At 42.7% G+C, this 476,536-nt stretch overlaps 1 protein-coding gene across 1 annotated transcript; it reads left to right on the top strand.

Annotated features, from left to right (window-relative positions):
- Window positions 1-47,997: 47,997 nt before the first annotated feature.
- On the top strand, window positions 47,998-469,643 carry EXOC4 (exocyst complex component 4). Its single transcript, XM_075720228.1, has 18 exons — window positions 47,998-48,083; window positions 69,993-70,182; window positions 73,326-73,520; window positions 93,679-93,863; window positions 96,034-96,140; window positions 106,178-106,421; window positions 113,333-113,510; window positions 156,353-156,498; window positions 160,910-160,998; window positions 243,247-243,343; window positions 351,647-351,866; window positions 386,672-386,808; window positions 400,978-401,133; window positions 412,786-412,964; window positions 432,240-432,381; window positions 435,120-435,298; window positions 437,645-437,804; window positions 469,406-469,643. The coding sequence occupies exons 1-18, from the start codon at window positions 47,998-48,000 to the stop codon at window positions 469,641-469,643; spliced, it is 2,928 nt and encodes a 975-aa protein (XP_075576343.1).
- Window positions 469,644-476,536: the final 6,893 nt, after the last annotated feature.

The following is a 476,536-nucleotide window of genomic DNA, read 5'->3' as shown; positions in this document are numbered from 1 at the left end:
GGAGCTGTTGGAGCGGGTCCGGAGGACATGATGATGATGATGATCAGGGGCTGGAGCACCTCCCCTTATTGTGGCCTTCCAGTACTTAAAGGGGGCCTACAGGAAAGATGGGGAAGGACTCTTTATCAGGGAGTATAGTGATAGGATGAGGGGTAATGGTTTTAAAATGAAAGAGGGGAGATTTAGATTAGATATTAGGAAGAAATTCTTTACTGTGAGAGTGGTGAGACAGTGGAACAGGTTGCCTAGAGAAGATGTGGATGCCCCATCCCTGGAAGTGTTCAAGGCCAGGTTGGACAGGGCTTTGAGCAACCTGGTCAAGTGGAAGATGTCCCTGCCCATAGCAGGGGGGTTGGAACTAGATGCTCTTTAAGGAGCCTTGTGGCCATGTACTGGGGAATGCTTGATCATTCCTGTATCAGAAATAGTGTGGCCAGCAGGAGCAGGGAGGTGATTGTTCCCCTGTACTCGGCGCTGGTGGGGCCGCACCTGGAATGCTGTGTTCAGTTTTGGGCCCCTCAATACAAGAAAGACATTGGGGTGCTGGAGCGTGTTCAGAAAAGGGCAACAAAGCTGGTGAAGGGTCTGGAGCACAGGGCTGATGGGGAGCGGCTGAGGGAGCTGGGGGTGTTCAGCCTGGAGAAGAGGAGGCTGAGGGGAGACCTTATCGCTCTCTACAACTCCCTGACAGGAGGTTGTAGTGAGGTGGGTGTTGGTCTCTTCTCCCAAGTAGTTAGCGATAGGACGAGAGGAAATGGGCTCAAGCTGTGCCAGGGGAGGTTTAGGTTGGATATTAGGAAAAATTTCTTTACGGAAAGGGTGGTCAAGCATTGGAACAGGCTGCCCAGAGAGGTGGTGGAGTCCCCATCCCTGGAAGTGTTCAAAAAACGGGCAGATGTGGCACTTGGGGACATGGTTTAGTCTAGTCTACCCTTGACTGGTTTAGTGTGGACTTGGTAGTGTAGGTTAATGGTTGGACTGGATGATCTTAAAGGTCTTTTCCAACCTAAACGATTCTAGGATTCTATGATTCCATGTTTCTGCAGATGTTTCCCCTTTGGGAAACAGTTTTATCTCTGATATACCATTTGTACATCCTGGTGGTCTCAAGTTTGTGCAGTGAGGTCTCTAGCTTATCCTGAGAGTCATTCTGTTAAATTTGCTCTTCTCCTTTCCGGAAGAAAGCATGCAGTCAACTGCTTGCATGTGCAACAGAGACAATCATAGCAAAATACAGAGTATCGTATTATTCACCAGGATGGACAAGAATGGTTGAGTCCTCTGTGAAATAGCAGATTGATTAATTATACATGACCCAAGCAGATTATTTACTCACTGAGAGACTAACACAGGATCTTTTGTCTTGTTTTGAGTCTTGCTTGCTAATCTGTTTGATTTGGCAGTTTGTAAATAACTGGTTAATAAAATTTGGGAATATTAAACCTGAGTGGTAAGTAAAGGGCAGCCAATGCTTATATAAAAGGGCAGTGAAAGAGCAAGATTTTTTTTTTTAATCAATTGAAATGGGGAATAGGTAACAAAGCAGGGAGAGAGAAACAAAGATGGCCATCCACAATGCAGGTTATATTTTGAAAAAGCTTTAATTAACATTGCGATGTACATCCATATAACATTGAGCTTAAATATCCTTTTGCACGTTGCTCACAAAGCCATTTGAAAAGTTAAGCACCATTATCCCTATTTTACAGATAGAAAAAGTGAGGCACGGAGCAGGAGAGTGTCTTGCTCGAGATCACACAACACGCCCAGGTCCTCAGCATTTACACTGTGGGGAGATGCACTCTCTGTGGAGCATCCTGGACATCCAGTCTGATGCACACCCGCATCCTGTCCCTACTCCATGCTTTTGTTTCCAGCTCCGTTGTGTTCTCCACAAGGTCTCCTACCCTAAAGGGGATCACGACTGGAGGCCTTACACTGAAGCCATGGCTGGCAAGGACCCAAGTCTCCAGGCTCTTAAGCCTGTGTTCTGTAGGCTGAGCATTGCCCTCCTTCCACTGTAAATGAGGACCCTGGGGCTGAGAGGAAGTAGTACGACCTATGACGTATCTTCTGTCAGTTCACTTCTTTTCTAGGAAAAACAAATGCAAAGTTTGCATTCAAACACCATCACATAAAAGAAGGACGTTACGTAGCCAAGCACTCAAAAGTTCAGACTTGTTGGCAAGCTCCCAGATCATCTGCTGTGCATATGCATGATGGTAGAATGTTAATTACATGATCCCGTACTGTTTCTTTCTGCAGGGCACCTACCTTCAGCGCACAGGATAATGGTGTTCATCTAATGAGCAGGTATGTGATGTTTTGTTTTCACATTGTGGTTCCGTGTGTGGCCCCATGCTTTATTTTGTGCACGCCATTCAAACCCAGCTCTCAAGGCAGTGATTAATGCTCTCAAGGACTTCTCCATGGCAACAATCAATCTGGCATTCCCTAATTTTCAAGTGCTTTACTTTGTAGCATTAACAGTGTTTTCTGTTAAAAGATGTGTTGTGTCCTATATTTTTAATGCAGGGTTTTAGTCCTGGCTGGAAAGCTTAAATTTATCTATCTCCTTTGATTTCAAAGATTGCTGAGGTAGTAGTAGCAGGGTACTTTCCACTCCATAGGATGTGGTTGCCTGAGATAATTGGGAACATTTTTGTCCTATATTTCTATTTAGGGTTAGTAAATAAATGATTACATACTACAGAGTTGCAGAAGCTGACAAGAGCATTGGAGTCTATTTGACACTGCAGAAGCAGCAGCCAGGAGGTCCCTACAGAAATGAATGGGAACAGTAAGAAGCAATTGTCTTTTCAATCACAAAGTCTATGGCCAGCAGCGTGCCCTCAGTCAGAGTCCTGGAGGTGCTCCACAGCCAACCAGTATGTAAATTTGGTTTCTATTTTCATTGCTTAGAGGTAACCATCAACAGATGGTGTTTTGAAACACTCATAATTTTGGCTAATAGAGTTACTGTTGCCAACTGTCCTGTCCTCCAAGTAGTGATTAGATATACTATTATTAATAAATAATACCTAATAATGATACAAACAGTCCAAACCCTCACGTCCTTAGTCCTAAGCAACTCCCACACTCTTCAATACATTGTGCTCATGCCTGTGGATGACTAAGTGGTTTACTGCACTGAGCCAAGTCCTTCTTTCTGATCTGCGTTACCAATCACTATTTTTTTTAATACAGATCCTATTGGCACCCTCCAGATGAGCTCTCACCGATGGGAATTCCATATGGCCATTAGAAACAGAACTTGCTCATGCAGGACTCAGCCATAGAAACTTTAATCAAAACTTCCATTAAATTCCCAGAGCAGAGGAGCCAAAACCTCTTGCTGACTTTACATGCTCGTATCCAGATGGCCCCTTCCAATTCCACAGAATTCAAGTTTTCATCTGAAGGCAGAAGATAAATCCCATCTTTTATGGTTATTGTGATAACCTTCTGGACATGGCTGGAAGGTGAACCAACGACTTCTACCTGAGCAAATGTGTGCTGTGTAAGGCAAAGTGCTCACAACAAATGAATTTCTTGTACTACTGACTGTTTGGAAACAGTACACAGTACACTGAGAAAGCAGCAGGAGGTGGGAGAGAATCCAACTTAAGGCCAGTCTTCAAAAAAGGAAGGAGGATAACCCTGAAAGTCACTATTCTGAAAAAGCAACGCCTACACTCGGTGAAATTAAGGGGAAGAATCCTGCGAGAAAAAAATGCACTCAGTGTTATTCTGGAGGATCAGGGAACAGCCATGTGAAGGGGAAATGTATGAGACTGGAGTGACAGGTGCAGTACAAGAGTATAATTAAGCAAATCATATTTCAGGACTAAGTATTATCTTATTCCAAGAGGAGAGACTGAGCTAAAGAAAGGTGCAAATGACTTGCAAGGCTGTGAAGCTCGTAGCAGATCGGGGAGCTCCCCACAGTCAGCCACACGATGCAGCCAGGAAACGTTGTCCCTCTCTGAATGAAAGCAGCATAATTTCAATTCTATCGTATTTAGCGTACGCAACATTTTTAGGCAGCTGCTTAAATAAATAACTGCTTGCTGTTAAATTCCTGGATTACTCTTAGTGACCAGGTGGGATGTACTGCCATTTCCTATAGTAGTGCTTCTGCTTATAGCCAGGCTTTGATCATACAGACCAATTTCATTGGCAGTTTTGCCAGAGAAAGGACTGATGATTTAAAAACTTGGCCCAAAACTTCAGAGCAGAAGTGGCAGTAAACATTAGTCACTGCAGCAAACTAATTTGTTTTCCATATGGCATTTTCAATGGAGTGTGGAAGATTCACCAGCGAAATAATAATTACAAATGAGGAATACTTTGAAAAAAAAAGTGTTTTTCTCCCTATGCATCACTTAAAAGGATTTCTAATTAAGTCAATAGTTGATTATGCTGGAGATGACATTGGCAGCCAAATTATAGTTTGTGGGGTTTTGTTCTCAGGGAAGGATTGTTCCCAGGGGCAGGACAATTCCTGCATCTAGTCAGCCCGGGGTGCTGCTTAGATGTGAGTGTTGAGAGAGGTGTTTAATTCCCTTTGGAAAATTAGGTGGTGAACATTTTCTTAATAACGTTGTTGCTTGTAGTAGAAAATTTTGCTCAGCAAGATGAGGGGCTGATATTACTGATTAAGCCAAGGAAAAGACAGATGCTTTAAGATATCCTTGGATCTGTACCTGGCTAAATTCAAAGCCGACTCAGAGCTGGAAATTATGCTCCAAAGCAGAATGGAAGTAGCTTCGTGAGATCTAAGCCCTAAGATAACAAAACCCCAGAATACCTTATTCTCCTTCCAAACTATTGTCATGGGGAGAAAAAAAAACCCAACCAAACAAACAAACAGCAAAAAAAGAGAAACACACAATATAAATGGAGCCAAGAATTTTTTAGTCCAATTAAGATTTTGAAAGGCTAATATTCCAAAACACCTAATGAATGTTGTAGAAGTCTCACTTATGATGCAATTTTTTTTTTTTTATACAAAAAAAAGCCTTCCTAGACTCTACCCTGCATCTCTGGGGTGATGCTCACCCTTCCAGCGTCCCTATGCATCCCAGGGGGTGACAGGATCCGTCTCCCTCAAGCAGAGTTGTGGAGAAGGTTACAAGTCACCACCCTGAGGTCTTCCCTGGCAGGACCGTGATGTGCATGGTGGGGTTTCTTCCTCCTGACTCTTGGGTGTCCCCAGGGGTATCTTCATCCCCCCCTCTCCTCATCACCTGCTCCCTTCTCCCCGGTCCCCAGCACCGGTGGCAGAGCTGCCCAGCGCCCAGCCCGGGCACACAAAGGGCTGGTGTTTGCTGGGCAGTGCCTGCCCGGGGCGGCAGCCCTTGGCCATGTGGGGTGTCCCCAGCGCTGAGCTCAGGCAGGTCGGGCACGAGGCCCTTGGCCACGGGACACTTGTGATCACAGGGACACCCAGCTCGGGGCACGGCAAGCCCAGAGCTGTCCTGAGACCCTGCAGTGTTGGGTGGCACAATGCTCGTGGCCGCCTGCTACTGATGGCACAAATCACATTCACCAGGTTACGGTTTCAGCTCAGACTCTAGAGCACTGGGAGCTTTGGGTCTGGAGACTCCGTTTTAAAATATAAAATGTAAAATTGAGGAAGATCTAAGATGTGGCTCAGGTCTCTGTTCACTTTTCAGTCTTGTAAAGACATTTTTTCTGCAGTGAGTTATGCAGAGATTTTCTACATGTTAATGGGAAGAAATATAAGATCAATTTGTTCATACTCCCTTGTAACCAAGGTATTTGACAACTTATTCTCAAACATTCATTTTCTATCACACAAAGCCATCTGAGGACAGTCCTCCTTTCTGATTTTCACTGCCAGTCAATCACAGGGAACCTGCAGAAGTGAATGGTGCTACAGCCACAGATGACCGAGCCTGTGGAAAGATTTAGACCCCATGACTGGATTTTGGTTGGTAGTACAAATTCTGATTGAACTTTTATTTCTTTCATGCCACTTGGATCCTGTCTATTCAGATCTTTATACAAATTTGGATTGCAGTTCTTATCTTTTAACGGTTGTCTAGCATATGCATAGAGCAGCCATGTCAGAGCCCTGTTCTGAATGCAGAACATCCTGATGGTAGCAGAGCGGGGCTGAATTAATTAAATGACCCTCACTGAAAGAAAACTAGGGCCTGAAGCATCAGATCCCATGGGGAAATGTCCACTTCTATCACATTTGCTGTTCAGGGACCTCAAAACACTTTAAGGGTAAGATTTTTCAAAAGAGCCTGCGGAGAATATAATTCTTCTTTCTCGCTCAGCTCCTTTTGGGAAGTGCACAAATCAGACACTTTTTTTATCCCAGAATAGGCCACGGGCCACATTTTGCTACAGTTGAATACGGAGGAACATTTTCTTTTTGCAGATGTGTCTACTCAGCAAGAGGTATCACTGGAAGAGATGGTCAAGCCTTTTCCAAGATTTCCTGATTTTATTTATATATTTGATCCTCTGGCTGGATAGGATCAATTTATACTGCTTTTACCCATATGCATTGATTGGTGTGCAGAGACCCAAGAAGGACACCAAGAAGACATGATGCTGCTTCACCCTTGAAATGTTTTTTACTCTGGTGCAGTTGGCTGTAAAGGTCTACGTGGAGGTGCTGATTTGGGATCTGAACAGGCACATCAGACCCAGAACTGTCACTCCAGAAGTTCACCTTACAATTAATGATTTGCATCTGAATCACTGAGAGCCACCTAGACTGTAACAAAGACAATTTTTAGCACCAGCGCTCGCAGCCAGGTGAAGTCCATACATTTTCATGATGACCTGCTCTGAGGATGAAGGTGAAAGTAGTCTTTAGTCTCAGCCGGTTTCCTAAACAGCATCACAAAGTGGTTCCTTTTGATGCTTCACATAATATCTCAAATCTGATTTCAGAGGTTTAGGTATTCCTGGGATGATGACGATAGTCTTTCGTTTCTTCCTTGGCACTGTTAATGCTGACCATTAATGGCTACGAGTTGACATCCCCAGCTTCTGGTATGCGTAAGTCCACCTGTTCTGGTGTTTCTCCTCCGTGTGCTGTGAGGTCCAGAATGGATCTGCTACACTGGCATCTTTCTTTGAGGACAGTGAAGTTGGCTGGTTTAAAAATGCCATAAATCAGTCACAGGCAATCAGTCACCATCACCAAGAACATAACTTTGCTGAAGTGTCTTAACAGAAATTTTAAGGGAAAAGGCTGAACAAGATTATGGGGCTTTCTACACAAATGTGACTAATAAAACTAAGGCAGGAATGACTCCTAATGATTTTTTTCTGGCTTATAGAGTCATGCAGCAGAGACAGAGCTTGACCGTTGGCAGAAGCTCTGTTCTGATACAGAAGACAGATGGGTTATCTTTGCTCAGATAATGAAAAAGACGTGCAGAAATGGATGGTGCACTGTATCTCCGTGCTCCACCACAAAGACAACAGAAGAAATAGACGGCTGCACGGGGAAACTCATCTAACCCGTTGTAGAAATCTGTTTTTAAGATGTGATACACTGTCCTCTGGATGGGCCCGAGGTTTTCCACTGATGATAAGGGAAGCTTGGGGTGACCAGCTTAGATGTTGACATCTAATATTTGGGTACCTACATCAGCGCAGATAAATCCCACCACAGGGCACTCATTAGCCTTGGCTGCCTTCTATCGTATGTTAGCACCAAAGCAGAACACAGCAAGACACGGGGCATTGAACAGGGCCTGAGGTACTGGGGCACTTTCCATCTTCTCACCATCTGCCCATTTGTATTTTGAGGTGTTCCATCCATCCCTTGTGTCTGTAGGGTAGCTGGTGCAATGAAGCCTTGATGTCTTACAGCAGTTTTAAATGTTTGGGGAATATAAATAGTAATAACGGGCAGAGCAGATGCCAAGTGGTGCTAGTTCACGGGAGAGGTATTGAATGCATTTTCCCCTGATATAAGTGATCGTGTGTGGTACAAGGCATTGGAGATGTAAGCACGCCGTATCCTTCTTCAGTATCCAACTCTGATAAACATGCACAGAGTTTCCTCTCGTCTGCGCAATTCAGTTCATGGCCCAAGCATCTAAGCCAACAACTCAATATTAAAGTGATAAATTAGAACTATTAAATATTTAATGATGGGAGGAAAAAAGCTACTAAAAACATAAAACATCTACAGGGTAATCTCAATTGTATCAGACAAATGTTACATTAGCAGAGATGATTCTGAGTTTTAATGTCTTATTTGAGGCTATTTCATTTTTGAGAACATGCAGTGCTATTGCCGTACAAATTTATGAACAAACTCCTGAGGTCACATTTGTTTTCTACTTATTGTTTCTCCTTGACTTCCATGACACTTTGGGATTGCCAGTCCTGGAGGATAAGTGATTTTGATTTTTATCTTCTGGTGTTGAATCCTTACCATTTCCCACCTGGTGTTTTTCTGGCTGATGGAATTCCAGGATTTCATGAAACGTCTTGTAAAACCCACAGCATAGACCTCTATCGTGACTGTCAGAGATATTGTCAATAAGTCATTTCAATCTGCACTCTCCCCATTCTCCCTCACCAGGATTATGCTGCACGTGACAGATTTGGTACATAAAATGCCTGAAGTCCAGGCTGCTGCAGGGAGGACGAGAGATGTCAGAATACACAATACAGAATACACAATTGTGAGCAGAGGAAAAAAACCTTGCCCTTAGGACCCCTGGAGAAATAGGCATAATAAAATTAATTTACATGTCAAGATCCTCACTTAAAACACAAAAAGACTCCCATCAGATTTAAGAGATGTCATAAGAGGATTCAATTGTATCATTGTGCAATTGAAGTCCTGAAAGAACTTTGTCAATACTGTTAGGACTCTCTACATCCTTGAATGTTAATTAAGTGAGATAACACACACAGCATTATGGAAACAGTTAAGTTACAGCATTTCAAATGGTCCCTGTCAACTGCTGAAGACTCTGCCTAAATGTGGCTTTGGGCATGAAATTTTTCATGAGGTTTGTCTTCAGATCGGGGGCAACGTGTTGGGCTTAGAAAAAGATGCCATCGCGTTATTTTTGGGTGCACATGGAAGGACCCACCTGTGAAACGCCGTCGCCTTGGAGCCAACCGAGTGTCCATTTTAACTCTTTGCATCAACGGCTGTTGATGATACAGCGCGGGAAGTGAAGGAGATTATGCCACGTAAGAAACCGCAGGAGGGGGGATTTGAGACGGAGATTACTTGAGCTGGAATCCGGCCAGGTCACTGGGGTTAACCCCCTTGCTGTTGCGAAATGCCGTGGGCTCTTTAATGGAGGTAGGTGTTGAGGAGCTTGTCTTTCACATCTCATCTGATGGCAGGAGAGCAGGGAATTAGTTTACTCTCTTTAACACTGGGCTTCTGTACTGCAAGTGTCACAAAGGATATTTCTTTGCGGGCAGATGTCGGCTGCCAGTGGGAAGCTGAGAAATGCCAGTTTTAATTAAAAGCTTTATTTTCAAATACAATTCAGAGATTATAAGCGGTAAGAAGGACTTGTCCGCTGGGAGGCTTCAATGTGCGGCCCTGAGCAAAACAGCAGTAATTGAAAGACAAGGCCTAATTCCCCCTCTCCCAGCTGGGTCTAACCACGAGGCAGGGACATCAATCCAGCCCTTGAAGGAGGGCTGGCAGCATCTCGGATCTGTCATTGCCTCTATTGTCAGAGGGAAGGAAGCCAAAGCAAGGCTTTTAGATCTTCCTATCCCTTTTCTCTAAAGTTGCTTTATGAAGAGAAAACAAAATAGAGGGGCAAAGCTGTTAGAGGAGAAGGCTGAAAGGTACCTGACACATCTTCGCTGCCTGCGCAGATTCCCGTTATGAAATTGTGTTTTCACGCCATTTGGGTGTACGCTAGCCTAATCCCAGGCACTTGCACCCACCTTAATCTACCCTAGGACAGTTCTGGGTCACAGGAAGGCTTTTCTGGATTCAGCTTGCTAAGGTAGCCTCACCCAATTTCTGCCTCAAGCAAAGGCATAGCTGAAAATGGGACAACACCTGGGATGAGTGGCCTGTGCTGCCTTTACCTACATGGCTAGTCTCCAGGGCTTTCACTGGCCATTTTTAAGGAATTCACCATTTTTAGGCAAAAAATCAGCTCATATCAACAATTCCATCTGTGCTACAAATCAGCCTCTCCATACCCACACTCTGTCTGTGGAGATTTTTTGTGGTGCCTGCACATCAACTTCTAATCTCTTGATGGGTCTGTTTCATTACTCCTCACACTTAACAAAAGTAAAAATAATTACTATAGAATCAGTTCTCTCCTTTTTGGCTGTAATATAATTCCTACTTCCAGTTACCTGCACACGATCCTTTTGTACAGGGACAAGCTCACCAGCAACGACCCAAGTAAGTTTTCTTTGCAGTTTAGTATCATCCCACGCAACACCTGCTCACACTCCAGTAAATTTAGGTTGCTACCATGTGACTGCCCATCTCCATTCTTCAAGTCAGGGCAGAGCGGTGCTCACATTAGGTGTGTCCACCAAGTGGAAAATGGAGCTTTTGCCATCCTCTTAATGGCAGCAACTGTGTCTTAACCGCTCCTACGATCTTGTAGAGCCACTGATTTGCAGAACCGTTCAGGCTGGAAGGGGCCTCAGGAGGTCTGGGCTCCAGCCTCCTGCTCAAGGCAGGGTCACCCTCGAGATCAGACCAGATTGCTCAGGGGTTTGTCCACCTGCACCTTGGAAGCCTCCAAGGATGGAGCCTGCACAGGCTCGCTGGGAAACCTCTTCCAGTGCCTGGCTGGTCTCATCACGACAAAGTTTTTCCTTATTTCCAGTTTGAACCTCTCCTGTGTCGGTGTCCACTGTCTCCGGTGCTCCTACAATGCATCACCCTGAAAAACCTGGTTAAATCGGTCAGGCATGATTTATGCTTACTAAATCCATGCTAACCCTTCCTGTTTACTTTATTCTCCTTCCTGTCCCCAGAAATATGTCACAAGAAGAATCACACCATGATTTTCCCAGGGACCAAAGTGAGTCCGGCCATCCTGTACGTCCCCAGATCATCCTTTTGGCCTTTTATATTTTTAGTCAGCCTAATCTTTGTGGAAATTCAGGTCATCTTGTCTATCAATTTCCATTTAAATATGAGAACAGATCTTCATAACAACAAAAGCAAGATAACGATGCAGGTTTTATTGGACTGATAAAAGAATATGGATTCGCTCTTAAAGCCATTGTGTTTGGGCTAACACAGCAGGGACATCAAGAGTTAAAAGCGTGAACTGCAAGGACTTTTGTAAGACAAGGGTCCTTAGATGAGGCTGTAAGAGGGTCAGATGTGCCATGGATTTCTGGGTACACACAGCCCCAGGTTGTGCTTGCACTACGTTGTACATGAGATGCACATGGCCCTGTTGCCTAAGAGTTGGTTCTTAGTTTATAATGCTGTGAATTTGGATAAACTAAATTAGGGCAGATCTGCAGGCCTTACCCCAGTGTATCAACGCATTATCTGCTTTTCCTCCTTTTTTTCCTCCTTCCCAGACATTTTTCCTTGCCTCTTTCACGCCCCACTGCTGTTGTACTATATCAAGTTCTGTACATATATTTAAATGTAATAAGATAGATTACAAGAATTGATTTTCCCCAGGGTCAGGTCGATAAGATGGTATAAGCAGGGAATATACAATGGTTGAGAACGAGCTAGCTGTAGTAGATTAATTAATGATATGCAGTATAAAAACATCCAAGTAACCATAGCTCTTCTCAGCTCACCTGAGCTATTAGCTGAATCTCTTGCAGGATTGAACGGCTTGCTGCCAACCTAACAGTATACAAATTTCTCTTGGAGAAGTCACAGCAGTGCCAGAGCTTTTGAAGATCCAAAGGTTACTTTGCCCTTACTCTTTCAAGGAGAAATCACAGTGTGAAGTAAATAAACTTTTGAACAGCACAGCACTGACCTACCTAATCTTTATTGTAATCTAACAGGGAAAATAAAAAACCTGCTGTAAATTCTTACTCGCTTTTTATTTCCCATAGATATTCAGCTTTTGGAAACAACAACAAAAAGAAAAAAAAAAGAAATGCTGCTTTCTGGCAGTATTGGAAAAAAGTATTGGATCATACATATGAACTAATATTTATTAAAGAGGTCTGATGGTTAGAAGAGGATTAGGAGATGTGAGTCCCGTGTTCCCTTCCCAGCTCTAGGAGACACATGACTTACAGCTGGAATGTAGAGGAGGGAGGAGAGAAAGGTGGGGTACGTGCTGCATCTCCCTCACCAAAGTTCCAATTCCTGTGTTCAAATCCAAGGTTGGATGTTGCGTACCTAAATCTTTGTGAATGCACTAAGGCCAGGTGTCTTAATGGTTTTGTGGATCTGACCTAGATCTTATAATCATAGCTTCAATGGAAGAGCCTGATTAAATGTATTGTTGAGCCTTCAAAAATGTTTAGACTAGATTGATTCTGCCACAAAATGTTTCATATAACTTGATTTTATTTCCAAATTGTGGGTTTTGGAAAATATAAAATGAAAATAAAAATAATTTTAAAAAAATTAAAATCAAATATGTTCTTGGTGCAATAAAACTGAGAAGTACAGTTTCCCAGTTTTAGTGTGTGGGCAACTTTTGAATCTTTTGCCTTTAGTTCTGCTTTTGAACATACAGCAGAAGATTTTTAAGGATTGGGGTTCAGCTTCTTATTTTATTTAAACCAGCTCAAACCCAAACATGTTAAAAGACTTCTGCAACATCTAATAAATATCACCTACTGGAGAACCTTGTCCAACAGTGAACAAGAGGTGGTTTTAAACACCTGTAATGATCCAGTGCTGAGGGTGGTTGTGTGGGAGCCAAACTGTGACAACCACAGAGCTCCTGGAGAAATTCTGACCTTTGGGGATCCCACTTAACTCCTACAAGCTTGGCTCCCAATTTTGTGTTTTTTAAACTGTCTTTTTTTTAACACCTACTCTTAAAATGCTGCTTTCAATGGAAAAAGGAAGAAATCAACAAAATCTTATCTTCCGTGTTTAAATGTTAAGCCAACATTTCCCAAAGGTTTTAATTGTATTTTTGGTGGCCAGTTCTGATTCTTGTCTCTACTGTAGCTTTTTTCCTTTCTTGGCTGGTTTTTTCCCCAATAAAATATTTGTTTCAAAAGTTTTTGAAAAATTTCCCGTAAGGGGAAAAGATGTGGCACTTTTTTAAAGAGCAAAGCATTCTTATTGAAGCCATTGCTAACCTCACTGGTAAAAATGGCTTAAAAGTTTTGCCTAGCCCAAATCTGGCATGTTGTGCAGTCACCGTAGTTTCAAGATTATTTCTGATTTCAGCAAGGACAGGGTTTAGCAGCATGAAATGGGGCGGGCTGGACACAAATGAGCCAGAGCTCTAAGACCAGGTTTTCAACCAGCTGTGATTCAGCAAGCTCATTCACGGAGCAGTATGATTTTCCTAACAGGTTGCTTGACCTTTTCATTACTATTATTTATGGGCCAGTAATGTGCAGCATCTTTTAAACTCTTAAATGAGCACTGCTGGGTGAAAGGTTGGTATTTTAAGGGAACTTTCTTCTGCTTAAAGTTTATTATCGCTGAATGTAATGCTGTCGACATCTGACATTTATAGAGTATGCTTAACCTCTAGTCATCCCTGAACATTTTGCAAATGAATGAGCCAGATGCTCAGCTGCTAAAAGTTTTCATACCTTTACTGGCATCACCAGAGACATCCTAATTTACACCAAGACAAGGTAAGTGGCAAAGCGAGACAATATCCTTAATCAGAACAACTGATTCGTCCATAGGAAACAAACTTTTGGACACACATAGCTGTTGCTTTATGTCTTGGCATGATCTCCATGAGAGCTGGGAACCCCCAGGCCTTGCCTGTTTAAACAGGGAAGATAAGATTTTGTTGATTTCTTCCTTTTTCCATTGAAAGCAGCATTTTAAGAGTAGGTGTTAAAAAAAAAGACAGTTTAAAAAATACAGAATTGGGAGCCAAGCTTGTAGGAGCTAAGTGGGATCCCCAACAGGCCTTGCCTGTTTCTTCCAGCTTTGCCGGTTTGCCTAATAAAACCGCAACAGCACCATCCATGCACATTGCCTGCATTAGCTCTGCTCTGGGGCAGTAACCTTTGCAGGGAAGAGGGAAATGGGCATCTGAGAGGAGCCAGGTCCTAAACTGTCACAGCAAGGTTCTCTAGCGCCTGTCTACCAGAGCCTTGCGGTAAATCTGTTATGCCAACACAGTTGTCTTTCACAACCAAACTTGTAGACCAGTAAAAAAATGAAGTTTGTTTGATGAGAGAGCGCTATTTTCCACACAGGCCCATCGATTGCCATAATTATCTTACCTCCCTAAAAGCCTCTACTGATTGCAATCCGTATCAGCCTTTCTATAATTTTATCCCCCGTTGAAAGTCAGAGTGAGCAGGAGCTTTTGAGGCCACCCCGTTTATCCTGTAGTGTATTGGTACAGCAGGAACCCTTACCAGTCCTCTAGAACCTCCCCAATACTACAAGATTTATGAAAAATTGGTGTTTAATGGTTTAAAGAGCGTTTCAGCCAGTTTTTAATACTCTGTGGAGCTAGTTATGTGGCCTGTCAATGCAAGTATGTTTAATAGTTGCTGTTTAATACTCTTCCAGTTACTCTTAAAATTGAAAGTATTTCCTTATTACCCTAAGATATGAAGTCAAAAATCTGTCTTCTGTCTATTCAAAAACAATATTTATGAAACTTTTCATTTTTTTTCTGAACCACAGTCACCAATTTTATTTGCTATCATCCATACCCTGAAGGTTTCATTTCTTTCTGACATTTTTACGTGAGCCTTGTTATTAAGAGATCTTATTATCCTTAGTTCCCTCAGCCACAGGTTTGTTGTTGATACCTTTACATTCTCTTACTGAATGCCAAATATTACCTAGCTGTTAGTAGGTGCTATTGGCCGTTAAGCTAACCTCGTTGATGATGTTATTGTCCTAAATCCCAATATAAAAAAGGCCCTACTACCACCTAGCATGCAGGATCTTGTGTAGCTCCTACCTCTTGCTTTGTCTGGCTTTTCCACTTGCACAGTGCCAATGCACATGTGAAAACACAGCAGAGCATCATAATATTGCTGAAGATATCCCCTGTGTGCCATGAACACTGTGTATTCCTGGTCTTGGAAAGGATAAAGTGGAGCTAGAAAAGGTTAAGGGAAGAGTGATAAGCAATGGGATGGCTTCCACAGCAGGAATGATCATATAGGCTACACAGTCTCTGTGTATGGGGAAATGTGGAAAAAAAAAAAAAAAGGGAGGGGAAGAAATATAATAGAGATCTGTAATAAGGTGAAGGTCACGGAAAAAGTGAATAGGAAACAGTCATTCACTGACTCTTTTAAGCCAAGAACTAGGGGATGTCAATGAAATGAGGAGGTGGCTAGTTCGGAGCAGAGAAGGAAATGCTTTGTACAGGGCACAGTTTTAAACTGCAGGGCTCATTGCTGCAGGATGTGGGTGCTGAAATTTTCCAAGAGCTCAGAAAAGCATAAAACCCACCACAATCTATTAAGCACTAAAATGTCAATTAAGACTCACAAAATTAATTATCTGCAAATTTCTAGAGGCTGGGAGAGCATACCAAGGAAGTCTGTTTGGGTGCTTGCTCTCAGGAGCAGGATATTGAGCAAGACACGCCTTTAGTTTGAGCTGGGATATTTGTTCTTACATTCCTGTCCATGCACTTGCAAAATCCAGGTCCTTACATGAGTAGGAAGAGGACAAGCCCAACCATTTTTTTGCAGTGAAACAACCCAATTTTCCCCCTTTTTCTGTGGCTGCTTCAAAACAGAGACCTGGCAATTGCAATACATTTCATATTGAAGCAAAAGTCATAATTCACAGCATAAATTGGAGTAACAGGACCACTGGGATGTCTTTGAATGGGGATTGTCATAGTGCATTTGATGCAGACCTCAGGTTCTTCTTGTAATGTGTTGCTCCATCTAGGAAATGCTCCATTTGTCTTTTCCTCCCAACGGTGATTTTACTTGGTGTTTTCATTCTGGGTTTTGAAAGCAAACGGTGGTAGCATGACGTGAAATTTAGCAGCTGCGCATCCATCCTGGGGATGTCCACTTTGTTCTGACTAAAGTAGTTACTCCCCAATTGCAACTGCAAATAGACAAAAAAAAAAAAGAAAGAGCTGCTAAGAGAAGAGCTCCATTTTATTTTATTTATTTTAGTACCTCGCCTGACTAAGTGCACTGACATATCGCTGCATGTTCCCAGCATGTAACATCAGGGTAACACAGTCTGTTAAGTTGGATCACATCAGCCTAGGTCATAATGGTATCTAACATGACATGTTATGACACAGAACACTTCATTATATGCTGGAGTGCTTAACTTTGCACATAGACACATCTCTATTTAGACCAGACCGCGTTTACAGCAGTGTGCTATCAACAAGTATTCCTTGTGAAGTATCCGCATCCCCACATTAAACCAGACAAGCTGTGAAGCTAATCTTTGGTTGCTTCTGTGAAGGAGAAGTTTCGCTAGTGCGTGACTCAAAGCACCAACGTAAGCTTCTGCTCAGCAGTGCCCTTGGAGAAGCCAGTCTCTCTCCGCTGCCCGTAGAGACAAGTCAGCCAATGTAAATAAATACATCAGCGGGCTTTTTAGTGTTTGGATATACATTGCAGACTAGTAGGTCTCTACAACTACCTGAAAGGAGGTTGTAGTGAGGTGGGTGTTGGTCTCTTCTCCCATGTAGTTAGCGATAGGATGAGAGGAAATGGCCTCAAGTTGCGCCGGGGGAGGTTTACATTGGATATTAGGAAAAATTTCTTTACGGAAAGGGTGGCCAAGCATTGGAACAGGCTGCCCAGAGAGGTGGTGGAGTCCCCATCCCTGGAGGTGCTCAAAAAAACATGTAGACATTTTACTTTCATTAAAAAATAATCCAGCCACCAAGCCAGGAAAGATGAAATTCATTATTACTCTAGTCTTAAATGGTTTAGTGGTGGACTTGGTAGTGTAGGTTAATGGTTGGACTGGATGATCTTAAAGGTCTTTTCCAACCTAAACGATTCTATGATTCTATGATTATCAAATATGGTATCTAAACTAGTATTACCCTGGCTCAGTATCAATGCAACAAAGAGGAATGTTGTCGGTCTTCCTCCTCCCTCTCCTCGTTTCATCTCATTTATTATACCACTGTTATTTTGGGTATCTTAACTGCTTAGTTGCTACTGAAAGTTAAAGCTATGTTCATGTATGGTGCACCTGCTGTTTTGCTGAATATATCAAGCATGTCCATGTAGAGTACACCTGCTGTGCTGGCCTAATGGCAACAGGATACCACTGACACTTGTGATCCACTCCAGCTGTTCTTGGCATGCCTCCGAGAAAGACGTCTTTGATGGGTAGAGACATGTTAGAAAAGTTGGACAAAAAAAGGGAGAAACGCAGACTAAAATGGTTGCAAGGCAGATCGACTAGGTTACATCATTATTACTGAAATTACCCACTTGTGGAAGCAGCAAATACAATTCTGGGAACAACGTGGTCTAGGTGGAATTAAGGATGAAACACCTCCTACACTCAGAGATAACTGACTGTATCTGGATTGAGTGCATGTAGGAGCTACTGCTTTCTGCCAGTTGACATTTGAAATTATTACTACTATTTGTCACTCTCCTAGTCATAAAACAAGGTACTGAGTGTTTTGCAGAAAAGAGATGTTCCTTGCCCCAAATAGATGCACCTAGGACACTTACAATGAAATCAGTAATCCATTACAGGATTACTTTTCCTTGGCTGAGAATACCAAGCAGAACCAGAAAACTAAGCACGTCGTAACCTACTGTATAGCCTTTGACCTCCTCAGAAGTCATGAAAAGCAAGTGAAGCATCTCAGCATGTCTAGAGGGTCTGGGCAATACGGGACACAGATCAGGATGCTTATGACTGATTAGTCGCTCAGCATCGGTTGCGTATCTCAACATACTTTGTTCCAGGAATAGCACATGCCTTGTCATCGGTGCTGCGATAGCAAAATTTTAGGGATTGATGAAGCAAAGATAGACGGTGGCATATTGATTTAGGAGAGGTGGGAAGGTAATTTAGCTGTCAGGACAAATAAGGGAGGGGTGGATTTTTGCAGCATTAAGTAGAATAGGGGAGAAAAGAGAAGTCAAACATGATCTTCAGTTTAATCAGCCAGAATGCAAGAAGAAGAATGGTGTTATTAACTGTATTAGTTAACAGAGGTAATAGAAAGAGTTTAGAGGAAAGTGAGTCCTTTGGGAAGCTCGATCTGAATTCTACAGTTTCTGAAGTGCCCCAGTGGAAATTCAAATAAAGTTGTAAACAACTGCGGATAAGCGAAAGGTGAAAATGAATGATGGAATAAACGTGGCCCTGACTATGAAATGAGGTCTGCCAAAGCAGATAAATAAGTCACCTAATTTGCACTCTCCAAATGAAATAATATGCAAACTGAGACCTCAGAAAGATGGTGGAAGATGCAAGTCAGAAGATTTGGGCTGGAGAACAGAAGACAGATCCCTGCAAGCCATTGATGTACAAGACAGTTTCAAACCTGCCTGAGACTGAAACTACAAATTGATGGGTAAAAAAAACATGGAGAAGGATTCCAAAATATAGGAAAAAGTGGGAGAAAGAAGGAGATAGCTGCGGAGAGAGAAATACTGAAAAAGCACCCAGAGAAGTGACAGTGACACCAAGTCGCAGAAGCCAAGAGAAAGAAAGAACTCACAGTCCAAGTGTCATTTAGAGAGCCTAGATTATCATACATCATGCCCAGACAGAAAAATTAGCTCTCCTCTTCTGCGTGCATCAAAAAGCAGCAATGGTTCAACAGCCAGGGAGAAGCGATATCACCAGGGTCTTGAGAAGCAGTGATGGAGAACAGAGTTTAATGATAACAGGCTTCTTGGACAATGGTCGGGGTGCTTTCCCAAACTGGAGAACCCAACTGAGTGGCCACCAGCTCTTTTCCCCTGCAACTCACAGGAGCAGATTGCCCGAGATGGGAGCCCTGACCCTGTAACTGTTCCACATGGACAACGGCAAGGTCTCCACCCTCCCCAGCCAGGATTTTCCTTATTTGTTTCAGTAAGAACTCAATAGAGCAGCCAGCATGGACAATACTCATTTCACCCGGTCCCTTCCAAAAAACTACCACACGGGTAGTAACTTGTAGGCAGAGAAGTGCCACTTGGTGACTTCCAGCTGGAGCAGTCTGGGCTGGGGCACGACCAGGATGAAGATGCAAAGGAAGACCAATGCCACCCATAAATCCCATTACACGCTCTGAGGTTTAGCCCAAGCACCAGCAATCAGCAGCATGAACATGCCACAGAGCTAGCGCTGCCGTGACCAAAGCAAGGTGCTAAATTGGTCTGATTTAGCTGAAATCGCTAGTATATCTGACTAAAAAATACATGATTATAACTGCTCCTCTGTGTGTCTTTCCATGTTCATTTGAAAGAAGTATGGCAGATCATAAACCACGGCAACATCCCCCAAGCCCAGAGGGTTTAATGAAGAATTAAGGAGATCGTAACTGCATAGCTGAAATAATAGGGAGGAAATTGAATTATTCCACCCATATTAAATGCATATATTCTTGAGCATTTCTGCCAAAATTACTTTGCTAACCCATGGTGTGAAATACAGTCTGTTTTCACATGGGTGCATTAAACAAAGACGCCTGCTACAGTACAACAGCTTTGAAGAGAACGGAAAGGCATCAGGATGAAAAAGCGCTCCCAACGTATGGTTATATCAGCTCTAAATTGTCTCACAGCTGTTTCTAGCTCCATTAGATGGAAGACTGGGTAATTTATAGAAGTCATTTTTAACAATTTGATTGTTGGTATATATCTGCTGAATTGATTGGCTGGGGAGACAGATCTTTATTTTTATAATAGCAATAACATCCTTTGCAGATTACTGCTCAATTTATCCCTGATGTTAACGGTGCTAGCCAGCAACTATCCATTTATATTACGCTGTTATTTCTTAATTATCAGTCTAATTGTAGAGAAGAGCAGAGCCCAGGATGCATGAGATTGGCTGGGCTGGACAAGAAACCACAGAAGCTAGGGGTCCGGCTCTTTCTCTTTTGATATGCTCACAGCTCTGGCTGAGATCAGTGGGATTTAAACGCTCAAGCTTGTTCATTATTTCTTTTTGAAGTTTGCTAATCCTATGTGAGCTGGAGTGATTTTCCCACTGAAGTCAATGGGAGTTTGGTTACAGATGCCACCGACTTATATATTGTACCCGCTTTTGCATCTAATGATGCTGGAGGGGTTGGACTGATGATCTTAGAGATCCTTTCCAACCTTAATGATTCCTGGTTTTTACTTTCATTAAAAAATAATCCAGTCACCAAGCCAGGAAAGATGAAATTGCTACTCTCCCCTTAATCGGTTTAGTGGTGGACTTGGTAGTGTTAGGTTAATGGTTGGACTGGATGATCTTAAAGGTCTTTTCCAACCTAAACGATTCTAGGATTCTATGATCCTGAAAAAGAATGAGCTTCCTATTCAAATCAGAAATATTCGATAGGCACATGGGGATGTTCACAGATGACCAGACCGGTGGGCTGTGTAATTCCTGATGCTGTCTTTGAGGGTAGCCAGTGCCACTTGACTGCCGGGAGGCTCAGCTGTGAACTGTTATATGTCTTGGGATGAGTTTGTTCCCGGCATCTGAGAGTCAGGATGTGGTTTATACCTTGAGGCTTGAAGATACATGGTCTTCTCTGAGCTCATTTGGATATGTGCATTTATTGCAACTGCCTATTTTAATTTGACAAAATAAATTAATTTGACAAAATCCACACATTTGGGTTGAGTCTTCCGAATCTCCAGGCCTCAGTACTATCTTGTGGCAGCGAGATTTACAGATTAACTAAGAAATCGTTGATAAAATACCTTTTTACCTCAACTTTGAATTTGTCACCTCTGGGTTTTGTCCCCCTGTTCTCATGGGATGGAAAACAACTGGAAGTCTCACTCTGCTCTCCACAGGCTTTTTGTTTTTCTGCATATTTCTGCCATCATTAAATAGATTATAGATCTGAGGTACAGCCGTCTTCTGCATTTTTAGTCACTTAAGAGGAGACATCACTCAGTGGAATAGATAAAAAGCTCCAGACTTCCCCAAATCCCAGGCTAACTTCCTATGTTTTCTGCTGTTCAAACTCCAGGCCTCAGTAGCTGAAATTCTTCTCACAGGTGCTCGTTTCAAAAGCCAAATCCCAGGACTGGTATTCAGTGTTTTCCTGACCTGAGTGAGTGTTTTGTTTAAGCAAGATATGGTGAGAGGGGGTTCAGTCCTTAGTCTGGTAACTGAGGGAGTCTCTGAAATGCACTGGTTTTATGGGAATGAAAGGATGGAGGAAAGGGGGGTGAGAGTCTGCTGCAGGTAGATGGCAAACTTGCTGGAAACTAATGGAATGAACAACTTTTTTCTCATTTTGGGCTTTGGAAATTTTGAAGCAAGAAGGAAAAGCTACTAAACCAGTGGTTACTTATCCCTCTCTTGCTCAAAGGAGTGAGTTAATAGTAGCTTTATAGCAAGTGCTTAAAAATAGTGGCATCATTTACCTTTGGTGCTCTTTCTGGAGAGGTCTTACCCCTCCCTTTTCGTGTCACACCCAAGTTTCTTCTACTCAGACAGCCGGTGACACTGCTAATTTATGTCACACGCTCTTCATTCTCTTTCATCTTTTGCTCAAGGGATGAACTGTTGTGTGTTGGGAAGTATTTTCAGAGGTTATTGTTAACCCTTGGATTGTTTGGAGATAGTTGGGAGCAGGATCAGAGACTTGGTTTGGGTTTTTTTTAATAAACATATATTCTGTATGTATTAAAAAGAATCGTGTCCACATTGCTTAAATGTCGCCAAGCCCAGCAGGCTTATGGGGACATCAATGGCTCGACTATATATATGGGCAAGCTCCCCTGGAGTTTATCAGTACAAATCAAGACAGTCTCCACTCAGCTGGTAATCCATGGCTTGTAAGTGATACTCAAATCCAATTTATTAAAAACACATTTGTTTTTCAAGCATACCAGATTCCTGATTAATTTCCAGCACCGTGGGTTATTTAATGCTGTAGGTTTCATTGTCATTTTTGATTTTCCACAGAGTGCTTGATTGATAGAAGCTATTGTGAGCCTGTTCTTTGAGCACATTGTTCCTGTCAAATAACAATGGGCATCTTATTGATGAAAAGTCAGTGTGCCTTTTATGTATGGCAAAATCATCATGCAAGCTTTGGGAGCATGTGCCGAGCATATGCACAAATGAATGAAGGAGTGGTAAATTGCGCCAGGAAAGTTTAATATTGTAGAGGAGCTACCCTGCCAGTTGAATAGCTAAATTCAGCTGGCATAACATACCCCAGCAATCCATGACTCAGATGTTAATCAGCGTTAGATGCTCTTTTTATTTTTATGCTACTGCTGAACGTTACAAAATCAAGTGTCTTGTACCAAGAGTGCAAATCAATTTTAAATTAAATTAGCCTTTTGTTTGGAGGGCACTTGGGATTTGTTTGGGTTTTGATAGTTGCCCCCAGCAATGGCTTCACAATGTGGTAGGGGGGAAAAGAAGGCTCTGCCTGGTCGTTTGGTTCATCCTTCTGCCACCCGTAGGATTGCACCCTGTACAAAACAATCCCCTGTGCCCTTTGGAGAGCCAAATTCCCCCCTGGGTGCTCTCTCCACTGCTCTGAGGTGTTGCAAGTGAAGGGCGTGCAAATTGCATCTTACGGGAGCAGTGAGATCCTCAAGCATGAAAACCAGAACTGACAGTGTCTCTGTGCTTCTGTCAAAGTAACCTCACATCTCCATGGGCTGTGACACTGATTTAACTCATCAAACTGAAGATATAAAGGTCAGACAAGTTGGAAGTGGAGCTATAGTCCAGAGGAAGAGGTTTCTCACATACAGAATAGCGATCCTTTTAATAGGAGAGGAAGTAACCTATGAATATCAATAGCCACCTTCACAGGTCTTCTAGCTGATGATATCGTATGAGCTACAAAAGCAAAAATTTTCTTTGTCTCCTCTTGTTAAGGATAAACACAGACATATTTTTGAAAAGTTGGTTGTAAACTTTAAATCTGTAAAAATGGAAGGCATGTCAAGCACCACCAGTGACACTATCAGGTTAGTCCTAGAACAGGTACGGGGACCATTTACCTCTTCCTCAGCCAGCTCTCTTGCCCCGGTATAAAAATCCATAAAAGGATTATTTCTGTTTTCAGACCAAACTCTGGAGACACTCATCTAATACTCAATGTTCTTGTCAAGAACAATGGTTTCACACAAATAGACATGAAAACAAAATTCAGTTTTCCATCTCCACTCATGTAGGCTCACCTTTACCTCCTGCCTTTGCTCATGCACCTTTTGTGGATGTTCTGCTAAGCAAAAGTTGAGAATCAGAAAAACAAATCCTAGCCTAGCCATTTTATCTCAGCCTTGTCTCCATCAATCTTATCTTTTTACCATCCTCTATCTCTGGCAAGCTGTGGTGGTGCAGCCCCCCGGGCCATTCTGAGATCCCAGGAAAAGCCCTATTGTGTTGTTATCTTGGTCATAACAACTTGGGCATCAGGGAATCTCTGTCCACACCTGGGCTATCTGCTGCCTGAATGGTACATCAGAACCACTCAGCACAAATCGTGGCCAGAATGTAAATTACTGACCAAAGCCAATCATCTCGAGATCCTATAAATAGCAATCCAAGAGGGAGACCTCTTGGAGCTCTCCGGGACTGCAGCAGGCTGTGTGACCCAGTAGCTCCCCCTGAGCTGCGACGCCTCTCAGGGTGGATTTTGTGAGGACTGAAGAATTGTCCATAGATTTTGCGAGGAATGAAGGATTGCCCATAGATTTCACGAGGATTAAAGGATTGTCTGTAGATTTCACGAGGATTAAAGGATTGTGCATTGATTTCACGAGGACTCAAAGAGCTGACTTTGTGAGGTTCACTGACTGTCCGTTGATGAATGCCGGCACATAAAAGTGAGTAATTCACAAAACTCACAAAAAGGGAAATTTTGATCACAGGTTAACCTCCGTGTGTGTGTGTGCGTGTGTGCAGTTTGGCTACATATGTGTCCATATATACTATCCCTACTCACATAAACCGTTGACCAAGTCTAAGACTAAGGTTGGACCCAGCCACACCTAGATTCCTCTCTGAAAGGAGTTTAGAAAGCAAGGGGGTCTGTTCTGAATCTCGTGACTCGACGGGATGGTCCCCCTTATCCCCTGCACCCACAATCCCTCTGTGTAGCTGAATTCTCCTTTGGGTACTTCTTCCATGTAAGTAATAGAGTGAACCTTGCCATTCTCGAATCTTTAACTAAGTCGTTGTCTTGATTATAACAAATTCCATCAAATTGCTGTTTCAAATTGGCTGATGCTTAAGCGTTGTTAATAATTATGCAACCTAATACTGTGATCTATCTCAAAAATATTAATACATCTTAAATTGCTGCTAACCAAAGCCGTGTAAAAAATCGTATTCGTGACACAAGCAAACTGTCCTCTCTTGAGGCAATGTCAGAAAGAGGGCCCTGTGCAGAAGGAGCTTCTGGGAGCATTTAGTACTTACTTAGAAATCTTCTTCAGTACTGAGCAGTGTCAGCTTAGTGCACAGTGAACTGCAATCATGAGCCCCAAGACCATTTCCAGAAGCAACTGTATGGAGCTGTTCCTGGAGGAAATGTGGTTTAGTTGAGGACAAGGAAACTAAGAGATCTACTAACATTGATTTAACAAAAAACTGGGAACAGAAAGAGAGGGATAAGAGGGAATCTTTCCTTAAATGTGGTACGTTTTAGCTCTCAGCATTTTATTAGTGGGTTTTACTACATGCAGTGTCCTCTCTCTGTTTATCTGTCTCAGGTTGAAGGCTTTTCATGGCAGAGACAACATTGTTGAGTTTGGAAAGAATACTCAGAACCTGTTATAGGCAAATAGATAGTAATGGTCTCATGGGATGGTGTTGCCAAAGTCTCCTTAGTTATTTCATCAGATAACAACAGAGATGAACAATTTGTAGGCAGATGCTAATAAATGTACTTAAGAAAATCTATGGACTTTTCATCTTCAAAGGGCCTAAAAGTTCTTGCCCCTCTAATCCCATGTGATCAAGTGCAGGACATACAACACATTAGAAGGTGGAGGACAGGAATTAAATTCTTTATATTAGAATCTGGGAAGCTGTAGAAACCACAACAGTAACTTTTTCTGTCATTTTCTGCCATTTTCTGCACTTCTAGCAGGATGCCTCTGGAGCATCCTTTGCAGGACCAGGGACTTCACAACACCAAAGACTTTGCATTGAAAGACAGGACAGAGGACAAGAGCAAAAGTGCAAGGACCAGTCTACCATGTGCTTGAACAGAGCCAAATCATCCCAGCGGCTTGGCAGTTGTGTGCCTGGGAGAGGGGCTGGGTAGGGTCTTCTGAGATGAAGCGCCCAGAGCGCGTTGTGATGGCAAATGAGATGGAGCAAATACTGTATCCCTGGGACAGGCTGGCTGAAAGAGGATTTTGTGCTCAAAATCATTTTTCTTAGTCTGTGTGTTTGGAGCAGGTAGGGAAATCTTGTTGATCTTCAATCTAAATCCTCATCCTTATGCCACAGCAAGTCCACTTCATAGGGACTTTTTAAATATTTGGTTTCATTTCCATGAGTGGGTGTATCTCAGCTTGGCTTTTGGCAGTTCCTACTTTCTACCTCCACGATGAAACTTCTTTGGCTGATCAAGCTGTCCACAGAGATGACAAAAAATCTATTACTTCCACTGCTGTCAGCCAGGAGAGACATGCATTTTTGGAGCTGAAAAGCAGGGTTTGCTTCCCTACTATTTGGGTATGTGAGGGATTTACTGCATCTATTTGCCAAACATGGGTTTGTTAGCAGGATGTCTGAGTCGGAATAAGAAAAATGGCTGGAACAACTCACTACCTCTGGAAGAAAATGCCTTCAACCTCATCAGCTGCAGCCTAGCATCCTTGACTTGGGGCTTAGCTCCTGCGTGCAGATTCTGAACTTCCCCTTATGAATCACCCCCTTTCCACAGCTGCTTTAAGCGTTGACATATAGTTGTATAAATCTCCCGCTAAAGTCCATGATTTTCCCAGTGCTGGTAAAGGAAGAACATTAATTACCTGAAATTGTCTCTGCTCCACTGAGGCACAGCATTTGCCTACAGCATAGCTGATTCTCTGGTATGAAAGCCATTCCAGTAGATGCCTTCCTTTCCTCTTTACTGTTACCCACGCTTCTTAAAAAAATCCCCCCTGCATTCCTCAGCATAAAACCCCCAAACTTTTAGATTAATCAAGATATAAATTGCACTCCTGGGAGAGAAAAATTGCACCACAGCTCGAAAAAAATCCATCCTTGCTATTGTGCTGCAGTCCAGCGCCTAGGCTTCAACAGGCATGCAATGAACTAAGACCCAACAGATTGCTTCCTTTTAAACTGAGACACAGCAATGCATCAAACATGCAAATCTGGTCTAGTGCTGCAGCTCCTTCCTAGGATATTTGCCCAAGGGAGGCGAGCAGCTGCCTGCCAAAGCCTTTGATAGTTTTAGCACAGAAAATCTATTATTCATACACACACACACACACATACACTCAACCAAGGATTAATTTTGCTTCAAAGTTGTGCAAGGATATTGCAATACTGTTCTAAACAAGAGAGGACTCACCAGCTGAAGTAATAAGGTATGACTGGGGTCAGCTTTTGAGAGGAGCAAAGCGTGATGTCTACCAGGTGCCACTTCCCGCTGGATGACCATCTTTCTGAGAAGCTGTTGGTGCGAGCGTGCTGACTGTGCTTCGTTAACCCTGCGACGGAGTGAGATGAAGAGCTGCCCTCTCCTTCCAACCCTTCATTTGTACATCTCCTCCTGAGATCCCTAAATCTTTTGCATATTTTCTCACCCAGGGCACCTTCAGGAGTGCCTTAGTCCCTTAGAAGATAACACAGCTTCACGCTAACACAACTGCAGTGTGTCCATCCAGACACAGCTCAGGTGTAGAGCTTGTATCTAGTAATAATAGAGAGTTTTCACACTCTATGGCTGGTCTGCTTGAGTATCTCAATGTTTAACCCACATATTCATACTTAACCCTTGTATTATTACCTCCGTTTTACAGACAGGCACCAGCAAAACAGAGGAAATCACAGAATCACAGAATGGTTGAGGTTGGAAGGGACCTCTGGAGGTCACCTGGTCCAACCCCAGTATCTGAAGTAAGGAAATATTACTGGAAGACTTTGGCTGAGTAGATGATTACAACCCTGTGTCCTTAGTCACACTAATGTGAGGGCCTCTAAAGGGTTGCACAATGCTTAATTGTGGCTTCTTAACAATGAATTATGAGATTATGATGAATTATGGACGTTGTTCCCATCATCCTGTCCCATGGCTCCCCAAGGACTGTCCCTGCTTTCTTATACCCCAAAACTCTTGCTCTCCATCCTTTTCCTTCCCCCAATACCTTTATTTAGCATGCTTCCCATCATACAGCTTCCCACATGCCCCCTTGCTGTCTTCCTCTATTCAAGTGGTGGGAGGTGTGGAGCATAGAGGTGGGAACAAAGTGAGCCAGGATGTGAGAGAAGAAGGGTGTGTGAGACAGGGAGACTTGAAGTGCTGTCTGAAAGGGCTTTTTTCTTGGAGCTGGAAAGGAGAGGTGCTGGTGGTGCACAGCTCCCTCCTGGCAAGAATCACACTCCATCTGAGCACCATGAGTTGTTCAGCTGATAACAGGGGGGCAAAACAGGCCAGAGTGATGAGATCAAACAGCCAATACTGCTGTCATGCTGATGTCCTCAAATATGGTTCTCAAATCGTCAATGCTCACAGCATGCTTCAGGGCTCAAGAAGTCACTTTGGGTGTGCAGCACTTAAGGAGACTATGAGACCCTCATAGCACAAATGAGAATAAATTTTAAAAAGCCTGTGTGGGGTTGTCTAGCCTTGGGTCCTTCCTAAACAGGCCAGATGAGGCTGGCATCTTTCTGTAAAAGCTTTTTGTCATTCTGATGCATCCTTTTAAATTCATCAATAAAACCCTATTTATTTGATCATCTGAATTTCCCTGAAATCCTGATTTCCCCAGAGCATCTTGCTAAGAGTGCAAAACTAAAGAAAAAAAAAAAAAAGAGAGAAAAAAAGGAGAAAGCACTAGTTCTTTTCTCTTTAATGAGTTCATTTGCTGGCGTTCAACTCACAGATTTGCTATTAATGTTAAATTAGCTGGTTAAATTAGCTAATTATGTAAAATGTGTACAATACTCTCCATTTGGGACAACTGGCAAAGAAGGGCTACTCAGCTAAACTGGTGAAGAAACTGCTTTTTAGACCAAATGAATTAGAAATACTGGAAACATTCAGATCAACTGGACAGTGGCCTCTGTCCAAAATCCTGATGAATGAAAAGGCTAATGTGTTTTGAGGAAGCTGGATTAATATGCTCTATATTTTTACATTTTTCACATGCATAGCTACAGAATGTGTATATGTTGGCACTTACTTTATACATTTAAGTAAGCGGGAGAGTCCCTGTTAGTCCAGTGCTATGGGGCACTCAGGACTTCTGGATCCTTTTCCTGGCTCTGCACCACCCTGTGGCCCAAACTTAGGAAAATTGTGGTGTTTTGTGCTCCTGCTGCCCCAGGACTATTTTCCATTTAGATTATCAGCTGCTCAGGGTCAGGCATGCATCTCCATTTAGGGGACATCAGCACAGCATGGTATGATGATACAAAGATGCTGAAATGGGACCTTGTGAAACTAGAAAGGAGAGCAAGGAGACCTGCATAGGTTCAGCAGGGACAACTGCTAACCCTAGTTAGCTCTGCAGAAAAAGGTTACTGAAAGCTAAGTTATGCTTACCTGCCCGTGCCATGGCATTTAGAGACCTGTATCTTACCCAGCAGCATGGATATCTACATCTTACTGAAATGCACTGCTACTATACAAACAATAGTATATTCTGGGCACCCACACATTTCACTGATGTCTTGCAGATTTTGAGTCATTCACTTGAAGCTCACATCTTCAAAAACTGTGGACTGACATGAATATGAGGTATATGGGGGAAATGGGTCTCCTAAAGCTAGAGAAGGTCCCTCTGAAGTGGACAAAAAGTATTGACAGAGGAGCAGAAAGGGGCTTTTAGCTTAGATAAGTGTAGCCAAATGCAAGTCGATGTAATTCTTGGAGTGAACACGCTGATGAAAATGACTCACTGTATCCCTCTGTGTCTTTTGCATTCAGGCGTGATACAGAACTTTCTTTGACTGGCATTTGTTGACATTTTAGCATAAATTTACACTTTTTCAAGTCTGTGAAAGCCAGCAAATCTCATTAAAAAACGATATTGATACACCGTTGTGCCACCTTGCTCAGGATGCAAATTCAGTTTCTCCTTGTTGCTGTACCCTGTTGAGCAAACATATGTCATGGCCTTTGAATATGAAACTGGCAGATGTCTAATTGACCTGAATAAATTTCCAGCATATACCAGAATGGGTCAATAGAAGGTCTTAGAATCCCCCACCAAATTTTAATCAAAACTAATGAGATTAACAAGTGAATACAGAGATGAGTTACGTGATGCAGAAAATGTTGGGAAGCTCTGTATCTTGAATCTCTGGTGATTAATTCAAATGCAATTTTCTCTTCCTGGAGCTCCAGAGAACTTTGCTGGCTGTGTGGCAGGGAAGAGGTTGAAGCAGAGCCATTTAAGAAGTAGTCCAGGTGGACCCCATCCTAGCAAAGAGCATGGAATATTTCTCTCTCTGGAGGGAATGGTCCTAGTTAGGAAGAAGGTACTGGGGATAGACCTGTCATGAAATGAAGTTTCATCAAAGATCTGAGCCAGAAAGCCACTAAACCCTGCAGGACAGAAGTCCTTTGCTAGTATGAGCTGTCTGCACTTGGAAGAGAGCCAGAACCAGACATAACCCAAATGATGTCATCAGACTTGGGCTTCCTCTTGCAGCTACCTTCCGGCATGATGGAATGTGTCCTCCCAGCCCAGAACATTTGAATGCAGATGTAGCTGGAATATATAAGAAGAAGCAGGGCATTGCTGAGTCTCAATGTCAGACGTGGCAGAAAAACTTCTGTTGCCATCATGCAAGGAAGGAATTAGATCTTGTGTATGAGTAGAGATGATGGGTGAAGGCAATATTTTCAGTTGCATCCTTGGGAATCAGACAAAGGAATGCTGCCCGGTGCATTTTTTTACACCCTTAGGTGCAGGCACCAACAGCCCCCATAGCAGCCCTGGGAGACTGGTGTGATGCACACCCCTCAGCTCTTGGCAATTTGTGTTAGGCAGTAAAAATTTGTGGATGCCGCAGTCAACTCAGTGTAAGGGTTCATCATAGAATCATAGAGTCGTTTAGGTTGGAAAAGACCTTTAAGATCATCAAGTCCAACCATAAACCTAGCACTGCCAAGTCCACCACTAAACCACGTCCCTAAGCACCACATCTACACAACTTTTAAATACCTCCAGGGATGGGGACTCCACCACCTCTCTGGGCAGCCTGTTCCAATGCTTCACTACCCTTTCCGTGAAGAAAATTTCCTAATATCCAATCTAAACCTCCCCTGGCGCAACTTGAGGCTGTTCCCTCTTGTCCTATCGCTTGTTCCTTGGGAGAAGAGACCAACACCCACCTCACTACACCCTCCTGTCAGGTAGTTGTAGAGAGCGATAAGGTCTCCCCTCAGCCTCCTCTTCTCCAGACTAAACAACCCCAGTTCCCTCAGCCACTCCCCATCAGCCCTGTGCTCCAGACCCTTCCCCAGCTTCGTTGCCCTTCTTTGGACACGCTCCAGCACCTCAATGTCTTTCTTGTAGTGAGCTGGATGGCATGATTGTCATTAATGCAATCATCTGCTCTTCTACAAAATGTTTGTAGCAACAGTATAATACAGGAATATAACAAGTGAGGAGCCTGAGTGTGTGGGCCTGGGGGCATCACACCATCTTTTCACCACCTCCCCCTACATACACCCATCAGCTGTAGATAATTCAGCCAAGACTGATGTGTCTTCTTGTTACAGCAATACCTCACTGGGTCAGCACCATTGTGCTGTACAAACTGTACAAACTCAGAACACATTTGCTGCTTGCCTTGAAGAGGTTACGGTCTCCATCAGTAACTCAAGGAACAAGTCTGCACTTTTTGAAGGTACTGTTAGTGGCAATGCTTCTCTTGTCGTACCCCATCCCTGACAACTTGGGTCTCACTCTTGCTATAGCCGGTGGGGTCTATAAGGAAGCAGTAACTGAGCTCAGCACATTCTGCATGGCTTTTATCTCATAAAAGTACAAGTTTCCACTCAATATTTCTAGCTGCCAACAGTGGGGTTTGTTTTTGAAATCAGGCTGACAGACCTAAAGGAGTAGTTATGGGTTTTATTACTTTCAGTGCAGACAACAGTTATGGATGAGGGCCCACTCGTACTGAATTAAGCACTGTTTAAATACACAACAGATGTGCCAAAGTGGTCATAACTAAGAACCTGTTGAACCTCTGAAGCATTTATTGTTTGGGTAGTGTCGTGGTTTAGCCCCAGCCAGCAACTAAGCACCACGCAGCCGCTTGCTCACTCCCCCTACCCCGATGGGATGGGGGAGAGAATCGGAGGAGTAAGAGTGAGAAACACTCCTGGGCTGAGATAAGAACAGTTTAATAATTGAAATAAAGTAAAATAGTAATGCTAATAGTAACAGTATAATAATGATAATAATAATAATGATACACGAAGCAAGTGATGCACAATGCAATTGCTCACCACCCACCGACCGATACCCAGACAGTTCCCGAGCAGCAATTGCTGCTCCCTGGCCACCCCCCCCCAGTTTATATACTGAGCATGACGTCATATGGTATGGAATAGCCCTTTGGGCAGTTTGGATCAACTATTCTGGCTGTGCCCCCTCCCAGTTTCTTGTGCGCCTGGCAGAGCACGGGAAGCTGAAAAAGTCCTTGACTAGCATAAGCAGTACTCAGCAACAACTAAAAACATCAGCGTGTTATCAACATTCTTCTCCTACTAAATCCAAAACACAGCACTATGCCTGCTGCTAGGAAGAAAATTAACTCCATCCCAGCCGAAACCAGGACAGTATCCACCCCTTATTCTATACCATCTACATCATGCACAGGCCCTCCTCTTTCCAATGTGTTCTAATTAATCACCACCGCTTTCCCTATCTTGATATACACACAGATATCATTCCCTTCGTCTATGGCCCATCCCTCTAAAATGTCCATTGAGTTCATTTAGCCCATGACTTTGGGTTCCATCTGTCATCACAGTCTTTCAGAGCAGGAGAGGTGGTGTGCAGTGTTGGACTGTTGCATGCTGAAGTCAGTTCTCATTCCAACATGGTTTCATCAAAGTTCATTTTCATTAAGCTGGGCAATTCTTACTGCAATACCATTGATGCGGCATATAGCAATCATAATATATAGTATTATATACTTAATATTAACCTACTATATTATTATATTAACATGCAGTTAAGAGATAACATATAGTTAAGAGATAACATACAGTATTATAAAGCAATTAATATTATACAATTCAGTTCATTGGCTATTTTCACCCAAAATCAAATTCCCTTGAGGTACACATTGGGCTTCCCCATCCTTTCGCATCACCCACCAAGTGCACCCAGGTCCTTGAGCAAAAGCAATCCCACGAATGGGTTTGCCTTTGCCAGAGGGGGAAGTAACCCAGACTGTCTTCCCCAGCATATTTTTTCATGTGCACTACAGGAACTTTATCTCCTTCTACAGTACGTAAAAGTTTTGATTGGGCAGGGCCAGCTCGATTGGCAGATCCCCTGGTGTTGACTAACCAGGTGGCTTTTGCTAAATGCGTATCCCAATGTTTAAACGTCCCACCACCCATTGCTCTCAGGGTAGTCTTTAACAATCCATTGTATCGCTCAATTTTCCCAGAGGCTGGTGCATGGTAAGGGATGTGATACACCCACTCAATGCCGTGCTCTTTGGCCCAGGTGTCTATGAGGTTGTTTCGGAAATGAGTCCCGTTGTCTGACTCAATTCTTTCTGGGGTGCCATGTCACCACAGGACTTGCTTTTCAAGGCCCAGGATGGTGTTCCGGGCGGTGGCATGGGGCACGGGATATGTTTCCAGCCATCCAGTGGTTGCTTCCACCATGGTGAGCACATAGCGCTTGCCTTGGCGGGTCTGTGGGAGCGTGATGTAATCAATCTGCCAGGCCTCCCCATATTTATATTTCAGCCATCGTTCACTACCCAGGACAGGTAGGCACTCTGAAAATTTGAGATTTCAATTTGAGGTTTATATCGTGTTTAAAAACGCCCTGCTTTTGGACCTTCACCTTCCCAGGAACTCATCCAAGCCATCATATTTTACTAGATAATGTGATTTTAGAGGGGGTAAAATGTTGCAGAGAGAGAGCACAAGAAACAGGAGCAAACATTCATTTCACTTGGGTGTATGTTCTTGTCACCATGATGGACCTCAAGCAGGTCCACCTGTCTGTTTGACCAGACCTCATCAGTGGAATATGAGTTCTGCCCCACAAAAAGTTACAGACTGGCTTGTGGTGAGGGGAGCCAGATTGCTTTCTTTGCTCTTTCAACAATGACATGGATGAACAACTCGTCAACCTGAGCTAGTTATTGACTGGTGCAGGCAGTACACAGCGAGAGAGAAGTCCAGCCCCAAAGAAGTAAGTAGGTAATTCAGACAAAAGTAAGTAAGGGTGGAGAAAAAAATACATGGGGCAATGTAGGTTCTTGCTTCAGAGCCCATGAGGCATCAGTACCCAAGTAAGGAAGAGAACCCAGGAGTCCCGCACTTGAGGCAACGTGGGATCGATCCTGAAGATGTCCCAGGAAGCAGGGGATGACTGGACCAGCATCTCAGCTGAACTCAGGGTACTCTGCATAAAGGAGGAGCTTTTGCCAAATTTCATCAGGTTTAAGTGAACATAAATTTGCGATTTCATCAGAGTTTTTTGTTCCATTGCAGGGTCTTGTGATTTAAGCAAGCAAATGCACAGCAAGATGAAATGCCCTTTGAGCCTGCTGAGAAAATTTACATCAACTTTTGACCACAAAGCCTAGGAGCTGCCATATGAGTTGAATGTGCCTTTGGGAAATTTAATCAGATCCTTTTTGTCATGGCTTCTAAAGCAGAAAGAAAAGTCAGGTGACTAACAGAAATCTGCCAGGTTTGAACAGGGAAGCCAGCAGCTGGGAAAAGGCAAAGCATATAAATGTGGGTGCTCTTTCCTGCATTATTGCTGCATTAGAGGTGTCAATCCGACACAGTAACTCAGAATGCATAGAGACAGCGTATTCAGATTTAGCAAAGCCCATTACATTTACAAAGGCTCAGGAGAGATGTCCCAGCAAGACAGTGATGTAATAACTACAAGAAAATGTATTTTCAGAAAGATAGGCCCTTAGCTAAACTGTATGCACCAGGGGATCTCTCTGCAGAAAGCTTCAGTTATTACTTTCTTAAAATCCTTATTACATTTTCAGCTCTATAAAAACTGAGTAATTACTGTCTTCAATTACCTCTTGGCGCCAACTCGATTAATGTCCTTTACACCGATTGCTTTTTGAACTGTTGGAGAGAAAAGATGATCTGGGTCAACTCTATAAATGGTCTTTTCAATGTCTTGTTAGCTTAAAAGTAGAGACTCGTGTTTTCAGGGAAGGGTCATCACTTGATGGCTCTGAGGAGGCATAATGGATGGGCTGTAGTCAGCCAGACTTTCAATATCAGCATCCAAAATTTAGATGTTGTCAGTGGATCAGCCATTCGAGGTGGTCTGTTCTCTCTCTTTCCCTGCAAACGCCCTTGGTGTAAACCCTTGGGATCTAGGCTAGAGAGATGGCACTAAGTGGGAGGATCGATGGTTGTCTATACTGGCTTTAATAATTAAAGCTATTGAGCCATTATGTCTTGGATCAACAAACAGGGCTAACAGGTCAGTCGTCCTGGCCTTGTAAATTGATTCTTTTTCTACAGACAATATTAGGGTCAGGGGGCTTGACTGACCTGCTCTCCCATGTCTTGGTATAAACAACTGCTGATTGGGACCATCTGGCCACGATTTGGCTCAGACCATTCATTATTCTCAGCAGGAAAATACTTTTCTCCTCTAGCAGAAGTGAGTGGTGTGTCGGTACTGAGCTTTCGTCTCCCTTGAGCAGGACCCTGCACCGTGGAATGGGACAGCGTGTAGGGTTTGCTGCTGGTAGAGTTGTCCACTACCTCAGGATCTGGTATTTTATTATAATCTTGGATTCTGTCTTCTGGCCCAAGTGATTTTGGGACTTGTGTGCTGTGAATAGCCAGGCAAATGCTCTAGGAAACTTTATCAGCCACTCGTCTCCTGCTTCAGCATCCAATGCTGATACTGATTCAGTGAGGCAAACAGGAATTTCTTGAACTGTCAGGGAATGATCTGGAAGGGGATGGAAGGAAGGTGGGAGAGGACTATGACCACTTGACCAGTGTTGGAGGTGCTACTAAATGACTCAAGCTATTCTATGAAATCTCACTCTGCAACTTGGCCTCCTGCCCCACGGAGCCCCTTTCCCAGCCCTGTTGGCATTTGGCCAGTCACTGAGAAGAAGACTGAGCCAAGCTCCTGGAACAGCAAAGGATTAGGTAGCCTGGAGGTCTGCTGGCTCCTTCCCTCAACACAGCAGGGAGTGATCCATGGAGCACTTCCAGAATCCAGGTTGAGTCTTTCCCTCACATCACAATCTTCCTTATTCCTTGTAAAATCAGCCAAGCAATTATCTTACCTTCCTGATCCTGGCTTTTTTGGTGGCCCATCTCTTCTCCAAAGGTTTCCACACTGCTGGCTGCTTGCTGCAGCTCCAGAGCCCCACATGGGCCAGTCTGTCCTCTGTAGTGCAGCCACACATGGATGCCTCCAGCTAAGGACCCCACTGTTTTCTGCCATCTGATTTTTGGAGTTACCGGAGTTGAAGAAAGCAAGTTGCCGGGCTCTTGTTTTAACCTATAGAGCCAATCACCACTAGCACGATTTGGAGGGATACTGTGTGCTAAACACTCCAGCATTTCTGCTGTGTCTCAGGCTCAGCTGGCACTGAGCTTCACATTGTGGATGCTGCCCTACCCTCTGTCCCCCCAAGATAGCTATTTAAAGCTCTCACAGCACATCTACAATGGTCTACAGCCACACTCTAATTGCAGAATAAGTGTTTCCATTATAATACAAGCCTTGGAGACATATTCCAAAAACCTGTCTCCTCCTCCCACCTGTTTCCATGTGGCAAGAGAAGGTTAGTGTGCAAAAAGTTTTGCAATTCCTGAGGATTAATGTTGTTTTGTAATGCCAAATCCAGATACAGTTGCCAAAGGTCATCTTGGCATAAAGGATTTTCAGGCAGAGACAATCTGAAATTTGCTCCTTGCGGCATAGTAAAACAATGCCCAGCAGAATATTATTCTGTGCTTGGGTTTCATCGTATTATAATTTCATCATATTATAATTTCACCTGTCTGTATTTTGATAGTTGGGTGTTTAACTCAAACTCTCTTGTGCGCTGGCAATGTTCTCATTCCTTCATCAGGCCCCCAGTGCCACTTTCCTCATCAAGGCTTTCTGCGTCCCTTGTTCTCGGCCTGAATTTTCTTTCTTTTCCTTTGATACCTGCATGAGTTTGGAGCACTGGAATTTTATATGCCAGATCTTGATTTTTTTGCTAATTTGTTTTGCTCATTTTGACACAAGACCCTAGTGAAAGTATGTGCTACTGACTTTCTGGTCTCCCAATTAACACAGGCAAGGTGAAGTCTTCAATACCAGGGATGTTAACCTGGCATATTTCACTGCAGAGAAAAAAAATTATATTTTTTTGAAAAATAGAAAATTTAAATATTAGGAAGCTGTTGTAAAGGAAAAGCTCATGTGCATAACAAGGTATGCTCATGCTCTTTCCCTGTTGTTCCTTAATAATGTGGATGGCATTAGTCCCTTCCTGAACCCCGACATCTCAGTCGCTGCTGCATGTGCAGCCCAGGTAGACACTCCTGAATTAGCTCGCAGTGAGTTATCTCAGCTGCTGGCAGCAGCCCAGCCCAAAGTAGCTCAGTGTAAGCTACTGCCCCAAGCATTAAATCAGCTTCTTGGGTGACTTTTGCAATTCAGAGAACTTCAGCCTGGGACTCAAGAAAACATCTTTTCCTCTCCTGAGCCCTTACGGACTTCAGTGTGGGGTCGGATATCCCCCAGGAGGTAAGGGGTTTGAAGCACCGCTCAAGGCAGGGCAGGGATGAGTGCTCTAACCCCTGTGCTACAGGAGGCCACTTGTCCCTTTGACAGGGGTTTAGACAGTCAGCAGACAACACTTATGATCATCTAGGTGTGCATTGGATAGGTAAAAGATAACTTAGCATCAGATTTTTTTAAGTGAGAGACAGAAAACTGCTTCCTTTGGGTGAGAACAAGGGCAGTGAGGAGCTCTGCTGGGGTAAAGATGCTTCTGAGTTGCAAAATGAAAACTTTATGTAACAAGAGATAGTTACTGGTGAAAATGTAGGCATTTACAAGGCCTGCAGGGATTTTGAAGAAGAGAATTTTGCGGCATCCCCAAGGTCCATCCTCCTGCCTGAAGTCACACAGGGAGACCATACAGAGGAGAGAGCTGGACCCGTATTATCAGAGGTTTCAGGTGTGTGCCAGTCTCCCTGCCCCACGTACCGTGCTGCTAGCCTGGTGATCCTCGGTGGCTCCAGACTGTTTTCTGTATTCACTGCTCTTTCTCAGCTCAGGGAGAGCTGAGCAGCTGAGAACAGTGTGGAAACACAGGGAAAGTGTGAAGCCAAACAAAGGAAAAAAAAAAACCTCTGGATTTTGCTTTCATTCTGCAGCATGTTGATTTATATTTTGAACTGTGGCAGCTATAAAATGCTCATAGATATTCTAGCCCCTTCTTACCTCCATGGCAGCAGGGGAGAGTCATCTTTGTAAGGACTGAAGGCAGAAATACGCTGAGGAATATATCTACCCCTATGGCTTTTCCTGCCATCACATCCTGGCAACTTCTGGATCCACTGAGCTAAAACCACTTCAGACAAATGGTTTCGTACTGCAAAGGCAGCAGCAGTTTTCCAAAGGTTCCAAAATTTACTGAGCTTGTAATGACTGCAGCCAGTCACCAAGACTGTGATTGAGCGATCAAGATGTTCATAACCCAAGGCTATGCACTTATTGCTTTTTCCCTTGGAAAAATGAAAGTCAGTATGTGTTATATCTTCTCTGGTTCCTTTTTACCTCGGTGAGAAAAGCACGCAACAGAAGCTGTTCACTGTTCTGCACTTTTCAATTCTTTTCTTGTCGTCTGCCTGAATCCATGGTCTATGGCTGGCTTGTATAATCCCCTGTGGGCCCATGTGCGTGGTCGTGGTGGGGCCAGTCTGCTCCCTGGAATGGTGTCCCACAGTGACCAATGGGGCCATCTTGCTACTAATAAGAATTTCAGAAGAACACAAATCAAGCATATTTGTTCTTATCACATGTCCAGGTTCTGGGCATCTGGATAAAGCTTAGAGAGATTCATCACCAGATTTGTCAAGTCACATGCATTGGTTATGAGATGTAAAGGGTTTGCCTCCTGCATCCTGTTCCTCCAAAGCCAGGTCTATATTTCATGCAGTTGTAGCGCAAGCTCCCGTTTTCTGTGAATAACTAGGACACCAGAAAAGGTTGTTGTGTGCTGGGGAAGTGGTATACATAATATGAAGTCCCTGTAATGGGTTAACAGTTCATTTAGCCTGCAATGTTCTTCACATCACTCAGCCTCAGATTACACAGTTGCATGAAGGAGTCGCAGGCAAAGGGACAAAACAAGGCTGAGAGGTCTGGAGATCTTCTGGCATAGTAAGATCAAATGGCTGAAGGCTTGGACAAGACAAAATTAAAACAGGACACATGGGAGACAGTTTTAGTAGGAAGGACAAAATTCTGCTGGAACAGGTTATGACAGGACTGGGCGAGTAGCCCATCAGCAGGTCTTTCTGAGTGGTAGGGCAATGAAGCTGGTGAAGGGTCTGGAGCACAGGCCTTATGAGGAGCGGCTGAGGTTGTTTAGCCTGGAGAAGAGGAGGCTGAGGGGAGACCTTATCGCTCTCTACAACTACCTGAAAGGAGGATGTAGTGAGGTGGGGGTTGGTCTCTTCTCCCAAGTAGTTAGCGATAAGACAAGAGGAAATGGGCTCAAGTTGCACCAGGGAAGGTTTAGATTAGATATTAGGAAAAATTTCTTTACTGAAAGAGTGGTCAAGCATTGGAACAGGCTGCCCAGAGAGGTGGTGGAGTCCCCATCCCTGGAGGTGTTCAAAAAATGGGCAGACGTGGCACTTTGGGACATGGTTTAGTCTAGTCTACCCTTAATTGGTTTACTGTGGACTTGGTAGTGTAGGTTAATGGTTGGACTGGATGATCTTAAAGGTCTTTTCCAACCTAAACCATTCTATGATTCTATGATTCTGCAGGACTCACTGCATGAAGTCCCCTTGTCTAAATTATGCAAGAGGTTAGACAGAGTCATCACAGTGTTCACCTCTTGCCTTAAGAGCAATGAAACCAATGTAAATTCCACACCTTACATCTCAACCTTCACTGAGGTGTATTTTATTATCCTGCTTAATTATGCTACATAAATCTCCACTATACTAAGGTGAAAATGTGGCCTCTGCCCTGGTGAGTTTATAATTTAATGAGATGAGACACATGAGTTTAAGAAGGAAAAAGATATAATACAGAAACCAGCAGTGCGACAATTTGTAAATTTAAGTTGTGTCATTATAATTTTAAAAATATCAATGGTGTTTAGTGGAATGGATTAGTAAAATGTAAAGATGAAGGAAGAGAGGAAACAATGGAAAGGCAGGAGATGAACTGGGGAGGAATGGGGAATGGAGGGTAGTAGTGAGGGGGTCATGAAAGATAGCGAAAGAAGCAGTGAATGGTCTTCAGCACCTGAATGGTTGTCTTCAGCACTTGTGACAGGTATCTATTAGTTTGTGACAGGTATCTATTAGTTGTGCTGACCTAATTTTTCACCAGATCCCTGGAGCTGGATATTCCTTGAAATATTTTTCTTCTCCAAACTTACAAAGGTCATAGGAAAAAAATGATATTGCAGGGATGGTAGGGCTTGCGTTTCCTAAAGGGGAATTGTTAAAAACCAACACCAGTCACACCAATGCCATCTTTAGAGACGAAAGGACCTTTTAGTTACTTTTATTGCATTCCATTTAATTTTATATATGTACAGTAAATTACACTTAATTTTCTTGCTAAGCATTTAATATTACCTTACCAGACTTTAAATGGGAATTGAAAAAGCCTCTGCTGCATCATTTAGAAATTTCTTACTTACACCACCATCTCCAGGAACTTTTTGGGTGCACTGGCAGCTTAAATTCCTGCAACATCATAAAGCAAATCTCCAAGAGACCCACCCTCCTTGCGTTTCAAAGGCCACCTGGACCACACTTTCATAAAGTTATTACGATGGACTGGCTCTATGCCACTGACATCTCTTTATCCCCTGTCAGGTCTTTTGGTGACTACAAGATCACTGATGAAAAATTACAAGATGCAGTGAGCTTTCATCCTAATGTGTCTGTCTCAAACCCTGTGCTAGTGGTGATGGAGTTGTGGGGTTCATCTGCAAGTATCTGTCTTGCTGATTTTGTCCTTCTTGCTGACAATAACAGAAAAAATTAAAGACATCTATCTTCAGCCTTATTCAGTGCCTACATAACACTGCTGTACAATAAAGTTGATTTATGTCTGTTCCTGTAGATTTGGTGCTTCAGTTAGCTCTTTATCACAATGCTTTCAAAGCTGCAGTGCCTGTAGCTCCCTGAGCATCCTCACTCTTTGACTACCCACAAACACTTCACGACACCAAATATTTGGGAGTTACCATCACTGCCATCTTGCAGATTGGTTACTATTGAACAGTTTCCAATCTGAAATTTGAGGCCGCTTGGTGGGCATGTCCAGATTTTAGATTTTTCCAGCCTGAGAGTCAAGCCGGTGACCACTTCTTCAGGTCTCATTTTGCCCATCAAACTGGAATAATTCCGAGGTGATGGGTGGTAAAGTTTCTGGGCGAGGGGAAAGTCAGCCCTTCTCCATCACTTAAGCTGTGCTCCTGAGTCTGGGCACATCACATTGTCCCAGGGCAGGGCGAGGGATAGCAACAGGGGTCAGGATGGTAACACCAAAGGAGCTGGCCAGCACCATCAAAGGCAAAAAACATAGCAGCGACTCCTGACAGATACAGCACCGTTGGTATCATGCACATTTGAAGCATTCTGCTGCTCTGGTGTTGTGGTATTACATTGCAGAAAACCTGCAGGTTTTTTATTAAAGGAACTCCCTAAAAGAAACTCTTTTTCTCACTGATATATTGTCTTAGTGAAAATGCAGGACAAGAAGGTGCTGGTCAAACAGTGGGGAGGCTCAGATTTCTAACATGCAGGAGAGCATCGTGGAAAGTCCTTTCAGAGGCACCACTGACTGTCTGTAATGTCCTTCAACGTGGCTGTCCTGCAAATGCGTTGAACTGTAGACTGAGTATAGATCATTGCAGTTTCTTCTCCTTCTTGGCAGCAAAACTTTGAGACTGTAAGGTAAGTGGGTTTTGTTGTTGCATGCTTGATTTTAGTATCACTGGGTCACAGTTTGTCCTGTAAAATGGGGGTTATGATGTTTGCCAGTGATATATTTACTTTGTCAAAAGTGCTATAGAAGTACAACAACTGTCATATTATCCTTCTCTTATATCACTTCATAGTAAATTAAATTTGAGGCCAAAAGGACTGTTCAGCTGCTGAAACTTATGCTCCATTTTCTGCAAGGGAAGTCTTGAAATTGGATGTCTGATGTCTCATTTCGGAAGGATTGATACCACTGCTGCTTTTCTTGAAAATACAAGAGTGTGTTGCAGTACTGGGAGTTTTACTTACTTCAGTTCAAGTTTTTGTTGTTTCTCTTGCCTGAAGCTGCTAGTTACACAAAACAGAAAATATCCAAAGCTGTATTCAGTAGGATGAAATACTTCTGCGAGCAGTGGAATTTATGAAGTCTTATCTCCAATGGGTTTGTATGTAATGCTTGGCTGTCTACAGTTTAATAAGGTGGACCTCTGATCTAAGGGTTTTTCCTGGGGTTGAGGCATTCATTACCTCTCCCTCCCATGTGAATTTGCTGGAATAGATCAGCCAAGTGGTTCCACCTCCCCCTCGGTGCCAGCAGGCATCTGGGACTTTCTTTTCTATCCAGCCACCTCTTTACCCCAAACTGTAGGAAGTGACTGGCTCAGATATCACCCAAGGCAAGTGTTGGTGCCCAACAAATCCACAAGTCATTACATGGAGACTGATGGTCAGCTAGACATGGGGAACTTAATAGAGCTGGGTTGAAACGAGAAGCTTGCGGATAGGATCTAAGAACTCCTTACAGAAGGGCGGGGAGGGGGGGAGCATAATTAAGCACGAGAGAGTCAGGATGTGAGTGTTGTTTTTTATGTCTCTTGCACACCTCAGGTTTTCTGTGGTTCCAAATGAAGATAAGGATTATCTTATAAGGCTTAAAGATTTTAATTTCAACCAACGAGCATGCAGCCTGCAGCTGTTCACCTGAACAAGACAAGGAGAGACAGACTTGGAAGCTATCTGAGGATGGCTGGATGCCAGACATCAAATGGGAGGTTTGTCTTAGACATGAGATGGAAGGCAACATTGGTAAGTCACAATTAGGCTTCCTAAGCCCAAGGTTTGGAGCATCTACAATACCCAATAATGATGAAAACACTGATATTCCTCCTATATGTATTGTCACTGCCAGAAAATACTCCATTTGAACAAAGCCCTCATGCAAAAGCACAGACATGCTTTGCTGAGAAGGCTACGGAGTGTGTTCAAGCTCCTGGAAGGTGAGTGCAGGCGCTGGGGCTCAAGCTGCATGCGACTCAGTAACTGCGTTATGGCGTAACTAGATTAGAAAGCTGCTCTACCACCTTGCAATTTACCGTTTCCCAGGGAATGAGATCAAAATAAGCCATGATAAAAGATTATTCCATGGGATCAATTATGGGGTTTCTATCCCTTCTTCTGACATGCATCATTCTGGCCAGGTCTGAATTAGGTCACCAAAGAAACTGTCTGGTTCAGTCTCACCTCTCTGCATTGTTACGGATTGCACAATTGTAAAACCAGCATTCCCTTAGTAAAGATGAGTAAAATAAAGGGAAAAAATAAACCCCAATAATCTGTTTTTTTAATGGTTTACAGAAGAGGAATAGCGCATCTTCTTTGACAGTGTTTCACCTGCCTTTGAAGAGAAACACCTCACATTCCTGCACTGATTTCCTTCAGGGATTGCATTACCATAGGTCCTGTGGCTTTGACATTGGAAAAGCAGCAGTACTTTTCCACTTAGCTTAATCTCAGTTACTATTTTTTCTGCAGCAGCAGCACACAGTGCAACTTGGGAAATGTCAGGAGGCAAAAAACAATAACGCATTTGAATCATATCTCTGCCTTGATTCCCAGCATTAAGCCAGGCAACTTCTCCTGCCCTATAAGTTGCTTACTTCTTATTCACAAGCTGAGACAGAAGGAATTGATGGCAGCTACATGCTGGGAAGAGATACTGATCGTTGTCATGCAGGAAACCCAAAAAAAAGCAACCTAAACCACCTTTAGCTCAGACTTACCTCATGGTAAATAGGAATAACAAGGTCATCCAGACGAATGACTACCCATAGGGCCAAATGCTCATGTTTCAGCACCCTTTTGTTCAGTTCTTATTCAGGCAGATTGGTAAAGCCTGATAAAGCTTCATAAGAAACACAGAATTAAGTCTATTGCAAGAAGTGGGAGTCTGGGACCTGATTCTTTGACCATGGACCAATTTCAGTGTAATGCAGCTGATGTCAGCATGACAAACTCTGTAAGAAGAGCTAATATATTTTGTTAAACTGACTGATATATGCCAACTGAATTATGCTCTCTTTATACAATCCAGTCTTAGATGGCAACTCTGGCCTTCACTCCACTCCTGTTTACACTGATGCAAGTCAAAGGTAATTGCGTTATAACTAACATAAACGCATTACAGACAAGGCAATTACACCTGTAAGATATTGGTGTGAGCTGAGCCCTTTTCTCTGACATTTCTACTAATGTTTGAAATGAAATAACGAAGTAAAATATGGTATTTTTAAAAATGTTAAACCTGTGGATGAGACCTCTGTGTACAGCAGCACTAAGCACTGGTAAATCTGTTAGATTTAGGAATTAACAAGTAATGCTTAGAAAATACCACTGGATAAATTGTGGAAAGGGATTGCAGGTAAAACTACCTCAGAAAAGGGGGAAAGCAATCCCCTAGTAGGACGCAAGTCATATAGGGAAACCTCTTTTGCCAGTGGAGTTTTAAAAGCTTCCCAAAGGGAGTAAGTCCTATTTGCAAAAGAACTGCTCTGCCTGTGCCTGTTAGGCTTCTTTTTGGCATAGCTCTCTGCCACTGCAGAGATCCCTCAGGGAACTGGCCCAGTGGATGAGAAACGGCAGAGTACCTGCTCGCCTCCGCACCGAGCCCTTTTTTTTCCTTATGAAGGGAGGATGAGGAGGAGGAGTGAAACCATCTGTGCTTCCCAGTCCCTTCTGGTTTAGGGGGATCCTTTACTGACCCCGTCTAATATTTACAAACAAGTTGTGACAAAGATTAACTAACTCGTCATCAAGAAAATCTTTTGTTCAGTTTGGACTTTATTTGGTTTGAGTAGTCAAGGAACCACCCATTTTACTCAATATACCTCATAGTACTAAAACACTATGTGAAAGAAATGTGTGAAAAGGAAAAGCACATTTCTGTCCCCTGATTTCCAATCCACCAGTTTTCACATTGAGAACCTTTCTTGCAAGCTGTGTAAGGAGAAAATGCTGTTCTCATAACCCTTCATCCTCACTGTATCATATATTATTAATGAAGAAAGACCTCTGCTCATGTGCTGCATCAGCCTGTGCTACGTTGATTGTTTTTCCTTTGTTTAAAGAAAACATAAATTCACACCTATAGCTCTGCTTGGGTTGGGAGTGAAGGGAAAGGGCTTGTAAATGAAACAAGGCAGTGGTTTAGCAATTAGAGCCCAGGATTGAAAGTCAGCAAGGTTACAGTTCTGGGGGAGATTTGCTGTTGTTTGTCCTGATGAAGTTCCTCCTAAATGAGGTGATTATTGTAGCTGTCAGGAATGAAAAGATAGGACACATTGATTTCATCCCCACTGCAATCTCCAGGACGAGCCGGTACAGAGCAGTCGATATGAATTGCCAATTAACAAAAAAACAATATTGGCAAGTCGGCAGTTTGAGAAAAAACTCCCTCCAGCCAGTGCATAAAACTCCTGCCATTCAAATCACCATCCTTGAGCAAAGGCATTAGCAAACCTGCCCAGAAAATCAACAAAGATGAGCTTTTTTGGCGTAGCTGAATAGCAAATTGTAGAGCTGAGAGCCTGCCTGCACAGGGGAAATGGAGCAGAACAGCTATACAGGAACAGACTTCAAGTGCACACCCTATCTGGAGATAAAAATCACTTTACTTTGGAGTAATTATTCTGTTCTGAAAACGCATCGGTTATTCAGGAATAAAGTATCTTTTATTTCAGCATTAAAGTGCCTGTGCTCTTATTTTGCCATTCTGCTAATGATAATAGATACAGCCGTTGACAATAAATGTTCTTCCAAAATAGCCACCGTGGAAATCTTCCCTATTGTCCTGGTTTCGGCTGGGATAGAGTTAATTTTCTTCCCAGTAGCTGGCATAGTGCTGGGTTTTGGATTTAGGATGAGAAGAATGTTGATAACACACTGATGTTTTAGTTGTTGCCAGGTACTGCTTGTGCCAGTCAAGGACTTTTCAGCTTCCCATGCTCTGTCAGGGGCACAAGAAACTGGGAGGGGGCACAGCCAGGATAGTTGATCCAAACTGCCCAAAGGGCTATTCCATACCATATGACGTCATGCTCAGTATATAAACTGGGGGGGGGTGGCCAGGGAGCAGCAATTGCTGCTCGGGAACTGTCTGGGTATCGGTCGGCGGGTGGTGAGCAATTGCATTGTGCATCACTTGCTTCGTATGTTATTACTACTATTATTATTATATTGTTATTATTACTACTACTACGACTATTTTACTTTATTTCAATTATTAAACTGTTCTTATCTCAGCCCAGGAGTTTTTCTCACTCTTAGTCTTCCAATTCTTTCCCCCATCCCATTGGGGTAGGGGAAGTGAGTGAGTGGCTGCATGGTGCTTAGTCGCTGGCTGGGCCTAAACCACGACACCCATAAAAATAATATATGGGTAATATAGGAATACCATGCTTCCAATTACCTTATATTTCTAATACAGTTCGTATAAATGGATAGTGTTGACTTACCTACAGCTTTCAGTAATTTTCATGCAATTAATATTGTTAATGTGCAGCTTTGGGCTGAAGAAACAACTCCAGAAGAGCAGCTAGGAGCAGTGTCTTTGACGTGATGGAGTGAACCTGGTTGAGAGAACACCCAGCAGCTATTAGTATCTGACTGTTACTGCACTTGCTAAGGAATTCCTGCCTCTGCAATAACAAACCTGGGTCTTGCATGTTACTTTTAACGCTAGCTCTCAAAGGACTTGACCAGAGAGCTACCGTTATCCCTCATCTGCAAATGGGGAAAGCAAGGCTGTGGTTGTAAGATGACTTGTTCTATGTTGCCCAGCAAGCTGGTGAAAAACAACATTTCATTTTCTAACCCTGAACACAGTGACATACACCTTTCCTTTCCTAAAGAAGATGATCCTATGGCAAGAGAAGGAGCACGTCAATGGTAAGGCAAGACGGACTACAAGCAAGTCGGCCTTCAGTAAGTGTTGCGTGTCAAAGACGTGCCACTTCCCAGGCAGTTTGTGAACTGACTGCGATTTGTCACACCCAGCTGTGCAAAAACCACGATTCAAATACAAAACTCCGACTAGGTCAGGCTAACTTTTAGATCCGACTTTGAAGATCACCTGGGCCATTTCAGCGCAACTCACCTCACCACCTTCCTGGGGAAACCAAGGGGAAAACTATTTTTAAAAACAGGGTAACTTAAAGACATTAAATGACATGATGCTTCGGCATCCCCTTGTAGACGTACTTGCAACCAGAGTCCACTCAAGGCTGTGGCACGCAGTTAATATTCAGCGTTAGCTGGTTCATAGGGTGCGTTACTCTAGCAAGCTAGCACATTTTGTTCATTTCAAATCCTATACATGTTTAAACCCTTCACCATTCCGTCCAGCGAAGACCCGGGAACACGTCCGGCGGCACAGGCGGCGCGGCCGGGCTCTGCGTGGGTGGCTTTGGGCCCTCACGCTCCCGCCCCCTTTTCTGCAGCTTCCAGAGCGAACGATGGCGTTTGTGCACAGCCCTCTTTGCACATGTATCTTGTCTGGCCGGTGATTTCTTGACCCATTAACCAATTTGAACCGCCATTCGAAGCGGGGGATCGTATCGTCGACGGCGCCTTTCTGCCAGCTCCAGGCTGAGCGAGGCGGCAGCAGGCCGGGGCCGCCGCCACAGAAACTACAACTCCCAGAGGGCCCCGCGGCGCCGCCGCACGCTGCACCGCAGCCTGCTGCCGCTCGCCCCGCCCATCCCGCCTTCTATTGGGCCGCAGGCCCGCAGATGCCCGCCTCCTCTCTTCTAATTGGCTGCGCCGCGCCAGCACGGGTGGCTGCTCTGTGTTTGCGGGGGGGTGCAAGATGGCGGCGGGCGAGGCGGCGGGGCGCTACCGGAGCACCATGAGCAAGAGCAAGGACCCCTCGGGGCTGCTCATCTCTGTCATCAGGTAGGGGCGGCGCGGCCCCGCTCCGCAGCCTCCCGTCCCGTCCCGCCCGCAGGGCCGCTCCTGGGCGCTGCGTGGGCTCCTGGGGGTGACCCAGGGGCGTGTGCGGGCCCCGCCGTGCTGTGGGGGCCTCCCCGGGCCCGGCCCCCAGAGCCCCGGGTCCTTCCAGTCCCTGGCAGCGGTGGGGAGCCCTCAGTGCTGGAGCAGGCCTTCCCCTGAGGGGTGTCCCGCCATCCCCCCGCCCTGCCCGGCTCACCCCCTTCTGTTCCTCACTTTACTGTATCCTGGGCTCAGAGGAGCGTGTCCAGAGAAGGGCAGCGAAGCTGGGGAAGGGTCTGGAGCACGAGTGTTATGAGGAGCGGCTGAGGGAGCTGGGGGTGTTTAGTCTGGAGAAGAGGAGGCTGAGGGGAGACCTGATCGCTCTCTACAACTGCCTGACAGGAGGGGGCAGTGAGGGGGGTGTTGATCTCTTCTCCCAAGTAGTTAGCGATAGGACAAGAGGAAATGGGCTTAAGCTGCGCCAGGGGAGGTTTAGGTTGGAAATTAGGAAAAATTTCTTTACGGAAAGGGTGGTCAAGAATTGGAACAGGCTGCCCAGAGAGGTGGTGGAGTCCCCATCCCTGGAGGTGTTCAAAAAACCATGTAGATGTGGCACTTTGGGACATGGTTCAGTGGGCATGGTGGTGTTGGGTTGATGGTTGGACTGATGATCTTAGAGATCCTTTCCAACCTTAATGATTCCTAGTTTTTACTTTCATTAAAAAATAGTGGAGCCACCAAGCTAGGAAAGATGATATTAATTATTACTCTCCCCTTAACTGGTTTAGTGTGGACTTGGTAGTGTTAGGTTAATGGTTGGACTGGATGATCTTAAAGGTCTTTTCCAACCTAAACGATTCGATGATTCTATGAGTAAGCCCTGCAGTTAGCACTAGCTTTATGCCATACAGGGAGGGTCAAGGCACCATCATCTTACTGCTGCAGTTGACCCCTCTCCACAAAGATAGAGCAGCACAGAGTAAATTACAGCCAGTTGGAAAAGCTGTAGAACTAGGAAGGCCTGTGTGCAGACTCCATCCTGGTTTAGGACACGATAGTGGGAGAAGCACTACTTCTTTGGAGTCTAACCATCTTGCGGGGTATCAAAAGAAAGCAGTTACATCTAGTCATGTTTAGACTATTGATACGTGTCTGCCCTTATTCCTGCACTCCCATCTTCTCTGCTAGAGGATGATGCTGTGAGTTGGAACCAAACAAGGACCTGAATTCACTTCACTGGTTTCCCTATGTGCCTTCCTCAGCTGCTTGTAAATCTCTTCTGTGTTGCTTATAACCAGTGGGTTGGCAGCTGATTTCCCACACTGAAGCTTTTAAATATTGGCATGCACGTGGGCAGCAAGCAGTCATACTAGTACGATATTGTGAGTTGTAATGAACTTCCAAACTTTGGTTCCTACTTCAATGTCTTTGCCAGAAATTATAGTCATTCTGTTGCTTTGGAGAAGTTACTGTAGCAATAGTTCTGTATCTAGGATGTGTTATGGTTTTAAAGTCCTCTATGAATGATAATGTTTAGGACAAAATTCTGTTCTTTTTCATTGTCCTGAAAACTGGTCTTTCAGATCTTGTAAAACTTGAGGTAGATGGTGACCAAAAAAAGCAGCTCGTTCGCAGAACTGCTTAGCCTTTCCGGGGCTGTGACTTAAGTTTCTCAGTTGTATGGTAATAGGTAACAAAGAATTACACTGAACAGTGAGTGAAAGGTGATGCTTAACACAGACTGTGGTGCCTGACTTTTCAATTTCAAGTATATTTGGTTCATTAGTTTTATAAGGAAACCAGACATGTTTAGGTTGGAGTTACATGCATATATGTATGCAGATGGGGAAAAGTATACTTTGGTATGACCTCGTATAAACAGGAGGTATGACAGTGATAGTAGTGTACTTCGGTAACTTTTTATTTTGTATATGACAAATGTTCTAAGGGAAAGGGATGGGAAGCAATACCCAAATACATGACTATTAAAATGGGTGGTGTTCCTGCAAATTTTATATCCAGGCCCACACACACATGAGTGCAGTTGTTCATGAGTTCGCGTGGACCGTTTGCATAATAAATACATGAGTAGTTGTGAAAACCTGAAAAAATCAGGCTTTTCACCTGGATCTTGAGTTTTTACTGGGTGCTTACACCTTATATTTGGGACAAGGATAAATACTGTAGATTTTAAGTGTGTTGTGCTTAGTGTTTCTTTAGCAGCCTCAGGTTTGAATAAGCTGGAGAGGCAAACATGGTAAGTTGTAGCTAGATAACCTTAATTTAGAGAAAATACAGTAATTTGTAGACAGTAGAAGAATCAATAATTACATGCATTAATTGCTGCAGCATTTCCTGTAGTAATATATTTTTTTAAAAATAATGTTTCCTATAATTTCCAAGAGTATTGTAAGGGCCTCCTTACTATAAAATAGTATCTCTATTTTAATAAATCTGGACTTGCTATTTCATTTATAATGTAAAATGAGAGTGAGCTGATGTTACTGTGTTCTCCAAATAAGAAAACATGTTTGTCTGATAATCTTTGGCTTACAGGCACTGGTGCTTTGGCTAGTTTAGGTCCAGTGTTTAGACACAACATTGAGGTTATCGACTTTATGAAATTAAAATTATTCAGTAGAACACCCTGATAACTAAACCTCCAGAATTTAATTAGAACTTGGTTTGGGTGTAGAGATTCTTTGCAGAGCTTGAAGTGTCATGTTGAGCCAGACCATGAAAACCTGAAAGTAGAACTGATTGCAAAGGAAGGAAAAAGTGTTGTGTTAATAATATTCACTTTTCTTAGGGTTAGCCAAGTACAAAAAGCAAATGGTGTGGAAAGGAATTTAAATAACTTGCTTCTGGATGTTGTTTCTGTATAGGAGCTCAGGTGAGGGTGAACTTGCTAAGCAACAGGTGAAATTTTTTGCTGTTTTATGTGCTCATAAAATACCACTGCAAACAAATTTAGACCTGGGTGGGTTAAATGTATCTTTCTTATAACTTTACTCAGCTTCAGAAAAATACTACAAATCTTAACAGCAGGCTATTGGTTTGAAATGTAGCAAAGTTTTCTTTTCTTGATAGCTTTATTTCCAAAACATTTATGTATAGAGTCTTCTGCCAATCCTTATGGTTTTACACCTGCATTTCCCTGTTTATTTAGAAGCCTATTTATTTCTCTGTTGTTGCTGTGTGAAAGGCCCATAAAAGGAAACAGCGTATGAAAAGTAGCAAAACTTTCACTATATTCTTCTGCTGTAAACAAACAAAACCAGAGGAGCTTCTTCAGGTATTATGATATTTTACTTGGTTATAGCAAAGACAGTTATGGCTTTCAAAAAGAAACATTGTTTCAGTCTGCAAAATCCATTTTGTGTGTTTGTCTATAAAATGCTTTGAAATGTGAAGCTGAAAGGCCTTTTATAAATATAAATGATTTTATTAACGAAGGGATAATTCTTGATATTTACTCAAGGTCAGTAGCAATCTGTTGTCAGAGACTGAATAATTTACTTTCCTCTGATACTAGATTTAGGGATTCTTATACTTGCTTCACTGGGCTTCCCGGGAGAAAAAGTGTCTCACTTTTAAGGAGAGTATTTGGGGCCAGATCCTTGACAAAGTTTAATGTATTACAGCAGCACTGAAATCAAGTGAGAACTGGTATTTCATGGAAGCTGGGGCTCTAGTCTAAAATCAGGGTGCTGCTGCTTTAGGACGGTTAATTGCATAAATGTCGGTGTAGTGGTGTAGGTTTCATCAGCGTTATTCATCGCAGTCTCAGTACAGTTTGGAAATTTTGGGTTGTCCCTAGTCTCTGTGGTGTTGCTTTTCAGCAGCTCTGAATGTAGAAAACTCTGAGATGAAGGAAGACCCAACAGGAAAGTCTGTCCCACTTTTGATCTCTTTTCTGTCCCTGTGAAGTGTCAGTTTTTCCTGTTGTGTTGGGGAACGCATTTGTTCTTCAGGAGTTGTTTCCTGTAGGAGGATTTGTGTACTGATCACCTTGGTTTTCTGGTTGTTGCCAAGAATAGAGAATAAAGGCAGCCTCAAGTATGGACTAATTTGGAAGAAGTTGTTTTCCGAGCAGAAGGAAATGTGCTGCTCAGTAGCTAGAGTACAAAACTGAAAATAAAACCCTGGTGTTTGAGCTGACCCAGGACCTGCTGGGTGACGGTAACGCTGCTAAGGCTGGCTCGGGGGTGATTTCTGGCTCCCAAGCCGCGTGGTGCAGATGTCTGGTCCCCGTGGCGCTCTGTAGCCCTGACTTGAGCTGACTGGCCATGTCCATGTAGCAAAGCACCCTTGTGGGATCCTTGTGGAATCTCATTGATTCCGAAACCTGTACATACTTGTGAACAGCAGTTCAGATTGTTTACCATCGTAAAACCTGTCTTGCAGCCTGCAGGTAGGATGTTTTATAGTGTTATGCTGCCATTGCGCTTCCTGCCCAGCGCTACAGGAGCCACAAGCGCACCAGCCCTTCTGGGATATTAAAAAACCTGTATTCGGTGGATGGAGTGGTACCTGGTGCCTTGTCTGTCCTCCCTGTAGGAACGCTGTCAGGAGTGAAGGATGTGCAGCACAGCCCCAGGGCAGGACTGATCCGTTCGAAAAGAGTTGGGAGCTACTGGGGGGAGCTGAGTTACGAGGTAGCGTAGTCATACCCTCATCAGTGCTGCTGCTGGGTTACACAGCGTTCGTGGGCACAATTTCACTCTTGTTTCTTCTAGAGGAGAAAATAGAGGTTTTGGAGGGTAGGTATGTTCATAACAATACTTCTTTTAGGAATAAAGAGTGTTTGGGAAGCTCAATTTGCAAAGTCTGCTATTAAATCCCCACCTTCGTTGTGGCTCAGGGGAGCCCTTCTCCCTATGTCTTTAGGGCATGTGAGAGTATCTTCAGTTTGCCCTTGTCCTCGTGTTGCTGAGAAGAAATGACCATTAGTTGCTAAAAGAAGACACAGCTCCTAGGATTGTGACTTCTAGAATAGGATATTGGGTATCAGGGCTTTACAGCTTCTGTCCCCATGCTTCTGCTGAATGGTCAAAAGCGCAGTGCTTGCACGCGTGCCTCAGCACACCCACTTGAAAAGCGTGCTAATTCCTTCACATACGAGAAAGGTCCTTCACGTTCCTTAAATAAAAGGTACTTTGTAAGGTCAAAATATTGTCACTGGAGACCAGGAGCTTTTGTTGTAGAAGTCTAATGCTGGTCACATGGGCTTTGGCAAAGTCTTTTTAAAAAATAGTGCAGAGAATGGAGAAAATTCTGCTCATCTGCTGGAGGACAACTTGGGGAATATTTTTTTATCTTTCAGAGGATGAACATGTGTATGTATATTGATTTTTCTTAACCTTTTGTTTTGTTTGTAGCTGGTTGAAGCAGCTTTTGTACTCTGAAACAAGTGACCTGGCATTTAGCAAATGCTATTTTTTTTGAGAGATCTTGTCAGATTTTTAATTGGTGAATGTGTCTGCCTTTTATTTATTGTTAGGCATTTTTCTTTCCAGTAAAAGGTTGCTATTTTTTAAAACTGGCCTTTAATAGCTGCTTTAATTGGGAGAAAACAAACTTTAGCAGTGACTCCATAAGACCTTATTGAAATCTTTGTGCTAAGCTTTCACACAGGCAAACACATACGACAGATGTCAAGGAGAACTAAAAGGGAGGCAAGATATAGCACGTTTCCTACTTTCACGTCTGCAGAAGTTGAAATTAGAGGCAAAAAAACCTTGAATATATTTTATTTTTTACAAGTGGAATTCTTTTTCTTTTTAATGCTTTTTGGCCATTATTTTCATTACATTTACAGTGAACTTTAAGTGGCTTGTTACTAATGACCTGGCATTTGGTCTTCTCTTTCTGTCTAAAGCAATAGAACTGATATACCAGTTTGTGATATAGAGTGAGAAAGACGGCTGTATAGCTGTTGCCCTTGTTGTTACATTTGGGAAATAGCTGCTACAAGAAATAAAGCCGAGTTATTCTGATCTGTATGCACTGTAATGGTCTCTTAAAACCACTTTTATTGCTAATGGTGTTTTCCAATGTTATAAAGGTAGCAGTTCTACAAGACAAGTAGCTCAGAAATTCATCGAGAATAAATTGTATATGGCAGAGTATGGTTTTCAACTATATATTCTCCTGAAATGATCTTGAGGCACTTGTATAAAATGTATGCATATTTGGCAAGTCTTGGGTTGTAGCCTGATACAGGTACTTGGTTACATTTAATAGCAACAATAGGTGAGGGTGCATATGTGAATACACAACCATATGGGAAAGGACAGTATGTGTGACCATGCCTTGTTAAAAGCTCAAGGTACTTTATTTTTCAGCTCTTATTTTAGCTTTAGACAACGCATTGTGCAGAGCTGGAGTTTAGCCTACCCTTACAAAAGTAGGAAGCGGAAATAGTTTTGTTAATAAATGATTACAGATCCTGTGGTTTCAGCTCTTTTGAAGACATTGCCTCCAAAAGCTCTTCATTCCGGTGCGGTATTGAAACCTTCCAGTTAACAATGTATTTTTCAAAGCTTCTTGCTGATTCACGCAGGGCTGCTGTTCTGATGCGGTGTGATTTCAAGGTTGGGTTCATAGCACAAGGTGACCAGTGGCTCCTTCAATACTCTTAATCTTTTAATCATCCAGGTGGCAGGTCTGAGTAGCATTGTCCAGCCCCTGCTCTTGCAGATTTGAGAATACTGATCCTTAGGACTGTGGCTTTCTCCTTGGAATGTGGTAATTCACGTAATAGCTGTGTTGGCTTTTTGATCTAAAGTTAATGACAAAAAAAGTTAGAGTTGGTACCTGTGGTCTCCTGCACATAGAGATAGTCCTGGACAGGTTCTCGCACAGAGGAGGGGTAGCGGAGTCGCTCTGCTTGTGCCTGGCAGTGGAACTGGCACCTCAGGGGTCCGTCTGCATCCCTTTTCCAAAGTGGAAAACGGTGTGCAGCTGGTGGTGTTAATGTTTTGCTTGTGTGTGGGATTGGTTTTTTTCATCTTAATATACTGCTGTTGGAGACATCTGAAGGAGTGTGGCTTCTTCTGTGGAAGTCATCATCTTAAATGATGCAGTCCAGTCTTTGTTTCAGAAATCAGCTGATCACCAGCTATATCTGCATCGTTTGTATTGGTGTGGTGAAATTTGATTAAGGGTTGGGTAATTTAGCAAAATACAGAATTCCCTGATGATATTTATTTAGATGGCTGTAGGCTGCTCGGCCTTTTCACTGCAGTTATCATGCATACATCTGCAAGTCCTCAATGATAAAAAGATCATCAGCTTCTGTTGAAAATGCTCCAACCAACTGTGTAAGCGGCATGAAAGATGAATGGAATGTAAGTAGAGGAGGAAAATGTTTTATGATGCTCTGTTTACTTTGTATGTTTAACAGCATTTTGAAAACACTTGGTTCTTCTGTTTCTTGTAGTGAAGGAGCGAGTTCTTTCTTTGCGCAATGGAGATGTAGTCTGGATGCTGAGTAGTTTGTATTCCTCTTGACGAGGTTGGAGCATGCTGGCCTCAGGATTTAACTTTTTTTTAAGGAGAAGATCCTTCATGATTTTATAGTCATTTTGCAGTGATACCCCATTTCCCAAGCCTATTGACTTGTACAGTGCAATTTTTGACTGCCTTCTTTCCAGCACCTCGTTGTCTCTGTGAAGGGAGTAGTTTGTCTCCTGAACATTTTGATTCATTTCCTCAAATCCAGAATTTCATAGGAACAATCAACCTGTGACAATAATGAGAAAGCATTCAGCATGTTGCCGCTGAGTTAAATTGTTAAATAACTTTTGGATTTTTTTTTCTTCTGTCTGGCTTTGTTTCATAAGGAACCAACTTTTTACAGTGGTTTCAATGAGACTGCAGAGGTTTCAAAACATGTATTATCAGATCATATGCTTTGAGGTTAAATAGTGCTGGAAGCTGTAGATCACCCCATTTGGGACTTGTCTTTAAGACAACAGTTTTCAATTATAAAATTCAAATAAGTCTATTTAGTTTAATGAACCTCTGGAAATTTGTAGAGCAGTGTAGACAGTGTGCTGAAGTACTGTTGTTCTTGTCCTAGGGTGCTTCCCAAAAATTTTCATTGTGCCCTGTTGAAACGCAGCCGCTTGTAAGGGCTCACGGGCTGGCACGCAGGCTGTGGCACAGCAGTCGGGAGGAAGAAAGCCTGCTGAACTGTTCTAGGCAGGCTCTTTTCCCATACAGGATTTTTTTTCTTAAACCCATAAAAATAAGGCTTAGGGGGAAAAAAAACCTCTGATTTTCAGAAAGGACCGAATTTTATTGTTTCCTCACTTATGCATTTTATTCTGATTAACTTAGAGGCTTAAATACTAGTAAGGTGCCTCCAATAAACATTTCCAAATGCATGTTTGATCTCAGGTGTTGCTTAACATTTTCACTACAAGGCCCAGTCCTTGAAATTATCAGGATCAGACCTACTCTGTAATGTTCTGTTTCCCTCTACAGCTTTTTGGGGAAGGAAAGATGCTAACAAATTAGTGCCTTTTATCATACAGTATTTCTTCTTACAGAGCACTTCTATGCATCTTCCATGCATCTGTGAAGTCAACACTTGATCCTCCCAACAACTTGCACTTCAGACACTGCTGCTGCAATTCCTGTGATAATTTGCAACCTGACAGTGTCTGAGTAACTGCCTGGTTACGTTGCTTCTGCTGGACGGCTGAGATGCGGACAGCTGCTCTCTCTCATCTCGGTTATTTTGTTCCCTTTCCCTCGCATCCTGACCTCTTATCTTTTATTCACCTGTTGTTGTTTCTTGTCTATTAGATTTCCTGCCACAAAGAGCTTGCGCTGTCGGTCTGCGTGTCTGAGCGGTGTCTCTCAACGGGGCGGCTGTGTGGTTGGCCTTCGAGAGTTAGTGCACTATAAATGTCTAGTAATGATCACAACGGTTTAAACTGAAATGAGAAAGCAAATACTGTAATTGGTGTGTGGCCACGGTCATCAGCAAGAGGTGCCTTATGAAAAGTAACTAGATTCTAATGGGTTTCTTTTTACTCTGCTTTTTTTTTTTCCTTTTTAATACTGAAGTCTCCTTGGCACATTGCAGCTATTTCCTGCAGAGAGGAGACTGGTCTTTCTAGACATCCACAGTGCTCTGCTTAAATGATTATTTGTTGCTGCTAGCAACTGCTTTTTTCGTTTAACTCCACAAATCCTTTGTTGGTCAAAAATTGTCTGTGCTGGCTAAGGCCATGCTCTGACTTACCCCCCCGCCGTATACCTTATAGAGGCTTGTTGTATTCTGGTTTGTGGTTTAGGTCCTTGGTATGATGTAAAACGGAGAATAAAGAAGTAAAACTCCTTCTCTGATTTTCCTTCCTGAAGTGTAATTTTGATCATCTTAGTGCTGTACTAGTAATTTTAATGTCTGCAGTGATGCAAGTATATATGATAAGTCGTGAAACATATTCAGGAGAGTTCTTATAATATTGATACGTAGTACCTACCCAGCACTCCTTATCTGCAGATTTCAAAGACTGACAGTAAGTATTATTGTTTAGCTGTTATCCAAATGGTAAAACACTGAAAACCTCGCCCGATTTCTTTGGAGGGGATGGATCATAGTGTATCCCTTAAACTTCAGATTTTGCCCAAGGCTGCAGCATGTACTTAAGCAGCTGCTTCTTTCTGGCGTTGTTTTTACTGGAGAAAAAGTTTACAACATAAGTGAGTCCTGTAAGTTGGCCATGCTTCTAAACGTAGCCTTAGCTTTCACCAAGACAAGCTTTAAGCCAAGCTGTGTTGTGCGCAGTTGACACCACAAGCTGGCTGTGTTATCAGAGCTAGGAAGCGGGAGGCTTACCAAGTGTGTGATACGGTGCAGAGCACCGTAGAAACAGGTGGCAGAAAGTTGACTGTGGATTGCTGCTAAAATCAGAGCTTTCTTTGATCCCCCCAGTGATTCAGCACTCTGTTCAATTGCACTTCACTAAAATGTTCATTTTCCTGATCAGATGAGAAATATTTAAATTTGCTTGGCTTGCCTTTTTTTTTGTTGGTGTTTCCCACTGTCTTTAATGAGTGTTTTCATTTGAGTAAGTGACACTGAGTGAAGGCAAGTGAATTGTGTGCTTAAAGAAACCTGATCCAGAAGTAACAAAAGATTCTTCCTGCATTTCCAAGCTGCACCTGTGCATAGTGTAATACTCTTTCACCAATATTTGCATGTCTGCTCTGATATTGAGGAGCAGAAGAAGAGGGGATCTACAGGGACACGCAGATGCTGAACACCTACAGCAGCAGTCAAAAACAGCGGGGACTTGAACGCTCATCCCCTGTAAGAATTGTCCAACGCGTTGCAGGTGCTAACTCAGCATTAATTTTCTAAAACGCGCATTTGCATTTTGCATGCGGTATCTGTTCTTTCACTTTTGTTTAATAAAAAAATCCACAGAAGCATAATGCCCACATACTGTTATTACAATGTTCTTCCTGTGAAACAAATTCTCAAGTCGATAAATTGATAATTAAAACTCCGTTTACTATCCACAGCTTAGCAGTAATCATACTTAACAGGGCTGGCCTTAGGGTAGGTAAAATAGGCAGGCAGTTATCCACCCAACCTAGCTGGAGGCATCAGAAAAAGCAAATTTGCAGAAATGAAACATTTATTATTCATTAACATTAACAGTTTCTTCTTAAAATTGACACTTAATGTAATTCTCTTGGCATTTTATTGGGCAGGTAGGAAGCTAACAGTGGGCTGGCAAAAGAAATTACTCATCTGCCCTGGAAAACAGACTAAAGCCCTTGGTAATACAGGCTGTGTGGGGAAATACAAGACTTGGCAGTGTAAACAGAAATTCTTGTTGAGTCTCAAATCTGATTCCTGCTGGAGCTGTTGAGGTTGGTGCCTGTAAATGGATAGTCTTAAACTTTAATGTTAACTTCTTTTCACCACAGTGCAAAATATGGGGGTAGGGAGGCAACTAAATACAGGATTTGGTAGAAAAAACACTCTAGTGAAGGAAATGCAGGCGGCAGGGTGCTAGATGAAGCAGAAGTCGTGTGGACTGCGCCCTGAATTCGGGCTCAGAACAGCGAGAGCTTGTGTGTGCTGTAAGGGCGTTCGGCACATTGCAAAACAAAACAGGTTGGACTGTGGGCATCTGGAGCTGAGAAGCTCATGGATTTGTCTCCCACTGCCCTGTTTTTGTTGTTGGCCCTTGTAGAATAAAGAGAGGGGAAAATAAAGCAGAGTTGCTGCTCTGATGCTTCAGACTGAGGTATGCTAGTAGGACAGCATATGCTAAAACTAAATCTTCACTGTCAAGCAGGAAAATAAATTTGAAAATGCAGATGGAGGAGACTCATTCATTCATGCATCCCTTTGAGAGGAAGGTGAGGGGATTTCTTTAGGAATCCAAATTTTTCCACATTTGCTCTGTACGTGAATAAAATGCTCGGTCACCTTGAAGCTTTGTGGTTCAGCAGCACGTATCGCCAGCCTGAGCTCTTTGGCGCTGCGGCCACCTGAAGTGCCTGCAGCGATGCCGGTTGCTGGCTTTGCAGAGGCTTTTCCTGCTGAGGGTCACAGGATGCCCCCGAAAAAGCATTTCTCGGTAACTGCCCATGTGGCTGTGCTCAGTTTGCGCTAAGCTTGTTGATATGGGGACTGAACAAAGTCGTCTGTTGTGCATTTCATTCGCATCAAAGCTTATTTTGTAGTAGTTTGTTGGTGTGGATAAGCTGTAAATTTTTGTGGGAACATGGGTGTTACACAGAATGAAGATAACTCTGTGTGTGGTGCGCTTCCTGTGGTGCTGGGAGCTATGATGCTAAATCCAGTTTCGGGCCGCAGTGCATTTGAAGTTCACAAATAGTATGTTAGGAAGGGAGGTGCATTGCTTCATGGTTTTGCAGCTGATCATCTCTGTATAGCGTTTCTGTACCCCTGGAGTTACCTGTTGTGCCACATGATGTGTAGTACAATGGTATTTGTTTTCGTCTGCCGTTGAGTAGCTTAGTAAACATCACGTTCTTTCAGTTCACAACAATGAAGGACATCTATTAGCTTGTGAAGAAATTATGGCTTGTTTTCTGTCCTTTTACATCATCTGCCTGTTGTTTTTCTTGCGTTGTTTGAATGCTGGAGAGTTGGCCTTTTTTTTTTTTCCCCCCTTCCTGCCCAAATTAATGCATCACTGTAGCAGTAAATTTACAGAGGAGAGGAGGTTGTGTAGTAGTTCTGCAGTCTGGGCACCTGCGGATCTTGGATAGGTCTATGGAAAACATTGATTTGTCAAAATGCAAAGAAGTGGCCAACGCTAAGTTTGTAGTGTAGGAATAACTTGTTATATAGTGTATGGAGTCTGCTGGTGTTAATCATTGCTGGGACCAGATTAATTACATTGGTTCTTAGGAAAAAAGTTTCTTTTATCGCTACTTAATGTGTTGCATTTTCAAAGCACTTTATGTATGTAATATGGTAAATAGTAGCTATAGTCTGTAGCATTTTCTGCGTTATAAAAATGAGACATTGTGTGACTTTCTCAAAGCTCCTTTGTGTGTTAGTGAGAGAAGCATTTCATTTTGCAGCTCAGAGGAAAATGCTGAGACTCTGAGGTCTGTGGAGAGAAAAACATTTTAACGACTCAAGCGGGTTTTCCAACTGCTTCCAAATACCATGCTAGGCATTTATAGGTAAGCATCCATAAGTCAGAAATCTTGCCTCCCAGTGTTTTGAATTACTCTTTAGCTTTTGATGGCGACAGCCTGTCGAACCGCTGTAAATCAACAGCTGAGGGTAGATTCAGACGTAGTTGTGGGTCCTGGTTGTGCCACCATGTTTGAGCGCTTTGTCCCTTCATCTGTGGTGCTCAGGAAGGAGGACTCTTCTGGAGCTGCGGAGTGTGTTCAGTTTTCTAGAAAGGTTCAGCCTCTTGCAGAAATGGTAGCGATGGCAATTATATTTGATCAACGTGAATATGTTTCCTTATGTATTTACATTTGGAAACTAGATATTCCTGTCTTTGATGTGAACTGTCGTAGCAAGCAGTTTAAGGCTTTAGGTGTCTTGCAGAATGACAGTGCTTCAGGACTCATCTAAAAGTCTTTCCACCTACTCGCTCTGCTAGTCATTTGAGTTGGATGCTGGAAAGCAGAGATGAAAAAATGCTTGTGATCTACAGATCAAATTCTACCAAAATGAATAGTCCCAATGGACTTTATTTTATTAATCTAATTCCAGTGTAAAATAACTGACCTCAGGGGAAATAGCAAGGTTTGTTTTCTTTCTTGTATGAAATATGTTCTATGTCCCATGATAAAAACATTTCAGGATTGTGTCTGATCATCTTGTCCTCTATCCTGTCTTCTGTATGTGGAAGCGACTCCAGTGAATTAAGCATTTTGCATTTGTGTAATCTGTATTTTTAACTGTGTAAAATCAAAAGTCAATGAGATTTGGCTCAATGAATTTCTGTTTTACTGCAGCATAAAAATGTCTCTTAACAGACTAACATCCAGTTGGAATTATTCTAATCCTATTGAGCTCTTGCTAATGAGACAGGCATATGCAGCCATCCAGCTGCCAAGTACAAATTACAGGTATCTTACAGGGGAGGCGGATTCTCATTTAGAAAAATGAAAATGAAAAAACAAGTGAACTGATCAGGGAACCCTACTGGAGATCCCCACTGAGTTTGTAACCTGCACGTACTCTGTTTCTAAATTGAGGTTTCTTCTGTTTATCATATGTTTTGAATGTTTTTGCTTTTCAGGGAGTTCTAAAAAGCTAATGTATATTTATCATTGTTCCATAATCCTGTCCTGTTTTGTAATTCCCCCTTCAAAGTTCTTTCTGCAAAGTTCCTTTCCCAAACAATTTTGATCCTTTCTAATTGGCAAACAGTGTGTTGACTTTTCTTCCTTGCCACACATTTTAATAGAACTGAAACAAGCAAAGATGCCCTTGGCTTACTTTTCTGCAGTGTTAGCAGGAACATATATAATCTCAAGAATATTAAGTATTCCTTGCTTTGCTTTTTTTTGTGCAGAACAAGAAAAAGAAATGGCTCCTGTACCAAGGGGCTTAGGTAGGAAATTTAGGTGTACAAGGTAATGTTTCAAATTCAAAGTGACATTGCTCCTTTTTGTAGTTACAGATGCTGCTAGACTTCAAAGATTTAATGTTGTAAAATACATGGTAATGAAGTACTGGAGTAGAGAGGAGGTGGTGAGTTTTGGTTTAAGTAGGTAAAAAGTGAGGGCTCATGTGATTGATACAGTGACTTGAGAAGAACATGAGCACAAGGGTCTTACTGGTGGCAGTAAGAAGTTGTAAATACTCATACTGCTTTTGAATACGTTGCAGAAATGTATATGTTACAGCCATCTTGGACAAAAATGTAAGTTTTTATCTGGGAAAAGGTTTAATATGATTTTTAAAAAAAACCTAGAAGAGGCATTCTTGGTTTTATAGCACACTTGTTTCTGACATTTTTGCTTAAAACAGCTTCACTTCCTCTATTTATATATTGCTATTTGCATCCATTAAAGAATGAGTTTGCTTTTCTCTAAGTGCTCTTTGATGGTTCTTCAGTACATGATCGTGGGAAGGATCACACGTGCACTTCTTTTTTTGTTCTCTAGCCATTAATCCAGACTCCCATAATGACTGGAAATAACCAACTCCTCAAAACAAAACCTTTTACTTCTGAAACTTGCTGGTTCTTGGGTTGTGATCTAAACTTTTATCCTGTCCATAAAGAAATAATCTACAGGTATTTAAGGCAAACTCACATGGGTGGAAGGGGGGAAAAAAAACCAAACCCAACCTGTTAGGCTTAAATTATTTGTTGTGTAGAATTATTTACCCCTTTTGGCGTAGTGAGTGGTCCCTTTAATGTTTTAAACTAGAACAGACTAAAGGGCTGTAAATACAGGTAAATTTTCCTGGTCAAAATGATGAGTGTGATATTTTTAGTGATGCTTCTTTCTACAATATTTTCCCTAAACAGGTAATTAAAGAAAACAAGAGGTTCCAATACAGCTGTTAATTCTGGGAAGATTTCCCAGTTGGTGCATCCAACAGAGCCAGCTGGAAATCTTGGAACATGGCAGTTGACTGAGCCTGAAACTTCCATTGGGTTCAAGTCTTGCAGGTTAGGATCACAGGCTGGAAAAATATCTAGTGGTGTGTGTCGTGGTTTAGCCCCAGCCAGCAACCAAGCACCATGCAGCCGCTTGCTCACTCCCCCTGCCCCGATGGGATGGGGGAGAGAATTGGAGGAGTAAGAGAGAGAAACACTCCTGGGCTGAGATAAGAACAGTTTAATAATTGAAACAAAGTAAAATAGTAATGATAATAGTAACAATAAAATAATAACAATAATATGCAAAGCAAGTGATGCACAATGCAATTGCTCACCTGCTGACCGATACCCAGACAGTTCCCGAGCAGCGATTGCTGCTCCCCGGCCAACCCCCCCCAGTTTCTATACTGCCCGTGACGCCATATGGTATGGAATAGCCCTTTGGGCAGTTGGGATCAGCTGTCCTGGCTGTGCCCCCTCCCAGTTTCTTGTGCCCCTGGCAGAGCATGGGAAGCTGAAAAGTCCTTGACTGGCACAAGCAGTACTTAGCAACAACTAAACCATCAGTGTGTTATCAACATTCTTCTCCTACTAAATCCAAACCACAGCACTATGCCTGCTACTAGGAAGAAAATTAACTCTATCTCAGCTGAAGCCGGGACAGTGTGTTAACAAGGTCTTGTCCTTGGTGAGCACATCCCTGGGATGGACAAAGCAGTGTTTTGCCAAAGTCTGTAACTCTTCCCTTCTCCCTGCTCCTGCTGCCTGACAGCACAGTGGTTCCACCTGGAACTCTGCAAGAATGGATCATGGTTGTCTTGTCTTCTTGCAGGTCTGGATGCTGAAATATCCTGGTAAGGTGAAGGCAAGGCCCTATGTTGGCACTTAAATGTGTGTGTGTTTGTGTGTACATGCGCAGGATTCGGGTAACATCACCTCCAGCACCTCCAAAATGTTACACAGCTTTCGGTGATCTAAATTACTGGAGTATTCCAGAGGATAAGAGCAAAGAAATGCTCTGTTGAGGCAAATTAGTGGTTTGTCTAGCCTGGCAGTTTGTCTCCAACAGTGGTAACACAAAATGTTAGAGGGGGGATGCAGGCATGGCCACTTGTTGGTGACTAGGGCCTCTGTTATTTCCCTAGCGTCTGCAGTTGTCAAGTTAGGGATGTTGGAGGATGCATTCCAGCTAGCTGCTTTCAGTATTTGTTCTTGACCTGTTGTCTGAGTACATTTAAGTCCTTTTTCTGAGCCTGCTGATGCTGTGAGCCTCAAGTCCTGCAGCAAGGTTCGGGAGTTCACTACCTACAGTGTAAGTGTGCTTTATCCTTTCCTAAACTGATCTGATAGTTTCAACAAGTGCCACTAGTTCTAGTAGTGCATGATTTGGTGAAAAACTGTTTTTACGTTATTCATCTTGTTTCTGACTTCTGCAGACCTCAGTCATATCTTCTTTCAGTCTTTTCTAAACTGAAGAGTCTTGGCGTTAGCGTCTCTGCAGAGAAACAGCTGCTTCATCCCCTCTGTTATTTGCTCTTCCAAGGGCAACAGAAGAGAGGAGACCAGAACTGCACACATCACTCCAAGTATGGGCATAGTAAGGTTTTATACAGCAGCAGAGTAATTCCTTTGTCTTGCTCTCATCTTGTTGCATTCTGGGCTACTGCTGCATATTAAGCTCATTTTTTCCAGAGAACGGTAAGAGTAGAAAAAGACTTAATTGGAAACTACGTTCCCAGCATGTGCTGCTGAGGTTCCTGAAGTCAGGTTGGATGAGACTGGAGCTTTGAGACCTCTGTATTCCTGTTACTCTTCTTTTTAATATGGGTTGGCGATATTTTCATGCTACTACTGGCTGTGTTGTGGGTTTAAAAGATGAGATCTTTGGAGTTTAGACTGTGAGGAGGTGTGTAAGGAGGTGCGTAGCGGTCAGCCAGATGGGCTGGGGACATCCCCCCCCCCCCAAGCATCTTGATTCTGCTGAAGGTGGCAGCAAATGTGTATTATATATCTAAGCAGAAAAATAGCAAAATGACAACTAAAATTGATACTTTTAGCCATTGTCATTATATCACTTCAGTGGGAATAAGCTTGTGGTATCTCACAAAGCCTTCCAATTTCCAGCCGTACTAGCTTTGTCCTTCTTTCAACATGTTTTGTGGTTTCTGAGGACCTGTTGTGACCTCTTTCTAGAGCTTCATAAACATCTTTTTTTTTGGCTGTGCCAATGTCTAGTGTTTTTAGCAAAAAATATTTTTCCTGTATAGGCCAAGTTAAACACAATTACAAGGACAAAAAAACCCAAGGCAGCACAATTTGAATCTGCTTAAAAAGTATGGATGTGACTGGAAGTTGTTAGGAAGCCTAAGTCGGGCAGTGACGTGCTGGAGCGTTAGAAAAGGCTTGTGCTGTCCACTGACGTTACACTGGTGTAGTCTTAGCCTTGGAGAAAGATCTTTAGCTTTTATAACAAACTGCTGGCATTGCAGATGGATTCAAGCCAAAGCTTCAACAGCTTTGGCAAACAGAAATTTTGGAATTGAATTTTGTTTAATTAAAACAAAAACTTTCCTAGGCCATGATATAGGCAGATTTGGTTCTGCTTCTACATTGCCTGTAGCAATCCACGATTCTGCAATCCATAATGCAGGTTAGAGAGAATTGATGTTTTCATTAACTACCCAGACAAGCAATATTGTTCAGCTTCAAACTCAAACAATATGTCAATTCCTAAAAAGGATATACGTTTGTGTCCGGTGTAACCATGCTGAAGAACATTCTTCTAGCAAATATAACCAGTCCTTCACAAAGGAGGCATATTCGTCTGCAAGGGCTCTTAATGGAGGAAGATTTACTGCCAAACACGTTCTTGCGCACGCTTTCTATTCATCTATTCTAGCATGAACCCAAACTTCACTGCATCTCACAAGTACTGTATGTTTAATGCTGTTGCGTTAACTGTATGCTTAGCTTTGTTTTCTAGCACATCTTCATACATTGCTTTGTCTGAAGTGTTTACATGACCTCTGCTAACAACGTGGAGTGTTTCAGTAGTACTTCGTGCATGTTAATCGCAGCTCGCTTGTTTGAGGAAACCAGTGCTGTGTATTCCCCAGGTGAGAGAGAGAAACTGGGCCACAAGGACACAGATCTGCCTGCTCAGCCCATTCCACTGAAATGCAGATATTTACACCACGAGTCCGTAGTAGCTACGAGCTGTGTGTAGCTCATGCTTTAGTGTCAAGATGCAGTCTGCAACGTGGGGGAGCTGTAAGCGCAAGGTAGGAGATTTGCAATAGAGCAGAGGCTGTAACCCAGATTTCTTAATTCCAGGCTGTCGTGGTTTAGCCCCAGCCAGCAACCAAGCACCACACAGCCGCTCGCTCACTCCCCCTCCCCGATGGGATGGGGGAGAGAATCGGAAGAGTAAGAGTGAGAAACACTCCTGGGTTGAGATAAGAACAGTTTAATAATTGAAACAAAGTAAAGTAGTAATGATAATAATAACAATATAATAATGATAAGAATAATATACAAAGCCAGTGATGCACAATGCAGTTGCTCACCACCCACCGACCGATACCCAGCCAGTTCCCGAGCAGCGATTGCTGCTCCCCGGCCAACCCCCCCCCCGCCCAGTTTCTATACTGCCCATGACGTTACATGGTATGGAATAGCCCTTTGGGCAGTTGGGATCAACTATTCTGGCTGTGCCCTCTCCCAGTTTCTTGTGCACCTGGCAGAGCATGGGAAGCTGAAAAGTCCTTGACTGGCATAAGCAGTACTTAGCAACAACTAAAACATCAGCGTGTTATCAACATTCTTCTACTAAACCCAAAACCCAGCACTGTGCCTGCTATAGGAAGAAAATTAACTCTATCCCAGCCACAACCAGGACACAGGCTTATTTTCAAACTCCTGTACTACTGTTCTTACTTTCCAGGTCTTTTTTTTGTGACATTAAAGTGCTTTGCATACAGTACAAATTAAGAAAAATATATATTTTTTTTAAATGTGGTTTAAGGCACAAGTAAGAATGTTTGGGAGTAGAATATTAGTGTAATAACATAAGAAAGCATTCCTGTTTCTGTAGCTACTGTGAAGCATGGAACTTGAAATGCTACAAATACATTTTATGCATTGGAAGAAGCTACGCTGTCAGTGGAATGGAAAGGGGGGTCCTCATCTCTGCGTGTTCTTTGTGCAAGAGGAGAGGTGCACCTGCATCCCCTGTAAAATGTGCAGCTCTTGGTATCTGGGAGTGGGGAGGAGGGTGTGAGGCACCCACGCTGATAATCTGAGGCATAACAAAAGAGGATGTCTTCTCATTTCCATGTGGTATCTGTTATGGGTTTCTGCCACTGCCATCTGAAAGTGAAAAGGACTGTTAAAACTGTGTAAAGTAAAATACATCACTTGTGTACATTGTCTTCTTTTAGGGTGTTGTAGGATATATTTTGGCTGTAATTCCTCTGTCCTCCTTGGTAGATGAGTAAGACAAGTGTGCGTGTGCGCCTGTCCTCCTCTCGTGCCGTGTTCCATATGGTAGTACAGATTTCCTTGCTCACTTGAGTTTTCTTAGCTGCTCTTTCTGGGATCGCGATCCCCTGTGAAAAGGCTTTTTTTCTTTTTTCTTTTTAAAGTTGGAATCCTTGAGTAGGTGGTACAGCCTGTTGTTTTCTTTGAAGGGAAGAAAGAGTAGTGAACTGGAGGTTTTGGGTATGTCTCTGCTGACTTTCTGAGAGAGAGGGAGCATTTCTTGTATGTTTGAGTTAAGTTTTTTGTTTACATTTATTTGAGAAGAGCTTTTGCACTTGAGTTCCTACTAGTTTCCTAATGGTATTGAAGAATTCAGAAAAATCTATCACATACTAACCCTCCTTGTGTCCTGCTTGTTGTCGTTGAAGATACTCCTAAATAAAACATAAGGAAATAGGTTTGTCCCCTTTGTTATTTTTCAATGATGTGCAAGCAGTTCTCGTTTACCTTTTGACTTTTACTTTAGAGGACAAGTGACTGTTATTGCAAGAAAAATTGGTATTTTCTTTCTTACTTGACAGCAGGAGGTACTGGTTTTAGTTTGAATGGACCTCATTGCTTTAACAAATCCAAAGTGAAAGCCATTAACAGTAGCAGAGAGCAGCAGCAGTGTTCAGCAATGGGTTTTTTGTTTCCTTCCAACTATTTGACCTTTTCCACACAAAGAGCTTAAGAAATCCAGAAAAAGCTCAAGAAGTTCTCTTACTTCTGGTGGTGTATTTTTTCAAAGTCTTCAGGGTTGGAAACCATGCTTGTTCCAGTCTCTTGCTATCTTTATACTCTTTCAGTGTAGCATGCATACCATCTTAAGACAGTGCCTCAGTTCATTTCAGAGGCCTAAACTTCTGTGATTTAAATGAAATAATGGTCTCCACATGTTCATGCTCTAGTGGTTGTATTTTTAAAGGCATCTCACTTTCAGCGAGTAGATGCTCCGGATTTCTTTGAAAGTTACGATTGTTTCATGATGTTCAAGCATATCATCCAAAGCAGTCTGTATGCAGTGATTTTTTTTCTTTTAATATCTTTATTTTTTGCTTATTTTTCTCATCATAAGTTCTTCAAAGTGGTTCAGAAATTGTCAGTAGAGCTACAGAATTCATCCCTGCTGGTTCTTAAGGTTGTGGTATACCAGTGTTTAGATCGTAACTACTATAACTGATTCTAAATGATTTTTTTCTTTTTCACCATGAAGTATACAGTTTTCAATGTCTGTATTGCTGATTTAAAACAGACACCTGTATGGACCATAGCTACCCTTCCAAGGGTAAATGAAGAGGAAAATTTAGGATGACTCTTTTGCAGAAAGAAACTTTTTGAGTGCTACCTACTGTAGGAGATAATATGTCTTTTTGCCTACTGCTGTCTCCTGGGTCTTTCTGGTAGTGTGATCAAGTCATTCCAGGTGTGGGCTTCTGGATGCGGTGGCAGGATGGGTCTCGAGGGTTAAGAGGGAGAGGGAGGAGGAGGAGATTGTATTGATTCTTGAGTAAATCTCAGAAATTTGGAATGAAACCAAGAAACTTTTGTCTCCTGTGCCAGTTTCATTAAATTTTCAACAGATTTGTTGGAATCTCAACTTCGATTTTTTTTTTTTTTTTTTTTTTTAAATCATACTGGATGATGTTATTTGGAGGTTAAAATAAATGAGGGGGGAAAGAAGGGCCCATGACACTTCTTTGCTGTACTGGTGTACGTCTGAAAACAGACTTGACTATTGGAAGGCATGGGTAGGCTTTTGGTGGATTTTTCTATGTACTTGTAATATCCCTAGTGTACTTTTGGCAGGTAAGTAGTAGTAACTGCAACACTCCTAACAAATAGTTGCACTGGTCCCTGAGTCTAAAGTAGAATTTCTTCTTTATAGTTCTTTGTAACTAATAAATCAGGATATATTTCATCTGTTATACTGTGCTCATATTAATGATGCTCTGGAAATATGATAACTAATAGATAACTTTTCCTTTTCATAAATCCAGTAGTGTACTAAAAGCTCCGAAGCATCTGAAAATTGGGGAAGTAATAAACCACAATATTTATGGGGTTTTTATTTTCTTGAAGTATATTGTTCTCTACCGAACACCAGGCAGACATGTTTACCAGGAATAAGCTTCATTCAGTCAAGTGTGTAGACTAGTAGGAGTGACTAGTTTGCAGTAGGAAGTGCATTTTTTTTAGGCAAAGGCTTCCTGTCCTTATAGATAATTTCAAAATATCCCTATTTTGGTAATCTTTTTGTCCTTAGGACTTTATCTACCAGTGATGATGTTGAGGACCGAGAGACTGAGAAAGGCCGCCTGGAAGAAGCTTATGAGAAATGTGACCGGGATTTGGATGAACTCATTGTCCAGCACTACACCGAGCTCACCACTGCGATCCGCACATACCAGAGCATCACAGAGCGCATCACGAACTCACGCAATAAGATCAAACAGGTGAAGTTTAGCTCTGCGTGTGTTTCTCTGTTTGCATCCGCTCGATAGCGTGTAGTCTGAGTACAGATCTGTGCAACTTCTCTCTCTTTTCCTTGTGTGCTGTCCTTTTATTGTAGCGTAATGTTGTAAGCTCCCATTTTAACCTTTTATTTCTGCCTCCCTTTTTTTTCCCAGCTTCTCGTCATCATTCTGAACTGAACTAAAAATTGAATTGAGAAAGCACCGTTGCCCGCTAATTCTGAACTAGGCCTGATTTTCAAGTTGCTCTGTGGCATGGCTAGGAGCAAACCGTCCAGTCCCAGTACGGTGGTCACAGGCTATGTCTTGCTAGCAACATGTTTTCCATAGGATCTCTCTCTGTTGTTTGAGAACACGAGTAATTAAAAAGCAAAACTAGAGGTGGATATGAAGCGTAAAGCTTTGCGGTGCCTCCTGTTCATTTATTGTCTGGACGTGTTGCTATCAGGTTTTTGAAGTGTAAGGGCTGCTAAGCTAACACCTTTTCATCTAATCTGTTCATGTTTTGATATGTTGGCCTCCAACCACCTCCTAAATAGTTTGGGTGATTCATCAGCTTGCTTTTCGCTCAGAGAATATGAATTTTGGTACTATTTCCAAACTCAGTTCTGTTGTGTGAATGTACATGAACTCTGTGCGCCCGTATCTTTCTGTATTTTGAGTGCTCACACTTCAGTAGCGTGCCAGTAAATAACTCTGGCACTCTTTGTTGTGGACTTGTTCCATCTGCTCTCTCTCTGCAGCGATAGATTAGTTCTTTGGACTCTTGTCCTATCTTTTACTTCCTGTGTAGTTTGCTATACCTAAACTTTGCAAACTAAGCACCAAATTTATTCAATTTCTTTTTTTTCCTCTGCGGAGGTCTCAGCTTAAAACCTTTCACAGCAGTGCTTTAGGAGCAATAGGCTTTTACCCTTCTGGGGTTATGTACTGACCCTTCTGGCTTTTAAAATTCACTTAGCATTTTCAAAGAAAATGAGACCATTCTGATGCTTTCCAAGGGTACGAGTTCGTTCTAGGATTTATGTACAAAGCTCAGCACTTTGAAAGCAGAGATCAATTGCACTAAATTTGAAATAAACTGTAGCCAGTGGCCTATTTTCACACAGTATACTAAGCTTTGCAGAGGTCAAAACAAACATATAGGGGTGTGACCTTTTGGTCCGCCTAGAAGAATGACTGTAAAGGTGAAGGACCTTTTGATATTTAAGTTTTCTTATTAGTTTTGGTCAATATGTATTGAAGTAGCTTTGACCTAATCTCATGGGAGGCCCCAGATCTGATTTGTCATCAATCTGTATTACACTATCAGACTTCCTTTTGATGTTCTCCTCTTGTGGAAGGTAGATGATCACACAGATATTTACTTGCATTAGGAATTGTGGAAGTGATAGATAGTCCAAATCCCTCTGTATGTCTATATTTTGTAGTCAATACTTGTACGAATTCCTGTTGGGAAGGGTTTAGTTTTGAATCTAGCTTTAGAGGTGTTACCACTGCAAAACTGAATTATAACGTAGAAACAATTTGGCCTACCAAGGGGAGGCTCTTTCTTAAGACTTGCTGTTCATTCCTTCCCCTGCTCCCAAATGTGGATGTAGTTGATCTTCTTTCTTGCAAGGACAGGAGTAGGAATGTCTTGTGAGAGTCCTTCTAGCCCCGCAATTGTTTTGCTGACCCAGTTTGGCTCTGTGTAACACAGTCCACTGCTGATGGTGTGCTAGGTCAGTGAAACATCTTAAATTAAGGTATTGAACAGGGATTAAGTCTGAAATGAACTCTGTACGCATTTTAGTTTGCCTCTGCTTTTGCAGCAAGTTGTGACGCTCTTACGTTAGCTTTTCTGTTGGCTGAGGATTTTTCTGTTACTCTTTTCAGAAAGACATTTCGGAGTGCAACGTTACTGTATGAAATCTTAGTCTCTTCTGACTCTGGAGGCTGTCTTATGTAGCTATTGTTATTAACCTGTTGTCTATATTTTGGTCCATCTATGTGTGTCGCATGTATTTTTTTAAACTGCCTTTAGATGGACAAGGTAGGAGAATGTGCAGCTGAAGTGGGATTTCTGGAGTGTTTTGAAGGCTCATTATTTTAAAAAAAATTGAGGGCCTACTTCTGAGACTCTCTCTTCATGTGTAATTCAGTGAGAGTTCAGCCTGAGAAAAGGTTGGACCCTAAGTATTCATAACTTATCACAAAAACAAGAGTAGTGTGAAAGCAATGTGTGAAGCTGTGTTGCTAATTGCTTCCATATTTTAATATGTATTATTGATTTGCATTATGCAAGGAAAGCTAGGTTATACTGACCTTTCCAGAGGATACTGGGAGAACTTGAAAGCAGGGAATGCAGGCTGCACGTTTGAGCAGAAAGAATGGAGAAGAAAAACCCTTGATGTTTCCCGAATGGGGTAGAATAGTAGAGACCTTGCCATTTAGAGAGGATGGCATGGGGCTCAAAACCAAACTGAATGGCAAACACCGAGGTGTTTCTCTGGGTGATATAATGCCTGTGATAAATAATGGAAATGCTGAATTGAACTGTGTCTTAACTGCTATTTGTTCTGATGACACCATATCTCTTATAAAAAAAAATCGGTATTGCTCGAGGTATTAGGAAAATGGTTGTACTCTTAGATAGTCAGGTTTCAAGAAATGGATACCAAACTCGAAGAAAGGAGGAGATGTGCCAAAAGATTTAATAGGCAGATGGAAAATGTTTACAGCAGAAAAATTAGTAGTGGCTTATTTGCTTTCACTGAAAATTAGATTCTCTCTGTATGCCAAAATACTGAACTGATTTTTGGAAAACGTGCAAATAAGTCTTTGGTCATGCTTAATAGGATCCTGCGTTGTTTCACGTTATGATAGTTCAGTTAAGTTTTCACTAGCGGTAGAAAACTTGTACTAAAAAGCATTTGACTATGAAAACAGTTCCGGTTTGTATGGACTACATGTTTCCTTTCAGCCAAAGGAATAACCAGAAATTTTAAAGAACTTGGATTTGGTTATAGTCTTCTGATATTTTTGGAATTACTAATAAAGTAAATGTGGGAAAGGGCTGATCTGTGTTAGAAGTGCCAGTTACAGGGACAGATTTAATTAATCTTTTGACATGTTGCTTGTAGGTGAAGGAGAATCTGCTATCATGCAAGATGCTGTTGCATTGCAAGCGGGATGAGTTGCGCAAGCTGTGGATTGAAGGCATTGAGCACAAACATGTCCTGAATTTGCTGGACGAGATAGAGAACATCAAGCAAGTGCCTCAGAAGCTGGAACAGTGCATGGCCAGCAAGCACTACCTCAAGGCAACAGACATGCTGGTAAGATGTGGTACCTCCTGGGCCAGTACCCACCAGTCACACACTGGTCAGCTGTCTGTTCATCTGCTCTCTGTGTCATTACTTGCTTTTTTTCCTGCTTAGTTTCTTCTTTTGTCATTCGCTGCTTTCTTGTACTGCCATTTCCATTTGGTTTTGTTTTGATCCTTCTCCCATCCTGTTTGGTTAGCTCTTGTCTTTCAGAGCTGTCTACCTGTTTACTTGTCCTGATCCTGATGCTTTCTGTAACAGTCTAGTTCTTTACCCATTTGATCTGTACATAGGATTTCCTTCTGCTTTTGCGACCTGGTGCTTTAGTTCAAAATTAATTTCCTGGACACCTGCCTGTATCATCTTCTTTCTTCATATCTTATCCATTAGTTCAAAACCATTTTTGTTACGGAAGAACTATCCCGTTTCCCATTTCATCTCCCAGAATGCACTCACAACTCTGGTCATTATTCAGAGGGGAGACTGCCTTTGACTATTTCGGTGTGTTTGCCTCTCATTGTCTTCCTCTAGGTCTTTTACCAGGACTCTTAATCCTTTCTATGTGTTTCCAGCAATTTTTAAATCTTCTTTCTCCCTCCCTTCAAGTGTTTTTCCTTTTTAGTTCCATCTCTTATAAGCATACCTTTCAATTCCAGTCTGGTGGTGGCAGTGGGAGTTTCCTGAACTTTTCTAATAACAATCTTTTTTCTTTTTCTCTTGTTTCTAAACTTAACAAGCACACTTCCTCACTAGGCTTCAGTCCTTTCTTTCCTGGAAGTGTCTTCTACCAGTAATTAAAAACTTTACAAAGGATGTGATCCTTCCCCTTGACTCAGTCCTGACATGTGGAGTGCTGAGTCCAGTTCTGGGCTCTCCAGTACAAGAGAGAGATGGAGTTACTGGATTGAGTCAGTGAAGGATCACAAAGATGGTTAAGGCATGGTTAAAGGACAGGAGCATCTCGCATATAAGGAGAGGCTGAGAGAGCTGGGACTGTTTCACTTAAAGAGAAACCTCAGGGAGATCTTGTCAATGGTTGTAAATGTCTGATGGGAGGCTGCAAGGAAAACAGAGCCAGACTTTTCTCAGTGGTGCCCAGTGACAGGAGAATAGGCAAAGGACACAGATTAAAACATAGGACATTAAGTCTGAATGTAAGAAAACACTTTTTTTTACTGTAAGGATGGTTGAACACTGGAACAGGTTGCCCAGAGAGGTTGAGGAGTTTCCATCCATGGAAAATGTTCAGAACCAGACTGGACGTGGTCCTGGACAACTGGCTCTAGGTGATCATGCTTGAGCAGGGAGGTGGATTAGATGTTCTCTAAAGGTCCTTTCCAACCTTAAGCAGCCTGTGATTCAAAAGTGAAGGCAAAAGAAGTACGTCTGTTCATATCCCTCTTTGTGTTTGCCAGAGAATGCCTTTAAGGAAATCTTTTCATTGCCTGTCTTTGTTACTGTTTTGTTTTTTTTTTTTTCAACTTTACTATCCTTTGTATTGCTCTTAGCTGTGCCTCTTCACTTCTTTTTAATAAGTCATTATTCAATAGGATGAAGAGCTGGAAATCTTAGTGTTGTCACCTCATATTCCTAGAGGCCAGACTTAAACTTTAATTTCCTTCTTTCCTTTTTATCTCATTTTACCTTAAGTAAGATTGTCTAAAACTTACCTTGTTCCCTCTGAAACATTTTCAACAGTTTGACGTCAGTCTCCTTGTCCCTTTCTCTGATGGCGTGTGTAACCCTATCTGGATTTTTGTTGTTGCTGTCACATCCTCTTCTCTGATTTCACTCTGCCGTCACCTTCCTGGTTTATTTTCTGTTGCTCATGTTCTGTTTTCATGCCACACCTGGTGCAATCATCTTTCTATACTCTGGTCACAATTTTTCCTTTCTTCCTTTTTAAAACTATTTTCCAGGAACCCTCTCAATCTTACTCTCCTTAGAGTCTCACTCCTTCTAATATGAACTGTTGTCTTATCTCTTTCCCACTGTATTGTAAGCTGAGGTGGGTAGTGTATACATTTCTGTTGTGTAATGTGGAGTGGAATTTTTATGATACTTTATGAAATGTTTTGTAAAATGTATTAGAATTCTTGAAAACAGATCAACAATGCAATGACGAGGCAGTGTATATGAGAAGAGTGCAGTCAGGTTTGGCCAAAACTTTTGTCAGGTTTCTGATATAGGAAATTGGAGTGTGATGTTCATCTGATTTTCAATTATGAGAGATGAAGAAGTAGATGTAAATTAAGGGCATTCAGTGTAGGGGAAAAACCATGGTATTCAGAGTTAACATCAGTATCAGTTGAAATGTTGGTGTTTTCTTTTACTGATGGACTTGCCAGTTTTCTTGGTTTGGTGTTTGGGTTTTTTTTGTTAAATTCAAAAAAGTTTTTTTCAGAAGGAAATTCCAGACAAGTAATTAATTTCCTATCTGGAATATCAGATAGGAATATCTTCTTCAAAAGAAGAAAAATAACAATACTTAGGATTTATCATACAGTATGCTTTAGAAATGGTTTGCAATACGTGTATTTGTGATATCTTGCTGGTTTGCAATATATTGTGTGTGCAGGGTTTTTTTTGTATGCACACTTACAGGTGTATGTGTGTATGTCTATATGTGTGCGTGTAGGTAAGGTTGCCCAAGGCTATGAGATAGAGCCAATATTAGACCTCACTGAAGTACGGACTTCTGTAGTATACCATGCTGTTTTCTGTTGTTTGTTTGGTTGGTTTTTTTCCAGAATAGAGTATCTTTTCGAAGAAATCAAATGATAATGATATAAAAAGCAGCTGTTAGGGTTTGGTTTTTTTCAATATATCAAGGAACGCAGAGAAACCTCAAGTGAAGATGGAACACACTATTTCAGCCGTTCATTGACACTTGCAATTCTCATTTGAAGTCAAATGTACCTGTAATAAAGAAATAGTAACCTACCTGCCTTTGGAGCTTTTTCATAGACAAAAATTGCTGTAGGCTCATTGGCTTTTGCCATCTTCTAAGACTGCCTCTGTAAGGCTGTGATACTGTAATCACTCACTGGCTGCAGGATAATTCCTTTCTCCTCTTATATGATATGAATATTATGTAAAATAATTACTAAACTGTCAGGGATGCAGAGTGTATATAGATCTCTCTGTCCTTTTGTTTCATTTCTCAAGGTAAACAGATGCTCATGGCATATAAAAGCCCCAAGTGATCTGACAAGGAGCTTGTATCCCTCACATTGAAATTGGAGCACTGATTAATATTGTTGCCTGTAGCCTTGTGATATGTACAGTCAAAATTAGACCTCTGCAGTCGTCGTGTTAGGTTGATGCAAGCACTCTAATGGCATAATTTCTGGTTGCTGCATCACATTTCTGCAGTCTGTTCTTTGTATTCCGCTCACATTAATTGAAGTAATTTTGCCACTGAAGCGTGTTTCAAACCTCTGCATTCAAATTGAAATTTTAATTCCCTTATTGTTTGGAAAAGACGGCCGAAGATGGCTTGTTACAGGTTTCATTATCACTCAAAACTCTCCAGCTGCTGGTTCTAATGTGCAGTGACTGAGTGATGCTGGGAAGAATTGTTAATAAAAGAATGGCAGCTTTTCCCAGTAGTATGAACACAATGCAAAGGTATTTTGTGACAGCTTACATTTGTATGAAGTTAAAAATTTTAAGTGGCAGCTTTTTTGTTTCTGATTCTGTATCCATCTAGAGTAGCACAGATGAGCTTCAAATATCATGTATTCACGTTCTGTGTTCCTTCAGCATCTTGATAATACACACTCCGGTGAGCAGAGCTGGTAGGATCAGGTTTGCTGTTCTGTAATTGCACCTTACATAAGTTGTGTTAAAAGAACCTAGTTCCAACCTCCTTTGAATTGAAGCTTTGGAGAAATTGGGAGGGTCTGGAAGAGATAGAACTCCTGTTTGAGATTAAATACATTTCAGTTATTTTCAATTTCTATATATGCTTTTTTTAAAGTATGAATTGGTATGTTTTTCTTTAAAGGATCTGTTTTTTCACACACTAAATTGCTGAAAGTAATGTTCACTTCTATGTGGCAGTTGAGCGCACACGCACGCATATGTGTGTATTTTCTGTTTAACATAAAAAGGAGGCTGAGGGGAGACCTTATCGCTCTCTACAGCTGCCTGAAAGGAGGGTGTAGTGAGGTGGGTGCCGGTCTCCTTTCCCAAGTAACAAGCGATAGGCCAAGAGGAAATGGCCTCAAGTTGTGCCAGGAGAGGTTTAGATTGGATATTAGGAAAAATTTCTTCACGGAAAGAGTGGTCAGGTGTTGGAACAGGCTGCCCAGGGCAGTGGTTGAGTCCCCATCCCTGGAGGTATTTAAAAGACGTGTAGACGTGGCGCTTAGGTATGTGGTTTAGTGGTGGACTTGGCAGTGTTAGGTCTGCAGTTGGATTTGATGATCTTAAAGGTCTTTTCTAACTTTCATAATTCTAGGATTCTGTGATCAGGTGCTGAGAGGGGAATTCTGATGCATGAAGGAGCTTCCTAACAAAAGGCAGTGGGCAGTCTCCAAAAGGGAGAACAGCAGAGGTGGTGGCAGAGGCAAGTTGGGGTTGGGGGCATAGCTTGCACTTGGCCTGGAAGCACGAGCGTGATTGCTGGAGGGCAGGAATCCAAATTCTTCTCAAAGATATGTTTTAGCTGGGCTACACAACACCATCACCAAGCCAGAACTTGAAGCAGAGGGCACACAGCAGGATGGGCAGCAGTGGTGGGCAAGGACAGAAGGATTCTTGCTTGGAGGAAGCAGTTCCATGTCTAGTCTCTGCCGGCACTGGGCTGTGTATTAAAGGGCAGTGCGCTCTGCCTAGCAGTTACTTAATTAACTCAAGTATCGTAGAGGTCTGTGGTGTTGATCTAATTGTTCTGGCTCTACTGTTGACCCATGAGGTACCCATAGGGAGAAATTAGTATTTTCCATTTGTTTAAATAATCTAAGAGATGAAATGACAGAAGAAATGTTGTTGAATCAAGTAATTAAAGGTCATATCATAATACTTAGGCTACTTTCTTTGCATTTCCTGGCTTTTATGTGTATAGCCTTGCAACTTTAATGAACTAATACCACTTTGTCAAAGTATATAGAGTTCTTAAAAAAACCCCTTTTAATTCCAATAGACCATGAAACACTTACTCTGAACTTGATTTATTAGTGTGGGAGTACAGTTCCTTTGGGGTGGGTTTGTGTCAGGTAACAAAACACCATGAAACTGGAGAAATATATCCATAGGATAGGAGTGAGGATAATTGCTGTTTCGAGTTGAAATTTTTTTTGTTAGGGCGACTAGAAGGGAGACTGAAGGTGGAAAGAAGGAAGTATGGAGCCCTCTGACTAGTCTTCACTGAAGTTTAACTTCACACTTCCTTGTGTTACAGAGCTAGGAACTGATGCGTATTTGTGTTTTACTCATGAGCACATCCTTCTCCTTTAGCCTGCATGTCTTTGTCTCAAGAAACACAAAGCTGAAGTGACAGTAATTTGTTTCTCAAGAAGTAGGCTAGGGAACACTCCAACACCTACTTTTCTTTCTTTTTCAATGTTAAGGACTTCTATTTCAGTTTCCTTATGTCAGGGAAAGAATAATATATGTCTCCTGCTCTGCTTTCTGAAGTGAGTAATAGCATCAGGCTTTTCTCAGAGCTGACTGCTTTCTTGCTGCAAATTTGCATTGTTGCCAGTTTGTTCAGTTTCTAGTCGAGCTAGTGGCTGTTATTGTTGTTGCGTTCAATTAAATGTATGTGGCGTGGCATCCGGCTGTACGGGAGAGGAGACTGGTTTGCAGGTAAATTAGGTCATTTCCAATTGTGCTGATGCCGTGTAGTTAAAGCATACCGAGTTCACCACCGGCATCCTTATGATGCATTAAATGTGTTTTTGCTCAGCTCCGTAGACTGTAAGATCTGTACTGGGTTAATTTTTTTTGAAGAACATTACTGTGTTGTAAAATCTGACCTTTGTATCGGGGACATACCAGTCTAAACTAGAGATGCTGACCAGCTCCATTGTCTGCATGCCAAAGCATTTTACAAAAAAGTGGTTTGGGTTTTTGTTTTAACTGCAGGGCTTTACAACACGACTGGGCTACTTAGTGGGTGAGAACATGGTCAGAAGTTGAAGACGCTTTAATAAGTGGAAATGCTGTGCAAAAATGATCATAAAGCTACTGAGGCAGTCAGAAGGGAGAGGTGGCATAGGAAAAGGAAATAGAGGAGAGACTAACCATGGGTAAGATATTTTGAAGAACAGTGTATGAGGACAAGGAACCTAGCTTACTGTGCGAAGTGGGAGTCAAACAAGGAGCTTGAACTATTGAAGTGTTCTCCCAGGAGCAAAGAGAGGATATAGCTCTGTGTGTGGGTACACGTGCGCATATTTGGCCTCTTCTTGCTCATCCCGTAACGAATGTGTCCCACGCTAAGTGTCCCCTGCCTTTCTATGCACTTCATGTTAATCCTCTACGAAGGCATTTGGAGTGATTAACGTCTTCCCAGAAACCATTGGATGATTGTAGCCTTGGGCACAGTTGTTGAGGAGGGGTTGAATTTTTGTTACTTGAATGTAGCTGCCACCTGTGGCTTTCCTCAGTATAGTACGAGGAGAGCCTTTCAATTAAAAGTGCCATGTAGTGAGCAGACTTCTTAGACTATAAGCAGTCTGGAGTAATGAAATAATAAAAAAATTTGCAGCGCAGTTCTCGATATGCATTTTATTTACTGTCTGCCTTTCAACTGGAACAATGAAAATCAATAAAAACAGTCTTTCATTTTGTTTTTGCATTTCTTATTGCAGAGCTGGGATTCAGGTAGTGCTGTGGAACAGTTTTATATTTTGGAATTAAAGCTGTAAGTGGAAATAAGAGACTCACTGGTTTGAGATTCTACAGAAATGCTTTCATTACAAAATTTAAATTTTGGCCCTGCTTGAAATTCTCTCTCTTCTGGATTACAAAAATAGTAATATTTTCCCAAGACTTTTACCTTGAAGTCTTTCCCCAGCTAACATTGTGTCTTGTCATTGCTGACCTTATTGATTACAAAGCAGCCTTTCAGAAAACAGAATTGAGAAGCTGACATCTCAAGGGTTGTATCTCATTTCAGATTACCTGCTGAGGTGTATAAGTGTTTATGCTTAAAGGAACTGTTTTCTATTAGTTTTTAGCGGTTTCTGTTAGCTGTATGGTTGAGGTACAGGTGAGAAAGAAGGCAGCTTTGTTTTTATTAAGTTGATGTATGCATAGGATATGTTCTAGTGATTCACACATAAGCATGGAAATCATGAGCTTTCTTCTGTCTGCTGCTCTTTCATTTAAAATACTGTACTTTTACTCAGATGCTAGGATTTATTAGTATTTGTCTGCCTTCAAGGAGCATTGTAAAGCTTAAGCAATTAAGTTTGGTAGAATACTTCTAAATTCCTTCTGTGAGAACCATTGGTGCTACCTATTAGAACATTTTTCACCTCTTTTCTGTATCTTTTTTTTCTTTTTAAATTCTGTTTTCTGATCTTTCTTTTTGTTTAAATAAACGTGCTAGGCTAGGTTTAAAGACATTGGAAAGTGGAGGGTTTCTTTCCCTTTGAAACATCTTATCATTTTTTTTCCCTTAGTATACTTATCAATAACTTTATCTCATTCTTTTTATCCTGTAATTTCCATTATCTGAGGCAGTCTATTGCATTAAACTGTTAGTGCCTAATACAGCTTCATTTGCATTGACACGTGCTTGACCTCAGCCTTTCTGCTCTTAGTTAATGCACCGACAAGCACTGATATCTCTCTGGAGTATTATCGTGTGGCTGTTAGCTCTACTAATAACAACCATTCATTTAAGCTGATGAAAGTTTATTAAATAAGAAAACATGCTGTAATGAAGGTGGAGAAGAGGTATCAAGCATCTTTTTTATGGTGAAAGTAAGCTGCAGCTACGTGACAGACACTGCCCTCAATGAAAGGGAGAGGCATCTGTAACATTACGATGTATGCTTTTGGGAATGGGCATTTTTGAACATTAAATTTAATCCTTCCTGATTATAGTGTAGCTGCAGTGATGAGAAGTTCGTTGCTGAAGGCAATCGCTCCTGCCATTTAATGATGCATCCTTTCTTGGGAGTGCTCTCCTAACAGCTCGAGTGTGGTGTGGCTTAGTTTACATTTGCTTCCTTTTTAACTCATGAACTTGATAGTATTTCATAGCTGCAGGTTAATATGTATTTTGCCATTGATGGTGTTTGTAATTTTTATTATTAAGGTATGTTATGGACTTTATTCTGTGAGACAATTACACTTTTATCACTTTACCTTTGAATACAGCGCATGTTGTTCCAGTAATCACTGGTCTTTCCATGAATTCTTTTTTTAAACTCTGAATTGTACAGCCATAATTCTGCCGATAGTAAAATACTGGAACAAACACCAAGAGAAATTGTTGAAGATAGATTGGGTTATGGGACAATATAAAATAATCTAGATAAATCTGATTGCATTTATAAAATGCAACTTTAAAGCTAGAGAACGGTGGGTGAAAAGATGTCATAGATTTAGTTTAGTAAAGCATTTAAAACGTTTGGGTTGGTTTTAGCCCAGAAGTTTCCCACTGAAGTAAACTGATTTATGTCTGGTAAAGTTGGCATAAAGCTACCGAGTAACTTTCAGAATGGTTTGGTAGAAGGTCACGTAGACCTAGAGGAAGACTTACGCTGAATGGCTCATAAATGAAGATGTATGCATAAGTGTGCCTGGTGGAGAAGGAGGCAATGGTTCTCTTACACTGTAGTTTAATATTACCTTTTGTGAGTTTATGAATTCTGTGATTAAAAAAAGTTAGTAAATTAATAGGTGAAGAGCTAATTGAAAGGCGTTAAAGATTCCTTTAACAACAGAGAGATGGGACACAGGGAATGTAAAAGACTTGAAATGTCATCTTGAAGACAGCAAGAGAATCAATTTGGGAAACTGCAGGTTTGCATTAAAAGGAAAATCGTGATGTTTTACCTCAATGCATTAGGACCCCATTGTTCTAGATGTCATTCATATAGACAGAAGACTCGGGACAGAGATAAAACCCACTTTTCTTAATGGCAATTAATGTTAAATGAGGATGCATTAAATCAGAGACAAAAAAGTATGGAAATGATAAGTGGAAGGAAAAGCCTTTTTTATTTTTTTTGCTGCCTTCACAATAGCTACCACTGTATTGGCAGTCCATGACAGTGCTCCAGTGAGATTTAATATAGATGTCTGTACAGGCTCAGGCCAAAGGTGGTCTTAGGCCAGGACGGTGTCTGATGCAGAGGATGCTTAGAACGGAGAGTGAGGACAAGAGCAAGCAATAGCAATCCTTTCCCAAAACACTCCGTGAGCTTCCAGCACTTGGCAGCATGCAGCTTTTGACAGAAAAGCTGGTGTCTTTTGTGTTGAATAGCACTCAGTAGCTGTTTCTCCCTTGAATTTGTCCCTGTCACTTTTTGCACCGATTTAAACTTCTGGCTTCAATGCTGTCCTTTGGCAATGAGTTCTGTAGCTGAGCTGTCTGACGTGCTTCTTGTAGATGGTACTGAATCTTTGGTTTGCTAACTTCATCTTATTGCCCAGGAGCTCCTGAGGATTTGAGGCACACAACTATCACGGGTACTGGGGCAGTACATGTCTCATTTCCATCGAGTTGTTACTCCAGTGGAAAAAGTCTCAGGCAGTTCTGTGGTGCCAATATATACTCTGACTTTCCCATTTCAGGGAAGTCATTTGACCGTACTGTTGTTGAAATTGCTCATGTGTTGTGTTAAAGTCCAAGTGAGCAGTTGGATAATCCTCTCTTGTGGTTTTTAGCCACTCTGTTCCTTGAGCACTGCTTTCGGTTTCAGCACTTTATTACTAGAAAGACATTGATGAATTACAGCGAGTGGAGGAGGAAGTAGAATGATTGATGGCTGACAGGACTAAGGCAAATTAGAAAGAATTAAATTTATGTGGCTGGAGTAAAGGACAGCAAGTGAGGAACATAATTTTATAAATATTTTAAAGTTTGTAGAGGAAAACAGTAAGTTAGGTTGGGTCATTGCCATTTAAACACGTAAGAAAAATAAAGGACATTTGCGCTTTGTGTTAATGTGTTTGTAACAGGTTTGCTTTGATGTTTTCATGAAGTAGGAGCAATAGTCTTATCAGCAAGAGATATAAAAGTAACTTTTGTAAAATATAACATGATTAAGGCAGTACTGTAGTGGTAGGGAAATGGCTGTGTCATCTAATAGACCTCCTCCATACTTATAACTGATAACGTTAAAATTTCTTTTTAGGGGAAAAGAAAGAAAAAAGAAAAAAGGTAAGACTGGATGGGATGATTGATTTAGAAAGCAAAATTATGGAGTTCAGCTTGCTGGAATTTGATTCTCTGGCAAACACTCTTCTGCTGTGTTAAGGCGTTAAAAAAGAATTGTGTTACTCCTTAGCCTTCCTATATACTTTCTTGTGTTGGGCACTATGCCATATGCTGGCTCCTTGTTGCCTCCTTTTGTAGAAGCGGTTGCATTTCAGTAATGTTGATGACTGTGCTGGTGGGAATCTTAATAATAAGGTGCTATGTTTAAGAGCAAATAAACCCCCCAAACAAAAAGCAACCCTTTTACCCTGTTCCTGTATGTGCATTTTCCCTGTCCTTCCCCCATCAAATCAGCTGACACTGACTGCTTGTCTCAGGATGGGCTGTTTGCCTGCAACCTGAGCACTTTTTTGTGTGTGTGTGTAGCTCAGAATCTTTCCAACTAATCTTTCCAACTTCTCCCCCTTTCTGCTTCAGTCATCTGCATCAGTCTCCCCCTTTCTGCATCATTTGTTCAGCAAATACTTTTATCTCAAGAAGAGGAGTGACCTCAGCTATTTCCAAAATATTGCAAAGGAGTCACCTTTAGTCCTCGGTCTTTTATAGCTCTTTGTTTGCTTTTAGCTTGTTAATTCTTACAAGGCTGTTTAAAGGTGAACAAAATTGGTAGCAATTTCTTCCATCATCTTAATATCGAGTATGTTAATCAACACTCGGTACTGTTCATCATCAGTGTTTTACAGCTACTCATTAATCCTCTCATCCTGTGTACCTTTTCTCCTTTTCCTGTTTTTAAGGGGAAGGAGGCAGCGATAGTCAGGAATAGCTATCTTTGATCCGTGTGCTTTTCATATTTTCCATGCTTTTTAGCTAAAGGCTTCCTGCTTTGGGACCATCTGGGTGTTCTTTTAAGTTCAGGGTCATCTTAGCTCATGTTCACTGGTTTGTCTTGATATCAGTTCACACTATGCTGTACGCTGGCCCGTGGTAGTTTGGTAGCAGACAATTCCCAAACTTTGGATTTCTTAAGTACGGCTTGTGTGAAAGTTTTCTATATGTCCCATTATTCGGATGTCCCACCCTCAAAGGCAGTAACGTTTCAGCTTCACCTTGATTCACCTTGCACCAAAACAGTGAACAAATTTGCAGATGAAATACAGGCTTACTTGATAAGACTTACGTCAAGCTTCTAATTAAAAAATATAAATGCAGTTTAAAAGCAGGCTTAATCAGTTATTCATTACATGTTTCCAGCAGTGGAGGCTCAAAGCATTCAGCAGCTTTCTGGATGTTAGCCCCTTCCATAAGGATGATGAAGGTACTGGAACATCTGTCCTATGAGGAAAGGCTGAGAGAGCTGGGACTGCTCAGCCTGGAGAAGAGAAGGCTCAAGAGGGGTCTTACCAATGTGTGTAAATAGCTGAAGGGAGGGTGCAAAGAAGATGGAGCCCGGCTCTGTTCAGTGGTGCCCAGTGAGAGGACCAGAGGCAATGGGTGCAAACCGAAACGTGGGAGGTTCCTTCCGAACATCAGGAAAGGCTTTTTTGCTGTGAGGGTGACCGAGTGTGGGCACAGGTTGCCCAGGGAGGTTGTGGCACCTCTGTCCTTGGAGATACTTAGAAGCCATCTGGACACGGTCCTGGGCAACCGGCCCTGGGTGGCCCTGCTTGAGCAGGGAGGTTGGACCAGATGGCCTCCGGAGGCCCCTTCCAACTCCAACCATTTTGTGTGATTTGATCTCCATCATCCATGGAAAACATGGGAATTTTGCAGGCAAAACAGCTTCAACTTTGGGAACTCTTGCTTAATTTATTGCTAGTTAACACAAACTTCTGTTTAGTGATTTGGGTTTTGAGGTGGGGAAAAACAGAACACAAGTCAAAAAACACTTAAGTAAACATGTTTTCTCACTCTCCTCCAGGTGCAATTTAAGTCCAACACCTTTACTCCCCTCCCTTTTCTCAACTTCTTTTTTTCCATGGCTTATGCTCAATCTGTCGCAGTTCCTCAGATGAGACGATGGGTGGCACAGAAAGTTGGGGTCATCTGTAAGGGTTTTTCTGCTACTCTGCTTCTTACTGGCTTCCACTGCAGCACTCTGGTTCTTCAGGTTTTCCTCTGCTACACTTTTCCTTAGAGTGCCTGCTCCCACGTGGTTCACCCGCAAACTGCAGTGCCTTTGAAGGGTGTCCCTGAGCCAGCATGGGTCACCCCCATGCCACAGTCCCTGAGTGGTCCCCCTCCAAGAGTGTGTCTCCAGCTGCTTGCAGTTGCTGGCTTCTTTAAATATGTTGGAACAGGGGTGCCACGTGCCACCCCAAACCAAAATGACCCACTGGGAACTTCCTTGTCGCATGTAACTCAGGATCCTTTAGGTACATTTGTGGTGGTGGAAGGTTGGAAGATCAGTTCTCTAATGCATCATCTGTTCTTAAATTTATCATGTGTTAAATTCTTTGACTAGAGACCATCATTTGTAGGTATTCTGCCTTTTTGCCCGGTGTGAAATCCCAACAGCTGGAGTGTGTGTACTTTCCTGTTTCTTAAACAAACTTTTCAGGTTAGATCCTTATCTCGCACAGGTCAGGTGTAAATTGAATTCAGTGAACTGCTTGTTTAGATCTGGCTACATTTAAGCCATTTTTTAGTCATTTTCCTTTCCTGTACCTTTTGAAAGCGAGTTCCTTGTAAAAGCAGTAGATCAATTCTCCTCCTTTTAAATGTCAGCATTGTCTTTATTCATCCAGCAAGGCAGCTGAAACCTTCTAGGTTGCTGCTATTTATTTGCTGTTTTATTCAGAGGGTTCAGCTTTTTTCCTTTTGTCATACTGTGTTTGTGTATGACTTGACTTTTTTTTCCTTCAAATTGTGACCTACCGCATTGTTTTCTTTTAACCTTTCTCAATTGTTTGTTCATGTTTTCATATCTGTTGTCTGAACTCAGAATAGGCTGCTATCCCAGACAGAAAGCATTTAGTTTTCTAGTTTGAACAACCATTATTCTGTTTTTTTTTTTTTTCCCCCCTGAAGAAGCACCTAGCTGAGGGCTTTCATTTTATCTCTGCTCATAGACTTCCAGGATTGTGGAGGTCTAGAATTTTAAAAAAAAAAAAGTTCCTCTCTTTTCACATCTATTTTACAATGCTTTTTTGTAAACTAAAATACTGTTTAAAAACCTTTTAAGGGAATGTGTAGGTTTAACTGCAAGCAGATTGGAAAACTTTAGCCGAAGTCAGGAAAGAAGGAAGAATTTTAACAACTATCTTGCTAGTACTTGTGTTTTACAAGAATCTAGAACCTTAAATTAAAACCTTCCAAATTGGATGTTATGATACACAAATGTTTAGTTACATTTTCTTTTTAAGGCAATTAAGCACTACTATAAAATGACTGTGACCTTTAAACAAGCTGCATAATGGTTCTGGTGCCACAGTTATTTTTGTATAAACTTGCAATTTTTAGCTCATACAAAGCAGAGCTCTTTTTTCAGGCTTATTTCTTTGATCCTTATTTTCTAAAGGGTCACTACTTATTATTGTGGGTAATAAGAAGTGCAATAATAAGTAGATAAGTAGATTTTAGCATCTGAAATAACTATCAGATTATCTAAATTCTATGTAATCCAGGCCAATATTTTTATTATTATTTGACTAAATGCAGTTATTTTGTATTTATTTAAGTATGGCTTTCAATGGGAGAGACAGGCATCTTTTGGAGTTTAAAAAAAAAGAAAAGAAAAAAGGTGGTGGGGGTGATTACCTACCATTTCTTTTGGTACTATTTTCTTGTGGTAAATCAGCTTTTTGAAGAATAACAAGATGTTTGCCTGTTGTTTCACCTTCCAGCTGTTTTCTCTTGCTGTAGGTCCTCTCTGCAGCCCAACCCCTGCCAAAAGAAAAATGTTGGGAAGCTCTCTTACCTATAATTATCTTTGTGTCCAGGTACTCAAACACAATGCCATTACCTACCCCCAACCTCCCACCCTCAGAAAAAAAAAGAATCACTTATTTCCATTTAGCTAAACCAGGCGGGTGTAAGAAAGAGGCTTGAAGGGCCCTCAGGTGCTTTTTCTGGACCCTTGAACCATGTTCTCTTCTGTACATCTAATTTTCAGGTTCTCTGAAAAAGGCTGCTATTCCATTATCAGTCTTAACCAGAGACTTGTAGTGATAACTCTTCCCCTCTATGTATAATTCTACATCTATTAGTCCTTTTGTTAGTATGAATAGCACACAGTAGGTAATAGGAGTATTAAAAACCAGGTAACTACTTGGGAAATCTAGTCTAAGCTAAGGGGAGAAAATCTAATTAGATGTGATACCGTTGCATGTTTTATGGCATCTTTAATCTTCATTATCCAACACGCTTAGCACAGCGAGGCTAAGGAGCAAAAAGCAGGGGTGGTGTGCAAATTGCACCCTCAGCTCGGTGCATGTGCAGGGTGGCAATCGCAGGGAAGACAAAGTTCGGTTCCCTTGCAGACCTTTTGGATAACACAGTATTGTGCCGAATCACGCAGTGTCCCGATCCTGTGTTTGCAGGGTCGTAGCCCGCAGATCAAGGCAAGTGACTATGCACTTGTGGGGCTGCATCTGGAGTACCACGTCCAGTTTTGGGGGCCCCTCTACAAGAAAGGTACATACCTGTTCTTGCATGGAGAGGGAACATCGGGGGGTGAGGCCAGCGGAGAGCCCCCAGCGTGGTGGGGGTTGGAAGCACACAACGTGTAAGATGCTGCTGCAGTAATTGGATGTGTTCAGCCTGCAGAAAAGAGTCTTTTGCTGTCTGTGACCATCTAAAAGAATTAAGAGGGAAAAATGGAGCCAGGCTCCTCTCAGAAGTGCACAGGAAACAAACGAGAGGCAACCATCAACAATTTCTGTGGGAGAAGCTGGCTGGACATAAGGAGAAAGTTCTTCCCCATGAGAAGGGGTAAACACCAGGAGCAAGAGACCAGAGAGACTGTGAACCTCCACGCTTGCAGATTTTTGAACCTTGACTGGAGGCCTGAGCAGCCTGATCTAACATTGAGTTAGCCCTGCTTTGAGCAGGCTGTTGGACTGGAAACCTCGGGAGGTCCCTTCCAAGCTGGATCGCTCTGTTATTCTAGCAGTGCTATGAATACCGATTCCTGACTTCCAGAATTCTTTGACTTGCTCTGACAGAAAATGCTGAAGTCTGTGCTTGCTGTTGTTACACATCGGTGTTTATTCAGTGACCGTGGCATGCTTCTGAGCTACCACACTTATTTCTCATCCTAGTATACGGGGATTGCGCAGTTGCGCATTTGAGATCGCTCTTTGGTAGGTGTGGATAGCCTTTGGCCTCACCGCTGTCCTTAATGGCAAGTGCATATTGGATGGCTCAAATGCCTTTTAATTTTGATGTACAATGAGCTCTGTAAAGTCGAGATGAATGTGGTGGAAGATAGCAACCAGGGAAGCTGGGTCGTTCTAGCAGTGGGCAAGAGGATGGCTTACACAACTTCTCTAAATGTAGAGTTGTCTAATTTCCCAGCACTGCTGCTTCTGAAGTGAGTGTTCAAAACACTGCTGGTGAACTGAAAAAAATCCCAAACTGGCTATAACATACTGAAAATATTAAAACCGATATGGAAATGTTTTAGCTTGTAAGGTTTTTCTATTCTTAATTGTTCAAAGTAATAAAATTAAAATCCTAATAAATGATACAAATAATTAGAAGTGAAGGGCTTCTGTCTGAGGACTCCAGATAACTTTGTAATAAATGAGTGGAAAAATAATAGATACAATTTAAATACAAAATCCCTATTTTTTTTTTTAAGTTTAGCATTCAAAATGGAGGGAGACAGTTGCCTTTTAGAATGTGAAAAGATTATGATGTTTGGGAATGGTGCTAGCAATATAAATACATTCAACCCCCAACGCTTAGGTTTCTTTCTAGAATGCATATTTTTCTTGATCTTTATACCATAAGTAGAGGAGCAGCATCCACAATAAAAAATAGAAATCCAAAAATAAGGGGTTTTTCCTCTTAAATTAAGGTTCTGTAACTGGAGGAATCACTGCTAACTTGAGGAACAGCAATACTTTCTTGCAGAGTAGTATTTGTGTTGTACTCTGACCTGTTACTGCTTTGTGCAGCCTGTCTCCCACTCATCTAGCTCCTTTTGCATATCAGGGTTTGAAATGAGAAAAGGTTAAGAACAACTAGTTGAAATGATACACCCAAGTTGAGTGATGAGGTGATGACACAACAGTAAATAAATCTCTATGATCTTCAAAGTTGAACGTATTTTTATCATACATTTTGGGTCTCTTGCATAATACAAGTGATGGTGTGTTACTAGCTGAGTGGGGGCATAAAATTCTGGTCTTGATCTAAACTTTGCCAATGATAGACATAGTCCCTGTTGTGAATTCAATTAAAAAAGTCTTATTTTTTTCTAGCCTTGCTCTCAGCAATCACCCTATTTTTCTTGGCCGCACGTGGCGTTGGCTGTGTTCTCAGCTGACACACTGTGGTGATTTTCCAAGTCCCCTTGTAACCTTACTGTTTCTCAAGATAGTTGACCATGTTGTTAACATGGCCCAGATGGATACTTGGATTTTAAATAAAGCCAATTGTAAACTACTTGTGCTTGTGTTTCCGAGTAGTCGACAGAGCTGTTGTCATTATTACTGCTCTTCCTATTCACTTTCTGCTTCCCCTTCTCCATCCATCTCTGTAGCTCTTAATCTCCCTGCTTCTGGAGAGCAAAGCCTTTGTGATGACAGTGTGGTTATTTGCTGAAAATGAGTTTTAAGGACTGATCTTTCCCAGGATAGTAGGGTGAAACACAAGCTTGTCAAGGTTTTTCTTCTAACAGCTCTATTGTTAGATCTATCTGTAGTGTATTTTTAATGTTGTGCATTCTTTGTAGACATCTTTGCATTATTTTAGTTGCTTATGCTACTGTTCTGTGGTGTGTTATCGAGCACACAAATTAGATGAATGTTTTAATCTCATATTTTGTATTCTGAGATGTAATCTAGGGTGCTGCTTCATAGCTTGCTTGTTGCCGGGGCTTAAATCATCTTTCTGTAAGTAAAACTACAGAAGGGAAAATTTTTGGTTTCTTTTTTAACATAATGTCTATACTTGTTTCTACCTAAACCGATTGGAGACTTCACCTTGACTTCCATCAACTTGGACTGAGCCCCTAGCTACTTTCTAGACCCAAACTGTTCTGAACATGAAAGCTTTTCTCTTGCGCTCTGTCTTGATAATTGGTGGTAATGGGAAATGAAATATCAGAAAAGCAAACAGTAGTTAAGTGAGGCTTTACTGGAGCGGGGCTGCCTTAAGTGCTTTAAGTTAAAAGGCTCCAAGTGTGCGTAATGTTGGAACTTGCCTGTGTTATTTACCTGAAGAGTTCAATCACTGGGAAAGTGGCATTTATCAAGGATGTAAATTCCAGCTTGTCTGACTGCAAATATGAAGTGTCAGAAAGGCCATCAAAAAAACCACCGGACAAACCCCGCCAAAAAGAAAAGCAGCTTTTTCCAGAAGAAGAAAGTTCAGTGCATAACAGCACGGGGGTTTGGGGGTTGTTGTGTGGGGTTTTCTTTTTTTGTTTTTAAGTACAATAAACGATTGGCTGTTCTATTTGTTTCTCAAGAGACACGTTGGAGAGCTGTGTGTTGGTCTTAATTAGTTTTGAGAATAACTTTTTAGGAACTGGGAAGATAAAAATAGAACCAAATGATCTGAGATGAAAGCTTTAAATTCTTGTTGCTTGTGTTTTAGGTAATACTTTTCCTGGATGCCTCGGAACCTTTCTAATGTCATTTTCCTGCTTGCTTTCAGTTCTTCCCTCACTGCATTTTCATCTCTCAGCTTCTCAGTTTGACAAATGTTGTTCCTGATCTTGTTCTTGCTTTGGTGAAATTGCTGACAGCTTTCAGGGCAGTGATGAATGCCTGTAACTCCCCTGAAGTGACTGGGGGGATTAAAGCGCCTTTGGAATTGGGAAATTTGGGGTACATCTCTACCAGCCAAAGGAAGAAGATAAAAATTAGCACTTATGCTTCTGCCAAAGGTTTCTAAGCTGTGTCTGCATGCCTGCTGAGCCTTCTCTCTTTGTACGTACTCTGGCACGTCAGCTCTTTGGGGAGAAGCAAATTTGGTTTTTTGCTTCATCTGTGGCGTGGCTTTGTGATGTGTTATGGCCAAACTTCCGTAACTGTTCACAAATAGATAGTGGGAAGAAAGAGGATGGAATAGTGCTTTGTGTCAAGTGACAGGAACCCCGTAAATGCTGTTGAAGTTGCAGTGTTGGTGGGCTTAGGAGGAGCCTGTTCAGTCCTCTGTGATTAATACTGTGACAAATTCTTTCTCAAGACTGAGCCCTAGCCTAAAAACTGGCAGCAACTGCAGGCTCTCATCACCCATGCAGAGAAAAGAATTTCATAGTTAGGGACTTCATGGCAAAACATTTCAGGAGGAAGGAAAAAAGTGCAGCTTCCTCTTAGAAACTGCTCTTAATTTAAAAAGCCTCGCTGCCCTAAAGCTATCTCAGGGTCATTCTTGAGTTGGAGGCAAAGTAATACATTGTTGGTAGATGTTCTTTCAGTATAGTTAATATTTACTGGTATTAAGGGACCAGACCTTAGCTTGGCTGTCTACTTACTGTATCTCTTTGCTTTTCATTTTTAATGTTTAGCGGGTTTGCTATAAACTGAAATCCTGAAGTGCAAGGAAGTGTCTTATTTCGCTAATAGTATCTTCAGTTATTAGGGAATGATTTGGGTTTTTTTTATTAATTTTAAATTTCTGTATGCAAAACATGCTATGTCTAGTTTCTTACAACATCAGCACTGAGACTATGGAAACTGCAGAGGGATGCCCCCTTTTTTTTTTTTTAGTAACTGTGGAAGTGCTCTGTTAAACAGTTAGGAAAACAAGTAAATTGGGAGAGATGCAAATTGGTAGCGTTGCTTTTGTGCACTGATTTGTCATTCCTGGTGGCTTTTGTCCACATTTGGTTTTAGGCTATAAATGGCGATTGGGTTCCTCAGTCTAGTGCCTGCTGGATGTCAGCTGGTCACTATTGAAGAGCATTGGCAGAGAAATGTTACCTATGGCCTGTTTACGTTCTTGCATGTCTAGATCCCTGTCTGTTCCTCCGTTGCTTTGTATAAAGTTATTTTCCTTAATTTGAGCCTTAATAATCAAGCATTAAAAAAACCCCACACTCTGTAGAGTTCAAAAGTACCTTTGCACTAACAATAGTTTTCATTAATCTGATGGCTATGTTCATTTAAATTGTGTAGTTACATGACAGAGCAGCTATGTAGGCTAGAAGATGAAGTCTCCTAAGCTTTTTTAGCTATGTCATGACATCACTTTAGGCAAACAAAATTTAAGCTGTTTGCTCCCCACTTGTAGAATTGGGAATAATGTGTTGTTGGTGTTTCTGTAATTAAAAGAATTAAGACAATCAAACATCATTGTCAGTATCTTTTTCTAACACTTTTCTACTTAATAATCCTCTTATTTTGTGATAAACTGTGCTTTGATTTTTATTTAATGAACTGTGTTTTAACTAACTTGGTTTATACGTATGCTCAAAATAGTTGAAGACTGCTCATTAAATTTGAGTTGTTCAGATATTGGACCCTTTTTATATATTGCATTTTCTTTTAGGAATAGAAATAAAGAAATACTACTTAAATATTTTCCCCTTTAAAAGGGTTTATGGATAGAATCATCATGGTATTCAGACACTCCCCTAATGAAAGAGAAAAATCCTGAGAGATGAATGAATTGACCTTTAAAAGCTGTCACGTGTTCTCCTTCCAGGTGTCAGCGGTGGACTCCTTGGAAGGTCCCCTTCTTCAGGTGGAGGGATTGAGTGATCTGAGGCTGGAGCTCCACAGTAAGAAGATGAACATGCACTTAGTCCTGATAGACGAATTACACCGTCATCTTTACATCAAGTCAACTAACCGAGTAGGACAACGCAACAAGGAGAAAGGGAGAATAAGGTGGGTTTGGTGTGATGCTAACTGAGGGCAACAGGTCTGGGAGGGAAGAGGACAACATTCTCCCTTTCGTAAGTAGAGACTTTCTTGGGAGAATGCCATCAACTCACACCTCAACCTTTAATTTTTGGCAAGCAAATTTCTCATGCTTATGGCTGAAAAACTCCAAATATGTTTATGCACCTTTGAGCCTGTGAACAGTCTGTTCTCATTCTTTCACGTTTGCTTAGTGATTCTGTTGGCTTTTTGCTGCTTCCCACAGAATTATGAGGAGGTCAGTTTCTTGTAGCATTCTTTTGCTTCTCTGATGCATATACCTTTCCTACGAATGTCATGATCATGAGGCTCAGGTCAGGCAAAGGGAAGAACAGGGGGGGAAAATTGCTCATCTTCTCTAGCAAATGTCCGAGGTTTAAAATAAAACTTCTAACCATTAGGTTACTAGCCCGAGGCTGCAATATTGAAGTGCCTGAGCAGTGTCTTGGCTGTGTTGTTTCTAAGGTGTTTTAAAGATGTTGAAACTTCTTAGCTGGTTGGTGTCTCTGATCAGTGGAAATTCAACGTAAGTATAGGTGCCTGGCTATTTTTTCCTAATTTTGTGAATTCTAAGTTTGAGGGCAATAGAGTTGTTGGGAGGGGAGGAAGAAAGATAGTAGCTAGAAGAGAGAGACACGGTATTGGAAGATAACTTTTATAGAGTGGGAGAGGTAATAAACAGGGGCAGGGAGCAAAAGGGGAGCCAGAGTATGATAAAGGTGCAGAGAAAAGGTAAATTAGCATTTTATAATGAGAAGGAATAAAAAATGCTTACCAAAAATAAAAGGGGAGAGAGAGAGTAAGTTACATTAAATGAATTTATGAAATAAAGGGTTGATTGAAGTTGAAATTTCTAGGAAGAAGGGTTGCTAGCAAGTCATCAGTCTCTTCCTTACTCATCTTCTTAATTAAAAACAGACACAAAGCTTTGGTGTACCCAGACTATGTGACTGCTAATTAACTGCAGTTTTGTACAACTGCTACAGGGACCCTTATCTTTTTCTTGTTTTCTATCTTTTTTCACGTTCCCTGTTGCACATCACTGATATTTGATAACATGAACTCTTGCATCAAGGACAGTCTTGTTGCTTTGTTTTAGTGTGGTGCTCTGGACTGGCTGTTGACTGGGATGCAATAATGTTTATAATAATTTCTCGTATTGGTTTTAAGTGTGTTCCATCTAACACTGCTAAGCTGGAATGCATAGCTAATCCCTGTAAGTATGGTATTGTAGGTGTACAGGGAGTATAGATGGTCTTATGCAGGATAGTAAGCTTAGCCCTTGTCTTAGCAGGTTTCTATAAGCATTTTGACCTCTAAGGGAACATGCAGAAGTCCATTATAGGAGCCTTCTCTACTTCTTTTAAAAATGATTTCTTGCTTGCATCCCCTGCCACAACCAGCTTCATGCTTTTCATTATGCAACTGGGGCAGCATGACGCATTTTTGGCAAATAATACTATGTGAATTTATTATGAAAGTGACCAGTAGGAAGTCTTTCCTTTCTGACTAAGAAGGTTCATTTGAGAGCAATGCATGTAGGTGTGCACAGAACAGGAATTTGAAGGGGAGGAAAAAGGGTGGAGGCTTCTAGTGGGAACTAGAAAAGCTTGAAGGATGAAGTAGTTGACAGAAGCCATGGAAATGAGAGCATCTCTTCTCCTCAATATGTCATTTTCCAGAAAGATCTTAACAATTCCATGTTGATTTATCATCATGCTAGCACTAGTTAATTGTGCTGGAAGTAAATGGCTGGGAGATAATCACGTGCTATGGCAAGCTCCAACATGCCTGTGGCCTGATCATGTTGCGGTGACCAGTCAGGCAAGTCTAGACTGCTGTTAAATTCAGAGAGGCTGGGATACCAAGGTTTGTCTTTGATATGACAGTGTTCCCCCATCATCGCTTTTTTGGCTTTTTCCCTTTTCACTCAAATATGTATATATACATACCCACTTGTATTCATCTGTAGACTTGTGCTTTAAGTTAGGTTTTGTAAACCTGTTGTATCAAAACTGTGTGTTATGTATATGTATTGCTTAGGCTTACAAATTTAAGAAATAACTGGATTATTTGTTGTGAACTAAGTTTGTAAATAATAGTAAACTGTTTGCTTTAATTCTTTCCCCTCACACAGCTCCCTTGTGAAAGATGCTCCTGTACCTCTTATGGATGTTACTAACTTGTCTACGCCTCGAAAGTTCCTTGAAACTTCCCAGTTCAGTACTCCTGGAAGCTCCAGCAGTGAGTATTTAAGTCATATGCATTCCTCACAGAATTAAGTTGTAGATTTTCAGCTGATTTTACAGGAGTAGTAGTAGGCATATCATCCCCTCTTCATGGATGGCTGCTGATGGGAGATCCTGAGACAAAAAGTTGGGAAGTGATTTGTGCAGTGTCATGAAACGAGTGTGTGGTATGCCCAGGGGTGGAACTTGGCCATATCTGCATTTTTCTTTTTGGCAAATCATCCTTCCTCCCTCCTCCCCCTGCCATCAGCTTCAATTAAATACACTTAGTTTTCTGTGCCTGTTCTGATCTTGATCATGTTCTTGATATCTTAGGCAGAAGAGGTATTTGCAGTCAGTTCAGTTTGCATGGAGGTCCCTTCTACGTTGTTTAATGTAGGCAGGCAGGTATGTGTAGATGTTGCAGAAGTTTTTTTTGCTGTGTTGGAGCCAAAAGGTCAAAGCTTTTCCTTGTGGGAACTTTGTAACTTTGACTAAAGGTTTATCTATACACAGGAATGATCTGGCAGTGATCTTTGTATACCTGTTTACTACAACAAACACTGAGCAATGAGTTTCATTGGTGCTTTTGTATGGGTCTTTAAAAGTGCTGTACTTTTCAGTGAGTTCAGTGAGTTAGTTGTATAGTGTCTGCCATTATTTTCCATCTGAAATATTAGTCCTTTGTATACTAAGAAAAAAAAAGTCTGAAGTTATGGAGCTGATAGGGATCTCCCATCACGCCTTATGATGGGGAATAGACAACAGGGGATGTACCTTCTGAAGAATGGAAATCCTATCCTTCTTTCAGTACCTTTAGTGTCTTCCTTAGTTGTTTTTTTATTGCTAGTGTAATATTATCCTTAAAGATGCTCTGAAAAGAATTTTGTTGACACTTGTCACCTTTGAAGGCTTACAGAGCCTAGCCAGTTGTCATGGCATCTGCTGAGGTTGGTAAAGCTTTGTTGTTATCCAAAGCTGGCCAAGAAGTGTTTTCCCTAGCTGTAGCCACTGTAAACCTGTTTGTAAAGGTAGATGCATTTCTAGTGTTCATGCTGGACTACTGCAATTCTACCTGTAAAGCAAAGTCCCAAAGGCATTCAGCTTTTTCAGAGCCCCGGGCTCCATGAGCAGTAACTCCAGTGTGCCCAGTTCAAGTGTATTGCACTGATTTTCAGTGTATATAGTTCTTGTACTGAACTGACTGTGATCATCCATGACAGTATTGTCCACCATGAATATGACTTTGTGTGATAACAAGGTTATATAGGAATAAACAGTGTCATCCAGTACATAGACTCAGAGTTGTTAGTTACGGAAGTCTTCTGAGGAGCAGAACCAAAAATAACCAACTTCAGTTTCAAAGTAACAAAACTGCATATCTTGCTGTGGTTGGAACCAAATCTAAATTCCAGATTTTGATAAAACTTCTCCTGAATTGAAAGTAAGCCTGGGTTATCCATCCAACAGTGATGTTTATAAACTTTCCTAACATACCTTCTAGAAAGCATGAGTGATGTGCATTAAGATAGAAAGGTAAACCAACATGTGAAGGATGCCCCTCCTATAAGGAAGGAACAAAGTGGAAGATATGTAGTTTGATTCCATTTTTTTTGGCAGAGATGAGGCCAAGACTCTTTTCTACCTTTTTTTTACTTAGAACGGGACACGGGACCCCTATTTAATGTATTAGCTCCAGTTAGAATATTGAGATTTGGGATTTGCTTACCTGGGCTGTTCAGACATTTCTTCTTATACAAGTAGTGAGGCTATGTTTTTGAATAGGAATAACCTAATAACATTTTTGTTTTGGTGGCTCCCCCCACAGTATACCAGCCAATGCTTGTATGTGTAAGAAGTGAAAAAGGTGTGTTATTAATCACTTGTGATGGCAGAACAAGAAGTGGTACTAGCAGTCCTGGAGCATAGCTAGATAAGCGTTTTCTGACTAATTTGAGACTTCTAAAAATCAGTAAGTTCTAATTTTATTTGCTTGATGCAATGTTGATAGTGTTCAAAATCACTTGTCCTAACATGCCCTGATCAGCAGTTATTTCATACCATATTTGAATGAAGGCTCTAGGGTACAAGCAACAGGTAAGAACCAGAGCAGTGGTCTAAGAATGAAGCTGTTTGTAAACATAAACTGGCATTTCTCTTTTCACTCCAAATGCCTCAAAACAAAGGCTCTGATGGCTTCATCCTCAACTCTAGTAAATTGGTACAGGTCACTTGAGAATCTGCCTTAAAAATTCTCGTTTCCACAGATCTGTTCTTGCTCTTCATGCCCAGTGCACCAGAAAATGTCTTACCTGGCTCCTTGTTATGCTCTGTATCATTCAGTGAAGCACTGGGCAAGTGTCCCTCAGACTGGGAAAGATCTAGATTATAATAGAAAACATTTGATCAGCATAAACTATGCATATGGTTTTGCTTGAAGCGCACAATGTACTTATGTATATTTTTTCCACATAATTTTATTTAAAAGTAGCCTTTTCCAGGACTGCGGAACTACCAGAGAATTTAAAACTTATGTGTATGCATAACGAAAGCTGTTTCTGCCTTTAGTCATTTAAGTTCTTTAGTTTTTTATTGATGAAACAAAGTGGCCGTGCATATTAATGCATGTCGTTACAAAGCACTGACTCATTCAACCCATCTCAGCAAACATGCCAAAATTTTGAGTCCTTTCTGCACTCACTTCCCAAAGGAGGTGTTACCTTGTGCTGTAGAATCTCTATAAGGAAATTAAAGCTGTTCCTGCTACACTTAAAATAAATAAAACCTTCAGTAATGTTCACCTGAGGATTGTAGGTACAGCAGTTCACCAGTAACAATTTTCCCTTCATGCCAGTTCAGAGAAATAAATTCACTTTCAAATTATATTTCTCTGCTTGAACCTTCTGTACTCTGAAGTGTATTTATGAATGTTCCCGTGTTGCCAGGCTCTTCCTGGAACTATAAAATGTGCTCACCCAGTACACAGCAAACCCAAGAGCACCCTTTCCTGAAAAATTTCTGAGAATACTTTTTAGAAATCCAACAAAGATGAGCTGAGGTGGTGACAATTAATATTGTTATGGATAGCATATGTAGATTTTATGCTGAACAGATAATATACTTCAGTGACGCATACTTCTCAGCTCTAAGACAAAAATGTAGCTTCTAGATCCAAGCAGTATGATGGCTTCTAACGTCAAGTCTGGTTACTGCTCCTGGCTCTGTTTCTTCAGGAACGCAAGTACTTCTGTGTAGGTGAAAACATGTGGAGACCTGTGAACTTGGCCCTGCAAAATACCTGCAGGAGCCAGAGCTTTAGGGTCCAATTTTAAAGATGGCTCTAAAAATGCCGTTGTGGCATTCTGTTTGTTGTCACAGTTGCTTCTACTTCAAACATGCTCAACAAATACATAAAAGATTTTTTTTTCCTATTAACCTCACCTGAGGATCTGACACCAGCTGGGTGATTTTTCTCTATCATTTGTACTGAAAAATAAATGATCCCCTCTGAACCAGAGTTTTCCTGGTTTAGCTGTTTTGCATTTGCACAAATCCAACTGAGGACTTGATTAGAAGGTTGTGGGAATCCAGCGGCAAGTCTGATTCTCTCCCACTATCATGGCAGTGCTGCACAAAAAGCAGAGTTTGTTCTTATCTCGGGGCAAATTTTTGCACCTAAGATGTTTAAGAGGAAGTCTGTTCCTGCAGTTCAAGAAAGGTTTGCAACTACACAATAAACATGAAAGCCTATGAAGTAACTTTTTGTGTGTCTGTTTTTTCAGGACCATGATTTCTCTCACTGATCCTCACTAGTGGTTCGTGTTCTGACCTGATGCTAAGTTCTGATGTGTGTAATCTGTGTGTGTGTTTGGGGAAGGGAAGGGAAAAATGAGGAAATTTTAGATCCTTGTGATGAAAGCCAAAAAGGTAACGCTTAGTCACTCTTCCTGTATAATTTCATTAGTTGTTCTTACACATGGTCGCAGTGTAAAGTATTTGACTACCGTGCACTTTTTTTTTTTCATTTGGAGACTCAGTTTTCATGCTTATGTGTATTAGGGGGATTTTGAACGTGGCTTAGAGTTGCTTTGTACAGTTTTCTCAGAACAAAATGTTGTTACAATGGATTTGAAAGAGTGGCCTTGTCAAATTAAAATGCCTCTGTTTTTGAAAGACTAACATCCTTTAAACTATAGATGGAACTGTGTGAACAACAGTTTATAAAGAGGAGATTTGCCTTGAGGCTTTGAGGTTATTGATCTCCAAGACCCATTTTCTTCTTGGCTTGGTAGTAAGACAGAGATGAAAATAATGAAAATTTTTAAAGGACCCATTTCTAAAATAACTGTCCACTTGTTGCTCATTGTCTCGATGCATGGGTCAGGACAAGGATTCAGCACCAGAAACTAGCAGGTGACATTTCTTCAAATCTTAAATTATGCCTTTGGGGCACCACGAACTTGCATCCTTTTCTCTAGAAGGATTGAAGGTGGAAAGGGTATAATCAGAAAGGACATAAATTATGGAAAACAGTACATTAAATTTTACTGGTTGCCCATAAAAGCACACAGCTAATGAAATCCTCTGTAATGAGTAGCAGCAAATTTTGACCATTCATTGGAATGAAAAACAAGACCCAAGAGTCTTTTCTTTAGCTGCTTTGCTTAAGTGAGTTATCAACGTTGGCTTTTCTGGGGATCAAACTGGAGCTGTTAAAATGCCTCTTGCAGCAGATTTCTTTCTTGTGAAATGGCAGAACTGTACAAATGAGGGTATCATCACTTGGAACAGATGTTTTTATAGGGCGTCATCAAACCAGGGAGCCGTCAGGGAAAGTTCCACCTTTGTGACTATGGAGGTGATGAATCAGTGATGCACATGATTCAACTTCCTAGTGATTTAAACTGAGGGTAGATTTTTGACTGCTTAAACAGAGTTGTGCATTTTCAGATGCACTGCTTCAGTGATGAAAAATTCTGAAAATGGCTGCATATTTCATTAGACAATGTGGCAAAATCATCACTCCTTTAGGTTGTTGTCTTGGGATGCTTTTGAGAAACCATATTTAAATGTTCCACTTCATAAGCAGTTTTCAGAGATCATTAGAACAAGAAAATCATCAGGAGTAGTCAGCATGGCTTCACCAAGGTGAATTCATGCTTGACCAACTTGATAAACTTCTATGATGAAATGACTGGCCTGGAGGAAATGATGAACGGAGAGCAGCGAATATTGTCTACCTGCTCTTCAGTAAGGCCTCTGACGCTGTCTTCCATAAGATCCCAATAGAGAAATGGTTGATGTGCAGGCTGGATGAGCAGACAGTGAGGTGGATCGAAAACTGACTCAATGGCCGGGTGCAGAGGGTGGTGAGCAGTGGCACAAAGTCTAGTTGGAGGCTGGTAACTAGCAGTGTACCCTGGGGTGTCCTACTGGGTTCAGTCCTGTTCAAGATCTTAATTAATGATCTGGATGTTGGAGCTGAGTGTACCCTCAGCAAGTTTGCAGATGACACCAAAGTGGGAGGAGTGGCTGATATGCCAGAGGGTTGTGCTGCCATCCAGAGGGACCTGGACAGGCTGGAAAAATGGACTGACGGGAACCTCATGAAGCTCAACCAGAGGAAGTACAAAGTCCTGCCCCTGGAGAAGAACAACTCCAGGCACTGGGACACCTGGGGATCACCAAGCTGGAAAGCAGCTTGGCAGAAAAGGACCTGGGGGTCCTGGCGGACATCAAGTTGAACATGAGCAGCCAGCACAGTGCCCCTGCTGCAAAGAAGGCAGAAGGTATCTTGGGCTGCATTAGACAAAGTATTGCCAGCAGGTCAAGGGAGGTGATCCTTCCCCTCTACTCGGCACTGGTGAGTCTGTATCTGGAATGCTGTGTCCTGTGCTGGGCTCCCCAGTGCGAGAGACATGGACAAACTGGAGAGAGTCCAGCAAGGGGTTATGAAGATGATGAGGGGCCTGGAGTGTCTGTCCTATGAGGAAAGGCTGAGAGAGCTGGGACTGCTCAGCCTGGAGAAGAGAAGGCTCAAGAGGGGTCTTACCAATGTGTGTAAATAGCTGAAGGGAGGGTGCAAAGAAGACGGAGCCCGGCTCTGTTCAGTGGTGCCCAGTGAGAGGACCAGAGGCAATGGGTGCAAACTGAAACGTGGGAGGTTCCTTCCGAACATCAGGAAAGGCTTTTTTGCTGTGAGGGTGACCGAGCGCGGGCACAGGTTGCCCAGGGAGGTTGTGGCACCTCTGTCCTTGGAGATACTTAGAAGCCATCTGGACACGGTCCTGGGCAACCGGCCCTGGGTGGCCCTGCTTGAGCAGGGAGGTTGGACCAGATGGCCTCTGGAGGCCCCTTCCAACTCCAACCATTTTGTATGATTCTGTGATTTGATGTCATCTTTGAATGGAATTAAACCATGAAAACCACCTGAAATCATTAAGTGATACTGAAATTTTGGTTTCCAAAGAGGTCAGTTTAGCTAAAAACATTTCAAGCTATATGTCAAACTGATCTGGAAAATCCTCGATCAGAATTCACGCCATCTAGTATTTCTATTGGTTTGCATGGCGCTACACACAAGAGTTGATAGCTGAGATGGGACAACAAAGTAGAATGTTGAAGCTGTTTTTTTAGCATAAAACTGCAAATTGAAGTTTAAAGGCTTCATTATGGTGGAGAAGTGCTGCAACTGTAATAATTTAAATTTTAAAATACTCATTTGCTCACATCACGCTTCACTTGTTAAGCTCCCAAGGAGGGTGGAGAAATTTACTACTTGATATTACTTAAGAAATCCTATGGAATTCTTCTTTGGTGTTTTCCACCTGTATTATTTTTGAATGTAGTGAAGCTGTTTTTAATTAAAATAGGACTTTGTTTTCCTTGTCTTTTCTTCTCTTTGATGAATCACAAAGGAGAAGAGGTTAAATCAAATCTGAATAGGAGACCCACAATTTAGAATAATTTGTAAAAATAATTGTTGCAAACATCCATAGGATACCTTAATTTTTTGTGGCTTCTCTACGTGAAGCAAGCGCTTATGGTGTGAACAATGATCTTACCCATTTAAAGGGACGTATGTTTTGCAGAAGCATTTCAGGTAGAAACTGGTGAATGTAGAAAGCTAGGAACAGGTTCGGACAATCTTGTGCTTTTGGCTTGATACAAATGAATAACAAAGTCATTTATATTCTCGGTTTAAGAGTAAATACAGATGAAGGTTTTGGCTCTGAGAGCTGATCTGTAGGGACATCTTCCTTCACCCGTGGAGCTCCTCTACCTACAGAGAATACCATGTGGGATTGCGATTTTAAAGGTGAACTTCTTTACAAACGCCTGCCTACTTTGATGCCTTTTTCGAAGAGGTAGGGGACAGGAGGGGCTCATTCCTGGGCCAAAGCTTTGTGGTCAAATAACCCCTTGATGACATTAAATGGCAGAAGAGGATGTTTGAAGTGGGGAAGACGCAGGAAAAGAAGAACATCTTCAGTTGCCCGGGGTTGGAATCTTGTCAGATCTTGCAGATAAATGGGCCCCCAAAGCTACCCAGGATACCTGTTTAATAGGCAGAATGTGCAGGAAACACGGTCCCTACTGTTTTATCAAAAGATCTAACAAAACTTATATACCAGTGTGTTGCTACTAGATATTGAACTATTCACTTTGTTGTTGTTTGTAAGAGATGTAAATCAATGTCCTGGCTATTTGAGGGTGTTCAAAATTGGTTTGCTCTTTTGAAAATGGAAGAGCGTTCATCTTTGTGTGCTGGCAGAGTTCTCAGCAAGATTGCTGCCTTTAGTCCCCTTAAATGCTGTCCTCACATTTGGATACAGCAGTATTTCCTCCCTCTTGGGTTTTCATTGTGTGATATTAAGAATAATTTACAGCCTGCTTACAAAGGGGCTGCAGCGTAATGATGGGGACCTGTCCTCTGAAAGGTTGCTTAGGCTGTGAAATCTTTGCATTAAAACTCGGAGCAACAAGATACTTGTGTGTGGGGTTTTTTTTGTTTTTTTTTTAAAAACGGTAAGTTAAAACCTTTCTTCCTCTAGCATTTCCAGTGTTGTCTTTTCCACAGCTCTTGTTCCAAAGAGCTCATTTTCTGTGTTTGTGCCTGGCATGCTGTGTTTTTTTGAGAATAACAAGTAGCATTAACAAAGTGGGTAGACCATGTACGCGGCGCACAAAGTGCTTTGCAGCCTTGTGGGTTGAAAGGTGTGCGATAGATGAGAGCTTTGAACAGAAATATGTGTGCATCTGGTTGTTAACGTCTAATTGGTATTATTGCTTATGTGTGTTTGAAGTATCTCCTATATAATCCTTGCTTTTTTTAAAAAAAAACAAAACAACAATGCATTCTGGGTGTTTCTAGGTGTTTGTCTAAGCTAACCCCATAACTTGCCCAAATTACAAGTTTAAATAGACTTTAATTTGGAAAAAAGCGTGTGAGAGAGAGAGTAAAAAAGCGCTATTTGATCCCCCTGATGTTGATTACTTAAAACCTGATGTCATTCTCCATTATGATGTGTGATGACCTCACAGGATCCATTCTCGCCTCGCTCTTACCTAGCAGTGTTGCTGGTGCTCTAGGTTGAAATGCAGGAGCGTGTGAACGGTGAGTTTGGTTTGAGCTAGAGGTGCCGTGTTTGGGATTACACTGACGGAAGGGAACAATCTCTGTTGTGGAGGTTGGTGTAAACTGACACTGAAATAAGTGTTATCTGTTTATCATGATGCTATTTATAAAGTGGCACCTTAAGGGCTCTTTGGGACATTGTTTTCTTGATGTTGTGCTAACAACGCGGTGCTGATGCTCTTCCGTTCAGAGTGTCATAGCTTTAGACAGTACAGGGCTGCATGCTACATGTGACATGCCATTTTTCATTTCTGCCATGTCATTTAAATCCTTCTGGTGGATCTTTTGACATTTATTCAGGTTCTTGGACAAGTTTTGATTTAAGTAAAAAAAAAAAAATCTGTTGAGAGCTAGAAACCACAGGAGTCATCTGTCATCCAACAGCCCGTATCAGAGTTCAGTACCAGTAAGATGAAACAGCCATCAGGTTTTAATTTCTGCGCAAGGATATGGTATGGTGGATGGCATAGCTTCAGCTGTATACTTTAGTGCCGTTTGTCCGTGTACTGCCACTCTGGCTGTTAACAAGCCGCATGACTGTAGGACTTCCAAGATGCTTTAGTTGAGTTTGCCTTGAAGATACTTACTTCACATAAGTGTTTGATATATTTATTAAATGTTTCATCCAGTCTTTAAGAGACATCCTTTTGTTGTTGCTTGGTGTTATCTGTAAATTAAATACTGATTAATGAACATACTTAAAACAAGCATAGTACCTTTTGCCTTTCTCTTCCTTGTCGCATAGCAACAGAATTTCTCCCCGTGCAATCCCTGTTACTTCAGGAGGACTGTATTCACAATGTCCTCTCTAATTCTTCTAGCTTTTCCTTTCTAGAAGCCTTGCTAAAATATTTGAGTAACTTCATCAACCCCTTGACAGACGTAATAAAGCAGAATAGGATAACATCAAATAATCATTCATTTTGGCAGTGTAAACTTTGCGGAATTCATCAGAAGTCTGTTAAGCTTGATAGTGTTTATAATGAAAATTTCTCTCCTGTGAAGAATATAGTGAAGAAAAACAGCTGGGTTAGAAATTTAGGGCTTTTAGCGCCTTCAAACTCATTCAGGGGAGTTGTAGTGATACAATACCTTCTCATTTATGGATATCTTAGTTGCACCAGACTTACTCTGTTTCCTAACTAATATGTAATTTGTACCATGATCTCGGTTTCTGAATCAATCAAGTGCGCAGCTGTTGCGTTTATGTATAGGGACCCCCCTTTAGCAAACGGAAATACCCACTGCTTCCCCCCAAAACCTGACTGTTGCTGGTTTCCTTGTTTATTCCTTGGTTGCTCAAAGTGGTGGGAGTTCTGTGAAGGCAAAGGAGTTAATATGCTGCTTCTGCATGGCACTAAGTGTTGGTTTTAATAATTTAAATCTTGGATTATGCCTTTTTAAATCTATTCCAGTGCGAGAAACCAGTCTTCTGGAAGTGAAAGATGATGTGGAACTGGATCCAGAGGAGAACAGCACTGTCTTCATGGGCATACTCATCAAAGGGCTGGCCAAGCTGAAAAAAATCCCTGAAACAGTGAAAGCCATCCAGGATCGCTTAGAACAAGAGCTCAAGCAGATTGTTAAGCGGTCCACAACGCAAGTGGCGGACAATGGTTACCAGAGAGGGGAGAATCTGTCCCAGGAGAATCAGCCTAGGTAAGGATATTTCAACTGCTGAACCTTGATTACTGCACAAGCCTGGAGAAGGGTGTCATATCTGTTCATGTCAATTTGAAGGAATGACAATAATGTTTTTGCAGTAGGAGGGATCCGAAATGGTAACATTTTCAGAAACGCCTGTGTCTCACTGAAAGACTGATGTGCCTTGAACACCTGAAAGGCTTGGGAATTTGAGAAATGTATTCAGAAAGGAGAGGCATTGTTGCTTCTCAGCTAAAGATGTGGGAAACGGAGATGCTTCAGTGTCTGGCCCTAGAAGAGAATCTTTTGGCTAAACAGATGTTTGAAAAGCAGATTTGAGGGTTGGAAGCACAGTAGAAGCCAGCATTATTTAACTAGCAAGAGGTACATAATGTTAAGCACTTGATTTTTATTTTATTTTTTTTAATCTAACCTTTCGTTTTAAGCAGCTTTACAACAGATTGAATTGTAATGCTGTCTCAGATTGCTAGTATGTATGGTGTAAAGAATACTCGGTGCCAAAACAAGTACTATCTTCTTGTATTGCACTGAATCATGGCTTTATACTGGTGCTGATGCCAAAGAAATTTTATGTAATATGACTTGAAAAGAGAAGATTCAGCTCAGTTATTTATTTCAAGTGTAGCAGAGTCCAATTAAGCCGATGCAGGTGCAAAGGTTTGAAATCATATATGGAGCTAATTATATCAGTAAATATATGGCCAAGTTTCTAATTGGTTTACAGCCCCATTTACATTAATATCAAGGTGTGGAAGCCAACCGAGAACTATGTTTCTGCTGTTCTTCGGGATTCACTAGACCTGTTCTTTGGAAAATAGAACTCTGTAAGGGCTGGCTACCACATCTAGCTGAAATATTAATTTGTGATACTGCATATTTTAAAGATCTCTGTCCAAAGGGAATTAATAGTGGAAAAGAATGAAAACAAAAATGTGTGTCTTCATTATATGTAATATTTGTAGTGGAAAATCACTCCCAAGAAAAACGTCAGCTTGATAAAGACTTCTTTTTTAATTCCTATCATTATCACTGCTGTGGAAACGATTCTATTTTGAAGAATTCATAGAGTTATCATATTGATAACTCGGTGAAATTGCAGCAAGCTTTTTCGGTGGGTCGGAAGGCAGAATTTTAGTTTCTGATGCCAAGATGGAGCATAGCATATGCTTGGTGCTTGTTTTATGAATCAATCTTGAGAGGTTGTATGGCTCCTGGTTGTCCATTGAAAGTGATAAATTGGATCAGATCATATTTTAATGACATTAACCTGCCCAGAGGGTTGGGTTAAGGTACAGACAAGTGTAGTGGGTTTTGGCATGTGTTTAGTAGGTGTTTGTGAACCTTTAAGATGCTTATATTTTAGAGCTGTGGAAAGTGTCGTGAATTCTTGTTGAAGGAGATAATTAGAACTGATTCTACACCTAAATCGCATGTGAAGTTTACAACAAGCAGGTGAATTCATTTATATTGAAAAGAATAAATTACACTATGGAAAGGTATACCGCCCCGTAAATTAGCTACAGTTTTAAATCAAAACTAAGTGACTTTCCTGCTGTCAAGGAAAAAAATAAATCTGAACAACATGGTCCTCCTATTTCAAGAGAGCTCTGTAAGACCCCAAATTTGAGCACGGTGCAGCACCCGAAGCTGCTTAACTATTCATTAGGCTGTCAGCCACAATGCTTACTTGACCTCAGGATTCAGTGAGCAAAATGTTTTTCAGTTCACCTTAAAACTAGTCACACTTGGATGCCTCTTCGTCTCTATCACTGAGCTCAATGCCTGTATTCAGCTACTGTACTTTAAAAGGTATCTATAAAAACTCTAACTTCTGGCAAATAAAATGACTAATAAGACGACAGGGTCTGAGGCTGTAGATTGAACCTTCTGCTGGACAAGTTCCGCACGGCTCGTTTGGTATGCGCAGAACGAGTTATATGCATTTCTTCATCCCTGTGTGGTGTGGTGGCTCTCAAAGGTTGGCTCTTATTTTTTTCCATATGAAAAGGATGGCATTTCCTTCCAGTTGAGGATGAGGCTGATAATCTGCTCATGGAGGTTCTGGTGCAATTTCTTTTGGGACCCCATATAACAATTATGTAGAGCCCTTTGTCATTGTACGAGAGAGAAATAATTTCTAGAACCTGGCCAGGAAAGTTGCAGGCCTGATAACGGTCATTTGACTCTCAACAGATCAGGCACTGATCTTGCATTTGTCTTTTTTTTGTTGTTGTTTTTTTTTTTTCAGTTTGACTCCCTTTTGCCTCCTTACCTGGTAAGCTTTTCCATATTGTGTGGCCACCTTTTACATTTGTGTATAAAAACACTATTAATTGCTCCCAAAATTTTTTTTTTTGTTATGACTCTAAAGCAATTAGCTCCCAGAGAGTAATGATGTCTTTTATGCCCCTCTGGGTGCTCTCTTCATAGAGCCAACAGGCAGCGGGCTCTTGGGTCAGCTCTTCAGAGCTTCATGAAGTCTATTCCTGTAAGCATGCCAGGAGCAAGTCTTGTCCATGCTATACAAGGTGCTTTATTTTGGGCTTGTTAACTAGCACATACATGAGAGTGAGCAGTGATTACTGTGGTGATAATGTGTGGCCCATTCTGTCATGGGTGTATTGTCCTTTGATTTGAGCACTCGGGTCTAGCTGGATAGAGAGTTGGTGTGAAATTGGAGGGGCTCATTTGCTGAAGATGACACTAGCCTGGCTAAGGACCTCCACATAATGGCAGAAGGATATTTTTCACTAGTGGGGTCACAAAGAAAAGACTTGCGTGGCTTTGTAATACAACTGAGTTTTAGGTTTCCTAAAACATGCAACGTGGATGCAGTCATGTAGGATAATGAACTTCAAATAGGCCTAACTAGACAGAACGTCTTTGCCTGTCAGATGCTTTGCTATGAAAATAAACCCTCTTTACTAATGTGCCCTTATCCTCATGAAATGTGAATGATAGGAAGATAGTAAAACCTGGTGAGGGACAGTAGTAGGTTCCTAGTAGTTCCCTGTCACTGGTGGAAGATAATTTTGAAAACTATGCTTTAATCTCACCTGGTTGCAGCTGACCTTGGCTTTAATTTAAGTGGCCTTTTCTTTAAAGTCTAAGTAAGTTCTCTAAAATTTTTAGATGTCTGTGTTTGGAACAAGTTTATGAAAAAGGGCTTAAATGTGCAAACTGCCATTGACTTATCCTTAATGAGAGGCTCATTAGAGCATGCTTAGTACTTGCATGTTTAGAAATATGTATCTTGGGGTGTGGAGGACAAGGTATTGTAGAAGAGGCCATGTTGCGTTAGCTTGGGGTACTGCTTTATCTTAATGAACCTGTGGGTCTCTTCTGAATTATGGAAGGTTGTTGAATTTAGAATAATAATAATGTGGACATATGCCTATTTGAGGGCCAGATTTATGGGACAGGATTTTGGTGGGGATATACTGCCTTATCTTTTAGTTGAAAATCCGGCCCAGGAAGAGGAGGTATATTGACAATTTTGCTACTAAATCCTATTGATTGAATTCAATGCACTTTTCCCTACATGTTCACAATACACTTCTGGCTTTTTACCTCATCTTGAGGCTTTAAAATAAATACAGAAATTATATACACGCCAACACTCTGACCAGGCAAGGGACATTACTGCTGCTGAAATGCATGAATTGTCATTAGTGACCTTATTCAGGTGTCAGCAGTCACTCTGCATCAATTCATTCTCCGTTATTGCCCGGACAATAGGAGTTGCTTCCGGGTGTGTGTCACTGTCTCTCCACATATTTACCATATTTCTCTGTGAAGGGGTTATGAGATTGCTTTGACAAATTGCCTAAGCCAGTCTCCTGTCATTCTCTGTATGTGTTCTGCTTAGGTCACTTGGTGCTGCAACCCCATATGCATAAAATCTAGGCCATATTATTTTATGCTGTTTTGTCTTGTCGGCTGTCTGACACGGACTGTGTCTGTGTCTCTTTTGGGTCACCTTGTTTCAAAAATGACCTGACAGCTTTAGAAGACTTTTAGAGAACAGAAAATTAAGATAAGAGGTGCTGGCTAATTTGAAAACAGGGAGATGTGGAAATATGACATTAGCTGAGAATGGAAAATGTAATGGGGTGGTAGTTAGCACCACCGAAGAACGTGGATTGGGTGTGATTTCATGTCTATCAGTCTGTAACATGAGAATAGGAAGACATTGGAATTTAAAACCAAATAATTCTGTTCAGTATAATATTATTTTAGTAATGGCTCTATAAACAAGTTGATAATGTGAGGTCACGCTCACGTAGGGACAATAAAAATTAATTTGTCAAACTTTCCAGCTGGTTTGGTTCTGCAAAATTGTACTTTCCTGGGGCAGCAAGGAGGTATAGAGATAACTAAATTTTCATTTGTAATGGGATGTTAGTAGAAGTTGAGCTTGCACTGATAAATTTTCTCAGTGGTATATAATTAATTTGCTGCCATAATGTTATCTTTTTTGGCATTTCAGCCAAGGCTGTATGTAAGTTCCTCCACCGTGAAGTTCCTTGTCTATCCAAATTCTCCCCCATCTGGTTTTCCTCCTGTTTTTGTCTGGCTTCTGGCTGACCAGCCACTCGCCCCAGTTGCCTCTCTGTCACTTGCTACGAGAAGTTCTCCATACCTCTTAGGGGCTGTTGAAGCAATAGTTGCCTCTCTCATGTCTTGGAGTGGGTTGGAGATGATGTTTAACAGCGATGGAGGGTGTTTTTCAGGCAGCCTTATCTGCATATTGTCCTGTCTCCTTCACCGATGACATTGGTGATGGGCTAACGGTAGTTAGGGAAGGAGGAAGATGTATAGGTCTTTCCAGAGTAGCAGCTGCTCAGTTTCGCTTGGACAGTATAGTTATTAAGCTTTGTACAAAGCCTAAATGGAGGAGAATGGCTTTTCTTCCACACTGGACTTTCCCATATTGAAAATGTAATACTGTTAATATTGATAACAGCTGTCTTGTCTGGTGCTGTCTTTACCCTCATGTCCTGCATACTTCTGTTTATCCCCTGCCAGTGTCTTACTTAAATTTGTAAAGACCTGTAAAAAAAGCAGTGTTTTCTCTCTTAGTACCAATGACACTTTTCTTTAGGCATTTGTTGCTGCTATTAACTATGAAGAAAATGGATATACATACCAGTTTCTTTTGTTTTGCTTACATAGGTGTCTTAGTTCTACAGTCACTTAAGGTATGGCAATATTAATGGCCCTGTGTTTCTTAGAGTACCATGATTCCTAAACATATCTTTATTTTGAATATGACTTACATCTGGCCACTTGACCTGTTCTGCTATGTCTCACTGTACCCTCCAAGACGTATCCTATAGCTCTTTCTGTTGCATCAAGGTGCTCTTCTGCTTAACCATTTGAGCTGTGTAGTTGTAGAATCATAGAATCGTTTAGTTTGGAAAAGACCTTTTAAGATCATCCAGTCCAACCATTAAGCTAACATTACCAAGGTTGACATCATTGGTATGTGAATGGCTCACATGAGATCCCCAAGAGATTGCTGTATCATGTTGTGTGTATATATTTATACGTAAAGTTGTAGTATACAAATGAGACACAGTAAGCTGATAGTAATTTTTTTTTTTTCAACAATAGCCACCTTCTGTCCTTTGCAGACTAGAAGTTCAGTCTAGGATTGCTGTAGGCTAAGGTAGATGGTTTTAGCCACAACATCATGCGAGGCCACTGTTAGTGTCTGGTGGAAACAGCCGCAGATGTGCAACAGCTTCTCAATTACTCCAGTTAACTATCTAGCTGCTGGCTTAAACAGCTGACGAAAGTGGATGGATGGAGATATTCGGCACTCTGAAATGAAGTGGCTGAGGCATGAACGCATGCCTTATTGGTGATTAACTAACACAGAAGACTGAAGTGTGCTGGTTAAGGAGTGGGTGCAGCTCTGATTCTGCTGCAGATCTTCTGTCCTGCTCTGGGGATAGCAACTTCTGATGGGTAGACACAGAAAGCATGTGCTAACTCCTAAGCTGCTGCAGTTAAATGTGATGGAGACTGTCAGAGCTAGAAAGTGCCTAACATATGGATTTGGGAAGTGTTATCTTCACATTTTGCTGGGGTTACGTGTGTACTTGAATTGCTCAGTAAGCGGCAGTGAACTTGATCAGAATTTTTCTTTTCCCAAATAATAAAAGATGTGATGAGTCATTGCCTTATCACAAAATATTTAGGACTTTGCAAAGGTATGCTAATTACAATAATTTGGCAGTAGGGAAGCCATAGGAGCAGGTAAAGTGTAGGACATTTAGATGAGGTTATAGCTGTAGCACCTTCCATGTAGTAGTAGAATCTTGATAACTGACACAGTTGTTGAGGCTTGATGTTTTAGCTTTCTGATCTTTCGTGTTTAAAACCTTCCATACTACTCATTTCATAATTAAAAATAAGTATCTTGTATTCTGTTTGTATGGGTAAGTCAATTTATTTGAATTTATACTCTTTCTTCTGGAGAAAAAGCAGGTAGTCTCCCTCCCTGTCTGCAGCTCTGTCTGGGAACTTAAAATGTTCTGTAATATCATGGTACTGAACTGTAGTTACTGTGTAATTACTAATGCATCTGTCTTTCCTGTGGCCCAAGTAGAACACATTAAAGGCGAACAACTCTGGTATAGAGGAGACAGCGAAAAGGAAGATCCTCAGAAGTATTTAGGTACCAAACCAGAGCTGCTAACAGCTGAAGTTAGTCACCCGAAGCCCAGAGAGGGTTTGAAGCTAGGTGACCTCCCTGCTGTCATGCAGCATATGCCACAAAACAGGGTATATGAAGTCACAGTCTTCTAACTTCTGGCCAGCTGCTCTGATGTGCTGCTTGATAGCATGCCTATGGTGTCTTCTGGAAACTGAGTGGAGTTTGTCTTGATGGTTTACAGGTTACTGCTGGAGCTGCTCGAGCTGCTCTTCGACAAATTCAACGCTGTGGCTGCTGCGCACTCTGTGGTCCTTGGACACCTTCAGCAAACGGTGGCCTCTCCTTGCAGCCAGTATGATGGTGATATCAAGCTCTATGACATGGTTGATGTGTGGGTGAAGATCCAAGATGTCTTGCAGGTAAGAATCCTTCAGGTAGGCACATATTCAGCTTGAAACAGCTTTTATAACCAGAATACCAGAGAATACTTGTCATACTCAAGGGACAGCTATGCTGGAATTTGTCTTGATTTTTGGTAAGTGGTCACAAATATAACAGACTGTTAAACTCCAAAGAGCCTAAATATCGGCAAAAAATTTCTGTGGATTCATCCTTATGGTGGATGGAAAGGTTGATTCCTTTTGCCTACCAAGTGATTTATCAGAAGCTTTCAAACAGTGACATTTTTGTTCTGTGTTACCATGTCATGCCTGTCTTATAAAGTGTCACAGTTCTAATCGCTTGTCTTCTCTTGTCATTATGGCTTGGTTATAGTCAGCTGACACACTTGCTGCCAGCATGTTTTCAGGGAATTCTTACTTGATTCTTATTCTTAACTGTAATGTTCTAAAGCTGTACCTTGCTTAGGCTATATTCTGGTACCATGCCTATCACCTTAGTATCTGAGACTCAAAAGCAGCAGAGCTATCATCTGTCACATGTCTGCTGTCTCATTCTTGCTGTGAGGCTAACACATGCATGTCAGAGGTTTTTATTTATTTATTTTGGAATTGCCTTTCTATATAGTACACAGACGTACATCTCACCCAGTATTTGATAGAGGAGGTCAAAGAAATGAGCCCGGCATTATTTACAAGAGGTGGCAAGATTTATGATGGTCATTCCACCCCTGGCCTGTTCATGAAAAATGCTCTCTGCCTCCTACTCTAACACAGTTTTTCATTGTAGGGCACAGGTCTATTTAGCTATTGCTCTAAAGGTTTCTTTGACTGTGCAGTGATGCACATGGTTTTTTTGCTTACACAAGTATAGCTGACTGTGTGCATGGTGTGAATTTAGATACTTCTTGGATGTGCTAAATGTAAGGTATGGGCCTTTGATCATGTCCACTGTCTCCTTACCCACTTATTTGTCTTTCTAGAAGAGTTAGTATTTTTATTCAAGAAATATTGATCAGTTTTCTTCATAATACAAATTTTCACCTCCTTTCAATAGTGTTCTTGCAAAAATTTGGTTGGGAATGTCCAGTCGGAGGTTAATGATGGGTTTTCTAAACAAAAGAATGTTATAGAATTGAAGCTGTCTGGCCCTGATAAAGGGAAGAATTAAGCTTTAGGACACGAGGAGCGGGCTTGGCATGGGGTACCTCCAGCCATCTTACTGTCATCCATGAGGTCTAGAAAAACTTTAAGAGCTTTGAGTTCTGTGGACTTTGCTCCAGGAGGACAAAGCCTTGGGAGTAAGAATCCTCCAAGATTTTATCTTCAGTGAAACAGAATGACAAGGCTGGTAATTCCCTCTTATCAGCGAGAGTTTGTGATGGTTTCATTCCTCGTGAGCAGTGAAATTGGGAGTGAGCTATACTGGCTATTCCAAAACAACATTGATAAAATTTTATATAGAAGCATGCATAGGTATGCACATAGAGGGAGTGAACGTGCTTTCTGTGTGGGGGAGAAAATATTTGACTAAGCTTTCTATAAAATGCATGCCAAGAAAAATACAAGAACCCACTTGTAAAGGTTTCGTTCCTATTGGCCTGACAGCACGATGTCAGAGGGAGTCAGAAAAGCTTCCAAAAGAGCTTTTTCAATGCATAAAAGCAGCACCTTAAGATCCATAACCTCTTGCTGGTTTAGGGTAAGGGATGAGCAGTGACTGACATGGGAAGGAGGAAATTCTCTATTTTTTTGTTCAAAATCTTGTGGGGTTTTTGTAAATTAGTTTCACTGGAGTGGATTAGATTTTTTTTACCTTACAGTGTAAGAGAACCTTTGATCCCAAGACTTAAATTATTTCTGTCCTGTTTTTCTGAATAAAGATTGTTTTTTGAGAGGCGATCTTAACGTTTGCGGCAGGGGGAGCAGAAAACTCAGTTTTAAAAGTGTTTATTTCAATGTGCCTGCTGTTGGGGGAGGATGCGAATTTGGAGGATGTGGGTTCGTGGCGGGGTGCATCAGGGAAACGATGCAATTCCTGCAGATCGTAATGAATGAAGCTTATTCATTGTGCTAGAACAATATCATGTGACTCTGCAACTCACAAGGATAATCTTTTGCACATGTACATTGTGCATCTCTGCATGTGAAATATGTTAGAGCAAGGTTATCGCTTTATAGTTCCGTACAAAAGTAATAATGTGGGCTCACGGCGGGCTGGAAATTGTCCTTTGTGGGAAGTGTGAGAGAGTTGTTTTCAGCAGCTTGTTTTCGTAGCTGGATTTCTGAATGCTTCCTAATAACTGCACCGAGCACTGTGGTGTAGTATTAGATAGGTGGCACAACGTTGTGCACTGTTTAGATACTGAGCATGCAGATGATGTATATTTTTGACCTTCTCTGAGAATGGAAGAATAATACTGAACTCTAAAAGGTCACTCTGTCTTCCTCCTGATGAGTTGGGTACCAGAGTGCTAGAAAACAAACAAAAAAATCAGTTTGTCAAAATATTAGAGCAGCCTTGTTCAGGAAAACACAGTTTGAAGTTATTTACTTGTACCGGAGCCAGCTTAGCTTGTAGTTGTATTGCCGTACCAACAGGACAGATTTGAAACTTGTTTAAATTTTAACTTGGCATTTTGCGCATGGAGCTAATTTAGCTCTTCAGTGTAGGAGTGGGTGGAATATCCTTCTGAAGAGCATAATTACTGTAGGACCAAGTACTCAGCTGGAGAGAACTGTGAGCTGTGTTACAACAGCAGTTAGCAATGTACCGACATGAGTAGTTGCTTCAGGACAACGCAATGAAAGAATTCTGAGCTTTTCTGGCACGATTCAATGTGTACGCTGCATTTTCCCATCCCAAATCATGAAGGCTATGCTGTGTGAAAGGCACAGTGGTGTACATGCTTGGGGAAAAAGGAAGAAGGTTTTGGGTGCAGCGTAGTCTCTGTGTCATTTTCCTTTTTCAGTCTAGGCCTGATCTCCTTCGTCCAGATCAGGACTTTTCTGCCCTGTTGTCTTAGTGTCGGGGGACTGACAGCTGGTGGACACGCCACAGCAGTCACTCATACTTGGTGTGATGGATCTTCCTTGCTGTTATCTGTAGCACAGAACTTTTAACAGTTCATTCACCTTTTTTAGCACTGTCCTTTGATACCACGGTAAGAGAAGATGCATCTGTCCCTGCTGAATAGTACCAGTGTTCATTCAGCTGCTTCAGAAATGTCACCTTTCTAGCGATAGGATGATCACCCTGTCAGCTGTTTTGTCTCAGTGCAGTACCCGGCTGCTGGAGAAAATACCGAAGACATCTCCCTGTGTGCTCAGAATCCTGTTACCAGCTTTGGCTGGTGCTATTTGCCTCCAAGGAAGGGATCTTCTCTCCTTTTGTAGTAGTAGTATTTGCCGTTGATTTGAGAGTGGTTGGTATCTATTTTCTTGCTTCTACAAAAGAGACGGAATATAACATAGATGCTCTGGGACGTATTGCGTATCTGTAGCAGCACAAGTATGCAGGCTGTCTGGTGGTCAATCTACCGAGAACACACTGACAATTATTACTTTCCTTTTTTGGGCTCTTCTGTCTAATGCTTTCAGGTGTTTTCCAAAAATGGTGTGATTTAGCAGCCTAAACATTGTTGAAACACCATAAGGAAACTGGGACAAGAGAAATTGAAGCCTATTCTCTGCCCGTACGCTACTGTTCTGCTGCTGCAGAGCTGGAGATATCAGAAACTGCCGGTTGAGAAAGCCTCTCTTTTGCTTTGATTGAAAAAAATATGATTTTGCATATCATGCTCCTCCGTCCAAAAGCTGTGTGACATATCCTTCCTTATAAAGAGGAATGACGTGCAGATGCGGGATTTGAGCAGGGAGATGGAGTAATTCTGCAGGACGCAGCTAGGTCTGGTGGCCAGCAACAACGTGAGCGATTTCGCTGAAAAGCTGCACTGAAATTGTTTGCTATGCCATGCTTCTCCGGGAGTACTGCTGGAGCACCTGGAGATACAAAATCACAGTGCGGCTCAGCTTACAGCTGCAGAGCTGTGAAATGTAAGTGAATTAATGGCAAAAATTACTGGTAGTCTTAGGCACACAAGTGAGCAGGAGAAAGACAGTGAAATTTGGCAGTCTTAGCATCCAATTTACTCCACTACATCCTCATGGAAAAGGTGTAGAGGGTTCAACTCCACGTCAGTCTGTGCATGTCTAAGCCAGCTGTGCTGTGGTGCTGTTTCTTGCTCTTCGGCAGCCCTCTTTCCTTGCACCGGCAGTGTTGCTCATTTTCCCAGCAGTAATCTAATTTGATGGAGTTAACTTGGCCAAGTATTTTCTGCTGGCTGCGTTTTCTGCTTGCTCAGGTTCTTGAACTGTGTCGGTGTTGGCACCGGAGTGAGCGAGAGGGAATGCATCGTGAAGAAGGCAAGTGATGGGTTTGTCTTGGCAACTGCAGCTTTCATCAGCGTAAGCTGCTGTGTGGAGCAGTACCTCAAGGTACCTGCTCCTGCAAAAACAAGGTGGTTTTTGCTCATACCCTGGGTGGCTCAGCACAGGTCTGACAGCTGTGCAAAACACTTACTAAAATGGCTTGTGATGTTAAGAGCAGGAGCTTAGGAATGATGTCCAGTCGTGAGCTCTGAATCTCTCTGCAGCTGTGATGCTGTCTGACTCTTCAGTTAAGTAAGCGTGTCTTGGAATAGGTAACCAAATCTCTTTTTGCTGAACCTTTGCATTTGAAGGATGAAGGAACTATCTGTGACACAGTTAATACTTGTGAAGTAAAATAAGATTCCTGGATGAGAGATGTTAGTGTTAATATGCCATAAATAGTGGTTGAAATGCCAGAGCAATATATGAAATTGCTGTTGCATTTGGGAAGTTCACCAGGTAATACTTTGAACCTAAAGTAGCGTTATTTTTCAGAAAGTCTCCTTACAGAAATTTAATGGTTTCGTGGTTGTCCTCAAAATAACATGCCTGACAGTCTTTCTAGTTCCTTTTAAATGGACTTAAATGTGTGGAACTGATGCTCTTGGACTCCTGACTGGTTTGCCTCATTTAGAGACTGCTTGTCTCTCATTGAGCTGAGAGGACGATGGTCATGAAAGTGATTTGTCTGCAGCTTTTGAAAAACATGATTTCAGTCAGTCTTGGGTGCATAAAGGAGGGGGAGAGAGTGTTCTACTCTCCAGGATGCTGATATTTAAGAATGGAATTTAGATAATTTGAGTAGGTCATGTGGCACTCTTTCTTTCCCCTTGTTTCTTATTTGAAGCGAACTCAGAGCATGCATTAGGAAATCCAGCCCAGTGAGTGGTACGCAACTCTTTTTTTGTCTGCAAATACGTACTACCAAGAGCACGAGAATTTCTGTGACAGTTTAAGGTCCAGGAAGAGTGTCATCTTTGTGAATCTAGGAAGGGACGAGAATATTTTGCAGGAAGGTATGTCTTTAAATTTTGGTCTTCCTAAGAAGGTGCGTACTGTCCCGCCTTTCTGTTAAAATGTTTTATAGATTTGCTCCAATTTACCTAATAATTCAAGTCGTCTTAAATTTTGAAACAAAGTAATGTGGTACCTTTCTTAAGCTCTAAAGAAGGCGCACATGGAATTTGGGATGGTGGAAATCGCCTTGATAAAGGTGAAAAAGTGTCTCAGCAAGTACAAAGAGATTTCATAGCATGGGGATGTGTTATGCAGCTAGAAAGGCAAAGAATGAGATAGCAGTGGCGTGCTGTCCTTTTAAAAACAAAGAATATGAAGTAGAAATGCACAAAATTGATCTGTTTTCTCTTTAACGGGATGATTCTCGCTGAAGTGAAGTGTGTTTAAAACTAACTGAATTGCTTCGGTAACAGGTACCTGGAAGAGGTCCAGAGCTGAGCTGGCCATGAGCAGCGGATTATTGTCTTTCCCGGGAATGGTCCTTGTTAACTTGAACCGCGCTATATCAGCACGGTGACACAGCAGAAGTTTGTGCAGATACCACTGCGTTAACAGCTTTTGTTTCGAGAGTAATTTTTATCCTGGAGCTGTTGATCCAATGTATTTCATAAACACTAACGTTTACTGTAAAGTTCAAAGAGATAAAGCCCTGCATAAAAATGAATTGTTTGAACAGCGTACAGTCACTTGTGCAGTTATTGCAGAAGAGGTCACTGAGCTTATGGTCTGGGAGATTTTAAAAAAGATTAGCTCATTTGATGAAATGTTTGCAGGTATGTGAGCAAGAAAAAAACCTTATCCTCTTCTGTCCATGCTGTAGAGCATCGAGCTGCTCTGTACTTGAAAGGATCTTCATTTCAGGTGGATTTTCCTTTTAATAGTTGAGAATAGTTAAAAATTATAGTTTTAAAGGGTTTTTGGAGTTTATGCCTAAATACTTAAGTAGCTCAATCCAGGCGAGTTAAAAGCACGTACTTAGACGGTCTTCTGAAGGCATAAAAAGGTGCACAAATTCTTGTGAAGAGCCCCATCAGTAAATAATTTCAAAAAACTGTTTAGCGTAGTTGTGAAAATCGAAGTCAGCTCTGCGAGGTGTTAGGCTGAGAGAAAGCCTGCACTGAGGAAAAGGTTGGGAATACAGCATGGGGGAATGACATGTTCCCTACTCCGATATTTGGCAGTTGGAACAAAACCTGTGCCTTTTGAATCCTGGGCTGCTGTCAAATGCTTTCTAATTTATACAATTTGAGAGCACAGCATTTTTGTTTGCAGTCTTTGCTCCAGTGATGTCACTTGGAAGCCTTTCTTCTGCAAGCCGCAGGTTTGCTGAGAAGGGCTAAGAAGGTGGTGAAGTGGCGGTGAAGTCTGTTTCAAATTGCCAACAGGAATATGGGTATTCTGAATAAACCGTGCAAAATTTCTAGTCTGTAAATTGCTTGTTAGCCTTCATCTTCTTGCAACTGTTAATGGGATAATATAGCAGAAATGGAAACTTGGCTGCAGATATGCGCAGTATCTTTCATTTTAACCGTTTCCCTAGATTCTTGAACAGTTTTAAGTCTGATGTGCTTTTCTTTTGGCTACTATCGATGTCCGCTGCGCTTTATTCCTGCTGTCAGCTAGAATTAGGAGGGACTACAAGTAGTTCATCAGCATTTGTAGAGATGTTTTATAGGACTATAAAACCACGTCTCTCTTGATGTGCTGAGCTTATTCACACTTAGTCCCTGTGTGACTAGCTTTAAAGGCGGTGAGTCGTACTCTTACTAGCATCATAAAAATACTGTGAACGGGAAAAGGCCAAACGCTCATCATGTCCTCACTGCAAGACGTCTAATCTGACAGCAGTGCAAGAGGGATTCATGCAGGCAAAATCCTGCTAATGTTAGAGAGTAGCTGATATCCGAGGGAAATGTTTGGAAACTGTTTTGCTTAAAAGCCTTTCTGCTCCTGTGCTGTGTACTTGTTGTGTTTACCATGTGTGACATTTACAAAACTGTAAGGTAGAATCTTTTTTTGTCCTGAAGTTTACCAGCTCTTGCTATTTCTTTCCTGATACAAAATCTCAACTTTGTTCTGGGGGGCCTGCATGCTTTTTTCGGTAATTATTAGTGATGTAGGAAACTACAGAATTGCATTAGCGAAAATTCTTTCTAAAATTTCTCTCCATTATCTTATTTTCCTTGTTTTTTGCTCAGATAGGCGTGTTTGCAGGTGAGCCCCTAGCAATCAACTCCTCAGACTGAGGCCACGTGTGTCAAGAAGCTCAGCACTGCTCAGATAGAAACTGCCAAGGTTTTATGTGTTATGTTCAGAAGGGGCTGCAAGGGTATTAATTTCTTCTTTTCTTTCTCATTCATTCTGCAAGCCATGCTACCTACCTGCCTCTTACTGCTCTCCGTTGACACACATGCATCCCTTTACACGTCTCGCCCCACCTTTGTTCCTTCTTTCCCTTTCTTCATCAACGCCACGTGCTCAGCCTTGCTCCAGGGCCTGAGCAAGAAGAGAAGGCGCAGCATTTATGGACGTGCGTTATGCGAGGACCTAACACTGGGTGGGACAACAGCAGCTCCTTATCACTCGCAAAGGCAGCTGCGAGTCTGCGCACATACCCTTGGAAGCTGTTGCTGCTGCAGCTCTGGACACATAGGCACCACTTTGAAATGTGTTGTGTATCAATAGTAGTATACATAAAACATTTTAGGAACATCTACTTCACAGCATGCTTCTCATCATCAAAGTGACTTAGTCATCTGATCTCACCAGGGTGATGCCATTCTATATTTTACACATGGGGGAGCTAATGTTTGAATGAGTGAAACAAATGGAAAGGTTTGGAAGTATTTCTATTATTTCTGGTGTGCCTGGTTTGATACTGTGGAAGGAGTATATTGTGTGAGGTTTTTGTTGTTTTTAGTAAGAGTTTCTAAGATTTTCTTTTTCCCTTTCTCTTGACATTATGGATGTGCTGCGCCGCTGAGAATCAGGACATGAATATGCAAAGCACCCAACAAAAATTGGAGATGACTGTTTTGCTGATGATCTGAAAGCTTTGATATTTTGTTCATTTTGTACTTTTCTTTTGTTTTAATGGTTGCGCTGACCAGCTACCTTTTGAAGTCTGTTTTTCTTTTTTTTTGATAGGACGAGAGGAAATGGGCTCAAGTTGCATCCGGGAAGGTTTAGATTGGATATTAGGAGAAATTTCTTCACGGAAAGAGTGGTCAAACATTGCAACAAGGTGCCCAGAGAGGTGGTGGAGTCACCATCCCTGGAAGCGTTCAAAAAATGTGTAGACGTGGCACTCTGGGACATGGTTTAGTAGATGTGGTGGTGTTGGGTTGACGGTTGGGCTGATGATCTTAGAGGTCCTTTCCAACCTTAGTGATTCTATTCTAGTTTTACTTTCATTAAAAACTAATCCAGCCACAAAGCCAGGAAACATGAAAATAATTCTTACTCTCCCCTTAATTGGTTCAGTGGTGGACTTGGTAGTGTTAGGTTAATGGTTGGACTGGATGATCTTAAAGGTCTTTCCTAACCTAAATGATTGTATGATTCTATTTAGGAAGTCTGCAAATAACTCTGATTTTTGAGTAATATGTCATTGGGTTATGCATAAGTGTTTCAATGGATAGTGCGAACTCTGGTTATAGATGACGAAGACTTGAGTCTGAAGTGGTTGGACTGTGATGCTTGAGGGTATGTACATGACTGGCAGGAGATAGTGAGAAAGTATTTAAGCATAGAATCAGCCTTAATATTTTTTCTTAATTACTTAGTTTGCATTTGTTCTTTGGCTTAAACAATTTCAGCTGTACAAACCTTTCGCCAAGTTTTAGCCAAAGCATTCAGCTGTAAGAGAACACAGGCTCTGCTTCTATATATATTGTGCAAATGTGTACGTACAAACCACCAGCAAGTGGCTGATGATTCACCGGTGATCTCTGGACTGAGAGAGGCTGAAGAGCTTGAAGCCTGCGTGCTTTGCAGGAAATTACAAACTCCCAAAGTACGTTGAGAACAAACCAACCCCCTCCGCCCCCAAATCCTTCTGTTACACTCAGCGGTGTTCTGGTAATGGCATTGTAAGTCAGCATTTTTTGATATCTAAACATGACTTTAAAAAAAGAAAAAATCCCGATTGACTTGTCAGAAAGAAACTTGGAAGAAGCTGCTTTCTCTCTATTCTGGTGGCTGAAATGGAAAATCTGAATTGCACTTCATACCTCTGTTCTGTCTTGCTTTCTTTGTGGGAAGTGCCGACGTCGTGTGCTTCAAAAGTGCCAATGTGACATAGACTTTGAAATGGGCTGATTTTTATTTCTCTATTATAAATGTTCTGATTTATTTTTGTTTTAAATGAACAAAAAAGACTGTTTCAAAAATCTGAACTAAAATCAAAATTTAATTTTGTTTCATGTAGTTAACAATCTAGTTTTATTTTTCATTGGTTTTACGTGCTTCTGGACTCCTCAGAGGAGGCTTACTAATCAGTAACTGGTTTTAGCTCTCGATGCGTAAAGGTATGACGGGCCTGCTGATTGGACCCTTTCGTCATTTGCAACGCTAAAAATCAAGTTTTAAATGTGAAATATGCACTTCTCTGCCTTATCAAGTGGGATACTGATTTGCATGATCATTTAGTGGGCATTTCTCTAACCACATAGCATGTACATCTGCGTGTTTTGACCGGCCCAGAGCCAGCAGTAGGTAATGGAACTTCATGCGGGGATTTACATAAATTCTAAATAACTGTACAGTGTGTTTCTGCAACCCCCTTCTCCCTGGCAGGCTGCGCGTATGCCTTCACCAAACACGGCCACCAAAATGGGGTTTAGAAATATTGGAAGAAAATGAGTTTGATGATAACAGAAGAGCCCAAATCCTGAACTTGTGGAAGCAGGAAAAGGGAATTGATTTAGTCAGTACTGCTTTGTTTCAAGGTACATGATTATTTTAATTCTGTGTGCCCCTTGCTGGTCAGTCTGGTACACCGGAGCAAATGTGCAGTGGGAGAAGTAAGCCTGATCATTTCCTGATGTCAGTGGCCCTACAGGTTTGGTAGGCCAAGGATGCAGTGGGTTTTCCAATTTAAGAGAGTAAAATTTCAATATTGAAATATACATGCCCTCTGTTTAAAGATTTAACTTCGAAGATTTGTTTCAAAATCTGACCACTAGGAACCGTTAAAAAGAAAGCTGAGAATCTTCTGGAACCACCCCATTTCCCCAAAAGTGATAAAAATAATATTGATGGCACTTCATTTTTGTGGTCACTCTGTCTTTTGCCCATAGTAAATACCTTGTGTCTTGTAAGGAGGAGCAACTTGAAAATGTTTTGGTTTTACTAGATCTGCGTTTTGTACTTGCAGTCTTTCCCTTCCCTCCTTTCTCAGTTCTCCTCTTGTCTTGATGTGCAGACTCCAGGAAGATGGTAGGTCTCGCATGGGTTTTGTATGCAAATTCGTTCTGTTGCAGTCACCCAGCTTGAGCTTCTAGGCTCCACAAGCCTGCTCCTCAGTTCTACGTTAGAAAATTAGTTTGCCGTGTTTGTGGTTGATCAGTCAGTGATCAAAGTTGATAAGACTGGATGTTGAAGCTTCCTATTTCGTGCAACAAATACAAGTGGTGGTAGCCTGACGTAAGGCTGCTAGTACCTGGTGGCCAGTAGAGCAGCCCTTCAGTTTTCTCATCCCTGTTTTTTGAATATGCATCTTCAGCGTGGCCCTAAATATAGTTTCAGATGTTACTGTGTTGAAGACCCACGTGAAGAACAGAAAAGACCAATATTTATCATATAGAATACATATGCAAAAATAACAGCACTATTTATTCTAGAATCCATGTTAATTGTTGCTTGTAAGCAAATGACTGGAAAAGATAGTAACTGTGTCCATGCTAGGAACCATGGAAACCCATTTTCACCTGAGAAAAGGGGGAGATGAGGGAATTACTTAATTAAATGTGGCCAGTATACAATTGTTCTACTCTTAGTATGTAATTAAATGCCTTGTAAAGCTCTTTGGGGTCCTCGTTTACTGGAAGAGGCCTAAGAAATGTGTGATTGTTGGTGTACTCTCAGTGAAGCTGTGAGCTGGAAACTGATTAAAATAATAATAAAGTGTGTTGCATTGTTAATTCATTCTTTCCAATAATAAAAGCTGGACTCCCTCTGCTTTGCATTTATAGCATAGGCTTGAAAAAACATCAAAGAGCAGCACTAGGAGAAGAGAATGAAAAATACATGTGTGCTTAGCTTCGATGCTGTGGTTTTGAGTGATGTGGTTCTGGTGTTTTTATTTACTGGAGCATTGCCTTTTATTTTTAGTATTACAGTGCGACGCAACGTCACTCATCAATTTTCACCATGGTTTCTGTGGGTCACATGTTGTTTCCTAAAGCTTTTTTGGTGGAAAACTTGGTGGTGGTGCCTACTATTCCCAGTGTAGTAGTGGCTGAGGGGGCCCTGTGAAGTGCTATAAAAATAACTCTGAAACTGCGCTCAACTCAGTACTTGTTTTTTCTGTATTTTTTTATTGAGCCATTGTATGAATTTCTGTGATGGATGGGGTTTTCTGAAAGAGCCAAAGGCATTTAGGAGCTAACTCCCTTGGCAATCCAGTGGGACTGGGGCAACTAATTACTTTAGATTCTTTTGAAAATCCCAGATCTAATTTTGCATTATAATAACATGATTTTAGAGGGGGGTAAACCTCCAAGAAAAATAACACTCTGTGTAACTTTTTAATTTTTTTTGAACAGGCAGGGGAACTGTTTGCCTGGCCTTGCTGATGGCCGAGTCTCTTGCATTGAACCTCCTTTGGAAAAGGATCGGAGCAGGAGGTCAGATGGAAGGGTGGAGGATGAAGGTCTGGTCGCTGTCTTTTCCAAGGGCTGACCTGTGGCCTTGTGCAGTACCCAAGATGAAAGCGCGAGCAGGAGGACTCTTGTCTGCCACTTGGTAGATTCATTCCAATTGCAGAAAGGTTAATCGTGTCATTAATTTTCTCTCCTAGGCTTAAGCAGTTGGAAGTTGCTGCATATGATGGGGAGAATAATCCAAATCAGTTACACCTCCCAGCGGGTCGGTAAATAGATAAATCAGAGTGGTCCCTTAAGCATAATATCAAAAATCTTTCCCTTTTTACTCACAAAGGACAATGAAGTAAACCAGTAGATTTACACATGATTAGCTAGGACACAATAGAAGGATGATCTCACTTTATTACAATGATTTGGTGCTATATTCCCTTGCTGTTTAATCAGTGTGTCACGTGCCCGGTGCCCTGTTAGAAAAACTGTATTTCCCAGCCACGTTACATGCCAAAGTGATAAACGATGGTGCCTTTGAATTGTTCGCTCACGCTGACCTCTCTTGATAATTTCCCTTAATTCACGATGATGTCTTTCCTTTAGAGCCCATCTTGGTCCTAATGTGCAAAAATTAAGACGTTACCAAAGATCCGTGGATGTGATGAGTGCCGTGGAGAGTGTTCTGAAAACTTCTGTAATCTCTCGGGAACAGTGCTGCCACTATCTCCCTGCTAGTATGTATAGACCCTTGCATTTGCCTAGAGATTTAGCTAGTGATGTCCTTCAGTTTGCCTGCAGTGTGGTATCAGACACGCAGTTCAACTCTTGCGATTCTATCCACGGAAAGCAGCAGTGTATGTGTTTGAATTGGTACGTTCTTCTTAAAACTGCCTTGCTTGTAGCTCTTCAGTATTGTGTAAGGCAAGCAATGTGGATTTTTTTTTTTTCTCTTTGTTAGCCATATTTTCACTCTAGAAGCTTCAGCTTCCGTCTGCTTGCAAGGTGAATGCAGTTGGATAACCTTTTGTAAAGGACTCTTTTGTTTCCAGTGGGGCAGGTGGAATTTTAAGGTGCCATGTTTTTGAGGCATTCATCTCAACAACGCATTGATTTTTCAGTGTCCTGCATGCCTGGCAGTTCTTCAGCACTTAACATCCACTGCTTGAGCACTCAGGAAATAGATTCGTAAATCCGTTTCAGATAATCTGCACTTCTGACTTCACACTCAGGGACACTGAACAAAATAAGGATTGCAGGGGATGGGACACCTGTATCAACAGTTAAATCGTGAAAATAATTTTCAGTGTGTGGTTACGTTTTGGTTCTGCTGTTGGTAAGGGGATAGAACAAGGCCCTAGAAAGCGTCACGCTGCAGTCTAAATTTGAACATCCTTCTGATTCAGCTTTGTAGTGGGAAGTAGTATTGAAGGAGAGAGACTTCTGTTGCTAACTTCATGCGTGGTGTGGTTCAAGACAGGACTGTCATACCATTCATTGCTTAAAGTAGAACTGTGGTTTCTCTTTCTGCTTACACTAACTATTAATTTTTCATTTTCAAATCTTAGTATCTCAGAGATATTTGGAAGGATGAATAAAGCCTCTGCATCTCTGGGCAACAGGTACTTTAATGCACCTGAGTCTAAGTATATCAGAACATGTGATTTGTAGAAATGTGTATGGCAACCTAGAAGTCAGTCTTCCCTTAATGGCAGCCCGTGTGATTCCTTTAAATTCTCTGAGGCTGCAGGTTGTATAAAGCAGGTTAGAATTTGGTCCTTGTATTCCCAAATCCCACTTTCCTTTCTTAGCAATGATTCTTTCAGCATAATGTTCTTTGGTTTAATATTCTTCAGAGACCAAGTTTGAGAAATGTTCTTTGTTACTTATGCTTCATATCTACTGTTATGCCTATATTCCCTTTATATATACTGTGTTTTCTGAAAACTAGCTAGATGTTAATCTGAATTTTTGCATTGACAGGCTTAAATGTATTCTGTAGTCAAACCAGCAGAAGCAAAATGATTTCCTGGTTCTTACAGTCCACCTAAAGATGTATTGACATTCTCTGCAAAGTCATTTGAACGAAAATCCAGACATCAAATACCCGAGTGAAGGGATTCTGCAGGTGCAGATGAGAATGAGATTATGAGACTTATCTCCAAGGTCACAAAAATGTGTTCTGCCTTTTGAGAAGTCCTTATTGTAATGTTGAGGGGATCGTTCATTGTGTGCTGTAGCTGGTGCTACACATTCCCAACAGTTCAGCCTCCTGTGATTAGTGAGAAGTGCTAGCCTTGTATTTTCTGTTAGTGCTTTTTTAAGGCCAAGGGTTCAGGTTGAACGTTTTGTTAAACATTCTTCTCTTTTGCATTTAGTTTTTCTGTGAGCTGTATAATTAAAAATTTCCTTTAAGATCAAGTTAAAGGTTCACATATTAATTGATGGTATAGAAACATAGTCTCCTGCACAAGTTGTAATAGTTCTTCATGGTCTCTGTAAGATTATTGCATGACCTATTAGCGACATGTTCTTTTGGATGCATAATATAGTGCCGTATTAATGATCCTGAGTTTTTGGCTTCATTCTGAGAGGTTGTGTAGAAGGAATGTGAATCCCTGTAACATCCCTCAGCTGCAGCCCGCTCAGAATTGTAACTCGGTGTCTGCTAAAGGGGTGAGTGCTGGAAAACAAGAGTACTGCAGTGAGCAAATACTTTCAGGGTAGAGCAATACAGTTAACTTTAGGGGAAATTTATTAATTTGGGTGTTTTTTTTTTTTTTTTTTCCCCACTGGCTGGGGAACACATTAGTATGTGGTTTTTTTAGCATAAATGAAAGACAAAATATACCTTTAATGAGAAAAAAGCAGATGAGCTCAGTTTTAAAAGAGTCTAGAAGTAAAGATCCCTCAAATGGCCCCTGTGACGCCAGCTGCTTTGCAGGACAGACGTTCCAGAGCCAGCTTGAGATAGGTACTTTCAGGTATTGGTCAGTCTCTTAGCTCAATATAGGCCTAATTTATCAGTACCCAAATAAGTCCCGTATCTGCACACCGCTCTGCTACACAGACGTAATTTGGAGCTTGGGATAGACTGCTAAAGTTATGTGCAACCATGTGCGTGTTTGGCAAGGGAAGAACAAGGGAGTGGGTGGTATTTAAGTGGGTTTTTTGTCCTTTTACTTTTAGAATAACCTCTCTAGTGCTGAATGGTTTAATCGGATATATATGGTGCTGTTTGCAACTCTTCCAGCTCGATGCAGAGGTAATTTAATAGAAGTATATTTATTTATAATCTCAATTCTGTGAAACCCTCCCTAGTGGAATGGGAGTAGAGAAGCAAACTTTTTCAAGAAATTATGTAAAAATTTTTGCTTTCTTGTGGATAAAAATCTTTTGAAGAGCTCCTTTACTTCTCTGCTTTCCAATTCCTTTCTATGTTCAACAGGGCTTTTTCACACCCCCAGCTTTCCTGTCATTGTGTGTCCATGCATTTCACCTGCTGAAAATGTCTTTATCTTTTCACTGTAGTACCGGCTAAGATATTGGAAAGTTCAAACTTCTTGAAGGTGTGTAGAGTATTTAAAATACCTTTACAAGCACAGAATCGAAACTTTTGGAGCTCAGCTTATTGTATGTCATTATCTGCTTGAAAAGGCTCTACATGGTATTGAAGGAGCTGGAGTAGCCCAGTGAAAATGCTTAGGTTGCCCTGACAGTGGTTGCAGGGATTGTTGCTCCTTTTAAGCTTCAGAGTGCCAAATTTGGGGGGTTTTGGGGTGTTGTGTCTGTGTGGCGCTAGGGAAGGGGGAAAAAAAAAGTGACAGCTAGTCCATCCAAGGGGAAAGATTGATCGTTTTGGGGTGAATGTGGACTTTTTTAGATGTGCTGGGCTGTAACTGAGTTCATAGTTGTCCTTTTTTGCCTTACTAGAGAGTCCAGTGGTTGTGTTAAAATAATTTCAGTCCCAGCACCTCAGTAAGATCCTGATGATGCCGGCATTTATGCACCTGCTTAATTTGGTTTTGCAAGTAAGGCCAACAAGACTGCCTGTGAGACTTCACTTAAATTATGTGCTGGCTTAGCAGAATAAAGCTGACTTTGTGTACTTAATGAATCTGAAATGTATTTCCACAAAGTATTTGCTGAACCTCAGCTTATTTTTGCAATCTTGAAAATGGCTCATTAGTTGATGGGAGACTCGCCATCCCTTTGGACAAAAGAACTGGGGTCCAAATCACAGTTTCTGTTAAACAGAGCTGACTTTCTCATTTTGATCATTAGTAGAGTGGCCCCAGGAAGTTGCATTTCTTTTATAGGAGCCTTTGGTTTTAAGACATGCTTTTTTCTTAATCTGCCACATTTTGTCTCAGACTTTCACTGAATCACACAGAATGATTGAGGTTGGAAGGAACCTCTGAGGGTCATCTGGTCCAACCTCCCTGCTCAAGCAGGGCCACCCAGGACCGTGTCCAGATGGCTTTTCAGTATCTCCAAGGATGGAGACTTCACAACCTCCCTGGACAAGCTGTGTCCGTGCTCAGTCACCCTCACAGCAAAAAAGCATTTCTTGATGTTCAGAGGGAACCTCCCATGTTTCAGTTTGTGCCCGTTGCCTCTGGTGCTGTCACTGGGCACCACTGAACAGAGCCGGGCTCCGTCTTCTTTGCACCCTCCCTTCAGGTATTTATACACATTGGTAAGACCCCTCCTTGAGCCTTCTCCAAGATGAAAAGTCCCAGCTCTCTCGGCTTTTCCTCATATGTGAGGTGCTCCAGTCCCTTCACCAGCTTCGTGACCCTTTGCTGGACTCTCTCCAGTGTGTCCACGTCTCTCTCGTACTGGGGAGCCCAGCACTGGGCACGTCACTCCAGGTATGGCCTCCCCACCCACCCACAGTTTCTCCTCTACACCCAAACTCCTGGTTCCTTCTCCCTCAGCTCTTGAACCTGCCCATCCTTGGATTATGATCACCTTTATTAGGTTAATCTGTTCATGCTTTTAGTGATTTTACTGTCCATTATATGCTGTACATTGTATATTACTGTAGGGTAAGGTCATGCTCTAACTATAAATATTCATGCAGGTTGTATATACAGCTGTGCAGTGACAAGCAACTTGCTGTTGTTGCTTCCTTGCATGGAATGAGAAAATCTTGTGTTGAAACCTTAAGGGTAAAGCCTGTAAATTGCCCGGTTTTCCAAGGTCTTAATCGGTGTTTTTAGACTCCTCTTGTCTGAAGAAGGACTTGGCGTAGCAGATAAACTATCGGGTTGGAGAACAGCGTGAGTCAGTCCTGATTCTGCATTTGGTTTTCTGTACAACCTTGGACAAGTTGCTCATTTGAAATAAGGTGCATAGTTTGCCGTATAATAATGTGTGCTAAACCAAAGGCTGTGAAAGGCAATGCAAAGGCTATTGTGGCTTAATGTTTAAATTCTCCGGTACATTATTTATATAGACCCTTTGTTTTCTTTTGGGGATTTGTTCCTGTAATACCCTTTCAGATCTTTATTCTCATATGGTCTGGTTGATGAAACAAGTGGCCGTGTTATTTTTGAGTGTCAGATGGATGCAGAGGCTGTTCAGTAGCTATTCTGTTGTTTATCTCACTGTTTTCTTCATTCCCCAAACTCCTATCTTTCCTGAATTTACTGTTCTGATCCTTTCTTACTGCTGCATTATTGTCTGGAACACTTCCTATTGATTTTCTGTGTTGGTGATGATTTCCTCTTCTGAACACAGTTGTGAAGAATTGAAAGTTATTTGGTCAGAGAAGGTTTTGTGCTTTCTAAGGTCTAGAGGACTATTTAAAATCTTTTCTGTAACTTGATTTGAAGAGCTTTGATATTCTTGTTTGTTGATTTATCATTTTATTAAGATTACTTTGCGCATTCCTGTCTCTTTGGTAGGCTTCGTTTTCAGCACAGCATGAAAAGCTGTTTTGTTTTTTGTTTAGAAAACATCTTACATTAAGAATTAAATTTAATATTCTGTTTTGGGGTTCCTCTACAAACCATTTACTGAAAGCAGAACAGCAAAAGATTCAATTTGGTCATTGTCTGATCACTAAAAACCTTCTTATGCAGACTTTATGGAAAAAGGAGTATTTTGAGGTGGAGAGAGATTTATTTGTGAATATTAACCTGCAAGTTCTGAGTTGCAGAGATAAGTGATTAATCCATGTGCCATAATCTGTCAGAATTTGAATGGGTTCTTAAATGTTTCATTCCTAGGACAGAACTAATCGTTTAGAACTGTTATTATCTGGTGTTTAGACTGATAGAGCAGCGTTGGGAACAGCCTTCAAGGGTGCTGCTGGAGTTTTTTTGTCTGAGATTTGCATGTATGGGGATACCAGTGTTGTCAGTGAGGTCTTGATCTACGATGTGGTGAGTACTTTGGCCCTAATCCAGAAAAGCAATTAGATGTATGGCGTAATTGGGACCGTTCACGTTTTAAGTTGTGTATGCGCTTAAGTGCTTTGCTGGCTTATGGCCAGACTGCCCAGCACCTTGCAGGATGAAGACAATATTTTTGTAATAAGCTAAGGTAGAACCTTTTCCAGAAGGTGATTGAAGCTGATTTCCATATCTTTACTGGGAAATAGCCCAGCCTGAATCTCCAAGGTTCGGAGTAGCTCAAGGGAGTTTTGTGTGTTTATTGAATATCTCTGTCACTTCTGGACTATGAGGATAATGAATGAAGTTGTCATTTATATTCTGCTATTTGTCAACTTGCAAATGGGGTGATCTGTGGATAACAGTTCATTATCTGTTTAACAAAATCTGTCATGTTGGGGATTAAAAATGTCATTCCTCAAAAAGCGAAGGGATTGGGTATACTAATGGAGCCAGGCACCGATGTCGGTGCTATATTGTTTCCATATGTGAATGGATAACAACATTTTCTCCTATGCTTTCAGCCCTACCAATATTAGTATGCAGTGAAAACGGGGAATTGATTTTTAAGACATGGGCATCTAATTGCTCCAAGAATTTGACTGTTCTGTGTTCATGCATTATCCTCATCAAAAGCCAGGCTGTCTGCACAGACGCATCAGGAAGCTCCCACTGAAATTGAATTGCTGTCCTGCTGAACAGATTTCCAAGAAATCACAGTCCTACCTGAAACCTAAATAGGCAAGAGAAAGAAGAGGGGAGAAGTGCCCAAGTTGATGTACTGCAAGTACTCAAATTAAACGGAAGAACATTGTGGAAAAAGGAGAAGAGTTTGGGGATTTTTTTTGTTGTTGTTTTTCTTTTTCCCCTTAAATACAGTCTGATTCTCCAAACTAGTGGGCTCTCCCCCCAAAAAGGGAAGACTTTTTGAACCCAGAGCTTGTTCAGCTTCTATGACATTCATGTTTAAGGCACTTCAGAAGTACTGGCTTAAAAAGCTGACTTGCAGCATGGTATAGGTTGAGGCAATTTGATTGAAATGGAATATTTTGCAGAAAACTTGCTACAGAATGTAAGTAGCAATTAAAGAAGGTGCGAGACATCTTCTTTCTAATAAAATCTAAGACAAGACTACTCAGTGACCTAACAGATTAAGGGCACAGAGTAAAGGGTATTTTTTGCTTATTATTTTTAGAGAGTGCAAGTATGGGGTTTTGTTTTTGGTTTTTTTTTAAACAGGAAAAAATGAATAATGGGCCCTTTCAGCAAGTATAACTTAAATATGTGATCATGAAGACAGTAGGGCAGTGACAAAGAAAACAGTGAATTCTAACTTTTTCTTTCTTTGTTTCTTTACAAATGAAAATGCCTAAAATGGGTGATGGCTCTTCAGTCAGAGGTGGATGAATGGGATATTACGTGGATGCATCGAGTTGTCATGATAATTTAAGAGGGACTGTTTTTTTATCTGTATGAAAATTGGGTGGTGATAGATGTCAAATATTTGTCTTCAGTAGTGAAGTAAATATTTGCTATCTAACTGTCCCCATCAGTGAACAAATCACTTGCACACAACAACATATTGCAAGAAGGAGGGTGCATGAAATTACATAGAAATTAAAGATGAAGCAACTGAATGAAAATAGATACCAAATAAAACTAAAAACCAAGTTAAATAAAAAATTAGGTGTTTGGATTCCCTTGTGATCGAGAACCAAATTATAGAGTGCATTATGCAAAGGTGGTGAGATGACAAATGTCAGTGGAAATCTGTAAAGCTGTTTGCAGACTATGCATGAAAGACAGACTTTTTGTAGGAGGTGGAGGAACATGGTTTTATTTAAAGAACTCCTCTGTCTAGTGAGATAAAAATTCAGAGTAGAGAGGACCACATATAGGGACAAAATACTATGCTGTAAAAATTGAAGTGTATTAGCAGGTTTTATTAGTCTGTGGATTGAGGAGTGGAAATGGAGTGTAATTTTTTATTTATTTATTTTAAAAGATCAGAGACCAGCACTTGTTAACAAAATTGTGGTGGCTGCCTTCCTCTATTCCTGATGTTTAAGTTGGGTAAGTGGAAGAGTCAGAACCTGTTGATGGAGGCCTTGTCTTTGACTGGCTCTTGTAATGGCCAGTTCAAGAGCCCATGGGAGGAGGGAAGTGTTTTTTAGGTTAAATCTTGGATGGCTGTCTGACATAGTGTACCATGGCTGGTTCAAAATTATTAATTTGAGCTGCCTAGTAGTACTTCCTAGAGTATAATTATGTTAAGCGTCCAGAGAAGCAGGCTGAGTATCAAATAATAAAATGGACAGAAAAGGAGGTAAAGTAAAAGGCTAAACTGCAAAGTCGTAAACAGGCAAAGGAAGCAAAACTCTTAGATGGCTGCTGGTTTTCTTGAAAACCAGCAAATAGATAAACAGTATGGCTGCCAAGGGTGGAGGTGTGTTTATTTGGCACAAATAACTTAAAATTCAGAAATCAATCCCTAGGAAAGCTAATAAGCTGAAATATTTTTTTAGAGGAGGCAGTAGGAGGGAAGTGAAGACAACTGTTGTGGGTTTTAGGGATCAAATATATTTGATACATCTTTGGACCGTTAAAAGCAAGATGCCAGCAGAAGCCATCATAGTTTTGTTGAATTGTACAATATTATGTGTTAAAAAAAGAAAACATTATGGGAAAGCTAAATGATTTCTCTGAAACCAGTCTTTAGTTTTGAGAGTGTAGATGAGGAAGCTACCCAGAAACACTTTTCTTCTGATAATAAAGACATACAGGCAGAGCTAGAGGCTTTAGAAGGAACTTTGGAATTAATTTAAGCTCAACGACAGTATGTCAGAAGATTTTTTTTTTTTTTTTTTTTTTTTTTTTTAGGAAGGAGAAGTATGAAGTCACTGAGATGCCATAAAAGATAAGCAGCCTCTCCTTAAATCCTCCAGTTGACGATTGGACGATAAGCAGAAATGTTTTATTTACATGTATAAAAGATTCTACAAATTATTTCTGTAGGGGAGTAATTAGCTCTTGTGAGTTTGGGGTTTTTTTGTTGTGGGGTTTTTTTTTTTTTTTTTAGCAGTTCACTTAGTGCACTTGCAAGGGATAAAGAACTTCCCCCCCAAAAAAATCACCTTTCCTGTGAGGACAGGCTGAGAGAATCATAGAATAGAATCGTTTAGGTTGGAAAAGACCGTTAAGATCATCCAGTCCAACCATTAACCTACACTACCAAGTCTACTCTAAGCCAATCAAGGGTAGACTAGACTAAACCATGTCCCTAAGTGCCACATCTACCCGTTTTTTGAACACTTCCAGGGCTGGGGACTCCACCACCTCTCTGGGCAGCCTGTTCCAATTCTTGACCACCCTTTCTGTGAAGAAATTTTTCCTAATTTCCAACCTAAACCTCCCCTGGCGCAGCTTGAGGCCATTTCCTCTCGTCCTATCGCTAACTACATGGGAGAAGAAGAGAGTTGGGGTTGTTCAGCCTGGAGAAGAGAAGGTGCTGTGGAGACCTTATTGCAGCCTTCCAGTACCTGAAGGGGGCCTACAGGAAAGCTGGAGAGGGACTTTTCACAGAGGCATGTAGTGATAGGACAGGGGGTAATGGCTTTAAACTGAAAGAGGGTAGGTTGGGATTAGATATTAGGAAGAAATTCTTCACTATGAGGGTGGTGACGCACTGGCACAGGTTGCCCAGAGAAGCTGTGGATGCCCCATCTCTGGAAGTGTTCAAGGCCAGGTTGGATGGGGCTTTGAGCAACCTGGTCTAGTAGATGTCCCTGCCCATGGCAGGAGGTTGGAACTAGATGGTCTTTCAGATCCCTTCTAACCCAAACCATTCTATGATTCTGCGATTGAAATCAAAGTAGCTAGTGGTTGAAATGCAGGGGGTTTTTGCTTTGTTGGTTGTTTTTTTTAATTGATTAAAAAACTGACCACGATAATGTAAAGTAACAATCAGTGAAAAAGTATCCTGAAGGAAAGAAGAAAGGTTAACTCTGTTTTTTGGATGACCCTTGTGGTGGTTAATCAGGCTTAGTAGTGGTCTTCAAAAAGGTCTGTGCAGGAGGAGAACAAATTTTGACACCTGCCACAAAATCTTTTGAGTTATTTGGCACAAGAAGGGACTGATGAATTTGCGAGATGTTTAAATAAGTTAGGAAGTGTGTATTGAGGGGGAAAATAAAATTATTTGTTGAGCTTCCTTGGTTCTAAATTAGCCAAAGACAGGAAAGTGGGTGTCATTTTTAGAAAGCTCAGTGGCAGTCTACTCTTAATGTGCAAACTGTGGTCCAAACTAGGAAGATGCTAGGGTGTGTAAAGGGTGGATATCAAATTAAATTTTATATTGCCTTTATAGAAATGAATACTGGAAATCTCATCTGTAGGTGTCTGCCCTGAATTCTCTATGTTCATCTTGAAGGATATTGCAGAACAAGAAGGGATTAGGCGAGGTGCAGGGTTGATCATAGCACACTTACAAACTGCCGTCTTGAAGAGAGGTAGAAAAAGTTGGGCTTGTTTCCCTTAGGAAGAGAATAGTTAAGGAGGAACGTCATAAAATAATGGGTGGGATGGGAGGGATAGGTGGCAGTTCCTGTTTCTTTCTGCTCCAAGAACATGAAACAAGGGGTCTTCAGCACAGCTCAGAGGCAGGTAATAGGTAGAAAGTGGCAGGTTTTTCGTGTGACTGCGGTTGAACGGAGGAACTGCTGCTTGAATCCAAACTCGCTCTGCCAAGGTCCATGATCTTCATAATTTACTGTCTCTTTATGGGTTTAAAATTTATAACTAAAATGGGCTGAAGAATGCAGGCACTTGGGTAGATCTTTGGTTGTAAAATAAGTTGCAACAGTCCGTGTTTGCCACAACTCATTATGGGCAGATTTACACATGAAGGAAAAGAATGAAACTCCTTGTCTGCTCTACCTGACAAATGTCAAATTTAAATAGAGAAATCAAATCCATGTGTTTTAGATGCTTCTCTGTGGGTTCTGTTTTCTGCTTCCGGAGAGTTTCATCCAAATCTAGCTGTTGTCCTACTATCCTTCTTTCTGGAGTCCCATAAATGAGTTCAAGTCTGAGGAAATCAATACTTACCTGAAAAGTTGGACAAATCTGAAGAAAATACTATGAAATCCAGTGGTTCAAGACTGTGTAACTTAATCATCAAAAATGCTTTATTGTTGTTTTGCATATACCTTCTTTAATAGCTCTTGACAGGCCCAAACTGAGTAAAGATAGGTTGATGTGTGGGGAGGATATTGTCCTCTTTTATAATCTTCATCCTGGAAGGTTAATACTGAATTAACTGTTAGAGAAGTGGCCAGAGTAAATCTGGACCATCCAGAGAAAATAAAGACCAAATCTTAAAGGAAAAAAAAATCCTAAATGCAGAAAACATGCTGGGAATAGGAAAAGTAGCAGTTTAGGTTTGGTGTCATCTTTATCCTGATTGTCCATGCGAGAGCTTTGCTTTTGTGTTGTTTGTTTCATTCTCTAAAACCTTGATAAATCACATTTGACTGGCAGATTAAAATTTAGCTTTGGGCATTTCTACAGGTTTGGTGTAGTTATGTGACTTGATGAGGCTTCTGAGCAAAAGACTGTAGCATAATAAATGTATGGAAGCCTACAGAGGAGAGTGGTACTGGGAATGACCTCGCGACGGGAGATGCTTCAGCAAGAGCTTATGTTTTGCGATATACATGGGATGAATCAACTGTGAGAACCAGTGCCACAGAAAACCAGGCTTCTCGCATGCCATCTGCTAAGCAGCTGAAAAAGCAAGGAGTTTTGTATTGTCAGAGAAGTGTAAGAATACGTCGTGCTGTTAACGAACGACGGTGTGAGGAGCCTCAGATACAAATCCCAGGCAGAACGCATAGCAATTATGGGTTAACTTTTTTCTGCAGTTCAGTAGTTTAAAGGCAGATTATATTTTACAACATGAAAAGATACAGTGCTTCCAAAATTCACTGATTTGTTCTTTCAGTATGTGCATGTGTTTCTTCATCCTTTCCCCTATTTCTTTGTTACGTACTGGCTACAGACTCCCGTTCTACAAGGTCTAACCAAGGATTAAGTTGCAGCAAGACTTTACTGGGCTTTCTCAGTGGATCTTATCCAGTCTCTGCTTCCCTTTAAGAGCCCTGCTGGATTTAAATGAGGGGGTTAGAGGACTTGTGGTATCTTATTTTATATTTTTATCTCTGTCTTTTTTTCTTTTTTCCCCCTAACCTGCCCTTGGTCATCATCATTATTCTCCCTTCGGTTCTGTGATAACCATAGCATAAACAACACCTTCATCCAAGGAGAAAAACATCTTTCAAAAATCTCAGGAGATTCTGGAAAACCGTAAAAAGGAAAATCTAGACACAGCCTTTTAAAAAAAGAGTCAGGGAAGCAGGGGGAGAACCCAGGGACTTCTAAAGCAGTCATTTTAACTCTGACTTCTCAAAAAAAAAAAAAAAAAAAAAGTAGAAACCTATAAACTGTCTAAGTAATAAAAAGAAAAAAAATCAGAGGAAGAATTACTGTTGCTCTATGTCAAGCATAAACTGTCAACTGATCTAATCTCCTTTTGAGAGCTGGTGGCAGGGATTGTGGAGGAGGGAGGAGCAGTGGGTGGCCTCTCTCGTGGCGACAGTAAGCCTTCTGCTAGCGTTTCATACGCTTTTTCTCATAACTGAATTGGGGAGCTACGGTGTAGATAAAACTGTAATGAGGTGGGGTAAATAACTGGCTGGAAAAGGAGAAGTTATGAAGGGTTTGCTATTAAGGGATTTATCTAACGGCTCTTTTGAGTGCTCTGTCTGGGGCTTGGTACTATTCAATATTTTTGTTAATGTCTTGAATAATGCAGTAGAGAATCATAAAATGTGCAAATACCATGCTGGAAGGCGGGGCTTGGAAGCATCTCGGAGAATACAATTAGAATTTGGAAGATGTTAATAAACTAAATTTAAAAGGAGAGGTATGCATTTGGCGATTTCTGTGCATGCATGTGAAGTGAAGAGTTGGGTTATGTCTCATCGTTGGTCAAGGAGCTGTGTGGTACATGGGATTACAAATGGGATGTGAATCAGTATGTCACCAAAAAAGTCAAGTATTGCTCTGCTGAGTACCAGAGGGGCATGGCCTGCAGGATGTCTGGAAATAATCCCGTGCTAGTCATTGTTGAAGAGATTTCAGGTGTGGTCCTATGTCCCTTTGACCATGGTCTCAAGGAAGAAGCCAAAGAATAGGGGGGGAATTCAAAGGAGATCAAGCAGCATGACCAGAGGTTTAGGAAGAAAATGACTTGAGTTTAAAAGAAACAATCCATTTATTTATAGATAAGGAGGCTAAGGGGTGGAGGGAGGCCTTTGCTTTCAAATGTCAAGGGAGTTGAAAAGAGGAGGGGAATCACGTGTTTTCCAGGATATGATCGGGTAGGAAGTACTGAGCTTAAAGACTGGCAAGGGAGACGTGAACGTTTCTTGTCTTTATGTCTAACCTAATGGCTAGTGTGTGTAAGCAGTGAATGATTTAGGGATGTTATATTGGTGGTGTGTAGCATCCTTAAAAACTTCCAAGCATCTGTCAGGCATGACAACATAACTGGTTCTTTGGGGCGTGGGGATGGACTGGGTGATCTCTTGAGGTCTCTTCCAATTTTCTGTGATTCTAGGAAAATCACTGGGATTATAGTCCTGCCATCCACAATGATGGATGAAATGCTAGAGAGCCAATCCACCAGCTCGCCGGTTATCAAAGCTTTGAAAGTTTGCCTGTTTGATTTAGTTCTAAATACTGCCTTGCAAGTTGGGATTTGGAAGAACAAGACATTGCAATTAAATGTAGAATTAACGAAAGGGGGAGGGTATGCGTTGCATTTAACTTCGCACTTCTGACTTAAGTGCCAGAATTAAAATCATCAGCTCCCTGTGTGGTCTCCTTATTTGTAAGAATTCAAGTGACATTAAAATTGGATTAGTAATGAGCTTTTGGTTGAAGGACCAATATTAAAATCAAGGGAATCTGAAGGAGGAGGGAGGGGGAGCGGTGGTTTCCTTGTGAAGTCTTCGTTGGCAGTGGTGAACTGCGTGTGTGTTTATATGGACGTGCGTGCGTCTTCCTCCTCTTGAAAGCTTTATCCTCATTTCAGCCATGTACCAGAATCTTACTTGCCTTGATTTATAAATTATTTACACTTGGACTGTGATGCATTTCAACTTTTTGAAAATAAAGGTATATATTAGTCCTCCACTTATGACTGATAGGATCAGGGGGAAAAGCAGCAGACTAATGGAAGGGAATAAGGAAGCACTTGGGAGCTGCTGGCTCATACTTGACAGTGATTTGTACGTCTGTAGGTTTTAAAGTGCACAGTGTATTTTAAAATGTGCCCATTGCCTTTTCTTTGTTTGACTGTGACCTGCTCTCACCTACCATCTTACCTTGGGAGGGATTGAATTAGTAGGGGTAACTGTGGTCCTGGATTTTTCTGCCCTTCCTTAGAGCTACGTTACAGATGTATCTACTCTCAATGCCATTTTTATTTGCATCTCAGTAATATTAAGAGACTCCAGCAAAGATCAGACCCCTAGCATACTTGACACTGAGCAGATATTCAGCAAAAATTCTCTGTTAAATGTTGCTTGAGACAACGAATGTGACTTGAGAAAGAGAAGAAACACAGGTTGTGCTGCAAACTGATACATGAACTGAAAATATGCTCTGGATCTGTTTGATTCCTGGTCCAGTAGCTTTGTTCCATGCTGTGTGGTCTCTTCTAAGCCTCCCTGTTTTATCCCTTGCAAATAAAAGTGATGAAATCTCTCTGCCATGTCACCCAGCTGAGTAACATAACTTCTTCTATTCTCCCTCTTTCTTTTAAAAATCAACTTCTGTGGACTGTTTGGTTTTTTTAATTTTACTTGTGTTTTGGAGTTTTGGGTTGGGTTTGGGTTTTTTTTTTTGCATTTGAAGAAATGCTATTCACTAGGTGCTGTGTACACTAAAAGGGGGAGGGAGAACTCTTTAAGTAACAGCTTTTTTTACCCATTGAAGATAGATTGGTGTCACACATCGATAAATAGGTAACTCTCATCGCTGCCAACATTATTAGATTGCAAAGACAGTACATTTACAGACTCCCTTGTGAGTCACAAATGTCTTAAAAAAACCTCACAAGTAATTATCTGAAATGGAGACAAGTTAATGCAGGCTTTGTCCATTTGTTTTGTCTAACTCTTGTTCATGGCTAGAAACCGTGCAGTACTCTATATTTTTTTAAAGTTCTATGTATACATGTTAAATGTACCATGGCATAACTGGACACATAGACTTATCTATGATGGCATTACTGAGCCAGGCTTGCATGTCCGACTGCAGTCGTGTGCCGGGAAGGATGGGCCTTGCAGATTGCAGCATGATAGATCTTAAAATGAATGCCCAGAAGCTTGAAATGGTAGGTAGTCCCTTCATCAGCTGAGTCAAATTTGACAGTGCTCTGTTTTTTTGTGGTGTTACAGGGGATGCAAGAAGGTGGTTTTAATTATTACAGTAGCACAATGTGATGGCCAGTGTCTCTGCAGTGTTCTGAGTAAATAAATTCACTTTTAATCTCTGAAATTTAGGAGCAGGAGGGAATTGGTGCAGGGGGGTTGGTTGAATCTCAAAGGACAGAATTTGCCGTAGTAGCGGCAGCTTTTCTTTTGAGAAAGCCAGCACTTAAATGGTAGCAAAATTGGCAGAGCGCTGGAATTTATGTTGCAGCCATCTGCTTTATCCTGGCTCCACCCAGTGGCATTACCCTGCCAGTTTCACACGCGTTGCAAGGACTTCTGCGTGATCAAACCTAGGATTTCATGTCCGTACGGAATTTAGTGTTGGCTTTTTTAAGGGTTCAGTTGTTGTACAAATGCACTCTGCCTTTTTGCTCCTGTCCCAGACAGTGTAGCTTTTGTTTGGACCTGTCTGTCCTGGTCCCTGTTTTGATGCTGTTCAATACCATGCACCAGTAAAATGAATATTCAGAGAGATTGGAGCTGGAACCTGAATTCAAATATCCAGCCCTCTGGACCAGGTTGCTTGCTGACCTAATATATTGCTCTGGTTTTCTGTCATTTTTCAAAACAAACAAAAGAAATCCCCACCTCTATTGTGCAGTTGCAGTGCAACCAAAGAATATTATCATTAAAATCGACTACATGGCAGTAGCCTCAGGATGTTCATGTGAGCTGGAATTTCAGTAGAAAGGACCAGGCTCTGGGGTTCCTGCTGGGGAAAATATGGATGAATTCACATCCTGCACATCGAAGAATGAGAGAGGGGCATTTAAAATAAGGTAGCAAAAGGCTGGACGGAGGTGTCATGGTGCTGTTCAGGAGGGGCTCCTTTCTGAGCAACAGTACCGGTGTATTGTTTGCTTTAGATCCTATAAAAATACAAAGTGGTTTTTTTTTTTTTTTTGTCAGGCTCTTAGCTTTAAAATGGTTTCCTGTTGCTATTGCATTTACACTTCCTTTTGGCGATCTAAGGAAATGTTTTTACTGAAGGAAACAATGACATGCATGATTGGTTTGGATATTGGAAGCCACACAGCGATTCCAGAAGCACTTACGCTTTTCTGAGTAAACAAAAGCAATGGTTGCAGGTCTTGCTGGAGAAATTTTATCTAAAATAATTTGAACACTTGCCAAATCAAATGTGTTTCAACAGGGCGCAGAGTATTCTCGGTGCTGAGAAGTACTTGGGAAGTGAAGCTGGGGGGTTCAGCACTTCCCGACCGGAGGCCTCAGGTGGGATTGCAGGCGAGCTGTCCTGATGTGCGGCGGGCAGCAGTCCTTACCGAAGAGTCGGACACTGTCTGGCAGCGTTGTGAGGAAAGCAGAGCTCACCTGGCGTTGGTGTTTGCGTGCTCGCAGCCCCCGTGCCGTGTCCCAGCAAGGACTTTGGGCGCTTGGTGCGGTGCCGCTCGCTGATCGAACGCGGGGCGCAGATAAGTGGGGGCCGGAGGGTCGGGGAGGAAACCGTGTGTCATCCTGGCCGTTGGACGTACTGGTTTGAAGTTTGGTGCTTGGTTAAAAACGGCTTTTGTTGAGTCACAGCCTTTCAGACTGGCTTTAGGAAGGGTCTGTCTTTTCCTTCTCTGTTCCAGGTTTCGTTCTAGTAATCAACTTGCTTTTTTACCTGCCGTTAATAAGGGAGGAAAGACAGTATCTACCTGGGAATTGAAAGCCCCTTGCTTCTCCCTGCCCATTCCTCATCCCTATGTGGGAATTAATTTCATTGTTCCTACTGTGTATCACTTTAAAGCGCGGAGTAAGAAATGTCTTCAAGGTCGCGTTCCTCCTTGAAACTAATGATGGTGTTTTTCCTAATCCCATTACAAGGTCCCTGGTATCATTAGATGCAAGCGTTACTGTTTAGCTTCATTTGATAAGCTGATGAAAGGGGGAGGAAAAAGGCTCCCTGATGCAGAAAGGCATTCAAGTATCTACTGTAGTGGAACATGTTCAGAAACGTTATAATCTGCTTAATGTTGGCATTTTGGTGGCCCGGTGCTGTACCTTTTGTAGAGCAGCATAAAAGGCAGAAGGGGTAGCGATCCTGATGGGTACTTTAAAAGGCTGGAACGGCTCATGCACAAGAGCTGTGAACAATTTGAAAATTTTATTGGTTTTTTTTTTTTCCCCCCAAGCCTGAAAATGGGAATCTTGTCTATGCTGTGAGCTCCCCCCTCTGGCATCAGGATATTTGTAATAACGTCAAAGACCCTGAAGCGTTACGGAAATATGTATTTCTGGAATAGGGCCGGGGCACTTTTTTGTTGTTGTTGTTAAAGTGTGATATTAAGCCTCCAAAACCAAACTGCTGACAGCACTGCACTGCTAGGCCCTTCCATCCGTTTGGGAATGGGAGGAATATAAACCCATACTTGCAAGTTTGACGAAGAGGGTCTCTAGTTCCGATGTCATTTCAAAGATGTCAGCGGCCTTATAAGCTGGGCTTGAAATGGTGGCTGCTGGGTTGGTGTCAAAGGGGAACGTGCCCTTTTATCACCGTCTGGAGTCACTAGGCTTGTTCGTACAGAAGCCTACGTTGGCTGCCCTAGTGTTCAGCTGCTCTTTTGTATAAACCCTTCACGGAACTGATTTTATGGGCTGTTTCTCTGTTAGGTGCTTTGCCTCTGCACCACAGTTGTAGGTTCAGATGTGGTTGGATCTTCAAGGGTTTGGTCAACTAGAAAATGCCAACATGTGGTTAAAGAGTCAGGGAAACATTTTCTGTTAGCCTGGTGCTTTTGAAACAGGGCTGTTTGTTGCTGTCTTCTTATGAAGACGGTCCGAAAGGTGCGAGATCTAAAAGCCTTCAAGTTAATTCTTACAAATGCAAGAGAATACATGGGAATTTACAAAATGTAGGCTTTTTTAAATGCGATGTCGTAGCCGTTCCTGCGAGATCCGTTTAAAAGCCTTTTATATATAATGAAGCAACAATACTGGATTTAACTATAGCAGACCTCCTTTTTTTAATCCACTTTTACTCCTTCACATGCCTGACACTAGTTGGTAAATCACTTCTGCGGGTGATGCCTCCTGTTACGGCAGCGTATTACGAAGAGGTGGGTGGAAGTTTCCTTGCTCATCCTCTGTTTTTCAAGGCACTGTGATGAAGTTTTTAATTGATCTGAAAGAAGACGAAGCAACTGGTGGCTTTCCAGTTCTGTTACTCACTTCAATTAACTTTTATGGTTCCTTACACCATTTCTTTCCTACTATTTGATACTGCTTGAAGGCAGCGTCTGCCTTGGCAGCTTCTGCTGCTAAATTTCTTTCATGCTCTGGGTTGTAAGTATAATAGTCACCTCCACTGTACACATCTCTTCTTGGCTGATTTTTCTCTCCCATGCAGCACTGCTGCAGTGGGCTAGCAGTTGCTATAGCTGCTATGTAGCTTACTGGAAAAAATATATTCTCCTAGGATTGTAGTTTGTCACTAAAAAAATCAATCCAGATTTAAAATCCAGTTTTAAATATTAATTCTGCAGTTTCATATCTAGTTATTCAAATATTCAGATCCTTCCAGTTTTTGTGAATTAACACACATGACAGTATATGAAGACGTGTGCTAATTTGTTGGCCATGTTTTTTATATAGCAATACATTTTTTTATATATTGCTATGTTTATATAAATAATAATATTCATTTAATAAGTCAAGTTACCATGTATGTGAAATAGATGGGTCAGCCTCTCTGGCAGCTGATCCTGGTGTCTGTATGACCCAAGGTGAAGGTCTCTGGTCCTGGAGTCCCTTATTCAGCCTCTCAGATAATCCTGGGTGCAGTTGCTGTTCACTCAGATTAGAGTTTGAACCCCAAGTTGGATGAAATGCTCCTTGTTTTGTAATGTTTTGGCATCAAGTATCCTATCATGGATCCCACTTAGGTCTGTTTGTGACTGCTATACAGCCCTCTATGAAAGTGCATTAAAATTCATATATCCCTGCAAATGAATTGAAATCAGAGGCTGGAATCGTAGTTAATTGGACTAAATCACAAGTCAGGTTTCAAATGGGGCTAGGGCTTCTGTCTGACTGACGTATTCAGTTTTTATATTTGTTGTAATGAGTCTGTAGGATATGAATATGGGAGGTAGATTAATTACCAGCAGCAACAGGAGAGAGGGAGCACAGTGCTTGAACTGCTCCATCAATGTGAACATCCTGGGTAGCTCAGGGTTCAAGTTCAGGAGCAGAAAGCAGCACGCCTGGATGCTCTCAGTAGTATTCGGCACCAAAACACACAGCAACAAGCTGCTCACAGAGCACCGTACAGACGTACTAAATTTACTCCCAATGAAGAAGTTTTATATTTTTGGCTGGTGATAATTGATGGGCTGTACCCTCTAGGGAAATAAATCTCTGCAAGTCAGATTTATGAGGACCCTTATGTTTATTTGGCAGCATGACACTTGTTACAGGGATAAACTGAGCAAACAGGAGAAAAGCTGACATTGAAAAATGTTGTATCCTATTTCTCAGCTGGCCTCCTGCAGTTTTAGAGCCATAAAACTTTCCTTCTTGTTATCTGGGACAAGTGACTTGGAGAACTTGAATTTGTTGGGGAGCTGAGGATCGGGAGACATACAGGTGTCTTCCTCAGGAAAGAATCCCAAGGTGTTTTTGTTCTTCTGTGCTGTAGGGATATTGCACGTTTTTGTCAAGTGTCTGATTAAGTTTGACATTTGAAAATAGAACTTCACGCAGAAATAAGTACTGTACTTCTGAGTATTTAATTAAGATGTTTAGTTCCTGTCAAGGCTGGTAGTTTCTTTTTCCTGTTAAGGGCAATACGTCTTCAACTGCTGAAATTTCAGAAACCTGTACTTAACCTTTAATCGTCATTCCATTTACATAGAAATCTGATTAACAACTTCTAAAGTTCAGGAGCTGCGAGTAAATGCAATTAAAGCCCTTTTGGAGTCTGTTATTAAGAACTGGCATTTAATGAAGACTGAGGGCACACTACTGTTACCATCTACACTATAGCAGGATGTCTTAAGCAATTAGTTGAAGGCATGAAATACATGAAGTGTGCTGTATTATCCATGAGTTAACATGGTTGGTATTTAAACAGCATGCTGCCTTTTCCTCCCTTTGCTGCTGCTGTATTGTATGTGCCATTTTGAGTAGCAGAAGCTCGGATCGCTTGGGTTAAGCGTAGCACTGATTCGCCTGTGCGTTAGAATTGCGCATTTCTTCCCTGAGACAGAGGATGCTCTGAAAGGTGGGTGTATAGCAGACACTAAACCTGAACGAATGTATCCTCTTTCTTTGTGATTTAAAAATGTTTCGCTGTACTTCAGTTACAAACAGAAGTTTCTGACTGTATCCTCCCCACCTCCAAAATGTGCAGACCCAGTGAAGCTTAGCTAAATTATAATTGCAGAGCAGAAGTCTGCACTGTTACCTGTTCAACTCTTACACTCCTCCTTGACCTTTTTATATGCTACATGAGCAAAAGAAAGTCCAGTCAAACTGAAAGACAACGCGTTTTAATCTTGCAGGAAAAGACTTCATTTGGTGCCGTCTAGGAAGCAGGTGGTAATTATGCCTTTCTGATGAAGTTCATTGCTTTTTGTCCATTTCAGAATACAGTTGGCCAGTTACCCATCCTCTGGATTGTACTGGAGCATGTGTATTTTACAAATTCTCATCAATCATATCAGAAGAACCATGTGCTAAAGATGCCTGTATGTGTGTATATGAGTGTGTACCTGTACGTATATACACAAATACACACGTATTTATACACATACACTCACGCACGTATGTTTCTATATAGTCAAACAGCCCTAGCAATTACAAGTCACTGCCCAGAGGCCAATTGGGTTTACTTGTCAAATATTGCAAAAGGATTTCTTTTTTTCTGAAGCATTGTGCACTGTTCAACCAAAACCCTCCAAGCTGCGTATAATGTGCAGGTCTCGCCGTTTCCAGTTGCCGTTGTGCAGGTGAAACGCCTGCTTTACTATGGAAATGTGCAGCCGAACGTGGATTTTCTTTGGAGGAAATGAATAATCCCAACGGACTCCCTGTGCCGCCCACCTTCATTTTGGGTTTTTTGTGTTTTGTTTTGGTGACAAGGGCCTGATACTGAAATGGGAAAGCGGCCTTGTTACTTGGGTAGTTTCTGCTAGCATAATCTGTATTTGCAGAACAGCTGATGTGCCTGGAGAAAATTAAATGCTGTCTGTTTGTTTTATGACCCAGTTATTCAAGTTGCCTGTTGGTAGCTTAAATAAATTTATCATCAGTATTTGTTCCTCTTTTAATAAAATAAATAAAACAGCAGAACTGCTGGTAAAGCTGGAAAAAAAAGACATCCCAGCTCCTCTTCTCCTTTATGAAGGCCAGATGGCTAAATTTCAGTGAAAAAGTCTTAAGACTTTATACATAGAATCATAGAATCGTTTAGGTTGGAAGAGACCTTTAAGATCATCCAGTCCAACCATTAACCCACACTGCCAAGTCCACACTAAACCAATCAAGGGCAGACTAGACTAAACCATGTCCCCAAGTGCCACATCTACCTGCTTTTTGAACACTTCCAGGGATGGTGACTCCCCCACCTCTCTGGGCAGCCTGGTCCAATGCTTGACCACCCTTTCCGTAAAGAAATTTTTCCTAATTTCCAACCTAAAGCTCCCCTGGTGCAGCTTGAGCCCATTTCCTCTCGTCCTATTGCTAACTACTTGGGAGAAGAGACCAACCCCCTCCTTCAGGTAGTTGTAGAGAGCAATAAGGTCTCCCCTCAGCCTCCTCTTCTCCAGGCTGAACACCCCCAGCTCCCTCAGCCGCTCCCCACCAGCCCTGTGCTCCAGACCCTTCCCCAGCTTTGTTGCCCGTCTCTGGACACGCTCCAGCACCTCAATGTCCTTCTTGTATTGAGGGGCCCAAAACTGGACACAGCATTCCAGGTGCGGCCTCACCAGTGCCGAGTACAGGGGAACAATCACCTCCCTGCTCCTGCTGGCCACACTATTCCTGACACAAGCCAGGATGCTGTTGGCCTTCTTGGCCACCTGGGCACACTGCTGGCTCATGTTCAGCCGGCTGTCCACCAACACCCCCAGGTCCTTTTTGGCCAGGCAGCTTTCCAGCCACTCCTCCCCAAGCCTGTAGCGCTGCATGGGGTTGTTGTGACCCAAGTGCAGGACCCGGCACTTGGCCTTGTTGAACCTCATACAGCTGGCCTTGGCCCATCGGTCCAGCCTGTCCAGGTCCCTCTGCAGGGCCATCCTACCCTCCAGCAGATCGACACTCCTGCACAATTTGGTGTCATCTGCAAACTTACTGAGGGTGCACTCAATCCCCTCATCGAGATCATCGATAAAGATATTAAACAAGGCTGGCCCCAAACGTCGCTAAACTGGAGAAGACCTTCATCATGTACCTTTGTATGAGCTGGTACCGGATTGTTGGTTATATGGATATTAAAGCCACTAAAACTAGAAAGGAATTGCAAAGCCCCCCCTTGAGAACTTGGAAAAGAGGCAGCCCTCTTTCAGCGTCACGTGCACGCTCACATCTTGCAGAAGATAAAGTTACTTCAGTCTTCCAGCAGCTTTTTCTTTTAGCTTATTTTCTGAGCTAAAGTTAAGATGAAACTTCTAACGTTGGTGCGGCACAGGGGAGTGGAGTAAAGTTAGTGATGGTAAGAGGCCGTTTATCATGTCTGTTTGTCAGTGGTAAGACACAATCTCATGCTTTCAGCAGCTGAGAAAGTCAGCGGGTGCAAACCTCGCCCTGTACAAGTCAGCAACGTTTCTCTCGGCGCTTGTAGCAACGCTGGGGTTTCACTTGAAATCTGTTCAGTCGGCTAATGATATGTCGCAGGGGTGTTGGTACGTCAGAGGGTTAATTAGCGAACACTTGCAGAAAACACCGCTATTTAAATCGTTACGTTGGGCATTTGTTACTGAACCAAAGTCCCTTTCCTGATAGATGTGTAAGCTCTTGCGGCAGCTTGGGTAAAGAGTGGCAAAATGAAATGTCTGCTGGCCGGTGCTGGCTGGTTCGAGGAGCCTACAGCCTGATGTTGATGGCTGTGACAGCACACAGCAGTTTCTCCTTTTGCTGTGCTACCAACTGTGAAACCCGTTATATTAGTATATACGTCTCAAGTGACTCCAGCTCATCCATACACCAAGCAGAGTCAGAGCCTGTGGTGCTAAGGTTATCGAGTCCATGCATGTGCTATCAAAAGCTTGTAAAATGAAAAGGTTCTGGTTTTAAAGTCTCCAAAGCAATCCAAGCAGGTGTACGATTCATTGCCAATTAAACCAGCTTTTAAGAAGTGGTGGTTTTAAAGTAGTTCTGAGGTTTGTTCCCTCCTTGCCTTCCTCCCTGGAGGTAGATGCACGTTCACAGGTCTACAGTAATAGTTGCGCTAATTGCCAATGGGCGTTGATAATGAACGTAGTAGCACTGGTAATGATAGTATTATCTAAATAGTTCTGGGGTTATTTTTTATTTTTGCCCAAAAATGAAAACCAAAAGGAATTCTTGATTTTTGTACAATAATGGAATTGGGCAATGCCTTGAGAGAATTAATTCTGGAAGGGTTTTTATTATTATGTTTCAGTTAAATTAATTTCATGGGCAGCAAGAGGATTAGATAAAGCAGGTTGTGCAGCATTAAACAGTATTCATGGCACCTAAAAATTGTTTTTGTTCTTTCAGGCTTACCTTATTGCTTTGTCTTTTGTTGTATTTGCCATGTGTGTATTCGGCTCCTTTTCTCGACGTGGTGCAACTTATGCAGAAAGCTCAGTGCTCTTAGAATTCAATTAACTGTTACTTTTTGGGGGGGGGTTAAATTCCACAATTACTGCAGCATTTTAATTATTAAGAATTTTGATACAGCAAATTACTGGGTAATTAGCTATAGACTACTGCCTTTGCATAGAGTGCCACTGCTTTTCTTGCCTTATTCTGGCACTTTGCTGGTGGTTACCTCCCATCTCCAGAGCTTCAAGAATGACACCTCATTTCATCTGTTTGCAGAGAAGTAAGTGCATGGCACAGTAGTGCGTCCTACTTGAACTCCCAGCTCCTCCCCCCCTCAACAGGATTCATTTGCAGTTGCTTTCATTGCCCCTGAAATCATCTGTAGCTGGATATCATCACCTCTCAGCAATGTTGTGCCTTTCCTTAATGCATGCCCCGTGGTTTGCTGTCGCCGAGCATCTCCGTGCAACCCTGTTGAACTAGGGGATGTGAGATAATTTGAATCTGCTGTTCTGTTTTTAAACCAACTTTCCTCATTGAAATCCCATTAGGAAATCTCTCTTCTGCTTCGTAATCGCGCCTTCCGATTCGTCCTGCTAGGTCTAACTAAAATGTAACTCCGGAGCTTCCTCAGAGGCTGATGGAACTCAGGAGGAGCCCACAGTGCGTCAGCACAGCTGAAACGCCAGCACTTCTGCAGCTGCCCAGTGTGTCAGAGCAATAAGCTGAAAATAAATCTTGTTTTCAATTGCCGGTACTGCATAGCAGAATACTAGAGACATTCTCAGATGGATGAGAGTATTATTTCTGTGGTCTTTTTTGACTGTAACAGTTTCCTCAAGGTACAAGCGAGGTGGCTTTCATTTGTAGTTTCATGCCCAGCGGTTGCCAAAGACGGGCCTGGGTGAGAAGCTTCCACCAGCACAAACCCCTTCATCAAACACAAATGTTGCCAGTAGCAGTTTTTATTTCTTATATCAACTCAAAATGGTAACTAAAGGTGCTGTGCAGTAATAGGACTTTGAACGCTAATGGTTCCTTCATGCGGGAGCCTGAGAGCTGGCACTGAACGGTGCGGCGGCTTTATTAAGATCCCCAGATTATGAGGAGCTGTGGTGATCTTCTCGTCTGACCTCTACGTAAAACAAGCTGTGGTGCGTTCTTGAATTAATTCCTGTTTGAAAGAGGGCACATGCTGTAGAAAGGCATCCAGTCTTGACTGGGAGAAATTTTAAAAAAAAAAATTAGGAAAAAAAAAAAATCAGTGACAGACAATACAGTGTAACCTTTGATGTAAGTGGTTAATTATGCTCTGGAAATGTATGCCTAACCGTTCGTCAAAGCCTGTCCAGCTTCAACTTCCCAGCCTTTGGATTTTTTTAAAAAATTCATTAGTGAAGACTTTTTTTTTCATCAGTTCTGTGCCCTCCGTGTTGCATGCTTGCAGACTGATCCAGTAACCTCTTCGCCTTCTCTTCGCTAAGCTAACAAGGCTGAGCTCATGGCTTCTCGGTGTTTTGCTGTAAGTCGCGCCTTCCAGCCTTTTAATAACTTCCAGGCTTCTTTTGTGCACCCTTCCACCTGCTTTTTCCCTGATCTCTCTTTGTTTACAAATGCCAGGGTTTCATCTGGCATTCCAGATGTGAGACCAATACAGAGCGATGCTGGGAACTTCTACTTCTGACAAAGCTCTCTGCTTTCTATAGCCGTTTCCAATTAGCTAATTAATACCCATCGTCACAGTGGGACCTTCTCTGCTCTTGATTATCTTCAGTATTCCCAAATTTGCTAGACTCACAGCTTTACACAATAATCCTGTAGATCATGACTTACTGTATTTTTTTTTTTTCCCTAGGTGTAGAGATTTTCCTCTGCTGACATTGAAATTCTTATGGTAGATTGATTATATTATGAATAATAATAATAATAAAATAAATAAAAAAAGAAAATTATAGTATTCTGTTAATGCTATGTTCACTTTACTATTTACCATTTTTCCCCCAAAATATTATAATTTACAAGCCTTCTGTAGTCATTATTTTCATAGGAATTTGAAATGAGGAAGTTCTGGTCCATTCAGTCCAGAAAGGGCTTGCTGCAGCCACCCTTGTATGTGCTTTCATTGTCTGATGAAGCTTCTTCTAAATACTATTGTTTTAAAAATGAAGATGGACCGAACTTAGGCTGAAAATTAGAAGATTTCTATCCAACAAAAGAGAAGCGTTCTGTAATAGTCTTGTATTTCCCTTAGAATACAGAGGACAAAAGGAAAAGAGGAATTAAGATTTTTGGGACCCTGCAAAATCCAATAGCGGTGGTTTCCTCATTTCTAGTTGTATGTTAAGGATCTTGTCACGTGCCTGCCCGTTTCTCTTTTAGGAGATGCTGTGTTGACTGTTAGTGTTTTGGGCTTTGTCAGATCCTTGGTGGGTATATAACTTTATCTCTCTCTGTTTATTTAAAACTAAATTTGTCATCATCATAAGAATAGTGGTTAGTCAAGATATGTGTTCTGTAAATCCATGTCGCTGGACATGAATTCTATTATTCTCCCTTAATTCTTTTTTAATAGAGTCTTCTATCATCTGTTCTGTGATTTTGTCCCTGATCAATATGAGGTGGAGAGGCCAGTAATTACCTGGTCATCCCATTTACCCTTGCAAAATTCATGGTACGGTGTTAGTTTTCATTTGATTTTCTGGGCGCCGCAAATATATGAAGGCATAATGAAAATCAGCGTTGATGGTGTGGAGTTTGAAACTGTCAGGATTTTCTGATGGAGCAAACTGTTCACACTGCAGCATCCATCTTAATTCAGAGTATACGAGGATGCGAAAAACCTATTTACAGCTTTTAATTGATGGCATAGAGCTTATTCAGTGCTCAGGCCTCCTATCTAAAACCTCACAAGAGGTACAAATAATGAATGAATTTAGCTGTCACCCTGTGGCCAGGCATGTTTTATTGCCCATGCTTTGTTCATAGGTCAGTCTTGAGCATGATAAGACATAACGAGTTGCACAACTTCTCCTGGGGCTCAGCCAAGAATAAAAATGGGGATCTGGAGGGTCGCAGCAAGTGCAAGCAGCAGTCAGACACAGAAGCAAATTTGTTCTTGCCCCGTTGCGGTTCAGAAAGACAATGTAGTGCAAGCTGCTATCAGATCAGTGTGACAGACAGGCTACACATACTGATATGACCTTTTGAAATTTGAGAATTGAATTAAGTCTCCAAATCCGTAAATATTGCTTTTTTAATGAAACGTTTTATATTAATTTTCATTTCCAAAGAGCAGGTGGAGGAAGAGTGCTTTGTTCCCTTGCTTTATGTATAGAATGGCTTTATTTGTTTGACATTGATGTAAATATACTGCATGGCAGAATTCAACCATTGACCAGAAAGTCAAAGTCCTTGTTACAGATGAATGGGATGTTGCAAAATTTACAGTCACTCATAAATCTTGCTGTACGTCCATGTGATTCATGTCTAACAAGGTTTTTGATTGATGGCTTAGCAACTCCTAATCAGGTGTTATGGGATCAAATCATGCAATCCCTTACTTCGTTGGGTAAGGAACGCGCCTGTTCGCTTAGATAGGCAGGAAAATGTCGGGTTTTTCTTTTCTTTTAAGTGGATTTTAAAGCTCTAACTTGCTGTGGCTTCTAATAAGTACACGGCCAGGCCACAGCTACCACGGCAATATCATACTTATTAAAATGCTCTGCTAGGACTGTGAGAGCAGAAGAGCTGGGTCCCTTTGGCTGTCCAGACGGTGGGAACAGTCGAGGCCGACGGCGCTGGGTGAAGGCGGTGCGTTGCACAGCGCCGTAAGAAACGGGAACTTCAGGCTGGTTTTTGAGGCAAGTAGCTGGCAACATTTTCCGACTGGCCCACGTGTTAATTGTATTGCTTAAAAATTATGAGGCTTTTAATCTTCATGCTACAGTTGTAAGCCAAACGTACTGTGCATTGAAGATCTCTCCTGTCTTAACTTCTCTCCCGCTTGGCTGTGTATTGTAACTGCTCAGCCATGCTTACACTTAATTACTTCGTTCCGAAGAATTTGTGTAACTGCTGAATACAGGGCGCTGGAGCAGAAAGAGCTTTGATCTGTCTAGCACGGTTTCCGCTATGCCTGAGTTTTATAACTTGAAGGTGGACTTTGAGAATAGTTACCAAAACCAGCTATTTTCACTTTTTACAGCTTTTTACTTTTTCAGAGCCTTGCATCTAACCATCCTGCCCTGCCTATCTAGTACTACTATAAATTAACAATTTTCTCTTCTTTTTCCTAATCTGTGGCACTTTTGGAACTGTTCCGAATATCTAACCACAAACTCATCTTTTATTTCTCTATTTCACTTTTTAACCAACAGGGGTAATTCATGACGTTCCTAGCTCAAACCTCTGTTGGCTTATTGTAAGCTTGGAGCCAAGTGCTGTATTACACGCTTTACATTTCCTAGTCGTGGATATGAAGTGACACCAGCGTCATGGAATCCATTATAAAGAGGTTTCATCCATAACAGGAGAACGAAGTGTTTTTCTTTTCTTTTTTTTTTTTTTTTTTTGAAACTTGATTAAGTTTGAGGGTTAAATTACATTTTGTGGCGATTTTACCGTTGTTAATTCAAGTAGAGAAGATGAAATGCAAATACACGAATGCAAATGGATTTGGTAAATTACTGTTAAAAATTAGCGCAGTGATTATTTTTACTCTTAACAATAAGCATGAATTTTAAAAGCTTGCGCTCAGGTAAAATTTTAATTGAGCGGTTTTAGAAGTTGAAGTTTCTTTGTGTTTGCATTATTTTTTTTTTTCCAAGCTATCCTGAATTGTTTCTAATTAGGGGCATGATACCATTTGCCTGGATATTTATTCCTGTGTAATTTGTTTAAACTTAGACAGCACAGTACTGATGTATTCCTTTCATTACAGACAACTCTCTTTGATGGGCTTTGACTAGCTAATTATTAAAATGGAACACATTACTAATAGCCTCCGAGTAGGTAGAGTTTTCTGAAAATAAATAGAGACTTTCTGAATGCACTGACAAAAGTTAATTTTCAAGGGGTTTCTCTCCGTCTTCAGACACAAGGAAATTAAAAGCGAGTGACTTGGAATCTGTTTCTGCTTCTGCAATGTGGAGTTGCTTAAACAGCATCAAATTATCGGGCCACCGCTCAGGGCTGCAAGGGTTTCACAGAGGGGACCCTGGTCTCAAAAAGGGACCCCCCAACCCCTGGGCTAGGGGAAAATTGATCCTAAACTGCATTGGCAGAACTGACGGCTGTGGGAGTTTGTATTTGCAATGGTAAAGGAAGCACGTTTGGTTTGGGAGCTATTAAAGGGCAATTTTTGCAGCATTCCCAGGATTTTTTCCAACAGCGTACGTGACCTGCAGCACATGCACCCAAACACACGTGTGGATGTTTTATATTTGTACACATAAATATGTAGAAAAAAATAGGCATACATATGCTTATATAAAATTTGCTTTTGTAACTGAACAGATCAATATTGCTAACCTTTATGTTTTTAAGAGCTGTGGTATGTAATCGGTCTGTAAAGGCCAGCCAACAACCCACCCACCATCTCCCTGTTGCTGCTGAATCAGTTTTGGGAGGAGTGGGGACTTCTTGCAAGATACCTTTGGTACCATCAGGGTTTTGTAGCAGATTGAGTTGGTCAAGTAACGTAAAACGAGCTTTTACCAAATTAGTGGTAGTGGCATGTAAGTCATTAGGGTTACATTGCTGAAAATAAAGCCAGATTTCTGTTAATTAGAATTTTTGAGATTTTTATTAATTTTCCAGTCTTACAGAGTACCTAAAGATCCTAGACATTTGAGTTATGTTGTAATGCTGTTTTAATTTGAATTCTGAGTTCCCCTTCCTTCTGTTGGCAGATGCTGCTGACGGAGTATCTGGATATGAAGAACACTCGCACTGCCTCGGAGCCGTCCACCCAGCTTAGCTACGCCAGCTCTGGGAGAGAATTTGCAGCATTCTTCGCAAAGAAGAAACCGCAGAGACCTAAAACCCCTTTGTTCAAGTAAGTGCTGGGACGGGTTAAGGCTGTGCCTAAGCTGTCTTTGGTCCCTCAAGTACTGCGCAACACTGGCTGCTAATCGCAGTTTCACGGTGTGAGAGGAGTGTAAGTTTTGAGATGGAGATTTAATGCCCAAAGCTGAAGCCTCGCTAAGATCTCTGTTATGGATTCATCACTTGTTTTTAGAGTGTAGCTCTTTCCAGGGCTCATCTCAGGACTGGGATCCCATTACACAAGCTGCCGCAAAGCACGCAGTGATACATTGCACCCATCGTAAATTCAGGACCTGTTAAAGAGAGCGATAAAGGAGACTGGACAAAGAGAATTAAGATAACTATAATTGCTAGATAGACTAAGTGGTTAATCCTATCACTAACTCCTTTAATTCGGAGTTCAGAGTGGAAAGAAGTGGCTGGGAGGAGAGTGTGAGAGAGTGGGTGAGAGGCTAGGTGGCCAAGGGGAGGATTTTGGGGAACAGATTTGATCTGCAAGAATAAGAAGTGAGGAAGAGTTGCTGGTGAGCAGCGCTGTTAGGAGAGGAGAGATGGTCTTGTTATTACACCTAGATTCAGGGGAGCTGTGCTGAATTTTCATCTCTTCCCATGCCTGCATATCCTGGTCATCCTCTTTGTCCTCTTGAGCATTTTGGGGGATACCAAAATGTGCTGTTCTGGCAGTGGGTGCTCCAGGTTCAAAGATCACAGCTTCCTCAGCTCTGCCAGCATAACTGCGTGTGTGGCTGCTCCCTAACTCAGTACTGCCAAAATCATCTTTTAAATGCTTTTTTACAATGAGATCGTTCAAAAACAGTTGGTGAGGGAACAAGCAAGTTTCACGGTAGATTTGAGGGAATGATGGAGTGGAGCAGTGGTGGGGAGTCCCAGCAGCTTGAGGCATTAACCTTCCAACGGTGCTCAGCTGCAGCAGGAGCGGTGTGTCTGCTGGGTCCTCAGCACCTCTCTGGGCTGTAAGCTGCTGCAGGGCTGGGGCTGTCTTTCACTACCCATCGAAGCGGTGCTCAGCCTCGTGAGGCTCTGCTCTCTGGAGTCGAGAGAGTCCAAGGTTAAAAAAATACAGTGGAGTATTTGCTGGAGGGGGAGCGGTTGGAAGTGAGCTGGTGTTCTCACCCTTTATTTTGCTGGAGATGGGGATCCATGAAGTCTGGGTGTTTTGGTTTGTTTTTTCTTTTTTTTTTTAATAAACCTCATTTGTGAGGTTTAATGAATTTAATGAACCTAATTTGTGATTGGGGTTCATTACATGGTGGGGAAATAATGCAGGAACTTCAGTAATGGGAAAGGCTGAGAGTAATCGGCTGTTTTGGGCAAGTGGGAGGGGAGCTTTGTGTTCCGCATCCTCTTTAAAGATTGATTGAGGGTTTTGGTTTTGTGGGGTGTTTTTTTTTTTTGTTGTTGTTGTTTTGTGTGGGTTGTTTTGGTGGGGGTTTTTTTGTTTGTTTGTTTTACTAAAAACTTATTCCCTGATTATCCAGACCTCCCTGTGCTTTGCCCCATGGCCATGTGTATCTGGTGGCTGTATTCTCATAGTACCTAAGGCCCCGGTTCGAAATCAAAGTCTCCTGCATTGCCTTCTCTCCCTCTCACAGGATGAGCTGTCTATGCAATCTTCTGGTATTAGAAGATTAACCGTTGCCTGGAGGATTTCAGAGGTGCCTCCTGCCCCTGTCAACCCATGGTTATTCCCCCCCACCTTTTTTTTTTTTTTTTTAATACTCCCATGGCTGTTTGGGTTGAGAATTACACTCTTTGAATTTACTCTGACTTGCAGATGCATACTGGAGCAAAATAGGGCTGGTCACCACTTCATATTGTGTCTGTTCTTGGGTGTACTTGGACCATTTAAGTTTGAGGAATAAGGATGCTGTGTTTCACCTGCAGCAGTTTAAGGCTGTATATTAGTTTGTCAGCAGAGAGTGAAGGTGGGTATAATTGTTTAAAGTGAAGGTGCGTAACCTCATAGGAGCAGCATGTCTCTTACCACTCATGTTCTTGTCACCAAGTCATTGCCGGCACCGCAGAGACAGCAGCACTTATTGGGAGCTCTTATTTGGTTATCTGTCTTCTGTCAGCTGTCACTATATCTATGGAAATCTCCGTTGAAATGGAATTTCTCAGTCCACTGAGGGATGTAGATGTTTGATGGAGTGTTATTCTTGTCTCCTCTCCCATCTTCAGTGCTTTTCGTGCCAGGCTGCAAGGCTCTTTTTCTTGCCTTTCCATTAGCTCCGTCCAAATCAGAGGAGCCTTCCACTTGTCATCAGAATATCTGCATTTAATTCCCCACTTCAGGAGTCTCTTAGGGCAGGGCTCCACCTCGCGTTTTACTCAGAGATAGATGCAGGTGTTTGCGCTGTGTCCTGTAATAGCTTGCTGTAAGCTAATTTTATAAATAGTAAGTACTTTTGCTAGGTGTGTGTTCTAGCAATAGTGGGAAGAATGAGGGCTCCTCAACTGTGTCCTACTATCTGGAAATCAGTAGCTAGCATTTGGAAGGGACTTTGAATCCTTCTTTCCCTATCTTTAAAATAGGTGCAATTTCAAAAAAAAGAAAAAGCAAAAGAAAAACAAAGTCGCGATGTATTTAGTTGTTTAATGTTGGCTTAAAAAAGAAAATTTCAGATGAGGCGTACTTTGGCAATTCAGATAGTTCATGCCACCATAAACTTGGCTTTCTTGTTTTCCAAAAGGTAGCCAAGTGCACGTTGCCGTCTCCCTACAGATCAGATTTGCAAGGTGGAAATTGGGCACTGGTGGGGAAAGGAGTGAATTGTGCAAGCAGATGTTGAACGCCCAATGCATTAGCCTCAGGCTTGGCTGTAATTATGTGTAATCCTATTGTAAAACAAAAATATTTTGATAGCTTTGCTGTGGGAGGATCAGCATGGGGAAAGGAGGTACAAGAGTAGAGGAGTTAAGTGTAAATAGGGACGTGGGGGAAGAGCAGGTCAAGGAAGCAGCAGAGGAGGGGAAATAGGGGAGAGAAACCGGATGGCTGTGGGAGAGAAGTGAATGTGTTGAGATCCTGCAGCAAAACTCAGTTCGGGGCTCTGAGGAATAATCTGAGCCGCTGTCTCGAGGAGGAGACTTGGGTTTATTGCTGTAGTTTGCCTTGACCTGAAGCTTCTGGTTTTGATGCCTGGAGAAGACCTCTGGGCCATGATGATAATGTTACGTGTAATATCTCACTAGGGGCAAAAGGGAGCACATCATAAATAAAGAGCCAAGAATTTACTGTTCGTTTAATTAAAGTCTTAAGTGTTTGTTGTATTTTGATAAATTGTTGTTAGTTCAGTTGCAATAATACTAACACTTGCAGACCAAATTAAAGCTGAAAGGCCTCATTAATAATAAAAACCTTAACACTGTTGCGTAAGAAAGCTTACAAACGCTTGCCCCTTTTCCGTGGTGTGATGCTCGTGTTCCCAGTGTCCCTGTGGGCGGCACCGAGGCTGGTCCAGCCTTCCTTAGCAGAAGGGTTGGGAGGGGGCGAGGGGTGTTACAGCAAATCATCAACGTCTTGAGGTCTTCACCTTGAGGAGTTTGATGTTCGTGAAAGATGTCTTCCCTCCAAGTCTTGTGTCCACTTTGGCTATTTGATGAAGATGCTTTGTCCCCACCGCCTGCTCCCTTCTCCCTGGTCCCCAGCACCGGTGGCAGAGCTGCCCAGCGCCCAGCCCGGGCACACAAAGGGCTGGTGTTTGCTGGGCAGTGCCTGCCCAGGGCGGCAGCCCTTGGCCATGTGGGGTGTCCCCAGCGCTGAGCTCAGGCAGGTCGGGCACGAGGCCCTTGGCCACGGGACACTTGTGATCACAGGGACACCCAGCTCGGGGCACGGCAAGCCCAGAGCTGTCCTGAGACCCTGCGGTGTAAGGTCAGTGCCCCGTCTGTGGCCTTTTGCTATCAATGGCAAAAACCGTGTTTATGGGGCTACAGTAGTTGGAAAGTATTTGTCTCTGCCTCTCAGATTGGTCCTTGTGGAGTATTAGAGCCATACAATAAATACTTAGTGATTTATTGCTCCCTAGTTGCCAGCTGAATGTGAGGTTTTGACTTTTATGTATAGGTCAGTTAGCCTATGGCTTCTGTTCGGTTTTGCCAGTTTTTAGGGCCATTCCTACTTAAATGCTTGGGTGTTCCCAGCTGACAGAGCGGAGGAGCATCTCTGCGCTTTGCGGGCAGCTCTGTGTCACGGGTGAGTGCTGGTAGAGCTGTGCTGATCAGAGGTGGCAGAACGCAGTGCATCAGTGATGGGGTTTTATAGGAAAAATGCGCTTTTGTCTGCCTTGATAATTTTGCTCCAACATGCAGGGAGGTCCTTTGTTTAGAGCTGCCTGGAGGATGCTTTTGTGGATGGCTAACTGACTGGATTGTTTTTTTTTTTTTTTTAATTGCAGGTTTGAGTCCTCCTCCCATGCTATTAGCATGAGTGCCTATTTGCGTGAGCAGAGAAGGGAGCTGTACAGCAGAAGTGGAGAACTTCAAGGTGGGGAAATAGATAATGTGCTAGTTTGGATAAGTCTCTTTTGCAAGAGCTTGAACACCCTGTCTGTGCTACGTCAGGGTATTAATACCACTCTGCTTTGCCACACAGGCTGTCTAAATCTCTCGTTTTTAAGCTCTGTTTATTTATTTGTATTACGTTTTGAAGCAGCAGGGTTTCTCTTTATTCCCTTTGCATTTTCAGCTAGAGGTCGAGGTCTTAAAAGATCCTCATACAACAATGGGTAAAATGCAGGCAGTCTCAGTGTGAGCACAGCTTTTGGGTACTTGGAGCTAACGTCTGCTGCTTTATCTGCAGTTTATTTCCTTACATCATACGCTGCGTGTGATACTTACCCTGGATTGCTTTGGGAGCTAAGCTCGGTCATCTCATTTGAAGTTGCAAGTTTCGGTTGTATGGACTAAAGTGACCAATTCTTTGTCTTTCGTATAACACTTGAAGATGCAGAGTTGCAGAGCGTTTGAAAATGGTGAATTTGAAGAGTTGGACTACTCTTGCTGGTTTATATTGCTTGTGGCAAGTGCTGTATATACACAGAAGTGTTCTCTCCTCTGAGCATGGCATCACTTCATGTTTTTTTCCTGAATGGTCTAATTCTCAAAAGCGTTGGTTTTGGGAGCAAAATCAAGGGAAGATCTTAAGGCTGTCATGATAGTATATAGCAGGACTAAATTCTTTTGTGTCATCTATTCTAGTTTCTTACTGGGCTAATCATAACAAGAAAATAATATATACTCTTCAAATACTACAGCGGTGGACAGGGTTAGAATTTGTCCTTGAAATCTTACCCATGATAATTTTCAGTTGGCTTTTAATGGAGGATATTTTATAATTTACAAGAGAATTTTTGGATGACTTTGTGTTCCCTTCCTCCTTTTATAACTTAGTTGTCCTCAGCGACAAGTTAAACCCACAACAGCGCGAAAAGAAGCCTTGAGAGACATACAGTGTTCTTGTGGACAGATTGCTTCACTTAGGTGACTCTACAAAGGTGATCTTAGTATTGATGATTGAGGATATAATAATTCACTCTGTGGTGAATATTCAGATACTTCTGGATGAACTGTGAAGGAAGAATCTGAGATAAAGATGTACTTAAGTTGACAGTTACCCACGCTATTATCTGACAGCATATAGGAATAAAATAAAGTAGAAATACCTGTCTTTTAAATTATGGTATCACCATTTACGCACATTTGGAAGGTGTTTATCTTATAACTCTTTACCTTTTGAGACTTAGGTTCTTACCTTCAAAATGTCACATGCTCTTGTGCCCAGGATTAACTGAAAGAAGTTACCCAGTTCAGTAGGATGTTGTAAAGTGTAAGCTGTTATGTTGCACCATCATTTTTTTTTTTTTTTATACCAGAGGGCAGTAGGATTTAGGTAGTTACTTCTCTGCAGTTAATAGCTCTATGTTACAAACTGCATGGGACAAATGTGGGTTCAAAGCCAAGAATTTTGAAGCTGTTGAGAGCACTACGTTTGGAGCAGAGATGGGGCCATCAGGGAGCCTGCAACACTTGCATCAAAAGTTTCGGGTCTCTTTGGGATGAGTGCTGTTGCTTTCTGTCGTTCCCAGTTGCCTCCACCCCCTGACCTGACCAGTTGTCTGTGTTGCTTTAAAAACACAGTAGAGAACGCTCCACATCTGTGTCCTCTTCCAGGTACCTTGTCACTGAGATCTGGGTATTTTTGTGGTTACCGTTGCTGTTAGTGTGAACTGAGGATTTGTTGTGAAATAGCTCCTTTTCTGGGTTCAGAATGCGTTACTGATGGGCGCAGCCAGATTTCATGAAAGAGTGACTCCTTATTGATATAAGACAAATCTTGAGGCAACATTTGTCATGAGCGGGAGATTGTGTTTTCAAGAGAGAAGGGTGCAAAAGAGCTATCCAGGCTTCCAGCTGCCGAGCTAGCGTGGGATTGGAAAGAACAAAGCCTACGAGCTGACAAAGAAGTAAAGGACAAAATATAGGAATTAGTGTGGATAGGGACAAGATTATATTGCCCTTTCTGGATGAATTGGAAGAGCTTGAACGTGATGCAATAGGTGACAAAAAGTCAATGTAGGGAGTCAACAGGGACAATAGATGAGATGACTTTGCTGAGAAATCTTTGCAGTTTAACCATCAAGAAAAGTTTCCCTTTGAACTTCATGTTAAAAATGTACTGTCCTCTCTTTCTATTATAAGCTGCTGTTCCCTTTTAGGTAGCTCATTCATCTTCCTGAATCCCAGACCACAGCAAGATCTGCATTTTGATTTTTTTTTTTTTTAAAAAAATGTCTTTTAAAGAAAAATACAATTTAATTGTTCAATCAGGTTACTGGAAGGCAGGCATGTGACACTCTTCTGTGAATGCCACGCAGTTTCTCTTCCTGACAGCCTTATCCACAGGGATGATTTTTCAGTGGCAGCAGGGGGAGGGTGGCTTGTTAGGAAATCTTTTTCCTGAAAAGATCTTCAAAGAAACATAGGCATTAAAAAAAAAAAAAAAAAGGAACTTATAAAAGTTTGGCTCATGCCAACTTTTTGAAATAAGAACTTAATTTAAATAGCCTTAAAATGTGTGAAGATCACAGTGATGCTTTGTCATTAACCTCTTTCATTTGGACTGAAATAGTGCAGTGCATAAGGCACACATTATCCCTCAGTGGGAGAAAGGGACCCGCTGTAAGTGATTTAGAGATGGAAGGATTAATTCTTGTCTCTTATTCCACTGAAACTGGAGGAGGAAGACTTAGGCTGTGTATTTGTCCCTTGAAGTTGGACACACAAGTTGTTTGACAATTGTCATTAAAAAGAGAGGGGGCGAAAGCAAGTACAAAACTGAAATATCTCCTTCTAGACTAACGTAGATGTGGTGCCCCAGGTTGTTGTCGGATGTACAATGTCAGAGGTGGTTTCTTCTGTACAAAACAAGTGATCATCATTAAACTTCTCATTTCTTTCTTTTTTTGTTCCCCCGCCCCCAAGAGCATGTCTTGGCCACGCGCTGGCTGGGCAATTTACATTTTCCTTGTTGGAGCCCTCCTGCCATTTGTCAAAGACAATGTTCTTACAGACTGTCTTAAATAATGGGTGTTTATTTTAAAAACGAGTAAGTTTATTCTGTGAGCAGCTGAATGACTGAAGCCTTGTTCGTCTCAGGTGTGTCTCCTGTTCTCCCTTACCACCCTTCCTTCATTAGCCACACTTCCCACCATGGCTCTGAACCTGCTTCATCCCCCTCACCTCCTTCTTAATGGCACCCACCAGTGCCTGCCTATGCCCCCAAACCACGCACTAAGCAAAAAGCAGCACGTACCATGGCTGGATCAAGCAAAGTACATACCGAGCAAGCAGCCCCGTGCCGTGGAAGCAGATGTGCTGGTTGCTGCCTGGCTGGTTGGTCCGACAGCATGGAGAGCTAACACGTCCTCACTGCAGCTTTTCCGTCCGTGGAGGCACGCGTTCATCTTGCGTTTGTCTGCACGGCTGGCTGTTTTCACAAAACCTGGAAGAATGTCCCGCTTTTAGTATCTATGCCTCTGCCACGTTTGGCAGAAATGGGCTCACCAGCTCAATTGTTGTGAGGATGGCACAGCCAGCTGGACAGATGGAAGATCAGATAATTCTTACTTTCATCAGAAACTAGGCAAAAGTGTTGCTGTATTTCACCGCAGAGGTGGTTGTGTGTTGCTGACTGGTGGAGTGAATCCCATGCATGTACCTTATTTCATTCCACTGCTGCCTTCAGTTACCAATGATTTCTTGGGAATAAAAGAAAAATGTGGTTTCTTGCGGTTGAGGGAGATCAAGGACTGCAGGAAAAGCGCTAACCCAAGTTTTAATTTCATTGTACTGAGCAGGGTACATACATGATTTGTGCGCTGTATATACCTGAAAGGATTAGTTTTCACTTGATCTAGCAGCCTTCACCAGCACAGTTGCCTTGCACAAGTGCCTTGAAATCTGTCTTCCAAGGGTTTACATGTCTACGTTTTGTGTGGCTGGCGCAGAAGGGGCAGTGGCAGGGGCTGGATTCTGGAGATGCCAGTCAATTGAAAATCAATATAAAAAATAAATAAATGCAAGCCAACAACAGAGGCGAAAGGAGCCATAACTGAAAACGGAAAGCTCAGTGGACGATAATCTTTATTTTGGAAGGTGCCTAATCTGAGCTAGTGATCTTCCTTACTCATGGATAGCCTCGTGTGTGCAGGATTCGGAAGACCCGGGGTAGCAGAGCTCCGAGGGCACGAGATGTCTCGCCAGCAGCCGTGCACCGTGCTGCTCGCTGTTGGCTGATCATTTCTAGCACGGTATTGCTTTGTCGAAGGTGGTGTTGGTTATAGGCACCTTCTAGATACATCGGGTATTGTTTCAGAGCCCTGTGGCCATAGGGAATTCATGCAGCTGTATACTGTGCTCACGGTAACCGTGGCCTCAGTTTAGTTTATCAGCAGAAATGGGAAAAGATGTTTTTATACGCTGTGAAAATCTGAAGAGCCTCGAGGGTGCTGATCAGCATGGAAAATAGCATCCGGCTTCTCCGTTACCTGTGCGTGTGCAGTCTCTGGTAGTTCATATCAAGGTCAGCTTTGCTGGTGTTGTACATCTGGGCCGTTTTTGAGAATGAAATGTTAAGTGCTCCCGAGCAGCTGGTGTTCCCATGGATGTTAATGGACTCCGCAGCTGCTCAACACCTCTTAAAATTTGGGCTTGTTATTTCCTCCACCCTGGAAGCTCAGTGCACTTCAGCATTAATTAAAGTTCTCTGTGTCTTTGCAGAGTAGGATTTATTTGGACTGTAGCTGTGCAAGCTGCGGTATGCCGATGCATCGTCCTGGGAAGGATGATGGGAGCAGAATTCGAGTCAGGATCCCGGAGCCACCTTTCAGTCTGTTGTTAGATCGTACTGGTTTGAGTCTGAATATGTTACGGTATTAATGTCTATTTATATAAATGGTGACTTGGGAGAAATTGTGTCCTCTCTGATCCTGCTACGTGGGCATCTTGCAGATGAGTTTGTGCTCCTACTGTCACTGGGAGGTAGGGCAGTGCTGCTTGTACGAGCAGGGCAGAAAAACGTTAAGCGACTTCACAGAGAAAGTCCTTAATTGAACAAAGAATGAAATTCATGCCCCAAAGCGGTGTTCCCCCAACTACTGGGCACACTTTGTGTGCTTGAACTGAAACAGCAAAAATTCTGTATTTTTGTATTGTTACTTAAGCAGTTTCAGTCCAGAACATTCCTGTGATGCAGTACACTTCTTTTTACTTCTTAAAAAATTTGTACAAGTTCCCTTTGCTTCATTTTTCTTAAAACTCAGCTTGTCAGAGGGGATTTTAAATACCCAGGACTCTTGCATAGTTACTTTTCTCTTGGTGGGAGTTGCAGAGCATTCTACAAATTTAAGTTTTAAACTCCAAAATGAAAATCTAATGCAAGAGTCTCTTGTGGATTCTAAATATGCAACACTTAAATATCTCAAAGATGGCCAGTAGTTCAGCTATATATAATGTATAAGATTTCTTTTTTGCCAGCTACTGTGTGCAGCATTATCTTTCTTATAGAATCATCAAATCGTTTAGGTTGGAAAAGACCTTTAAGATCATCCAGTCCAACCATTAACCTACACTACCAAGTCCACACTAAACCAGTTAAGGGTAGAGTAGCCATTTCGTGTTTCCTGGCTTGGTGGCTGGGTTATTTTTAATGAAAGTAAAAACCAGGAATCATTAAGGTTGGAAAGGACCTCTAAGATCATCAGTCCAACCATCAACCCAACACCCCCATGCCCACTAAACCATGTCCCAATCTGAATTATCTGAATGTCTCTTAATATTGGCTGTGTGCTCATCTCCTGGGTTGCAGTGGGTGTCACTAGAAGTTTGGACCTTGACTGAATGGCTTCGGCATAACTGTTGGTGCTCAGAATTACTCGATTTCTGCAAGTTTAAATGATCAAGCATGGTCCCAGTGGATCAGTAGGAGGGCTACAAAACTGAAGGTGTATCATGTCCAGCTCTGGCAAAGGCTGGCAAACCGGGCTGTGAAACAAAGGTCTGTTGTAATGAGACAATACATACTGGATTTTTTTTTATCTTATTTCTTAAAAGTAGAAACTCTGAGGTTTTTTTATGTCGGTGAGGTGATAAATGGAAAGCCCTGAACATCCCTATGATACAAATCTAAGTTTGGGGAGTGGATTTGGGTTACTCGCCAGTATGCTGTTCATCTATTCTCAGTCCAAGCCTGAAAATTTCTTACCATAAGGTTTTAAGTAATTAAGGAAATCAAAGAGAAACTCTGCTAATTAAGATTTTGACGCCAAGAAATAGCAGCGGAGGCAAACGGTATCTGATATGACAAGGGCACAATGTAAGGCCAGGTCCGGGGAAAATGCAGTTATTTGTAGGTGCCTTGTTCCATTTGGATTCACCAAAGGGCTGCCGGAGGGAGCCAGCTGTGTTCACCGGTGACAAAAACGAACCTTGACGTTTTGGATAATGAAAATTCAGTTCAGCACCTTTTAGAGATGTGTATGATAATAAGTTGTCAGTCAGCGGCAGTGAGGAGGGGGGGAAGCAATAGAATTCTTGTCTGGTTAAAGGAGACGTCGCGACGAGTGGACAGTCCTGGTTAAAAACACCCTTTAGAAAAGGGTGGGGAATAACCGGTTGAAGAACCAGCAAGTTGGTTACGCTGAGGAGGGGGAGCCGATTTGGTGTTATGAACCTCTTGTCACGCAGCTGCTTTTGTCTCCCCGTGACGCGCGGGATCACAGTTTGCTTTGAGCTTGGGCGGGGGGAGAGGGGAGAGAATCGCTTTTTTGTGGTTTGACAGTATTAATGCAATCATCTAGTTCAGACCTTGTAAGCCCACTTATTATTTCCTCTGCGTGTGTTTTTTCTGGTTTAGCGGATTAGCTGCACTGTCTCTTCAAAGGCTATCCAATCAAGAAGGGGTTATTAAAACCGGGGCGCTTTATGACTGAGAATTAATTAGAGCAACATTTTCATGCAAAACATCCAATTTTTTGATTAGCAATGGAGCAGGGCCGCAATTAACACTCTAGGAAGCTTAAATTTCCAGCATTTTGATTCTCAGGAAATGAGATTATCAAACTGGGGTCAGGCACTTGACAGCAAAAGGGGGATTATGTGTAAGAAAATAATTTGTTTCTTGATTTCACCTCTGAGATTGTTATTAAAGCTACGGCGAATTCAGAGGGAGGCAAAAAGAGGAGGGAGATACCTAAAAACGGAAGCAGGAGAGACCCTTTGCTTTGTTCGTGTCCTCCTCGCTGTGCCAAGAGCTTTGCTGGTCCTGGCGTTAGTGAGAGCACGCTTTGCATTCCATTTACAGCAACAGGTTTTCATTGCTGTCGTGAGGTTAGTCCACCTTTTCCAACTGATGTGTTTTGAGAATCCTGCAGTGTTGGTTGTGTTTTTTTAAATATTCGAAATATTTGTATCCAGGGGAAGGAGGCGATACCATCATTTTAATAAACACATCACTGTCTCAGTTCCTTTAAGCCAGTACATGGTGCATGTGTTTTTTAAACAATTTTTGTTGATCCATTGCTGGTGTCTGAGGCAGGAGACAGTCTGCAGGGGCCTTGAGGGGTTTTTTTTGTTAAATTGAATGTAACTGATATCTGGAAAACATGGTTTCAAGGAAAAATAAAGAGAAAGACCACTACCCTACTGGACAGTATCTATGCGTGTCTGGATTTCTGATTGCATATTCTGGTAATGTTTTTGAAAAGGACTAACCCAAGTTTTAATTTCACTGTGCAGAGCGTGGTACATACATGATTTGTGCATCGTACATACCTGGAAAGATACTTTTTCACATGATCTAGCAGCCTTCACCAGCCGTCGGGGCCTGTGAAAAAGAAGCAGGGCATCTCCGTTGCTTCTAGAGAACACTTAAGGGTTTGGGGGGGGTTATATCTCCCACTTCATTCTCCCCACTTCTCAGGGAGATGTCAGGTGTTGAAAGTCAGGCTTGGGCTGTGAAATCTCTTCTTTGGCTTGCGTCAGGGACTTTGAGCAGGCTCAGGCAGTACGAGTTATTTTTGATAGCCGGACGGTATTTGCCGCCTGCTGCGAATTCAGCCATTGTCCGCCTGCTTTTTAAAATGACCATACAATTCTTGTTATTACTACTTCTTTTTGAGTTAAATTGTTCATGAAAGCAAATATTGTGAAGTTTGCTGTTAGCAGCCACGTTAGCCACATGCTTGGTCCTGGGTCTTACCTGGCAGTGTCCCCAGCTGTTGCATCCTTGTCGGCAGCAGTCACGTTGCTGAGGAAGCTCACTCTCAGCTTGCACCTTTAATTTATCTCCACAGGTTGGACCTTACGCAAGCCTGGCAGCGCACCTCAGTTGCGCTTTGCTCCCTGATGTGGCCTTGGCAATGCACTCCAACCTCCAACCATGACAATATTTCAGTGTTTGGTTTTGGGTCTCTGTTCAGGGCTTCTAATTAAGTCCTCATCTTGACTTTCAAGCTCCTCTTGCTTTAGTCTTTGGCCCCATACACTGTTCTCCTCACTTCAGAGCCCAGAGACCTCTAGTGATCTACTGCGCAGATTGTCAGATGCCACATGGTCTTTTTTTAATATGAAAACCAAAAATACCAGGGCATCGAGGTGTTGTATGAGTAGAGGAGCTTCTCAAATAAAGACTGAAAGTCAAAGATGGTGGAATCAGTTATGAATTCGGTCATCAGCTTGGATAATCCATCTTCACGACTCTCCTCCTGGTGCTAAGCTTTGCTCCCCTATTGATATGAGGAAGCACATTGAAAAAGGTACTCAATTTATAAAATACCCCACAAATGGATGCTTCAGTCTTATTAAAATTGCTGGGAGGCTGCTCCAACCAGGTCTGGTTTGTGTTGTGTTGTTACGGTTCTGGGCAGAGAGACTCTCGGGTGTTCTGGGACTTGCCGTGTCACAGTGCCTTGTTTGGAAAGCAGTCATTGATTTTCAAGGTACTTATTTACAGCTTCTTTTCAGCTTTTAGTTTTGGATTACTAAAGAATTTGAGGGCTTTGTGGTGAATTAACAAAGATGTTGTGGAATTATCTCGTATTATGCAGATTAAAACAGAATAGGTAGGAAGCGTTTATGCCTGTGAACTATATAATATCCTGTTTTGTATCAATTTGTGGAGGTTTTTTCCCAGGAGGACTGGGTTTTTGGAGGTACTGAGCCATCTCAGCTTGATTCACTGAGATGAAGTCCTGATAGCCATTAAAATCAGTCTGTACGTTTTCATATGTTTAATTTCTAATTGGGTGTAACTTAACCGAAGTGAACAGTAAGTGATCTGAATTTAAGGACAATTAAAGGAAGCATCTCTCTGTAATGTGACTTACCTGAACTGGAGAGCATCTTCTCTCCTTTTCCCCTCCTATCATCCAACGCACAGCTTTCTGGGCTAGGCTGCGCCAGGCAGCGGACTGAGCTATGTCAGTGTCCCAGGCTGGAACAGATAAATCACGCTTTGCTTTTCTGAAGGACAGTGGAAACATTTCATCAGTACAGCCAGCAATAAAAATAACTATGATACAGTTGAACAGGTACTCTTACTGTGATCTGAAATAATATGCTCTTCCTTTCTCTCCATACGAGAGCTTCACACTCTCCTGGAATTTGTGCTTTTGTGTAAAGTTCAGTAGTAAACCATTTATTTAAAACTGTTCTGTCTTGCTGTTTGGGATCAGGATTCTCTGTTTGGTATGAGCAGCTCTGGTTTCTGACGATCTACTCTGCTTTGAGGAATAGTCATTGATGCACTGGTGGAAGTGGGCTGGAACAACCTGAAAGAGTGAAAAAGGTTAAGTGGATGGTACTGCCGTTGTCTCTTCTAAAATTTTAATCATCTGAAGCCAAAATCCTATTTTTGAGCTCTGGCTTTCCTTAGGACATTATTTACTGCAAAGCCATTCCCTTGGCTCGTTTAAGGAATGATTGTAGGTTGCTCCTGTGTTGGGTTTTTGTTTGCTAGCAGGGCATTCCGGTGCACCTTTGGTACCCCAGGTTTAGATTCCTACACTTATCTTCTGTTGTTGTTAATGATAATAGTTTACAGCCATTTGAATCAGGGTTTGGCAATTGCCAAGTGCTAAGCAACACCATAGAGTTAGGCTGTAAAATGAAGAAAAAAAATATCCAGTGGGAATGTGGATTAGCTGAATAGAATTAGCTGGGTCAGAATTCGACCCGGCGAAGGTTAGCCAGTTAATCCTGTTCTTTTCGTAACATTTAGCGACCAGGTTAGCCAAAACTGCAATATGTATCCTTCAAAAGGATACATGCTTTTTGAAAGAGATTTATACAATATATATACTTTCTAGAATGATTACTCTACTTTGAAATTGCTGTGATGTCATTGTACATCTTTGTTTTTTAATCTGGCCTGTTAAATGGTGTAGAATCCTAAGATGCTCTTAGGTGCTTATGCTTTGTGTGGAAATTTTGCTGACATTTGCATTTTTCAGCGCATTCTTATTTCTTTTTGTACTGAAGTTTGTCCAGATCCATTTTTTTTAATGTGGGTCAAATTCCTGTTTCCTTGTCTGTTATTTCTTTGTTTTCACCAACTTAATTAGCAAGACCATAAATACATTGCTGAAACATTGCTTTTATTTCGACTGTTTTGTAGAGTAGCTAATTCTAATTAAAAAAAAAAAAAGTCAAACAGAATTGGCTATGAAGACTGAACTGCCTTCTTGCCTTTTCTGCAAATTGTATACCCTCCAAGCTGAGACATCTCCAGAAAGCAGTTAAATATCACAGGGTATGGCAAATTACAAAACATACCTTAAGGGTGAGTGTGGAGGCAGTAGCTGTTGCTCTTGCCTTGTCTCGTACCTGCAGTCGGTAAAGAAGTGTTTAATCTCTGGCCCTGTCATTCTAATGCCTCTAATCTATATTTAAAGTCCCTTAAAAATGCGAATCCATTGTTTTTCAAGTAGCATAAAAATGCACCAGGGACAGCAATATTAGCATTTGGATTTTCTCCTTTGGCTTTGACGGATGGATATATACTTTTTTTTTACACTGAAGAGTTTTTTATCTTGATAATGTTGAAATGAAACTTTACAGTGACAGAGTAGTGGGCAGCTTTAGAAAGCCCTGCTTTCAAGTAGGGTTAAAGCCATTTAGGTGAGCATGAATTAACATTTCCCTTGTCTTGTAAAGGTCACCCTTTAATTGAGATTCACCACGTTCAGTCCAACGCCTGGGTTCGAGGAGACCTCTCTTCGCAAAGAAGGCACAAATTGGCAGCATAATCTCATCAGAGGCTTAGGTTATATGGTAATAAATCATTCAATTCGAAGCTAACGAAACTGCCACAGAGCATAAAACACGCCAGATGCTTGAAAGACTTTTGTGGCTTAGAGTTTGAATAACAGTTGGAGGATCTGTAGATGTCTTGAGTTTTTCCTAATAAGGAAGAACTGTTGGGAAGAAAGTAATTCTTACCTAATTAAAGGATTAAAATATTACACATTTGGTTTTATGTTAGCTGCTATTCATTTTGTCCGACGTATAAATTGAAGGCGCGTTGTTGCTATCCTGTATATCTTGTTTGTGTATGATATTTCAGAAATTATTGCAAAAAAAATGGCAACAGCTTCTGTATATCCATTATACCCTGCCTTTTCTAGAGAGATAAATGTGTGTTGAGAAGGTGATTCCCTTCTGTAGAATAAAGATGTAACTTTAATCAATAAAGTGATGTGATTTAGAGTTCTGAAGATACAAAGGCTAACAGTTTCTGAAGGGCTCTTTGGGCTGAGTGCATAAATTGTTGTTGAAGATTTTTCTTAATATATTATATATGGTATTAGAATATTTTATTATCAGAAGATAGAAATACAGGCATTTTTCATGTGAGGAGAGTAGCATAGAAGGTTTTGCATCCAATAATAACGTGAGTAGATGGATAGGGAAAAGAGTATTTTTATGGAGGCTGGAGATGGAGAAAGGGAATGCCCATGAGAAGCAACAGAACTTTGAAGCCTCCTGTCAGTGGGCTTTTAAATATCTAATCTCCTGGCTTTTTGTTGTTGTTTTTGGAGCTTGAATGGGATTGTCCATTCGGGAGAGCATGGCTGCCTGCATGTATCGCAGCGAGCGGTTTGGGATAGCAGGTTGACTGCTGCTTGTACGCATGTTACACTGCAGAGACCTGGCACCTTAACTCGTGTAGAAATGTTCCGGTTCTGCCACTGATTGACTCAAGATCTGGCCCCTTTTACCCTCCCCGTTTCACTTGTTGTTGTTTGATCTTTTCCTAGCAGCTCACCAGACCAAGGCCGGTATCACCTGTAAGGAGCTGGCCAGTGCACCAAATGCAAATGAACCTCATTGCTTTTGGATTGGAGCAGAGAAATTCTGCTTTTTCTCCTCTGTTGTGTTCTTTCAAGTGACTGGAGGGATGCGGTGGTGGCATTTCTGGAATAAAGGAGAGGAGCCTCATTGTTTTAATTCTATTACAAGGTCCATCATATGAAGAAGTCGTGGAAGGACGTGGTGTGCATGTCGGATACATCTTTAACAGGAGCTTGTTTTGGTTGTTAGTCCAATTTAACTGACCTCAAAGGTCTGAATGTTGATGCATTCATGGAAAAATGATTCAGTAAACAACCTTGTGCTGAGAAAACTGTACCTTCCCCTCAAACTGTACCCAAGTATCTCTCTGGCCAGATAATGATAGTGTGATGTGCGCAGGCTCCGTGGGGTGACCCTTGTGGTCAGCTGTGCCGGCTCTTTGTTTGGGACATGTCCTGGGCAAGGCCATTTCCTTATACAAAGGTGAAGGCTGGACTGTGGGTTCCCAGGCCGCAAAGGTTACTTCTGAACCCTATAAATTTGCTGGTAGCTTTGCCTGTCCTTTCACTGGAGTTGTAGATACTTGAGTGATCTGAGCTTGCAAGCTGCTTCTGCAAGGATAGGGGATGGCTGAAGCAGGGAGAAAGGTGCTTCAGAAGGGCTTAAGGTCTGTTCTTTCCATGTTAACTGTCACCACAAAATAAGCTTTTAGGCAAAATGAGAGACATTTCTTTGTCTCACTTTTCCCTGGAGTGTTTGGAATGTTAGGACTTTTCAGGAGTCCCAGGACTGCTCTCTTGAGGTGGCTTCTCTTATGTGGATACTTTCTCTCTCCAGTTCCTACCCAGTGTCCTCCTCAAATTATGAGACCCCCTTTTTGCTTATGACACCTGGTCCCTTTTCATCACTGGGTTCACAGTTTCAGCAAATGCCTAGTACTGTAACAGGATCCTTGGGTTTTGCTTCTCCAGTGGTGATCAGGATCAGATCAATTGGCTCGTTTTGGGAGAGGAGTGCGCATGTGAAGCTTTCTTCCCAAGAATTCATCATTTGATTATACACCAAACAGAGATTGGTCACTCTTCATAGTTACTAATGGGCCCCGTTTGTATCTAATTTCATAAAGAAATGGGACAGGGAGGATAACCAAGGTCCATTTTCAAAGTGGCATTTGCAGTTCCTCTCATGCATGTGTGTACCACAGTCTGAATTTAAATTTGTGATCTGTATATAGATTTCTCAAATTTTCACGCTTCCATTGCCAGCCTCTTGAGCCATGCAGTCACCACAAAGGCGGAGAAGTTGTTGAAACCAGATTTTTCTGTCTGTTTTCTCCATGTGAATCTGCAGCTGCTTGAAGGAGGTTGTTCCAAGTTTGCTGGAGGAACCCGCACTGATTCTTTTTCCTCTAAATACTGGGTACAGCAAATACTCGCTGAAGATCTCATTAGTGTTTTCATATTTCATTGTAATTGCTTAATAGTATAATAGCAAAGACTTGATGCTCAGTCGCTGGATTCTTTTACATAATATCAAAAATATTCTAAGTGATTGGGGGCTTAGAGTGCATCTGTGCGCCTCTTTGGGAATTTTAATTGCACTGATCATGTGGTTGTGTTTGACTTAATTGTCATCAGTAGTTATTGGATGAGATCCCTTGCATAAGCACTGTATTCACTGTACCTCAATGGCATCTAGAAATGTGTGAACAAATGTAACAAATGGCACTTTCTTTGTCTGCTTAATGAATATGTAAGTGATTTCAAATGGCCTCTTCCCTAGACTCTAACTATGTATTTCTTTCATAATGGGAGATACGTTGATATTACATGGAACAGCTATAATTCCAGTAATAATTGGTTTCTAGTGCACTCAGTGCTTTTCCCTCAGCAAGGTAAGATGCCAATTTGGCATGACCCCCAGTTAAATAAGGGAGAAGCACGTGCCCAGTGTGTGGTTATAGGAGATCATGATGCTTGGGGTCAGTTGGCAGCCATGGGAAATAAGTGCTAGCGCCTTTTTAGCTACTGTGGAAATGTGAGGATTTACCTGTAGTTGGCTGAAAGTTATTTGCACTAAATATTTAGTGAAATCTAAAGTCTATAATAGTTTAGGGGTGACAACGTTAAATAGTTTTTTGTGGTTCGTGTACCCAGAAGGGCGTTACTACATTTTAAAGATAATTTCTATGCAAAAAGCAATCAAAACCCACTTCATCTCGAAATGTCCCTATTTTTTGTGTTGAGTATTTCACCCCAAGAGGACCAGGCAGTTTCTCAGTGACCTTGAAAAACCCTAAAACAGGGAAGTATTTGGGTAGCATTGGAAGCATTTTTACAATCCACACTGCTAAAAGATTGGGTAAATGGGGAATTTTACAGCTGGCAAAATGAGTACTCAAGATTGAGTTAGAAAAGACAGTGCTCAGTCTTACAATCTAAATGTCCCAGCCAAGAAACATGCTGTGCCCTTGGGTCATTTCAGGTGTCCCTTCGTTGGGTACATGGTCAAATTAACATGATAAAACTGGACATAGCATCTGTGGAAAGTGCCCCTTCTGAAACATCTTCCAGAAGGCTTTAGGTGTGCTGAAATCGTGCCTATAACAGAGCGTGTCTTGAGAAACCTAATCAGGAGTCTCTGTACTGAATATGAAATTGTGCCTGAAGCTTGGTTTTGATGTCTGCGTTCTTAATATTAAAGTACCTAAAGCAGGCTTTTTGGAGGATGAGGGTTTATATGCAAAAGAGTAATTTCTTAATTGTGCGATTTATTGGTATTGAGGAGGGAGGGGAAGAGGGAGGAAAAATCCTCCGACACCTAAATGAGCCTGCGACGTAAAGCCGTTGCACATCGCATAGGAAGCAACCTTCTGTGGCCGGAATAACAGGCCGTGTCATTCCGCGCATTGTTTCTATCTTTATTTTTTCTCTTACGAATTAATTTGTAAGTAAAGCATTGTGGTACAGAGAGCGAAAATTAAACAATTTACCAACAGTGACTTCTTATGTTATCTCTTAAATCAACCATTAGGTATTTCTAAATGCAGCCTTCACCTCAGGATCTGGATACCAATGTATTTCTTGCAACCTTTTGCTTTATAATTAGCTCCCTGGCAGAGAAGCACTTAGGGCTCTATTAGTGGTAATAACTGGTGCGTGTGTATGTTAAGAGGAGACGATGTATTGCAAGATACGTTTCCACGTAAATATCTGGGAATTCTGCTGGTGTTAATACATGTCTGTTATCCCTAATTGATGAGTTTGGTGCTGTGTTGGGTATTCCACGTATCTGGGGGGGGGGGGGGGAAACCCCTCGACAAAAGGCCTTCCCTTACTTTGTCAGCTTACTTGATAACTGAAGGAAGTCAAGTGTTTATTTAGAGGTGCGATAAGGAGGTGCGCTCTGTCGGAATACCCAGTTGCATTACTCTTACAAACACAGATGTCAGGCTGTAATTTTTAGTTTCAATAGACCGGTTTGGCATTATTACATTAACCGTGCCAGATTGAGCACTTATCTCTACTGCTGTATTGTGTCTGTAATTATATAGTGCCTTACTAGCGGTATATTCTCTTAGAGCCTGTTTGGAATATAGAATAGTGTATTAAAGATAAAAGGCAGAAGTGTTTCTTACTGAAAATATTTATAGCTTTTTTTTCCCTCTTGTTTTTTTAGGAACTCATTTCATTTATAAAAGTTTATATATAATTGCATTAGGGCTTATCTTGGTTTGTGTCACAGCTAAATGCTCTATATTTTTTCTTATTAATCATCAGTTACTTGATCCTTTTTTGGAGCCTAGGTTTTTCGTCCAGAAATAATGACCGGTTCATACATTTCCGTGTCTGAACTATTCAGCTTCAGACCACGGGGCTTTGTGTTTGCACTGACATGTGGAGTTTGGGGCAGGGGTAACCGGAGATACTGGGCTATGTAAAAGGTGCTGTGCCATCTGTGCACCTTAATTTCATTTGGTATCCTGCAGGTAAGAATTGTTTGTCTAGCTAAAGGCTTTATTTTTAAGACCATTTTTGTAACTAAAGGATCCAATTTAGGAATTTAACAAAAAATCGCCCACTGTAGCTTGGCCTTTACCTTTGTATGACAAAAGGTGCTTCTCCTATTTCAGGTGCTACAACTGCAAAGAAAAAAAGGGAGAATAATTTTATTTTCTCCTGTTGAGTGGGGATAGAGATCTGAAATAGAGATACATCTGCTTGAGGCAGGAAGAAAATTACAGCATCTCTTGTCTGGGAGGTAGAAGAGCAGATGCCCTATTCCCAGTCAAAAGATGCTACAAATAGTAGGTGAAAGATTGCCGGATCTCTGAGTTGTGTCCTTCTCTGCCACTGCTTTTACTCCTTCGGAAAACTAGAGTCCTTGCACAGAAAACTTGGTGTTATGTTGAAAAAAGATTTTAAGTAATGTGAACATCTAAGACGCATTGCAGAGTAGGTAATACCTGCTAATATGTATAGTTGTAGCATAGTTGGTGATTGACTGTTTGTCTGTGTCGTGGTTCAGCCCCAGCCAGCAACTCAGCACCACGCAGCCGCTCGCTCGCTCCCCCTGCCCCGATGGGATGGGGGAGAGAATCGGGGAGTAAGAGTGAGAAACACTCCTGGGTTGAGATAAGAACAGTTTAATAATTGAAATAAAGTAAAATAGTAATGATAATAATAACAATATAATAATGATAATGATAATAATAATATACAAAGCCAGTGATGCACAGTACAATTGCTCACCACCCACCGACCGATACCCAGACAGTTCCCGAGCAGCAATCGCTGCTCCCCGGCCAACCCCTCCCAGTTTCTGTACTGCCCATGACGCCATATGGTATGGAATAGCCCTTTGGGCAGTTGGGATCAACTATTCCGGCTGTGCCCCTGTCCTGGTTTCCCAGTTTCTTGTGCCCCTGGCAGAGCATGGGAAGCTGAAAAGTCCTTGACTGGCATAAGCAGTACTCAGTAACAACTAAACCATCAGTGTGTTATCAACATTCTTCTCCTGCTAAATCCAAAACCCAGCACTGTGCCTGCTACTAGGAAGAAAATTAACTCTACTCCAGCTGAAACCAGGACAGTCTGTTTAAAATTTTATATGCTGTCCTGGATAGAGTTTGGTCTGTATATGCAGCAAGGCATTAAAGTGAAGGACTTCGTAATGCATAGATACAATCCTGCCTGGTCTGCTCAAGGAGATTTGAAGCAGTTGGGGAGCGTGGTAGGTACGGCCTTCAACATCTTTCCCAAGGTACCATTTCTGATACCTCTTCTTTTACTTTGTCACAGAGTTTATACACATTCTCCTCAGGCAGAAGTGATTAAAGAAAAAAAGTTAGTTTGAATATTATGTTCTCCTGGTTCAATACTGTGTCTTCTATTCCAGTTACTAGTCTTGGGACTTATTGCTCTCTACAACTGCCTGAAAGGAGGCTGTAGTGAGGTGGGGTTGGTCTCTTCTCCCAAGTAGTTAGCGATAGGATGAGAGGAAATGGGCTCAAGCTGCACCAGGGGACGTTTAGATTGGATATTAGGAAAAATTTCTTCATGGAAAGGGTGGTCAAGCATTGGAACAGGCTGCCCAGAGAGGTGGTGGAGTCACCATTCCTGGAGGTGTTCAAAAAACAGGTAGATGTGGCACTTCGGGACATGGTTTAGTCTAGTCTGCCCTTGATTGGTTTAGTGTGGACTTGGTAGTGTAGGTTAATGGTTGGACTGGATGATCTTAAAGGTCTTTTCCAACCTAAACGATTCTATGATTCTATGTAAGAACTCTTGTTTTACATCCAGTTTCTGTGTTGCTGTTCTTTAGACCAAACTCTCATAAATATCTGCTACTTAGGCCTGGTTGCTACACCAGCTCTTCTAGTATGGAGTTATTTACTTGTTATTTATCCTGAAAGTCTTTTTGTTTTTCCTCTTACATATTTCCACTAAACAATGCTCTCCTTGAAGTACCTCCAAGACGTGTGCTGTTCCCATGAGGTGCTGCCTTTTACAGAAATGTATCTATTTTGGAGCCTTTTTGATATAGTAATGGTTACCTACTTTAATGACAAAGCTTTATAGTTTCATGGTTAGAATAGTACAGAAAACAGTGCATTTACATGGTCCTGAAAAGCCTAGGAAATGGTAAGAGAACTGCTCTTTATTTTGCATTTCGCACGGAGTCTGGATTAACTGACACATTTAAAAAGAAAAAAAATCACAGCAAGAAGTTGCTGTCAGACTGTTGCATGGACGCGGTTGAGTCGCAGGCTTGCATGGAAGTGGAAACTGCTGCACGTGGCCAGTTGGGAACACATCGTCTTCTTTTGTACACATCATCTTTAGTTACATCGTGCTGTCACGAGAAGGGCTGTGCAGTACTGTGGTCCCTTAGCCATGCCACTGAGATATGATTTAATATATGTAAAACCTTTAACTCAATCCTTCTCAGCACTTGCTTGCTAACAGTACCCAAGTGTTGCATTTCAAGATTTGAAGCGGCTGCTCCTGATGGCCATGGGTAACATCACAGCGAGGTAGTTAGTAACTTCAGTGGACTTGGTCTGGCTATTGAATAATCAACTTGCACAGTGCCAGCTAGGTCCTGCCAGATGACCAGGTCAAAGAAGTATTGAGGATTTAAGATTTGTGTGACATCTTATGTATACAGCCTGGGTATGATCTTGATGTGATTTGAGAAATTTTAGGTTACCCTGGTACAGATGTGGTTCTCTGTCATCTTCTAAGTAGAGAAGCAGAGTATGTTGGAAAAACCTTAATTGCACATCTCGCTTTGTTAAATATTTAGATTAGCTACAGGTATTCTGAGGGCACTGTGAATCCTCTAGTAGAAGACCAGAGGAAAGAGAAGTTGGAGATTTTATTTGAAAATTTCTTTTAGGTTTTTGCATTCCCTGATTGTATGCTGTAAAATCACAATCTCTACCAACTTAAGAGAGATCTTAAAGCTTAGTTTGTCTAATTTATCCAGGAGACACTTGGTTTACTGCCTTTTCATTACTAGAAAACAGCACCAGCCTTTCTTTGCTAGCTGGTTTAGTAAGGCAAAGCTCCACAGAACCAGCTCTAGGTGTAAACCACAATTGTGTTGTGGTTGGTTTTGTTTTGTGGTTTTTGGTTTTGTTTTTTTTTTTTTGTTGACTCTAAATTTAATAGATCCAGGAAATCATATATTATTAAGTCACAGAAGGAGTGTATGAATGAATTTCCCTCCTTACCCACTGGACTAAATGAAATCCACATTAGTCTCAGCTGATTTCATTTTTTTCGCTGTTCTGGTAGGTTACGTTGGAAATGTTCTGAGCAAAGAACTGTTGGGTTTAGGTGTTGGGCGATGAACCTGCCAGTTATTTCTCAGATTGTAGGAAATCAATTGTCTCTTGGGGGTACAACTGTAGATACCTTATTCACAGTACAGAAAATGCTTCAGTTCTTTTCTTTTTTCAGTCCTTTTTCTCTTCCTGGGTGTTGGAGCTTCTGAATTAGTCTAAGACAAGCATAAACCATGTCTTATGCACTGAGAAGAGTCATTAAAACTAAGTAATGCCATACAATTGAATTAAATGCAGGGAAAGAAGATTAAAACCTCTTTCTCTCCATTTTAATAGGAAGTTGATGCAAATGGCAGTGGATAAGCAAATTATAATACATTTTGATGAAAAAGTGGCAAGTTGGAGTGATAGGTTGGATTGTCTATATAGGAAGTTAATGACGCAGTTATGAAGCAGAATGAGGGGATGGATGTGGTGGATGTAATACCAGTGAAATTAAGCAGGTTAATTCCAGGCCTTGATGCAAGACTCCATTACTCTGCACCCTGAGTGCAGATTATTACAGTTATCTAATGTGTTTAAGCCACTTAATGCTTTCTGATCGTGCTTACGCAGAAAACCAAAGGATAGAAGTGTTTTAACTTCACTTTTTCCCCTTTCCTCTTAGAAACATGGAATTTTTTAAAATTGGAAAATAGCCATATATGGTGCACTCAGTGTCCAGTGGCTGGTGTTCCTGCGGAGAGCACAGCTGGGATTTAATCTGCAAGATTTACCTAGAGAAAATTGCTATGCTTGACTTCCAAACTGTTTTCCAGTATGGTCTTGCTTATTGTGTTTGTTACTAAGCTTTTCTTTTCTTTTTCCTTTTTTATTTTTCTAACTAGCAAAGTTTGCAGGAACATGTGTAAGCATAATACAAAGTCAGCGGAGAGACTTCTGTTGTGCCTCTAGGTGTTAGTCCTCCCTAGACGCCCTCCGCGGTTAGCACCAGCTGGATAACATCCAGCCTTCTCCATCCTGGGATGTGACTGTGAGTAAGAGAATGAGGCTGTGCTGATCCTGCTTGAACCTTCAATTAGTTGCTGGCGTAGTTTATTCAGCTGCAGGCTCTTCTATTGATACTGAAGCTATGCTGTAATTTTCTAGCATGGCATGTGACTTTGTACGAGCAGAATTTTTTAACCTTTGTCATCCCGGTGCCACTGGGGAAGGAGCAGGAGCAATCCTGTTAACCAAACCCCTGGAAGCCCATTGCTTTCTGCTTACAGTCTGTGAGACCTGCACAGCAGCATGGCTTTTGGCAGATTTGCCAGGTAAAACAGATTGGGAGTTAATAGGGGGTTGTGTTGGTGTTCAGAAGGAATAGAAATAGTCTCATTTTCTCTTAGTTGTACTGGTTCAGCATGGCTAAGGGACAAAAACGGCGACGGTACATCTGTACTCATAGGCAACATCAGTAGGAATCAGTTTACCAAAGAACAGGACTGAAAAAGCTTTGCCAAGTTTTGCATAAGTACTTCTCAGTGTAGACTTTGATATTGAAAATACTTTTCGCATTTCAAGTACCATCAGTCATATTACACGGAGAGACAGCGTGTCAGAAAACAGCCGGTTCCTCTGGAGATTCGGGCAAATGAGACGTCATCTTCTCACCATCTATTTTCCTTAGCTTATTTGGGAAGTTGACAGGACTAAATGCCTGTCCATTTCTGTCTTTTAAAAGATGCTTCTGTTATTTCTAACCTTAAGTAGCCTTAATGTTAACCTTCTATCAAGTTGCCTATTCGTTTTAATTGTTTTCAAATTACTGCACATTGCTAGATTCTGGTTTGCTTTTTTCCCCTCACTTGTGTCACTAGCAAGATGCATTTTGGAACGTTCTTAAGAGTAGTGTCAGCTATCCATAGTGTAAAGAAATAGCACTCACAAATGTTGTTTGTAATTTCTTCATTTCTGAATATCAATACAGACATTTTATTAATTTTTTAGTGCTGTTCCTTTTATTATGCAGTACCTCTTGGTGTGAACAAAAATAGGGTAGGTGGATCTAGATCTGTTGTTTTTAGGCCACTGATTAAAGAGTGGCTCAAGAATGATCCATAATTTCTAAGCAAGCTTGGACCACAGTTGGACAGGACTTAAGTGAATCTATAATCTTTGCATACTCAAATTGTAGCGTGAAGACATAAAAACATAACTAGCACTGAATGCAGGCAGAAAACATTAGTTCTAAGGAAGGCTTTCTTTTTCCTTTCATGCGAGTTAAATAAGCAGATGGGAATAAACTGTTGTAACACAATTATGGTGCCATACAGACTAGACCTTTTTTAATGACTGCCTGCAAAGATGTTCCTTTGAAAAGAGTATAAATACCTATTTTAATAACAAGACAAGCTGCTGGGTGTCAAGGATTAAAAAATACCACATAGTAATGTGTCTTTTAACTGGATGTAGGGTTGTATTTTTCCCCTTACTCTGATGTCAGGTGGAGAAGCGTCTTTTTGACAAAGGCCGTTGTCTAGAATACAGGTTGTGGTTTTGGGGGTAGAGGGATGAGACGCAGCCTCTCTGGTGTTAAATTTAGCCCCTTGTGTTTTCAATTCACCTGATGCCAACAAGAAGCTGTGCTGGAGCTACGTGCTCCCGTTATCCCTACTTAGCCCCGGTTAGCTCCTTGGCTGGGTGGCTTGTACCGTTGCTGTCTTTGGGAGAGCAGCCAGGAAAGTTGGTCTCTTGAGGTTGCTCAACAGAACAGATGGACGGACACAGGAGAAATGTAAAGCGACACAACAGACAGCATATTGAGAGCAAAGGAAAATGTCTTCAAAGAACATTGTGCATTAGGACAAAATGCAACTTTCCTTTAATAGTTATTCTGGCACAGAGATATTTTCTGTCACCTTTTTTTTTTTCTTCCCTTCCTTTTTTTGATCAGCCGGTCCCTGGTTGAGAACTTCTTTCCAAGGCTTTGAAAATCATCACTCGGAGAAAGTGAATGAGTCCTGAAAATTTGGATGTGTACTTTTTGTCTTTTTTTTTCTTTTTTATAAAGTGGAACCTGACTTTCAAAGTCACTTAACTGACCTATTTTACTTCAGAATACTTCCATTTTTCCTCAGTGTATCAGAAATGTCACAAAACACATCTTGTGCTGTGATGTTTGTCTTCAGGTTAGGCTGAGCCCTTGGTTGCTGTAGAAATGAGGGGAAGATAACTTTCTTCCAGTTGTGGTGCCTGATCTTTTAAGAAATACAGGTACAGACTGTGAATTTCACTGAGTGAATTCACCGAGTGGTAAAGCAGAAATGAAGAGTTGAATAATTTTGACCTGAATTTCTAATGTCTATACATCAATTGAAATATATGAGACTGAGGATTATAGAGGGAAACGGTGTACTCTCCAAAGATACTGAAGGGAGCTATCTTCTTAAGGGGTGTACAGGGTACAACTATGAGGTTTTGAGTTAACTGAATGGTGTGCGATGCTTTAACTGACAAATCAACTGCTCAGCACCAACACGGAAGCACCGGCTTAGAGCAGAGGTCCGTAATTCCGTCTTTAGCAATGGTCAACAGGAATACCCTGCCTCACCTCTTGGTAAGAAGAAGGGAATGAGTTAAGAGTTTCTCCTTCAGCTGTGATGCTCATCAGAGGTCTCTTGCCTCCACCTTCCAGTCTTTTATGAAACTTATAGTGACTTCGTATCCTGGAGGTCTGTGTGTCTCTGCTACATTTTTGGGGCCTGAAAGTCATTGGGGCGTACTGATAGGATTAGGAGACTGGGGTGCCTCAACAAACAGAATTGCATCAGCCTTGCTTTCTGTAGAAACTAGCTAAAAATGGAGGATAATGTTATGGCTCTCTTAATGAACAAGTTTTATATAAAATACATAAATATGCATTTACTTAAGTTTTTGTCAGCATTCACAGGAGAGAAGTGAAGACAAAAAAGAAATAGGTATTTTAGGGCAAGGGAGGAGAAGAGGTGGCTGCTGGGGCCGGGTTGCGGTGGAATCAGGCTGTCTGCAGAGCTGCTTGGTCATGAAGCACAAGTGCTGTGAAGCCTTTCACGTCTTCTGGGGCCTGTTCTGCTCGTCTCAAAGAAGTGACCTTAGACACAGGCAGAACCAGACTTCTTCCAACAAGGTGGTTTTGGAATTAAATCAGTTGGATACTGCCGTTAGGGATTATTCAGGAAAACATGTCAGAAAAATGTATGTGTTCACACCAAACTAAGCCACAGGGCAAAGATGGTTTAGACAGCAGCGACGCAGGCTCCGGCCTTTGTCTGTAATTATTTCAGCTAGTGCTGTACTCCGAACACAGCTGTTAGGAGCACCTTAACTGAAGCATTTAAAAATAACCTAATCCATGTAGGTGGGGAGGAAGCTGCGTGTGTTCTGACCGTGCTGTTTCCTGCCCCCAGTAGATACCCCAGAACTGACACTTTGATTCACTGGTTGACCGTGATCTTTGCTTTTCTCTACACATCAAATTGACAGCCCTTTGGGTTTTGTAGGCTTTCTAGCAGGACTTGCCTGCGAGACGATCAGTGCTGGGCTATTTCAGAGAAAGTCCTTTGCTTTTTGAGCACAGCTGCTGCTGTTAGGTTAATGTTTTCACAGATCAAATCAGCTGTGGAAAATTATTTCCCTGGTGAGACCAAGATACCTCAGTGTTTTCAGCTCTGCTCAGAAATATCAGGGTATTGGAGAGGGGGGAAAAAAAAAAAAGAAATCTGTTCTTTGACAGGACTAGCAAATGTTCCTGGTTTCTGAGAAGCAATAGCGGTATGTATTTGCTTGGACCTTTTCTATTTGATGCCTGCATCTGACATTCTGGACATTTATGGTTGCATTTGCTTTGTCTGGCTTTCTAAGGAGACAGCCATCTGGTACTGTCACTGGTATTTGATCGCTCTTCCAAAAAGAAAAGGAGACTTTGCTTTTCATCTTCCATTTGAAATGGCTCATTAATTAAAAAAAAAAATATTGAGAAGCATGATACATTAGACTGCATGTGCAGTGTAGCTTGGATCGTATAGAGGAGAGCAGGGCCACTGCAGAAGCGAATGAGAGAAGTTCAAACCTCACTCGGCAGAAAAGTAAGACCATGAAGTCCTGTCGAACACGGTACATAAATAGTGCTGGGGAGAGGGGAAAGGTAGGAATGGTAGAGTTTTCCTTCCACTTCACTTATAGTCATCTGTACTGTAGCTTGAGCAGTGCATCATTTCTAACTGAAGGGCAAAAACCCCAAACCTCTTCATCTTCTGTTTCTCAGACTTTCTTGATGGGTCATCTTACTCAGCTGATTGCCCTGACAGCTTCTCATCCGGCTGATTTATGAGGGTTGCATTGTTTTTATTATCCTCCAATATGTTTTCTACTGCGCTGTTAATGCTTAGTGGCAGGAGAAATTCCTGCTGTATCTAATGCAGGGAATCACTGAAGTATCCAAGAGGCCCCAGAAACAGATGTGAGGTATCTGATTTTCTCTGCTTGTTAACTGACATACAAAAGATAAAAATGAGTCTTATTGCTTCAGAAGTTCTTGAGGTTGAAGCTGCGTATTCATTCTGACAGCTGGCAGAGAGGCTTTGCAAATCATTAATGAAATTGCGCGCCAGGCTCCTCCAGCATCCCTCATCTTACTCCTTCAGGGTCACAGGGGAGCTAAGCATGAAAGTTGGTTCCTTTTGTCCTCCTCTGGGAAAAGGACACTCCTTCAGACAGGAGTTGTTTTATACTTCTCTCCCCGTATTTAGGTGAGCGGTGGATACGTGTTTTCATGGCAAGTCCTGTTATGTGTTTCTCTACCCCTTGTGTTCTTGCCCCTTTAGGAGGTACCTCATTCTGCTAACCCAGGTGCTCAGCCCAGCTCAGATAAACTAGACCTTCTCACAGTCATCTTTACTTTTGCTCTTGATACTCAATTATCTGTCCTAGGATAGGTGATAATTTTCAGCAAAGTGCATCTTAAAGCTTTGTGAAGCCAAGGCGACGTTATCCCTGTTTTACAGATGGAAAAAATGGGTTAGCATAGTTAATTGGACCATCCTAGCAGTGCTAATATTCCTTAAATTAAGGCACTGGTAGTCATCAGGCACCGGTAGTGCAGACCTTAGCGCAGACTCATTCTGACTGTTTCCAGATGAGGTTTGCAGCCTTTAGAAGTTCTCTACTTCCCGCTGATCTTCCACTGATGGTTGGTTGAAAGTGGGGTTTCTAAATCACTGCACTGTTGTTACTGCGGTAGTGTAGGCATCGTTTTTCAACCAGAAAGATTTTGCTGATCTAGAAAATAACTGCGTACCTGTCATTTTGACTCCCAGTTCTTTCTTACCTCTAAGTACTCTCCCCCCAGCCTTTTTTTTTAAAAAAAAAAAGAAAATGTCCAAGGTCTACTATGTTTTATCTCACAGTAAATTCAAAAGAATATCAACCTGTCCATTGGTGAAGTCTTGTTCCATCCACTTTTGAATATTTGCCTTTTCGTTCACCTTGCTCACCTCTACATAATGTTGACGTGGGTTGCAGGGTATAACTGTTCTCAGATGCTGAACTTCAAGTGACGTTTTTCTCTACTTGCTCTGCTGTTAAGTACCTGCTTCCATTTTATTATGTCAATTGCTGTGACAAGTACAAAGATGTTACTTAGTTCCGCTTCAGCTCCTTTGTCAAAAAGGACTCCTGGAGTCCAGTGTTGGAGTCAAATTGGTATTAAAAGACGTATTGTTTGCATAGCTTGAAGGTTATCAAAAGGTGTGTTTAGAAGTATACACACTTACAGCGATGAATACATGCAGGACCTTGCTGGGAAGCTCTGGGTTTTTTTCCATTGACAGTGTTCAGTAGAGAGAAACAACTCCGTGGTATGTTTTTAAAACAGATTCGTTTGTCCCAGGTATGTCAGATGAGCTGGGGCTGTAAATATGTATATCACTAATTGCCATTTTGACTCTGCTCACCCTGCATCCATTTGGGCCTGCTTTTAGTAACAGCTATTGCAAGATCACTAGAGCTTGGAGGTGGTGATTTATATCACCTGAAAGCAGCTGGGAAACCCTGTTTTCACATATTATAAAGCATTAGCCTCTGACCGTACGGGTTTGTGATCTATTAGCTGTTAAAAGCATGCTCGAGCTGACATGTGTAGGGGAAGGAATGTAAGAAAGTAATCAGAGTGATAGCACAATCATATTTCATAGTTGGGGTGTCAGCTGATTTTCAAACAGCAAAGTTCAGGGGGTTTTTTGAGAGATTTTCAAAGCTAACAATACTAAAAAACAATGGAAGGAGATAGGTGACACCCCATGTTGATGTGGTGTTTTGTGTTCAGGTTACCATGACATTCTCCATTTTTTTAAAGACCCAGAGAATGCAGGAATCCTGAAAGCATAAAGACTTGTGAAAACATCAAAATCCACAGAGAACTGTGTTCTTTCTAAATAATACTTTATATCTACAGGGCCAAAGATCTGAAAAAAAAAAAAAAAAACCAAACCACTTTTGTTGGGGTGGGAAAATTGGTTGCTCAGGTAAAACATTGGACTCTGACTTGAGGGTTGATTCTGTTTCCAGCTGATGCCGGCTTCATGTTGGACTTTAGGGTAAGGACTTTAGGGTAAGGACTTTAGGGTAAGTACGGATAGCCCCCGTACCCCTTGTACCTCTGACCACATTCAGCGTGGGCAAGGCAGTTGAGTACTAGAACTTGGAGCTTCACCAACACCCAGGCAGGCAGGTGCTGGTTTCAGTAGCTTGATTTAACAAGCTCCTGTGAGCTTAAGATCTAATTCTGACTTTCTAAAGGGTATTTCAGCAAGGGTAAGCTGCAGTTGTATTTCATTGTGGTGCAAAGCCTGGAAATAGCAATCCTATACTGAAGCATTTGTATTAATACTGTGGTGAAAATAGATACTTAAAGACTTGTTGGCAATACCAGCCATTTATAGAAGGAGAAGGTATCAGGCTATCGGAGGAAACTTTTAAATGTTACTCTTTGTTCTCTACTATAAATATAGGTTAAAATCTAGTGCACTACAAATGAATCCTGTCACCAACCTCTAAGAAACGTTTCCCAACTTCAGGTAGTGTTTTATAATATTTGCGATAACACAGCTCAGACAAAATGTCAAAGGAGAGAGAAGGCTTCTGACTCTGGTTGTGGAGAAACAAATTAGATTTGGTTCTCTGCTATCAATCCTGACTGATGAGTAGAGTTTAAATTTCTGGTTTGCATTGTGTGCTCAATATGAGTGTATATATACAAAAAATTAACCTATTCATTTGATAAACAATATTCAGGAGAAAAAAGCCACTCCGTTTACTTGTTCTGTATGCGTGTATATGGTTGTGTCTTTTGCTTTATGTAGCTCTGTGTTCTGGGACTGTGATTACACTGGGACTGCTGAAGAAGATCTCGAATGCAGTGAGCACAAGTCTAATTATTTTGTTCACTAGAGGCAATAATTGGCTTGTTCAGAAGTAATGAGATAATTCAGATGTAAATTCATTTTTGAGAGGGGGATTTTAATAATGGATAATCTAGGAAATTATATCATGAATGAAAGGATATTTTGTTTGTAAAAGAAACAAGTAATGTAACTACAGAAGGTTAGGGCCATTTCAACTAATTCACAGCTGGAAACGAAATCTGGGAGATTGCTTTTGACTGCCGTATAAATGCTATATGTTCGGAGATGTTAGCACTGGGTTTTTAACAAGACTGTTATCCAGTGAATAAGTAGCTGCAGCATTTGCGGAACTTCTTTGTGGACAGGGTTGGTGTTTGTGGAGGTCAGCTTTATGATGAGAGTACATGAGTGGCCATACTAAATTTAAACCTTATGGAAATGTTTTAGTGAACAGAATCCAGGCCTGGGCAGTTGTGTGTTTTGATATTTTTCTTTAAATTTTTCTTTAGCATTCCTGTGAACGTCCTTCAGGCAGTTTTGGTGGGTCAGTATGTGTTTCCCTTGAGAAACAGAAGTCTGATTTTGAAGGGGTGGGGTTGAGTCATTTAATTTCGTAATTTTATTTTTCTACTTCTCAGGCAGAACTGCTCTGTCCTGTTTCCAGATCCAGTGCTGGCTTACTTTGGAGCTTCTGATAAGTCTTCATGCCTTGTACTTTCAGTCTTTGGGCCCTAAAGCTAAATGCTGATGCCCAGTGAAGTCCCTAGGAGATATAAATGTGAGTAGAAAGCAGTGTGTGTAGGTACCCGCCTTCTGTCTTCCATGTTAACGTTTGAACTCGGACTCTTTTGTCTGTTAATTTAGGGATTTGCACAAACAGAGATGTGTTACGAGGTGAGAGACCTTCACATGCGTAGAAGGCAATACATCACTTAAGGACCATGCTACATGCCATCTACGTGGCATGCCAGCTCTGTGGAGTGTGGGCAGGAGAATGGGTAGAGAGCAGAGGGGGAAGCAACATCTGGCAGGTGGGACCAAGCTGGGGGGAATTTCCTTGTGCTTCTGGAAAGCAGATTTAAAGAGAGCATATGTGGAACGGTTTAGTTTTTGTAGGAGCATGCGGACAACTCAAAAACAGATTAATTGAGCAGTAGGAGGAAGGTTTGAGATGATGAGCCTCATTGAAGGACCCTGGATTTAATCAGAGAACGCCCTTGTTGGCTTTCTTTAGCAGCCTTTCCCCCAACGTTGTCCTTTGCCTCACCCTCTTCTTTCTTTTTGCTTCAGAAGTATCTGAGCTGTGAGTTATACATCAAGCCTTTCTGGTTTGTCCTGTGCTGAAGAGCTGTGGCTAATTTTAATCAAGCCTGAACTGTCATTCCGGTTCATCAATGTCACATTAGCGTCATTCCGGTTCATCAATGTCACATTAACAGTAAATCCAAACTCCCTGATTATTGAAGTGGATGGAAATCACAGCTCTGTGTGTGGCCAAATAGCTACTCATCAGCAGGGTTTTTGATGGGACCTGATAGTTTAATGCAGGCCTTAATCAAGGGCTCATAACTGTTTTCTCTGCTGGCTTTTATCCTCATGCTATTGAATTGCATTAATACATGCACGTATTCCCTATTTTTGTTTAACATGCACTATCAGGACTGGAGCAGAAACCTGGTTTTAGGCTGAAGCATTTGTCATATTAATGGCTTAGGCCCTCAATGTTAATGAGACAAAGTATTTAAGAATTCGTATTTAAGACTGCGAAGATTGGGAAGGTGGGAAATCATTAAGAAGGGAGGGAGTATAACTGTGTTTCGTGCAGAGAACCATGTGTCAGAGCAGTACCTGTTTTATCCCTGGGATAAATCTTCATTGCATCGTCAACCTGGGTTTTGCTTGATTATTGCCTCTACTTTTTCCCTTTTCCCTGTGCTCTCTACCTGCATCTCTGCCTTGTTCACTTCCCCGAGTCGTGTACTAGTTCTGACCCAAACAAGCGTTCCGGTCATATTTACAAACTGTAGGTTATGTGTGAATTTGTTTCAGGGTGATTAACACTTTGCTCAGAAGGTACAAGGTAAAGCTTTTGGCTTTCCAGTCCAGCCTTGCCATCGTTACTTCTGGGGGCTCAGAGGACAGACAAGAGCTTCCACAATTCAGCAGAAAGCATGTTTTGGCAGGAGCAATGATGGGATGTGTTTTCGGAAGCACAAGTGATGCTCAGGTGGGTGCAGAACTACTGGGAGAACCCTGGCTCTGAAACCCAACACTGATGTCTCCAACCATGCATATGCTCGCAGAAACACAGCCTGTGCCTTGCATTTCTTTGTCAAAAGTTGTGTGTTGCTCTGTGCACATACAGATCAAATATCCCCCCATACTTACAATAGCCAGTGAATGTCCTTGGACATAATATTGTACAGAAAAAAGCCTGAAAACATTTTTTGTGGATTACAAGCATAAGTGCAAAGTACAATCATAAAATCTTACGACTGCTGTTACTCATGAAATCTTTCAATGCCCCGTTGAATTCAGAGGAGGCTCTTGCCTACCTGTGGGCTCACCACATCTCCTTTAAAGAATAATTTGCTTTTCTTCGATTGGCACTTTTATTTAAATGTAAGCACAAAAGGTTCCAGTCCAGCGCCAGGAGCGTTCTGGTAATTTATTAGTAATTTGTTGAAATTGCAAGTTAACCAGCAGTAGTGCGCAGTAGCATAACAGGAGTCAGAAATGACAGAATGTAGTGGTTTACCAGCAGCTGAGCCCCACACAGCTGCTTGCTCGCTCCCTGCCCCCGATGGCATGGGGGAGAGAATCAGAAGAGTAAAAGCAAAAAAAAACCTCATGGGTTGAGATAAGAACAGTTTAATACTTGAAATAAATAAAATAGTAATAATTACAATATACAGAGCAAGTGATGCACGATGCAATTGCTCACCACCTGCCTACCGGTGGCCAGCCAGTCCCTGAGCAGCAGCCTCCCGGCCAGCTTTCCCCTGATTTATATACGGAGCATGATGTCTTATGGTATGGAATATCCCTTTGGCCAGTTTGGATCAGCTGTCCCAGCTCTGCTTCCTCCCAGCTTCTTGCGCATCTCCAGCCTTCTCAGTTAATAGAGCATGAGAAGCTGAAAAGTCCTTGATTTAGTGGAAGCACTTAGCAACAACTAAAACATCAGTGTGTTATCCACATTATTCTCATACTAAATCCAAAATACAGCCCTATGCCAGCTACTAGGATCTATCTAACTATCGATCGAGCTAATGATCTAACTATCGTTTGATTTTCCCCGAGGCTGGTGCATGGTAAGGGATGTGATACACCCACTCAATGCCATGCTCTTTGGCCAGGTGTCTATGAGGTTGTTTCGGAAATGAGTCCCGTTGTCTGACTCAGTTCTTTCTGGGGTGCCATGTCGCCACAGGACTTGCTTTTCAAGGCCCAGGATGGTGTTCCGGGCGGTGGCATGGGGCACGGGATATGTTTCCAGCCATCCGGTGGTTGCTTCCACCATGGTGAGCACGTAGTGCTTGCCTTGGCGGGTTTGTGGGAGTGTGATAGAATCAATCCCAGGCCTCCCCATATTTATACTTTAGCCATCGTCCACCATACCTGAGGGGCTTGAACCGCTTGGCTTGCTTGATTGCAGTGAATGTTTCACATTCATGGATAACCTGTGCAGTAGTGTCCGTGGTCAAGTCCACCCCTCAATCATAAGCCCATCTATATGTTGCACCTCTTCCTTGATGGCCTGAGGCGTCATGGGCCCACCGAGCTATAAATAATTCACCCTTATGTTGCCAGTCCAAATCCACCTGAGCCACTTCAATCTTAGCAGCCTGATCTACTTGCTGGTTGTTTTGATGTTCTTCAGGGGCCCAACTCTTGGGTACGTGAGCATCTACATGACGTATTTCTACAGCCAGGTTCTCTACCCGGGCAGGGATATCTTGCCACAATGCGGCAGCCCAGATTGGTTTGCCTCTGCGCTGCCAGTTGCTCTGCTTCCATTGCTGCAGCCACCCCCACAAGGCATTTGCCACCATCCACGAGTCAGTATAGAGATAAAGGCCTGGCCACTTTTCTCTTTCAGCAATATCTAAAGCCAACTGGATGGCTTTCACCTCTGCAAACTGACTCGACTCCCCTTCTCCTTCAGCAGTTTCTGCGACTTGTCGTATAGGACTCCATACAGCAGCTTTCCACCTCCGATGCTTTCCCACAAGACGACAGGACCCATCAGTGAACAGGGCATATTGCTTTTCATTTTCTGGCAATGTATTATACAGTGGGGCCTTCTCAGCATGTGTCACCTTCTCCTCTGGCGATATTGCAAAACTTTTGCCTTCTGGCCAGTCCATGATCACTTCCAAGATTCCTGGGCGACTGGGGTTTCCTATTCGAGCCCGTTGTGTGATCAGTGCAACCCACTTACTCCATGTAGCATCAGTTGCATGATGTGTAGAGGGGACCCTCCCTTTGAACATCCAGCCCAGCACCGGCAGTCGGGGTGCCAGCAGGAGCTGTGCTTCAGTGCCAACCACTTCTGAAGCAGCTCGAACCCCTTCATATGCTGCCAATATCTCTTTCTCAGTTGGAGTAGAGCGGGCTCTGTATCCCTGACTCCAAAACCTTCGGGATCGACCTCGAGTCTCCCCTGGTGCTTTCTGCCAGCTGCTCCAGGTAGGGCCATTCTCCCCGGCTGCAGTGTAGAGCACATTTTTAATATCCTGCCCTGCCCGGACTGGCCCAAGGGCTACTGCATGAACTATCTCACGTTTAATTTGTTCAAAGGCTTGTTGTTGCTTAGGGCCCCATTTGAAATCATTCTTCTTCTGGGTCACTTGATAGAGAGGGCTTAGGATCAGACTGTAATTTGGAATATGCATTCTCCAAATCCCCACAACACCCAAGAAAACTTGTGTTTCCTTTTTGCTAGTTGGTGGGGACATAGCTGTTATTTTGTTGATCACATCCATTGGGATCTGACGACGTCCATCTTGCCATTTTATTCCTAAAAACTGGATCTCCTGTGCAGGTCCCTTGACCTTACTCTGTTTTATGGCAAAAGCGGCCTTCAGAAGGATTTGCACTATTTTCTTCCCTTTCTCAAAAATGTCTTGTGCTGTGGTGCCCCATACAGTGATGTCATCAATGCATTGCAGGTATTCCAGAGCTTCACCCTGTTCCAGTGCTGTCTGGATCAGTCCATGGCAAACGGTAGGGCTGTGTATCCACCTGTCCTGGTTTCAGGTAACCGGGATAGAGTAAATTTTCTTCCCAGTAGCTGGCACAGTGCTGTGTTTTGGATTTAGTAGGAGAAGAATGTTGATAACACACTGACGTTTTTAGTTGTTGCTAAGTACTGCTTGTGCCAGTCAAGGACTTTTCAGCTTCCCATGCTCTGCCAGGTGCACAAGAAACTGGGAGGGGGCACAGCCAGGATAGTTGATCCAAACTGCCCAAAGGGCTATTCCATACCATATGGCGTCATGCTCAGTATAGAAACTGGGGGGGGTTGGCCAGGGAGCAGCGATCGCTGCTCGGGAACTGTCTGGGTATCGGTCGGCGGGTGGTGAGCAATTCTATTGTGCATCACTTGCTTTGTATATTATTATTACTATTGTTTTCTCTTCCTTTTCTGTTCTACTAAACTGTCTTTATCTCAACCCTCAAATTTTACTGGTTTTTTTTCCCCATTCTCTCCCCCATCCCTCTGGGGAGGAGGGGAAGTGAGCGAGCGGCTGTGTGCTGTTTGGCTGCCTGCTGGGTTAAACCACGCCACCACCCCTGGGGCAGGCGGTTCCAGGTGCACTGAACGCCCCTCCAAGTGAAAGCAAACTGGGGCCTGCACTCTGCTGCCAAAGGGATGGAGAAAAACGCATTAGTGATATCAATTGTGGCACACCACTTGGCCGCCTTTGACTCCAGTTCGTATTGAAGTTCTAGCATGTCCAGCGCGGCAGCGCTTAGCGCTGACATGACTTTGTTCAGGCCACGACAGTCCGCTGTCAGTCTCCACTCCCCGTTAGACTTTCGCACTGGCCATATGGGACTGTTAAAGGGTGAGCGAGTCTTGCTGATCACTCCCTGGCTCTCCAGTCAACGAATCAGGTTATGGATGGGAAGCAGGGAGTTTCGGTAGCGATCGGCACCTGTTGTTCTTCGACCCTCAGCAACCCCACAACAGAAGGATCCTCCAAAACACTGGGCAAGGTGGACAGCTGTTTAATTTCCTCCATCTCCAAGGCAGCTATCCCAAAAGCCCACCACTAACCTTTTGGGTCCTTGAAATACCCTCTCCTGAGGTTGCCTATGCCAAGGATGCACGGAGCGTCTGGGCCAGTCACAGTAGGGTGCTTCTGCCACTCATTCCCAGTTGGGCTCACGTCGGCCTCCAGTACAGTGAGCTGTTGGGATCCCCCTGTCACTCCAGAAATACAGATGGGTTCTGCCCCTCTATAGCTTGATGGCATTAGGGTACACTGCACCGGTGTCCACTAGAGCCGTATACTCCTGTGGGTCTGATGTGCCAGGCCATCGAATCCACATGGTCCAGTAAACCTGGTTGTCCCTTTCCTCCACCTGGCTGGAGGCAGGGCCCTTCCAGTCCTGCTTACAGTATTCATTGTTCATTTCCTGTAAATACGAGTCAGAAGTCTCTTCATTAAGATCAGAAGCAAGATCGTCCCTTCTCCTCTATCTGAAAAACTGTCCACTGGAAACTGGAGCAGCATTTTTCCTGGAGGAACCCCCTTTTGTGATTGTTCTTCCTTGAAACTCATGTACCTGTGCCTCTAGGGTTGAGGTGGATTTTCCATCCCTCTTCCTCATGTTCTCTCTGTGGTCATGCAGGTAAAACCACAGGGTGCCCTGTGGTGTGTACCCACTATATCCTCCCTCTTGAGTAGGGAAACACTTACTCCTGATAGCTGAGATACTGGTCTGTACGGGTGGGGAGTAGGACATATCCTCTTCAAATTGTTGGACTTTCTGTGACAATTTCTCCACAGCTGAGACAAGGGAGGAAGAGAGATTTTCTTCATATTCCCAGAGTTAGTCAGCCAGTTTGTCCCTCTCAGTCTTTCCAGGTCGTTACTGCCAATGAGTTTGCATGCGACGCTGGCGTGCTCCATACAAACTTCCACCAGGTGGGTCATGTGCACTGAACTTCATCTGGATCTTTGGATAAGTGCTCATTGTTCAGGTCAATATAAATCTTGTCCAGCACAGCTAATTCCCTCAGGTACTGGATACCTCTCTCCACCGTGGTGGTCCACTTGCCTGGCTGACATATAACATCTTCCTTGAAGGGACATCTCTCCTTCATGCCTGACAGGAGTCGCCTCCAGGGGCTGAGGGCTTGTGCCCCTTTTCCAATCGCTTTGTCAATGCTCCCTTCCCTAGAAAGGGTTCCCAGCTGCTTGGCTTCCTTACCCTCTAATTCCAGGCTACTGGCCCCGTTATCCCAGCGTCGGAGCAGCCAGGTGATGATGTGCTTGCCCGGATGAAGACTGAAATCTTTTCGCATATCTCGCAGCTCACTCAGGGGTAGGGATCAGGTGGTTACCATCTTATTTAGGAGTTCCTCCTCCTCCTCCTCTTCTCGTGATGGCCCTGCTTTTTGATCATCCCTTTCTAAACGAGCTGACTTCCGCTTCCAAGATTTCTTCTTGTGTATAGGGGCGACTGACACCGGCACGGGTTGGTTCCCTGGGTCAGCCGCAGTGCCTGCGGCCGGGGTTGGAGTGGCCGCGGTGCCTGTCGCGTTGGTGTCAGCTGCAGAGACCTTCTCTTGCCCTGGAGGGTGCTGAAGAGCGTTGAACACGATCTGGTAGGCATGGGCCAGCCCCAGCACGTTGTAGTGATTTGTGTCTCTCTGGTTTGCCAGGGTGACAGCATAGTTTTTCCAAATATTCTACTAATTTTTCATGATTCTCCACTTGTTCAGAGGTGAGGTTCCAAAACACTGGAGGTGCCCGCTGTGCTGGGTACTTGCCCGTACTACCCCCCACACCCTGCCACTAGTAACTATCAGCTGTGGACCAGCAGTTTTAAGGCTGTAGTGGAGTCTGGAAGGTATAAAAATACGTGTCACTGAGCACAGAGGGATCACCTAAGGACAGTTGTATGGTGTTTTCCTTTCTCAGCACGTATTTTGTATTTTTTATGTTGTGAGGTGTTACGGAGTTGTAGTTGTATGAAAATCACTGCTACCAAAGGAAGATTGTTCTTGGAGGATAAATAATGTGTTGGTACCTGTTTGTCTAAGGTTTGCTTAATTGAAGCCAGCATCCTTCTATAAGTGTTCTGGCTTCTAAATCAGAAATGACTGGCATTCTGATCTACTTCTTTTTGTAAGCTGCATCATGCTTATCGATTAAAAACAAAACAACATTACCTTTTTCTTATGATATCCACCTATGGTGGAAAAAAAAAATCAGTTTATCAATGAATTGTTGCTGAGATTTTCCTAGAACCGCCACGCAGGGGAAATGAAAAGCATTGACACAATTTACAAACAAGAGTAATTTCAGTTGTTTATACACAATTACATCTCTGCTCCCTAAGGAAACTGTTGAAGGAACATTGTGAGTTTAAGAACAGCTTTATTTTTATAAACACTTTTTTTAATTGCTGAGTTGAAGTTGTGTTTATTACCGAAAATTCCCAAGGCTTTTTGCAAACAGTGCAATCCCCTTAACACAGGAACGTTTTAGTTATGTTTTTTTTATCCTTCTGGTTATACTTGGTTTTTCTTATCTCTCGTCTTAAACTTGTTTAGTCTGAGTTCCCGTATATTGTGCTAACTATCCCTGTTTTGTCCAGACCTATTCCACTTTTGTAAGTTAACAAAACTGAAAGTTAACAAAACACTTTCCTCTTAAATACTGTCCTCATGTAAGGGCTTTTGAAGTATTACAGAAATATTCTGAATTAGTCAGTGTAAGCCTTGTGTAAAATGTCTTAAGTCAATTCTACAGAATAATAAAAGAAGGAGCGCAGAGGGGGTTTCCTTCATTTATGTGCAGTACCAAAGGCTGTGTTGTGTAGCCTGACTCTTTTAGCTGACTTGGCTATGTCCTGATCCACATCATCCATGTGTCTTGTCCAGAATGCACGGTGGATCGTGCAAAACCCACAGCTTCTCTGCATGGATTAAGCTGCTTCCATACTTTGTTGGGTACAAAAGCCTTCATTTTGGGGTTGATTATTGTGAGGCTATGGACAGTTCCTACTTGCTTTCTCTGACTTCTGTTTATTCAGTTTTTCTTCGTAAAGGTTCCTGCCTTCTGCATCTTCCTTTGCAGGATTTTTGCCTGAACGGTGGAAGAGGATTGAACTGAAGGGAGACTCTGTTTTCTCTCTTTGTTCCACCTTGTAGCATTCCCCTGTCTTGCTCCAGCATTTTGCCATTCATCTAGGGTCCGAGTTTCCCAGGCAAGGATTGACCTACACCCCAGGTTAGTAGCAGAGGGAGGAGGAGGAGGAGGATAGTCCAGTGCCACCTTGTAATGCAGCCTCCACTGCTGGAGGAAGATCCCTGGATCTATCTGATCCGATGGGCAGCGAATGGGTGCGAAAAGCTGGACTCCCCTGGCTTAACACACAATTTCTTGAATTACCTTTGAAACCTTTCTCAAAGTATTCAGTGGGATTGTGATCTATTTTTGGTATTGCTGTCTTGAAAGGATCAAATGATACTACCCATCAGTAATCTAGGAGCTATTTTATATATAGCTGCTAAAAGCAGCCATGTAAGAAAAGTCAGCAGCTATCATATGCTCTTCTTCCTCATTTCTATTCTGTTGCCCCAAATATGGTACTTGGGGGAAAAGCTGAGTACAAACACGTCTGTGGTCAGGTAAGAATAAAGGATGCTACCAACTACTCGGTTCCTTTCAGGACCAGCGGCAATTCCTTAAATCTCGAGTGACCTGAAAAAACAGTGTCTCTTTGTTTTCTCTTCTTTCACCCCAGTCTCTGTAATCCTTTCAACATGTGCATAAATGGATTTCTTGCAAAACGCTTTTTGGCACAATGGCCTATCTTAGTGATTTCTACCAAACACTCGTTACCCCTTTGTGTGAAAGCCATTTCCCTAAATTCTCTGATTCCAACATCTTGATTTCTGAGTGCCTGTTTCATTTTTCTTTTTTTCTTTGCCATTAACAGGAATTTCTGAATACATCTCCTTGCAACAAATTAAATGAGGTTACAGCTCGGTGTCCCATCTGTACAAGAGCTTCAGCTCTGCTTTGTGTCTTGAATCTTTGAACTTTGGCTTTGTCCTTTTGGTTGTTGTTCTCTGAATGCTTTGGCACGAGGACAAAATTAAAAAGCACTTTAGCTGTTGCTGAATGGCAGGTGATGTTGAACCCCGTTCTTGAAATGGAAATTAAAGCCCCATCTTTTTTACATTCCTTCTCTTAAGCAATAGGATATTGATCCGCTGGGTTGAAGTCTTTAAAAAAAAAAAAAGCTCTGTTATCGTCCCAGTTTATTTTTCTGGAGGAGCATGTTTTAGTTATCTTTGCATTTAGCAATATAAAAGAACATGGAGGTCAGATTTATGTTATTAGGGGGATAAATCTTGTGCTTCATTCTGTGCTTTCTTATTCTGCCTTGTACTAGTGATAAAAGCAAGGGGATCTGAAGCCAAGCTTTGTCTGAAAGTTTTTTAGCTGTGAAAAAGGTTCCCGTTAAATGCCTATTTGAGATTAAAGTGAGATGCATGAAAACCATTGATGTGTTAAGCCCAAGCCAGCGAGTTTAGTTCCTATTTTGAGTTTCAATGTGTTGTATTACAGTTAGGCACACATTCTTGTGCAGGATCTTTGTCCGAGCACTATGCCAACTCTTCCGTGTAGTTATATTCTTCTGTTAGCTGATACGTAAGGGCGAGGTGGGAGCTTGCAAAGTTGGCCCCGTTTCATGAGTTGTGGTGACTTTATAGTGGCTGTTCGTAGCAGCAAGCCTGAGGTCTAGGAGCTGGTATCTGTGTAGTATTGTTGCAAAGGGACTGCGTAAGTGCTTACCGCTAACAGCATATTTAAATCCTCCATGATTTGGCTCTGTCACTCTCTGCCCAGCTTTGGAGCTTTCACATTAGTGAAGGAGGAAAAGTTGGCTCCTCTACACTTGATGTCTCGTACAGTATTTTGAATGCCTTCTGTAGCATGGGATTAAAATTTAAATACTCGAGGTCAGTCAGAGAAAGAAGTAATGCAGTGTCCCTCGGCTGTTCTGCAATCTTATCCCAGTATTCTGTCACATGCTGATACAGTGCCAAAGCATATGGATCTCCATATGGTGACTCTTTCTGGTTTTCTACCACCTGTAGTCAAGCTGATTTTCAGTCACTGAATTTGCCCAAGAGATAAAACAAAATAAGTACAGCAGCGAAATAAGGTTGCAGTGGTAAAGACTGAAGTTTTATGTGACTTACTGTTGTTACAGTAATTACTAGAAGAAGAAGAAGAAAAAAAAAAAAAACCCACAAATGGGTTTAATGAGCATGTCAGTAATCCGGGAACAAGTGTTTCCAACACCTCATTAGTGGGGGTGAGATGGGCTCCATATACTTTCTTGTCTCCAAAAAGACAAAATCATTTTTGTTTTGATTCAGCTTCTGTGGGAAGACAGAATTAAAGCAGTTTGATTGTCTTTAAAAGTCATACTGCTAGCTGGCTTACATGTGTCTCCATGGTTCAGAAATAATGATGTCACAAATAACATGTACAGTTTTGAATTATTAAAAAGCAGTGAAAATACATCCTATGATTTACCATAGCTTTATTCTTTTAAGGTGAGTTTCTTGAAAATATAAATACAATATATAAAATGATGTATGTGTGTATATATATGTTAACATAATTTTTTATCTCACCTTATTTTCAAGCAGTTGTGTTACTGCTTTGGGTGATGTAAAGACACACAGTTGCATCACAGTTAATTGTTGGAATACTTATCCAATAGCAAGGTGGTGGAATAAGTATACATCCTCATTAGGTTTTACTGGGCTTGCCAATAATTCTTATTGGCAGAGTGTTGAGTAAAGAGGGAGTAATGTTAAAACACTCCCGTGCTGGTACGTGCCTCCCCAGATGTCAGTAAGCAAATACCCGATGCTAGTGCTGGTTCATCACATCTTTTGAACAGTTTTGGCCAACCCACCATCTGTAGTTCAATAAAAAGTTCTTCTGCAATGCCTGTAGAATGATTCCTTCTAGGTTTGGGTTCTTCCTCACTGCTGTGGGGCCAGATCTAGCTTATACATAAGCTGTCTGGTGGTGTAACAAGTAGATGCACAGTGTGTAGTTTTGGCTAGTGTGACCCCTAATCTTTAAAGGCCAGAGTCAAAGGATACAGTGTTGGGCTACTTTTCTTCAGTCAACTGTGTTTTCTAGTGCTCGTAGATCTGCTCTAGATAGGAAGACCTGTAGGTGTCTCCTCTCTTTTTTTTTTTTTTTTTTTTTTTTAAATTCCCTTACCAACGTACTGCTCTGTCTCCTGCTACTTTTCTCATGCGTATAGGTTGCTTTTCTCATGCATATAGGTTGCTTTTCTCATGCATATAGGTTGTTCTTCTGATATTGTGGGGATGCCATAGCCGTTTCATGTTTTTAGGACTGTCTTTTTAAATTCTTCTGTTGATAGCTGGTGATAATGGTACTATCCAGCTTTGCAAAAATCCTTCTGTGTTCACCACTCACGTTTTAACTATGCATCTACTCATTCAGTGTTGGATCATGCCCAAAATTGCTTGCGCTTTTACCCATACCTTAGGGATAAGCAATGTGCTGCCTTGATGGAAAGGATTTTAAGTGGCTTTAGCTACTCTTGCCATATTTACCTTCCCACATTCATATAGCCAGAAAGAATTTCATTAGCTTCTTTTAAAATGATTGTGCAGTTGGGTGATCTTGATTTTTTTGAGTGGTGCTCCAAGGTTCTCTATAGTAGGGAGCAGGACTCTTTCAAGTTCTCAAAGAGACAGCTGTGATAATTTTAAAGCTTTGGTTGACGTTTTGGTAGGGATTTTTGAATGGGAACTTTCCTTGATCCATGCAGCTGAGGTCTCCTGGAGGCAAGAACAATTTACCCGATTCAGCAGGGTAGATGTAAACCGCTGCATTAACCAACTGTAATTCTCATGTCTCCCCGGTGTCTTTTAATCTGTGCAGGAGTTGTATCTTCCACACAGATAAGAGTTTGATGTGACTGAATTCAGTGGATCTTGGTAGAACTTCCTGCCACTATGACATGATGCCATCTTCTTAGCTTCTTACTTGTAGAGAAAGTGAGTATTTGGGTTCTGAAATAAAGAGCCTGTGGGTACAAAACCTTGCATATTCACCCCACTCTCTAGATCCAGCAACATGTTTAGGTGCTCCAGAGAAAGTGATTGACCTTCTGAGGTAGGATATAAGCTCTCTGCTTAATCTTTTCCCTAGAAGAGTTCCTCCATCTTCATCACAACTGTTTATGCTGGCAACTAAAAATCTCTTCTAGTGATCACCCACAGTCTCCTGTGGTGCTTCTTTTCTGTTATCTTTTTCAAAATTTTTATTTCATGTCTTTTCTCAATGGAAGATATTTATTTCGTAAGTCTGCTTAAATGCAGAAGCTGTGAGAAAGTGTATTTTTGTTCAGCGAAGTGTAATATGTAGAGTAAAATGGAGCTAAGCATGTTCTGCCAATAGCTGTCATGGGTGAATATGGTGAGATGCATTTATATCATCTGTTACTGAGGTGAGTAGCACCAAACCTCAATTTTTTGGATTCCAGTTCTTCTCCAGATCTGTTTTGTTTCTTGTCTAAATGGGTTTTCCTTTGTGGAACCAGGTTTAGAATTAGGATGGACTGGTTACCTTGACTAGAACAAGAGCTCACCTAAGTCCTTATTCTTGGACCCAAAGGAAGCTTGATCTGGAAAGCCTTTGAAACAAGCAGGGGTGAAATGTAGGCCAGTTTCTTCCAAATGTATGTCATCTGCAGTTAGGTTCTCTGTGCTGGGGCTGTTACAGCACAGTGTTGTGGGTGTTGCACTGGTACGAGATGTTGAGCGTTGGCATATGATCTGGTTCCTGTCTTAGTGGGGATTTTTTTAATGTATATCTCATTTTCAATTTTTGTTTTTTTTAAGTAACATCGTGCATTATTTTGCAATAATCTGTGGTTTTGGCACTGTATTATAGTTCTTAGGTTTTCTTCTGGTGTCCAGGTTGCAATGAGAGAGAGGTATGCAATGTTTTATAACCCAAGGGAAGAAGTGCCGGAGATCTGAAGTTCTGGTTTCTGCTTTCCAGGACCGCTTGCGGCTGGGCGTTTAAACCATGCCACAGACGTTAACTGCGTGCGGCAGGTAGTCGTCTGTATAAGACAGTTTTTAATGTATACTGGATGGTGTTCAGGCTCTAAATGACGAAGGCAGTTTAAGGAGTTGAATGTAATAGGTAACGACTTCAGGACAAATCAGAAGAGATTTCCTTTTGCTATGTCTACACGATTATTTTGCGAGGGCCTTTCGTCCCAGGTAACTGTGTGTGGAATGGGAAAATTCAAACGTGTGCATTTACTTTGTTACCTCTTATTTTATCTGAAAGCCCCAGCTTTTCTGTTCAGCTCCAGCTAGAAGAACAGTTTCAGTTACATACTGAAAATACCGTATCTTTAGCTAATCGAGACATTCTTTATGACTGAGCGTACTTGAGATTTTGGGGATCTGTATTTAATTTTCCTGTCTGCTGGAAAAAAGAGAATTCCCATGAAATGAACTTTTTTTTGTTCTCTTTCCAACCAGTGTACCAAACATGCATTCAAGCCACCTTTTTAATGTTCCCCTCGCCCAGCAGTTCGGTGTCCTTACTGTGCGTAGGGGGGACCGGTTTTAGAATCATAGAATCATCGAATCGTTTAGGTTGGAAAAGACCTTTAAGATCATCCAGTCCAACCATTAACCTACACTACCAAGTCCACACTAAACCAATCAAGGGTAGACTAGACTAAACCATCTACGTCTGCCCGTTTTTTGAACGCTTCCAGGGATGGGGACTCCACCACCTCTCCGGGCAGCCTGTTCCAATGCTTGACCACCCTTTCAGTGAAGAAATTTTTCCTAATTTCCAACCTAAACCTCCCCTGGCGCAGCTTGAGCCCATTTCCTTTCATCCTATCGCTAGCTACTTGGGAGAAGAGACCAACCCCCCCTCACTACCCCCTCCTTTCAGGCAGTTGTAGAGAGTGATGAGGTCTCCCCTCAGCCTCCTCTTCTCCAGGCTGAACACCCCCAGCTCCCTCAGCCGCTCCCCACCAGCCCTGTGCTCCAGACCCTTCACCAGCTCCGCTGCCCTTCTCTGGACACCAGTCCAGCTTTCACGTGCCAGGACATGCAGCTCCACTGCAGAAAAGGAGCAAATTGTTAAGTTTCCCAGGAAGAATTTACTGAATGTTTTAGCTGCTCGTGATGGAAACGAGCACCACGTCTCCGAGGAAGGTACTGGCTGGGGTGATTCTGTAAACGCCGCTTTGTGTGTGTGTACGGCAGCGCACAGTTAAGTCATTAAAATCCAGTCAGTTACCTGCACTCCTGAGCTTGCCACCAGATATGTTCCTAATGGATTGTTGTAGCTTTAATGAAATCCAGTCTCGCTGAATCACTAAGCTTGCTTTTTCCAGGAAGGCTCTTTACAGGGACCTGACAGATCACCTCTCCAGTGCTTCCAGACGTCCTGGCTCTCTAATTCTTCTCCATAACGAGTTTTGTGCTGCACGATAAAATATTCATGTTAAAATAGGTTCTAAACTAATTATCTGCAGCCAGCAGTTGCCGGTGCAGTCATTTGCTGTTAGCTTGGCTCAAGTTAATGGCTTGTATTTCAGTACAAATAGTCCCTCCTGGCTGTTTCCTGTCACTGATTCTTATCCTAAATGGAATTTCCATATGTGTCTGGAGCTAATTCTTCTGATGGCCAAAGGAGCTTTCTCCTTCTACTTCTGCACCCCATTTCTAAAGAGGAGGATGTGTTATGTATTATGCAGTTGCTGCCACTGCACTTTCCTCAGAAGCAGTCGCCTAGTAGGTCTTTTCTCTGCACGCCGTGTGGTTATACTCTGAGCTTTCTTTTTTACTGTGTGCATTTTAGCAACAGTAAAAAAATAGATGTTCTACATACAGTGAGCATTCTGTTTGGGTATTGAAGTTACACAGGGGCAAAAAGGGAAGAAAGCTAGTGATATATCGTGGGAAGATACACGGGGAAAGTAATCTCAGCTTTTATCTGGAGGTATCACATTAAAGTGGCATTATTCAAAAATCCTGACTATGTTGATTTTGAGCTTGAAGTGCCCTTAAAGAGGAATATGATAGATGGAGGCTGAATAAAATGGCGCTGGGTTTCAAAAGGGCTAATGACTTCTTTAATTTTCAGTATTAGCTGTATGTGGTAATCAAAACCTTCAAGGTTTTTTCTCCCTCCTTTTCTCAGAGACAAGTTTGTATTAAAAATATTGACAGATTTTAATCTCTTAATATTACCATATGTCCACATACTGTAAAAATGTCACTAAATGTATGAAAGTAATTTTGACTAATCACATGTCCGTATGCCTAATTGTTGGTGGGATCAAGGCCTGTGAGTACTAACATGGAACTAATTTAGAAATCTTTTTTTTTAAAAGAAAAATCTTCATGTTTACAGCATTAATTTAAACAGCTTGCAGGAAAAAAAAGTCTGCTCTAGTCTATACTCATTTTTTCCCACATTAGTCTTAATGGGACTCTTGTAATCTGACACGTTGAAGAAATTAATTTAGACATTTAAATTTACTATAGATTCACAAGTGTGTGTCACAGAAAGGAAGACAGGCTCTTGCTACAGGTGTCTAAAGCTATTTAATACCTGAAAAGATTATTCCATTTTGAATTAAACTTCATCAGACATACACAGACTTCACGCACTCCTCTTGGTCTTCAGCTCCCCATGTACCCCACATGGGTGCACCTTTGGTGTGTGCTGTGGGAGCAGAGGGGGTTCGCCCGAGATTCCTTGGAAAGGACACTTCTGCAAAATCATGGACGTTGCAGCATGTGCAGAACCTCTCCACAGTCTGCACGGGTCGCTCCACCATGTGTGATACACGCTCATTTTCCCATTAGTTTGTGTTACTTATTGTGGCATTTCACCATTAAACCAAGGTTATGAGCTTGGTGAGGCAGGGCACTGTCTTTAGCTTTGCGCATCTTTAAGAGCCCGTCTAAGGTCTCTCACTTGTGGAATTTGAGCTTTAGTTGAACATAAGTTTGCAGATGACACCAAATTGGGCAAGACTGTTGATCTGATGGAGGGTCGGATGGCCCTGCAGAGGGACCTGGACAGGCTGGGCCGATGGGCCAAGGCCAGCTGTATGAGGTTCAACAAGGCCAAGTGCCGGGTCCTGCACTTGGGTCACAACAACCCCATGCAACGCTCCAGGCTTGGGGAGGAGTGGCTGGAAAGCTGCCTGGCCGAAAAGGACCTGGGGGTGTTGGTCGACAGCCGGCTGAACATGAGCCAGCAGTGTGCCCAGGTGGCCAAGAAGGCCAACAGCATCCTGGCTTGTGTCAGGAATAGTGTGGCCAGCAGGAGCAGGGAGGTGATTGTCCCCTGGACTTGGCGCTGGTGAGGCCGCACCTGGAATACTGTGTCCAGTTTTGGGCCCCTCAATACAAGAAGGACATTGAGGTGCTGGAGCGTGTCCAGAGAAGGGCAACAAAGCTGGTGAAGGGTCTGGAGCACAGGGCTGATGGGGAGCGGCTGAGGGAGCTGGGGGTGTTCAGCCTGGAGAAGAGGAGGCTGAGGGGAGACCTTATCGCTCTCTACAACTACCTGAAAGGAGGTTGTAGTGAGGTGGGTGTTGGTCTCTTCTCCCAAGTAGCTAGCGATAGGATGAGAGGAAATGGGCTCAAGTTGTGCCGGGGGAGGTTTAGACTGGAAATTAGGAAAAATTTCTTTACGGAAAGGGTAGTGAAGCTTTGGAACAGGCTGCCCAGAGAGGTGGTGGAGTGCCCATCCCTGGAGGTATTTGAAAGATGTGTAGATGTGGTGCTTAGGGACACGGTTTAGTGGTGGACTTGGCAGTGTTAGGTTAACGGTTGGACTTGATGATCTTAAAGGTCTTTTCCAACCTAAATGATTCTATGGTTCTGGGAGGAGGGAAGAAGTAGTGGAGGAAACAAAAGCAGAGGGAGTTAAAACCTGAAGCAGCTGAGAGACTGAACTTACCGACAGGACAATGTTACCCTGAGATATTTTTAATGGATCTGTATCATTTTTTTGAACCTTAGTCATCAACAGAGACATCAAATGACAAAAGCCTCCCCTTCACCCTCCTGTTGCCCTAGAAGCGTTGGGGAAGGTCTGTTGAGGTTTTATGGATGACTTAGGCATCTGACATGAATCTTAAATCTCTAAGAATTTGGGAGGAGGAAAGTAAAACTAATTGCATTCTTCGTCTGTATGTTTTCCATGTTGTGCAGTGGTGCATTAGTACATACACTTAGTGGGGCACTGAAGAGAGGGGAGAAAATATTCTTTTATCTATAGACTATAAAGCTGTGAAAGTTTAATTAAGTTTTACATCGTGTAAATTTTAGCATGAGGAAATTTCTACCGCTATCAATCTGTTTCATATTGATGCTGAATTTTGCACATCTTCAATATTTATGAAATTAAGGAGTAGTTTAAGAGAAACCGTTCTCCCAGCAATGGAGATTAGTATACGTGTGATTTGTTCCCTTTTCTCCTTGACTCTATTTTCCGAATAAGTCTTGTTTCTGCAGAGTGTGAATAACCAAAAAAGTGATGCAACTTGAATGTCTCATGCAAGAAACGCTCCTTTATGGTGGGACTTGAGGATATACAAGTTTTTTTCCTTTATTATTTTGTATTCTTGAAATGCTCTTGTTTTATAAATACATAGCATACTGTGTGCTCTTTCTGAGATGCTCATCCCTCTCAGTGTTGCTGAAGTGATGATTTTCTGCTACATGAAAGATGACTGATAGAAGGTGGAAATTGATATCTTGATCGTGGCTGTGCTTTCAGGTATTTGATCACCCGTATATCAATGATAATTTCTTCCAATATCCTCTTGATTTGGGAAAAAATAACCCTGTCTTTTTAGAAGTGAGTGGAATGAATGTTATCTTACCAAGAGATGAATGTAGATTTAAAATTTAGTTGATAGCAGCTATATTATGGTTTTAGCTTGATTTTCTAGGAAATGAGTCCTATCATAAAGGAAATGAGTCCTTTATGATTGTTCTGTCTGTCCCTCCCTGCTAATGTGATTGATATCAGCCAAATCTGAAAGAAGCAGAAGATGTGAAGACACATGCGGTTCTTGGGGGAAAAAAATATAAAATTGTGAACTTGAGCAGCTGTACAGAGGAGAAAAACAGTGAAGGAAAAGCAGGTAAATCTTGGCCACTGTGGTTAGCAGAAGCCACTGACCAGGGATGAGACACAGAGCTTTGAACCACCCATGTTTGGTGGTGTCTCCTGGGCAAATGTTGTAGGGAACGTAGGGAGATTGATGGATATTGCAGTGGGGGAAGCTGATGGGACAAAGGAAGCACATCTGTTTCTCTGTGTTGATCCTTTAACAGTTTTTGGAACTGGAAGTGGAAATAGCATTTAGTTATTACAAGGCATCTTTATTATAGACATGGGCTTGATTTTTCATCTGGGCAACATCCTCCACTGTACTCCAAGCAAACTCAAAGCAAGCAGTAGAAGCGTTCAGTGTTTCTGAAAGCGGTGGAACTTGATTTTTTTCAAGTCTGAGTTGATTCCCTCATACACCCTTCTTTATTCCACCCCAGAACTGTGATTTCTCACTAGCCTGTATATGCATCTAAAAATGAACTCTTGCTTCTTGAGAATCAGCTTGATTTCAAGAGACCTAACATGAACATCCCTGAGGTTGCTGAAGGTGCACTCCATGCTGGCATTCTTTGAAGGACAGGGGCATCTTGGGGACTTCTTGGCACCACTGCAGTACCCTTAAATATGCAGCAGTGGAGTATTTGGTAGATGATTTTGAGATTACCTTTTTGCTTTGAGCAGTGCTTAACATGGAGTATGGGCAAGACAAAAGGTCGAGGGAGGTGATTCTGCCCCTCTGCTCTGCTCTGGTGAGACCTCATCTGGAGCCCTGCACCCAGCTCTGGGCCCTCAGCACAAGAAGGACATGGACCTGTTGGAGCGGGTCCAGGGGAGGCCACAAAAATGATCCGAGGGCTGGAGCACCTCTGCTATGAGGCCAGGCTGAGAGAGTTGGGGTTGTTCAGCCTGGAGAAGAGAAGGCTGCGAGGAGACCTTATTGTGGCCTTTCAGTGCTTAAAGGGGGCCTACAGGAAGGATGGGGGCAATCTTTTTAGCAAGGGCTGTTGTGACAGGACAAGGAATAATGGATTTAAACTAAAGAAGAATAGATTTAGACTAGACATAAGAAAGAAGTTTTTTATAATGAGGGTGGTGAAGCACTGGCACAGGTTGCCCAGAGAGGCTGTAGATGCCCCATCCCTGGAAACATCCCAGGTCAGGTTGGACGGGGCTCTGAGCACCCTGCTCTGGTTAAAGCTGTCCCTGTCACTGCAGGGGTTGGGCTGGATGGGCTCTAAAGGTCCCTTCCAACCCAAAGCATTCTGTGATCCTGTGAAAAGTGTGAATTAGCACAGTGTGGTACTGAGGTTAATTAGCTCTGGTGCAAGGCATTAAACTAGATTTTGTGTCTTGCTGTTTATGTAAATGTGAGCAATGGGTACTTGTTTAATATGGTTTAAGCATGACCTAGGTCTTCCTAGGAGTTCTTCCACCTCCACATTGTCTCTGTGTTTAAGTGTTTAGCTCGTCTGCCCCCTCTCCATTTGCAGTCAGTAGGAGGACTTGCAGGAGTAGCCACGCAGAAAGAGCTGTGCTGTTTTCCGCAAGGAGAGAGCGTCGGTGGAGCGCTGCATCGGGTGCTCACCGGGCCGATGTTTGTTCAGACTGGAGGAGGATGAGTCTTTTACAAATGTTACATGGATTTATAAGGGCAGCAAAAAGCTTTGGCTACGTGAAACGTCAGGCAAACAAAAGCTGCAACGGGGAGAATATTCTGAGTTTTAAGGAGCATCAGCTTTGACTTGACACCCCTCATTAGCCAATATGACTTAAAGCAAGTTGAAGGTAGACTACTTTGGTATTTAAGTCCTAATGTTGTCGGCTGGAATATGTACGGGTTTGGCAATTGCTGACCTTTTGCATCTGTCTTGTCTAACTGTTCTTTGAGAGAAACCACTCAAGTATCCTGAGCCATAATTTCCTTATCTGTGGAAGAGAAATAATGACGCTAATGACTTACAAGACCTCTCTGATTGTGAAGACTGATTAGTTAATGCTTAGAAATCACAGAAGATGCTCCATAGTGTAGTATTTATTAAGAATGACTCCTCCTTACATGAGTGAAAGCGTTGGTCTCACTTGTAGCATTTCTGTAGAAGAGTCTTAAGAGGGAGAAAAAAATTAAACCCAAGTCATGGGTTTAACTGACTTACCCAGGATTATTTCAGTTTAAGCAGGAGAAATCCCTAGAAAAGAATAGCTGTATTTATACAGGGTAGTTCAGATAGTGCAAGTTGTGCTGCATCTCCATTCTCATCCTGATCTAACTGCTTAAGGAGTCCAGGAAAAAAAGAAAAGCATAGCATGCCATTATTAATTGTTATGGCTCTTAATAGGGGTTTTTAACTTTAATTCCTTGACTCATCCCTCTTTTTCTTCTTTTTTTTAATTTTTTTTTTTTTGCTTGCTGGCCCCCTGTGGCCTAACCAAATACCTTCCTAATTAAATTTAATAATAGAAAGAATCAGTAGTGAGGTGTGTTGTTCTCCTGGGAGAGAGGATGGTCGAGACTGATGTGAACGAAGGAGAAATGATTTCTGGAGTTTCAGCTGAACTTCTCAAAACTCTGACCTGAAGTGGTGGAAGTGGAGTCACAGAGGTGCTGGTAGGGAAGGGTTAAGGATGTGAAGTTTGATCTCCTTTTTTCCAGGGAGTGTTTTGCTGGCATACATGAGAGTTAAAGGGACTATAAACTTTGTTTTGAGAGCCCTAAAGAAAAGTAAGCTTTGTGTACCAAGTCCCAAGAGTTTTTAAGAAAGTGGATCAATTTAGTTAAATTGTGAATGAGTATTCTCCTGTGAACATCTGTAAACTGTTGAGTTTAATTGGCCTACAGCTGGCTCTGATTGTAGCTTTGGGGGGATTTTTTTTTTTTTTCCTTAGTATCTCATTTCCTTTTCCCTATGGTTTCCTTGTGTTGTTTGTTCTCTTTTTTTCTTTTTTTTTGTGCGTGTTTAAAAGTAAATAATAACACATTCCCATCCCCTTCAAAGAGCTCTGAAGAGAAGTGGGCTTATCTGCGAGAGCATCCTTTTGTAGGCACCTCTTACTGCCTGAGCATCGATGGCTTCCAGCTGCTTGTGGCGACCCAGGGTGGGTGTGAAAGGTGTTTGGGAACTTGGTTTATTAGATTTGTTTGCTTTACATTGTGGTTTTTCCTATTTTTAGATTCTTTTCAGTCTTTTTTTTTTTTTTTTGAACAAGGTAACAGGCAGCATTGGATGGTTTATATAGTGGAACTCAGCTTTCAATAGTGAGAAGGGAAAGGACAAACTCTTTTCAGCCGACTTTTCTTTTGTCTGGCTGAGATGTGAATATAACAGTGGGTTTTTAGTACTACTTCTCTCCTCGTAGTCCATTACAAATAATAGAAAGAAGGAGTCTGGTTGTCATTTCCTTATGGCCTCAACATTGTCCGTTGGCAGAGGGGGCAGAATTAGGTGACAACGGGATGGTACAAGGTGCAACTATGGCTTTAAAATTACTTTGCCAAAACCCACTGAAAGGCCTTATTATTATTGTTGTTGTTATTATTATTATTTTCTCCCCAGAGCCGCTGGTCATTTTTCCTGGCTACTAGTTAACTAACTGTTTTTACCATTTGTTGAACTTAGAACGTTAAAACTGGCTCTGCAGATTTAGATTTTTTTGCCTTTTTTTTTTCCCAAGGTAAAGATGCACTTTATATTAGAAAAGAGCTAGATACAGTAACATGTATTAACATTATTAAAATCATATAATCTGTCCTGGATTTTGCAAAACCTGAGTTAGAAAATGTAGCGAGAAGCACCTATAATTACGAGAAATAATATTTTTAGAGAGGATTGGTGGAGGGAAAAAGCTGGGGGAAAAGCTGTGCAGAGAGGAAGCCAAACATGTATTTACATATAATATTTAAAAAAAAAAGCCTAAAAACCTAATAACATTTGATGGAACATCTGGCAAAGTGTGTGGCACTGTTTTGCCAAAATATTTACTGTATCAAAATGAAAACAAACTTCTGTGCATTTCAGGGGTTGGAATATAATTGCACGGCAGAGTAGAATGTATTATTATATAAAATATTGTTCACTGGCTTCTCTCCTAGAGATTGATATTTCCAATTAAGATTACAGGATCTGGAGGGCTGCCTGCGCCACCGAATCCAGCTCCCGCGTGTTTCTTAGGCGGCGCAATCTTGCATTTCTGCTGGTAGACTTGCCAGCTCCGTGCCGGCAGTGGCGGGGATGTTTGTCCTCCCTGTTCGGTTGGAGGGGTGACGCGGATCCTGGCTGCTCCCGGTGGGGAGAAGCTGTTTTCTAATTTCCAGCTGAAACTTGTTAATGACCAGTTTTACTACCAGCTTGTTCTTCTGCCAGGAAGGATTAAGCTGTTTGTGGGAGGGATGAAGAACAGCTGGTGCTTTTTCTTTGGAGCCGGCAGGTGATGATACAGGCTCGAGTAGATAAACCTAAGCTGAGGGGAAGCTGGCATTACTTCAGTGGAGGAAGCGGGTTGGAGGCATCGGATTAGTAAGCCCAGTGTGCTGGAAGACCGCTGGTCTAAATGGTGGATGTTCACTGAGGTGGGACGGAAGTGACCCCTCTAGCAGCTGGGTCACGGTGGTTGCTGGTTGCTGTGATCTCCTAAGAAATTCCCCCGTGTGATGGAGGTTCATGCTTAATTTCGGGGCATTTGGGTTAGTCACAGCCTGTGTTGGTAGGAGGGCGGTATCTAATTAGGGGGCCAGAATGGTCCAGTGGATATTTACATTTTTTTAAGCATTTCAGAGTAGATTAGATGAAAACAAAAGAAATTTAAAAAAAAAAATGGGAGGAAAAATGAAAAAAATTGAGATTTGATTAATATTTGGCCTTTTTATGGGCCATGCAGTTCTTTTAAGGGGAAAGTAGAGCAAGGAAAGGATGAGTCTCCAAAGAAGGGAGAAGTCAGTGTGCGATGACCATTGCAAAAGCAGTCAATGGTGAGGCGCAGGCTTGTGAAATAAATTTGAAAGGGAAGAGAGGAATGACTATGGGATGAAGGCAATGGAATAAAGATGGTGCAGAAGAGCAGCCTGGAGAAGAGAGGCTGTACATGTGTTGTAATGTGTACGGATGCTTTTTGAGCACCACCCATGAATGCTCCCAACGTAAGAGAAGATGGAGTGTGTTAGGAAAGAAGGTAAAATATCAACAAGAATGAGGTTTATATTTAGCAAATCATCATACAAGTGATTTGGCTTAACATTATTAAAGGAAGGTGGTGGAACAGATGTCAGAGAAGGAAAAAAAAAAATCCTAAGGGAGGAAGAAGAACATACAGAAAAGGAAGGATGCACCAGAACAGGTGATCAGATGTTGCAGATTTCTGAAATCTGGCTAAACTCCGAAAGGACCAAATTGAGAAGTGTGAAATATGGGGACTGGAGCTGAGCCAACCTGTGAGAAACAGAAACCGACTTAATCCTTTAGTAATAATTAGATTTTCTTGGGTTTGGTTTGGAACAGTTGCCAAAGCAAAAATTGTAACTTTTGAATGCTCAAACTCTGTGAGAAAGGTGCGGGGGGGGAAATTGAGGAATTATTTTAACTGATTTATTTTTTGGTAGTATCTGCTTTTGCTGTATTTTATTTTAATATTTTTGAAAATACTGCTTGCTTGTTAGCTGCACGGTATGGGAGTGTAGGAGCAAATCCGTGTTAGGTGACCGGTGGTGTGGAGCGCTCCTGTTCAGTGTTGTTCCTTAGTGGTGAACTCCATTATCCGTGTGCTGTGGCAAAATAAACATGCTAAGCAAAAAAATCAGTTAAAATTCTTTTTAAAGGTATGGGGAAGCTTCAACTAAACTAAGTATGAATATTTGGAAGTCATTAAAAACTGAAGATTGTGCATAAATATTTATGAGGAGGAATGGTGCTGGTGAGGAAGCAAAGCCATCTCAGAGGGCCTTGTGTCAATCAAAACACCCAGATTTGTTCAAGATGATTTAAATTCATAACAAGGTGGATCATTCAGAATGAATCTTAGGTTTGAAGCGAGTGAGGGCAGGAAAAAAGCATCAAGGTTTGGTAGAGGGCTTTTGTGTGTGTGTGATTACTTGTGGCTTAGTACTAAGCGTTGTCGTGTCACTTCTGCGAAGACGTGCGAGGGTGGCGTGCGGTGTGAGCTCCTCCAGCACGCGGAGCGGCAGCTCCATGCTTTCTTGAATGGAGAGAAAATGAGAAAAAAAAAAATGGAAATGGAAGACAGTGGCTTACAGTTCGATCAAACTGGGATGTCGTATAGCGTCATGGCTGAGAAGAAAAAAATTAAAAGGGACTTTTTTCAGTGAGAATAGGAGTAAGAGGGAGTTCAAGGGTATGGACATGAGACCTTTCACAGTGCCTGGAATGGACACTCAAAGGACACCCCAAAGATGCCACAGGGGCTCCGCTCTGCCCCGTGGCACCGGCATATTTAAGGGGGTAATTTGGGGAACTGGATTTTGATCCTGGCTAGTCGCTTGTATGGAAGTCCATTTCTGTCCTATATGTTTTCCCAAATTCAGCCTTTCTGGCCATCAGGGCTAGGCATGCAGGCTGCGTGGTTTTCCCAACCACAGAGGGAGAAGCTCTTGGATGCTACTGAAGTTCTGCAGGGTTTTGGTTTGTTGTTTTTTTTTTTAAGAACCTAAGAACACATCAGAGTATTTGGAGGTTGCTGATCACACAAATCACCTTGTAACCATAGATCTTGTTTTTGCTGCTGAAAAAACCCAGCAAAAGCATTGTCACAACTCCCACAAACCTTTAAATGCGTATTTATGTGGATTTGTATGACTTGACCCTTAGTGTGTCGCATCTGCTTCTGTGTGTTTGCTATAGACTACAGCACAGCTTTTACTGGAGTAAGCTACAGAACTGAAAATGAAATTGCACTCAGATTTTAGAGAGGAAAAAAAAAAATGATGTTGAGTTTCTATCCCTTGTACCTTGAAATGGTTGAGGATTCAGAGTTTTCCTGGAAAAGAGCTTGTGGCAATAAGCAAAAGGCTGCGGTTTGGCTGCTGGGAAGTGCATTGAGAGGGACAGTTCTCCAGCCTGGGAAGATTATGACTTTATTTTTGCCCCCCCCCGCCTCTTTTTAAGAGGCAAAATCTGCTTGGACAGTTATTAGCTAACGTGTGCCTGGTCTCTTGAGGGCAGCAGTAACAGCAGCTAGTGTGTTTTGAAAAGAGGAACTAAACAAGTGCTGGGTACTGGCAGGGATGGGAGATGTTGCAAATCACAGCTGTGTTAACTCAAAGGAGGAGACCGATTTCTTGATGAGCTGGCTTTTGTCCTAAACTTTTCTCTGTTCCAGTTGAATAAAACGATGATCCTCGTAGTCCTAACGACCACAGCTTTCTGGAAATGTAAAATTACCAGATCTCATTAATGCTGGGCTATATCATTCATCAAAGCACTTCTTACGCCTCATGCTGGCTCCTTTTCTCTCCCCCTCTTAATCTTTCTCTCATTATAACGATGTGTCTGCCCTTTGGACCTATCTGCTTCCAAGGAGTTGACACCTGCAGAGATATTATTTGGTGAAGATTTGTTAACTCTTTAAGAGTTGAAATGCTGAGCCTCTGCTAGGGGAAACACAATCTGGTGGAAGCTGCTTTGCAGAATGAGCACGGCTGTAAATACCGGGGTAACAAAGACCGGGCGGGTGATTGCACACTGAGGAGAGGGAATTGTGTACCTGCGCAGCGCTTTCTTCCGATAAACCATTAGTCTCGTTGTCAACAGGTTGTACGCATGCAGTTAATGGCATCAGCTTTTCTGTTGCGAAGAGTTTTTCCGTTGCTTTGGAGACTTGCTCCCAACCTAATGCGTTTTTCACGTGTGCCTTGTGTACCTGGATAACTCAAGAATGAAGATTTCAAAATAAGCCTAAATGCCATGAAATTAGACCTCGCTGGGGACAAATGCCTTTCACATGTACGTGGAAACTAGTTCTCCAGATGATACTAATAGTTCTGTAGCACCTTTTATCTAAAGAACTAAAGCACTTGCAAACACTCATATTACAGAAGTGCTGCACTGATCGGGTATTTTAGCCAAATAAGTACTGTTTATAAAGGAATTTTCAAAAGAGCTTTCAGAAATACCTGTCACTGTTTCAGCATCTTTATTCAGTGACTGAAGCTCTTATCTCTCTCAGTAGGGGATGCCAATTTACTGATGTACTTTTCAGTTAAAATCCAAGTTCCATAAGGCAGATTAGCAGTGAGAAAATGCAAGTCTCTTTGGGGGGAAAAAAAAGAGAGTTTCAAAGTTGTTTTAAAGTCGATTCTGTAATAAATGAGCCAATTTAGAAGATGTATCGGGTGCCGCAAAAGAAGTCATTGGAAATTGCTAGATCTGTGTTGTTCTGAGACCCCCACCTATCATGCTAAGCAGTTGAGAGTTACCATGTTCATCCTTTCTACTCTGCATCCATCTGTTCTTGCCTTAAATTGTATTTCTTTTGTAAACTCTAGGGGGATCATGCACATTTTTGTCATTACGCAGTGACGAGCGCGCTAATGTTCTGATCAGCACCCAGACTCGTAGATATTGATACTACACTTTTTAGTTACTTAATTAAAAAATATTATTTCTCATTTAGTATTTGCCAAGCTCCTGACAATATTTTGATAGCTGATATTCGTAGCCGACATATCATAATAGTTGTCAAAGAGTATTAGCTTGGAGAGATGTAGCAAAGTTCTGCAGACACGAGGTTAAATAGAGACTATTTTGTATTTCTGTTAATCATCTCTAAATACAAGGCAGCAGGATTGGAGAGGCTACTTGAATTATCCACTCCTCTTCCAGTCATTACAGTCAATGAACCACACAAGCAGAGGAACACATTTATCAAGACTTGGTTTTTCTTTGTCCTCCTACTGAGAAGCAGTCCAGAACTTTGCTGCTTTGACGTTTATAGACATTACTTTGATATCCCGTGTGGATTTTATTGTGGTCAAATTACATTTCATGTTTTAATACTGTCTCTAAATATTTTTTCTCTTCCCTTGTGTTTACTTCCCTGATCTTTTTATTTAATTAACCAAGCCATCAGTTTTTTCTTGTAAGATGTGCTGATCGTTCTCTTGGCATCTGAACAGCCTTTCTGTCTCTGTTCTGGTTTCTCCTCAATTTGAATTGGTATTCCAGATGGTGTCTCACCAGTTCCTTAAATATTCGCCGTATTCCCCTCCAGACCTCACTGGGAATAGTACATAGTACACCTGCTATATCTTGGATTATGTTTGCTTTTATGGCTGTGTCCTCTGGGTGGCCCCTGGTTGTTCTGTGATTGACTGCTGGACTTGAATTTGTCTTCTAAAATTTCAAGCCATGCAGTCTCTGCCTCGTGGAAAAAATTAGTCGTACCTGAATGCATTGAAATACACAGTATCAAATTATATTCCGTTCCTCCAGTGGTTGAGGTGCAGAGTATCTGGTTCTCCAGTGTGTTGGTAATAACTTCCATCTCTGGTTTCATCAGTGTCTGTTTTTTTGCACATTAACATTTGTGCAGTTGTGATTAAAGAATAAGTAGGAATATCTCCTAAGCTCGTCCTTAAGGATTTTATTAGTAACCTTTTTGCAATCCAGAAATTATTCATTCAGCATAAGTAACTATTTTTTGTCCTTTAGTTCATTAACCACTGCACAGTCATGTTACCAATTTCCACCTTCTCCACCTTGGTGGTTTCCTTTATCACTGTATACTTTTATTATAGCTATTAGGTCCATTAAATGTATTTTTTAAGAAGGTTGGTTCGAATGTATGTTTTAAGAAACTTGGTCACTGAATTCTTTCAGTTTAGGATCCTTTGTTCCCCAAAACTTAGATTTCAGGCTTCACAGCAACATCAGCTTCTTGGAGCACCTCTTCTGGCCCTTCACATCAGCGCTAGGGGTTCCTTCAAAGCAGGATGCATTGTTACACCAAATAACTCATGAGGACATACATCTTCGGCAAGTTCTTTACTGGGGATTGGTACAGGATGTGGTTGATTATTGTGTGTATTTTGTGCCTAGTGTTAATTTATCAACTGAAGTTACCAGATGGCCAGTCCAGTAACCTTGCCAGCAGAAAGAGCTTGGTATCCTTCAGAAAGAGCTTGATATCCTTCAGGTCCTGCCCATGGTTTGCAGAGTGGAGTAATCCCCACCCTGCACCATTTAGCATGTTCTTTTCGATTGTTACCACGTCATATTTGGTCGTTGCTGGGCTGAAACGGTGTTGTGGTTCAACCCCAGCCGGCAACCAAGCCCCACGCAGCCGCTCGCTCGCTCCCCCCCGGTGGGATGGGGGAGAGAATCAGAGGAGTAAAAGTGAGAAAACTCGTGGGTTGAGATAAAGACAGTTTAATAGGCAAAGCAGAAGCCACGCACGCAAGCAAAGCAAAGCAAGGAATTCATTCACTCCTTCCCATGGGCAGGCAGGTGTTCGGCCATCTGCAGGGAAGCCGGGCTCCATCACGCGTAACGGTGACTTGGGAAGACAAACGCCATCACTCCAAACGTCCCCAATTCCTTCTGCTTCCCCCAGCTCCGTGTGCTGAGCATGAGGCCACACGGCGTGGGACATCCCTGGGGTCAGCTGGGGTCAGCTGTCCCGGCCGTGTCCCCTCCCAGCTCCTTGTGCCCCCCAGCCTGCTCGCTGTGGGGTGGGTGGGAGGCAGAAAAGGCCTTGGCTCTGTGCAAGCACTGCTCGGCAGTGACTAAAACATCGCTGTGTTATCTGCACTGTTTCCAGCACAAATCCAAGCCATAGCCCCACACCAGCTACTGTGAAGAAAATGAACTCTACCCTAGCCAAAACCAGCACAACCAGGCAGCAATGCCAGTTTCTGCTGTTGTTACACAGGGACTTTGAGCCACGTAAAAGCAACTGGTTTACAGTTCCTTTTCAGTCTTTAGGGTTACTCTAATTGGACAGCTATATCATAGGATTTACATTTTTAATCCTTTGCCTACAGTGTGCTCATATGGCTGGTCAGCAGAGAGTGCTGTAAAGTACAAAGTGGCTACTGATAAAAATCTGCTGTGGGTATTAAGATTTAAAGAGTGGAAGATGGCTACACCGTTGCGCAGAATGAGCAACCGCTGTCTGCTCTGACGTTGGTTTTGTACAACCAGTAACAAAATTTTGCAGGTGGAAGGACTGAGTGTAAGCCATTCTTTCCTGAAAGCAGCAACTCTGAAGAAGACTTCAGCGGTCATCCCGATCCTATGCCTAGACTGCTTCCCGCACTCTTTAAATAATAGTGAAAAATTGGACAGTTACAGAGGAGAGCTAATTACACTTAAAGAATACAGAAAATACAGTCTCTCTACTGTCTCCAGGGGAAAAAAAATAATAATGAAAAGAATAGGCAGTACCTTCAAAGAGAGAAAATACTGAGTACTGAAGGACTGTTTCTTTCTTTGGTGCACAAAGATGTAAGAAATAACAGTAGCTCAAAGCTAAAGTGAGATATATTCAAAGTAGATGCAGTCTTTAAACATGAGCTGACGTAGCACTACAACAAAGTTGTAAGGGGAGAGACAGGTTCTCTGTCTCTGGCTGAATCGTCTCTAGATGCTACCTAGACACCTAGTTAAAAACAAGCTGTTGAGTAAAACTGAATGGACTCTTATCTACAAGAGGCCAGTCTAAATGATCTCATGATCCCTTCCAGCCCTAAGCTCTGTGAATACATTTAGCTTCATGAATTTCCATTAGGAGATGTTTGGGATTTTTGTTCTGTAGGGGTTCAGGAGTTATTTAAAAGGATTTTTCTATAGTTTGCTGCATTTTTTTTTCTCCTGCTGTGCTGCAGCTCAGGCTGGTGAGACAAAAATTAAAAGCAATTAGGAATGTCAGCAGTGCTTATTCTTCTTTTCAGAAGATTTGTCAGTTCTCTGCAGTTACAACACATCCCTGAGCGTATCAGTGTAGCTGTGCTGAAAGTGAGGAAGAGGAGGAGCCTATGTGGACGTGATTCTGATGGGTCATGTTCTTGAAGTCCTTAAGACAAGCTCAGCACTAAACTTCTGAGTATTGAGCTGCTTTTGCTGCTCTTGGGTAACCTGCCAACACCTTTGTATACTCTGACCAAGCCCTTATTGCCACCATCCTTAAAATGGCCTTTAGCTTTGCCTTTTGATAAGCATGGTTTGCTTATCCTCTCTCGCTGTGCAGGACAGGGGATGGAGCGCGAGACACCGGCACGCATAAAACCGTGGTGTGCAACCTGATGAGTACCAGGAGGCCGTCACAAGATTTTTGGATGGAGGTTGCTCCCCAGCCTCTGCTCACCTTCTCAGGTGGAGCGGTCCCATTTCCCATAAGGGCAATCTGCTTTCATAGTCCTCAGCTTGATTTCTCTTGGCAGCCAAACTGGATGTGGTTGACAGATTATGTCTGAGAAGGGCTTCAGTAATTGCTCGTTCTGTTCGGTGACTATGTCAATGACAGATGGTCACACTGAATGTTTAAAATGTTCGGGACCCCTGGATGATCCCTAAGCTTATGAACAACAAACTTTGCCAACATTTCTGTTGTCTATTAGCAGAAGAATTTAAAATGTTTCCTTGAATTACTATTTTTTTTTTCCCCCCCTACATCATAGGCATGCTTTGCTGGGTTTGTACTTTCCTGAAACATTCTCTTTTTTTCATTTTTTTCTTATTAAAGAAAGTCTCAAGATGTTAGTACAGACTGGCATAAGTAAGTGCCAACTGCTCTTGCAGACTTGTTAACAAATTTATTTTTGCCTGAGAATGGCACATATGGCCCAGAGCGGAAATATTAGGGTCTGTAGTCTTTGTGAGGGCTGGCAGATATCGTCTTTGAAGAAGTAGCATTTGGGTCAGTCATAAATTTCATTTTTATTTTTGTTGCCGGAAGGGCTTCTCAGTTTTTTCCAAAGTGATGGTCTTCAATCATTGAACAGTCCTGTGACAGCTCTGGATTTGCAAAAAAGAGGTGGTGGGGAAGTAGCCAGTTTGTTTATGGCACCCCTTTATTGCAATTTAGTAGCTGCAGACAAGGTAGGTTGGCTTATGTGACCCATCTGAGTTTCATGGACCACAAATTGCTGCAAACCTTGGTTCAGGATGGCTTGGCTGACCTGCAGGATGCGAGTTTGGTACTTTTGCTGCTGCACACTGCGTCGTTTTTTTTACAAGACTTGTAAAACCAACTTCTAAGGAAGACATACTCACTCTTACACACTTCTAATATTTTTCTGCTTTGAAGTATTTGACATAGCTGTCTTTTCTAGGTAGCTTTTTGCTCCCACAAACTCTGAAAGCAAAACAGTATATTCTTGAATTCTGGTGTCTTTCTGCAGATACCTTCATCTCCCTCTTGTTCTGATGAGACAAATAATGGAATTTTATGGCACATTGCTGTCCAGGCCCAACTGGTTTCTTATACCATTCCTACATGTCAGTAATATGATGTGGTTTATGTTTGTAAAAAGCTTCAGATAGTCTTTCAAAATAGATCCAGGTTCTGGCATAGCATCTGCTGCAGAAGGAGGAGTGTCAGCCAATGAGTATGGACCAGGATGGGCAAATCTTTTTGCTGCTCTCAGATATTTTTTTTTTTTCTTGCTCTGCCGAGCATTGAGGTGAGTGCTGTAATAATCTTCAGGAAGTTTATCACACTGATTCAGATTTGTGTATTCAGCTAACGTATGCAGCAAACTGGCTTAAAAATGAGTTTCTTGCTGTTTCAAGCCATTCTGATGGATGTCTGGATAATTGTCCTATCTGCATATGCGAAAAGGAGAAGGAAATGATTACACCCCTGGCCTTATTTAAAGGAGTGAAGGTTGTTCTGAAGATCTAGAGGGAGGAGATTGACGCAGCTAGGATACATTTAAATCAAATCAGTAAATTAATCAACATCTTGTTATGGTTGCGTAGTGTGCTAGATTTAATTAGGGGGGAAAAAAAAGGAACTGGTGTGTGTGTGTATATATATACACGTACGTATTTGGAGGAATTATTCAATATGGCTGGACGGTGCGATTTCCGAAGATACAGGAGGGAAGCAGGCCAGAGGATGGGTAAGTTTGCCACCGTCTGCACCATCTGTCAGCGGGAGAAGCAGATGCCTTCAAAGCTCAAGATGCCTCTGACCAGAGCCGCATCGGCAGCTCTCACTGCTTGCCCCTGATTTGGTGTCTGTGTGTATGTTTTGGGATTTTGCTGTTTTGAAAAGACCTATGGCTCCGTTTCTCTGTTTCTCACTTAATTGCATTGATGAATTCCTCAGTGCTGCTGCTCCTCATCCTTGGCTTGGAATTTTGAGTCCCTGCGTTTATTTTCTTCATTTAGTGGGAAAATACTGGAGCAGGTGGAAGTAATCTTTGGTGCTTCTCTCAACTGCTTTTGCAAATTTTTTTTTGGAAGCTATATTTTGGAAGTTAAGAACTTAGATTTCAAAGTGGCTCCTGAACAAGTGCCTCAGTCCAGAACTGGATGTTTAAATCAGCAACAGTTGCATCACCTGAAGGAAATCTTGCTGATGCCAGCCTGGAATTGTACACACTGAAATATGGCCCATGCTGGGAAATGGAGAATCTTTTTGTATTTTCCTGGTGTTTCACAGCTTTTTTTTTATCAGAACAGTTAGAAGTATGAGAACTTTCCCGTGTTAGGGAGTGAAGTGTGCTGTTGAGCCGCTCCTCGGTAGACCAGCACGTTGGCATGGCACAGCACAGCCAGGCAGAGGCAATCTCACTTTGTTCATGGGCCGATCTGGAGAATAGCGTGGACTGCATAAGACCATCCTGCTTCTTTTCTTCAGCTCCGGCTTGCTCCATACCTTTTTGGGCATCTCTATACCCAGCTGACTTGAGTACTACAGACATGCCGTAACCCACTCCTGCACAAGCTCCTTTGCTAAAAGGCTGTGTGACTCGAAAGACTATTTTCATCGCTTCCTCTGAGGCTCGTGTATGTGCTGGGATTATCAAAGATGATACTCACCTTCAGGGAGAGAAGTAATGTATAAAAATACCCATTTTGAATAAACCCTGTGCAGGTGTTGAAACCCATGCTTGTTTGATCCGCGCCAGGAGGGATCTGTTATTGTGGTACCGCTTAGGAAAGCCAAACCAGACACGATGAAGCTCACCAGGAAACGTCTGAGCGTGCCAGCTTCAGCAATGATCGCAGGCATTGGCAAGACGGCACAAATATGCAGCAGCTGTTGGCCTCTTTCCATGGTATCCATGTTTATCTTTGTATTGGAGGAGATATGAAAGCTCTCTGAACACCACTGTGGAAACCCTCTGTGGTTTGGCTGCCTCAAGTGCTTGTGATGCTCTTTTCTTCCCTAGCATAGCTGCTCCAGATTATTTGATCTGCTGTTTCGGGTAGTCAGTCATGGGATTGATGGCTCTGCAGTAAAGGCAGACTTGCACAAAGACTGCTCTGTTTCAGCATGCTGTTCTTTGTTTTCTAAGATACTAGGAGAGATTAATTACTTTTGAAAGTTACTTTTTTTTTCCCCTTTCTGTTGAAGTGGACCAAATAAAGCCCAGGAGAAGGAAAGAATGTACCCATCTGGTTTGCCTAGCAGGACTTCAACATTGCCAAAGGCTGCCATGCTCAACCCGAGTCAGGAAAGTCCAATAACACCAGTCCAAAGCTGAAGTCGACTGCTTCAGATGTGTAGCAACCACCTTGACTGTCACTTGCATCTTGGTGGCTGAGTGGGCTTACGTAGAAAATATTCCAAGTAGGGAGGTCATGTTCAGGTGAGCCGAGGGCAATGTAAGACTTTTTAAGCATCTGTTTTTCTCTGAGTGCAACATCTGCTGGGATGGAGTAGGTGCTCTTACCACAGCAGTACTGGGTTTTACTGCAGGATTTGTTGTTACCAAACTTACTTGATTTTAAAAGTAGAAGTACTTTTCAGCTGTTGCTTGAGCTTTTTGCAGTGCTAGTGTATTTTTGGGAATGGTTTCCTTCTGTCAGCAGCTGCACACCCCTACCTGAGATGCTGAATTGTGCTTCTCTTGCTGTGCTGTTTGGAGTCCAACTCTGTAAGAGATCACGTTATGCCAAATTAGTAGAAGTTGTGTCAAATATTGTTCTCAAATGATGTTAGTATTTAATTGGCGGTCTGTTACCTGATGTCTTTCACTGGCCTCCAGGACTCTGCTTTCTCATTATGTTAGTCTTAGGAAATATTTTAATGACCCGCATTTCTTATAGTGGTGGCCACTGTGGTGGTGATGATGAAATAAACTACAGAAGCTGGATGACCTGAGGAACCGGAGTAGAAGAAAGGGGATGAAATTCAGTAGCAGTAAATGCAGGGTCATGCACCTGGGGATTGATAACAGAAATTTCAGCTCTAAACTAGGAGCTAATCAATTGGAAATGATGGAGGATAAGAAGTGGTACTAGTTGATTACAGAATGACTGTGAGCTGCCAAAGGGTTGCTGCTCGGAAAAAGGCAAATGCGACCCAGGCAGGGTATTTCCAGCAGAATATTAATGTCACCGTAGAAGTCTCTGATTAGAAGTCATCTGAAATAGTGGATGTAGTTTCTGGCTGCTTATACTGAGGGGAAAAAAGACTATTTCATGCTGAAGTAGTCTGAAAGGTGATACAGTTGCTTGCAAAAGGCATATCAGGCACCTTGAAGGGGTGGTAAAGACCTATGGGCTGAAAAATGGTGTTGCCACAGATAGGAATAAGGTGGCCCAAAAATAAAATTAATCTGGAAATTGGAGAAAGGTTTCAAACAAGTAGAGAAGTGAGGTCTGAACAGTGAAGGCAAGAAACTTGTTTTGAGCTTGAGGTAGGTACGAAGGGGGAGACGTGGGAGGTTGTATTCAGAGGAGCTGAAGGGTGAACTTAATGACCCTGGAAATCCTTTCCAGCTTTTTTGTCCTCATTTGACATGCTTCAGGTTTTGACTTCAGTTTGTATTTAAATGGGGGGATTTCAAAGCAATTACAGGGAAGACTTGCTGGAATCATCCAGAGTTTTCTGTTGTTGGTTATAGCTGCACATGAAAGAATTGCTATATTTATTTTAGAAAACAGCTACTGCTGTTGTCTCTCGTAGAAACCGATACATTTTTGTTGTTACTGAAGCAGTCTTGAAGTCTGAGAAATGATGAAATCTTTAATAACTTTGTGCTTGCCTGCATTTTCCTGGCTTGTGGCAAATATCAGGTGTTCGTGGTGCTGTTGAAATTAGCTTGGAAACAGAAGATGTGTCATACCAAAAAAACTCCGAAATAAAAATCCTCCGAAACCGCCAAAGTCAAGAGTGGCAGATGTTGAAATAGTCCATAATTACCAAGCCTGTAACTGAGAAAGTGCCGTCTGTGTTCAAGAGCTCTAGTTAGTCCAGAAGAAAAAAAAGAAAGCCGAAAGAACCAGAATTACATAAATAATGAAAGAGCTAAAAATGCCTTGGTTTTGTAATGTAGATGAAGGCAAGGTGTCATGACAGAAACACATTTACATATTAGAATTATTTAATTATTGTATCCTGTCCTCTAAAGAAGCAAAATGATCATGAATATTCATGTCTTCAATTAAAATATTAATAGCAGGCTGAGACTTTGGGGTTTAGGTCTCCAAACACCCATAAACAGTTTTATTTAAATGCAATGAAGAGCGGAGGTCGAAAAGGAATTGCCTTTTTGTTCTGAGGTTGCAGAGAGGCTGGTGTTCTCCTTGAAGACAGAAGGACGTTATTTGCTCCGCATTTGCTCCGTGCTGGTTTTTGAAAGGAGTCTTGTGGGTACCTCTGCTCTGGCTGTAGCTGCTCCGACAGCACGCCGGAGCCTTGCTGAGGCCCTGGGGAGATTGATTTACCCTTAAATGCAGACCTGAAACCACCGTCAAACACACTGCAGTGATGTTTTCTTGCATTTTCAGTCTGTAGGTGCAAGTTACTGCCTCTGCCTATGATACCTGTGCAAGACAGCTTTTTCTTGCAGCTCTTGTCTAGTTTCGATGATCTGTAGTATCTCCAACCGTACCCATTTCACTTCTTCTCCAGCGTCATTACAATGAGCATGCTTGGTGTCATCAAAGAAATTAAATTAAACTGTCCTGCCAGCCTTAAACTAAGGAAGTTGAAGGTTTCATTTGTAACTAAATGTATCTGATTGCAGGCAACTAGTAAATATTTCTAGCTTGTAAATGGTTTTGAAGAGGAGAATGAAAATCTTAAAATAGTAACACATAATGAAAGGTTGCTCCGAAAGTATTCAACTAACCCTTACAACTGGTTTTGCTAATAAAGAGCAATTCCTTAAGAATAACCAGACAGAAGAGATCCAGCATTTTTTTTTATTTATCAGCAGGGAGGAGGGCGTACGTTTCATTTATATGAACAAAAATAATTAAACTGCTCAGGGTGAACAATTAACTGAATGGGTACAGTCCTTTTGGCTGTTACTTTGCGTGTAAGTAAGCATACTGTAGAAATAACTGAAAATGTGCTGGTTTATGTTTAAGATGGAGGCTGTGGCTCTTTCAGGTAAAACCAGACATCTCAGGGCTTGGATCGGAAAGCAAGAGAGGCTTGTCTGGCCCCAAAGGGAACAGATTTGGGTCTGCTGCAGCATCTGTAGAGGGTCCATTTGGAGTTAACTCAGAGGCTCATTGGTGACCTTAATGTCTTAAATTGTGATAGAGAAGATTGGACACACTGCAGTGTGTATCTGGGTTTTGAAATGTGTTGATCAGCAGCTCCGCTCCCTGTGTTGAATCTGCATCTTATTCCCTCTCTTGCAAAAGTCCAGATGCTATGAGGACCAACGCACTAGGAGTACATATGTAATCAATCATATCTTCTTGCTTTAATGAAGGGAAGCAAATTCTTACACCTACTTAATGTAGATTTTTTTTTTTTTACTTTTTGCAGTCAATGCTTTTATTTGCAAAAGAACAACTTTAATTCTTTGTTGCCTTATGCATTATCTGTTATATAGACGTGTACCACTGACAAAGCTACTGAAATAAAAATTGTTTTCTTATTTGAATTTGACTGAGTTTGCTAGTACTGCCAGGCAGAAAGTAAGCCAGCCAGAAAGATCCCTTGGCTGACAGAATGACATCAGTTTTCTCACCTGGCCATAGAAGAAGGACATTGAACTTGGAAAGCTTTATGGTCATTGTTCTGTACAGACCCGATTTAATATACAAGTTCTCGACTTCTGTCTAAAAAGGAGTGTTCTTACTTTTGTTAAAGCCCCTTTTCTCAAGAGTGTACGTGGAAAATAGAGATACGTCTTTATGGATGCAAGTGCATGATGGCGTACGCTCTGCCCGTGGTCTGGAGCTGCTGGAGGCAACGCCAGCTCCGGGATAGAGGTCACGTTCCTGCCTAGCACTCCTGTGCATGAGCTAATAACCCTCTTCCTCTTGCAATACCCATATGAACTTATCCATGTAGATACGCCCACGAAGAAATACATTTCAGTTGAGTCGACACCAGCATCTACAACATCCTGCCTTTTATAAGGATTTCATTGCATGAGGTGACTGAAGACTATAGCGTGTTGTGTAAATGACCTGGCTAGTGAGCAAATGCTTGTTGTTCTTAAGAGTTTTGCGTTTTTATAGTATTGTTACTTATGGTGTAGATCTGAAAGGTGTGAAATGCTGTGATTGCACTTGGAGTGTCTCCTCTCTTGTACTCTTTTGGCGTGTGCCAGGGAGAGCCCAGGTCCATCTTTGTGAAGATTGCTGTTGTGATCCCTCTTGGCCATGCCGCTGCAGAACAAGGTACAGCTGCTTCAGCCACCTTGTATCCCAGCTGTGCTGAAGGCATCTGACAGTGCGTGAAAGGAAGGTGATCTCCTCCGGTTGGTATCCAGAGTGAAGCGGTTCAAGGGATGGGAAGCAAGTACCGCGTACTTGTTTTAAATCACCACCTCTATTGCAGCTGTAAATCAGTGTCCAGTTGTCCTAGGTGTAAATAAGCATGGGGTTCTGGTTTTTACTTTTAAAAAAAAAAAAAAAAAGCTAGCAGAAGCATGAGCTGGCACTGCCAAGGATGTGAGGGAAACCATCCGGAATGGTCACCACCACAAGGGCTTTTGGAGGATTTGGGCAAGTCTTTTATTTGCTAAGCAAACTGTTGGGGAGCTTTTGAAGAGTGATTTAAAAGACAGAGGGAAAGATGCCGTGAGTGGTAAGTATCGAGGAGAACATTGAAATATTTTGAACTATTTCCATATTGAGCCATTTTGCAGGTTTTGGTGGCAAGATTCAGACCTTTTTGCTTGCAAAGAGTTAAATGGAGTTCTTGACAGCTAGGGCATGAAAGCTGCGTAGCCATTCTTGCATTTGTTTTGAACTTTTAAAAAAACCAACAGTCTAATTAGTTGCAGCAGGTTTTCCCTGAGGGAAGACTATAGATTGTAATTTCATTACAAAATACAGTGCTTGGAGATGAACTGGAGTTGGATTTTTATTTTTTTTTTTCCCCACCCTAAGGGATTTGACATTTCTATTTCTTGACATTTCCCTCATTGTTAGACTAGCTTCTTTGTGCTGCTGGGTTTTTTTCCCCTCCCCTGGTGAAACTGTAGCTGTCTCCTTGATGTTTGGAGTGTCTTTTCTTGTAGGTAAAACCAGTAATAGTTTGAATTAGTTCAACAAGCAGATGGTTGGAAGAGGAGGCTACGCTATAGTGTGTAAGTGTGCAGCGCTGGAACATGTGATCTATTGCCAAAAAAAGAATGAAGCAATAGTCCCTTGAACATGGGTACCTTTAAAACTGTCATTAGGAAGGGATGTTATGTGGTAAAAAGGGAGTTGTAAAAATAGGAACGGGTTAGTCAGAGGTCTGGCTTAAGGTATGTTAAGTATGTCAAAAGTAGCACCTGAGACAATTTTGTTCCTGGAGCCCATTATTTTAGGAATAATGGATGCTTGTACGATGTTTTTCTGATTTCAGCCGCTTCTCTTCACCGTTCTTTCCTGCAGTCTTTGAGTTAAGTGGTAGCATAGCAAGCCAGCTCATCTAATGTGTTGGAAGGCTTTGTCATTCGTTTGCCGGGGAACAGAGCAGATATTTTTCCACCTTTATCGGCAATGATCCCATGAAAGGCGTGTCGCGTTGTGTTCTGGTAGCGGGCAACGGTCCTCTGGCAGAGTTTACAGCATTACAGCTGTTCACAACTTTCTGCCAGCACGGCAATGTTAGTTAGGGATGTTAGGGAGTCCTGTGCTCTACAACCAAAGTCCCCGCTGTGATCGTAGCTCTACAGGCAAAGCTATAATTTTAACCAGTTATTGCGTGGCTCACTTTGCTTTAATGGTATGAAGCTATTTTACATTAGACAGCGGTCATAATTTGAGACCAGGTGGTTTCCAGCTTTATTTTGATTCCTCCTAATATTTCACCTGGTCAAGTATGACGGATTTTTTTTTTTTTTTTTTTTTTTTTTTTTTTTTTTTTTTTCCAGTAGTGGGGAAAATCTTCTCACTGTCAGCTGATGGTGAGAGGCGCAGAGTCATCTTGATGCCTGAATCCTTTGATTTTTCACTGCTCTGAAAAAAAGCCTGGAAAACTGAGCCAAGGATCAGCCCTACAAAAAAAAATCCCATTATTCAAAAGTATATAAATTCCTCCTGAAGAAAGAGCAAACAACTTTTTGCTGATACTCTTACTGCTTTGATTCGTATTTAATTTTACAGGTTGAAGCGTGGTCATCGTGATTGCCAAGCACACGCTTGCTGGGCTCCTTCGCTTGCTGGCCGCTGCGGCGTACGCTGAGGATCGGCGCTTGCCCACAGCTCGGCACCAGCCTATAACTTTTTTTTCTTGACGCCCCGCAACGCAGCGCCTTGCCTTAGGAGTACGATACAGATCTCAAAATTTGGTGGGAGGTGGGAAACCTTTTAGATCTGCAGCTTCTCCTGTGTTGTGGGACCCTTTGTATTACTGAGTGTCGCTCCGAATAACACAACCCTTCTCCTGCGTTACAGCTTGGCCGCTTTCCTCAGTTGTAAGTAGCCCTTGTAGGGAAAAAACGGAGGGGGGGGAAGTGCTCCCTGAATACTCCCTCCATCAGATAAGGCTGCTTCTGCTTCTGATTTTTCTTGATGAACAGTAGTTTTCAAAGTAAGTTTTGTGGCTGTTTGAAGCTGAAAGGTTAGGACCACAGCAGAGGGGGACCTCTGAACTCGGTACTCCTTTCAGATGCACAGTGGCTTACATCTATTTTTAAAGAGAGAATGATGGATTTGCCGACTGCAGTTGTAGGTGGTACAACACAGCTTGGAGATAGCGTTGTCCAGACTTTTCAGTGTTACTGCAAGAAGCAGCTTCGCGCTTAGGGAGTGTCCTCCGAGGCATAGGAATAACTTTGGTTTGTGCCTGTTCTTCTGCCTTCTTTTAAAGTATGCACTTGATGCCAAGTTTAATTTTTGCTTTTGCCATTACTAGTTGCTCCGTACTAGTGTGTGCACTTCTGCTTCTTGTGGTTGAACAAAAGAGCACATATTTCTTTTAACTGTGAAATTATAATCCAAAGTATTGGAAGAGGTAGGTAAGACTCTACTGAGCTAGATAGTTACTGTTGATAGAATCATAGAATGCTTTGGGTTGGAAGGGACCTTTAGAGGCCATCCAGCCCAACCCCCTGCAGCGAGCAGGGACAGCTTTAACCAGAGCAGGGTGCTCAGAGCCCCGTCCAACCTGGCCTAGGATGTTGCCAGGGATGGGGCCTCCACCACCTCTCTGGGCAACCTGTGCCAGTGGCTCACCACCCTCATTGTAAAAAATTTCTTCCTTATATCCACTCTAAATCTACCCTCCTTTAGTTTAAATCCATTATTCCTTGTCCTGTCACAACAGGCCTTGCTAAAAAGATTGCCCCCATCCTTCCTATAGGCCCCCTTTAAGCACTGAAAGGCCACAATAAGGTCTCCCCGCAGCCTTCTCTTCTCCAGACTGGACAACCCCAACTCCCCCAGCCTGGCCTTGTAGCAGGGGTGCTCCAGCCCTCGGATCATTTTTGTGATCCTCTTCTGATAGAGTCTGCTGAATCAGCAGAAACCACAATTTTTTTTTTTTTTTTTTTTTTTTTTTTTCTGATGAAGCTGAAGCATTCAAATCTCGGCTTCTTTAGCCCATGACTGTTGAATGCTTTTAAGTAAAACTTAAAATAAGAAAATTGTTAGTACTGGAATAGTTTTTTCAACATGTACCTTTTGAGCTTTTCTTATCCTTGATACCTGCACAGCAGTAGCAACAAGTAAAAAGAAAAAATAATCTACATAACTCTCTTCAGAAATTTCTGTAAAGCAGAGCTCATAGGAGTTCTTGGTCATTGCTTAGGAGAAACCTTAAGTTTCCTGTCTATGGAAATATACAGAAACATATATGGAAAGGACTGGTCATTCTTCTTTCTACAGTTTGTTATATTACATACAGCGTGAATCTGACATATTGGCTCCTATGAAATTGTGTTTTATTAAAGTCACCAGGTTATTCTTGTGCTAGCAATGGCTTTGATTAAGCACTGTATTAGGGTCATATCCTAGAATAACAGCATTTCTAAATCCCTCGCTGCATTTGAAAGAATTGTGATTAAAGTTCTGGCTGTTTTCCTGCAATTGCTAATGTCTGCTGAGGGCTCAGTTACCCTCCTTTTTATTGGCGCTTGAGTTCTCTCACAGCCCCATGCGATTTTGTGCCAATATCAGTGACGGTCTCCGGGGGGAAGCAGTTTTGCATTAAAATGCAAGAAGTAAAAGCTGTAGCAAAATTAACACAGGGGTCTAGAATTTCCAGTGTGACTTAATAGCCATGGTGTTGGTTGTTTTCTAAAGTCTAATTCATCTTTGATTGAATTTCAGGCAAAACAAAGCAAGGAGGATAAGGAGGTGGGGAAACCCATCTAAAAGAGATTATGGATGAACAGGTTGAAAAATGCTGCCTGACAGGTCGTACTCTGAGCAATCTGATAATTTCTGCTGGCACAGGGAGTTGTTTTGTGCATTTTGTGCACTGGCATGGACAATCTATTTCGGTTCCCTTGGGGAAAACCCATGTTATTAGTAGGGATCATTCTGCATATTGCTGGAAAATGAATTAATTCACACTAGTGTGTGCATAGATGAGGAGTAAGGACATTCTTTTGTTGTTATAAATTTATAGAGGCATCACAGTGTTAAATAACCAAGTAGGATTTATTTTGCCTTGTTTTACATGCCAGATTTGTAACATTTTCAAGACTTGTCAAAAGATTGGCAAATTTATCTTCATTAGAACTGATGCATTCATTAATACATGGAAAACAAGTCTATGATAGCTTTCTTGGCCAGCATGATGGTTACTATAGTCCTAGCTATGTGCACTTTCTAAATCCTGTTTCCTTCCTGTGTGCTTACGTTAAAAAATTATTTCTGTAGATGTATACTTCTTCTAGAAGACCGTACAATGTTTTACACCGTTTATTTCATTAGCTCTCCTAGCAGGCCCCATAAGAGGGGCTATAGCAAATCTGCCCCATCTCAGAAGTGGGTGAGTGGAGATGCAGCCTTGTCCAACGTCATGCCACGAGCCTATGGCCTCGCCAGATGTATCTTGCTGTAACCACCGGTTCCTTTGTCTAAATGGGTTGCAAACTTTTAAGTATTAAAAAGGAAGATGAAATGTGGGAAGATTTAGAGTTAAACAGTTTATAAGACTATAAAACGATAAATGACTGTCTGTCAAGAAATATCTTTGTCTTACTTCCCTTGCTTTCTCTGTTTGCTCACTGTTTTTTTTTCTTCTGACATTAAAACTGAATAGAAAACATGTCAGGAATACAAAAAATTCAGGTAGGAGCCATTTGCCACTACAGGAGATAAGATAAAGAAGGCAAGTTTCAAGAAGAAAAGAGTTGAGAAGTGAATGCAGTGTGTAAGTAATCACAGTTCATTAGCTCTAGCATGTTTTCTGGCTTCGGATAAGGATTTATGCTGCAGCCATGCTTTGGAAGAGCTTACATCTGTACACAGTAGTTTTAGGGAAACCAACAAAATAGTAAATATGCAAGCTGACAAATACATTAATCAAAGTGCCTGCTGCTGAGTCGTGTGGCCTGGGAAAAAAAAAAAGGGGGAGAAAGAAAAGTATGAATTTTAAACAATTTCTGTAGCTGAAAGGAGACTTTACATATGTGGCTGACACACTGATCAAATGATAAAGTAGAGTCAAATTGAACCTCAACCTTTTGTACAGCCTGTGAAAGTGAAGGCACGCTGCAGTTTTTCGAGGCAGATGGAGTGTGAGTAACTAATAAATCAGGTTTTGAAACATTAAAGAGCAACTTATTTAAATGCATATGGTGTTGGATCTCAGACAAGACAGTATAGGAGAGCGTAAAAGGATTGGGCATGGGAACATCAGCAGAACAATATGTCTGCGCACCAGCTATGTGACTGCATCCAAATCAGCTTCCTGGCCTGAAGTCCTGCTATGTAGTAAATGAAGGGTAATGACAGTTGGTCAAAAGCAAGCAGGAGAAGCTGTTTCAGGCAGAAATTTCAGGCGGTGATTGGAATAGGTGGTGCAGTCAGTTTGGTAAGTTGGAGCCGTATTCTGTGTTAAATGGAAAGCTGAAGTCTAAGCATGAATTTAAGACCAGTGAATAAAACCTTTGTTCCTTTTTGTCGACAGCATTTCTCAAAATAGCTTTACCATGGGAAGGCTGGAGTCACTATTTCAATTCCCCTTTTGGAAAACTGAAACGTAGAAACCTGATCCAGGGTCGTAGAGGCCGTATTAGACCCATGACTTGAATCCAGATCTGCAGCTGAGCAGTAGTAAAAACTTTTATATGAAGTCTGGGTTGCACGATCTGCATCAGCTGCCTGTTGGTTTCTGGATCAATTTTTAAGCTTTTGATAGCAATGTGTATTCTCATGGCTGGGAACTCTCTACCTGTACAGAACAAAATGCCATGCTGCTGTCATCGTGGTGAGTAGGACTTGTGCTTGTGCTCCCTTTGAGCAGAGAGGCAATTTGTGGCAGTATTACCTCTTCTGCTTTTGGAAATTACTTTTCCTTCAGCATGGTTTGAAGCTGAGTGTGTGTTCTCCAAACTTTGAACACAAGCTACAGCTCTCTTCCCTTCTTTCCTAGTTTTATACCTGGAAGGGATTTGTGATGGTCCAGCCATCAGACTTGACTTCAGCTGGGATTGTTAGATCATTGTGGTGACTGACGTGGTCCCAACCCCACAGCAAACTGGGTTGGTGCATATTTCGGAAACTCTGGACTCCTGTGTCTGTACTTGTCCCCCAGCACAACAGCCCCATTGCTCCAGGAGGCAAACTGAGAACCAGCGAGGAGCCCTGCCTGAATTTCTGCACATTTGTGTTTTTCCAGTGAAAGCTTGTTAGGTTGGAAAGCTGCTCTGCAACCCTTGTTAGGGAGCATCACCCCAAATGCTGCTTCTGGGAGAGTTGCTGAGATTTTCTTTCACTTAAGGAAATGTTACAGAAATGAAATGTGATGTACTTTATAACCTTAAAGGTCAGCTTCCTTGTCTTTCTTGCCCCACTTCACATCTCTTTCATCTTAATTCCCACCCCACCTCTCTGTCAAAGAAGAAAAATATTTACAAACTAACTGAACAGATCGAAGCGTAGTCCGTGTGGATTTAGGGTGTACCTGTACTTGGCTGCGGCAGTGTTGGTATCTCCAGTGCAGAGTTTAGTGCCAGCGATGAGTGATGGACAGACTGGAAGCTGGGAACTGCCCTGTGAGACAGTGAATCATCTCGGAGCTCCCTTCCTACCACTGCAGAGCCCTCGCCCCAAGGACTGACAGCCAGTATTTTACAAGCAGTTAGCCACCTAATTCCCATTGATTTTGGGTCTCTTGTAGTGCCGATGTCATCTCGCTGATGTCTGTTGATTTTGGTAGAAGGTAGGGTGCCTATGTGTTTTTAAACATCAGTCCCTTACTCCTGATGGTCTGATCTATAAATTCACAGCTGCCATGATTAAAAAAAGAGCATGTGATTGAGAAGCAAACGAGAAATGCAATCTTTCCTTTGTCAGAAACCTTTGCTAAATTGCTTCTCCCCTCAAGCAAGGAAGTAATCAAGTATTGGCCGGAGCTTATTCTTGTCTATCTTGATAACGCGTGGATTTATTTGTTGTCTGGCTCATCTCACCTCTCTTCCTCCTGTTGAGAGAGAGGGAACAGGAGCCCCATGTGCTGCATCAGCGGGCAGGTAGGTCACTGCCAGAAACAGCCGTGTAGTGCACTCTCTACTGCAGTTTGTGGGTGAAGAGGGCAGAGGTAACATCCTTGCTATGTAGGAGTAGACAGAATAGTCTGCCTAAAATAATCCACTAGATGCCACTAGAAGATGAGATCTCTTGTCTAGTCCATGGAATCCTAAAGTGGTTGGTGTTTGAAGGGCTTTCTAGAAGAATTTTGTATCATTCACTTACAAATAACCTTTGCTTTACTTGAAGCGCTGAGTTTCAGTTCCAGTTGCACTGGCAGACCCGTAACAGCTCCTGCGCGTGGTTCGTAGGAGTCCAGCAAGAAGGGAAGAGAACACGACTCGGAAACAGAAAAGCATTAACCCAGAGTTGACCTGCACCAGCGGGAAGGTGCAATGTTTCAAGGCTGTCTGCCAAACAGTATTCTTAATAAAAGTACAAGTCTTCAAAGCTGGTGTTTGTTCAAAAGGAAGGGTCTATGGATTTGGAAGTTCAATGATTATTTTCTGTGGAGCTGGCCTGGAAACACAGGCTGGTTGAAACATGGAGCTGGATGCTTCTGGGGTCTCTGTTATATTTGTTCACTTGGATAAACTTAGTTGGCTTCAGGGAAGACCTACCTAGATTCTGTCACGCTGCCTGTCTAAGGTCAAGGCGCTTGAAGCACTCGCAAAAGCTAATTTTAGGTGCAGGATGCTGGATTCCATATGTGCTTTGTTCCCCGGTGGAGACTGGTCTGGAGATGGACCAGATCCTTCCCCATCCCTTCCCTGCTGAGGTCCGATGGTATAGGAAAGCAAGTGCCAGATCAGCTGGTTGCTGAGCCCTTAATTCAAGCTTTGAAGGGCTTTCTAGAAGAATTTTGTATCATTCACTTATAAATAACCTTTGCTTTACATGAAGTGCTGAGTTTCAGTTCCAGTTGCATTGGCATACCCAGGCTGGTGGCTCCACTATGTGGGCTCTACTAAAGCAGGTATCTTAGAGCAGTTTGAAAAACGGCCTGAATGCAGGTAAGGTGGATGATTCAAGACATGCAAAAGAATTTTAGAGAAGATCAATTACATCTGTTTCCAATAAAAAGAACTTAAATGTGCATGCTAATACGTTGAATCGCTGCTGCGAATCGGTATAGTAAAAACAGGACTTGATGCTTGTGTTGTGTGTGGCTTTAAGTGGGTGCAGTTGTAAGACAACAGAGTCCTAATGTACAGAAATATGAAAAAGCAGAAGACTTCCTTTATAAACCCCGTTACTGTTCTGTAATAGCACAGATCAATCGCTCTTTTCTATTGAGCTCTGTTTTATAATAACCTGCTTTGCTCTGTTTGGGCAGCTGTTGCTTTCTTTCCTTTCATTCTAAATGAAAATTTGTATTTCCATACCTTGAAGCTGGTATACAGGTAATAACTATGTTGTTGATCTCCACATAATCAAGAACTTTTCGGAAGGACTGTAACATCTAAACCGGTTCCTTTTCTCCTGTAAGTTTGCTCCGATGCTCCGAGTGGAGGTGGCATTGATTTGCAAGCTGTGTTGATTGCTTGATTGTTGTGGCTTCAAAGGCTGCTTCTTTATTCTTTTTATGGTTGCATAGATTAACGTGAAGTGGCTCACTAGGAAAGGCGCTTTGATCACAGAGAGGTGCCGAAGAATTGTTCACTACGTGCCTGGAACCTGTTTAGCTGAAAAGTTTGCAGTCATGGAGAGATTAATGAAGTTGTCCTGTGCTAACCCAGGGGATGGGAGGGGAAGAGAGCAAACAGAGGTTTGCCTACGGTCCTCATAGTTTTCGAGTGTTCACTGTTTCCATTTAGACCAAGGTAATATTTTTTGGATGTTTCAGAAAGGGGTTTACTTACTAGCCAAATATCTTTGTGTTTGAAAAATTTTTGTGTCTGATAGGATGTAATACTGTATACTGTAAAGTATAGCGGTGCTGAAGATGAAATGCATTAAGACAAATAGGTTTAGGTTGGAAATTAGGAAAAATTTCTTCACAGAAAGGGTGCTCAAGCATTGGAACAGGCTGCCCAGAGAGGTGGTGGAGTCCCCATCCCTGGAAGTGTTCAAAAAACGGGTAGATGTGGCACTTTGGGACATGGTTCAGTCTAGTCTACCCTTGATTGGTTTAGTGTGGACTTGGTAGTGTTAGGTTAATGGTTGGACTGGATGATCTTAAAGGTCTTTTCCAACCTAAACGATTCTATGATTCAATGAAATACAGCTCCGAAACAATTAGGGAATGTGTTATGGTGCTCTGATGTGACAGTGTAAGAAATCTCGCTGTTTAAAGGTACTTTTACTAGAGGCAGAGAGAGCTTTCCTTACATTGTTTAAAAAAGAGATTATTACTTACTATGGTTTTTAAAGGTGCAAGGAGCCTCTTACAGGATGCTGAGCTGCCTCCTCTCTGATGTCTTCACGTCCTTCAGGGAACAGATCAAGAGAGGGAGTAGTGTGTGATTCCTCTTCACACATGCTGTTGAAGAGTGGTAACTTCCATATAAATCTTGGACTTTTATGGAGAAAATTGTTTCAATTAAAAAAAAAAAAACAAACAAACCAACCCTAAACAAAACCCAAAAAATCTAGGAAAAGGAAATATAAATACTGTTATTGTCTCTGGGGGTTTTTGTGGGTTTGGTGGTAGTGGTTTGTTTTGGTTTTTTTTTTTTTTTAAATTTAGTAGTAGAGAAGTTATCATGATAAATAAGGAAATCACAGGATGTGTCACAACGTGACCTTTTTTTACAAAGTAGGATCAAACTTTTTCTGTATACATGGCAGTCCTTGGTTATAGAAAGTAACCTGCATTACATTAATTGCAAAATTATGGATCGGGAAACTCCTTGCAGCGTGTTCCAGGGTTTTGTCTTTAAATGAGGAGTCATGATTTGTGTGATGGCGTGTATCTAACTTAAGGTTTGCCTTCGGTACTGTTTCAGTACACAAAATAGGTATAGGAATACCGAGAAATTGTTTAATTCGTTTGCAAAGCACCCCAAGACGCTTTCTGAAGAATGCTAATCCTTAGCATTTCTATCAGGTGCTTCAGTATGTTTTCCATATGGAGTAAGTTAGCAAAGTCCACGTATACCTCAAATCGTGGCGGGCAACTTTGAACTTCATGGCAGAAGAAACTCCCGTTTTTCTGGGGAGATCCCTTCTGGGACAAGAAATCTTGCCATCATCCTTCTGAGCCCCGCTCTGTGTGTGGGTAACAGGATGTTAGCAGTAAACCTGGGATATTCATGACGAATATTTAAATTTTTAAAATACTATCCGGAATGGAAAACTTAAAGCACTCTTAATATTTGTTCAGACTTCAAATGCGTGCAGAGATTCTAGCTTTCTTGGTAATCTAATGCTTTTTCATATTGAAGCATGACATTTTAGGCTCCATTTCAGAAAGATTCAGCTGCGTTACTAATGGACCCGTCTCTGACTCCCACTCACAGTGGTATTCAGGTGGGCACACTTCATTGCCAGCACAGTGTGAGGATATCATTAACTATGACAAATTTCACTTCGCCTCAAAAGTTTTTCTTCTTTTTTTTTTTTTTTTTTTTTTAAGTCTCGTAATTTATTGCTAGACAGATTAAATCAGCAAGCTGCTGCTCTTAAGAAGGAACTGCTACAACAGTAATACTTTCTGACAGCTGTGGAAGTTTGGGTTTTTTTCCTAGTGCCTATGAAATGTGGCTATTATAGTTTCTTGCCTTTTATACTAAAAAAAAACCAACCAAAAAAAACCCAAACCGTGTGAAAGATTTCTGTCGTGTGGCATTGCTGAAGTGTATACTTGGTCCACATAGTTATTGGAGTGCTGTGTACATCGTGGTGTTGTACGTCAGTGAGCATGGACGGTTACTCCCGTAGTCAGTGCTTGTAGCGAGCTGTCCTGGCAATAAAGTTGAGCACCTACATACAGTTGAAAATCTTCAGTGCTCACTGGGAATTCGGCTTTACAGCTCCTTTTCCCTAATGAGGCAGATAGTTGTCTGCTCTTGGACTCTGCGCACGGGTATGTGGAGTGTGTTTGGGACAGCCGAGCGGTACAGTATTTGCATGCTTAGCTCTTGTTTGAGAGGCTGTGCAAACTGCCTCTGTCTGGTAATCATCTTGATAAGGAGAAAAAAAACCAAAACAGGCATTTTTTCCACTTTTCCTTCATGTGCTGCCTGTTTTCTGTGGAGCTGCCTGGTGTTGGTTTCTTTGGATGATCGTTCATCTCCCTGCAAGAGACGCTCTTGGTAGGAATCAATAAGGATGAAGGGCTATTCGTGGTGTATTTTTATGGAGATGCCTGTTGGCCCTCCAGCACAGGGCATCATCTGCAGTGGAGGTATCGTGTTGGCTGGTCAATGTAAATGCATATTTCAGACCTTGATGTAGTCAGGGAGAGTCCCCACTAGAGATTTCGCCTTGAATTTCCACTTGAATATCCAGGCCAAGGCATCATAAGCTCTCTCCTGCTCCAGTTTGGGCTTTTCTCCCATCGCTATCATAATAAAATTGCTGCGTTGTGGTAAATGGCAGCATTTGCTTTTCTGTGTTGTGGCCAGGCACGACTGGAGCTGTGCTGATGTCGGGCTGTGGCAACTTAGTTCAGGGTCCGTAGGGGTACGCTGGCAGCGTCAAGAGAGGTAAAGGTAAGAGGCGCGGCGCAGGCAGTGCTGGGTGGTTGTCGGTACGTACAGGGCATCATCAGGAGTAAGATTCATGTCGGTGTATTTTTCAAGGTAAAATATTTAAATACAAACAAAATTACTTTTCCTCATCGCTTGCACCTACATGCAGAGCATTCATTATTATTAATTGAAACCTAAGAGCGGAGAAGATGTGAAAGCATATTTTTCTCTCAGTGCCAGTGTTCTGTTCTTCTCAAATCTCAGATAGTATGGCCAAGCAGATGAGACAGATTGTTTTATTCCTTGCTATGGAGTTCATCCCAGTCAATAGTATTGATTAGTGCAGGGTGACTTGATTTAACAAGAATAACACCGTTTTCTTAATTTGAGCCTAGGAAATATCCTAGTTCATGCCTCAGTAGTTCATGCTTGGATGAATTCTTCAATAAGTCAGTTAAGACACAGACCCCGCTGGAAATTGCAGGGTCTGACATTAATGAAGGGAAACGAATAATTTTCTTTTCCTAGAAGTTGCGCCTCTTTTTTCCACGATTAAACTGTCACATTGTGCAAGTTAACTTCTTAAAATGCAAAATGAAATTCCTGAACTTTGGGGGTTTTGTTTGTTTGTTTTTGTTGTTTTAAGAGCTACCTCTTTCTAATTACAATCACTAAAGTTTTATAAACTGTGTTCTCAGCTGCTGCTTTGTGCTTCTTGAGTCCTTATGTTAGTGTAGGATTGATCAAGAAGCTTCATGTCCCAACAGTGCGTTTGGGGAGCTGAGTCAGCTTGTGGAAATACTGGGACTGCAGATATCCAGAGGATGGATGCATGGATTTCCCACTCCACAGGGAATTTAATATTGTCTCTTTTACTGGGGCACTGAAACAGCATCTTTGAATCTACATGAGTGCTGTGAATTCTTGTCCAAAACACTCTTGACCTGGAGGGACAGTTCAGGGTGTGGAAGAACTGGTGTCGGTGACCTGCTTGGTCCTTAGATGTTGCTGTGAGGTTGCTAATGGGAGGGTCAATTAAATGAAGTCATCGAAGAGCGGTTTTTTTGTAGGTTGGTTGCAGGTAATGGCCTAAAGCCTATAAACTTCACTTTGAGAAGATGGGAGTCGTTTACTCATCAGTTGTGTTCCTCCTCTTACGCTTTCCAATTTCGAGACATTCTTCTTGTTTCGAGGCAGGCAGATGTCAGGGTCAAAAAATTCAATAATCTGCTGGTGCTGTTTTGATTTCAAGTACTTTGTCATTTTCCTGCCTATAAAGCTATCATAATAATGTGATTAGGTTCTGTATTTATTATATTCAATCATTAAGGAGAGTTCACATGCAAAATGAAAAGGATTTGATAATATTTGGGATATACATAAATTTGTATTTTGGATAATTTAAGGTTCTTAGCCAAAAAACTCACTTGATAGGGTTACTTGACACCAGCAAGACGATGGTCTGTGCTTTGTGACAAAGGAGCATGACCAAAATACAAGGGATTATGTGCTGAATTGCTGCGAATTTCAGAATGAGATTTATTCTGTTGCTGTCATTTGCTCATGTGTGGGACATCTGGCCGGTTCTCCTAAAAATTGTTTCTTCTGGAAGGGTAATGTGGCCGTTGCTATCAGGAAATGCAAGGCTCTCAGGAAATTGAGATTTGCCCTCCCCTCTTTTTTTTTTTTTTTTTTTTTTTTTTTTTTCCCTTTCTCTCTTTTCTTCTCCCCTCTCTCAATATCCTAATTTAAAGTATTTTGGTGTTAGGAGCGCCTATGGAAGTAACTTCGGTTCAGATGTAGTGACATGCAGGTGGGTGTTTCATGCCACTTGCAGTCCTTCAGACTGGGCCTGAGGTGTATAAATAATGCTCTCTGAGCTTGTGTTTTACTACCAAGGAGCGTGCCAAACTCAGCAAGTTTATTTTTCACGTAGCTGAGAGCCTGTTTGTATGCAACTCGAACTTGGGCAACAGAGACGTCTGCTAGGAAATTACAAGACTCTGCGTAGGACACATACTCGTGAGACACCCAGACCCAGTAGTGTTAAATGTAATAAATAAATTAAAATGTCATGTCACTGGCAATCAAAACCAAACTACCTTCCAAGGCATTGAATGGAGGTGTCACCAGTCAGAGGTGCGGGAGCGTCCCATACAGCAATATGGAAGCAGCAAAATTCAGTGAAGTGCTGCTCTTAAAACCCTTTCCAAGCATGATGTTCTTCAAAATACATTATATCCACATGGACAAGACCTCGGGTGTTTATTACACAAAGCGAAAGCCCTTGTGCTTTTGAGAAAGGATCATTTAATGTGTGCTCGTGTGCAAATTAAGAGCTGTTTGGTTCTGGGCTGTTCCAAAAGCTGCTCAAGTCACTGAAACTTCAGGCTGGAGGTCCCCATTTGTCGGTGGGGTGATGTCAGTGGGATGAAGAACCGCGAGGCTCAAGTCTCTTAATGGTATCGGGGCATCTCTCACCTGTGCGCGTGGTATCCCGTTAGCACCTCTGAGCACTGTATGGGACCCAAGTGAGAAATTCATCTCACGTGGCTGGGAAACTCTTCGGCAGCTGAAACTGGGTCCTGTGCCATACGAGACCTGCACTTACCAGTCTTTCTGCAATACCGTCGCTAACTATGGAAAGAGGAGTCTAAAGTGATGTATAAATACTACCTGTGTTGTTCCTATTGCATTAGGAGTACTTTCTCTGAGCAGAAAGAGGATAGAAAGAGCGTATCTTCGCATTAATTACTGATCTTTCACCAGGAATGAAGCATTCACAGACAGACCTAAATGTTTAATTATCACTTACTGTCTAAAATTCAAGGGATGTTCAGATCTGTTAGACAACTTGTTTCATGTTATTTTCCAGGAGGACCAGATGATAACTTAATTGAAGGTGGCGGATCCAAGTTTGTCTGCAAACCAGGAGCTAGAAACATTACTGTCATCTTTCATCCCCTCCTCAGGTAAGTAAGGCTTTTTCTACACATTTCTACAGGTGCAAATAATTAGAATAAGTGGAATTAACCTACTTTCTTTATGGGCACATTGCCACTTCTGAGATAATGTCCAACAGAAATGGGCTTGCTGTAAAGTTGTTGATGTGCACGCGTGTAAAAACTAATCACTAGTTGAGCCTGGTGCCAATGCTCTTTAATCTTTTCCAAAATTAACTAGCATACCAAGTGGGATTGCTTGCCTGAGTGACCCCTTTTCATTGAACAGTGTAATTTATTATTGACCCAAGTTAGGAAAAGTTTGGTTGCAGCCTGTCATAAATTGTTTATCGCTGACTGTCCATTATGCTTATTAAAAAGTCAGAAGGATACTTTATGAACTGCAAGGTAAGTTCATCCTTTGGTAAAACAAGCATGGTCTATGGACTGCAAATTAAATGCCTGATCTAAAGTGCTGTGCCAATTACTAAAGTCTTAGAAATTCACAGCTCACCAAGGACTGCTGGAACTTTAAAACAGAGCAAGTCTATAATAAGCCTCTTCTCAGCAAGTCACTCACCTCTGATACTTTAATTTTGCTCTTTTTACTTTGCAATCTAACAGTTCATCATCTTAGTTTTGCCGGAATTAAATAATATGAAGTTTTTCTCCATTCATGTCAATCTTCCATCTCTGCTTTTTCCTTGCAGGGTTTTCCTTTATCATCAGACGTGTCCTTTCCTATTCAGTGCTGGCACCTTTAGACAGCATCTCCCTCCTTGGCTCTGTTTGTATTACTCACTATCATGAGTCACTTAGGCAACAGGGCATGTTTCTCCAGTGCTAAAAACAAGCAATAATAACAAAAAGTAATTGGAATCTGATCCCCAGATGAAGGAGTATTCTGACTGTCATCTTGATAGCTGAGAAATGTGGTCACTTGTGACTTCTCAGGACTTAAAAATGCAGAGGGAAAGTGTGTAAATTCCTCCAAATTTAAATTTCTGATGCTATGACACTAGATACTGGAATAATCTTGAGCAGCACCTGTTGCGAGGACATTAAAATTTGTTACGTTTTTTCAGAACTTTCCTTGAAAAAAGGGTTGCGTACATTGTACTCTTAGTTGATTGCTAGATGCCCATAATGAAACGGATCATTTCATAACCACAACCTCTCTCTCTTTTCAAATGGAAGAAAAGTGCTAAAAATAAATTTGCTAGAGTGTAATTTTTAGCTTTCAGCCATTTTATTATAAGAAAAGGTGGACAACGGTTAAGATGCAATATGCTATTAAAGATATGACCACTATGATATGGACTTCAATCTCTTCATCTGTAATGAATTTAAGGCTTCTTTCAAGCACAGAGGGAGGTGGTGATGCTCTTATTTTTATTGATGAGGTACTTCACTTTGATTTAGAAACTGGTGAAAAAACTTCTTTCTTTCTATTTGCCTTCCTGCTTAATTTTTCCCCCTTTTTTGCCATCTGAGTCAAACATGCGTGCTGTGCTTTAAATAGCACTTCTCACAAACACTTCACTTTTCATTACCAGCTTGCAAGATAGGCAGTAGAAATAATTTGCTTCATAACAAATAATTGCATCGAGATTAAGGTATCTGCGTACAATATATTTTTCATGCCAACCATCTGCAACATCTTAACTTCCTTGCATTGAGTAGTTCATCAATAACTGCAGGAAGAGAAAGAAAATACTCCATGACCTAGCTTACCATTTTCTCACTGCAGAATGAGTGAGTTTGGGTGTAGAAGTCTACAGAAGTCTTCTACAGAAGACTGTAGAAACTTTTAAAAAGTGCTTTTTACCTACCTTAATGATCCACAGGACAAATATTTGGCATGAGTCCTTGCTCTCTTAGTTTTAACTCGCGATCCTCAACTTTGGCATGCACGTGATGCAGCATATCTGGGACGACTATAGGACTGGATTTCTTTTGGTGATAATGATTCGCTACAGGGAATTCTGTTCCTGATGGGAGTCGATAGCGATGAACCTGTCCTACCAGCAAACTGGCTTACCCATTGACTCCTGTTAAAATTGGCTGTATGATGCTGGCTGTGGTTATAAAATGCTGAATATGGTGGATTTGCTAAGATATTGACGTTGGCAATAATTTCTAACACATCATCCTATGTGTGCATTCCTTGTTGGTTAGACATTTGTCGCCCTTTTCTATACGTTATTGTATTAAGTGTCAAGCTCTCAAGGAGGTAATTGCTGCAGAGGTGTGAAGTTTTCACTTGCTTTATTTTCCATTTGTTGTCGAGGTTCTTTACGGCCTGCCTCAATCATCTTTCATCGATGTCGCTTGTACAGGCTTAAAATGAATGTTTTGAATTCAAAATGATCGATAGTTTATTTAGAAGGAGCGTTCTTTTGTTGTTTTTATCAAGTTCACATAAAAATGTTGACAGAGAGGTTTTAGCACTGTATGGGCCAGCTGATTGTATTAGGAAGCTGAGTGCTTCTAAAAGTATTAAGCTAACTGGATCACTGAGAAACCAGACGCTGGTGTGATGATATAAAGCCTGGGCCTCGCATTAAGTGATGGCTTTAAAATGTAATTCAGCAGAGTAATATTAGGTGGAGAGTTGTAACCAGAGCATTCATATTCAACAGTCTGAATTTCTCTTTTTTTGTACTAGTGATATGAAAAGTGCCATTGTCTATCACATCAGAGAGTTGCACAATCACAGTGTTAAGTTTACTGGTTATTAATAGCCTTTTTTTGGTTCCTTTTTTATTTACAAACTGAGGTTGAGCTTGGCTGGAGATCCTTTTGAAGAACACAGAGTCAGCAGGCTTTCAGGGGGCTGTAAGGTAACCCCCATACCTCCAGTAATGAAAGTTTCTTTAGGGAAACTCTTAACTTACAACCATGGAGAGTGTAAAGGCAAATACATACGAATGATAGTCAAAGTCTTTCTTCCCTCAAATTCATTTAGAGCAACGAGCCAGAGTTGGGAAGTGAGATGTTACATCATTTGGGATGTAGGTCCCTAATTTCCACTAGGACAATTGATATGCACCAAGGCCCAGATTAATTACCAGGACTTAATGACACCACCACACACGTAACAAATGGATAGTGAATTTTTGGAAGACAAGTGGGTATTCCAGTGGAGGTGGTTCCTGGGAATAGATTTTACTAACTACGTATGAAAACTAATTGCACTTACAAATTGAAGAGGAATACACATCTGATTTTCCTTAATTACATATTGCGGGAGGTGTCGAAGTATAAAAGTTACCAAAAGAGTCCAGTCGCTTGCTTCATCCTTCGCTGCTAACCGGCATCTGCTTCGATCGTGAAAGTGCTGGTGTTACTGGTCTGGACTAACGCCTCCCGATGGAGGAAGGAAACACGCGGGACCAATACTGAAGGCCTTCCGTTGTGGAATATTGAACAGCCTGAGTGATGTCTGTTGTAACATTTGTTTGGTGGGGATTTTTTGTTGTTGTTGTTTGTTTATTTGTTTCAGCTGGCATTTGAAAGGCACTTGGCTCTTCAGGGTAATAATCATTTTACATATGCTTTATAGAGTATGTTTATTACCAGACAATTGAAGAACAGATGTCTGCAGTCTTGAGGCTTAAGGGGGAGGGACCGGAGATGGAGGGGATGATGGCGTTTTGAGTCGTGAAAGCGCCGCTGATGCTAACTCAGTTGAACATCGTTTGGATGTTGGGTATTAAGGCCGCAAGGGTATCCATTTATTAATACCAGCCACACTTCATTAAGATCAAGCAGCAATTGAAAGGGTTTTAGGATGGAAGAGAAAGCAAAGCGTTCATTGATTTGGAAGAAGCAGTCGCTTCGAAGCAAGACTGTGTCCTTGCGAAGAAGTGGACTGGAGAGGCTGCGTTGGCTTGGCACCCTTTACCTCTCTGTCCACTGGGCAGTGCCTGTCTTAGGGGATCTCCCCCTTTGCCAGGTGGGAAGAACTGCCAGCCTGTCAGTGATATTCTGATTGCTGCCTTTGATTTCAATGTCTGGAGAGCAAGAAAGTGAAAAACAAAAGTGTCGGTTTATTAGAGTACCAAAACCAAGGCAGGTGGGGGGAGAAAGAAAGGCGGAATTCCTGATTTGACTCTGCTGGTGGTGGTTGAGATGCAAAGACTAAGTTTAACGCTGGGGTGTGTGCATGGTCCAAAGCATTGCAAAGTTTGCTCGTTCTTGGTATTTCAGATTGGTCGGAGTGGGGGGAAAAGAGCAGGTAGCAATTTGACACTTTAACATTTAAATTATTATGTTCATTTAAACTCGTCCCCATGACTTAAAGCAGTAGCTTTTTACCTGATAGCATTTTTGGAATTTCCTGTTTCTTCCCATTACATTAATGCTAATAAAAGAGTGATTGCTCTTTTAATAGATAAAATAAATGCTTTAGGGAATAATCAAGGAGGATAGTAATTTACTTTTGCTGCCTGTTGATACCAGCGTGTTCCTCGCCAAGTGGTGGCAATCAGCTCTGAACTGCTGAAGGTCAAATTTCAGACTCCACGGGTAACCTGTCCTTGGGAGGGAGGTGCACAACGTACAGAGTATGTACATACACGCAGGTACATATGTATTAGCAGTCATGTTTTAGCTTTCCATGCTTTGGGAATAATCATGTCAAGCTTCTATTTAATTCAGGATATGGCAAGATAAAAGGTACTGTACGTAGAATTTAAATCCTCTGTTTGTTTTGAAAATGTTGGGAGGGGATCGCAAAGTTGTCATCGGTTCCTCTGGGGCATCGAAGTCCTTTGGTCTTTGTGAGCATCAGCTGCTGCTGCAGCTGAGCAGTGTTCATAACTACATAACTGTAATGGGCACAAAACTATGTCTAGAGCTAAGAGCCCGTGTGTACCTCGCTGATAATCCCTTTTATTAGTATATTTGTACAGCTATAATAATAGACAACTATTTTGATTTTAAAATATGCTGTAATGTCTTGTAGTTGTGTACTATAAAATTAATATTTGATAACATGGGGAATATGTTCTTTGGGAAGCGAAAGGAGCGTGAAAATTAGGTTAGATTGTTAGTTACATTTAGTATGTTTAGACTATGTTAAATGATACCAAGTATGTTAAGAAAAATATGTGGTATTTTATCAGTCTAAGGGGTATGTGTTATTATTGAAGTAGATGGAAAATGTCAAATAATCCTACAGCACAGATAGTGCTAAATAATGAGAGCTGATGTCTTTAGCTTTCTGAAATCAAACCTTAAAATACTTGATTTTAGAGAAATCGATAAAACTGACTGAGGCTGGGAGAGGGAACATATAATATTGACTGCTTGAAGTTTGTATTTCAGATTGAATAATGTGCAGAGGATAAGGGGCTAAGTGAAAAAAAAAAAGTCTGAGCTGCTGTTATGTACAGAGGAAAACATTATTTGCAAACTTTTAAAGTCACTGACCCCTTAAAAATATAGCTATCCACATTTCATGAATACTGGTTTTTTTAAGTCTTACATTCAGACATATCCCTTATCTTCAAAGAGAGGGGAAAAAAATATCACTTATTTAATCTAAATCTCACTTCTGCAAGGTAGGTAGTATCTTCCTTTTAGAGAGGGAGGCTACGGAGGCGGGGAGATGGTGCCTCTCCGCAGGCTCGGCGGTGCGGCGAGACAAATGGGGCTCAAATCGGGAGATCTCGGCTCCTGCTTCTCATTACGGTACCCGTAGTCACTGCGATGCTTAATATTCCCGTCTCTATTTTGGAATCGCTAATATTCATCCTTGAGTATGACAGATGCTTGATGCAACTTTTCATACACTCGCTGTTTACTTCAATTGACCTGAATCGAAATCTTAAGGGAGCAATTTGACACCCACCTACTGAATTTTTTTTCTCCCCCTGGTTTAATGAGCGTTTAGAAGACATTTAGTTGACGAGTCCCTTGCTGTTGACATTTAGTACTTTATATCTGTCAACAGCGGGAATGAATGTTTCTTGCAGGCGAATCCTAACTCTTTTCTCTTTGACAAGCTCTCATAAAGTCTGCATCGCTGAATTATAAAGACACATTTCAGAAGAGGTTGTTGTTGTGACACTGCTAAGAAAAGGTTTAGTTCTGACTGAGGCCACCGCAGAAACGGGGCACATTCATGGGAAAGGGATGGGGAACAGCTTCACGTTTTGTGCTTTTTTTCCCCTGATGCTTTATGAGAACTGACAGTCTTACTGTGTGTGTCTGATTAAAGATGACAGTTTATAAAAACCTTAAGGTAAGGCTGTTCATTTTCAATGACAGAAAATAAAGCAATCCCCCCCCTACCTCCCACAAAAACAAAAAAACTCTTACACGCCAAAAAAACTCTTAATATGTGATGCATTGATTTTATATTGTCTGTCAGAGAATGTGCTTCAGCAGATCAGTCAAGTTTTGAGTTTTCAAACATGCTTCATCCATACGGGAAATCAACAGCCTGTCAGAAATTTCACATGTCTCCAGCTCCTCCTTTCCTTCAGATGAAATACAACCTGAAAGAACATAGAAATTTTGACATTTGCAAGAACTTGCGTTGAATAGCTGAGAACAGTGTTAATTCAATTCCATGATAATGACTTACTCCTAACCCGTATTACGTTCATCAAGCCAACAAAGTAGTTTTCTTAATGGAAGCACTGCTTAAGTTTACTGCTAGTATTTAACTCATGTTCTCATGGAACACGATTAAGATTCCCCATATTGCTGAACACTATTATTTTTATTAGAGTGTAAGCAGAGATTTATGATGTCATATGAGTTTTCAGTGACTTAGTTATTCCTTTTGAATACTGCGTCACAAAACCTGAGTTGTATCTTAGAACAGAAGTTGTAAGGGACCTACAGTGATCGTCTAGTCCAACAACATGACCATTTCAGGGCTGACCAAAAACTAAAGCATGTCATTGAGGGCATTGTCCAAATGCATCTTGAACACTGACAGGCGTGGGGCATTGACCACTTCTCTAGGAAGTGTTTGACCAGCCTCTCCATGAAGAAATGCTTCCTAATGTCCAGTCTGAACCTCCCCTTGTGCAGCTTTGAACCATTCCCATGTGGCCTATCACAGGATCCCAGGGAGAAGACCTCAGCACCTCCCTCTCCGCTTCCCCTCCTCAGGCAGTTGTAGAGAGCAACAAGGTCACCCCTCAACCTCCTTTTCTCCAAACTAGACAAACCCCGTGTCCTCAGCCACTGCTCATAGGACATTTATTCCAGCCCCTCCACCAGCTTTGTTGTCCTTGTCTGGATGTGTTCAAGTACCTGAACATCCTTCTTAAATTGTGGGACCCGGAACTGCATGCAGTACTCAAGGTGAGGCCACACTGAACGCTAAGGACAGCGGGAACGGCAGCAAGTCTCGAGATAACACCAGCAAACCTTGTGTAGATCTTCTCATCTGGTTCTTTCCCAAAGAGATGGTGAGCATGGCTGGTGGATTTCGGTTAAGAAGGTGGCAAACAGTGATGATTTCATGCTGTGCAGAGAATAATCATGGGTTTTCCCACAATTACAGTAGTTGATGTTGGACTGGAAGAAGGTTATTTTTGACTTTTCAAGCTTCTTGTAGTGTTAAACAAAGTTTTAACATGGACAAAAGCCAGCATGTCTTGTATATGGACCCGTGAATTTATTGTTAATCGAACTAGTGTTTTACTAGTCTAATCAATATGGAACAATTAGCAGTAGTACACTTATAGTAAAATCAATAGAGTTATAAAAATCTGGATTTATAGACCAGTTTATCAGATTTTTACTAATTCTCTTTAATATTTCAATTAAAAAATATAATAGTCAAGTCTATTCTGCCCATGACTGTAATTGGTAAGTGATCTCCATGTCTTTTTCTCAACCCACAAGCTTTTCCATCTTACTTTCTCCCCCCACCGCCCTGTCTGTAGAAGAGGGGAGTGAGAGCGCGGCTGGGTGGGCATCTGGCAGTTGGCCAAGGTCAGTCCACCACAAGAAGCTAGTCTGGTCTTCCCAGGGTCTTACAGATGCTGGCAAATCTTTGGAGCTAAGAAGGAAGAGGATAAATTTGATGAAATTAATGTAGTGGCTCTTCTCTGATACCAGGTGTGGCAAGTAGTCTAGGGAATTCCTCTTGTCGCATCACTGGACCAAATAATTTTACGTTGGAGTGTGTCCTTACCCATCAACCAGCTATCCAAGGCTGAAAGTCAACTCCACTAGCATGTTTTCTAGGCCTAAAAACTTCTTTTTTTAATATAACTGTGTTCTTCCTTAAGAGAATCTAATACACCTGAAATTCTTCGGCTTGCTTTTAGCTCTGTTTCCATGTAAAACTGTGTGTGTTAGCGAACTTCTAGCAAATTCTACAATTTTACAAGGGTGCGCTCAGTTGAAGTATCTTCTGTAACTAATCATATGATGGCTGCAAATTTGTTCGGCAGAATTAAAAAAAGATCTGGGAAAAAAAGAGGGGTTTTTCCCATTAATCCACACCTCTCCAACACAAGCTCACAGGTAGCGGCAGTGACGGGTTTGCTGCCTGTGCTTTGCCAGGCAGACGGATGAATTGGTTCAGGTTATTGTAGCGGGGACCGGCAAGGTGAGACAGGGCTTGTAGAATGCGTAGCTTGCTTTCAGAAGAAACCTGGATCTTGTGTGAACTCAAACTGGCTGTGAATTATGATCGCCTGATGGCACCTTGTTAGCAGGATAGGTGCAAGAAGTTGATCAGAGATGGTGAGCAACCTTCCTTTGCTACCAGAAGGTCATCTTTCCAGATTGCAACTGAGACTGAAGGAAAGGAGCTGGTGTGGTAGAAGCATGGACCAAAAATCACACTTACTTATTTATTAATTTTAATCTACATGCTAATCTGTTATACGGAACATTCTGCAAATGTTTGTAAGTGTTCTATTCATGAAATGAGAGATTAAATATGATTGAAATGGGTCTTGCATGCATTGAAGTTTACAGATTTTCTTTTTCCTGTTTCTTTTCTTTTCTTTTTTTTTTTTCCCCCCTTCACCAGAAGCATGAGTATTGTGGTAATTAAAAACCTGTTGGTCAGAAAAGTATTTAGCAAAGCTAGAAGGGAAGAGTAGATCTATTTAATTTAACCATCTGAAGTATGAAATGGCTTAATCTTAGAATGCTTTAAGGATCCCGAGTTACACACTGAGATCCACATTTAATGCTTGGGCTTATCTCATGCTATAAATCTCTTCAATCGCAAGGTGAGATTCTGCCATGCAAGAGCTGGTGCTTTTCTAGCAGCTCAGCTGGCAATGGGGAATGAGTTTCCACAGCAGCTAAAACTTGCTTTAATAGCACCAGCTTTCATTGCAAATATAGCAAGTTCTACTCTGACACTGCAAAAAAAAAAAAAAAAATCTACAAAGCAACAGAAAAATTCGCAAGGCAAAAATAGAAAAGCATCCTTCATTTTTGTTGTGGAAGAAAATGGGAAAAAGGCTTGGCAAATTCTAAGTTTGTAATCTGTCTATGGAAGCTGTTGAGAAAATACATTAGTGTGGGCTTTCCCTGTGTATAACAGGGGAAATCCAAGGATGAAAACCTGGTGTGACTTGAGTCCAGGTTACAGTATTATGGCCCTGAAAAACTTCGGCGAGTACGCATGGTTACTTTCATAAAGCTTTATGAATTTTCAGTTGAAATACAGAAGACCTGTTTCTTCATGAAAATAAAAAAAGGTGATTCCTGTATTTTGTATTTGCTGTTAAAAGCAAAGATATAAAGCCCAGAATGCCAGTGCTTTTTGGACTCCGTTTCCCCATCTGAAAGGAAAGGTGTTTTGATTTTTGAGGAGTTGTTCTTGTTATTATGATTATGTAGTATTATCATTTTACGTAGATGTCATCTTTTTTAAGCTAAAGGATCTTCTGGGTAGATCCTTTGGTAGTGAACTGGAGTTCCCTTAGTGATGGACCACTCACATCAGAGCTCTCCGCTCTGCGTTTTAGCTGGATTATTCTTGCTTGGTTTTTGCAAAGCTATTTAAAACATTATGTGCAATTTAAAATTTTGTAATTTGGGGAAACTGTAGCTGTTATCCCAGTCAGAACACGGAGGTGAATTTCATTCTCCCCCAAGGACACTAAAATGGTAAAAAAGAGATTTTCAAAGTATTTAAATTTCATCTGTGATTTCAGAGAGTGAAATCTGAAGTGCTTATTTCAACTATTACCCTATTCAGTTTGCTAAACAGAGCTAAAAGTAATGGTTTTGAAGTTACTTCACCAGTAAGCTGCATTTTCCCGTTCTGCTGAATTCTGTCGTGGATGTTACAGTGCGGGACCCTCATTTATTCCTGTTTTATAGACCAGGATCTTTGGTCCGGACGCATCAGATGTGGCTGCACAACCACTTGCAGGGTTTTCATGCCGCCCCAAAGGTGCACGGCAAAAGGAAAATCCTTGTAGCACCATAGGAGACGCCTTGCAGGGAAGTCAGCCCATGGAAGAGTGTGTTTTTCAGACACGAGGTCATACACAGATTAGATTTTGCTGGAATATTCCTGAGGAGTTTAATTTTAAATTTTGCTAATTTTGAGAGCTCTGCAGAATAGCCATAAAGAAATTTTGCAGGGAAGAAGTTGGCCTTTATTTTGGTTATTTTGACTCCCAGGCGTCTTGAATACCAGATAGATCAGCAGTAATTGCACATTGTGTAATACCACTGCTAATCATTTCTGTAGCTCCTTTCATCTGATAACTTCCAAGCTTTTCAGAGACATCAATTCATTAACACCTCAGTGTGAAATTGCTCTGTGCGTGGAAATCCTGGTTATGCGACTGCCAGGGATGAAGCCGCTGTCGATGAAGCATCGAGTTGAACGGTCATAAATTCTGTGCAGATTTGGAATAGGCAGAACATAGCTGAAAGGCATAAATTCCCACTGTTATTAATCAAGGTCCGGATTTTCTCATTTTTTGTACCTTTGTCTCTCCAGGTTGTATTTTTACAAATGGATTTGCTCGGCGGGGGTGCAACAGGTCTGTGACAGCTTAGTTTAGCTCTGAGAGTCCTTCTGTAGCCTGATAGCGATGACTCTGCTGCCTGCTCATACTTGGGTGCTTTAGTCAACTTTTACTTGGGTGACTTCGTCAACTCCGAGGACCACATCTAGCACAAGGTGGTATGAATGTCTTGTGCAAGCTTCAAGCACCTTTCTTCTCATCATTGCATTCCTTAAAGTCAGATTCTTCTGCTGGCCTTGAAAATGGGAATATTCTTTCTGGAGGCCACGTCTGAAATCTAGGTGAAACGCTGGGAGCTTCTTAGCGCAGAGTTGGTGACCCCACTCCTGCGTGGTAGCAGCAAGGCCAAGTGGAAGCAGCCTCAGACCAAGTGTCTGATGACGTTTAATCACTTCTGCCTCTGCTTCCTTCTCTGTAAATTGGCAGTAACTCTTACTCCATGCGTCAGTTGAGTAGTTTGTCATCCGTAGATGAATAGCACTGTCGGAGAACCTACTGGTGGCTGTTGCGCGGTGTGGGGTTTTGTGGACAGTTAAGTGCTTCTACACTGAGGGACGGAGCATGAACAGGAGGGTATGAAGCTGTGTTTCTGTCAAGGCGGACTCCAGTCAATCACAGCTTGTCTAAGTGTTATGGATGTTTATTTGAGTATATGGACACCAGTAAATACTTTTGTTCCTGGAGAAAATCCAGACAGTGACATATCACGGGGAATTTAATTTTTGAAATGGACTTTTAGATGCAACTGCTGTTCATGATAGTGGCAACTTGAGATTTCAGGAGCCCAGTAAGACCAGTTAAGGTCCATCCCCCTAGTCCTGTACCTTCAGATCAGTTGGTTTCTGGGGTTTTTTGCTGCGGAAATGCTAAAACAAATGTTACAAAATAGCAGAAGCTAACAGCATCTCTTCTTTTCCAGTCTTTATTGTAACGTAAGAAGCAATCTTTGCAATAATACTTAAAACTAATGGAGTGGTGGTACCAGGGATGCTAAATGATAATGCCTCTGAACACAAAAGCGCTGCTTTTTATTTAGGTTTTATTTTGGCTGCTCTGGCTGATTTATCATAGGATAAAAAGACTACAGAGAAGGCAGTGTACTAGCAGTGCTGTGTATACTGTAAAGTGTAATGCTGATCAGGTTCTGACTGAAGCTCTTAGTGGCTTTAGTAATTTTTTGTGACTTCTTTCAATAAATTCATTATGTCTCCAGTAACAGTAAGAAAGTGAGTATTTTCAAAGTTTAAAAAAAAATGTTTACACTCTGTAAGGTCAAATAATATTGCTAAATAAGTGCAGATCCCTCAAAAATTGTCTGTTCCTTGATTTTGGGATACCCAAGTTGATAATTTTTAGTCGTAAGCCAGGTTCAGTGGACATGAGATGTAATTGTTTTGCATACAAAGAAAAATTGGAGAACTTGTAGAAAGAACACTAAATACAACAAGAAGGGAGAAGTATTGGGAAGAGTCGGAGTTGGTTCCTTCTAATAGGTCTCCAGAGCTCTCAGAAGAAAGTCACCATTCTGCTGCTTTTGGAGGAGGATGAATGACAGCCATGGAGAGCCATGGTCTGGTGGATGGCCAGACAGTGGAGAGATCACAGCACAATCAAAACTGCTACACAGAGTAGGAAAATCTAAATGCTCTGAAGTTTTATAATACTACAGGGAAGAAATAAAACCGTTCTCTCTTGCTACATCTTTACAAAAGGTGGAGACAAGTCTTCAGTCTAGAATCGTTCTTCATTTTATTTTACAGTGCGGTGCAGTTTATCACTGCGATCCATTCCTCATTGTGAAAGCCATCCCTCTTGATACCTACCGTATAATTGATTTTAAGGAAAAAGGGTCCTGCAATTCACTCTGAAAATCAGACAGCCTGCTTCACCTGTAAATCGTTAATCTGAACTGAAAGCAAATTGTTGTTAAAAAATAATAAAAGTTAATCATTTGCAAGGAATCTCTAGATTGCTAGTTGCTGTCTTTTCTTAACATTGGTATTTCGCTCTCTCTCCTCTGCCTGGCTCCTAAATTATTGTTTCATCTCCTTCCCAGGCAGCATTATTCCTAGTTCTTCATAACACTTTGAGTATTTGGGAGTATTTTCTGCTTCTCATTCATCTGGGTCAATCTTTCTTCTACGTAAGAGGTGCCAAACTTATCTCTATATGATCTGCTGATAAAACAATTCATCCAACCTTCACTCATCTGCCTTTTTCCCCAAAGTCCCCACCACTGGCACGTGTCTGGTCACACAAAAGGTGTGAACATCCATTCCAGTCATGTGAAACGCACGTTTTCTGTTGTCTGATAGGAGGAGATCTGCAATGTGCATCCCTCGGGAGCCTCCTAAAGAAAATGTTTGGCAACTCTTCCATATTAAAAAAAAACAAATAGAAGTTGTCAAGGACAGAGAACTATTGTTCGAGTAAGCAGAATGGGTACTTATTATCAGTTTTAGATACGCCCAGGCCAATAGTTAAGTGTTTTTTTCTGGTTGGTTTGATGAAAGGCAGTAATGGGTTTAATTGCTGGTTGTCATTTGCAAGGCAGTATATGCAGTATTAGAGTTATTCTGATAATGTGTTGTAATTACCTACCATCAAGCGTTTTACAATGTTAAAAATATGATCTTTGAAGTAGCGTAGCTAAGTTCTTTGAATTGAAGGCAATAGCTATTGAGAGTACAATATAATTTAAAAATGTCAATCAAGTCAGTTAGATAAACAAAATTAAGGTGATGGGGTTTTTTTCATAAATTCTTCCTGTGCCCTTAAACCTTCCTGAAAGTTTGGCAGAATAAGCAACATGCCTGGCGGGCTGATAAATAAAAGCTATTTCAGAGTTCCCTGCACACACGCCCGGTTTGAAAAGTATTGTGCGTCTTGCATAAATTGCTATCCAGAAAGCCTCTTTGTGTTCAACCCCAAAGGGATTACTGTTCATTTTGGCTTTGCTATAGTAGGAGAGAAAAACTGTCTTAGGTAGTGTTGCCCCTAAGTCTGTGTGAGAAATGATCGTGTTAAATGGTAGATGGGACAAAGTTTTTAAAAAAGGCAGAGGTTTCAATTTGCATTGACCTTATCTACGTGCGCAAATGAAGCAACAGATGCAAATGAAGCAGGGGAAGCTGAGCTACCAAATTTGTATGCTTAGTTGCTTCGGTCGTGTGCCTAGTCTGGCAAAGAAAGGGGAAGGGAGAGGGGAAAAAAAAAAAATCTGAAGTGTAATGAATAGAAGTGTGGCTTCCAATGACCTTTACCTACTGTTATAATTTTGATGTAGAACAACCAAATTCCTGAAGATATTTAATTGGCAAAGTTGAATTTTGATGAAACCATGTGCCACGGTTCCATTACTACTGCAGAAATTAATTATACTTCATAGTAATATTCTTGATTCGTAAGGATTAACACCATTGAACTGTCACCTTTTCACATTCTTTCCATCCTCGGTGTTGCAAAGCCTAATGTAAGATAAAAGTATCCCGCATTGGTAAGTTGAACTCCACACTCAAAATTTATTTGGGTAATAAAGCATCAAATGAAAAATAAATTAAAACATCTTGTATATATTCTGTATTTTTAGCCTAGATTTTTTTATTAAGAGATTTAAATTGATTACATTTTTTTTTTTTCCTGTAGGGAAGCACATGTACATGTGTAGTCTCATGATGGGACTCATATCATTGCAAGCCTTCTAAAATCATGACCCAGAATTTCCCCTAGCCCATGGCATTTAAGAGATGATTGTTCCTCTAAATTAACATATGTTGGCAAAAAAGAAATATGAAAAAAACAATGGCGTGACAGTAGTGACATTTTTCTTCTTTTTCCAAAAAGAAGATTAAATAAAATCTTTCTTATAATTCTTTCAAATTCCTGAAGCTTAGGTAGATCTTGTCAGAGACATGTCTGGCGTTCAGGTGGCCTGCTGAATTTTAAAGGCAATTTTAAATATGTTGTTTTCCTCTCCTTTTCATACAAAATCAAACTGGGATAACCAAGGCTGACAGTAGATTTTTGCAGAGCTTAATAGGTGTAAATCTCTCTCTGGATGGAATTAGCATCAGGCATGAAGAGCCTGGCTTGGGGAGAAGACCATGTCACTGTCGCTAACGGGCATTTTCTAAGACTTCCCTGTGTTTGGTGGCAAGTCCGAGCAGCTCAACACAGGAAAAAGTCAAATTGTCAAAAGTCATTAGCGGTTGTCACTTCATAGACCTTCACACTGGAGTTCCCCCTTTGGAATTTCAGTGGAATTATTTTTTTTTTTGTCTTCTTCAAGTCAGTAGGACAATGAAATGTTGTACAAAACTGCTGGGATTTAACCCATTCATAGCTTTTTGGTTATGGCTGCAACGAAATGGTGAATTCAGGAGTTTGAGGTTCAGTTCCATGCTCTGCCAGAAGCTTTGCAACTTCTAGCAGGTCTTTTTGTACCCAAATCTCCAAGGATACATTTTGAAGCTTGATTTCATCAGAGATGTAGGCCTTTGGGGTATGGGTAGTTAAACTTTGCTGAAACTTGTTGATTTAGGATTTACCAACTTCAGTAAATCAGATTATTTGATTCATTGCATTTCTGCATTGTTTCACCTCTGCTGTTTTTTTCAGGTAGTCTCCAAACACTGTTATTTTAGTGAAGTAGCATTTTAAATTAATTGCCTAAGAACGAACTGTGGTTGCCCTGTTTCCATTCTTCTTTGTAAGACGAAACAAGTGAGTGCTAAATGATGCTGTTTGCCTCTGTTTATAAATGAGCGACCTTTTCACAGATTTATTCCTTAGTTTCTAATTAGGAACTTGTTGATTGTTAATTGGGGCAGTTTGATAAAGGAAAGAGGAGACTGATTAAGTTGGAGGTAAATAAGCTAATGTCTTGTAGTATAGGGTTTGTCACAAGTTCTGTCAACCAGCACTGTCCAGGTGGGAATCCTTCATCACTTGTTGTGTCCTAAAGCATGAGAATTTGGTCTGGCCTTAAAGGATTCTTCTGCACAGCTGTGTCAACACGTGCATTTTGCTTACCCCTCCGATTTAGCCATTCTGGCAAAATCGCTCCAGAGCCATGGTCCTGGCTGCTTCTGCTCAAGGTCCATGTTGTAGCTACGCTGCAATAGCGCTCTGTCCTGGTTTCGGCTGGGATAGAGTTAATTTTCTTCCTAGCAGCAGGCACAGTGCTGGGTTTTGGATTTAGTAGGAGAAGAATGTTGATAACACGCTGATGTTTTTAGTTGTTGCTAAGTACTGCTTATGCCAGTCAAGGACTTTTCAGCTTCCCATGCTCTGCCAGGTGCACAAGAAACTGGGAGGGGGCACAGCCAGAATAGTTGATCCCAACTGCCCAAAGGGCTATTCCATACCATATGGTGTCATGGGCAGTATGGAAACTGGGGGGTGGTTGGCTGGGGAGCAGCGATCGCTGCTCGGGAACTGTCTGGGTATCGGTCGGCGGGTGGTGAGCAATTGTATTGTGCATCACTTGCTTTGTATATTATTATTGCTATTATTATTATATTGTTATTATTATCATTACTATTTTACTTTATTTCAGTTATTAAACTGTTCTTATCTCAGCCCAGGAGTGTTTCTCACTCTTACTCCTCCGAATCTCTCCCCCATCCCATCGGGGCAGGAGGAGTGAGCGAGCGGCTGCGTGGTGCTGAGTTGCTGGCTGGGGCTAAACCACGACAGGATCTAATTGCATCTCCACCAGGATGTTTGCTGCTCCAATGTAACCATTGAAGCAGAAGTCCAAGAGGGGGATTTTTAAAATATATTCCTTTTCTGCTCCTTTCTCTATGAGAGGTGGATTTTGGGAGCCTTACTTAGACTTTTTTTTCCCCAGATTCTCAGATACAAAGCGGTGCCGCTACCCAAGGGTGTTGAAACTGTGGTTCATAGGGAGTTATTTTTATAGATTTTTTTTTTTTTTTTGCAGAGTCATACAAAAATAGAAAGGTTTTGGTTTAGTTTATATGCTTTGAATTCCCAAATTTTAAAGGATATATTAGTAATGCTTTGGTGTCCTAATTAAATACCTAATTATATTTAGCAGTTTTACAGTTTTTGCCAGTTTCTGATGGCTTTTACTGTGCTGATCTTTGCCGTTTGTGACATTTAAAGCATATGTTTGAATTCTTCCATCTCCTGTGTCTTGTCATTTCGTTGCTCTTTTTTAGAGCTGATACGTAACTTTTGCAAAATAATTGCACAATAGGAAATACAGTGTAATTTTTTTGAACGATACAGAATGAGTAGGTGTACCCTCAAGAAAAAGAAATAGAGAACCACGTTGCAGCTGCAGGTGTGCTGAGAACAAGGAACCAGCTGGTGTTGTTGGCGTATAAGTAAGAGTCCTTTCCTTGCAGCTTTTGGTTTATGACTGTGTGTAATATCCCCCTTTAGAAGCAAAATATATCGAGGAGAAAAAAGAAAAGCAAAACAAGAACATGGAAGTCACCTTAAACTTGGCCTGGAGGTGCTTTTTACGGTAAATCTTTTGACATTTTTGATATCCATGTCATTACAAAGTTGGGGGAAAAATTCCCAGCTTCTATGACAAGCCATCCCAGAGAGAGCAGTTGTGTCACAGGCCATTAATGTTCATCATTACAAAGCGTAATGTGGCTTTTTCCTTTGTTCAGCTCCATCAGTATTTATCTAGGAGGTATATAGAGGTGGCCAAGGGGTATAGCAAGAAGTAAAGTTTCAAGCTCAAGGGTTGTCTCTCTTGTGTAGCATCTCAAAAACACTATTGGCCCGGAAGGCACTTGTACCAAATTGTTGGCAAGGGGTGCGTGACTTCAGTGTCACTTTGGTTTTAATAGGGAATGTTGGTTTCTGGAGATAGATGAAGCCTGTGTGCTCCAAGGGAGCCTTCTGGGGCAGGAGGTGGGGCTGGCTCATGCTGGAGTGCACCCAGCGCACATGGGGACAGATATGTTGAGATGGTGTCCTCGGGCCTTTGCATTATCGCAGCTTCCCTGTGGTGCCAGCAGAGATGGTCAGCGTTCCTCAGCTGGAAAATCACTGCCTTTCACAATTTACTGTACTTCAACTTCCATGCTTAGGTTTTTTTTTCCTTTGTTTAGCTATTTGCTGTGTAACAAATAGCACAGCAACATATAGGCCAAAAGGGTACCCCCTCTTCACACATTTCTGTCCCTTTTTTTGTGTATTTCTATAGACAAATTTCTCAGTTGCAGTAAGGATACTATTAAGTCTTTGAAACACGACGTAACAACTATCAGGTTCTTTTTACTATAATGCAAGTCACTACAGTAACTTACGTACTGATAAGAGTCTGGTCTATTTTTATGAAATCCAGAGCAGGATGAATTGAAAGTGAGGATGGGCTGCGGAGGGGACCTCCCCTCCAATGCAGCCTCTTAGGGATTTCCTCCCTGTCTACCCGTTTTCTGTGTTCAAAAAACGGGCAGATGTGGCACTTGGGGACATGGTTTAGTGGGCATGGTGGTGTTGGGTTGATGATTGGACTGATGATCTTAGAGATCCTTTCCAATCTTAATGATTCCTAGTTTTTACTTTCATTATAAATGATCCAGCCACCAAGCCAGGAGGCGTGGGGTTGCTACTCTCCCCTTAGTTGGTTCAGTGGTGGACTTGGTAGTGTTAGGCTAATGGTTGGACTGGATGATCTTCAAGGTCTTTTCCAACCTAAACGATTCTATGATTCTATGAAAAATGTATATTCATGGGTTACTAGGAGGTGCTGAGCTCTGTAGTGAGTCAAACCAATTTTTTCCTGGAGTCCTCAGACAGGTTCTTCTGACTGCATCATCAGTCCCCCAAGAATATTTGAGGTATAGTTGGAAGACAGAGATGGTTTCAATGAGAGCATTGCCCAACAAATGCAGAGCACTGAGATCCTCCTCCATTCAATTGCTGCTGCGGAACTGTAGCAGAAAACCAGCTCAGCAAAAGTGACCACAAAAAGTTAGGTCTCAAGTTGTGAACGGGAGCGAGATGCCCTGGAGCAGGTCCGCAGTTAGATCTGCCCCATTTCACAACTGCATGGAAAGATTAGATGTGATGTTCGGTTCTCTTCTCTCTGTCCCCCTTGAGATGTTACCGATGTCCTTAACAGATTACAAAGTAGGACACGCGGCTTAAATTCCTGTCTTATTTGTAGCCTAAAAGACCTGATCATTGACGCTTTGGGAGTTTGTTTCCCAGTCCCCATAATTTTCAGTGCCATGGGGCCTTGACTGTTAATTCCAAGGCATGTCAGCAGGAAAAACCTCACTGGCATGTGTTCTTTACGAAGAGGACGGAGACGGTGTCCGTTTAGGTTTCGGGCAAGGGCAGTTTTGTTTAAATATCCACAAAACAAGCCTTGTTCACCCTAAGGAAGCAGGCAACTAAACACTGCTTTAATTGAGGGGTTTTTTTAGCCAACAACTTTTTTCTTATTGAACTTGCCATCACACCCTGTTGCTTCTCCTTCTGTCTCATAGATGAGGGTCCAGAATCTGAAGTGAACACCAAGTAGTCAGGAGCACATGCGTGTGTAGGTATGAGCCTTAGCAAGGGCTCATCAGGCTATTTACTGGACAGTTGCATCCTCATCTCATGCACCAGGACAAAGCCCAACTGATAATGAAATCCGCACATTTTCCTTTAGGGTATTTATAACTATGGTGAGAAATGTGCTCTTGCTTTGCATGTCAAATAGGTGGGAATATCAATTCCCACAGTTAAATTCCATCCGTGGGTAAGTACAGTATGAATATACTTTTTCACCTTCTGAATTGCATATAAAAGAGAGAGCACGATCTGATTCTCTGCTTACTGAAATAAATGTCAGAAAGGACGTGACCTAATTATCTTGCTTCCCATTTTCTATCTACATGAAGTCTTTCGGCTTTGTGGGTGTTTTTTAAAACCACTGATTTTTGTCATTGATCCTAGAATTTCCATAATTTCAGTATTCACCAAAGAGGGCGTTAAAGTATGTATGTGTATTATAATTATGTGCTGACATGCAAATAATGTCTCCTAGGTAAAGAGTCAAAGATTCTGATATGGATAAACTTTAAAAAAACTCTTTGGTTAAGATCAGACTATGTCAGTCCAAGGGTTTAAAGTCCTAAGTGAAACGTTAATACATATATAGCATTTACCTCAAACTTCTTAATCCTGTTTCTCATTCTGTCACTTCCTTTGTTACCTCAACACCAGGTTGATGCTTGTAGCTCAAGAGGAAAAAAATAAAGCATTTTGATGAGCCAGTCTGCAAAGGGCTGGACATTATAAACTGAAATGTTAATTATAGGCAGAGGAGCTTTGAAAAGGTGTAAGACTTTGGAGGAGGCTTGAAATTTAATGGATCTAGTAACATTTATGTGGTCTTGAGATTGTGTGCATTGTGTTCACATGTGTTCATTCAAATAATGAGTTTATGTTGTTTATATAGATCTGACACTCTTCTTGGGCTATGAATTGCAATCTATAAGCTCATCAAAGGATTAGTGCCGTAGACATCATGAAAGGAAATGGGCACTTGTCATTAATTTTATTACATCATAAAATTTTCCATACCCTTGAAAATAGAAGCATTTTTTTTGTTTTTGTTTGGTTTTGCCATGGCATAGTGTTGTATGTCTAATTTTAATGGAACCTACGGTCCTTCAAGACTGCATTGAAGACTCTTACATTCAGTGCCAATCAATTTTTTCAGAAGGCATTTAAATGTACTGAAATGTGTGTGTCTTATGAGGAGAGGTGACAGAAACACATAGAGGAAAAGGTAAAAATCTCCATTAAGCTTTTTATCTCTAAAGGCAGAAGAAGTGACAATGCTCATGTTGAGTTTACAGCTATCCCTTAGACTTGTCTAGTCAAAGTATTGAAGCATCCAAAAATACTAAGTGACCCTATTTACTAGAATTACTGGGATAATTTATTATTAGAATACTTATTATTTTTATGCTTAAATAAATATGTTTTAAGTGGCATATTACAGTGAGGGTGGACTATTTTTATTTCTTTTGGCTGCATTTCACAACAACTAATTAAAATAAGGCTGCTTCTGGGAAGAGGGTGCTGTCAAGCCCCGTAGGGCTGAGACACCAGGGACTCATGTTAATCTTAAGTCCGGATGGACTGCATCCTCATATTGCAGTTTCCCCTCCATTTGAATCTTCCACTGGAAATCTTGTAAGAGAAGGCGGGGCAAAAAATTTCAGGTTTGAGATCAAATTGGATGTAGCTATTAAAGGCTGGTAGGACATTTTCTTTGAAAACATAAGCTTTTTGTCAAAATCAGCTAAAATGACAGCACTGACTCTTGTTTCTCCCCCTCCCCTAATGAATTTGAGTGTCTCAAGCCTTTGAGGTGTCAGTGAGATCTGCACCATATTTTTTGTTTGCCTTACAAACTCTGATCCTCAGGTTTAACCAAGTGGACACCCTCCGTTGACACTACATGTCATCTTCACCCTACGACAATCACTGAGTGATCAACAAAAATGACTCCCTTGCTGAAGACAAATCAAAGCCATTGAAGGGTGAATGTTGCAATCACAGCCTTTCAGCCTGTGATGTGTGCGCGGTGACAAATCTCGAAATCCCTGCTACTTGTCCTTTCTTTTATAGCTGAGCTTCAAAGAGTAGGGCAGTCTGATCCTTGACTTTAAACACACTTTAATAAGAAGTCCTTGCCTTCACTGCCTTCTCTGCCATTCTTCTGCCTTCTTCTGGGCGTCATGTATAAATCACTGAAATTTCACAACACTTTGGGCTTACTTTTCTTTTTTAAGAGCTGTTCAGCTTTTCTGACCATTTTGGTCCAGATCAGCATCACATTTGTACTGAGGATTCATTTCTCTAAACTTTCTATTACTTTGCTGCCACATCAGAGTGACCAGAGTGAAAGGGAGGGGGAAGCAAACCTTATTTCAGTAACTAATTCACTTCTAGAAGGGTTGCAGTTTCTCCTCTCTTTAATGTCAGTGCTGTCCCACGGTGACCTGATGCCAAGATGTATTTGGTTCCCCCCTGACACATGTTACAGAAAATACTGACCTGACCTTTAAAAAAATTTATTAACATTTATAAATTTTATTTTACTGTCTCATGTTGAGAGAAATTGTTCCAGCTGCATAGGAGGAATGCTTCTACAGTGGCATTGCTTCGCTCACTTGTGTAACAACATATTACAAACACCTCCCTTTTCAGTCCTAAGCTGACTGTCATCCTCTCATCTACCCCTTCACGTTTATTTTGTCTATACTTGCTGGTTTTTGCAGATTAGCTTTAATAAACTGCTTTTTATGCTATTATCTACTTTTTGTGGGCATCACCTAACACAGATTAAGGGTAAACCTTCTGTAGCCTGTGGTTGATTTTTGGTGTATTTGGGAAGACGGAGAAGTTTTCTTGATCATTTCAATCCCTGGGGTCTCCTGGAGCAGCCAGCTTCTGCTGGAGGTACCTGGTGGGGCTTAGGATGATCCCGCCCATCTGCGAGCAAGACAAGTCATCACGGGAATGTCCTGGCTGTATTTTGGGCCTAAGCTGAAGTCTTCCACAAGAGAAATACAGAATAAGAGCCCCCTCTGTACAGGTTTGGCTCAGTAGTGGCAAACTCTAAATTTCACTTCTTGCCACCTCTTCTGATTTTAATTAGGAAGCAAAACTAAGTCTGAAGTGGGGGATGTGGTTGCTGTCTATAAGTATATCACATGAATAAGTGCAAAGAAGGGCAAATAGCAATTTGGCCAGTGTTGACCGAGGAATAAATGGATATAACCTTTCCTTTCCATCCTTTGGTAAGACACACTTTGTTGTCTTACTTTTTTCTTCGCTGCCTATTCAGATATCAGCTGGGGACACTCTTGGCACTTGTGTAGTAAGTTGTTTGTTTTCAAAATCATTTTAATAACACAAATTAATAAAAGTGACATAGGAGACAAAGCAACATCATGCTGCTAGCTCTGAAGGACAGCTCGTCTTAAATACAGCTATGGGACGACTATTTGTGTGGGGTAACCTGTTGTGTTCGTTGGCTTGGGCACTTAACTTTTAGAGGTCAGAAAAAAAAAAATAGAATGAAAAATGAAATGTCACTTGTATACTCTAAGTATGGTATATTCCCCAGAGTGGATGGGGAAGAGAAATAGGCGTCCCAGTGCCTAATTCTTGGAAGACCAACATTTGTTGAAGTACTGTTTACTTTAGAGGAGAATAAATTGTGTAATGTCTTCACACACAGTACGTAGAGCTTTAAATAATCCGTTAAGGGTGTAAATTTTACCCTGGTGACTTGTATAATTTAAGAGTAGTTAAAGGAGACCTCAGTTTTGCTTTGCAGTAAGTCTAATGCAACAGAAGAACCAAGTTGTTTACTCTCTCTGCATTATTGCTTTGGATCAGTTTTGGGAAACTGAGTTTTCTTTTAATTCATAAGAAGATATTTTTAAAAATAAGGCACACACTTGATGTCAGTCAAGTTGCTCTAATCAAAAAAAAATGGGATCCTACTCCTCCCAGGTCTTAATCGCGTGGCATCAGTGGGAGATCTGTGTCCCTTCAGCACAAAATGGCTTTGCTGCCTCTGCCTCTCTGCCCCATGAAGATTGTGTCGCATCCTACCTACTTCTGCCGTGACTAATTGCATAATGATTGCAAAATGTTTTGAGATGGAAATGGTTGTATCACTGCCTGGTTTTCACCATGCTTGTATTTCCTCCCAGTGTGTAGGATTTTCTGAGCCCATCTCTCAAGCAGCCAAGCAATCGTTGCTTAATGTGCATGCTCTAATAATGACTGAAATTAATTTCTTAGAAGTGACACCAAAATAATTAATACAGCCCACTTGGGATGCATGTGATAGAAGTGATCTGAGGAAGTGGAGATATTAAAGTGTCACTGTCCTTCTCCACACATGTGAAATGTCATCATCAGTTCATAGCCATCTTGCTCTGTTACAGTCATATTAAAATGAATGTTTTGCACATCTTCATAGAGTGTCTATTAACAGCATTTCCTTGATTTAAAAAATGGCTCCGGTATGTGAATGCAACCCACTTCGATGAATAAATTTAGCACTTTAATGCTATTTATTTACTCCACACTGTAAAATGTAATAAGATAAATAATGGGTCCCACAGGGGCATGGGGTAAGTTGGTGATCATCCTCTCAGCAGGCGGATGAACACAGCTCGAGTAAAGAAATAATGATCAAAATTCACAGTGCTCCCTGGGATGCCATTTATATACCTGCATCTAATAAAGAAAGAATTACAATGCTTAACAATGTGCTTAGCGCTGGGATCTGAATGTAATGAGACCAGCAGTGAGGAATGTACAGCCATATTAGCTACATCTGAAGCGTCACGTTGGAGGTGTGGATGGCGAGAGCTGCAAGCGATCTGATGCCCCATCAGTGTGGGATTTGCTGACTGTTGGGATACCTGCACTTTGTTCTTTACTGCCTAGCGAAATCAAGTCCAGGGCAAGCTTTCTGCTCTATATGTAAAGTGTTCTGCTGAAGACTATTTTGAGGTTTGCGTTTTAAACCTCTTGAAGTGTGTTTGGATTTTGTGTCCAAACATAGTGCAGGACTATGGCAGTTATGAGTGTACATGAAGGCTGTAGAGCTGGTCATACTTAAATGACAAAATTTCACAGGGCTGGCAAGTGATTGATTGATTTTCAAGAAATTTGATTGATTCTATCCCTGTGATTATCCAGGTCTGAAACATGGTTGGAATTTTCGGGGGTGGTGGACACAAAAGATGGCTTAGGTAGAAAGTATGGTCCCTCTTCTGGTATTGGGAGTGTTGATCATGGTGTGCTTGGAGTGACCAAGAATGGCACAGATTACCAGCTGCCACTGCAACACTCGCACCTCTTCTGGTTTTGCCCTTGCTTTCTACTCAAAGGGAAATATTGAAGAATTTTACACTCGATTTAGGTTGGATGGCCAGGAAGTCCTAAGAAAAAAATACACATATAAAAGACTTTGCAAATAATTTTTCTAAATCACAATTCAGATACTATTGGTGTAGTCTAAGCAGTCATACTTTGGGCATAAAAGTAATAACAACCTGTCTGGAGACTTTTCCCTATTTCTTGATCAAGCATTTGAAAAGTACAAACATGAATAACAGAATAAAATGGTAATGGAGTGATTTGTACTTCCAATTTTTATGTGCTTTTTAAGCTGTCAATAATCCAGCATATCCTGTGTTTTAAAAATAAAATGTGTTTTTTTGTAATCGTGGGTCTTGCAAATCAACTCCTGGAGTTTGCTGCTTTCCATCTCCTTCAGGAGCAAACGATTCTGTCCCCAGTTGTTCCTGTTCTGATAATTTTGCCTCTCCATTAGTTTCTCAGCAATGCCTTTCAGCCTAGTCCCAGTCAGTGGGTATATTCAGTCAGGGGAAATAATCCTGGCTGGAACACAAGAGAAAATAGAGCTTGGCTTTGTCTTTCAGCGATTTGGACTCTTTCGGGCTAAGGGGACATGGTAAAGAGTCCAGATGTACTCCAGATGTTGGCAGTGGAGTTGCTAAGATGCTAAAACCTTTTGCCTTGTGGCTGAGCCACCCCGGAGCATCCTAGGAGGATCTGCTGGGATCAGATCTCATCATGTCATGGAAGACGTAGCATGTCCAAAGGTGTACCAGAGAATTAGAAGTAGTAAAAAAGAGGCACGTTGACTCAATTTCCAGTTAGTTGAAATGTTTCTGTTTTCAAGTACATGCATTTATTTTCAGCAAAACATCAGCTTTTCGTGGAGAAAATGGATTCTTCTAATGAAAACAAAAACATTTACTAGAAAATTAATTCCAGAGAAAAATTTGAAAGATGATTTGTGACCACCCTTAGTCATCAAGTCTAGTTGACTACACATGCCTGCACACACAGCAGATGCGCTGAACGAGAAAGGGGCTGGTTTTGACTCGGCCCTCTTCCAACTAGGCCCACGCATTAAAAATGAATATAGCTTATGTATCATTCAGACAGCTGGAATTCCCAGTTATATAGGAGGATATGTGTCTTCTGTTCAGTTTCTTTTTCATTCTGGTTAAATAAATCCTTTCCCGTGCAGGAGAATAAAGCTTTCTGTATGCTTCGGTATGTAGGAGCTATTTCACAGAAGCTATTCATGCAGCACATGAAAGGCATCTTGCAGGAATAGCCTCAATTGGTTATTTTTAGGAGGGGGAGGATGGCATCAGCAAAACCACTCTCTTCTGCCACTGTATACGCATCTCTGAATAAAAGAAGCTAGTTGCTGCCTAATGAAAAGAGAAATTGGAAACCCCGCGCAGGCTGATTACAGTCACACAGATGCTTTTGCCAAGATTTCCACCTTCCTGGGCAAAATCTGTTCTCTTTTTCTCTGCAGAAAACCTCTGCTACAAGAATTGTTTGGAGAGGAAGAGGCAGGGGGAATCAACTGCTGGACTAAGTAAATCAGTTCAGGGACATTGCAGGCTTCCCTAATGGCACATTTATGGTTGCTGGATGTTTTGGGAGGTACGGGAGTGAGCAAACTCTTACTGCTCCTTGGGAGCGAGGCTGATTTCTGTGTGTCTGCGTCTGCCTCATTCTCATTTATGGAATCACATAACTCTCTGCAGCCCTGCTGTCTTCTAGGTGCGACAACAGGATACAAAGAGTGTGAATCTAGTAAAGATGACTTGCTTGCTCCAGTATCACCTAGACACTAAAAGCCTGATCCGGAGTCTGTTGAAGGAAATGCTCATATTTCCAGCAAACTTGGCTTTGGATGAGGTTTCTTACTGGTTTTTTGTTTGAGAAGCAGAAGAGCATGGGAGGGAAGAAGGTTATTTGCCATCACAGGTGGGGTTGCAGGTCTGGAAATGAGAGTGGAAGATGGCAATTCTGGAAACGGATAGGGGAGTGTGGGACGCTGCCGTAAAGGGTCCGTTCTTGGGTGTCTGAGAAGTCTTGAGTGTGCAGGATCTTTCTTAGGTGGCCATACATCATTGTGGGCTGCAAAGAAGGTTCCTTGTGCTGAACCCATCCTGGGTGTATTTATTTTTTTAGAGAGAAAGGGTGAGTATTGGGGGGGAAAAGGACCCTTTTTCCAGTCCTCTTCCTTTCATTCCATTGTTAGGTGTCTCTGATAGTCCTCTAAAGTCCATATCATTTGTGTTTTTCTTGTATCCCAATTGAAACCAAAAAAATTAAGAAGTTCTATTGTAGCAATTTGCAATTGCACACTAAAGGAAAGGCTGTCCGGTTGGGTGTTTGTGTCACTTTAGGATTAGCTCTGTGTTTAGCTCTTGCTACTTTAATTGGGGCCACAAGTGATAAGTGTGTGTGGAGTATACTCGGCAGACTTCAAAAAAATAGAAACAGAGAACAGCAAGAGCTGTGCTACTCTCACAGAGGAGAAATTGGTTTAATTTCCTAGCTTTTCCTGCTCAGATCTACACAAGCTGGAAATACATCGAAGGTCGAAGATTGATGTCAGAAAAAGGGGAAGCGATTTTGGCCTTTACACGATTCTCTGTTTTCACCTGGTCCTGAAAGCTAGTTTCTCTTTTCTTTAATAATGCTGTTTATTACTGGAGATGGGTTGTAGACCTCCTAGAAATAAAACTACGAAGCAAATTAAAACTTTCCTTCTAACAACTTGGCTGAATTGCACCTTTTTGGCTCTGCTTCTGGCAAGAAACGCATTGGAGAAATCTGACTGTGACCAGTGAACCATGGTGGGAAAACTGAGGCTTTGCTACTTGGTTTCCAAAATATTACCTGGTGTCTTTCCGTGGGCGACAAACATCTCATTGTCTTGGAGAACTGGGTTTTGTGTGAAGATAAACATGTCTGCAGATACGTTTGCTGGTGCTCTTGGGATGATTCAAGGAGAATATTTAGGAATTTGTCCTAAAGCCTGTCCAAATCTACAAATAGTTTTCCATTTAATCCCTTGAGCCTTCCATATGGAGTGAGCTCTTCTCTGCAGCGGCTTACGTAGGACAGGCATGATTTGTAGTCATCCAGTTTAATAATCTACACATTTTCTAGGATAAAGTCATTGCTTTTAATGCACACTCTTCAGAAGAACCGGGTACATTCAAGACTTTGTTGGGATCACCTTTACACTTCGCTGCTAGGAAGAAAAGCATTTGTCTAGAATTAGGAGGAAAACATCCCATCAGTCTCTCTGTGAACATCACATTATGAGAGGGGCATGTGTGGGATCTGATGTGCTGTAGTAGAAAGCAAAGTACTTGGGGGAAAAGCATCCTATGGGCTGCAGACTTTGAAGCATTAGATGAGAAGTATTTGGTCTGGGAATTATGTCACCTTATACAAATTCTTTTATACAAAAATTTTATAGACTTTGAATAGATTTTTTGATGAGTCTTTCTGTCAGTAGAACACATAATCCTTAAAACCTTCTGGCATTTGCTATAAACTCTTTCTAATTTCCTGATCAATGAGGCATCTGAACATTTTACATTTGTGTATGTGTTAAAACATGCACAGATTACCAAGTTTAATATCTTTTTGCTACAGATCAAGGGCCGTGAGCTCTGTATAAACCATATGTTGTAGATGAGGAGGGTGAGCAGGGTATGGCAGGTCACAGAAAGGAGCAGTTGAATTGATCAGGCCGCTTTGTACGAAGACATCTGCTCCTCTTCAGTTATGCAGATTTTCATTAAGTCACCCATTACTGGGTCTTCTGATGTCTCCATAAATTAAAAGTTTTCATGCTTTTTACCTTTGTGTTTAAGTTTAAATTTAATCGTGCCAGGGCTGATGCCTTCTTGGGTAATATTGTTGTTTATAATATGCCATGGGACCTGTGAGTGCTTTCCAGTTTTGAAATCAATCTCTTGAGTTCCTGCGTGCATCTTGCTTATACCCTCCCCCTGTGATGATTGATGTTAACCAAATGAGCTGCCATCTATAGAAAAATCATTGTATGCTATTTATTTTACATAACATTATTTTCTGAAATATTTCACTTGGTTGGAGAAATGGTAATTTCAAAACCCATTTCTTTTGGCCTGATACAAAACTCTTCCCAACCTGTGGGTGTACAGGGGAGCTGGATCAAATCTTTCAGTACTTATGGGTATGTACGAGAGTAGCTACCAGCAGCAGCTGCCAGTGTGTTTTAAGAGGATCTGATTTTAACTGCTCTTAGCTGGTGATACCGGCCCTTGCTTCAGCATTGTTTTCTCCCAGCTTTAATTTGTGCACTTCAATGTCAGTGTGATGAGAATAGAGTGAAATTGCAATGATACAAATGCGAATCAGCCCCATTAATGTGAATCAAGAAGATGCTTTACCGACGCAAGACATTTAAATGTTGATGCTGGGGGAGTGTAACTGTTTTGACTCATGTAGCTTTGAGGTTCAATGTGCTTGTAGCTGTTTTCCTCCCCTTTTGGGTTTGCTGTAATACTCCATGAAAGAGAGAAAACGAGGAGTTTTATTTGCTGAAGCATGCCAGACTCTTCTTTCCTGAAACAAAATCCAGAATGAAGAGCTGAGCCTTGAAACCTTCCCTGTACGTGAATAAAAGTGGTTCTGATGGATAAAGAATGGGATGAGATCTCCATTAAGACCCTCCTATGAAACATATGCAGGTATCAGCTTCCACCTTCCTAATTTTGAAAATTTGCCCATAAACTGCCTTTGCTGACTGCTCAGAAAGAGGGATAATCTTTGTGGTAGTAAGGCTTCAGCTGTGGCTGCTCAGGTATAATTTCTGAAATGGAGCCTCTACAAAGAAGAACTCAAAATAGTCATGATAAAATCTTTGGGGATATGCAGGATTGGGAAGGGAGTGTAGCCTTACTTTTCCAAAACACTCAAAAACCAGAAGAAGGGGATAGGAAGAATAATGAAGAGAAAAATGCAAGCCTGAACTGCGGGCATGCATGCTGTGCTTGGAAGAAATTGCAGTTTCAGTTCCAGTAGGAAAATAGCTGGGTTTTTGCTTTTTTGCTGTTCTTACTGATTTTATTGGTAACAGTGTTGCTCTTTACTCTGGGAAATCGAGACCTTCCATCTATGTGTTTCCATCCCTAGATGGGAGCACTGTGTGACACACCAGAAACACAAGCCAACACATCTTTGGTGGTACTGTCCACGTGATGCTAAAGATCCCTTAACGCTGGTAATTAACCTAGGGCTGTTTCTTCCTAATTTAAAATGAGTTTTGATGTCCAGAGTTGCCTTTGGCTACTGTTTGAATGAATTAGGATTTCAATGTTGCCTCGTATTTACTAACTCACAGTAGAATGAACTTGGAGTCAGATCCTCATTTAGTTAAAATAAATGTACTTCCATGGTATTAAACAAATTTAAACCAGCGAACGATTTGCCTGGGGGAGTATAAGAGGCTGCGTGTTGGATCAGGTTCTGAGTTGCATTATAATGAGTAAGAAACGTGTAATGTGGTTGAGTTCAAGAGAAGAGGTTTATACCAGGCTGGCTTTGTACCTCATGCCTAGTTTTCCTAATGCATAACAGAATGGAAAGAAATCAATATGCCATCAAATTGGAGACTCGCAGGAGAAGAAATAGTTGATACAACTTTCAAATGCGCATTCCTTCATTTTCAGCGGGTAGATGTAGCTTATCCTTTAGGTATTTGGTGTTTGGGCCTTCTGAAGAAAACATTTCAATGAAGAAAAATAGATCAAGGCATGTTTTCAAAGTCAGCACTTCCACCAAAACCTTTCAGTCTCCTGGTTCATTTTCTGTACACCGTGACCCTCTTGAATGTCATCTGCTCTTTTCTGATTGTAAAGCCTTTCTCTCTCCACTCCTTTCCCTTGTGGATCTCCTCTCTTCTGAGCTCTCCTTTCTTCCTTTGTGAGGCTTCCCTCCTCCTCCTCCTCCTCCTCCAGCTGCCTCATGCCGGCTGACACCTTTTGTTAGTGTTATCAGACAGATTAGAGGACTCAGATTCGTGGGGGAACTGGTGCAAATTCTTCTGGGTCAACAGGTTTGTTGCCGATGATCACGCTCTTTGATTGCTCAGTACGAGTGAGATTGATCAATATCAACTTTGCTGCTAAGCCCGAGTTTGAATTTGTGTGGATTTAACTAGCTGAGTACTGATCTTGAAGGAAATGAGGATTTGGAAGAAAGGAGAGAGAGGGATTGGTGGTTGTGTTTTTTCCCCTTTCCCCCCCAAACTTTGCATCTCTTGGGTTTTTAATAGATGGTCTTTCTGGGCAAAATGGGGTAAGAAAGGAATTTGAATAGTCAAGGTAGATATTTGAAAATTTGGCAGGGGAGCTCTGTCAGCACCAGCATGGCTTATGATTCTTTCTAACTCTTCCAAGTAATTCTTCAGTCCATCACGGATCCATCCCCATGGCTGGGAGATGCCACTGGGTTGTTTCCACCATGTTCTTTTGTAACCTTACTGCATTTCCCTCTTTTGAACACTCTCCAGTGGTTGTCCATGTATCTTTACTGCAGATGTTTGAACGCACGTCCCTTGACCTTACACTAAAGGCCAAGAACTTGCCTTTAGATCTTTAAATTTAATTTCAATTTTTTGAATGAAACTTTTTGATAGAAGTTGAAACCAGTTCTGCTCTTCATCTGTAGTGGAATAAACATCATAAAATACGTGTGCCTAATATTTTAGTGTAAAAAAAAAAGACATTACGGCTTAGGTCTTGGCTGTTCAAAGCAAGATAATCTGTGCTGTGGGTATCTCTATTTATGTGTCATTACTAAAACCCTGCTTATTAGCAAAAAAGAAGAATCAAGTCTTGTTTGTTTTATCACTTTATTTCGTGCAGCTTAAAAAACCAAGGTTGTTGCAGAATACCATTAATTTTGCCTTATTAACGAATGTTTATGGACAGTATGAACTGGATAAAACCGTTCACGCTCTATTCACACTTTCATGGCTTGGAATTCAATCTGTGAATCAAGTCATATAATACAATAGCGGCGTCTTCAGGCAACTGTGTAATTTAGTAATAGCCCTCGACAAAGTAGGCTTGCATTAGGTCTGTGCCGTGGTTAACCTTCTCAAGAGATTTTGCAGAGGAATCAAGCTATGTTTATCTGTCTGCCTCATTCATTTCATGTTTTGGTGTTGGTGGGCTTAATAATGTCTCAGAGACTCCTGCAAGAGAGAGGTGGATTTTGCAAAGGGAAGGAAGAAAGGGTGGGCAACAGCAAAACAATCTCCCTGTGTATTGTACTCGGAGTCCCAGTGGATTAGCGATAGTAGTTGGCATTAGCAATGACAGTACAGAGATGATTACTCTTCCCTAGAGACTGGCAGGGATAGAAATGGCGCTCCATTATGTTGCTCATTATTATTCTCCGTGCTAAGTGGCGCAGTGACTGGGAGCCAAAGGGCAGAGCTGAGCAGTGTTTTTAAGCTAATGAAGTTGTACGAAGCAGGAGATGGGATTGTTAAAATGAAAGCTTTGTTCCAAGGTGTCTGAAAGTACATTTTTATTTTGTACTAAGCTGAAAATGTGTATTGGCTGTGTTGGCTTACTCAGTTTGATGGAAAATTGTTTACTTTCCCTTCTATTGGCTTTATTGAAATTTTATATAGCAAACTCTAACTGCATTGTGTTAGAAGACGTTTTCCTCCCCACTTCAGATTTCTGGTCTTGTTCTCTCCCCTTTATGTAAACTGAAGTGATGGAGAAAGGGCCAGTTTGAGGATGGGCTTCTTTAAGAAAGAAAATTTCATTAAGCAATCCTCTTCCCGTAAGCATACCAGAGTGACCTTTTTCCCACCTCTGAGAAATAGTTCCTAAAAACTTGTGTTTCCTTTCTGTTTAGTCTCTGCATAGAAAGCAGGTTTCATGGTCTTAATTCTATCGTTCTCCCCCCATATCATTGCACAAATGTGTTGCTTGATTATCCTCTTCATGGCTTATAAATGATTCGTAATTTAATTCATCTGAGATGTTGCAAAACTTCACAACTGCCAATAAATAACATCTCACTGGCATTGTCTTTTTTTTTGTAAGTAGACCATGTTGTGGATAAGCAAAGTGAGACAAAAAGACTAAGTCATGAGATCAGATAACAAAACAGGAGCAAAATTGGTGAGCTATGAAGTTTTGCATTTCAGTAGAACGTAGCATCTCTGAATGGGCAGATGATCTGAATACCTGTTGATTTGTGAAGTATTAGCTAAGAGAGGGGTCCATTAAAATAAATTTCTTATTTATGTGTTTGTATTTATCTAGAAGTATGTAAGTTACATCAGCAATAAAAGGAGAGCCAAGGAGGATCTCCATTCTTTGCTGGATGTGGGGGGGAACATTGTCACCGAGGACAAGGAAAAGGCTGAAGTACTTAACGCCTTCTTTGCCTCTGTGTTCAACAGCCAGACCGGTCATCCCCAGGGTACTCAGGCCCTTGAGCAAGAGGATAGGGATAGGGACCAGAATGGAGCCCTCATAGTCCAGGAGGAAGCAGTTAATGACCTGCTATGCCACCTGGACGCTCACAAGTCTATGGGGCCGGATGGGATCCACCCAAGAGTACTGAGGGAGCTGGCAGAGGAGCTTGCCAAGCCACTTTCCATCATCTATCAACAGTCCTGGTTAACAGGGGAGGTCCCTGATGACTGGAGGCTTGCCAATGTGACGCCCATCTACAAGAAGGGCCGGAAGGAGGACCCGGGGAACTACAGGCCTGTCAGCCTGACCTCGGTGCCGGGGAAGATTATGGAGAGGTTCATCTTGAGCGAACTCCACAGGCAAGTACAGGTCAACCAGGGGATCAGGCCCAGCCAGCACGGGTTCACAAAAGGCAGGTCCTGCTTGACCAACCTGATCTCCTTCTATGACCTGGTGACCCGCCTGGTAGATGATGGAAAGGCTGTGGATGTCATCTACCTCGACTTTAGCAAAGCTTTTGACACCGTCTCGCATAATATCCTCCTCGGGAAGCTGGCAGCTCACGGCTTAGACAGGCATACTCTTCGCTGGGTAAAGAACTGGTTGGGTGGCCGAGCCCAGAGAGTAGTGATAAATGGTGTTAAGTCCAGTTGGCGGCCGGTCACGAGCGGTGTTCCCCAGGGCTCTGTTTTAGGGCCAGTCTTGTTCAATATCTTTATCAATGATCTGGATGAGGGGATCGAGTGCGCCCTCAGTAAGTTTGCAGACGACACCAAATTGGGTGGGAGTGTCGATCTGCTCGAGGGTAGGATGGCCCTGCAGAGGGACCTGGACAGACTGGATCGATGGGCCGTGGCCAACTGTATGAGGTTCAACAAGGCCAAGTGCCGGGTCCTGCACTTCGGTCACAACAACCCCATGCAACGCTACAGGCTTGGGGAGGAGTGGCTGGAAAGCTGCCTGGCCGAAAAGGACCTGGGGGTGTTAGTAGATAGCCAGCTGAACATGAGCCAGCAGTGTGCCCAGGTGGCCAAGAAGGCCAACAGCATCCTGGCTTGTATCAGGAATGCTGTGGCCAGCAGGAGCAGGGAGGTGATTGTCCCCCTGTACTCGGCGCTGGTGAGGCCGCACCTGGAATACTGTGTCCAGTTTTGGGCCCCTCACTACAAGAAAGACATTGAGGTGCTGGAGCGTGTTCAGAGGCGGGCAACGAAGCTGGTGAAGGGTCTGGAGAACAAGTCTTATGAGGAGCGGCTGAGGGAACTGGGGTTGTTTAGCCTGGAAAAGAGGAGGCTGAGGGGAGACCTTATCGCTCTCTACAACTACCTGAGAGGAGGTAGTAGTGAGGTGGGTGTTGGTCTCTTCTCCCAAGTAGCTAGCGATAGGACAAGAGGAAATGGGCTTAAGCTGCGCCAGGGGAGGTTTAGACTGGAAATTAGGAAAAATTTCTTTACGGAAAGGGTGGTCAGGCATTGGAACAGGCTGCCCAGAGAGGTGGTGGAGTCACCATCCCTGGAGGTGTTTAAAAAACGGGTAGATGTGGCACTTCGGGATATGGTTTAGTCTGGTCTACCCTTGATTAGTCTAGAGTGGGCTTGGTAGTGTAGGTTAATGGTTGGACTGGATGATCTTAAAGGTCTTTTCCAACCTAGATGATTCTATGATTCTATGATTCTAAGTTCACACTGGTAAATTGAGGGTAGGAAAAAAGGTTTAGTATCTCACCGATTTTATAATATGTATCTCTATTTAAAGCAGAAAATTACAATTTGCGTAAAACGGTGGCATCATTTCAAATTGACGTTACCCTTCACAAGGAAAGGCTGACTTCCAGGACCGCAGTTGAACTGCAATGTAACATACAGCTTCATTCAGGCCTGAGTACATGACAATGTAATTTTTGCCAAGATCTCACTGCCATTAGATCTACGAAGTATTGGTGATTTATTTTGATACAGCTCTACGAATGTGGTTGTGATTATCTTAATATATTGCATGAAGACTGGGAAATTCCTGAACTATTCAAAAAGGGCCATGCCTTACCAAAGGGTACCTGGTTTGCAAAAGACTGTCCAGTTTTGTAGCTTGGTAAAGGTGTTGTATATTTACAGTAGAGCAGTATAGTCTGTGGGACACCAAAATTTTTTGTGTTCCAAGAAAGCAGAGCTAGGGCCATAGTCCATCCTATGGATTTGTGATGCTGTGAGGTGAGGGTGGCATATGTATATAGGACCCTGCTGAATTTTAATAATATATTCCCAATAATAATACTAATAATTCACAATAATCTGTGGTTTATTTAAGCCACTGCGTACCAAGCTGCAGCCAAAAAAAGCAGTGAGGTCCTCTGTTTCCCTAACCAGGACTTCACATAGTTGGGATTGCAATGATCAATTGACTAAATATGCTTGCTACGCTCTTTCTGGTGAGGTAAGAATAATCCCTATACGAGACATCTGAGACACCCCCCACCCAGTACATCCCTTCCCTGTGGTAGATTCACACCTTCATTCTTGATTGAAGCATCATCTCTTTTTAATGCATCTGCTTGTCTCACTGGATCTTCAGGTTGCATCCCCTCTTGTCTCTCCTCCTCCCTTTTAGCAGGATTTTCGGTCAAGCTGCATGGCCTTACTTCCAAAATTTGCCTGTCAGGAGGATCACTGGCATTATGCAGTGACTCCAGAGATCAGGACGTGATGTGTTGAGCCCCAGTGCTTGGTCCCCCATGCTCATCATCTGCCTCCCAGAAACCAATACATGTATGTTGTCCTCTCTAAAGCCAGAGCAGCTCTCCTAGTGCTGGTTACTCCTGAGCCACATTGAACATGTCTTCAAAACTGTAAGAATTAAATCCTTTTTTGCTGTAATTAAATAGGAGCTAAAATTCTGATGCAATCAAGGGCTTCAGAATTTCAACTTGAGATACGAAACTCTGATGTTTGCAATTTACGGTTACGCTGTACTTGCTGGTAAAAAAGAGAGAGTAAGAGAGAGTTGCTCTTACTGGCGCATTTTTAAGGTTTTCCCAGGTAATTTATGAACTGATCTAAAAATTAATGTATTTTTTTTCCCATTCTGTAAGATGTTCCCCCACTCTCTGGATTTTGAAGCTAACATTGAGCTCTCTTGTCCCTGTGGAACTGGAAAGAAATTGTTTAAGTTCGGTACTTCAAAATTTGTGAATATTCATTCAACAGTCAAAGAGTATTTAGAGCAAAGGAGCTCTGTTGTTCTTTGCAGAAGCTCTCAACCTCCTTGCTTATGTGATCTATCATCAACTGCAAAGTCTATGGCCGTAGTCCCAATCCTGTCAGCGAAACCTAATGAACGGGCTGGATTTGATTGTTTTTTTAGGTCTCTTCAGGTTGATGGCATTAGCCATCAATCAAAAAGGCTGTGAAGGAGCCTGTTGAAGCTATGCCAGCTCCTTTTGCCCCAAACCATGGGGCGAGCTGCCAACAGCTTGCAGGGACCCGCCAGGCACGCCAGCTCAATAACAGTGCAGATATGAAGACAGTGTAATTGAGAGCGCTCTGGGTGTACTTGTGCAGATCTGGGCAATGCTCATGCTCGAAGCACAGATTGGTGTTTTCATCATGAATTGTATTTTTTAAGACCTTATCTGCGGAGTGTCAGATCTCACTAAGCATATAGGGTCAGTTTACACGTCCTGGAGCAGGGGTATTTATTTCATAAGAACAAATTTGGGTTCACATATATAAAGAAAGAAAACCCAACCTAGACATCTGTGTTTGTAGAGACCCAAGTAATGCAGTTTTTCAAATAGACTTCAATCCTGTCATTTTTGCAGTAATGTCAATGGGTTGGCGCCCTGGAAGGCAGCCTGTCTTTATTTACAAACTTCTGTAGAGTTGAGAAGTTTGTATTAAAAGACAAAATGGGAGAAGCTTGCAAATTCGATCAAATGCCTTTCTAAAACTATTTCTAAAATAAGATTCTGCAGGATGTAAGAATGTGAAAGTGAAATGTATTCTCAGTTCATATTAGACAGTGACTGAGGTTAGAATGAGCACTCTATATTTGTTTTCTGTTCTAGTATATACTTAAAGGGAATTATTACTCTATTAAATCTTTTAACTCTTAAAGTTTATTCTTTGCTTGCTGCAGGTAATGGAATATATTGTTGCGGTTAAAATCTCTTTGTTTTTGTAATGTACTACATGCCAAGCTACATCACGAAGGAATAAGCACTTTTGATCTAGCTCTTATCGGTGGCGCAGTCTACATGGTAAAAAGTCTGTTGTGGTGTTAAATGCTCTCATCTTTATTCATGTCCTGGGATGATTCAGTCTACATCTTGTGAATTACTGGATCAGGAGCACTTTCAAAACCTGCACTAGCTTACACTGGCGTCTAGAATAAACAAGGGATTTGTTTTAAGGTCCATATAATATGTTTGTACTCGTTCACTAGGCTTGAGCCGAGCACTAGTGCAATTGGGTGGTTATTGGCTTTAATAACCGGTGGTGAATGCTGTGTTGAGACAAAACTACAAGGTTTTGGATCTCACACATTGATGCTGTTTGTTGAAATATACACTCAGATGCATTGCTAGCTACTGAGCTGGTACCATTGCTGTAAAGTCCCTACCTGGGTTCCTTAAATCCTGTGTAAAACCAGAACTGGGTGAGATTAGCAGCTCCCTCTGAATGTTGGTAATAGCAAGAGGGCCGGTAACTCACCTCTCTCTGAGCCGTGCTAACAGTAATTACTGCATTAAATTCCTTCTGTTTGTTCATTCTTACTGTAAATTAAGAAGTGAAGATTTGGGACTTGTCTAACATGTAACTTGATGAGGTTTGCAAACAGAGATGTGTCTTCAAAGAGTCATTTAGACCAATTATTTTAGAGCAGTTCTTTGCTGATGGAGACAAAATAGGCTATTAAAAATAAAAAAGATAAGACCAGTGCAGCAGTTATTTTCCTAATGTACTCCAGTTTATGGCTTTTTAGTCTAGAATCACAGAAATTCCCAGTGTCTTATAACCGTTTTTCTACATTAGCGGTGATTTTGAATTGCTGCACCCGTTGCTTCGCTCCCCAGAAACCTTATAGCTAAGGGCTGAGATACGCTAGCAGTCTGTATTTAGATTGATTCTGCTGCCTGCAACGGGCTGACTTGAGATCTTCATTTTAATATTTCAGCATGTATTTTTATTCTTAGAAAGGTAGCCCTTTGCCTTTTTAAGGAAACTGTGTTTCCGCAAGGCAAACTTGGAGTATGGCCACAGCCGCTACGTGTGAAAGGCAGCTGCAGCGGGACATATGGATCCTTCTGCCGCGCTCTGATCGCAGGCTGGTGTCTTACTACAGGCAGATTGGGCTAGGAGAGATTCAAGACCTAACACGTAGTAAGGCCAAAGCTAATGTGATCCCCCAGAATGAGATAATGAATCTCAGTGGATCTTTGCAAAGAGACAATAACAATTTATTTTCCTGTCAACTACATCAGATAGAAATATAAATTCTGTTGTATTTGCTTCCCTTATTAGGGAGGTTGTCCACTCGTCTTTAATTCACTTTGGGTATATCCCTAAAGGTCAGTGCCTTTCAGATGCTAAAAACAACCCTCTGCTGCTCCATGGCTAAGAAGTCATCGCTCTTCGACGTTTGCACAAAACCACAATGTATTCCTGAGCTTCCAGGGATCCCTGAGCTGCTCTTTGCAAACATTTCAAACATGGTTTGTGATGACTTATCGCCTTCCGAAGGAGACATTAAATCCTATCTGTAGAGCCATGAGTATCTGTAGCTTTCTGCAAGAGGCTGCTAGCTTTCTTTTTGTGGTTTTATGTAGTCCAGCCATGGTGAAAACCCACATTCTGGCTTAGCCATGCCAGCTTTTCTCATTCACTGGCTGAATTGGTCTCAGTGTGCTTAAATTTCCCATTCTAACCTCCATTCCCTTTTCCAGCCCATCCTCATTCCTGTTCACAGCAGCTCTGCATTCGTTTCCCTCCTGAAGATTTATACATGGCAATAGCATAGCATTAAGCCAGTTTTCCTCCTCGTGTGTCTGTTGTTCCCCTCCTGTTGGAAACTGGGTTTCGATGTGTTTCCAGGGGCACACAAAGAGCAGCTCTGTGTGACCACATCTTTTCTGAGCTAAACAAGTGCTGTTGTACGGAGCTGTCCGTGCACCATCCCAAGGTTATAAGTCTTGCAAAGTGACAGAAAAAATCTTGAAGGATGAGATCAAGAGGGAACTAAGGACTCTGCAGCTTTGACGATCAATCCAGTGTCTGCTCTGTTGTCTTAAGTCTACCTTGTTTGCTTGTTAAATACGTTAGGATACCTTTGGGCAGATAAATCTCAGTTCTTCTTTCTTATCTCTGTGAAAAGGCGAAGCAGTGCCTGGAGTGCTCATCGGCTGGCTATTGTACTGCAGCGTTCCCACCAGGTTTCCTAGTCCTGCTGCCATCGGGCTCGTGCTGAGATGGAGAAAGAAACAAAAGCCAGTATTTTTTGAATGCAGAACCAGAGAAAAATATTTGCTTTCATAGGGAGTAATGTGAAAGTCCTGGGAGAAAAGGAATTGATTGTTCCAAATGACTTTATAGGTAATGGAGGTGGACACTTCTGGCTCACTGCCACCCAGCTGGGGTGTGCGCTAGGAGTTCACAGGAGACATCTAATTTTCCCAGGCAGGTTTTTTAACCAAAATAAAAGGCACACATTTGCACTTTTTCACAGGTGACTGAAAAAGTGACAAAAGACTTCAGCTGCTCAACTTCTGTCTTCTTTCTGCAGTTACAACAGGAGGGGGACTTGAGCCCTGAACTTCTCTCCTCTCTGTCCTCCCTCAAAAGGCAGCTGGGAAAAATCAACAAATGCCTTTGGCTGCACAAGGGGTTTCTTGCTTCATGCACTGTATCTTGTATTTCTACTAAGGAACCAGTGTACTGCAGATCTCATCCTTTCCTTGAATCCTTCTGTCCATGGTTCCCATTTAATCCCTGGGATGTTCAGTCCTGGGCCTTTGGTATCTGCACATCACAGGAGAGGGACGGTGGATTGAGATGTCTAGAGATGTTGGGTGTCCATAGCAAATGTGAGGACTAGACAGCAAAAGATTATTTCTGCTTGTGTAGAAGTTCTGCTGTTTGGCATCCAAACACCTTCCTCAGGGCAGTCCCAAGAGCATTGTTTTCATGGGGTTTTTTTCTTAATAAAACTGCCATGTTACTCCAAGATCCATATATCATTGTGGTGGGATTCTGGAAAGCTGTTTGCCCTGTACGTGTGCCACCAAGCAGATGATGGCTTTTTCTTTAAACCCTGGCACAGTAACATGAAAAGAGCTTGAAAGGGGCTTTAGAAAAAGTTTGGGTTTGGGGGAACTTTGCATGGAGCTTGTCCTTCTGGGGAGAAACACACGACCAAAAGTTTCATTTGATGCTAAAGGGCCCAGAATTGGGAGGCTTTTTGCAGTGCACCGACTTCTGCTGCGGCGGTTGGTACTGCCACCTCTTCTCTGTGGCTTTCAGCCTGTTGTTTTCACAGGTGATTTGTTCTTTTCCTTTTTGCTTTCATCTGAATTGAAATTGTAACCTGCCAGTACCCCACTGCCCCAGTTCATTGTTCATGGTGACGTGCATTACCTTGGTCCAAACTAACAAAAGACGCCCGCGCTGCAGAAGAACCCAGGTGACCTTCCCTCCAATCCCACCATGTTCTGCCATGTCCCACATCAGCTTACGTTACATTTCATTATTGATTAAAACAGAATTTTGACATTATGACGATTGCTTTTCTTCTTTGACACCCTCCACCTTCCCCTAAGTAGTTTTGGTTGCCAGCTTGCATGTCTGAAGTGTGTATTGATAGTGGTGCTGCTGCTACCACATTTTGTAGAAACACCTCCAGATGGTTTACAGGCATGGACTAAAATCTTGTTTGAAAGCGTGCGTGCAATGCCACATTAACAGTGGCATAGGACACCAGGAGGGATTTGAATCCATGGCTATAGAATCATAGAATGGTTTGGGTTGGAAGGGCCCTTTAGAGGTCATCTAGTCCAAATCCCCTGCAGTGAGCAGGGACAGCTTTAACCAGAGCAGGGTGCTCAGGGCCCCTCCAAACTGGCCTTGAATGTTTCCAGGGATGGGGCCTCCACCACCTCTCTGGGCAACCTGTGCCAGTGTCTCACCACCCTCACTGTAAGAATTTCTTCCTAATATCTGATCTAAATCTACCCTCTTTTAGTTTAAAGCCATTATTCCTTTTCCTATCACAACAGGCCCTACTAAAGTCTGTCCCCACCTTTCCTGTAGGCCCCCTTTAAGCACTGAAAGGCCACAATAAGGTCTCCTCGCAGCCTTCTCTTCTCCAGGCTGAACAACCCCAACTCTCTCAGCCTGGCCTCGTAGGAGAGGTGCTCCAGCCCTCGGATCATTTTGGTGGCCCTCTTCTGGACCCGTTCCAGCAGGTCCATGTCCTTCTTGTGCTGAGGGCCCCAGAGCTGGACGCAGGGCTGCAGGTGAGGTCTCACCAGAGCAGAGTAGAGGGGCAGAATCCCCTCCCTCGACCTGCTGGCCACACTGCTGGGGATGCAGCCCAGGATATGGTTGGCTTTCTGGGCTGCCAGCGCACACTGCCGGCTCATGTCCAGCTTTTCATCCACCAGTACCCCCAAGTCCTTCTCTGCAGGGCTGCTCTCAATCCCTTCATCCCCCAGCCTGTATTGGTATTGGGGGTTGCCCCGTCCCAGGTGCGGGACCTTGCACTTGGCCTTGTTGAACCTCATGAGGTTCACACGGGCCCGCTTCTCGAACTTGTGAAAAAGCAAAGCCTTACTCAGGTAAACTTCTGTGACAGGAGTTTAGACATCAGAGCATGCCCTGTGGCTAAGCACAGTGATTTGGATGCTGCTTTCTTGCACTAGCTGATGTGCGTAGCCTTCACAGGAGTGCTGTAGCATCATGTTTTTCTTTACAAAAACAGGCCCGAATTGAACACTGCGTCGTGTTACAGGATGTTATTGGCGACTTTTAAAGATGTACGCAGTTGGAGGAGTCATCACTCTAATGACATGATATCAGAAAAAGGGATGAGAAAAAAATATTAGCTATGTTGTTGATGAAACAATGGGAGATACGGTATACAGCAATGTCTCTATTGAACAAAAGCAATCGAAAATGAACTGTATTATTTCTCACTCACTACTTCTGTCAGTGATTGAGGCATTTCAGAGCACAACCAGGAAAATAATAGGTTGCTTTCACAATGGTAGAAGTTTAACAAATGCTCAGTCATTCATCCGACATCATTGGTGTCGTCGGTGAGAGCTTTAGCGTGTGCTATTGATGCCTTGCTTCATTCTTATTGCCGCTTGCTTTTCTGATTCAATCTCCCCGCAATGGAGGACTGAACATTTCAATTTCCTACCTGTAGAGTTGTATTGAAATGCTCTGGCTAAAATGAGAGAGATGATTTTGGGTGAGCTGAAAGCAGAGGCTTTGTGGAAGGCATTGCACACACAAATCCTCTGACAAGACCTGTATTCACTAGCACATGTCTCCTAACCGTACATGACACAAAGTGAGTGGATGGTGTTTGTAAGTAGAATATTCTCAGTGGGTATTGATAAGCACTTTTGCCTTGTGTGGATGGCTAAATCCATGTTAACCTGATGTTCCCTTTCAATTGTAAAGTTTGATTTCACTGCCTCTGTGCTTGGCAGAACTTTATTTTGGGACTTGGTACGCTTGAAAGAGCTTGGTGTAAGCTGTTCGTTCAGTGTCTGTTACTCATATTGACTTGGTTCATCCTAAAGCTTGAAACACAGTGGGTGTCCTCTTAATCACTTGCTAGTAATTCTGAGCGTTTGCATCTCGGCTGGTTAGTCTGCTGGCATTAAAGGGGACAGACGATTTCTAAGGTGGCTTCTGTCTGAAGATTGTGAAATGCCTGGCAAGTTGGGTGTTTGGAAGGATTCATTGTCCCTTTTTTGTGGATGGAAGAGCAAAGGTGTAGGAGAAGCGCTGAATAACCTGGCACAGCGGGGAGTAAAACTCTCCTCTCCTGGTACCTGCTCTCTCCGTCTGACCTCTGTAGACCTTCTCCATTGCTGTGTATCTGAAGGCTTCGCAAGCCTTTGAAAACAATCACAGCAATAAGAGAAATTATTTGTTAGCTTATAGAGAGCATACGATGGAATTACCCTGTTCTTTGTCCAGGAGGTGACCTTTATATTTAGCTTTGAATGTAAAGCTGTTAACAAAATCTTCCTCTGCCCTATGTCCTCTGGGCTCTGCCTCTTAATTGTAGGAACACAGAAGCAAGTTTTCTTTCGAAGTGTGAGTATTTAACATGGAGAATGGGATGAATTGGAAACCACTTTGGCTGCTGTCCATGCGATGCTGTCCTAAGTCCTCCAGGCAGTGTGTTGCTCTAAGGGCAGCAGCAATGGCCAAGAGGCAAAGAAGTGAGGCTAAGGAGAGGTGAGTGAGGATAGCCTTGATACCGCCTTTCCCCAAACTGTTGGAACATTACTTTTTCACTTGCTTCCGCTCTGATCATCACGCAGAAGCTCTGACTGCCTTTAGAAAAACTTCTTCAAAGTAGAAATCCCACGTCTGTACAGCAAAAGCAGTGGTGATGCAATGCTCGCAGATATTGCAGGGGTGCACGTCAAGGTTTTAGCCTGGCCCATTCTAAAATGAGCTAAAAATAACAAAAGATGATCAGCTATCACTGGCCATAGAACAGACCCCATTAGCTACCTAATACTTTCACTCACCTTCAATTTGGATCCAGTCCAGGGTCCTAGAGATTAAAGGCTTGGTGTGTTAAAAGCCCATTCATTATCAAGCTGAGACACAGCCAGTCCTTCGAGGCTTGAGTCTTAATCACCAGCAGTGTAATTTGTCCCATTCGAAACAGTAAATATATGAGCTAGCGTGTGTGGTCCTCTTCAGGGTTCATTTCTGTTTAGAAATTTTCTCCATTAGTTAAAAAAAAAAATTAGTCTTGCTTGTATTTGTCCAGAAGTAAGAGCATAACATTGCCTCTTTGAACAGAAGTTTATTCTACCTTGATCGCTGTGGGCCCCTGAGAGGAATACATGAAATTGTTAGGAACATTTTCTGGTTTTTGTTAGGTTTTTTTTCCTCATTCTCATTTATTTCGTATTCCTGTGGCTCACTGCGTACAAATCAATATAATAGCTCTCTGGTTCTGATCTAAAAATTTTAGCTTTGAATGCAGGCATTAAGTTATCTCAAAGAAGCTGTTTCGGTCTCGGTAATTTGGAGAGTTGTTGCTAGTATTTCGCAGGTGCAATGTGTACTTTAACTCTTCGCACTTAGTTGCTTTAACCTCTTTCACTGATCTTGCTCCGTGTGTCTCCCTGTGTATTTGTGCACCTCATTAACGTGGTGTAGAGGCTGTCTCCCAGGAGTTTCACTCATCCAGTAGTCTCTGAGCATTTGCCCTATTCTGGATGAGGCCATTGGGGGCTTCTCTGTGGTTTTCTCTTCCCAGGATTCATTGGCAGCAGAAATTTTGTAAGAGGTTTGTGCAGAAAGTAGACGTTGGAGCTTTCTTGTCTTTCTTTGCCCTGTGGCTCTGTATGGCATCCTGAGAAATGGTGTCCAGAGCTTTGCACCCAGAGTCTACATTGCAGCTGAGGTCTGGAGCTGTGCTGTCAAGAGGGCCTCTACCATTCCTTTTGAACTAATTGATTTTTACGCTTACCCTAAAATCAGGCTCATTAATTCCTCATTCTTCTAGCTGAAGAAGGGTGATCCCTGTGAAGACCCCGTCTCCTACAAGTAAGGCAGAACGTCACAGATGCCTCGGTGCGAAGGTGATAGCTCAGGTTTTCGGTAGATTGATGGGTGTGAACAGACTCCCTCTACTCCCAAGGCTGTCTATAGGTCCCGGAGGAATAATCCTCAGAGCCATCAACGTTAGGGCCCAAGTTTGGCAAGTCTGAGTTAAGGTTGTTCCTTCCGCAGCATGCTCATCTAATTTGGGGAAGCAGAGACACAGTAGTTGCATGGAAAGGCGCTGTGACAAAAGCAAGCTGTCATCTGAACAACAGCAACAAAAAATGTGATAACCTTTTGTTTCCTATCCCATCAAATACAGTGCAGTAGAATAATCTCGTCAGTTGAAGGAGAAAAATTATGGACTTTCCTCTGATATATTATCTATAGATTGCTCGCCTCATTTGTTATGTCAGCATTTTGCCCACTTGCTGTGGAAGCCTTGCAGAACGTGGGCATTCAATTCTGAAGCAGTTTCCATTGGCATTTTTTTAATAAACTCTCATAATTTATAGACTGTATTTTACATCTTCTCCTCATGCCCCCAGAGTTTGTTCTAGCCAGCTATGAAGAAATGAGATATTGAGTTGTTACTCTTCTTGATTAAGTCAATAAAATCCATTTGTCTTGTTAAGTGAGTAGCTCCATTTGGCATGTTGCGCAATCCCAGATTCTACATTTTGGGGTGAAAAACAATATCCAAGACAATGATTAATTATCTGAAAATCAGAACTGACCAACCAGCACCTCAAATCAGCCATGCTTGCCCATAGCTGTTGCTGCACTGTATTGCTAACGCAGCACAGTGCAGTCAACACGACAGCTTTAGCTGCAATTTCAAGGTGATGATCTGTAATTATTAAGACGATGATTGCTCTGAACACTGAAGAACATTTTGTTATTTTTAGATGACAGAACTTATCTTTTTTTTTTAAAAAAAAAGTAGCATCACTGTGAAAGACACAAGATGGAAAAAGAAACCTGCTAAATGAAGGAGTAGTTGTATTTTGGTTTATAGAGCGTCTTTCATAAGAAGCTGCCTGAATTCTGCTTCTTCATGTCAAATGGTCGCATACCTGTATTGCAAAGCACCTGTCTCTCTTGTTCTGATTAGAAGCATTTGAATTTTGGTGAGAGCATGGATTGGAAATGATGGAGATGACTGAGCTGTACTTGAAGCACTTGGGGATCCCGCTCTGCAACTTTACCCAACCATTCCCATGAGGACTGCAGAGAGAGAAATCTATCTGAATTATAAAATCCTATTGTGCATTGATATTCTGTTTCTGAAGTCTTCATGTCCTTTTGTATTTGATCATATTAGATTCTGGTCGGGTTTTTTCTGCGTAACTACTTTAACTTCAATAAAAAAGACACCTGCAGAAGTAGCAGCTCTTCCAAGCTCAACAGCAGCAACCAGTGAGTCCTTTCAGGTTGATTTGGGGGTATGAGCTGCTCTTTGCTATTTTCCTAGTTTAGATCACAATCTATACCTAGGGGTTTCTGAATGTCAGCTGGTTATGATAAAAATAAATGGTGCGTTCACAGTTTAGATCCTTCTAAAGTGTAGACTGCAAGGAAGTACAAAGCTGTTCTTCCAGCTTACCCTGTTGAGGTAATCAATGTTTTCTCACACCAAACTGGGAAGACGCAGGGTGAGGAGTTTTCACAAGACTTTGAGCGGTAGTCGTACAGGTCAGTCGTGTTGTGGAGAACCCTGCATCAGGATTTTTGAAGCTTGCAAGACTTCCGTCTTAAAAAATTAATGAGTTAAAAAAACAAAGGCAAAAATCAAGATAGTATTGGAAATTGTGGATAATGGGCAATGCTGTACATCTGAAAGGACTGAAGAATAGAGAATCTGATCAGGATTTGCCCCATGTGCACTCCTTGTCCTGTTCCACAACATTTTATGGTGGTTTGGGTTAATTTTGAATGAACATCAAACCCACGCTTCCTCTCTGAAAATGAGCATTTGCTTTAAGTATGATGAACAGAAGAAGAGGATGAGTTTAGAGCAACTTGGGGGAAATCATGGCACTTCTCTCATTTTGGGACCCCTGGTTGAGTGAGACATCCTACCTGCCTGGCATGCAGAGTTTCTTAAACTCAGACAAAAACATTCGGAGTTGTGTTTCCCAATGCTAGAGTGTGGATTTGGTAAACGAGGAATAGAAACATCCGTAACAAATAAGGAACACCCATTATTTTCAAGGTAAATAAACTAGCAAAAGAGCAAACCAGATCGAAACTCAGAACATCTTGCTGCCACTTCTTCCCATGCTTTCTGCAGGTTTTGTCTTGCAAGTGGCTCTAATTAAAGGGAAAATGGAGAATGTAGAGGACGAGTAATGCATAAAACCCATTCTCCCCATCACAGAACTAATGGCGTAGCCCTATGGTGGGGTGCGGGCAGGTTGCACACAGCCTGGCTGTCTTCTTGCATCCTGATTAAGAGAGGCATCCTCACTTTGTGCCTTTATCGTCTGCTGTATCACCTTGCAATTTGCTGTTCCCCTCAGCTCATGGGAGCTTATTATAACCCAGCTTTACAATATAACTGAGGCCAGGCTTTTTATTTTTGTTTTTATTTTCACCTGCTGTGATTCTCAAATTACACCTTAAAGGACTACTTGTCAAGGATGGTGGTTCCAAATTTAATCAAGTTTAATAATAATAATAGTGTTTGTCTATTAACTTTCTTTCTGATCATGAAAAGCTATTAGGCTCCCTCAGGAGAGGAATGGAATAGTATTAAAATCCAGCCTCTCCAAAGATCCATATCACTGCCAGTTCCTACTCCAGGTCTGTGCTTTGAGCTTGTTTGAAATCAGTAACTCCCAGAGGTTCGCTTGGAGTTATCTGTGTTTTGCGGTCATCGTCAACAGCCATTTCACTCAAGCAGCAGCAGGAGCCTCCAACTTCTAACCTTGAGCGAAGGGAAGAGTCTCATCCTGATTGCACATTCTGTCTCAATGCAATTTGGTAGGAACACTTTTCTTCATTAGCTCGACTTCCCTGTCTTCTCTTGAGCCTTCCTTTCAAGCTGTTCTTCTTAACTAATTGTGTTTTCAACAATAGTAGCATTTTCAGTTTCTTCCTGTAAGAACAAGGTGTTCCTGTCTCTGCATGGACCAGGCTCGATGTAGCCCCCTCCCACCAGCAAAGCGTTGCTTCTGCTGCCACTCCCGAGCTGGGCTGAGATGGCGAGGAGGAGCTCGGCTCAACCCATCAGGATTAACTGAAGTAATTTAAGGCTTCCTTCTCTATAATTACATCATGATTTTAAGATGTGATGTCATACATGCATGCTTAATGCTCCTCTGTTGATATGTCCCTCAATGCAAACTTCAGATGAGTTTTATATTAATTGCCAGCTTTGGCCTCATTCCTCATTTCCCATTCCTGCCTGTGGCCAAGGTTTGACACAGGGGTGTCTTCGCATCTCTCCTGACTTACACAGCTGAAGATCTTACCCACATACAGCTCCATAGGTACAGCCCATATGGGTACCCTTCTGCTGGCAGCATTGAGGCTTTAATAACTTTTTAATATTCCCTAATTCTGCTGTTGACCAGGCAGGCTGTGTCTGTTGGAGGCTTGGTGGTAGCTGTACAAGGGAACAGCGTTCAGCTGGAGCAGTGGAAAGGAAGATATGGAGGGGTTGGAGAGATTTTTATTTATTAGTCTGTAGCAGCAGATTCCTCTAAGTCTTGGGGAGGCACAGGGCCGTCTGCTCAGGGAACAGTGCCCCAACTTTACTAAATAGTTTTTATCCAGTTTTGAGCACTGCCAAAACCATCACGCAAGGTTGCCAGGAGCAGGATCTACCTCCTGCTCAGTTACTGCTAGATCTGTTGTGTGCACCGCGTGGTGTTACAACTCTCACACAAAAACAGCACAGGGAGACCTGCTCTTCGTTGCGTCACGACAGTAAAAAGCAGAATTTTGGCTGTTCCATGTGATTATTTGACATGAGCCAGCACTGACACTTCAAAACAGAGTTTTTGAAGACTAAAGTCCTCGAAAACTTCTTTTAACTTTGGAATGTCTCTTCCAGTGCTTTACAGGGTAAACTCCCAAATCCCTTCTGGATTATAGTTGCTTTGGAGCTGTCATATTTTGGATTGGCATTGTTTTGCAGTGCATTTGCAATTACTGTTTCACAGAGCAATAAACCCCCAGGACTTTGATTTTAATCTCTGAAAACAAAGTAGCATATAAGAAACGGATTTCACCTTGCAATGATTAGCTCTCAGCAAGTGCGTGCTGTCTTTCCGGAGACATTTAGAGTCAAACTCCATCCATAGAGACAATTCATCTTTCTTGCCATTGAAACCGCAGTGCTGAAATTCCATTGTAAATCGATAAAAAAGTTAGTCTTTGTGCTTTGGTTGGAGATTTTACATCAGATTACATTTTTAGAGCTGTATTGGAATAGCCTCTAGTCCTGTCTCCTTACTGCACAGTCACCGTAGTATTTAGCCAGTTTAACCAGTGGTAGGTGGCACAGCAACATCTGTTAAATTGAGGTAATTCAGTGCTTTCTCTGATTAGGGAAACTACAAAAGCCAGAGGTGAAGAAAGCATATTCGATTATCCAACCGGTGCAATATTGCTGTTTGTTACGTGCATTATGGTAATGAATCGGTCTTCCAACCTCAACTGGGGACCCAGCAGTGCATAGATGGAATAAAAGAGGGCATGATGTAGCTAAACAGGACAAACAAGGGACGAGAGAAGAGAAGGATAATTACTCCCATTTTACAGATGGGGAATGAAGACCCAGGAAGATTAAGGGATTGATCATGTAGAGCTCTGCACTCCTCTGGCCTTGATCTAGCAAATAGCGTGAGCATCTGCTGAGTTTTAATTCAGGAGTAGCCCTGGTGCTTTATGGATGGAAGCAGGAGCTGAACCAAAGTTTCCCAACTCCCTGTTCTGTGCTTTAAGTACAGTCCCATCCGCTGACTCAAGAAATAGTTTTTCTCCCATGTCCTCTGCCGTTTTGTACGGCTTTGGTAATGTGTTTGGAGGCAGCAGTCAAATGTATTTTGGAAAAAAGGATGCTTATTTCAAAAGGGAGAGCACACTATTGTTAAAGCTGCATTTAAGTAGTTATGTGTTCTTATCGCTGCTCTGCCTTTTAAGAAGGCTCTCCAATTCAGCTTTTATTGATAATAAACCCGGTGCGGTAAGGAGAGGTGATAGCTGCTGGACTATTTAACACATTTAGGGATTCTGGAGTCAAAGAGAAAGGGGGCAATCTGTGAACTATCAAAATGTTGCTGGCTTTTTATTTCAAGATCAATGTAGGATCTCTCAGCACATCACAATGCAAAATGGTGCATAATATCACAGTCCTAAATTGTCCCAAATTATTGCATTTTTAAGCCAAGCTAGCTTTGTTTAAATAATGGCTTTGCCACGGAGATTGTCTCATTGATTGGATTACATCTCTGTGTCATAGCAAGAAAAATGAATTTGTGTCAGGCTGAATTACAGGTTTACATATATTATTTAAGCATTGCTCTTTACCTCTCCCTCTGTCAATCATCATCTCCTTGCAGATTGCTCTATTTTTAATATTTCTCAAAAACGAAGGTTACTTTCTTCTCGAGAAGCAGCTTTAAAACCAAATGTTATTTTAGCAATGACATTAATAGTAATTAATAATTAAGGTGTTTATGAATGCATGGGTTACCATTCCCCCCCTCTACTCTCATGAGACCCCGCCTGCAGTACTGCGTCCAGCTCTGGGGCCCTCAGCCCAGGACAGACATGGACCTGTTGGAGTGGCTCCAGAGGAGGCCACCAAAATGATCCGAGGGCTGGAGCACCTCTCCTACGAGGCCAGGCTGAGAGAGTTGGGGTTGTTCAGCCTGGAGAAGAGAAGGCTGTGGGGAGACCTTATTGCGGCCTTTCAATATCTAAAGGGGGCTAATAAGAGAGACTGAGAGAGACTTTTTACCAGGTCCTGTAGTAACAGGACAAGGAATAATGGTTTTAAACTGAAAGAAGGTAGGTTTAGACTGGACATAAGGAAGAAGTGTTTTACGATGAGGGTAGTGAGATGCTGTAACAGGTTGCCCCAGGAAGTTGTGGTTGCCCCATCATTGGAAGGTCAGGTTGGAGGTGGCTTTGAGTGACCTGAACTAGTTGAAGACATCCCTGCCCATGGCAGGGGGGTTGGACTAGATGATCTTCAAAGGTCCCTTCCAACTCAAACCATTCTGTGACTCTACGATTTTGCTGCATGAAAGATGTCCAGTGTGCACTGAGGGATCCAAGAGCTTGAGGCAACCTACTTTGGTCGTTTATAGGGAATAGTTGTTTCTTCTCTTTTATGTTTACTAATCAGCAAAGCCACTGTACTTCTTCAGTCGGCTGTGCCCCTTGCTGTAGGATTACAAAAGAAAAAAGGAGAGAGCAGCATGCAAATGCAACTGGAACTGGAAATAAAGAGTTGGAAGTAACAGTGCTGGAAATTGAGACTCCTACCAGCTGTCCTCTACTGCACCTTAGTGTGCTCACTGAGATCTGCTACTGTTTCTCATTTCCATCATTTTAGGAGGTCCCCAAATAGCCCATTCTGAAGTACTCTGAAGAACCGCATTTCTTGTTCAACAGAGCAACACTGAGCAGGAATGAGCTGGGGCAAAAGTCAATACTTATAACTTTTTCATCAAACCTTTCAACGTTACATTAAAAATGTATTGTTTGAGATTCAGGAAGGGGGGTGCAGCAGAGAGGGCAAAGCTTCAGTAAATCTTTAGATAACAGTTTGCAGACCTTACTGCAAGGAGAAGCAATTTATTCTTTTTTGCACAAAAATCATCAGCCCCAGGTTTTTCCTGCAGGGGTACAGAACATGTGCTCACATGCAGGTGGATGGAGCGTGTGCATGTGGGTATACAAGCACAACAGATTAATTCCCTTTGTCTTTATCTTTTGTCTAGATTCAGAGATTTCTTCCAAATTAATATATTTTGTCTAGATTCAGAGATTTCTTCCAAATTAATTTCAAGAGGCAAGGGACGTGAGAAGACCTGCAACGCTCTTATTGTGCAATTAACCTTGTAGGTTTTGGAAAAGGAAGGACATACAGGAGAAGCTGCATTTTTATTCTGCAGCTGTTATTTAATAGTCAGTAGTGCTTCGGGTATAGCCTGAGGAAAATCAATTCAGTATAGGAGTGTAAGAATTTGCTACCACGCAACTAGGCAAGCACTCTAGTGAATAAACAGACATATTAACTACATGTGTTAAGTAGTTGCATAGCATTTTTGAGGCTTAATTTGCAGCTTGGAAATTTGGAGTGGAAACTCCAGTCAGCCTCTGCCTGTGGTGCTGATGGCAATCTCTTTATCATAACCATTATTTTCATTATTTTGTGTTTAATAGTGAAGCCCCAGAACTGAGGCACATGGAACATCATTTGGGTTCTTTTTCTGCCTTTCCTATGCAGTAAACCCCTTGGTTCATCGTTGGGATTTTACCATACAAGGGTACAGTTGCATTTTTAGGCCATGCCAACTTCCAGCGTCTCACATGAGGCTCCGAAGAAAGTTCTGCACCCTCGGGAAATAACAAGGAAAAGTTACACTTTGAGTTTTGGGGTGGTTTTAAACTTGTGCTGATTATCTTCAGGTGCTTGTTTGCATGCAAGTTTATTTCCAGGGTAAATTCCTGAAAAGGCAAATGCCAGGTGGTTTGGGAGGATGTCTGGGAATGGGTGACAGGAGAGACTGACTGCTGCAGCAGCACTGGCCTCTTGGGTGGGAACCACCCATGAGTGTTTTAGAAATGCTGTGCGTCAGCAAGAGACAGTAATTGATCCAAAGTATCACATACTTGTTAAGCCATCGCTATTTCTTAATTGATAATTAATTGTGTCTAGGAAGTTCAAAACTCTGTGTAGTACTGCGGAGAAGAAAACTTCTTCAGGGGCAGTTCAAAACTCTAACACAAGGAGGGTCCAGGGTGATGAGCCTCTCTGTGCTGAAATCAGCTGTCGGGAATTTTTCCCCATGGAGTTACAGATCCCACTTAAAATAATATCAATTGTATCTACGCTGGAGGTTTGCATCACTGGATAAAGTGGAGAAAAAAAGCCCTGCAAAGCATGACTGCCTCAATATGGAGGATATTCATAGGATGGGCAAGAGCCTTTGAGTTGAGTGCCATCATTGAAACAGACACTGAATTTTCATGTTTTGAATGTCTTTGTTAATACAAGAACAGAAGCTCATACCAAGGTTCCTCCTTCAGCCCAGACCTATGATTTTTTATTAATTCTCGCAAAAAGGTGAGACGGGTAATGGAGCCTGGGTTAGTCCCTGGAGAGCTACTGCAGTGTGCAGCAGCTCTTCCAAATAGTCCCTGTGTACCAGAGCGAGAGGGTATACACTGCGGACTTAGGATGTACACTTCAGACTAACCCAGGTTTTAGAAAGAAAAAGAATCATGCACATCTTTGAAAATTTTCACCACAAAGTCATGGAATCATAGAATTATTTAGGTTGGAAAAGACCCTTAAGGTCATCGAGTCTGAAAGTAAACCTAACACTGCCACGTCCACCACTAAACCATGTCCCTAAGCACCACGTCTACAACTCTTTTAAATACCTCCAGGGATGGGGACTCCACCACTTCCCTGGGCAGCCTGTTCCAATGTTTGACAACCCTTTCAGTGAAGAATTTCTTCCTAATATCCAATCTGTTTCATTTCCTTTAAGACCATTTATAAAAAAGTAAATCCAAATCTAGCTGCATTGGATGTAGGATTGCAGTGTTCTGTAAAACAGACCAATATAGTGAAACAAAACCACTGTTAAGGTGAAGATGGTCTTTGCATTCCTGATACCTAAACCTTCCTCCCAGGGACAGAAGTCCAAGACCAGCACCTGATGCCAGCCACTTCTCTTGCCGCAAGCAAGCGATTTGCTAGGGAGAGTTAAAGACGATGTGTTTCTGAAAGCAGCTCTCAAGGATAATGTAAATAACCCTTCAATGTTGGACCGAGCAAGGGAATATCTGTAGCTCTCTTGACTAAAAACCCATCCCACAGCTGCATTTTTGTCGGAAAAACAGTATGGAGCAATAAAAACAGATTCGTAGCCTGATGTGCTTCAGCCAAATGGCTCTCTCCTCCTGTGCACAGCTGGCATCTTCTCTCAAGGCTGCCGGCTGGGCAGAACTGGACCTGCTCATCAACTGGGATGGAAGGTGGCTTAAAAGATATATCTGTTATGAAGCAAATGGGAAATCACTCGCTCTGAACCAATGCTCAATGGTTGTCTCTATTTAGCATTTGACAATACTCGGATATTAGTGATTCTGTCTTTCCAGTTAGTAATGCTGGCAAAATTCAGTTTCTTCAACTAAAATGACCGTTACACTTTGAGTAAGAGCAATGTGTGAAAACTCTGCCTGAGTTCCAGGATCGGCATGCTCTTTACTTTAGTTGTGTCTGTAGTTTTGGTGGCGTGCAGTTGTGTTTGCTCAGCTAACACAAATTATAATCTTTTGCGGTAGATTGTGAAACAACCGTAGTACTTCATTTTATGACATATTTGCAGAGGGTGAAATTGTTTGTACTGAGCTTGTGTATAGGTGCTGGGGATTTTTTGCAGGCAAAAAGTCTTAAATTAACTGTCCACTTTCCTTGTCAGTTTCACTAAAAAACCAAGAAGTTAATACTTGAGTTAAATTTAATTTTAGTTTGGTTTTATAACCAGAAGGAGCAGGTTAATATTTTGTGAAACAGAGGGGAAAAAATCTTCTTGGAAGAATTTTTTTCATCCTAAAAGGGTGTTTTATTGTGAAGCTATATTACTTAGAGCTGAATTTAGTGAAAAGTTGTAAGCACTGACAGCTCATCCCATTCCACCCCCTGCGTTTAATATCTCTGAATAATCCTGGATAGCCTGTTGCACCTTGTTAATCACACCTACGTACATTATTTAAATATCTCACTACACCTGCTGATTTCTCCCCCTGAAAAAGCAGTTGGGAATAATGCATTAAAAGCATCTTAATATTCTGTTGTTTGTTGTCTATATCTCATTAACATTTGTTCGTCTGGACAAGTGGAGTAGTTTATTTGACCTGTACCATACCTGCTGTGGCACTGCCCTCCCGTGCTGCATCCCCATCCCTGAACGCTGAAGTGGGGGAAAAGACTAATCTATTCTGTACCACAAAACACTGGATTTTTTTAAATAACTCCGTAGGAGGTGCTGATACTATGTAGAAACTTGATGTTACCACTTAGACTTTGTATGAGAGTATTAAGTGTTATATGAATGGTAATTATAAATGAGCATCTTTGCCTTGTTAATAGGCACTTGGAGTCTCAGGCGATACATGGTGGTGGTTGGGACCTAAGAAGACCTGAAGTGGTTGGATTCATTTTCCTTTTCTGACCTGGTTTCGCAACCCACCAGTGACCACATGGCTGTTTGGGCAAGGACAGATGTTGTTTCTCATTATTCTGTTTTTTTTTTTTTAAAAAGAAACAGAAAAGCAGTAGAGTAAGTCTGGGAAGGTATTACATTTTATACGGTAGCACTTAACTGGTGGCCACGGTGGGATTTTTTCACTGCTGTTTCCATACCCAGACCGTTCTCTGCCATTAATGATCCGTTTGACAAGTCTCATTGCTTAAAATGAGTAGGGTCAGTTAAAATCATCCCTTAATTTTTAAAAATGATGGTGTGGTTTTTTTTTACTCCAGTGATGTAACAGCATTTTGGAGTGCTTTTCCCCCATGGCAGAAAAAAGAGAAGTCTATTATTTGAAAGTTATAAAACTAATGTGGAAGTGGAGTAAATTCTCATTTTCAAGAACGGCTGCACTGCAGATGCATGTATGTAATAGAGGAACCTGTACATGTGCATGTGTATATGTTTGCTAGTTTAGGACCATTATCTAAAGTAAAGTAAAGGTGGTCAGACCCCCAGGTAGCTCCCCATCTTGCTGTATGGAGGGTTTTTTCTCCTTTCACCAAGTCATTCACTAAATATGGCCCAGAGAGGCTGGAATGAGATATTGAAATGTAGTTCCACCTGATGTTGGAAATTGCCAAAGTTAACAACTTTCAAACCTAAAAATAAGAAAGGGCTATTTTGCAAACCCTATAATTGATGTTCTGTCAGAGCTCACACTTTATTTCATTTCTCTGAATTCAATATATGGATTTTTATCCAAAGCATTTACCAGGCGCTGGTGACTCTCTCCCTTTGGCTGATCAAAGATGAGCGTATGGGGAGGGAGAGGGAAGAAGGGCAGTATTTTTATTTATTCACTTTCGTATTATGTGAACTGAACTGTGGCCCCAGGGCAAGTCCCATCAGCTTCTCAGACAGTCCTTGAAACCCTTTCCCAACTCTCCATCCATCCTTACAGGTCACTTACAGGTTTCCAAAGAAAGAAGGGACCGAACCAACTTTCATCTTCTGTGGTCATTACTGTGTTAGGTGAGAGGAGGGCATTTTATAGATTGAGCCTTCCAGTAGGATTAAATAAGAACTGGCACCTTTTAAATGAGGTCTTTGGATGGACCTGGTAATAATTTACTGGCCTTTCTGCCTATGTGTGCAATTGATACGCTCCACGCACATTTCTGGCTCCAGCTTCTGGCTTCATCCAAGGACGCAGGTATTGTAAGTTCATTTTGACTGCAGGGAGTGGAAAGATGAGACAGTAAGTTAATGAAGAGTGACTTTTTTTTATCTTCACTTTTTTCTGGTCATACCCCAGAACTGATTAGCAGAATCCTGACCCAGAATGACAGCATGAAAGTCTGCCTTGAAGCACACTGGGAACTCTCTTTAATTGGCTTGAAGTCATTCTTGAGTGGTGGGAACCTTACCTATATCTCATTTATTTAACATTGCTGAGATCGTTCCTTGGCCTGCATCAATCTTTGGGCTCTGTTTAGTACCTGGATCCATCACCAGCTGTCTGCTCGGCAGCAATGTGTGGTTTCTGTCCCATGGAAATGAAATTGTTGAATCTCCGTTGTTTTGCATTGTTCTCTGACCACAGTTGCACTGACACACTTTTTCATTTCCCTGGTTGTCGATGTCACGCTGTCCTTAGACTACCGGAAAAGGAGAGAGAGATAAAAGAACCTGCAAATACCAACTCAGTTTATCTGGGGAGTCAGTGAGTTGTTTGTAGTAGTATTGTATGTGGCTGCATTCAAACTTGATTGCAGACAACCGTTGTTTTGCTTGTAACAGCCCTTTACAACTTACTGAAGTTGTGGTCTTAATTACAATTAACTTGTAACTTACAATTAACTGAAGGGCTTAGAAAATATGAAAATATCTTCTTTTTCTTTGATCTACTGCCAAGAGTATTTTTGAATAACATGTAGTCAAGAAGCCACATGGTTCAGAAGCCACAGTAGCTCTAGTGATGGTCCGAGTAGAAAACATAATACTAATTTTAAATGCTAAGAATTCATGTATGGTTTATTTTCTTTTAAAACAAAAATCATTACTAGCTCTCTCCTGGAATGGAGCAGTGATGAAGAGAGCGGTATCTGCTAACTCAGTAGTTCTTCTCCACTACTTATGCTTATCATATCTGAAAAAAAATAAGAAATCAATTCCCGCAATCCCTAGCCATGTCAGTAAGCCTAATGGAAGTTGCCTTGTCTGTTTGAAAGCATATGAATCTTGGGGATCAGGATATAATTTCTTTCTTCCATTATACTTGCAGATGCTGCTATGGAATAAAGAGTTTTTTTCCACTGAATGAGGGTGATAAAAATTACTCACTAAATTGTTCCAGTTGAAGCAGCTTTTTAAAAATTATTTGGTGGTAAGAACAGAACCCAATTAGATGGCTGTTCAGCATCTGAAAATAAGAACAAGTTTAATTTTGTTTCAGTGGTTGAAGTAAGTTGAGCAGGTCAAAGAATTAGGTAGATCCAGGAGGAGGAAAAAAGCAACAAACAAAAAAACCCCACAAAAATTCATTTGGCCACAATATATTTTGGATGGATCTGGGTTAATATGGGAATCCCAGCGAAGAAATTAAACAGCACAATAAATAGGAGCGTGTTACAATGCATGTGATGTATTGCACATAGAGGAGAACGACCTGAGCTGTGGTTTTGCAAGATAACTGGTTGGGGATTTTGTTTGTATTTTGAGTTGGTTGGCTGGCTTTTAAGGACTCTGTGCAGCAAAGTTGTGGTGATTGCAACCTTTCAAGGCAGACTTTGCTAGCTGTGAAAGTGAGAGATGGCCAGTCCCCCCATCTGAAGATCATTGAAGCCAGTAGGTCATCTAGACTTGAGCTTTGGGTCAAGCCCTGGCAATATGGAATTAAATACAGCCACGCTGGCAATGTAGGAAATAAAACACTCGCTTTCTCTTGACAAGGACATTGCTCCCAAGCCCAGAGAGCAAGTCTGTGGCACTGTGGAAGACACAAATGTGTATGTTTTCTTCTAGGCTTTATTTTTCCTTCTTTCTTTCTTTCTTTTTTCTAATCCCAAATGTTCAGCAGCATATTGGGTCACCTAATTGCATTTTGTTTTCCACTGGCTGCTGTTCTTATCACAGCAGCGCAAGACTCTGCGAATTTAGTCAATACTTGTGTATTCACGGGAGGCGATCAATAAAAAAAAAATTAAAAAGGAGTCATGGTAATTAGGCTAAAGCTGCTGCTTATGAGTTTTCAATAATTACTTTAGCTTCCTCCTTTTCTAACGTCTCAAGAAAATGGTGTCTGATTGAAGGAGGGGATCTTGCTTGACTGAGGACGTGTCAAAATTCAACAAAGCCAAGCGGGAAGTCAAATTAGCGCTTTTTGTTTCAGCATATGAAGGGGGCTTCACAGGGAGGCAGGGAAAGAATAGTCTTGATTTTTAGATGGTGCCAGCTAGCAGCTGTGCCATTCTCTCTTACCTGTTTGTCCTCGTTTTCATGCCCTGTAACATTAGCTCCCCTGGCAGTAACCCAGGGGCTTGCATATCTCGGAAGAGCTCTGGGGAGATGTACCATCTGGAGGAACACAAGAAGTTTTGAGGAATGCATTGCTCACTTCTCCTTGGCCTTGCCATGGCCATATATTTCTGAGGCCACTTATTTCCTGCAGTCATATTCTGATATTGAGAAGTGAAGGGGGGGCTTAATGCTTGTCCACAGCAGGGTTTCTGGTGATAGCACTGCTATTTGCGCTGTGGGTGGAAAGAAAAAAACGCATAAACCCATGTGCTTCAGCACTGAATAATCAGCCATCTCTCCATTTAAAATGTGCCACAGCTTTTTCTGTTATTGGTTGATAACCCCCTTTGCTCAAGCGGGCTTGAATCCATCGTGCCGGAGAAGGGCCCGAGATCTCCGTCACTGCATCAGCAGAGGTTTTCTGAGGAGGCAGAGTGCAGGGCTGGGGTCAGACCACAGCAAGGGCACCCTGTGCAAGGGGAAAAAACCTCAAGTGCAACCTTTTGCACCCAGATCCTGCATCACCTGGGCAGAGAACACTGAACTGATAAGGAGGAAGACTCTGCATGGCTTGAAGACCATGCCATGGTCACGTTGGACTCATTATTAAAGGGGAAACAAATCCCCCAAGCCCTACTGTGGCTGTATTTAGATCTGATCATTACTTGGCACGAACTGAACATATGTGCCATGTGTATGTACAAATGTGTGTGCAGAAGGGAAAGCCCTTTCTGTGCGAGTAAAAGACGTCTCGGAGCATCACACTGATCTCTCCTGAGAAAGATCTGTTTCATCTTTGGGGAAGCACTGAAGAGACTTTGTATCCACACTGGCTTCACTGTGCAATCGGTAGTCAAATAATGTTTTAATGTAGTGCGAAAGCTGGGATCCTCCTGTCTGCTGGGCATTTTCTCCATCCTCTGTCTAGAGACCACATTATTGCTTCTTGGCTTCAGTGTGTGAAAGGCACTTAGTGGTCCTTCCCTGGTGAGATTGGTTAAGGCTTTCTATCTTAAACACACACCTCTGTAGTCATGCAGAGAAAAAAAAAAAAATGTTTCATTATCCTGCACTCTCTTTGCTTCTACATAAATTGACTTGTTACTGCAAGGTTCAAAAAAGGGTCTTGTGTCCATGAATCTCATTTTCCAAACAAGCTGTGCTGTAAGAGCAACGTTGTGCTGGAGAGGACCAGACTGATACCTGAACTAGTTCAAAAGGGATGCAGAGCCCTTTTCATCCTTTCTCTCCATCATTTCAAGGCCATGGAAATGGAGCCTGTGTCTCCTCTGTATTATTCCTGCGTCCAGAGGGACTGGAATGGGTCCCACACAATTCTGGTTTGGCCTTGAGCAGCACGTTCTTATCCACCAGAGATCTTGCCACAGTCATTAAAAAAGGGAGAAAGGAGCAGGAGTTGTTTTTTTTTTTTTTAATAGCTGAATCTATCACACTTTCTTTTATCCGTATTTCCAAAAGTTCTGCTTTTTATGTGGGAAGTGCTGGAATTAATTTGAAAGTGTTAGTGAGGAGTACTGGTAGACACAGCTGTAAAAGCACTAGGACCTGCAAAAGCCCCCAAAGAGCTGTCAGAGCTTGGCTCTCTGTGGAGAAATGTAAGATTTTTTTTTTTCCCTTTTTCCAAATGTACAGAAGCTTTTTGTCATTCCTCAAGATTCAAGGCAGCTTTTTAAAATCTCAATTTTCCACGTTCTGGTGGTCTGCTCTTGCTGTGCTGCCATATGGTGGTGACCCAGGCTTCCCTGCTTACTGTCAGTCTTCTTACACTGCGGCTTCATGGGAAAGGAGGTGAAATCACTGAATCGCAATGACTGTATCCAAGGAGGAGCCCCCTTTCACCCTCCTGGGGCACTAGCCAAGGCATAGACCATTAACAGACTGAATGCTTCAAAGGTGGCACTCAAGGTGTTAGAGTTGCTCAATGTGATTTGTAAGATTTTCACACAATCACATCCCTCAATTTTCTCCTTTTAATTTATTTTGGAATCTGGAAGCCTTAATAATCGGTCAGGTTTCAGTGCATATAGAAGCTTTTTAATGAAGGAAAAAAGATGGTCCCTTCTTGCAAACCTTATAGTTTAGATATTGTCGTGGTTCAACTCCAGCCGGCAACCAAGCCCCACGCAGCCGCTCGCTCACTCCCCCCCGGTGGGATGGGGGAGAGAATCAGAGGAGTAAAAGTGAGAAAACTCGTGGGTTGAGATAAAGACAGTTTAATAGGCAAAGCAGAAGCCACGCACGCAAGCAAAGCAAAGCAAGGAATTCATTCACTGCTTCCCATGGGCAGGCAGGTGTTCGGCCATCTGCAGGGAAGCCGGGCTCCATCACGCGTAACGGTGACTTGGGAAGACAAACGCCATCACTCCAAACGTCCCCAATTCCTTCTGCTTCCCCCAGCTCCGTGTGCTGAGCATGAGGCCACACGGCGTGGGACATCCCTGGGGTCAGCTGGGGTCAGCTGTCCCGGCCGTGTCCCCTCCCAGCTCCTTGTGCCCCCCAGCCTGCTCGCTGTGGGAGGGAGGGTGGGTGGGAGGCGGAAAAGGCCTTGGCTCTGTGCAAGCACTGCTCGGCAGTGACTAAAACATCGCTGTGTTATCTGCACTGTTTCCAGCACAAATCCAAGCCATAGCCCCACACCAGCCTCTGTGTAGAAAATTAATACTATCCCAGCCAAAACCAGCACAGATATGTAGAGTTTAAGACAAAAGTTGACAAATACTTGGATAATGATAGCCGAGATGAGCCATACAAAGAGATGTTGGGTCAGAATTCTTTAATATTGTAGCCACTGATGTCAAGATCCTAAAAGTTTCTCCCAGTTCCCTTTAAAATCACCTTTATTTACTGTTGACCATAAGGCATGAGTTTAAAGATCATTCTCTGAAAAGTCACTTGTTGCTCGGTGCTATTGCAAAACCAATTGGCATCGGTCCCTTTTAGAACTGAAGAAAAGGCAACATCAGCTTTTGTGCTAAGAAAGAAAAGTTTCAGCTTCCTTCCTGAGAGAGCGGATTTCAGGTAGGAGAGTTGAAGGTGCAAGAGACTTGAGATGCAGAAACTACTCAGAAAACATTTTCCCTAATGATTTAGTGAATACCTGTAGATCTACCAAATGTACTGGGATGAATATCTAGTTTAAATGCAGAATTTGGTTGTATTTTAAATAGCTGGGACTAGATTTAGTAGCTTTGGGGGATCCCTTCTAGTCCTAGGATTTAGTAACTCTCTGAGAACAATATGCCTCTACATGTTTATTTTTTGGCATCTCTGGCAGTCTTGCAGGTAACGACAACCTTGATGAACTTAATCAACTTAGATATATTGGACGTGTAATATTACGCTAGGGATAGCCAAGGGTGTTACCAGAATTGAATCACTCCTAATTCCAGGATGACTTAGGTCTGTTTGAATTGGCTTCTCTTTACTTCCATTGACGTAGGCAGTGCTCAGAGAGTGGAGCAGAGGGATAAAAGTTGTGCAAGGTGGCAGAGTATGATTTGACCCAGACAAAGCAGGACTGAGGCTTGTTTGGGATTTAAGCCATTTGTGAGATGAAGCCAATCTGAAGGTAACCTTTTCACCTGTATTAAACTCTGAAGAAGGATCACAATTTTTGCTGTTAAACCAGAGAAGTGGGTAGCTTTCACACTGACCGTGAAACCTGGTGTCTCAGCTGTGCATAATCACATTACCCTGTAGTAGGTGAGCCACAGGGAAGATAAAAGCTGCCAGGTAATGGAGATTAGTTACAGGTATCTTTCAAAAAGGGAAGCTTAATTCAGCTTCTGGGAAAATACGGTGGCCTGAGTATACAGGAGGTCAGGTTAGATGGTTGTAGTCGTCGCTAAGGGCCTCAGTCTTTGAATTTATGTAAAGGCATGTGCATTTATGAAAAAAACTTCAGTTTTGTCCTTGGAGATGGACTGCAGCCAAGCAGGACTAACCTTGGCTTCCTCCCAGTGCTGAGGGAGCACTGCTAGTTTTAAGATGCTAAAACAGGTCAACCATCATTTTCAATGATCAGTCTAGGTCATAGTGGTTTTTAGTTATCCTGCCTTTGATAGAAGTATCGTATGTTAGAGACTTGTGAAATATTTCAGTTGGTGATGGTGATGATTTGCAAGTATGGAGACCTGATGAGGCATCTCTCCCCTACTTGTTTTGGAAGTTAGTTTGGATCTCTCCAAGCAAACTTACTTTCAGGCACATGAATGTTTCTTTACAAGCCCTTAAGTTGATTAACGCTGCTCATTAGGAAACTTGGTGTCTTTAAGGGGTTTTTCTGTGTTGCTCCGCCTGGAGTCATTGCTTCTAAAGGCACAGGAGTACTATAGTTTTGTCTTACCTATATATGTTTTTGAGAACACGTGTGATTAAAACCCAATGAAATGACACACCGTATTGTTCTCCTAGTCCTAGCAGGTATATGTCCCCATGGACCAGCAGACACGATGCCAGACCTACAGAAGCCCTGTGTCAGTCCAGAGTGGGATCTGGAGGCCAAAGCGAAGATATCTGAGGGCATCTCGCATAGCAGTAGTTGCCCAGGTCTTGGCAGCTGAGCAGAGCTTCTACCTCATATGTAGACACCAAAATTAAGGTATCTGAATCTGGAGGTAAATCTTACTTCAGGTAACAATTCGGAGTTCCTGGGCTAAATCCTCAATTGTGCAGTTACAGAAGGAATAAATGAAATGAGATTGCACTCTTAGCCATCGTTTAAGATCTTCAAGGCAGAACTCAGTAATTCCTTTTGCCTTTCTGACTGAGACTACATCCGTCTCAGTTCCCACAAGGAATTAATCTTAATTTGGATAGATCGGTAGATTAAAGCATTTGGTGCTAAGGCCCCTGCTGCTATACTACATGTGGTTTGAGAGCTTTGTTCTGGACTATTTAACCTGGTCTCATGTGTTCAACTTTCCTACCACGTGGTTTTGCTTTGTGGTTGTCTGAAGGACCAAGCAGCGATTCAGTCCCTGACGTTCTCATTAGCTGCCTGAGTTTGGTGCAGATCTTACAGGTTGATTTCCACCAAAAGGAGTCTTGTTTGTGCACACCCAAATAGGTCTGCGAGCAGGACCCACACAGGGAACGGGGACGATGCGGGATTCACTTCAAAACAGCGTAATGCTAACCTAGACACTTTGTCTTGATTACTGCTTTTCAACATTTACCTCCCTTTTGGAGTGGCTATTTGATGCAAATCAGGTTTCAAAGCCTACCTCAAGATCCTGCAGTTTCCCTCTTAATTTAGTGGACATACTGAACTGCAGCTTTGTTGTGCTCTTTGCATTCGTGAGGGCATGGGTGAAGCCCTTTTAAGTTTGTCTCCAGTGATTCCTCTTTGATGTGTAAAGAGGTTTGGGCAAGTGGTGTTCCCTCGTCATGTTTACCTTTCCAGCCAACTGAATCGCAGCTGTAAGTTGGGATTGTAACATTTTGCAAATCACACACAGTGAACTTTTACTGGAGCCGCACATGGCAATAACAAAACGTGGGATTTCAGAATGTATTTACCGAGAGTGAACTTCTCCCCTCTGCACGCATTCTCTGTCAAATTTACCCAGGGAGACATACCTTTTCTCCATGGAGGCGACCGAGGAGTGATGCTATCGGAAAAGCTAAAGGAGATCCTTCGCATTGGCTTTTCAAGGCGCAGAGAATATTGTGATTAAATGCCAGGCCAATCTTTTGTATTATACGTCCTATGGTAAATGCTGTAATACATTTTATAGATTGCTTTCCTGCTGAAGGTTCTGTAAGTGCTTTGGAAATAAATGTCCAAAACCAGATGATGTCTGAAAAGTTGTAGGTATATAGGCTAGAATGTCATTTCTTCCAGGTGGCATCTTCTCCCTGTTCAGACCATCATCCACGCTGCCCAGGGCAGGTGTTGGAGACTCTTAGACTGCCTTGAAATAGCAAGGGAAGTACTCGTAACACAAACTGCAGTCAACTCAGATTTTGTGCGGGATATGGCTTATCGCTCCTTCTCTGTAAAAGTGCCACGGCACCTGTAACGCCTCGGGTTTTATTCCTGTTGGGGCTGTAGAAATCTGATAGGAAATCTGAGTAACGTGAGATACTGGACTTAGATGGGATAGACATTGCTCTGCTTTGAGATGCCTCTGATATTTCAGTGGGAATAAATGAAGGGGAATTGCAGGGCGGACACTGGACCTGAATGAGAAGAGTCAGGCTTCAGATGACCAAAGGGCTTTGCAGTCATTTGCAAAATCTGCCCGTGGTGCTTGCAGGATATATTGAGTTCCTCCAACTCCTTGCTTTTCAAATGGGCTTTTCTGTGTTTGAAGCTGTTAAAAACGTGCTGAACCTGATACTGCTGTACAGCGACAATTTATTTGTGTTCATTTGTTTGCATTTCTCCCCTCACCTGAACTCTTCTTGCAACTTGGCCATGAGAAATGTTTTTTCTCTTCCCACCAATTGTTCAAACAGACCTTTGCTTCATCTGCAAATGAAACCATCAGAATGTTTTAAAGGACAGTTCATTTTCCTGCTTACAAATACCCTTTAATTGCTCCCATGAAGTATTTTCTTGCTTCTCTCCATCCCAACAAAGTGACATTTATTAGCATTTGTATGGTCGTTATTTGTAATTTCATTGCTATTCCTGATGCCTGCATGGTTATAATTAAATCATTTCAGATTGTAGTTACAGTGTGCAACAGCTGCACCAAATTACAGTTGAAAACATATGCTGGAAGTGTGCAACCCCAATTAGCTAGGGATCTGGGATGCAGTGAGGGTGAAAGACCCAAGCAAAGAAGAGGCCTTGAACAGTCTGCGGCTTTCCTGCCTCTGATCTCCTCCTGCCTGGATGCCGTTTGCCATCTTCATTAGTTGCACAACGAAGGAAACGTCCTGATTCTTTGCATTACACTTTATAAAGCAGATCATAGAATCATAGAATACTAGGTTGGAAAGGACCTCAAGGATCGTCCGGTCCAACCTTTCTTGGCAAAAGCACGGTCTAGACAAGATGGCCCAGCACCCTGTCCAGCTGAATCTTAAAAATGTCCAATGCTGGGGAATCCACCACTTCCTTGGGGAGATTATTCCAATGGCTGATTGTTCTTATTGTGACAAATTTTCCTGTTGTGTCCAATCAGAATCTCCCTAGGAGTTACTTGTACTCATTTCTCGTCATCTTGTCCATGTGACTCCTTGTAATAAGGGAGTCTCCCTCTTCTTCGTAGCCACCCTTTAAAAACTGGAACATGGTGATAAGGTCTCCCCTAAGCCTTCTTTTCTCAAGGCTGAACAAATCCAGTTCTCTCAGCCTTTCCTCACATGGCAGGCTTCCCAGTCCTTTGATCGTCTTTGTGACCCTTCTCTGGACCCTCTCCAGCCTGGCTACATCTTTTTTGTATAGCAGGGACCAAAACTGAACGCAGCATTCCAGGTGTGGCCTGACAAGCACTGGGTAGAGTGGGATAATGACTTCTTTATCTCTGCTGGTGATGGCCTTGTTGATGCAACCCAGCATCCTGTTGGCTTTCTTTGCCACAGCAGCATATATTCACTCATATTGAGCTTCCTGTCTACCAGGACCCCCAGGTCCCTTTCCACAGAGCTGCTCCCCAGCCGGGTAGGATCCCAGCCTGTTCTGCACTCCTGAATTATATTTTCCCAGGTGCAAGACCTTACATTTGTCTTTGCTGAACTTCATAAGGTTCTTGTTAGTCCACTCTTCCAGCCTATCCAGGTCTTCCTGCAGGGTGGCTCTCCCTTCCAAAGTGTCCGTTTCCCCACTCAGTTTGGTATCATTGGCAAACTTCATCAGGGTACACTTGATCCCATCATCCAGATCACTTATGAAGGTACTAAACAGGGTTGGGCCCAATACAATCCCTGGGGACCCTGCTTGTGACAGGGTGCCAGTTTGAAAAGGAGCTATTTACCACCACCCTTGGGGTGTGGCCTGTCAGCCAGTTCCCCACTCACCGCACAGACCACTTGTCTAGACCATAACACATCAGTTTCTCTAGGAGGAGGCTGTGGGAAACCGTATCAAAAGCCTTGGAGACATCCAGGTAGGTGATGTCCACCGCTTGCCCCACATCAACCAAGCAGGTCACTTTGTCATAGAAGGCAATCAGGTTTGTCAAGCACAATTTGCCCTTGGTGAACCTGTGCTGGCTTTTCCCATTCACGTGCTTCATTTGACTTGTGATAGCCCCCAGGAGAATTCGTTCCATAACTTTCCCAGGGACTGAAGTAAGACTGATGGGCCTATAATTTCCTGGATCCTTCTTGAAGCCTTTCTTGTAGATGGGGGTGACATTAGCCTTCTTCCAGTCTTCTGGGATATCCCTCAATCTCCAAGACTTCTCAAAGACTATGCAGAGTGGCTTCACAGTGATGTCAGCCAGCTCCCTTAACACCAATGTCAGTGATCTTTTCAGTCTTGGCTGTTAACTCTTCCATCGCCCCATGCAGGAGGGGTGGGTGCCTGGCACGGGCAGAGTATGCCACAGGCATCCGGGTTGCCTTTTTCTTGACCGCCTGTATAGGGACAGTGGGCAGGGAAATGCTTTTTGGCTAATAACACTGGAAATAGTCATGTCTCGATCTACAAGGTTGGGATGAGTCCAGTAGAGGCTGGATGCAATGGCCAAGTGTTGGCCACATCATTCTGGCATGATTTTCCGTATACGCCTTGGGATAACCATGGTTGTTACCTGATTGTAAAGCCTGACTTCTTCCCTCTCTCCCTCCCTGACATTGATAGGTGGAATGGAGTTGAAATGCTATTTATTAACTTCAGGCCATGGAGTAGACAGGGTACTGGAAGAGGAGGGTTGACACAGCTGTGGCACTTCCAAGACACCATGTGGCTTTGGGGATGGCCACTTCCCTTCAGCCTGCCTCTTCTTTCTTAGCAAGGCACTCAGCTTGGGACATCGACTTCTAAAAAGATATCTGTGTTTCAGGGCTGTGTGTTGAAAATGGGTCACCCAAAGCCCGCAGGGTGGTTTGCTCCTTTCTAAAGAGGACATAAAAAGGAACTGCCTTCTGGTGCTATATAATACCTTTGCTGTTCTTTAACACGCTTTACGATCATGGTTAATGGTGCTGTGCAGTCTGGTACTGCACTCCATTGCACCTTGCAAAGGCACTGGGTGATAATTTCCTCGAAATGAAGAGGAGATGCAGGAGAGATTGCAGATGGGCTCTCTGTCCCACCTGGGTAAGGACTTGGGTCACTGAAAATAAGTGCTAGGGTAATGGCATGCATTAGCATAGATTTTTAGATGTCACCGTGCTTGTTAAGCAAAATTTCCAGCAAATTTCCATTGTCCTTTTGAAATCGTAGCCAGATCTTGTTTAGTGAGACTATTAATAGTGAAATGCTGCAAAAGTTAAGGTATTTATATGTTACTCATCACACCACTGTTGCATTTACTTGATAATGTTCCTCTCTGTGCTTCCATTAAAAACTGTTGTGCAAGCTGAACAGTAAACTGCATCGCTGTGTGTTTTAAAGCATTAAGGTTTTTACTGTCTGTTACGCGAAACCTTTCACACTGGTGTAGCTGGATTTCCTCTGATCACATCTATTGCATCGCTCCAGAAAGCGTGCTTTATCCAGAGAAAAAGCCGTTTATCCCATTCCGTGATCATTTATTTACTTACAATAGGTAAAAGAAAAGGCTAAACACGTTCCCAGAAAGCTTTTGTGCATTTTCTTCAATGTCCTGGTGTTAAATTGCCTACCGGAGATTTCTGCCAGTGTGAGCGAGAGGGTAGGCAAGCGTTAACATCCTGCTTTAGCGCGGCTAAGGTTGGTCTTTCTGCCAATATATCGTGCTTTCCCAGGAAAGGCAGTGGATCCTGGCTTCAGAATTAGATTGCTTCCAAGAAACAATTTGATTCTGCTGTAAGTTATTGAACGTAATAACATTTTATTGCTCTGCTTAAGCAGCTCAAAATTTCTTGTGGTGGCTTTGAAGGAAGGAGAAGCGAGAAGAAAAGGGTGTTACGAAAGACGTGGCTGAGGGCTGGCCAGGTGGAAACCGCGGAGGAGGAGAAGGACGCGGTGTGTGTGACAAGGTGACACTGAGCTGCCAGGGTGGTGCAGCTGTGAGAAAGACGAATGTGATCTAGGAAACATTTTCATTAGGGCATTAATGAAATATTAATGAGAACTGTTAATACCATTGCACTGGATGCATTTGGAACTTTCCCTGTGGTAACTGTGACCAGTTGTGTGTGGTTTTGGCTAGGGTAGAGTTCATTTTCTTCACGGAGGCTGGTGTGGGGCTATGGCTTGGATTTGTGCTGGAAACAGTGCAGATAACACAGCGATGTTTTAGTCACTGCCGAGCAGTGCTTGCACTGAGCCAATGCCTTTTCTGCCTCCCACCCACCCCACAGCGAGCAGGCTGGGGGGCACAAGGAGCTGGGAGGGGACACGGCTGGGACAGCTGACCCCAGCTGACCCCAGGGATGTCCCACGCCGTGTGGTCTCATGCTCAGCACACAGAGCTGGGGAAAGCAGAAGGAATTGGGGACGTTTGGAGTGATGGCGTTTGTCTTCCCAAGTCACCGTTACGTGTGATGGAGCCCGGCTTCCCTGCAGATGGCCGAACACCTGCCTGCCCATGGGAAGGAGTGAATGAATTCCTTGCTTTGCTTTGCTTGCATGCATGGCTTCTGCTTTGCCTATTAAACTGTCTTTATCTCAACCCACGAGTTTTCTCACTTTTATCCTTCCGATTCTCTCCCCCATCCCACCGGGGGGGAGCGAGCGAGCGGCTGCGTGGGGCCTGGTTGCCGGCTGGGGTTGAACCACGACAGTCCTTTTTTGGTGCCCAACGTAGGGCACGAAGGGTTCGAGATCACGACAGTATCGAGATAACGACATACAGTATGGGACATCCCTGGGGTCAGCTGTCCCGGCCGTGTCCCCTCCCAGCTCCTTGTGCCCCCCAGCCTGCTCGCTGTGGGGTGGGTGGGAGGCAGAAAAGGCATTGGCTCAGTGCAAGCACGGCTCAGCAGTGACTAAAACATCCCCGTGTTATCTGCACTGTTTCCAGCACAAATCCAAGCCATAGCCCCACACCAGCCTCCGTGAAGAAAATGAACTCTACCCCAGCCAAAACCAGCACACTGATTCTGATTACCTGTCCTCAAAAAAGGTGCAAAGTAGAACCTTTTGGCTGGAGCAGGAACCTCTTCTGAAGGAGCAGAGTATAAAAGAGGTTTTCTGGCTTCCGTTAGTGAAACGAAGGCTGGCATGGAGCGGATGGATCTCTGCAAGCTGCAGTCTCCTGCCAGAAACTGGAGAGGCCCATTCCAGGCCAGGAACTGGATGGATACACCCCTCTCTGCCATTCCAGTGTGTAGTGCCCAAAATGTGCAGAATTCTCTCCAGGGTTGGGGGTACATGTCACAATTTTTCAACGCGGTCAACAAAATTGAAGTTAGGGTCCATCTGAACCTGGGCCCAAGCCAAACCCTTTTATTTCAAGTATTGATTCAGTATGTATTTCTGAATAAATCTTGTTATGTGTAATGAACTTAAGTTCTGCTTAGCCTCTACAGGATAGGATTAAGGTGGGGGAAAGAAAACATCTTCCAAAGGTTATATTTCCATCAGATCGGATAGAGGTTGAATCTTGGTCTAATGTTAATGCTAAATAGCCTAGTTGGACTTTCTAATGTCATATCTGGTGGAGCTGGAAAAGGATAAAGGAGTTTTATATTATATTTCTGCTGCTGTTTTAGTTTAATTGGAGAAGTTTCCCTATAAGGCAGCACTGATTAAATAGCTGCACCTGCATTTATATTGTCAAATCTATTTCTGCTATTGAGAAGGTCTGCGTACATTATATAAAATCAAACCTTTCTCTACTTTTTAATATCTCATTTCTTTACGAGGTTTATTTGCAAGACTTCCTTTCTTCCCCAAGATCAAGTTCCTTTAAGCTTTCCTTCATCAGAAAGTCCCTGTCACAGCTCACCCCTTTTTTTTTGCCTTTGAAATATGCATTACTATCAAATTCTGAGAATACTTCACAGTGAAATGAATTGAGGATTAAGAGAGGACAATGACTTGAGTATGTGGGTTCTGAGATACCCGTATTCAGTGACTGGGTCTAGTTGTAAAGGTACAAGAGTATGACATGGAAAGGATGGTCTTCTTATGAGATGGGACTTTGGAGACCTAGATTGGGGGTTTTTATTTGTTTGGGTTTTTTTCTGTTATACGTTTCTTTTACCAACTTTAATCCAGTAAATAATACTACTTCTCTTTACCCCTAGTTGTATGAGCGTGGGCTACTTAGCGTAGGGGGGTATGAACTTAGAGCATATCGGCTCTTCTGCTTGTACCCATTGATAAGCGTGGGGCGGCTGACCTTAATACCATGGAGAAATAAGTTTGCATGGCTCTAAATAGATAGACATTGCCAATGACCAGGCAGTAGTTGATCCTGTGAATTAATACCTCGATTTGCCTCTCAGTAACTTTTCTGGATTTGAGCACCTTAAGACCAAATTCTTTAGGACCAGTAGTGTTTCCTGGTGATGTAGTGCGTTAAGACCCAGCCTTGTTGGGATTCTGTAGAAGTAATAAGCAACACAACTAAAAAGGCAATTTCCAGAGTCTTTGACTTTCAGATAAGTGTATCTATCTCTTGCTTCAGTTCTCTGGTGTGTTGTAACTCAGCGTGCTTATAGTCATCTACAGTAGCCCTTAATGTCAGCAGCTTTTTACATTTCATTAAATTGCCTACAGATTCTCCGATTCTTTTAACCAGAAAAGTAGATGCTGACATGATATTTGTGGCAATCAAAACATGAAAAACAAGTTAAAAAGTAAGTAGCAGCAGCTCTCTTGTTGCAGATGTCAATATCTTTGACAAGCAAGTGCTTGCGTTGTGACACATGGTAATGGAAAACATCCTGACGTGGTAAAACACCACTAGCACCTTGAGAAGAGCCTGGTGCCTGTGATGCCAAATTACACACCAAGTTTCTAGGTCCTTGTTCAATAAATTTTATGCCAATAGGAAGCCTGATCTTTCAGTTTATCATCAAGAAAGGAAAAAAAAAAAAAGAAAGAAAAAACCACCACTAAATCAGTGCACTTCAAAGCCTTCAGGCACTATGGTAATACAAATAATAAATTAAGAAATAATAAAGTGCAGAATAGTGGTGTTCAGCTTTAGGCTGAGAATGGGATTGATAAGCAGAGAGGTTAACATTAAGAAAAAATCCTTTGGGGCTTCAACCTTCCCTGATTGTAGAGTGTCAGGAAAGAAATTAGCATTTTTGTTGTTGTTGTTGTTTACCTCAGAAATTTAGGAAGAGACAGAGAATGAACAAAAGATGCTCCAAGGAGCCCTTCTGGAAAAAGTCCAACCATTGCAAAGTTACACAGATGAATTGATTTAATTAGGCTGTATAATACCACTTCTGCTGCAGCTTTTGAAACCGACTCATAAAAGATATTAACTGATGCAGTCTGGGTATTGCATATTTGTTTCAAAAATGCCCACGACTCTTCCCTACTTCCTAGGTCATAAAGAGCTCTGCAAAACATACAGTTTCCTCGCATTCTTTTTCCCCTCAATTTTTTTATTTTTACCAATTAAAAATGTCTGTACATTAATTCTGTGGCTGGAAACACTTAAGGAGGGACAGAGGCAAAAATCCTCTTTCCTATGGTGTAGCTTGTAGAAATAATTTAGGAGAAAATTACAAACCTGTAGCTCTGTACCATGCCTTAAAAAACTGAGGATGAAACTGGTGTGGAGAAAATGGGATTTTACTACCCAAGAATTTTTTCTCCTTTGTGGAGAACTGTGGCTGTGTTGACAGCCAAGATGTCCACCCAAATAAAAGCGAATGTTTGGAGTGGAAGGCATCTTCCTTGAGAATCTTGGTGACCTACCAGCGATGCTAAACTCACTGAAGTTCATTCCACAGGCAGAAGAACTTTGTTTCAGAGTATGCCGATCAGTTTTGACCATCATCATGCTCTTCACAAACACAATGGTGGTTGTGCTGAAAACCCCAATCTTCATGGAAGTGGAGAGCGAGCTGGGTAGTAGGGCAGTTGCGGGCACTTGCAAACTTTGATCTAAAGGATACTGAAATCATTGAAAAACCTGTTCTTGAGTCCAGGCATTTGTGGATATTTCATCTAACAGAATTAGAGGTAGGGTTTGAAAGAGATTGTCTTTTTTCTTGTGGAATAAATCACTTTCAGTTGATCATGATGGTCTGTGGTTTTGGCGGAACTGTCAAAGGAGTTTGGGTTGGTTAGAAAGACTTTTCAGTAAAGCACTGATAGTACCTTGAGAAGAGCACCATGTCAGCCACACTGTGTTGGAAGCAGGATTGTAGAATCCTTTTTCATCCAAGTTTTCAGGCTTACTTGACTGTCAGAGGGAAAATGCTGGGAAGATCCATGTTGCTCCGATCATGATACTATAGACTTCTTATCTGCAGGCCTGAAAGTATCAGTGATTGAAGTACAGGACGTTCCACTTCAACATAAGGAAACACTTTTTTACTGGGAGGTTGTCAAACACTGGAGCAGGTTGCCCAGAGAGGTTGTGGAGTTCCCATCCTTGAAGATATCCAAAACCCAACTGGATACGGCCTTGGGCAACCTGTTCCGGCTGTCCCTGCTTGGGCAGGGGTCGAACTGGATGATCCTCCAACCTCAGCTCTTCTCTAACTCTATGTCTTGATATCGCTTTACATTTTCCAGGCTGTCAGAACAAGGTAAAAGGTCAGCAATGACAAGTTTGGCTTTTGTCTTTTATTAATACAAAAGCCAAATATTTTGTTCCCTGTAGGGAAACAGGAATTCTCCTTTGTAATCCAGTAAGCTAGCACTGTTAAAAGTGTTCGTGTACGTCTCTTCCAGGTCATAGAAAATCAGCACAGTGATAGAGCGATGCAGGGAATTTAGCAGACAGTGCAGTCATTTCTGACATGCTTTGGCTTTATGGGGGTCTGTGCATTTCAGCGAGGCTGCGTAGAGCCTGGTTTGCTGCTCTTGTGTACCCCATTGTTCAAAATTGCTTTATAATCACCGTGTAAAAACTTTGAAGTAGTAAAGACTACGTTGGCAAGACATAGTACAATTACTTTGTTATGCATCTTGTTATGTTGGCATATTTGTTTAATTAAATTCCTTGCTAATTAGAGCTGTATGTACTTGCGTTAATTATTATTTGCTTAACACAATCAACAGTGTAATTCTTTTCAGAAAAGCCGCACACTTTCTAGTTAAATTAAATTACTGATTTCATGTGCTTACTGAAAGAATAGTTGCTCCATTTTTGTCAAATGGTAGGTTGCATTCTTTAATGTGAATTAAATTCAATTTACATTAACTAAAGCTTAACATAATATATTATATTTTTAATTGATGATTAAGCAAAGAGAAGAAAAACTGGTTTGATTTGTACCTCAGCACAAAGATGTATATTTTTTCTTACTGGATTACAAAATTGGATGGGTCTGCTATTTATCACCCACTGAGACCTTTTTCCATCTGACAAAGAAAAAGTGCATTTGTCTTGTTTGTCGTGAGGCTTTGGACGGAAACTACTTTCTCATGCTAGACAAATGTAACCCAGTGGAACTTCTGACCTTTTACCAAGCCCTTAATTACTTTTTAAAATGTGGAGTACTATAAACATATTATACAGCCAGGGGCCTATTTGTTTTTTAATACTATGCCCATTAGCTCTAATTTTGATCTGTGAATTTATATGTAGTCCCTAAAATGGAAAGGAAAGTGATAACATAAATATCTTTAATCATGTTCAATAAGGAAGCTAATAACCAAGTATCTAACTGTTTCTGCGACTAGATGACTAGAAGCTACACAACATGGGTAGAGTTTGTGTATGTACATACACCCACGCCCATATGTATCATCTCTATATATCTGGCAAATTTACTGCTCTATCTTTATAGCATTGACTTCTGTAGGTTGTTTCTCATTTGAGCAGTGAGCTTCTGATCAATACTGCAAAATGTGTTTAGTATTGGGGGATCACTGAACCACAGTATATTAATGTATTTAAGTTGAGAACCTCAGGAAGCGGTGAGAAAGAAGCAACTCAATAGACTAATGCGGTAGGAGCAGATGGAAGAAATAATTCTTCTAAAGCAAAATATAAACATGGCCAGGATTATGTAGCAAGATAGAGAGGATTTGTTCTCATCCCAAGGGTTAGGAACGTTTCTTCGCATTTTGCAAGACGAAATGTGCCATTGAATGAGAACTTTATCAGTGGAGGAGCAGAATATTAATGAGTGTGGTGAGCCTACAAGGCTCTTCGATGTCATCGTAATCACTGAAATGAAACTGGGCAGATAATACAAACACTCCTGAGGTCTTCCCGCAGATTACACAGGAGCCCTATCTGTTCTTCTTCAATATTCACTAATTGTAGTTAGTCATTTTTAACTATGCCTCAAAATCAACAGAAAGATTTTTTTTTTTTTTTTTAAATGCGAGTGCAGAACTTGGCTCATGGTTATGTCCATCCAATTGTAGCATTTTTAATCTTTCATGTGAATGCTGGCCTGTGACTGAGATATCTTGGGAATAGAGCAGTAAACCCAGTAAGAATTGCAAAGTGTTTCTGTGCTTTGTGCTTAAATGCTTTGCTGAACAGCGATACATTTTCTCCAAACTTGTTAAAGTGCATCTTTTCTGTTAATAACCACCATAGTTAATCTACGGGGAAATAAGCATTTTAAAGAAATGAGTGATTTACTCCTCCATACAGAATGAAGGGCACAAGTCAGCTCTTAGATATTGTAATTGAAAAATCACAGGGAAAAAACATATGGAAATTGAAGAATCACAGGAGAAAAAACAGAGAAGTGGAAGAATCAATAGTAACATTAATGAGAACTGCTGGAAATGCCTGTTAATGGCTCCGGGCATCACTGTTTTGGGAATCATTTCCAACTGTAAAGCAGCACCGTTGCCTTCCCATACAAGGAGCATCTCAAGAGATGTGAACCCGGTTCCCCAACACTGACTTGATTTATTAGAAGATTCTGCTTTACATCAGTCCGCTTTCTCGTGCAGATTGTGTGAAAAACATCAGATCGCCCACTCAGTCTCTTTGCACTTCTGTTGTCCACCTGAAAAAAGATATGAGAATATTTCACTATTTCAGCATGAAGGAAAAGTTAAATAAAGATGATAAAGACTTCTGTGGTGGAGACTTGCTAATGTTACCCTCACAAGGCAGTGACCACAAACAAGTCCCAGAGCCGGTCAAAACTTCTCACAGCCATCGCAAGCCTCTACGCCGGTTGACTGAATTGCTAAAATAGACATCCCACCTACCCTTGGCACTTCACAAAGCTCTCAAGAGGGTTGAAATTTTCTTTCTTTTCCAAGTCAGGATAAAAATCACAGATACTATTGGCACTACATGTGAGTAAAATTGGGGTGAAGAACCAGATTTTATAGTTTTAAGTCCTCCTTCCACTGAAGTCCGTTGCAAAAACCCGATCAGCCTTGGTGGGTCTATGGCTTTTGTGCGGAGTCTTTGACTTGCACTGGGGAGAGTTCAGCTCTGATGGCAAAGGAGTGGAAATGTTTTCGACTTGGAGATTTTTGCTAATTTGGTAACAGCAGACAAGACAGAGAATAAACTTAAATATATGGGTGAAAATGAATAAATATATGAGTCAAATATAAAGTGAAATATATGAGTGAGGCTACTCGAGTCAGGCTTTGTGAAGTGGAAGCACAGAGACACATTTCCTTTCAGCGATCAGGAACTAAAAAGGCAGATAAAGACGCATATTATATGCTAGTTTCCAGAAATCAAAAAATCCCAAGGAGACTGTAAATTCTTTACCTGTCTTGGGACTAAACCTCCTGGTTATATTTTCAAAGACTAAAACCTTCTTCCAGGAATAGCATTTTTGTAAATGTCTTTTTACTTTAAATGCTTTGTCTAAATATTGCTTTCCTTCCTTTTGTTGACGTGGCATAAACAAACAGTTTCCCACGGAAAGAACTCAGCTTTTAAAGAGAGGCTAATTAACGTGAAGGCTTTAGGCACACTACCCTATGTAAAGCACTTCCAGCACCTTCGTTTGCTGTATTCTTGCCCTATTTTACATACAGACCTCTAAATTAATATCTTGCCTACCGGTATCTGCATAGATGAGATACTTGAACCCAGGTCGCTGTCATGTTGGGTTGGTCCCTTAACAACAAGACCATACTTTATGTGGCATCTTCAGCAAGCTGAAGGAAATGGAGGTACGTTTAAATTACAGCTCTGGAAGCTGTAAAGTATCTCTGGGCTTCTGCCTTGAGAACAGGGAGCTTGCAAGGCTCTTTCGCAAGGCCAGATGCGAAAGGAGAGTGTCTGTCGTAATACTGTTTGCAGCAAGTGCTAAACTTGAGAGATTGCAGGTAGGTTGGATCTAGGAAATCAAGCTCTTCAGTATCAGCCCTTGCGGCACTGTAGCCGCTTTTTATATCGAGCTTTAACCATAGCAAGGTACTATATTTACGAACACCAAACAGAGATGTGGAGCAAGTGAACTTCATGCTTTAATGATTAATGGACTCTCTGATATCCCCTGAGTTGGTATTTTTCATAGATTGGATCTTCCTTTCTGCCTGGAGGCTATGTCTGAATTTCATTCCGTTTCTGAAATCGGGCTGCAAACACCTGAAATGCACTGCTCTGCATTATACCGTCCTGTGGATCGGGGAAAGTATTGAACATTTTTGTAAAGTAAGTACATTTGGATGCATTCCGTGCATTTCCATAAGGCGAAACATCAGTTTTTCCTCGAGGGAAAGCCGCAATGATAAAATAGCTAGTTTGTTGGGTTCATTATCCTGTTTTGTCCCAGGTAATGCATGTTGTAGCCACTTAAGCAGAGTTAGGGAAAATCTAGTTATTTGAGGCAGTGATCGCATAGACCCTTTAGATTATGACAATAAGACTTTAATACTAGGAGCTATTTTCTGCTCACTTTTTGTTGCATTATCATAACGTCCTCTAATGACACCGTTCTCGTTGGTCAATTTTTACCTCCAGGAAAGAGAAAGAAGGCTAAATTGAGAAATATTCATGGATTATGGGTTTTGGAGCATCTCATTCCAAAATTGGACTGCCCTCACAGTGAAGGTCATTTCCTAGCCTTTTAGGTATTGTTACTGGGAATAATCAGCTCTTCATTTTCTTCTGGTGGCTGTACTCTGTGACTGGAAAAGGAAGGTCTACGCTGTACAGCCTTCAGAGAAAATGAGTGGTTTCTCTAAAAAATTCAGTGGATAGAATACAATTCCAGAATATGTATTTTGTCTGGGATTCTGGGAGTAATATCCCATACACTCCAGAAGTGCCTGTGTTTCTCCAAGCAGTTTGTGCTGCTAACACTAAGGTGGACTCCAACATCAAAATAGACCAGTCGAATCAAGAAATGCCACTTGTAAATAGGTTTATCCAAAAGAACCTCCCAAATGAAATCTGACTGCTTTTAAAGCACGACGTTTCATTAGGTCACATACCCCAGTATTATATCACTAGGGGTCATTGCGTTCTTGGCATTTTCTCCAAAATTAGGGAGGGATAGCAGGTTGCTTTCATGTCAATCTGCAATAAACTGCATGTATCAAGTTGTGCTAAAGGAGGGATTAAAATCCCCTTAGCTGGCCTGTGTCCCTTCTCTTTTACCCCAATAAATTCATGCCTGCCTCCATACTGACAGTCGTCTTATGTTGGGTGACTTTGTGCAGCAAAGGGGTAGATGTCACCAGGAATTTAATGAAGAGGTTTCCAGCCTGCTCCTCCACTGTGCTTCCCCATGCACATAATGCTTGCAGAAACAGAGGTGGATTAATTTATGCTTGCTCTAATTAATTAAAAAAAAAAATAGAGAACTAAGGTCTGACTGTGCAGTGCGCTACAGAAAAAATAAGCTCCACAAGTAATTGTCGTGGTTGTTTAGATATAATTGTTTCATTAGTCATCTAATAGTTCTGCAGACAGCTTCCACTTTCATGTCATATTTGTGTTCTAATCCTTCTCTTTAAGGCTCACTACAGTCAGAAGGAAGAAAAGAAACAGTTTTAATCCATCATTTATTCCAAATACTGAGTACCAAAGAAGAAGGAGGGTTTAGGAATGGGGGGGTACGGAATGTTTAATAAGACAAAAAAATTCATTCACCAGCTTGTTTCAAGGGGATTTTTAATATTCTGGAGCTAAATTAGACAGCAGATCCAGCATAGGCCCCGGGCTTTGACATGTGTTTTATAATGACAGTTAATTAGATGCTGTCTGCAGCAATCATAGGCTGTCATTCCTAATACATGTCTAGTAACGTGAAGGACAGAAGAACTCCCTCCCCCCTCCTTGCCCTAATTGAAATCGGTTGCCAGAATTAACTACGAATATATGAGACGGTAGTTTGACAGTTAACGTAGCCTTTCCCCGCATGCCATGGAGCAGGACTATAACTCCTTCTGTGCTCTACGTGCTTTGTATGTGTGTGGATACTGCACAAAGTGAAAGGGATATTATTTCCTGGTAGCACGGAGGAACATTTCCCAATTCCTCCTATCTCCAGCCTTTCTCAAAGATTACTTGTTGGGGAGCCTTATAACATTCAAGAGATGTCTAATCCTGCAGGTCTCCTCCAGTGGTGCTCCTCTCCTCCTCCACCACTGGGTAGTCAATATCTTAGAAGATGTGGGTCAAGCTCTTACAAGGAGGTAATTCCGTTGTCACTCATGGAAGCTTTTCTATAATTCAGAAAAGCCTGATTCCCAGCAATTTCTGGTGCTCACTGTGATGCTTCAGGAAAGTTGGCTTCAGAGTAGCTGTAACGTAGAACCAACTTCTCTTCTTCCCAGCTCTTTCTTTCTCTGTGTTCCTCTTTCCACTCTTTCTGCTTGAGCACGTGTCCTTCTATTCCTGGTGCGTAAAGTGAGGGTGATAGTTTCCATAGATCACGGGGTGGTTTGAGAATAGATACCGTGGTATTTAGATACTGTTACTTTACACATGCAAAGAACAGAAACCAACTAAGTGATCCTGGAAGCGTTCATGGAGGTAGCTAAGTGTTGTTCTTTTACTGATGGAGAAGCAGGTGCAAATCAGTTGAGTTACAGCAACGCTGGAAGAGAATTGTTTGCATCTGTTAGAGCTCTAGATTGCTGGGATTGTACATGGGCAGTTGGACCACACTATGGTCTCAAAGCTGATATTCCCATGTAGCACAACATTTTGGACAAACTTCATTTGTTCTGGCCAGAGTGGAAATACAGTAGATATCAATGTTCAGGAGCTATGAGCCATCCATGTTGGCATTCAGGATATTAGAAAGCATCTTAATGAAACACTAAGGATCCATCCTCTTTGCCTGTCATGTATCTCTGGCCTTTGCCAGTAGAGCAGGAGGCACCATGTGCCACCATGCGATTTTGGAAGCCATGTTGCTGAGCCACTATTCTGTCCATTAGCTGGGCAGGCAAGACCAAGGACCTGCGTACCAGAATAGCTCGAGCAAAAGCATCCCACAGTCTGAAGATCATTCTCATCATCACCATCATGGTTTCTAGATTGGTCCCCTAATTATTGATGTATTGGCCCATTGTTCAGCTACGCACTGTATTTGGAAGTCCTGGCTTTAAAATGAAGTCTGTTGTTGAAAGGCCATCATTTACGATGTTGCCTTGGGTTTAGGTTATGCGTATTTTTTTACTCCTAGTCTTCCTTGAGCTGAAGGCTACAAGTTCTTTGTCTGGCTTGTATGCTAACATTGATAATAAAGGTTTAGTGGGACAAAAGTTATCTTCAGATGTTTGGAAGGCACCAGCATGGCCTTCAGATAGTTCTTTCAGTGAAGCTCAGAGTGACTCTTCACCCTCAGTTGCTTTGCACAGCATAAGTGGAGGAATCCTAGAGGGGTTGGGAGGTTGTTGGTTTGTTTGGGGTTTTTTTGCAATCATTACTGAATAAAACCCTTTCCAGTAAAGCCAGTTACACAGTTCATTTTTTCCAGGTAGTGAGAGCAGTCCTCTCTGCTGTCCTGTCTGACTTTCCCCTTGCCAAGGTCACGGCAGACACTTAACTCTATCTTTTATTACCACAGTACCTAGGCAGCAGCAAAGTGGTTTCTCCTCCTGGTTGTTTTGCCAACCCTTCTTTCCCATATTGACCATTTTCTGTTGTGCTTCAGCAGTGACGTGGAAATCTCTCTTGATCTGTAAGATGCTGAACTTAAAAGTCTCTGCTAGGAATTTTAGGGCTTAGGGCAGGATAATTCACCTGGCTGGATTTCTAAACTCGAGACACTCTCTTGAAAACCACAACTATTGGCTGGTTTTGTGCTACTCAGGAAAATTTAGAATTGTGGCTTCAAAGCAGTGAAGTCAATAAAGCTTGTGTCTTTTTGCATCATTGAAAAAACAACCAACCCTTTGCTGTAATTGCTTCATCTTATCCCTTATTAGTCTGTAATATGGTTCCTGTCATGTCAGACTTTTAAAAATTTAATTTAAATAAAATGCTAACAATATTTTGCTTCTAATTTATCCCTATCCTGGCTGCTTCGGAGACTTATAAGTAGATTGTTACGGCATTAATTATGATTTCATGGTCAGGCCCTGTTCCTCAATAGGAGTGATACAATTTTGCCCCCACCGTGTCTTCAAACAGGGAATCTACAAACAGCCCTGTGATGTCTCCCACTGCTTTAGAAGATTTGATATAATGGAGGGATGATAAAGCAATCAAACAAATCCTATTTACGCATCCCTGAGAGTATAATTCATGCATCAGTGAGCACTGTCAATGGAAAATTACCTTTGGAGTTTAAATTTCCATTCCAAAGTTGCATTATAATTTTGTTTTTGTAGGCTACAAGCTTCTGCTTTTTCAAGACCATGAAATTTATATCCAGTTGCCATTTTTACTGTACAAGCAAAAAGCTTAAATACAAAATATTTAATGTCCCTGTCTCTAAATTGATATTTTTTAATAGTTTACTCAATGCTGCTGACTTTTATGTTTTGTCTCTGGTTTCTCAATAGCTCAAACTTACAATCCTGTATGTGTGTGGGTTTTTCTTTAAATAACAAGAACAGCAGCTGGAAATTGATTTTCTGGGGACTTTTCAACATCCTCTCATCCTTGTGTACTCTTTCATCGCCATCCACTTGGGGCTTTATTTGAAAAGAAAAAGTGTGAAATAATGCAACAAATTTTAGCTCTATTTTTTCTTTCAAGAACTGGTATGAAAATGAGTGCAGTTGTGTGCACATCAGGGGTTGTCTGTCGTCTGGCCTCATGTGAAAGTGTGCCTAGATTTCATTTCCAAAATCAAAGGGAGTGTCTAGCCTAGTGACCTAGGGGTCTGCACAATGAGGATGTCATTCTTGTGCATCCTCTGACTCTGGCTTGAGTTTGCCATCGATTGTATTGTCATTGTAAGAATTTGCTAATTATCTGGCTTTGAAGCTGCAATTTCATAGAATCACAGAATCATAGAATGGTTTGGGTTGGAAGGGATCTTTAAAAGTCATCCAGCCCAACCCCTGCAGTGAGCAGGGACAGCTTCACCCAGATCAGGTTGCTCAGAGCCCCGTCCAGCCTGGCCTTGAATGTTTCCAGAGTTGGGGCATCTACAGCCTCTCTGGGCAACTTGTGCCACTGCCCTCATCATGAAAAATTTCTTCCCTATATCCAGTCTAAATCTCCCCTCTTTTAGTTTAAAACCATTACCCCTTGTCCTATCATTCTAGGCCCTACTAAAAAGTCTGTCCCCATCCTTCCCATAGGCCCCCTTTAAGTATTGGAAGGCCGCACGCACTAAGGTCTCCTCGCAGCCTTCTCTTCTCCAGGCTGAACAACCCCAACTCTCTCAGCCTGGCCTCATAGCAGAGGTGCTCCAGCCCTCGGATCATTTTTGTGGCCTCCTCTGGACCTGCTCCAACAGGTCCATGTCTTTCCTGTGCTGAGGGCTGCAACATGCTCGAGGTACATGTGTTCAATTACAAGTGTAGGCTCCAAAAGATAAAAGTTTGGGAAAGGGATGAGGGTTCATGCATTTCTAAGAAACCAAGACTTCCAGCGGTGGTACCCTGCTGGTGAGGTGCCTGTTATTGAACAAGTGTGGTGTTACATGGGGAGGTGCTGGGTCTTCCAAGCTTCTGTCTTTGCTTTTTTTCTTATTTTGGGCAGTGCTTAGCATCTGTGCTGTGTGGGATCATTTTCTGGGTTTCATCCATTCATTAGTTTTTCTAACAGTCATTAATTCATAAGATGTTTTGGAAGGCAGGTAGCTACTAGCCACGTTTTACAAATAGGGAAACCAACTCAACAATTCGTTCAAGTCATGTAGTACCGCAGCAAAGTTCAGGAATAGGTTCAATGATCTTAGTTTTTCCTTCTGCTTTGTTGAATGCAAAATAAGCCTTCATGAAAGTCTTTATCTGCTGAAGAAACCTTGTTTGGGAGATAGCTGTGTTCTCTACATCTCTGTGAAGTTCAGGAGGACTTTGCTCAGTCGGACATGACAGGGGTGTATCTATAATTATATTCTGAAGTTCTTGTTCAGTCTGTTCATGGAAACCACGTACTATCTAAGCATCTTTCATAATGGAAGGAAAACAAAGCTAGTTGGTTGATCTCCTTGATGATAATGAAGCAGCTTAAACACTGCTGCTGGGTTTTGTTCAAGATGTTGATCTGGTGGTTAGAACCAGACTGCTTTGTACAGTTTTTAAGCTTGGGGGGGTGGGCGGGGGTGGTGTAATGAGGGGAGGGAATAGTTCTGGAATAGTACAGGGATTTTTATTCAACCTTTTTAAGACAGGGTGTTCCTTAAATCTCAGTCAGTAACAGGATATGTATGTGCACTGAGACATCTTAAATTGTTGCAGATCAGCTACTTTCAGAAGTGGGCTAGTACAGAACATCGCAGGTGGACCCATCACTGGAGTCAGTGGTGAGAAGCTAATACTCCTAGAATGGCTTTCCAAGCAATAAACAGTTTTTCCCTTTATTGAAATAACATTTTTTGGTATTTACCTAGATTTTGTTATTTCCCTCTGTTTTATATCTTGATGAGAGGTTGAAAATAGAAGGCAACATAGTAATTAGTTAGAGGAGTATAGTTAAACTTAGGATGTAACCAGCTTTACAAGGGTACTTTCAGATTTAGCTACATCCGCAAATTATAATAGCAAACCACAGTCCCAGCTGGATTTAAATACATGTTTGTTGAGTTTCCCCTTAATTTCTGTTTCCAAAGCTTGTTTCTCCCTGTGCAAACTGTAATGGTGGTGGCATCTCCTGGAAACAAATCTCATAAAGTCCCAGTCCTGCTTGCTTGGGCTGTGGTTGAAGAGCAGTTTGGGTGAAAAGGAGCAGCCTAAGGGACCACAACAAACTAACAAAGTAGTTTTCTGATGATTGTTGTCTTTAGTCTTCAGGCAGAGTTGTCATGGATTGATTTCCAGAGCCCGAGTGTGAAGGGGTGACCTCAGTGCTACTGCTCTTGCTGCACCATGCATGGGAACCCTGGGGTGGGAGTGGAGTTTGGGTCTCCCAAAAGTAGGTGTGTGCTGCAGTCCTTTTCTTTCCATCTTTATAAAATAGCCTTTCAAATCAGATTTGAAATTTGGCCAAGTGCTGAGAAGACTTTTTCAGTTTTTCTAGTGTGTGTCAGCTCTCACCAGCAAGGAAGAATTAATTGTATGACCACTTTTTGTTCAGAGGATGGAATAATGGAAGGAAACAGCTTTTTTTTTTTTTTTTCTGAGGCTGCCTTTTCTTGCATGACTTCAATCATCCTTTTTTCTCATTAACTTAATTTTTGGGTCCTCTGTTCTTTAAGGTCATAGAAAAAGGAGGTGGTGAAAGAAGCGAGCAGCAAGAGGGATAAAATATGAGGGACGTTATTATTTTTTAATTAACTTTTCTTGACTTCATTCAGACACTACTGTACTGTCAACACAAGACTTTGTAAATCCAAAGAGTAATGAGGATTTTTTTGGATTGAGATCAAGTGTCAATGCCTCTTTAATGTTGAATGCATCCATTACCTTTCAATATACCACACTGTGATCCTAAGGTAGGGATGAATTAAATGGGTAAAGAAATGCAGAAGGTTTTCTTTTCTATTGCTTTAATCCGAACCTCAAATCAAATTCAGATTTTTTTCTTAGGAAACTGAGAGGTCTGCCACAGCTCCAGGATTCACAGTTTAGGCTGATTTCCTTAGCTGGGTCTTAAACTTGAGCGGTTGTTTTTTTGTCGGAGCATCCTTGAGCTATGCATGTCTTCAGTTGTCAGCTAGTTTTGCTGAATACTGTTAAGCACTTTTGGAGGGGGTAGGAGAAGTTGAGTATTTGCTTCTCACAGCACTGTCCTTCTGTTGCTTTGCTATATTCTGTATTTTGTATTCCATCTCCTCAGTCCCCTTCTCATAGGTCCAACATCGTGTCCCTTTAACATCTCCGTTGGTTTAATACCCATGTGCTGGAGGACTGTATTTTGTGCTCACTGCTGGATGGAGGTTTATGATGATTAATAGTTTGGTTCTTTCTCCCATTCATATTATTGTACAGTGCTGCCGAGGGACAAATTCAGGGATACCTCTCACAGGTGATGGATCTGTTGGGAGAGACAGAAGCACTGAATACCTCCATCTCTTCACCAAGCCCTTTCTTCCTCCCCTCTTATTTTTTCTTTCGTCATAGTCACTGACCAGCAAGTTAATGTTACATTGTCATTCTGTTATTTTTCCTTTTTCGTCGCTTTGTGTCCTGTTTCTTTCCTCTTTTGCTTCTATTTAATACTCTTACTGAAAACTGCATGTCTCCAGAATCATACGCTTGGCTTTTAAAGATAAGCTGATCTGTAGCTACTTAGGTAGAGCCTATCTCAAATAATGTGGGTTTGCAATACAAAAAAATATATAGAAATCAGTGAATACATAGAATTGGCAGAATCTTGCGTTTATTTAAAGTTTTACATAGGCCTGTCTGCTGCTGCATGTATACTTCTGCTTTGCTATCTGTGCAGTTACGATTATATCGATAAGTGTATGTGTGTGTAAATATATATATATACAGAGAGAGTGGGGGGAACTGAGAAGAGACTAATCTTAATCTATTATTTCATCAGAGGCTGAATGCTGCATGCTAATGTTAAAAGAGGAAAAAACCAGGGAGAAGTGAGCTATCGGATTCCTCTTCCCAGTCCCCCCTTTCCCCTCGTCAGAGTTTCTGGCTGAGCAATATGGCATAGTTTGTGACTCCATCTGGAGAGCTGACAGCACAGGCTGGTTATAATAAAGCTTTCAGCCTTCTTCCCTAAGTCTGTAATTAAATGACATCACGGAGTCTTAAATGCATCTGCTGTAAAAGTCAGAAGGCTAAAACATCCCATTAAAGGGAGGAGAGTGTTTCCGAGTGTTAGAGAAGCTCAAGTGTGGAACTGCTCCAGGAAAGCTGTTTTAAACCTGCTTGAGCATGGTTCATTGTAGGAAGAGTTGTAGGCTGGTAAGTGTTACTGGTTCAAGTTCTTAAGACCCGAAGTGTAGTTTTAAAAGAAACCTCTTGTGCTCAGGGAGATGTAGCTGTGTGTATACGTGTGTGTGTACATGTGTGTGTGCCTGTAAGCTCTGCATGCTTATTTTAAGCAGTATGTATGGGGGGGTTTAAGTGTTCTGTATATATTGTTTGGGCAGTCGTCCAAAGAGAAGAATTGTTTACGCGTCGGTGCTAAAGGGTGCAACTGCAGGGAAATAAAAGTCGAAAGTAATAAATGTGTTTTCTTTACAAATCCTGAGAAGCAGAAATAAGCACTGTGAAGTGGTGATAAGCAATTAGATCTTTTCTCTCTTTCTCTCTCTTCTCTTGAGTCATTTTTGTTGACATCAGAAGCGTAACTAAGGAAATGTATTTTAAAAGTAGATTGCTTTCAAGTTGATGGATGCCTCATAGACAGATGTATGAAAAAATTATATGCAGAAAAACCTTGTACAACATGGACTATCAAATTCACTCATCCCATTGGAAAGATTCCCTATCAAAGTACTCTAATTTCCATGTAAAAAGTGGGGAGTTTTAAACTTTTGGTGCTTCAACAGTACCTGAGACACCTGAGAATAAAGTTTTTATCCTTTCTTTCTAACTTTTTAGCCATTAGAAATATTGATTCTAACTTGTAATTTCTAAGGTTCTCGAAGTGGAAGATGCCTACCACATTTTCTAGCCATCTTGGACCTGGGCAGATAGAGATGAAAGTTTCTTTTTAAAGATCGAGCACGTTTATGAACTTGTAAGATAAAACCGGATCTACTGAGTAGATGGTGCTGCTTCATCATGCAGGAGGAGGATTGCTGGCTGTAACTGCACTTCACTCAAGGCTTTACCTTAACCTGAGTCAGCATTTTTTTCCCCATTTTCTTTGGTGTCCCTTTTACCTGGGGTCCTAGAGACACACCACTAAAGTAAATAGGTGATAAGAACATCAAAAATATGTTCAGTAGCCATGTACACAGCTGTACTATTCTGAAGTATTTAATCAAATACTCTTTCTCTCCAGTTACTCACTTCCCAAGCTGCTTCTCTTACTAAACTGTTTTTCTTCTGCTGCTTGGTTCGTCGGAGACTGCCACGGTCCAAAATGTCATGAGCTCGCCCTTCCCCTCCACGTGCACGTTGCGATGGTAGGATGCACCGTGCTGTCCAGCTGCAGGAGGAGTGACTTTAGGTAGGATGACTGCAGTTTTTGTGCAGATAAGTAGTGGTGACCTGCAGTTGTGGGAAAGGAGACTGCAAATCAAAAGGTATCTTAATCTGCTTTGTACATTGTTAAGTAAAGATTGAAGTTAAGCTGTAGGGTGGACTGCATCTATTTGATGCCCAAAAATAGATCAGATGCTCTGTGTGGTTTCATTGGGGAAATTATCCCTTATGACTCTAATTTAAAAAAAGAAAAAAAAAACAACCCAAAAAATCAGAATCCAAAAGCTAAGAAACCGCAGGAGCTGCAAAGATACGAACAGATAAGGTTGTCCTTGTTTTCAGCAGAAAGGAGTAATCAGCTCATTAAGCGTGGATATGGGCTCTCTTGTATTCTGGCTGGCTGGGCATCATGCACGCTTCTGGCAAACACACGCACGTTTAAAAGATACGGTCTGAGAAAACTTTCGGGAAATCCAGAGGGCTGACTGTCATGCAGAGCTTCAGTTCTTTGAATCAGGCAGTGCCACCCCAGAAAGGACTCTGTGTGTGTGTTGAAGCACAGGCTTCGAACAGAAAAAAAATCTTACCAAATTGGAAATAATGATGAAAAGAAAAAAACAGGACATAATTCAAAAGCAGCAAACAAAAGGTCCAAAGCAGCGGTCGTGCACACTGAGAGTTGGTCTGCACATGGGTCGGCAATACCATGTCCTTAAAAAAAGAGGGGAAGTCAAAGTCCTGCTGGGACGTTGTGCCTGTGTTGGCATGGACCTCCAAGGCATGAGGCAGTGCTTCGCCTTCTTCAGTGATCTCTTCTGCTCACAGGCGTTGTAGTGCAGATTTGCATTAACACCACCAACTCAGCATCTAGGAATTCGGGAGGGCGAGGGATGGTTTGTCTCTTTTTTTTTTTTTTGCCCTAATCTCTATGCCTGTGGAAGTCAGCTTGAAACTGTGACTGAGATGAACCCTAAAAGCTCGCAAATAGGAAAGCAAATGAAAAACAAAGAAGCCTATTTTTTAATTCCTACAATTTTTAGATTGATTCCATTTGAGTCTGACTCACTCTTTCATGTTTATGAGAGGTCGTATTGTACGTCTGTAGAGTTGTCAAGTCCAGCTATGGTGCTGTGTACATAAACCTAATAGCAACATTTATTTTAGATTAAATATTAAAGGAACAAATCATGATTCCAGAGAGGGTTTTTTTTCTTATTCTTGCCTGATCTAAAACAATGTCTCTTCTTTTTAATGACTGGAGGGAATAAATGGGATTATTTTTGGTGTGGCTTCTGCTCCAGTCATCAGTTTTAAATGTCCAAGGAAGAGCCTGTAGGAGATGTGGCAGACTGCAGAAGTGTGTTCTGCCACATTTTTTTGTTTGTTTTGCCTATGAAAAGAGTAGGGTTGCTAACAGTGGATCATGTTATAGATGCTGCAGCCCTTGTAGTTGTTCTTTACTAGTCGACTTCAGTTTGGAGCAACACCTACCTGTCTTTTCCGGGTCTGTGCTACTTCACACAGACCAAACATCATCCGGTTTTTCACCTTGGGAGACATCATTCTGTTTTTTAAAAGGTAAAAACCTAATTTAGTACATGGATGCATCCCCTCCCCAGAACTGATGTGGTTCCACTAAGCTGAAATGAAATTATGAGAAAGAGCATCCCAAGAATTGACCCCTCCACACACCTTGGCCTGGATTAACTCATGTCAGTGGGGTCAAAAAAGGCATCTTTGAGCTTTTCTCTGCATAAAATTCTCTGTATTTATAAGGAAGAGAGTCCTAAAAATTGAAAGCCTCTCTGCAATCAGCATTTTACATCAGTGCCATTCTAGGTCCAAGATGACTCAGAAGCAAGTTGTGGGTAACTGAGCCATGCTTTGAAGTTATGGCTTTAGTGGGAGGACAGGAGGCAATGAAGGAGCTGTGATCCCCGGTGATGTGCCAGGAGAAGAGCTAGAGGTCACCTTGACCTTCTGAGATATCTGGAGTCTCACTAGCACAGGGACAGCGCTCATCTGACGTTCCTGCCCACAGCGCTGGGGTTGGAAGTAGGTAGTCTTTAAAGGTCACTTCCAACCCAAACCATTCTATGATTCTGTGATCTCTTTTTCTGTGTTTGCATGAATGTTGAAGTGTTAAGTTAATGCTTCAGTGTAGCATACAGCTGCTAGCACAAGATCCTGTCCTCTACTCCATTCCCTCTTGCCTTCTTTACTGTCTCTCCACTTGCTGCAGAACTAGCACCACCAGCCCCTGGCAGACCATAACACCCCATTTGTGTTAAATCAGGGCTGACACTGAACATCCTGGAAGACTTGGCATGTTACGAGGCATTTTGGGCAACCAGCTAAATAATGAGTGATTTGCTAACGCAACTCTTAAATCTGATATTGCTCCTCTGCAGAGAGAGCAATCCCACCTTGGCCGCTGTATTGTGCTAAATCAAGCAACAGCAGCCATGAGTGCTTGGTTATTACTGCAGGAGTGGAAAGCAAGACTTCCAGGCAGAAGAAATATATCTTCCAGTATGGACATACGGAATCCAATCAAGGCAGCATTGGAGAAGCACAACGGAAAGGCTTGGGTTAAGGCATCTCTGAGACTACAACTGCCCCCAGTTGACTGTTTTAGCAGGGAGGTCCATGGGCTAAATATTCCTGGAGATTGAAATACATGTTCACCCAAAACATGTCCTCTTCAGGTCACGGGTGATGTGTGCTGGCACAGGAATTTAGGGAAAGTTTCTCATCTGTCCAGCTGTACTGGGATAAAAGGAGCCTAATTATCGATGCTGATAATCTGGCTCTTTGGGGTACAAGAATAAATTCCTAGATATTTTTGCAGTAGGATAAGAGTTATGGCTGCAGAGGATGAAGTACAAATGCCGTCTTTTTGAATACAGCTTTCCATGTCAGGATTTCACCATCAGAGTGCTTTAACATATATATATTTTTAAATGCCAATGATGATTTGGGACATTTTAGTTGATGATGTTTTGCCCAGAAAGCTTCATTCTCAAAAAGCAAATTTTAAGTACTTTCTTAAAAGGGCTCCTTTAAGCTTTCTTGTACCTGACACCTAAAATCAGTATATTGTAAAAGTTTATTTCTCTGGAAGAATAAATTTGGCAAAATAATAAACTTGAAATAATAATAAGCTATTCACACCATTCAAACACCTTTCACACTATTTGTTAGAGGAGGAAGATGAAATGCAGAGGACTGAAATGATTCACACAAGCTAGCTGAGTTAGGACAAGTAGATTCCTGGTGCAGTTTTTTCAAAGCAGGAAAATAAAATTTGTGGAAAAACTCCAAAATAAACCTGCTGCAGCCATTCTGTCAATGAAGTTGCAGAATCTGCACTGCTACATTTTTTGTAGTTTTACGAATAGGTAGTTTTTACCTATTTTTGGTAACTGAAAAAATGGGAGAGTTGCAAGAAGAGTATGTGAAGAAACTGAGCGCAATTTACAATGCAGGTAGCCACAAAGGTAGGATTTTCTATCACAAACACATAGTCATATTTTGTAAGCTTTCTGCTGAATGATATCTTCATGGTTCTCAGTACTTTTTTCCACCTATTTCATCTTCCCAAGCTCATAGGACTTGCTCCGAGATTTGTCATGCCTTGGGTGAATATAAACACAGACATGAGGCTTTATGTACAGGGTGACTTTCCGATTCAGACTGGGAGAACGCGTGCCCCTATTGCTGTAAGAAACATCCTCGTAGCCCAATAAATGTGGGGGTTTTGCCATTCGTAACAGAAGGCCACAAGCTTTGCGTTGACCCTGTGATAGTGTTACTGTAACTGGACTAATAAGAACTAATAACAACTCTTTGCTGTATTTTGATAGATAGTTAAGAGTTAATTAGGCTAACAGCTTCCTGGCTCTGTGCGTGTGGTGTGTCCCTTTTGCAAATAATAAGATTTTGAGTGTAACACCACAACCCATCACAGTACAGTTTCTAGCTGGGAAGATGCGATACCGGAAAGCTGCCATCCCATTTCAACTGGAGTGGTGCTGGCTGGCAGGGCAGGGTGGGATCACCATGGATGAAAGCCTGTTATATCAGCCCATCTGTTACATATCCTTAATTAGTGCAATTCCCATACAGTCGTAAACAGGAATTTCCTCATCCTTGCTGAAATGTTATGCACATTTCAGAGGAGAGTTCCTCTTTCAACTCATAACATCGCAGGAGATCTCATAGATGCAGGGAAGCACAATTCACTTCACCTTACGCCACTGAAGATGATTTAACCTGTGCGTTTGCAAGCACTGATTTATGGTAGTGGGAGGATGAAGTCATCCGCAGAGTCACCATTAGCACTGCCAGGCAGTTTGTGTCCCACGTTGTGGGATGGAAAGGCTCTACAACCTCAGTAACATCTTACTGGCCTCTTCCAGCCCTGATTTGTGAGCTTGGTAAGGAGTGAGTCTAGTCGATGCGCTGCATTCAGTTCTGCATCTGGGTCTAAAGATAATTTTGTCTCCCTCTAAAACGTGGGTCCTTTGTTCTGATAGTCGGTAATCAAGAGTCGTAGCATGCCCTTGACTGTTCTTACAGCCCCTTTTTATACAATCATATGTTTACAGAATCGAATGCTTTGCTCATCTGTGCAAAGTAATTATAGGATAATAAAACTGACACACATATGAACATAAAATGGCATGTACCAGGGTCAGAAAATAGTTTTCCCAATGGCAATACAGCACTTATATGTTTATGCTGTGTTTTACAGCAGCTTCACTCACTTTATTAGGCTAATGAGTTATGTGTGTTTTATAAGGATCACTCTGTGGACAGAAACCAACTGTCTGGGCAGAAGACATCATCTGTCAGTAATTCCTCATTTCAATTTTTAAGATCAGGAGTTGAAAAAAATGTCATACACAAATGGAACTACACAGGGAATTAGTTTAACTAGATAAATTAGTTTCATTTGGAAGAATGTAACTCCTGGTGTTGGAAATTTTTGAGGACAGTGAAGCAAATACCCTCACTCTTTTGAGAAGAGGAATGAGATCCTTAATGGAGCTATCGCATCCAATTTGTCCAAATTTACTGCCTCCAGTAGTACAGCATTGCTGCTCTGGTCCATTGTGATGCAAATCCATTTTCCTCATTAGCTTGGACCGGACCCTGGACAGCAAATGAGGTGGATGATCAGAGGCAATTCAGATACCTGCTTTTCATCTGTATTTACTCTGGAAGCTCTTTCTGTTTTCCCCAAATGCGTTCTGCAAGCATCTCTCCTTGTAAAAGGAACCCACTGAGCCTCATCTCAACCCTTCAGAGAAATAGTGGTGGCTACTGAAATTGTAGTGTAATTTTCCTGCCGTAAATGTCTTCAAGGGCATATGGTAAACTTTCCGTCGTTTCTTTTTCTGCAGCTCTGGCTCTGTAGGCAAGATGTGCACTTATTAATGACTAGAGCCGGGAGCACAGCTGGTTCTTTGATCACTTTTTCTTGCCTTCCTAAATAGCAATATTAGCGTGCCCCAATTGAGTTAAGTTTTTCTGCCAACTTACTAATGAATGTGATTAGGTTGAAACTGCGTGTAGCTTAACGTCGCCTGGCTTGATTTGTAATCTAGGTCTCAAAAGTGCAGTATCTTTACGCTGGCAGTTATTTATATACAGGTTCATTGCGTTCCTGTGCAAATAGCTGTAACCCAGCAACACAGACACATTGGGGGCCAGATCCGTGGCATGAAAGCTGCCAAGCTTTCCTCTGTGGTGTTGAATGCCCGAGGTCAGTGAGAAAGTAAAGTAATTGTGCTCAGATTGCGCTCTAATATGTGTGTGCTTGCTTACCTGGGTGTCTTGGAGTGAATTGTGTTGTGCATACTCTTGTCTCATAATCTCAGTGTGATTGAGCATGGTTAAAACCCAACCCAACTCAGTAACGTCTCAGGTCAACTCTGCTCTACGTGAAAATCAGTAGGGATCCCGTTCTGTTTCCTGTAGGTTACTTGCACGCGTGGCAAAAAAGTGTCCTTGATTTGCATTACTTAGAATCATAGAACCGTTTAGGTTGGAAAAGACCTTTAAGATCATCCAGTCCAACCATAACCTAACACTGCCAAGTCCACACTAAACCAATCAAGGGTAGACTAGACTAAACCATGTCCCAAAGTGCCACATCTACCCGTTTTTTGAACGCTTTTTTTTATCCCTTCATTGCCAAATATCAGGAGCTGAATTAGCTATAGTAACTGAAATCCCCTCAGAGGTCCCTCTGGGTCAGATGGAGGAATACCAAAGGCACTAGCGCATCTTTTTCTTGGAGGTCAATATATTCATTCTCTCCCTGGGGTTCTCAAACCAACATCTTTCCCCACTTCTCAATTCCCTTTGCAGAGCAACAGGTATTCATTACGACAGGCTGATAAGGAACAAGAATCCTCAAAGGAGGCTTCATATTTATTTACATGTTGCTCCTAATTTTGACGTGGCTCTAGGCTTATCATGTTTGTCCTCAGAAGAGGGAAATAGGCAGAGGTGGGGTTACTGCAGAATATAGTTACTCCCTAATCAGTAAGGAACAGAATAATGTAGAAAAAATTATGATGTACTTAATGACTATGGTTTTTTCCTCAAACTAAGACCATAAAATTGTTATGCTCATTAAAGAGCTCTAAAGTTGCCTGCTTAAAGTGGCTCAGCACATTAATGCTTCCCTCCTTCTAGTGCAATCACCCCCCTCCGTTCGCCACAACTGTGCGTTTATGGGTCCTGGTGCCCTCTGGGCATTGCTGTTCATAGTGGGATGGCAGGGAGTCTCAAGATCCTGAGTCGTTATCCTCGGTGATGAGGAAGGCAAAAGAGGAACCCAGCTCATTGCAGCATGGCTCTGGCCGATTCCCTCATTAATGCCTCTGACCACTGGGTGGTCTGTGTGTTTCTTGGGTCTGCCCGTGACTTGGCTATGGAGATGCTGTCACCTTAGGAAGGGTTTTATGTTCTCGTTTTTAGGCCAGTTGTACACAAACATCCTGTTCCTGGGTGTGCAGATCCTGTTCCTGGGTGTTCAGCAATGGCTACTCTTTGCCTCAGTTTCCTTACTTAGAAAGTCACCTCTTTTACTGACACTGATGTTCTACAGTGTGTGAGTAGACCTTCACCACTGATGAATGTACGTCTTACTGAAACACAGAGCAACTTCCTTGATTAGCCAAATATTGTTCCATCCAGATTCTCAAGTCAAGCAATAAGGTATAGGGAAGTGATCTAGGATGTATGTTCTTCTACTGCATCTGATGTGTTTCAGGGCCGTATCTCTGACAGCATAGGGTACAGGATTAAAAAGTGGAAGGGAGGGTTAAGGGATGAACTTGACCTTGACTGGGATAGAGGGACTTAATGCTCTACCACAGATCTCTGGGGTAACCGTGTCTGATTTCCTACTGTAAAATGGAAGTGGTCTAGGCATGTGAAGAGAGCAGGGCTGTCCATGGAACTGCGTTTCCCAAATACTCGCAAGGACACAGAGCTGTGGGATGTTACCATCCTACAACTGGGCCTCCTGGCCATTTCTCCACGTTGGCTAAAAGGAAAGCCAACTGCTGCAGAGAGGACAGCCAGAATCACTCATTGGCCCTTCACTGTAGATGCCACAGTGTTGCGATGCCTAAGTTAGGTGTCTACAGCAGGACATCTAAACTTGGCCCTACGTGCTCCTGGAGGCAGTAGCTCCATCAAGCCCCGATACTCCGGGGCATCCCCGGCTGGGCCCTGGAGTTATGAGCTCTTGGTTTGGGCTTTTCATTTGCCCCGATGCATTTTTTGGAGTAATCCCTGATTTAACTGATTGGCCCTACCCCCATCCGCACACGGGAGGCTAATCAGTCAGTTGGATGATAATGAAAGATCGTGCCATCTGTCTGCTTATTTAATGGAGTGTCAGCACATAGCAAATAGGAAGTAATTGGATTGACAGACACAGAGCCAGTTATTAGACTGTTCGCGATCTGATTGGGAAAAGCAGAGGAGCAGAGAGGTGTAGCAAAACTAATCTGATAGTGTCTGTTGTTGTAAGCGCACACAGTCTGCCACACCAAATTCACGGGCTTTGAAACTGCTGGCTGGTTGGAGTTGTTCCTCGCCGCCGTCCGCTCCAAAGCCATCCTTGCATTCGTATTACAAATCATTATAATGCAATCTAATAAAAAACAGTTTGCATAAAGATGGTGCCCATTTATAAAGCTGTCACCACAGCTACTCTATTAATAGAGCCATTTTAAAGATTTATAGTCAGCATATGTTACTTTTTACAGGGGCCAGATTGAGAGCTGTGGGGTTTGAGCGTGAAGAATTTGCCACCAGATCAGATTTAAAAATAATATGAATAATGAGTTAATTTTTACAAAGCTGTTGTGCTCAGGAGAGAATGTGAAGTTGAGGGGGGGTATCATTACATTTCACTGGTAGTCAACAAACTGAATGTGATAGGACATTAAAGGAAATGGGATTTAATAATACGAAAAGCTGAAGTTAGTGAATTTCGTATTTCAGATCACTTTGTGTAATAGGATGACATTGTGTGATGGTTCTGTTAACATCTTTATTGATGCATGATGTTAAAGTGCTTTATACACATTTAATGAAGCCCTACAGTATTTCTATGCGATAGGCAGGAATGCATTTAGAATTGACTATCGAGATTGTTTAAAATCACAGTGCTTTTTAAGCAAGGCTGTATGTATTTTCTACCTTGCACAGTACCAAACACATCAGTAGTAGTGAAATCGTCTTACCTGCTGTAGTTTCATGGGAAGTAAAGCATTGCCCTTACTTTTATAGTAAGTTAGAAACAGAAGAAGTGGTGGGATCCTACAGGTTTGACTTCATCTCATGAGCAGAAAGTGCCTCTAAGCGTACATGTGCCCTGGGTTGACGAAAAATAAATACATCACAGGACTTCTATAGAGAGAGAGATTGATTGACCATGGTTAGTACATTTATCTTCTGGCTTCTGCAGGATTGGATTTAAATTACAAAAGGATCGACAGTGAGTAATTTAGTTCAGTGGTCATTTTGGATTATCATCTCCATCATGAAACAATCTCGTAACTTTGAGGCAACTGGCAGGCTTTGCTCAACGTCAGTCTAGTTTTGGGCTAGAAGCTTATGGTTTCAGGGACTGGAGTGGAGAAATTTGGTGGTGCAGCTTCGCAAGAGCAAAGGGGTGGCTGGTTATAGCAGCTGTGTTTGCTCAGTTTGGTATAAACTTAAAACATGTAAAATAATTTTTTTTTTTTTCAGTGACAAATGATAAAATAGTAACTCATCAAAGCTGTGTTTCAGGCTGAAGGTGAAGCACGTTGCCATGCCTGCTGAGCTGCACAGCACAGCTCTGCTGTCCCCATTCGCTGGAGGTGCAGCATTTTACATTTTCCCCTTACCTGGCTGTTCACAGTTGGGGTTTGTTGGCATCTTAATGATACCATAACCTTCTGCAGTTTTGAGGATCTGTTGCTTTGCAAACATGCATTGCTTGTTGCAGTAATGGGGAAACTGAGCCTCTTTACACCCAAACAACCCCAAAAAGTTCCTCAGTAAATTAGGAAGAGACAAAAACATTTGACCACAGGTTTTCTGCTTCCAGCCTCACATTGTAAAGAACCTGTACCTGCTCAAAAGGATTAAAAGGAGGTTCACGGCATATAGGGAATAAAGCTACTTTATATTTGTTCTCGAAATGAACTCAGAGGCCTCATAGTGTAGTTGGGAGTCTGTAGGGGATGAGCAGAATCAAAGTGGAAATCATCTCTCAAAGGCACCCGTGTAGGTTGGGCTGGTATGAGACCGTATTACACGCTGGTGTGTGTCATTGCGCACGCACAGACGCACACGCAGCTCCGCCGAAATGCAGCCTCATGGAAGGAAGCAAACATCCGCCGCCACTCAGCAGTGACATTTGAAGAGGTTTCTGTCTCAGTGCTGCGGGGTGAAAGCCTGTCTCTGAGCACGTATGCTGCGGAGGGTCTTTAGCATCTGAACAAAGCTCTAGTTTTTCAGGTTTGATCTAAAAGATGTCTGCGAAGATGTGGAGCAAGCTGGGTTCATCTGCTGTAGGGGGATGAAAGGTCGACGCCAAGGGACGGAAGGGACTGTCCTTGCAAGGAGCCACAGGCAGTACATGGCATTTACGTCCCATACTGTGCTATATGTACTGAAGCCACCGTTCTCTGCTTTACACCAAGGTGCTCCCGGGGGAAAGTGTGAGTTTATAGATTTCTCTGATGAGAAACCTATAGGATAGGATAACCTTGTAGGATAAATAAATGACTCCAAAGCCCCATATCCCTCCAGTATTTCTATGGGCTGGGAGTTCAGAAGGAAATGTAGAGGCCAAACCGCAGCTGCATTTTGGTTGTAGAAGACAGGCAACTCTTCCCTTTACTCAGTGTTTCTTAGTAAGCATTGCCTTCAAATGCTTGTTGCTTAAAATGTGCTCCTTGGGGTGTTTTTTAGATTGATGCTGAAAGTCAGATCAGAGTTCAGCCATGTCCCAGCCATGTTTTTATCCATAGTTAGGATTCTTGCTTGCTGGTTATTGCAAATAATCAAAATGTCAAGCAGTGATTCTGCCTCAGTAGTAAAAAATGGTGCATTGCTAAAGCAATGTTACTGATCACTTTGTAAGCAGAGAGGCAGCATGGGTGGAAAAATGGTGTGGAAAGCAGATCAAGGACCATCAGCATCAGGACAGGGCAAGGTGAGGAGAGGACTGACGGTGAATCCTGCATCTGGGCCTACACTTGCAACAACCAAGTGACGATGACTTAGCACCTACCAACCACATGTTCCTGGCCCTTTCCGGATGCCAAGTAAACCATGGGTCACGCTTTAATTCCAGGACAAACAGGGATAAGGACATGTCCAACCACTTACTGGAGCTTGGCTGATAAGCCATAACTCAACGATGGAGATCATCTGTCCATACCAAGCAGGTGGAAGTGATTTTGCCCACACAGAGATGCCACCTTGGTCTAAAACAGACCGGTTGCATGATGTGCAAGGTACTGCCCAGTGCTCATGGGGAGGGGGGTAAATCCCCAAGACCTCCACCAGCGACTGCTGCCATAGCTCCAGCTTGCGTTGCTTTCCATGTAGCACTCAGGATTCGTATTTCAGGTGTGTCCACATTAACAGAGCAAGCTGATGTGATTCACTCTTGAGTTACTCTTCTTTTGCTTGCCTTCGAAGACAAGCAGCTGTATCACATCTGCTCTCGGAGGGAGCTGCTCGTGGGTCTTCCAGACACCTGAATGCTATATGCAGACTTGTGGCATTGGTAACTGCTCTGTTTCATCTGCAGAAAGGGAAGTAAGATCTTTCATAGAATCATAGAATCGTTTAGGTTGGAAAAGACCTTTAAGATCATCCAGTCCAACCATTAACCTACACTACCAAGTCCACACTAAACCAATCAAGGGCAGACTAGACTAAACCATGTCCCAAAGTGCCACATCTACCCGCTTTTTGAACACTTCCAGGGATGGTGTCTAGAGATAGAAGAGGAATAAAGTTAGATTTTTTGCTGCTGTAAATTCACAGGCCAATGGATTGGTTTTGAACTCTGCAGACTAATGCCTTTACAAATTTACAACTAGGCTCAAAATCTACTCAGTTTCTATTTCTTAAGTATTATAGCCCCATTCCAGTGGTCTGTACAATATATTTGCCCATGTTTTGCCCAGGACTGTGATGTTGATACACATTTCATAGCCTTCATTTCACAGTAACGACTCCAAGTTACGCCATTTTGTTCCTTTTGAAACTCAATTTCTCCAAGAGGGTCACAAAACTCAAGGCTGCTCCTTGTTCAGATTTACCGCTTTTGGAAAAATCACACTTAGCTATTAGCTGAGGTTTGGCAACGGATGCAAATGCAGCCAATTCTTGAAGTTCGCTCATGCCCTCGCAAGGGATGAGAGGACAGAGACCACGAGATGCGCGCGTCAGTCCAGCCACCACACCAGAAACCTTCCATCGGGTGGGCTCTTGCTAATGTTTGCGATGCATGAATTACACTGTGCCAGCTTCACTGAGGAAATCATTACTTCTGTAGATGACATTTACCTCTGACAAGATGAAAATGAAAAGCAAGGAAGAGGCTTTGCGGCAATGCACCCACACCACCTCTACTCAGCTGGATCGGAACAGAATTATTCAAGGAATAATGGATTTAAACTAAAGAAAAATAGATTTAGACTAGACATAAGAAAGAAATTTTTTACACTGAGGGTGGTGAAGCACTGGCACAGGTTGCCCAGAGAGGCAGTGGAGGCCCCATCCCTGGAAACATCCCAGGTCAGGTTGGACGGGGCTCTGAGCACCCTGATCTGGTTAAAGCTGTCCCTGTCACTGCAGGGGCTGGGCTGGGTGGCCTCTAAAGGTCCCTTCCAACCCAAAGCATTCTGTGATTCTATGATGTTTTCATTCATGCCCTTGCTGGTGGGTGTCAATGAAGGTGTTCAGCTACAACAGCAACCCCAAAAGCAAATAAAAGCAGTTTTGAGGCCATGAGAAAGGGAACAGAAGTGTGGGGTGCTGTTCAAATTATGTAGTTGAAAAGGTTGTAATTAGCACGTCAAAATTTGTCTCCAAGGTTTGGCCTCCCCAACAAAAATCCACTGTGGTTCTGCTGCTGCTGCTGCTTATGGTTCTGGCTCGGTAGGATATGAGCTGTTAGGGTATGAGAGTAGGAGCTGTAGGGTATGAGATACACATTTCTATACGTTATGAAGCTTTAGATCTAACTAGTTCTGGCTCCACATCTTGTGGTCCAAATACTAGCCAATATTCCCCTCTGAAGACATCAGAAGAGATTGCACCTGGTCTGTCCTGAGATAGTTGCACTAACTCAGAAAGTTGTCTTCTTCAGATGATAAGAGAACATTAAATAAGCAGTATTTTTAGCACAAGATGATAGCTAAATTATAATTTAATTTTTTTTCTGAGTGTGTGTGGTGCTTGTAGTACCTCAGAGGCAACAAAATACTTATTTTTATATTACAACTGCATGGAAAGGAGGTATTTCTTACCTCAATCTCATGGATGAGCAACTACAAGACAGAAATCAATTCTTTAAAGCTCATATTTTTTAGCTACTGTTAAAAAAGTAGTTCTGGACTCTTTCATCTTCCTGCGCTAACACTGTCAGCTCTATGGGGAAATACTCAGAAGCCTTTACACTAACCAAAAGAGCTATATCAAGTAGTCGAGCTTTTTTTGATTGGGGATTTCTGTTTGTATAGGGGAGGGACTGAAGTGGTGGGGACTGACAGTATAATCTGGCCATTTGTGCGAAACAGCCCATCAAACTCAGCCTGGTGTTGCGGTCACCAGTCTGGCTGGTACTGCCAGTAACCTGTGTTAAGCTGAAACGTTAATATTTTAGTGAAAAATGCCCAAAACTTGGTGTTTTCTGTTAACAGTAGTAATTTTACATTGTCGTTACCTTCCTGGATGTTTTCTATGCTATATAATATTTCAAAGTAGCAGAAAATTAATGCTTTTTGTCTGATATTTGCTGGACTTTTGTCTGGTTTTGCTAAGATTTTAAATGCACTTAGCGTAGATAAATCTCCATTGCGTGTCCCATAGCTGTTTACACTTTTTTATGATAATTATAATTTTAATCACATTTTGGGTCACCTAGAGAAGAGCTTAAACCTTTATTCCTGCTGTTGTTCTCTGCATACAGCTCCCTTTGGACTTACTTCATACAGAAGCAGCTCTATTATCTTGCATATAGCCACCATATTTATCAGCAGTATGTTCCTCAGTGAAATATCGGTCCTGGGGTAACTGATAATGTAACCAAAATAATCCTCTGTAGTCAAGTTTTTATGCAAAATAATTTGCTTTCTCTTACTTTAGTGCCTATTTGATTGGTCTTCAGTAACAAACAATCTCTGGTCTATGTGCTGCAGTGAATTTTTTAATCTAATTTTATTTATTGTATTCTGTACATGTGTAATGGTCAATACCTTTTGGTACAGGAGCATCAGCAGGTCTCACTTTGGCAGAGAAGAGAGGAGTCGGAGGATGGACTAGACTGTGGGATGGATGAGAAGTAGGTTTTATTCCAACTAGATCATTGTGTGAGCTGAATATACTGAAATAATTGCTCAAGCGCAGTGGTACCAGTTTGGTTGTGCATATTGAAATTGCCTCTTTGCCTGGCAATGTTATCACAAGGGTGATAAATTAGGAATCCGAGCCGTACCTTGTTGGTTATCAGAGAGCTTGGCAGGAGAACATCATCTTTGGCTGTTCCTTCTGTTGACCCTCTCCCAAAACGCCCGCTGTTGGGGTGGGCGGGCTTTCTGGATGGGGAATGAACAACCTGGGATTTTCCAAGTGTCTCTCTTAGTTTGAATCTGTCTTCAAACTTCAAGAACCTATGGTCTTGAATATTTTATCCCTAATTGCATGGACTCTAACAACCAGTTTGGGATTTGCCATTCTGACAATAACCAGTATTGAGTTCAAAGGATTTCTGACATTTTTCAGTATTTCCTTACTTTGTGTAAGATCACCAAAAGGTTCATTCCAGGTACTCGGACATTTTGTGACTAAGATAGAGGGAAAAGAACAGTTTAGGATCATACAAAAATGAAACAAGCTGAAATGTAAATTTAGGCTGAATGTCTGTAAAAATTTTCTTAATAAGGTTTCGGAATATTTTATTTTTTTGCTGTCAATTCATTTTTTTGAGGAGGGAATTTCAGATAATATTATCGTCATCATTAAAAAAGGAATAGTTGATGTTATGCACTTTCAATGACATGTCTTCAGTTCCTTTTAATGGTATTTTAGAAGACATCTGATAACAAGAAGACAGAAGAAAGCCAAGGGAAGGTGAGAGTTGTAGGTTTCTAAATCAATCCATATAGCTTTGGAGGTTTTATGTTTTTTCATTACACACTTTCAGCCTAGGTAAGACAGTCCTCATAGCCAATTAAGTTGTGAGTTAGAATGAATTAAATTTTCTGAAATGGTTTGCTTTTTTTTCTTTTTTAATCCAAATGACTGTCATTTACAAAAAGATACTTCATTTTACTGAAAGTGCTTTTCTGTCTAAGGGGAATGCTTAATTGCAGCCGCAAATCACCTCATGCTTTCATAGGAGGATAAAACAAGTTAAAAATTGTGCATCATTTTGAAAATGCAGGTTCTGAATTCAGGATGAGATGCAGATTTCTATTTTTTTTCCCCGTCTGCTCTCTTCAAGAACCCCATCCTGGCCAGACATCTCATAGAAGTATCCTTCAGAGCAGTGGCATCCCTACGAGCCTTTTTAGGGTTTCAGGCAATTACCGGGGCTATCTGTAGTGACCATCATCCAAAATCTGGTGACACGCCTCGTTCGGCATTTTCATTCAGGGAGAGCATTTCTGCACTTTACAGGTCTGACATATGCAGCGGTTATGTTAAATAAGTGTTGTTGCTCAGTGTTAGGGGAATTTTCTATCCTGAATGTTCCGCGTGGCTCATTCTCTCACATTTAGAGAATACACCCCACGGCGTGTTAACCTTTATAGGTTTTCCTTCAGTTTTTGTGTGCTGGTGAGAAATGATTTTAAATGCGGTTGTTGATACTGTTTCAGAAACCCTACTAAATTACAACTGAATGGTTCTTTTTCAAATAGAATAATCAGAGCAAATGGAAAGTGAATCAAAGCTGTTCCTCCAAGGCCTTCTTTATGGCCCCTTTTTAGAGTGAGCTATATCTCAAATTTCACCCTTTGGAGAGTAAAATGAAAATAGTAGGGTATAAAAGGGCTCAGTGACACAGCCTTTCACCATCGCAGTGTTTTTTCATTGAGGTTTTTTTGGTCATTTGGATTTACGCACGTGTGGGTATGTCCAAAACCCATTTAAAGAATCATGTCCAGACCTTCCCTGGTGCTCCACTTTATTCAAATGCCAAAAAGTTTTCTCCACTTTGATTTTGATGCGTTTTATATAAGTGTGTCGTTGACCAAAATGTGGTTTCTTATCATGTGTACTCGTTCACACGCAGACATAAACGTTGATCTCTGGGAAAGCCATGGGTCAAATTGCTTTTTTGACATCTTAATAGTTACATGGCGAGTTTGTATGAGTAAAATGGGAACATTTTTGGAAAGTACTCTTAGAATTTTTTTTTTTTAGGTGCTGTTAAACGTTTTTTTTTCTTCATAAAGACTGAATTATGTTTGAATAAGTTAACCAGCAGTATTTGAAATTTAAATAAATAAATAGCACAGTGTGTGACTGTGAATGTATGTGTATGTGTCTGCCAAGCAGAAAATAGAGAATATCTGTTAGGTGTTTAATGCCACCCAATACTTCCCATTTCAAAAACTTCATTTTCAGTTTCTTGTAATTTGGCTGGTCTTTCATTGCCAACTGGGGCTAGACATTTTTTTAGAAAAATGTGTCTGAAATACTTGTTCTTTCTGAGAATGAGAAGAAGAAATATACCGTACATGTTGGCAAATTCTGGTGACCTTTTCTTTGGCTGGGAATTTGCATCTTCACATTTCTCAGGAAGAACTGTTGTGTAAAGGGTGCGCCTTTTGCCATTCTCCTGAAAATACACCAAAATTTGGCTTAGTTATATACCTTTGAAGAAGTGTAGTGCTCACAGTCTCATAAGAGGCTTCCTGATGGGCACGATTCTGCCCGTAGCGAACCAGGACCAAGCTAAGGGCAAGGACCTTGCAAAGGTGCTGGTCCCTGAGCCAAGGACTGCCCCCCCTTGCAACATTTTTTGAGCTCCCATACCTGCTGGGCTCCAGCTGCCTGGAGTAGGATGCTTCCTGATGTAAGTGCCAGGAAGAGAGGAGAAACGTAGGATGAACAAGTGGGATTGGGAAACAAGGAAAATAAGAAAACTGGTGGCCAAATTCCCACAAACAGGAGTCATACGAAGAAATGAGAAGGCAGGAAGAACGAATCTTGGAAGCGGTACAGACAGCCCCGTGGGACTCCGTGGCAGAAGTGTCTCACTTGGTGTCACAGCGATCCACGCAGATGGCAATTGGCTGCTGGTGCGTGTTACTCCAGTTACGCGGGAGAGAGTTGCAAAGTCCCAACGCTGTGACATTTGCTGTCTGAACACTGACCATCCTGTTCCTAGGACGAGACAAGGTTCTCCTGATGAGAGCAATAGTGTGCCATTGTGTAATTAAAAAATTATACCATAACATCATGCACAGCAGGCCAAATTAAGGTGACACAAGCGACTCCAATCCTTGCTTTTCCAAACTTGTCAGTGTTTGACTTTGCATCCTTAATTGTCTTAAGGAATACATAAAATTAATGTTTTCCATTAGATTAATGTGTTCTTAATGGCATTCTGAATCATCCTCCCAATACAGAACACGTAGGGTGCATCACTGTTGCAATGTAACATGCTAGAAGGATTCTTGGTGCAAAGCTGCCGTACATCTGTATCTGGAGCCTTGTGGTGCTTGCTTGGGCACCCTGGTTGTGTGCTCAGTGGGGTTTTCCTCTTGGTGGGATGAAGGTTGGAGCTGCAGAGTGGCTGCCTCAGGTGCTCCATTTGCAGAGCAGATGTGGGACTTATCTTGGCTGGTGAAGACATGGTGAGGTCCTCCTTGACCCATAGCAGATCATAGCATATTGGATCCCGGTCGTCCTTCTTTTAGGCTGTACTAAGTGGTAATGTGCTTGTACCATTGGAGTATCAAATTTCTGAACTCTTATGACTGTTGCCTACTCTAAGAGATGCTCTGACATCTGTACTACATTTTTCTTTACCTTTTCTCTACTCCCATTTCCTTTGGTAGAGATCTTTTGATTAATGAAGACTTCAGAAATTGTCTTGTTTTCATTACCATTATCATTTAATCAAGCTATCCTTGAACATTCAAACTTAAGGTCTCTCATCCATATCCTTTAGTCCTCCATGCCATGCACAGTTCCATTCTTAATAACTTTTTCCTGATACCGAGTTTAAATCTGCTTTCCTAAGCTCTTGACCATTTGTTCCTTATCACAAGTGTTGCTGAGCATTCATAAAATCCCCTATTGCAGAGTCATTGCTATCTAGCAGCTTTCTTGTAATCTGTGATTGCTTTATGGTTTGTATCAAGTAAAATAGGGATATATTTTTGATCCTTACCAGTATTAAAAGAAGCACTGTTGTCTTGTTTATGCCAAGAAATTAAAGCCTATTAGAACATGTCAACCAGTTCTCTAATCAACGTAAAGTTTGCTGGAGATTAAGGCACGGATCTTCAGGAGAGATCTGAAATGGTGATTAATACCAGATATTGGGAATCAAAAATTCTTGATTACATCTTTCACTAGCACTGACCTTTCCTACGGCCTCGCACAAGCAATTTAGTCTCTGGTATAGGAAACACTTAGAAACACCATCAAGCTACTGTGGGATAAGGAATTGCCATAGGTCAGGATATCTGAGCTCTAACAGTTTGCTGCTAGTTTGTACGTGGCCATTCTCCCTCTAAAAGTTGCCCCCCACTTCTGTTGGTTTAGCCATTTTTAAGCATGTGCTGGATTTTAAAAGAGTTTAAAAGTTGTTCCCTTCACTTCACTGAAAGTTGCTTGTTTGAAATTCAAGCTGCTGTGCCTCTCCTTTGCCATCTGAAAGAGGTATAATGGTATTTGGCTGCATGGTGCAGGTATTACAAGAGTTAATTCACGTTTTTTTGAGAGTTGTACACCTCACAAGCGCTGTGTAAATGAGCTTATAAAGAAAGAGCGGAGAACATTGCATATTTATTGGCAGACATGAAAAGATACAGTAAGTTAGTTTAATATGGTCCCAGCAACCTTGACAACGTTCCCATAAGGACATCAGTGGTTGTCACTCCAAGCTGGTGACATTAGATCTGTTATTTCAGAGATAAGCTTGGTGGTGGTCTCTCCACCCTCTTCCCGGATGACTCAGCTGTTTCCCTGTTTGATGAAGCTGATTCACATTATCGATCTGTGAAAGCCAGGGAATAACCTGCCATCCTTTCCACTTCTGTCCATGCAGCATCTCTCTTTGGAGAGGCAATCTTCAAACCTAACTGCAAGTGGGTGCCCCCATGGAAGCAGTAGCTGCATTGGCCCAAACGTCTCACTCGAGACCGATGGAGTCAACAGCGCAGAGGCTGCAGGGAGCAAATTGTTCAGATTTGAAAGAAATCATGCTACTAAAATTGACAGGAGCTCCTCAGTCAGTCCTCTGAAGCGAAGCTGCCTCCTCTGGAGTGCTGAACGTGGAGGTAGAAAATTACAGATAATTAAGCAGACCTCATTGAAGTGTTTGGGAAAATGGTTAGTGGTAAGGCATCTCTGATAAGTGCCAACCGCGCTGGAACTGTTAGAGATGTCTCATGCAAAAAAGTCTTTCCTAGAGAAGAAGAGGTGGCTTTCAGGGTGCAGAGGGTGTTGCTACATATATTGGGAGATCCGAGGTCACACACTTGCTTCTGCTGCTGCTGCTGTATAAAACAAAGATAAAAACAATCCCAGCCTTTCCAGAAGTGACAATGAAATACAAGAGATTGCGAGGAAGTCACATACATTAATGAAGAGGGCTGCGTAAACACCATATATGTTTCTCCCTTTTGGACAGCATGTCTCAATCCATTATGACTCCTGATACTCAATTGCTAATTATTTTGATACATACAATTTTGAAAGGAAGAGTAATTTCTAGAAGAAACTCCTATGTGTTAAACAGATGGCATCACTGAGATAAAGATACTTTGCAGGAGGAGATGGCAAACATTTTATGTTAAAATATTCCCAGAATCGGCATGCTATTCTGCGTTACGCAGGAATGGGATCCTAGGATGAAACAATAACGCATAATAGAAATATAGCATAATACAGACATTCATAATGCAGTATGATATTGGCATAATACATATGCATTGCTTTTTTCAGTGATATCTCTAGACTTTAATCTGGAATATCCTGCTGTTCAATTTAGAGATGGGGAACCCACCTGTGGGCATCAAGTGACGAACCCCAGACAGACGTTTGCCTTTTCAAAGGGATTTCTGGCATCCTGAATTTGTTTATGAGGGTTTTATTTTTAAAAAGACATCTTTCCAGTGTGTCTCAAATAGAGCAGTCAGTGATTTCTGACCGATGAACACACACCGTGCCCGGGTTGATTTTCACCAATTCCCCATTTTGTCTGTTCTTCTCCAGCCACTGAGTCTTTGTCTCACCAGCTGTTGGCATTTTATGGGTTTTTTTTGAAGGATACCTTATAGACCTTTTCTACTTCTCATGCCTGATGTAAGCACAGTCTGTAGTCCTTCCCCCACTGCTGGTGCTTGGCCCTGAGATGTAGGAATGGCAAAGGCAACGCTAACACATTTAGAGTAACTACGTGGTGTAACTACATTGCGTTCTTCCCCTTCTGTTTTCCAGATTTATCCAGGAGATAGAGCATGCCATGGAGCTTGGCCCAACCAAGCAGTGTCCACTCCGTGAGTTCCTCACCATGTACATCAAGAACATCTTCCTCAATCAGGTCCTGGCTGAGATCAATAAAGAGATCGAAGGCGTCACGAAGGCATCTGATCCCCTGAAAATATTGGCTAATGCGGATACCATGAAGATCCTAGGTGTGCAGCGGCCGCTTCTGCAGGTAGGAGCTGAGTGAACTGCCAATACATCCCTTACTGTCCGTGTGTAGCCACGACCTGGCTATATATCCAATGAGGAAAGACATGGACCTGCTCGAGCGGGTCCAGAGGAGGGCCATGGAGACAATGAGGGGGCTGGGGCACCTCCCCTGTGAGGCTGAGAGAGTTGGGGTTGTTCAGCCTGGAGAAGAGAAGGCTGCGGGGAGACCTTATAGCAGCGTCCAGTACTTAAAGGGGGCCTACAGGAAAGATGGGGGAGGACTCTTTATCGGGGATTGTAGTGATAGGTTGAGGGGTAATGGTTTTAAACTGAAAGAGGAGAGATTTAGGTTAGATATTAGGAAGAAATTCTTTACTGTGAGAGTGGTGAGACACTGGAGCAGGTTGCCCAGAGAAGATGTGGATGCCCCATCCCTGGAAGTGTTCAAGGCCAGGTTGGATGAGGCTTTGAGCAACTTGATGTAGAGGAAGGTGTCCCTGCCCATGGCAGGGGGATTGGAAGTCAATGATCCCTTCCAGCCCAAACCGTTGTATGATTCTATGACCCACAAAATTTGTCTCAATGTTAAGTCTGTAACTGCGATCTGTTCCAGTGTCACTCCTAGATAGCCTTTCCTCTTCCAGTCTCTGTATGCAGGTAGGTAGGTATCCATACATTAAGCGCCCTTATGTTTTGCTCGTGCAAGAGGGTATGTCTCTCTTGCTAAATATGTCAAGCTAACAGCAGTCTTTGCATCTTGCCGGGCATGTGCCTTTATTAAAGCACCTTGTAGCCATCACAACAAATTGTTACCAGCTATCTTCAACCCCTACCGTAGAAGTTTATTTTCAAGGTTTTCAATAATGTGTGCCTCCCCTAGACGTTCTGGGGACACCTGCAAATCATAGAGCCGTGTCATCGGACTAAATACACATGCCAAACTACCAGGAGGAGCAAAGATGAGGTCTGCTGCCTCCGAAGCACAGCATGTTTGTGATTGATGTGATGCTGTTGCGGCGAGGCAGCTGTATTGCTTCCTCAGCCAGATAAGAGAGATTTGAGAGATTTGGCTTTGAAGTTAGAGTATTTATATGAGAAGTCTCTTTTGAAACAGCTTTTCTGAGCTCTAATGTGGAGTGGTGATAATAGCAACAAGCACAGTTCTCATCCCAACTACATGGGTAACAGGACAGTATGGAAGCCCCCCAAAAGATTTGAATTATACGTGTTGCATGGGACTGAAAGGAATGAACTGACTGTCAGCTCTGACTCTTGCTGTGATTTGGGTCAAGATCTTTTAATCCTTTTAAATTATTCCCTCTTATCTGTAAAATCGTCTCCTCAGGCATGAATAATATTGGCAATGTTCTTAGGAAGTAGCACGCATCTCCCAAGGTTTATATAGCCACTTTCTATCTTAGTTTGTATCTGTAAAATATGTGTATGTTATAATGAGATATAATAATTGTAAAAACTATTAATATTTTTCTTATTTGGGGAGAAGTCATTGGGATTTTTGCATGTATTAATGGTCACTAACACTATGCCTGTCTGGGTGCCTTGGGTATTGGACGGTTCTTATAGAGGCAAAGCAAAATTAGATTCCAGTGGAGAGTTTTCAGAAGTCTTTAGAGGGGAACAGCTTCCTTAGAAGAAGGGAAAAAGCTTCTTTACATGGTTTAGAAAATCTCCATGAGTTAAAATGATGTTTTGGAGCAGCACACCATCCCTGGACTATTTCCTTCCCAAGGTACAGCTTTACCAGCCTTCTCAGAAACTCAGTTATCAAAACTGAAAAGTGGAAGAATACAACCCATTGTAAATAATTACCAATATAAACACGTAAGATGAGAACCGGGCATTGCCGCAAGAGCAGATTATGTCTGGATATCTCGTGTTGAGCCCTCTGATGAGCTGAAGGTGGATTTGATGGCATTTGTCTATTTTTTTCCCTTGGTGCTGCAAAAGTAGTGCCAGTCAGGTGTAAGATGTAATAGTAAAAATGCATCAGGAATGGCCTGAAACAAGAGCAGAGTATTGAAAACAATTTTAATGAGAGCAGAAGGGGTTTTGTGGATCAAAAACTCGAATGCGTTGGCTGAGTGAGGAGGGCAGGAGTACAGCGGAGAGGGGCTGCGCTGCGGTAGAAATTACAAAGTACAGCCTCATTTTGCAGTTATCTGCAATACTGGTAATTGCTCACCGTTGCGGGTGCCTGGGAAAAAAGAAATATGCCAAATCTGTGACACACGTAAAAGTCTTCCAAGACTTGATTTTCAGAATAGGGTTGAAAAAAATAAATTTTAGGGCAGTTTTGGCTTCCACAACAGGAAAAGTATCTGAAGATTGAAACTATGAGTTACATTAGAAAGCAAAATTCTACTTTTTCATGGTCTGAGGATTCTGTTGAAGGTGTTATTTGAAGTTCACTTTGAGAGATCTGGAAATAAATAGGTATATTCTGTGTTGTGTTTTTATTGTTTGCCTTCCTTTTGTTTTCTCTTACGAGAATTAAGCTGAGTGAGAACCCAAACTCAGCCTGTGCAGGCGTCTGACCTTACTGAAAGCTGAAAATACTCTATCATAATATTAACACGCAAGCTTTGGAGCAGGACCATGGACGTTGTTAACCTTACAAATTTGTTTTGGATTCTTAATGCAATAATGTATTTTTGTGGATTGTGGCTTCATTTGTGGCCATGAAAATGTGTTCTATAATATCAATATATTTTCTTAAAGTTCATTTGGGGTTGAAGAGTCAGAATGACTTGGAATTTTCTCGTCCAGTTCCTATAATTTGTTTCTCATGATGGATGGAAATCATTTTGAACTGGAATTACTCTTGGTCAAAGTGTACATGCTCAGAATGTCTGCCTGTTCCCGACATTATAGACGGGTAATTTTGTGAAAGAGAAGAAAAATTGCTGCCTCTTTGAACCAAGTCATCCAAATAGCTCCCTAAAATAATTTTATTGATTTTACATTAAAAGAAAAAAAAAAAGGCTATTTCTGCATTGACAGTGCTGGAGCCTGAAATTTTTGCCCTCATCACCTCATGGGTACGATGAAAATATAGTGTGTAGCGTGAATGAGCCTTGCACCTCTCTCCCAGCGCTGTTACTTTTTCCTGCCTTGTGTCATTCGTGGAGGGGTTCGGGGTTCAACCACCCCACTCCTTTCTGTCCTGAAGATCTTTCTGAAGCTTCTGCAGCAGGAGCCGGCGCTGTGATTTGAACACGACTCAAGAATTTATCAGTTCCCACTGCACAGGCTGATAATAGCTGCTTTTTGATAACTATCAGCACATGTTTGAACTGAATTAGCTTATAGATAAGAGGTTTTCTAGCATCCTATGCCATCATGTCCTCACAGATGAATCATCCATTTCTGTAAAGATTATGCTTTAAAAAAAAATTGTAGCTGCCCTTTGTAAATAGTATATTTGAGTAGGAGGATGGTCTTGTTTGCCGTTCTTCCATCCTTAAATGTAAAATATTGTCAATCCCTTTCCTTCTGAGAGTGACTCAATAACCATGAAACTAATTTGTCTCAAAATTATTGTGCATTAAACTTCATGCTGTAATTGTTTAAATCAATACTAAATTAGGCTACAAGCAGCTCGACAGCTTCTTATAGCCTGTTCTTGTATGGTTCATGTCGAGGTGATAAATCTTTCCAGCGAGGTGGTCACTCTAATACTGGCCTTAAAAATGTGTTGCCCTGTCTCCGTCCAACAAAAAAAGTGCAAGTTGCTTTGATCTTTCCACTCTATAGCAGCAGAGTGGGATTTTTCCTTTAAAGCATCAGTGTGACCGTTGCTTCTTATAGCGGTACTATGTCGATGATGGGCGTGATAGTTTTCTGACAAGCTCCGGTGGCTGAAAATCCAGCGGAAAAACTCCTTCAAAAGTCAGAGTGTGCAGCTGTTTGCAGGATAATGACTTGCTGGAGCTAAATACCCCATTGTCCGCACCGCTTATCCCATGCATGAAGTCACTCTCTTGTGACTTTCCAAGGAGACTTCACTGGTAGCTTTGGCATGTTTTCTTCCTGTCAAATTACTGGTTATTAAGAAGAAGGATGGTCACAGTGAGTGGCATTTAAATTGCTCACTGGTAGTGATGGGTGCATGCTTTGATAGTGAATGGATGTTATTATTTATTAGTGTAAACAAATTAGTTGTTTTTCCAGGCTGGCTTCCAACGATCAAAATCCATTAAGAAGCAGGCATGGCTGATCAATTGGGTTTTTCCCATTCAAGGACAAGGGTGACTTTTGAGGCAGCACCTGTGGTTCTGGTCCTCATATTTCAATTTTTTTGCAGTGACGTGGTGCCTAAAACAGTATGAAGTGGTTTGCAGATGTTTTCATCTCTTGTGTGGTCTATCTGTTTCCATTGCACAGCCGAAATGTCAAGAGGTTAAGACCCATCAACCGCGTCCGAGGCTGAATTTCCAGCTGAATCCTCTTCTTCAGTCCGAAATGAGAGACAAAACTATCTGACTCTCCCTATTGCTTTCAGTATTTCTTCAGATAACTTTTCCTCTGGGGGGAATATGTGGTGTGGTTACTGCCTTTTGTGGAAGCTTTTACAAGGCTCCTGTGTAAGTCATCTGCAGATGCGTAAGTTCTCCACTGAGGCTGATCGTGGAGATGTAAGTTATATAAAAGCAATTGCTAGCTTTAGGCAAACTGTTACGGCAGTGCTTCAATTTATTTTAAAAATCAAGTTTAACACGTACATTCAGTAAAGCCTAGGTGGGAGATGGCTTTAAGTTGCATATGGACATATTGAAGCAGCACGCCTTGCAGGGAGAATTATTTTTTTCCTCTGTGGATCTGGAAAAGCATGGTCAGGTTTCGCAAACCATCCCACAGTTGTGACTCATGTCTGACCTGAAGGAAACAGTCACACATTTGAGGTCTCTGTAGCCTATTAATCCCTGCAGTCGGGTGTCTCTTCCATAAGTGGGTGCGATCTGGCGTTGGAGTCAGCCAGAATCTGTATAACCCTCGTTTGTTCAGTGCTGAATCCAGGTTAATATTCCCCATCTCTTATGACCTGAGGCTCAACACCAAGCTGGTCTTGGCCATATGGTTTCTATCTAGAACATATAAGAACCTCTCTCTTACTTAAACTTTTTAAGAGCTGGTAAAATCACAGCTGCTCTACCTGGAACATGCTCTATTAGAAATTAGCACCACAGAGAAAAGTAAAAGCCTAAGCCTTGGTTGAAAGCGGTGAGAGTTGGGTGCAAAATGTCTTCGATCACGGTCCTACCCAAGACCACCAACTTGTTTCGTTCACCTCAACAAGTATGTGTCATATCGCAGCAATTTTTGGCCCATACCAACCCAGACTGGATTTGAACTTCACAGATGGTGTGTTACCATTCTTTCCAGATCTTTAATAACCATTTTTTTTATTATTTATGTACACAGTATCATAGGATTGTAATGATGTTAGTTGGAAGGGACCTCTGGAAGTAGGTCTCATCTGCCTGAACCGCTGGCCCAGAACCAGAGTCTGGCAAACAGCAGATCAGGTCAGTCATGGCTTTGTCTCAGTGAGTCTTGAAAAATTCTAGAGATGGAGATCCTCTGAGCAATGGTTCTGCATTACTCTCCTACTGGGAAGCTTTCTCCTAGCCGGAATTTTTGGCTGCTGTCCCTTATTATGTCGCATGTGTGATATATAGAACAGACCAGGAGTCTTCATTTAAACCACGTATTATTTTTATTTCTGGAAATGTGAAGCCTACACACAGTGCAGCTCTTGCATCTTTGTAAGGCACATTAGGTGTGAAGCAGAATAACTAATCCGATGACCACATTATGGTCTTAACACTTCTACCTGTGGTAGTATCTTGTTATGGCTGACCTCTGGTTTAAATTATTACGGTGTTATTAAAATATACCTCCCTAGGGTCAGTCTAGCCACAGTGGTTGTGACAGTACTAGAGATGAAAGTGTGTACAGAGGGTTTGTATCGATGAGTCTAATCAAAAGATGTTATGGGCAAAACAGACCAGTTAATAAAAAGAGATCACTCAGTCTTGTATCTCTTAGCAATTACATTGTGCTTTTGATTAGTAAATCTTAAATGTTTTTTCAAGAATTTAATTTAATTGGCAAAACTTACTATTCAAAGCCTGCCTTTCTAACATGGCTTTATCTTTCAATCTGTGTCTTTGTAGTGCATCAGCCAACATCGTTCTTAAGGTCCAAGAGCTAATACCTCAGGGTGAATTCATGTCATTAGCTTTGCTTACTCGGGGTTGTGTCTGCCGGGTTATTTTAGAAGATGACCTGAGCCGGGAAAGCTCTATTTCCAACCTTAAGCTCCAAGTTTGAGCAAAAGCGATGACCATTGCTCTGAATGTTCTTGGGAACCAGCAGCTTCAGGTTGGAAAAGCACAACCTCCTGAGCTGCTGGTGCTGAGAAACCTGGCTGGAATGGGGTCAAACCTTGCATTTTCAGGGTGGGTTGGAGGGTGCGGACTGGCTGCTGTCTCTTTTGATCTTTCTGCAGCAAGATTTTCTGGTGGACAAGCCAAAGAGAAGTAATGGTTTCTGACACATCTGCTGACAGGGATTGAACTGCATTAGCACTCTGTCAATCCCATCTTCTGAGAGCTGCCTTTTTTGAGACCTGTTTGACTTTACTGGCTATCAAAGGCATCCTCAGTTTTTGGCCTGCATGGGAAGAGCAGCAGGCAGGCAAGGGAGAGGTGGATAGCTGCATGGCCAACGCGAATCCGTGAGGATCAGCTGCTCTAAGGGAGCGAAGGGGTGTTAAGCCCCCAAGGTCACCCTGGGAGCTGGATGGAGTGCAAGGAGAGGTCGGCTTTGCCTCTGTGCATTTTCTGTCTCTGTCTGGTTTTTCTGGTCATTAGTCTGATAAGTGGGACTCAAGGCAAAGCGGAAGGAGAAACATACTCCAATTCTCGCACGCTGGAGATGACCGGGGGGGGAGGGAAGAAAAAAGAGAGAAATAAAAAATAGCTGTCACTGTCTTCTTGGCCTTGAAGATTGACATCTCACTAGCAGGTCCTGTCTGTGTCATTGCAATTCCCTCTACAGCTCCTGGATTAATCCTGTCTCCACAGATGCAGTATCTGTTGAGCTGGTAGGGCTTTTATCCCTTTTCTTTTGCTCCTGAATTAATGGGGGGAGCTAGGGTGATGGGAGAAACTACATGGATAGTCTGCTTCAGTCTTTCCCATTCTTTTTGATAGGATTTTATTTTAAAATCCTGCAGTCATCATGTATGCAATGCTTTCTGGCTTGGCCAGAAGTCAGCGGGAGCGTGCAACAGTTCACGTGGGGAGGCTGTGGGAGATGCACCGGCGTGGTGCTAGGAATGCCTCCGGGGTGCTGAGCCCATCAGCTCCCACTGCTGTTGGTGAGATGCAGAGGAGCAACCACATCTTGCAGGATTAACCCTTCTAAGGGACCTTTGCTGTTGTGGCATTCACAGTGCTCACCCTCGCCCTGGGCTGTGAGGCTGGTTTTCGGTGGCAGTTCATTGAGTAATCGCTAGACTGGTAAAACCACTAAAACTTCCCTATAAGTTATTTTATTTTTAATTTTTTTTCTTCTTGCAGTCTTTTTTTTTTTTTTTTTCCTCAGACGTTGGAAGTAAACCACATGAATCTGCACCAGCCTTGGTCACAGGCCTTGATTGATTATTTTAATTACCAAAACAGCCCAGACAGGCTCCTTCAGCAGTAGTATTGCGCTCATAAATCCTCATTTTGCCTCACATGGCTGAGCCCACGCGGCCGGTGTCAGAAACAGCCCCTCTTATCTTTCTGTCCAGAGGAGAAGCCATTTAGCTTGGCCACCCTCCTGTTTGTTTAAAGCTTAAGCTGCACATTTCTCATTTGCAACCTCGTTAAGCGTACAGCGGCCGTGGCGGGAGAGCACGTCCCCGGGACGCGGAGGCAGAGCTGGCCTTCTCCTTAAGCCAGGGGTGCTTCTGCAAAGCAAGCGTGAAGTCTCAGATACAGCGACCGCAGAAGCGACGCTTCACCCAGCTTTCCGCCCTCCCTCCAGCTGCCTTTTTCCCTCGGTGTTTCTGCAATTTTAAACCAGTGTTTCGACTTCGCTAGGGTTGTTTCTGTGATGGATGAGCAGACCTGCAGTGTCCAGGAGGCTCTTAGCACCCGCTTGTGAGTACCTACAAGGGCAAAGTCTGATGGACTGCACTTGAAGGAGATCCGTATCGCTCCGTCACCAGCAGCCCTCCAGGAGTTTCTTTCATAACTATCTTTTCACTAGGAAAGTTTAATTATTTGCTTTTTCAAAACACAGCAGTGGTAGAGTTTGGGGTCTTGGTTGGACTTTTTCTGACTCTGTGCACCCATTAGCTGAAGGTTGCGTCTCTATCACAGCAGCGCAGATATTTTTTCCCTGCCCTCTGCTTGGTTTGCTTTGTGAATCCCAAATCCAGTCTGTAACACAATCTCATGCAATGCACTTTATAGATGGCTTCAAGAGAAGAAACTTGCCTGTGTTCTTGCCAGGCTCATTGAAAGACACATTCATTTTTTTTCCCTTGCATTTGAAGCCTGGGTCCATTTCATTTAGGAAGAATAACTCTGATTTCTAGTTTTTGAAATGTTTTCCTAATCAGAAGTGCTGTATGAGAAGAGCCATCGCATTTTAAATAATTGATGGCTACTTTATTGAGTTGTCAGCACTAATTCATCCTCCTTTTGAAGTGTTCGGATGTTCAAAGGAGTAATCCTTTTACAACGTGCTCATTTTTTGAAGAAAAGTTCATTTTTATAATTACTTTTTTTTTTTTTTTTTTTGCTGCTGCAGAGTGTAATTGTAGCTGTGCGGCGAGGGGGAGGGAGGAAGTACCTTCCAGCTCACGCAGGCTCTAAAATGCCTTTATTACTACTTTTGCTGCTAATTTCTCTGCCTCCCTCCTTTTGCAGAGGTTTAATTATACCTGTTTTAAAAGTGCATTTTGAAATATGACACCTAGTTCTCATAGAGAACAAAAGAGAGATTAATCTATTGTTAAAGGGAAAGGTAAAGAAGCTCTATTTTTTTTTTTTTTTTTGGTCAGGGGCTGCCCCTCCCTGACAAGCAGCATTCAGTGGGAGGATTGGAGAGGAGTAGCTGTGATTCTGAAGGAAGGGAATTGTCAACAGGAGAATTAAAAAATGAAAAACAGATGCAGAGATGCTGCAATCAGAGTATTCCTTCTTGCACGGTCGGTTTCCCCTCCTCCCCTCCTCTGGCAGAGAGGAAGGTTCTTGCTAGAGTGTATAAACTTTGCTAGCAATTTAAAGGTGAATAGCACTCTAAATTACATCTGAAAGAATTGAGAGAAGGCAGTAAATTAAAAGTTTCCCCTCTTGCTACTAATCCGTAAATAGATCCTTTCCATTTCAAAAAAAAAAAAAAAAAAAAAATAGTTTCGCTCACGCACACAAAGCTGTCAGAATGGTAATTTTTTTGCAAATGATCTGCTTTTGTGCTGTGATTTTTACTTACATGAACTCCAGTGTACGGAGGGTAAAAGCTTTCCCCTTGCATCACCCGTGCAGCGGCACCATGAAGGTGTTGGGTGGTGCCAGGGTCTGCAGCCCCAGTTCTGGTCATGATGGGCCTGATCCAGGACTCGCTGGGGAATTTAAACCATGGGCTCTTTAATTAAAATATTCAGGGACCTTGTGTCTCTGTAAAGTAAACTGCTACATGGAGTGAAAATAGAGTAAAAGATACAACTCTGCGGGAGAGCCCTGCCCCGGGCTGTGTACTATTTTAATTAATTAGGTGCTGATTATAGCTGCTGGAAAAGGTAAAGTGAAGAGAGAATTGAAAAGCTTTGAATTTGTGAAGATGGTATCCTAGATTCCAATCTCGGCTGACCTTGAAGTCAATGGAGTTACACTGGATTTCTTCCAGTGTGAGTGAGATGAGATCTATCCCATCAGCTCTAAATAATGTCTGTAGTCAAGTCATTCTAAATATTAAAGGACAGAAAAAGATATGGTTGTTCAGCTGCATCCGACTCCTGTTTCCATGAGTAGCATCAGCCTCAGTAACCTCGAGTCACATACAATTAAAAGAAAAACAGGCTTGAAAATGAAGGAAACCAAACATTCAAGAATCCAAGGGAGCTTGAAGGCACTTCTAGCAAAAGGCACTGAGATTTCTCTGCTTAACTGTATTTTTTCTCATTTAAGGGTAGTGTCAGAAACTGTGTTAAGGGCAGGTTGGTAGCAGATTGAACACCCCTCTTTGGTATTAATATGGCATTTCATATTTAATTCCTGCTCTGTTGTTTTCTGTGCCACTTTATCGGCCACAAAATGAAAAATATTAATCACCATTCTCCTAGTTAGGCGCTTCACAAAATAGCGAAGATGACCCATTTGCCTAGAAGTTTTAACTGCAAAAATGTACACGAGCTGGCGCGTTAGAGCTCTCATCCAAGTGCTAGTCAAATCATTGATCTGAAAATAAAACTATGTGTTTAGGATCTTCCTAGAGTTACTTGAAGAGCTGTTTCCCATCCTCTAGGTAGAAACATTTTGGCTCCGCTGTTTGCGTTGCCGCTGATAGAATAGAGCGTGGTCTGCAAACCGTCAGGGCACGGTGTCGGGTCCCAGTGGGTGGTGTAGGAAAACGGTGCCGTGGTGTAATAGCCGCACTTGCAGACTTGTAGGGATGTAGGTTTGGAAGAAATGTTTGGAGAAATCCGTTCCCAGATTGGCACAGGTGATCTCATTGTAGAGACCCTCTCGAAACAAAGCTGCATCTGAAAGGTGGCTCTTCTGCTCTTGCTTGCTTCTCCACTTAAAGCCCTTTTTCTTGTTCCCAGGTTGAAGGTACCAGCCAACTCTGACCATTTATTTTGCACCTTGGACTCCTGCTGGGTTACAAGCACTGTTTTGACATTCAGATTCATTCCTTTTAATATCACTTGGTATTTGGGGATTTTGATTTGATTCCTAGTTCTTCCTGATGAATTTGCGTACGAGATGAGCTTACTTTCTGGTTTGTAAAGCTCATCACAACCTGCAGGAGTGTGCATAGGAGCAGCCAGAACATCATAGAATCATAGAATGCTTTGGGTTGGAAGGGACCTTTAGAGGTCATCTAGAATGCTTTGAGTTGGAAGGGACCTTTAGAGGTCATCTAGCCCAACCGCCCTGCCGTGAGCATCATCCGGATTTCATCTCTAGCGCTCAGTCTGAACGCTAGGAAGAGTGGCAAAGCAAATAATAATAATAATAACAACAACAACAGTAATAATTCTTACGCTGGTAGGGCCTGGGGAGTTAGCCACATGCTTTAGAAAGAGAGGTGAATTTTCTCGCTTTTGCAGATAGAGGAGTTTATACCACAACAGAGGTGCGGGTGTTGGGTGGGCTCCTCAGAGAGTTAATGAAAGGGCTGTCAAAGAGTGACCAACAGGCTATGGCTTCCTAATTATCATTGCCTCTTCAAATCAGTGGACCATGCTACATTTAAGAAATGTCCCTGCTCAGAGCAACATCAAATGCTTCTGGCCACGATGACGCTTTTTAGCCCTTCCTGTGAACCATCTGCCGATAACCACTGGAAGGGACAAGGAACGGGACTTAGAGCAATTGCCATGCCGCAAAGCAGAGACTGTAGTCTGAACTATCAAAAAAAAAAGAGACAAAAAGAGAGAAGAGGTTAAGGTTAAGCAGCTGATGCTCTGAAAATAAGAACCTGCTGTTAGATCAGGGAGGAATATCCATGTCGAATGGACTCTGGCAAGCAGGATCTACCCGCTGTTGAGTGTAAACCAGCAAGTAGCTGGAGGGTTTCAGGGCTTACTTGGTCTTTTAGGTTCTTAAAAATAATTTGGCAACACTTGCATGGTTTGTCAAGCCAACAAAATCTCATTTAATTGAAATGAATTGCCTGTGTGTATATAAATGCATATTGAAGTCTCTGTATCGCGGCCTCAAACCGGTAACACGAGCTGAGCATCTCTTAATTGCATTTGGCGTTGCATTTCACAGCTGGGCTGAAGAACGGCCAGAAAAGTTGCTTTTCATCAAGTCAGGTTTCAAGTGAGGGGGAACAAGTCCTCCTGCTAATTTTTACATTAATAATTCACCAGGACCATAGCACTGGAGAGACAAAGAGCTGGTTGAAGTTTTGAAAAGGAGAGAAAGACTTTTCAAATCAAAATGTTGATTTGACAGTGAGCTAATACAGAAAGTTTAACCCAGGAGTTGATATGCTCAGGCAGGCACGTTTAGGTGTCTGGAAAGATCTGAGCTTCGCAAATAAACTCCATTTTTGATGTAATGGGAATAAGAGCTCTTGAACATTAAACAATCCAGCCTTGAAGAGAAGAAGACATTTAACAGCACCTTCACTTTTGTTTTGCTGAACATTGGTCTTAGCCTGACATGTTTTTTTAACCTTTAAAACAAAAGAAATTACCCTAATGGAGCCAAGAAAGCAAGATCCCTTGGTAATCTACAGCTAAGTTAGTGCTCCAACTCCTTTATACATGAATCAGGACAGAAGAGTTTTGGGTAGCGCTCCGATAATGATGCCAGATCTGCAGCAGCACGAAGCCTTCCAAAAATGGTCAAAAATACATATCTGTAGATTTTATCTTATTTATTTATTTATGTATTTATTTATTTATGGTAGCTTGAGTTTGAGCCCCACAGCGCTGAGCTGTGAACGGTGGAGGAAGGAAGAGGGGAAACGTGCTGACCGTATTGGTAGGTGGTTGTTGGAGTAGACGTGAGGGTTTGAACCCCCTTGAGATCATCTTCTCCAAATATTCGGTAGTGGGCTGATTTGAGCCACCTTCACTTCTGTGCAATGTGCCTTTCCCCTGGGCTGTTCCCCCAAACTCCTCTTTCAGTATTTTTACGAGGGTATCAGCCTGGCTTTTTTCTTTTAAAGTGCATTTCCACCCTGTATCTTTTGGCACTGATCCATATTTAGGTAATGAGAGAGGTTGTTTTCCCTCTGATGAGGAAAATTATTTTAAATGTTTTTCTTCTAATAGGTTAGCAAGTGTTGAAATTGATGTAATGAAATAATGACAGGGGAGCATCTCCCCGTGAGTTTACTGCGGTGGTGAAAAACACGTTTCTTGACAGGCTTTGGGTTTTTCTTCCAGGTTTATTCCCTTGCACTTGCTCTTTTGCTTTACTCTTAATAATCAAAGAGCTCTTGAAGGCATAGGGTGGCCTCAAGGAAATACTCTTTAAGTCCAGTCTATCTCCACTGGCCGGTACCATCCACACCGACCTCAACCAGTACCAGATCTGTACTTGACCGCTTGCTTGTGCAGGAGATGGTATACATCATTGCCTCTTGCCTTCCCCTTTTCCTTCCCTAAACCCGCAGTGACTGGTAATAAATTGTAGCCATGACATAATTTAATCATAGAACCATAGAATCGTTTAGGTTGGAAAAGACCTTTAAGGTTATTTATAGATTATTCCTTACTTGCCTGCCTTAGTTGCATCACTTCTTGCAGGTATGGTGGTAGCACAACTTCAAGAGAGATTTGAATGAAGGTGGGGATGACCTGGCTGGCCAGCAGAGGATTTTCCATGCATAAAAAATCATAAAAATCTTGAAATGATTATACTGGATATAGATAAATGACACATTCAAGATTAGTGTTGATACCAGAGGAGGACACAAAACAAAAGCAGGCAGCAGCGTAGTGGCCAGGATGGAGTAGAGCATATCTGGCCAAGGAAGCGGTTCAGTTCCCATCCCTACCATTGATTTATTTTGTGCATTCAACTTTTTTAAGAGGCTACTAAAACTCAGCTCCAGGTCCAGGTTGTGAGATAATCCTTTCTCTTTTTGTGCTGGACTCTGGAGGAATGGAAGGGAACTCGGGAAGCAGCCAGTCAGAAAGTTCATAGCAGCACAGGCAAGGAGCAGGTGTTTACAGAGCAGCTTGACAGCTGAGTTTGTCATACAAGGTCAGGTCAAAGTAGGCTTGTCTGAGGGGTTTTTTTCTTTTTTGCATCTAATTCAAGGTGCTGACTTTGGGTTGCATGCATTGCTGGGAAAAAGGAGCTGATTTTAGTTTGGTTGATATTCTGACGGTGCCTTCACGGAGCAGGTCAGTGTAGACAAGGTCTAATAGAGGAGAAAAAGTTGGGCAGAAGTTTGTGGATCTATCCTTAAATTTTTGCTTTTGAAGATTGACATCCACAGGTGATGGGGAGGAATAGAGGAAAATTTCCAGAGGCAGGAGTAGGGAAGGGCAGTGTTTGGGAGCTGACAGCCTTCTGCGGGTGGACTTTCAATGAGAACATCATCTCCAGAACATGCCATTAGCTGTCCGAGGCCTCCTCCCTCATCTCCCAACTCACTGAACAGGTCAGATAACAGTAAGTCCACAACTGCTTGCTGGACCTATATCCTTGCAATAATTAAACTTAAAGGTCATTTATTACGAGAGTTAGTTCATGCCATGAAATTGTTTTTTCATTTAGTTGCATAATAAAGCAGGAGTGGTCCATTTTTAAGCACCTTTATCAGGGTAAAAGTAGCAGTCAAGTCGCAATTTAAAGTATTTGTCACTTTTGTGATCTGTTCAATCAGATAACTGTCCGTTATCTGCTCTCTCTTAGCTTTCCCATCAGTTTATGATCACATGAAGCCTCCAGCATCCTTCCTGGTTTATTTTCGTGTACCACACTCTTAAGAAAGGAAAATGAAAATAGAAGGAGCAGAGAAAACTTGAATACTGTAATTGCTTTTTCAATCAATTTTAGAGTCCTGCTGTAGGAACGAAACGCAAAAGCATTTAAAAATATATTTATGTTTCCAGCTTACTGCGGGAAAATACTCAAATCTCTTTTCTGCTGTCTTCTAACATAGATATCCTTGGCGCAGCAAATTATTAAATGGATGGTGGGAATATTTAGGTAAGGCCAGTGGAAATTGGTCAATAAAAGCATGCTTTCCGCTGACCCTTTTGGGACCTTTTGTGTATTTTGCTGTGAATGGATTAGCACCATTTTTCTTGGTTGACTTTTATAAATTGGTTCTGGGCAAGATATGCAGGGTCACAACGCAGGGTGAAACCCTCACTTTCTTTATGCAGAGTTTACTCCACAATTGCTCACTGAATTTTCTTCAGCTAAGGAGGTCTGTGAAGGCAAACATCAGGACTTGTCCCATTTCCAGCATTCACCAGCAGTTTTGCATATCACCAGCATTGGGAAATGGGAAGGGTTGTGTGTGTCAGTGGTGGCCACAGGGCTATGTGGTTTCTGGAATGGAGAGGAGAGGCTTAAAGGTTGTGGTTTCAGTTTAGGGGAGAGATGAGAAGGGACCATATATTTGTATAACTGCCTGATTGCGGCCCTGTTCATGATGTTGCCGTTTTGAGTCTTCCCTATGATAAGGAAATTCCAGGGATGGCTCAAAACTCTTTGTGTTGAAGATTTCCCAGAAAAATGTTAAGCAAAAATAAATCTTCCACTGCCATAAGTGACATCTACTTTCGGGGGTATTAAATTACAATTTTAAAAACCCATTGGCAGAGCGTGCTGGGGATGCCTGGGGCTGGGTGCTGGTACCCTGGGCAGGCAGGGACATGGAAGATGCAGCGCTTCAACTCTAAATTGATGTATGTTGGGACAGCTTAAGGCTCAAACAATTGAAGATCTGTAGCTCAGGACTAAGGTGTGCTGGCAGACGAAGGTAAATGAGTCTGGTAGTGCATGCTAAGCAAAGGTTTGCCCAAAGCAGATCTATAAGTAATATTTTCATGAGCACTTGCATCCACATTCATTTAATGCAGGAATAATGAGATTTCTGTGTCTCCTATACATCCTTCACATTTGAGTCAAATATGTCAGCAGAAGAAGATTGAATACATTGTGGTTAATGGAGCTACATTTTGGGTAACCACAGAATGACAGAGGTGGGTTTTCAAAATTGTGTCATTCAGAGTGATTATTAATGTGTTTATTAACAGGTCGATGAAATTTAGGTGCAGCTGTTAGAAAACCCTTATTTTATGAAACTGTTGATGTTGGGTTTGTGTGAGACAGAGTAATGTTTTGGTTTCAGTTCTTCTGATTTTATTAGAAACAAACTATTTTAAAAAGGCATCTGATGTGGTTTGCATTTTGCCAGAGCGTGTGTTGCTCTGCCGCGCGGTTCAAATAACACAACAGAAGGAGCCATCAGGAGTTCTCACTGGGGCAGAATAACCACTTATCTCCAAGGGGGACCCAATATTGCCCAAGGAGTCTTCAGATCTGAAAGAAGTGTATTCAGGAGGACTTTGGGGGACACAAAAAAAACGTTCTGGCTTCTTGGAGCAGATTAGGTATTGCTGAGAAGCTGGCTGAGAGCCTGGCCAGGGCAGGGCTGTGCCCTAGTAATGGAATCACGCGTCTGCCTGCCTGGGCCCATGTCCCCCACTGGCACGGAGTAATGAGAAAGATTAAAAAAAATCTGGCAAGCTGTAATTTTATCATATCGATGCTTATGGGCTTTTTTCTCCTTCCTTTCTTCACCTTTTAGAAAGCCTACTTGACCAGGGGTGGTTCCCGCAGCAGTGATGTCTACCCAATATAATCTTAACGCAGCAGAGCTTCCTTGTGGTCATTCTCACTTTTTCTGTCGTACTGATGTTATTCAGAAAAAATGTGCCTTATATTCTCTTACATTACCTCCTGTGAATTTGAAAATTCAGTATCACTTATGACAGTGCAGATTGGGCCAGTGTCTTCTGAAAGCTCTAATAAACATGTGGCGGCAAATTAAAATTACATGGCTGAATGACTTACTGCCCCCAGCCATCTGCCCTGTCCCTTCAATGGCTGTTGCTGGAAAGGTGAGGGTATCTGATCCACTTGTGAATCAGTTGCTGAAAACCTCTAGTTTTCACGATATTTTCAAGCAGATGTACCCTGATCTCAGTTTACCTTAATATGGGATATGGAGTGCTGTGAAGGTTTCGGAGAAGATTCACAGGTGGGTGAGATATCCCTAGATCATGCTATCAAGTGGAGTGGAGGAGATGGCTTGGTCATCTAATCTTAATCCATCACTTCATCTCTCTGAGCTCCTGAAGATTTTGCGATCTGCACTCCTACGTGCCATTGGTGGGACCAGGACACTTGGCTCCTTGGAAAATCAGAGCTGTCGTACATCCCATGTTGAAGGTTGTCAGATTTGTGTCCTCCTGCTCGCTCCGCTTCAGCCCCTGAACTTTTAAGAGATGATTTTTTAATCCGGCCCCATGGCTTGGACAGCAGACATATTTGTATGGCAAACATGGTGCTGTAAAGATGTTGTCTACACCTTGACTCTTTTGTAGAAGTAGAAATTTGGGGAACATAAGAGCTACCATGAGAAGACTTACCCAATCTTCCCTTCCATCCTGGGAATGGTCAGCAAGAAGTGCTGTTGGAGCCTGCTGTAAAAAATAAATAAATAAAACAGACTGCGGGAAACCTTCCCTATTCATTAGGCTTCATCATGGTCTCTGATAGTTCAGCTCGATCCCTAAAATGCTGCGTGCAATATCCTTTCCAAATGACATTAAGTCTGACAGCTCAGGATTGCCTTGATAGATGTGTGAACGCTCAGCCCTGTTGTGAATGCCGCCGAAACCCGTGCCTCCCTGATGCCTCCCGTCGCCGAATCTAATCACGCACACCCGTGTAAGTGAATTCTAAGCTCTCATTACACGTCGAATAAAAACTATTTGCTTGTTTTGGTTTTGAATTGCCAGTAATTCATTTAGAGTCCAGTAAGATGTGAAAATAGGTCTGATATTTTCCCTCTAGGCTGGATTCAGAAGCACAGTGCTGAAGGACCTCTTGGGTCATGAAGTCCAGGTCCCTGCCATCAGATGCACAGCATCATATAATCTGCTTTTCATAAACGTATTAAGTCTGTCGTCAAAGCAGCCAGGCTGTCATTCCCCATAGCTCCTGTTGAATGGTATGTAGAGTTATGTTGCTGTAGTGCTTTACTATCCCTCTAATTCCAAGCGATAGTAATACTCAAGGCTGTTTATCAGTGCCTGCTCATGCAGGCTGCTGAGTTTGGTCCACCCGAACTTCACCATCTCTCCCTTGGGGCTGCAGTGGTGTAGGTAACTTGGAGTCATCTGCAAATGTGTCTGCTCTGAGCTACTCAGCCTATCTGCAGCTCAGTAATGAGTATATTAAACAACACGAGATTTGATACAGAAGCTTAAGACAATCTTCAATTGCAAAGGGGACATTTTCAGTGGCAATACTTTTGGCTGTCTCTTGGCCAGTTTTTGATCCAAAACTTTGCGTCTTGCTCTGGGAATTAACTTTAGTAATTTTTTCTTAAGGAGTGGACCAATGAAACCTTTTCAGAGGCCTATTTTATTTAGAAGAAAGTTGAGCTGTTTTTCAAAGGACTCAGGCTTATTATAAGCCATTTCCAATTTCTTGGTCACAAAATGTGGTCTTAGCAACCGTGGTTTGGAAGAACTTCCAGATTCAGTAGTAAGGAATGCTTGATTTTTGTGATAACTGAACTACTTAGGATCACCTTGAGCACTTGACCTCAGCTACTTTTGTTCCTTGAGGTCTATCAGAAAACACTCTCTGCCTTTGAATTCCCCAAGGTGTGTCGGTGAGTGAGATGACTTGTGGGTGAATGGGGCACAGGAGTGAGGAAGAGATTTATCTGACATGGGGTGATGGATGTGCTGTGCACGTTCTCCTTCTGCCTTTGCTGCCAGTTGTGGTCATGCAGGCTTTGCTGTCTGCACTCAACTAGCTCTCTGCTTGCCGTGTTCACAGCTTGGAGACCGATAAGAAAGTGTAAGAAAGGGCATTTAGCTTAGACACGACACCCCATAATCGTGGACAATAAGACTGTATGGGCAGGACAACAGAAGTCTTTGCTGTATCACTTGCGCTACTCGATTCAATTCATGGTTGTCCGTCAAGATGCTGAATTAACGCAGGGCATAGAGGTTCTCAGGCTGTCTGAAGAGTGGCGGTGGAATCATTTTTTACCTATGTGTTACTGTGTGGTCCACCATCAAGAGTACCCTTCACTGCAGAAAGCCAATCATGAGAACGTCTTTGCAGCCCATGAGGGCCACACTGGAGGTTTTTAGGAGAAGTAGTCTAACATTAGAAAAAGGTTTCGTCCCCCGTGCCATCCAGGTCTGATCTTCCAGTTTTGGGCTTCTCTTAACATGGAAGTTGCAAAATTGGCCAACGTAGGTGTGGGGTTGGTTTCTTGAAAAACAGAGCTTGGACTGACTGCTCTCACAATTGGACATTTCTAGAAAATTTCCTCCCTTTTTCAGACAGGGTGCTCTGTAGCAACAGACAGTGATTCTGCTGAGAGAAGAAAGCTTGTGAATACAGTTTGGCCAAAAAAAAAAAAATTCTCAAGGGTATTTAGTTGGCTCTTCACTTGGGAGCAGTTAAGGAAATTCCTTTTGGAGAGATTATATAGCCACATTCATCATCTTGCTTCGTGCTGCTTGAGTGGAAGGTGCATAAATCTGGATTGACCCCATGTTGCAGTAATGCATCTCCCCTTTTAAGCACTTAATATTTAAAATGACTCTTGGCTCTTCAAAAAATTCCCATATTTTTGGCCCGGTGGCAGTCCCAAAATGTCTAACTGCTTCCTGCCCTGTGCAAACTCCAAATGGGATGACTGTCCCATTTCGTCAACACTTTCACTGTCTCGGCATGTCGGATGCATGTTCCCCATCAGGCCCGGCCACGGCTTTTACTGGATAAGAAGAAAAATGTTTCTCCTGCATAGGAATGAAACAAAAAACCAAGCAAGCAGTAGCTGAGTGGTAGCCTGGTAGTAACTGAGCTACTTTAATTTGCTCCTTCTATGTTGAACTGAATCAAATCTGCTGCCATTAATTGCAACAACGTCTTGATGTCGGAGACAAATTTCTCCTCCGCTCTCTTTGCATTCAAAGCATCGCTCCCAGAGGCAGAAAGACGGCACGAGCGGTCTTGAGTGCCACCTGGCTTCCTGATAAAGCTTGCATTTCATCTGGTTCACTTGTCGGCAATATCGCTCCTCTTAGCAGCACGGCATTGCCAGAGAGATCTTGCAAATATGACAACATTCAAGAGACAAATTATCTCCATTCGGAGTTAATTTCTGTTTCCCAGCAGGGCTCTGCTGTGACCCTGCTGGGTTTGGAAATGCCGCTGTTTGGTTAATAGATGAATGTTTTGTGGATGACTGTATCTGTGCTCTGCTGGTGCCAAGTTTGGCTTCCTCTGCTCCCTTTCCTTCTCACTTGCAGCCAACATTGTGAGGCCTAAATGGATTTATTCACAGGACAATAACTTGACTGTCATTAGCATGGGGAAAATAATGTATAAGCAAGCGATGAAACAAAATGCTCATTCTCTGCCATCCATAACTGCCTGGGAGGTCTCTTAAAGATGTACTGTAGGGAGCCATCTGCTCGGAAGAGGAGATGGGGCTGTCAGGAAATGATACACAAGTTAGAGATGGGAAGGGAAGATCTATAGTATCATCCAGACCATTTGCTGAGCGGGACTGCTCATTACTGCTCTGCCCGCTCTGGCTGGGAATTGAACAATGGCATCTCCGCTGTTATTAGACATCTCTCGTAATGAGCTGACCCAGTGGGTCTTTCATTTCCCAATTTGATTTTTTTTTTCCTCCCCCCCCGTCCTAGAATGTGATTTGGGGGAAAAGACAGCTTCTTTTTCACTGCCCTTTTGCTGTATTTTGGAAGCGGGATTTTGCGGTTGCACAGGGCTCTGCGCTTCTTTGCTGTGATGGAATTCCTGAGTTATGAGCAGATGGTTGCTAAACTGCTGAGTGGTTAATTTAGTTCTTTTTGCTCCTTGCAGGGTGCTCAAAGGAGTAGAAATATTCATCACCTAGTGTGGGAAACTGCGAAGTGCAACAATACTTTGTTGCTTCGAGTTTGGTTTGTTTTTTTGGATTAATGTAGAGGTCTGTAGGCAGACCATGATAAAATAACATAGCAGCATAGTCGGGGTCTTGTCTGCCTGGGTATTGCGGCTGTGAAAGGGGGAGAGGACAAAGTGGGAAGAAGTAAGGGTTCCCCTGACATGTAATTCAGGGTTTATCTATAGGTGTGTTCCTCAACACATGACATTTGATTTTACAGTGCCGGGCAAACAGTGCAGCTGGCTCCTAACACAAATGTTTATCGCAGAGCTTGGCCCCCATCCAGACCTTGTTTTATTTTGAAAGATGTGAGATGGAGCTCTGTGAGAAGTTTTCTTTTCCATCCCTCTCTATGTGAATAGGATGGTGAAAGTTGCTTTGGCGGTAGCTATGCCCTGTCTATGAGATTCTCTGCAAACATCCAAGTGATCCTATTTCCACGCTGTTTCAAGCTGGTGTGGCCAACGTTTCCTACTGGAGATGGTCAATCTGAAAGGGAAAGTGCCCTACAGGCTAACAACATTTTCCAAATTCATCACTGCTTCCCAGAAGGTGTAGTACGTGAATACGGCTTTCTCAGTTTCCATCCTCACACCATGGCTCACACTTGGAAGCACCCTGCTTCTGAAGTGGTCTCACAGTTGGACCTGTCATCAGGTGGGGTCTGAGTCAAGAAGAGGCAAGTAGCTTTGTTCAAGCAGGAGAAAATAGTGTTTTAATAGTGTTTAAATTTTGCACCCAGCCCACGAGTCTCCTTGTAATTGCTACTTGTCTTTGCAAGAATCAAAGACTAGTGTTGTCTGTTCTTCCATCTCCAGAGCGGAAGAGTGTGTCAGACCTGAATCTCCAGGGGTTTTAAGTGGTCACTCAGTTTTGATTAATGCAATGTTAATACAAGCTGTCGGGTACTTGGAGAGAGCTGCTCACAATCTCCATGCATGAGGAATTTCAAAATAATCCTTTGGGGACATCCAGGGACAGAACTGTGATCTCCTTAGTCTTTGATGTGTAGAACATAAGGCTTAATTTATTGAATAAATCACAAGTGATACCGTCACGTGCAACGTATGAGTTTTCTCCCCTCTCTGCTTTTTGGGCAGAGCACTTAACACTACATCTTCCCTGTTGGGCTGGCACTGGACTCCACTGCTCTGCGAGGGCACCCTGGGTTGCTGCTGAATTGGTCAACTCGAACCCTGCTCATGCCACAAGAGTAAACGCAGAAAAGTAAACAAAGGGAATAAATGAAACTATAGAGCTTTTAATTCCTCTGCTTCCTTTTGCAGAAGACGCAATTGATCCTTCTGTAGTTTCCAACTTAGGAAGCTCTGCATAATGCCAAGGGTTATTAAGATTTCACAAGACTAAGGATATTTGGATTCTGTTTGTGTGTGTAGATATATATGGCTGCAAATTTTTACCTCGAGTACATTGCCTCTCATTTCCTAGTGGCTTTGCTTTTTGCTTACTAAGTCATACCTGGGAGCAGGAGCAGGGGAAGCTGTTCTGAGAAGACCTCGTCTGTGCTAAGGTTATGTCTGGAGGTGGTTGGAAGGCATTTTCTTGCTGACTTGTATTGTGATTTCTCCATATTGGCAATGTATTTGTTTGAAATCCTTTGGAAGCAAAGGAAATTGGGGTTGGAGAGTCCAGCATCTCTCTTGTCCTGGAGAGTCTAACAGTTAAAGCATTGGTCTGTGCAATAAAACATTCAAGTTCAAGTCCTTCTGCTGACTGAATGGTCTAGGAGAAAAAATTCTCTCCTTTTTTATTGGTTTCCTAGCCACTGAGACAGGCAGAGATCAGTTTTGTCTATAAACAGCATTTCAGCACAGGTCTGTTCTAATGCAGATGTGGCAAAGGTCTTGGTTTTGCCCATTCTGTTGGGGGCAACCTAAATTAGAAACATCAGAAGTTGCTGTGAAACCGAATTGTCATCCTCTGGCCATCTCTGCCCTCTTGTGTGCATTGGGATGTAAATTCCCCTTATAATGTTGGGGTTTTTTTTTTTTCCTTTAAAATTAAGGTCAACCTTAGCCCTGCAGAATCCAGTAGCTCCAACTTGAGGGCAGCTCTCTGGGAGCTCGTGGCTGTTGATGTGGCCCATCAATCATGGTAACGTCCAGCCCTGCGTGCACAGGGCTACATTACATGTGGCAACAAGTTCTCAACAAAACCATTGTAGTAGGGATTTTAGCAAAAATACAGCCACTGGGTTGCAGAAATCCCATCTCAAGTTAGTTACTGGTAGGTGACCTTTAAAAGCATTTTGGAATATTTGAGATGTCCCTTCTTTGCTCGCTAGTTCCCACATTTAGAAAAGGATCATGTACAGATGAACCCCAAACTATTGTTTAGGGGGAAAAAGGCTTTTTTAACTAGTTGATGGTGCTTAAACAAGGCTGAGTCGGTCTGCTGTTTTTCACAACTGCCACTGGAAAAAGGAAACAGATACCGTCCCTGTGATTTAACTGCATTTTCATCTGTACTGGCTTATAAAGTCAAGCCACGGAAAACAATACAATAAATTTAACTGCCAATTTTAATACACTTTTCGATGTCTCCGTAGGAATTGAATCCATTGCATGTAGCTAGCTGGACCCTCTTGTAGGGCCTTTGCACTCTCCTCACGTTTCCCAAGGATTGCTCTGGAAAATACAGAGTTCTTAATCCCATTAATTATAGTTGAGTTAATGAAGAGTGAGACACAAGTGTGAATTGCAGTGCTCTAAGGTGAGATTTGAGTGACCTGTGTCTTTCAGGATCCACCCTATATTGGGTGTTACCTTCTAGAAACCCACTAGTGATACTGGTCTCTATTGCTCTGCATTGTAATTTAACCCTACAAATGAGGCTTTTAGACACTTGTTCCAAAAATCTGACAAATGATCTTGTAATTTCAGTGAAATGGCCTCTTTCTGATTCCAGAAGCTCACCCTGGGTTAGCTCTTAGAGTTCAGCCTGGGTTAACTGTGAAGCTTTTACATGTGGTTCCATGTACTTATTTGGCCATTTTGTTTCTAGTGATCTTTTGCATTTTCATTAATTCTTGTTGAATTTAGAGCATAGTTCCAGTCTTTGCATTAGTGTCCACATGGACACCATAAATCCAGGGGCACAAGATCATCTTCTTTTAGGGGCTCAGTCCTGCTAAGCCGTTCTCCATCTATTATTTCCAGCTGCTTTTGTTTCTGCATCAGCCAGATGCCCTTGTTGTGGTCACTGTGTCTTTCCTGGAGCATCTCTCCTGCACATGGGGCATGCGTACGCCCTCTCTCTAGCGCGAAATTTTTAATAGGTAAGTATGCTTTAAATGCTGGGGCTCCAAGGACTGAAGAAAATAGAGCTCGGAGCACATAGAGTATTCATAAAAATAATACAGATCGGTCTTAGTCTCCAAACTGGGCTAGCCATATGAAAACATTTATTAAAAAATGAAGTTCACTCTGCTTCCAAAATTGATGGCTGGCTTCTGAGCATCATTAATTTCATGGTCCACATTCAATTTGTATCGTGTTGCAGCTGCTAATGATGTTCTAGAGCAGACATTACAAAGGAGAAAGAAACCTGCCACTCAGTACATGGGAAATAAATCATCACCTTGCCGTGAGTTTACCTGTAATTGGGAGAGTTGTGTAAAATCCTGAGAAGAGCCACTCTGGGAATATTCAGGGGGGCTGAAAATGTCAGGGACGAGCTTTTCAGCTCTTGCGGTACAAACCATGCTTGAAATAACTGGATGTTATTCCTTTTCATTGCAGCCTTGCACAAATGTATATTGATTAAGAAAGGAAGAGCGTGGCCTGTGCCTGGCACTTTTGAGTGATAAACAGTTATGCAGCAGTAAAGAGGGTATATTAAAGTGTAAGAGCTAATGACTTTTCTTGTGTATGTAACACATTAAAACCAGCATGAAGCTACAGCTATTTTATCATGCTGCTAATGTCCCTGACAACATTCACTTGGTGAGAGTGAATGAATGGAAATCCATTTAGAGAAGTAAATTAAAATACCTTAAAAAATGCCTTTAATAATAGCTACAGAACTCAGCAGGATCAGAGAAGTGAGAGATACAAAAGACCTATTAAGTTATCCAGTCCATCTCCCTGCCAAGGCAGCGGTATTCCTTATTATGCAGTTACCACTGTATCATTCAGTGAAGATTTGAATGTCTCAAGTGCCAGTGCCTCTGATGGGAGAGTAATCTAAAGGCTGGGAGATTGGACTGTCACAAACTTTCCCCTGTGTGCAACCTAATATTTCCTTGCCTGCTCGCCTCCTGCACTGCAGGCGTGGATGTGCAGTGGGAATAAATGGAGGAAAATCCTTATCCAAGTGTTAACTTTTATATGCCTTGATTTTTAAGCTTGTAACAGCGCTGAGGTAGCAGCCTGCTTGGTATCGGGGTTGCATGTTTGTTTGAAGACTATCGAAAGACGTCTCAAGCAGATACTTCCAGTCCCGTGGCTGTGATTTACAGCAGCATGTTTTCAGAGGCGAGAACCACCTTGGCAGGGGATGCTCAGTGGCTTCTGCTGATGGTCCCTCTCTGGCAGGATGGACCCACTGAATCCGATCCCTTTCTTGGCATGCTGGCAAGCTCCTGGGCGCTGGCTAAGAGTTGATGTGCTGAGAATTCCCATTTTCCAGGGAATTTGGGAGGTTTGAATAGTTACGGCGTCTTTGTGGGGGACAGATTCGCACTGTTAGTTCCGGAGAAGCAAATACCACTGCTTTTAGATATTTCTGTGTCAGAGCTTCTGGGATGGTGAGGCGGTTTTGTTTGGCTAGTCGTTTTTAAGCATACCTTGGGCATCTTTTGCCATGGAATGTATTTGAGCTCAAAATCAGAATAAATGCGTCTGATCTCTGGTATAATCAGCCGTAGAAGTTCACCCACTTATTTCTGCATCAAGTCCATAACTCCAGTTTGAATGTAGTTTATCTTTCAGAAGAGCACCTGTGCTTGATTTAGTCTTGCAGAGATGGAGAATCCAGCACACACAATCGCAAGCTGTTCGTGTGGTTAATTACCTTCACCGTTAAAAAACATGTAGCTCGTTTCTGCTCTGGTATGATCCAGCTTCAGTTCCCATCTGCTGGATCTCGTTACGGCTGGCTTAGAAGGCTTAAATAAAATAAATAAGGAGCTTGAGAAATATTCTAATGTCACAGGCATTCAGGAGGTCAAAAAGACAAGGGTTTTTTCCCCTTTTTCTATGCAAATGTCTGGACAGGAGAAGTGTCATGATAACCATCAAGTCTAGTTCATCTGGGCTACGTAGAGCAGGCAGTTGAGCGGAGCATTTCTCATTGGAAAAAGCTTTTCATATGTAGTTCTCTGGTCACATCGTTCTGTCTTGATGGTGGCAAAATTGGTTTCTGGTGGGACAAATGAGCTGTAGTCTCGTACGTGAGTGAGCGTCAGTCTACAGCGGTCACTAAGGATAGTGAGGAAGAGCTGAACTGCAGCCCAGACGTTCGGTCCATGTCCTACGTGACGTGAGAAACATGAAGGTAGATGTTGGCCGATTCTGACCTGGGATGCCATAAGAAGGGACTCTAGTTTCCTCAGAAATTTGGGGACATCTTTCTAAGAAAACTTCTCCTTGCTGTGAAGCACAATCTAGAGCAAAAGCCTGTCTCGCATTTGGACAAAGAATATGATGAAAAATCCCATCCAGCACTACCCACGGTCCTTGTGCCCCCTCTCCAGCCTTCCCTGGCTGTGGGAGTTGGCCTCGCATACTGCAGAAAAGGCACGTGTGCTTTTAGACTGCGCAGGCTTTTGTTCAAATTGCAGAGCCGATGAGTATCACTTACCTTTTTTTTTTTTTTGAATCGTTGCAGAGGGTATTTTGAAAATACGTGTGGCAGACTCCTCTTTCTGTGCTTGAAATAGTTGTGATGGATTGCGTACTTACTGGACTTCAGCAGGGTTGGCCGCAGTTAACGTTAACTTTGTGTATAATAGAGGCTCGTGTGTTCAAATTATGGACTCTGTGAAATCCTAAATAATGAATACAGTGTTTAGAGGAAGAAAACAGTTCTTCTGCCTGGTCAAAGGTAATACAGTAATAAGCAGATTTTATGGTACGTGTTCTCCATTTTAAAAAAAAAAAATGTACATTTTGCTCTTCATCAATATTCTAGTTCACTGGAGCAAGTGTTTTCTGGATCACACAGCGCCAGGTAAATAAGAACTATCCAAGACCTTGTTTGTGCACTCATTTAGCTGCTGCAGCATCACGTTTAAAGGTGAGAGAGAAATACAACGTATCCCGGGCTCCCGTTCACATCTGTGGGGACAAAGGCACTCAGGACCTCTCAGAATAAAGCCCATAAAAAGAAAAATATCACCTGCAGTGAAACAGGCAGAGTTATAGTTTAAAAAAAAAAAAAAAAAAATCCCTCGGAGTTAGGAGCATTTGAGAAGCAAAGTAGTAGTAGGATGTAGTATAACCATAGTAACGGGCAGGATTCTGCAGAACTGATACCAGAATAATGAATTTTGCTGAAAAAATACTGTATGAGAAAAGCAGGCTATCAGATTTTGAGACGGTAAAAAGAGTTTTTGCATTTAAACAAGTATTTGAATTGATACATGCTAAAAACTCCAACCTTTGGCAAACCCTGGATATGCCACGGAAGAAAACAAATTGAAAAGCCCCCTTATCGCTCAGGGTGAAATACCTGCTAATCAGTAAAACGGACAATTTAGGCTATCATCTTTCCTCTAGTAGCTAAAAAAAAAAATCTTTAGTTGGTTCAAGGTTGGGTTTTTTTTCTATTTTAGTGGGGGTAAGCACAGTGCTGATATACTGAAACAGGGGTGCAGGTTGGCTCCACGTGGCAGGGATGGAGCTGGGGCAGCACCCAGCTCTCCTGCCCAGCCCGTGCCCGCTCCCCCAGCCCCAGGGCTTATGCTGGCTGTTTTTTAGACATCAAGTAGGCTTAAGCAGCCAGTTTATCACAATATTCAGGGAACACTGGATCCCGGGCTCCTGGCTTTCAGTTTTGAATGACTTCCATCTCTGACTCTGCTCTACGAACATGTATGCCATCTAATGAGATGAGAGAGTAGTTATTTCAGCGGCCTTGCAAGATATTTGTTAAACTGCGGGAATTTGGGCAAAGGGAGTCAATGCTTTTGTGGTTCTCATCTCCATCTCCCATTGCCCTTCAAGGCACCGACAGCACTTGATATTTATCAGCTCGCAAGAGCTTGTCCAGGTATTTAAGCAGCTCAACTGGTAAAGCAAAGCACCGGCAAAGCAAAGCACATGCTGGGAGATTGCTGCAGAGCTCCGTTTCACCCGCCTGCCGAGTAACAAACCGTTATTAATTGACAGCAGAATAACAAAATTGCAACTGGCAGCCTAATGCTGCGGAGCATCGCGGGTCAGAGCGCGGGGGGAGGCAGGATGGCAGGTGGGGGCACGGGCTGGGGAGGCAGCTCGGGCAGGATGGGTTACCTACTTTAGAGCTGATTGCCTTGGGTGTGATTTTGGCAAGGCTCCCGCAGCTGCTGAAACCCTGTTAGTCTCTGTAAACGTCCTAATAAAATTAATCATAATATTAATGAATCGTAGAATAGAACAGCCCAGGTTGGAAGGGACCTGAAAAGATCATCTGGTCCAACCTCTTGTGGGAAGAGGAGCCGAGATGAGATTATCCAGCACCCTCTTTCTCCAGTCACATCTTGACACCCTCCAGCGATGGGGACTCTACCACATCCCTGGGGACGTTGTTCCAGTGACTGACTGTTCGCACTGTAAGAAGTGTCTTTCATTATGTCAAGGTGAAACCTCTCCTGGTGCAACTTGTGCCCATTGACCCTTGCCTTCTCCGTGTGACTCCTTGTGAAGAGAGAGCCTCTGTCCTCTTTGTAGCTGCCCTTTAAGTACTGGATAATGTCATAATAAAATTAACCCCAGATCCTGGATCCTAGACCCCAGCTCCTATATGGTGTTTCAGGAATTGCACATTTTTATGCAGAATTCTGCGTGCCAGGCTAATACCTAAGAGCACATCGAGCTCAGTCCTCTCTCTACAACCCCATTACATCTTACTGCAACTGGTGGCATTACGCTGGTGTGATACCCGACAGCGGCGGTGCTGAGCCAGGCTTCAAAAGTTTCCATCCCCTTTGCACTCCCGCGGGCGTTGCTGTGCTGAGGGAAACGCTGGGCAGCCTCTGGCCCTGTTTCGGGCCAGGCAGCTTCCAACCTGGAAACAGATGGAGCCCCTGAGCAGAAAAAAAAAGAAAAAAACCCACACAGCATCCCAGGTGCCCTGGGACTGCTGGGAGCATTTTGCCTAAAAGTCCTCTGTTATTTGAACGCTTGCATTGGGCACAGCGTGGGCAGCAGTTTGGCAACCGCCTGCAAAGAGATTTGGAGAGGTGGGATGGGAACGGCAAGATGGAGAGTGGGTCCAGAGGGGAATGAGGAATAGGGAAGTTTTGATATAAGAAAAGAAGCTGAAATGGATCTTTGTTGGATGCTGTTTCCTTGGGGCCTTGGTTAAAGAGGGGGACTTGCCCGGCATGCGGCTTTCCCCAGCGCACGCCATGGGGCGAGCGTGGCACCGGCACTGCACTGGGGCTCCTGCACCAGAGCATCCCTCCGGGATCCTGGGTTATGGCTTGGCGAGATGCTCGAGCCCAGCAGCGAGATGCCAGGAGATCACCCCATGCTTTGCTGGCACTCAGACAGACCAGATGCCAGCTTTCACTGCATGCCCATCCGCTTCGTTGCATCCATCCCAACTTGTCCAGAAAACTCCGCAAGTTCATTTCTGCAGCTCATCGCGGAGTGAGGAATCAGCCTAACACCACAGGTACTACAAGAAAGCAACGCCAGCCTTCCCAGCAGGAAAGGAGACACTCCACAGTCTCCTAAACCACAACCGCCCAGTTTCCAAGTGCAGCCACCACCTACACCCCACTTCCACGGGAGGAACCGGAGCAATTTCTGGAGGTCTTCAAAAAACGGATAGATGTAGCACTCCGGGACATGGTTGAGCCTAGTCTACCCTTGATTGGTTTCGTGTGGACCTGGTAGTGTAGGTTAATGGTTGGACTGGATGATCTTAAAGGTCTTTTCCAACCTAAACAATTCTAGGATTCTATGATTCAATTCATGGGGAAGTTTGTCACCGTAATGGATGATGACACAGCACACGGCACCCAAGACAGGTGAGGCTGCATCGAGCGGAACAAATCTGTATGGATGGTGCGTTCCTGCTGGGGCAGGCGAAGGCTTCCTCCTCTGACATGGTGATTTATGTATTTGCAGCTCTTCCCTGAAGAGTAGTGCCCCAGCATGGGTCATTGGAGCCCTCTGCTGAATACATCTTCCCAGTGCTGGGAAAGGAGGATGAATAATGCTTTGGAAAGGAAGATGCTGTGAATTTAACATTTTGGGGGGGCAGCTGAGAAGCTGTAATTTAAAAAAAAAAAAAAGAAAACCAACAAGCAAATCTGTGAATAAATGTTGCATGTCAAGGTGTCAGTGTGAGACATAACCACCGGCGTCCTTTGGAAACAGTTCCAAACCCAGAGCTGTGGGTCAGCACTGAGCTTGAAGAGGTTTGAAAACCTTTTCTCTCTCCTGTCCTGCCTTTAATTACAGCTGTGCTCCGTATGGCACTTTTAAATCATGGGGTGTCAGCTATACTCCAGCTTAAAAATTAGATCAGACTTTATTTGTTTTTTCCTTTAAGGCAGCCGCGTCCTGCACTCATCTGGTGCCTTCCTCAGCCAAGGCATCTCGAGGAGATTTTTAAGTGATGGGCAGTAATATACTAATAATCAACAGCCTTTCCAGTGCCAAGGTCTCTTCCTCCATCCGCTGTGTTTTCAAGAGCCTGTGAAGACATCCCTGCACAGATACCTTCCCATCTTCGCCCAAGAAAAAGGAACCAAGGGAACGGGCATGGCAGTAGCTGTGATTTCTGCAAAAAAAAATATTCAGGGTGGAGATTGTTCCTCTAATCTAAGTGTTCCTCACCAAGCAGTTAGAGAAAACAAAAATGACAGATTGAAAACCTGAAGGTTTGTGTAGGCGTGACCTGTTGTTTTGAACTTCTTCTGCGTGTCAGGGAATCATTGGGGAACCAGCTTTATTGCACTGAAACTGCATTTTAATGGACCATTGAAAACATGCCTCCGGCTGCATCATTTTGCATCGAGTGCCCTCTTGCTGTAGAGGAATTGAGTCATTTTAAAAACTTAGGTGGGGTTGCACAAGACAATAATCCCAAAGGGTTTATTGGGATAATACCTTTGGGTCTGCTTATTCTCCATCACTCTGGGCTGGTGGAAGCCCTGCAGATGGAGCGTAAATTGTATCTGCCCTGGAGCTGCTTTACGTTATCTGAAGCTTCAGCACAATTGAGAATAAGAACCATATCAAGGAGTAATGATAAATGTTGCAAAATACATTCAAGATAAAACCCACGGTGTAAATCACGAGTGGTGCTGCTCTGTTTTATCCTATTACCTTGACAGTCGCTAATGGACAGGAGGTCGTCAGAAGGAATTTCTTTTTATTTTTAGTAGCCTTAAGACTCTTTTAAAACCTTCACCCCGATGTGCTATAGGAGTAATGAATCATACCCTTGGCGTGATGTTAGGATTCAGCACCACGCAGCGTTTTCAGGTGCGAGGAGATGAATATTGTTCTGTGGATGAGTTTCCTTGTTAGTGTGGGGTTTTTTAAAAGGCTTCATTGAAGTGTCTTGCCATAAAATTATGCTTTGATCATATCCATTTGCTGTTAATGAATCCAGATGGATTAGAGGCAACTGGATTGTGACTCTGATAATACGTGCGCTGCCTTTCATTTTCTCGCACGGAGTTTCAGAAGATCCTGCGCTGGCCCAGCTAACGAATCCAGCTGTATTAACGTGTCCTAATGCATCCTCATACATAGCGTCCCCAGAGACACATGCAGATGTGTCAGGATTGCTTTGGAAAAGGTTAAAATGTTACAGAGAAATAGCCATTACATATCCGGGACTGTCTTCTTTCATATGGTAATCGCCTTTTTTCTTTCTTTTATTTTTTTAAATCATGCAAGTAGCTTTGTATTTCCTTTAAATCAAAAGATCTTATTCTAAAATCAAGATATTGGCGGGAGCTTAGCTGTGATTTTAATGTTGTTGTAGAGAGGAGAAGGTAAGTGGGAGAAACTGCGTAGAAACCAGCAATATCTTCTCTTTTAACATACAACCTTTGGATTTTTAAGTTGTTTGCTCAAATGTTGAGTTATGTAAAGAAATAGAAATGGGGCAGACCGAGACTAGGTTTGATTCCTCTTCGTGTGGTTGCATGTCCAACCCATGAAGTTTGCTGTCACACAGGGATGCCTGGAAGGACGGATCCTTCCCCTGGTAAGCTAAGAGAGATGAGTTAATAGCATGGGTCTGCTGAAAATCCCGCCCACCTCTCACCAGTGAAATACCAGTGGAAGATGAAGAGTACGGTTATCCGTGCAAAGAGGAGAAGAATTGCTTTTGTCTTCCAGGATGCTACATGAGTTAGGAAAGATTTGGCTTTTTCTTCCCTATGTATAAATAAATGTTAACTTCAATGCCTCACCCTTAAGGATGAGGATCAGCCCCTGGAAGGAGACTTGGATTTGGACTGAAGCTGCACAGCAACTTCTGTATTTTCCATTTGTGCAGTCAGAGATGTTCTTGTGGCTCACGTCAGCAGGTTGCAGAGTCGCCTTTTCCTCTGCTGCCAGACAAACACGGGCCATGGGAGCGCCTTTAAGCCATCTAGGTGCAAAGTGAAGCACCTCTGCTTAACCCCCTTGCACTGATTGTGGTCATTGGTGCTTGAAGGTTGAAGGCTGAAGGACAGCAGCTCCTTCACCAGCCCAATTGCAATGAAGGTGTGGTGGTGCCCTACCTCTAGCCCGGTGGATCTAATGGATCTAATTTTCCCAAATTACTAATTTTCCCACTGCATTTATCAGCCCAGGATACATGGGTTTGAGTTGACTCTCGAGGGAAAGGTGCCAGATCAGTCTCCCATTTTAGTGGCATTTGGGTGGATTCTTATCCCCGCCAGCAGCCGAGCAGGGATAGCAAAGAGCCTGGGCGACATCTGAATCCTACAGCTAATGAGCTGTGCTCACACCTCGGAGCCCATCGGTATGAAAACAGCATCCGTGGCTGCTGCAGCCGCTCTACGCAGTTGTCTGCTTCATTTGCTTGCGATGACTCCAGGTTGCAAGTCCTTTAGGGTTGGTTGTTCTCTGTGCGCACCAAGCCCAGGGTAGGATTGAATATTTATTAAAACACAGATACTTGTAACAACAGGAGAAGCGGCGTAAACAAGAGCATCTGAGAGGCAGCTATGCCAGACTACATTTTTGTTTGGACAAAATAATCCCAAATTGTCGCTAATTACAATATGAAAGATCGGTTAATTCCTGTGATTTGCTTAAGAGCAAGCTTAATAAGATACAAGAGCAACCAAAGAGAAGGTTTGTTTTTTTTTCCTCCAAGTGCAGTTGCGAGCCAAGGACGTATCAGGAGCAGCACAGGCGGCGACTAAGCCTTCGTTGAAACCCCCACATGCTAAGGAGTCGTGTGCTCTGAATGAGGATGAGGTTTGCAGATGCTTTTTTACCAAATCAGGGACAGGTAGCGGAGCAGAATCAATTCCTGTCACTCAGGGGTTGCTCTGGAGGAGCAGGATTATGGATCAGAGCGATGCTGCCGCACTTTAATCTGGAAATCAATAGAGAGACGGAAGTTGGGCTTGTGGGGATATGGCAGAGATGATGATTTGGGGGTTGATGAGATTTTGCTCTGCAAACAACTGAGTCACTAACTCCTCTTCATGTCCTGATTAACACAGAGAAAGGCTAAATTCAGCCTTGATGCAGCTCTCTCTGAGTCCCTGGGGTCCCTCCCTTATAATTTGAGTCTAGAATTTCTAAAATGAACCAGGGCTCCCAAATGCTTCAGTCTCCTTCTTTGCCTTTGCGCATAGCTCAAGAATAACCCTTCACTCTACCGAGCCTAATATTAATTCAATTTATATCAACCTGGGACTTTACCTTCCTTCTGTCTTGTTTGTAGCAACCAAATTAAATACAGCAGGCAATGTTATAAATACAAACCCCACCAAGTCACCTTGAGGTGCCTCAGAAATTCCAAAATTCGTACGGGACTCTAAAGCTCGGAGGTTATCAGATATTATGGTATTTCCTTCTGCAGGCTGTCCAAACTTGCTCATCTGTAGGGTGTGGAGCAGCATTTTCAGTTTGCAGATTTGCCCGGTTGTTCCTACGATTGTAATACGCTGCTTGAGGTAACAAAAGGATTGCAAGGTGCTGCTTAAAGCTCAGCCGCCGGCAGAAAACTTGCGCGTTACGCGTGCAGTTTATATGAAAGGGAATGGTGGGTGAAATCCCTGGTCTTTAGGATAGTCTGCAATTTGTGAGTCCAGAATTATTGGTCAGGTTGAAATGCTTAGGGTTTGCAAGTCCAAGCAGAGCTCAGCGAAGCTGCAGGTACCTGGTTCCTCTAAAAATCACACATTTGCATTTTGAGGTTTCACCTGGCAAAGGAAAGACCTGGTGAACTGAGCTGGTCCTGACCCACTGGCTCGGAAATCAAAACTTTCAGACCTGATATTCAACCCCCTAAGCTGCCCTCTCCCGTCTCTTACGTGGTTTCTGCTTTTTCCTCGTACGTTCTGGTTTACGTCACTCGGTGGCATGGGCTGCTCCAGCATCTGCACAGCGTCAGGGAGCGTCAGCTGTACAGTTGCATCTGTGACGCTAATTAGCAAAACATGAGAAAACTGAAAATAACATTCACGCTGCACCGCTATTCATACTCGTGCTTTTCTTTCTTTTCCAGAGCACGGTAATTGTGGAGAAGACTGTTCAAGACCTGATGAACCTGATGCACGACTTGAGTGCCTACTCGGATCAGTTCCTCAACATGGTGTGTGTGAAACTCCAGGAGTACAAGGACACCTGCACCCTTGCCTACAGGTACAGTCAGGCTTGGAAACCAATGCATGCTGGAGACACTGCTCTTGGGCTTTTGCTATTTTGACATGGGTAGGAAGGAGTTACTTCTAGAAATCATCTCTACTCGGACGGTCAAGGATATTTCTTTCTAGTTGGGGAAAAAATCTGAAATAGTGATCACTGGTATATGAAGAGTCTTGGTTTCCCAATGACTTCGTACACATCACACTGTGGTTTAGGCTCTTTAAACGTGGATGAGAGTGGTAGTAGAGCTTAGAAACCACATGGCTTTTCTCGTCATCAGGCAAAAGGTGACCTCAGGTTGGAGATGGAGAGTATGAGGCATCATCTTTAACATAATGTCGTGGTTTAGCCCCAGCCAGCAACTAAGCCCGATGGGATGGGGGAGAGAATTGGAGGAGTAAGAGTGAGAAACACTCCTGGGCTGAGATAAGAACAGTTTAATAATTGAAATAAAGTAAAATAGTAATGCTAATAGTAACAGTATAATAATGATAATAATAATAATGATACACGAAGCAAGTGATGCACAATGCAATTGCTCACCACCCGCCGACCGATACCCAGACAGTTCCCGAGCAGCGATCGCTGCTCCCTGGCCACCCCCCCCAGTTTATATACTGAGCATGACGTCATATGGTATGGAATAGCCCTTTGGTCAGTTGGGATCAACTATTCTGGCTGTGCCCCCTCCCAGTTTCTTGTGCGCCTGGCAGAGCATGGGAAGCTGAAAAAGTCCTTGACTGGCATAAGCAGTACTCAGCAACAACTAAAAACATCAGCATGTTATCAACATTCTTCTCCTACTAAATCCAAAACCCAGCACTATGCCTGCTGCTAGGAAGAAAATTAACTCTATCCCAGCCGAAACCAGGACAGTATCCACCCCTTATTCTATACCATCTACGTCATGCACAGGCCCTCCCCTTTCCAATGTGTTCCAATTAATCACCACCGCTTTCCCTATCTTGATATACACACAGATATCATTCCCTTCGTCTATGGCCCATCCCTCTAAAATGTCCATTGAGTTCATTTAGCCCATGACTTTGGGTTCCATCTGTCATCACAGTCTTTCAGAGCAGGAGAGGTGGTGTGCAGTGTTGGACTGTTGCATGCTGAAGTCAGTTCTCATTCCAACATGGTTTCATCAAAGTTCATTTTCATTAAGCTGGGCAATTCTTACTGCAATACCATTGATGCGGCATATAGCAATCATAATATATAGTATTATATACTTAATATTAACCTACTATATTATTATATTAACATGCAGTTAAGAGATAACATATAGTTAAGAGATAACATACAGTATTATAAAGCAATTAATATTATACAATTCAGTTCATTGGCTATTTTCACCCAAAATCAAATTCCCTTGAGGTACACATTGGGCTTCCCCATCCTTTCGCATCACCCACCAAGTGCACCCAGGTCCTTGAGCAAAAGCAATCCCACGAATGGGTTTGCCTTTGCCAGAGGGGGAAGTAACCCAGACTGTCTTCCCCAGCATATTTTTTCATGTGCACTACAGGAACTTTATCTCCTTCTACAGTACGTAAAAGTTTTGATTGGGCAGGGCCAGCTCGATTGGCAGATCCCCTGGTGTTGACTAACCAGGTGGCTTTTGCTAAATGCGTATCCCAATGTTTAAACGTCCCACCACCCATTGCTCTCAGGGTAGTCTTTAACAATCCATTGTATCGCTCAATTTTCCCGGAGGCTGGTGCATGGTAAGGGATGTGATACACCCACTCAATGCCGTGCTCTTTGGCCCAGGTGTCTATGAGGTTGTTTCGGAAATGAGTCCCGTTGTCTGACTCAGTTCTTTCTGGGGTGCCATGTCGCCACAGGACTTGCTTTTCAAGGCCCAGGATGGTGTTCCGGGCGGTGGCATGGGGCACAGGATATGTTTCCAACCATCCAGTGGTTGCTTCCACCATGGTGAGCACATAGCGCTTGCCTTGGCGGGTCTGTGGGAGAGTGATGTAATCAATCTGCCAGGCCTCCCCATATTTATATTTCAGCCATCGTTCACTATACCCAAGGGGCTTGAACTGCTTGGCTTGCTTGATTGCAGCGCATGTTTCACACTCATGAATAACCTGTGCAATACTGTCCATAGTTAAGTCCACCCCTCGATCACGAGCCCATTTATACGTTGCATCCCTTCCTTGATGGCCTGAGGCGTCATGGGCCCACCGAGCTATAAATAATTCACCCTTGTGTTGCCAGTCCAAATCCACCTGAGCCACTTCAATCTTAGCAGCCTGATCTACTTGCTGGTTGTTTTGATGTTCTTCAGTGGCCCGACTCTTAGGTACATGAGCATCTACATGACGAACTTTTACAACCAGGTTCTCTACCCGGGCAGCAATATCTTGCCACAATGCGGCAGCCCAGATGGGTTTGCCTCTGCGCTGCCAGTTGCTCTGCTTCCATTGCTGCAGCCACCCCCACAAGGCATTTGCCACCATCCATGAGTCAGTATAGAGATAAAGGACTGGCCACTTTTCTCTTTCAGCAATATCTAAAGCCAGCTGGATGGCTTTCACCTCTGCAAACTGACTCGACTCCCCTTCTCCTTCAGCAGTTTCTGCGACTTGTCGTATAGGACTCCATACAGCAGCTTTCCACCTCCGATGCTTTCCCACAAGACGACAGGACCCATCAGTGAACAGGGCATATTGCTTTTCATTTTCTGGCAATTTATTATACAGTGGGGCCTCTTCAGCACGTGTCACCTCCTCCTCTGGTGATATTCTAAGGTTTTTTCCTTCTGGCCAGTCCATGATCACTTCCAAGATTCCTGGGCGACTGGGGTTTCCTATTCGAGCCCGTTGTGTGATCAATGCAACCCACTTACTCCATGTAGCATCAGTTGCATGATGTGTAGAGGGGACCCTCCCTTTGAACATCCAGCCCAGCACCGGCAGTCGGGGTGCCAGCAGGAGCTGCGCTTCAGTACCAACCACTTCTGAAGCAGCTCGAACCCCTTCATATGCTGCCAGTATCTCTTTCTCGGTTGGAGTATAGTGGGCTTCGGATCCTCTGTATCCCCGACTCCAAAACCCTAGGGGTCGACCTCGAGTCTCCCCTGGTGCTTTCTGCCCGAGGCTCCAGGTAGGGCCATTCTCCCCGGCTGCAGTGTAGAGCACATTTTTAATATCCTGCCCTGCCCGGACTGGCCCAAGGGCTACTGCATGAACTATCTCACGTTTAATTTGTTCAAAGGCTTGTTGTTGCTCAGGGCCCCATTTGAATTCGTTCTTCTTCCGGGTCACTTGATAGAGAGGGCTTACAATCTGGCTGTAATTTGGAATATGCATTCTCCAAAACCCCACAACGCCTAAGAAAGCTTGTGTTTCCTTTTTGCTAGTTGGTGGGGACATAGCTGTTATTTTGTTGATCACATCCATTGGGATCTGACGACGTCCATCTTGCCATTTTATTCCTAAAAACTGGATCTCCTGTGCAGGCCCCTTGACCTTACTCTGTTTTATGGCAAAACCAGCCTTCAGAAGGATTTGGACTATTTTCTTTCCCTTCTCAAAAACTTCTTCTGCTGTGTTGCCCCACACAATGATGTCATCAATGTACTGCAGATGTTCTGGAGCTTCACCCTGTTCCAGTGCTGTCTGGATCAGTCCATGGCAAATGGTGGGGCTGTGCTTCCACCCCTGGGGCAGTCGGTTCCAGGTGTACTGAACACCCCTCCAGGTAAAAGCAAACTGGGGCCTGCACTCTGCTGCCAAAGGGATGGAGAAAAATGCATTAGCAATATCAATTGTGGCATACCACTTAGCTGCCTTTGACTCCAGTTCATATTGAAGTTCTAGCATGTCTGGCACGGCAGCACTCAGCGGCGGTGTAACTTCGTTCAGGCCACGATAGTCCACTGTTAGTCTCCACTCCCCATTAGACTTTCGCACTGGCCATATGGGACTGTTAAAGGGTGAGCGAGTCTTGCTGATCACTCCCTGGCTCTCCAGTCGACGAATCAGGTTATGGATGGGAATCAGGGAGTCTCGGTTGGTGCGATATTGCCGCCTGTGCACAGTTGTGGTAGCAATCGGCACCTGTTGTTCCTCAACCTTCAGCAACCCTACAATCGAAGGGTCCTCTGAGAGACCGGGCAAGGTGGACAACTGTTTAATTTCCTCTGTCTCCAAAGCAGCTATACCAAAAGCCCACCGGTACCCTTTTGGGTCCTTGAAATACCCTCTCCTGAGGTAGTCTATGCCAAGGATGCACGGAGCGTCTGGGCCAGTCACAATGGGGTGCTTTTGCCACTCATTCCCAGTTAGGCTCACTTCAGCTTCCAGTACAGTTAGCTGTTGGGATCCCCCTGTCACTCCAGAAATACAAATGGGTTCTGCCCCTCTATAGTTTGATGGCATTAGCGTGCACTGTGCACCAGTGTCCACTAGAGCCTTATACTCCTGTGGGTCTGACGTTCCAGGCCATCGAATCCACACAGTCCAGTAAACCCGGTTGTCCCTTTCCTCCACCTGGCTGGAGGCAGGGCCCCTCTAACACTGGTCACAGTATTCGCTGTTCACTTCCTGTAAATGTGAATCAAGAGTTCCCTGATCAAGGTCGGAAGTAAAATTAGCCCTCTTACTCTGTCTCAGGAACTGCTCACTGGAAACTGGAGCTGCAATTTTCCTGGGAGAACCGCCTTTTCTAATAGTTTTTCCTTGCAACTCACGCACCCGTGCCTCTAAGGTTGAGGTGGGTTTTCCATCCCACTTTCTCATGTCCTCTCCATAATCACGCAGGTAAAACCACAGGGTGCCCCGTGGTGTGTATCCTCTATATCCTCTCTCTTGAGCATAGGGACGTTGACTCCTAATGGCTGAGACACTGGTCCGTGCAGGTAGGGAGTAGGACAGATCCTCTCTGAGTTGTTGGAACTCTTGGCACAGTTTTTCCACAGCCGAGACACAGGCCCGTAGGGAGGAAGAGAGCTTTTCTTCGTAGTCCCGGAGTTGTCTAGCCACTTCATCCACCATTGGTGCCTCGTCGTCTTTCCAGGCTAGTATTGCCAACGAGTTGGAATACGATGCTGGTGCGCTCCGTACCACCTTCCGCCACATGGATTGTGTGCACCTGACTTCATCTGGGTCTTTGGTTAACTGTTCATCATTCAGGTCACTGTAAATCACCTCCAGCACGCCTAATTCCCTCAGGTACTGGATACCTTTCTCTACGGTGGTCCATTTGCTTGGGCGGTATAAAACATCCTCCTTGAAGGGATACCTTTCCTTCACGCTTGACAGAAGTCGCCTCCAGAGGCTGAGCGGTTTTGCCCCTTTTCCAATTGCTTTGTCAATGCCCCCTTCCCTGGAAAGGGATCCCAGCTGCTTGGCTTCCCTACCCTCTAAATCCAGGCTACTGGCCCCGTTATCCCAGCATCGGAGCAGCCAGGTGATGATGTGCTCGCCTGGATGACGACCGAAATCTTTTCGCATATCTCGCAGCTCACTCAGGGATAGGGATCGGGTGGTCACCATCTCATTTATGGGTTCTTCCTCCTCTGGTTCTCGTGATGGCCCTGGTTCATCTTCATCCCTTACTAAACGAACTGATTTCCTCGTGTATTTCTTCTTCTGTATAGGGGCAACTGATACCGGCGCAGGTTGGTTCTCTGGTTTAGCCGCAGTGTCTGTCACTGGGGTTTGAGTAGCCGCAGTGCCCATGGCTGTGGTTTGAGTAGCCGCAGTGCTCATGGCTGTGGCTGGAGTAGCCACAGTGCCTGGGGCAGGGGTTTGAGTAGCTGCAAGGCCTGTAGTGGGGGTTGGAGTAGCCGCAGGGCCTGTAGTGGGGGTTTGAGTAGCCACAGTGCTTGTTGTTTTGTCATCAGATCCAGAGACCTTCTCTTTCTTTTGAGGGTACTGATTAGTGTTGACCACGGCTCGATAGGCATGGGCCAGTCCCCAGCATGTTGCAATGATTTGTGTCTCTCTGGAGCTACCAGGGTGACAACATACTTCTTCCAAATACTTTACTAATTCTTCAGGATTTTGCACTTGTTCAGGGGTGAAGTTCCAAAACACTGGAGGTCCCCACTGCCCTAGGTACTTGCGCATACGATCCCACACACCCTGCCACTCATAACTATCCAGTCTTGGGGTAGATCTCTGGATGGTATTTTTAAACTGCTTACTGACCTTTATCAAAACGGAAACAACATTCCCAAGAAGTATCAATAGAAGTATCTTAACTGCCCAGGGGTGTTCAAGATACAGGAAAGTTGTTGTAATGAAGGAGGAAACATCATAGAAGAAAGCAGCAAAGGTGCCATTCTGTATTTCCTCCACAACAAGCCTCTCAGAGTAAGAAGTATAATTGCTAACTCTCTCTATGAGGTAGTACCCGAAGTACAGTAGTGACTTCTGTATGAAACCCAAATACCAAAGAATGCTCAAGGTCAGGGTTTTGATAAGGAGCCTCCCAAGCAAAAGATCATGAATCACTGCAGAGCATAGCACACTACACAAACTGACAGCAAGCTTTAACGCGTGCTGCAAAAAAAAGAACATGGTGCAGATCAGAAGAACTAATATCGTGACCGGCAACTGTTAACAGACTCCTTAATACACTCTGATTAATCTGTTGTTATCTCGTGCCCCACGTTGGGCGCCAAAAAGGACTGTCGTGGTTTAGCCCCAGCCAGCAACTAAGCACCACGCAGCCGCTCGCTCACTCCCCCTACCCCGATGGGATGGGGGAGAGAATCGGAGGAGTAAGAGTGAGAAACACTCCTGGGCTGAGATAAGAACAGTTTAATAATTGAAATAAAGTAAAATAGTAATGCTAATAGTAACAGTATAATAATGATAATAATAATAATGATACACGAAGCAAGTGATGCACAATGCAATTGCTCACCACCCGCCGACCGATACCCAGACAGTTCCCGAGCAGCGATCGCTGCTCCCCGGCCAACCCCCCCCCAGTTTATATACTGAGCATGACGCCATATGGTATGGAATAGCCCTTTGGTCAGTTTGGATCAACTATTCCGGCTGTGCCCCCTCCCAGTTTCTTGTGCGCCTGGCAGAGCATGGGAAGCTGAAAAAGTCCTTGACTGGCATAAGCAGTACTCAGCAACAACTAAAAACATCAGTGTGTTATCAACATTCTTCTCCTACTAAATCCAAAACACAGCACTATGCCTGCTGCTAGGAAGAAAATTAACTCCATCCCAGCCGAAACCAGGACACATAAGTAGCTCTGTATAGCTATTGCTTGCTTGTAAAGCAAGTCAGATCCTTCTGCTTGAGTGTTCCCAAGACATTCAGCTATATTTTAATTAATTATATTGACATTTGGGTATTCAGATCTCATGGCAATGTGGGAAATTTGGAACCACAACACACCATATAAACACACAGACTGGGTTTTGTGAAACTTTCCCAAAGCCTTTCCATAAAGTTATTCTTTCAAGGGGTCGTCAGATGCTCTATCCTGGGCTGTCTTTGTTTATCAGGGTTTTCGGATGATCTGTGGTCTGCTTCCCCACCCACGGCATGGAAGCTGAATGCGGCGTGGTCGCACCGGGCACAGGGTTATCATGCCGGCAAGTGGGGTTTAAGTCCTTCGGTTACTTGCTTTATCATGGATTTCCTGGGTAACTGTCGATACGTAACTTCTTCTCTGTACATCCCCGTTGCCCATCTGTAAAATGGCCCTCCCTGGAGAGGGGGGCCAGGAGCGTGCCCCACGCCACAGGGATAAATACTGGCATTGAAAGCCACTAAAGCTGCTGCGGCAATGTGGGCTATAATAGCTGCTATACATAATCTCCTTTAATGGCTAATTGAGGCTGGCGATAGCCGGGGAAGCTGAAAAAGCCCCTTGTGTTTTCTGACCAAGAGCATTAAGAAATTATTTCCTATTGCCTGATTTCATTCAGGAGAAGCTTCATCTGGCGAGCGGCTGCATGCGGGTTCATTATTATTATTAATCGCGCCGACAATAGCGGTGAGCACATCTGGGGGCTAAACTTCGTCTGAGCGCTCGTGTAAATTGGTAGCTGTGCGTATGCCGTTGTCCAAAACGCTTGTATTTTATATGCAACTTCACTGACTTGAGCCAGACAATAGATGTGATTTCTTTGGCTTGAACTTAAAGGTCCTTCCTTCCTTCCTTCGCTGATACCATTCCTGGATTTGGCACCTGCTGAGGAGTAATTAGGACAGCCCTAATTTGGCAAGATCCTGATTACAGCAGGAGGAAAAAACAGGAAACGTTCTAGTTTTGCTGCTAGCAAATGACTGACTGAAATAGAAATCTATATCCATTTCAAATGCTGCAGAGGAATATAGCAGCCACCCGGCTTTCCCGGGGCGAGCGGTTCGATCCGCAGGGACATTATGCCCTCTGCAGGGATCTCGCGTCAGTACGGCTCCGCGCAGCCTTGCCCTTTGGACCAGGGTTTTCCTTGGGGGTTTGAGATGGATAAATCCTCACGTTGATAAAGTTAGCGGAGGAAGGATCATTTATAGCCGCTTGAAATCAGAGCAAACTCCCTAGAGCTGTGTATTAATACGATCAGGCGAAGCTACCGAAGCAAGGGAGCGAGTGTCTGTTCTTGAGATGTCAAGACAGTGAGAATTTGGGAAGCCAGAGAGATGGTTTATGCAAGATTTGCACATGGCATTCATTCGTTCCCCATGTGCGTGTGTCTCTTGAAGGGGAATATAAGCAAACGTGGATGAAATGTATTCAAATACAGGCTCCTCAAAGCAAGGCTGTTTTATTCAGAGTCTTTTGCAGAACAGATAACTCTGTCAGGACATCAGCGCTAAGAAATGCACAGCTGAGATTTTTCATGTTTGATTTCCATTTGGCTCTGATTTTCTGGTGAACCCAGGAAAAAAAACTACCGGGGCTGGATATGAATGGATTGGACATTTATATAAGTAGCAACTATGGATTTTTTTGTTTTAATTGATGATGAATTTCGGAAGCGTATTAAATATGATCTAGGTGAGATGTCTTCTGCAAATTACATGTTTGTAAGAAGTGCAATTTCAGTTTGACGCAGACTGTTTACAAATGTGAGTTATGTTTCCTGACTAGTTTATGAGGAGTTGGGGATTAAAATGAAAACAGAAAAGGGAGACAGCCACAAACCCTCCTGCTGTGTTGGTAGTGCTTTTCTTAAGTCTTGTCCAGCCTGCATCTAGCTGCTTCTTCAGCAAATTTCTATGAAAGCAGCTCTACTCATGAGTTAAGCCTGCATAGTTAAACCATTTTAGGAGGCTTTGGGAAATACTGAAAGGCCATAGAAGGAATCACAGGGACAGGGAAAAACCTGACCAGTTCAGGGTAGCTGCCCTTAACATGAGTCTTTCTTTTTAGTCTCTTGCCAACACCCTTCTCGGACAAGTTTTGCTGTCTGGAGCGCTAGAACTAATCTCTTTCCATGATTTCTACAGAAACTGGCCCCATGTTTAGTTTTGTTCCCATTGAAGTTGCCCATTCTTATTTCATTGTCCAAGTTTAAGCTCCATCCTGTGTGTCCACCTCCTTCTTATCAGTCTTCATCCTCTCTCCCTTGAACACCCTCCTCTTGCACATTTTTCAACCTATCTGAAGAGTCTGAGTAGAGGCAGAGGTCACCCAAATGGCTCTCTTTAGTCTCTAAAAAGAGATGGACATCTCCAAAGAGTGATTCGCCTTAATTAAAATGTGCCTAAACTCTCTGGAGGTGCCCAGCAAGCTCCGTCGGCTGTGAAGGCAGCTTATGGTGACCAAGCTCCTGGCTGAACTGTCTCAGCTCAATCTGTAAAATTAGGTGGGGTAAACCTGGGCCTAAATCTCTCCAAATGATGGAGAGGAAAAAAAAAAAAAAAAAGAGTTCCAGCTTTCCAGCCAGGCAAAATAAAACTAAGCCCCTTTTTATTGATAAGGAAATGAGGAGCAGATTAATTCGTCTAAGGCGTGGGGTCTGCGGTCAAGCCGCAGGATTTCTCGAGTCCCTGGGAAACGCTCTTGCCACTCAGTTTACTACTTCTTATTGGCATCTTCCCCTTCTTGCATTCACTTTTTGGGTTTTAAGTTGTCTTTTTGACTCTTTTTGGGCAGGGGTCTGCCTCCCTCAGGCTGTTAGGTACCTGGCACATGCTGAGCACGCTGCTTTTACACTCTTAGCACCGCGAGCAGTGCTCAGCATGGAAACATCATCTCCGCCCTGGGAAGAGAAAAAATTTATTCAGAAATACATTTGGCACAAGGCAACGGAGTCCAATTAGCCCCTGTGGCCCCCAGATGTTTTCCTAATGAAAAGCCGTGGCCCCCCCAGCTGTGTCCGGGGATGTTCCCCATCACTTGGCTCCCAGCTCGGGGCGGCAGTGGTGCAAATCTGGGACCATTACCAGCAGCAGATGTTTTCTGGATAAAACCCACTGAGCTGTGGAGGGATGAACCCTCCTCGCTCATGTGCCATCACCTGTGTAAGTGTTACACCTATTGCCTACCTGCTCCCGGGAGCTGGGTACAAACAGATGGCATTTTCCTTGGCCCGTTGAGCTGTGAATTAATTAGTTGATTATGGCACTGGTGGTAGCAAGTAACCCTATTACAGCAGCAGGAATAATTACATAGGAGTTTGGGAGAAGGGGGGGTGTTTGAAAGGAAGCGTTCTGAGCTGTACTAAAACATGTCATCCTGTCTTGTGATAATTTACTCGAGGACCCAAATTAGATTGACACTGATAAGAAGTTACGGAGGTTGAAAACTGGCTGAGATGCTAGAAAAAAAGGGTGGGGGAAAAGGAGTTTTTAATTGATGGGGAAAGCTGGGCGTCTAACGGAGATCGGGGTATGTACCACCCTAGTTAACATCTTCCTCGATGAGGGGGTGTTTGGAGTAAAACCAACCTGTCAATAAAAATTAGGAGGTGTTGCAATCATGGGAAAGAACGGGGACCTAATTCCAAGGGACCCACGTGGTGGTGGCCATGTCCCGGCATCGACTAATTTGAAGCTCCTTATTGATTTCAGTGGAGAATTTGGCGTAGGGCTCCAGTGGCTCATGGACCCATGAGTACCACGTGGGCAAAAGGTGAGAAAAGCAAGAATCGTGTGGGTTAGACTCTGGGAAAACACTGACCCTAGAAAAGCAAGGACACCAAGCTCAGTTTGTAACTTGTTATAGCAGCTAAACAGCCTCCCCTCTCTCCTCCCCCAGCACCCACTCCAAAAAGCAATAGGATTTTTGAGGACAGCACATAATAAGGGTCATAAAACAGAGAGGTAGCTCTGTCCCCTGTACAACTCCATCAGAAGACTCCCAAAGATGACTTGCATTCGTAGACATCTGAAGGGCTATGATAAGGCTGTAAATAATTGAAGAGAGTAAATAGTGAAAGTAGTGAGTGCTGAGGCTGCTGTTAAGGGGAAGTAACGGGGAGTAATGGGATGAAACTGAGTAAAATAAAACACCAGCACAGTATCAGGATTTTTTTTGTCCAAGAGTTAGATTTGTTCAGCTGTGAAATAGACTCCCAAGGGAAGGAGACTATTACTTTAGTCATTTAAATCTGGAGAGGACAAAGCACTGGCTAATATATTCAATGGAACAGTTGTCTTGCCTTGGCATAGAAATGGCCAGATATCATCAAATTCAGTTTTTCCATCTTGGATGTCAGAGATTCTGGTGGAGCTTATTTTTCCCCCTCAGTTTTCACCAGGGTGAAAAAAAGAGACCTTTTTTCATAAGTGGAAAAACACCAAGTTCCTAACAGCAGCAGAAGGCCAAATTGAAATTTTGACACTGAGGTCTTCTGTGGCTGGAAACAAAATTCATTCTTTTGTCTGTGGCAGATTGAACATGAAATTTAAAGAGAAGGAAAATTTATGTGTAAGTGCATGTGACAAATTCATTTTCACAAATCGTGTGTACTTAACTGAGCAGAGGTTGTTTTCTTGGTGATAGGTGAAAGGAGAGAGAGGTTGTTCGTGCTGGTGGGAAAAGAAGTAATCTGCTCTGTTTCAAGATAGATCAGCGTTGGCTCCTATCTCAATGCCTTTTTCACTGTTCTCTTTTTCAAAACGCAGATACTGGGTGTGTTGTTACTTTTATTTCTATTTATTGACCAAAACATACCTTTCAGGAAATTTAAAATGAGACCGGTTTATCCACATAAACCCCCAAGAAATGTGCGGGGTCATTACTATGATCTTGCATGACCCTTCCCAAAATCCCCGCCTGAATGCTAGTGACAGCTCTGAGCATCTGCTTGCCCCATGCAACGTCCTGGCTTGGAACCAGAAGTGTGCAGCTGAATAAGTGGGAGGTTTAGACTGGGCATTAGGAAGCATTTCTTTACCGAGAGGCTGGTCAAACACTGGAGCAGGCTTCTAGAGAGGTGCTCAATGCCCCAAGCCTGTTCGGTGTTTAAGAGGCATTTGGACAATGCCCTTAACAACATGCTTTAACTTTTGGTCAGTCCTGAATTGGTCAGGCAGTTAGTTGGACTAGATGATTGTTGTAGGTCACTTCCAACTGAGAAATAGTCTATTCTAGTCTATTCTAAATGGCTCTGCAAGGTCCTCATTGAGCTGACATGGGCTGAGCCAGCACAGGTACATCCCTACTGCAGCACCCAGCAACTCCAGTTCTTGGTTGACAGATCCAGTATTGAATCTCTGCATCTTTTTGATGCACATAGTTTCTATCCATGTTGGAGAAGCCATTTCTTCTGGGGGACAGTAACAGAAAAAGATCTGTCTGACTTTTACATTTCTTCAACCCCTTGCGTTGTAGGACACAGCGAGCATGCGTTATTTCCAGGTGTCTTGTAGCCTTGTGAGCAAGGGGTGGTTGGGTGTTTGAGTGGCAAACACAGGTCCCAGAGCCTTTTCTGTATTTTTGCATAGTAGAAGGTGATCAGTCTCTTAGCGCATGAGGGAGATCTTGATTCTGTCATTAACCTGCAGCTAAGCGTCTCCATAGGAACAGGACCTCTGAGACTGTGTCTTTTCAGATGCTTCCTTCCTCAGGTCATACTGTGCTGGTTGTTCAGTGGGTTTGCCGTGTTCCCATTACAGAGGGTAGAAAAGATCTCCCTGCTGCTCATCAGAGAGGTCACCACCATGCTTTGGCTTTGAGTGATATGGACGGGTGGCACCTGCTTCTTGGACTGGAGAAGCAGTCCAAACTGGTCACTGTGCAAGGACCTCCTAGAAGAAGAGCCTTCCAGATGCTCACCAGAGAAGGAAATCAGTGATAGGATCTAGAAGGAACTCCCACTTGCCTTTTCTAAGAGGTAGAAAAACACCTCCCAGACCCTTGTGGTCTACTGAACAACCCAAGAGTGGGAGAGGACTTTCCTCTCTCTACTCACCAGTGTGCCAGTGAAGTAGCAAACATTGACGAGGACTATGCTGATGGTTGTTCATGAGCAATCCTGACACAAAAAATAGGCAGCTAATTGACTCCTCCAAATAGAGCATCCCATTTGTCTCCTGCAATTGCCAGTGAGGATTTCAGATTAGTTACACTGCCAAAAATGTTAAACAGGGAAAGTCTTCATAACTGGAATATGCTGTGATCTTTGTTTCAATTTCACACATACATACAACTCAGCTGAATTCTCTGTTATTAGATGATTTGGATGACTGGAGAGAAGATCTGGGACCCTTCATTTCCTTTCATTGCTTCAGATCTGGTCCCCAAGCTGGACCAGCTGGTGTACGGTGAGCTGGTGGCTTCCACCCAGGTCTTCCTGGGCAGTTTTCCACGTTGCAGTCACAACACAATCAGCAGCGGCTGGCGAGCTCGATTGAGATTGCAAAGAACAAATGAGCCATGGAGAAATTACCTTCTCTCTCTTCTAGTACAGAATGACCTCCTCCGGTTGTGTAAATGATTGAAAGTTGAATGATTTGAAGGGTGGGGAGAATATGGCCTTTTTTCCCTTGAAGGACCCTATCAAAGTACATCAAGAGTTGGGAGTTCGAGAGAATTTTCTATCCTGTCCGCCCATGTTGCCATGCCCTCCACATGAGCTCTTTGTTGGATTCCTCTTTGGACCCCTTCCTTAATGCTTAATGCACATTTGTATGTGGTAGGGATTTTAATGAATATGTGCAGAATTGCGTGAAAAGTACAATTTGCTTCGCACTAATGTGATTATTGCTACTTTCCCTGTAGAAGCATCGTGCAGTCGGATGAAAAGCTGGTGATCAGTGCATCCTGGGCTAAAGATGACGATATTAGCAGGCTCCTGAAATCTCTGCCCAACTGGAGCAACATGGCTCAGCCCAAGCAACTACGACCCAAGAGAGAGGAGGAGGAAGACTTTATAAGGTAAAATATTTTATGAAGTTGTAAAAGGGTTTCAAGGAGAGTAGCAACAATGGTAAAACCTGCTGGAAACGCAGTAATTATGGTGTTTGAATAGCTGTTTTGTCCCCAGGTGTGAGAAGAGGTTGAGATGTGGTCTTTCCTCAAGTGGAGTAAGGAAATTTGAGTCCATGTGCCGTTACGCTGCATGATTTTAAAACCAGGCACCAGCTTTGCTGAACTGAGAACTTCTTGTGCGCTGCCTGGATTTGGTTCTGCTGAGAATAAGAACCCATTAGGGAAATTACCTGTTTTGGGGATGTTTCTGGGCTTTTCTTATCAGTTGTAGAATGGATTGGTGGATAAACCATCCTGAAGCTCTTTATCTTTCAAGAGAAAGGAGAAAGCAGAGCTTCTTCTCAGATGCAGCAAGGACAGAAGAGAGGGAGGCCATGGTTCAATAAGGAGGCTTCAGTGGCAGCGCCAGCTTGCTGCTTTCCTGACCTTATTGCTCGTTTCTGCTCACTCTGTTGCTCAGACATGGCTATTTGAACAATCGTGCTTGTGAAATGAGTCAGGAAATTGGCTGGGATTGGGGAGGGAAAGGAAGGTTTATTTTTAATTCAGGTAGATCCTTGTCCAGGTTGATGGTGCTTACCCTTGATCACCTATGCAATGAAGAGAGCAGCAGCCTGCGACCTAATGGAGGGACCAACTGGTTGTACTGGGCAGGAGTTCCCAGAACTGGCGTTGTCACCAAAGGTGTCCTCCATTTGAGCCATGACCTGGTGGTGTTTCTCCTCCGTCCCAAACCCAGGAGCTATGTAAGGAGAGTCAGATGAAAAATATTGGTACCTCCAGAGGGGATTCTTTCAGAGGCAACTTACTGTGTCCAAATCAGATTGTTTCTACCTTTTCTTTTCAGGCAAGTGAAAGCCTGTAAGTAGGCAGATTGCCTTTCCCTGCACACTGTAAATGGCTTAGTCTCAGTATTGTTGACGCATCCTGAAGAAACAGGTCCTCTTTGTCATTCCAGCGAGTCAAAAAGCTTGTCTGCACATTCCCATCACTATTCATCACTTCCTTGATTGGCATTTGGCTATAAAACTGTAGGAGTAAGTGAAGCTGTTGAAAATTAAAGTCTAATTTTCCCAGATTGTCATTTTACTTATTCACTGAATGCAAGCACAATAACATAAAGATGATGCAGTCTAGAGAGAGGAACAATGAAGAGTATAAAATATGTCTCGTCACAGAAATGTTTGCTCATACTGCAGTGGGGATAATCAGCTTTGCCAGTGTTCTAAAAAATCTTCAGTGATAGTGGAGGAGTGAGGATGCAGAGCCCTTGAGGTCTTTGTGCAGTCCCTGTTTTTTTGAGATTCATGGATTCAGTCCTAGCCTTCCTCTCTGCCTTTGCGTTTATCCTTTGTTTCTTGGTACAGAAAGGTGCTGGGATGCCCTCATGGCTCTTACTCTGATTTCTGAGCCATCAGCATGGGACACCAGAGCTCCTGTGGGTGCAGTGCTGGGTAATGAGCATTGGCTGAGCATAACCTGCTAGTGTAAATTCCTGACCAGGCTAAATCTGGTGGCCAAGCTCAGTCTGATTCTAACAGTGCCAACATTTTGACCCTAATATATATTTTATTGCAATATTGTCATTTTACTATCCATTAATTGAAGTATTTTGTGAAATTGTATCGGAGGTGTTAAAATGGAAGGCCTATTAGGTCATCCACATTGAATTCACTGGGAAAAGCCACTGTACTGTGTCTTTTTTTTTTAGCCTAGACATTAAGACAAAGATCTTTTCTCGGTATCTGTTTGCACAGAGCATCATGTATTAAGCCTCAGCTCCTTAGAGTGCCATGTGAATGCTCCTGTAGCATTACTTTAAATGATAATAATTGGTCTGGGACAGTTTTAGCCATTGATGGTAAGTGACATGGCTTATAAACTTCCTCAAGAATCTGTGCATGGTTGAACAGATCTCTCCTGAAAGCTTCAAAATAAAATTAATTGCCTGTCCAATTTTTTGTCATCTTCTTTCCATTTAAGCAGACTTTTTTCACTTTCTCCTAATACAAAGGAACGTGATTTCTTTGCTGCTGTTGCTTCTCTTCTTCTTGACACTGCTGATGAATTGGGAATAATTCTGCCGTAGCCATCGCTGCCTGAACACTGCAGTGGAGCCAAAGGGAAATGGGTCCTGAGAACGCCTTGGTTATTAGGGTCGTGGCGGTGGTGGGAGAGCCTGGAAGAGCTCATTTCATTCTCACTTTAACCATCCAGGATATTTAAAACCTTGATATACAGATACCCACCTGTGTTCGTGGACCCCGCTCCTCAGCTAGCAGGGACAGGACTAAGCATCCTTTCCTGGAAAAGAAGGTTTAAGCTTAGTGAAACACAGGAGCACGTTCTTTTCTGGACGTAAAACAAGGCTGACGGCAATGCTTGAACTACTCTGCAGCATCCCTTTATGAAAGTTGCTAAATTAAATATGTCCTGAAAGTTTACCACCAGTTTTTGTACAGGCAGGAAGAGATACCAGTGCACAGTTTTCTTTCCCTCCCCAGGTTTCCTGTAACTCATTTGTTTCATTAAAAAGAATCCAAACGCGATGTCTTTGCAAAAAAAGTTCATGCATATCTGTGTTGACAGTGATTGATTTTGTTGTCTTAACCCGCCACTATCTCTTTTGCGAATAGATGTCAAAAGGCAGGGTAAGATACTAGCAGAATCTCCCCATTAATATTCTGGTGTGGTTGGCCAGACAAAGGGACCTGATTGAGCATATTATAGTAGCTCAGAACTTGGCAAGGGGAGAAAGGAAAGAAAAGTCATGCCTCTATTCGTATAATTAGTTTTTAAAGCTCTGAAGGCTATTTGGCACCGGGGCGAGTGTGAAATATGCTGCCCTTATCGCTTTATAAAGGTTAGCCTTCAGTTCATTACTGAATCAGATATGTTGGTGATAAAACCCGAAGATGTATCATTTCCAGGTTTGCCTTTGATGAGGAAAAGTAATGTAAAAAGAGCTTCAGATCTGGTCACGCTGGACTTAAGAGCAGAAATTCTTGGGATTCGGTGCAGCTCTGCAGCACAAGGGGTGGCAAGGGGCCCTGTGCACCCAAGTGAAACCACGTCTTCGGGGCGCCGAGGAAGGCGTGCTGGCAGTTCACAGGGCGACACGTTTGCCTGGAAATGCCACGTTGGTCCGAAGATCACACCGCAGCGCAGATTATTCTGGTTGCAGATCTGAGATACCAAACCTGTGTTAGGAGGGGGATGGTGATTTCCCTCTCACCTTTCGACTCCAGCAAGCTCCTGAACTTGGGATCAGATTCTTGGGCTAAAGTTAATGGAGCAATAAAAAAAGCCACTTCTCAGCATTTCCATGTACCACATGACTTCTCCTTTCACTGCTTTTGTTTTTTTAATGAGGATAACCCTGATTGCAGTGTGCTCCAGCTGCCTGCTGCTTCCTCCCCTGCATCTCCTGTTCATTTGGGGATGCTCATCCTCACTTGCTCTGCACCAAAAGGAAGGGGGTGTATTCAAGGAACATGGAAGGGTACCTGTGCAACAGCAGATCCTTCACCAAATCATCCCAAATGGCATTGGTCAAAACAGTTACACTATCCCTGCTGCTTATTCGGATCTCTTCTCTCCCCCTGGTTTAGTTGGTGCTGATCCTCTGACTGTATTTCCAATGTAAAACTGGAGCTGCCGTGCAGATGTGCGTCTGCTTTGGAAACGTGTCACTGGTGGACAGGACAAAAATGTCAGGCTAAAGGAAGAGAGCAGGGATGGGCGAAGGGGTGTCCCTCCAGAAGGCATGATGGGAGCGAGAAAGGTACCTTCCAGCTGTGGATAAATATTGGGACTGTGTCGTGGGAACCACTGGCTTGCCTCAGCTCATTTGGGGCATGCAGCACATCTCGCCTGTGCCCGGGGAGAGCACGTCATCCGCCCAACAGCAGCAAAGACACCGGGGTACCCTCCAGAGCATGAAGTCTCCTCTCCTTTCCTTCTCATGGGGCAGAGAGCGCGCAGCTGATGGTGGGCGATCAAGCACATCTCCACTCCAAATGCAAAGCTTTGGTTAGCCCAGGGAGCAAGATGCAGAGTTAAAGGAGCTAGCGGTCTGAGGCATGATTTTGCACCACGGTGAATTAGAAAGGCTCCTGTGAGCTCTTCCCCAGAGGGCAGTAAACTCAGGAGGTTGGTACAGAGCTCCTAGGGCTGGTCACAGGTTGAATTACTTCAGCTGTTTCCAAAGGGATCAATGTTCTGTAAACTTCCCATGGTGTAAATAAACAGTCAGTGCAAACCCAGAAAGCAGAACTGGAAATGAGCTGGGACAATTTGCACTGGACCATCAAGTCCTTCCCTTGGTGCAGAGGGAGAGCCGTGATGGCAGAAGCATGGAGTTCAGGTCCTACCTTGGGGTAGCGTGGTCGTCTTTTGTTGCGCCCTTCTGGGCAGCCAGAAGGCACTGGCCAAGGTTTTCATCAAAAGCTAAATCTGAGGTTGTTCCATCTGCTGTCTGGTGGGTGGGTTTTGTACTGTTGGCTTTGGGGCTTTCCATTATTTTTATTCTCTTGCTGTGTTATTGTTTCTCCTGCTGCATGGTCCTTTTCTGAAACCCTGGTGGTTTATGGAAGGCTTTTCCCTTTCTTTAACTCTTAACTCTCCCTCCCATTCTCAGTTGTAGCTTTTCTGTCTCTCTTTGCGTTTTGTTTTTTTTTTTCTCTCAATAAAAGATCTCCCTCTCCAATTTCTCAGGCTCTATTTATTATATTCACAGTACTTTTAAAGGGTGAAAGGATGATTTTGGAAGATTGGCAGCAGACTGTAGACCTTTTTTCCCTCCACTGGGACTATGAATCTGAGCGTACCGTAGGTGTGAGTCATTTCCATTTGATGACAGTCTACTCCTTTATGTGAAATGGGTTTCTAGATCTCTTTTTTGGATCCTGTGGGAAAATGTGCTTCATCATGAGGACAGCTGATACTAAATCCTGTTGCTATCAGGAGTCTCGTCTGAGAGGTGTCAAATTGAGCGAGCACCTGGATCTTCACAGGGCACCTCCGTATCCAAGTAGTTTCCTTCTGCTTTTGCTTGTCTTGTGAAGGCAAAGAAGTTTTGGAGGATTTGGGCTGGATTTGGGGGTTTTTGAGGATTACGTATATTCTGAACCTGAATCCGGGAAGAATCTCCCAGTTGCAGATTCATTAATCCTACAAATTGCGTTGTCTATTGAAATGAGTGCAGCAATGCCCAGCTCTTGCAACGTACTTTTTCTGGGTGATGTGTGTGCCCCTAAACTGCGTAGCAGGGATGGAGGGGGAAGGCAGGGTGGAACCGTGGAGATTCAGCTTGTCCACAAAGATTTAATAACAGCTCCTGCTTTAACAAGATTCTGTATCGCTAAATCACATCATTAGAGCTACACAATATACTCCAAGACACTTCCTTGTCTGCTGTGATAAATTGTATAATATAAACTTAACAAGACCAGAATATTCAAATAAATTTAAGTGAGAAGATGGCATGTGGTGTTACAGCTTAAAATTGTCAATTAGTGATGTCTGCTTTTTGACAGTGTTGCGACCTCTCAGGAGAGATTTGGAGCTGCTGGGGAGGGCTGGCGCCAGTTGCACTGGTCCCTAATCGAGATGCACAAATTGTTGTCGAGGCTTTGCAAATCCCGATGAACCTCAAATCTGGGTCATCTTTAGGATGGGCTAGATCTTCAGTCCTTTAAAGCCGAATACCTCAGGTTGGTGGGGTGAATTTATATCCACTGAGGATCCTTTGCAGCAGCTTTTCATCAGGACTACAGTGCTGTTTGGATGTGCTGCGAAAAGTGTCCTCATGTGCTGAATTTTTAAAATACCTTCAGGTGCTGAATCTTTGAAACGGCGTCTTCTGCAGGAAGATGGCTGGGCTGGGTTTTATTGTTCTTGAAGCAGCAAATCATTTCAGAGGGCTTTCCTTTGCAGAAAAAGCCCACGTGGGTTATTTGTTTTGGTTCTTGCCCGATTTTGTTATGATTGTTGAACAAATTCTGGTGCAAGATGAAGCAACAAACCACCTTTTCTCTCTTTCTTTATAAATAAGAACATAATAGGAATTTCCTTGAATTTGTCAAGGGGAAATCTGTCTGCCTGGGTCATTTCTATACACAGTTTTTAAGCACAGTCTCCAGGCTGACTCTACGGCTCAAGTGCAGGAATAGAAAATAAATGGGTTATAGAAATTTCTATATGACATAAATACATGTAAAAATCTACTGACCCAAAAGAAGCTGCAAAGGTGCAATGAAACTGATGCAAATACTATCACCATAATCTTTGCATTATAATGTGTATCATGTTTTGAGACTGCATATATAATATACTATAAGTATTTTAAGTGCTTTATGTTAGGTAGCATATTGAGTTGTTACTTGGCAAATTTTTTACCCGGTAATTGTTTTCACTAACATTTTCATGGATGTTCAATTTAATGTGGTTTTGGTGCAACACCGTGACAAAGCAGTAATCCTTGTTTTGCCAGCTCTTCCTAGAGCATTTGCATCTTTGTCCTGTTCACACTTTAATAGATATTTTGAAGGTATTTCCTCTACAGCCACAGCTCTGCCCGCTGCTCTTAGCTGCGGTTTAAATTCATTTTGTTGCTTCTCCTCTGCAAACATCCCATGCTCAGCGGAAAGCATCCCTCTGAGGTCTGCAGTCGAGAGGGTGTGAGAAAGGACAGGAGGTCCTCGTTGGGTCAGTGTGTTCCTGGGGGGGGTGCCAAGGGGGTACCTTGGTGTGTCCCTCTCCTCCTACAGCTCCACGCACCCTCCCAGCGAGCTTTTTCCTCGGCGTTATTTGCCGAAGGGATAATTGACACTAATTTCTTGGCAGAGGAAAGGGAGAGAAGCAGTAAGTGAACATGAAGCTGCTGCCAAGGGTACATCAGAGACCTCCTTCCTCGTTCTGCAGTATTGATGTGGACACTTGGCTGCTTTTCAGCCCTGCTCTGGCACGGTCAGAGTGCCTTAAACGTAGCATAGGTCGTCTTGATTTATCACGCACGCTCTTCCCTGACCTTTTTTCTCTTTGCATACGAGTTTCCCATCCTCTCATGTATATGCTGAATCATAGAATCACAGAGTCATGGAATCGTTTAGGTTGGAAAAGACCTTTAAGACCATCGAGTCCAACCATTAGCCTAACACTACCAAGTCCACCACTAAAACAGTTAAGGGGAGAGTCATAATTAATTTCATCTTTCCTGGCTTGGTGGCTTGATTATTTTTTAATGAAAGTAAAAACTAGGAATCATTAAGGTTGGAAGGGACCTCTAAGATCACCAGGCCAACCATCAACCCAACACTACCGTGCCCACTAAACCATGTCCCGAAGTGCCACGTCTGCCTGCTTTTTGAACACCTCCAGGGATGGGGACTCCACCACCTCTCTGGGCAGCCTGTTCCAATGCTTGACTACTCTTTCCATGAAGAAATTTTTCCTAATTTCCAACCTAAACCTCCCCTGGCACAGCTTGAGCCCATTTCCTCTCGTCCTATCACTAACTACTTGGGAGAAGAGACCAACACCCACCTCACTACAACCTCCTTTCAGGTAGTTGTAGAGAGCGATCAGGTCTCCCCTCAGCCTCCTCTTCTCCAGGCTGAACACCCCCAGCTCCCTCAGCCGCTCCCCACCAGCCCTGTGCTCCAGACCCTTCCCCAGCTCCGTTGCCCTTCTCTGGACACGCTCCAGCACCTCAATGTCTTTCTTGTATTGAGGGGCCCAAAACTGGACACAGTATTCCAGGTGCGGCCTCAGCAGTGCCTGAAATACGGATGAGGGGAAGCCTCGTATATTGTCATCAGTCCCTCTGTTTCCAGGCAGTTTAGCTCAATCAGTTGTTTAATTTTATTAACAGCTCATCCCTTAAAAACCATCACCATTGCTCTTGGTTGCTGGAGGAGAGGAGGGGGGAGCCGGTCTGCCTGCAGAAGACTTCTTTGGGGAACCAGGACACTGGCCTCTCCCCATCCCTGCTGGTACCATGCCAAGGATGCACTACGCATCCTACACAGTATCCATGAGATCTAAAGCTGACGTACTGCTGGTCACTATGTTTGGAAAGTAAAAAAAAAATACAGAAATTAAGATGGTTTAACAAAGGGAAACAAAATGAGGTGCTTAGTTAATCTGAGGATTAAGCTAGTGCAGCCGGCCTGCTCTGACAAAGCAGAGACTTAAGAGCGATCCCGATCGCAGTGCACACAAATCCTATGGGAATCGAGACTAAAGGGCAATGAAGCGATGTGGTACCAGCATCAGATATCGGCATAAGGAAGAGTGAGCCCCCACAAAGAAACATCTGGACAGTGAAGAAAGGCACCTGAATTTGCTTTATTGACAGTGTAGCTGATATGCAGTATTAATCTCCATCTTGAGCGTGGGTATATGCACAGCTGAATTAATCACAGGAGAGTGGCGCATTGCCTTTTGTTACATTTCTGGAAAACACTCTGTTATGAACCACTTAGTTATAAGGTTTTCTCGTTTTCTAAAATGTATCATCTCCGTGGCTGGAAATTTCCATCTTTGGGTGCTCACCAAAATTGCAGGATCTTTTGTTGTCCTCAGAAGCTTTGACAAAGTCCAAAGCAAACTTCGTGGGTAAGGTAGGATGGGATTTGAATTTTCAAAATTGTGGTAATTCAAGGGTACCCACTGAACCATCAAAAACTCATAAATTAAATGCAGAAGGTGGCTGCAGATCTCTTTGTATGTGCTGGCTCTGTCTTAGATACACACTTAGAGGTACAAATGTGGCAAGTGCTGGCTGAGAAACTGTATGGGAATCAAACGTCTGAAGATGCTATTTTAATGCAGGTATTCAAAAGAGCAGAGTTAAGGTTGGACATTCAGTTGATTTGGTTTTTTATATCCTTCCTGTTAAGTGTTAAATTTAACAATTTAGCCTTGCAAATGTAATAAAGACAAAGAAAGGCATATAGTGAATATTCTTTCAAGCAGGCTTCCAGAACACTAGTGAAAATTTTGCTTCAGGGAGACGTTTGCTAACAGCAGGTTTAAATTGAAATTACAGGAATCCACCAGAACTCTTTAAAGTTATCTTCTAAAAGGAAGTTAGTTGCTGAATTGTCTCTGTTATAGGTTTTAGTTTGTGTGAAAGAGTGAATCGGGGTTTCTGCAGTCAAGGATATGTATTAAAGAAAGCAATTAAATATATTTGCTCCCCTTTTTATACAGACTTCTGTTTTAGAGCGAGTGGCAGAATCTCATTGATCCCAACAACATTTTAGAGTATAGCTTCCCATAGAAGACCGTATTTGTATTCCTCCCAGGAGCAAAAATAGCAAATACACCATGCTTTGTATTATATAGATTTTTCCCAGCCTGACTGAAAGCACTGTATTATTCATGCACAGGCTATCCATCCAGAGCGGTGCCAAACCATTTCTCTTTGCGTGTGGGAAGGCAGAAGAGTTGTCCCTGCGATAAAACCGAGTTTGTAATCGCAGTTGTGGGCAGCAGCGTGGTAGTGACTCCTCATTTAACAGCTCTCAAATCGTAGTTCCCAAAGAAGTGCTTTTTGTATGGCATTTTGTATTGGAAAGCCGTGTTAACGAAGGCAGAAATTCACCAAATGTTTCATTTCTTATTTTTCTGAGGGATTATCATAGAATCATATAACCATAGAATCATTCGGTTGGAAAAGATTTTTAAGATCATCGAGTCCAACCACAAGCCCTATCAATCTGCCAAGATTGATGCATTTGCCAGTGGGTTTCGATAGTCTAAGTCAACAGGAGTGGTTTGGTTGGAGGGGAAAAAGCATATCTGTGAAAAATCTTCTGCTCCACAGGAACAGATGAGGGTATCTGAGTGTTTGTAGGTGGGTAGAGCTAAGTGAGGTGTTTCATGTTTGCTGTACAAGTCAGTAACGTGTTTTACTTGAAAGAATGATTGTGCTTTACCAAAAAAAAAAATGGTCTAGCCCGGCTATGAGCTTGTCCACCTGGTTCAACCTTGGATTTTGGATGAGTCGCTCCACTGTCCTCACTCCCCAAAGCTTTGTAGCCTCTAAGAAATGTCCGGTCAAGGAGGCTTGTTAAGGGCTTTCCTGAAGTTCAGAAAGGATTTAATATATTTCCAATAGCCAGAGTGGATCAAAATTAACCCCATCTTACAGAGAGGAAGAACAGCTGAATTACCACTGCCATAGTCCACTGGAGTTGGAGATGTTCCTCTGTCTCAGTCCTCCGACACAGCCAACAGATAAGGATTCCTCCCAAACCATAGTATGTGGGATACAGCCTAAGGCAGCATAGTTTTTATTGTCAAGCAGAAGAAAATCCTCAAAGAGGTTTTTTTAATGAAGGCTATTTTTATTTTTTGCCTTTAATGAATTCAATTGAGCAATTTAAAACCATTTCAGGGTTGTTCTTTTTTTTTTTTTTTTCCTCAAGTGACAGTGAAGTCCCACAAATCTAGGGAGATGCTGGCAATAAAACTGCTTAGATAGTATATAAAATGCCAGTGATAGGATTATTTTGCTGCAGCTTGTTGCAGCCATTATGCTCAGCAGCATGATTCCTCATTGTAAGTTCATAAAAGAGCTAATGACAGGAAGTGGAGATTTGCAAAGTTGAATGAAAGTGGAATGCAAATTCATAACAAAAAGAGCAACTAATGATAGGAAGAGTGTACTGAGGACCACGGTAAATGTGCCGTCACTTAGAGTCTTTCAGTGACATGCTCTTGGATTCAGCCAGGAGCTATTGTAATTAGATGTAGGAACCGTGTCCTGATTTTCTGCATCCTGATGCACAAAAAGTCACGCCGGAGTCTCCTCCTTTACCTGCAAAAGCAATGAGAATATTTGCCGTGCAAATACTTCTGGGACATAACCACACATGCTCTTCATGGAGACAAGTATTGGGAAAGCTAAATCTGAATGCAAAAGATGGAACATGACAGTGGAATGAGCAGTTACACACCTTGAAAGAACTTTTTTCAGCTTTTTGGGGGCTAAACACGTTTGTCTTGGTCATCATTTTTTACCAGGTGCTATCTCTGTGCAAGTAAAATAATGCATGGGCTGATACTCAGAATCATTTGTTTGTCACTTTGTCATGATATGCCATCAGGTTTCACAGGAGATTTCTTTTGATAGATATGTGGGAAAAAAAGTGAATCAGGGATTGGAAGAGGAAAGATTACATACAAGGAAGAGGAAAGGATTACAAGGAAAGATTAAAAGTACTGCATGTGCCTTATTTATACATATCCCAGGGAGACGTGGAAAGTACCTGCATGTCTCAGCAAGGTGTAAATGCTGGGTGGGGGGAAGAGGTGTGGGAGTTGATTGGGATGACGTTTGTAACTGTGAGGAATGAGGTGAAATTCAGAGATTGTAAATGCGGGGAGAAGGACAGAAAAAAACCTCCCTGAGACAGAGGTGTCATTCACTGTAACGAGACTTCAAAAACTCCACCAGACAATGTTCTTGAGACCCCACGCTGGAACAGTTCCACATTGGCTGGTTTGACCTTCTCCATGGTGTAACTGATGTCCCCCCCTCGCTGTCCTGTGCTGTATCTCTGAGGGTGGCTTTGCTTTGCATTTCAGGGCTGCTTTCGGCAAAGAGTCAGAAGTTCTCATTGGCAACCTGGGAGATAAACTCATCCCTCAACAAGAGATCCTGCGGGACGTCAGCGACCTGAAGGCCTTGGCCAACATGCACGAGAGCCTGGAGTGGTTAGCAGGTCGCACCAAGGCAGCCTTCTCCAACCTCTCAGCCACCCAGAGTAAGTAGCTCCCATAGGAGAACCTTTGTCTTAGAAATGGATAGCAGCATAAATACGCAATTTTAGCAGGAGTGGGCATCTTTTGTTCTTGATTTCAAAGCGGGTTTCTGTCAGAGGGAAGTAGAAAGCAAAGCAGTTCCATCTCTTTCTTCCTAGTGAATGCTGTGGTGTGACATCTGCTCAGACTGTGGTGGGCACCACGTGAGGGTGCCAGGAGCATCACTTCTAGCACAAGCTCTGAAGGGTCTTTCAATGCCTGAGCTTTTCAGCTGTCCCTGCTAATGACATTGCACAGGAGCAGGTATCAGTGCCAAGACAGGTTTCATTTTCTTTAAAGCATCGCTAGATCACTGAATATTGAAAAATATATGTGTATTATAAATTCAGTAGAGCAACTGAACAGCTTTTAATGAGGAATGCCCTAACGTGCAAGTCACTGGGGCACTGATGCTCAGCCTGCAAAGGCAGAAGCAACCCTTGATGAACTGAGGTGCCAGGAGGTCAGAGACAGGGGAGCCTGGAGACACTGCTTCTGCTCCTGGCTGTCAAGGATTGCCCACACTACCTCTGTGAGATCATTTCACTTCTCTGTGCTTCAGCTTTTGCTCCTTGCCCTGGGGAGTAGTGATTTTTTCTGTCTGGAAAGAGCTGGAGACGTGATTAGTATTGCTTCTCTTCTTATCACCGTCACTGGTGCTGTCTGCACGGGATCACATTCAGAGGAGGGCTGTGGCTGTGCCCCAGAAGTAGAGCTTGGCATGAACAGACCTCAGCTCCGCTGCTTTCCACCGACACCTTTCCACTGTTATTAACTCTCGAGGAGTCACCTATAGCTCAGCTGACATGGGGTTAAACTTTTCCAAGGACCATGGGTTAGGGTCTCACCTGCCTACCGAGACATTCCCAATAGCTGTCCTGTGTCACAGGTTGACCCTGGGGAGGTGGCCGTGCACTTGTTAGAGCACTTCATATTGCCCTAGGTCCCTATAATAAAATGTTGTGTGTTTTACAAATATTGAACATCCCCTGTTGTCTAGGGGTTATATTAAATGCAGCTGCCTCAGGTGTGGAAGGCAGCATCTGCACTGTGCCGTAGATGAGGAGCAGAAGAGAAGCATTGCATAAAAAAATCCACACAGCTTGGTGGGATTCCAGGACACGTGGGAACATAGTGAGGACACATGGCATTTCTGCAGTTTGTCATGCAAATACAGAGCAGAATCCTGGGGGAAGGTACCCACAGAGGAGCAGGCCTGTGGGCAGCCACATCTTCTGGGCTCTCGTGGGAATTTGGCGTTGAAAATCACCTCAGCCTTATTTTCTGGGGAAATTTGCTGGTGCTAAATGAAGTCATAGTGTTATAACTCTGTTAAAATAATTGTCCCTTGATAGCAGAGCATCTCTGGTTGACTGAGTATCCTTCCTATGACTTATAACTGCTCTAGAGCAGGACATTTAAACTCTTTTCTCCAGTTGCCTGCAATCAGTTTGTTGGGATCCAGAAGGATAATTAAGATTATACAATCAGCTAACAATTAAAGACCCAAAATACTATGGGTAGCTTTAATATTCCTAACCTGTACTTTGAGTTCTCAATACCTGAGTGACGAGAAGAATTGCTGTGCTCTCATAGGGTGTACTTTAGAAGATTGTAAAAAAAAAATAAAACCCAATGGAAAATGCTGTCAAAGTTCAATAGCCAAATATTTATTCACAGAACTTTAGTTACTGGGAGAGTTCTTGGGGCTAAGGAGCTGTGCTCTGACAGTAAAAGTTGTTAAAAATAAAAACATCATTTATAATTTCAGTTCTAGTTGAAACTCAAATTTTTTAATAAATCAATATTTTCCAAACATAAAAGGGCATGAGCATGACTTTCAGGCTTCTGAGAGGACGTTACACGCAGCAGTGAATAAACATAAAAGTACAAAGTGTAATATTTCACTTGGCAGCGTCCTCCTGACAATAAAAATTCATCTTCCTTTGTAATAACTTTATACCAATGCATTAAAATGTCTGTACACAAATGCCAGGAGTATCTGAAACAAGAGGAAGAACGAGCACTGTTAGGAAATGATAGAGGCTGTTGACCTCATGGTTATAAATGAAACTGGTGGAGTATATCTCATAAATGGAACATCAATGGAGCTGACTGCAATCTATATGGGAGAAGTAAAAAGTGATGCCGTGGGGCAGAGGTGGTGGTATAAGTCAGATGTATTTACAAATCCAGCAAGCTACAATGATATACAGGGGAGCGCGATTCTTTTGGGGAAGAATAGGAAGAATAAACAACAGAGGAAAAATGAGATGTCTCTCCATCCCACCTGGACAGGGGGAGAAGAGCAATGCAAATGTACTCGGACTGAGCTGAGAGGAGGAAAAATTAAAACTACCTATTGTTTCAAAGATTCATACAATGTTAATGCCATCACGCTCAACTGTCAGACGAGTTATTTTGTTCTTTTCTGTCATGGTTTGATCATCTGAATTTCTGAGCATTTCATTGCTGGAAGCCACAGCATGTTAATGAGCGGGAGGGAGGGAGGGAGGGAAATAACTGACCGAAAGTAAAGCTAAATAAAGGGGGTTTCTGCCATGCACTGAAGCTCACCAAATTCAGATTCAGATCGCCATAAGCGCAGCCGGCTTTGTCATTTCAGCATCAGTAACTTTGACTTTAAGACATGCCCACATGAAACCCAAGCATTCCACTTCAATGCAACTGGAATCCGTGGTTCATCCTACGCAAGTCAACGGGCCATTAGTCACCCAGCTCGCTTTTTAGGTAGCTGACTTTGGGCAGATGGCAGTTGTTCTGTTCCTTTGAGCAACTCTGTCTTCTGCTTTATTTTTCTCCTTGGACTGGGTGCTCCATTGAAGTGTCTATGCTTGAACAAGGGCAGTAATCTTCATTAACTGGGAGCAGTGGTGGGGTTTTATCTTCCAAGCTTACCACATGTTGGGCCAATGCATGATGAGAACACCCATCCAGATCTTTGATCATTTCTCTTTTGTGTCCCAACAACTTGAGATTAAATGTTGGTCCCACTCAGGGCATCATCAAAGCGCTTAGTGAGCGACAGGGACCAGAATTTTTGGTGCAATGCCAGAAATAGCGTAATCTCCAACAAGTCCATGACATGGTGGTGGTGGCCCTGTATTCCTTCCCTGTAGGAAGTCAGTAGCTTTTCTAGCAAAGCTTCCTTGGCTGCGAATGGGCAATTTGTAGGCATAGCTGTAAGTATTCAGAAACCACAAGGTGGAGTTGGGCAGGTATGGACATGTTTTGGGAAAATCCTAGAAAGGGGGCTACCTGTTGGTGGCTTTTTGGTTAGGCTGTCAAAAGGTCCCTTCCTAAGAGATAAAAATTCAATAACCTTTTGCTGTGCATGTGCCACAATTATCACTCATTGCTAATAGAGTGTTTTATCATGCTGGGCAGTCTCTGCATTCTTCATTATTTAGTGTTTGCTAAGCTGATGGCTCTTCCATAGCTCTTCCCTTATCTGCACTCCTTCAGAATTGGATTTTATATTTTCCGAACCAGTCAGATATGACAAAGTCATTTTCTTTTGCTCTTGTCTTTTGAGGGAATACAAACTTCTTTTTAACAATAACCATTTAAGGATTAAAGTTGCTGGAAGAAGATGAATTAACTGAGGAAGTCAAGTAAATTTCAAATAGGTTTTATATGAAAATGGAAGTAGGGTTTCTCCCCTCTTCCTCTCCTGCTTCTCTGCCTTGTCATATGCAGATATAACATACACTCATCCTTTTGCCTGTCGGAGCTTCAGCCTTCTGAAGCCCTCTGAATATTTTACAAAGAAGGAATTATTGTGCACGATGAAGGAGTTGGGACAATCTTTACATTTTTAAGATGGCTGCATGCTGTGTGAGGGTAGGAAGATGAAAGGTTAGCCATTAGCTTACTGAGTTGCAGCTACCCTTTTAAATTCAGCCAGCTGTTGGCATCTCATGACTTCAGATCATTGTAGTCAGCAGTTAACGACTGACTGGCTTAAACGTTGAGTTTGAAATTACTTTCTCATGGAGCTCACATAAAACAGGATTGTCTTTCTCTTCTAGGTGGCTTGTTGGAAGTAAAGTTTTTGCATGCGTACCATGTGTCCACGTATGTTTATAGATCAGTAGATACTCTTGCATCCGCCCAAAGGTTTGCTCAGTCCATCATGTTCAGTTTCTGTGTGTGCTCTCTCTTTCTTGTCCTTAATGAAGAATAATACCATTTTAGTACCTTAACAGTTTTATCTAGAAAAACAGGACTCTGCCAGTAGTCTCAAGAAAGACACCTCCTCTCCTGTCATTACCTTCTCCATAAAAAAAAAAAAAAAACGCAAAAAACGCCCCCCAACTCTTTAGAAATGGATCCTGAGGCTCAATATTCAGTCAAAATAGGGAGTTGCATCAAGGAGCCCCCCAAGAAGAAGCATTAGGTCAGGAGGGTATTGAAATCAAGACGGAAATGGAAAAAAACTCTGAGTGTTTTTACTGTGGGCTGTTTGTTGGCTTTATGTAGCACCCTGGGTCCTGGATTCATGCAGTTGGGTGAGGGTCTTTGTATTTGAAAACCACATACATGAGCACTTATCCTTTTTCTTGGAGAAAAGCTTCAAAAGCGTGGACTCAATTAAAACCAGACCCAAACCAGTGATTTCTTTGACAGTTGTCAAAGGTCTTGACTTTCAGTACCAGCTCCTTCCTGTCTCCTGGTGTCCTTTGGAAGTTGGCACTGGAGCAACAATTGCTTAAAAAGCAAAGATTCAAAGTCTTCAACACAAACCTGGCTTCAAGTAGAGGTCAGGCTGACCCTGTTTCTGCAGTGGCAGAAACTAGAAGGTGAACTCTCAATAACTGAGGAAAAATATGAGTACATATTTGGAATTGACCTCTGCAGCTCAACTCTTCCTACCTATGGGGGAAGCACCCCAGTATTAGAGGAGCTGCATGGGAGATCTCCTCCAAGGGCTCACTCCATCGCTAGGACCGCCGTGCCCTTGAGGACATCTTAACCCTGCTGCTATCAGCAAAGCTGTACCCACAGCAAAACAAACAGGATGAAGCTGTTACTCCGCTACCTGCTGGTCACTCCACAGACATGAATTGCAATTGCTCACTGGCAGAGCTGGGTCTCTGCTCCAACAGTTTGCATTAGACACGGAGCTCATTACTGTGTTTGGTTAAGCCAGCTGCATGCAGGTTTAATGAGAAATGTAGGAATGTCGTGCTCCTTTTCCAAATGGGGGGGTTGCCCAGATCGTTGGAAGGATGTGGCTTCGCAGCTCTCCCTCCCCATTTCACACGAGCCGTATCTGGGGGGTGGAGCGACCCAGCTCCAGGCAGGAGGCTGCTGGCCCCCTCCGACCATGGGCTTCCTGCCATCACTCCCACCATGCCAGCCGTAAGCGGAGTTTTGTCAATATGTCAAAGCGATGCAGATGCCAATATGGATTGGGAGATAAATCCCTCTTGTTCTTCCCAAGGAAGTCTTTTCCCATTGGATTCTTACCTCTTTTTTTTTTTTTTTTTCCCCACCCATCTGAGCAATTGAAATTGTGCCTTGTGTCATACAAAAAGCCAGCGTGGAGTTTTGTTACTGTCACAAGCTGTATCCGGGAACGCAACAATTTTCCTGTAGCACTCTCAATTCCCACTGCCATGTTGCACTGTAATCCTGTGGTTTCCAAATTAGAGGCCTCAGTCTCGCGTGGGGTTGTGAACCAGCCAGATTTAATTGCAGAAATGCTGGGAAATAAAATCACAATGAGGACACCAATAATAAAGCTTAGGAGTCGTTGGCTTCACCTATTTCTGTTGCAAAAAGAGCATGGCTCTTCCCGGGCAGCTGTGTCTGGTTAGGAACACCGTCAGGATGCCGTTGGTCTGTTAGTGTGTTTTTAAGGTGTTATAAAATGAGGAGATTTATTTAGGGGCACTGCAGGGTGTGCAAGGACAGAGTTTGGTCCTTCTGAAGTATCTAAAAAGGGCATTCAGCCTCAACTTCTTTATCCAAGATACTTCCAAAGCAGGTTATTTTCTCCTGTTTAGGGGTGCTTTCACCCCAAAATCAAAGGGCAACGTGTGGAAGACACCTTCACCGCTTCTTCTGCAGAGGGGCGGCACTTCACCCTCCAGCCTTGCAGCAGTTCAGGTCAGCCACGACTTCATTCAAAAGCAGGGGGGGAGAAAAAAAGGTTTGTGCTCCGGCTTTTTACCAAATAGTGCAGCTATCCGTCCCTGGCTGTCTCTTATTAATGATAATACTGAGCATTTGCATCGCATTTTCCAGCCATAGATCTCAAAGTGCTTTGAAAAGGTTCGCGAAGGCCATTACGGGATCAAGACTATCCTGGACCACTTTGCACCCGCAGGGTCAGCCTCCCCTTTTGCCTGGCTCTGTATGCCTCCTCGTGCTGAAATAGGCTTTGATGGCTAGCAGAAAGCATCCTGCAACACTCGAGAAAGTGATGCCTTTTAAAAATTGATGGCGGAGCCCCTTTATACCACTCTGCCACAGTAAAGGAGCTATAATTTACAGTCACTTTAAGGCCCCTTTCTGCTGACAGAGTGGTGTAAAGGGGTCTCAGTACAAATGAAAATCAGGCCCGATGCGGTGGTAAAATTGATGCCTTTCATTTCGTAGTCAGGCCACACAGCAGTGGTGAACTCAGACAGGTCTTTGTGTTTAACCCCGGTGTTTCTAATGAACTGAATTCAGCTCTTAAATGGGGCTATATTTCTCTCAAGTTGGAGCTTATTTTTTTTCTGTCACTGAACTTGTAACACATCTTGCTGTATTGATTGCTCATGGGGAACTTTTTTGTAGAGATCTATTAATAGAGAACCTTATTTAAAAGCCAGATTAAAGATGACCAACACGTGCCTGACCTCACGCAGACAAAGGACTTAGTGAATGCTACTGCTCTATTATTCCAACAAAAGTACATTTCTTGCTAAAACAGAAAAAGCTGCAAATTTCTAACAAATGCAAAACATCTGCCATTAACCTAAAAGGATAAATCTTGAGTGCTTGTATTATTTGACGAATATCTGTTGCTTCAATACAACTTAGTCTAAATGACAGCTTTCCATTTTAGCTTCTTAAGCAGTCTCATTTTCCAATACTTTTTTTTTCTGTTCCACTAACTGAACAGTTGGTGCTTTTCTGCAAATGCTCAAAACGTGATCAGATCACCTTCTCAGGTGCTCTGAACCTTCATAATAGGATCATCTGTAATGTCTTTTTCCATCTCATAGCTGTGCAGACATTGTCTGAATGGAGATCTGGTCTCCTGGGGTGATCCCTTTCCTGCCTTGCAGACTTTGATCAGGATCATGTTGTCATCACACATAGCAACCAAAACCTCAACCACCCTACACACTGGACTAATCAAAACCTACCTAGGATCTTTCCCCCTATCCATCCTTATCATCATCCTATCAGCACAGAGACCCAAAATCAATGGCCCCCAACCTCTGAAAGTCTCATCCCCTACTAAAAATAGTCAACAACTCCAACTACCCACCCCACCAAACATCTCTGCCTGATGAAACTTTAGATCCCTCCTAGGCATCTGCCTGATAACACAGATCCTAACCGTCTTACCACTAGCCATACGCTACACACAGACACAACCCTAGTCTTCTCACCGGTCGCCTACACATGTCAAAATGTACAATACGGCTGCTTAATCCGCAACTTGCATGCAAACGGAGCCTCATTCTTCTTCATTTGCATCTACCTACGCATCGGAAGGGGATTCTACTACAGCTTACACCTATACAAAGAAATCTGACGCACGGGAGTTTCACTCACTTTGTGCCTATGGAGTGTTTTGCAGATGAACACAAGTTCACCCTGTCTGCACCCTGAGCTGACCACAAATTACATGAATGTGTGTAGTCCTGCAATAAGCTCAAGATGTCAAGCCCTGCACCTGGGTAGAGTGTATTAATTTGGCCTGGGAACAGCTGGATCGAAATGGTGCTGGACGTCTTCATTCAGATCTAGTTGGTTCAGAGGAGAACCAGAGGAAGCCAAAAGAAGAAGGTCTTCTTGGGCATTTTATCTGCATCGCCGTGGCTCATATCCACACAGCTCCCTCTTGTCAATCCCACAGCTCAGCCTGTTCCTGTGCTGACATCTCTGGCATGCTGCAGAGATGACCAATGTCATCTCCTTGCTGCTACAAACCCCACCATTGTCCACAGCATGCTTGGGGGTGATGTTTAATCAAGAAACAAGATACCTGCCTCGAGTCATGGATTTTCCCAGGTGGGACTCCCCTTGACCAAGGACAGGGGAGCTTTGCCATCCTCAGCCACAGTAAAATGTGGATCTATCAAGTCCAAACCAAACCATCTGTGATCACCTGCTAATTAGTCACAACTTGTAGATTTAACAGAAGCAACAAATGTACTTAAACTTACACAAAGCTGCTATGAACAGGTTGCAAACTCCTAGCTAATATTTAGACCTTGGGTTCAGCAGATACGTCACGTCACCTGGAGTTACTCCATACTGAATGGAGTAACCTGATGGGGGAACCACTGTCAGAGTGCAGAGGCCTTTCAGAAGATGTTTGGAGAGGAAATATTAAGTATCTGTTGGTATCCTAACTTAGAACATTTATGAGCCTTTTATCAACGACTCCAAGAGCCACCAGCAACACTGGATGTGTTTTCTCCCGAAGAGCCCCCGGATTGAATGCATTGACTTAACATATCAAAGTGGGATTATTTTTTTCCCCTCTAAGTGCCAATTCAGCAAAATTTTCTTGGATCCGAAAGCAAAGCTGTGTCTGTTGGTCTCTTAACTCCAATTGAAGCTGACCAAGAGCTGAGCAGATCAATTCAGGCAGCGGACAAGAGTCCAGTTGGTACCATCTTAGCTGAGTTGGCTTTTGGAGGACTAAAACCATGGAAAATTTGTTTGGGACAGCAAAGTGTTAAGACTAATCTTCAAGACCAGCAGGGAACTGCTGACCTTGTGAAGACAAAATGGCTGTTTTGGTAAACCTGAGCATTAAGAGATTCTTTTGGTTTGTTTTATAACTTTGGCAATAACCTTTCATAGCTTAAATATGGGTCTGCTTTGCTGAATCTCAAGGAATGAAACCACACAGTCATCAGCCAACTAAAAGCTCTTGTTTTCTTGTCAAAGTGATCTCCTAGTGCCTTTCAGTGCCTTTTTTTCCCTTGAATGTCTGCAGTGAAGCTGTTCTTATGGATTAGTGGTTGCAGCTTTCCCCAGCCTCAATGCTTTACATCAAATATTTAATGGTTAGAAAATGAGACGTTGTTTTTCTGACCTGGATGTTCAGCATTTACGGTTCTTTATCTCACACAATAGGCACACCACCGTGATGCAGTCCCAGTATTGATCTGGTGCTGTGGGGTCAGCACTTAGCTTACCGTTATGATTATACTAATTACTCTTGTTCCATCTTTCTTTCCTCCCACCCACTGGCCTTAAACGCAGGGGATTGTCATGTAAATAAGTGACCTAATTAGCAGTGCTTTCAAACCATTTTGCAATGAGGATCCCTCATGAGTAGTACCAGCAAATCAGGGTTTTTGTGGAAATAACTCCAAAGAGCCTGCTGTCCACTCCAGTTGGTTCAGGGCATTAGGATCTGCATATCTCTTCTGAAGAAAATGACTCATTGGTATCAAAGATTAATAGCAGTTAAGTCCACCTGCTTCTCCTTGGCTTGTTAGAGGTGACAACTTACTATACTGTGGAAGGGGCAAAATAATTTTCAAAACTAGGTGGCCGGACTCAGAAGTGTGGTCAATCATTGACATCACCAGTGAGTCACTTTGCCACAGTGCATGGGCTATAGGATCATTCTGGTCTAACCAGCATTTGTATTCGTATGGGACCTGGGGGAGATGACTCTTAAATAAGCAGGAATTGTGGAGAAGTCAGACTATGAGTCTGATGCAGCTGATGCAAAACATAACTAATGTTCCTGCTGACGTTGAGGTCACCTTTGTGCTTGTCTCTTTTCCTGTGAGTGGATTCTGTGTGTTTCCCATTCTTCAGCCTACATTTGAAAACCCTTTGTAGTTCCTGTGGATATTCATATTCACACCTTCCTCTAAATCCTCCTGGCCAAGACTCATTCATTCTTGTTTGTCTTCCAGCACAGACCTCCCTGCTGCTCCTCCTCTTGCTTTGCAAACCAATCTATTAAAAACAAATAGCCCCTAAAACACTTCTATCTATAATCGTCAATGGTCAAAAAAAGGATCCTTAAGGTATCTACTTAACAGTATTTATTTTTATTACACTTTCTTCACCTTGTCCCTGCCTCTTGCAAAGAAGAGCAGTTTTGCTCTTGGCATCAGGATGCCAATTGACTTCAGGACTTCAGTTCCTTGCTTTTCCAATGAGTCCAATAGACCGGGAGTTTAAGGTCCTTTTAGAAATATGTCCCTCTCAGGACATCTTCTACCCAGAGAAATTTTGCAATGATGTTTTGAGGGCATTTATTGGCAAGGTGCAGCTCAATATCATGGAGGACTCTGAGGAAAGAAGGTAAAAAGTTAAATTTATGTTTGCGTTTGCAAGGGAAGTTTTGTGAAGTCTGAAATGGTTTGGAGCATCACCCCCTTTCCTGGCCCAGCTGGCCAGTCCCTTAACAAAACACCCTGATCCCTCAGTTTTTAGTTCAAGGCTCAGTTATGCTGCTTTGTAAGTGCCCTAATACCAATCACCGATTTTTCTTTTCTAGTTCTGAAGAAGCCTTATGTGCAGGTTGACAGCTCTTTATAGGTTTGGGATTTTTTTTTTATATTAATCCAAGTGCATGGCCAAAGCTCATCTTCCTTATTCTTTTAGCTGCCAAAAAATTAATCATTTCAATTCATGTAGGACACATCCTAACAGCAGTGTGGAGAATCTTCCATGAAGTCGGTGCATAAATGTCTGTTGTTCCCCTCTGCCTCGATTCACGCGACGTGAATTTTTCTGTAGTTTTCACAAATGCCCAGCGTTCCTGCCCAGTGCTTGCCAGTGACTTAATGGTGGAGCTGGCATGCTCTGCGTCGGATACCATTGAAGTATCCTTAATTTGATGATACATACATTATGTTTATTCTGAATGCTGTGAAGCATTCGTTATTAACAGCTGAGCTACAATGATCTCCATCAGGTCTAAGGATGCAGTGCCTTGTACGAAGCAGCTGGCCTTGAGGTTTTCTGTTTTCCTTCCACTCATTTTTGCTCGTTCATTTACAAATGGTGACAATTTTTAAAAGGTCTTCTCCGCCTGTTGAAACCAGTGACAAATGGGTAAAGAAATTAGTTTGGGGGCAAATTTTTGGCTCTGTGTAGATTGATGGAAGTGTCTCCACTGACTTCACTGGAGCTGTGATTTTGCCCTGTCTTTAATGAAAATTAGGTGAAGCACATGGCTGGTTTTGGCTAACCAAGCACAGAGAAGGGCAGGAAGCACCGAACAGGCAAAATATACTTTCCATAACTCAAAAGTAGATGAATGGGTTTTTACTAAGCTTTCTAAATCAAGTCACTTTTTGCCCTGCCCCTCTAGCTCGGAGACACCTGTTTTTTTCCCCCTGATAATCCCTTTCCCGAGGCTGCATATTTGCAGAAAGTAATGGAAAACAAACCACTTTTCGAGGAGTTATTGCCTTTTTAAAAGTGCTAATTTCCTTGTGAAATTTATGCCTGCCAGCAGAGGCAGACGAGGAGCTCCACAGGCAGCTCTAACGAGACAATTCATTAACTAGCGAGTGTACACACGCCATAAAAAACATTAATTCACAAAATGAAAAACTAATAGAGTGTTTAGCCTGTTCTTTATCACCAGTGACAGTCTGTGCTCTCCTCATCATTAGTGTTTACTGAACTGATGGGGACTGCAGCCCAGCCTGCTTATCACCACTCATCGCAAATGAGGTCGCGATGCTTTTTTCCAGCACGGCTTGCCTTGTCCCCTCTCCCGCACTTGAATTTTAACATGGAGTGAAGGGCAGAGAGGCATGGAAGGAAGCTCTCAGTGCCAGCCTTCAGTTTTGTCTTCTTTTTCACGGGTTTTGGGCACAAGTTCTCCTTTCTTCTCCATCCTCATCAGAACCTCAAGGAGATTTGCAAGGGAAAATCCCTTCCTTAAAGATCTTCCCATATGATCCTGGTTGCCTCTACTAGAGAACAAGATTCATTAGTAGTAATTTGCTATGAGTAATATTAATGAGAAGCTCTCCCTGAGCTTGCTTTCTCTTTACTTCTGCTTGTCCTTTAAGTGTTGGCATAATTTTGCCCCTTCAGCACCAGTGAGTGGTTTTGCCATTGATCCCAGTAAAAGGTGAGCCAGACCAGTGCTGAGTATTTAGATAATTCCATCCTCCCATCTCCTGTTTGAAAGGTCCTGACCTCTTAAGGTATGCCCTTTCTTGGTATTTGTTTTGTTTTAACAAGAATCCCTGTTCTCTCCTGTGTTTCTCTATCAATCGATATGGTCAGCTGTGTGCTCAGCCCGCATGTGCGTGGTAAATGTTCTCCATATCTCAGAGCTTTGCAGGGGTCAGGGTCAAGGAGGAGGGTTGTGGGAGACGCGGTGCTTGGCTTAGGTAGGCACTGACTGTCATCACCTCTGCTCATCGGCTCCCACGCTTGTCTGTAGAGACAAGTGTCTGTAGAGACAAGTGTCATGGTTTAACCCCAGCTGGCACCCAAGCACCACACAGCCACTCGCTCGCCCTCCCCCTGGTGGGATGGGGGAGAGAATCGGGAAAAAAAAGTAAAACCCGTGGGTTAAGATAAAGGCAGTTTAATAGGACAGCAGAGGAAGAGAAAGTAGTAATAATAATAATAATAATAATAATGATAAAATACAATACAAAATAAGTGATGCACAATGCAATTGCTCACCACCCGCCGACCAACACCCAGCCAGTCCCAGAGCAGCAGTGGCTGCCCCCCGGGCAACTCCCCCCAGTTTCTAGACTGAGCATGACGCCGTATGGTATGGAATAGCCCTGGTCAGTTTGGGTCAGCTGGCCTGGCTGTGCCCCCTCCCAGCTTGTGCACATGGCAGAGCATGGGAAGCTAAAAAGTCCTTGACTAGTATAAACAACTAAACCGTCAGCGTGTTATCAGCATTACTCTCGTCCTAAATCCAAAACCCAGCACTATGCCAGCTACTAGGAAGAAAATTAACTCTATCCCAGCTGAAACCAGGACAACAAGTGTCTGTAGAGACAAGCTCGTCTTGGTGTCAAGAGTGAATCTTACCCGTTGTTGTGAAGGTCAGAGCACTGATGTGCACAGCCACCGTCCTTGCCATCTGCATGGCTTAAGGAACTGCCTTTCGGTTTGGAGCCTACGTGAAGAAGACAGCTGACATCAAAAATCAAAGTGTTAGTTGGAGGTTTGGCTAGATGACCTGTAAAGGTCCTTTTCAACCCAAACCATTCTATGATTCTATGCTCTTGGAAGTCTTGGAAGATGTCATTGCTCTTACTGATTTTTTCCTTCATATTTAAAATCTATAAAGAGAACAGTTTAGGTTGAAAGGACCAATGCAGCAATATCTGCATAAATATTTTAAGTATCCTGCCATATCTAAGAGGCCCAAAGGTTCACACTTCTGAAAAGGAAGGGGGAGGATGTCAAACCCAAAATCTAGGTTTGGTTCCTAAATTCCTGTAGCCCTGAAATGAAACTCGTGAACTTTGGGAGAATCAAAATCCAGTTCCAGATTTTATGGCTCATTCCAGTCCTTTTCTGTAAAGCTGCAGCTCTGAGATCCCCAAACAGACCAATTTAGAGGTAGGCAGTGAGTGAGCTATGCCTCAGAGCTTCAAATAATACTCCTGCAGCCAGAAACCGGTCCAAGTGGCCATATGGGTTGCATATAGTTGTTGTTGTTCATTATTTCTTGAGCACCACAGGTGTGCAGAGTGCTTTGCAAGAGGATAAAAAGAGAAGGCCCCTGCTCCTCAGAGAGCTTACACTCTAAATTGGATCGAGATGGCATCTCGAGAGCTATAAGAGATCAAAGTGGGAGGAAAGATGTGTAACCACGAAAAAAAAAAGCATCTTGAGAGCAGGGTCCTGGTATTTATTCCCACAGAGAGAAAATCATTTGAGTTGATTTGCTTTGTCTGGTTCTCTTTGGTTATTTAGGCTTTTTAATCTCCAGCAAGTTGTAACATATTTCCCAGCTCCTGCGGCCGAATGCAGCCTTCTCCATAGAGCTACAGGGGGGGCGATGCCCATGCCACTTGCATCACCTTTTGGTGGGGCTGTGGGCATCTCGGTGACGTTCCTGTCGCCCCGCAAAGACCTTGCTCACCAGCATCACCACAGCAGCAGTTTTCCTTTACTCAGCTCTGGCCCAGTTTGCCAGACGGTGGCTTAACAGAAAGAGAAGTGGCTTTTTTATTGGTGACATATTTAAAAAAATCAGTTTCCTCCTGCTGTTTGGCTTCAGGAGGCAGAGATCTCCTGGCATATGTCTTCCTTCAGAAATCTTGCCAAAATGAGTCCGTGATGTTGCATCTAATGTGCACACTGTACTGCTATACTCTATCTCCTCTAAAAAAACCCCACATAATCACATATCTAATTCTTCCCAACTCCACCCAATGCTTTTTCCTTCAAATAACCAGATATTCTTCTTTCTTGTTGGCGTTGGAGTAGTGATTTTGTCTCCCAGTGGCATCATCACCTCATGATGCTAAAAGCTGTAGGAACAGGAGATGTGGAGAGGTCCGAGTCAGCTTGAATGTCAGTGATGGATAAAACCACGTTATCCAGGTTTTACACACTAGGAACTAAAGCATAGAAAGAGAAAGCGGTGCATGAGGTCCCCAGAAAAGTCTCCAGCAGAGAGAAGGGTTAACCCTGAGTCTCTGAAGGCGTAGTCCAGCACGTAACCCATAACACATTTCCTTTTCCATGTGTGTATTTGCAATTATTTTGGAGTTTCCTCTTCTGGAGAGGAAAGGAGCAAGAAATGAAAATTTTAAAAGTTGTGAACTGCTCCCTGATGTTACCTGTGGGGCACAGCAAGCATTTCATACTGCATGTCTTTTCCAAATAAGAGGGTTTTTTCCCCAACAGAGTTGTAAAATTTCTATGTGAGCCTTTCCCCTGTAAAGCAAATGTGCATAGCACTATGTAAAGCCTGAGCAGGTTGGAGGTTTATTTCTCAGGTTCAGGTTGCACCGGACCTGAGGCAGAGCCTGTAACCTTAGACTGATTTTTCTCCTTGCACTATTAAATCATTCAAATCTGTTAGCAGTCACTCTGCTCAAGCAGGGAGTGGGCAGGACGCGCTATTGTAGGCCTTGATTGGTTACAGAGGTTTGTTTATAGGCAACACGGCAGGTTTTGTTTAATATTCCAGAGGTCTGGTAATTTACATCCATCGATTTACAAGGCACAATCTGTCAAGAGGCACCAGCATCGCATTGAATTGCAAAATGATTGAAATCATTGGTGACAACCAGTGTGTTAAGTTTATGTTTCTCAGGTTTGCTGGAATGAAACGTTCTTTCTCCTTGGAGTGAGATATCTTAGCTGTGCTTACAGCAAGCTAGAACTCCCAAACAAAATCGTAACTGTTATCCAGCATCATGGGAAGATCATTTAAGACAAATGAATTTCATCTGTTTAGGCTGCAAGATGATAAGGGCCAATGCAACAAGGTGTTGGCCATTGCTTACCCAACTGTTGGGTATTTTGTTGGCCAGGAGGGCTCATGTTCAACTTGGTGTAAATGGAGGAGGAGAAGGGGAAGAAGGGGTGGGTGGCTGCTGATCTGCTGGTTTGCTTTTCCAGCATTTCAGCTGGAAACATCTCCCTCTTTAAGCAGAGAGGTCAGAGCGTGCTCTGGTGGGTTGAATGTCCATGCAATGCGGGGTCACCCTTGGCCCAACGAACTGGCCAACTCCAAAGCCAGCTCCAAATTACATTTTTTATTCATGGCCCCTTAATAATTTAGACTGTGATTATTTTTTGCTGCTACAGCTCCTTCTGTGGGTTCATGTTGCCAAGGATGATGGAGTACAACTGTCTTGAGTGAGACTTAAAGAAATAGGATTTTCTCGTCGGCTGTGAAATGGTCCTTTCTGGATGTCCAAAGAAGGAGAAAGGAAAAATTGATGGGCTCTGAAAGGCTTCTTTTGATCTCAAAAAGCAAAAGTACACTTCAGTGTCCTCACCATGCATGGGAGAAATTGGTATGCATCCCCCAAGCTAGCACCTGACCCTTCTCCCCGCCATGGGCGCTTTGAACACCCAGAAGGACTTCAGTGCTCTGGCTTTAAATAAGGAGCAGATTGTCCCCATCTCCCTCCTCCTCTTATCTCCACTGACAAATGTAATTACAGCTTCACTTAAATTGCTGTAAATGAATTCTGGAGAGTAGAAAAATTGTGCGTGTATCTCTCCACTGCAGAAATTAGCTGACTCTTGCATTTCGGATGATGGGTCCATCCATCTCCACCACTTGCAGGGAGGCATCGCTGGAGTGAGCTGGTACAGTCAAACCAGAGGCTGCAGCCCCAGCACTGCTAAAGACAGGTGATTCTTGCAACAAGTCCGTCTCCAGGAGTGAGGCTCATAGTAACTTCTCAAAATGTAGGATTTTTGACTAAAAATAGATTTATTTCCCCCCATAATAAAGGTGAGGTTTCCTGCTTTCTACTGTGACCAAATAAGCACCCCTAGATCTGATCCTGAGCCAAACGTCCTGCTACCCTCCAGGGAAATAGATGTCACTTGGAGGTCTCACAGCTGAAAGGTGGGCAGCAGCTGGACAAACAGCCCTTCCAAAGCACCTTCCAAGAGTCATCTCTTAACACCGTTATCTGGAAATTAGAGCCTGTGTAAATAAGCCCATCTTCCCCTTGCTGATAATTTCCTTTTCTCTGTGGGAGAGACCTCAGTGAGCAGAGAGGGGCTCGGAGAAGTGTCGGGGTGTGCTAGGGAGGGGGCATCCTTGTTCTTCCCATTCACCCTGGGTGGATTGTCCCTCTCATTTCCCTTCTTATTTCTCTTTTACACTCCAGGCCAGTTAATTATTTTCAGCAGTATTTGCCAGGCAATGAATTTCTCCACCATGTTCCTTGGTTAAAAAAAAAAACTTCATAAATATTGTGGTGATTGCAGGAGTTGCTGAAGGAGGCTACTTCCAGGAGTGGTGTTTTAAATGGCTTCATCCGTGCACGCTTTTCTGTTGTAATTCACAGTACATTTAGATGCACAATTAGGCACTTTGCTATGTGCAATCTTTTCCTCTTGCTTTGTCGCGCTCCTTTAATTGTACGGTTCTGTCTTGCATGTTTACCTCTGTTTCAATTTGTTTTGCACAAAACAGATCAGGGCTTTTTATCTCCTCATTTTGGTTTTTTTTTCTTTTCCTTTTCAGACTAGATCTGAAGGTAAATTTAATTTTGGGAGTGAATCCAAAGCTCAGCGTAGGTTCCTCTTTCAAAGCAGGTCTTTGGCTGTACAAACAGCACCAAGTGACATTTACTTAATCAGTCACCATCAAAATGAAAGTTTATTGTCAACAGTTCCTTGGTGACGTACAAATCCTTTCTGTGCAGAGTTGCGTTGGTGTCTGGCCAAGTGTTTACTGTATAACGAACGTTAGTGCAAGAAAAGAGAGAGGAAATGTTTCTTAAAGCCAGCAGATAGCATACCTCCATTATTCAGGTTGATCACAGAACAACTATGAGCTGAAAATGTGAAGCAACTGTGAAAAAAGCAGATATGGCAGAGCAAAAGAGTATTCCCAGGGGAAATGGGAAAGCTCTAGTCCCGTTGTGGCACCAGGTGCAGCTCAAATACAGCATACAGCTCTGGTTACCCATGTTCAAGACAAATTAATTGAAACCAGAAGGGGTGCAGAGAGCTGCTTTTGTCGAGCATTGAACAGGCTGCCTGGGGAAGTGGTTGAGTCCCCATCCCTGGAAGTATTTAAAAGACGTGTAGACGTGGCATGTAGGGGCATAGTTTAGTGGTGGACTTGGCAGTGTTAGGTTTACAGTCAGACTCGACGATCTTAAGGATCTTTTCCAACCGAAACCATTCTTATGATTCTGTGAAGAGGGATGCCAGGGACGGAGAACTCCGTACGGCAAAGAATAATGTTGGCATATGAAGAACCAAATCTAAAACATCGGTGAATAAGTTTAGGCTGGAAGTTAGATCCCAAACTTTAACTTCACTGTTAGAGAAGTGATGTTTTGAAGGAAACAGCAAGGGTAGAAATCTGAACAACTTTAATATGGCACACAAGTTTATACTCAAGGCCAGGGGACACAGCGCTTGTGGGGACTGGACTTAATGATCCAGGAGATCCATTATTTAACTCAAGTGGAAATTGTCTAAGTGGGGCTGCCTGATTTCAAACATTGCTAATCACCCTATGCAGGAAGTAATTTCTAAAGTGCTGCTTGAATGAGATCTTGAACTTGGATATTTAGGATACGTTTCCTCTAATTAGGGCGGAATATATGATAACAGCATGTTATTCTTGTTAGTGAAGCTACTTCTTCAGCTTGAGTGGCAGTGATTGGTGTTGCGGGGGAGAAGGTTCAGGGTTCAGGCACTGTGATAAAATATAAGGGATGAAGGCTGCAGAGTTATAGCTGCATCGACACCTCTCCAAGAGAGACGATGCTCTCGTGGTTGGGATAAACTCGAGGTGGTTTTTTAAAGAGGTCTCAGTGGGAGGGAAACAGTTGGTCCATGACCAACTCATACCTGTTGCCTGCTTTTTAATTGCTTTACTGCCCAAGAGCTGTGTTTTATTAACAAGAAAGAAGAAAGGCTCCCAGATGCCTCTGAAGGGATGACGGCAGGCAAAGACTCACTTGAGATTATGTGGGGAAGTCTATGGTGATGAAAAAGGACCATCTTTCCTGTCAGTGCCGTGCTTTGGCTCCCAAGCAGCTCTATGCTCATTCCGGGCAGAGAAGGATAAATGTTCCTGGATTCTGCATCTACAGAAATACTCATCACAGAGCAGTATCTTCCCAAGCAAATGTATTCTGGTGGTTGATTAAACCCCTCACATTCACTTCGGAGTTTAATCAATTGCAGAAGCAGTTTGTTGCTTCATACACTCCCAAATTATAGACGTTATTGCTCAGCCAGAGGTGGGAGAGAACACACATATTTAGGAAGGAAGCAGACAAGATGCTGTGGTTGCTAAAGCTGAGCGGTATTGATGAAGTTTGTCACAAATTTATACTGTCTTCTCTTGCTAGCCATGTCTCCTGGCCAGGACAGCCATGCCAGTATGGAACACCTTCCTGCATCCGAACAGATCCTGCAAACCCTGAGTGAACTGGCCAGGTCTTTTCAAGAGATGGCTGACCGCTGCCTGCTGGTTCTGCATTTGGAAGTCAGGTAAAAGCCCTGAATTGGGGTACTGCGGGTGAGCTTGGGAGGCTATAGGTTAAGATTGTGTCCAGAGTACATATTATTGCACCTGTGACAGATAAACTTGCCTGCTGTAGCATCAAAGGTCGGTCCAGAAATGCCAGATCACATGACCACAGATGGCCAAATGCGGGATGGAGGCAGGATACCGAAAGTGGAATTTTCTAGGGAGGTCTGTGTCTTACGTGTCAGAGACTAGGAAAAATGGGGGTTCGGGGACTTTGTCCTTAGAAAATTGCACGATGATGTTTTAATAGTCTAACAGGTGTCTGCACACTTATTAGCAACTGCGCTTTGGAACTTTTCTTACTACTTTTTCAAATAGTAACAGAAACTGGGAAACCAGCTGGATTCTTTTAAAGGGATGGATAATTTTATGATGTCTCTGACTTCACATGCAAAGATCAAAGGCAGCAAATCCCTTTCTTCAGGCTGCCAGCTGTCCGCTCTGGGGCTGGGAAGACATTTTTCCCTTATGCATGGTATCGGCCAGGTGTATTTTCATTGCTTCCCTTTTCTCTGAAGCATCGAATAGAAGCGGATGTCAGAGACAGGCAAGGAGACTTGATGGACCATCAGTTTGTTCTGCTGTGACATATCCTGCACCATACTGTGTCCTTGTGTACATTGGCAGAGCTCTGGTGAAGTCAGTATGTAGCTTTAAAAAAAATACACATTAGTTATTGTCAGCAGCCCTTCAAGCTGCTATCCATCATCTGCTGGCCACTTGATTGCAGGCATCACAGATGAGCTGAGGTTTGAAGGATTCGAGGAAAAGATTGTTAAGGTATGGAAATGGAGCAGCTTTCCAGCTGTGATGTAGTGCGAGGTGATGCCCGAGCTAACCCGGACTCGCGGTATGGGCAGCAGCCTAGATGGGTTTCTGGCCTCAGTCCTCTGTGTCTTTCCATCACACTTGGGTTAAGCAGAAATAAGTGCAAATGTAATTCAGGAAAAATTTTCGCTGACATTTTAGAGCAGACCATTGCCCACGTCCTCTAGTGCTTCTAACAGGAGCCCCAGTTTGACGCTGTAAATACTGGTGTATTTACACGTTAAGCACGTTACTCTGTGCAACGGGTGGAAAGGATTGAGACAAAGAGATGCTAACAACCAGGAGAATCCCCAGCGGGGTGGGAGCTTCCCCATATTCATTACACTGCCTCTGCAACCACCTGCAGTAACAGAGAAAAATCCCAGTCCCTCTGATGGCTGTTACTAGCAGGATTCGTACGCCAGCTCCCTGGATCCGTGCCATTGCCAAGGTGCACAGTACAATGCATATTCATTCACAGAAACCCTGTGCTTTAAACAGGCACTCAGAGCACATTTGTAAAGAGCCTGGGAATTTATCCGGCCTCTTGCTGTTGCAGGTGCAGTCTAAGAAAACACCAGCAAACAGAAAAGTGGATTTGAGACGATGCAATTATCCCCTTGTATTCCTCCTCCCTTAGGGCCCCCAGTTCGTTTGCATCTCTGCCAGATGCAGGTTGGCACCACCCTGGCGTTGGCTTCTCCTCCTCCAATACCCTGTGGGCATGACCTGAGGACAGTGGTCACTGAGACCTGCTCCTTGGATTTATATCTGCTTCCTTAAAGGAAATCAGTCAGCTCATTCAGATCGTTAACCATTTCTTTTGTTGCAAATAAACGTGGAGGTTTAGATTACTTAATGTCTGTTACAGTATTTTCCTGTAAAAAGCCCTATATAGAATTATATAGGAGCAGGCACCAAAGAGTACAAACAGATATTTTTACTCTTGGAATTGCCCTAAATTGGCTTTGCTTGTGATGGCCACCTCAAGGATGTTTTCCAGAAGGACAGGGGATGTGAAAGCCAGGACATACCCATCACAGCTTCTCCCACCCCAACGCAGCTCCCTGCTATTTGGGCCAGTCTGGTGTGAACTTTCTGTCTCAGTGGGCTGATCCTGAGTTATGCTTCGAATGCAAGGGATATTTCATCCAGGCTGTGATTTGGCTATGTTCCCCTGACAGGTGAAGTTCAGAAGAACCCAACCAACCTCCTGTCCCTGTTGAGTGATGTGCATGAAACTCAAGAATTACAAAAGTAGAAGGAGTTTTGCTATGGACTTTGCTGGAAATAGCACTTTCCTCTATAGGTTCGAGAGAAATTACTTAATTACAGTTTTTCGCAAAGAGGTGATTTGAATGCACAGATTTTCTCCTTCAGTGGAGGAATGATGGTTGGGCATGTTGCCTACAGCCCTACGAGGCAGGTGAACAGAAAAGAAAAAAGTTTCAATAGTGTTTAATGCTTGGGAATAGGCACAACCTTGGCCTGCCAATTATTGGTTCATGTCCCCTAGCTCACTCCTTTTGCCAGTTATAACTGTTATTAGTTCTTTATGGTACGCAGAAGGAATTCTTATTTGAGCATCAGTATGGAAGTGTTGCTGAACCTGCATGTGTGAAGTTGGAGAACCTGGTGAAAAGGCACTTGGCCACTTTACTGGGATGATGTAGGTCAGATCTGTTAATGAAGGGTCCTTTGTATTCACCTCCCAAGACGGGACAATGACATGTCAAGAGGAGGATGCATTTAATGCAGACATAACCATCCATTGTTATTTTTCACTTGCTTGAACGTTGGAAGGAAAATAAGAAGGCAACACTTTGCATACCCACCGATATTTTAACGTCGGGGTTGTTGCATTGTAAAATCTCTCTTTTCTGTCTCACAGAGTTCATTGCTTCCACTACCTGATCCCACTGGCTAAGCAAGGGAACTACGCCATCGTTGCCAATGTGGAGAGCATGGACTATGACCCTCTCGTTGTCCGGCTCAACAAGGACATCAGTGCTATCGAGGAAGCCATGAGCGCCAGCCTCCAGCAGCACAAGTTCCAGTACATCTTCGAAGGTCAGGCATTTACCACAAGTTTGGTTGTCACAAAATGATTTTTTTCATTCTCATGCCAAAGCTCGGCATTATTCCTTTTGCGGGTAAGGCAGACTGTGGTACTGTTGCCACTACAGCAGACTGATAAGTGAGACCCATGCAAATACCGGGCACTAAGAAACCCAGTTGCCTCCATACCGTTTCTGAGCATGTCTGGCTGAATAGGAGAAATGGGCCCATGCTGAGTAGGAAAGCAGTAAGTTGATGTACGCACAGGACAGTTCTTCCTCAGGAAGCCGTAGGGCATGTGTATATATTACAAGCACAGCTCTATTATGGCACAGTTGCTATCCGAAGTGTAGCCATTCCATTTCTAAAATTAAATTTAGAGAACATTAGCTCTTCTGATGTCTCATCTGTCGTGATTACCTTGGAGAATATAAATCATGTCTTGGTTCATCTCCCCTGTATTTATTTGTGGCGCTGACGCACAGTTCTCTTGCCTGCGCGCCAGGCTACGTGTCCTTTTATGTGGTGGTTGTTCAAAGTCAGGAGAAGGTGGGGGCTGGAGATGTACCCACTACCCAATATAATATGTCTGCAGGGATGAAGGCTTTGCAAGCCTGGCTAGCCTTATTGTGGCCACCACTTACTGGTCCTAGAGAAGGCTTTCAGCATCTGTGTACCTCCCCCCTGTACCCATGTAGCTACTGATGGAGCATTTTTTAATCAGATGTTTTCTGAGCTGTGTGAATCCGTGGAAAACTCAGTGATCCCCAGCACATTGCAGAGCTCCCGTTACAGCTCAGGTCTACTGTGTCTATTTGGGGAGACAGTGAAATGGCTCCAGACAGAGCCATGGGGACTGTTCGCATCTCACTAAGCCATAAGGTTGAAATTCATACACGTGGTCTTCATTGGCTGAACATGAGCCAGCAGTGTGCCCAGGTGGCCACGAAGGCCAACAGCATCCTGGCTTGTGTCAGGAATAGTGTGGCCAGCAGGAGCAGGGAGGTGATTGTTCCCCTGTACTCAGTGCTGGTGAGGCCGCACCTGGAATGCTGTGTCCAGTTTTGGGCCCCTCACTACAAGAAGGACATTGGGGTGCTGGAGCGTGTCCAGAGAAGGGCACCAAGGCTGGTGAAGGGTCTGGAGCACAGGGCTGATGGGGAGCGGCTGAGGGAGCTGGGGGTGTTTAGCCTGGAGAAGAGGAGGCTGAGGGGAGACCTGATCGCTCTCTACAACTACCTGAAAGGAGGTTGTAGTGAGGTGGGTGTTGGTCTCTTCTCCCATGTAGTTAGCGATAGGATGAGAGGAAATGGGCTCAAGCTGCACCAGAGGAGGTTTAGGTTGGAAATTAGGAAAAATTTCTTCACAGAAAGGGTAGTCAAGAGTTGGAACAGGCTGCCCAGAGAGGTGGTGGAGTCCCCATCCCTGGAAGTGTTCAAAAAACGGGTAGATGTGGCACTTTGGGACATGGTTTAGTCTAGTCTACCCTTGATTGGTTTTAGGTGGACTTGGTAGTGTAGGTTAATGGTTGGACTGGATGATCTTAAAGGTCTTTTCCAACCTAAACGATTCTATGATTCTATTCTATGAAATGTAGGCACCTCCTAAGCCCAGTTTTGGGATTTACATATACCCTGTGCTGGTTGCCTGTACATGAACATATTTTCTTAATTCAGACTTTTAATCGATGTCTAGTCTTGTACAGACCTGTGTACTGAGTGAATTAGGCTGGGGTTTTTTCTATTTGGAATGCGACATGAGTGGATACATCATTTTGGGGGTGTCTGTGACTTTTAGCAGCTGGCTATATCCTTCAGCAGCAGAGGAAAGAGGGAGACATTATTCAGACACAAGAAACTGTTCAGGACTGATTAGAGAGAGGTTGCGCATCAAGTGCATTGAAATGCAGATAATTTCTGCTTTTGTGGACTGTGAGTTTACCGGTGAAAAATACCGCCCTTAATAACAGATTAAAATACTGTCATTTTGTAGGAGCAGTAGTGGTCCATTGCTCTGCCCAGACAGAGAGAGGGACTGAAAGGGACATTATGCAAAGCCTGATTATAAATCTGGAAGTGCCCTGGAAATATCAATGGCTATGATAATGCAACTTTGAGTTTTTGTAGGTTTTGGGGGCTTTTTTGTATTTTTACTAAAGAAGGAAACCTTGAGAAAAGTCCTCGTAAAATGCACAGGAGAGATACCGAGGGCTGTTTCCACATACAGTCCAGTGTATGTCCTGTTCCAGTTCATGTGTACCGCTTAACAGTGCTGATTCACAGGTTTTATGATGAATTATTGTCACTGAATGTCTTCCTCCTGTGATTTTATTGTTTGTTTCCTCCCTCATCCTTGCAGGTTTGGGCCACCTTATTTCCTGCATTCTTATCAACGGCGCCCACTACTTCAAGCGCATCAGTGAATCTGGCATCAAGAAAATGTGTAGGAATATCTTCATCCTCCAGCAAAACCTGACAAACATTACCATGTCACGTGAGGCTGACCTGGACTTTGCAAGGTGAGCAGAGAGCCCCATGTTGTGTTTGTTACTATTTTAATGTCCACCAAGCCACTCTCCATCATCTATCAGCAGTCCTGGTTAACAGGGGAGGTCCCAGATGACCGGAGGCTTGCCAGTGTGATGCCCATCTACAGGAAGGGCTGGAAAGAGGATCCGGGGAACTACAGGGCTGTCAGCCTGACCTCGGTACTGGGGGATATTATGGAGCGGTTCATCTTGAGTACACTCAACAGGCAAGTGCAGGTCAACCAGGGGATCGGGCCCAGTCAGCATGGGTTCATGAAAGGCAGTTCCTGCTTGACCAACCTGATCTCTTTCTATGACCTGGTGACCCACCTGGTAGATGATGGAAAGGCTGTGGATGTCATTTACCTGGACTTCAGTAAAGCCTTTGACACCGTCTCCCACAGCGTTCTCCTAAGGAAGCTGGTGGTTCATGACCTAGGCAAGTGTAGTCTTCACTGGGTAAAAAAACTGGCTGGGTGGCCGAGCCCAGAGAGTTGTGGTAATGGAGTTAAATCCGGTTGGCGGGCGGTCACAAGCAGTGTTCCCCAGGGCTCTGTTTTGGGGCCAGCCTTGTTTAATATCTTTATCAACGATCTGGATGAGGGGATTGAGTGCACCCTCAGTAAGTTTGCATATGACACCAAACTGAATGGGAGCGTCAATCTGCTTGAGGGTAGGAAGACCCTGCAGAGGGACCTGGACAGGCTGGATGATGGGCCAAGGCCAACTGTATGAGGTTCAACAAGGCCAAGTGTCGGTTCTTGCACTTGGGTCACAACAACCCCATGCAACGCTCCAGGCTTGGGGAAGAGTGGCTGGAAAGCTGCCTGGCCGAAAAGGACCTGGGGGTGTTGGTCGACAGCAGCTGAACATGAGCCAGCAGTGTGCCCAGGTGGCCAAGAAGGCCAACAGCATCCTGGCTTGTGTCAGGAATAGTGTGGCCAGCAGGAACAGGGAGGTGATTGTTCCCCTGTACTCGGCACTGGTGAGGCCGCACCTGGAATGCTGTGTCCAGTTTTGGGCCCCTCACTACAAGAAGGACATTGGGGTGCTGGAGCGTGTCCAGAGAAGGGCAGCGGAGCTGGGGAAGGGTCTGGAGCACAGGGCTGATGGGGAGCAGCTGAGGGAGCTGGGGGTGTTTAGCCTGGAGAAGAGGAGGCTGAGGGGAGACCTTATCGCTCTCTACAACTACCTGAAAGGAGGTTGTAGTGAGGTGGGTGTTGGTCTCTTCTCCCAAGGAACAAGCGATAGGATGAGAGGAAATGGGCTCAAGCTGTGCCAGGGGAGGTTTAGATTGGATATTAGAAAAAATGTCTTTACTGAAAGGGTTGTCAAGCATTGGAACAGGCTGCCCAGAGAGGTGGTGGAGTCCCCATCCCTGGAAGTGTTCAAAAACCGGGCAGACATGGCACTTTGGGACATGGTTTAGTGGGCATGGTGGTGTTGGGTTGATGGTTGGACTGATGGTCTTGGAGATCCTTTCCAACCTTAATGATTCCTAGTTTTTACTTTCATTAAAAAATAATCCAGCCACCAAGCCAGGAAATGTGAAATTATGAAATTATGGGTGTTGGTCTCTTCTCCCATGTAGTTAGCGATATGACGAGAGGAAATGGGCTTAAGCTGCGCCAGGGGAGGTTTAGGTTGGAAATTAGGAAAAATTTCTTTACGGAAAGGGTTGTCAAGAATTGGAACAGGCTGCCCAGAGAGGTGGTGGAGTCACCATCCCTGGAAGTGTTCAAAAAAAGGGTAGATGTGGCACTTGGGGACATGGTTTAGTCTAGTCTACCCTTGATTGGCTTAGAGTAGACTTGGTAGTGTGGGTTAATGGTTGGACTGGATGATCGTAAAGGTCTTTTCCAACCTAAACGATTCTATGATTCTATGACTCTACCCTTCCTTGGTTTAGTGGTGGACTTGTCAGTGTTAGGTTAATGGTTGGACTGGATAATCTTAAAGGTCTTTTCCAACCTAAACGACTCTATCATTCTATGATTCTAAGTACAGAGGTAGCTCCTTCCAAAAGTTTCACCACTCATGCGTGCAACTGGATGGATATCAAGTTAAACCCATAGAAGTGTTAATCATGATATTCACTTTCCCCCTTGCTGAGCAACATTCAGAGCAACATGGATCACTTGAGCTCAGCATCGTCTCAAACTGGAGGTCCCACCAAAGTGTCTGTGCTTGGGGCTTCCTGTTGGAGTGGTTCTTCTAAGTCCAAAACCCAGGCAAGGAAAAGCTTCTAGGTATAGGTCTTGGGTGGAACTTAAACTGGATGAATCTGGGGCCTGGATTCAATCCCAGATGAGTAATACTTTGGTTTATAAAAGTTTATATCAGCTCACAGGAACAGTGTGTGTGAACCTCAGGGACGCCACATGCTGTCTCCCAGTTCTGTTGCTCTTAAAATACTAGTAATAGCAAAACAAAACCAAAACTGGACATCATAGATCCCCTGCAAGTTTCTTACCAGTCTTGCTGCTTTATTCACTAAAGGGGGATCACTTGAGGAGTAAGAAAACACTAAACGGTGCATGCTTTGCACATGGACCTAGGGTGCTGACTACCAGTACCTGTATTGGCTGATCCTCTGTGGCGGCAGCTGGTTCAGCAACAGGCAGCTGAACCCAAGAAATAGCCAAAGGAAGAGTCTGGAACTTGCAAATTAAGACATGTAGATCAAATGACAGAGTTTTGCATGACAGTTGGATATGACCCACCACAAGCACTGGAAATAGTTGGTATCATCATTTGGCCATCGCTCTTGGAGACTGAATTACTAGAGAAGCATGACTCCCTCAAATGAGGGAGAGTAGGTATGACTGAGTGCCTCATTTACTTGGGCTCTCATATGGGGAATGATCTCATTATTGAATTAATTTCTTCCTAATAACATTGACATGGAGAAGTTATGAATGCTGAGGCCTGGAGGAGGGGGAGAGAGAAAGATCCATTACTAACTCTCCAAGGAATAGAGTTCCCAAATTCAATCTTTCCTTTTTTAAATGATTTTTTTTTTCCCTGATCTGTTGAAATGTTAAATAAATTAGCCCAGTTTTTTGGCAGGCAGAACAGAGCTTGAGCATGTGCTGACAGCAACTGGCACCCAAATAATGAAATGCTGACCAAGCTCTGCTGGAGACTGGCACAGCATGGCTGGCCATTTTCTGGAGACGTCTTTGCAGTATGGGTTGAATAGCTGTGGAGCTCTGACTCGTGGTGCTGCATAATTTGGCGTGGAGTTTGAAGGGCGGGGCGAGGAGGGAACGTGTTCACCCCTCCCAATCTTGCTTGATGGGTGATACACCAGACCAGCAGTTTTCACAACATCAAACACACACCAGCCTTCTTCATATATGAGTTACGTGACAAATAGGTTTTCTCCTGCGCCATAGGAGCTGCTGGCTACCATCATCAACAGCTGTGGAGCTTGGAAGAGATACCTGAGCTTTCTGCACAGCAGCATCAGCTGCTTTGTGGTACCTGTGATGCAGATTTCTTCCCATAATATAAATTCAACAACATTTCTTTTTAGCTTTCCTGACTGCATTGCTTCCTTCTTTCTTTTGGGGCAGATTTCTGTGATCTAGGGAGTATGTTTTATTCTTTTGTTCTTCAGATGACTCCTGAATGCTTATTCTCCAGATTCCCCTTTTACATAAACAAGGCATCTCGTGCATCCAAACCCTGCCCTGCTCACCTGAATTTACAATTACCCGAGCAAGTTCTCATGTTACCCCAGGGACTCCAGTTACTGAGGTCTATTCAAACTATAAAATAAACATAACAGTTCACCCCCAGAAAGCATAAAATAACATCAATGTAGGATAAAAGTGATTTGTACTTCTGTGATATTGCTCATACAGGAATCTGTAAATGCTTTGCGCAGTAGCTAACTATCAGTTTTGCCTTTTTAAAGATGAGAAACAGAGAGCAAGTGGTTATTTGATGTACAGGAGCAGTGGCAGAGCTGATGCTCTTCCTTCCCCCCTGCACCTCCTGGTAACTGGGTTAAATTCCCTCCCTGCTTCACTTCTCCAGGGAACTGGGTGATCATTACTGAAGGGGAAAGAAGATTTCTGTAGTGGGTCTAACCCAGCTCGGGACTCACTGCCCCATCTCTGGTCTTTGCATTTGCCCTTGTGCAAAATAATTCACCATTTACTCCGATTTCTTTGGTTGAAACTTGATTAGAAGTCATGGGCTCCTTTGATGAGGGAAAGACATAGTCTGTTTTTTACTGTTTTTTTCACACACACAGAAAAATAGATTTTCTCAGGCAGTTACGGAGCTCTTTGCCCTCCAGGTTGGATTTAAGCCTCATCTGAAGCCGACTGGCATATGCTTCACCTGGACAGTCAGTTCCCTGCTCCTGTTGCTCCCTTGCCCTCTTGATATTTATTTGTCCATGACAGTGTGACACTCAGGGTTCAAGAAGCAATTAGCCACCGTGAACGATCAATACATCACTTTTCATACGATCAGTCTTCATGTGTTAAGCTTTTTCTGGAACAAGTCCTGCGTGGTCTTTTTCTGAAACTGAATGCATTTAAAGTCTGATGTGCTCAAGTTTATAGGAAAGACTGGACCATTTGAGAAAGGGCCAAAAGACTTTCAAGATTTTCCTGGGTGCCATGCTTTTGATTTTGGGTTTGGGCTTGGTTTTATTTTTCACCTTTTATATATTCTTCAAGGCTTTCTGTGGGCCCCAAAGAGCACTGGACATCCCCGTTCTTCTCTTAGTTAGTGCCTCAGGCAGTAGAAACCCCAACGAGGGAAGCCAGAGGGGGAAGATCTTTCTCTGAAGCCGAAATCACATAGAGGATTCACAGCAAAATCTTAACCCATGTAACACTCACTGGTTCTGGTGAGACTCTAGCCGTTCAAACCACGTTTTTCAAAAGATCTGTAACCTGCAGGTGACAACAGCAGGATTTGCTGCTTTGGGAGTAGTAACATAGCAGGGGGAAAATTTGTTTCAAATGAGTTTTGCTTTGAGATTCTCAGTTCAAGGTAGAGCAGGGTAGGGAAACTCTCTGCAGAGCATCATGAAGCAGAGCCAGAGCACGTTTCCATTGAAAAAAAATAAATTGCTACGTTCTGCAAGCTCTAGCAAGGAATTTCTCCACTGACAGGAGAAAGGGTAAAATAGACTGGTTCTGACTGCTGAGGTGTCGCAAAAGGATTTGTAGCATTTGCTAAATTTCCTGCAAATATTAATAGGTTTTTCCCTTATATGTGTGTTCAGTATCTAGGCCAGCAGAAATGTAGTCAGTCATTAGGGCATCCACTACTATATTAAAGAAAAAGCAGTATTTTCTTCCTGTGTATAATACCTAGGCATATACTGCAAAGTCTGGGACTGAACGTGAGTTCCAAATACCTCCAAATTTGGAAGTTTCAGACCCAGAATTATATTTATGGCATCAGAGGGATAAAATTCAGCTTCAGATTTGGATTCCAGTTCAGGTATTTTCCTTTCTGCCTTCTTTCCTACTCCCCCTCTATTGTCACCAAAAATTACAGTTGCATGTTTATGCAGAGATTTCATCAGAGGTAGTCAAAAAGGGCTAGGTTTCTGCTTCAGACTTATCCTTAACTAAAATATCATTCAACTTTTAGATGTTCATTTTTCATTGAAAAAAAATCTTTCTCAGACATACAGCAGTGATAAAATTGCCCTATTCTTGAAAGTTAATTGAGGTGGTTGCAAGGGGAAGGGAGAGACCAGTGATGAAATGCGAATGTTTCATACAACACAGTGTCATTTTGACCTCTGAGATAAAGGTTTTTGAGTGGTGCTACTCATCGTTACTGAAAATGTCCTTCATCCCTTAAATGGTTTGCAGCATAGAAAACCAGAGGTGTCTGTACACCTAAGAGTTAGATCGGAGGTTTCCCTGGTGCTGCCATTCAAGTTAGCAGTTGGAATGGCCATCCATCCCACGGGGACCAGGAGTCTCTTTTCCTGCTGCTGAAGATGTTTCTCAGGGCCCTTGGCTCTGACCATGTCTTTCTAGTAGATGTGGCACCTACATTGTCACTGCCAGGAGATCCCAGCCACTCCAGAGAAGTCCCCAGTGAGAAGGCATGGGGAGAAGCCATCAGCATGCCAGAGAGTCATTCACAGAATGGCCATGAATAAGCCCTTGAAATGTAGTTCAGACACCTGTGATCAAATCTATCGGTATACAAGGGCTGCTTGAATTTTTATCGTTCACGAAAGAGAATGACCTTTGCTTCCGCTCCCCAGCAAAATACAGCTGCAGCTGCTGCTCTGACCTTGTTCCTCTGCATCTGTGCTCTCCCGGTGACACCCGTGAGGCTATGATGTACATGTACTTGCTTGTATTCTTATATTCTTGGGGCAAACACCTTCTCTCCACCCATACAGCCACCTGTGGAGAGTCAGGAGAGAATGGCACCAGTCCTCATACTGGTTTCAAAGTAAGTGAGAACTGCCAAGGCATTTGTAGGAAGCAGTTACAATGAACACCAGTTACCTTAAATGGGTCCTGGAAACACACTCTTTACCCAAAACCTTTATTTATTTAGGTGGGGAGGGTAAGAGTATAGATGAAGAAAGGTGCAGCTGGAGCATGAGCTTTCTTTCAAACGAGTGCCAAACTGCTGCATGATTGGTTGGGTTGGGTACCAAGGTCAAGGTGCCGAGATGTCTGCACGGGCCTGCACGGTGCGATGGGAAGAGACTAGTGTGGGTTTGGGAAGCAGCGAATCTGCCTCAGCTCTGCTCCAGCACCTAGTAAGCACTCTATTTTTGCTTGTACGTTTGAGTGAATCACAGCAGCAGAGTGGATATAGACCCTCTGGGTTTAGGAGTAGCTCAGTGGGTGACAAGAGGCGGAGATGGCCTTATGCTACAACTTCCCAGTGCAAACAGGTCCATTGCTTTCAGCACAAATGTCCATGGAGGTGGCAGGGTTGTCCCATCCAGCTCCGATTCTTGCATGGGGAGAATCGGAAAACACCGCCGGGAACAATCTCCAAACCGCGGCAGCGGGATTTCAGAGGGTGCTTTATTTCAGAGTTAAGTTCTGGTTCGGATGCTCGGCATTCAGAGCTCCCTCTCCTGCTATGACTGGCAGGCAGGGGATTTTTTCATTTGATTATAGAGGGGCAGGAGAGATTTGTGCCTCTTGCCTAATGCACAAGGCTGTCCCAGACAGGAGGAATAAGCAATAACTTGCTGCCATCTACTGGGTGCTGCAGAGGGAAAGGGAAGCCAGCATGCATTGAGATTCCTCCGACATCCCAGTGCTCTGAAAGAAGTCCTTTTCATTGCCAAATGTTATTTCTCTTTCTGATTTCATTCTTGATAGATACAGAAACAGCAGGCTGTGTTTGCTGCCTGGGTGCCCAGGTTGTCTGAGGATATAGCTGGTCAAGGGAAGCCTCCTTCGAGAGCCATTCTTGATGTCTGACTTCTGTGTGTTGAACCCCAGCTCCAGCGGATCCTGACCTGGATCCCCTTCGTTCAGTGGCAGACTGCTGCTCTCTGCAGTGCTCCTGTGATGCTCCTCTGCTGCCTGTCTTCCCTTGTGGTTCAGAACTGGGTGAGAAGGGTATCTCAGATGTTCTCCCTTGGGACTGCACTCAAGCCAGGAGAAAATTTGGGGCGTTTAAGATCGTTCAGTTTGAGTAAAACCCACGTTAGTTGGGTAGACAACTTAGGTTCCAGGCACTATAACTCATGTATCCTCCGCAGAGCTTAAGATATTCAAAAGCAAAGGGAGCAGACCACTAGAAAGGATACTGCAGGTAGTATCTTTCTACTGCAGGTAGAACTGAGCTTGAGCTGGGGTCGAGTATGCCGCAGATCTGTTCTTTCTTCCCTCCCTGTTGCTGGAGCAATTGGAAACACAGTAGTCCTGCTATTTCAAAGTTCCCTTGCCTGAAAGCCATATCTTTCTGCCCCTGTGTTAGGAGCAGCCTGCCTCTGGGGGCTGATATTCCCAGAAAGCTGCTGGGGAGACACCGTGGTGCATTCAGTATCACGGGACTCGGCTGCAGAGAAAAGGCTGCAAACTCCAACAAGTCGAGCCCACGGTTCATTTTGCATGAAATGTTAATCACTGAGTACAGGATAATACGTGGACCCAGACACGAGGGGCATCAGCACAAGAGAAAGAGTAAAATAGCTGAGATCTAGCTGTGGTCCAGGAGCGGCTGTTGCATGAAGTCTTGGGTCCCTGTTGACCTCACTCATTACCTCTCCCGCAGGTCAGATGTGAGGATTTTTGGTTCCCATGTGTAATGAAGCCACTTCCATCATGAAATAGCTATGACGCTCTCCCAGATGTTTGGTCGCTATTGCTGGGTATCAAGATCAGCAGTGAAATTTCAACACATACGCAATGTTCTCTGCATGGCAGGGACAGCAGGTGGCTGTCACATATATATCCTGTAATGTCTTGTCAAGGCCAGACAGCCTTACATATTGAACCCCTTCCTTTTGCAGTCAGCTACCAATGGGGTTTTTTGGTATCCTGATGTAGACAAGCTGGTCACTGAGCCATCCCTTCTTGTCTCTGTGTTGGAGGGAAAAACTCTTCCTTGTTCATAAAAACCGCAAATGTGTTAGTCTGGAGGAATTCCTTTCCCCCGGCTTTATAGCCCAAGGTTCTCGGTGCTGTGGAAGGTCAGAGTCACCAAAGCTTTGCAGTATGGATCCTAGAAAGACCCTTCCCTATGGAGGAGCCAGAAGCAGAACAGGCTCTGGAAGAAAAGCTTCTCTTTGCTGACAGCATGGGAAATACATGTTATCTCCATCACGATGCTGGACTCATGTTGTGTATCTGTGGAGCATGCCCTCATTTTGTTTTTGCTGCTTTTAATTAACAAAGCTGCTTTAGTTTTCAATTAAGGACTTGGTTACAACAAAATCCGTATTTTCTTTTCCTTTCTTTTCTCTCTTGTTTTCTCCCCGCTGTAGTTTCCACTGAGCTTTGATCTCAGTGCAGGTTTAATTAGCTGTAATTAGTGGTTTCACTGCATTAACCAAAAATCCCAACCACAGAGGATTAAAAAACACTCCTTAGTTTGATGCCCCCCCTCCTCCTTTTGCTTCCCCCATGTGCTTTGGGGCACCACAGCCTGTGTCCCCGTATGGTTCTTCACCAGATGGGTGCTGCTGGGTGATGCCCCGTGCATCCCAAACAGCTGCCCTGTTATGGACTCATTAAAACGACGCTGGAACAACTCACCCATCCATGTAGTTTAATTTCCAGTTAAATCTGCAGCTGCTATGAGTTTTAGTAGGACACCAATTTATACCTTCACAACATTTCATAGAGTGCTTCTTGGGGTTTCTGACTGCTCTCCACATTACAGTACATTTACAGCAAGGTGCCTGCTCGAGACTTCCCAAACTTTCAGCTTCTGCAGTCCTGCATGAGCTTGTGGAAGGCATGGCACGGCCATGTCCTTTGCTGGAGCTGCCCAGCTCCTCAGCACAGAAACGAGAGGGGTTTTTGGAAGACATGACTCTGATCGGGGGAAACCCAAATGACTGGTCTGCTCCCCTCCTGGAAGTGCACAGGGAAATATCACATAGTTGGCCACACAGTTCATCTCGTTGGTCACAACAGAGAAGGAAGAAACCAAAGAGCTCGTTGAGCTGGTGAAGTAAGAGCAGTGCTGAGAATCAGGTCTCCTGTCAAGATATCCACTCGACACTTGTTAGAGATCAGCAAACCCCACACCAAGCCCCAACAACTCGTGTGTTGGAAAGAGCCTCAGTTCCTCTGACCGGCTCAGAAGCTTTATGGATGTTTATGGAGACAACACTGGAAAATGCAGTATTCGCAGATAGCTCACCTTGATGCCCAAGACTGGAGATCTCAGATGGGCCTCAGTTCACCATGGGTCAAGTGTGTCTACTTACCACGTCTGTGCCAAAATTGGCTGTTTTCAGTCTCCTGTGTGCACCAAATCTCCTTGCAGTGCCGGGAACCAAGACTCTCCTTGTCCCTTCCTCAGTTCTCCAGGGTAAGAGGTTGGTGAAATTCAGATCTAAGCTTTACATCCATGAGTGTTTTAGAGAGGAGTTTGGCCAGTCTTTGAATCACTGGCCCGTGGTGCCAAGATGTGCAGGAAAGGCAACACCCCTGGTCCTGAAGCCTGAAAATGGTTCTCAGGTCGTCTCGCCATGTTCCCCCAGGACTCAGAAGCCATCTCTTGCTGTCCCAGGTTTGTCATTTTGGGAAGGGAAGCCTTCCCACGGCCAGGAATTGCACTCTTCTTGCTGAGCCATGACCATCCCCTCCAGGTATTTCTTCTTTGCCACAAAAAGAGACTTCTTTGTGGAGCCTGATGTGTCCTGGCACATTTGGAGACGGGGTCTTTATGTTGTCACCAGCTGATGTCTCTCTCCTGAAATCTGAAGGCTTGAAATTCCTTTTAGTTCACTGTCAGTGACTGCAAATGGTACATTTATTCCCAGGATAATCTGTGTTAGGGCTGTGCTCTGGCCAGTCTTCTGTCACCTGGGTCCTTTCAGCCCTGTCCCCTTCTGCAGGGTCAATACACCCAAAGTAGATAAAGCAGCTGCTGGAAGGACTTTGTTTCTCCCATCTTTGGGCATCCAGGTGGACGTCGGATGCAAGTAGATCCAAACGCCCCTGGTTTGTGCAGGTCTGAAATACTCCCTAGAACAGCACTTGGTGCTTTATTTGCCTCATCTGGAAGACTACGCTCAAAACATATTGTATTTGATTTGCTATGCAAAGTGCGTAGTCAGTACACAACGAAAGATCAGCAGCTCTTTACAGCGCACCATCGTATAGAAGGAAGGCAGCATCCGGCTCTGAAGGCTCGGTGAGAATTTGGGATTGCGCTTGCATATACCCCGCAATGCCGACACCTCAGCAAATACCACCTTCCTCTTCTCGTTCTCTTCACAGCGGGCCCTGATGCAACGCAGTAAATTGGAGCGGTGAAACAATCCAGCTTGGGGGGAAGGGCTATGTTTTGGGTTTTGCATCAGCTTTTTCTCTTTTTTGGCAGGATCAGCTCCCCGGTCTGGTTCACAGCGGGCCTTGCAAACAGCTGTTCTGGCACAACCGAAGGAGAGGGAACAAACAAGGAAATGAGCTGTAAGGCTCTGAAATGATAATGTTCCTGAAAATGGAACTTAATCTTAAATTAGGATAAGACATTGGGGTGAAGAAGGGAATTGCTCTAGGTAGGAGCAGAGGGGAGGCAGGAGGAGTGAACATGTCCTTGTGCAGAAGACACTGCTCTTCCTGCAGCATCTTTGTGCCATTTGGCCTCGCTCCAACCTAAGGATGGACAACTTTTGTTCTCAGGTTTGCTGAGCAGCAGATTTCTTATTCATTGCGTGTGTCTGGGAAATGCCTTGCCGGCTGCTGATTCTCCACATTAGGAAAAAACTCCAAAATGCCCTAATGGTGATATACCAGATGTTCGGAAGCAAAGAGCCTGACTCTTGGGGGATGACATTTCTCATGTTTGTCCTTAAGTAATTTTCGTGTAATGAGAGCACTTGAGCACATGAAGATGGAAAGAAAGTGGCTGAACCGCCGGGTAATGACAGCACATCACTCCCCTTCCTTTGGTGACTGCATGGATTATAAATTCCTCAAGGAGAGGATTTTGCTGGCTTTGTAATTAAAACACACACCAGGCATTTCATAAGACATGTGGTCCGTGGCAGCCCGAAGAACACGCACTCGAGTCCAACAAAGCATTTAAGCCTGAGTTTAACTTTCAGATATATGCGTTGACCCCTTGAACCGATGAATACTTGCTCTATAACTAGAGGTCCGCCACAGTCACGTCTCCATCGGAGCTGGGTTGCCCTCGGTTCCCTTTACAGCAAGCAGCGAGAAGTGAGCATGATTAAGAGTGCGATTTTCTGAATTGGTTTAAATTTTCTTTGAAATGAGATGAAGGACCTCCTAGGAGTGCCTGTTGCTTTCTCATAAGGATCGGGGAGCAGAGGTGACCTGCTCAGGTGGAATTACCCACAGCAGACGTCTCTCGCTAGGTAAGATGAACCCCTCCTTGTCTGTCTGGGGTCAGGAGGTGATTCGCAGGTGGGCAGATCAATCCATAAGTGCCCTCAATACGTTTTTACACCCAGTAGCAGCTCCATATTAACTGGATTATGGGGCTGAATTCGTTTGGCAGTTCCTGCATCCCTAATGTCCGAACACGCTGCGATGTGTGAAGTCACGTCCACTCTTCCCCCGTATCGCTCCGTATAGCACAGGAAGCATCTTAAAATATCAGTCGGTACTGGAAGGCGCCGGCCCTGCCCAGGCTTTCCACTGTTGACTCAACGGTTTTATTTTGATCAGTTTTTCCTGGAGGCGCTTTTAATCTTCGCACTGTAACCTTTAAAGATATAGGTTTTAGTGGCCTCTGTAATGATTTTCATTGCCTGAATGTGGATGTCTGAGTTGCTCTGAGTAAAGAGATTAATTCAATTTTCTTAAACTGGAAATGGACTGAAAAACCGAGAGGCTTCATTGACTTTCTTTGCTTGGTTCTTGGTGTGTTAGTGAAACAATCAGCAGAGGTGAACTTCTCAGCCAGCAGAAGCTGGCGTTCACATTTCCAGGCACACAAGCTCAGGAAGTTGTGAGTAAACATTTTTAAGAAGTGTTTTTGGCTGTTAGACTTGGCCAGAGCACGTTCCTACTCTGCATTAACAATATCAGGGTATATTCTCCTGGAAATGAATTACAAACAAATTCCTCATTTATCCCTGAGGTGACAGTCTTTTGCTGATATGTGCTTTCTTGAGACTAATAAGTTTTGAATGTCGGTGGGAAAAAAAAAATCAAAGTAATTACTTTGTGTTCCCAAGCTCCTTATTTGTGTAGGTGCATGTGTGTTTATCTCTCTCTGTCATGCTGCATTGGTAATGATAATTAAAGGGAAGGGATTTTTCTTGTTAGAAATTTTTCTTCTTAATTTTTACCTTTAGTGACTTTGGCCTCCGTGATGATGCCTAAGTATTAGGCACTGACCAGTTACTTGTAGAACTGCAGTTGCTTTAATATAAGGTCTAAGTTTAGAAAACTCTGGCTGTCCAGCTGGAATTGGATCGTTCTGTTTATCCAGGTCTGCAGTACGTAGGGTGGGTGTCCGTTCTCTTTGCAGACCAGGTTTTGAAAGCACATGCTGTGGGTGTGAGTCCTGGTATTCACTATCATCTTGATGGTGGTTCTTGCAAATCAGAGAGTACTTGCCAACATTTGCTTTATTTGACTACACAGAATTTGGTATGTGGGTGATCATAGCAAAGATGTGGAGCAAAACCGAGTTGTACATTGTCAGCAACGGTGTAGTGTGCGCTCACCATGTGCTCGTGGCTCCCTGGTAAACCAGCATAGGACACGTTGTCTACGGCTCAATGGGTGGGCCAAGGAGTTCTGCCAGGTTTCTAGCCTTGGGTGTACATTCTACCCAGGAGGGGCTTCAGTCTCTCCCTGCACTTCATTATTTGCATGAAACATGAAATACATAGGCTGGAAAGAGGCCACAGGGCTTTCCAACCAGCTCCTCAGGCTGCACAGTGTGCAGACCAGGTCTCAGTCTGGATCAGGAGACCAAAACCACAGCCCCATCATGGTGTCCAGAAACTGCCTAGGTTAATACAGGCTTTCTCATACCATAGAAATATGAAGATGAATATGAAAGCTCATTTCCAGGTCCACGTAAAGCATAAAACACATGGGATACACCATTGGCTTTAGCCATGAAGGGGCTAGGCAGGCTTTTGTATGCACAGAGAGCAGCTTTGCTTGCTTGCTTGCTTTAAAAATGCCGTAGGAACATTTTAGCAATCCTCTTCTCTCAGTCAAGTCCAAGGACCTTCTCCTCCTGCCTTCACTTGGTCCCCTGCACTTCCACAGCTTCAGGCTATGGAAATCACATCAAGCATCACACAAGGTGTTGGGCTGCAACCATGACTGTACTGGAGACACCAAGGCAGCAACGTGCAGGGATGGAAATGGTGATCCGAGCAGACTCATTAGAGGCGGGGTGAGAATACGTCTTTTACAGCATCCCTTCTGAAGCAAGTGCTGTATTTATTGTATTGGACACTGCTGGGCACAGCAGGTTGAATCTGAAAGACTAAATGGTGCTGGTTGGAGATACAGCAGCTGGGGTGTGAAGGCAGGCAGGCTACGCAAGCATGCAAGATGAATGGTTGGCAGTAATGATCTTACTAAAATGCTGGAACCTTGAAATGGATCCTGAATGTCATGACAGACCCCAGGTCTCCTGAGGGACCTGAGAGAGATCCAGAAAAGGGAAGACCATTCTGTGCTTCCTGATTCCAAGGGGCAAAAGTTGATTTTCAACAGGCAGAATAGGTTTTTTTCCAAAATTTTTCCAATTTCCAAAATGGAAAGCAATGTCGTCATCCATCCCCTGTTAAGGGTCACAGCCTTCTCCGTTCCCGCAGTGCCACAGCACATCTCACTGGTATCTCCTGGTGAAATTCTGACTCTCATGTTGGTGGTGAATGGCTGTCTCAGCTGGTGCGGCTGTCACCTCTGTGCATGCAGCCAGTGGAGCGGCTCAGCTCTCCTGCAGAGTAAACGCATGCTGGTTTCTAATTCAAAAAACAAGCAGAATGGCCAAAAAGGAGGGGAGGGCATGTAAAGCTTTGCCTGCAGCTCTCCCTCCAGGAATTCGGTGGGCCAGCAAAGATCAGGAGAGTTGGTGGCAGAGATTTCTGTGGTAGAAAGAGCCCAGAGGAGGGATGGAGAGGGACCCTTTACCCTAGAACCTGTGTACCATGCAGAGCTCAAGAAGAGGAGTGTGGGAGGCCACGAGCATGTTTTTGTACCCATGGATGTGCAATAACATCTCTAGCTGGATTTCTTTATGTATTTATATTGCAATTCAGTCTTTAATTATTTTTTGTGATCATGACTGTTTTGCAAGTGATCGCTGTCCAGGGAGAAGCCAGGAAGAAGAGGGAACTCAGCTGGTTTTGCTTTTAGTTTAAGGTTTTTTTTTCCTCTACAGTAGCAAAGAGTGGCACCTACCAGCCCAAGGAATGGGCTTCAGTGGATCATCTGCTCTCTTTGGAGCAAGGTCCTCCATGCTCACCTGTGAGCCGTAAGAGCTGGCTGGTGTTATGGGGAAGCTTTGCCAAGGAGAGGTGGAAGGGATGGGAGGAGGATGGCCATTTAAACACTGTTTAATTTGCCAACCAGATGGGGCTGTAACAAGCAAATCTCTAATTACGTCTTAGAGTTCCTAAAGGGTCAGACAACATCATGGAGATAGTTCTGGTTTGAGGTGTCTCTGTCATCTAGCCTTCGACTGCCTTGATTGACATTGTTCACATGAGGTCAACATTTAACCCCAGACTCCAGATTGAGCCTGAACAAATATCCGGAGTTATCCCACGGGAACAGATACCCCTGTGAGTGTATGTGAATGTGAACTCCATGTCTGAGCTCTCACATAACCTGCTTAGAGCTGCTCTTTGATCCAGAAATTGCTTTCCGCTCCCAGGCTTAAAGGTGGGCTCTGCCTGTGCTGAGTTTGTGTGCTGAAGGTGTGGTAGCCTGCTGGGAGCTTCTGCTTAAATGCACAGCAAACAGAGCTGTTAGAGGAAGAACAGATTTTTTAAGAAGGGAAGTTGGCATGACACAAAAAAAAAATTGCATAGAAAGGGGGAACCATCAGTGTGTGAAGAACAACCATCCCAGGCATTTGTCTGCAGCTGAAATAAAGGTAAATATTGGATTGTCAGCTTGAAATGCATCTCTATTGCCTAGCTCCAGCCTGCAAATGGAAGCAATTAGAAAAATGTCCTGCCTTTTTCACAGTAGGCTGCATCTTTCTAGCACAAGCCCCGCAGATAGAAAGACACATGCAAGTCCTTAAGTAGCAGATTGGTTTACCTTGTCAGTCAGATCTCATTAGAAACTGCAATGCTTCATACCCGGTAATCTGCTAGGAAATAAGAGATATTGGTGCTGTGCGATACGTTTTTAAGAGTCACTGCTTATCACTTTTCTGTGCACTAAAGTCATATCTGTCACAGAGGTCTCTCTCTTAATTAGGTTGAGCCAGGGAGCGGAGCATTTCAACCTACCGATGTAGTGGCATCTGGGAATCAGAAATGTTTCACTTGGAAGGTGTAGGAGCAGGCAGGGCATGGCTGGTAGGGTGTAAAATACCGGTGCTAGGACACAAGGGGGACAGGTGAGGAAGTGGCCAGTTCTGGGAACGGTGCTTTCGAGGTCACAGTTGAGGACAGGAGAGAGGAGAGAGGAGCAGGGGGTAGCAATGGCCCGGGGCCAGTTCCTGCTAGAATATAGGAGGAAAGGGAGAAAATGAGCAAAGGACAAAAGTAGTGCAACTGAGAGGACCGAGAGGGTCAAGCCATGACATAGCAGAGCAAAATATCTCAACAGTAGGGTCCAGGGCAGGTGTAGCCCAGGAGCCATACAGCAGAGCTGGCCAATTTTCTAGCTCCTTTAAGTCATGTATGGAAACCTCTCCACAACCAGGAGCCCCAAGATGTGTAGCATGTACCTGTGGAGGTAAGAGCACTTCTTAGGGTGTCGCAGAGGCACCCCTCTGGCTCAGCAAGTCCCCAGTAGCTGGGATGCTGATCTAGGGAAACATCACTGGCCAGGAGCAGGTGCTGGTGGCCACAGTCAGAGGCGGGACACCAGGACATGGACTTTTGGTGGACCAAGGTGTGGCCTGGTACAGCCATTCTTGCGTTGCATGGCAGCTCCCCGGGTGCTTGTCTTCCACTGCAGGGAGCAGCAGCCCCCAGGATACCTGCGGCCAGCAGCCCTGTGCTGACACGTTCCAACATACACCCTCAGCACATGCTCACCATGCCACACGCTTCAGGCTTCGCAGCAATGCTCAGCTTCTTCAGGACTGAACACAGCTCAGTGGCCTTAGGTTGGCTGTACCCTCTGTGGTGACAGCTCAGCATGGCCTTTGCTCAGGGTTAGTCCATCTCCGAGAAGCAGATTGGCGTGCTGAAGTGGCTGAATTGCTTCTGCTACTTAAAAGCTGGCTGGAGTAGCTCTCTGACCCTACCTGGAGCAGTGTCTGTTCCCAGATTTACCAGGGATTCGCTAAGGACATGATTCACTGTCCTAAATACAGTGCCCTTTGGAAGACCCTTGGATAGCGCAGGTAGTGAGCAAGACTGGCAGGTGTGACACAGGGGTTACAGGAGACCCAAACCCCATCTGAAGTGGTTGCTCTAGTCACCTGTGTTTAGGCAGATTGAGATACATTCCTCCATTTCCCTCTACAGTTAATTACTCTCTAACCAGCAAGATCCTTAATTCATTCACTTTTGGTCTATTCTGGAGTTTTTGGCCAACTTAAGGCTAGTAGTGAGTCCTTCTGTTGTCAAGCCACATGTCCTTATTGGTGTCCCTAAAGAAGGATTTCCACCAGCTGCATTGTGCAACCAGTAGTTTTGTTCCACCTGAGGATGTGCAGATCATTCCAGGTGATGGGTCATTCTTGGCCAATGGGATCTGTAAAACCCGTAAGTGTTGCATGGTATCATCAGGATTTCTTTTCCTGTAGCACATGCTGCATCTGAGTTGGCCAAAGAAAGTTCAAAGATTGTCGTCCCACATTTCAAATGCTGAGAGCTGGGGCTGATGCAAAGGTCTCTGCTGACTGGGGCACATGGGAACCTTCCTTTCTCACTGGTGCCGAAGCACTGATGATTAGGGCAGTAATTTGCCCTCGTGCTAGGGACTATTCTCGCCTCCAGCTGATTTCCTATGTTTTTCCACACTACCTTCCTCTAGAGCAAGGGACCACTGATCGGTACCCAAAGGAGCCACAGCCCCACACCACCAGTGAGCCCATCTCCTGGTTCTGTGATCTCACCCAAATTCTTGCAGGCTCCATGGAGCCAGTTGCTTAACATGGGGACAAGTTGCCATTCAGCAGTGTCTGACCCATGGAGGAGCAGCTCCACATCATCTTCTTTCCCACTCCCCACCTTTCTTCCCTTCTCAAGCTCATGCAGTAGCATCCTATTTTGGGTATTCAGCCACCCCAATGTTTTTCACTATGAGCTTTCCCAGAAAAGGTGTGATCCATCTGAGTTGGATGTTGGGTACTAAGGTCTGATTGTCATAATCAGAATCATAGAATCACAGAATGCTTTGGGTTGGAAGGGACCTTTAGAGGCCATCCAGCCCAACCCCCTGCAGTGAGCAGGGACAGCTTTAACCAGATCAGGCTGCTCAGAGCCCTGTCCAACCTGACCTTGAATGGTTCCAGGGATGGGGCATCTACAGCCTCTCTGGGCAACCTGTGCCAGTGTCTCACCACCCTCATCATAAAAAATTTCTTCCTTATATCTAGTCTGAATCTCCCCTCTTTTAGTTTAAAACCATACCCCTTGTCCTTAGGGCCTACTAAAAAGTCTGTCCCCATCTTTCTTATAGGCCCCCTTTGAGCACTGAAAGGCCACAATAAGGTCTCCTCGCAGCCTTCTCTTCTCCAGGCTGAACAACCCCAACTCCCCCAGCCTGGCCTCATAGCAGAGGTGCTCCAGCCCTCGGATCATTTTTGTGGCCTCCCCTGGACCCGTTCCAGCAGGTCCATGTCCTTCTTGTGCTGAGGGCCCCAGAGCTGGATGCAGGGCTGCAGGTGAGGTCTCACCAGAGCAGAGCAGAGGGGCAGAATCCCCTCCCTCGACCTGCTGGCCACACATTACCCTCTGACTTCCATCCTTGAATGAGATGAAAATGCTGCCCCAAAAGGGAAGCCATGATTTTTGCAGCTAAAATCAGTAAAAAACTGAGTAAACTGAGAGATGATTCTTCAACTGCAGAAGGCGACTGGCTCCAGGGCACAAAAACACACAGTCTGAATGGGGAATGCAGATCAGGCAATTCCTGTCTATCCAAGGTAGATCCTCTGGTGAGGCTGACATTAAAAATTCTGACTCAAATGCAGGAAACATGGAGTTAAGGAGGTGAATTATTGATGGAGCGCAAGTATTACCATATCTGACAGATGGAGACTGTCTGAGAACATTTTGCAGAGTGGCATCTGCACCGTGCCTGATTGGCGTCCCTGAACTTTCGCACATCAGATGTAGACTATCAACATACAAACTCTGATGTAGCAATTAAATCTGGTCCGTAATGAAACTGTGCTTCATAGCAAAGAGAAATCCATACGCTCAGGTAAAGATGAAAAACCTTGATTCTTGTATTTTAAGAAGATATTAAAATAATTACAACCAGACCACTGCATTTGAATATACACGTGATGTCAACATACACAGATATGTATTGCTTTCAGGAAATGGTCTGCAGCGTGTAATTTCTTACTGGGATTTTATTGAAGGCTGTAAAGCTTGCCTTGTATTTTACAATTTGTATTCCCGATCTGAGATCAAATAATATAGAAAAGATAGAAAATTCAGGTGACATCTCACATCACCTAAGTGCAGTAACATCTAAAGCTGAAGTCAGTCTCTCAAGTGCATACAGAAGTCATATATCAGATATGTATTCCACATTGTCATGTGTGCAAAAACAAAGAGAAGAAGAAAAGAGGTGCAAATAATAGCACGTTTTATGCTTTCATGAAGAACAGCTTGTATTATGAAGAAGCAATATGTAGAATATGTCTTTTTTAATAAGATTCAGTGCCTTCATATTCCAAGTTGTATTCTTAAGTCCGACGCAACTTGGTAAAATGATTGTAATTTTTTTGCCATCTGTTAACTGTTTGGTGCGCTGTGTGAAATTCATTCTTCCTTCACTTGTAGCATGCAAATGTGCAGATTCTGAGAATCATCAGGAAAATGTGCTTTTTCTCCCTGGAGGGGAGGTTCAAAGATGGACACCAGCGGGGAAGCTGGCCCTGGGAGGTGACTCAGTGAGCGTCAGCATGGGGATGGCTGTTATTGGGTTGTAGCCATCCCATTGCACACACAAAGGACTTCACTTGGACCCCTTGATCTCAGTGAACCTTTGTTTTCTCAACCACAAAGCAGCCTTTTGAGAAAACGGAAAAGTTCTGTACGTGGTGTCTCTAAAGTACTTTGAGGTGTACAAATAGGAATTGAAAGAGGAGGTTAAGAAATTAATACAAAAAACTACAGGTCCAGTTCTCAAAGCAGAGATCTGGTTGATAGTCTGGAGGTTTTGTACAGTTAGAGGACGCGTTTCTGGAATGAGATAAAAAGAGCAGTTCAGAGCCATTTCCCTGCTTTTGATGGCTATGAAGTACTCCATCAGTTTAGAAGCAGTGCTGGGATTTTTGTCTCACTCTATAGGGACCAACTTTGTTTCCAAGGAGCCGCTGTCACACTGCAGTGGAGTCTGTCTGGGGTTTGCAGCCTGTACGTAAGGGGTGGTGAGCAAAGGGATGCGTCTCCAAGATACTCCATGAGCAAGACAACCAGACCTGGCTTTTTCATGCAGTGGAGAATGGAGATAGAAACCATGTCTATGGCTGAGCATCTTATGCTGCCCTGACATTGCCGTGATAATGCTTTCATTTTAAATGCTAAGGGTTTGTGCTGTCTGGCAAAAGATATTGTAGCGCAGATTTGTTGGCTCAAAAAGTTGAGATCATTGGAGCTAAAATTTCACCAAGAATGGCCAGAAGAGGCCACAGTTGTACTGCACACAGCAGTGTCAGTACTTACTCTGGCTTAGGTGGATGTTCTTTCAGGAGTGGTATTTTTCAAAAGGAGCAATTAAAAGTGGCTTTCTTGCTTTGCCTGCTACAACAGTACCTTAGAGAGGCAATGGCTTCCCTCTGTAAATACGTCTTTTGCCCTAAGTACGTTAGAGAGGGAAAAGCAATTTCAACTTAAAATATTGCTGCAACAGCAAATGAGTAGCAGCTGGCCATAAATACCACTAGCCTGCAAATCCAAAGGTTTCTGAGCATGAGAAGGAGTATTGAGAACTGGCATATTAGGTGTGATGAAATGCTCATCTGGCCAGTGGCCAACACAGAATGCACGGAGAAGAGTGTTGAAGCTCTTCAGCATTAACTCCTTCATCCAGGAGACCCATAGTTCTATGTTCATGTCACCTACGTTCAGCCATCAAAATTTGGCATTGAATCCATCCTGGCTTCCTGGTTCCTTTGTAATAAACAACCTCCACAGGGCACTTCAACCCAATGTAACTATCCATTTTAGTGTAGGATGAATTGACTTAGCCCCATTTCTTCTCCATTCATAGGTAGGAGCTCATGGCAATCAGGCCCCTTGAGGTCTTGGTGGTGGTGGTAACTGATGATGGGTAGGGTCTGAGGCTGCTGCACCCTTTTGTTTTCCTTCTGGTTTGGATAGGTCTGTGTGCAGTGTTGAGAAGTGGGGGTCTGTAGATCGCTTCCCCAACCTCGGAGATTAGGCTGGCACAAGGTAATGATGCTGGACTGTACTGCCAGAAGAAACGACAGTGCCATGAGGCAAGTGAATCCAGTAAAGGGCTCTTCCATGAGAAACAGCAACGCGTTCAACAAAAAAATGATAACAAACTGAATTTGGTGTCAGCATATCCACAAAAAATCTCAGTTCCCTAATTTCTGAAGCCACTGCAGCATTCAAACCAAATGAACAAAGTAGCCAAAAAAACCCAGGAACTGGAGTTTTCCAGACTTTTGGGTTGTTTGCCTGACTCCAGCAAGTGGTTCAAACCTCCTTTGAAGCACCGAGGCCCAACCACAACCTACTACAGGCAGACATTGCCTTGATGGACCTTGGAATTTCCTACCGCAGTTCCCGTCTTGCAGCCTGTTTTGCCCCTTAGCAAGCAGATCCCGTCAGATGTGTCCTTCACCCATCGGTAGCTACCAAACATTCCTGGTTTTATTAAAAATCAAGTAAACTTGCACCACTGAGCATCTCCCCGATTACAGCGTCGGATTTTTGTATCCCGTTCCAAGCCACTTGATCCTAAATAAGGCTGGGGTTTTTTGCCACAGTAATTGTTGTTCCCAAAGGGTAGCTAAAATTGTATTATTTTTTGCTGACTGGAGCAATCTTTGCTGTACTTTCCATCGAACTGCTGACTCTCTCTTCTTTCGGGCTACGTTCGTTTCCACGTTTCCTCTCATTTATGCATGAGGCAAGGGGAAAAATTGCTTAATATTCTTTATAAACTGGCATATGGTATAGATAATTTTTTCTTTTTACTATATGCAGTAAAAATGCAAATGTGTGTGGCTTATTTGCAAATGCTGGCATTAATAACTGATATTTAAACAGGCCGGATTGCCACTTTTACTGATATATTAAAAAGATTTTTTCCAATCATTTGCACACTCAAAATCAATTTTAATACAACATGTAAATTGAATTTAATTTTTTTATATAAAATTGCATTTATCTGCTTGAACCATTAAATTTACTATTTAATATGTACTTTCCAGCTCACTTGGTTAGAATTTCATTGCTCTTCATCTGTATAAATTTAATTAGCCTTGATATCATCAGTATATTATAGAACTAATTAAAGATTTAGATAAGTGCTGAGGGTGCTTATTTAATACCCTATAAAGTTCCATTTGGAGAGCGAGAAATTCCATCCTTCATTATATCAGGCAGTATGGAGCTACAAGGAGTGCCTCAGACATTGTTTTTGAAAAATTTTTTAATGGGGTTTAATGGATTTATCCTTGCTTTGAAGAGTCGTGTAATTAGCGTGTATCACTGCAGAGTGCGAGGGTGGTTGGAGTTGTTCGGGGAATGGTTTTTCAATGACACGTGCACGTGTTCCCCTCCGTGATGACACCGCCTGATGCACAGAGATCCCCGTGCATCACGTGTTCCCAGCAGGGCAATGTTGTCCAAGTCACGAGTGACAAACCACGGGAGGAAGGGAAAAAGAAAGGAGGAGGAAATACTACAAAGAAAGTAGTAGATAAGGTAGAGCTTAGCAGGTATCAGGATGAAAAGGAGGAGAGAGAAAAGGAGAGATCTTTTGGAAGAGCAGTTATGGTCTGCACGTACCTTACCTTCTCCTTTTGCTAATTAGCTCCACGTTTTAGAGGTGATTTATCATCTGTGTTTTACAAAAAGAATTGCAGTAGAGAGAAAACCAAGTGCTTTAGTGATGCAGAGCTGCACATAGCACCCAAAGGTGTTGGCTGGGGTTTTTTTTCCAAAAGTAGCCATTAAAACAAAGCTGCTTAATAGAGGCCAACGCATAGGTGAGCTGATTTGTCTACACTGTTTCATAAGCTGTGTGGTTTAAGTTTTGAAAAGGAAAGTAATTGGGTTTTATAATTTGGTTGTCTTTAATTAGAAGACTGTATTTACACCCTTTTGAATAAATACACCTACTTTTCTTGCCTGGCTCTATACCCTGTTCAGAGTTCTGTGCGCTGCAGCCCCAAAAGCAGGTACAGTACTGACCAAGGTGTGAGGGCTTCCCATCTCTGACACTGTTTTCTACCTTGGACAAATGACTTAATTTTTATCTTAGTTCTTCCAGCTGTAAAAAAAAAAAAATAAAAAGCTAATACTATTCTTACATCACAGCCCTGATTATTTATTAAGGACTGTGATTTGCAGAGGTACCACAGGAGCGTGAAGCACCATTATATTATAAATTCACTTTATTTCTTCCTTTCGTGTTTTATTGTCTTTCACAAACCATTTCACATCTTCACATTTTAGCTTTTTAAGTGCTTTTTACTTTCTTGACACTCTCCTCCTGTAATAACAGAGCTCACAGCCATCTGTGCGTCCTGCCCCAAATTGTGCCGTGTATTGCAGTGTGTGGTGACGGGACATCTGCCTTTGGGCTTCCGAGAGGCTGTGAATGAGGTGGTCCCTGGTGCACCTGGAGAAGATGTAGATCATAGCAGCAAGCAAACATTTTTGGCTGATATAGCCTCATTCCGGGCTCCCTCTACAGTCCATGGAGCCAAATAGGTGCTTCTCAGCCACAGTTCATCTCACCCCAGGCAGACGTGAGAGGTGTCCATTTCTTGCCATGCTTTATAAGAGGAGCTGACATTGACTTGCAGATCTATAACACCTCTGTTGTGGACATCTAAAGCTACATGAATTCCCCCAAAGCCCTTTGGGTTCTTCTGGAGGCAGAGAATGGGCATTACTATTGTTATCCCCAGAACTGGTCCAGGTTAATCAAAAATCAAGAAAGAAATATTAAGAAATTGTGATCAGGATATACATTCCCTTGGGGAATAGTGTCCTGAGGGTAATGATATTCTCTGGTATGTTTTAGGGCTGTAACTGCATAGAGGACTTGAAGGATGCAGTCTAAGACGAGCAGCGGTTAGAGAGCGGATATATGATGTAGCGGATACCTTCCATCACTAGTTTCTATTTTGTTATCATAAGCCCCCAAGATGGAAGAATAACCAGCATCCATATTTGCAGACTATTGCTTTAAAATTATCACTGATGCATGTTTGCAAACATCATTGCAGTCTTCATGAGGTGTAGAAATTACAGTAATTGCTGGTTTATGTGAATTATCCTTTGCTTGGTATTTCAAGTTTTCAGAACTTGCTTTGCAAAATCCTGCATGCTCGGAGCATGCTCTCTTGCCCCATCTCCTGTGCCCTGTAACCATCAACTCCATCCTCATCTCCTTCCCTTTCATGCTCCATAGACAAAAAAGCCCCATGGGCTTCTCTTCTTGGTCAGGCCAGTCCTGAAAATCCATTTCTTCTGCATTACATGAACTGCAGTTACCTCATTTCTTGCTGTATCTTCCCTTTCTGCACTCACTCACCTCCTCCATATATTTAAATGTAATGGTTCCACCAAGATCTGCATGTATCAAAATTGAGTGACTTTATAACTGCAGCTTTGGTCTTTTTTCCTCTTCTCTTGCATGCTCGTTGTTCTGTCCTGTGGGTTTTGTCTAGATTTAGTCTGTGAGTGCTTCATACTTAACCTTTTTTACTTTCTTATTGGAGTACCTAAGATAGTTTTGGGTGCTATAAAAGTGACTCTCTAATCCCCAAAAAGGGAGTTAGATAAGGTACAAAATTTTTTTGTTCCCTTTGCATAAGTCAGCACCCGGGTCTGAGTTCTTGCCTTGTGAAGCTGTTTCTGTCTGCACTACTACAGAGTGGACACCCAGCTATATAATGAAGGAATAATTAAAAGTAAGATCCTTTGTTCTGAAACATCACACTGTTCATCTGAAGGTCCTTCTCTTAAGAAGAGATCAAGTCATTCTGAGGGAAATCAGAATTTAATTTTGAATTCACCTGGCCATCTTTTGAAAAACATTTTTGTGTGCAGGCCTTGGGTTATAGGTTAACATTAGCATTTAAATGGAGAACGGTATTAATAGCCCTCAGAGGAGCTTGTCTCATCCTGATTGCCTTTCCAAAGGTTTTTTTCTAAATGAGAAAGCCTCTTTATTTTTTTTCCTCTTTCTCCAAGAATAGAGTTCAAGAGACCATCTTTTCTGAGATAGATAGATAGACAGACAGACAGACAGACAGACTCAAAATGCATCCTTGCAAAATGGGTTCATTGTTGGCAACTTGGTGTTTTATTTTAAAACTGCTATTTTTAAAAAGAAAAAAAAAAGAAACTGTTTTGTGTGTTTTGGTTTGTCCATGGGTTGCTTTTTCTTTCACCTGGGAACAATTTCCACCAGTGATATTTGTCCTTCCCTATCTGCTCTTAGTACAAAGATGTTCTTCAGATGATGGTAGATCTTCCTGGGCCAATTCCAGCCTGCTAAAGTGAGCAGAAAGAGTACAGTTGTATTTGGGATTTGGATTAGGCGTGACTTGCTCTAAGGTATGTGTTTGTCCTAAAAAAATGCCCAAAGAATTCAAGGGTTAGTCCAGAAACTTTGAACCCAGTCCCATTGCCAGTAGTCAGAGGAACAGTTCACAGATGTCTAGGTTGGTTCACTTGTGGGGATGTGAGATAATCACATGAAGGAGCATTGTAAGGATGGATTTTATTGTTTAAAAAGGAACGAAGTTTTGCCATACAAGCCATCAGAACTAGTCCATCATCCTGTATGAGCAGGATAGTAAGGACTTTGGACACCTTAGGCAGTCCTTCGCTCCTCACTCCCCCAAAATATGGCCATCAACACTGAAGCTGAACCTAAGTGGAGAGTTTGGCCAGGTATCTGGCCAAAGGCTAAAGAGCTAAAGGCTTGGAGCTAGATGAATATTTCCTTCCCTTTGTAAAACAGCAATTGTTGGTACTTCCATAGCAAATCGGGAGAGATGCTCTGTAAGAACCTGTACCACATTCATGGGTAAAAAAATCTGTCATATCAGGTTAACTCAACAACCCCGTCTATGCTTTTCAGCATAATAAATCAAAACTGTGCGAGTAAGTGTACAAACAAAAAAGATTTCCCTGATGAGGTGAGTCACCCAGGTCACTTTGTTCCCATCAGCTGCATTCCTGACTTCGTACTCAGGTGAGCAAAGATTCATGAGTTCAGCTTTGATCTGTTCTCTTCTTACCCCAAATATCTCACCGCTGAGCACTGCAGGATCTTACTGCCCAGGCAGATCTGTGTAGGGTAAATCAGCTTACGTGTGCTTAGCTGTGCTCCCATGGAAGCCGATGGAAGGTTTGGGAAGCTAAATTTGCTTTTTGGTTAGGTATGCTAATTCGCTATTATTATTTATTAACCTATTTGTCAGATGATAGAATCAGCTTTTGATAAAATATTAATTCTTTTCTCTGGTTTTAAATCTCAACTTTAAAAAAAACAAAGCAGTTTGCCAGCATTTCACCGAATAGAGATTTCCCTCACCTGTTGTCCATTGATTTCCCCCATCCCTTACTAACTTGCTTTTCGCAACCTCCTCTTGATAATCAAAAGATCATTTATAATGGCAGGGACAAATACACTTCTGAAAGTAAAATGAAGAGCCTAAATAAAAAATCACAGAACAAGAGGCTCATCCCACTCACTCTTTCATATTTCATTATTTGATAACATCAGAAGATGAGTCCATCAGAGCTGCTTGGGCAAAGGCAAACAGGAGTGTGTCTGATCAATATTTATTAATACTTTCAAAGACAAGGGAGGCAAAGTTGAACAGACTTCGTAATGGAGTGAATAATTACTCATGCAAATAGAGTTTGGCCGAAGGCAATGCCATGCCAAAGCGGCAGGTTTTTAATTGCACCCAATTAAAAATGCATACCTTTCGCTCACTCGTACTGTCTCGCTTGCTCTCTTTTTTATTTTGTAGGAAATTTTTAATTAAAAAATAATCTGATCCTGAAAAGAGTGACAGATGAATCCTGTGTTTATTAGGTGCAGAATTCTTCAATAATCCAGGATCTGGGACAGGCTTAAAAGGAAGGCAGCTGTAAGGACAGGGGTTAAAGATGGGCTTGCATTGCTGAGCTCGTCCGGTGATCGGTCTGGGCTGCAGGTGGAACAGCTTCAGTTCTTCTTGTAAGGTGCTCTGTCCTGTTAGGAAGGCCAGGAGTCCTGTGCTTTGGAGCGAAGACTTGCCATCTCTCAGAGAGATCGCTCCATCCAAGATGTTCTCTCTGTTATTTTGTTGAAAACCCAGCCAGAGCTGGCAAAGGTAAAAATCTCATTTCACATCTGCTCAGCATAAATTCCCTGAAGGTGATCAACATTTCCTAAATCTTAGTGTTTACCTTGGCAACCTTGTTATTTTTTTCTACACATTGTGTGCATAACTGTTACTTGAGATATTGCCAATATTCTCAGAGTTAACCTTATATGAGATTTCTGACTGTGTATTGAGGCATCTTCATAAATGCCCAAATCTTCTAAAACATTAAGGCTAACAGCAGCTTCTGAGCACTCAGTGAATGAGCCACACATCAAGGTGCCAGAAGGATGCTATAGAGCCGACTGGTAGGTAGCTGCCATTCAAATTTGGGATCTTAGTTTCTGCAAGACCCCAGATACAACTGTTTAATTATGCCAAGTTCAAGCATAAACGTTACAGGACTAATTATAGCTAAAGAGGGGAGCTGAAATTAAAACTCAGGAGACCCATCCTTAGACCGCTGACCCACAGGGCTTTATCAGTCCCTGCCTGTATCTACAAGTCCCCTTAACTGCTTTAGCTGAAGAGCGAGCTGTGTTTTTCTGGCTGGGAGAGAGTTTACCGTAGCGACAGTGTTGTCAAAGAGGATGAGTCTGAGCCTCTGCTATGCCTCTGCCGCCTGCTGCTGCATTGCCGCTTCTGGAACTGCATGAGATCTGCTGTTTTGGGGGCTTTATGTGTCTACCTGCAAGAGGAGCCAAGATTTAAAGAATATCCATCAGTTGGCAGGAGGTGGGTTGGACACACAGGCCTTATCGTCATGGGTTCCTGAGCCAAGTCTTGTTTTTCCATACCAAGAGGTTCTCAAGGAGTTCTCCGTGCGTGTCTCAGGAGAGTGCTGGGGCGTTGTCGTTGTGCCGGGATTACAGTGTTAGCATCGGTAGCAATTAAACGGCTAAATCTGTTCCTGTGATTGGAGATGAGGCTGGGTTTAGTCTCCCCCTCCCTGAATCCAGCACTGAGAAATATCCTCCCAAGGTTTTGTAGCTTCTGCTATTGACATTTTCTCAAAAGCTAAGACTCGATGCTGTGTTTCTGCAGGGGACCAGATCCGCCTTGCAAAATGCTTCTTTGTCTGAGCCACGTCGGTATTTTCAATTCCTGTGTCAGACACTGGCCTCGTTCAGCATCTCAGTCTGAGTGAACAAGAGATGTAAATGTTGAGGGGAGTATAGCAGTAAATCGTATCGTGTCATGTGGTAGCACAGTAGCTTCTGGGAGACCACGAATTGTGCCGTCGGGTTCCCCATCATAGGCAACAGGAACTGAAATCAGCAGCTGACGCAGGGTGACTCGGTGTTACCCAAACCTGATGAGTTTGTAGCCTGCAGGGATTACCCAAATGCTTTCTGCAAATAGCAGCCGATACAGGGATGTGCAAGGTCTCCCCCATCCTTACCTAGCCACCTACCTTTTGAGCTGCACAAACGTCCTCTTTTATCACGTAGTAAGTCAGGGGGGGTTGGGGTTCTGTTACCAAGCCTGTTCTCAAGTGGCTTGCATGGGAAATATTCTCACTGAGACAGTTTTCTGCCCCACTTTCCCCCTGCTTCTAAGGGAACGTATGTCCTTGCAGCAGAGCCCACCTCAAAGTCCCCTCGGGCAGTCTGCAATGCTGGTGATCTGGTCCTCCGTCAGCTCCAGGAGTTTCGTAGCCTGTATCTCAGATGTGTGGAGCCTAACAGCTTGATTGTTTTTTTCAGTTTATCATTCATCCCCAGAAGCTATTTTTTATTTGTGTCTTGTGCCTTCTACATGTATCCTCCCCTACTCACGCACAGTCCCTTCTTTTGACCACACAACCCAAATCCGGTCAGTCCTTGTTCTCTGCATCAATGATCTTGGAGTCCTCTTCCTCTAGCCGTGAGCCCTTCCTCCCACCTGATCTCAGCTGGCCCCTGACACCAGTTATGTTGGTGCAGATTTTCAACCACAGCAGCAAATTCTCAGGTCACAGGAGCAGGCGATGTCTTGAAGGAGACAGAGGAGATAAAAATGCAGAGCTCTGGAGCCCAGTAGCCTGGCCACGCTAGCAGAGGCAAGACCCGAGACACTCCAGACGTGTGGTTTTACTACAGCTGGTTACAGTCATTGCTGCAGTGATTTGCAGTCTGGCAGCATGCTGGATGCTCTGCAAAGGCACAGCTAAGCCAGACCTGAGAGCCTGCAAAGTAAAGAACAAGAGAAATTTAATACGCAGCTTTGCCATGTTTGCCCTGGCTGCTATTTTAATGCATTCAAAGAGGAGAGAAAGGGAGGGAGGTGATAACTTTTCCCAGAGCCCCTGCTCTTGGGTTTTAAATAATTTATTCCACCAAGACCTAAGGATTAGACTGCAACCTGTCCATGTCCCCCTGCAGAAGTGTGGAGGAGTCATGCAGGGACCTCCTCCTCAGCTGCTCTGGCCCATTTCTGACTTGCTTTGCTCTTCAGCCAAAGAAGTGCTGGGTATTTGGCTGAAACAAGCCCTCGCTGCCTTCTGATGCATGCAGACAGAGAGAGATCTTTTCACTTCTCCTTCCCTGAGCTTTTCAGATCCTTGTTTCTTTAACAAGGGTATATAACATCTGTATGAAGCTATAAAGTTAACCAATTCCTCTAGAAAAAGGGGTGCTTTCCATCCATGCACCACTTTTTTTTGTTTTTGATACCCCAAACAGACCTAAACCCACAGCCAAGGTTCATCACTTTGATGGAGCTTGCTTCAGTGGAGTCATATGTGAGAACCTTCCCCTTATCCCTGACCTGGAAGGGTCTGCCCAGGACTGGGAACCTCTCTGCCTAAAAAAGCTTTGTAAAGCCTTATATTTTTACAGCTCCCTCTAGACAGGGTGCTTTGTCTTGGTGATACCTAGACAACAAGACCCCTGATACCAGATTTTTCCCCTTGGATGAGGAAACTGAGGCACAGAGCGCAGCTGTGTGAATTGGAAAGGCTGTGCCAGGAATACACAAAAGTTCTATATGGAGGGCACAATAGTCCTGATGCCCCTTCTGCTGATGAACCTCTCGGCAGTGCTTCCCAAGAGTCACACGCTCTTCTCCAGGTTTCAGACCTTAATCAAGTTTGTGCTGTAAAAGAAGGGGGGGGGAGAAAATGTCTCAGAGGACCCCAGTAGCTATCACTAGTTTTACCTCTTCCACCTGGGCTGTGGAGTCAGGGCAAATAATTGAGCCCCAGCCCATTTTTTCTGCAGTGGCTGGATTGGCAGTGGTCAGAATGGCCCCACTGCTTCCTTGGCCTGTGACGCATTTTCCCTTCCATAAGTACTTGCTTAAATTCCCTTCCTTGGAAATCCATTCTTTCACTAATGCCACTTTACATTTATTTAAACCAGCCTGCACTGCAGCCTCTGTATTATGACTTCTCTTCAGATGATCTTTTACTTATTAAAAGAGGCACCTCAGCTCCTGGCTCAAATTTTATTTTACATTATTTAATATTTTTTCTCTCAAACTGTGTGTCTCAGTAGTATTGGAGGTCTCTGGAGTTTTGGGCTTGGGGCTCTCCCCGTGCTCCATATTAGCATCTCTCTGCAACAGGGATTCATTAGGGACAAAAGACCTCCACTTCCCCTACCCCTGTGATTCTTTTCCTTTCCAGAAGAGTCCTGTTCTTGCAGGCTGAGTGACTAGATATACATCTGTACACCACCAGGTATATATATTTTTATGTATGTGTATCTGTATACTGCTTCGTATCTGCTGGATACCAAACAGTGACATCTCAGCTGACGGTAACTACTAGGAAAGAGGAGCCCTCAGTTCCCCATAGTTTGTGTTTTAGCCGAGTATGGAAGAGTGTGGGGAGCAGATTTGTGAGATTTGCTCCCCTGTGCATGTACGTGCCCACTTGGCATCTCCTGATGTTCAGTTGGAATATGTGCTCTCTTTGTACAGCACCTGACAGAGCCTTCTCTGCTCGCGGCACTGCATAAAAGTAACAGTTGATGGTATTCTACAGAAATAAAGGTCTGGAGCATCAAGTATCACTACTCACCAGAGTGAGCTTTTTTTGTTTGTTTGCTTTTCAGGCAGTACTATGAGATGCTCTACAACACAGCAGACGAGCTTTTAAACCTCGTGGTGGATCAAGGGGTGAAGTATACAGAGCTGGAATATATCTATGCCCTGAACTTACTGCACCGGAGCCAGACAGGCGTGGGAGACCAAACCACCCAGAACATGAGGTTGCAGCGGTTGAAGGAGATCATTTGTGAGCAGGCTGCTATCAAACAGGCCACCAAGGACAAGAAAATCACCACCGTGTAACCTGCTCTGTCGCTCGGATTAACTGAGCAGCAGGGGCTGTCAGGTTGCAGGTCCAAGCCTCTGCGTTTCGGTTATAATCGAAGGCAAAAGCGCATATCTTCTGGGTGGCATTGTACTAGTGAGAAGGGAAATGCCATTTGAGATTTGGTTTGGGGGTTGGTTTAGGGGTTTTGATGTGTAATCACGTAGTGCTTCCTTAATGCATTCGCCCAAGAGTGATTGCACTGCAGGAACAGGCATCCTGGCAGAGATTTGGGTGGGATATTCAGCTTTGCTCTGTTGCTGCTGCTTTGCCTTGAGATGTAAGGCAAGCTGCTACCTGGCGGGGTGGGAAAAGAGAAGATTTCACACTGGGTTAGGTCAGAGCCTTCAGTGGAAGTTCAGACCACACTAAAGTAAACAGCATCATGACAGCCAAGCACAGGCCTGTTGGTCACATGTGAGATCTTGATGGTTTTGAAGCCATTCCAACAGCGTTGCTGCACGGAGCCTGTTTCAGCTCTGCCAGTACTAGTCTCAATGACAGTTGTAGATGCATTAAGTTTTCTGCTGTTTCCACTGCAAAGAGATCTAGATGCTTATTCCTTCAGATAGCGATAAGCCAATTCTCGTAGTGGGAGGTAACATGGGACCATTTGTTTCCACTTCTACTTTTTCATTATCACAGAGCCATATGGCATCGGTTTCTACAGCGCATACTGCACTGGATGATGGTGGCTGTAGGAGAAAATTGCCAATATAAGGTAACAGCAAAACTTAATTCTCTTTTTCTGAATATATCTTTCAAGTCTCCCCAGCTTAAAAGAGATTTTGGAATCGTCATTTGATGTACTGGAAGGACACGCAGACTTACGTAGCTCAGCACTAATGATCAGCAAGGGCAGGAGGAGGGCAGACGCCAGCTCCGCAGTCTGAGGTGCACTCAGGTCACAATTTCTGCCCTGCCCACCCAGTAAAAGGTTCCTTATTCATGGAGACTGAGGAGTTTGTACCAACCCTCCAAATCAAGAATACACTGCACTTGTATTTGTCAAGTAAATTGCCAACCCAGCTGGGTTTCACGTCCTGAGATAGGTTCTTTCTGAGCTGTCTAACTGCTTGTGTGTCAGTCCTGAAACTGCAAAATTAAAGGATGTTTAAAGATTCCTCAAAGGCTCTGGTGGTTTGTCTTTTTTTTTTTTTTTTTTAAGAACTGTTATTTTTGTGGTATTTAAAAGATTCCCTTCCAGGTCCAAATTCATATGGTGTCCTTCAAGGTTACATCACTGTGGAGGTGATCGTCTGAGTCATTCAGTCTAATCCCCAGCTACCATGGGCCAACTGGACAAGGAGCCTCTCAACCTCCATGTTGAAAGCAGAACCAGTAGTTTTAGTTGTTAGGAATCATCTTCTGGTTTCTATTCTCATTTTATTCATGAACCCAGTTTTTCTTATGCTGATATTGGCCATTGACTACAAGAGTTCCTTCCTTTCCTCGATGAATTTGCATGAGCGAGGGTGGAGAACACCATCATGGTAACACGTATGATGATGTGGGGGTCTTTCTGGGGTAACACGAGATCCGTATTCAGCTGCTCAAATGTGCTGCAGTGTAGCTACAGGAAAGCAGGCTATTCCATATCCGGACTTTGGAGGAAGGTAAAGAAGCTGCTTGGTGCATGTAAGACAGATTTCAGACCCTCCGAGGTACAGAAGTGATGTGTGAGGAGCTCTGAATTCAGACTGGGCTGCTGTGGCCTAATGTGAGACTATTTTTTTACTCTTTCCATCTTTTATTGCTTAATAATCTGAGGCTGTGCCTCGTCTTCACGTGGCTGATCTCGAGCTTTGCAGTCCATATTTTCCACCCACCGAGCAGCTGTGCTGCTGGGTTGCCATGACAGATTGCATGAAATCAAGAAAATTTCAAACTTGGGAGTATGTCTGCTTCTAAAGCAAATTATTTAAAAGACTCTTCTTTGAACCGCACCTCACATCGTGCATCACACCACCACAAGATGTAAATACAAAGCCCTAGGTCATGTCTGTGCGCTGGCCTGAGGTGTGAGAAGGCATTTGCTGGACTGCATGGCACAAGAACACCATGGCGTGACCGTGGAGAGGAGAGAGGCAGTGGCATATAGGGACTTACCTAGAGGCTGGTGCAGAGGAAAGAAAAGGGGTTGCAATTGAGGTAATTACAGTGTATAATTAGTTTGTGTCTCTCTCCTCAAGTTTTCACTCCTAGTCCTCTGCAAACCATCACAAGGGAAGTTAATATTCTCTCTGTGTATTAGAGTGGTCACACTAAGGGCACAAAGGGTATGAGGGTTGCCAGAGGGCACAGAGAAGGGCATGAGTAGCAAGCAGTATGTAGGAATCCAGACCTTGAGCACCTTACTTCAGCCACCCATTGACATGCGCTGCACGAGCTTTCTGGCGGCATCACAAGATCAGCCTTAACAAATCCTAAACAAAATACAAATATATATACAAAATATGAAATACAAAAGTATTTTTTTCCTTGGAAAGGTAGCTTTTGAATGCACTGTGTTTTCTTGCCAACAGGTGTTTCAGAAGTATAACATACACAATGAAGGTGACGATTTTGAAGCATAGAAGTCTCCAGATAGCTCATGTTTAGGCAACGCGCTTAGTTTTGTGTGTGCACGTGTCGGGTTTAGATCACCCACTATCCCTGCTGCTTTCCGAGAGAGCGCAAAATAATCAGCAGGCCCATCCTCACACAGTGCAGTTACACTTTGCTAGACCATCTCCCAGTAAGTTTTCTGCTGCACGTCAGTTCCCAGCTAGTGCTGATGGTGTGGCAGCAACCCACTTGCTACAAAGCACCTGGACAATATGAGCAATGAGGGGGCTATTTTGGCACCAAGCCTGCCTGGAAAAAGAGAGTCCCCTTGCGAAGGGTCTGGCTTGTGTGTTGGTGTTTGTTGCAAATCCTCTCTCGCTAATAGGGGATCGAGTGGGTGGGGGATAGATCTTCTGGGAACATTTTTTGTTCATTAAGCTGTTATTGCGGGTAGAGTCAAGCTGTTATGTTTCGTAGCAAATAACTATTCAGACAACACGCTGGCTTATCCACTCACAATGTCCACACACAGTCATAAGCACCCATCTGGAGCCGCAGTTGGGCGGCCAACCCCAAAGGTGGTTGGAAGAAGAGGGCGGTACTGACACACCAGCAACTTCTAAGTAGGTGTTTGGAAAGTCCCTTGAGAGCACATTGTCTCGCCCAGGCGTCTGTCTATGTGACCCTGTACTCTTCATCTCCACGTAGCAGCCACCACCCTCTCGGGTATGGTCCAAGTCACGCAGCCCCTTGCTGATGCTCGTGTGTGCTCACAGTCTTGAGCAGATCTGGCAGTCTCTGGCTGTCCTGAGTTTATCAGTTCTTACAGATTCCACAGAAGCGCAAGTCTCCTGCGAGTACCAGCCCTTGGGAAACTTTCTGATACTCCCTTGCCAGCATTTGCTTTTCCTTTCTTTGGCATGTTGTTGTCTGGTAGCTATTTCTCCATCCCAACCTGTGGAACCCGGTCACTCAGACAGGGCATTTGTAACACATTCACAGTGGAAGATGGTTTTCCCAAAGAGAACAAACCACATGAGGGTGTTGCAAACTGTGCAAAGACCCAGGAACCCCCTTTATCTTAGATCTGAGCTATCACAGCACGACTTAGCCCACTTCTGCCCTGAAGGAGGGACCCAATCCTCAGACTGGTACCTTCTTACAAGACTGCAGGTAACATCTCCGGTTCTGTTCTCTGCACCAGTTCTTCCCTACAGTGCTTTTGCAGTCCTGACGTGACCCTGCAGGACACAATGGTTTATGGACAAGGCCTAGAGGGTTTGTCTTGTAATGCAACACGAAATGGTGCCAGCTCTGCCTGCATTTAGAGAGTAATCGTTATATGGATGTAGCCCTTTGGTGCTTAAAGAGACAAGGAAATACTTCTCCAGACCGCAAAACGAAATATTTTCATGGGGGCTGTAAAAGTTCATGAGGGTTTCACAATTTCCTCTTTACAGCCTCATAATCTTTACTGGGTTTTAATTATCACACTATTTTGAAGCCTGCGCCAGACACAATAGCGGAAGTGGAAGGTAAAGCAAATTGTTCTGGTTCCTTTCACAGTTGTGTATCAGTCACCAGCTCGTTCTCTCCCAAGTGCCTCCTCCCTCTTGACATCTTCTTGATTAAGGATGATATAAACCTGCCTGTCTGACAGCTATACATGCAAATATATATATGTACACACATGTGCAGAGATAGACAGATAAGCCCCCCAGCGATATCATGGTGTGGGTCCCCCCAACCTCATAATCAGCCATATATGCGATGAGCGCAGCCATTCAGAGACAGCGCCGGCTGGAAAGGTTTGCTGAGGAGTCGTTCCACTGAGAGTCTCTTTTTGCCTTTTATTGGCTGCGTTTTTATTTTATTAGTATGAGTCATAATTGCAAATTTCTTTTTGTGAATGTGGTAGATAGCAATAAAGGGGAGGGCACTCAGACAGGGAGATGGGGAGAGCTGCCAAGAGGAAATTAGCATTGCAGCAATGTTGATTCTATTGCTCTTAGACAAGCAGGGAGCTTTTTTAGGGGGGAAGAGTCTCATTTGACTGAGCTGAGACATGAAGAAGTCACATGAATGGTCATTTGCGCACTGATCCTTAGTCCTGGGGATTAATTCCCATAGTGGAAACCTACTACGATACACAAGCTCCGTCCATCACTGCAGACCTCGGCCACAAATCTGACTGTGCTCTAATTTCAGGAATTTGTTACCCAAGGATTCCTCCTACGGCACTTTAAATACCCAGTGACCCACATCAATTATATCACAGCAGCAACCTGAGCCTCGGGCAAGGCTGGATGTCCACCGCTGTGTACGTGCATAGCAGGGGACGTTCTGCCCTGAAGAGTTTGCACTCCAAACGGGCGCGATGGATGATAAACTCGAAAGGAAGCTGAGATGCAGGGAAGTCAAATCATAGAATCATAGAATCGTCCAGGTTGGAAAAGACCTTTAAGATCATCCAGTCCAACCATTAACCTACACTACCAAGTCCACCTAAAACCAATCAAGGGTAGACTAGACTAAACCATGTCCCGAAGTGCCACATGTACCTCTTTTTTGAACACTTCCAGGGAGGGTGACTCCACCACCTCTCTGGGCAGCCTGTTCAAATGCTTTACCACCCTTTCAGTAAAGACATTTTTCCTAATTTCCAACCTAAACCTCCCCTGGCACACCTTGAGCCCATTTCCTCTCGTCCTATCGCTAGCTACTTGGGAGAAGAGACCAACACCCACCTCACTACTACCTCCTCTCAGGTAGTTGTAGAGAGCGATAAGGTCTCCCCTCAGCCTCCTCTTCTCCAGGCTAAACACCCCCAGCTCCCTCAGCCACTCCTCATAAGACTTGTTCTCCAGACCCTTCACCAGCCTTGTTGCCCTTCTCTGGACACGCTCCAGCACCTCAATGTCCTTCTTGTATTGAGGGGCCCAAAACTGGACACAGTATTCCAGGTGCGGCCTCACCAGCGCCGAGTACAGGGGGACAATCACCTCCCTGCTCCTGCTGGCCACACTATTCCTGACACAAGCCAGGATGCTGTTGGCCTTCTTGGCCACCTGGGCACACTGCTGGCTCATGTTCAGCTGCTGTCGACCAACACCCCCAGGTCCTTTTCGGCCAGGCAGCTTTCCAGCCACTCCTCCCCAAGCCTGTAGCGCTGCATGGGGTTGTTGTGACCCAAGTGCAGGACCCGGCACTTGGCCTTGTTGAACCTCATGCAGTTGGCCACGGCCCATCGATCCAGCCTGTCCAGGTCCCTCTGCAGGGCCATCCTACCCTCGAGCAGATCGACACTCCCACCCAATTTGGTGTCGTCTGCAAACTTACTGAGGGCGCACTCAATCCCCTCATCCAGATCATTGATAAAGATATTGAACAAGACTGGCCCTAAAACAGAGCCCTGGGGAACACCGCTCGTGACCGGCTGCCAACTGGACTTAACACCATTTACCACAACTCTCTGGGCTCGGCCACCCAACCAGTTCTTTACCCAGCGAAGAGTATGCCTGTCCAAGCCGTGAGCTGCCAGCTTCCTGAGGAGGATATTATGCGAGACGGTGTCAAAAGCTTTGCTAAAGTCCAGGTAAATGACATCCACAGCCTTTCCATCATCTACCAGGCGGGTCACCAGGTCATAGAAGGAGATCAGGTTGGTCAAGCAGGACCTGCCTTTCATGAACCCATGCTGGCTGGGTCTGATCCCCTGGTTGACCTGTACTTGCCTGTGGAGTTCGCTCAAGATGAACCTCTCCATAATCTTCCCCGGCACCGAGGTCAGGCTGACAGGCCTGTAGTTCCCCGGGTCCTCCTTCCGGCCCTTCTTGTAGATGGGCGTCACATTGGCAAGCCTCCAGTCATCAGGGACCTCCCCTGTTAACCAGGACTGCTGATAGATGATGGAGAGTGGCTTGGCGAGCTCCTCCGCCAGCTCCCTCAGCACTCTCGGGTGGATCCCATCTGGCCCCATAGGCTTGTGAGCATCCAGGTGGCATAGCAGGTCATTAACTGCTTCCTCCTGGACTATGTGGGCTCCATTCTGGTCCCCATCCCTATCCTCTAGCTCAGGGGCCTGAGTACCCTGGGGATGACCGGTCTGGCTGTTAAACACAGAGGCAAAGAAGGCATTAAGTACCTCAGCCTTTTCCTTGTCCTCGGTGACAATGTTCCCCCCCACATCCAGCAAAGAATGGAGATCCTCCTTGGCTCTCCTTTTATTGCTGATGTACTTATAAAAGCATTTTTTATTGTCTTTTACAGCACTGGCCAGATTGAGTTCTAGCTGGGCTTTTGCTTTTCTAATTTCCTCCCTGCA

This window comes from Pelecanus crispus, chromosome 1, assembly GCF_030463565.1.
Source record: "Pelecanus crispus isolate bPelCri1 chromosome 1, bPelCri1.pri, whole genome shotgun sequence".
In the NCBI taxonomy this organism is placed as follows: Eukaryota; Metazoa; Chordata; class Aves; order Pelecaniformes; family Pelecanidae; genus Pelecanus; species Pelecanus crispus.
The sequence above is the reverse complement of the archived record's forward strand: the minus strand, read 5'-3'. Positions and strand labels throughout refer to the sequence as shown.

Bases quoted from the DNA above. Each gene is read 5' to 3' on its own strand.
- EXOC4 (XM_075720228.1), top strand. From the start codon at position 47,998: ATGGCGGCGGGCGAGGCGGCGGGGCGCTACCGGAGCACCATGAGCAAG. The intron at 160,999-243,246 runs GTGGGGAAATAG...GTTATTTTCCAG, and splicing joins CAGAAGTGGAGAACTTCAAG to GAGGACCAGATGATAACTTA. The intron at 401,134-412,785 runs GTAAAATATTTT...TTTGCATTTCAG, and splicing joins GAGGAGGAAGACTTTATAAG to GGCTGCTTTCGGCAAAGAGT.